The 467,943-nt window shown below is 40.2% G+C and overlaps 4 protein-coding genes across 9 annotated transcripts; 1 reads left to right on the plus strand and 3 right to left on the minus strand.

Moving 5' to 3' along the window:
- The first annotated feature begins 748 nt into the window (after window positions 1–748).
- On the plus strand, window positions 749–107,497 carry ANKH (ANKH inorganic pyrophosphate transport regulator). The gene is made up of 12 exons (XM_058032973.1): window positions 749–1,295; window positions 56,537–56,753; window positions 64,785–64,903; window positions 66,028–66,111; window positions 68,488–68,658; window positions 69,245–69,379; window positions 72,367–72,459; window positions 76,075–76,170; window positions 94,051–94,180; window positions 94,819–94,942; window positions 95,530–95,629; window positions 97,909–107,497. The coding sequence occupies exons 1-12, from the start codon at window positions 1,200–1,202 to the stop codon at window positions 98,023–98,025; spliced, it is 1,482 nt and encodes a 493-aa protein (XP_057888956.1). The 5' UTR covers window positions 749–1,199; the 3' UTR covers window positions 98,026–107,497.
- A 7,598-nt stretch (window positions 107,498–115,095) lies between these two features.
- OTULIN (OTU deubiquitinase with linear linkage specificity) lies at window positions 115,096–128,305 on the minus strand. Of its 2 annotated transcripts, none has more exons than XM_058027237.1 (8): window positions 128,175–128,305; window positions 126,362–126,694; window positions 123,845–123,918; window positions 122,925–123,019; window positions 121,647–121,790; window positions 119,242–119,367; window positions 117,951–118,220; window positions 115,096–116,712 (listed from the first exon to the last, which is right to left on the minus strand). In XM_058027237.1, the coding sequence occupies exons 1-8, from the start codon at window positions 128,303–128,305 to the stop codon at window positions 116,518–116,520; spliced, it is 1,368 nt and encodes a 455-aa protein (XP_057883220.1). In that variant the 3' UTR covers window positions 115,096–116,517. The 2 variants fall into 2 exon arrangements, with proteins under 2 accessions (XP_057883220.1, XP_057883229.1); XM_058027246.1 differs by having other exon boundaries at window positions 126,362–126,690; window positions 128,175–128,219.
- Window positions 128,306–140,434: 12,129 nt separating this feature from the next.
- Window positions 140,435–165,479, minus strand: OTULINL (OTU deubiquitinase with linear linkage specificity like). Of its 4 annotated transcripts, none has more exons than XM_058023778.1 (8): window positions 165,369–165,479; window positions 149,768–149,927; window positions 149,628–149,659; window positions 149,432–149,523; window positions 147,128–147,277; window positions 146,206–146,334; window positions 143,759–144,031; window positions 140,435–142,663 (listed from the first exon to the last, which is right to left on the minus strand). In XM_058023778.1, exons 1-8 carry the CDS (start codon window positions 165,460–165,462, stop codon window positions 142,484–142,486), a joined length of 1,110 nt encoding a protein of 369 aa, XP_057879761.1. In that variant the 5' UTR covers window positions 165,463–165,479; the 3' UTR covers window positions 140,435–142,483. The 4 variants fall into 4 exon arrangements, with proteins under 4 accessions (XP_057879761.1, XP_057879770.1, XP_057879790.1 ...); XM_058023787.1 differs by lacking the exon at window positions 165,369–165,479 and adding an exon at window positions 161,858–161,952; XM_058023807.1 differs by lacking the exon at window positions 165,369–165,479 and adding an exon at window positions 161,652–161,812.
- A 15,986-nt stretch (window positions 165,480–181,465) lies between these two features.
- Window positions 181,466–426,699, minus strand: TRIO (trio Rho guanine nucleotide exchange factor). 2 transcript variants are annotated; one of them, XM_058036549.1, is made up of 57 exons: window positions 426,502–426,699; window positions 358,595–358,669; window positions 351,875–351,989; window positions 348,324–348,516; window positions 347,172–347,684; window positions 343,963–344,085; window positions 335,810–336,001; window positions 332,434–332,565; window positions 328,180–328,410; window positions 320,837–320,959; window positions 314,610–314,801; window positions 304,912–305,081; window positions 303,825–303,999; window positions 296,839–297,034; window positions 296,113–296,279; window positions 289,110–289,229; window positions 287,507–287,698; window positions 286,885–287,034; window positions 285,282–285,396; window positions 280,803–280,918; window positions 277,444–277,566; window positions 274,471–274,665; window positions 274,244–274,359; window positions 273,632–273,698; window positions 272,751–272,860; window positions 271,618–271,687; window positions 271,081–271,170; window positions 269,114–269,206; window positions 266,751–266,862; window positions 264,582–264,772; window positions 261,526–261,627; window positions 259,312–259,454; window positions 258,618–258,717; window positions 250,342–250,585; window positions 216,793–217,085; window positions 215,006–215,176; window positions 209,913–210,008; window positions 207,646–207,794; window positions 206,894–206,960; window positions 205,387–205,490; window positions 204,707–204,776; window positions 203,122–203,211; window positions 202,389–202,481; window positions 201,745–201,795; window positions 201,447–201,524; window positions 200,268–200,459; window positions 199,187–199,364; window positions 197,586–198,355; window positions 193,169–193,416; window positions 192,229–192,367; window positions 191,851–191,878; window positions 190,858–191,020; window positions 188,743–188,864; window positions 187,117–187,195; window positions 186,305–186,505; window positions 185,729–185,867; window positions 181,466–184,208 (listed from the first exon to the last, which is right to left on the minus strand). In XM_058036549.1, the coding sequence occupies exons 1-57, from the start codon at window positions 426,614–426,616 to the stop codon at window positions 183,666–183,668; spliced, it is 9,225 nt and encodes a 3,074-aa protein (XP_057892532.1). In that variant the 5' UTR covers window positions 426,617–426,699; the 3' UTR covers window positions 181,466–183,665. The 2 variants fall into 2 exon arrangements, with proteins under 2 accessions (XP_057892532.1, XP_057892542.1); XM_058036559.1 differs by lacking the exons at window positions 181,466–184,208; window positions 185,729–185,867; window positions 186,305–186,505; ... (3 more) ...; window positions 191,851–191,878; window positions 192,229–192,367 and having other exon boundaries at window positions 193,330–193,416; window positions 198,140–198,355.
- Between the last annotated feature and the right edge of the window lie 41,244 nt (window positions 426,700–467,943).

The raw sequence follows: 467,943 nt of genomic DNA on the forward strand, positions 1-467,943 counted from the left end.
TGGGATCAGAAGCAGCGAGGGCCCTCCTGCAAGCTCCCTTGGACCACAAGCACATTCCCTTGCCCAGAGCTCTGGCAGAGATCTGTAAAGATGAAGATGTTACACTGCCAAACGTTCAAGATTCATTTATTCCAGGGTTTTGACCAGAAGAGCTGTGGGTCAGACGCCGTGTTCAGGACTCCCACCCTTCCTGCAGCTGCACGAGTGCCGCTGCCCGAGGCCCGACGCCCACGGCCCTGGAACGCCTTCCCGCGCCCCGGCTGCGCGATGAGGGCGGCGGCCGTGCGGATGGGGAAGCCCAGGGCGCCCACCGGGACCCGGTGCGGTGAGGGAGCGCGGACAGGTGCCGAGCCCGGCCCGGCCCCGCCACGGCGGCGGGCGGGGGGCGCAGCGCGGCCGCTCCGCCGTCGGGAGGAGCCGCTCGGTGCCGCTCTTTCCCCCGCCGCCGTCTGCGAGCGTGTGTCAAACCCACGTGCTCCGCCAGCCCGCGCAGCCCGGAGCGGCGCCCCGCGGCCGGGCCCCGCCGCCGGCCCCGCACGGCCCCGCACCGCCGCCGGCCCCGCAGGGCCCCGCACGGGCACCGCCGGCTGCCGCGCCGCACCGCGGCCTGCGCCGTCTCCGCAGCGGCGGCGGGCAGGAGGAGGAGGAGGAGGAGGAGGAGGAGGAGGGCGGTGTTTTCCTGCGCGGCGCCGCGGCCGTCGCCCCGCCGCCGGCGAGCGTCAGGCGGGGGGGGGCCCGGGCCCGGCCCTTCCCCTGGCCCCCGCGCCCCGAGGATGGCAGCGCTGCCCGCACGAGTGGCTGGCGGCGGTGTCCCTCCTCTTTTTTTTTCCGGCAGCGGCGGCGGCGGCGGCAGCGGCGGCGGATCATTGTTGTGTGGGAGGAGGGCGGCGGGGATGGACTTGATCTCTCGGGTCTCCTGCTAAGGCGACAGCACAGCGCGCCCCGCCGCCCAGCCAGCGCCGCGCCGGGCAGGGAGGGACTGGACCGGCCCCCCGCCCGCTCCCCGGCTCTTTATTTTTAGGGGGCTCTGCTGCTCCTCTCCCTCTCCCTTATCTCCCCCCCACCCCCTCCCCGCCCGCACACACGCACAGGGACACGCACGCACCCTCCCCGGTGCCCTTTCATCCTTCCCCCCGCCGTCCTCCCGCGCCGGCTCCTGCCGCGGCAGATGCGCCGCGGGTCACCGCGCAGCTGGGACTATGGTGAAATTTCCAGCGCTCACTAACTACTGGCCCCTGATCCGGTTCCTGGTCCCTCTCGGCATCACCAACATCGCCATCGACTTCGGGGAGCAGGTAAGGCAGCGCCTCTCCGGGGAGCGACCCTCTCCCTCCCGCCCGCCCTCCCGCAGCGCCGGGCTGGCGCTATCGGTGCCTCCGCCGGGAAGGCAAGGGACGGAGAGCCGAGCCGAGCCGTGCCGAGCCGACCCGTCCTGCCCCAGCTCATCGCTCCGGGCGGGGACTGCGGCCCCTGTGCCGGCGTGCCTGCCCCGGCGGCCGCCCGAGCCCACGGGCTGCCCCCACCCCCAGGAGATGCCCGGGGAATGATGGCAGGGTTTGGGTTGTTTTGAGGAATTTTTCCCCCTCTCATTTCAGGATTATATAATCTGAAATTACATAATGCGCTGGCCGGGGGCTGGCAGGGCTTTATCCCCGCGCTGACACGGGCGCTCAGGTGCAGCAGCCCCTAGCGCAGTGCAGCGCGGCTGGAGCGGAGCGGAGCGGGGCGGGCGGCCCGGCTGCCGCCGCCCGCTGCCGGAGCGGAGCCGCGGCCCCCCCGCCCCGCCGCGCTGCCGCTGCCGCAGCGGTTCGGCCCCGCCGCCCGGAGCCCCCGCCGCGGCTGGGCGGGAGGAGCGCGGCAGCCCCCGGGAGCCGCTCCGCACCCTGCGGGCAGGGGAGCCTCCGGCTGCACCCCTGCCGGTGCTCCGGGCGCCTCGGCACTGCTGCAGTTCTCCAGCGGTGCGGGTGACCTAAGGCTGTCCCCTGGCACGGGCACCGAGTAGATAGCCCGGTGTATCCGAGCCCGCTGTCAGCCTGTCTCACTGACATGCCGCCACCCCATTTCGTCCTCCCAATCACCGCTTGCTGCGTTTGCACCGAGAACATGTTCAAGGCTTGATGTACCCACTCCCCTGCCCAAGCTAATGCTCGTTTGCCCCTGCACTGGGGTGTGGGGGGAATCTCTGCTCTCACGTTTTGGTATTTATGACAATCCAGGCCCTGTCTTGTGTTAGGCTGCACTATATGGGACCTGTCATTACATTTTTAGTAGGATGGCATACACTACTACTTACTTGCAAGTGTTAAGCTAGGCAGCCGCCCTAAGTATTGCACCCCAAATAGCTTTATCCTTGTCCTAAGTCACTCAGTTCGGCTAAGAAGAGCAGACACTTGCTCCTGTGCTTCTTGAGCAAAGATATCAAAAAATTAGTTGGTACTTTCAAGCATTTGTAAAGAAGAAAGTGAAAGGAAAAATACTACAGTGGGAAAAAATAGCTAACATTAATCATATGTTTTTCATGGCTGTGTGAATCGCATTTTGAGTCCTAGTCCTTTAAATAAACCGTAATACTGAAAAATACAATTCCATCCTTGTCTAACAACTATGTGCTTTCCTACTAAGTCGGTCTTCTTTAAGCATACTGAGGGGGGGGGGGGAGAGGGAAGGCAAATCTAAATATAGAAATGACAAAGGAAAAGGAGATTTAAATGCTAATAACTATGCCATGTTAATAACATATAGTAGAAGTTAAATTGAAAGCTGTGCACTCAGGAAACTGAGTATGACAGGTGCATTCATACAGTTTGCTTCGTACAAGGTCAGCTTAATTCAAGGTAAATGTCAGCCTATAAAAAAAAACATCCCCATGGCTTCAGTGTGCTCTGAACCAGGATTTCAAAATTTGCAGGTTATTTTATGAGGGAGGGTCCTTCTGTCTGGCTGGGTACCAGTGACACAGGAGGGATGTGAATCTGTGAATGATACATGTAAACACTTTAACAACTTTGACAGTGTTAGGGACAGAAATATCTTAGAAAATGTGTTTTGTTTGATAGCCAAGTCATAGGATTGGGTTTTCAGGAGAGTTGGGTTTATCCCTCGTCTCAGATGGCTGCCTGGGGAGATATTTAATTGAATAGTGAGAAATCCAGCCTTCTATTACTCTTGCTTATTTCAGGACCAGAAACTGGAAAGATAGTTTTTTACCAGCCTTACCTTCATGGAAATCAGGAAACTGAAGCAGGGACAAAGCTACTCCATGTCTGAAGGGTTCCTCATACAGAAAAAAGGACAGTGATTTTATTTTCCTCTATGTAATCCATGAAGTTACTTTTTGCACTTGTACAACGTTACTGTTGGACTTGAGAGACTGAAAGTACATTGCTGAGCCAGTCACATTTCTGCTTTACATTTTCAAAACATGCGAAAATTTTAATGTGAGGGATGAATAGAAGCAACATAGAAGAATGGGTGTGCCAGCAGATAGCTCTGCAAAGGCTGCAGTACCCCCTCCTTTGAACGTATACTGCAGATAAGACAGATTTCTAAGAATGATAAGGGAAGGAAAATTTGTATGAAGGAATATTACTTGCTCTGGGCAGTATTGTAAAAGAGACAGGAGAACTGCGGGTCAGAAGTAAGAGATGACTGTAAAAAAATTAGAGAGAAAATGGATCTTGCCTGACCAGGGAAGAAGAGATGTGTAAGAAATGCTGTAGGTCATAAACCCTTTTGATGTATGGTATTCATACCTCACTCCCTCAAGCAAGGAGAATGTTTGGAAGTAGAGCATTCAAAGCAGAGCCTTCTTAGCAAAACCTTATACTATTAGACACCTCAGACTGAAAAGTGAGAAACAAAGATAACTTTTTTTTTATTTATTATTACCTTGAGAGGCTTTTCTGGGTGTTGAGTAGTTGAAGTCAATAGCAAACATCACTAGAAATTTACCAGATCCCTGCTATGCAATTGCATCTAGGTTTCTTGCTAGGTTAAGGGAAATTTACAGTAAGGCTAAAGATTGTTTGCAGAACATAGGTTAAGGCTGTCACCATTGCCCCAAATAAGATGCTTGGCATGGCAAGACTGTTTGGTTTACAGGAAGTAAAAAATGCTGGCACAGGGCTTAAGAACTAATAAGCTCAGCTCCTGAAGTCACTTTCAGAACTGCTGCAGCCAGTGAAGAGCCTCCTGTTGACCCTGGACTCTAATCCAACAATGCCTTAGGACAAGACCATATTACAGAGTTACTCCAATCTAGTGAGCTGACCTCATTTCTTCACCTCATAAATTCTCTCAGACAAATAACTGATATTTTTTCCTTTACTTAAAAAAGTAATCCTGATGCAGGCCCAAGTAAATTACCAGAATATTAGAGAGATAAACCATTTCTAACTTACTTTCTTGATTTCCTTCTGCAACTCATTTCCAGTTTATTGACAGTGCTACATGGCTTTTATGAAATTAAGTACTACATACCTTTCTTCTTAAAAGTACAGCATTCAGGAAAATAGTCCCAAGTATTTTGGCTAAATGTTCCTTCTCCACTCAAATCTGTGTCTCTGTGTGTCAGTAATGTGTGTGTTCATGTGAACACCTCTATATATATTTTTTTTCTCCAGCTGCCCTCACAAATGTACAAATATATATATATTTCACTCACAATGTACAAATATATATATATATATATATTATATATATACATACACACAAATATACTCAACACAGCATTTCCATCCCGAGAGTTTAACACCACCAGAAGAGAGATAGTCGCTTCTATTCTGCCATTGAGAGGAGCTTTCAACTCTCAACATCTTACCCTGAGATTCACAATAATTACTGTTGTATTTAGAGCTCAGTCACTGGAAAACGAAGTTTGCATTAAAAGTTCTGGCTCCCTTGAAAAATGTTGGATGTACTTTCTTAGAAATAAATAAATAAATGCCTCCTGTGTGATGGAGAGCAACACAACCTCAAGCAACTCAACCAGCAGCGTTGCTACTCCGTGGGCTCAAAAATCCATCACCACCCACATCAGTTTTCCTTTTAACACAATTCCAGAGCTGCTGACATATATTCTGGTGGCCTGACTTGTAACATAAATGTGCATTTGCATCAGCATTTTTACAAAGGGAGCAAGCTGAGGTGGGCATGAATTCGCTAACTTAGTCAGAAGCACGGACTCAGCCCTAGGCAGTGCTAAATACAGTTTGCAGGTGTGGCTGGGAGCTCTCCCTGATGCTCATGGGGTGGCAAAGGCCAGGCAGAGAGCAGTGGTTTGATCTCGAGGTCTGTCTGCAGTAGTTCTGTAATTATCAATGGGAAGGAACACTAGTATGGTTTTTTTGTTTGGGTTTTTTTTAACTTTGTAGCTATGATGTAGCCAGCCCATGGATCATTAGTTTGTGTCACTGTCAGTAGCTGTTGGCCGGGCAGTTTAGCGTGCCAACATAATTTATGTATGCCTCCGTGGTGTTCAGTGGCCTTTGGAAACTAAAGCTGAGCAAGCACAGCCCTGCTGCCTCTTTCTCCAGAGGGCACTCAGGTGTATGGTCTCTGCAGAGAACTTGCCATGCATTGCCCATGTTGTAATGTTTGAGATCCAACAGATAAGCCATAAAGGAAATGCTAAGTGTTTGGGATACCAAATTATTTTATAGTAATTGCTGTTTTTTCTTATATTTGGATTATTTTGGACTGTTTTTGTTGTTGTTTTTTGGTTTGGTTTTTTTTTTTACATAAAAAGAAAGTTGCCAGAAAAGGAGAACAAGTCATGAATAATGTATCAAAAAGAATTAGTGAGCTTATTGTCTGCCCATGCCATTTGCAAACTTGGTAGGGGGTTAAACATTTTGATTAATGCCTTAGGAAGCTTGGTTTTGGGGTAAGCATTATTGTCTGGACGTTCAAAACAAGTAATGGGAGAGTTCACATTCCCAGCTGTTCACCAGGGCTTTGTGCCAAGTTGTGTAACCTTTCCATGGCACAGTTTCCCTGCCTTTGAAGTGTGCCTAGACACCTACCTGCATGTAGATGTAATGAAAATTCATGTGTCAGAAGCGCTCTGAGATGAAAGGTGCTGTATGAGTGCAAAGTACCCCTGTTATTGATGTTGTAAGAGGTCAGGGACTTGTTTCAATTGTGTAGGACTTTAGTACCAATATAAACAAGAAAGCTAACAGCGTCCTGTAATTGGTGTACAACGTGGCTGTATGTTATTACCACAACCACATTACTAATAGGGTAGGCTGACAGAAATGTCCTATTTATTTTAAATGAATGTGAACTACACAGCTTTTTAAATTACATTTAGATTAAATTATGTTGAAGAAGGAAACATATACAGAGTATACTATCGACAGAGTTTTTTTGTTGTTATTATTTTCCATGGCATTATTTTGAAGTAGTTTCTCTTGCAAAATTCACAAGCCAAATGGTCAGGGAATGACCACTGAAGTATATCTAACTTTTGTGTTTTGAGTGAGTAGATCCAAGTGAGACTGTCTATGAAGGATTAAAAACCAAACCATATACACCTGAAGTAATAACTTTAAGATCTATACCTCAGTGCTGTCTCCAGAGACTTTTTTGTAAGCAGTTCAGCTTTACTTCCCTATGCATGCCAGCCTGAGCCTTCCAGCCCTGGCTCCTAAATGGTCATCTGCCAGGCTCTGGGGATTTTCACACCCGTGCTAGATGGGCTCTAGACCACGTGGCCGGCTCTTGAGACTGCCCAAGAGATTAATTAGGCTGCTGTGTCAGTGTTGGTGCGGCGGGCGTTGCACACCGGGCGTTGCACTCACCGCTCACGCAGAGCGTTCGCTGGCATTTCACAGCAGGCGGTGCATGCTGAGATCTGGGAAGAAGTCAGAGATCTCATAAAACATTTGCGGATAAAAGCCAAATCTCCACAGAGCGCTAATGTTCTTAAGGGTGACAAAGACTTACTCCTGGCAGCTAAACCAATATCTATTTGCATTTTATAGCACGCAAGGTACAAAATAAACAGGTTATGAAGAGCACTGGGGCTATCACCACTGGAGATTTCACATGGTACCAGAAATTATGGGAATGAACCTGCACCACTAATGAGGTGTCCATTCCCTGCAGTGCTCCATGTTGCCATACTGTAAAATACATAATCTTGAGCTAGGACTTATTTTGCTTAATTTGCCAGTACCTTCCCCTTTTTTATCCTGCTCTCTCCTTCCTTCACAACACCATCCAGTTCCCTGCCTCCCACCTCCCGTGGCTGTGTCAGCTCTAAGGACTTCTCTGGACTTTCTTATGCTTCACTGTTAAGAGCAGGCAGGTTTTGTACTTGATGGTAACCTTAAGCATGTCTGAAGGCATTTGCTATCTATAGAGCTGTAGAGAGAGCTTATTTCCAGGACAGGTTGGAAGGGGAGGTGAGGGGGAAAGCGGAGGACAGCAACTCCATGCAGCACCAACCAGCCACTTTTTAATGAAGTAATTTAATTAATCTCAAAACTGTAAGTTCAGATGATATTTGCCCGCCAGGCTGCTGGAAAATAAAACTTTGAGATCTGAGGGTTGATAATTATTCTCCCCACCAAGAAGTCTAGCTCATGCAGTGGGAGACAAGGAACATTTACAACTTTGCCAAGCAGTCCCAGTTCCCAGTCTCTAGGCTGGAGGGCCTTCACTGGAGATACTCCAGTCATACTATCATTTGATAGCCACTGAAAAAGGTGCATGGGGTAACCAAATACTTCTCATGCTTATTTCAGAGATAGGGAAATTGGCTTCTCCTCCCTATGCCAGTGAAAATATAGAAGACTATGCTAGAAATCTAGCATCAGGAATTGAAATCAGGAGTTGAAAATAACCCAAGTCTAATTTTAAAACCTGGGTTCAAAACTGAAAATTTGAAAGGGGTTTGAACCATTGTATTCTACATCGTGTTGAGAAATCCCTGAAGTAAAACTTTTGGATGTGAAGTGGACTGACCATTTGCTTTGTTTTGGGGCTTTTCTTGTTTGTTTCTTTTTACTGCCTTTTTTCAAAGCCAAGAAAGCTGATTTCTCTTCACATTTGCTTTGGTTTGAACTGATTTCTTTTTAATCATTGCTCATTTTGCTGCTGCCTGAAGAAGCTGGTTGTATACAAAAGCTTATATGACATGGCCAATCTTATGACAAAAGATAAAGTGTCTTTTTATATTCAAAGAAGGCATACACTCAAAGCTCTAGCTCTAAAAGTGCAGATTCTATCTGTTCCTATCTTGATCTTAGACAAGACATATCTCCTTATGTGAGTTTCATCAGTTCTAAAATTGTGATGTGTTTCACAAGGCACTTACAAAGTATATTCCTTCATATTTGTAAAACATGGATGTAAGTTGTTGTATAAATAGAAAATTTAAATATATCTGCCAGCTCATGCAGAAAACTCCATGCATAAAACTGAGCAATTTCAAACAGATTCTGCTTTGCAGCTACTTTGAGAAATCTGTGATGTTTTTAAATAACTGATATTACTGCTGAGCTCAATTCCAGTTTAAATGACATATCAGAACATGTTTTTCTTTTTAAAATATGGGTAATTTGTAACTATCTTATATTTTAGCAAGCTAATTTAATCAGCCATTGCTACCTCATGCTCTTTGTACTTGGATTTTTGGGTGAGGGAAGCAGGAGTGTTAATATGCAATTAGATCATCAGATTGCACTTCTTTCTGCCTGCTTGATTTTCTACTGATATGATGTTGCTGTAGCTATGGCTTGAGACACCACCACTGTCTTTTCAGATTACGATTAGACAGAGAATTAAAAAAGAACCACCATAAGAGACGTAAATGGCCTGTGCACTTCGGTGTCCAAAACATCAAAGCTCTGCAGTTTTCCCATGTTCTGCCTCCTTTATGGCATCACCTCTCTTTCAGATTTTCCACAGGATGTCACTACCTTGCTATAGAGTTTTTCTACGTGTGCACTTTTTCTTGATGAGTTCCCTCCCAGTGTAATGCAGAATAAAAGAGCCTGCGTGAAACATTAACTAAGAATAATTCCAGGTGTAAATATGCATTTTGTTCCAAAGAAGGCTGAAGTAGAGCATTGTTACTTGCAATAGCACAGTTGATTTCCACAGCCTTTGCAAGAGCATTCTAAAAAAAGGACAAAGGAAAAATACTGGAGAGAAGGGAGGCGTTCTTTGAAAAATAAGTGCCACAAGGGTGTGAAATCTCAAGTGCCATTTAAATTATTTTCTCAAAGATGATGCAAAAAATTCACTGTTCCTGTTTTGGCTGGAGTGTTACTTATGGAGAAAGGGTGGTCACTATTGCCCAACACGTCCAGTTTGCTTTACTGATGGAGTGGTTCAGCAAGAGTTCAGCCTTTAGTGTGGGAAGTGAATAAACTGCAAGACACTACTTATTATCAGATGTTTTGCTTCACATAGTATTTCTGCATTGCTAAGGCAGATTTTTTCAACCCTTTTCAATTTTTACAGCCCAGAAAATTTTCAGTGGAGTGCAGAGAAAATTCACAAGCATAGGAGCTGGAGAGCATACATGGTTTTATATTTCTTCATTACCTGTTTCCAACTCTTTTTAAACATTCCCTACACCCAGGTTCTGTAGGCTGAAAGCTCACTGAACCAAAGCATGTGCCAGTCTGTTTGCTGACAAATACATTTGAAAGGCTTTTGGCTGGGAGATGGTCTGTTTTCTGGCCTTCATACCTGTGTTTTGCACTTAAATTAGTGAATGAAGTCAGATGCAGGGTGCACCTGAACTTTAATGTGCTGGCATGATTATTGCCTGTGCTGGCTGAAGAATGCAGTGGTGCCTGTCAGCCATGACTGATTTTTTTCCTTCATCAAGTCAGATGTGCAGCTTGTGTAGTTATAAGGGATGCAACCACATCACCCAATGTTCTTCCTTGTTTTTTTAAATATGATGTTTGACATCTACTTTCCTCAAAATGCAGGGTTTATGTCTAGATTTTATTGGGCTCTTTTTCCTGTTCACTCCCTACTCACCCCTCCTTCCTTCTGCTGCATACCAGTGACCAATATCTTATTTTTGTGACCTCTGTGTTAGTATACAGTCACTGCTGTTCCTGTAGCTGTGGATAGTTAAGGTGAGGTAGCCTCTGATCCACCTCAGGCATCTTCACTACTCAAGACAAAGGCTTTCCTTGCCACAACATACCAATGTGCTCCTAGAATTTGGCAGCCTTTGATCTCAGATCTGCTGTCCTGCAGATGGAAGACAGATACTTGAGCAAGCCCATCATTGCCATTTCCTCTGTCAGCATCTTACCAATTAAAAAAACTTTAGGCCATTTGAAAAGAAAATTAATTGTTAGCAGCATCTTGGAGTGGGAAGACACTTCACATTTTTGGTTCTGTTGAGAGGGGAAAAAATGTCAGTTACACAAGAGGAAAGATTATAGAAGTGAAGCATTTATAGCTTGGACGGAAAAGGGGGTTTGATAACCATCTGCAGTTGTATGAACTGTGGTGTGGTCATGAAGGAGAGGAAAGGGGAAACGAGGTTAGCTAGGTCACTGCTGTGGAGAAGAATGTGGACAAGAGTGGTGAGAAAGACTGGGGTGGTAAACATAGTTTAAACTGAAAAGATTTCCAGATTATTTTCCAATTAAAAAGCAGAAGATTTTCCTTCTCACACTTTACTTCCTTCTAAACACTTTACTTCCTTCTAAAATGTGGCACAAAGAGTGCTGACCTTCAGACAGGATTTGGTGGTGGTGGTGGTTGTGTTTTACATAGGCTCAAATTCAGTGGGTTACCAAAAAAAAAAGAGTGTTGTGATCACTGTAAAGCGATCACATGATGGATCAAACCCGAAAACCCAAAGACCACATTTTCAGAGCTTGAGAACCACATCCTCCTCAAAGGCATTCAGTACACTCTAAAAGGGCACTGTAATTGGGCTCTTACTAAGGTGCAAAAAAACCTGTAAAAACCCTGCAACTCAGAGGTGAGAAATTTCTTTTATTAATAATCGGTGGTCATGATACAATTTTCTCACAGAACCCTGTTTTTCACATGCTGCCTCCCAGATTCAGCATACAGAGAGCACTTGCTGGGAGGAGAACCAGAGCTACCTAGCTAGTAGAAGTATTGACTGTGAACCCTTGTCTTGTTCCTTTTAGAAGCATTCACTGAAGGCAGCATGCCCTTTGCTACCCAAGTGGAGGGAAAAAAAATCCAAACAAAATGAGCTTACCAAAATGCAGGAGCCTTTCCAGTATGAGAGAAGTAGAGTGTGGAAATGTCCTCAGTGTGGAAGTAAGGGAGATCTTAACACTGCTTTTTGGCTGGAGGCTTGCTGAGTTTTCTAAGGCATAAGCTGTTGTGGGACAGGTCTTGGCAAGCCAGGGGAAGTTTCAGTCCTGTGGTCCCATATGGTGTATGCCCACAGCCCTGTACCCTTTCTTGACCTTCCTCACTTACCCTTTCTTACTGCCTTTCCAGTGCAGTTCTTTGGGTCCTTTGCTTGGCTGTCCCACGGGTGCTGCAGTGTATCAGTCACACAGACATCTCTGTGGCTTTGTTGCCAGACTGGAGCTGCAGTTCAGCGCCTCTTCCTGGCTGCTACCAGGGAGCCCATCCATTACCCTCAACTGGCTTGGGTAATTTATTCTGTCAGTCCATTCCCCTTCCTCCTCCACTGTGGCATTTTGGAGATGACTTTGAACATAAGAATTATCTGCAGCCCACTCAGCCCAAGAGGCCAGCTAAGAAGATGAGTTCAAACCAGCCACCAACTCTCCCCAACAGAAGTGAATGCCAGGTGGATGTACTTGACATCTCTGGTCATTTTTCTCTGCACTTAGTAGCACATAACAACTGGTAATGTGAGCCTCCAAATTTAGTGTGACAGCACTGTCAGTTTCCCCTGTAGTTATGTTGGGTCATAACGATTTTGGAATCTTAAGCATTCCCTTTAAAAGAGGAGGAAAATCCAAACCACAAACATTTTTCAGCACATCAAAACACCAAAGGCAGTCATCCACTGAAAGCTTTTTTTTTGACACAGGTAAACACATTTTTCACATGCTTCTTTAAGACACACATGCATATGTATGTGGTGTATTGTGAGCAGGAGACTGCCTTTATAGGAGAATTATACACGGAGGGGTGCTAAAGGACTGTCTTGATTACTACTGACTTATATACAAGACTAAATAAATGGTCAAGGAAATAAGGAGATGGGCTGTAACCGCTCATGTACCTGATTTGTTGCTTATAGCCTGAGCCATCTCTGGTTACATGTTGCATGTGCAACTGCTGTTTTGTTTTTGAATCCATGGTTTTGTACATGGATTTTATCTTTTCAAAATGTGATCTTGAGAGCCGTCCTGATCACTGCACCACTGTTCTTTATATACTAGTGGGCAGTCATTTTGCTTCAGACTGTTTTATTTCAAGGCATGAAAGCATGACGACCTCTCAGCATTCAGAGTCTTGTTCTTATATGAGCTTTCTGAGATGCAGTCAACGGTCTGCTGGTTAGGACATGCTCCAGCATTGTAACACTCTTGGGAAGAGCTTTCGTCAGCAGTGCCTTCTGGATCTAATATATAAGTAGTGTGGGCTTTTTCTGTTAATACTGTGCAGAGGCCAGTGTTTCTTTCCTAAAGTAAATTCACAATAAATCACAGCAGGTATCTTGCTTGACATTTTCTTATTCCAGGCTTGACCTGTCGGTCAGCTTTGAGCCGCTGTCCAGAAAAGGCTGGTGTCGTTTTGGGCTAGCTTTTCCAAATCACAGCATGCAGTTCTTGTCAGCTGCAAGCTCCTACCACGTTGTGGGTGGTTGCATCACTGAGGAGAAAATAGCTAACGAAGGCACAATCATTGCCTCGGGACTTTGCCAAGGAAACCTCATGTGAAGTTACATATTTGTGACTTTGAGCTCCAAGGGTTTGGTCATGCTTGCAGTAATCTGCAGATGTGGGGTCTGCTGTATGCTGTGTGCATCCAGAGATTTGAAAGGGGAAATGAGTGGTAAGAAAGAGGGGTTTAGATCAAGCTGTCTGAAAGGAAAAGGCCTGGCATCCTTGGCTTTAGAAATACCACCACATCCCAGAAGTCTTGGGTCATGAAAGCTTTTCACTGCACTAGAAGGTCTGAAATGCTCCAGTCAAAGTGACTGCAGGGCCATAATTTCGTCACTAATATCTTGCTGAATAACAAACTAGAAACTTTTTCCTTTGTCATTCTGCTGAAAGTGTAAAGTAGACAAAGGAGGCATGCCAGTGCAAGTTTAGCTTAATGAGAAAGCCGTCAGGTTCTTGTTGAGACCAGCATTGAGAAGAATGTTAAATCAATACATGTCCAGCTGGTGATAAAGGATAACCTGCGCTTAACTGTAGAAATAAATAGAGGAAAAAAATGACTTGCTAAAATATGACCTTTTTTCAAGAACAGAGAATAGTAGCAGCACATGAAAGCATTAGATATGAATACATAGATATTAATACAGTCTCTTGAGAACTCTGAGTGTGGAGTGCTATGACAAGAAATAAGCAAATTGGCTGGACAGGGAAATGATTCTGTCTGCAGCCAGAAGAACAAAAAATACTTGAGTTTGTTGTTTTTGGTTTTTTCACTCTTAACACACTTATAGCATTAGGGAACCTTAAGCACTGTTCTGCTTTTCTGTTGACACAGCATAGGGTGAGGGATGCACAGCGAGGCTGGAACAATTACAAGAAAGGATTAGTAGCTTATTTGCAAGAGGTTAGTATTGCAACTTTTGGGAGTTGGTTTCAAAGGCAACTGCAAGCATGAGTGTCTCTTGTTTGCTTTCCTTGAAGAATAGTGCCTCTATAGTCTCTTGACATTTAGAATCAAATACCTCTATGCTTTCCTTCTTTCTGTTTTGTCCAGATAAGATTCTATAACCTCAAATCTTCTGTGTACATCCCTTTGTTTTGCAATTCCTTTGTGAAAGAAAGAAAACAACCATTGAGAAAGAGAGAAACAGGATATAAAAATAGGGAGCTGCCCTCAATTCAATTCTTTTTTTGTCTTCCACTGAATCCCTGTGTGGCAGTGCAGTGATGCAGCACCATAACCAACAGTCTGGCATCTGCAGCCTGCCAAGCTGAACCCTGAAGGATCAAGCATCATCAATCTCATCTTTTACCGTCTGTTTTTGGCTCTTTGATTGTACATATATATATAAGACAGGGGAGTTTTTGCTTTCAGCCCTTGGCTGGAGCCTCCTGTGCACTGCTCTGTTTGGCAGCCCTGGACAGCTCCTGTCCCTTCACCTTGTCATCCTGCCTCCTATTTACTGCCTTTTTAAAAAATCCACAGTAGTCTGTAAGCTTCAAATACCTGTTCCTCTTCTGTCTCCTCTGCTTTTCCTTTTCTGTGGCTGTCCACAGGCTGGCTCCAAGAGACATCCCATTGCTGTTTGCAGACAAGCATCCCACAGTAAGTACAGCAGCAAGGTGCCCACTGCCTGCCCCCAACAGATTCCTTCCTTGCAAGAGGCCTGATTCAGCAAAAGAAATGCTTAATTAGAAATCTTCTTTGTGTTTGTGGCCTTTAAATGTAGGCCTCACTTCAGCTGGTGTGCAGGTATTTATGTCATATGAGACAGCCAGACTTCAAATGAAGAATGTGAGCTTTGTGAAGCTGCAAGACTTTTATCTAGCAGAGGGTCCGTGCTTGCCGCTCGTTCCTTCAGACATGCAGTTGTGGTGCCAGGCAGCACATTCCCCAGCTGTGAGCGTTCCTCCTTTCACAGCCCACCGTGCCAGAGCCAGGTCCAGGTCGGTCTGGTTCAGATACTTTTTCTCCAGGACTGGCATGGCACAGTGCTGTCACACAGCAGTCACATGGCTGTGACTCCTTCACCACTTGACCCGTGCCTCCCTCTCGTCCCCACCCAGGTGGCCTGCTTTGAATTCCTGCTCAGCATGATGCCATGTAGGAGAAGCAGTGAAATTTTTGTCCCTGCATGCTGATGTCTGATGACACATGGTAAATGCCTGGTGTCCTCATTGGTGGCTTTTTTCAAAGAACCTAGAAACCAAGGTCAGAGTGATTATTCTCACTAAGTCTTAAAGCCAATTTCTGGATCACAGACAAGAATAACATTGCCTGCATTCCCCACATGCCTGTTCATCCTGCTGTTAGGTCTCATGGCTGTGGTTAGGTCTCATTGCTCCTGAAAGCAGGAATGTTTTCTTACCTGCATGGCCAGAGATAAAGCTGTTGGAGTGCTGAGACAATCTAATCTCAACAAAGCCCCTTTTGGATCAGAGAGCACTTCTTTTCTTTGGTGTATTCTTTCAAAGAGAATCCTTTGAGGAAACCTGGGAGAAGCATGCCAAGCTCAGTCGGTTGTACATGGGCACGGATATAAGGTGCAGAGAGATCCAGGTGTTGTGAAGGTGGTCTCTGTAGGCTGCAGAGAGAAACGTCCCCATTGGGAACCTGTGCATCCCTTGAGGGACTTTGATGTTCATGACCATTTTTAACATTATAAATATTTTTTAAATGCTATATATAATTTGTCTTCAGACATTTTCAGGTCATAGCTAAACTACTAGGCTTGTTCCAAATTAGGGATGGATGGCATGAATAGCACAGTGTGAGTCAGACCCATCACATGTTCCAAATTAAACTTGTGCTGAGCCAACATTGATCTTAAGACTCTTTCTGAAAATGTCTCTACCTTACAGATATTGCTGATAGTGTTTCTACAGAGGTTGATAAGGAAGAAAAATATAAAGCAGAAGCATGGAGGAAAACTGTATGATGGAAGGACTCAAAACATGCAACTAGGAGAAAGTATTCTGAATAAAAAAGTTAGTGGAATTACAGCTTCAGCAGCATATAGGTTTTGGCTTGCCTAGCACTCTTAAAAGTTCAAATTCCAAACCTCTAGTGTTGATGAAGCAGAGTTGTCTCCTAATGACTACAGATTGATGTTTTCCTACCTAGGCATTGCAAGCTGCCTGAAGTATAACCACAAAGGGCTCCTGTTTTCTGGGGGGCACGGGGGAAGAGGAGTTATGAGGGTAACATAAAGATCGCAAGATAGAAGGTCTTGGAGGATTTATCTGATGACCTGTCCCCAGTAGAGGTAATGCATGCTCTAAGTCAGATTTCACCTGGGATACTTTGCACAGTTATGGCCATACATACTTAAGGCAGGTTAGTTCAAACTTGTTCAAAAGATTAGGCAAAATAAACCCCGGCTATTAATTTCTCTTTTTTTTTTCCACCATCTTATCTGTGAAGGTGAAACTGGAAGGTTTTGGTTTCTGTAGCCCAGCAAAGAAAGGTAGAGCATGATTAAGGTGTTTGTGAGGGAGATGGGATCATGTTTTCTGATGGGAAGATGGTAGCCTACCTGCAAACAAGAGGAATTTGAGTAGCAACATATGACTGTGAACAGACAATGAGTGCTTTTAAACTGGAAATGAGGAAGGCTCCCAGCTAGCAGAAGAATGAGGCTCTGGAAAGAGCAGGGTCAGGAAAGCTGACCAACTTGTTTTTAAGATTGCATTAATGAAAGTCATGCTGTTGCAGGTGTGCCTGGAGCACCACAAAGGATTGACTACACCCCTGCAAGTAGTTTCCATTCCCTTTGTGAAGGGAAGGTAGTAAAAACTTCTTAATCTGAATATGCTGTGGTTTTGAAGTACTTGTTTTTCAATATTTCTGCCTTCTTTAAAACAGGTCATTGCTCACTTGAGACCTTCACAATTCCTGTTCTCTCCTAGGAATGATTCCCAAAAATGGAAGGTGGCACAGAGGCAGGGGGCTGCTTCTGCAGGGCTGACATTGCTGCCTCTGCTGCCTCTGCTGCTGCTGGTGAACAAACAGAGCTCTGTTCACTCTGTGCTCCAGCAGAACGAGCAGGGGGCGGGGAATGGGACAGAAGAAGGATGAGCTCGGGGAATGAGGTTGCTCAATAGAATGAGAAAAACATAATGAGAGAAGACAATGTATATTCTGTTTCATAAAGAAATTCATTCAATTATACATGTTAAACAAAATTTGGAAGGGTTTGCTAATGCCCTTTTATTGTTGTTCATGGGACAGCTTATCTGTTAATTTTTTCTGTTTTGCATGCTAATGATAAATCAAAGCTGATCATCCTGTCATTGCCATTGACCCTGATTTAGAAAAATCTAAAAACAAAAAATGCCTTCCATCATTCTCATTGCTTATGTCTTCTCCCATGCCTTCTCCCAGCATTCCAAATAGCAAGCTGTTGTTGTGATATGAAAACCGTTTTAAAGACTGAAGCATCCAGGACTAAGAGCACTGGAAGAGACATGCTTGTCTTCTGTTGGCCACTTTGGAAGTCTCAGTCTGTATATTTCCATACATTTGAATTATGTTGCTTTGGTCCTTCTGAAAGCAAAGCAGCTATTATTACAGTAATGAAAAACAAAATTACAAAAAAATCTATTACAATCTACTACAAGTACACAGTACTTTCGAAAATGTGGCATTTTAGAAGTGTGGGCATTACATTTCTTGGCCTCTGCATGATTGGGCTGCTAAGAAGCTGTATTGGTGTTGTTCTAGTAAGTTAAACATGTGATTTTAAAATGTTTTTGTACTGTCACTAGAACAATACATGACATAAAAAGAGCAAATGCTGAAACACGAGAGTCTCAATTCTGTGTCTGAGAGATTCTGCATTTTCATTTGGGTGAGTTGAGGCTGAGGGAAGAGGGACTTTCATTTTACTTGGCAATTCTGGGATTCTTTTTACCGCATACACGTAAGTGTTTGAGCACTGATGAAGCACAGTCCAGTTATTCTGCTGACAGCAAATGAAAGCAAAAAGGCCCAACCATGGCGTGTGTCCTCCCTGCTCTGACCTGTGACCGTCATCTGGCCCTACTCCTTCTTCAGCCTTGCTGAGGAGGGATAGCCAAGGAGAGGGGCAGGCAAAAGGTTTGTCTCACCCTGTCACTCTGTATGTGCAGAGAGGTGAATCCCCATGCCTTTATAAAAGCTGTTGGTGTTTTGTTTTTTTTTAATCAGGGCAATGTTCATTTTTCCACAAATATAGTGGCAGATCTGTTTACTTTATACTTACATCCTAGACTCAGGAAGGCTGAAATCTCATTGCAGCATAGCTGTTCCCTTTTCATCTCTATGATCAGTCCTCGTTGCTAGACTAATGCATGGGAAAATGGGTGCAGATTTTGTATTTCCCTAAATATCTTCACTCCTTGAATAATCATGATGATCCCTGCAAACATAGAAGGTAACAATGCCCTTAGAAAGTAGAAAAGAAAGTAGAAAACTGATTTTCTTTCTTCCCTAGTCTTTTTACAAGACTAGTCTTTGTCATTCACTCTTGGTAGTGAATTAGGAATTTGCTGTGTCATTGTTAACTAAGAGGAATAAAGACTGTCTGGAAATAGAAATGGGTGCAGCCTGTGCAGATAGATGTCAGCTGTTGCTCAATGTCATTGTGAAACTGTGGAGTCATCAGAAATAGTCCCCCCAGGGAATGTGAATATTGGGCACAATGCTGGGTTTCCAAACTGAAAATAGAGAGACAGAAACCGGGGTAAGAAAAAAGGAGTATCACATGACATAAAAGCAGCTCCAGTTCTCTTTGGCTCACTGGAAGTTTTTGGCTGTCTGTAGTGTCTGATACTGTATCACAGAAAAGATATATGAAGATCCATGACCAATAAATGCACTCTTCATCCAAGATGGCCTGTAGAGTTTCCCTGTGCCTAGTGGGAACTCTGTCCACATTAACATTGAAGCCATGCAAAAACCATGACCCTTGAAAGTGAACAGGAGGAGGAGATTTAGGAAAGGATAATTTATCTTGTTAATGACACCAAGGAATAAGACACTCAAGAGAAATCCAATAGCTTCAGCAGTAAAGGTCCTGTAAGCACTGTCAAGGATGAAAAGGAAAACCTTTAAGAAAAAGAGGCAATAAATTTGCTTTCCTACTCCTTTATCACCCATTACATAAAAAAGCCTGAGGGAACAAAATCTTACAATTGGAAAGAGTCTTAATGGCCCAAAACTCAGCCCAGACATTGGAACAAAAGCTATAGTCATCACATTTCTTTGCTTTCTGGACAAAGAACTTATTATGTAAAAAGCAGAATAAAACTCAAGAGCCTGGGATATGCCAATAAGCAAACCTCCCTTTACTCAGTAAAAAAACAGCCTGTTAACCCATCAGAGCAATGTGGATTTGAGGTGAAGATCCACCAGTTTTTCACCTACAGGGAATGACACCATATGTGCCCTTTGGAGTTTCTCTTGTGACATCAAAGCCAAAGATTACACAACTTCCATCAGAAGTTATTGCTGTTGTAAAAGTGAGGGTATCTGCTTATTCATATAACATGATTCAGCTTCTTTTGCTTCCAGTAATATTGAAATCACTGCTGAGTGCTTGTTCCATAGTAGTAGTGATGTTTCAGAAGAAAAAGAAAAGAATAGAGAAGTTAGTAGTTTAAATACTTGTTATTGTATTACTGCTTCAGCAATATTTCTGTATCACTTGTTTGCCATAGACAGAGAAGTCAGCAATGAAGGAGAAGGCAGCTGACACTCATCATTGACAGACGAGGAGACAGTGTGTGAAAAAAGTATTTTTACTTACAAACTTGTACCAGATAATTCTAATAAAGCTGCAATTGTCAATTGTAGAAAGCAGCAGCCATATCTCATAGATTTTCAGGAAACTTAACAGAGTAATGCAAGGAATGTTCTTTTCTTTTAATGATCCAATAGCCTGGTCTGTTTTTGTAACTGAAGGGTAGTCCCGTGAAGAAATCGTTGGCATTGTAAGATGCAGAGCTCCCAGGAGAGGTAAGAAAGCCACTGCATTTGCCTTCACTGCATACCCAAGGAGTGCTGTCTTTGATGCCTCCATTGGACATAACTTTTGCCCACTGACAGAAGACTACTGCTGGGAAGAACAAGCTCAGACCTGAACAAGCAAAAAGAGGATTTTCACTATATGGCAGTGTGAGACATTTTCTGGGAATAAAGCTCAGATCAAGCTGATCCCTCCTAACATTAATCCCATGAAAATGAAATTTAAGGCAGTGATTCAGGCAAGTTTCTGTTTGAAACTAAATTGAGAATTACTGTCCATGAATAGTTCTATTTTCCACAATTTTCTCTGGTGACAAATTTTTATGTTACCTGCAGAAGAATAACAATACATATGGCTGACTATACCCATTCTTAACACAGCTAAAGGAGGGGGGCTAGTTAAGGCCATGAGGCAGGCTGCTCTGAAGCTACAGATAAATTTTATCTTCCTACTTTAAAAATACATAAAGAACCAATGTTTCAATATTGTGTTGTCTCAATCGTATTTATTAAACTAATAGGAGGTATAGAAAAAAAACATTAGCCAAATCCATTAACAGCTATTGAGCAAGCCTCAGATAGCTCAAAATTGTGGAGGCTATACAAGAGCTGCAGAGAGCAAGCAGCATCATTTGTAGTATTATGTTTTGGGAAAAAAATTAGACAAAAAAATTCACAGGTTATAAGATGATATAATCCCACACAAATGTACAGTTACATTACAACAAACAAACAAACAAACCCACAAATGGTTTACTTGGTTTTTCTACATTTCAGTCGTTTTTTACTTCTGTCTTTTACTATAGAATTTCAGTATCTCATAGGTAGCGTACATGCAGACTTAGGGATACCAGAGGAAAGTTTAAAGATAAAAATTAAGTGTGCTTATACAGTGAAAGGGAATTTTTCATTAAAATATCTTGGCTGCCTTGCTATGTCTCTGACCAGAGAATTTAGACTTGAAGAAAGAAGAGTTTTTGTGTTTCAAACAAGCAAAAAACAAAGAAGTTTTGTTACAGCATTCTGTGTTTTAACACCATGTTTCATTCTGGATCACCTACACTGTAGTTACTTAATATTCTGAACACCCAACGTATTCTGTTTAAAAAGATCAGAAAAAAAGAGAAAGAACTGTTTTCTTCTAATGTTCTTTCTAGTTTGCATGACACTGCCACTGTAATTCCATATTTGCAGTTATAGTAGCAGTAAAAAAATTTTGTTTTCTCCAGAAACCCAAAGACCCACCTTTTCAGTGGAGTTCATTGCTCCTAAAGTGTGTGCTTTGCCTGCAAGCAAACATCCACCTCCAATTTCTATGCAGATGCTCTTGATCACGTGTATCTGAGTCATGTTTCTTCTGGAAATATAGGCAATGAATTCTCCAAATACCCAGCCGACCTGATGTACTGAATGGCCACTTATTTGCTGCTTCCTGTGCTGGGGTGCAGCTGGTGGCAGCAATGCTGCTGTGTTCTCAGCTCGGTTGTCAGCAGTGGGGTTGTTCATTGCCTGATGGGTAATAGCATGCAAGATGAAAAGTGATAAAAATACGTTTTTCAGAAAGCCTCACAATCTTAAGGAAGTTCTTTTTCTTGCACCAAAACACCTCCCCATCCTCTTGCCAGGTCTCAGCCCTTCTTACTCAATCAGCACCTAGTTTCTTCCCTTCCACAGCCAGGATCCACTGGGGATTATTTGCAGTGCTGACACTCTTGCTCTCATCTGGTCCCAAAGCTATCCCTGGCAACTTCAGCATAAGAGTGCAGCTAAACTTGGCAGAACTGTGCTGCTGAGCTGGGAGGCAGTGACAAATGAGTGACAGGGGACATAGTGACACCACAGTCCCATGCAGCTACTTCCTTTTAGAAAATAGCTCATTAGTGTTAAAGCTAAATTTTACTTAAGTAATTGATATACTTTCGAGGTCATCAACTGAAGAAGTAAAAGTTAGGGACAGAAATGCTGTAAACAAATAATATGATAATTATAATTCACTGCTGAATGTTTGTCCCAGTTAAGAACTCTGTTCAGATTTTTCTTCACTGTTAGTGACTGTCAACATTTCACCTGCCCTATCTAATAGGTGCAGTTCTGTGATGCAAGTCACTTGCTCCTTTGCTCAGTTATTTTTTCCTTGTTCAATGAATAGCTAGCCAATCTAAAAATAAATGTGAATTAGTCTGTAAATACTATGTTTGAGCTGCAGGCTGTTAGGTAAGAAGCAAATTCAGCCAACCATTGTGTATTTGTGATAAAATGAAATCTGTGCATTGATTTTCCCCCTGCTTTGAACTCTAGGCTGTCTTGTATTTCTGGCTGCTGCTAGAACAATGAGGCTGTATCTGACAACAGAAGTGGACTTTAAAAGGCAAAATATAAATATTTGGAATGTGCCCAGGGAGACGAGTCTCGCATCTTCCTTTTTGCAACAACAGTCAGTCCCACTTTTCACTGAAAACTTGCCAAAATTCAAGTTAGTGTTTTTGAACTGAAGAAACAAAGCAAGTGAGAAAATGTGCCACCTTGAAAACAGATCTCCTGCTGTGAATGCAGCAGTTCAGTAGCAGGGACTTGATCCTGAGCGCTCTGTGGTGTCAGGGGTGGTGGAGGCTCCTGCACGACTGAGCTCTGGAGATCCCTGCAGACCTGGTACAGGGAGGTGAGCTTGCTCTGAAGCTGTCATCCTGCACCTGCTCATGCTGTTGAGGGGCTCATTCAGGTTAAAAAGAAAAACTCAAGTAATACATGCAGTTAAAATCCGTCCTTTTCTCAGCACGCCGAAAGGAAAGCAGGGTTTGCCTGGCCTGAGGCCTGAGGCCAGCTATGGCTGGTGCTGCACCATTGCTGTTCCTGTGCTCTCCTCACGGCCAGTGCGGGTCCAGCTGCTGTGGGCTGCACAAGTGTGTCTCACCTGCTGCTGGCTGGGGACAGTGCAACCTGTGAGCTGCACCGAGAGGTTATGGGCTCTGTGTAAGCACCTTTAATGTCCACCAGGCTCCCATTTTGTTTGTAAGCGCGGGCTCTCCTTCTGCTATCTAAATTGCCTCCACATTCCACATTTGGTTGCAGTTGCAAGCAGTGATGTTGCAAGGGTTTCCATAGAAGGTTAGTAAACCTTGATGACCCTTGGTTATCTGGAAGAACTTATCTTGCCAGCTGTTTTCAAGAGAAGGGATGCAGAAAGCAAAGCTAGGTCAGTCAAGGTCCCTGAATACTTTAAAGGCCCTCAAATTCCTTGGCAAACAGTGATCAAAAGGAACAATTTCCAATGCTGGGAAAGGCAAACAGCATTTTTTGTTTTGCCTAATTCTGTTCATTTCTTGTGCAACTGTAACCGAAACTTCTGCAGAATCTCTGCACTGGATCTCAGTCATATCTGCTCCTGCATTTACACACCACCAAATGCATACAAAATGGAAATGTCGTGCTTGAACAAATGAGGATGGTTATGTGTGTGTAGGTAAAGGCAGGCATGTAGAATCGGACAGGGATAGCAATTGCTCTGACTGGACACTTGGACCACAAGGATCTGCTTCCTTACATGTCAACAGACTGAATTTTTGTGTGGAAGAAATACATCTTGGGGCTGCTGGAGGGAGGGAAAAAGGTTCATCCCTAAACCTGCCTCAGGCCAAGGGAAAATAAAGAACTAGAGGTCCATATACAAACTCAATTTTTTGGCAGGCATAAACCCCTGAAAACTTTATAAGTCTGCATCATCATCATCTAATAAAAAAATGATACAGAAAAGTTGTCTGGGCACACAGGAACTCTGGGGTAGCAGCAAGCATATCCAAATTTGAAAGCCTGTTTATTCATTTTTTTTCTCTTTCACATGTTGATGTTATCAGCAGTGACTTCAGAGTCAGACTTTAGGTTAGTATTTATTAATATGTAAACCTGCATGTTCAAATAGGTCATTCTCAACAGTTAACTAATTACTAGCATGGTGTGATTTGTGCAATGTTAACATCACTTAAGGAAGATGTGCTGTACTCCCCCTTGTGAAGTATTCTTTCAAGAGGTAGGGACTTTGTCTGAGTATTTCTTTCATTTTACCTAAGTTCTTATTCCATCTTTGCTTAACCTGATTTTCATAGGACCCTGTTTGTATTTGTCTGTTTGGACAAACTACAGATAAATTAGTGTCTGTCAGGCAAGTTTATGTGATTGCCTTAGGACTCTGAAAACTCCATCACTCAGCATAAACTGAAGAGTTGCAGCTCCAAGAATCTGGAGGCTTTCTCACTAGATAAGTGTTTTGATTCCCACCTCAGAGCCACCAGCATGTTTGATACCACTGAGCATCTCCATTTAAGTGAAAAAAAAAACACTTGAAATCTTAGAAATATAACAATATTAAGCTACAACTTTTGCCAATGAAGTCTAATCCAATAAATTATGTGAAACTTCTTCCTTTAACTCCCAAGTATCACAAATACTTCTAAAAGGATAATTAAATCCATCAAGTCCATGACTTTCCACACCATGCAAGAACCATAAACCTCAGAAATACTTTAGGTTTGTCTTCTACTAATTTAAAAATAGAAAGCAAAAAGGCTTTCTGTGTGCTTGAGTGGTGTCTTACAAGTAGTCTGCAAAGCAATCATGGTCAGTGTCAGTGTGGTCCTGGTATGATGCATATGGGCAGATCCTTGTAGTGCTCTACTACTTCAAAGCAGCTTTGTGTATGCTTCAAGAAATTATTTCATGGTCAGGCTTGGAAAATCTTGGTAGCAATCAAGTGTTGAATGTGGCTCAGAGGTAAAATAGCAAAAAGCACTGAGCATAGTGTAGGGATCCAGTCTCAGGTGAGCACTTTCTTGTGTCACAGCCTGGGAAGCCAAAACGCATATTTTTTCTAGCATGGTCTGGCATGAGTTTTACTAAAATCATCTTTCTTCCTTTTTTGTGCAGCCCTTTCCGCAGCACTTCCTACTCATCTGTGCTTCTCTGTTCTTTCCTTCAGTCCTTCACCTCTTTCCCATTTTCCTGATGACCACTGTATATCAACTATTTTACAAGCTGCTGGCCTGATAGTGCTCTGAACTGCTCATTTGCAAGAGCAGATTTGACTAATGTCTTCAATTCATTATAATCTCTCTACTGACATCAGTTTCCTTTCAGTGCAATTAATTTCACCTACAGTGAATACTGCCTGGCAAAGCTTAAAGTCTTGACTCTCCTCTTGCATTCTCTTTTCCTTGAGTCTGTATTGCACTTCACTGCTCTTTACTGTCCCTTGATAGTCTCCTTCACAACTTTTGTTCATTCATTTTCTGCTTTATCATAACCATCTGTTATCTTGGACTCCTCTTTCAACATTTTCCTTTGTAATCATACCTGTTGCACAGGCTTTCTTATTCACGCTGCCTGATGACTGTGCTTCTGATCTCTCAGCCTGCTACAGAAGAAACCCAGCATCTGCTCATGCAAATCTGTGCCAATGCTGTGTTCATTACTCCCTCCAAACCACAAAATTTTTCCTCGAAACAAATATTGTCAAAAGAGAAACGAGACCAAGTGGGACAGTTGGTTAGAAACAACACATCCAAATGAACATACATTATTTTGCAGTGTATACCATATCTCATTCAAATACCTCTCGGCACATGTAAAAACTGCCCAGGACACAGGGCTCTGCTACCTTGCCTTCTGCCCAGCTGCCTGCCTCTGAAGCTCTGCTCGCCCTGGTGACAGTGTTTGTGTTGACAGTGGCAGTGCCTGGTAACAGGATCCGCTATTTACGCGTACTGCAGGACATGACTCCTGCTCTGGCCCTGCTCTCCCAGTAGGGTTTCTTGCTCCATACACTGAACCTCTGCAGTTATTTAGATGAAAGATACAAAGAGTTGGAGCCTTGTTGAAAACAGAGTAGGCCGCTGTTGATTCGGATTTTTTTAAATTAATGCTATTCCCAAGTTTCTTTTCATCAGTAAGAAAAACATCCACTTTACTGCATCTGGGTAGAATTCATGGGGATAATCAGCAATTACAAACAGATCACAATTACTAATTCACTGCAGCATTCCTGGAACATACTGTTTCCATTCCTGGATTGTTACACTGGCATTTAAATTATTAAAGCTGCCTATTAACAAGTGATATGTTCTCCCTGGAGGACCTGAAATATTCTGACATTTCTATTAATGAAAATGCTTCAAAAAGTTGTTTTCAAAAAAGTTGTCATTAAGAGCCATAGGAACATGCAACCATGTTACTAGGCAGCTACATGTCCACTCAATTTAGCAAAAGATTAGAACCTTAAAATAAAAACAGCTTATTGGGATGCTTCTGAGAACATTTTTCATTTCTTCATTGAGAGATAATATGTGTTTATGCAGGCTTCTCAGGTCAAAATAAGTTTTCTCGAGTTACTATTTTTAAGGAGTGCTTAAGATTAGTTCTTGATTTAGTACAAATTCTTTACAGCATTGCCCTGCAATGTGTTTTTCCAGTCTTGCTCTTTAACCCCCATACAAGTGACTTGGTTTGGATGAAAACTGAATACAATGTCCATGTTTCTGGTGTGCTGTCCCAGCCTGCTTCCTTCCCTCCTCCGCACAGGCGGGGCTGTTGTGCTTGGCTGCCTCTTGTGGGGGCTTGAGAGGCACAGAGGGCCAGTATGTCCCCCCATTTCCATGGCTGTGGAGCTGGGGAAGGCAGCTCCCTGTCGCCACAACATCATGGGGGCATGAGTGCCGTGCGTGCCGCTTCTTACTTTTTACACCTGAATTTAGGCTTATCCTGAGTACTTTTTCTGCAAATGTGGAAGCTACTCCAGAAGAAGTTCAAAAATAAGTTCACTGAGTGATAGAGGACCTGGTGCAGTGTGTCAGTTGAAGCCAAAGAAATGTTTCCATTTACCTAAGAGGAGGCTGGATGTGAGGAGGAGGAGGAGGAGGAGGAGGAGTGCCAGAGAGGCTGATAGGCAGCTGCTGTGCCTGCGGCCAGCGAGGCCAACTTCTGCTGGGCAGCTTCCAGCATCTCCACCACCACTACTGGGGCTGTCCATCTGCATTTTTAAGGAAAGAGCAGTGGTTGTTCATGTGCAATATTGCAATTTGCAAAAACAAAACTATTGTGCAAGACATGACATTTATTTTACTGTGAGATTTCTTGTCACACTCTGTCTCTGTATTAATAGGGTGCACATCAAAACATAAATCCACTGGTAAAGGCCTCTCTTTTGGGACAGAGACACTGTGTGATGTCCCTTCTTCCCTCAGGACCTGGGTTGTTTTTAAGCATACTTCTATCAGGTAGTTCCTCTCCCTGAACTTTCTGGATTATTTTTCCATGCAGTATTTTTAGTTTGTGTGCCTGTTGTCCTTCCTACGGGAAATTGCTCAAGGTTTTACACTGAGAGCTGAGGGGAGACGTGAGCAGGAGTAGTGATGAACACCTTGATGGGATGGTTCCTGCTGTTGAATGACAAAACACACCTGAGGTGAGAAGCAAACTCTGTAGCAGAAACCAGAACAAGCTTGGTGCTCCTGCCCACTGATGGAGAGCAACCCACCATGCCTGGGTTCAGCAGTGCAAGGGAAAGTAATAAATACCCTGACCTGGCATCATCTGAGGGATTTTGGCTGCCTACTGCTGCTGCTGAGAGTCCATAGCAGCTGGATGCCTCATCCTTGGGAGAATTTTGGGAAAAAAATCTCTCTCCTAATTGCACTGAGGAAAACCAGTAACTGGAGCATCAGCACTATAAAGCCACATCAATTAGTTTGATTAGTTTGATGTCAATTTATTAATTTCTATAGCATTTTATTATTTGGTAGAAATTCTTTGGTTTGCCCATTCAGAAGGTATCTGATAGCTTACAGATATAACAGTGTGATTCAATGGCATTTTTAGCAAAACAAATTAACCCTGCAGATGCTGAATGATACAGCCTTGTAATTTTTCTTGTCAGCATTGTTTTCAAGCAGATACAGTTCCAGATATAGTTTTCTTATTTTAAATACCTTCACAGAAAACAGATTACGTTCCATAAATTGAGCTGCATGTTTTTTACATAGATCTCTTATCTCAAAGCACACCTAAGATATCAGTAACTATTTTCTGAGGTAGAGTAGTAGTATTTCAAATAGCCTGAATAAGGAGTAAATTTGTGTTACCAACACCAGATCATCCAATGCCCTGCTAGTTGTCTATCAGTGTGCATCCACTTGCATGTCTATCTAGTCTAGCAGCTCCTTCAGACAGCTGCTGCTGGGGGACTTTTGTGGAATGACTTGTCTATATGAAGGTATTGTCTGTCTTCAGCAGTGAAACTGCAGTGGACGTGGCAGATCACATGCTCCCATATTGGCCAGAGGATCATCCTCTTTGTTTAAAAGCTCTCACACTGCTTAGTAAAAGTTTCCTTTTATTCAGTAAAATAATAAAGAAAATCAAGATTTAGATTTGATTAACTACAGTTTTGCTAATCCTGTATTATGCAGAGGAGTGCACAGATCTTGTTTTTGTTGACTGCACTCAATTGTGTTTCCTCATGATGGTGCCGTATTCCTCCAGCCAGGGTGAAAAGCCTCCAGTCATTTTCTGAAAATACATATAGAAATTGGATATCTAAATCCACACAGTGAAGGTCAGTATGGAGTGTTCTTTATTTCTCTGCTACTACTGCATTTCTTGTGGTGTGGTTTTTACATAAATTCTCAATGCACATTGCAAAGATGCCGATACAATGGAGGTCACTTAAGTCCACAGCTGGGTGAGAAACATGACCCACTTCTTCACTTCAGACAACATCCTTAACAACTCCAGGCCATGTTTTGTCTCTGTTAAACATCCTTTGGGAAGGTGCTGTTATTTTTTTTTAATAGTCTTTGCTTCTTACCACTGACAACAGATTGTGGGCATCCCTCCATGTCTGTGTCTATTACATCCATATTGGCTGTGGCCTCTAATTGAGACTTGGGTTTTTCTCAGCAGTGAAAGAGCCACAGAGCCCTTACCCTATTGAAACAGTATTTAAATTAAAGAGAAGCAAATGCTACTTTCTGGTGGAGATCAGCCCTTAAATACAGAGCTCTTCTTTTGCACATGGGGCCTAATTGGTTTATATGAGGGTTACCCCTGCAATATTTGCATCACCTCCCTCCCCCCTCCTCCCCAGGGCCACATCATGCTAAAGGTTTTAGTTGTGACAGCCACCACTAGCATCTCACTGCCTTTCATGTAACATTATACTTCTGAGCTGTTGTGGTGTACTCAGAAGGGGTTCAGCCTGGCTGAAAGGTGCAGCTCTGTCCTCCAGGACAGCTGTGGCACGGTTGTTGTGATTTTATTTTTTTTCTCTTTTGTCACATACCCAGTAATGAGGCTTAGTTACCCAACAGCCATAATCTGTCTGCACAGAAATGCCAGACCAAGGAGAATGAATTCTTATCCCCACAACTGTCAAAGGATGTTCCTGCTAAGCTAAGATATAACATAATCAATTACATCAGTAGCTATTTTCAGGTAGAGCTACCTTTACATGTAAGCTACAGTCTGAGAGGCTTGCATGGAGGGTCGTTTTTTTCCATTATAATTTGTATTTGTGCTGCTGGTGCAGGCAAATCAATTCTGGCTCCTGATTTTCTTTTATCTTCTTCTTCTTTCTTTCTGCTATGTCACTGCCCTCAGTTTTTCAGACAATGTGCCAAACTAGAAATTAATCCAATGTCAGGAGAGCAGTAAGAATTACCAACAAGAAAGATTAAAGCACGATACATTTGTAAACACTGGTAGCAAAGAAAGGAAATTCACTTTTTCTTCCACTTCAATCTAGCAGGTCTCTTGGGTGAATTATTCATGCTGTTTCCACCCCTGGCTGTATTTAAAAAGGTGTAGCAACAGCACGGCCTCGCCTGAGAGTCATTTTATTCCTACAGCCTTTCACACACACTCCAAGGGATGGCTTCTCAGGAATGACCTTTTTTTAATCCTGTAGCCTCCTTTCAGGCAGCTCAATCCCTGCAACTGCAACACAAATCTGATAGAATAACCACCATAATTAATGTGGCTCAATTTCTGATGTTACTGTGTGCTGTGTATCTGCTCCTTTTGCTTTTTTCCCTCCCCTCACAAGGAAAGCAAAGAATAAAGACCAGCTGGGGAGACTCTCATCACTTCATGTCATTTTTCTAATTAGCCCTTAGGATTCTTCCAGGAGTCTCCGGGGGCTGAGCCTAATCAAAGGCTGGAGATACTGTCAGGAAGCAGTGTGTTCATTCAGAGAGTGAGCTTTCCTCCTGACACTGCTTGTACTGCCTTTCAAGTTCTTTTAAGAATCCTTTTAATTCCCTTATTGCTCTTTTAACCTCCTTGTTTTCCTACTATCAAGGAGCAAAGGAATAGGAAGTCTCAGCAGTTTCTTCACATATCACAGTAGCGAGGGAGAAAAACTGAGAAGGACTTAGAAAGAATATCCTTCTTCAGTCCAAGGATGAAGCATCTGATTATTCAGCCTTTTAAGCAAACTGCAAAATGATGAGCCAAATTACCCTCAGGTTCCATATATTTATATTAAAGCTGTATCTTTTGAAGCATATGTGTTCAGTGTAATGCCAGTGGTATGTTAAAGTTGGGTCAGTAAGATTAGGGCTCTGAAATTATCCACAGAGTTATTTTGCAAATATCTTTTGTGCATAGAAGTCATCTCAAATCACACTTTAGGTAAATATCATGTGATATATATGCTGACATATGTCATTCTTGTCCCAGTACTCGTAGTGAGACTTTTTAATTGTGATATGAAGAAGAAAAATTTAATGGCAATTTTGAATAAAATTTTATTTAAGAAAGAGCATTACTAAAATGGAGCTTTGTCCCACAAAACCAATCTGGGTCATTTCTCAGCATGCACCAAAAGCAAAAAACGATGGACTTGTCAGTCAGGGAGCACAACCACTTTGAAAGCAAACACCGCTTATCAAACTTCATCAGCAAGGAGTGATGCTCCTAAGTGTCTAAGCACCATGTACTCAGTTTGGTCAAGAACCACCCAAAGATAATTCTCATGCCAGTTCAGTCATGAAATTAGGAAGAAATCTGTCTGTTTTAAAAATAAAATAAAAACTTGGGGATTACAAATTAAAAAAAAAAAAAAAAAAAGGTAAGCTAAAAATCATGAGTTCCTTTTGTTATTGTAGGCTGGGCATTCATTTCCCCATCTAGTATCTTCTTTACAAGCGATGTTCCTACTTTGTTTTCCATCCTTCTTGTTTTATTTGCACTTTGTGCCTTGTCAGGGACAAAGTATAGGAGCAGAAAACTTTTTAATAGCAATCAGCAGTCCTCTCTGACTTCCTATTTTTGTAGTACTCTCTGTTTTCTGAATTTAGGAGGACTAATGAGAACATTGGAAGAAAAGGGGTGGCAACATGTGCTAGAGCTCTTTGCAGAAAATTGAGTTGGTTTTGCAACAGAAGAGATTTGTGTGCTTAGATAATCTTTACCTAAAGGCTGCCATGTTTTTATCATCATGATCCCTTTTCAATGACTATCTGGCATTATTTATTTATTAAATTATTTTTGTTGTTTCGCATTGTCTGAAAGCCTGCAGCCCATAGGAAGGACATGACATAAGTGTTTTCTCTTCCTAAAACAGGCACAGGCTCTTCTGCAGTAGGAGCCAAGTTTCCTTCAGCAACAGCAGCAATTCAGTTCCACATTTTCCCCTCAGTTTTCTGCCTCGCAAATTTGCATGCTGAGGTTTCTTTCTCCCTGGTTTTAACTTCACTCCTGTCTTCACCCATCACTTTTGGCAGTGTCTAAGAGGCTCTGGTATTTAGTTGGTGCCAGTTCCCTGTTTTGTACTGTTAACCTGCTGCAGACACCTGGTTTAGGGTATCAGCTTAATATGATGCAGTTTTTATGCTGCCAAAAGAGGGATTTGGTGTTGCTACAGTTATAGCTTTAAACATGAGAAAGAAGATAATTCCCAAGAAATTATCACTTTATTCTTATTTAGCCCTATTGTGCTTTTTCCCAAGGAATGTGCACTATATGCTTTTAGACTTTATCTGGATAAACATGAATCAGCAAAGCCACATATGCTTTCAATACAGCAGAAAGTTGTTGACAGTATTTATTTTTTTTAATCAAAAAAGGGCCCAAACCCAAGTTTTGGCAGGCTCAGCAAGAGAGTTGTTTAAATCACCATTTTGGGGCATCCTGCCATCTTTCTCAGTGTACGCTGCCTTCCTGTTTATGCCCTTCACTCCCCCAGAACCACTGGTGGTGGGTGGGGGGGGGGAGGGAAATCAGGCATAATTTGAAGCCAGCCTATGGAGAAATACGTGAGATTAAAAGTAGTTTTGTGGTAAATACAGATGTCCTGTTTAAAAATAAGTAATTTCTCTCAGCAATGCCTTTTCGGCTTGCTGAGCTTCCAGAGAGCGTTAAGGGCTATGATAAGTTGGCATTGCTGCTGCGGTATCGTAGCAACTCCAGCAAATCAAGGCTGCACCCTCAAACAATGAATCATTCATTTAGAAACCATATCTTCTCTTTCCCTTACTTGTGAAAGATTTATTCCTTTCAGGAGGAAAATTTATATCCACCATACAGACGTAGGCTGCACAATACCTCGTGGAGCGTGTACAATAGCTTTGGAAGGATTGCTCAGGGCATTGCCTTCTGCCAAGGCAGTCATTTTAAAGAAGTCTGAAAAATGCAGCAGTGGTAGCTGTTTGGATAGCTGCCTCTCTCCAAAGCTGCTTGCCTTCAACCTCTGCATTTTACCTGTCCTGCTGAAGGGAATTAACATCACGTCATTATATCTTTGGGTTTTTGCTGCTTCTGGTAAGGTAAGTGAATCACCCAGTGAGCCAGCAGCTGAAAGTGATGATACTGCCAAGTTAGTTACTAATGATCTGCCTCTAACAAGCATCTAAGCAATAAGCAGGGGGAGAAAAAGTAATTATTTTCTTACTAGGAAATCCAAGCTGATCATATTGCTAAGAAACACATCAAAAGAGTTGGCTTAAAACACAGTAAGTCAGATTTCCTAAACTCTGCTAGACAGCTAAAATGTCTGAGAACCACTGTTAGAAGCCATCTGAATGAGAAGGCTGTGAAGAAGAAAAGTGCCCTTCCAGGTCTGTGTCCAGTTGCTGAATTAATAACAGCATCAGGGCACAAGCTTTCTTTTCCCTTTGATGTGCAGATTGAAAGAGAGGACTTGGCTTAGAACACATGAGCCGGTTTAGTTAAATACCAATACAGAAGTGAACTGCCTTTGCACAGTAAGAAGGTCTGAAATTATTCTAGCTGTGGACTTAAGCCCTTTAGAGAAGTAATATATTGAAGTTATTTGATTAATTTAATAAATACAGGCATATGCCATACTTAGGCTTGTTGGCAACAAAGTAAATAATAAAAAATTTCTAGGGCATCCAGTGTAATCAAATTTTATTACATTTCTAGTGCTAATTCTTGAATATTAGTTCAGGGTTTTCAGAGGTGACGAACCTCCAGATTCAGAAACTGAAAACCCTGCTTCAAAGGGTTAAAAAAATACAAACCTTTATTTTTTTAAGCTAATAAGCAGAGCTTTTTTAGATCAGATATAGATCTTTTCCTTATTGCTCCAGGAATTCTAAGGCACTAGGGCTGCTGTGTTGCCTTTTTTTCTTTAATTGGCACATGGCAAGTTTTTCAATCCTCATTGAAGGATTTGAAAGATAAGGCGAGAGAAAACTTGGCAAAAAACCTTTCTTCTATGTATGGCTGAAATTGTCAATAAAGAAGTCCTCATTTCCCCTTTCTCTGCCTCCAGTGTTTTTTCAGAGCTGTGCAGGGAAACAATTTCTTCATAGTAACTGGTATGGGGCCATGTTTTGGATTTGTGCTGAAAACAGTGTTGATAAGTGAAGGAAGATTTAGTTATTGCTGACCAGTGCTTGCCCAGAGTTAAGGCCTGTTCTGCTCCTTACTCCACCAGCCAGGAGTCTCGGGGTGCACAAGAATTTGGGAGGAGATACAGTCAGGACAGCTCACCCCAGCTGACACAAGGGGTATTCCAGACCAAATGCCATCATGCTCAGCATACAGAGGTCTGAGGAAAGAAGAGGGGATATTTGGAGTGATGTCACCTGTCTTTGCAAGTTACTTTATGCATGATGGAGCCCTGATTTCCTGGGGATGGATGAGCACCTCCCTGCCCATGGAAAGAGGTGAATGAATTGCTTGTTCTGCTTTCCCTGTGTGTGTTTCTTTTGCTTTTACGAATAAACTGTTGTTATCTCAGCCCCTGAGCTCTCTCCCTTTACCCTTCCCATTCTCTCCCCTATCACAGTGAGGGGATGGAGTGATCCCGGGGCTGTGTGGGCTTGACCCAGCTGATGGTCTGGTGTCAAACCACGAGCACTGCTCCCTCACAGTGTGCAAACTTTAAACACAGCAGCTATTTGTGCTTTGTTTGAACCATGAAGCAGTGGAGAAATAAAATTACCTCAGTCACTGACTGCTGTCTTAAGGAAGCATCAGGTTATCTGTTGCACGTCACTGTAGAAGAGAATAGTAGTCAAGTGATAGATAAGCTCTTTTGTAAAAGTTCATGGTGATACCTTTCAAAGCTATAATGTCCCACTTTGTTTGGGGTTTTTTTACATGAGGGCTTTTTGTTCCTATTTCAAGATGAGGGAACTAATATGTACTGGAAAAGCCATTATTTGGGTTGAACCTACTTTAAATGTAGCTCTTGAAAAGGACTTCTGATGCACACAGAACTATAAAGATATGTCTCTGGTTTTAGGATCATCACTGGTATGCAACCAAATTTCAGTAGTGCGTTACAGCCCTTAGTTTATTTTCTCTCTTTCTATTATCAGAAAATACTGGAAACAGTATTTTTGGTTATCATAATGTCTTAATTAAAACAAAATAGGTGCAGCACTGCCCAGCAAATATAGAGGAGGCACTCTCTATGCTGAAAGGTCTGGTCCTTGAGGAACAAGGAGATTAGAAGAAAACATTTCCACAGTATTTGCAAATAAGTGTGGTCTGACTTCCAGTTCCTTGGAGTTACATGATGCATTGTGCATTATTTTCTGTTCACCATCTGGAAAAAAGTTACTGGCTTTCTAGGGAATTGCTTGTATCCTCACTCTTTGGCAAATAAGTGAGAGAGGTTTGAGAGGTTAACCTCTAGCAGAAAGGTTTGTAAAGGTAGGACTGTTCACCACAGAAGGAGGCAAACCACCTCATTTTCCATTTCAGATCAGCTCAAATTGTTTAGTTGAATTTCAGCCTTAGTTAAATACAAGTTCAGAGTAGTGGTTTTAATCACCACTGTCTGGTTTGGCTCCCAAATTCGAAAGTGCTGTTAAAATCCATGAGAGAATTGTAGTGTTTTCTTACATCTGGATGGATTTTATTTTTTTAAATTAATGCCATCCTTTATCTCTTGGCCTCTAGTACATTACAGTGCCATCTCTGAACAGAAGACAAGAAGCACTAAACTTCTCTAGCCAAAGGCGAAAGCAATTTCCCTCTGTGGAACCCATATGACTGCTTAGAACATTCTCCTGTCTTCACTCAGAACGAGTGAATACTACTTTCTCTCTATCAGATACCTTCTAAAGCTGTTTATGCTTTATGTCTCTGGGGAAGAGAATGGTAGGTTTTCATTCCTCATGTGCCAAATTGGCTGTATCAGAATTTCAGGTCTGGCATTTGAAGTTATGACTGCCCTCGTGCCCATGAAAAACTGAGGACACTTTGATAGATTAAAGGAAATCTTAGTCTTGATGACCTTTTCCTTGTTAGAAGAGATTGTTTTTTCGGATTATGGCCTCTGGCCTTCAAGTGTAGTATCAGATTTTTCCACTTGTGTGCTGTGAGTACTTAGTCATCAGGAAATTCACTGCCAGACAAATCTTAGCTCTGCCTTTCCTGTTGTCACTTTTTAGTACCATTCTTTGAACTATTCATGTGCTGATGAGTTTTTCAGCAGAAAATACAGGGGAATAAATTGTATGATTCCTCAGTGAACTGCCCACCACATCTACTTCTTCAAAGAACTGAAAAAATGGAGAAGATAGACTCAGTTTTTAAATACTCCAAAAAGGTCCGATTTACTTCTCCTTCCTCCAGACATTTACAGGATGTTTATCCTCACTTTAGCAGTCATTTGCTCTCAGACATGCAGATGAACCCCACTCCCAGAGGGGCAAAGTGAATAAACTTTGGTTCATTGACTGGTCTGTGGTAGGAAGAGGAGAAAACTGTAAGAAACCTTCCACCTAGGTCTATTTGGCAAGAAGGAAAAAGGAAAAAAATACATGAGTTGCTATCTTCAGGAATTCAGACCTTCCTGCCCTGAAGTATATTAAATTTAGAAAACATATTAGTGTACCGCAAAACCCACAGGGCAGATTTCAATTGACTCCACCTAGATTTTGGTGGCAAAACATCCTGGCCACATAAACCAGTGGAGCATTTTGTATGGAAATGTTGGCTTCAGCAGTTATTACTCACAAGTCAAAACAGAAAGATTTATTCCATTTTCCATTTCAGTTTTCCTCCATCTTATAACCTCATGAGGAAAGCTTCTTTCTTTTCAGATCATCCAGATGCAAATACCTATAGAAGGTAGAAGGCAGTGAAGAATTCTTCTTGAAGCTTCTTCCTGCTGCATTTTTCACACAGAAGCTTGTTGGAAAAGATTTCTAGATTCAGAGAGGATGCTTGGGATTCACCTCTGAAGCATCTGCAGCTGCTGTGGAAAACAAATGCAGCTACTTTTATGATCAGGCATTTTGGCTAAGTTTGTTCCAGTAAATACATTTTCTAAAAGTAACACTTTAGAGCAGATAAATGCATTGGAAGGGACTGTGGTCTAACATGGTGAGGCTCTGTAGCCCTGGAAGATCAAAAAGTGTAACGCAAACAAAAGAAAGTCTGGCAAAACTGAGTAATGAAAACACCAAGGGGGTGGTGTTAGATAAAAGAAGACTTTCTTTCCAGTGGACTGAGGTAACAAACTAATTAGGGTCTTTTTTCATTCCTAGCCTATTTTTTGAGCAAGGCTCAAACCATGTGGAGGCACAGCACTGGCTCCTACGCCTAGCTGGTGTAGGAGGTCTCGTGCCTTTCCCTGTCTTTCTGAGGTTTAAGCGGGTGAAGAAGAACACAGATCCTGTCACACACTCTTACCAAAGCAGACTCTGCACCCTTACAAGCCTAAGCACCTTATTAAATGCAAACCTCTCCAGATAGCACACGTTAAAAAAAAAAAAAAAAAAAAATCCTTAATCCAATTTCTCATTATCTGGACTTGCAGTGCACATACACTTATCTTCATTGTATCTTTTAATATATATTCATCTGTTCTCTTTGCACATGTAGTCAAGTAAGACAGTGATACTGATAAAATACTGGTTTAACTGATGCTAAAGGAGATAACTTGGGCATGGCTAATAAAAGGTGAAGGCAGCATGATTAAAAGAAAAAAAAAAGAAGATCTGTAAGCATAACAATATTGAATGGCTCTGGCTGGTGCAATGTAAGTGCAGTGTACAGAGAAAGAAGAGCTGGGTGCTGTGGTGCTTGAGAGCACAGGAAAGTAGGGGTAATATGGTTGTGACCCATCCCTCCCTTGCAGGCTTTTGTGAAAGACTGTACATTCACCCTGTTACTTATTAGAGAAAGGGGACATGGGCAGGCAAAGAGGAAGCTGTAACCATAGTGTGGGGTGGAAAAACCAGGACTATAAAATTGTTGGGGTTTCCCAACAACCAAGTCCAAAACCTGCGCTTATGTAACAGAGCTGTTGCACACACGTACCAGGCTTTCAGCAGCACTGAAGCATACTGCCTCAGAGACTGGTCCAGCTGTTTGGTGTTAGAAGACAGCTGGAGTGCTGAGAGAAAGCACCTCTGAGATGTGACCTGGAGGACTTAAGCAACAGCCCTCTGCTGAGGTTGCCATTTGGAGCATCCCTTGCAAAAGCAGATGAAGACTCCTTGTTTGAAATCTGACGTACTGAAATAGGGGGTGAAATGGGATAAGAAATCCAAACAACCTGCAATAATAATTTAAAAATAAGATGTAGGCACTCCTTTGTTTTTTCAGGCTGTTTCCCTACCTACAAGTGCACAAGATGAAGATATTGCTGAAAGGGATCATGCCACATATCTTTTTGCCCTCCTTACCTCTGGAAGGAAAGTGGTTTTCTGTTTCAGTTGTTAGAGACCCATCTTCTGAACTTCAGCCAGATTGTATGCAAGCCCTGTTTATACCCATTTGTTCTAAAGCCAGCACTATCTTCTGAATTAAGTGACACTTCTTCCCTGTTTTTTCCATCATGGTTATGTTGAAACAGAGCAGCTTCTCAGCCTTCCCTTTGCTATGGAAAACAACCTCTTCTGGTTTCCACTCACTTGATCAGGTTTCTCTGTACCCCTGGATCAACTTAGTAACCTTCCACTGAACTGGGGATGCTCTGAAAGCCTCCTTGATGCTGTGGAGGAGGAAATATTTCTCAGTGTCTACCAGAAATGCCTCACCAGTTCTCCAAATGCATTTGCCTTTTTCCATGTCTGCATCACCCTGCCGGTCAGTCATTTGGCAGTGTGTTCATGCACCTCGTCCAACTGACAAGTTCCTGGCTTGTGCCAGAAATTCTTGTTATTAGTCTCCAATATTTGGCTTGGCATTTTCAACTTTTTATTACACAACTCTCAAAGCTATCTGTGCCTGTGGTACTTACTAGATTTGCATCCTTAGCATATGTTATCTGCCTATTCTCAGTGTTTGTGATGTGGAGAATCGAAATTAATGAAGATGCTAAAGAATATCAGCTTGATCTTCAGCGCCCCACCAGTAAATTCCTCTGAGGCCTGTGCATCTCCTTTCAGGATTGCTGATTGCATTTCTCTTTGAGCCAGCCCTGTAAGAATTTCAGAGGTCCTCTTCTAATCCATGTAATTATTCAGTCTGATGAATCCTCTCCTATGTGATACCATATCAGATGCTGTTACCTAATCAGATTGTACAAACACCAGCATGAGAAATTAATTAAACCCCCTGCAATTTCATGCACTGCTTCTTTCAAAGGTTTGCAGTGTAGACTGTCTAGCTGTTGTTGTCTGGACCCTGCACAGAGCTTACTGAGTATGGCTTCAGTCCTCAGCTTTGCTTGTGTTCACTGTTGTTGCATTTGCTGAAAATATAGTGGGAAGTATTCTTTTGATTTTGGGATAATGTTTATTCCAGTTTGAACCATTTCTGTAATAACAGAAGGAGGACAATAACCTACTTCATTGGCTGTTTTTTGAAGTGTTCATCATTACTTTCTCTCCTACGTAAGCTTTGCTTGAAGATTTTCTCTCTTCTTTTTTGTTTTGTTTTTTGTATTGTTTTTGCTGCTGCAGTATGCAAGTTTGGTTGTTTACTGGATGAGGGCAAAGTACGTAATGTGGTCAGAATGCACTGGAGTAGCAGTGCCAGCAGTACTCCCACAGACCCGTGCAAAGGCGTCTGCAGCAGACTGGGATTTTTTGTGAGCTGAAACCAACAGTCCTGCTTCCCACTGCCTTGGTGGCATTCCACCATGAGATCCACCATCTCCTTGAAAATAAAATGTGTCTGTATGGCCAAATAGGCTTATCTAAAGAACATTTTCAATAGGCTTGCAGCTTTGTTTCTCTCAGGTGACGTCACAATCTCCTCTGTGGTTAATACTCTTGGAGGAGATGCACAAGTAGAGATGTGTGTCCTAAAGGAAAAAAGAAAGATGATGAGTCTCTGAGCCACATCCTGCAACTCTTTTTTGGTCTGACATCTTCAAGTCATTTCCTGTCTAAGCCTGAGGAGTCTTTTCTCACAGCATCTTTCAAACCTGGCCTCTCCCACTGTTCCACATCTGCCCCCATAGGCACAACTGCCTTTATAGTTCTGCATGGCTTGCTGCCTTCCTGCTAGCAGCAAACTGCTCCTCTCTGTCACAGGCAAGTTTGGTAAGCATGCCAAATTCAAAGTACTGAGCATTCCAAAGAATTCACTGATTTATCAGCAAATCAACACACCTTAGTGTACAAAAATATTTTAAATGTTGTGAAGCATAAGGATTTGGACTGTACAAAGTGCTTCAAAATAGAATGTCTCTTGTATCTCTGACCTGGATTTCACTTTCCTCTTTCAAAATCTATTTATTCCCAACAACTTTGCCCTTGATCTGTGGCATGACGGAATGCTGGCACTGAAACAACCAATAAGTGTGTGATAATAACATCAGGTTATTTAGGAGCAGACGTTTTGGTATTTTGGTCAAGGTCTGCTGTAGGCTTGCTTTGCAGTTTATTAGTTTGCTGTAGGCAGACAAGCCAGCCTGAAATCAGAAAGTTGGAAGGGCCCTGGGTCAGGCCTTCCAGGGTCACAGGACAGTGGGTCACTCAGCAGCCTCTGTGCTGTGCCACTGTAGCTGTGGCACTTTGCCTTGCTTCATATATTGCACAGTCACACAGTACCAAACCTTTTATAACTAAACTCATGGGTGCTTTAAGGTACTTCAGTTCTCCCAGTCTCTAGAGAAGAACAGTAATCCTTGTATGAACCAATATTTTAAAAATTAAATAAACAAGCAGATGAATAAATGCAATTTATACAATTCTTCCATCATAGCACAATGTAAACTGTGAAATACTGCAAATAAACATTGCCCGGGAATGTAAACTCGCATGGAAGGTTACAGCACATTTGTGCCCTCAAATATCCAACACAGGACAGAAAGCAAAGAGTATTACTTCACTGAAACTTCAAGACTGTTTCACCTAACAGCTGTAAGAGAAACATGTGCAAATTATATAAAACAAGACTTGTGACTTCTGTCATGACCACAGCAGGGTTGAGGGTTGTTAGCACCCTTTAAAAGATGCTATCTTTGGAATAGTAAAAGCAATACTAAATTCAACAAAGCCAAGCTTAGTTGCACCACTTCATGTAGAAGTGTACCATTCCTTCTTTCCATTGCTGGTGTAATTTCACCTGTTTCATTTTGCGAAGGTGGAAAAAAAGAGAGGAGGAGTCTTGACAGTCACTGCATCCTTCCATGTCTTCTGGTAATACACCTGGAAGAGCAGAAGCACTCAGAGAAAGCTATTGCTCAAGGAAAAAGTACTTTCTCATTTGCACTGATTTCAGAGTCCTGATCCACTGCATCAGGTCCTACCACCTGCATATAATAGCACTTTAAATGCATTTACTTACCATTTGTGAAACATGAGTTTTGAAACAGCTTATATTATCACAGTATTGGTTGAAGCCCCATCTTAAAAGGGCCTGTAGCTCTTAAAAAATTCTAACAAAAAAATACAATGGCCTTTTTCAGAGGCTTTTCTCTTTATTTTGTACTTTACAGCCCTTGTTTCTTTCCCAGAGGTGTTGGCAGCTGTTCCAGTGCTGGCTGCAAGAGTGCTTTCCCAGTGCAGGCAGTAGGGATGGGCCTGGCTGAGGAGCTGCCCTGCTGCTTCCCTTTCCCAAGGAATGAATGCTGACTGCTGCAGTCACTCAGCGGGCTGGAGTGTGCCCTCCTGCCCCCTCACTGCACTGCCAGTTTGGAGTAAAGGCTGTCCCTCCACCATCCCTGGCCAGAGGGGCTGTGTGTCCCTGAGGTGCCCTGTGCAGGGCTGGGCTGAGCGTTTGCGCTGTGACACAGGCATGAGGAGCGCACCGCTTCATCCTGCCACAGCTGCCTTTGCTCAATAGCAGAGAATGTTGGGGTTTACTGCTGCTGACAGTGCATCCATCAGTGCTGTAAATCTTTGTCCACAGTCTGAGAGCCAAGGGGGAACACAGTTGTCCTGGCGCAAACTGGGGCTGAAGAGCTGATCCCCAAATTGGGGGTGAAATAAATGGCATGACCGAAAGAGATTCAAACAATTCTTCTTTGTCCTATGCTGTTTGGGTTTCAAGATAAGCATGCAACAGAGCTTCAGAGTAGAATTGCATTTTAATCTTACAATGCCTATAATTCAAGGCTCTTTGGTTATAAATCCCACCAGTTGCAAAGAGAAAAGGCTTAATCCACTAGACACCACTGTGACAGGCATCTGCTTCCTCAAAGGCATCTTTATTTAAATGAATCAAGATAGTCTCCTGTGGGCAAGACATCACGAAAGCTCTGTAATAGAAAGAAATACCTTATTTTCCTTAAAGTCTTCTGATCAACAGCCACAGAGGTATTAGAACCTGCAAAAAAAAAAAAAAAGCATAGAATTTGATTATGTAGTGGAGTGGGCCAGTCTTCTGTTCAAACTGAAATAAGTCATATAGCTAACATAATAAATTAAATTCTTCACCCAGATTTGAACTGTGTTTGTTGAAGAGATTGTTGAGTTACAGAATTATTGCATCTCAGTTCCTACTATAAAATAAGGTTTTTGGCACTCTTCCCTGGAGTTGAGAAATCAGTCACACTGTTGCTTAAATTTGCAGTGATGGCAACAGTTCTGCTCCAGTGTAACCTCAACAAAGGATTTTCTCCAATATCAAACACTTAAAAAGGGAAGTTGAAACATAAAGTCAGAACTTCTAAAAAGAGAACACAGTAGTAGTAAGGGAGTTGCCTCAGAGACAGGGAAATATACACAAAGAGATACAATAATTGCCTCTGCATCTAAGTTTATGAAAATACAGTCCTTATGTTTAAGGCAATTTGGTTTTACCCCATGGCAGAGCGGGAGGCAATTTGCTGGGCTTTTAAAGCCAGCTCAGCTATGTGTGATGAGACCCAGCATGTGAGATAACTGGAGCCCACCAGGTTCTGATGGCAGGCAGGCACTGTGTATAGACCTGCCCCATGCCTGAGAGAGAGCTGCCAGGGATGCATCCAAGGATGGAGGAGGCAAGAGGAGGAGAGTGTTAAAGTCTAAAGCATCTGACAGTGGGCAGCAGTGAGAAGCTGTGTTCTGTGATGCCATTTACTGCTCTTTATAAAGTGCATGGTGACCTAAAGAAGGCTGAAGTTGCTGTTAGATCAACCCACCAGGGACAAACCCACTGGGGTTTGTAAGGTGCCCACCAGCAACAGGCAGAGACTTACATGTTCCTGGGGATTGGGCCCAGGGCTCACTGGGGTTAGGAGTCCTGTCCCACTTTGTCATCACAGTAGAGTCAGCACTTTCAGAGAATTCACTGCCGGCAGTAAATCTGGGGTGATCCGAGAGAGAGGCTCTTTTTTGGATCATCTGAACCCCCAGTTTAAATTATTTAAGAGAGGTATCATGACACCTGCGTCCACTTTACACTTGTCACAGTCATGGATTTGACTCGTTGGACCAAAGAGTTCCAAATAGACAGTTTAGAAAATACATATGCTGTGCAGCATCACCGAAGCCTTTAAATACCTGGCATAGGAAAATATGCTTTTACAGTTGTAGTAGGCTGGTTTTGAAAATCCACCCCTTTACGATCACAGTTGCCAGATTACAGTGCTTTGGAGGATCATCCCACAATACTTCTACAGCTCATAAACTGCAGTTCCTAAGCTAGATCATTTCTTAATTTCCAGCAGACCTTGTTTAAGCTATAGTTATAAATTTTCCTTTGGGACCTGTGACAAGTATGAGCAAGTTTCTTCTAGGCTGCTCAGAACAAACATAATAGATTATCAGCAAGAACATGACCAAAGGGAGTAGCAATCAAAACCATCATGTGGCATTATCTCAAAGAAATTTTAATTTTCTTTGCAAGCATACCTTCCAGTTTTTATTGTAAGATACAACCAGCATTGGGTGCTTCAAAATATTTCAGATGTTTGCTCCCAGTATGACTTTGCAAGGTCTGTTTGAGGACCTCATTTCCCTGATGTTAAAAATTTTTATTCGTCAAGATCAGCATGAGCTGATTTGTTCCCAACCTGCACCTGGTGGTCTTAGTGCCTTCCTGGCACTTCGGTCCCAGAAGTGCTCCACCAGTGGCTGTGCACATCCTAATTTCAATTTTTCTACCCTGCAAATAGAAAAAGCAGAGTTCTGTAGGGATTGCTGTGTGCTGTTGGCTTCATTCACATGTCTGCAGTGTTTGCATTTCTGGTACTACACACCACCCCTACAAGAGCTTTACTCCTATGGTGTATGCCACTGCAGTGCAAATTGGTGGCCTTAGCATCAGCACATTTCAGAGGCTGTTTTGGGAGCACTTAATGCTTTTGCCCAGCTGCCCTGCAGGCCTTGACAAAGCAAGCCCAACAGCCATATTTTGTCCTTCAGTATTCAAGATTCAGCAAATGATAAATTGTAACCTGTTTTGCTGGTAGACAGAGAAAGGTAGTGAAATATTCACTCAGGTTACAGGGTATGCTGTGCTATGAAAGCCAGCCAGCTCAATTTTTCAACCGCCATAATGGCAATAGTGTGACAGCTCTCTCCCCCTGCCTAAGAATCTTGGCAGGATGCCCATCTGAAGCCAATTTTGTATTTTGCATTGGAGCAAGTCAGAGATAAATTATAGCTGCTCTGAATTAATGTTTTACATCCTCTGTACTTCCCTGCTCATCAGCAAGAGAACAAAAAACCTCACATATGGAGAAGATAGAAAAGAGATTGCATCTCATTTGACTTTGTGGAAATAGAGGGATAAATGACTCAGAAAGTGGAACAAGGCTGGTCTGGGGGCTAGGGAGACTGTAATGGAAGGCTGTTCTCCTGATGAAACCGCAGCACAATGTAGAGAAGTGCTGTAAAAGAGTGGTAGCTAGTCTATCTTCACTGCATTTCTTACCACTTTTGAAATCCCTGAGTAAAGACACCCATTATTTAAAACCAGTGACTCAGATAAAGAACCTATTAGGCAAGAATTACCTGTTGCACTATGGTGTACCAGCATCAGTTTCACTTAAGCTTTGAGAATTCCTGAGTGTTTTTCCTGAACTTAAAAAGTTGGACTCTCGTGTCTGTATAAAACAAATGACAATGAATTAGTAAGTTTTACCTGTGCAATTCAAGCTGAGGAGTTAAAGGGAGCAGGGTGATGGGAAAAATGTTCAATGCAACTGAAAGAATCACTTTTAGCAAGGAGGGATCACTGCATCAGGAATACAAGAATGAGAAAGGATGTCAGTAAAGACAGTTTTAAGTTTGAATTTAAGTTGGGTGGCTAAGAGAGCCTTGAGTTTGTCAGGGGTGTCATGGTGGCAAATACTCTGCTGCTGAAGGAGTCTGTAGAAATGCTGTTAGCAAAACCCAATTTAAGAATTATTGTGGCAATATTAGCAGTTCCTCAGTGGAAGAAGCCATCCACAGTATGTCTGGTCACCTCTTTAGCTGGAAGATGGTTTTTTGTTTGTTTTTTGTTATCTTGGGGTTTTTTTATTTGAGTTTGGTGAACCCAGGGGTAGACACCTTTGAAATTAGATTAAGCATCAAACTATAACACATATTTGGCATGTTATCAAGAACAATCACAAATTTACTTGTGACTGCACTTCTGATTAAGACTCACCCATGATGGACACATAGAAATCAAAGTAACAAGACTTGCTATAACTCCATGGGTGTTTCCAAGGCTCTCTTTCTCTGTGGAGAAGACTGCCAAGGTACCGCTTAAAGAATTCTAAATAGATGCACTAGCTAGGGATTTGCTGAAGGTATTAGGCAAGTAATTATTGCCAGGCATTTAAAGATTGCTCCAGTGGACCCCTGTCTCTGTGGCCTGTGTGTCCCAGTATATTCAAAAAGAATGGTTTTTTTGACTCTCTCTATAAACTTATGTGTTACCAAGAGGTTAAGATGATACATTTTCCAAATCTCCCCTTTTTCATTGACTCTAGTGAGGACAGAGTATATCTAGCTTGATTGCATTTCAGATGATCTGGTATTTCACCTTATTTCCATTGTCACAGAAAGCCACTTATTATAAGAGCAGCAATTTGGCTCCCAGCTGCCATGAGATAACATAAGCAGCAGTAATCAGGTTCTCCCATGGATCCCACTCTTCTAGGTCAGAAGGGTACTTCATCTTTGCTTGTGTAGAAATACTACTGTGCTTCCCCTTGTGAAAGATGGGGTGCTTCAAAAAGAGTGCATGATTTCTAGAGAAACTTGTTTGTTATTTGTGCTGCATATAGCCGCTGTTTGGAAAAACCCATGTGCAATACTTTCTTTGTGGGATGACTTGTTGACTTTGTGTCATTGGATACTGAGAGAACCAGCCGAGCTATTTTTAAAAGGAAATGTTAGCCAGTCCTGTCAACAACACCTGCAGGAACCAGGCAAGGAGTCCAAGGTTCTCAAAACTTAGGATGAGGACAGAGAAGGCTAGATTTTCTGAGGGAAAATTTTACTATGGGGAAAGACTACGTCTTCTCCTTTCTGTCTTCCTCTATCCCACGCCTTTACCACCCACTTTCCATTTATTTTCAATGTATACATTAGGATAAATTCAAGAGGCCAAATTACTGATTTAGTGGGACTTTCACTCTCTGCAGATACTGAAGTATTGCAAAGTTCTTTAAGAATTGAAAATACTTTAAAGTGTGTTTTGCACCAGCTTTAGAGAAATGAAACCACAGCCACTATCCACAATTTGTTTTCAAGTCCACTGAGTAACTTCAATCTTACCCTAATAAAGCTGCTACAAAGAATAAGAATGGAAGAGAAAAATAAAACAGATACAAATGAAAGGTTTTCCTACTGTTGTTGTGGACTTTATTTATGATGGGTGTTTCCAGCAGAGGAAACACCAAGTTTGTATTTAGGCTGGTGATCTGGGTGCCCTCTATTTGTCGCTTCTAAGCAATTAAGACATGAGCTATTCTGGCAGCTCTCCCCTTGCAGTCACAGGCACTCACACCTAACAAACTCAGCTTTGTGTAGCCCAAACTGTGCTTTGCCCGGCCGACAGCGTGCTGGAGGGAGCAGCTGCTTAATGACAGCCCTTAACCAGCCGTGCTCCCTGCTCCCGACACAACAGCTGAGGAAAACAGCAGACCTCAAATTTGTTCTGCTGGGCTGAGGATGGGCAAAGCCCTGGAACACGAGTAACAAGTCCCTGCTGGGCCACATGGGCAGATAAATGCTTCCAGAGCAAGCTAATGGGCAGCAGATAATTGCATGGCACACTAAGTGCGTGTAAAGGTGGGGCTGTACTGCGTGTTTGGGGACAGCTGGTCAAGCTCCAGCTTCCAAAGTCAGGCACAGAAGCCTTGTTTGATGGTTATGTGTATTTTTTGCAATCACAGTAGCTTTGTATTTTGTAGATTGTTCAGGGGTTTTTGACATACTGCAGTATTTAGGCTTCTTCCTAAGCCCAGTCTTGGACAAGTCGAGAATTTTATGCGTTTGCTCAGCAGGGTCCTTAACGTCTCCTGAGTGAAGTGGGAGAACATTTACTCATGCTGAATGAACAAAACCTGCAGATTTGCTTTGGTTTGCTTTAGCCTTTTACCACATGCAAGAGATGTTAATTAAATAGCAGAAACGCAGTTGCTTTACATATTTTGCCTAGCTCCACTGACAGCACAGGAGCTGCAGTTTGTGAGGTTCCCTTACTTTGGTCTGCTGCTGGCTACTGATGAATTTGAACCACATTAGGGGAGAGGAGGAGCAAAGAGCAGATAACAAAAGCTAGCTCTCCCTAATTATCCTACTTTCAACTTCTGAGTAACAAATTTATTCTTCTTCTTTACATGAAACCCCAAATTACATGTTTGCATGACCATACTCCAGTGAAGCAGCCCACCTCTCCCAGCTGACTACCAGTTCTGGCAAAATCAGTAGTTCAAAACAACAGCAGCAGTAGGCTGATCTCTAGAGCAGCCATGAATTGGTAGAATAGTACATGTGGTTATAATAAAAGGTTTTGCTGTAGTATTGATGGCCTTGAATTTTTTTGCTGGCTTTCACACAGTTTGATGGGTGTAATTAATACATCCCTTAAAATCCAGGCAGAAAGGGAATTGAGAGGATATGTCAATTATTTGTCTTCCACGTAGGAGGACGTGGGCTCTGAATCATTAGGAAAGAGTGGAAAGTGTATAGAAATAAGAAAAATTAAGCAAATAAAGTAAAATTTACTGATCTTGCCTTTAGTGTCCTTTCCAAAAGAGCAAAATAGGAGAATCAATCACCTCACAATTCCTGAGAGAAAGAATTCATAGTAGGGTACTGCAGCTTCAGTCTGTAGAATGAGAAATAACTTTGCCCTTTGCTTTAGGCAAACATGGATAGTGTTCTTATGTCCTGGTTCCTTAAGGACTTGAACCTGTGTGGTCTGTGCTGTGTGCAGGTGCTTGACCTTCACTGCTCTAAGCTTGATGCCCAGGAGCACACAGCACAGCTGAAATATAGGCAAGATTTCCGTGCAGTTAAAGTAGTTCAACAAGTTTTACTGAACCTGTGCAACTCATATTTTGCAGGTGCTTGGCTGAGTTTTGCTCTGGCTTAAAGGCATTTTTGATGGCTTCTGCCAAATTTCAGAAATTTTCACCAAATGCATCAAGACTTTTTATAATTTGAAAGATTTATGGAAAATGTTTTAAAAAAATCTACAAAGCCAGGGACAAACCCCATTAATTTTCCCTAATCCTTCAGCTGGAAAAAGTACTTTTGCAGATAATGTTGAAGTGTTTGCTTGGAGAATTTTTTCCCTATTGGAGTATTTTCTTTGGTGGGGTAAAAATGGATTTACACTACATACAGGATCTTTTAATTATGTGTGTCAAGTGACCTTATGTGAAAAAATATGACTTAAGAAAGCTCCTTATGTGAAAACATGTGAAAGCAGAGGCCTGGCTTCATATGCAAGGCATGAATGTAGAAATACAAAAGAAACAAACACAACATCTAAATTACTGAAAAATGCTGAACAAGAGGGGTGAAAATTAAAAGACAAGTGGAGCTAAATACATTTTTGCTGTGAGGTAAAAACATAGGTGGTTTAATGTGGAGGACAAGATCTTTGGTGAAAGCGAGGAGAAGTGGTACTGAATGATGAAACAAAAGATCTTTCAGGGAAAGAAAGGAACACGAGGGAAGTGGAGTTAGGCTGATGCTAGCAAACTTTAGTGTGCAAGGGAGGCAGATGTGGACCTTCAGATGCCAGTTTTGGTGACATGTTAAAGTTCAGGGTGAGAGTGGCCCCTGAGGTGGGTGTCTAGGGAAGGTGTGGGGTCTCCACAACATCTCCCAGATGTTCAGCCTGCGGCAGCGCTCCAAACTGGCCCCAGGGCCCCTTCCAACCTGAACCTGTCTGTACACTTTGGAGCCTAGTGAGGTGCAGTCATGGAGAAAGTGGCACTCTGCATTTCAGGATGAGAGAGCCACGAGCAGTCCTTCAGCAAAGACTGAGTTAGTGCTAATAAAAAGGCAATATGCCAGAGTTGTGAGACTGACAGGTGTGGGACCTGTGTGGATTAGATTTGCCGTGTGCATACGAACAAGTCTTATAACAATCCTTGCAGAGATTTAATTTATAAACATGAGAAAAAATGATTTTATGAAGTGTGCAACTGATAGCAAATCAGCTTACTTTTTACTTTGGGGATATAATGTGTGGAAGAGAACAGAGCCTGTTTCTGTGGGAAATTGAAAACAAAAGAAGGAGCACCACTATAGATACTGTATCATTTGTGATTACAGCAAATATTCTTTGTGTGTAGATCCATATGATATGCATTTGTATCCTCCCCAGTGCTTTCTGGCACTTAAAAGAAATCAAAATGGAATTTGGTGGAGAAATGATAGCTATTCCGCTGGGCATTCTGAAGAGACAGGGAACCAACCTCCTCCTAGTTTTCTGTGTCTCCATTTATGTCTCTATTTTATTTGTCTGTACTCCTAGACTTAGAAATAAGCTTTTGAGAGGAGAACGAATCTTTGGCATGAAGATGTGAAGACAAATAACCTCAGCCCAGACTTTGCCATGCTTATGTAACATAATCCCAAATGCTTCTCACCTTTGATGATTAGCTCCAGGGAGACCTGAATGAAAAGCTTGCACACTGCTTTGGGAACAAAGCATTCCCTTGCATGTTTCCCCTTGAATACATTTTGGACAATTGATTAGCATCAGTCAGAGGAAACCAGGAAAGTCACAATGCAGAGGAATATCTCTGATGATTTTGATTTTGTCCTGTTGCCCTAGAAGCACTGCTTGCCTAAAAAAGGCCAGGAAAAGTTAAAGCTTATGGTCTCACCTCAGGAGTCATGTTTCTCTGCAGACATCAGTGGAAATGGCAGTGGTTTAGGTCTCTTTCATGCTGCTGTCAGGCATCCCTGTTCCACAGAAGGATGTGTGTCCTGAAGGGCTTCCCACAGTCATGGCTCATAGCTCTCTTGGCTGCAGGATCAGTGTTCTCCACATCCCATAGGGAGGCAGCCATCTGCAGCAGCTGATTCACCTCTCCAGGACTGCTCCCTGTCATAAATGTTCTGGAACTTTGTCAAATGTAATTTGAAATGAGCCACTTTTTGGCTTCACTGAGTCTGGTTTCTTTCCTGTGGTCATGCACCACTATCATCTGTGGTTTCTCTATTATTCTCTGCCTCATTGTGCTGTAACCTGTTTTTCATGAACCTGTACACAAGCAGTAGGTGCCCTGGGGCAGCGTGCCACAGCTGCTCCTCCAGCTCCTCTGCCTTAATTTTTGCACTGGGAAGGATTTTCCATTTCCACTGAGGTGACTGTTGCCACTGCTGCTGTAGTTATTCCTGCATCTCTTAGCTGTGCCTATTTAAAGGTGCAGTTCCCTGATGCATCCCAGGTCAAGTGAGAGCTGCAAGTGCTCTAGAACTATGTTATTTTGGATTTAAGATAATTATTTAAACTTCTCCTAGGACACACAGCCTGGACATTGGGCAGTAAATGGCTAATACCAACAAGTAGAACTGAGATCCTGATCAGGGTCACAGGCATTTCTGTTAAAGTAAGAACCTTGCAGAAATGTTCATTCTTGCTTTTCTTTGCTGCTCAGGAAGGTGAATGGGGGGAGAAAAGTTGCAGCCAATGGCATTCTAGTTTCCACTGCAACCAATGGCATTCTAGTTTTCATGGCTTGGTTTTTGTTTCACATGGTGTGTGAGCTTTCTTCTCCTAGGCCATATTCTCATTGCTTAAGCAGGCAGAGTAAATTAGAATGACATTGTTTTTGTACACTAACTTTTTTAAAAGATAAAATGTGACACTCGCCCTGCATTGTGAATTAAAAAACAGCCAGCAACAGAAGAATTTCAGCTCTCATTTTCAGGTCAGTCCTAAAGGACATCCTCTCCAGAGACAGGCCACATTCCACAGGGATGTTGAGGTGTTCCTCTCTCAGGAGAGGCATTTTGTCTTCCTTAAGGTGGGGTTCAGAGCTCTGGTCTCTTGCTGAGGACTGGGATCATTTGTGGAACTAATGTCAGCACTTAGAGCGCTGTGAACAGGGGTGACTGGCTGTTCTCCCACAGCTAGCTTCAGTAGGGAGAGCAGGGGGAAAGTGAAGTATTTTAATACTAATTGACCTCAGATGGCATTTCAGACATCTGACACATGAACTACAACAGATGCTGACCCAAAATTAGAGATACTGAATTAGGGTAAAAGCACTGCAGAACAAAACAAAACAAACATCAACTCCCCCCAGAAAGACCCAAAAGAATAAACACTCTTCAGTCATAATCCTCAAGAGACAAGGTCTGACTCCCTCTACCATTGCAGAGCTGTCTTCATACAGTATGGGCAATCTTCTTGTGCCCAAATAAATGTGTGTGTGTTATTTTTCCCCAGTTTTCTCTCACTTCTATACCTGTGTCCATGGAAGTCTTACACAGGCCTGTTCAGAGGTAAAAAACTACCTGTTTATCTCAGATTGCCCATGGGGGCTCCTGTGTTTATGAAAAACCCGTCCAGAAGCAGAGATGCAGCAGTGCTCAGGTAACACCTACACAGCAATTCAATTATGCCATGCTTTCAGAGCATCAGATCTGTCAGAGGTCTGTCCTTCTGGCAGCACAGCTCCTGCAGTGGTGACAGTGGGAGGCAGAACAGCCAGAGCCAGCTGGTACCTTTGAGGCAGAATATTTCAATGGGACAGGATTTAGTAAATGAAAACTCAGCCAAGAGTCATCAGGAGAGAGATATGGGAGATAGACTGTCCCCTACATCAGCTTGCTCTTTAAGTGAACACTTTGGTTCTCTTCATTTTCTTAGGGAATACCAGGTAGGAAGAAAGATTTGTGCAGGGAAGGGCAACACATTACAAATGTTTGCTGAACCAAATGTACATTTGGCCAAGATCTTGCCAAATAGAGCAGGTTTTTGATGTCACCTGTAAGTAGATAACTAGCTTGGACAGGCTTGAAAACATCTCAGGCAGAGTCCCAGTTTCAAACAAGCTGTAGGAACATGCCAGCTTCCATTATGTCACATTCTGCTTTTCTGAAATAAGCAATATTGAGCATTGACAAAAATTACATTTCTTGGATTTTACATCCTCCTGTTTAAAACACATGCACTGGTGTCAAGTATTGACTGCACAATCAGTATTTAACTTCAAATGAAGTAGAAAGTGTTGCATAGTTAGATACAGATTAGTGAAATGTAGGTAGTGTGTAGGTAATAATCAGTTTCAAAAGCAGAAGAAAACTTGTATAATAGATGTTGCTTTCCTGGTGGATTTAAAAAAAAAAAATTATACTTTTGAATCAATACTAAGTAAAATATCCAGTAGTCTCTGGGAAGGGAGGATCATGTGAATAATGGTCAAACTCTATGGAGCCAGCTTAAGAGACAGCCTTTGAATTTTTGGCAACGGAGGTGTGTAGCCCTAGATTGGAACCAAACCTTTTCTGCCAACATCAGTGAATAGTGCTAAAAGTTCATGCAAAATAGGACAAGTTAGACCTTTGACATTTTTCTCACAACTGTTGCTTTTCAAATCACAGCATTTGCATGCAAACGTTTGTTGGATTCATCCATTATGCATGTCCTAGAAATTTGATAAAGGTCTCAATAGTTCCCTCTAAAAGGCTAAATCCAGCTGCAGTACCCAATTGTGAAGATATGGTTACTGCCTTGCAATGTTGTTAAGTGTATTTGATATTCCTCTGACTTGAATCTTCTGGATGGGAATTTAAAAATGCTGCTCCTCTCTGATTGTAGTGAACATTAAAGACAGCACACGATTATTCATTTAAAAAAGGTTTAAAGAGTTGCTAGCAGTCCTCAAGTAAAGATTTAATCTTTCTAGTGGTAACAAATGTGTTACAGAAGACATTGCATAGAAGTAACAGTGCATCTTGATGCCTGCCTTTTTTTGAGAAGTGTTTTAGGACTATGACTTACTTCAGCTAAACTGTCCATGTGTCTACCAGACTGTGCTCTGCCTGGAATTGTTCTGTGGGTTTTTTCTGTTATTTCTAGAGGAAGGATCAGCAATATCTATGGCTTTGTTTTAATCACATTTGATCAATTGCACTTTACTGTGACATTTTCACCTACTACTGTATTAGATTAGTGGTTCATTAGGATTCTGGCAAAGATGATGTCACCAACATCTGCCTGTCTTCCAGCATCTGGATTGCCTAGTTATCCCATCAAGTATGGTATGAATAGGCCAGTTCAAAGTAGGATGACACCTGAAATGTCTATGATCAAGCTAACATGCTGTGGTAAATATTGTCATTAGTATTATTGCTGCCTAGTTCTGTGTGACTTCACCAACAAGCTACACAAATCTCTGCAGAGGGATGCTTGCTTGTGATACAGATGCTACTGATGAAGTTTCCTTATTGATTTCTGTTCACACAAAAAGGGTTCAAAATAGAGTCAGATTAAAGAATGGAGGCCTTGCCCTGGTTTATATTGCCTTCCTTTATGACAGATTTAATTGGAAATCTAACAGGAAATTAGACTGGAAGATTGCCAACTGCATGGGTGGCATGCCATGAAAGATCAAGTATCTGTGTCTTTCATACTGCACACTGAAGCAGCTTATCAGTTATCTGGGATTTCTTGTGAATTTTAGGCTATCAAATATGGCATCAACAGCTTCAGCAACAAAAATATTTGGAAGTACATAGGGTAGAAAAGCTATGCAAGTTTTCATAGAGTTTGAAAATTGAGGATGAAGAGTTTTATATTGACATCTTGAAGTGAAACAGGAAAAGGCTACAGAAGCTAAACCATCCCTAAACACAGCCCTATTGACTGTTCATTTCCTAAGGATCGTTCCAAAGAAGCATTTAGAAGGACTGCTTTTTCAGGGCTAGCCTCTAGAGTATTTCATCATGTCAGCCACACGTTCCACAGGAGTAAAATTAATGGCAGCATATCTCTTGCAGAAGTCCCTTTTGGATTTTGCCAGTTTACCTTACCTGGTACACAGGGTGTCTCCAGGGAAGATTACTCAGAGGCTATCAACTTGGCTGTCATTTGTTCATTCAAAAGAGATCAGTAAAACCAGAAAGTGAGAGAAAGACGAGTGCTCAAGTCTTTCTGTCTGTCCTACTTAGATGGAAAAACTTAGTTACCCTGGGGCCAGAGTCATATGGAGCTGTTTTCCCTGGCATGAGGTCTGTGCTAGGCAAAGGTTTCTCTCTGCAGAGGGATCATAGTGCCATGCCTTTCGACAAAAAGTTATTTCTTAAAGCCATGTTTATACCATGACCTTGTCAGAAGTGGATTACCATCCTCCACTGACTCTGGTATTCTGTACTTGTACAAAGCAGGAAGAAAGCACTTGTGCTTGTGAAACTGCTGAAAATAATCCAGCTGTTTACATGTGATGAGAAGTTACTAAACTAGCCTGCCTGATTTTGGTTAGCTGTTTCTCTTTAAATTGAAGCTGCCAGAAATATTTCATTCTTGACAGAAGAAAAAAGAGGGGAAGAGCCATGATCAAGGAACACTTTATTTGGCATAATGAAGGCTGTTTGTCTATTACTGGCAATAGCAATTGGCAGATTAGGCATCTTTTTAACAAGTTTAAATTAGAAGATTGTAACTCTGTATACACCTTGAAACTGATTATTTCACCATCACAAGTATCATCACAAAAGACAACTACACTTGACTATTCATTTCAGAGGCCACAGTCTTTCACAAATTGTTTGAATACACTTTTGTGCACACACTAGTGCTTTTGGCATGAGCAGATTTAATATAATTTGAACTGATATCAATGGAATAGATGGAATTATCTATATCCCAGGAAAAATCACATATAGCAGCTGCAGCTATTTCATATGTAACACATGGTGCTTTCAGGAAGGAACAAACTGAAGCAAGACAGATGAAAATATCTGGAGCTTCAGGCATTCAGGTCAGAGCACATTAAAAGAGAGATTTGGCAGACATCAAAGGTGGAGAAGTTTGTATTTTCTACAGCTTTTTGCTCTGTTGACTGTGCAGCTTTAGTCTGAAAAATTAAGAATATCTTATAGAAAGAGTGGAAAAGAACAGTAGGAAAAAGGCTCATTTCTACATCAGGGATGCAGGTTCTTTTCAAGTCAATAGGAGTTGCTTGCTTGTATGATTTTTGGAAGGGCAAATAAAGTCAAATAACTGCAATAAAAAGTTTGTGCTTACATTTGAAATGGAAGAACTTCACCACAATTACGTGATGATACTCTAGCTGGTTTTTTCATTCAGATAAAAAGAGTATTTGAACTGTGTAAGTGTCAGTGAGGTTTGGGTGGTGGCTTGGAGAGATGTTCCTGGTTGGCCTCACTGCCATGGCCCTGTCAACACACATCAGCTGTAACCCATAGGAACTAAATACTTGTTAAAACAAAATCATATTTCATCCTTCATGCTTTTTGAATCTAATACTGTTTCAACAGTTTGCTGAGTGTACCAGATGATTGATGCTGTCACACTGCAGATAAAATTTGTCTTTCTGTCATTTTTATTCAATACTTTAGAAGCATTTTGGTTCAAGCTGGAATCTGAAGAAATGTTATACATCTATTTTACCGCTCACCTTAGTTATAAAACTAATGTCTAATTCTCAGTAATTAATTGGCAGACATTTCTTAAACACAGACCTAGAATAAATTAGTAAGTTAGTTGTTCCTGAATATGTCTTGAAAGATATGTGCTGTAGTTATTTTTAAATTTCCTACAAGGGCATATAAATGAATATGGTGTCAAATACAAATACACAAATTTGCATATACACAAATATGTATATGTCAACTACATGAAAGGAGATCAGTTATGTTTAATCACATGCATATTTGGCCTCATTAAACAATGAAAGTAATAGACAAATATCAGCTATTTGCAGCAATTACATAGAATATTGTGAAAAGCTTGTTACATGGAAAAAATTTTTAGCTCCTTAACTTTGAGTGTATGTCAGAACTTTTGCCTGTAAAAATGAGCTGCAAGGACTATGTTCTGTTGAAATCATGGCTGAAACCTCACAGCAGTATTTCAGTGGTTTTGTATTATCTATGACTATTACCAGGCCATAAAATTACTCTAAAAAGCAAAGAGACTGACTTCTGGTATGGCAGAAGTTCCATTATATACTTCAGAAGTAGATATTTACTTTATCTTTGAGTCTACCTGAATTTAATCCATATTGAATTATCTTGCCTGTGTCACAGGTCACAAGTTATTGCTGCTGAATCCAAAGAAATAAAGTCCAGCTTGGGGTGAAAACATTGGCAGCTAAACTTGTTTGTTCCTTCAGAAACCAGATGCAGGAGATTGTGTTTGGTACCCTTCCACATGCGCTACATCATTTGCTCTTTCTGTGTTTCCACAGGCATTGAACAGGGGCATTGCTGCTGTCAAGGAAGATGCTGTGGAAATGTTGGCCAGCTATGGGCTGGCATACTCCCTGATGAAGTTCTTCACGGGTCCCATGAGTGACTTCAAAAATGTAGGTCTGGTGTTTGTGAACAGCAAGAGAGACAGGACCAAAGCAGTTTTGTGCATGGTTGTGGCTGGCGCTGTAGCTGCTGTATTTCATACTTTAATAGGTAAGGTCACTTCATGTCTAGTTAATATAACTTTTAATTTGTTTCCCTCATCCATTCTTCACACTGCTTAAGCTGGAGGCTTAATATTTCATTTTGTAAGTACAGCAGGAGATGCAGAAGAGATGAGCTCTCTTGGGCTGGTATCTTGCCTATCCACGCAATTTTTATTGCTTTTTAAACAGGCTGTTAAGGAGCAGATTCCAAGCACAGGGCCCTCCTGCCTGGAAACAAAGCATGCTGCTGATCTCTTTCAGTCAGGTGTGTGAGCAAAATGTTGATGAGGGTGACAGGTTGCCTGAAGCTGATAGCTCAGTGTTACTGTGAGGTAGTAATGATCAGCCAGCAGTATCCGCTGGGTTGGTTTGGCAGGACTTCCAGGTGTGCTTGGTAGGGCTGTTTGTCATTCTTGATGGCACTGTTGGTGTGTACTCCTTCTGTACCTATTCCTTTGCTACTTATCTCACAGTACAAACTCTCAGCAGGCAAGAGCCAGCATCCTCATTAAACTATCAGGTAGTGCTCTCTACTGCTGCTAGGCATCATCCACTTCTGTTGAATAATTAATCTGTGAGGAAGAAGTTAGTAAGAGCAATTTGTACCAAACTGACCAACTCCCTGAGTGTACTCTGAAACAAAGAAAGTACACAAGCAGACACAAACTGAACATTAAAAAAGGAAGCCACAGGATTTGCCAGTTTTTGAGAGCCTACAAAAATGGGATATCAGCTCAAGCATCAGCCACAGCAATAAAAGCCATTTAACTTGGAAGACTTTTAACTTCATCCGCTCCGAGAACTCCACAAGATTCTCTGCACCTTCTGGCTCATTCTACAGAGCTGAAACCTCTGGACCATAGCAACGAGGAGCAGGAGATTCTGGAGGAAGAAGCAGAGTGCACTGCATTGAGCAGGTAAAATCCTAAAAAGCTGAGAGTTGTAAGGGGTGGGAGGGAGGAGGTAATTGTGACAGTCTATGGAGGCATGTGTTGGTCGCCAGGCACTGGATTGGATCAGCACCAGTAGGGTGTCATTCCATCACAAAAAAATGGGAAATGCAAGTGTAAAGGCAACATCCTGAACTGCTGTGAAATCTCAGAGTGGCCTCAAAGACAGCATTCATTATCAGGCTGTTATTATCTCAAGGGCAACATGTGCTGCAGTTCATCATATGGAATGGAATGGAATGGAATGGAATGGAATAGAATAGAATAGAATAGAATAGAATAGAATAGAATAGAATAGAATAGAATAGAATAGAATAGGACTATTTTAGTTCCTGCCTGAGTAGGTTCAAGATCCATCTTTGTAAACACAAATGTCCCCAGCTCTTACCCTTTTTCTGGCTGCCAGCTATATTCACCAGCTCTATGTGCCTCCCAAGCACTGCAGTTTGTTTTGACCATCATATCTCTTATTCCACCACTGGTATGCGAGCCCTGTGCTATTTAGCTCTGCTCCATGTTACAGTCATAAAAAATGCTTACAGTTATGGCTCACTAGCCAGGGATTAGATATTGCTAATGTGTGCCAGGAATTAGATATTGCTAATTTTATAAACTGAATCCATGCATTCCAGTTAATGTAATTCACTGATTTTGATTGGTCACTTCTTAAACATGTTTACATTTGAAGCTGTTTTATTGAGTCAGTGTTATAAATTTTGGCCCATTTGTACATTTGGCTCTCATATTTCTTTGCTTGGAATATTTCTTCATCCCCCAGAGCTGCTCTTCTAGTTGCTCACTTGCTTTTCTGCCAGTGCTGGTCAAACTTTTGCCAGCTGGATAAAAAGTTATTTTCTAGTCATACAGTATTTTATTTTAAGCTAGAATAGATTTTAAGAAAGTTTTAAGTGTAACTATCAGATTTCCAGGTGAAAAACATAACTGGATTTTCCATGTGGGACATATTATTGAAAGGAGGTGTTTGGGAAAATGGTTGGAAAACCTGTCAGCTAAGTTTCTTGCCTTTGCCTGGAAGTAGAGCCCTGCTGGGTTCAGAACCTCTGAAATGCACTCGGCAGACACTGGGAAAAAAAAGAGGCTGTGCTTACCATGCTTTAAAGTCCTGAATTAAAGGACTGCACACAATCTTTCAGCTTTTTATGGTGACAGACTGCAAAATATTTTTTGGTATTTTAACTTGTCTATGCCTGAAAATATGCAAAGGCCACAGCAGAGACTGGCAGAGCGCCTGAGGGAATGGAGTTAGTCAGATTCTAGCACCAATTGCCTGGGTGATGTTGCCAAATTTTATGTTCCAAGTTTCCTTTGAACCTGTTTCAAGTCCTGATTATTTTGCTCTGACCCACAGATCCACAGCCTGCCTAGCAGGAAGAGGAGAAGGAGCCCAGTGACAGGCGGCCTCCTAGGACCCGCAAGTGCTCCCCAGCAGCTGCAAGCCCATCACAGGCTATCTACAAGAGACACAAATACAGGTCCCTGGTGCTTGGTGGATGAAAAAGAGAAAAAATAACACTTAGGGGACTATTTTTTTTTTCCCACATGGTGTAAATATAGGGCTAAGGAAGATGACATGTCTATCTGCCATGGATTGTCAAAGCCCAGGAAGAAACAGAAAACAAAAAGCCCAATGAAATAAGGAATACCAAAAGGAAGAAAACAAGTGATGGTAGAAACACAGTGACCACAATGAATCACCACATTTCCAACTGTGATAGAGACTATTTGCAGTCTACACACAAAGCTCCTCACAAACAGTGGCCTCTACTCATGGAAAATATCAAACCAGAGCATTTCACCCACCTGACTCATGCTTCATTGCTTCAGCACCAGCTTCCCACTGCTGCTTCCCCCCTGGCGCTCACACAATCCTCACTGCCAGTGACTGCCTGAGCTAAACCACTTGAACTCACAGCTGCCAGCTCTGGGCCCCTCAGTCATCACCCAGCCACATCCTTATGACGGTCTGCAAAGTCCTCACCTGCAGCTCCTGTCACTCCCCTGTACAGGTAGCAGTAACAGCTGAGAACCAGGTTGGCCAAAGGGATTCAAAGCCATGTTCTCATCCTACTTCCAACGCTGCTGTAAATTTGTCAGTACAGTATTCCTGGACTGGCTGTTTCAGATGAGATCTGGAATTCAATATTCTTTCTGCCTTCCTTGCCCTGGGCTACTTTGAGGGCAGCTAGTGCCACCAATTAGTCTCCTGGTGGGAAGGTCACTATGGAGCCAGGGTCTAAAGTGTCCTGTTATTTCAGAGACTGGCTTTTTGGTGGCTGTAAGAGAAGGGATTCAAGATGCTAAGCCTGTCTCTGCATATTTTTGACATCTTACTAAATTGCCAGCTTGACAGAGGAGAAAAGTCATTTATATAACATTATGCTAACATAATGCATTTCTTAGTGTTGCTGGTAAGCCCTCCATACTAAGTGAGCCTTTTAACATCAGTGTCATGAAGAGTATGCATATTTCCTTTGGCAATAAAACAGCATTGTTTTATTGCTTTTCACTAGTTTACAACACAACTTTTCACTAGTTTCACTCGTTTACTGAGAAATAGTATACTGAGAAAGCTTGAATAATTCTCAGTAGTTCCAGAAATGACAGGACAGCAGTTACTTTGAGGAAATATTCTCTGTGCTTTTTACTATCCCTGATTAAAACAACATGATGGATCATTGTCATCACCAGGAGAAAAAGGTTGGAACTTAAGTGTAGGTTAACTTTTGCAGTAATCTATGGCAGATTGGATGGCCAAGACACTTGAGTGATTTGCTTTGTGCCTATTTATTGCCGTCAGGCTGCTGAGCATGGGCCACAGGTTGCACAGGGGAACACTTCAGCAGTTCCTGGCAATTCCACTGATACTTTTGAACTTCCCAGATGCATGGTCACTGCATGTACATTAAAAATCTCATAGGAATTGAGACATAGGTGTAATCACAGCAATTCCAGTGTAACACTACTGGAATTTTCTAGAGACTAGGAATTACAGAGTGGGTTGTAACAAGCTGAGGTATTTCTTTCACTCAGTCTTGTTCCAACAAGATCACTAATCTTGGGTATGCTAAACATTTTGCCTTGGGAAAAGGGACAGCACAGGAACGCAAATCAGAATATATCTGGGCTTGCTGCTTTCTCCATCCTCCTCCTCTCTAAATAAAAGTAAAATGTTATTCATTAAAAATTTTTCCTACTTCAGCATGGTCATTGCTAAAGCAGTAACATGCTTCCCTGGCTGCCCCCACCCTTTTCCCACAACAGGGGCAGTTGCTTTTCAACAAGCTACTCGGGACAAAAGAAGAAAGCACTTTTGGATAGCAGTGATTGTGTCTCAGTTAAAACAGGATAATTTTGAGACTTACAAAATGTTGGCTTATATAAAGCTATTTCAGATGCTAAAAGTCATTCATAGATTTGGGAAAATCTATGTAATGCAGTTTTGGAGCTAGACCTGAGCACAGAAAAATATGGTTGCAGTAATCAGTCTTCACTGAGATGCTCCTAAGCTGTTTTGGTTTTCTTTAATTTGTGTATTACTATAATGAGCAAAGAAGAAAAATCTCAACACCTTAAACACCAATCTGAGCTTTCACATGGGAAAACAGAGGCTTTCTCTTCTGTTTTACATTCAAGCTAACCAAAGACATAAGGAAATCTATATACCCTGTGGCATCTCCAAATGAAGTTTTGCTATTGTTTTTTCACATTGGTATTTTCCTATCTGCCCAAATCCCTTAGTTGAACAAATTAGCTCAGTGCATTAAGCATGGTGCTAATAACACCAAGGTTGTGGGTTTGGTCCCTGTAGAGGCCATTCACTAAAGAGTTGGACTTTTTCATCCTTTTGTGTCTGTTTCAACTCAGAACATTCTGTGGTTGAGAAACTCATGAGCATCCGTTTGGCCGTGTGAACCATCTTTCTGACAAGCAGCTGAATAGATTTGTTACTTCTCAAGTTTCCAAGTTCATTTTTAAAACTGGCAGCAAAGTATGTAAATGGAATGTGTCTAGAAAGAACACACTTTACCCAAAATCATGTTTTGGATTTTTTTCTTCCAGTAAAGCTATTTTTGACATATGTAGCTCCGTGTCTGGAAGTAAATGGTGTCACTTCCTCTGAGAGTTTTTTCTTTGTGATTTAAGTATGACATGCTCAGTAGCAGTCGGCTCCAAAATAACTACAGTACAGGTATTTGTCTGAGATTGCTGGCATCATTAAAAGTGTGTTGTTTTAAGGGTGCCTGAAGTTTGTGTGGTAGTAATTGGCTTGCTAGAGAAATCCATGTAGAGACCAGGACATCCAATTAGGTGTACAGTTTTCAGTGTCAGTTCTTGACCTGGGTCTTAAAACTCAACTAGAAAAACCAAAAGTTAATTCTCGCTAAGCAAGAATTCCTGCTTAGCCTCTGTAGCAAATCTGATCCTTAGACATAGCAAAACAAATGAGGTACTAGAGAAGAGCAAACAAGCAGCTTGTCTTGACTTTTCTGTTTTAGTTGAAATGATGCAAGAAGTGGGAAGTGCCATCTGCTTTAGATTCATGTAATACTCTCTGGCTCTGTTGTCTGTGTTATTAATTTTGTACCATTCTTCATAATAAGTTTGTAAGGTTGGCCAAGGTTAAGTTCTAATTGCATCAGCAATTGCTTGACTCATGGCTCAGTGACACATGCCTGTATGTTTGTCAGTGAATCTCAGCTTGCTAAATCCTTCTTTGTGAGGACAGAAACATTCATGGACATCAGGGACAGTGATTGTGTGCTTTCACTGACATATGAAACAGTTGACTATTTTGAAAATAATGTTTTAAGTTCAACCATTACATATTTAAAACCAAAATCACATTAAAAAATGCAGTTAAACTTTTTTTTGATGGGGAGAGGAAAAAGAAAATCTTTCATGAGTACAGAGCTCAGTGCTGATATCCCTAGAAACCTTAAAAATGTGGTGCTATGAGTTATAATGGCATAAGTGCCTTGAGAGTGCCCTGCCAATAAACTATGACTCTTTTCTTAAAAGTGAGAGTAGTTCAGCCTCTGACCCTCTGATTCTGTGAATTTTTCTGTAATAATAAATCAACCAAAAAAACTACCCACAATGGCCTTTAGAGACAAAAAGGTTACTGATTCCACAAGGACTTACCATGCAAAAAACCCTTCGTAGCTGAGAGTTTTCAAAACACCAAGTGAAGATTGGCACATGGCTATTCATGCAAAAATTCAAAGAGGCTGTGCTTGATGTTTGAACTGCAACAAGCACCTGAGCACTTAAGGGACTAAACTGCCTTCTTACAACTGAAGAAAAGTTGGAGTCCTGGCTTAAAATTCTTCCCTAACCCTCTTCAAAGGAAACAAGGCTGGGAGTGTGCCAGGAAGATGGCTAAGCAACTTGGGGTTCACTGAGTCAATTTGGAGACTGAGTCTAACAGTTATAGTTCAGGTGAAAGACATATAGATAGGGAACAGCATAGGGAAAGGAGGAGTTTTAAACATTTTTAGCAGCTTTTGGACAGTCCTGGTTATCTGGAATGAGGCTTGTGTTTGTTCACAGTGCTGTCATACCACCTTCTTTTATTTTACTATCTTGTTTACACTGTCTTATTTGAACTCAAATAGTATTTTCGGTTCTGTTAATCATTTAACTGCTGTATCTCTAAGCCATCACAAAACAATGACAACCTAAACTCCTCTTTAATTGCTTCCAAATATTGTTTACAAGTTTTGAAAGGCAGTTTTAGGCTAAGAGGATTGAATTTGATGACTAATGTTAGCATTTGTCAATCAAGTTATGAGACCTGCATGCATGAAAAGGATCTCTCCTGAAATACTCTATATGAAGATTTGTACTAAGATAATAGGGTTGTTATAAATGGAAAATTAGATAGATGTTATCATTTGAAATAGTTAACTTAGAAAATACACAGGTAGGAGAGAAGTGAAATAAGGTTCCCCAGACACAAATAATTCTGCCATTATTTGCCTTGGGGGAGATTGGCCTTACAGCCTAATAATTCTTTTAACAATTATTGCAAGTGTATAGAGGAAATCAAGTAATGATGTGCAGGTCTAGAATATGGTTTATAAAAAGTTAAAACTGATTTGTATTATTTACCTCTGCATATTATATTTGTCTCCATAGTTCAGACCCCAGTCACAGCCTTTGTTATTCCTGGTTATTGGGAGAACTCTGAGGTTTTTAGAACAGCTGGATAACATGGGTACAAGCAGAACTGTAAGCAGTTCTGCAGAGAGCTGTTTGGGGACTTCCCATGTCTGTGCAGCCTTCAACCCAGCACTTTGAGAAGAGAAGCCTGGAAAGAGAGAGTTGTCCAACACTAAAAGTTGTCTTGGGTTGAAACAGAAGGGCGAAGAACACACTGGCAATCAGGAGTGGGAACCCCCTGATTTCCAGAGGTGCCTTGTTCTGACCTGTGGCTCTGGAGGTGCTGGCTCTAGATAAGGAAGGAATTCAGGCAGGTCAAGGCTGCCCAGGGGCTGCACAGCAAAGCACAGTGTCCTGACAGTCCTGGCAGAGGTGGTCATCAGGCAGAGTAAGGGAGAGACATAATGAGTGTGATTTGTTGCATGCCATCACAAATCACAGTATCCTTTTACAGCTTTGGGCAGGTTTACAGGTAATGTCATGAGAATGCAGTGATAATAGATGGTTTCAGCATTTATAAGGCACTAAATCCCATGAAATACACAATGCCTGGTGAAAAAGCTTTTCTAACAAAGAGCCTTGATTTAATGAAGGAGCAGTAGATTTTCTGGAGTACCAGTGTGTTCATTTAGCAAACAGATGTGGCACTTACTATACTCATCTCCCAACCCAGCCATTTGTTTTCACGCCTCTGCCAAAGGTTACTTTAAAAAGAACCATGAGAGCACTTCTTAGTCATAAACAGCAGCTGGTGAGGCTGCAATATCTGAAGCCCTTGCAGCTGCTTGCTAAGTGGATGTGTGTCTGAGCTCCAAGGCATTACAGCCTTTCAGGTACTTCTGAATATCTCACCCAAGAGTCCATATGCAAGCTTTGTTTTTCATTCTTACCTTGTTTCTTTACAGCATATAGTGATTTGGGGTATTACATTATCAATAAGCTGCACCATGTGGATGAATCAGTGGGAAGTAAAACTCGGAGGGCCTTCCTTTATCTTGCTGCCTTCCCTTTTATGGATGCCATGGTGAGTGCCTGATTCAGAACTGAAATTTAATGTTAATGCTATGTTTTTGTGACCTTAGTTCACAAACTTTGTTACCTGATGGGAAACTGAAGTATGCAGAAGTAAGGTGTGTCCTTGGCGAGCAGTAATTCTCTACATACCTTGCCTCATCTCCTACTACATGGAGAAAGCAGCTGAGTGAACTTTAAACATCCAGAGATCATGACAAATGGCAAAAACCTCAGCTGCCTTGTCAGAGTTACAGTATGTGCCTTTTGGAAAGCACTGGTAGTCTTGTGATGAGCTGCACTGGTTGTCCATATGTGACCTCATTCTGATTTGTAGTGAAAGATTTGGATTTGCCACGCATTCCCAGACCTGCAGAGCTCACAAGGAATAAAATCTATCATTTCTCAGAGCAAATTTGTCAAAAAGATGTTTCTTACCATGAGTTTTTGCAAGCACAGCTAGCACAAGTATATCTCCAATGCTTGAGCTAGGAAGCCACACATGGCTGCTGCTTCCCAGGTCACCAGGCTCTTTGAAAATGTGGCAGCTCCCTTTAATGCCTCTACCTGTGTGTAAAACTGGTAGAGGAGAACTTTCTCATGCTAATGCCTCCACCAGTTTCTCACCCCTTTGTCTGCTTGAAACAGTCGCTGACAGTAAAAAGAAGTGGGATCATTAAAAAGAAGTTGGATTTCTTTTCCAGACAGGACTCAGTGTAACTCAGTGGGCCAATGAATATCACACTTCTGAGGTGCATCCAGCAGGTGCATTTATTAGATTTATCATTTATTAGATTTATCATTTATTAGATTTATCAAATGTATTAGATTTACTATGATAATTCATCCTGTGCAGCATCTGATTTGTGAAGGGCTGCTTTCTTACTAGATGTGCTCAGAAATGTCTATACAGTCTGTAAATTTATCCCTATTCTCCCTGCCAGCCTGACAACGTTGAGGAACTCAATGCAACAGTGCTTTCTCTGCATTAAGGGCCTAATGTTTACCCAGGTTCACACCAGTTACTGCTGCATGTTGTTTGTGTACAATGTAGCAACCAGAAAACAGCATTCTTGGACCTGAAATTAATTACAATATCATAATCACTTCCCAAACTTTTCTCTGTCTTTTTTTCAGGCATGGACCCATGCTGGGATTCTGCTGAAACACAAGTACAGTTTCCTAGTGGGATGTGCCTCCATCTCAGATGTCATAGCTCAGGTAAAGGCTCCTCATAGAAGCCACTGTTCCCATTGGGTTATGGAGCAGATGCTTTCCTAAACAGGAGCTCTCTAGTACAGAGTCTCTCTGTGCCTTCTCTCTCTTCCACAAGCAAGACACCAGAGGAGGCAATCTTGTGTGCTGCCCTCTGACTGTTCATCATGTGAAGGCTGTTTGCTGGCAGCTGTGGTTTAGGACAGCCTCACTTGACTGGATCAAGTTCCCAGGGCTGTTTGCCTTGGGGTCGTGTCCTGGAGCGCTTCCACAGCCCTGTTCATCATGGCTGAGAAACAAGTTCTGTATGTACACGTGTACGTTTGGGGGAAAGAAAGGTCAGGCAAGGAGACCACGGGCTGCTACCAATCCTGAGACTGAGAGAGTGCTTTGAAATAGATCTTGCTCTCTCTGTACATTCTCCCCAGCACTTTGCACAGTTCCACTGAAATCCTGAGCTGGAGGTGAAGGCATGATTCTCCATCTGACCTGTCAGTTGTGCACAGGGTGTCTAATCCAAGGAAATGCTGTGTAAGCCACCTTTGAGGACTTGTTACTGTTCCAAAAGGTGAAGGCTCAGAAGTGCTCCAGAAGGGGTCTGTGGTGATAACCCCAGGGTGATTCAGAGGAGACAAAATGTTTTTTTGAATTTTCAAAAGTGAGTTGTTAACTATCCTGTTTTTTTGTATTAGGCATATTGAAAAAACAACATACATACACACTGTGTTGTAGCATTTAAGAACCAATATACAGCCCTCATTTGAAATCATACAAAAATATTTGGAAATTAAGAATCCCAGCAACTGTAAACAGTTGTTGTAGTGCCCCATTACCAGCTCTATGGTGTAATGACTGGATAAGAAAGGGGATAGAACAGTACAACATCTAAGGAAATATGAAGTCAATGGCACTCAGTTCAATTTTCTGTAGCATTTTCCTTCCACTAAACATAGGGAAACCATAAACCAGGTTGAGCTGTTCAGTCAATTGCTACTCTGTATTTGTCAGCTCTGCCCCACTACAGTAGTGCACTAAATCCCCAGAGATAATACCAATTACTGCAAATGACCTTAACCCTCAGGGTCTGCTCTTGTTCCGATGTGACCCACAAAGTTTCCTGACCCTGGCTCTCAGGCCATGTGAGCTAAATACAGAAACAAATTCTTATTTGGGCCCTTTCCACAGCAGCTGGTGAGGGGCTGCCAGGGTTGTGAAGAATAAGACACCTGTCATCTTCTCTCAACAGAATACTACACAGAGCAAGAGCAAATCCAGAACACAAAAAGTTGCGGCTGTCACAGCCCAGAACTCTGCACCCACATATGCACCCCACACAGGGAGTAGGGGCACAGGCAGTAGCCACTTTTTCCTGGGTAGCTTCATGTGCACACTCTTTGTGACTGACTTTGCTTCTATTTACTGAAAAGCAATATTTTTGTAGGATTGAAAACCCTCATAAGCACTGTGGCCTGCCTCAGGAACATTTGCAGAGAGTGGTTTTTCTTAACTACTTCTTACAGCTCTAGCAATGAAGGAGAGAATCTGCACCTGAACAATGTGTATGTTATTTCTTGTAACTCACTTGAAATGCCAGAATGTCCTGGCAGGATTGTCCTGGTTCTGCTCTTCACAGCACCAAACACAGTTGGCTTTCCAGTTGTGCCCCCCATCCTGAGTCATTTGGAATTTAACAGGCATTTCATCCTCTCTGTACTTTACAAAGAGAATAATATATTAATCAGTTCCTTTACATTTTATGGATTGAGCATTTAGTCTTAAGAGGCAGAATTATGAACTGTTCATTAGCCTGAAAGTTTCCCTTTAATTTACATTAATGTGGCTCTCAGCTGAAAAGCAAATAATGAAATAGTGAAATTTCACTCGAAAAAGCTGAAAACTCGGCTGACATAAGACTTCCTGCTCCTAAATGTTGAAGTGAATATTTTAAAAATCTTGCTTTTTAATTGTAACTACCCTCCCCACTGCCCAAAAAAACCCACAACAGTAGGGCTTAGAAGCTGACCCTAGAAGCATGTTTCCAGCCTCAGTGTGTATCAGAATAGCACATTCTCCTGGGAAGGGTGACCCTCAGCCACATGCCTGCTGCCAGACCCTGCCAGACTTTCATGCCAGCCTTCTCCTATTTATGGCTTCTAGTCTGTCACCTGCCCAAACTTCAAGTCCTGTGTCATAGAGTATGAAGTTAACTCCTGTTCTTCTCATGTACATGACCAAATACTGAGGGATCCTGACTAAAGTTTCTGTAGAACTGTAGCCATGCAAGTTGTTGCTTAGTAGGAATCAGACAGGAATCAGCCAGGTGTGTTGGCCCTGGAGAAGCACAGAGACAAATTGTTAATCATCTGTTTGTTTTCTCTGCAGGTTGTTTTTGTAGCCATTTTGCTTCACAGTCACTTGGAGTGCAGGGAGCCTCTCTTGATCCCCATCTTGTCCCTATACATGGGAGCACTTGTGCGGTGCACCACGCTCTGCCTGGGCTACTACAGGAACATACATGATGTTATTCCTGACAGAAGTGGGCCTGAAATGGGGGTATGTCTTCATGCTTGTGGTTTTTTGAACTCAATAATTGTATGTGGATTTTTTTTTTTTTTGTGTTGCAATACTGCATTAAACCACTGTGCATGAAGGGCCTTCTCTTTGTCCTGCAGGAAAAACATTTTCAGTTTAAGAGGCATGGTGGAAATTATTCCAGCAACAGCACATGTGACACAATGCCTTCCATAGTTTGGATGTGTGAGGACCTCTGTACTGAGCTGTAAGACAGCACAGCATGAACTAAGGGAACACCTTACTTCATATGGAAGAAGATATCAAAATTTCTCTTTTTCTTCAAATGTCATATTGTTTTTCATGTAGCTTTGTCTAGTAGTCAGAAAAAATTATGCAGATTAGATACCTTATGCATATTTATTGAGATCCATGACACATCTTTTGAATCAGTATTGCTACCATGAGTGAAAATATTTTAGGCTCCTCATATTGAAAATTATTGAAATTCATGTACCAAACTGACAATGGAGGGGAAAAGCAGAAAACTTTTCTCCATGCTTTTGGTCATGTACTGCATGCTTTTTTCCAAACTCACTTCATTTTTTTTTTTTATCCTGTGTTGCAGGGAGAAGCTACAATAAGGAAGATGCTGAGTTTCTGGTGGCCTTTGGCATTAATTTTGGCAACTCAGCGAATAAGTAGGCCCATTGTCAACCTTTTTGTCTCCCGGGACCTAGGTGGCAGTTCTGCAGCCACAGAGGTAAGAAAGGCAGTGCTCTCTATTGCTATTGCTGCAAATGATCATTTCCATGGCATTATCTCTGTGCCTCTCTCCTCAGCCAAGCTGACAAAAAAATTGTCTTAAGTACATTTCTCTTTAGTGCTCTTTTTATGCTTGAAAAGAAGATTGCCTGGACTCTCACCATGAGCCCTTCTGCCAGGTCTACTGGGACCTCACCCTCAGCGAGACTAGTAGAATTTTTTTGCTGAACAGTGCCTGCATCCCAAGTTTTCATGCTCTACACGTGGGTACATAGAGTCTGGAGCATTTAGATCCCAGGAATTTTAGGACAATTGACAGTAGTCCCATGTCCTACTCTTTCCTGTCATGTGTACTTTATGGCTGTGCAAATTGAAGTGGAACTACTGTTAACAGTCAGTGCATCAGACAGAACAGAGATATTAAGAAGTACATATAAAAAATTGACTCCTGGTTGGGATATGAAATGCACCCTGTTTCTCTTGAGGAATTTCAGATTACTCCAGTAAGTCTCCTACAGCTGTTGGGAGGCAGATTTCTGATTGTGGTGCAGAGCCTTTACCAATGCTCACCACAAGCTGACCCATTCTCCTCAGAAGTCTGGGAATTTCTGCTGCCAGTTTCATGCAAGGATGTCTAGATGCATATAGCCATAGGATAAGCAAAGCTGTAAGATACTAAATTAAAAGAGAAGTTCAAAGAACTGCTGTAAATTTGTCATACATGATATGGTGTATTTCACTCACTCAGGAGGTGCCAGGCACTGCAAATGAACAGCTCTGAGAAAAGAACTTAGGAAGCTTAAAACTTTTACATGTGTGATTCAGGGATAAATCTGTGTGTTAACAGTGGCCTTTGTACAAGGGGAGACAAAAATTAGCAAAGATCAGTTTTACATTTCTTGGTGACTTTCAGTTTTAGATGCATTACATTTCATGGCTAGCCAGTTCCGTGTTGTTGCTATTAGGATGACTCCAAATACATGTCACAGCTGGGGATTTACTGGCAGTTTTACACTAACAGTAATGGTCACATCCCAACTTTCTCTGATTTCTGAAATAATTGCCTTTGCAAAGGGAGGTGCTGACAACACAGATAGCACCATGTCTGGAGCATCTGTATCCACAGGACTTTTAGAGGTCCCCTGTTCAATAACAGCAGCAGCTTTCACTGTGGGCAGGGAGTCCCTGTGAAGGACTAGGCTGTAACATGTTCATGGGGACCACAAATCCACTTGCACTGTCCAGCCCCCTCTGCTTTGTTTGGACTGCCAGCACAGTTGTGGTGATTGGGCTGCCCCTTTGGTGGTGGCTGTCACAGGGGCCTTTCTCATCTGTCAAACACAGGTGCTAGACATTTAGGAAAACTTTCATGTATGTATGTTGGAATAACACTAATTGAGGAAAAACACTGGGAAAAATCAATACTAAAAACTTAATACTTTCATCCAAGCAGAATCTAGCATACACAATATGGTAGTGAAATACTTTTCCCTTTAACAGGCACTGTGTCTTTGCAGTCTTTTTGGATTTAACAATGAAAATAAGCAGAATAGCTTTTATATTCCTTACTCAATTTAACCTAGTTAGGTTTCATACAGATGGAAATTCTGATGAAAATACAGTGATGGGAGGGTGCAATTAAAAAGGGTACTATCTTAAAATTCCAATTTGTTTTATTTGAACCAATTACTTTTTCCAGGTACATTAAACATTATTAATGCTGTTATTAGCAGGGAAGGATCTATACCAGTCTCTTCCTCTCTGTGGATATCATCACATTCCACTTCCTTTTTAAACAGCACAGGGAACAAATTAGCTTGCTACATGGTCCTGTGTTTGTATAGATCTTTTAACCAAGCAAAGACAGCAGTTACATTTATAATGGGAAAATGGGCTCAGATAATCAAGAAAATGTATTTTGAAAGTTTGGGAGTAAAACAGAAACAGCAGTAGTTAAAAAAGGTCTTTCTTAACACTACCATTGCCAGATGTTAAATGAATCAGAAGTATGTGGATTGCAACAGATCTGAACCTGCAGACAAAAGGCGCCCAAGTACTTTGATTTCTAGAGTTAAGAGAGTCAGGCAGTTCTCAGTTCAGATGCATACCTCAGCTCTGAGGACTAGAAAACTTGGAGTGACAGTAGATTTACAAGTAGCCACAGGAAGAGTTCCTAAATACCCTTCCTACATGAAGGACATGTATTTGGACTTTTTCTTCAACAGCCAGAAAAATCACCAAAACCTTTCATACATAATATGGAGGGGAGCTTATGTCTTTGATAAACCTCTTGGACTGTACTTATGAGAGAGTAAAAGGGCAGTGAATTGTTAAAATTTCAGGTAGTGAATTTTTTCTTATATTAAAAATGTTCACCTGGAATTATTTTTGTCTGGTGTTCATTGATGAGCACCAAAGTGGGCAGAGATAGATTTTTTTGGTCTCATAAGTGCCTCCTGCCTCCAAGCAGTCATATTGATGTCCAAACTCACTCAGCCACTGAGATCCCATGATTTATATATAGTATGTCTTACCTGAAGCTATTTTATTTATGGATAACCAAGTAAAATGTATATAAATTGAAATTATGCAGTACGATCCAAAACTACTGTGAGCTGCAAGGCATTCTGCTGCTCAGCTATCTGTAGGTAAAATAACTCAGGAGCAATTTGGGAGGAAGGTGTTGGCCTGGTAAGGGGTGCACCACAGCTCAAGTTAACTATTATCTCAGAGTATCAGAGTGATGGTGAAATGACAAAGCTGACTTAGGTAATTTCATGGCACAAAAAAATTCATAAGCTTAAATTTCCAGGCCAAATGACGACCATTTTGATGGTCTTCCTGAAACAAAAAGTTTCCAGTCTCTGGTGTGGTTTTGCATTGTGCCAAGGTCAATAAGGTGGTACTGGTGGGCAATAGCACCCTGTGTTAGTTTCACTGTTGTGTTTGAAGATTTGAAGTTCATATTTCTCTCTCTATTCATAGGCAGTGGCGATTTTGACAGCTACATATCCAGTGGGACACATGCCCTATGGCTGGCTGACAGAGATCAGAGCTGTGTACCCTGCTTTTGACAAGGTGAGTGTCCCTGTTAGGGCTGTCATAAATACCTCTGGCAGGGTTTTGCCTGTGTGGTTCTCCTAGTTCTTTCTATTTGTTTTTCCACTGATAGGTTTTCTTAAAATCTAGTTAAAATTAATTGGCTTTCGGTGGCTTCAAGCTGTTGTCTGATTTATGATTTTAACCTTACAAGGTTAAATACCTTGTATTTATATAAATACCTTAATACCTTGTGTTACAAGGTATTAATACCTTGTGTTACAAGGTATTAAGCTGCCTTTTGGATAGATAGGTGCTGTATTTTTAGGGATTAAAAAAAGTTCTCACTATGAGGTAGCTACTCAGGTAATGAAGTGATTTCTCACAAAGCGTCATCACTGAATGAGCAAGCAAGCAAGCTCACGTCTCCGCTCCAGATTTTGTGGTATCTCCCAAGTGGCTTTGGGTTAATTTGCTTATGTTAATGTTTAGCAAAGGGTGTTTTACAGACTGACACTAACAGAGATAACAGACATTCTTTTAGTAGTACTGACTTAGCTGACCAAGGCTATGAAGATTTTTGTTGGTAAATCATGTAATTATGTAAGAATGCAAGGACTGCTCCTGGATGGAACTGGGCACAGAGCAAAAATTAATTTTGTTTAGTCTCTTTTTTTGCTCTGATTTATGACTGGTATTCACTAGTCCATATATTATGCAAAGAACAATCCTGTCCTGTGACTCTAGAATTCAAATGCCAGATCGTCTCCTTCCCTTTATTTACCAATTAGTAACTGAACTTTCTGGTTCCAAATACTCATGAAAAATATGTTTTCTCTGGAATGTATCTAACTGGAGCAAGCCCTGTTTAATATCATCCACCATATTTATAAGGAGAATTTAAAACCAACACAAAGTCAAATCAATCACAACCTCCTAAGCTGCCTGTGTACAACTAAATTGACCTGTCAGATAAAATACCACATGTAGGTTTTCTTGGAGGCCATGCTGCTCTAAAGGAACTGCAGATGCACACCCAGTGAGCTGCAAGATAAAAATAGTTTGGGACAGGAAACTCAGGAGCTGCTAACCTCATTTGATGCAAGCCACAATCAAATGCACTATTGTCAAGCAGTAGTAGCAGCAATTAAGACTCCTAAATTCAGGTCTGATTTAGCTGGTGAAAGATACACTGACAACTGCAGAGGTGACAGGATTTGACCAGGATTTGTCCATTTGTTTCAGTTAAATGGCTTCTCACAGGGCTCTTGTGGGACACTGTGAGGAAGAAAATGCTAGGATAAGGCACAGATGGGTACAGTTTATCTAACTGCTGGAAAAGAACTCATGGGAATTTTAGTTCCATGTTTGAAGAGCAATTTGCAATAAAATGTACAAAATTAGGTAGCAGCAGTAAAAAGGGTATTTCATCCTGGCAACCATATGTGTAATTGCCTTCGCCCTACTTTTCAGACAATAAATACCAAACCTGAAACCCACAGTGGGTTTTTGAAGATTGCTGTGAGAATTGCTTTTCCCTCGGTCATGCATCACCTTGTGTCACTGTGCCTTCCAAAAGCTTTGTTTCCTTATCATAAGTTTTTCTCAGAAGAGCCCAAATAGAAACACTTTTTTATTTCTGGACCCTGTAAGGTGTCCATTGTGATTTTCAGAAGCCAAAACAGTGTGCTGCACTTAAACTCCCATTTTCTTTTGTTAGTTATTCAGGAGGCTGGCAATGCTGATGGCCATCAGAAGCACACTGACTGATGGGATTTGAGATGCCCCTCTTCAGGGGTTCTACTGGTGAAGTCAGATTATTGTCTTCACAAGAGAAATCATTATCTCTCTTCACATTTGTAAGAGAGATGCAGGGTCCTACTTCAGTCTTTAATGAGACTTTGTGTCCAAAGCAACCCCATGGCCTAGCAGTTACATTCAGGCTGAGGGTTACTACTGACATTTTGGAAGAGAGCAGGCATATGCTAGTTCTGTGCTCTCTATGCTGTTTTATATGGTGATAATGCCATTGCTCCTAATGGACCCTGCCACCTGGCTCAGTACAGCACCAGTTTTGAGATTTGTGAATGCTATTTATCTGATGACTAGGTGGGAATTCTTATTGCTCCATAGTGTTTTGTTCTGAGAACTAAATTGTGTGGAAGAGTTATGACCAAAGAGTATGTGGTCAAGAGCTGGAGCAAAGGGCAGAGTAGGGCAAGGGCAGGGATAACAGGGATGGCAGAGAGAAACAAACAGATGAGAAGGCTTTTTCTTAGCAGCCCTTTTGGATGGTTTGTTTTGGGTGTGCTTTATTTCTTCTTTGTTATTTTAGGCTTGTTAGAAAGTTGAGCCGTGCAGCAAAAAGTTCATTTAAACAGTGGTGAGTGATGTAAGCAAAGCTTATCCATCTGTGAAAACTAACAGCAAAGCAAAGTATTTCTTCAGAAACACAATTAATAGTAGTAGATGCATGAAAAAATGTTTACAGGGAGTTTTCATAACCTGTTCCCAAAAAGGTCAGATGGAGTGGCTTCCTGCTTTAGGGTCTGGGTTGCCTACATCTTCAAGCATCCAAACTTCCAAGCAGGTATTTAGGCAGGAACGTGGGGCTATCTAGGTGCAATTGCTGCACTGATCAGAACAAAAGCCTTAAACTGCAAAATTCCATCAAGCACCTGAATGTGTGTGAAATAATGTACTGTTCACAGTGCTCCACTCCCCAAATGTATCTGCAATAGTTCTATTTCTCTTACAAGTGACACCAGTAGAGAAGGCTGACTCTGTGACAGGGACTGCTGCTCTACCCCAGTTACATCTAGGGTGTATAAATGTACATCTCATGGTACAGGTTTTATCAGCATGTGCACAAACTTGAGTATCAAACAGTCCCAGGGTAAATGCAATATATGACCTAACAGGCTCTTCCTTAAGGGCTCCTAATGGTAACCTGCTTTGATATCCCATCCTCTCCTTTCACAGACCATTTTGTTTGGTTTTATGCATTCCCCAAGGGCAATTTTAAATCTTCAGCTTCATTTGCTATATTAGACATTTGGAAGAAGGCTGTTGTTGTTTTAAATAAAACTTTGTTGCCATGTGAGTACAGAGCCCATGTTCAAGGTGGAACATCTAATAGTCCTAATTATGTTCTGTTCATTAAACTGCATTAATGGAGCCAGCTGTTCCAGAAGCTTTGTTTATATTACCTGCTTGTCTAATTGGATCAGTAAGGATGCTTGCATTCTTGATTTGGTACAATTTGTGGTAAAAGGGAATCAAATCCAGTTTTTCCTGTGAAACCATGCTACAAACATTAAAATAAGGTTTAAAAAAAATCATGTGGTGTTTTCTTAGAAAGAGCTACCAACCTTTTTCAAAGCTGAATTTGTTAAATAGGACTTATTATTTGGAAAAGTAGGGAGATTACTCAGCCCTCAGTGACCATAGCAGCAGTTGCTGTCAGTTTAAGCAGAAAATGTTCTGCAGTGGTACAAAGTGCTCAGAAAGCTCCAGGTTATAAAGCAAACAAGCCAAGTCAGACACGGACAGGCACAGACAGTCAGGTCCAGCACATGACCCTGGTGCCAGCAGCTCCTGGTAGTCTGGAGCCAGGCTAATGCTCTCTATCTCTCTCTCTCTCTCTTGCCCTAGAATAACCCCAGCAATAAACTGGTGAACACCAACAGCACCGTCACAGCCACACATATCAAGAAGTTCACTTTTGTCTGCATGGCGTTGTCCTTAACGGTAAGAAACCTTTGTTCAGCTCAGTGGTTTTTGTCTCAACCAGAAAATTGCCTCCTCTACCTAATGCTAAAAGCACTAGCAGTTTAAGAAAGGTGAGTTGCCTTGTCTTGGGAAGGTGTGTTGCTTTTATCTGGAGAAGGGAGTGTGATCATAGTATTGGAGTAACAAGAAAATCAGCTGTCATTAGCTCAGGCTAAGGTTGGAGTTACTCCATTTTATTTTCACTACTTTTCATTTCAAATCAGCCTCCTGTGCAAAAAGATATCAGAGACCTGCTTTTCTTTTCATCTCTTTTTGTTTCTTTTTTAAAATGAACCAAACTTCATGTAACCAATGTGTCAGGAAGACAAAAGAATGCATTTGTGTCACATGCAGTGGGATGGCAGCCTGTCCCTGAGCATTTTTCATGTACTGTGAATGGTGAGAAAGGCAGCGTGGATTGACCCCGCAGTAGCTGCTCCCTGCTGCCTCTCCTGGCACTGGGTTTTCATGTGGGGGTACTTTGGTGCACATTTGTTCTGTTTGCTCTCAAAATTAACTAAAAAGGGCAATCTCGGAGATGGTACTGACACTGACTAAAGGATCTAAATCTGTGTCATTTCATGGGGATGATTTTCAGGGAGAAATAAATTTTGCTGAGCCTGCCATGTTTCAAAATGACCAATTTGCGCACATAAATACATTGCATTTTCCCCAAGAACACTGTTTCTGCAGTCTTCTTAGCAACAAACAGGCAGTTGTGGAAGAAAACTGCAGCTGGTGGGAATAACAAATAATGGAGCATTGCATGCTTTCCGTGGGGTACCTGGGTGCTTTGGAATTCTCTTCTCCCTGCATTCACAAATTCACTATTGAGTATGGGAGTGCTGACGGAATTTCTCTCTCCCCTTCATTTTAGTGTAGAACCTTTATGTATGAGTTGCAAGTGGTTTATGCATGAAGAGAAACTAATTTATGTGAAAGGAAACGTTACAGCCCACCAGCCAGAAATGTTTGTAACCATCTCCACCCCACCTGAGAATGCAGGATACAGAACTCTGTGTTATTTCACAGTTGAAAAGGAATCAGTTCAATCCATCCATGGCTGAATTACGTTTCTTCTGTTCTTTGTTTCCTATACTTTTTCCCTAAACAGCTACAACTGGCCACCATCAAAGACAGAATTGTATGAACCAATGTGGCATCTCCTCTGTCTTTTATTTTCCTTAAGCTTGACCTTTCTTCATGTGGCTTAGAGACCAACAGCTCTTGCTCTAACTTGTATTTCCTAGAGCAAGAAACAGACATGTGCCTCCAGTGAATTGGCCATTGTCTGGAGACTTTCCATGAGACCCTAGCTCTCATTATCTACCATCACATGCCTTGAGGTTTTCTTTTGTGTCCTGTTCCAGACCAAAGTTATGTTCTCTAGAGTTGGAGCCTCCCTCAAAGTCTGTCAGTGTTGTTACAGATCCACAAAGGGGAAAGCTTTCCTTGTTCTAAATTGTTCTGAGAATACTATTTCAATCTCAAGAGTTTTCTCTGAACTGACTGTATTATTAATCCCCCATGATATTTATCAGGTTACTCAGATTCTGATAGATTACAAGATTTTCACATTACCATCACTATCCTCTTCAGAGTAATTTTTAATCACCTCAATTAGCTTTTGTTTTGTGTCTTCCTGGGATTTTGTATCCAAAAGTTCTCATTTTACTTTCAAGGGCAGTTCTTTCATGAGATCATCATGAGAGATCTGCCCGCAATGAAATTCCAGAAACACTTTTGAGGTCCATAGCTTTTCCTGTCCCATTTCTATTTTTGCCCGCTAGTGACAGATTCTTAGGATTGCTTGTCAGCAGACAGAGCAGAAAAATAGACACAAGCTCTAAAGATTCAGCTGTATTCAAAGGCACAAGCCTGCAAATGCTTCAGCACACAAACTCAGCAGAATTTGGGATGGCTCATGTTAATCTGTGCCACAGGCTCTAAGGAAGTAGATTTCAAATTTGCTTCTGTTGTGGCCAGGTGAGCTCCCATGGCCATTGGTGATAGCTGTGATTTTATCCAGGGGCTCTACTTCAACAAATGGCAGTCAGACTAGTGGCATCACCATTGGTACCTTCTTGTTCTTTCAGGTCAGAGGGAAGGGCTCCCAGGCTGATAAGACAAAACCAATCCAGTACTTAGACATGTCATGTAAAGGCATTTTCCAGTGGATGATCTGTAGAAGGATTCCAGCAGATGTAAAGATAAAGGAAGTCCATTAACCACTCAAAAAAATAACAGTGAAACTTTAAGTACAAGCAGCAGCCCTGCAGGGAAGCACCTTCCCAATGTAAAACCTTGGGAAGCTTCCAATCATCAAAGACATGCTATTCCAATAGAACTGGGAGGAAAATGTCCTACCTCCTTCCACAGACCAGTCATGCCTGCACAAGAAGTACTGCAGTCCTACTAATGTAACAGAAACACCTTGTCACTGTTGTTGGTAGTGACAGTATTAGGTCAGAGTAGAAAAAAAAGGCACAGTTTTGTTAAGAAACATAACTTCATGGTTTGTTTAAATTCTCATGGGATCTGAAAGGCTACACCTGAGCCTTTCCAGGCTCACTTTGCAACATGCACATGTGCTCTGTCAAGGATGATCATAAGTCTCATGGCTTTGAAGCTGCTATTAATGCTAGGGTATTAAGGCTGCTTCTTCAAAAAATGAGAATTAGTTGTGTTGCTCAGTAAAAAATGTGTAGACAAGCTGTTTTATTTAAAGGCTTTAAGTAGAAGGCATTAAACTCCTGATAGGTAAGACAGCTGCTGTGATTAGTCACATTGATGTGGTTTTTGTTGTAAGTGGGGATTCCTTCCAAAGCCATGTTTTGTGATTGTGCAACTGAATGTGGAATTTGCGCAGCAGAGGGAAGGGACTCAGCTGTAGAATTTTTCCGTACAAATAAAGGACCATTCTGATTTTAAAAAGTAAGTCATGCTTGGTAATTTGCATGCAGTTTAAAGGGTGTCCATAATGCTGTTTGCCATTATCTGTTACTTCACTGACAGTAGGCACTTTGGGAAAAATGCTTCTTTCCATATAGAAGCAGAGATGCTGCTCCAAATGCCAATGCTGCTGCCATTGCAAGTTAGGCTGTTGAAGAACTAAACATTTTGGTTCGATGCTTTTTGGATGGCCCTGCAGATCAGCCCTGAGGTTGCTGCACAGTTGTAAACTAAGGGAAGACACAGACTTAACAGAAAAGTGGTACACCTGTAGCCCATATCCCTTTGGTTGTGGGATGTGTCAGCCTCAGTACACTGCAGAAATCCCAAAATAATTTGTCTGGGTGCTAATTTACTGCATTTCTCCACTGCAGCAAAGGTTTGCTCTGTCAGTGGAAAGCACTCCCTCACATATGAGCTGTGCATAGAGGGGCAGGCTCTGTGAGGAGCAAGCTACTCAAAGGAACCTTGCCATACACAGCGGAGTAATAGCAAACAGGCTGTGTTTTAGCAAAATTCTATTTCATAGAATTCTAAGAAATTCTGTTTCTTAGAATACTGGTAGTGTCTCTGAGCTTGGATATCAGAGTGCAAAATTCAGGGAATTTTCCAAGGCAGCCTGTGATGGGGAACAGATACTGCCAAATTACCTTTCTCTCTCTTTCTCTCTTTTTCTCTTTTTCTGTCTTTTTTTTTTTTTCCAATTTTCTCCCTATTTCCCAGCTGAGCACTTTTTTAAGCCTTCTGTGATGACACAGAAGTTGCAGTCAGTTAAGATCCTTTTCCCTGGCTAATGTTAGCTGCTGGCAGCCACGTGATAAGTGTTTGGTCATCTGCCTCCGAACTGCAAGGCTTTGCAGGCTGATTTGACATCAGCTGTTGGTGCTGGTGTACAAAAGTGGCATTCCTGCAGCCACTGCAGCCTCAGCTGTGTGGCCACAGCTGTGCCCTCTCACATGTCTGCGTGTGTGCCCTGAGCTGAGGGGCAGCCATCGATTGTGCAGGCAGCACTGGGAAATGGGACAGACAGCTCTCCCAGGGGAATGGCAGCGGTAGCATTCACATCTCAGAATCATGCTGGAAGGCAGGTCATGTCTTAGTTAACACAAGGTCTGAGCACCCTCATTTAGTAGCTGCCACTGGGGTAAAAGCATGGCCAGCACCAGCTCAGTGTGGCTGGCAGCAGGTCACTGCATGGGGAGCATACGGGGTGCTGGTGAGAGAAAAAAAAACCAGCTTCTCAGAGAGCACTGTGGAAGCTCCCCAGCTCACCAGCACTGAAAGTGTCCCTGAATAGTCTGCACTTACTTATTTATTTACAGCAGGGAAGGAGCAATCAGTTCTTACAGCGGTAGTTCGAGAACTGGAATTTGGTTCAGCTTTGTCTCCCAGCAGCCTCAGCCACAGTGGTTTTTGGGATACAGTTCCAAACACCAGCTCCTGTTGCTGCATGGTTCACGTTAGCTGAAGTGTTAGCAAGACACATGGGCAGTTATCTCAATATTCTCTAGTGTTCTGTGGATTGCAACAGGTTTTCCCTTCCCAATAGGACAGGCTCAAGGTGCCAGGGTGACACGCTGTGTGCACCACACCATGTTCATCTGTCACCAAGCTCATGAACAGCAGGAGAGCTGCACAGTACCTCTGAGTTTTAACATGTGTTCTATTAGAAACAGCTCGAAGCTCTTTCCAGCTATTTAAAAGGAATTTCAATCCTGCTTTGCTTTTTTTGTTAAATGAACATATGGTTATGGACAATTGGGGAAGGTAGCAGTTTTCATGAATAAACAGACTGATTAAGGGAAGAAACTAATTGTATAGAATACTGTTTTATATTTAATTAGTAAACTCTGCTTGAGAAACAAAATCCATGTTTTTTTGATGTTCAGTTTTGCCCTGTGGTTTTTCATTCCTTTCTATTCCAAAAGAACAAAGATAAAAGAGAGTGCAGAGAAAGTGTTCACATTTACACTCATATGTGTGTGATTTATGCAAGATTTATACATTTCATATTTACTTGTTACAAACATACTAATGAAAACTTTAAATCTCTTTAAAAAATACATAAAAAGAACCATCACCATGAAGTTCCAATGAAATTGAAGGTTCAGGCACTTAAGCTGAACAGATTAATGTGCATTTTGTTGCAGTAACCAAATTCAAATTGCAGGTGACCTGCATTAGATTTAAATCTCAGTGAAAGTTTAAATGCAATATACTTAGGAGCAGACAGCTAGTCAGTTTACTGGCTGATATGCTTAACCCTGAGAGTTGAGTGTGTGTGTGTGAATATATGTCAAAATGTCAGCTACTTTACAGTCAGGGTTGGTTTATTGACTCCTCAATTATGTTGCTCATAATTGATGAGTCTAATGATAACTTTAAAATGTTTCTAGTACTAGTAAAATTATTTTCTATTTTACTTGTTAGGTAATCTCTTAGGTTCTATAAATAAAAAGCTAGATTTTTTTTTTTTTGTAAATAGAGTGCAGTATTTAGATTCATAACTTGTTCTTTTGATGGAGCATTAAAAAGTACTGATTTCTAAGGGCTCCTGCTGATGAGCAACTCTAGTTTGAGGAGTTACTACTGGCAAGTGTTGTTTCTTTCATCTGCTGGTAGTTATCAGTCCCTTAGGAGGAGCAGCACGCAGACATTCTGTCAGCTCTCCGGTGATTATAACTTGTAGCACAGCAGCATATATGCATCTCACAGGTTAATGTATAATGTATGTACCTGATAAGCATGTCATCATACTCAGTACCATTCTAAGTGAGGGTTTTATATCATATAATATTATAACCATCAGAAGGTTTAAGCTGCAGCATTTAACCTGTTTGCTTGTGTATCTTTTATTTCCCCCCAATCATGGGCAAAAAAGAGGGACAGATGCCGGGAACTATGGACTTGAAAGATTCAATAGAGGGACCCCATCTCCACCTGAAAACAGTAGGGTGAGGTCCAGAGTCACAGGGTTTCTCCTGCTGGGATCCCTGTGATGGGATCAGTTTCAGCCTGAAGACGGGAGGAGGAAAGTCTTTGTTCCATTTGACAGGAGTTTACTGCAAGCCATCCCATCATTTTACTAATTCTCAGTCGTCATCTGCTTGGTTATGTTCTGATATTAATCATCAAGCACCTAGGAGATAAGAAAACCCTGATCAAGAACCAGGAAGCCAGTGTAACAGGGAAAATTCCCTATATGAAAAAATGAGAAGCACAGAAGACAAGACTCAGTAGTTGCTGCTTCTGCTTAATTCTGTTAGAGCAAGAGTCAAACACTGTGGAAGAGTAGCAGCTGTGTTTCATCCAGGCTGGAAAACCTTGTCTGATTAAAAGACAACTTGAGATGCCTGAGCTTTTGCTCTCTGCTTTGGATTTGGTTCTGCCAGAGCTGCCAAGTAGGTACTGGCTGCTGACTCTTCTGTCCAGTTTATCAGCAAGGCTCCACCAGCCAGTGAAATGTAGCCCTGGCAGATAATACTGGAGTCAGAATGAATAAAGGGAGAATATTCATACCAACTCAGCGTATTATTGCAACAGCATTGCCTTATTGATTTATTCCCTGATGCTCTGCAAACACTCTACACTCAATAGTTGTTCAGTTTCCAGTTGAAGTCAGCAAATCATATTTCCCAGCCTTAAGTCTGGCAGCTGATTTTTCCCATGAGAGACGCCAAAGACTGTACAGTTTTCATAGGCCCATTTGCTCTCAAATATTCAGTCTGTAGTGTAATAAATATACCATTTCATATCCCTTTCTGCACTTACAAATAAGTTCATTTTCCACTTGATAAACTATCCTGTGTGAAGCTCTTACGTGCATTATAGTGATGTATCTGATGTTTTCAACTATGCTGTCTGCTAAATAATGAGACATAAAACAGCTCTTGACAGAAGTTAAAGGAGAAAAGTTAAAGAATTCATTGCATCTCTGCAGCAAGCCTGGCTGCTGGCCTAGTAGGTACCCTTAGTTTGCACTCAGGATAACATGATTTAGGCTTGCATGTTGAAAAATACCAAGGAACATGTTCCCATTTCACTGAAATCTTTGGAAGGTAGAAGAGGAGCATCCATAGCATGAAATAACTTCATGGCAGATCCCTGCAGTGCACAGCTCCCACTTGGTCCCAGGAGTCCCATGGCATTTATCCACCATGGATGCACTTCCTGAGCTGCAGTTGCTAGAGGACTATCAGACACTTCACTTTCTTTCCAGCTTTGGAGATGAAATACCTGGAAGGCCAAGAGACAGAAAATTGCATTCAGGGCTTGACCTGAGATTAATTTTTAGATGCCTTAGGCAGCTTCACTGTAGCCAGGGGGTGTGCAAAGGAGTGTTTTAGAATAGAGTTTGCCACAAGCAGTACCTGTGAAGATGTTTTCACAAAAATGTGCATTGTGTTTTTCTCCTTTGCAAAAGAAAATAAGGTCAATTACCATTACTACTGTGAAATCAGTATTAGACTGTCAGGTAGCAGGAAAATGTAGAAATACTTGAATTTATCTCCTCACCTTCATGCATTTGAGCAAACAGGGGAGAAGGGTTGTGTGTTCTCATTTGATTAAGTTTGGTAAGGATCAGCCTAGAGAGGAGCAAAGTGATTCGCAATTCTGACCCGTGGAAGAAACTGTTGGGGCTTTTATTCTTTTATTCATGTTACACTCTCACAAAGCCCTTTAGCCAAGTACCTGCTGCCTCATCCCCATGCTTTCAAGTAATTCAGATGCTGGAAAAGGGAGCAAGAAAAAATTAATAAATAACTGTTTCTGTTTCCTTGTGACTGATGCCATGTATTTCCTCAGTGTATTGAGAGGATTGCTGCCAGAAAAAAACACCTACTAACTGCAACTTGGATAGCTCTGGTAGCTGTAAACATTCCAGGCTGCTAATACTGGTTCTTAGTTCACAGGCTGAAATCTTGAACAAAGTGGGGATTTCTGAGATCCTTAGTTTAGCCCTTCTTCTCTGTGCTTTACATCTCACCTGCATGCAATGCTAAAACCTCCTCAGTTCCCCATCTCAACTCTTATGGAAATGACAGATAGCAGGCATTCTGAAGATGACCCACAAGCACCAAAGTCTGAATTCAGAAAAAGGGCAGTACTGGAGGGGTGTGTGGTGAAATATGAGCATATTTAATACTAAAGAGAGAGCTAAATAGGAAGTCTTCGTGCATTGATGGTGCAGAAGAGCAGCTGCACAAGTAGGTACAAAAAGAAGTGAAATTCACAAAGCCTCATTTTTTCACAAATTTTTGACTCATGACCTAGGGAATAGCATCATGGTCTGAAGATGACAAGCCATACATTTAAGTTCCTTGGCATTTCAGATACTGAACACCTTCCCTGCAAATAGGGAATGCAATGTGGTATCCAGTTAGAAACCTCATTGATCTGTTCTGTCTTGGGGATTTGGCTGCTGTAAGCATTTCTGCCTTACCAGAATAAACAGCTGTGCCACACCATGAAAAAAAGGATCACGATGATTTCTTTCATGTGATCAAGGAAATCTGTGGATTTATCAGTTTTCATGTGCTCAAACTAAAACATTGCACCAACTAAGTTACTTTGTAGAAATCACAGATTTTAATTCTGGAGCAGAAAGTTTCTTATGGAAATAATGCTTTTTAGTTTTTGAAATGCTTGTGTGACAAAGCACAAATGTTTTTGGCACTATTTTGTGGTGTTGTAGTTCCAGAAGGTCAGTTAACAACCACTGCACTAGAATTTATAAATGGAAGGTTATGTTAGAGCCAAATTTCTTAAAGTTGCTTGTGTTACTCCATTAACTAGGGTGAGCCTTTGCTGTCTTTTAAGGTTGACCAAGGTTATATGATTTTTATTGGCAGGGAGGGAGAGTGGGGGTTTTTTTAGGAAGTCTGACTGCAGAATTTTAGAGTTTTAGTTATAATTTTTTTATGCATCCCACAGTGTCAGATTGCAGATTAATACTGCAAATCCTCCTTCCCCTTCCACATAGTTTATAGCAGTCAAATTTGATAGTATATTGTCCAGTTCATCCAGGTTGAAGCAGTGGTGGATCCTCCCCTGTCTAAGGTCATGCTTACAGCTCTCCTGAACTGGGATTTTTCCTGAATATCTCCTTTTCTGCTTGTGAATAATCAATTACCCCTGAAGATCTCAGAGTAGCTACTACAGTGTATCTCCATTCCTGGTATTTGTTGCTTACTTTCAGGAATACCTTTTTATAACAAAGAAGAGCTTCGTCATGGCTAGCAACTCTTTAAGGAACAGTACAAACCGTATTTTTCTCAGAACCAAAGTCCTGTATAGCTTAATTTATTCTTCTTGGTAGTTCTTCCTCCTGAGTTTAAAGATAAATGGAAGAAAATGAGACTAGCTGAGCTGGTCAGAGTGCTAACAATGCCAAGGTTGTGGGATCAATCCCTGTATGAATCATTCACTTCAGTGCTGGATTCAATGATCCTTGTGGGCTCCTGCCAACTAAGAATATTGTGTGATTCTATGAAATGTACTAAGGAACTGTATTTTGCTGCCACCGTATCGACTTGTGACATTCTGTGTCAGAAGTTGAAGCCATTGCAGAGGCTACTGGATTTATGTTCATTTTTTCATATAATTTATTGGCTGTCTTTGTTTTGCATCTCTGCATTGCTTTATTATCAAAGGTTACAACCCAGCTTTACTGAAGTCATGGCAAATTTGGACTGAGAGACAGTAAAGTCCACAGGAATAAATATCACAACAAGAATCTGGTCATTCTCAGGGGACACAACCCCAGCTGCTGACCACACCAGTATTTGAAATTCCCTGGGTGACAGAGTTCAGTGTCCTTATCTCTTGTGAGTATACAAAGAAAGAGCATGAAAAACACAGACAATTCTCCAATCTTATCCAAATCTCTCAAATCTTACTTCACCAATGGTCTCATTACAGCCTTAGTGTATTAAAAAGATCTCACAAGTCTTATCAAGAACATCCATACTTTAAAAAAGCAGCATTAACTTTGAAGACTTAATCTGTTTTGTTTTGACTTTATTGTTGTAGACCATACCGTTGTAGACTAAGGTCAAGGACACCTTTTAGAGTGATAAAAACTCATCTACTCATCCAGTGGAGCAGTTTGTTTTGACTTCTTTGATTTTGCCCATCCCTTAACTCCAAGACTGTTTTTTTAATCATCGGGCTGCTGGCACAAAAAAAAAAACCCAAAAAAAAAAAAAAAAAACCAATTGAAAATGGCATGTTGGCAAAGAATACCATTTGGAAAAGGGCATATTGGCAGATAGTTGCTCAAGATGCTTTTCACCTTTTCAAGGTCAGGTTTAGTTCCCATTTCAGTAAAAATTGTTTCAGACGTGAATGTAAGCATTCCTGCCTGCACAGGAAGATGCTGGATCACCAGAGGCAGACTTTATGAAATCCTCCCAAGGGCCTTGTCCTATCCATGGTACTGCATTGAGCCTTTGTCCTGGAACAAAGGTTTCTTGTTTGCTCCAGTGAGGTGGAGATTAATGTCTCCTTCATGATTGTTCAGGTTTCACACAAAGGGTCTGTTTTGCATGAGTGGCTGGAGCAGGCAGAAAAGGAAGCATCAAAAATTGTCCCTGCAGCAATGTTTCTGCTCAGACTCCATGTTCACAGTAGGAAGAGCAGCAAGGGGTGCAAAAAACTTGGGACAGAAGAAAGTTACTAAGATGGGAGATGGACAGTTATCAAAAGGAGACCAGAAATCTGACATCTTTGGTTTATTAAGGCTTTTTATAAGTGAAGTAAAATATTCTTCTTTCTGTAAAAAAATTAGGCAGCATAATTCATTGGGAAGATATAATGACTACCTTAAATAATTTAGTGACCCAACGCAGCCTGGAAAATACCACCTAAGTACTTTCAGCAGCAGCTGGGGAGAAAGCAGATGTGGCATTGTGTTAATGCTATCAGAGCATCAGTGAATTGTGCAGCTGCTGGACATGCCTTTATTTCTAAAGACTGTAGTGCTCTGTCACTCTGGAAAGCCGGGGGAGGTGGGGGGAGATTTAGATATGTATAAACCAATTATTTCAGGAGGAGATAGAAAGTTAGGGGATATTCCCACAAGCAGGCCCTGGTTCCTCTGCCACTTGACAAATTTTATGAAGGCTGATTGCAGCTTTACACCCCCTGCCCAGAACACAAAGTGCACAGAAATCTATACTGACTTGCATGTGCCTGAGGGATCATCATTGTCAGAGAATGTCCTTGTGATTCAAGTCATTATCATAAATCAGTTTCAGATGTGACTGCGGTCTGACGTTTTTACTGCTCACAGATCCAGGGCTTTTTGTTTAATGGGACCCCACAATTTTTCAGGTTGGAAAGGCCTCAGGAGTTCATCAGGTCCAGCCTTTGTGCAGAGCAGTGAAGTCAGAACAAATTCCCTGGGCTTTGGACAGTCTGTTCCTCAAAACTTCACATTTCCCACACAAGGACCCAATTTCTGACCATTTCTGAGTTACGTGGCCCATGAACACACATCATAATGTGTCTCAACAGAGCATCAGACTACAGCAGCCTTGGCCCTGAGATTTGCTCTGTTGGTTAGAGCATGCTGCTGATAACATTAAGGTTGTGGGATAAATCCCTGTGTGGGCCAGTTGGACTTGATAATCCTTGTGGGTCCCTTACAGCTCAGAATATCCTGTGGTCCATGACTTAACGCCTCAGAGTCTCCAACAATTTGGGATGATGAATTCAGGTTGTTCTCTGTGTACCTGCAGGTGTGTCTCTGCAAAGGCTGCTGTCTGACAGGAAATACAGCAAAGATAGCACGAGTCTGCAGGCTCACTCTGGCAAGGACCAGGTTATGGTCTGCAGCAAGCTTCTGTAGCCAGGCAGTGATGCTGGCCTCAGGTGTTGTGTGAAACCCAGTAATTCCTCCACAGATTGCAAAAAACCTTATGATTCTTTATAGAACTGTGCTTCAAAAAAAGAAAAGAAAATAGCTACCAACCAAACTGAAAAAAAAACAAAAAACCTTAAGTCTTTAGAGACAACAAGGTTTTTACTTTATTATTTTCATAGTAAATTGGATACAATTTCCGGTAAACAGGCAATCATGCCTTTGTGATAAAACCTAGACTTTATGATTTCTTGGCCCACAATAAAACGCAAAAGCTCTGTGTTTTATTTTTTCTGTGTTTAAATCAATGAGTAGCTGCATAGCCTTCCTTCACAAGAGCCCTGTTGAATTCCTTCTGTATTTTTCAGCTACCTGAGAGGTGCATGGTAGCTTCAGGAGGTATTAGGACTTTGTATTCTGTGCCACACCTCTATTCAACACGGAAGCACAGCTCCAGGGGAATCGGAAAAGGGGGGTAACTATTAACTTTACTGTTGCTTCCATACTAGTAAGCAGTTAATAGTTACAAACTGTCTTTACTTATTTTTTACTTCATAAAAATACAGAAGTGCAGTTTCTTTTGACAATAAGATGCTAGAGTAAGATTTTGAGTGAAAAGCTCCAGTACCATGTAGTCACTTAGAGAACTAAATTTTTAAGGTTGATGAAGGTATGGATTTGAAATAGCCGTAAAAACGCTATTTAGCACTAACTATTTAAACAACTTTTTTTCCCAACATCTTACAAAATAGATTATTGAACAGAGAAGAGAAATCCAGCATTTGACATGGACGCTAGTTAGAACAAGATATTATCTTGACTTCAAAAATGTATCTGTGAAATCAGCTCATCTTGTGTGATACAAGCTCTGAAAGGAGAGAGAATTATGGAAGTTCTGTTTATGTCAGAAAGAGAGAGGCCATGGAGACATTTGGCAAATCAGGAGATCCAACCACATAAGACTCAGGCTACTTTTTGATTTGTTTATTGCACAGTTCAAAAGGCTAAATCATGTGATTTATGTTCCTCCATAAAAGTAAAAGTTCTAAACTTAGCTAAAACTATCCCAAAGACCCTAGGTGCAATTCAAAGCTGAGATGTGCAATAATTTTCAAAGTGGGTTTCCTCTGCCCTCACTGGGCACCATGTAGCATAAATGGTAATAGGAAATGAACAAGGCATGGGTTAAATTAAGCTGCAATCCTCAATACACACATACAACAATATCTTTAGGGTAAAACACTTGACTTGGACAGCCATACTTCTGCAAATATATCAGGTTCAACAAATGATATGAAACATATGCTGAGATGTTTTTTGCAGGAGAAAAACAGGGACTGCATTTCATCACAGAATAACCTTTACCAGGTTAACCATCTTCCACAATAAAACCTGTTATTCCAGACTCATTCCAGGTTGGCATATGTCTAACCTATTTTTAAAAACATCCATTTTGGATTCCTTAATTTCTTTCTGAGGAACATAGAACCATACCATGTCTCCGTCATCTGCCAGTGTTTCTTCTTACTGAAGATTGCACAAAGACTAGAAAAGTTGTACTGTTGTTCATAGCTCACTGGGATACTATTTTGTGCTTTATATTTATCAATGAACGTCTCAAAAAATAGGCAGTTTTCTCCAAGTGCCGAAAAGCAAATCAGTCTGGCACCCTGCAGTTTGCTATACACATGACAATAGCCTTTGTTAGCATAATGTATTATAATGCATTATGTAGTGGGTCTCTGAGGTTTAGTAATCCCTGTCAGCAACTAGAATAAATGGAAATAGCTTCCAGGAGATGCAAGGCCTATGAAAAGACTGTTATTTTTCAAGAACTAGAAGCATTCAGACTCACACATGCAGCCTTTGAAACAAAATCTCATGAACAATCTTTCATCACAATCATTTGTGAAAGTCAAATGCTATAATTGTACTTAAGAGAATAAAGAGAAATTGAACTGAACATTAGCAGTTCTGTACTTGCCCTATTGGAAAAAAAAGATTCGGTGCATTCTCTTAGGCTTGGTGGCAGCAGCAGTTTTTAATTTTGACTTTTGAATATGTTTAGACATGGAATTTGTTAGCTGAAGATAGCCAGGTTCCACATAAAAATAGGCACACCTCTTTGAGGAGGGTGTCTAAGCCACAAGTGAGAGCATTTTCTACTTTAATGCACAACTGTGTTGAAAAAAAAAGTCACTAATATTAGATAACGGAGCATAAAACCTGCATGGGCTGAAGGTGCACCAGGATTACTGAGCTCCTGAAGCCATAACTCCCATGCAGCCTGGGAAAGGGATCTCTTACACTACACTTGCCCTGCTTTTTGTGCCCTTCCCCTCGGCATCTCCCAGTGACCTTTAGCAGGGAGATAGTACTAATCTAGCTGGAGCTTTGATGTGAGCTAGTACAGCTGCACTAGTTTCCTTATGGTGCTGTGAGTTGTTGACACATTTAGTAAAGTTTTTCAAATTTTACTAATGTAGAACAATTGAGGGCAAAATACCAAAACTCAAAACCCTTCAGATCAATTGAAATTACTAAAACATCTTTAGAAATGCTTAGGTAACTGTTCTTTATACTGTAATTGATAATACATAAAACAGTCTTTATGCAGAACTGCTTATTCTCTGTAGCATTCCACTCTGCTATTTACACCTTTGTTTCTTCCTGTATTTTTAAAGCACTCATCACTGGTCAGTTGACATTCCAGTTAAATAATCAAAGTCTTTAACAAAACTGTCCTTTATTAATATCATGCTGCACTCATACCATAAGGCATCAGAAAATCAAATAAGCTCTGTTGCTAGAATTCTACAAGAAAAATCCTTATCCCCAAAACACTGAAATGCTTTGGCCTCAGCAGAGTTGCCAGGTACAACACTCAACAGCAAATGCAATTGCAGCCTGAAGCTGCAGTGCCACTCTGTATGCACATTGCTTGCCTCTGCAGAAGCTTTCACTGTTTAGTCTTCATCTCTTGATTAGATTAAATGAAGGTATAGCTGTAACCCTAACCAAGCCATTTATTCTATATTTAACCTTGCAGACGTGCATAGAAATGCAAGTGGGGGGGAAAAAACAGGGTTAACTTAGGAGAAACATAGGAAACAGTAATAATAATTAGTAACAGTAGTAATAATTTACCTCTTGGTAAATCTACTTCCTAAAGTCTTTCCTGATCTGAGTCACAGGAAGTTGGCACTGTGTATTCCAGTAGAGCCAATCTCTAATTGTCTGTGCCACATTTTCCTGGACTACTGTTACCATCTTCTCCGGTCTGTCAGGCATCACCTTTCACTGAGATAACAGCAATCATCCTAAGGACCAGAATCACAAAAAAGCTGACTTCATCCTATTTTCAGAACATGCCATCTGTAACAAAATTAGCAACTGAAATACCTTCCTGCTTTGCATGTTTAGTGTTATTCTTTGCCTGAAGTAGAGCCTGGGTTTTTTCCACTACATTTTGTCTTTGAAACAGTAAAGTCGCAAGCACTCTAGGATTTGAATTGCAGAGGGCTCGAATGATGCAAAGCATTAATTTATTTTCCTGATGCTTTGTTCCCTCTGGGCATTGAGAATATCATCCATCCCATAAGATGATAGAGAGGGCTCTCTTAGCAAAATGAAACTAGTTATCAGTCCTGCAACCAAAAGGATGGAAGCATGCTGAGACAAAAATAGAAGGTCCTTCTGCTGCCATGCCTCACCTCCTCAAACTGCTTATTCTTGAGCTTAGCAGTCTTTATCCACCAGCTGCTGTGTAAGTGCTCTTTGCAGCCATTTACCAGCACAGCTCTCTGCTGGTCAGGGGTGGGGAAGGCTGCAGTTTGCAACAGCTGAGGGGGAATGACCACTCACCACCTGGGTGTGAGTCATTCTCCCTGACTGGCAACCTGACCTTACTCTGGTGGGAGCGGGGTGGAGATTGTTTCTATTAGGGCCAGAAGGAAACCTTGAGAGAGCAGAATTGAGTACAGTACCTTTGGTCACTCATTTGCTTGCCTCTCTAACCATATTCAACACTTTTCAGTGGCTGTTGCAGAGGGAAAGACTGCTCTGTTTGCCTTTTGCTGGCAGTGGGCAGGCTCTGCTGTTAGCATACACATGTGGAATCTGGCAGCAGCAGCAACTATATTGCTCATTAGGGCACTAAATGGCATTGTGCAGTGAAAACAGTGTAAAGGTCCTTGCTTTCATGAAAAGAGCAAATTATAAGGAAGAGTGGGAATCTTTATATCTTACTTTATTTCCTGGGCTTTGAAGAAAGATTTGACAAAATATTCCCTGTATGACTGCTTTATGGGTGATTTGCAGTGAGTGCAAGTGACTGCAGTCTGCCCAAGGGTGTCTCCAGCAATGAAAGAATTCACTCTGTTGTTGTACGGTTACTTTTTAATAACTGAATTCTCAACCATACAACCCCCTCTGCTCTAGATGTCCCCTCTGCTTCAGTCATACCCTGTACAAGTAGATTGGCACAAGAAGTGCTCAGTTGTTTTGTCTTCTGCTCTTCCCTTCCTCCACTTACTGTTCTGCGTAGAGGTGATGGAGATACACTGCAAGACAGCATCAAATTAGTCAAGTAAAACATGCAATTGTAACAAAAAAAATAGTAGTTCCTACCCTAAGAAGTGGAGAAGAAAACTGAAGATGGACCTTTATGCAGGAATGTGAAATGTTTTGTTCACCACACAGAGGGTCAGAACACAGCACCTCCCACAGGCCATTCAGAGACAGGCCTTGGGAAGCTCCTGCAGTCTGGGTGCTTGGAGGCTAAGCAGAAAGAACAACTTCTGACACCCTATCAAAGAATGAGAATGAAATCCCAGCTGTCTAAGAGGTGGTAGGACTTCAGAGACTAGTTTGAAAAGTCATCTGAACATGTAGGGATGTGACAACTCGATAAAAAGAAAAGACCTAGCTGCTATGATCCTAGGTGGTAGGCTAAATCGTACACCGAGTGGTTATAGAGTCTTACAGACTCTATTGTACAGCCAATGTGCATATTTTACAGGGTGCACAGATTTGTAACCTGACAAGAGGAGTCAGGTTAAATGCCAGAGCATTTAAGGTCCCCAGTTTTGCACCATCCAGTCAGCTTACTTCCATAATATTCACTTTACAATAAATAACAATATAAGAATAACAAGAATAATTGTCATAAGAATTGTTACAAGAATAACAATAAGAAGTAATTTTTTATATCACAAAATCAAATTAAATTACAGAGTAGTTATACCTGAAGATATGCTTTCTTATAGGGAAAGTCCTGTAAGGACTGTTAGGACTGTTCTTCAGTGAGTGTCTTGAGCAGAAGCCAAACCTGCAGCTGCCCACACCCCCTTCAGCTCAGATGGAAACCTCAGGACTGGCCAAAAAATTAAACAGCATGTACTACCACTGTACCAATTGCCATTGGTTTTTCGTGGAAATCTCCCTTTCCTGTATGGAGTAAACAGCACACTCTTTAATGAAAATAACAAGACTTAGTGGATTTGTAGCCTGAGAGCACCATGTCTGCAGGACTGTGCTGAACACCTTTGCCTTGCTGCAGACTTACTGCATACCAACAGTACTCTTTCCAGCAGCAAATTTAAACCCCTAGTCTTAGATTCAGGTCAGATCTCTGGGTCTTGGAGGACTTCAAATCTTTAGTTACTGAGAAATTTGATAATCTGTTTAGGAGTACAAGTGTTTTAACCAGATCAAGTGCTGTAAAAATCTGCGAGTTTACTGTTTGAATAACAATAGACCATTCAAGTACAACCACTTGCAGAAACCATAAAAATTCTTTCTCTATGCATCACTCTTGGTATGTGAGGAAAATTAAGAGTAGGAATTGCTTCTGAAGTTAAGGTATCTCTCTTATGTACACACATGTATTCAAATGCAAGCTACATATAAATCTATACTATGTATATTTACCATTAGTAGAGTTATCTACTCATAAGTAAACAAATATTTTAGTCCAGGAGGGCCTACCTTTTCTTGTGCTTCCCTTCTGAAATATAAAGATTTTTTAATTTTGTTCTTTCTAGCTCTGTTTTGTGATGTTTTGGACGCCAAACGTGTCAGAGAAGATTTTAGTTGACATAATTGGAGTAGACTTCGCTTTTGCAGAGCTGTGTGTCGTTCCTTTGCGCATCTTCTCCTTTTTTCCACTTCCAGGTAAAAAAATATAAAGAAAATAAAAGTTCTGTAACCTTGCTGGCTCCTTCAGAGCATAAGCATTATATAATAAAAGTTAATACTTCTATCAAAGAGCAAGACAAGGTGGACAACAATAATCAAATTATTTCAGATTTCTATCTCTGTAATTAAATGCAACATCTTTTAGTCTTTTCTGCTTATGTGACAAGACAGTTTCATAATAAAGGTAAACTACAAATACAATAATAAGTACGTGTAGATACCCTTTTTGTACCTGTTACACCATGTGCCACACAGGAGCCAGATGGAAGTTTTTCCTTGGTAGAACTTCTCTTTAAGGAAGGGGATAGTTTGGGTTTTTTTAATGAAGAAAACAGAATGGATTGACCAATAAATTGTTCTCTAAAAGAGAACAGCTTCTAGGAACAAGTGCTGTCCATAACAGATTTTTTTTTCTTCATTTTCCCAAATCAGTATATTAGGGCAATTTGAACATAAGATCTACTTGCTTTCCAGTAGGATGCAAAGTTACCAGCAGTAAGTTTTGCAGTGGTTATTTCTGAACAGTGCTCTCTGCATGGAAAAGCTGCATATGAAATTACTGACTTTATTTTTTTTACTATTCTTGCTTCTTTTTCTCCCCTGTTTATGAACAGTGACTGTCAGAGCACACTTGACTGGTTGGCTGATGACTCTGAAGAAGACATTTGTGTTGGCACCCAGCTCAGTGCTGCGGATTATCGTCCTCATCACCAGTCTCATTGTGCTGCCTTACTTAGGGTAAATCATTATTCCTCACAGAACCCCTGGATTTGCTTTCCTCTTCATTCCTCTTCCCTGTCACTTGATAGCTGAATTTGCATAGCTGGGAACATTTTCTCCAAATACTAACCATGATACAAGGCCTAAAAAGTGTCACTATCTGGAAAAGAAACATTTACAAATGTACAAGCATGACTGCTCTAGACAGGCACAATTGTGATGTCCCTTTGGAAAAAATACACAAATGTCAAAGAGGCAAAAATGTATCCTAAGGGGAATTTATTTCCATGTTATTAAACTCACTGTTAAGAAAGCTAATGGAACAATATCTTGTTTATAAGCTTAATAATCTATTCTACAGCACTCTGTACAAGACTTTAAATTCTTAGTCCATAATTTGATTCAATGTGCTTCTTTTACTAAACAGTGTAGCCATTAAAAACAAACGAGTCCTTTAAAATACCAGTTATTCTCTTAGGCAGTGTATTGTGTCTTTGAAGAAAATATTTCTATCATCAGAGTGGTTATATATGCCAGTGAAAATGTAATTATGAATCATGCACTCTCACACAACAATGACTGCTTTCTTTCTATGCCTCCAACAGAGTTCATGGAGCCACTCTTGGAGTAGGATCCCTTCTTGCTGGTTTTGTAGGAGAATCCACCATGGTTGCAATAGCAGCCTGTTACGTCTATAGGAAACAGGTAAGAATTCGTCTCTGTGGCATCTGATGAAAGCAGGTGGTGAATAGAGTGGGTTTTAGTTCAGATTAAGTTACACTTTAGCAATGAAACTCCCCAGAATCCTCACTTTGGTTTGCTTCCCTGTCAAGTCTCAGAAGTGTGCAGCTGGGAAAGTCTTTGGGTTGAAATAAAACCAAAAGGTGCTCTCCAGCTGTTAATGGGCATCTAGGCCATGGGACATGCTGGTCTGCAGTCAGAGAGCCTCTTGCTCCTCAAAACACGTGTATCATGGATATCCTGTCCTTACCACCAGCAGTTTTGTGCTGTATATTTGCTGCTGCAGTACAACTCAGCATCTTTATGTAGGCATAGGAACTACTCATCCAAGCTTACAATATGTGTATCTATATGTATATAGAATCATAGAATCACAAAATGGTTTGGATTGGAAGAAGCCTTAAAGTTCCAAGGAGTTCCAAGTTCTTTCCCATGGAAGGTGTTATGTAGTGTTACATAGTGTATACATTTACATCTGTGGGTATACACTATGTAGTACATATATCTCTGTATATACACTTTTATTTCTTTATAAAACCAGCTCTGCTGAAAGTCAACAAGAAGCACAGATGCTTACGGTTTTTTGCTGTCCAGAGGAGTGGCTTAAAACAAAACATACTCCTGCAGCAGTTGACAATTAGAGCTTATAAATAAATAAACAGGTGCTTTTTTACATACTTTAAGCATTACAATCCTGCATGTGTGGAGTAGCAGTGAAATATGGATTTTGAAGAAGATTCTACTAAATTAGGTCAAACACGGGGTAAATACTGGCTGGGTGTCTGGGTACATTGCAGTACCTGCATGTTGTTCCCTTTCAGTTATGTGTTCAAGGCACCGTGTAGGGCTCTAGGTCCAGCTCCAAGCAGAACCAGCAAGGTGTGTATGTCATTCTGTAGTACAGGAGGACTCTGTGGATGGAAACAGAAAATATAATCTATGCAGTGATTTTTTTTTTTCATTAGACTTCTTAGAAAGTGCCAAGTGGAAATACCTACCACTTCTATTTTAAAACAAAAAACCAAACTACAGAAGATGGAATACCTAAAAGCCTTAAATTGGAACCACCTAAAATCAGTTTTGATATGTGTTGACAGTGCAGGCCATGGCACGAGTTCAAAGTGTACAAGGTTCATAAGACAACAGAAGAATCATAATGTCTGTCATAATTAATTTATCATGTTTGCCTTGAGAACCAAACAGTAAAACTTTAAGACACTGAAATGGCTTGTCTTGACCTTTGTTTTCACAACATCCTCGTTGCTAGTTTGTTACCATAGTAGCTCTCAGAGTCTTTCTGGCCAGGGACATTGCGCTTCATTTTTCTCAGTGGTGAGTGCAGGTAGTAGGAGTAATAATTGTGCCAGCCTAATTTATTCTTTATTCAGTGTCACAGTGGCAGAGCCAACCAGTAGCTCTATTACACCAGGTTACTCTGACCTGCAGTTGGAGAGCTGCAGATCAAATGTTATGTAGACACCTCTGAAATTTTGGAACTCTAATACACCCATCTCAGCTGAATCAATAATACCTGTGGGAATATTTTGTCAGCGGTACAATTGTTTTCAGTAAAACTAGTCAGCCTGCTGAGAAATGGGTAATAAGGAACAGATGCTTCAACTTGTTTTTTAGGGGCCTGAACTCTTCTTAGCTTTACTAATCCAGGACATCCTGGATGAATCATAGGACTCTTGAATGACCTCCTGCTCCTTCTGGCCAAAAATATTCTAATATTACTTTGCTTTGCTGAGGCAAGAGATCACAGTGGATCAGCAACACTAAGAAAAGCCAGAATGCTCACATCTTGTAAAATTCCTGAAGTTTGACATTTGAGAAATTAGGTTGCCACCTCGCCTCCCTCCTGAGAGAAGCTTTTCTTCCCTCACATTTTGTTTTCCTTCCTTTTTTTAAATAAGAAGTCTGTGATGTAAAAGATTCCAGATGCTCTCTTCCCTCCAGTCTTGCTGAAGCCTGTTTTGGATGTCGCTTAGCATAAGAAATGCCTGATTGCATTTATGTTAGAAAGGAGAAAACTGAGCCCCAGAAAGGCTACAGAAATCTTCTAAGTTAAGCCAAGTCGTTAGTGGCAAGCCACAAATATGACACAAATATTCTAGTTTTTAATAACATACTCTAACAAACCATATTCTCACCTCACTTCTCCCACCTCAGTGTCCAAAGCTGATGGGAGTGTGTTCATGCACAACTTACTGATAGGTTTCTGGATGCTTGTTTCAATCTAGAAAAAGAAGAGGAATGAGAATGAGACAGCTGCAGAAGGTGAAGACTCTGCAATGACCGACATGCCTCACACGGAGGAAATGACAGACATCGTAGAAATGAGAGAAGAGAATGAATAAGAAATGGGATGCAATTGTTCTCTGCAGGGACGATTGGAGTGACGCTTCAGCATCTTGTCGTCTCTCATACTTTTTTGTTTGTTCGTTTTTATTTTTGTAATAAAGAGGCCTTGATTTAAAAGGTTTCAGATAAATTCTCTAGCATACTGAGTATGCTCTCACTGATGAGGGACCTAAAAAGAGGTCTTTGCTTCTTTTTCTCTTTTTTTTTTTCCAACCGAATTTTTTTTTCTCACTCCATGCACGCGTAAAAGATACAATTGCATCACTGTAGAGTCTTCCTTACTTATGCATCCACCTTCTCTGGACAATCTGCATTTGTCAACCAAAGCCCTGCTCCTGTGCGCCTGTGTGTGTGCGGACCTGCGCTCGCACGCTCACACCGCCACGTGCCACTGGCTCAATGCTACTGCCATAACCCCACTCCCTCCCCTCTCTCCTTCTCCTTCCTTTTCTTGATCAGAAATGGAAAAGAAGTTTGGAATACAGAGCTTTATTTTACTTGCTTGAAAATGACTTTGCTACATAAACTAATATACTGTGGTGAACTATATCTTTTTGTTTGGCCTCATCACTAGAGCTTATACTGCACAGGGTACAAGACAGGGAGGAACGTGGGAGTCTCCCCATAAAAAGTGGAGAAAAACAGGTTCCTCTCTCAGGTTGAAAGTGTGTGGATGTGTATATACACACACAGGTACATGAACAGAGACATACATATATATATATTTTTATATATATATATATGCATTTGATAAATAAAATACACACAGGACAAGAACTCTATTTAGCTTTCATTCCATCAGAAAGATAGTAATCTTTTGAAAAATATTAACATTTAATTCAGAATTTTCTTGAATCATTAAGTCCCACCTTACATATAATTTTCTTTAGGAAAAAAACATGCACTTTCCTCTTGTGAAGAGGGTGATGGCAACTGATAGACTTTGACTGTATTTGAATAAAACAAAAATAAATATTGACGAGCTTTACCAAAGTTCTTGTCCACTGACCTAACTTTAATTTTTAAAGGTTGATTTGTTCTCTATAATTATTTCTGGTGCCTCTATATTAAAAAAGAGTAAGATCAGATAACGTATGCAGGATACCATGCTAGATAACATTACTAGACATAGTTCCATTAAATTTTTTATACAGAGATGTACACATACTCACGTGTGTGTGCATGTGTATATATGCTTCTATACACATGCACGCACGCACACACCAATGTATGTTTTGCTGTAATGTATTTACCTATGCAGTAGATCAAAATCCATGTGGTGAAGCTCAAGTACTGATGGTCCTCCAAGCTGAAAATTAGGGGCTTTGGTGATCTGTTGGCTCTCGAGGCAGTGTTGAGTGGGAGCCAGGAGCCATCCCCATCAGCCCTGCAGAGCTGTGCTTGTGGCTGGAGTGCGCCTTAAATTGAGCGTGAGGTCGGGTGGGAGACTCAGGTTGGGTGGAAATGAAGGCTGTGTAAGAGGTGAGGGAAGCAGGGAGGTTTTGGGTGTCACCAGTGCTGCTGTGGCAGCAGTTTGTGTTTCTGTGCTCTTCTGTGTTGGGCTGCAGGGCAGCGCTTGTTACTGGTCTGTAGTAGCTTGGGTCCTTTCAGATTTAATCATGTCAGAGTCTGGAAACCATGATCCTCCATCCTATATTCTTAAATCAATTAATTTAAACCTTATTTAGTAAAAGTATATTTTTCTAAGTTGTGGAAATTATTATTTAATTGTGGACAAATTCTGTTTCTAGATTTATTTGCCAGGTAGTCCCAGCAGTCAGAGAACTGATCAAAACTAAACATTACTTTAAATGTTTTATCAGTATATGTGTATGTAGACATACACATGTGTATAAATATATATATATATATTGTATATTATGTACATTTATTTTAAACTACAATACGTTTCCTATTTTTCCAAGTTCAGCTAAAAATGTCTCTACAAAACTACTGAGTTGACTAGTAACCAGTTATGGCCATCATTAAAGGCATTGTATCAATGAACTTTACATTTTATTGGAAAGATTTGTACCAATTTGTTACATATGCAAATACAATAAGAAAAAAAATAGAAATTACTGTGTTAACTGACAGATTTGCTAAAGCAGTTTATGGTTAATGAGCAGTGGCACTAGGAGGGTAAGACTAAAAACAGTAACCATGTTTACTGTGTCACCACAGGGTAAATAGTTTTTGACAGCAGAGTAAAACAATTTTTTTTAAAAAAACCCTCAGACAAATTAATGTGTGCAGGATGTAAACTGTACACAGTCATGAATACAGGTTCTCAGACAGTCATATGTATATAAGGTGTATATAGACAGTCACAGATCACAGTGACCATTTGAGGTCTCCTCTATTCATGTCGTTTTGGTTTCTCCAGTACATTTGTCTCCAAGTCCACAAGATGCAGTTTTTCAGGAACTGTAGAGATGAAGCAGGAAAATATTTTTGTGTAATGTGTGAATTTCTTTTGGTACATGACTAAAATTCAAACAGCAGTACTGTTGAAGAATTTTGAGCCTTACCAGTGTAGGTTTCAAGGTAATGACTGCACCAAAAAGTAAAAATCTGAAACAAAAGATAACACTGAGGCCTGTACTTTAGATAAAAGATAAATAGATTTTTAAAAATTAATTTTTGGTCATACAGAGCTAAACTAATGGCACTGTAACAGATAAATTTTCAATTGTGTGTGTAATACTTACTTAGTCCTTTACTTTGCAAGATACTGAGTGAGCACAGGAGTGGTGAAATTTGGGCAAGAATTGAAGCAGAGACATAAGGACATGTGCATTGCATCTCTTTCTGCTTCCTGCAGGTCATGTATTTCTTTACATTTCTCTGCTGGATTAACAGAATGTGATGACGTTTCTGCAGGGAGCGGGTCCCAGCCAGCCCCTCGTGCTGGTCCCGCTGGTGGGCAGGCAGGCTCCTCAGTGAGGAGGGGTTTCTCCCTCTGACCCTTGCAGACACTGGGCCTGCTTCTGGGACTGTTGGCAGGAGCTTCAGCAACCTGCTGAGACCTCCTGCTGCCTGTTAGTGGCAAATTGAGCTGGGCTGGTGAAGCAGCCAGTGTGTGATGGGCTGCAGGCTGGGAGTGGCAGACATCCTCTGTGGGCAAAGCCCCAGTGAGAGCATCACTGACAGTGTCTCTGTCAGGTAGATGCTGGCACATGCCCTGTCCTGCACTTCCTCCTTTCCAAAAGTACTTCCTCGAGTTCTAGTGCAATGGCTTAGCTGTGTTTCCCTTGTGCTGTTGCCTATGAAAGGGTTATCTATCTCTGTGGTAATTATTTTGCAATAGAAACCCGTCCTGTTTCTGTGTCAGAGAGATGGAGCACCATCATCTCAGTGAATTCATGTGGAGACTTGGCCTTTCCAGACCGCATTACACAATCAAAGTTACAATAAAAAGAGAAAAAAAAGTTGATCTGCATCTTACATCTTGTATTGCAGAGCAACTCACACAGAGGGAAATAAGGGCAGAACACCGATAAGCTGTGGATTAATGCTCCTCAGCTTTTAATAAGTACATAAAATTGTTTTAATGTGTCTTGAGCTTTCCTTTTTCAGAAATAAGAGAAAACATTGCAGGTTTTTCCCCTCCCTGACCCAAGCAGGCTCTCAGGCTCACCAAGGACTCAATGGACAAAGCTGTGCATCTCTGGGCCGGGGCACGAAGCCATGTGGGTGCAGCAGCCATTCCCAGGCCTGGGACATCCCGCTCCCCGTCCCCCTGGCACAGGCACTCCACACAGGAGCGCTCAGATCCCTGCTTCTTTAGATAGAGACGCCCTAAGTGAGAGCATTGGGTAAGTAACAGAGAAGTCTTTTTGTTTTCCACTCATTTTGCTGCTAAATATTTCCTTTGAGCAGGAGATTTATATCTGGCTCCTGCTCGGTGTCCCACCGAATGTGCAGCCAGGGAGGAGCAGCCCCAGACGGAGGCTTGGCTGATGAATGCAGCTGATTCAGGGCAGGCCACGGCCCACGAACAGAAACCTTTTGAAGGCAGGAGCGCCTTCTTTTATGGGATGGCGCCTCGTGCTTGGAAAAAAGGCAGAAAGGATGGATGCTCTCAGTCAGGGCAGCCAGAGGCGTCGGGCACGGCTTTGTGCTGGGCTGCAGGCTGGCGAGGGGAAGGGAGCGTCCCGCACTTTCGGCATGCCAGGCCCCTGCCGGAGAACTGCGGGACGCTGCAGGGCAGGATGGGCTCCGCCCTCAGCCAGGCCTTGTGGTTGTGGCACGGCTGGCAGAGCCTGGAGTGCCGCTGGTTGTTTCCTGGGGACAGTGGCAGTAACCCTTGGGAAGCCTTGGAATTTGTGTATGGGTGTGTATAGGAGAATGCTGCGCAGGCAAGTTTGTTATGACCTTTGAATCGTTCCTTGGAACGAGAGTTCAAGTCTAAACACAATCTCAATGTGGGACTAGTACTAAGCCATTTTTAAAAATTGTGATTTAAGCTACACAAAAGAGTAAATGAAACAGCAGGCCTTATACCATTAAGCTAAAACATGATTTAGATTAGTGAGCTGGAATGGGAGATAAAGAGGACATGCTGAAAATCTTACAGATATTGTATATCCCTCCTAAAGACAGCAGCATGGTGTGGAGAGGAGGGAATCAAAGGGCAGAAAACACCATTTCCCTTTCACCTGCCCTGGAGAGGACTGAGGATGAGGAGCAGTGTGTCTGTGTAACACCACTTCCTCCTTCCCAGTAGAGGAGCCTTCAGAGACAGGAGTGTGAAACACCTTTGGAGATGATTGAAGCAGAAATAAACCAGCATGCAGGTTTTATAATATGCAGTAAGGAGGTGTCTTTCAGTTTCTGAGTAAGTGACAGGGCTGCACTGGGGAAATGTCACTTAAGTATTAATTAAACATGAGCAAATTATCGCAATTTTGGTAGCAAATTGGCATGTCCCAAATACCAGCTTAACCACAAAATGTTAGGATTCCCTTCCCTTTTTCATGGTTGGCTTTCTACTGAGTACAGCAAACCATCTGTTTTGAAGGGAGTAAGGTCCTGTGGAGGGGTTGCAGTGCAGAACAGGCTGTGGGTAGAGGCCAGGTAGGAAGAGGAGCTCTGAATTTGTTCTGTGCCCTGCAACACACTGCATAGGAGGCTGGCAGCATCGTGAAACAAGGCAGAATTGTCAGCTTAGCAGCAAACTGGCTCCAAGCACGGCCACAAGCTGCAGCAGCCCTGCAGAGCAGCAGGAGAGCATGGGATGCAGGGCAGCCCTGGCTCGAAGCTCAGGCAGCTTGTGTGGATTTGCTTTGGAGAGCCAAGTTCAATTGTCAGTGCAGAGATGCAATCCTCAGCAAAACCCCTGCCAGACCTCTCAGTAATTGGCACCTTCTGAACAAAAAGGCCAAAGACAAAGTACGGGGGCAGAGAGATGGAGCTTTAGGCTCGCTTGGAGCACAGACTTGCACAGAAGGGCATTTTGGCTGCAGTTCCTGCAAATTAATTGTAGGGTTAGAGAATGAGCTTCAGTCTCCACATTTCATAACCATGACATCCAATCCATCTCAGTAAAACAGAAGGATGGCCCTCTATTTCTAGGTGCTCGTTTGTCTGTAATCCCGAGGGGAAACTTTTCTTTAGTTTTACCAGACCTTGTCACTGCTCAAATCAATTTATTAGTTTTACCTCATTATTTTCTGTCATTCCAAGTCCAGTGTCTTCAGATATTTCCTCATTTTATTCTGAAGGTTCCTGCTAGGCTTATTTTGTCTGTTGGCATTTTGAGAAGAAAAATGTAACCGTCATGCTGACTGAATGTCAACTAATGCTGTGATTAAAAAGTAGCTTACAACAAAACTCTTCTTTGATGTACTGTTTTTTACTTCACATTTGCTAAGTTGGAAAGGAGAGTCTAAAAGTAGAAGGAATTGGGGGGAATCTTTAGCTAAAATAAAGAATTAAATGAGTTAATTCAAATTAATTTCTTAACTCCAGCCACCTTGTGACTTTCTAGTGAAAACCTTTATCCAGACTATTCCAGCAAAGTTAGCAGTGCATCCCCAGAACAGCACTGAATAGTTTGAGACATGCAGGTTTTGTGTATTTCACAACTGAATGTATAATGAATTGAAAAGTCTGATTAACAGGGGTAATCCTTTAGGTTTAAAATTCATCTGGACATGAGCAGCCTGGTCCAGTATCAAAGGTGGCTCTGCTTTGAATGGAGGGGGACTTAGCAAGAAAATTGCCTGCAATCCCCTTACAACCTAAATTGTTCTCTGTTTCAACCAGGAACCTAGAAAGGTCCCTTCATCTTAAAGGACTTAAGATTGCTTGCCTTTTTTTAGGCTTTTAGTTCAGGATTGAGAGACAGTGCCTAACAGGGGCCTACAATGTAGATGTGTGAGCAAAAATGTTGAGCTGCACAGATTCTTTTGCTGATGACAAAACTTTGTTATTACACAGCCAGCTTTGCAGTACCCTCCCACCCTCTGGGAGCCCACAATGAGAGCAAAGCAAAAACAAGCTATTGTATCTGCAGATAAAGTATTTGAGTACTGTACTGCACTTCTCCCATTAAGTCCCTAAGCAAAACTGCCTGGAAACAGCAAGCAATTGCACTAATTGCCTGCTCCTCCCACCTCTCTTCATGTGCATCATTCAGCATTTAAAAAAAAGCTACCCTTTCCCATAACTCCCCTTTGTAATCAAGGTAATGCAAAGTAAATACTTACATTTATGTAATAGAATGGCTTGGCCTGCCTGTAAATGAGAGTATATAAATCCCCTCTTAGGAACGGATGTAAAAATTGGAACAGCAGCTTTATCCATAATTCATTAAAAAACCCACAACAGAAATGCAAAGAAAAAATTGCAGAATGAAAAAAAAAAAATTCATTAACTTTTAAGGAGACTAGTGCCTGGGTGGCAAGTAAGGTATATGTGCACATGCAGAGAACAGCAGAGCCTGGAACTAAAGTTCATTGCTCAACTTTGCAGTTTGCTCTCCAAAGCAAATGTAACTCTGCTTTTGTGCCTATTATGATGAACAAAAAATCCCTCCTAAGCTATAATGAAACAATTGGAAGGCTACAAGCAATAAATTAACTGGTTACTTAGATCAACTGATTTTATCCACCAAGTTTGCAGGCATGACAAAACTGCAAAAGCAAAATCTCGACAAAAGTTAACTATTTTTGTAGATGACATTTCCTTGCTTATTGCCATCAGCAAGTTTTTCACTTGGTTTAATAAAATTATTTGCAATATCTTTGTATATTTTTAAAAAGTAAATGTACAGGATGCAAGGCTTAACTTGTGTTTCAAATGGCAGAAACAGCCCCCACTATCATGCAGGCAATCAAGCTGAAGTCATGTCAGGTTTTGATCTTTCAGAACATTGCTCTGTCTGCTCCCTTATTTTAGATAATTTGGGTTATTTTGTGGTGTTACTGCCTCTGCCTTAGTTTTGTGAAGCCAAACACCTATGGAAGGTTTGTGATAAGAGACTTGAAGTTGGGATTGCAAGTAGTGTCAAAGCCCCCTGCACTGCCTGTGCTGTTTGACAGGGATTTTACCACCACACGCCACAGAAATTCAAAGTGGATTTGGCTCTCTCTGGTGGAATGGCTGAAATGCATTTCATGGGGTTTGGGCAGCAGAGCTCAGCAGCATTCCCTTTGGGAAAGGCTTGTTTCCCCTGCATGGGACAGAAAACTTTTGGGAGTGCCTGAGGAGGAGCACATGTGAGTGCAGAGGACTGAGTGTGTGCATGTGGACAGACGGACAGGTGGCTGCAAATGAAAGAGCTGAAGTGTCTTTTGCAAGCACCCTGCACTGTGTGACCCTGCAGGGACCATACTGGAGGGCAAAGAGAGAAAGAAGCCCTTCATTTGTCATCTTTAGTGAAAGCTTCTCTGGCATTTGAAGGTTACTGGGCATCTTAGTAGATCCCAGTGACTAGAGAAACACAAACTTGGTAGCGCTAGGAGCTCAGCAGAGACCAAACTTCGCTGCACCTTTTGCAGTGGAGAAGCCAGTGCCACACAGCCAGTGCCACACAGCCAGTGCCACACAGCCCTCTCTCCAAATTTGCACCCTTGAGCAGGGCCAGCCACAAGGTCAGTCTGGAAGGAAACCACCAGTGTTGAGCAGAACCTAAAGCAGCAGCCAGGAACTGTTTTCTCTTCCCAGCAGGAAGCCATCATGGAGGAGAACCAAACCATGTAGCTCCCTGGATAACTCCCGGGAAGTCTCAGTTCTGAGGCAGTTTCTGAGCAAAGATAGCTCAGAGGCCACATCATGCAAGGTCAGACTGCACCACTTGTAACATGATACTACAAGCACAGAGGGTTCTCCAAGCTCAGAGGGATGCTATAAGGATAACATTCACTAATGCTGGTGAAAGATGCTTGGGTACTACAGGGAACAGTGTCACAGAAATGCCTAAAAATACTGAATTCATCTTTGCATGTTCTAATTGTGCCTTTGGGTTCTCTAAAATTGACTTGTTTTTAGTTTTATAGAAATACTTTTGGAATTGAGAGTGAGAAGTAGTGTCTGGAAGCAGTATCCTAAAAAAAGGCAACCCAAAATCTAAAGACTCTTGCTCAGGGAAGAGGGGAAAGGAAGTTTGGGAGCCTCATCTCTTCCCAGCCTGGCCCTCTGACCATGGATTATTCTGCAGGACAACATCTTGTTCTGTTCTCAGCAGGCTAACAGTGCTGAAAGAGGCAAAAGCAGTAGCCAGCCACACTTGGCCAAAGTTGCCCTGAGATTAGGGTCAGTTCTCTATCAACACACTTCTGTAGAGAAAAGGCCTCATTTTTCAGTTTGTTCCTATAATTTGAAGGTAAATCTGAGAACTAGGCAAATACATCTTTCACCTGAGAGGTATCAGTGGGTTTTAATTTCTTTTAGAATATCTTTCAGCATCAACATCAGATTCTTTCTTAGGATAAAGCTGTCTTTATGAAAGCAGTGTGCCTAATAGCCATCCTCGACTACTTAAACAAGTCAATTTTGCAAGGACTGTAGCTGTCAAGCCAGAGCACTGTTTGGAACTACAGTACAGGGATCCTAGATTTTAAATGAAATGTTACCTCATGCATCATTTTCTATCATACTTGTAGAATTCCAGTTAGTTTATCTCAAAATAAATGTTGCTTTCTGTAATTTGTACACATGCTAAAGCTGCTGGTATGTTTTTTTAATGACTGTTCTGCTTTGCTTTAAACATGTGGGGTTTCTTTAAACAAAAATGAAGGTGAAAACTTTGTACATTTTTAAAATGACTGCTAAGGTCAGAAGTATAAAAGTATATGTTGCATTAAAATTGAGTGCTGTTTATGTATTTAACATAGATGTACGTTTTTGCATTGTTAAAAAGAACGATCCATGCTTTCTTTGAGGGGGATCTGTGCTCCAATATTGTCTGATAGCTTTCATATTCTAATTACTTTAATTAAAGTTCTAACAGTTTGCATATGATTCATGATTCTGATTTCTTCTGTTTTATTAAATCTGATCATCTGACATGGTTTAAAATGCTCTTCTCATTTGGAACAAGAAAAATGTACCTCCTGGTGAGAAATTAATCCAACACTCAAATTGTTTTTGAATTACAAGCATGATGCTGCCAACTGCAAGGTCTTAACTTGAAGTTAATGAAATCCAAAGGTATCCATAAAATGATGCAAGAAAAGCTCTTTATTTCTACAAAACCTCCAAGTGTCGTTGATATGGAAATACCATGGTCAGAATATTTTTTCCATACCAAATCAAATACTTTTGTCATTCCTGTTAAACAGACACTTAGTATTTAAAGGAAGAGCATTATTCTCATCAGGCCAAGGCAAACTCAAGTGTCAGGAGAAGATTCATTTGGTGACCATTTGGCTGGTCACCAAAGCTATCCTTATGAAGTTGCAAAAGCATTCTTAATCAAAAATGTTTATTTATTTTGATCAAATTCCTTAAGTGTTCCCAAATCACCAAATGTGAGCCACTCAGAGCCAGTGACAATACTGGCTTTTAGTGTTTTGACACTGGAGCAGCCACTGGTTTTAAAATGATCTTGGAGAGGTACCATGGTAAGAATCCCTGGGATCCTGGTGCCTCAGCTCTCCTCACACTGGCCCACGGCAGAGATCCAGCCTTAGCGTTTCCTGCACCTTGTTGGCCCTTCAGTTCCTGCCTGTTTCTTCTTGTCTCCTCCCTTTGGGGCTCCATGACCACCCTCTCATGCCCCTGGCATCTGTGAAGGGCTGGGAAACAGCTCTGTTTCTCCTGGACCTGTGCAGGGCTGTCCAGTATTGGAAAAATTGCTCCCAATATTACCAGTTAGATTGTGCCTGGGCCAGTCTGACCCCCGCTGCTGGGCCAAAGGCAGCAACTGCGGTGTATCACCCCAGAGATACCTTGGCTTGCTGGTGGTTGCAGCTGGGCACTGAACAAGTCCAGGCTTGTTAGGAACCCCGTTACCTCAGGAGGAATAGCTTCAGGCGATGGTGAAGAGAAAAAGGAGAGGATTCTGCTGGAGGGTTTAATGTCCAGAGGTTTATTCCATGGTTACAGAGGTCTGAACGTGAGGAGCTGCTCCAACAGAATCCAGACCGCATGGTCTGATCACCTTTTAAGCTCAGGGACAGGGGGAGGGGAGGTACAGGTGAGCCACCAACCAGGTGAGAGGGGCAGGGTCTCAGGGGAAGATGACACCCAGACAGGCCAATGACCCCTGGGCCTGAGGGGCATCCTTTGAACTTGACCAACCACACGACGCCTTGCTGGAATGTTAAGCCTGATTGACAGGACTCACTCAGCATGGGGGCAAGGGGGAAGGGAGAGAGGTACAGGCACACCTGGGAAAGTGACCTGGAGGGCCAAAATGGGACATTACAGCACACCACAACAGTCCAGGGGACATTCGGAGGGCCCTGAGCTGGCTCTCACCGTGTCCAGCTCCCCCTTCCCGCTCTCCAGCCATGCCTGCAGAGAGGATTGCCTATGTCTAGTCACGTTCCTGTCTGATCCCAGGAGGGCTGAGCAGAGCAGAGGACACAATCAGGGTACCTACCCCAGCAAGATCTGTCTCTGCCCCACTCCCAGGCACGGCTCGCTGGCTGCTGGCACGGCTGTCCCACACACAGAGTGGTCCCTGACCTTCCCAGCCTCTCCCTGCCCACAGCACTGCCCCTGCAGGAGGCCATGCTAAAAAATAAATAGGAAAAGAAAAGGGAGCTTGGGGAGGGCTCAGGAAAAGATAGTGCCCTTGTGCTGCTCATGAGGCCAGGCCAAGGGAGCAAGCATCCCATGGCTCGGAAGGCCAGAGCCTGTTTGGGACAGGTTTGAGAATTGCTGCCACACTGCTTCCTCTTGAGCAGACTGAGCAGGGCCAAACAGCACACACAGAGTCACATGGTGGCCAGTCTGACCTTTCTCAAACGAAGCTTTCTCTTTCAGGGACTTTGTACGCTTTATTTCACTCTTCCCAAGAAAGCTAGGGACTGATCTGAAGCAGGGAAAAAGTAAAACACGCAGTATGAGAGCAAATAACATTATTGCTTCATCTTCTTAGCTTGTAGTCTTGAAAGTGTCCTCTCCCTCACACCCATCAGCAGCCCCTCCTCTGACCTCCATCAGTAATGATGACAATTAGCTCTTCCATTAACAATGTATATTGAAATATAATCCATTTTGTTCCCCCCAAGGGCCTGCACAGACCTCAGATGAGAAAGTGCCCAACTCCAGACAGAAACCCTCCCACTTGTGGATGGTTCTGCACAGCATTTACTTTTGTGTTCAAAAATCAGTGACAAGGTGGCAGAATGCAGCTCTGCCGTAGATCTACAGCATCTGTGCTGCTGGGGGAAGACCTACCCTGCCAAGGAAAAGGCTTCTTACCACAGGCAGGTGAAGTGCTGACACTAACAGAGGGGTGGCACTAAGGGAGCAGAAGCCTCACCATTGCCTGTAAGTGACACTTCTGAATGAGGATGTGTTGGATGGCCACAGCAAACACTCTCCCAGTCCCTGCAATGTGCATGGAGAGCCACAGGGAGGAAAACCAGAGCCTGAGTGCTGCTTGACAACCCAGGAGAAAGCCAAGCAGCAGTTATCAGCTCTCTACACTGGCTGTCCTGCAGCTGTGAGAAATGGGCCTCCTCCCTCTAGGTGACATAAAAACTGTGTCTCGTGAGCAGACATTTTCCTGGCAGCTGGAACCAGTGCTCCCAAACTTACAGCCAGAATAGATTGCTCTGTGCTGAGCCCACCTGCCACCTGTGGTAAATTCCCACATCCTCCAGTGCAGCATTTCTTTAAAGAACCAGAGGTCTTGGTGCCAAGCCCCACCGATGATGACAGTCCCAGCAGTGCAACACCTTCTCTTCTTCCTCCTCAAAGGAAACTTCACACCCTTCTTTCCTTTGACTTTTCCATGCTGTTGTTATGGAAAACAACATATTTCTGGGAAGGCAGACACACCAGAATGAGCATCCATGGGATGGGGTGTTGGGGGATTATATTGATACCTGGACCTTTCATACCTCATGCCTTACAAACAAGGTGATTATTGAAGCTATCACAGATTTGCTTTAAACATCCCTAAGCATTGCTCCAGTTCATTTTTCCTTTTCCCTTTTTTTTTAATCTTCTAGATGCACTATTTTGTGTAATTAAAAGAGGTTTTATGTTTGCAATATATGTTTGATGAGACAAAATCCAGAACATCTGAGCAAAGAGAGCTCTAAAGAGGGCTCCTCTATAAATGAACTCTGTGGAAGAACTTGGCTGTCTAAAAGCAATGTTAATATTAGATACTAAAAGCTAGTACACAAGAATCATGTGCCATCCTCTGGGGTAATATCTGCAGGAGGTGCAGGAGGCCAGTGATGCTCTGAGTGGGTGTTTGCCTGGGAGGATCTTAGGGAGCCTGAATGGAAGATGAGAGTCTGAGGCTCACAGGAGACAGCTTGTCCTACCACTGTGCAAGTGCTATTTAAACAAGGGAAATAAACTGTTAATGTAGCCATGATATTTTCTGAAAAATCCTTTCCTTAGCACTTTTTCTCCTGAGAAGCTGAGAGGCCTCAGAAACAAAATGAAAACAATGGTTATCTGCTGCTGTGGGATGCAACAGGTGCATCTGTGACTGGTCTCATGTGGTTGTTCCTAATTAATGGCCAATCACAGTCAGCTGTCCAGACTGTCTCAGTCAGTCACAAGCCTTTTTTAATCATTCTTTTTCTATTCTTAGCTAGCCTTCTGATGAAATCCTTTCTTCTATTCTTTTAGTATAGTTTTAATATAACATATGTCATAAAATAATAAATCAAGCCTTCTGAAACATGGAGTCAACATTCTTGTCTCTTCCCTCATCCTAAGACCCCTGCGAACACCATCACATATTAACTCAGAGAAATTTGGTGAAATTTGGTTTAGTTGTAAACCCTCCCTTATCTCTGTGTTTTCAACCCAATTAACCAAGCAGCTCAACAATGACCCCTGAGAAGAAATTTTATTGGCTCTTCTGTCTCCCTTTTGAATATGAACTCAAAAGACATGCTCAGGTGAGAGAACAGCAACTGCTCTAGACTGCTGCTTGCTGGCTTCCTGAAAGGAATACAATCCTCCAGAATGCAAGTGCACTCATGATGCAGTTCACTGGCACAGAAGCTGAAGTTTGGCAGCAAGAGATGAACCTGCCTAGGAGGGGCAAGAAGCAGGGTCTCCCCCAAGCTCTTACTTTCAGCTCTGCAGAACCACTCCTTGAGCAAAATACCAGGTCTTCTGTATAAAACAAAGGCCAAAATGTTATGAAACACTGAAAAAAATAATATTCAAAGTAGAGGCCCTTGAAAGAATTTGAGTGAAATGGACACATTTTGCAGGTTTATGCCTCATCCTGTACATTCTCCTGGCTCAATGCAATTTATTATTTCTCTTACCCTTTATACAAAAGCAAAAAAATTCTTGTGATGCAGAAGACATAAACAGTAATGACAACAGCAATAGTCCATCTCTAAATATAGCCTATTCAGTTTTACACTGAGTATGTCTTTTACCTAGAAATAATTATCATCTCATTAACAGCAGTACAGGCAATAATATTCTGTTTTTCAAGGTACTTTAAATCTTTGTAAGTATCTCAGCTACAACTGGTTTTTTTCCCCTTTATAATAAGGACAGTAAAAATAAGTTATGCTTTGTGCACCTTCAACTGCAGTTGGAAACTAACAGGTTTCTACATCTTAAAAGTTATTTGATTCACTCTTGGATAATGTGAGAATCCAACCCACCATTTCTCACCATACATTATTTTTGACACTGTGTAGCCTCATGTTTGTGAAGCAGGAGTAGGTTATCCCAGAACCACTGCCCAGGATTCACTGTCACAGAGTGATTCTGACTGTGAAGACTCACATGCCTCAATACATCACATGAAGGTTTGGATGAATGCATTAAAAAAACCAGATACCCAGCAGCCAAAGAGAGGGCTTGCTACAAATTTCAACTCCTACTAGCAGATTCTTATTCTAGGTGTAAAACAGATGAACTACTTGATATTCAGAAAGCTAAAAATATAAAGGCACCGAAAATCTCAAGTTCCTTATCACTTCATTTCACAGTGTTCCACGTCTTCAAAATGTCTTTCACCTATCTATGCACTAAGAACTTTAACTTACACATCTGTCATGCAAGTCTCTCAGGCTGATGCTGCTAAACCCGGGTCTTTTGAGATCACTGGATCCCAAGGCAAAGATCAGTAGATCACTAGGTCACAAGGCAAAGCGTTTTGGCCACACCGTATTTCCTCAGCGCGGTCGGTGTTTGTGTATCGGCCCCGCGCTCTGCATTTGCGGGAGCGCTACGGCGAAGGAAGGGCTGCGGGTGCCACCAGCTGGGTGTCCCCTGGCCTGCAGGGACCCCTGGTGACAGAGCGGCAGGGGAGCCGTGCGGCGGAGCGGCACCGGGTGAGGCCTCCTGGGCTCCCCTGCAAAACCCAAACTGCGGCCGGGGCAGCTGCGGGCCAGAGGCGAACATCTGCAGGGAAACGTCTGTGAAACGCCCTAACACAAGGGCACTTGTTTCATTTTTCTTATTATTTCTTTTTTTTCCCTTTTTCTTTGTCTTTTTTTTTTTTTTTTTTAATCTAAGATGTATGAGACACAAGGGCACCATACATCTTAGATTATGTAACAGGGCAGTGTCTGAATTCTGTCCCACCCCAGGAAGCCACAAGCGGTTGCAGAAGTATTTGATTCTAGAAAGGTAAGAGAGATGGGGAGGGAGGAAAGTACCCACTGTGTTCAGCCCATATAAGATGAAGGTTTGGGTTTTTTTCAATTTAAAAAAATTGGTTTTCCAAACTGAAGGCCTGACACTGAAGAGCACATGTAGAGGCCACCTACTACAGCCCCTGCAGCACTGACTGCTGCAACAGCCCAAAGGAAATGTATGCTGTCAAAGGCCTTGTAGGCAGGTGTCTAAAAACACCACCCCAAACCCCACAATTCCAAGAAGGGGCAAATTGGGCAAACTGTCCCGTAGAGGAGACACCTGGTGATCACATTCAGTGTGCCCCTCCTTCCTCAGCACACCAAAGTATCCTCCCAACAGCCCTGATAAACCAATCTTTAGTCAGTACTGACCAGTTTTGCAATGGCTCAGTACATTTCAGGGTAGCATTTCTGCCATCCCAATGACTGACACTGGAGTTGTGAACAGCAACTCCAGAATTTCATCAGCACCCAGGCAGAAATGAGTGCTCTTGGGAAAGGGGACTAGAGAGAAGCCTTCTTTGGGAGGTTTCTACCATGCTGAATGTGATGCTTCACTTTCAGCTCTGTGGAATTAATAACATTTCTTTTCCATTTCTGAGAGCCTGAAGTTCTCCTCAAGAAATTCATAAATTGACATATTCTTTGAATGTGTCTGGCTTGGAGCACATTAGTTGATGTCATAGCACAAATATTCATTGCAGCCAGCTTGAGAACACGGCTCCTGTCATCTTCCAGCATTAAGCAAAAAAAGGAGCATTCATGAAGAACATTTGGCCACCTTCAGACATTCTTGATCCTGTCCTGCCAGCTAGCATAGTGGGAAAACAAATGGCAATTATGTCCAGAAGAAAACAAGATGCAGGAGCTGCACAACCAACACTATTTATACACCAGGGACACAAGATGCCAAGTTGAGCCCTGCACTCCATACACGGTGCAAGAGCTCCCTCTCCCCACTTCCTTCACATCTACACGGTTCCCTGACCACATCTGCCATCCAGGTGAGACAGGAGCTCCCACACTGCTCTCCAGCCTCCTTCACTAGCTCTGGACGAGAGGGCTGTCACTGTCACACAGAAATGCACCTGGCAAGAGATGGCCGAGCTTGGGCTCAGCTGTCTGAATAAAGGCTCAGTCCTGAACCAAACACACCAGGTCTTGGGCAGCTCCCACAGGACACCAACCTGAGGCTTCTCTGAGCCTCACCCAGCCTCAGCTTGGACAGATTGCCTGCTGCAGCTCCAGGCATACTTTAAAGCTTACTAGGAAACAGGATAAAGGCAAAATATAAGCTTGGTGTAGGCGGGAGTTTTTAGCAGAAACCACATTACTTAAGCACCTTATGCCCAGTCCCACCTTTCCAGTTCAAGATACAAGACAATTATGTGCATTGTTTCCAGCCCTAATAATGGCTACAAACTCAGGCCCTAAAAAGCCTCTGCTTTCGAGGTTTTTGTTATGCCTTCATAACCACTACTCTACAGGTGTGACAATATCTTTTCAAAGAGGTGTTAAATCTCAAGAATATATATCACAATTCAAAAATTTCAGCTAATTAACTCATAACTACAACTTTTCTGTCAGAGTTATGAGTTGCAAAAGTTAATTTATTTTTCCTCCTCTTCAGCTTTTCTTGGATAACATCAATTCGGGGAATTACTTGGTTTTGCTGCCTGTGTGCAAGCAGCCAATAATTACTTTAACACAGGTTACTATACTTCACACCTTTCATGAACAAACCAACGTGGATTACAAAAATTGAAACATTAAAAATTTAAAGTATAGGCTATAAAACAAGAAACAAAATGCTGCCAGATGAATTTAAGTTTTTTATTCCCTTGTAGCTCCCAGAAATTTTCAGTAACAAACAAATGGATTTAGAAGGCAACGAAAACATGACATATATAACAGAGTACATGATAGGCCTCATTAATGTGTTTAAAACACATTCTAGAACTTTTCTTAGAACAGAACTTTTAGAAAACATTTTCATTGTGTATATTACCTTCCACAATAATAGTTAACAAATTAATTTCAATTAGAACAGAAGAATTTTGCACGTCACTTTGTCCAAATATTCAAATGAGAAGTTTTTATAACCTTACCCCATTTACAAATGAAGGCATTCTAAGTGACGTGCGTGTGACCAGCATTTTGGTTAAATCAGCTTTCACTCTCTTGTTCCAAAAGTCATCTGTAGGACATACTTCTACTTGAACCCAAAAGCTGAATGCTTTATTATTTAATTATTTTTAAAGATTTGTCAGCACTCCCAGCATCTGATACATTCTGTATTCTTTCAGTTTTAAAGCATAATGAATAACTAAGCAGAAACAGAACCTCTGATATCTCCACTCTTGGGAGGAATAAGCTGCACCAAAAGTTTATTTCCATCTACTGAACTCCCTGGACAAATTAAAATCCTCATGTTCTCTAGAGCAGCTGCCTGAGAGGATTAACAGTACAGGAACAATAACACGAACAGACATGGAAGTGAACAGACATGTGGCTCCCTTCTATCACCTGTCATAACTGAAGTGGGAATTCTCTGTACTCTTTGACTTTGTGACCAACTATCAAACAACGTTTATACTCCCTTATCACATTTGCCATGTTCCTCTCCATGGGTTGAAAGGGGAAGAGCGTTTTCAGTGTAACAGACACCTAAATAAGAGACACTTATGTAGGAGAAAAACAACCCAAAGCATTAGAAAACTTAAGTAACATCTCTCTTATAGCATAAACCATGGCAGGCATTAAATTCCAACTGCAAAAGAATTGTATTACTTCCTGAGACCCAATTTTGTATAAATGGCTTCTAAGCACTATTACAAAGATCTGTCAAGACACTGCCACCTTACTTTCCCAGAAATTTCAATTGTCATTATTTTGGGGAGCAAAAAGTTAGCTCATGTCTTACCACAGAGCCTCATGAAAGAAATAAAATGGATAAATCTATCATTTTGGCAATTCTATTCAGAGTAAGTCCTTCAAGAAAAAAGGACTGCAGAAGCTTCCATTTCTTTTTGATGGAAAAGAAAGCCGTGCTTGCAAAACCTTTACTATTTAAGATAGTACCTATTTGACACTTTATTTCAGATGTCAACTTCCAAAACACAGATTTCAAGTTGTTGATTTAATCACATGGATTTTGTCATTGTCCTGTTTCAAAGTAGCATGGGAAACCTCCCGAAGCAGCACAAGTTTGTCTGCCAAACAATCACCTGTTCACAGCATTGTCTCTTGGCACATTCTGACTGGAATATTATAGTGTCTGTCATCTTCTGTTATGAGAGTCACCACAGGCCAGTCCTCCTCCGGGTCATTGGGGTAAAGTGTGATGAACTCATCAGTGCTGTGCTTATAGAGGCGGTACACTTGGATGGTGTACTGCAGGGCATAAGCAAGGAGAAACATCTCCACCTACATTGGAAACAGCAAATATTGGTGTAAAATTCAACATGCCTCCTGAAAGATTTTCCTCATAAAAATAATAAACTAATACCCATCAGATGTAATTTTTCAAAGACAAAAATTGTGAAATGAGAAGTCCTATACATTCATTCTCTCATTCATTCTCTCATCTCCATCATCCCCCTCTATGACACCATGCATTTAACAACAAAGTCCTCAAATCCACAATGGCACAGTAGTAAAATCACCCTAAAGAAAAACTGCTTTACACAGTGTCCTATTGCTGCAAGCAGGTAGGAAAGACATGCTTTTGCATCAGTGTTCATCCTGTTAAGTCACTTAAAACCAGACAAGAGCGGGTTTCAGACAATGATCCTTTCACTCTTACAGGGTACTTTGAACTTTCCAACCAAATGAAAGTAAATGGAAAGCCCTTAGCACATTGACAGGAGAAGAAATTCAGAAAAAGCTGTGAAAAGTTTCTACTTCATCTACTACAGTGACTAGCACATCCTGTTCTACATTACAATTTACAAAGAATCTTACTGAAATAAACAGATAGTCAGCACAAAAAACTGGTAACATACCTTCTTAACATAAACTGAGCAGCAAAAAAAGTCACCAATGAATCACCTATTTTCATAGAAACAGCAAACTGTCTTATCTATACTGCAGTTGTCAGATTTTTAAGATGAGAAACAAAATCAAAACATAATACTTCCATGTTTCTAGTATCTACAATTAAGTTGTGAACTTCATTGCAGTGTCCCACTTGTCATGAATTCAATGGGATTTTTTTAATGGATGTTTCCAAAACCTTTCAGTCTATTCAACTCCTATTTTTTGTAATATGTGTACCATTTATGCCCTGTATAAAACAGTAACTTCCATTAGCTTATCAGAATTCACCTGTGTATGTGCTACACTTGGTCTTCATAATTTGAGTATTAGCTTTTATTGTGGTATTTTTTAAAAAGCAAACAACTAAAGAGATCTATACAAGTGTTCTATTAATAGCAAACCCTGTTTCCAAAGAATGCTACCTGCCAGCCCCCAGACAAAACGTGGTGTTTCAAAGGAGGGCCTTTACAGACTCTCATTATAAGCAAGCAGTTCTAACATATTCTTCCCAACAACAGACCAGATGCTTCAGTCAGCCCAACAAAACCTGAAACATTTCTTAAACCACTTGAAACTGAAAATTCCAAAACAGGAAAATAACACTTTAAAGAACAACCTCTCCTTACTTGTTCAAGGCCTCCGCTGTGACCAATATGATTCAAGTGATTCTGCATTAACTGACAAGGGTTGCTGGATGTATCCCGTGCAAACAGGAGCCAGGAGAAGACAGGCACTCTCTTTCCACTTTTATCAGCATTGTATAATTCAATGGCAGTGTTAAGCATCAAAAATTTCAGCGCTTCATAAAGACTGTACTCCTCCTCTTCATTCTTAAACAATTTATCACAAGCTTCTTGTTTCTCAAGAGGACCCTTTATTTCACTTATATTCTTCCACTAAAAAAAAACCAACAAACCATTAGACACAACACAAACCAACAGCCATCACCACGCCAGAGCTGCAAAAAGTCACTTGTGAGTTGTCAGATGCTCCGACAGGTACTCAGAATTTAACTTATGAAGGGCTTTGTGCCCTTTGAAAAACAATCAAGAATATTTCCACAACTGTACCCCAAACAAGGTCAGGCTGACTTAGTCTGATTTTGCTTAAATTGATCCATAAGCAAAGCAAAAGGAAGGGATGCTACAAATTGCTGCAAGGTGGCAGAACAAATACTGTTGTGGGACAATACACATTAAGGTAATAAATAACCTTTTTGCTTCCTGTGCCATAAAGCCTATATACTTCATATTTTTTACATTTCTGTTACTCAAAATGCATATTTCATTCCAATCCTCAAACTGCTGAATGCAGTATTCCAAATACTCTTAAAAGCCTTCATGAAGAGAATTTTCATTCACAGTAAGACAGGAACAACTGAAGTGTTTTAATAGGTTCCAGAGTTCCAAGAGGGAGAAAGCATGGGGCTAGGTAATACAGTATGAACATTTAAGGGACAATCATGTTCTATGACCTGAAATAAATGTATAAAAAAGGAACAAAAACTACTCCTTTGAAATTACTTCAGAGTTGTTGTGTTTTTCTTTCCTTAATCTCGTCCAGATAGCAAAAGATTTGTCTGCAGTTTACATCATTCCTTCAAATAAATACAAGAAATTATAGAGGCAGAAAGCTACTCTGTTATATTAATTTTTTCACTGAAATCTGTCTAATTAATAGTTTTCTGCAGAGCTGCTAGCAAATTAATTCCAGCATCAGGCTACTGCAAGTAGTAAAAGACCAGATGCCTCTCCCATATCTGAACAGACATTCTTCACTTGACTTTTTTGCAGTACACATACAGAATAGGGACTTTCACTAATGAAAGCGTCCTTATATTAAATTCTCCACATTCAAAAATCTTTTTCACTTTTCTTATTTGCAAGTGACCAAAGAATATATAAATACTTTTCCAACCTTTTGCCTTAGAAGTATTAAATACTCTTTTATTTCATCCCTTATTTCTCCCATCCTCTTGCCAGGTTTCTGTCTGAGCTGCCACTGCTTGATCCAGTCATACTTGCTCAGCAAGTTTTCAGGAAGCTGGAAGTTGAGAGAAGAAAAGGCAGCTTAAGCTAAAAGTCTGGAGAGGAAATGCCACCAACCTGCATATTTTATTTTTATTAACAGTTTTCACCTTAAAACAATACCTCAAATAGCCTTCTGCTCAGATATCATAGTAAGATCACCACAACCAAGCACAAGTGGCTATTTATAATATTTGCTGGGTAACAGTAAGAATACTGCGGTCTATTACTATTTCCAGATCTAACACATAAGCATTGAAAAAATTACCCACCAAGTTACTCATGCCTTGTCTTTTGTTTGTTTTTTTTATTTTGTTTTGAGGTTTTTGCTTTTTTTAAATTAAAACACTCCTCCAACAGCAGATAGATGACAGTGACTTTGTTTGAAAGTGTTCCTGAACTAACAGAAGAGAAAATTACATTCATCAGATCGTCCTGAAGTCTTGGCAGACCACACACAAACTACTTTGTCCAGAACACACCAAAAAAAATCTGTTTCCTTTTCAAGGAGCATGATCCAAACACTCTAGGACAGCTTTTTATTAAAGAAGCAAACAACTTGGGAATTTGCTGATGCATCAGATCATGTTTTAGCCTCAGAACTGCCTCTTTTACTGCTCAAGTGCTACACCTGCTCAGTTCAGAGCTTTTACACCTCCCTTGAAGGACACTCTAGCAGTTGCACGACCAGTTTTGTACCTTCATCTATTTACCCATTTTACTGCTAAAACTGTAAGAGCAACTTGGGTCTTACAATGGGGTAAATACTTGGCTAGAGCAGCACTTATGCCATCAGCCACCACCAGCCCATTTTCACTTTATTAGGACTCCAAACTAGTCATGTGTTCTCCTTAGTGGCAACCAAGTCTGTGTCAGAGAGGCACAGATCTTCTCCCACCCAGCCTGGCATCCTGTGCACATAGAATGAAACAATCCAAAATTATATGCCAGTAACTTCTACAACTACAAATGTGCACGTAATCACAATTTTAAATTAAAAACAAGAAAAAAAAACCAAAAAAACCCTGTTTTATTTGTACTGCCAGCTGTCAGTATACACATTTCTCTTATGTGCCTTCTGCTTTGATGCATAACAATTTATCATTTTAGTTTGTTTTGTAGGTATACACCCTTTTTAAAAAAATGCTAATTATCATATGACATTTTCCTCTATGAATCAGTAGCAAAAAAAAGATGAACATCATTAAAAACTTCAAAGTACATAATTTTTAAAAAGTTTGCTCTTTAAAGGATCATTGGGAAACTATATTCTTTAGTCTGATAACATGGAAATGGTTGAGAGCTGAAAGAATGTGTTTTTTACAAAAAGGAAACCATTTTGCAATGTACTTGCTGTAAAAACACCTCACAGAACTATTTTCATCAGTAATTACAAAAAATATAATGACAAAATGTTTACTTAAAAATTAGAGTGGCCAGAATGAGAACTTTTCAGTGGTCCTCTAAAGTGATGCAAAAAGGTAGTAAGGGCAGTGTGATTCTACTTGGACTGCTACCCTACACACAGGGCCTGCATCAGAAATTCACCATTTCCATTCCCAGCAGCACCCTGACAACTGGAACCTTGCTCTTCTCAAGTGGCTCACTTCTGAATAGGCAGCTTCTCACATGTTTTTTCCATGTTCACTAATATCTTCAAATAGACTTTGTTGACACAAGAATATTTCTGGAATATTCTTCTTCTGCTTGTAGGGGAATACCTTGCCCTTCTCATACATCAGTGCTCCACAAAAACTGTTCCTTGTGTCAGGTTGCAATTGCTCTTATGCTAATTTTAAACAACATTTAAGACACAGGTAATTACACACATTCTGCAAAGTCTACAGCATCCAATTTGTTATTCCACTTTCTAGAGAAACCATATATGGCACACAAGAATAGATATTATAATTTTGAAAAGCTGGGGGTTTTGCAAATGTTAGAATAAATTGTTTGTATTTTTCGTTATTGCAAGCTGTCTTGTGGAAAATCTCTTTCTGCCACATTATAGGCAGTAAGAAGAAACCAAGAGAGCAAGATTAGGACAGACAAGTGACAGTGACATTCCAGTAAGCACTGCAGTATCATTTATATCCTTTATAAACTGGAAACCAAGGGCACCTGGACTCAATTCCAAGTTGAAAGAATGACTGTGCACAAACAATAATCTTGAAAATTACAACTTCTCAGTTCAGGGGATATTGACAAGTGAGCATATACATTATATAACAGAGAAATGAGATCATGATAAGTTAGACCCAATATTAGTCTATTGTCAGATCAGTTGACACATACCATAGTAAAATCCTCACTCTGCAGCCACCTTGGTAACTGGGTAGCTTGGCTTAATATCTGGAAAAGAGTTGCTCTGAAAGCACAATAGTTGTCACCTCGTATTCTCCTTATAGATGCAAACTTCTGGGCAACTGCTTCATATCCCTATAAAAACACAAAATCCAAAGAACATGAAATCATTCATAAAACATTTTAAGGTCACACACTGTTAACATAAGAGGTATTGGAATAGTATCATCCAAATACCAATGCTACTTTAAAAAAAAGCTTGACGCACTACCCCTTTTGGAAGTTCAAATGTTTTTGTGTCACAGATTATACTCTGGAAAAAAATTTAGTTCTGCTGAAAAACAACAAGAAACTGAAGAAATCTAATAGATAACTGTTTGAGGTATTTGCTTTATGACATAAACATCATTGAAATATGGGTAGCTAACTCATCTGGATTTCCAAAAAATATCCATCCTACACACACAAGACTACACATGATGCTTAAAAGAAATTTGAGCACTATTTGGTGCCACTTACCCAAACATGGCAGATGTAGTTTGTTTCTGCCTCAGGGCAAGTTTGTGTTTACACTGAAATATCCTGACACTTGCCTCAGCACATTTGTTCCCTCCCTGCTGTTCCCACACTCAGTGGCAGCAGAAGCCTCGATGCTGAAATGCACTTCTGCAGCTCAGCTGCCCTGGCAAGGGCCCATGTCCTGTGGGTCCATATGTCTCACAGCAATCTCTCCAGGGAGGCATGGGGAGTTTCTGACTTTTGTAAGGTATCTTTATTTTTACTCAGACATAGCACTAAATTTCTCAAGCAACAAAACAACTTTATTTTCTACCATTCTAGGTCAAGATTATTATTAAAAAATCAGTTCAAAAACTGGTAAAAATCTCAGGAAAAAATTTTAAAAACCCATACAATACACCACTTTCCATTACCTGCCTTCCACTCAAAAATTTGGTAATCTGCTGTGCACTTCAACAGTCCACAAAATCAGCAATTTATGTCCATAAACAAACCATAAAACTTCAACTGAAAACAATAATAAAGGACAGTATTCATCAAAACCCTAAATTATCAGCAAGTAGCTTTGCTAAAAACACATTTGCAATGAGCACCAATAAAAGCATCTGCCAGTTGTAAACCACTCGTAAGACCTCACAATGTAAAACACTGCTACTGTATTTCCTGTCTTAAAAGACTGACTGCAGAAAAAATCACATAGCAGACAAAAACCAAGAACCTAATAAAATTCAACAAAACCAGAACTGCTACCTTTCTCATCCTTTTTGCTGCTGGTGTATTTCCTCTCCATTCCTTCATGCAATACTCCATGATGTCCATTTCAGGTGAAACACTTAATTTATATTCTGTCAAAACAGAACATGCAACATGTTACATGCAACGGAACATTATAAAACAGAAGAAGGTAGAAAGCACATCAAATTTCTAAATACACTGTCACTTTAAATTAACTTCAGTGCCAAATGAAACTGGCAGCACAACCTGTAGCTACTAAGTAATTACTGCTGTGGGAGCGGATAAAATCAGCTTGTTCTGAAAATTACACGTGAAGCTATGAGGTAGTTCAACAAGACAAGGAACACTCTGCTCCTCTCTTCTGCAAAAATTAATTGGCCAAGAGGAGAAATTACTCAAGTACTCTTCATTTTCTTACCAAGCAGAAAAATATTGACAAGTTTCTCTTCTTCTTATAGCAGCTAGACTATAAGGGAGAAAGAGGAGAGATCTTTCTCAGTAAGGCAGTAACAATACCAGAAAGAAGAAATGCAGTTTTGCCTTGGAATCCCAGCAGCCTTCATCCCAAAAGCAGGTAGTACTGAGGGTATCAAGGCAGGCCAGCAACAGATGCTGCTATGATGACTATGACTGAGTAATTTTCAAGCACAACACTCATAACAGAGACTATGTGACTGCTTTCCAAAGAATTCACATTCACTCATAAAGTAACTACAGAAACAAAGGGAATGATATATTAAGAACAATTAATTTTCCAGAGAATTGGTCTTTTTTTGAATCAAACTGTACAATGTACTCAGCCATAAGTAACAGCTATTGAACACAGACATCTGTGCATAGAAGTCCCTGGAAGAAAGAGTATTAGGACATCACACATCAGTGCTGCAGTGAGTTGCAATACTGTATTTGAAACTTCACACAAAGTTTGATTGTACCTGATGAGTTTGTTTCACTAAGTAGTATCTTCTCTCTCTCTATTTCTTCTTCATCACGGTACATGTCCTCCTCACTGCAATAAAAATCAACACATACCTCAAGTATCAGCACAAATCCTCCTCTCTTTTTCAACCTCTTCCCCTTTTTACAACTCAGGAAAGTATTTAAGTCTTTCTACCTTTTTTTCAACTCAATTTGCTTTCCACCATACCCATTTTCATAGAACCAACATTAGCTCTCAAAAATAGAGACAAGTTTTGAAAACCCTCTTAACAGCTCCCCTCCAGTATCTGCCACCAGGCTGGTAATAAATCATTGCCTGAATTTCTCTTCTGTGGTTGAATGAGTACTACAGTTCCTTCTACAGTATTTCTACATTTTAGAGTTTAAATCTGCAAAATAAAGAAGCCAACATGTCTATTTGCTGCACATATGAATAATGCAGCTAAGGAAACACTGCCTAAGAGGGCTTTGTATCCACACACCACTGGGACTGACCAACCTGCCTCATGCTGAGCAGAACACATGACAGAATACAATGAAAAGTGGCCAGCTACCTGCATTTAGTTTGAATGTTACTAAGTCTAAGGAGAATTTCCACCATGATCCAAACTGCAGCTTACAGGCTAGCTGAAATCCAGAGAAACATTTCTTCCTCAAACAATGTGGGCTTTCTGGCCAAGGTACACTGTCAAGAACCTGCATCTGAGCATACATACAACATTCTGAAGTCAAGTTATGAGCATGAGAGGGGAAATGATGCCCTGCAAGAATAGTGCATAGACCAGCATCTGTGGCTTGGATGGGAACATTACTGCTGAAAATGAAGGTGCATGCAATGTCCAAAAAACTGACTGCAAATTTCACATTCCACTCCTGAGAGGCATTTGTCATATAATTACATCTAGCAAGTAAACTTCTAAAAAATAATCACAGCTTCACAATTAAAATACTTTAAAAAAAAAGTGTTACCAGCCATATCAGTATCATTTAGGCATAGCACGAAAAGAGGTTTACATTGGAAGTCTGTTTTTCAAAGAAAGTACATAAACAGAAAAAGGCTGCAAGGTTATTGCTTACTGCCCACTACTATTAGTAGCTTCTAATCTACTCCTCAAAAACACTCCAAATCTCAGCCTGCCTCCAAAAGATTGAGAAGAAATCAAGGCACATCTTACATCACTAAGAGAGGACAAGCAATTAGGAAGACTGTGAGAAAGAGTTTAATGTAGCCAGATGGTAACTGGATTACTTTCATTAAACTTGAAAGGACAGACCACTAAATGATGGCTCTGTATTTCTTTTTCTTTATGTCCAAACCAGCTTACTCAAACCATCTGTGTATATCTCCCTTGAGAACAAAAAATCTTTAGTATTAAAAGCAATGTAGGTTAATACCAGGAAACTCATCTACTGGGCTGTCATACAAAACTTGTTTAGTTTTTACTCAAGTGCTCAAGTAGCTGCAAGAAACATAATTTTTAACAACACTAAATAATCATTAATCAAAAGAGAAACAGTAGATTTAGTAGGTATCAAACACAGTATTATCTGGTGAGAAGAAACATCATAGAAATATTTGTTTCAAGTCCATATTCATGTCACACTATGACGCTGGACAAAGCCTAATTTCTCAGCAGAGTTTGAAGTCCATTAAGGTTTGTGAAGACTTGAAAGAATACTTAATAACCTTGAAAACTTTATTAAAAAAAACACACAGCCTGGTACGTGACAGCAGCAATCCCTAGCTTATCTTCTGTATAAGCCCAGTATCTAAAATTTAAAGCACCAACCTCCCCCTCTGAGCATGAAGAAACCTGCTGCTACAAGGGATCCCATGGGGAGGGAAATTGTGTCAGGACAGGGAAATTGCTCTTTTGCCATACAGCCTTGAATAAATTCAGCACAAGATGCAGAAAGAAGTGCTCAACTGACCAAGGCAGTGAGATTACTCAAGAAAGAGGAAGTTTGGTGTAAAGGAAGCAGTGTCATGTCCCTTCTGCAGATATTATGAAACCACCTTTTTTCTGGGAGCTGACAAAACAGAGGCAGCCACAGACTGAGAACATGACAGATGAACATCCAGAGTAAACAAGGTACTGCATTTCAAGAGCGTTGTTTTGAAACCCAGGGAGGCAAGAGGTGCAATCCATCTGCACAGGCACCCTCATTCCAGAGATGAAAGTGTGTCATAACACTGTTGTAGCATAGCAATTGTTGAGTAAATCTGTGCAAACTAAAGCCTTTCCCCATTAATGTTCAGATAAATATTTGAAAAATATACTGAAAATAAAGTAAGAGTGGAAAAGAATGATTAAATTAAAACATGCATGCACAAAAGAAAAAAATAGTGCAAGAAGTTTCATGGAAATACTTAAATTATTGAACTAGTTAATGGGATTTTCCTGAACCAAAGATACCAAGGAAAAAAAATCATAAATGTACCTTCATAAACTGAAAATATCCTCCCTTTCTATAGGAAAACTGTTAATATATTTTTAAAAATTAATCCTTACCTCTCCTCAAATGACTCCACTGCTGAACGATTACCAGACCAAGGCAGATAAAGCTCACAGTTTCTGGATGCATCCTGATCCATCACAAGAGATTTAATCATATCTGTCTTCTCAGGTCTCCCACTACTTCTGTATACATAGTCTTGTCTGTGTATTTCTGACGTAGTTTGCTCTGTCTGGTCTGCAGGTGCATTTGCTGAGCCAAGTTCCTCAGAAGCAACACCAACCTCATTTTTATGCTTCATCAGCTGTGTGGGAACACTCTCTATTTTCTCTTCGGCACCTGCAGAAAGGCCAGTTGGTTCTGTCACCCATCCTTGAAGATTATCCTGGCTTTGAAGAATGAAAAAATACATGAAGTTTCTCACCCAGAACAAATGCATATGTTTCAGGAAAACTACAATATTTTAAGAGTTACATTATATTTTGAGAATTCAGAGGATACATAAATTATTCAAAACCAGGAATAAAATCCAAAACAGATTGGTAAAATAAGACAGCACCCAAGCTAATGTCTAACTCACTCTCATGACCATCATTCCTTATGAAGGCTAAGCTGTACCAGTTCCTCAGACACAACCTGCACAGTGTCCTACTAAACACCTGCTATCCTTGGGGTGCATTATCACCTAAAACCGCAAGGATTAACAGAAATTTTAAAGAAAGAAGTTTCAGTCCTGCAAGAAAACAGTTTTTACAAACTCATCTGGTGCTCTGTGAAACATCCACTCCACCAGGATCATTGCTAAGTACAAAAATTTCCAATATTTGCATCTTCCAATATAATCAAGGTATGAAGACAGGATGTCTACAATCCATTCTATCAAGCTCCCCAAAAGTTTAGGATGTGCCCATATAGTAAATTTTCAGGGATATTTATCTTAAGTTGACACATAATCCTGCCTAAAAGTTTTGGGTTGCTTGGCAGTTGTCACATTATTGTTCTAGACAATTAGTGGTTACCCACGCCGATCATATCAGAGCTCACAAACTTAATATCCACTCTATAAACCTTAAAACTGCACTACACATTTCTGTATCTATGTTAAAGGCTCCTACCTTAAAAATACCTTTGCTTACTGGCATTACAGCCCTTGGCACCTGAGCCCTGACACGTACCAAGCTGTCCCACAGCACAGAGCTCAGCACCAGAGCTCACAGAAACACAGAGGGGGCTGAAAGGGACTTGAAAGGTCCCAGTGGGGTCCCAAGTCCCCTGCTGTGGGCACGGACACCTTGCACTGGACCAGGCTGCTCAAAGCCCCATCCAGCCTGGCCTGAACACTTCCCAGGATGGGAATTCACAACTTCTCCGGCAACCTTGTTCCAGCGCCTCACCACTCCCACAGTACAGAATTTCTTCCTAATATCTAATCCAAACGTCGTCTTTTCCAGCTGGACTCCTTCCCCCTTATCCTGTCACTACCTGCCCTTGTAAAAAGTTCCTCCTCATTTTTCTTGGAGGCTCCCTTCAGGTACTGGAAGGCCACAATTAGATCACTCCAAACCCTTCTTTTTCCCAGTCTGAACAGCCCCAACTGTCTCAGCATTTCCTCATAGCAGAGGAACTCCATCCTCCCTAACCAACTTCGTGGCCCTCCTGGAGACTCGTTCCTACAGTTCCCTGTCCTTCCCGTGCTGGCACCCTGGAGCTGGGTGCAGACTGCAGCTGGGGTCCCACCAGAGCGCTCCAGAGGGGCAGAATCCCCTCCCCAGACACCGCTGCCCGCGCTGCTTTGGAAGCACAGTCGCATTCCAGGTCCCGATTTCTCCCGTCCCCGCTCCACCCGTGCGCAGCCCGGGGAGGCCTCACCTTTCCGCCGCGCTCCGTCCCGCCCGGCACCGCGAAGCCGGCACGTCCCGCCGAGCCCCGGCGGCCGCCGCCGTGCCCAGCCCGAGGGGAGGGCGCGGGGCTCGGCCCGGCCGCCGCCGCTCGCCGCTCATGCCGGCGGGGCTCCGGGCACGGCGGGCAGCGGCAGCGCCGAGCCCAGCCCCAGCACTGCCCGGGTGCCCGCCCGGCTCCTGTCGGCCCCGCCGCCGCTCCCGCCCCGCCCCGCCGGAACCGGCACCGGCCTTGCCCCGCCCCCGGAAAGGGCGGTACCGCCGGGCCCTCAGCCCGCTGCCACCGCCCGGGGAATGGAAACGGGGAAAGTGATCCGGCACCCCTCGCCCGAAGGTGGAAGGCAACCATAAGTTCTCGTTAACAGAAAATACGGTGGAAATAAGAGTTGTTTTCCCGCTGCCAGACGGCCCGTGTAGAAGGAGGTGCTCTAAGAATGCAAAGCGTCTGCGTGTGTTTGTGTGTTAGTGCATGTGTGTTTGTGCGTGTGTTTGTGTGCGTTTGTGTTTGCATTTCTGTTTGTGTATGTGTGTGTGTGTGTATGTGTTTGCGTGTGTGTGTTTGCGTGTATATATGTGTGTATGTGTGTGTGTTTGTGTGTGTTCGCAGCTTGTCTGGAGCTTGCCAGAAGCTGGAAGTCTCTCTTCTGGGTGCATAGAGATACATCACCACGTTCTAATGATACACCCTTATGAAACTCACGGCAGAAGAGAAGCATGCACGGAGAGTAGATGAGAAGCCTTTAAAAATTACATGCTGCTGAAACATACCCGTTATTTAAAAAAAAACCAAACACCACCACAACAAAAACAACCAAAAAAAAAAAAAAAAACCCGGCCAAAACAAACAGAAACGAAAACAACATGACCCAAATAAACAAAATACAGCAACAAAAAAAGGAACGCCCCCAAAACTCAGAATAGTATAATTTGTACCGTGATAGGAAAACCCACTGCAGTTTAGGCGTTTGAGGGCGTCTTCACATGGAAATTGGGCCTGGAAATGAAGTATTTGTCTTCTTTCTGCAATTTCTGTCATAAGAATGTGTTTTCTCTGAGTATGACAAGTGATATTGAGACGGGAGGCAAATAACTACCACAAATATACAATCTGAACAACCCCAACTGTTCAGACTATTTTAACTTCAGCGAAGTTAAAATAGTTATAACACGTATTTGAAGTATCAAAAAATATTGGGAGAACATTTTAAAGGTGGAGATCAGGTAGTAGAATGTCTAAAAGGTTAAAATGGCAATGATAACTAATTTGCAACATAATGAAACTTAACATAAAACTGATAGATGTTTTTGTAAACAAACATTTTCTGTTTCTTTTATCTTTGAGATGTGTGGAAGTATCATGAATGTTTGAAGGAAAAATAAAAAAAAATCCATTACCTTAGGTCTCTTTATCACTGCTCTTCTTGTGGATCAACTTCATGTTGGATTGCTCTTGACAATATCTCCTTTGAAAAATCTCTTTGTTTGAACAGCTTTTTGCCTGACAGGTTTGTCTTAATATGCATTCTTGTTTCCCGCTGGCCATTCCAGAATTACTCACTATCAAACAGCCTGTCCACTTGAAATATGCTCACCTGTTTCCCGAGTTGCCATCATTTAAATAATTCAGATGTAGTAGCATTTAAGAGCCAATACAGTTGCCACTTTTTAAAAATTAGGTTTGTTTGTTATTGACCCACCTTTGCTGTTCTCTCCGCAGCTTTAGGGCAGAGGTGTTTTGTCTGATCATTCCCACTGTAAGTTCCCTGCATCTTTTACTAATTGTAAGGTACAACCACTAAGCTAACTAACAAAGTCCATGAAAATAGACAACAAAGACGTGCAGTGTAATACAGGAGATCATATTTTGTAAGTCTGAAATATTTCTGTTCTTGGTACTTTCTGGTGAAGGACACTAGCAGCTCAGATTTTGATAAAAAAAGAACCCATCAAACACCATGAGAAAATATATTTTTTACCTTATTTAATGTCTTAGTGCTTACCAGCAGTTGTTAGCTTCTTTGCTAAGTTAATTACATAGCATGACTTTAAAAGCATTCCACATTTTTCAGGATTATGATTAGAAACCTTTGGGTGATCAGTTCTTGTGGCTATAGGGAAAAATAGATGGGGAAAACCCACCAGTAAGAGTCAAATGGGCAATACAATATCCACCATATGCTCGTGGAATTACACATTACCCATGATATTTTCTTTCCTTTAGCTTCCCTGAATTTGTTAGAGGTTTTGGACATGCATTCCTAAGAACATACATCTCCTCCCTGGTACATAAAGACAGGTATATCGAGATGCTGCTTTCCACTTTTATAGTTTCTAATTTTATTTGTCCCTAGAGTGAGCTCTAAATTGGTGTTTTGCTGTCCATCAAGCAGAAATGTGTTCCCAGCACCCTGTGTTCCTTTTCTAAATGACTGAGAAAAATATGTGGCTTTGATGCAGTGAGTGGGGGTTTTTCAGTCCCTCAAACAGAAAATGGAGACTGTGTGAGTCATATCAGTATAAACTATACATCACTGCTAAAAATTATGGCTGTTTGCAAGTTAAAAACCTGTCATTATTTTTTACATGCACCAGTCTGAACAATTAAAGTTACAAGCTTTCACAAAAAGAAAAAACAAAGGCACGTTTAAAAACCTGCTTCACTTCTCTTAAACAAGCTCAGTTTGCCCATTTAAAAAAGCATTCTTAAAATGGGAAAATTGCCTATGAATTTGATAAAAATATTTATTAAAGGATGTAACAGTATGATGTAACTATTTTATTATTATTAAACTAAGAGTACCTCATGTGCTCTAATTGGAAAATAATAACAGAAAAGTTTTTTTTAGAGTGCTGTCAGTAAACCAACATTCTCAGAAATTATTATGTCAGAGTAATATTTATTATGCCAGCAGTTATGTCCTGACTGTTGCCCAGACCACAGACAACCTTAGTGGTTCAATCAATTAACTAAACCTAAAGCTAAATACATTTTGTGTATTTTACACCTTTTTTTCCTTTCCAGTTTCTGCAGTAAAAAAAAAAAAAAAAGAAAAAAAGAGAGAGAGAGGATATATCTTCTGCAGAAGGCAAATAGTGACACTACATGACTACATGCAAAATTCTAGCAGGCTTTTTGAGACAGAAACTTAAGAAACGTACAAATATGGGTTGGCTCATCTTCTCTACCCATAGTATGAAGCATGTATTTCCTTTATTGATTGATTGAATATTCATTTTTCTTTAAGTTTAAAGAGAAAATTTAAAATTAGAGTTACTGTTTCATTTTTTACATTAAGTGTGCGAAAGTTGCTTGCATTTTTACGGTCATGAATCTACTCTAATCTAATCCAGTAACAAAGAAGAGGAAAGATGAACTGTAAGAAGCAAACCCACCATATGGCCTGACTGGAGAAGAGATCAAGGTGAAGTCAAGTGGTGACTTGTCACATTTTGCCCAGGGACTCTGACGTGTCTGCATCCATCACATCTGCCAGGTCAGGTGATAAAAGCTCATCTGCACACTTACCAAGGAGCACAGGGAGACCACTCTCATCAGTTATACAGGTGGAAAGCCTGGCTGAAAATCTAATGGGAGGTGTCTTTTGCAGTCAGTACTTTGTGAGGTAGTGTGCCATGAAGGTCAAGACATCAAGAGAAGCAACATTAAGTTGGGTTCTGAACTAATGAAACATACCAAAGAACATCTCAGAGTACACCAGCACCATGATAAAATTGTACTTTCATATCAAAAATCAAGAAGCTAAGGATTTTTTATTACAATGCTTAAATTCATTTGTCCATGTTACTGTTCTTTAAAAGCAAATAGAACTGATATTTTGCTCTAATAAGTCAACAGATTGTCCTCATGGTCTTTTTCAGTTCATTAATCAAGCGGACTCAATCCACTCATTTGGAACAGATCCGTCTCAGCTGATGTTCATAAGTGTACCTAATGAACAAGCCTTTGGTGTTGCTTGGATGTGGCTGCCCTTGGAACAAGGAATGTGTTTCTGCCTGCTGTGCAGCTTCTCCCCAGCTGACCAGCTCCTTAGACTCCCACTTGTTGATGTAGCTCCGGTCAGCTGCCTTTGGTCCTTGTTCCCTGACGAGAAGCAGATCTCCATTTCCCGTTTGACCTTGCACCAGCCTTCCTCAAGAGGCAAGACCAGGCTACTGAAGCTCTCACCCATTACCCCTCTGCCAGCTGTGGCTCTTGAATTGGTTTTGGGGATGGTAAAAGCCGCTGCCTTCTCAGTGCAGCTGACAACATCCCCTGGCTTCCACCACGAAGGAGACCTTCAGCCTCAGCCACAGCATAAACTCTTTATCATGGTACTGTTCTTAAACCTTCTTGATACATACAGAAAATTTTCAGCTTGAAAAAAAACTATCAATAGGAAGGCTGAACTGATCCATAAGATATATTGAACTAGAATAGAGCAGAGAGATCCCTAAAGCAGAGATCCTTTGGAGGGCTGTAGCACTAGGATTTAGTCTGGGCAGCAGCTTGCTACCTTAAAAAAAAAAAAACAATTAAAATTAAAGTATATATAGCTCACATTACTGAGTGTGGAAAGGTGCATAACAATACTGGAAATGCTATGGCCTTACCCAGTTCTGATCCACTTAGTGGCTGCATCTGAAGCATAATGGCCTGCTTGATTTTGGAGATTTTGTGATGGGAAAAGTTCTTAAGTCTCTCTCTCAGAAGGGGGAGTCTATCAGTCTTCTGTAAACTCAGCACAATGAAAGGCAAGACATAATATTAATGCTTTCCTTTTCTAGAGCTCTTCATCCTGTACTGAGGAAGAGGGTAAATTAATCTTACTGTTGTCTTTAGGGGAAACTTTCCTCCAATTCTGTGATCAAACTGCCAAAGGAACAAGAATAAGGGCAAAGTTAGTCCAGGAAATACCTTCAGATCCTTTACATGAAGTATATTGTTGTGCTTCAGGGGATCCACATGATGTCTGAACAAAGATTTTATTTACAGACACAATTTACTGTGGGAAGTGAAACTAATTTGACATTTTCTGCAGGCCTTGTCATTCACCACATTAAACCAAAATGTTCCACAATTCTGTCTCAAACATTAATGCCTCTTCTGCTTTTTTTTTTTTTTTTTTTTACAGTTTCAGATTTCTGGGATTATCATTTTAATCTAGAAGATAATGAGCATATACATTTAACTAGCAAATAGTTACTGAGTTACTGTACCCTGTCTCATCTCTCACTTTAGGTTTAGAAGTTGCTGCAAACTTTTATGGATAGAAGAGAGGCAGCTACCATGCCCAAATAATAAGGAAACATTCCCTATGAGACAGGCTTAATTTAAAAGCTGGTGGGTTATTGGGATGAGCCACATCAAACAAAAGAAATTACGTCAAAATAATAAAAAAAAAAAAAATTTAAAAAGTATTATGGTTCCACAGGTACTTTTCCAGGAGATCTTTACTTTGGGTGGTTTTACATCATGTGAATAAATGTGTAACAATTTCTTAAGACAAAATCCTCATTGCTAAAGACAATTTAGACATTGTCTAAAGACAAAATCCACATGCAGCTGATATTTTTTGAACCTTCTGAGACAAATGTCCAAAGCCCGTTCAGATAGGATAATTTTATGAAAGGAAGAAGCTTCAGGATGTTTCTGCAATTTTTTTACCGTCATCATCTGCAAACGTTTGGAGCTGCCAGACTGAGATGCTCCTATCAGATCCTCTGTTGCTGGGTCTTAACCACCTGCTTCTTGCTGAACACCAGCTCACAACAAGGAGGTCAGTCTGGTCACAGGGCTATCCTCACCTCACATCTACAGTGTTCAGCACTGACAAATTGCCCTGGAACAAGGCTTGCAGGGTCTTGTAGAAAGACTCAGAAAACTTTTGATCTCTATGCTTCCCGAGAAGCTTTTCCAATTAAAAGATTTTTTTATTATTAAATCTTCCGGGTAAGGAGTCAACTCGTAACTTGAGAATGATTCACCAGACTGAGCCTGAACAGTGTGGAGGTCCAGGAGCCTGCAGTATTTGAAATGTAGGGAGTGCAAAGACATTAAAAACGCTGGTAATTCCATAACATTGGAGCAAATCCTTTCCATCCATTGTCATGGTACATTATTTATGCCTAGCATGAGTGGCACAGTAATAGTGGACTTCTGTTTGTCTTTGCCTTCGGGAAAACTAGTCATCTGTGGTCATTCTCTATTCTGGCAATAAGTAACTAACCTGTTGCTGTTTCTTGCATTATTCTTCTGATGTTTATTGGTTTTGGGTTCTTTTTTTGTGGTTTTGGAGATGCTTTTGTGTTTGTCTGTTTGCTTTTGATGCTTTTGATGTGTTTGCTTTTCCCTCTGGATTCTTCTTCTTCTTCTTTGTCTCTCTGAATTTTCAGGTATTTCTTTTTTGAATACCAGTGTCAGATAATTTTTCTATCCAAGGCTTATCTTTATTGGAATCAATCAATCATAAAAACCCAGGCCCAAACCTAATCTGTGGTCTCCTTGCTCAGATCATAGAATAAGCTAAACAACATTTATCACTCTGATTTGTGCTATCACATCAAGGACATGCAAATGTGGTTGTCATTAGCTGACCAATTTACCCAGTCCAAGTTTCTGCAGGTATTTACATGGAAGGTCCTATGGTAAGACAAATCATCTGGAGATACAAAACACACCAAATACATAAGGTGGCTGCTGCTGTCAGGCTGAAGAACAGCCATAGCCCCTGATGATTTGTATTTTGTAGCCAGATGTGCTTAGAGAAGTGGCCACAGGCTTTGGGGTATCCCAGACCTAAAATACTGTCAGTTTTTGGTGCTCCCCTGCCCATTGTAGTTTCTGACAACACTGCCTGTCAAATCTGTCTTCAGCATCTCAGGCCAACCTTGCACTTAGGGATGGATTTTGCCTTGGAGTGTGGAAAATGCTCATTTACGTTTCAGCTAAACCCAGGAATTTTGAGAAGAAACAGATAGATCTTGTTGCAGTTGTTGGGTGTAGAGACAGAGGAATGCCAGACAGAAATGGAGTTATTTTATAATTTTCTCTTTACAAAGTGCTCTTGCAAGACTGATGAAAAGCTAAGCCTTGTGCTAATATTTGTAAAACAAAGAGGAATTGATAATCACACAATGAGAGAAATTAGAAGACTGAAGAAGAACCTTAAAATGAATGAGCAGTATCTGTTCTGTTTGCCCAGGGAAAAGTTACTAATGATCATGTTATGTTAGTAAAATCAATACATGCTGGCCTTTTAGTCAAACAGGAAAAGGTGTATCAGGATTCACTGACAGGTAGAAGTAGCCAGACAGATGAAAAAAGGCATATGCTTCTAAAAGTATAGATATAGATAATAACCTAAAATTTTCCCCCTCAGTTTCCCCAAAAACTGTTAAAGGAAAAAAAAAAATTCAAGGGTCAACTCCATAGTCTTGACTGAAATTAGAAGTGTAGGAGGAGAAGGGACTCCACTAAAAGGCTGCAGGTTTTAATGCTTGGCAAGAAACTGGGAATTTCTAATTGCTGGCAGCATTTCAGAGGAAACATTTGCTTTGTTACTAAATTACATGCATCTAGGGCACTAAAATTATCTACAACTATAATTCCCTTTTTTTAACAGCTTCAAAAATATAGCTGTCATGAAGCCACTCTGTTAATATCCATGCATTTTTCTATTAATAGTTTGCATTTGTGACTCACAAAGGTACAGTCAACATGCTGATATTCATTTATGTAATAAACTCTTCATCAAAACCAGTATTTTATGGACCTAATTGTACTGGAATTTTGTTCAGGTTTATGTCTTGCTTTAAAAAGGACAATATAATAAATAGGCTGGTGGCTTTCCACACAAATTGTGTTCTCTTTTCTTTTTATTTAAATCATATATCTTACTTCCTTCCTCTCTTCTTGCATTCCCAAAGTGCTGGGCTCCTAGCAGCTGTAACTCAAACAGCTCTAATTTGATCCTAAATGTGTCATTCTTATTCTGTGCAGTATACTCTGGAGCTCTAGTTGAGTTACACTTGCTGGACCAAATGTTAAAACTATCTTTCCTGACTAACAGTGCTGAGAATTGCATTTATTAAGCCACTCTTACAGTCTGAAAAAAATGTCTTTCATCCCTTTTACAGATATGCCTGTAATAACATTTCTACAGTTTGAACTATCACACCTATTTTTTTCTTCCTGCCTTTGAATAATTCAAAGTGCAGTTCTACATAGAAAAGCCAGACCTCTGGAGCTGCCCAGAACAGAACTAAAATCTTGTGTAGTTTGCATGGGTTCTTGAAAAAACCAAACCAAACATGATCTGGCCACATCTTTTGTCCAGCACTCATGGATGCCTTGTGCTACTAAACTGGGTGGAGCACTCGCTGGCTACAGTTTTGCTCATGTTCCCGTGACTCTGGAACGTCTCAGTTCCAGGTATCTCTACCTGCAGCTTTCCTGAGTTATGCTCACACCATGTGTTGTGATGTGAAGAAATTCACCTTGTTGGGTTTCTCAGCCTGCAAGTTTGATTCCCCCTTTTCTCCTTACTTAGATAACGTGTTGAGGTTTGGATGTCTGTCATTGAGGACTCTCAAGCTCCCATGCTCAAAGCTAACCTGCAAAGGCTAATGAGGGGGTGAAATATTTCCCTGAGGAGACCTCTGGGGACCCTGAACACAGAGATGTGGTCAGATTTGATCGGGGTGGGCTTTTCACAACCTGTGAAACAAAAGCATGTGGCTTCACCCATGTCTTGTTCACAACTTCAACAGAAGGTGGCCGAGCCACCAATACAGCAAAGGCAAGAAATACTACTTCTCTTGTGGAGAACCCTCACAGTGGTGAAGTCCTCTGTTTTGAAGGAGCAGGTGAGAGCAGCTTCAATTACAGCAGTCATGGTCTATTCATGTGTCCTGTTACAGGCTGCAGGGAAGAAGAGCTGCAAATACACTTCCTGTGTCTATTATCCTGGGAATGTTCACATCTCCAGTCATAGACTGACAGTTCGGACTAAAAAGTGTCCGTGGACTTGCTAACTCTTCCTCCATGAATTTGCTTACTTCTCCTAGCCACATCTTTTCCATACCTCCTGTTGCCCTTAGATCATTGCTTCAGCTCCCATCAAACTCCTGTCTGAGGTCCAGAATCATTCCAGGATTGATTTTAATATCTTACCTTCTGAGCCGCCTCCTTCAGACCCTTTTGCTCTGTTCTAATCCATGTCCTGCAGAAACACAGGCATGTGTGATAGCACATTAAAGCACCAAAGAGGGAAGACAACAACAATAGATTTTACTTTAATTTTTCACTTTTTTTCCCCTTCCAGTAGCATGGATAGAAACTATATGGAGCTAAACAGATGTTTATAAAATTGGTAATTAACATGTAACATACCAAGTGTTTTAGAACTTATTTATCCCAAGCCAGCATTGGAGCTGGTATACATCCCAGAAAGGGAAGACTGCAGCCAGAGAAGGATTCACACTGAAGCATGGAGAGGCAGAGAGTAACCACAAGATTCTGGCTGCACAACCCCTCACTCTGCTCACTGCCTCACTGATGGCACGGAACATGACCTGTGGTATTAACAAGGGAGAAGAGTCTGAAGCTGTGCCTGGTAAAGAGGAGGGGTGTTTTTTCCCTAAGCATTCTAATGTTTGTATTTTTTTTACATTTCCCAATACCTAAATCTGTAATTAAATACTAATGCTAATTGCCAATAAATTAAGTTAAATTCCCCTAATCAAGTCTGTTTTGCCCATGACAGTGCATGGAAAGTGATTTCCCTATTTTTATCATAGCCTAAAACTTTAGTGGGCCTCTTCTTCCTGGTTTTGCCCCCATCCTGCTGCTGTGGGAGGGAGTGAGTACCTGTATAGGTACTTGGCTGTTGGCTGGGTGGAATCCACCACTGCAGGCAAGTGTGGCAATCAAAGAATTGCCAGAAGAGCAGAGCTTATTGAACTGCCTTTTCTGATGCTTCGAAGCTGTCTAAATGACAGCTAAAAAATTCCTTCAAAACTAAATGCTGTATTTGTCATCTGAAACTCTAAAGATGGCAATTCTCAATATTTTTAAGATCACAGAATAGCTTGGGTTGCACAAGTTTAGTTTACTTAGTTGCCTCCCCCTTTCAGTAAAGCCTTGAACTACAGCCAAACGCTTCTCCAAGAGAGGAAGATGTTTTGGTTAATTTGCCTTGCAAGGCATTTAACCTCAGAATTATGCAAAACTGGAGTATGTCAGAAGATGAAAGCATCTGGGACCCATTCTATTTCTTTCATGGTTCTCATTTTTCCCTCCCAGCAGCACGGTTCAGCACACGCAGCTTCCAGCAATGTTCCAGCCACCCTCCTCACTCACTGGCCATGGCTGACACAGAGCTGACCCAAAGCTCTGTGGTTCATCAAGAGAGGTGCAAATCAGCCAAGCCCCAGGGAGAGAAGTTTTCTGCATTTACCTCCTGTCGCCCCAGGTACATCACATCCTGCCTCTGAGGCGTTTTCTGACAAATCTTTCAAAAAGCCTCTGCAAGCTCCACCTCTGGCCAAAATCGGGCTTGCACTGACACCACAAGGGATGCTGTGAACACAAATGTCACTCAGTGAGGCAGCAGCCTCCCTCCAGCCCAGTGACCATGCCAGGCTCCTCTACAAAATAATTTCAAGGGACCACCACAGAGTTATATCCTGCCCTCTGACAAAACCAGGCCCAAAATGAGAGCTCCTCTCCTGCCAGGGAAGCCTTCAAGCACCCCGAAACCCTCACAAAAGAAGAGGGAGAGACCAGGTCTTCTGTGGCACCAAAATTCCAGCTTTATGTTTTCTTGAAAATAAGGAGCTTTTCATAAAAATGAAGACCCCCCAAAAACCCTTTGTGCTGTAATAGCAGTAACATAAAAGGGGCAGAGGTAGGGCTATTGTAATATTGATGAAATGTAAAGGAACAGTGAAATCCAAATCCCAGGGGAGAAAAAAAAAGCTAGGTCTTTTCTATGTTTTGACTAGACAAATCTTTCTTCTGGTCAATTGAACTACTTTGAAAACATACATATGCCTTAAATCTGTGCTTTATACAAGTTTAAAACTGCATTTGAAAACTATTTCCTAGACATTGAACTCAACACCCTGAGCCTAAGCAGGTGAAGTTAGCAGCAAAAAAACCCCACACTGAGCAATTTTTAATTAGCTTCAACTTAGCCACAAACTGGACAAGAAGCAATTTCAGTGTTAGAGCTGAAGAATGAGGACTGACAGTATATCTTTGGGAGTTAAAATGAAATATTGGATATGGTTCATACATTTTTTTGAGATGCAGTTTTTTAAAAAGATGACATTCAAGCGGCAAGACTTTTTTATCCCATTACAATAAAGCATACACTTTTCTTCAGCTGCTCTGTTAAACTCTTGACACATATTTTCATGTTTGGGGGAAAATCCAAATCCAACACTGAGGCTTCAGTATGGTTTATTCTTTTTGCTAAACTAAAAATAGTAAGTAAGTAACACATCCAGAATTTAGCTGCCTAAAACACTGCTTTTTAAAATATTTGTAATGACTGTGTGCTTCTGGATTTGAACAGAAAATTTGTCTCTGCCACTGACTGGAAAATATCCTCCAGCATCTGTCACTTACATAGGTACCACTTTGTTTCAGATGCACTTTATTGAAGATAATTTTCTTTTTTATGGATTTTTCTTACATACACACATCCCCAAGCACATATATACATATATATATATATATATATATATATATATATATATATATATATATATATATATATATATATATATATATATATATATACACAGGCACACATATGGTTCAAACTCAGTGCAACCCCAAACCTGTCTCAGTGTTTCTTATGAGCCTCTCTGCATTTATCTCTAAGACTTGTGATTATCCTCACCTGAAGCTCCTCTATTTTCACCTCCCATTTCTGTTCCTGGCATGATTTGGCTGGCACCTCTGACACCTGATAAGCCAGCAGATCTGTTTCTGTATGTCCTTTCTGGATTCTTGAGACAACATTAATCTCATCTAACTTTAAATATCTAGGGCAGAGAGATTTATGCTGGTCACTGCCAGCTCCCACTGCAGTCAGCGAAGAGAACCAGTCCCTTCTGAAGACCCACCCCTCTGGCTGTCCATGTGCCCCTGCCTTCCACTGACAAGGCAGAGAGTCCTGGCTCAGGTGACCTGGTTCAGATGCAAACATCCAAACTGGCGAGGTAAATTCCACTGTCTGTTTTAGATTTTTATTAATTCCCCGCTGTTAATATGCTCAAGATCAAAGATCACAAAAATGTACATTTTCACAAGTTATCACTTTCAGCTGAAACGCTTTTGTATTCCTGAACACAAATAATATGCAAATCATTAAAAAGCCCACTACAAAAATACATACTTATTTATGGTACGTCTGTTTGTTCCAAAACAAGAATAAAATATAGATAAGTTTATTGATAACTGTCAATGTTACTGTTGATGCAAAATAGATAATAATACTCTATACTTAAGTATTATAACTTTTCCCCATGCAGAGCAAAACCAAATCTAAAATAAGAAAATTATTTAATTCAGTGAAAAAACTTTCTTTTAATAAATAAAAGTACTTGCTGTGCAGGTTTTGACGAGATGAAGTTATTACAGCTATCAAGCCTTCTTAATTAAAATCTACAAATCATTTAACAAAACTGAACCCAAACTTTCAGAAAACAAAACAGCCACAATAGAGAACTCAGGTGTTTGTACTTATAAATATATATATATACACACATATACACACAAATAAAAGGAGCATAAGGGATAAAATAGCTTTTCTTTACACAAAGGAACTGAGCACACTCCACAGACTCCAAGCATTACCATGAAGATACTTCATGCAGCTGCTTTGGCTCCTGCAGGCCCTGTTCCCATTTCTGCTACGGGCATGCATTTTATCCTGCAGGTTTAATAAAACAAACCTGCCTCTCCCTCTATATCTCTAGGATAAGGAAAGGAGAGGCTTTGTTTCTTAATAAATCCCACCCTCTTCAATATAACCATTAGCCTGTGGCATTGTAAGCTTTTCATAAATATTTTGCGAGATCTAATACTTCTTCAAGTTAAAGCCCATTATTTTGAAATAATCAAAACACATTGATTCTTCTAGAAAACAGAACTGAGCAAAATGTTCCGTGTAGGAAGGTAAATCTTATTTACTTGTCCTGGACATACTTCTTCAAACACAGAGGTCTAAATTAAATATATCAATCTTAGGCAAGGAGATTAATACATAATCAGAAGATAAAACATATATGCAACACTGCTGAATTCATATAATGCATTAAAAAATTAATATTTTCTGAAAATGCAGTGTTTTGACCTGTATTCCATGCAGAGCTTTCTCAGATGAATTGCAAAGGAAATCTTGGCAGGTAATGTTGAAATCAGCCCTTAAAGGATTTACAAGTTGATCAAAGCCATACACAGCCACTGGCTGTGACTCTGTTGGGTGTTACCTCTTAACGCTGCCCTTTTTACCTTGGAGAAAGCAATGTACTTTACTCACTTACACAGGAGATCTTCCATTCATCTGGCACAGTATTCCTGTGTGCTGATTCTTCCCCCTGTGTAACAGTTCTTCCCCTTCAGGGAGCATCACTGGATACAGAGAGTTCCATTTCCCATGTCTGAAGTTAAGTCCAACCTGCTGCTGCTTGCTGTGCCCATCCCTGGAGAGAGGTGCTCTGGCAACAAGGGAAGCCAAGTGGATTTCAAGCAGCCATGCAGAGGCCCCAGTTTATATCCTCCCATCCCAAGTAAGTGCAAGTTAAATAGCATGGAATATAAACTGTGGGACCTCGGGATTTCCCTCCTCTGTGAGTCTTCCTCCCTAGCTAGAGACAGATAGGAGTAGGGAAAGGCAGTCATTGCTTTAGGCACTTGAGTATAACCCATCCATGGATGTCAGAGTAAACCCTTAGGCTAGCAGCAGAAAGCCCAGCATAACATTTGCCTTCGTTTGTCAGGCAGTCCAATACTTTTTGTCTGACAGCCCTCAAACATAATTTTTTAGTCCCAGATAGTATAGCAATATATTTTGTGGTTTTTATGGCTGACTGATGGTGAACTGATCTGCAATGGGAAAGCAAAATGTTTGCACAATAAACCCATAAACCATTTTGTAATCATTAATGAGCATTCTTAAGATTTTACTGCTGCTGATTAGAAACCTAATTCACTGGAACTGGTCATTCACTATACAATACAAAGGAAAAAAGAAAGTCACTGGTCCTTCACGTTCTGAAAAGGGGAATGTGATAGTAGTGGTCATCCTCAGTCAGGAGAGCAATCTCATTCCATTCCCTTCGGTATTCAGCTGGATACTTCACTTGAAATTCCTCTGTATTAAACCTATGCAGTCTGTAAACTCGTATCTTTACTTCAAGTAAGTATCCAAGAAGACACAGTTCAACCTAAAAATGAAAGAAATCTGTAAGACATTTATTTCTAGGCTTCAAAAACTAAGCTGAAGGTAATCCAAGTTAAGGCAAGTCATTTAGCTTCAAAATAGCCGACAAAGAATAAAAGGAGCTCTTTTGCTAGTGGAGTAAAAGCATTAAAAGTTTGAGGGGATTCCCAACAGCCCTTCCCCTTCTCTTTTGCATGTAGAAACATTCATCCTCTGCCTGGCACCATAAATAACCTGCTCCCAAGCCAGCTCACACAGCTGACTGGGGAGCAAGAAAGGAATAGCTGTTACCAAGACTGATACAACCTGAAAAAATAGGAAGCCTGCCACCTTGTGATCACTTGCTACATATGGAAAACATTACAGCACAAGCAAAAGGTTTCTTGGTACTTCACATATATGAAACTAGAGAACTAGCATCTTCATTGATACTTCTTGCAATGGATTGCTTAATCAGGAAAAAAAAAAAAAAAAGGTTTGGGAAAAGTTCATATCCTTGGGCATAGCCAGACAGAGCAGAACTTTGTCCAGTTATAATCAAACTGCTCCTAAATCTGACTGCATCTCGTAACAATTGACTTGATAACTGAAATCGATTGTAAAAAATAATTTCAACCATCTGAAAGTGAAACCATTTGCAGAGTGGCAGTGTGGAGTTTGTATGTCAGCACTGAACTTCTCACTAATTATAAAACAGGAAACAAAAAGCTTAACTTATAAAGGTGATTAGTAGAGTTCTTACTACCTACTCTTAATAGGCATTAGATCTCAGGAGAACCACAGGGTGGGAAGAAAAAAGTGATGCTACAGGATTTGGCATAGTGGAACAGATAGGAAAAGAAAAACAACTGGTCAAAACAGCATAATCTAAAACTATTTTAAATATCAAAGTTACTACTGTTCTAAACTATGTCTTATTGATAACCTGTAGCATTTATTTTTGGTCCGCTCTTAATGCAGTTTTTTTTTCTGGAAGATAAATGGCTATCCTCAGTCTACTTAAAAAAAATGGGCCAGCTATCATGGATGATGTATAATATAATCACCTGATCACTACAAAGGTGGAGTAAGTTTTGTGATTTTTCATCTATATCCTTACCTGGTCTAAGCAAATAGAGTCCCCTATGGAGTTCAGATGATTCATCATGAAACTCAGAGGGTCAGATGAAGAGTCACGATCAAAGAGGAGGCTAAAAAGGTTGTGTACAGGTTTGCCCCTGCTCTTTATCTGCTCATAGGCTTCGACAACTTCATAGAGCATGATGAATTTTATGGCCTCATAAAGTTTGTATTCCTTGCTTTCATCAGAAAATAGTGTATTACACATGCTTCCTCTTTCTTCATGATCTCTTGTAGCACTTATTTCAGCCCACTGGAGCACACAGAAAAAGAATATAAGCAAAATTATTAAGAATTCTATTTAACACAAAAGATTGCAAAACAGGAACAAAAGCCTGGTCTAAGTGTAAAGCAGCTATGAATCGACAGAGCCCAGGCACAACAGCATTTGCAGGCAGCAGCCCCCAGTCTGATCAAGGCCAATGGTTTGAGGTACAACAAGGCCAAGTGTTGGGCCCTGCCTGGTGACAGCAACCCCAGGCTGTGCTACAGGCTGGGGACAGAGTGGCTGGAAAGTGGCTCAGAGGAAAAGAGTGGAAAAGGCAGAGTGCTGGTCCAGCAGCTGCACATGAGCCAGCGTGTGCCCAGGTGGCCAAGAAGGCCAAGGACATCCTGGCCTGTACCAGCAATGGTGTGGCCAGCAGGAGCAGGGCAGTGATTGTCCCCCTGCACTCAGCACTGGTGAGGCCACACCTCAAATCCTGTGTTCACTTCTTGTCCCTCTCTATGAGTAGGACATTGGAGGTGCTGGAGTGTGTCCAGAGAATGGCAGTGGAGCTGGTGAAGGGTCTGGAGCACAAGTCTGATGAGGAGCAGCTGAGGGAGCTGGGGGTGTTTAGCCTGGAGAAAACAAGGCTGAAGGGGAAATCTTATCACACTCTACAACTACCTAAAAGGAGGGTGTAGCCAGGTGGGAGATTGGTCTTTTCTCCCAGCTAACATGTCATAGAATAAAAGGAAAAGGCCGGAAGTTTTGCCAGGGGAGATTTTGATTGGATACCAGAAGAAAATTCTTCATCAAAAGTGTTGTTAAGCATTGGAACAGGCAGTCCAAGGAAATGGTTGAGTCACTGTCCCTGGAGATATTTAAAAGTATAAATGTAGCACTTGTGGACATGGTTTAGTGCTGGGTTAATGGCTGGGACTTAACGATCTTAAAGGACTTTTCCAAATTAAATGATTCTATGATGATGGAGGTGGGAAAGGCAGCAAAGAACCCTGTTAGTAAAAACAGGCAGAAATCCATCTCACTGGCCAAACACCATCTTTACTAAAAAAAAAAAAACAAACAAACAAAAAAAAAAGCTGGGAGTGATACCTCATGCCCAGTAATAGCATAAGGCATCACAGAGTTGCTTTGAAACCATTTGTTAATTGTAAGGATTTAGTCATTCTTTTAACTTAAATTTTTTTTTCTTAAAAATGCAGATTAAATGCTTCATGCACTACCATCAGCTAAAAGAACTAAAACAAGCTAAAAATGAAAGCCAAATAACCCAACACTGGGAAATGCAAAGAGCAACCAGAACAAAACGATAACTGCACCTTACAACTACCAGGCCCACCTCAAGAACATGCAGCACTTTGGCACAGCAAGGGCACAGGCAAGGGACCAAATCATGTTTTAATCCCCTCTTTTTCTTTCTCATGCTTTGTTTCTAGAGCTTAAATTAGTCTGTTTGGGGTTTTGTTTTGTTTTTAATTAACAACTACTACCACTGCAGATGTGCCGAAACCCCAGAGGAGCTCAAGAAAGGTGCAAGGTCTTGACAGGCCAACTCTTTATCTCTCTTTCAGAAGGCTTTGGGGCTACTAAATCTCCCCACGTTTTAAATATTAATTATATTAAATAAGAATATTATAATATAATTCTTATATTAAATAAGAATTATAGTCCTGGGTTGGGGATGATGGCAATCTGGCAATGCTGAGCAGAGGGGTCAGTGAGGCTGACAGGTCTTTGCAATCAAGTGCAAGCTTACAGAGAGAAATTATAGCAAAAATTGATGATTAAAACATTTAATGGGGATAGAAGCAAAGAAAATACAATTGTTTTAGAAGAAAATTCATTGTTTGTTTACTCCTTTCCAGCTGGGAGGGAATCTAGAAGCATCTCATACACCATGTTTACTTTTAATCAAAATGATGAGATACTTCAGGAGCCACTTGATGGTAAGGACTAGTTGTGGGGACGGTGACCTCCCTAACTTGCAGGAAACTCCTGAGTGCTTGGCCTAGTGGATCACCAAAACCTGGATTCCCCTGCAGGAGAGGCGATGGCCCTCCCAGCAACTCAGCAGTGTGAACCTGGGAGGGAGGCTGGCTGCCCCACAAATATGCACAAATATGCAACCAGAAGTTCCTTAACTCTGTCTGAACCCAATTCTCAAGGCTTTTATTCCTCCCAACCATTTCCCAGATACTCACGTTTGTCTTTAAGGCCTCCATGCATTTGCGCAGCTTCCCAAAGGCATTGGGGCCCGTGTACCTTTCTGGCCCAAAACTGTACTGCTGAATCCAGTTACAACCTTGAGAATACAAAAGCTTTTCAGGGAGCTGGGAAAAAAAATAAAAGGCAAGCTAATCATAACCATAGCAAGAAGCAGAGTATAAGGTTATATAAATTTGTCTACATACAATTTACAATGTGGTTCTATCAGCTGTTTGTACAGTTCAAACAACAAAGTAAATGGACCTCACAATTCAAATGCTACGAAGGAGGAGCCACTTAACTGCCAAGTCCTTAAGAAACTTTTAAAACAGGGCCAGCCAAAAAAAAAAAGATGAAAATATGCTTTAGCAAAATATATAACCCACACTCTGGAAAAACTGGATATTTCCAAATTTAGTGAGGTATTCAGGATTACAGACACCTTCCAGTCTGCACACACATCTCTACAGGCAAAAGCTATAGATCCCACCTCCCTGTCACTGTCTCCTGAAAAAGCTCCTGGAGTTCAGGGCAGGATACCTGCTGCTCCAGCAACACAGCAGCTCCTAAGTGAGCCACTGAACATTGCATGGATGTGGATGGGGAGGATGCAAATAACCTCTTGTGTTAAGGGAGTGACATCTAGCAGGGTAGCAGGAACATTAATACATTCATCCATCCACTTCTACTATTTTTTTTTTTTTGTTACATCATTTAGACTCATGATCACATCGGTATATTTAGATTAGGGACAGTTTTTCAATTAAATGCAGTTCAATGGGTTTGAAAAACTTCTCTTTGAATTCTGACAGTGATTCTCCATTTTGACAGCCAGCATACCACTTTTCACATTGAACACAGCTTTCTTCTGCTGTGCATGGATAGCTAAAATGTGTCCATTTAGGAAATTAATTTTACCTTCAATATATCTCTTTCCTTCATCCATGAAGGAAAAGGAATGCCTTGGCTGAATATCTGAAAAAGCACCGCTCTTATTACACTGTAGTTGTCCCTCCTGACTTGTCTCAGGTATTTGATATGACAGCTCCTAAACAATTCTTCATATGCCTAGAAACAGACCAAGAAAAATTAGCACTAAAAAATATTAAGCCTTGGAAAAAAACCCCATGTTGTTTGAAGTCCAATTCCAAACTACTCCCTCCCATAAGAGGGAGCTACGGGAACAAGAGAGTGTATTTTTAAGATTTATACACGCAGAAATGTTAAACACAATGTTTTTGTAAACACCTTGGACTGGCGCTGCCCATTAAGAGTGATTCTGCATTCCTTCCAAACCCCAGCAACTCATTCGAGTCTCTGCACTGTTGCTACTGTAAACATTCACATGGTCAACCAAATTAGAGCAGATCAACATAGATTTAACCTCAACCATTCTAACAATTTGCACTGACATGTGAGATGCAGCAGCAAAAGGGCAGGAATGAGTATATGGAGAAAACTACTTCTGGCAAAAAACATCTCCTTACATTGACCTGAACCCATGGTGCAACACTGACCTGAGGCACAGCAGATCTGGCAGCTCTGTGCTGAAGTGGACGGCCCTTGGTCCAGCTACACACTCTGCATTACCACTGGCTGCCATCTGAGCCCTTGCTGAGACAATTCTGAGCAATAAACTAGCAGAGAATTAGGGAGAGGACTCTACAAGTCCCACAGGCTCCATCACTTCCAGTTTGCTTCCTGAAGGGGGCAGCAGGATGGTCTCAATTCCTCATCCTCGGTTTGTCTTGGTTACTCCCTCACCCCACCCCACCACCACTTCTCAGCTGCACTCTGTCCCCTTACCCTTACTGTACCAGCTGAGATAGTAAGCCTATTAGACTCTTTCTGCTGAGGGAGTTTCCTGCTGCTTCAGCAAGCTTGAGGGCCTCAGAGAAACCTCTTTCTAGATGACCTGCTTTATCAGCTCACCATCTGGGTGTACCACATCCAAAAGAGGACAGGAGCCAGCACAAAAGAGGGAGAAGGACTGTTTAGCTAGGACAAGGACAGAAAAAGGGAGAGACAAGACAAACATGGGATTGTTCCTTTTGGGAACAAGCAAGCATGATATGCTGGATCTCACAAGACCTCATCCTAAAATGCGCTCCTTACCATGGCAACTTCTACATGATGCAACCAGACATCCACTGACTGCTCCATATACAGGAGTCTCCTTTTCAGGTCTGGTCATCCACAAGGCTCACAGATTTTCTGAAAGGCTTTTTGCCCAGTATGGGCTTGCAAATTTATTAGAAGTTTTGCTACCTTCTGTTACTTGCTCCTCCAAATAGTTTTTTTCCCTTGTGTGTTGTCCTGTGAACTCTTGGTACTGCTGCATTCCTGCATTTAACGTGGCAAAACTGTATCTTTTCTCTGTTCATCACCTGAACCCAATTCCAGCTTTTTGAAAACTATCTTCTTTTTTCTACAATGCCTTTATGCTACTGTTTATCCTTACCAGTAGGATAAACTTCTTTTTACCCTTTAAGTCCTTCTTGATATGCATTTGCTCTGAGATTCTGATAGCATGACCTAAAGCCAATACATGTCAAATACACCAGTGCAGTTGAACTGCCTGTCTTGCCAGCAGCACCCTGTGCAGGGGAAGAGAAGGCACTGGCACAGAAGCACCTGGGCTGGGTGCAGAGCTGGAGCAGAGGGACGGTGCCCAAAGGCATGGGATGGCCACCATCCAGCACCCCAGCTCCCTGCCTGCTGGGCAGCACCCAAGCTGGCACAGGTTAGATGCCAGCTCCTGCCCTGCCTGCCACCAGCTGCAGCTGATGATGCTGGAGAGGGCAAGGCTGCCAAGCATGGGCCCTCAGAGCCTGGAAGAGAAATGGATGTGGTGCTTCCTTCCTCCCTGGAGTAAGAGTTTTTACCTTAACTCAAAGGCTGGCCAAGTAACAGCACCTAAGCCAAACCACATTATTTGGGTTTGGGCTTTAGCACTGGGGATGATTTTTCCTGTTAAGGTTGCTGGTGCTAGAAGAGGGAATTTAGAACATATACAAGACTAAAACCTGATCTACATTTTGACCTGCACTGCTGCATTCTTTATTTAGACCTGTGTTTGTGCTGTCCCATTTGCTTTTCATTTGACTAGCCAGTGCAGCAGGCCTTGATAGCTGCTGCAGCTGTTTGTGCTGAGAGTGCTACTCCTTTTCCAGGAGCTGGTTCTCCCCTGTCCTCATGCAGAGATTAAAATTTAACTCTTACCTCCCTCATCTGTTTGGCCTGCTTTGTTTCTCCTTTCCATTCTCTTGCACTATAACCAAGTAGATCAACTTCTGGCAGCACACTGAGATTCCCTAAATTGAGATTGATTCACAGATTAGTTATGTCCTGCTGTTGTGCATCTAAAGGGAAGCTGTGAGGGTCATTAATGAATGTGGAGTGACAACAAAAAGCTTACTTATGAGTTGCCTCTGAAGGTAGTTGCTCCACCTGAAACACAAATGATGGAACAGGTGTCAAAGAGGGGGTGTTGAATATCAGTGTTTACTGAAATAAACAACAGTGTGGAAGATTAAAGTCTGCATAATAAAAACCTACCGTTTCAGCAGCTGTGCTAAAAAGCTGTACAGCCTTCTGCAATACCAAAAAAGAGCAGTGAGGAAGGACATGCTTAACATTAGCTGCACTTTCACTTTCTGCCACATGAGACACAGGGATTCCTTGCTGGCTGTTTTCCAGGACCACACCTCATGCCTTCCTAAAATAGGGATCAAAAGAGAAAGGAAAAATCTTATCACTGTTTTGAACTACTTGTTTCTGTTTGTTTTCTTGCAAAAAGAAAGATCATCCAAACATGATATCACTTCAAATGAAACACAAAACATGACATGCAAAAGATTAATATATTTTACTTAAGGTTTTCAAGTTTCTAGGGCCTTGGGAGCATAGAGTTCACATTTCCACAGTATCCTGCACACAGTGAAGGCTACATATGTAGTTACAATGGAGTCCCAGGAAGACTGGCATCAAACACACTAATCAATAACAAAAAAAACAAAAATAACAAAAAACTGTTATTCTTTTTTACTTCAGGATGTGCTGATTTAGAGACGTGTACTGTCATTATTTTGTCTCTAAGTTGTGGCTTTAAAGACACGACTTAAAAGGTTTGTAGGACTTACTTGTAGTCAACAAATGGGCCATATAAGGCAATATTAGCTGACTAAGCATCATATGACTGCCTGGGGAATTAAAGGAATGTTCCTGCCTCAATTTGGGTAAATTTAGGGTCAATTTAAAACTCCAGAGAAAGATTCTCCCCAGGGATTTGGCAGAAAGCTCAGGAGATCATCACAGAGAGGGTACACGCTTACTTCACAGACATAAACAAGGACAAGGTTCTGTTGCTTCCCTGGCATTACAGACAAGGTTAGGGAAGGTTGTCTATTGTTGATGAGAAGACCTAGAAGTGAAAGAGGGCCTGGAGACTGAACAGTTGACAAAGGCATCATCTCCCTAAGTGAGAAATTTGAATTTAGGAAATTCTCAGAGCTCATGATGAACAGCTGCTCTGTTATTAACTTATTTATTGATTTAGTACAAAACCTTAAAAGAACTCAACTTTTTATAGAGGCATCCACAGAGAAGGCTGAAAAGATCCTTCTCCAGGGAGTCTGCAGAGGGGATTACTCATTCCACATAGTTTTACGTCAGCTGAACTTCTGCCCCTCCTGGCTTTAGCAGGAAATTTAAGAGGGGCTTAAGTTTTCCAAGTAAATTAAGCCCATGCACTGCGGACAACAATCCCGTCAAAGAGTTACGTATCAATTCTAACCTTAGCAACAAGATAAACAGTGATGCACTCATTTTTACGAGCACTGTTGCATATATACACAGAGCAGTGCTGATACTTGGCCTTTCCCAATATTCTGTTGCTTGAAGTTTTATTACAAGGTTTTGTATGCAAGTCATCTGGTGGTGAGACACAGACCTTGACTCTCCTGTGAACTAAAGGCACGTTAAGAGCTGTAAATGAAAAGGTGTCCATAAAGTTTAAGTAATCAGAGGTGGGGTTGGTGTGCTAGTTCTGAAGCTCCAGAAAACTCCAGTTTATTACTGATGCCAAATAAAAGACAACAAAATATCAGCTGTAAGGTTTGGAAATGGAAAACTTCATAGAAAAACCAGGAACTCCCACTTACAGCTAACACACACATATAAACACACTCCCACTTCCTCCTGAGGGCCACAGGTAGGCACACTCTCAATAAGCACACAAACTTCTACCTAGAGAAATGACAACCCCAGCAGAATCAAGCAACTGCAATTTTTTCTCTCTCTTCTTTAAGATAAATGCATCAGCATTGGAAAAAAAACCTCCATGGACTCTGAATAACTGAATCTTCTGTCCACTAGAACGGAACCTGATGGCTCACAGATGTTCAGCCCAAGGATCAGTATCAGCCCAGGGTATTCTGGATTTACACTGCTGTATGCAAACCAAATGACGACTGAAATTAACACCAGTTTAAATACACAATATCAAAGGAAAGTTGCAGCAGACTTTAATGTCATTACGTAAAAGGACTGTATGACTTCACTCCCACATTTGATTTTGAACAAACTAGCTCTATAAAAAAATCAAGAGCTGGTCCATCTGTTAAAATTACATACTTTGCATTATGGAGAACCAAGAAATACACGTGAATGCAAAATTTCTTCCCTTATCCCTTTTAACAGGCAGAAGGATGACAGCTCTGCATCAGTTTTTAAACTGAATCAAGCAATCTTTTGGAAAAGTTTTTGATGGTGATAATACTGAAAAAACCTCAGGTACTGGAGTTCAACCATCTCTCTTTCAATGCCTATGGCTAACAGGGGCTTGAGCAACTGCTCTTCAAGGAGTGCTGGGAAGCACAGGGTTACTGGTTTCCATCAGAAACACAAATCAGTGTCAGAGAACATGAGATAACCAAATAATGCTCGCCCATTTTTATTCAACATGGGTATTTCCCTAGAAGAAAGCCTAATGGACAATGGAAAAACCTGCAAACAAGTGATTTTGAGTATTTTTGCTACACTTGTATTGCAGCATACCCTGGACTTCAGGAACTCTCCCTCCTGTCATGGGAAAGCTGCTGTTCGAACAACACTCTGTGATTCAGTTAATATTTTCAGTGCTCGTGTCACATTTAGAAATTAATTACATTTTTTATTCAAGCAAATGACATTTAGAAGTAGCAGTTGGATCACAAAGTGCTGCTGGTAAAAATACATCATAAGCATAAATTAAAGAAGGCAGCAGCTTAAAATAGACCTTGCCACACCCCTCCCTGCACCTTTCAGAAGTCTTCAGAAACCAATGAGCAATTAAATTAATAACACATTAGTGGGGGGAACACAATAAGCCCACAGATTTTTACATTAAATCCATTCCCTGGAATAAGGGCACAATTCATCCTGCTCCTCAGGAGGCAGTGACAGCTAAGGAGCAGTTGGTGCTGTGACCAGCTGCTGGGCTTCCATCTTCTTGAAGACTGACTGTGAGCACCAGCATGACAGGGAGGCCTGACTCTTCTGCCATGCAGAAATTTGGAAGAACAGAGGCTGAACAGCGCTGGAGTTGATCAGGAGCTAATAGCAATGTTTATCTTACAGAGCAAGTAGTTCACCATGTTTTCTTTTCATGCCACATCAGCTTCCTGCTAGTGCCAAGCCTTAAGCTTTTGCCCCCTGCAAAGTCAGCAGGAGAGACACGCAGAAGGAAAAAACCAACGAAAAAGGCCAGAAAAAAAGATAAGTAAGAAACATCTGTTTCATTCTCAAGTAACTCAGGAAGAATCTCTAAAGGATTTGACTCCCTCACAATTTTTTTGGAGGCTGCCACCTTAATTATGTATAATTGATGAAATGCAAAATGTCAGAGATCAGTTGGGAACTAGCAGGCAGCACTGTATGCATTACTGAATATCCCAGCATGTCTGATGGTGCAATCACCCTTTATTGTTTTCCTCCATACCATTAACAAGGCCATCAGAAAGACAGCAGAGCATCTTCCCAAATTAAAACATGACAGAATGATTTCTTTTTTGGGGCATTCCTCTTCATGGTCTTTTTGGTACTGAAAGCAGGACATAGCACTTGTCACCATGAAGTGGCCAGGTTCCATACTCCCATCACACAAAATTATGTTCCCAGTTCCCAAAAAGCAGGTACACCCTCATTCAAAGAGGGAGGCAGAATGTGGGATGCCTCTGTGCCAGCCCTTCTGCTGCCCCACCTGAACCCCTCCTTCTCCCTCCTCTGTTGGATGCAGAGCTAGGAAGGGAGACCCCTGAACTGAGACATGCAAAGCTTGGCAGGGAGGCCCAAGTCTGCCTGTGTTCAAGGTGTGCATGCAGTTCTCCTCACGTTGCTGCACATTGCTGGTTTTCAGATTTTACATCATCAGCCCCTGGTATGTTACAGAAAAGGCTAAGTCCCTCTTTTAAGGGAAAACAAAGAAACTTACCCTCATAGAGCAGGCTCAACCATGAGGCACATGTGTACATAGACCTCAACTGAATGAACCAAGAGGGAGACACAGAAAAATTATTAATTATACAAATTCAACACCTACAGAAGATTATATCACATAGGAGTTTAGAAGAGAGAAATATGTCTTTTTAAGTGGTGCCAAGAGATTACAAATTCTTTTGTTTCCCAGTTTATGATCAGCATCACACACAAAAAAAAGAAAAATACTGAAAACAGATCAAACACCAAGATATGTGAGAAGCACTGCTTAAGTCAATAACTATTTCATTACAGACCCCTTCCTTTACAGAATAAAGCAACGTCAACTTGTTGAGCAACATTCATGTGCTCTAACAAACAGGAAAGATGAGGCTCTCTCCTTGATATAATAAGGAAAAGAAAATAATTTGCAGACAAAGATTCTAATCATCAATGACTTATCACAAGTTCAACCATGTCTGCTGATCAGATACCTTCTAATCAAAAAAAAACAAAAAACAAATGAGAATGCCAGCCCCAAACCACAAGTAGAATCACACAATTATCTAGAAAAGAGAATAGTTTTGGTAACACTGAGGCCCATCAGTTGCAAGAAAGGTTTTATTTACACAAATCTTCTGCGTAGGGCTTTTCCAAGAGCCCTCTTAGCTCCCTCAGTCTTTCTTTTTTTTTTTTTTTTTTTTTTTTCTGAAAAATACAGAGAATATAGAACTAGCAGCCTTCTTCAGACTCCCTGATCATCAACAGTAACTGGTGGTGGTAATGTATCTATCCAGTTGTGACACAACTTATTGCTGCTGTGCAGCAACAACTATAATGTGTTCTTACCTACTGGGTGATCACCTAAAATATACCCAACTAGAATTACAAAACCACTTTCAGCTATATAATCAAGATATTAATGCATGCCTTAGCCTGCACATACCATTTTCTCTCTACAAATGCCTACGAGAACAAAAGGAAAGTTCAGTTGTTCGTTTCCTGTACAATTCAGCTTCCTTTTTAAGGCACAGGGTGCTTCATCCAAGATGAATAATGCTTAGCCCCACTTCCATTTAAGTAAGAAACAGCATGACAGAAGCCTTCTGAGAATTTACAGTCCAGAATATTGGATGAGAAACACATGAAAAGCATTTCATGCCATTAAAAAAACATGAATCTCTCTAAAACTCTTATTCCTATTAAAAAAAAATTAAAAAATAAAATAACCTCCTTTTAAAGAAGGAACCTATGAAATATCTGCTACTGTTTTTTTCTTAATGTGGAAAAAAATCTGTTCCCATTCAGAATTGCTATTTAATGCCTGTACACTTCAAACAGAACTTACGTAAATGCACTAAATCTATTATTTGAAAGAAGCCCACTCTAAGAATTCCTATTCTGCCTGCTGCAGAGTTGCATGTTGAGTCACCCCTAATGCCACTCATGGTTGCTTCACAATTCTCAAAATGCTTTTCTTTTCTTTTTTTTTTGCCATGCTGAATCCAAACGATAAAGGAAATAGAATGAAGGAATAACAGAATAAAGGAAATACTTTCCTCCTGAGCATCCCAAGTATAAATGCATATTTTTTTTTTTTTATGTTGATATGCCTAGATAACTGAAACCTGGTTGGGGGGGAAAAAGAAGTCTTAAGTCTTTCTTAGCAGTAACAGTAATTTTTCTCCTCCTGATTTTTAAATCTTGTTTGCTAGAGAGCACAGGACCTGCACCACCCACCCCGCCCTCCAAGGATGCACAGTCACTAGGTGGCTGGGCACACCACCGGCAGCATTCCTCCTGGTCTCTCCAGGCAGCTGCCCCACTCCTGGGGTTTCCCAGTGCAGGAAGTGCCCCTGGCTCTGCCTGGATGCTTTGTAAGCACACGACACAGGACAGTCCAAGGAATTTTAAACTATCTGGTGATAAAAAGTTATCCCAACTGATATCCAGGAAAACAGCAGGATCAAGTAACCCATGACAAACAAAAAAGTCAACTCTTCTGAGCTTGTTCACTGTCCAAGCAGAAAGCCAGCCCCATCTCACCAAACTATATCCATGCTGCTCATCATTCCCATCTCTGTACTGGGTCTGACTGCTGCACCCCACACCCACACAGATTTTGTGTCTGTCTTCAGAGCAGGGCCCTCTCCTGAGTGCACCCAGTTCTGTGCGCTGATGGTGCAGAGCTGTGCATTTTTCACGTGGATTAGTAATTACATATAATTTATGATTAATAATCACAAATTATTCCTATCTCCTGGGGGTGCACCAGATCACAAAGCCCGTGCTTCCTCAGCAGGTATGTGCAGAGTTATTCCAGCAGTGTTTTACTTGTGTCTCCCCTCTTTTCAAGGTCAATTAGAAGCACAAAGCAAGGTCAAAGAAAGCAAAATATCAAAGCCATCACTCTGAATGCAAATGGCAGAAATTGCTCTTGCATCTCTTCCCCTCTGCCTCTCAGTGCCCAGTCTGACCAAAGCCAAAACTTCAGCTTTATTCTGCACAGCTCATGGTACTTGTATGGAAGTAGCTGGAGTGTTTAAAGCCTGCTCTCTCTCCATCATCTCAAGGGCAGCACTTCCAAACTGGCATATTTTAATTAGCTCAAGCACACAGGAGTCCTCTGCCTTTTTGGGAGAGTGCATTACCAGGCACTTCTGGCCTAAAATACTACACAAAAAAAAAGCATACTGAAAGGTAAAACTGACTGCATCAAGATAATCACTGAAATTTAAGTTATTCCTCAGTGTAATACCAAATTCATATCTAACAGAAACATTTCATAAAAAGGTGATCCAAGAACTCAGAATATTCTGTGCAAGAGCTTTCTACTTGTAAAAGCACATTATTAGTAGCATTAGTATTATCATGCATAATAACATCACTGTCATTACTGTCAATGCTAATGCACAGTTGGTATTTTTACAGACATTTGGATGCAAGAGAACTTTTAAGCAAAGCACTCCAGACATCAGTCACAGGGATCAATAGACCACAGCTCCCTGACACCTCTGCATTTGCTCAAACTGCCTAAAAACCAGACAGCTACGTGGCAAGGACTAAATGAAATACTAATCATGCACTCCTGTAAAATACAGCTAAGTGTGACCTTGCATATTGAGCTCTTTTTGAGGGCCTGTCACTTGGCAGACAAAGTAAGCGTGACTTACTCTGTGAAGTAAGAAAATGAAATACAGGGTCCTGGACAGTTTCTGTCATGGAGCCCAGCAGTATAATTTTTAAAGTTCTTCATTTATATGAAACCCCCTATTTTAAGGCCTTGGCCTCTGGCAAGAAGGTCACAGCTGAAATTCACGTGCAGGAAATAATCCAAAATGAAACCACAATTGAAGAACAATAAACATATCTCCAAGCTGCTCACAGACAAACCCCTGGCATGGTGCTGTGCTCAGAGCAAAACTGGGAAAAGCAGGTAAGGCTTCTCTTTGTCGTACAGATAGACCTGATCTTGATCTATCTTGATCGATCTTGAAACCAGTGTTTAAGTTTGCAAAAGACTGATTTTGCACAAACTTGGCAATTCAAACCTTGCTGGCCATTCGAGGGAGGTGATTCTGCCCTCCCCTGTGGTGAGACCCCACCTGCAGTACTGCATCCAGCTCTGGGACCCCTGGAATTAGAAGGATGTGGACCTAATGGTGCAAGGTCCATGGAGGAGGCCATGAGGATGACCTGGGGCATGAAGCACGTCTCTAATGAGAACAGAATAAAAGAGCTGTGGTTGTTCAGCCTGGAAGGCTCCTAGAAGACCTTATAGCACCTTCCAGTACCTAAAGGGGCCTACAGCAAAGATGGAGATGGACTTTTTATGAAGGAATTTAGTGACAGAAGGGGTGATGGCTTTAGATTGAAAGAGGGCAGGCTTAGGTTAGATATTAGGTAGATTCTTCACTGTGAGGCTGGTGAGGGCACTGGGACAGGCTGCCCAAAGAAGTGGTGGATGTCCCATCCCTGAAAGTGTTTAAGGCCAGGTTGGATGGAGTTCTGAGCAGCCTGCCTAGTGAAAAGTGTCCCTGTGCATGGCAGGGGGTTGGAACCAAAAGGACTGCAAGGTCCCTTCCAACCCAAACCATTCTGTGGTTTCCTGGTGGCAGCTGACCTTCAGGCAGTGCCAAGCACCTTGCCTTGGAGCTGCTTTGCTGCACAGACACAAGGGCAGACTTAAGGATGGTCAAAGCCTCACAGACACCACATCATATCAAGGCACCAGTTTGATGCCAAGGTACGCATTTCTCACTTTCAAAGCATCATTTACCCAATGTGACTACCCTGCCCTGGAAACATAAATGCTGAACACTTCAAATATGGGGAAAACCTTAGCAACATGCTATGTATGGACAAGGCACTTGAGATGGGGTCCTGCTGAAGAAGAACTACCAAAAGGACCAGAGACTGAGCACATACAGCCACATCTTGCCACACCTTTAACCCTCCACCATCACAGAGTAGGGCTCAAGTAAGAGAACACGTCTTCTGCTCAGCCGACAGCATTCTCCTCAGAAAGATGTCTGTTGAAAGAAAAGTGCAGGCAGTACAAGCTGCCTTGCTGGACACATCCCTCTGCACAGGTACATAGTGACATCTGTCCTCACTGGTGACATGGGGACAGGAGCCAGAGACACACACTTGCTCTCTCTGTCAGGAGCTTCCAGCATGTCCCCATAGGCTGCAGAGAAATCCCAGGCACTCTGATCTGGAAGATGCCAAAAATGCATAGTGTGCAGAGCAGTGAAAAAATGGGAAGAAGCTACAAGCACAGCATAAGGCTGAAAAGAAACCAAAAGATGCTGACTTCCAAATTTCTCAGAAAATTCATGAAGAAAGCTGTACAAGTTTTGAAATATTTTACAATGTTTGCCTTCACTTGAGCCCTCTCAAGAAGTGGACAGTAGTCTCCTTACTTCCTTTATGTCCTCATTTATGCTGGGACACAACTCTTTTGGGTTTTTTGTAATGCTTTTGTGTTATCAAGCAACAGATAGTCCAGTCATGAGTCACATTGTTCATGGGGAAAAAAACCAAACCTTTCATCAAACCAAATTTTGTAATACACAAACCAAACTCTAACACCTCAGAATTGGTACAACATTCCTAGCAACAAACACCCCTCTTAAAACTGCCAGTGACTGCTTTTCCATTGCTGTGGCTGAAGAAGTGGAACTCGTGTTTTCTATCATGAAACTCTGACCTTTCCACTAACAGGCAGCTGTTTCTCTGTCTTCCTGAAAGGTACAGCATTGCTGTCTGATCCAGAGCACTGCAACCATGCACTGAGGAACTGGCATCTGCCATGCTGGGAATGCCAGCAGTGGAGCACATGGGCAGAGCTCCCTGTTGCTGCTGCACACTGGCACCAGGCCAGCTGCACCAGGCCAGGAGTGAGGAAAGGATGCCCTGTGCTCACTGGGCCTCCCCAAATTCCATCAAAGCAGAAAACACATCTTGAAGTGACTCAGGGCCAGATGTCAGAAAGCAACCCAGGTTAGTGTTTCACTTTAAAGAGTACTGTAACTCTTTCAGAAGTCAGACCGCCATCAAATGCCACTAGAATATGACTTAGGCAGCCCAAAGGTAATTAAAAAAATAATTTCACAGCCTAAAACAGGAGGAGATTAAGAAGCTCCTTAAGGTAAACCTTATGCCATTCTAATCACACCCAAATTTAGTTATGCAAGTGTAATGAAAGCAGTGTAATTATATTCCCTTTTGACTCCTGAGCACTGGTTATTCCCTGTGTTTTTAAAACAAGTAAATTATAACCATAATAATCTCTCCTAGGACAGTCTGGCACCCACAGTTCAGCTGTGTGGGGTCAGGAGGTTCAGCAGAAGTATTTCTGAAATCTCAACTCATTTGCCTGGGTAGTCATGCAAGATCAAACATTTTCAAACATTAAGCTCAAGAAAAACTGCATACATTTTGGAAAAACCCTTTCATGTTTGTTGTCTGATCCTTGGTAGATAAGATGTGAAGATTCAACTGGAAACTGTATCTAAGAAACAGGTGGACAGAAAGTCGTGATGCTGAATGGGAAATGAACACCACCTAGGCAGGTGGTGGTGTTTTTTCACTTTAACATATTCCAAACAGTTAAAGTCAAAAACCCCTTACATCCAAAAATGGCAAAAAACCTCAGAACTACAAAAATTAATTTTTTAAAAATCCCAAATACAGATACTTATCCATAAAAGCACTTAGATTTAAATGTTGACAAGCAGTTCATGCTGTTTCTCCCCTCCAAAATCAATTCCAACACCCTTCACCTGGTAGTGTTTTATAGATATGAAAATGGCATCTTTTCCTCCTACCACCAGGAGACCACCCTCAGTTTCTAATCAAATTATCTGTCCACTAGCAAAGAAATGAAATTCTTGAAGAAGCACGCTTCAGTGACTACAAAGAAGCTTTCTTAGCCTGTCATTACTTCCTGTTTTACATATTTTGCCTCTTTGTTTCACCACTTGCTGAAACTGGAGCGGGCCAGAGGACGGAAGTGGGAATAACGGTACTTGCACGAATTAGCAATGGAGCAGGTAGCGCCGTGCTAGCTTCAACTCACCCACTGAATACCACAGAAATCTGTCTCTCTCTCCACTGCAAAAATGAAAGTATGAGCTGCATGCAATTTGTACAGCTCCTCCAAAGAGAAAACAAGCTGGTTTAGTAAGAAAGGCAGTGCAAAATGAGAACGGGATGAGTAACCATCAAAGCAGAAATGTACCACAGAATGTACAGCATTAAAGCAAGTTGATAGTGCACAGTATGCTCAGTCTGAACAACCCCTTCTCAGTGATATAAGAGATCACAGGATCATTTAGGCTGAAAAAGGCCTTTAAAATTAAGCCTAACTGTTAACCCAGCACTGCCAAGCCCACCACTAAACCATGTCCCCAAGTGCCGCATCTATATGTCTAATAAATATCTCCAGGGACAGTGACTCAACCACTTCCCTGGGCAGCCTGTTCTGATGCCTGAACGCCATTTCAGCCAAGAAATTTTCCCTGATATCTAATCTAAATCTCTCCTGGTATGACTTGTTACCTGAGAGAATAGACTGACCCCTAACCTGGCTACAACCTCCTTTAGGTAGTTAGAGAGCAAAAATGTCAACCCTGACCCTTCTTTTCTCCAGGCTTCCCTCTGCTGCTTTTCATGGAACTTGTGCTGCAGACACTTCACAACCACAGCTGCTCTTCCTTCTCTGGACATGCTCCAGCCCCTCAGTGTCTTTACTGTAGAGAAGGGCCCAGAACTGGATTTGAGCTGTGCCCTCAGCAGTGCTGAGCACAGTTGGACAATCGCTGCCCTGCTCCTGCTGGCCGCACTGTTGCTGACACAGACCGGGATGCCCTTGGCTTTCCTGGCCACCTGGATCATGTTCAGGATTCCTGACACCGAGAACCACCTGCACCCGGCCCTGTCCTGGATCCTCCTGAATCACACACACCTGCATTTATGAGCCCCTTTTTCCTAAACCTTCACCTTTCTGACGGGAATACAAGCCAGTCTGCAACACGTAGATTCACACTGCACATAGTAAGGAAAAGAAAAAACCAAAAAAAAATTACCGCCCCCGAAGCAAAGGCCCAAAGACCGGCCGAATGCCCGAGCTGAAAGAGGCTCACGCTGCTGTTTTACAATCCCGATCCCCACGCATGCCGGCGCCAATTCCGCCCTCAGGACACAGCAGTTCCCAGGGCAGCTCAGCCCCTCACGCTCCCGGCATTTCCCCTCACGCCCGCGGGCCCCGGCCCCACACGGGCGGGAGCACAGCCGGGCTGTCCTGCCGGGATAGCCCTAGGAGCAGCTTTCCGGCTACCGCCACTCCTGGAAAACGGCCCCCAAAGAGTCAAGTGGAAAATAAAGCAGGGGGGAAAATAAAGAAATTTGGCAAATAAAGCCAAACCCTCGCCGCGACTCCGGGGGCCCTCCGAGCCCGCCCACCAGCCCCACCGCGCCTCACCCGCTCGGCCGCTTTCGTCCTGCCTCCCCGGGGTCCCGCCCGGCTCCAAAGGCAGCGCCGACTCCTCCTGCCTCCCCGGGATCCCGCCCGGCTCCAAAGGCAGCGCCGACTCCTCCTGCCTCCCCGGGATCCCGCCCGGCTCCAAAGGCAGCGCCGGCACCGCCCGGGGCGGGGATCCCGCGGGGCCGCCCCGATCCCAATCCCACCTGGCCGTGCCCTGGAGCCGGGAGGGAGGGATAAGCCCTGTCACCGTCTCTCGGCCTGTCTCCCAGCGGAGTTCTCCATTTCCACAGCAACCCGTGCCGCTTCTCCGGCAGTGAGATACTGTCTGTGCTCGGGTGTCACACCACGCTCTTTTACATTTTGTAGCAGCATGGAATCGTGCCATGGTTTGACCTGGAAGAGGCCCTAAAGATCATCTAGTTCCAACCCTCTGCCATGGGCAGGGACGCTTCCCACTAGACCAGGTTGCTGAAAGCCCCATCCAACCTGACTCTGAAACTCTTCCAGGGATGGGGTTGCCTGAAACACTTCTAGGGATTCCAGCTCCCTGAATGGAGACCAACACCATCATCATCTGTTTAAAATATAGCCATTAAATGTAACCACAACTTAATAACTTTGAAGTTATTGGTTGTTTTTTGTTTTTTCCCTGCCATTAAATGTTGATTTCCTCACCTTTTAACAAAATGGTGTGCATTCATCCAAAAAGAAATTCCCCTTTGCCAAGTACCTTCCCTTATAATAGCCTTTCATGTGTTATTTCTCACATGTATGTAGAGAATTTGCATAGACTGGTATACTTTCTTTTCTGGCTACACATTAAAGAATAGTATTCTTCCATCTCATTAAGAACTTTGCAGGATAAACAGAAAGGAATTGTGATGGTCCTAACAAAGACTTAAGTCTTTTACAGAGTTACAAGCAGTTTGCTCCCATACAGAGCTAAGACAAACTTACACAATCTTCTGTTATTGGATTTTGTTTGGGTTTGTTTGGTTTTTTTCCCCTAAAATACCACAAGATATTAAAGTGGTTGAAGATCAAGACTTTTCATGAAACACTGAAGAGATTTATATCACCTGGCATGAATATCAGATTTTTCTTCCTCCATCTCAGTTAATCTGGGCAAGGAACAAAATAGGCAAAACCTGCTAAATATTGGTGTGCCAAGCATTCCCTTAGTTGCATTTGCAGAAAGTCATAGATACATTTATCCAAGTAAAAGAAAATCTAGGCTTAAAACCCAGCTAAAAATAGCAAAAGTAAACAGTTGACTTAAGAGGCCTAAAGCTGTCAGTTGTGTAAGTAGCACTGTGTGCCGCTCCATCAAAAAATCCATTTGAAAAAAATTTCCTAAGTGCCACCTCTGTGCCTCTCCACAGCACCAGTTTCCTGGTGCTTTCTCTCTGTACTTGCAGATTGTGTTTAGTGTAGCTGTGTCTCAGGAGCTGCAGCTGAGAGACATGCCAGAGTACAGCTCGCATGGCATCCACCTGCAAAGGCTTGAAGGTGGCTGGAATTTATTTATTTTATTTCCAGATCTTGTCTGCAGTTATCACATCCTTCAGCTTCTCTTTCCACCTTTTTTCATGTCTTGGCCAGGCCAGTGTTGGTGGCAGAAGATGGTTTAGCATTGCAGTTAAATCCAGGTTTGCATCTTTCTACATTCTCTTAACCTGTGTTAAGATCTTAGGATTTAATTGGTGATTTATCTGTGCAAGCAGGCTTGAAAGTGATTGTTTATCTGGCTGCTGACTCATCAGAGGAGAGAGATTAAATGTATGGTACAATGTCTACAGATCAAGCCCTGTATCAGTGAGTCCTTCCCACTTCACAGCTCTCTGCTCTCTCCCCCATGCATTTGCAATCTGGAGCATGGCCTTGGGCCTCTATGCATGGGGGTAAGCCCTGGGACAGTCAATCAGTCAATCAATCAATAAGTCAGTCAGTCATTCAGAGATCACTTACCTGAAACCTCTTGAGAGACTTTTTTAAACTAACACTGTCCATAGTGCCCTTTCTTTCTCCTTAAGCTCTTTCTGGACCTCTTCCCTGAGTCAATAAGAGTTTTCTATGACCTTTGCAGGCTTTGGCAGGAAAATGTTGTCTCTCCTCCTTATGAGTGAGATGGGACAGCTTCCACCTGCCTCCCTCCTTGGTGTTGGATACAAACACCACTGTAAGACTGAGCCAGGTAACACACAACCTGTTGGATACAAACACCACTGTAAGACTGAGCCAGGTAACACACAACCCTCCTGCACTGTTGGGCTGGTCTGTGTGTGCTGTTCCTGTGAGATGAATGTGGGTTAGGATAATCCTGGAGAGGGCAAACAAGATCCAGATCTGAGCTGGTATCAACAGCAGAAATGGAAATAGCAGCTAACTGGAAGGCAGTTTCTTTCACAGACTCTGCAGAATTGGAAACATGCTGCTTCAGAAAATGTCAGCTTCTCTAAAATATTTCAGAGAATCATAGAATGTTTAGGGCTGGAAGGAGCCTTGAAAAATCATCTAGTCCCACTACCCCTGCCAGGGATGGGGCATCCACAGCCCTCCTGGGCAATCTGTTCCAGTGTCTCACCATCCTCACAGTAAAGAATTTTTTCCTAATATCTAACCTAAATTTCCCCACTTTCAGTTTGAACCCATTACCCCTTGTCCTATCACTGTAGCTCCTGACAAAGAGTCCCTCTCCAGCTTCCCTGCAAGCTCCCTTCAGATGCAGGAAGGTTGCTAAGAGGTCTGCACACAATCTCCTTTCTCCAGGCTGAACAACCACAACTTTCTCAGTCTGTCTTCCTGGAGGTGCTCCAGTGCTCTTATCAACTTCATGGTCCTTCTCTGGACCTGCTCCCACAGAACACTGTAGGGAGACAGAGCAGGCCTTACACAGTGCATGCATTCAGTAGGTTTCAGCAGAAATAATGCATTCTCTGCTTTGCCTCTGAGTAGGCAGCAGCTCTGCAGGGACAAGGGGACAGCTCCAGGGAGCTCAGACTGGAGGCAGCCTAAACTGGATTATCTTCCTCCAGACTTCCTGGTCATGGCATTTTGCATATGTTTCTGATACTCAAACAGGGCTATGTGCTGATGGAAAAGTTGTACTACTTAGGGATATTTATGGCATTTTCTTCCTTTAGGGGAGTATTATGAACTTTCCCACAACATGAACCTCCAGGTTCTTCTGCAGGTCATGGCATTTTCCAGCTGCAGCCATGACAGTGACTACCTCCCTCTGCTTGTACCCACGTGAGAAGTGCACAGTAATTAAAACAAAAGCTTATACTGAAAGCCATTGCTAAGCAAGTGTGAAGACATTTTGCCTGGGTCTGTTTAAGCCCATGAATCGGTAGCCAAAGCAACTGCTGTGCTCATCTGCAGGTGAGCAGCAGGATTATAATCATGGCACAAAGAATGTTAGCAATTCCAAACAAGTGCTGAGACAAAGGCAGCAGCATCCAACCCAGTAAAAGTAGGAAGCCGAGGTGCAAAACTGGTGACAGCTTCCTCCTTCAGTTTTTCAAGCCCTTTTTAACAGTCAAGAACCATTTCCTTGTTTATCACAACTTATTACTACTATCAAGGTCAGGTGGTTCGACACACAGGTAAAAGTAGTAACCATGCAGCTGCAATCAGCAGCACAGGATTTTCTCTAGCTGATCACCAGTTTGTTGACATGCCAAAATTTATAGCACAGCAGAATGAACTTACCAACTCTTCTCTCTGAGCTAATTCTGCTTCTGTTTTTGTGTTCAATGAAGTGGTTTCTGTTCTTGCTGGCCCCTCTGTCATGTTGCCTCTGCATCTCCTCTCCAGAGTATCACCCCCAGCTGGACTTCTCTCCCCTGGTTGCTTTTTTCTGGGGTTAGAAAAGGAGTCTCTACAGACTCAGCTTGTCTTCACAGACCAACAAGCTGTGAAAGGATCTGGCTTCCTGTTTCATTTCCGCTAAAGTCTTCAGAGTCACACAGGCTGTCTATGCTTCTCCATATCCAAGCCACAAGAAAAAAATTGAGCATAACTCAGCTATTTATAAAGGTCACATTGCTATCTCGCCCTGCATCTCCCAAGCTGTTGGAGGGATGGAGATTGCAGGGTGCTTTTCAGACTGTGGTGTAGCACCCATACATGGCACTATCTCAGTGGTAGTCCACACAGAGTCACAGCGTCTTCTTTTCAGCTCCAATGTCACGTGCCATTGCTAAGCTCAACTTTACTTATCATGCAATCCATGTGCCTCCTGTAGAAACAGTGGGATCATGAAGAGGAAACAGGTGGTCCACACAAACATGCCTTCCTATGGTTATGGACCATGCTATGTAAAAGCAAAGTTTACACAGAATATGGTTAAATCACTTCATAGGTATGGGCTTTTTAACTGGAGTAAGCAAAGGGTCCTTCGAAACCGTCTTTCCTTTTCCCTCCTAACTTATTGTTTTAAGTTAAATGACAAAAATGTTTTCTTACAGTCTAAGACTATTAATTCATTCTTAATTATGCTCTTGGAAGATATATCAGAATACCACAGCTTACAAGCTCATTAAATCTAGTCTTCCAGTCTGAAAATACCCACAAGTTCTTGTTTCAGAGGGAGAAGCCACTTGCCATTGTCTCCCAGAGATTTCTACTCTGTTAACAGTTGCTTCACATTTCACATGCATTTAAAAAAAAAACAGTACAATTACTGACTCACATTTTCCCTTTCACTAGAATGTCAGCTTCCCTTTCTACCCCTTCTATTGCAGTATTTTTGTCAATTTAGTTCTAAAATGCTATTTTTCCATAATCACCTCAGATCAGGAGTGTTTATTAAAAAAAAGGAAAGGTGGTGTTTGGGTTATCTATATTACATTATTATTTTTGTTTGCTGGCACCTCAGGAGCTGAAGGTGCAATCTGCTCTCCCTGCTCCAATCCAAGCCTTGGGCCCCATGACTTCAGGCCTCCTAACACTTATTTCACCATTTACTGTGGAGGAAGGTGGAGAAGAACAAAGAATTTTCTTTCCTAAAATATTCACTTGCTACATTTGAATGCTCTCATACTATTCATGCTCCATGCCATGAGCATCCAAAGGCAGCAAGTGAACTCTTAAAAACAGTGTTTAAATGTGTGTATATACATACACACACACACATACACACAGACATGTTTGTATGTTTATATGATTATATGTATATAGGCGTAATTTTTTTTTTTTTTTGGTCTGTGTTCCATTCCCATTAGCAGAACAAGATAGTTCTGACAGTAGAAAAACTGTGGACTGGCTAGAGGACCAGTGCAAGGGAAGATCTGGAAAGAAAATTAGTAGGACAGAAGAAAGAAACACTGCACATCACAGGGCCTCTTTTGCCTTCCTTGCTCAGTACTGGGTATTTGGTTCATTGGGTTTTTTCTGTTTTTATTTTTGTTTGGGGTTTTTTTTGTTGTTGTTGTTCTGGGTTTTTTTGTTTTTGTTTTGTTGGTTTTTTAATAAAGCAAAAAAAGGGAAGCTGTTTAGTTTCAATTTTACAGTGAAAATTACCCTTCTTTTCTGCATTGAATTCCCTTTAGTCACCCTAAATTCCTCTATTGTACTTTTTACTTAATTTTAGTTGGGTAGTTTGATTTGCTCTGGCCATAAACAGTTCTGGATATTTAACACTTCCTACTCCTCGTCTCTTCTTACAGTTTCCACATTCTTTAACACATATACCATAATTCCCAACATAGCTGGTTCACCTGCATAACTCTTTAATATCTCCTTAGGCTTTATCCAAGTAGGAAAAGGTTGGGTTACCTCCCTCTTCTGCTGTGCTGGGGCATAAATATTTGCCCAAGATCTGAATCTCTTCCATACCCCAGTGAGCATCTTTAGGGCATGGTGAAAATGCTGGGACATCTGAACACTCTGTGTGGCAGAGAACTTGAGGGAGTTTTGGAAAATGAGAATGCCTTTGCTCCAACAGGATTAGGTGACAGGCAAATAAAGGCTCCAGAAGGGAGAAGAGGAAAAACCTGGACCTTCTGTACCCCTTCCTTGCAGGAAAGCCCCAGCTGAACTTTGGAATTGCATTAAGTTACAAGAAATACAAGATGAATTCCCCATATATACCATGAATCCTTTTTCCTAAATTAGGAACAGCTGAGAGGTCTGTGCAAGGTTATGGGGAAAAGAGAAAGACAAACCTGAAACGGAGATGATGAGTTTGGTATGCTGGAGGCACCTGGGCTGACAGAATCCACAGACTAAGAATAGCTGTGCTTTACTAAATAGTTGGTGTTTGTTTGCATGCCTGCCTGCCTATTTGCACTCTTTATCACATTAGCAAGCTGACAAGGAAATTTCTTTTGTCCACCCCCACACTTCTGCGGTGGGTGTTATCAGACGGCCTCTCCTCCCCGCGGCATTCCCTTGTGTTCCTGTGAGATGCAGTGAAAGAGCTCTGCACTTGACTTCACCACAGCTCAGTGGGGTTGTTCCCCTGCCCACCAGTGATAGGAGAGCTCTTGGTTTGCAGCAGCAGCTGGGAAACCCAAACATGACACGGCACAACATCACGCAGCTCTCTGAGAGTTGTAAACACAAGATGGCCACCCGAGTTTGTCCTGGAGCTGCAGCCACTTCCATCTCCATTGCTGAGCCCTGGAGCCAACTTCTCACTTTCTTCCTGCTTTTTCTATGGAAGCAGATTAAGGTTACAAATATCCCCAACCTACAGGTGCATGAAGCCACTTTTGTTCTGCTGTAACAGGTTGTCCTACCATCTCATCTGCTACCTGGAAGAAAAATCACCCTTTTCAGAACCATTATTATTATTAGTATATTATTATTCTTATTATTGGCAATATATTATTGTTGCTGACAACTTTCTGCTGCAGCTGCATAGGTGGGGGCAGGAGAGTGCTGTCCTAGGCAGGTGCTCGTTGGTTACTTAGTGGTTCACCAGGTAGGCTTTTCTTTCTGAAGGCTATTAAGGGGAACAGCATCAATATAATCTACTTTCTGGATTTTGGAAGCATGAAATGCACTGTGAGTGCAGAATTGTCTCCTAGTGCCTGGGCTTGGGCAGAGAAAATCAACTTCCTGGAGAAGAAGAATTCCTATTACAAAATCTGTGATGTGTCTTGCTTTTTAACAATTCTTTTAAAATCAAATACTTTTTACTTGGAATTAGAGTCCATATTATGATTTCTTTTTATTTAGAAGTCAACATGCAAAGGCTCAGCTGTTTCTCCTTCGTGCTGAAAGATCGTACTGCCAGAAGAAACAACACACAGCCTATTCGTGGGCACTTTCCTCTTTTTTTTGTGTGTATGTCAAGTGTCAATCCTTGGCTTTGCAACAGTGACTAAATATTTATGTTTCACTGCCAAAAGTGCATAGCAGCAAACCAAAGCTAGCATTTTAAGACTTGTGTGCTATGAGTGACTCACTGGGACTAAAGATGTGAGCACCCCCTTCCCTGGGGTTCCCCTCTGAAGCAGGAGGAGCAGCTGCTTTCTGCCACTCCCCAAGAGCCACAGCAGTCACCAGCGATGCTTGTTTTGTACTGGAACAGCAAAAAGGGGTCACTGAGGGGAAGAATGGAGCTCGTTCTTTTCAGAGGAAGGAGTCAAATGCCAACAGTGAAAAGAACAAACTTTCTTCAGATGGAGACTTAGTAACAAGCAGGAAAATAAAATACACATAAAAACCATGTGAAAACTAAGGCAAAGCAGTAGCCTGTGCACATAGGAACAACAATGGAAAAGCATACACGTCCCTCTTTATAATGCAGCTTATTGATATAAATGTCTTTTTGATTAACAGAAACAGCAACAGAAGATGTTCCTTCCTGAAAGACACTTTGTGCAGCTGGTTGCTTATTCAGAATTTCAAAGATAAACATCCTGGTTCTATCCGCCATTTTCTTTCCCCCATCCCTCAAACAATCCCCATCCATGGTGACAGCTGAAATTAATGGATGTACTTCTTCATTTTTCAGAAAAACAACCTGCTGCTAAACGAATATAGGCTGTACTTAACTATGTATTTCACAACACAGAAGGAAGAATGACAATTTCTTTTAATTAGGATAGGGGACGGGAATTCAGAGCATGAACATCTATTTTTGCAGTTGCCAGAATCTTACGTATCTTCAGCAAATCCTTTTACCACCTGTTAAAAAGGGGGAAGGGAACTAAAAAGCTTTCTCCATCTGTAAAGTGAAGCTTGATGATTAAAATTGAGAGCTGCTGAAAATACCATGGTGATGGAGGCTCTTCAGCTGAATATACAGCCCCCGCTGTGATAACAAGCAGCACTCTCATCTCCCTCTGCAGTCAGTGACAATAAAGACAATTCTACTTGCAGGAGATGTCAGTACCTTCCTGACAAAGGATTCAATGATTTCTCTTTCTGTAATTTTTTTATGGATCTTACCCTTTTTGACATTTTGCTATTTAGACAGTGACTATTAGGATTTCTACTTTTCTGGCAAATAAACAACATATTTTCTTTTAAAACCTCCCTGTCTTGAGAATGCAAGAATGGAATTTCCTGGTTGCTCCCATATGTCTTCTTCTCAAATATATATGTACACGCAAATTTCCCTGGACCCACCATCCACCACAGAAATTTTGTCTCAGTGAAGTTTGCCTCTCCATGCTTATAGGATTTCTGTACAGCCCAGGACCCTGCAGGAATTGCTCCCTCATTATGTCAGGCATGCAGAGATCCCAGATGCCACCCATGGGTGTGCACTGAGCAGACAGCACAGCATAGTTCAGGAGGTTGGATCCATGCTTGAAATGTTGGAATCCAAACGTGATCCATCCAGGTGAGGGGAGTCAGGAGCTGGTGCTTCATTTCAGCTTCTGGCATCCATTTACACAAGGAAGGTGGGGGTTTTGAGTAGTTCTGGGAGAACAAAGCAGAGGTTTTTCTCCTATGATTAGGAGAAGTGTGTCTTGGATTCTGCTTTCATTTCCTCAAAATTACTTCTAGATTTAATCATCTCCTATGAACAATCTGGAGTCACATTACAGCAGAAAAATGCTACTTTCTGTGGCAATTCAGGATGACAGTTTGAAGACTCTCGAAGCTGCCAGTAAATTTTTATAGGGAGTTTTACTTTTAAAAGGATCATTAACTATACAATCCCATAATTGGATCCTTATGTTACAGGTTTTGTTCAAAAGCTCAAATGGTGTCTACGTATGTTAATAAACTTATTTTAGTACTGAGAGCACAAATGTGTGACAAATTGCCTTGAAGGAGAAATGAAAAGGAGACCATCTAAACTTTCATTTTTGTGAGGGAAGGAATCTGACATGTTGGGGGCACAGCAGGAAACCAATGAGGAACAGAATGTACAGCCATCGCTGCTGTTAAATATAGATCCTCAGTTCTGAGGCAGTGCAGAGCCTTGCTCTTGGGGTCTTTGCAGCTAACAGGTGTCTCATGTCCTCAAAGCACCTCATATTCAGGACACAAATTGAATCAGATGAGGGTATTCTGCCTTTCTGTAAGTTGTTCCAGAAGATGTTGGAGCACTTTTCTACAGGTGATACAAGCATAATGTTGCTGGACTTTTTTTAAGGTTTTTTTTTTTAATAGGTCTAATGTAATTCTGAAATAGCTCCATTCTGCTATCAATTGTGTATTACAAGAGAAAAACCCCCAATCAGATGATTCTTTGTGTTTTGCTCCATTTGTTTTGTTCCAAGTGAGCGTAGGAACAGTCCTTCCTCCACTGACCTTCAAGTATTACTCTAACAAGGAATGCATTAGCATGAGTCAAACAGTATGACTACAGCAGCATCATGGTAAGGTAAATACCATATAGTTATACTTCCTTCCTCTGGCAATATCTCCAGGAGACAGGCTTCATAAAGAGCTACACCCAGTAGTAAAATAGTTTGCGCTGAATAAACAAATACAGAGAGATGTTATAAAGTCCAACATGGAGATCAGCCAGAGCTGAGCCACTACTTTTAAGTGGCAATATGTCAGCTGCAAATGAGCAATATGAGAGGAGCCGAGACATTTGTATAGCCAAACTAGCAGGAGCCTAAAATGCCAAAGTTAAGGCTGCAGATGGTAGTAGGTTTTGCAAACTGAACATGCTGGGTCTCCACGCAGGGACCTATAGCTTCTGAGAGCTTTCCCCTCTCCTCTCCCTCCCCATGCCAAAATGTAACATTAGATTTGCCCTATTTAGGGAATAAATCAAAACATCTTTAACAAGCAGCCTAAGTGGGGCTGAGGGAATGGCAAGTACATGCTAGACAGGTGCCATACTTTCTATTTTACTCATCAGAACCAAGATGGGACTTGACAGTGTAGCCCAAGCAAAGATCTCTGCAATCACCCTCCCTCCATTGCCTGACTGCTGTGATAGATTTGCTCTGCCAAGCGCCACTGTCACAAATAGTTAAAGCAGTTTTGACTTTTACATAGGAGTTCCATGGTGAGGGTCAGCTGTCTTGCTGGAAACAGGGAGCTGAGCTGTGCCCATCACAGTGACAGATTTAGGATGTAACTCCTGCTCCTCAAAGGGAGCCCAGGATGTACAGTCTGCATCAAAACACTGCAAGGCAACAACTTTGGTACATACAAATTTTTATAGATAACTTTAGGTGCTTGATCTCTCATATATATCTGCATAGATTCTTCCCAACAAAACCCTTTTACACTTGAGCTCTTTGTTTCTAGGACAGGACACTTGGGGCATAAAGCTGTGTCCCCCTGGCATATGTTTCCATGTGTTCCTCTGGGCCATGCACCCCTCCTGTCTGTTCACCACCATAACTGTGGATAACAAGTCAGCAGAAGAGCAGGAATTCCCACACAGCTGTCATGATTTGCCACTTGTAACTCTTCATTTTTCCCCCCAACACAATCATTTCTACACCCCTCTCTACCAAGAGCAGCTCAGAAAGACATTCTTAACTGTTCCATAATTAGCAAAGAGCACTTTCACCTTCCCTCACACAAAGTGCTGGATTTAGGAAATCTGTAAGTATGGACAGTTGAAGAAATACAAGACAACTTTGGAGAGCAGCTTGAGCAGAGCTCCCTAGAGTGGTGCAAAGTTCTGGGAATTGTGTTATCCTGCAGAAACATTAGAACAGCAGCTCCTGATAAAGGTAACATCGTTCAGAGTAACACTTCTCTTCAATGAAATAACATCATTTTCACTTCCAGTGGCTGGAGAAATGCAGAAATGTACAGGCGAAAAACCCAAACCACCTTGTTGACAAGAAATAGCTGCAATAAGGCAGGATGGCACATGCCCCATGACAGCACTACAGCATAAAAGAGAAGTACAAGAGTTGTTGATATTTAGGACAGTCCTCCCTTTTACTACTTTGTTCTAGAAGACCTCCAATATTTACACAGAGAGGTATTCTTCATCTAATGCCCTTTTATTCAATGGGAAATCTTTTCCCTTGCACCTCTAAAACACAGCAGAGAGGGAGGCTCAAGGAACATGGTAGAAGTTGGTATTTCTCTGACTTCGGTGTAAAGTCAATGTTTGACATCAAGCAAATTTAATCATGGAAAATAAACCCTGCTTTACACAGGACAGTAATACCAAGGCTCTGAAAAACTTTACAGCTTTAGCTGCAGCTTCCACAGTGTTAGACTCCACAGTATATACATGTAGTTTCAATACCTTTTTTTTTTTTAAATCACAATGTTTACTTGCTAATATAGGGACTGATGTGGGATAGAAATTACAAACTAGACAAGTGAGATTGTTAGAAAAAAATACTCAAGTTATATTTGGGAATAGATTTGTGAAGCAGATGAGGAGCTTGCACGGAGCACTTGAGCACAGACACAGTTGACATCTGAACTAATGGAAAAGAGCATTACCGTTGCCTCGTATAATTTTTTTTTTCAAACCAACAGATGGAGTTTAGCCCTTGTAAAATGTTACTCTTCTCAACCCTTGCAACTGACTAACAGAGAAAAGTACACTTCTTGATTATTTGTCAAACCAAACATTGCCAACACAGAGGAAGATTCAACTTTGATCACGCACTTGCACTGCTCACCTAACCATGCACGGCTGGCTGGGAAAGTGACAGCATGCAAACAGAAACAGATGTTGGCTTCCACAAACAAATGCCATCCTTACCCAGGCATAAATCCTTCTGAGGATGAATGAGAATCATAGGCTTATCAGCCATGTACTGCCTATCCCAAAACATTCTTACTCAAATATACTTATAATATCTCTATTAAATGCCAAATAAAGATATTTTCCTCTCTCTGAACTTTATCTCTACAGTCTCTTTGGGATAGTAACTTCCAAGACAAGCAGCAGATGCTTCTAGGGAAATACTTTTAACTTGCAGCATATTTTGAAGGGATGCCATCTATTTTCACTAAACTCTTATCTCTCCTCCACTGGACCCATTAGCTTATCAGAAATAAGTGGAAATACTTTTTAGAGTAAAAATATTGATTACTATTTTGCATATCTGAACAGGTTTCCAAGTCAGTTCTCCTCTTTCCGATCTCCAGGGATTACCATCCATTCCAGCATTTCTCCCATGCTGCTGCAAAGATGTTGGAAGTTGTCTGCAGTGCATTGCTCATGGCTGATCTGCTGGACAGTAGTGCACTCTCTAAAGCCAGTGGTGACTGAGTGACAAATAACTTACAGCCAGTACAAAGAGGCGGCAAACAGCACTGTGTCAGTGCAGAGAAAAAGACAGTAAGTAAATTAGATATTTGCTGCAAAGTTCCATATGAAAAAGCAGACAAATTGCAGGCAACCATGCCACCATTTCTGTAGGTACACTGTTCTTCCCTTGGACAGATTCCAAGGCAGTGGCAGGGATCAGATGCACAGGTAATGTCCAGTGTTGTCCATGCCTACTCCTACTCCTAGTGTCATCCTGGAAAGACACTAGGTGCACTCACCTCCTTTCTGTGTTTGCCTGCTGCCTTTCACTTATTTCTCCCCAGTATCCATCTGTCTTGGCCTTCTTGAGCCCTTTCTGAATTGCCAAACGTTGTGAATTTGAGGTAGCACCCTTGGCTTCTCCAAGACATCATGCAGAAGCAGCTCATGCTGTTCCCATGTCTTGCTGTTATCACAACTAACTCCGATTGAGGAAAAGCTTTTTATTTCTTTCCCATGAAACACCACATAATTCAACTCTGAGGCAGATCCTAAGAAATGAGGATTTCTTTGTGCCTATAAATAACCACCTATGCCTCTCTTCATCACTGCTATAGATCTGCTTAGAGAGAAAGCAAAGGAAGGAAAAATTGCATTTTTTGCATGACATTAGTTTGCAACCTTTCAAATTCAGAATAAAGAACCACCAAGAACTATATATGCAGTCAACATATCTGGAAGAAATCCATACACTTTTCCACATGTATATATCTTTTTAAAGTCTTTGCAGCATGCATGCACTCCAGTGTAGCTGCCACCCTTTTGTGCAGCACATCATTATCCACGTGTGCCAAAGTAATTTGGCACTGTGGCCATTATATCCTTTCTTATCTCACATAAGATGATCTGTCAGAAGGAGGACGGCTGGAGAAACAGCCACACATGGTGAACATGTCTCAAATCCTGTGAGTGAATGACCAGTTTTCTTTTCTGCTGTGGGTGCTCCCATACCCGCCCCACGCTGCGTGATGAATCCAGGCAACACCACACACATGCACAGAGTAACTGAGAGTGTATCTTAGGCTTCTACTGAGCAGCAACAGACCCATGAGACATGGAAACCAAGGAACACAGCAGTGCCTTTGTGCAAACGCAGCTTCCCAAAGGTGACTTTGCAAATCATGAGCACAAGGACACGTTTCACAGCTGTTGCCTGAGCTGCAGCAAAGAATGCTCTCAGCAAAGGCTGTGGATATACCTTGACAATCTTCCTGCAAGCCATGGAGCTGCCAGATAACCAGTGAGACTACTTCCCCAGGGTCACACTATCAGCTCATTTAGTTTTGGCAATCACCTCGTATCAAGACTGTCCTGAAAGGTTTGATTTTTAGCATAATAACATTTTGTGGGAGTTATGAAGCAAGCCCTCAGCCACAGAAATGTGCTAGATGTAAAACAATTACAGTAATTTCTTGAGTCTTGGCAGACAGAATACACAGCATTGTCCCAACATAAGCTCTTACAACTCCCCAATAAATTACTTGGAAGAAAACATTAGAAGAAACAGTTCATAGACTGGAATCTCTCTCATGCTCCTGGAAGAAAAAATGTTTGAGAAAAGGTAAAGCTGCTACAGATGATGGCCTCATCCATATCATGACTACCAGTGTAATAGGAATTCAGCTAGGATTTTCATACTTAAAAATTCCCCAGAGAGAAAACAGAGCCTCTTACCACAAGCAGATGACTTCTCCAGTAGAGATGCTGACCCCTATATTGCAATCTTGTACTGTACCACATATCAAATTACTTATACTATACCCAGACTTCATTACGTAGAGAATATCATATTTACATTTTAAAAAAGAATAGACTATTAAACAGGTAAAGGTCTTGAAAAGGAAATGGATGCCTGGATATTAAATGAAAAATCAGGTCTCCTTACAAAAATCAGTACTTAATCCAAAAACACAACAATTAGACTCACTTTAGACTGGAGAGCAATTACTCACCTGAGCTGAGAGATGAAGTGCAGTAACAAGCTTCGTGTTCTTTGCAATAGGGCTGAAAAGCAATGTACAATTCTGAGCTGTCACTCACAATCAGCAGCCAGGGTAAAGGCAGCAATCACCACCAGAATTACACCCTGCCTTCCCTTGTGAAGGATCCTTGGGGGAAATGAGTTTAGGCCTCCATGAAACTCCATGAGCAATGAGAAATTTTGACATTCAGGCACTTTTGGTGGTGATCAAGTTACCTTCGGGTTTCCCCATCCTAAACGCTCCCCTTAATGTTTCATGATATATCACGACATTTTTTTCCATGTGTGAATCAGCCAGGGCTGTCCACTAGCATCTAAAAATCCCAACAACAGCAACAAAATCAGAACACGCCAATGGTTGCATTAACTGCACTAACTGGGACTAGCACAGATTCCCAGATTTGAGTTTTCCTGGCAAGTAAAGAGTCCAGAACCCTGCCAGGCCCAGGAGAACACTCCATCACCAAAGAAGGAAGCACTCTTTCACCATCAGTCTTTAGAGATGGCAAATTAAATGACATCATTCTGCAAATACTCAGTGGATCTTGGCATCACTGAAGGGAAAGTCTGAGAGCTTGGGGAACCATCCATCTCAAGGGATCACAGGCTCTTCAGAGACACACAGGCAGGACATGTGAAAACAGACAGGATACGTGATGTAAATTGTCCAAAAGTGATTAGACAGATTCCCAGTGGTACAAGGCAAGCTTTCAGCTGCTGCCAGCTCTTCCTCAGCCTTGGGAATAACCCTTGGGATTGCAAGCCCACACAGAGACTGAGTCCAGGGTGTGCCAAGTGAATTCCTGGTGCTGACTACTGCCAGTGGAGTCTTCAGGAAACTTAATGTGAAATTTCTGCAAGTAATATTTGTAGGTACTCCTGATGTGTGAGTTCACTGGAGAAAAAAGCCTCCTGCTTGAGACCCAAATAAATACTTCTGTTGAATTGAGGTGCTAGTGTCACTAAAATCAATGTCTGACATTTAATGGGAAAGGGGCAGAGTTTCAGACTAATCAAGTCCAAGGCAGGTTACATTTCCCTCTCTCAGGATAAGAAAAAATGGCTCCAGGAGCTGGCAAGAAAAGTTCTGCAAAAGGAGTACTTGGAAAAGTCAGGGGAGCTAGGCTGGCTATCCGAGTAGTAAAAAGAAAGCTGGCAGTAGTCATCTTCTATTTGTTTAATATAAGAGATTTCTACACTCAGTTCCATCAGAACAACTGCTCCCCAAGGAAACTGTAATACCTCAGCTTTGTCTAGGAAATAAAGTGGCTCAATAAAAGAAAATTACAATTCATGGGGGATGTGCTGAAGGGGTAATTCAAGACTTACACAAATGGTCATGGACTCTAAATGGACCATTGAAGCTCAACTTGGCAACATGATCTCAGGATTTATTATTCTACAAAGTATCTGCTCAAAAGAAGTCAAACATTTGGAATTTTTAGAAAAGGAATGGAGAACAAAATGCCATTTTCCAGCTGTGTAAGTTAAGATGCACCTGTATCATAACTATTGTACTAGGTTTGCCTCCTCCCATCACAGAAAATATGCAACTTGGAACTAGGGAAGGTTCAGAAAAGGGCAATTAAGATGAGAAACAGCTTCCCATGAGGAGCAAACAGACTGGTACTCTTCAGCTTGGTAAGCAGATGACCAAATTAAAAGCAAGTAGCAGACATAAAAACAAAGGTAGGACACAAATTTGGGGGGATGAACTGTCCATTAAAAGCTTCAGAGATATCAAAGGAAGATGCCAGTGGGTTCTTGGCACAATATACAGCTCAACTTCATAACCTGTTGTTACACAAAGTTGTGGCTACCACTGGTTTACTGCTATTCTAAACCAACAATTATGCGTTAAGTAAATCTCAATGGACTTTTCTTCCATGAGCTACAAAGTCATGATTTTGTAGGAAGACCATTGAGTATGACAGATGAGGATACACTGGGGTGGAAATGGACAGAATGTCTTTTGGGAGCTGAAAATTCAGCCTGCAGAGATTGAAGTGTTGTTCTGGTGTTAAGATTTCATCCTTTCTATAGCTATGTGTCCTCTTTGGATAGAAGATATTCTCCTTCAGAAAATGTGAACCTTGAGAACCAATATATTACCACAGGCACAATGATGGAAACTGAAGCTTCAGCAGCAGCAACTGACGCAATCTCAAGTACCTCATCTTCACATTTCCTTGAGCAAAAAAGACAAAAGTCCCTCCAGCAGTCAAGAAAATGCATATATTAAAATTCATTTTAAAAGGAGCATTCAGATTACTGCTCATGACAATTAGACCATGAAAGGATCTTTCCAGTACAGAGATCAAAGAATCTCTGTATTAAACTTCAAATGTATCTCTAGCCTGTTTCATCATTTTAACCTACAACCAGTGAAGAAAACTGGAAGCTTGTGCTCTCCTCTCATACTAGGGTTGGTTGATAATGGCTTTGTCTTTTAAGGGAAGGCACAGATTGGCAAGTGGGGATTAATGATCAGCAGGTGTGGTTGGTGCTGGCTCTCCTGACATTACTTGAGGGGAGAGCAGACTGCTCTACTCAATATCCCAAACTGCCCCTCCAGACCCATTCCCCCAGAATTCTGGATAGGGCCAAGGGCAGTGACTTAGAGGACATGAGAAGCATTCCTGTTTTGAGGACAACATAATGAGAGAAGTATATTCTCCTGCTCCTGCACTTCAGGCTCCTAGTCCCTGTGGCAGGTCAGTGAAATGGGAGATGCCATTCCTGTGCTGATGCTCAGTGTTATGGTGTGGCACTGAGAACCACTGAGTGCAGCTACCTGGGAAATGCCGAGGGCACCACCAGGCATGTGAAGCAGGGTTGGGTATCTACTTGCCAGGAAGGAGAGAGAACACAGATATCATCATGCCCCTGCATTGTAATGCACAATGAAAGAGCCTTTTGTCTTTTGCCAGCATGAGGTGGTACGAATGTACAAAAAATACTACAAGCAGAAATTCTACAGGTGGAAAACCTGTCTGTTGCTCTCCAATATAACCTTCATCAAGATTTAATTTTAGGAAAGGAAGAAACTCAGAAGTTGTTTGTCTGAGGGATAGCAGTGGCTCTGACAAAAGCACCACAATACCTGGAGCTCGTCTAAACAAACACAGAAACTTGGTCTTTGGTTCTTCCTACCTCCCCATGCACCTGAATGCCTATAGCAGAGACATTAGTAACACCTCCACACTGACTCTATTCATGCATGGAAAAGGTATATAAAGTTTAACTCATTTTCTGGACTGGAGCCGACATGGTAACACTCCCTACACTAATCCCTAGCACATGGGTAACACTGCTGTAGCAGCAAAGGTTGCCTGAACAAATACTTCACCAAATATCAACTACTCTGAGATTTCACTACCCCTAGCTGGCAGTTCAGTATATTCCTGTCTTCATTTCTTTTAATATCTTTGGGAGCTTAACCTCAAGTCAGATGTCCTTGGTAACATTAATTTCTTACTCACCAGCCCCCTTTGAAAGGAGGTGTAGGCACTGACACCCTCTGTGGTGGGGTTTTAAAGCTTCCTGGCAGTGTCATGCAGTGTGTTACATGCAAGGAACATCCCATTATGTTTTCAAGAAGCCAGATGTTTTTGCTGTGTCATTCTGGAGGATTTCTGTTGCACCCCGGCCTGACCATACTTTTGGATTTGGAGTAAGAAGAAATCTTACTTACTTATTTTTTCTTACTTATTTTTTATTACTATCTTACTTATTTTTTCTTCTATTCATCAACACATAAATAGTCCGATCTGAGAATGACAACAGGAGCATAGGCAGGTATGTGATAGGCCTCTGCCCATGTGGAAGACAATGTAGGTTGCTTCCCTGATCATGGAAATATCTAGTCAGGCTTTATGCTTAGCAGCTGCACAATGGCCTTCAAGTTAATCAGAGTTCATTACATGCAAGAATGGGGCTCCCAAACTCAACTTTACAAGTACTATCTCATGCACTGACTTTAAAGTCTGGCAAGCCCTTCTCTTCCTAAACTATCAGTAAGAAGTGATTGGGGTACATTATCAAGAAAAAACACTGAAGAGTCTTCTCTTCAATCCCCCCGGCTATTTCCCCCCTTTCAGCTGTGACATTGACTGCCATTCCCTATGCTCTACAATATTCCCACATCAGGGCCTGACTCACACCAGCTGCTCTGACCCATGTTTTTGGTCTCCACTCTCTATCAGCCTGCAGTGCTGCTTTGTGGTGTGCAGGACAGTCAGCAACAACTGCACGCAAACAAATCCACGTGGCATTGGCAGCCTCAACTGCACAATCTGGCAAAACAGAAGGACCTTGTATTACCTCTTCAAAGCATTTCAATTGATTAACAAGTAGAAGATCTGAAGCTCAAGATAATCGTTCAAGGTTTGTGCAGCTGGAAGCTCTTGCACCAAACTGCAGGTTTTTGTGCGAAACTCCACTCTGTTGAAATATTTTGGCTGTCCCAAGTAAGGGGCTGGTGGAGAAGTCCAGAAAGACCACACTCCTGTTTGCATGTGAGCCAAAGAATCCACCTCTGCTACTTGAAACACCCACAAGTGCATTATGTGTCTGTAAAGCACTTGGGTAACTTACCCCTAACTTAGTACATCTTCAGGCAAGAACCATTCCACAAAGCCATCTACTTTCCTGTGATGGAAAAAGCTTCCAGTGGCTCATCCTTGTGAACAGGCCCTTCCTGAATATCCTCTGTCTTTCTATACATGAAACATCTCTCTCAGTTGTCTCTCCCAGTAAGTAATAAAGGGACTGTTTTATCACCTGACAGGGAATAATGGAAAAGAGCAGGGAAAAAATAATTCTGTATACAATGCAGCAACAAACATAAACACTCTGTATTCTTCCCTGACCTTTTACTTAATTTTGAATTGTAAAGTTACTGACAGCAGAAAAGGGAGGAAGATAAATATACACAATAAGAAACTTTTCTGCTTTATGAATATAGTTGCAAATCCCAAATCTTTATGCTTGAAAGTAACTTTTCTTCATAATGAATCTGAAATGCCTAAAAGTTGTGGGAAATCTGTTCTTCTGAAATACTGAAATACAATCCTGTGGTCTTTAACTGGGAACATCTGGTAGAACACTCTACTGGTCAAAATTTACTAGCTAATAAAGACCAGAATACATTTCCACAGTTAGGGAGTTACGTATGTTTTATATAAAAGCATTCATGAAACTACAAAGCAGTCAACACTTAAAGCAAAGGCAAATATTATTTTGTAAGGCATGAAGGAAAGATACATCATTGCAATTTAAAATGGTTTTTATGGCAATAAAGTAACATACTTTTTTAAAATACAGAGCCAAATTAAAATATAGCCAAACCTAAACTGTCAAACTTCTTAAAGCAAGAGATCAGACAATTATGTCAAATATGTTTAATTTTTTTCAAAATAACTGATGGCAAAATAAAATATTTACATCATGTCATACTGTGTAAACATGTAACATCACTGTACAAAGAAATATACATGCAAAATAAAGCAAAACATTTAACTAAAACAATAAAGAAAAATAATACACAAACAATGATATGAGGTTGGTACGAATACACATCCAGTTTCGAAGTCAGTTGTTTTCTTTTAAAAAGTTTCTGTACAACTTTACAAAAAAACCCAAAGAACCAAAAAAAAAAAAAAAGAAAAAAAAAGAAAAAAAAAAGAATAAATAGGATACAGTGGAAGCCACAAAGCTCAAAACCTCAAAACTAACCCAAGCTAGGTTATGGCTTAACACCCATATATCTAACTCTTGTGGGACGTCAGCTTGGTTTCCTTAAACATGGCATTTCACACAAACATAGATGACAACACACCCACATGAACTCAGTGATGCACAGAAAACCATCTCTGTCTTTTTAAATATCTCACACTAATATTACTTCAACCTTAAAAACAGTTACTAAGACAATTACATTACATGTCCAATTCTCCTCGTCTGACTGCTACTTGCCGAATGTATTCTTCACCAAAGACCACAAGATTAATTTGTTCATTTCACAGAAAGAAGTAAAAAAACAGATTTGAAAATTCTAAAAAGTAGTGAAGTGTTGAGACTGATTTGGGGAAAGTCAAACTTTGGCATTTTAAATATAATAATAATAATAATTTTAAAAAGTGTCACTCTACTTCTTAACCAGTTTGACATTTGGGATACTAATCTCTCTCTCTCTCTCTTAATTTTTTTTCTTTTTAACAATCCTTAAAACTGACTAGTCTTGACTAAATTCCATGCTAATCCTCATCTTAAACTAATAATGACAGTGTGGTACAACACACCCGCCCATGCCCACCCAGAACCCCCAATCACACAAACAAAACCATAAAGCTCGCCGTACTAAGTATGTGCTTTTTCTATATATTTATTACAGTTACAACAGAGGTCCTCATAAATAGTTGCATAAAATGTTAAAGCCACAACATTGCACATGATATGAAAGAAAACAAAATCCCAAATGAGTGCATTTACAGTATTTCATCCTGCTGTATACTGCTTGACAATTGGGTCAGCAAGCTGGGCACCAACCCAAAGTTCTTTTCTGGGGGGACAGTGACTACTGCCCCAAACTGAAGACCCGCACAGTGGTATACCACCATTTAGGAAGGAGGGGGGAAAAAAGGATGAGAGGAGAGGGAAAAAAAATTACAGACCGAAGGCAGGTAACAGTCTATATACAAGTAAGGCCTACATTTTATCAGAGCAAAACGATTCATTCTATTTGTATGCAAAATCTTTTGAGGTTGGATGCACTTAAAAGCAGAGTCTGATCTCAGTGCACTGCTACGTGAGATACATACAGGCGAGGCAACTGGAAAGCTCTAGGACCAAGTGAAAACCAGATGTTATAAATGGAGGCCGTACCAATGGGCAGCCATTTTGGTGAGTCTTCTCCAGGCATGATCTGATTTTTGTTTAACACCAGTGCTTTAAACATAGGCATTTCTTCCTTGAATAAATCTTGAAAACGGTAGCTAAGTTCACTTGCAAAATTCAACTCTTGTTTATTAAAAAAACTATTTTTTTTTGCAGAAACCTGAATAAAATACTGTTGCTGTATCGCTTGTGACTGCTTTTTGCAGAGTACAGTGCTATTGTCCTCCACCCCCGTGAAGTCTGCATCTCCAGTCCCCCGCGCCGCCCCGCGCGGGTCCCTGTGGAATGCATTTGCACACGAACATTCACTAGCAGCTGGTTGGCTTGGGGTTTGCTTTCCTCAAAATTCAAGTCAACAGCTGATTGGCAGGAGGAGTCTATCTCCAGTCTGATTGATTGGCAGGAGGAGTCCATCTCCAGTCTGATTGATTGGCAGGTGAAAGAGAATGAGAGAGAACTTCAAGCAAGGTCAAACTCTTGGCAAGAGCCTGCTCTGTAAGAAGTTTTTAATGCTACGGATGGGTCGAACATCATTCTGGTGTTTTCGCCGCTCGATGAACGAAGTCAGTCTGGATATATCAATGCTCTCAGCACTTTTGCCATTCCCCAGCTGCAGCCATTGCTCCTGGAGGGCCAGTGCAGCCGAGGGACGCTTAGCTGGGTCATCCTGAAGTAGGAAGCATACAAAATCTTTGGCCTTCTGGCTAACTCCTTTGAAGTAGTCATCTGGGAAACTAAAGTCTAAGCGGCAAATATTCAGGCAAGTTTCCTCTACGCTTTCATCCAGGAAAGGAGAGACGCCACTAAGAAGGACATAAGTGAGCACTCCAATGCTCCAAACATCTGAAGTGAGTGAAACAGGATTTCCAAGAATAATTTCAGGAGCTGCAAACTCTGGGTTTCCAAGTAGCTGGTGGATATAATACGTGGTATTGAGCTGGACTGCATCTCCAAAGTCAGCCAGTTTTATTGTTGGCTTAGTGGAACTCTGGTCCACCAAAATATTTTCAGGCTAGAAAACATAAAAGCAAAAGTTAAAATGTCTTTTTTCAAGTCAGTCTAACACACATTTAATGCTCCAACTTAACTGCTTCCCAGCAAGTGTGGTCAGCCCTAGAACATAGATAGCTGCACTCCATAAGGATCACTGCAGAAGGCCAGCTCTGCAAAGCCCTGAGGCAGTCTTAACAAGGCTTCCCCTGACCAACCAGCAGGTGGGTTCTTGCCTATTGCAACATGCAATACATCTGCTTTAGCTGTTGTAGCTGCTGGCACTGCATTTTTTGCAGGAAATATAGCTCTGCCAGTTAATACTTCAGTTATTCATGACAGCAGCTTTGCAAAGCTTCACAGGAACTGTGTTTCAAAACTTAAGCTTAAGGAACAACAATTATGAATAGAGGGTGAATAAAGCAACCGTTCCATTTGTTTTACATCGGACACAACAAAACCCTTGCATTTAAAGACTGGAAGACTGTAAATATTTGCATGATGCTTTCAACAGAATCCAGCTTTATTTGGAAACTCTTTCATGTAATGCAGCTGTACAGATGGAAGACAAGCCCTGTTAGGAGACTATGGCAGCAGAAGATCCTGTTGGATGCATATGACTTCAAGAGAACTGCCCCATTACTGGTGAGCTGAAAGTGGACTTATTTCTACAGTTTTATTTCTAAAGCTACTGCTACTGTAATCTCTGCAAAGTAAGAGCAACTTACCTACAACTAGTTTTTAATTAGTTCATCTGTATGTGAGACCAGAAAAAGTACTGGTGAACTCTCTATAGCACACTAAAAAAAAATTAATGGTATGAAGACCCAAACTGGTTCTGCTTGGAAACAGAAGTACATGGAGGGAAGAGACTCAGGCTTTTTGCTTTTTCTCACCATGACCTCATCTGGCTAAACAGACCCTGCCTACAAAGATGACTTGTCAATGCTAAAATTATTATTCATATACAGGTGAAAAAAAAGTGTAAGGAGTTATTTTTTAATTAATATTTATGTTGAGACCTTCTCACATAGTTTTTTTAACTACAATGCATTAAACCCTTGTGGCTCAAGTAACACACTGAAGGAAGAACAAAGGCCCAAAGAAGCATCATTCATTTAGGTATTACAGCCCTCAAAGTGCAAAGATGAGAAACATTTTTGCAGCAAAAGAAGAAAACAAGTCTCTTTCACAATAAACTCGATGCTTCTTGAGAAAGAAATGGATTTCTGGTGCAAGTTTATCAGAAATTAAATAAATACATGAATAAGTAAATAACCAAGCAAAATTTCCTGTTAGCAATTGTTTCCAGCACAAAGGGCCACAACGGGCAAGTGAGCTATAAGGAGAAAGCAGAATTGAGAGTTTCTGCTTTGCTGCCTGAGTGACCTAAAGCATTTAGGAATGGAGCCCCAAGCCACTGGGAGTCCTTTATGACTCTCAAAGCATTTCACAATTCTCTCTTCCCAGATGCAAGTTTTCTAGAAGAGGGAGATTTTTATGCCCAGAATGACGCTGCTCAGAATTCCATTAGCACCTCACCTTTAGGTCCAAATGTGCTATTCTGCAGTTATGAAGATACTGCACAGCTTCCAGAATCTCTCCCAGGTAGAGTCTGATCTTCCCTTCTGTGAGGTTTCCCCATCGCACGACATAGTCCAGAAGGCGACCCTGGTCAGCCCTGTGGCAATTACAACGGTTGCATTTTGGATTAATCCATGCTTCAGAACTGAGAAAACCTCAAGAGGCTACAGATTACAGCAGTAACTGTAGCCTGCAGAGCTTACAACACAGTGGACTGGGGTATGAAGAGGAGATATCATATCTAGCTACCAGATCACAACATTCCTAATTCACTTTTGTGGCCATTTGATACAAAAATACTGTTGAACCTTTAGACTAAGATAATCATCCACATGTATATTTAATATCTCTATTTGCTCCCTTCTGAGTATTAAACTCAACTTTTTAGTAACAGCATTAGACAACTGCAGTATTTTACTTAGGTACTCTCAAACTGCTACGAAATTTTAGAGCACCTTATTCATTAACCACCATAAATGCCCCAGAAAGTCAGCTGTAAAGTTGCATTTGACAGATAATTTAGAGTGCACACACATTTCTAACACTAGTATGTAGTTGGTGGAGGTCTCAAAGGTATCGAGAAGGCCAATGAGCTGGGGATGCTGGAGATTCTGCATGACTCCAAGTTCATGGGTAACCTGGTCTCGCTTCATCAACTTCTTATTCACAAACTTAGTGGCTACTGCTCGCTTGGTTCCCTTCTGGTCACACTTTTTAACGACAGAAAATCTGCCCCTGGAACACAACAATGAAAGGAAAGAGATACGATAAGGACATACTTTTACTTGAAAGATATACTCCAAGAGATCTAATTTTAATCTCTAATAAGTTACCCTTACAGAGAAGGTTCTGGGCATGAGAATTTTCAGTGCATGCATCTAATACAAATTGTGACTGTAGAAACTTGACAGATATCTGTCATATGACACCTGCAGACAACCTGTCAGAGTAATAACCAGCTTTCAAAGGTCATTATAAAGTTGGCAAACTGTATATTCTACATGAGTTATTTTGCCCCTTTTCAGACTCCTTTTGTCTGTAGTTTTCATTCCCTAAATAAGGAGGTTGAGGAGAACTTCACTACAGAAGCAGTGTCAGTCACTATAAGGGATGCTTAAAAAAAATAAATCTCTTCATCTACAATACCACTTCAGCCTATATGCATTCTGTTTCTGTAGTGCCATCTAGTGCTGGTAAAAGTCTTGCTTCCTCATTTCTACTAAATCCAACAAAATTCTGGCCTTTTAGGCTCGTACACTAAGTATTTATCAAGGAGAATTTAATTTTTGAAAGAGAAGTCAATATTTTGACACAGACAGCTTTGAAGATCAGCATACAGAACACACCTGCCAAGCTCAGCCACTTCACTATAGTGGGAATCAAAGTTGTCTTTCCAGATTACCATGATCCCATCACTTCCAGGACCTAAACAAACAAACAAAAAAGAGAAGGACAGGATGTCCAAGATTTAATACACTCAGATCCCTTGGCTATGAGGGGAATCACCCCATCTTATTAATCCCCATATGACACACGGGGTGGCATCAGGACAAACTGGATTATACACCAGGGCAGCCCAGCCAATGCAGTAGAACCAATCTATAGTGGAAACAATTCAGGTTACAGTGGGAACTGTCTGTACAGGAATGAGTAACCTTAGCAAGCTGAGGGAAACAGTGAAAATACATCTTACATTATACCTCAAAATCCATAATACACCTGTCACTGGAAAAACAAGTGGCCAGGCTGTGTAGCAGCTACCTTAGAGAACAACTCTTATTTTTCAGGCAATGCTAGTATAAAGACCAAAATTTCCCTTCCAGCTTCTTTTATATTTTGCAACACACTGATCAAAGGGCTTAGCTGCTGTCTGTCTTGGGTCAGTGAGCAAGAAGTGCCTGAAATAATCATCACCTCAATGTGTTATCAGTAAGGCACTTACTGTGGCTACCCACAGGCAGTGCTCAAAGTGGCACCACTGAACATAAACACCCAAAAATTTCAGATAAGATTTGGAGGGTTTAAAATTCCAAGAAAGCAGCAAAGGTCTTTGAAAAAAAGGGAAGAAAGAGTGTATTTTGAAGAGGTTTGGGACAAATCCCCGTATCAGCTGAGAAACTTCATGTCTTGGGGTTTTTTATGTGAGTCAGTTTGAGACAGACTGCTACAATCTATTAGCTAATTCTCACCAGTGGAAAAATATATGGGCCTCACAATAGACTAAAGGACCCAGATGGCATCAATTGTTATGAGCTGTCTTGTAAGAAAATTTTTGATCCTGCTGTCTATATTTTCCCTGTTTCTAAAATGGAGAATTAGGAATGTTTAGGACAAGAATAAGTGAATGTATGAACACTCTCCAAAATTTATCCCTATGTCAGCAAACACATCAAGTAAAAATCTTTTTTGCCCTTTGCTGTCTGCCCCCAAAACACAAGCATTTTTTATCTTTGCATGTTTCCTTTTCATTCCTCACAAACATTCAGGTTACCTTGCTTCAGTTACTGAAATAGTTCAACTGTATATCAGTGATGCAAAGACAAGAACTAGTTGTATGTTCTAAAAATTGTGGCTTTACACTTCAAGAAAAGGAGAAAAATAAATTATAAAGTAATGCTACTCTTTTCTTATCTGTACACTTAAGAAATTATGTTAGCATCGTAGCATTCACTGAGACTAAACTAAGAATGCTGATGATAAATATGATTTTATCAGTGTGTTTGAACTAGTGCTGGCAAAGTGAATGCATGTTGACAGTACTGTGGAATGTGTACATGAACCTCTAATCCCTTACATCCTAAAACTGCAGCTATGCCCGCTGAAACAGGCGCTACATGACAGGTAAAAAGGCTCGTTATCAATGCTCTTCAACAAAGGGGTGCCCAGGAGCTGAGCTTTTCTTGTTACTGTTCTATGGGTACCAGGCACTTTGACTGTACCTAGGCTTCAGAAGAAGGCAGAGCCAGGCCTACCTAAAACTCGTAGACTGGCGGAGGAAGAAACCGAACCCATGTCGTTTGCAGCTATGCACGTGTAGATACCATCGTCTTCCGCAGTGACGCCTACGATTTTCAGCGACGCCTCTCCCAGGTCACTGCAAACACAACGGCAGCTGTTAACCTTACAGTAACTGCACAGACCTGAAGCTGTGAAAATCAGACAAAGTTAGGCTGATATTCTTTGTACTTCTTATTCTCCAGCTCTTATCTCTCTCTGGATGAACATAGTAAAACCCGTATCAGAAGCGTTCACCAGAACCTGAGCACTTTGTGGTTATCCAGTATCTTGGGAAGTCCTACAAATCACTAGAAAAACATCCTGACTGACACTCTGTCTCACCATGTCTCAGCCTCTACTGTTGGAAAAATCAAGTACTCCCCCTGTTTCTTCTTGCTTCCTTTTTCCTACTTCAAGTTTTCAGAAGCCATATTGAGACAAATATCCATCCTTGTTCTTTCTGAAAGCTTCGTTTCCATCCGTGACTCCCAGGAGGTGTCAGCTGATCAGCCATTTCTGCTTTCAGAGCACTAAGCCTTGTAAGAGCCGGCTTGCCCTTCAACACAAAAGGCACACTTCACCACAACTTTGGAGATCTCAGAATCTGGGAGAATGAGGATGGAAGGAAACTAGAAAGGACTTAGGTTTACTCTCTGCTCCAGAGCAGTGACAGCATTAAGCTAGGTAATACCAGAGCAGAAAGACTCTGCAGGCTCTTCCTTAGTCTTTCTCACTGGTCAACCACCATTTTTGTTTGATGTTTTGTCTTTAAATGTTTCCTTAAATTTTTCTCTGTGCAATAAATTTCTAGTAGTCTTTTGACTAGCTGCCATGGACATGAACAATAGATAATTTAATTTGCAAGTCTCTTAAAAATGTGAATACTTGGCAAGTCCCCCCTAGACTTTTCACCTCTAGGCTCAAACCAATGCTAACATTGTGTTGTTTTTTTCACAATAATGCATATTTTCAAGATCTTTTATCAGACTTTCCTTTGGATTCATCTCAGCTGCCACAAGTAATTTTACTGACTGACCCAAAACCTATTTGCAGTGGTCTTCACCACACAATTTCAGGGAAAAAAAAAAAAAAAGTAAATTTTAGGAACACAAGAAGATGACACCCTTCTCCAACTCAAAGAACATTTCAGGATTATTTCTAGAAATCTGTCAGTCACAGCCAAGATTATTCACTGGATATAATTCTGTAATGAGCAACAGTGAATTAAACCTAGCAAATTTAACTCTTACACATCTCCAAACAGCCCTGGATGCAATAGTAAAGCTGCCATATTGCCTTTGTCTTTCCATTAAAAACAAACAAAAAACCCAATGAAAAGAAAAAGCAGAAGCAGCAGAAAGTAAAGAACAGTATAACATGCCATCAACTTTTCACAAAAGAGCCCTTCATTCTGAATTAAGAGTATAATTCATAATTATGCCATTTCTTCACACTGAAGTTACTCATTAAACTACATTTTCTGTATGTAAAAGATGCTTTTTCGGAAAAAAAATAATTTCTTTTTTAATCTGCAGCTTCCTATTCCAAAATAACAAGTTCTCCTGAAATATTTATCCTGGTGTTTGATTTACCAGTTATTCTGTTATGTTCTAACATAGCAAAGCTAAAACCAGAGAAAAATGTTAATATCCATGCTTCAACAAAGAAGAGTGATGTTGTCACATCAGTAGGAAGCTGAGGCCTCTTTGCAAAACACAGTAGTGTGATCTGAGGGCCGCTAATGGAAATAAGGGCCTGGCAGGGTCTGTCACAGTACTGGCATGTCACAACACATGGGTCTGTTTCAATGACCAGGTCAGTGTGACAGACCACAACAGTTTCTGCAATAGCAAATGAAAAAGAGCAGATTCATTTTATTTTGTTTTTAAAAATCAACTGATTATAACATTTTGTTACCCTAGCCATATGCAGAAGTTACACAACATTTCTGGAAAATCTCAGTGATGATATATTTCTGTCTGAGAGCAACCCTATCCTCATAGCTCAAAGCCAAACGCTGTCCCACACCAGGGGTGCAAATTAAAAACGTCACAGTTTGAGCAGTTCCTGTTGACCATGGCCCAAATTACCTGTAGGAAATGCTGTGATGGCCGTCATTGCTCAGTGTATTATGATCAGGACCTTTCCAAGTAACTGAAGCCTTGGGGCGACCACAGACTTTACACCTAAGCACGATGGTCTCTCCTGTCTCACATGTTACCTCACTCAATGGAATTATAAACTCTGGGGGAACTGGAAAAAGAGAATTCATGGCATTAGGTAAACTGAAGCAAATACATTTAATTTCTATTCCTTGCACTGTTTTCTATTAGATGAAGCCGTACTTTAGATTTCCAAGGTTAATATATATCCCCTGCCCTTGGAGCACATCCATGGTTAGGCCCTTTGCTGGGGCTCTACAGAGCCAGTAAATTTTTCTCTACATGAACTTGGACACAACACTACTGCTGTGCCACAGATAACTCTGAAGCTTACCACGGTGAACCAAACACCCAGTTTATGGTAAGTGAGGAAAGTTGTCTATACTGAAAAGTGTTGATGGATGTGCTCAGCTAGGCTATCTTTATATCCAGCCAAGTTTGCAAAAAACACTTCATCCACTGAAGCACTTTAGGGCTTTCCCTTTTCCACAGGTGAAACTCAAAGACTTTGTTTCTGTCTATTAAACTAAAACCCCAGTTTGGCTCTGAACCCAGTGGGCCACCATCTCTGTCCTGATCTACCTCTGCACTGAAGAGGTCCTGAATGTTTCCTAGGATGCAAGATTGAAAATAAAGCAGCTCCAATTCCTGGCCTTGTTACTTTGCAAATTCAGCAAGGCCCCACTTCCATATGGAACATATCATATGGTCATTGAGTTTTATGTTGTTTTGAACTTGTGAACAAAAAAGTGTTTCTTGCATCTTAAAAAACAAATATGATGTATTTCATTCTATCTTATCTAAAAAGAGCCCACATATATTTCTGTAGAAAGCACTCAGTTCCTGACATAATTCATATCAAGCAAATAATGTTTTAATCAAATTTATTGACTGAAACTTTTAAAAATTAAAGCAACTTACCATCATAAATGTAATTTGGGTTGAGAAGCTGGAAAGGAGAAATTAAAGAATTAGTGTCCAGATAATCTTATAATAACTTAAAGAATGGTAGAAAACCAAGCACAGAGATGGACCAAAGTTAGCTATACCCACAATATCCAAGAAACATTTGAATACTACCATTTCTGCACCACTTTATTCTTTTTGGGCTATCTTTTTTTTTTTTTTGTATGATGCTTTCAGGTTTGAAGGTTTTAACTTCCTGTTTTCAGATATGGCAAAAACTGTCCACTAAAGCCACTGATGCCTTTGATTCCTTCCTGTGAAGTTCTGACAGAAGCTACTTTTAAAGAAATCCCAACCCAACTTCTTTTGGAAGCGACACCTTTGAAGACTTACTTTTACAGAAACCTTGTTGGCAAGTCCTTCTCGGGATTTGCGATAACCATTTTCTAGCTTGCCTTCCCTTTTGCCGTCTTTATCTTTTTTCTCAGATTTCTTCCTTAATCGGAGTGCTGTGTGCCAAGACGTTGACTTCCTGAACACAGAACACGAAACTCTGATCAATTCTTTTCAACTCCCTGATATGCCCTATACTATCTAGTTTCACATGGCATTGGGAAAGTATGTCAAAATGTTATTTCTATGTATTACAGTATAGTAAAATGAAATACATTAAGTATTCCATAAGGGATGCCACCCTTGGCTAAAACTGTGAACAAGCTAGTAATGTAGTCTGAAGTTCAGTATTCCTTGAAATCATTGCTCAAATGGTAAATTTTCTATAGGAAAATGCAAACTGTCAATCTAATTGAACAACTAACAGTATGAAGCCCATACCAAATGCAGACTTACAAAAGCTTTACACAAAATTCAAACTGAACTTTGATACAATTTCTTCCATTGCAGAGATGAAAGAGTTGTTCCTAGCATATAGTAATTTTCAATAGGCTTGTGGCTTAAAGCAGATATCTAGGAACTCTGAAATTTTGTTTTATTTGAACAAACATTCCCCGTTTTCCTAGACAAAAGTGTCTAGACTGGCAATTCATTCTATTACATAAACAAGTTAAAATAAATGGTTTCTGCTCTTAGATAAGGCATTCTTTTCCCAGAAGACTAGGCTATTGCAACTCTTTATTAAAGAATATGTGCTTCTGGGATCTTTTTCACTAGCTTTATTTTGATGGTTGCTAAGAGACCTCTTCAGTACTTGTTCTGCTTGTTGTTCATTTATTTCTCCACGATCACATCAACTTTTGGCCTTAAACGTTCAAAGTTTTCTCTAAATTGGAAGTTTTATTCCTTCCTCCCCTTCTACGCACAGCCAGGCACTCACTTGATGGTTCCATCAGGGTTGTCAATGATGATTGCACTGGTATGCCCCAAGACATAGCCGGGAATCCAGCCCTCGGCTGCGGGGCACTGATCGGTGGCGGCTCTGAACACCAAAAACATGTTCTGTTGGTTGCTGGCTAGAATCTGCACGACCTCTCCTTGGTAGACATTTATCTCATCCTCCTTCACTGCCGTGTAATCGTGTGTCACCAGCATGGTGGAGATATTGCTACTGCTGCTACTTTCACTCTGCAAGCGTCAATCAGAAGCAGAGAGAGCAGTAGGGAAAAAAAAAAGAGAATCCAGTTTAAAATTCACGAAGAAGACAGGCTGTTCTTGGCCTGCTACATTACCTACCTAATCCACTTGGTTTACACTGTAGTCAAAGAAAAGAGCAATGTTCTCTCTTTTACAGTTGCCTGTGTCTGTTTATCTTGTGCATTAGTCTGATATTTGAACATCTTTATGTAGTGCTGCTGCACAAATTTATTCCCAATACAGTTACTCAATATAATTTCTGTTAACTAGGAGTCAGTTTATTCACAAATTGCAACTTGTCTTCCTTTCAAGCTCAGACACTGAACCTTGCATCTTCATCAGGCATCAAAACTACAGTACAAGCATGTGAGACAGTTTTTCACAGTCTTCTAAGTTCAGTTTCCAAATCATAGTCATTAGCTCATAATCACTGGAAACTCCAACAATGAAAAATACATGTAGTCTTCCTAGCACTACCTGTCAGATCTCAGACACTGCCCTTGTGCACACAAAACATGACAAGCTACAAAAGAACAAAACAGGGTTTTGACAGCATCTCTCAAAACTACAAGATTTATCTCTGGTTGCATCTGTATGATCAGGTTTATTCTTTTAAATGCAGAGGATGAAGTAAATTAAGGAAACAAGAAATTATTAATTTGACGGTCAAAATAGACCCACTAAACTGTAAGAATCTAATTGATTAGTGACTAAGACAGCTGAGTGTTGTTACCTGTTTATCATACACTTTCAACTACTGTCCATGATTTTGTTCATTTCACCAGCAAGCATTTGTGGAAAGCTAATTATGGCTGAGAAGGTGTATATTCAAAATCATATTACCTGAAGAACAAAAAGCCTACTCCTGACAATGAACCTACTGGAAATTATTATTGTTTTAAAAGTAAGACTTACTTTGTCCATTTACATCTATTCCTTATACAAGGTTCAATAAATAGAAATGTGAAAACTATTATCAGATTACACAACCTACTCCCTCAGTAATTATTTCTTTCTTGAAACAAGTTAAAATCAAGGTGAATGGCCTATTAATGATGTGGCATGAAATGTGTGTGTGTGTGTCTTTTGTCTCTGTTCTTACTTCAGACTGTTTCAGGTCACTCAGTGCCAGCGAGGGCTTGCTATGGCTCAGTAGAAGCTGAGCTGAAGAAGGAAATGAGTACCCATGTCCTGGGTACCCCCACTGCTTATAGAGCAGAACCACATTAGTACCCCTCATGTGCTAGTAGCCAGTGGAAAGCCTGGCACACAAGATTAAAACAGCATCATTTTTTATCTTTTTTTTTCCTCAAAACTGTCAAATATTTCTCAAATATTGAGGAGATACAGAGGGGTTCAGCTGACAGCCTGGTGCACTGGGAGCCCTAAACACTGCGTTCTCTTGCGATCTGCTAAAGGCCTTGAACAAGTCACTCCATCCCTCTGTGCCTGTGCTTCCCTGAGGACTCTGGCTGAGAAACCAAGACATTTGGAATGGAACAGTCTCAGATTACTAATTTCATAGCATGTTTAACACCCTGATGCTTGGAGTGCCAGTGACTGTACATTTTATTCTAGATGGACTGTTATATTCAAATGAGTGACTCAAAGCTTCTTTTTTACCATATTAGAATGATGAAGCATATGCTACCTCAGTGAAAGAAGATCTCATTGTGGATTTTAACTCTACTAAAGGATATTTACATTAATTTCAGATGCTGTATTTCCAGTGGAGAACTAACTTCTTTCTCTGTTTAGAAGATGGCCTGCATGGCCTTTTGTATTAGTAAGTCCTTTCTATGACTCAGGCACACTGAGAACAGCTGAACCAAAGAAATTAAATCTCATTTTCAGTCATTATTTAAATGAGGATGACAACTTGCTACACTCTTTTACCTAGATAAAAAACAACTCTATTCAAAAAAGCAGCTTTTGTTGACTTCTCCTGTTAAGAATTCCAGAGAAAATGAAGGAAAGTTGCAGTATCAACCTAAGCCTCAAACCTTGCCTCACACACTATTCCTGAACATACTGTTTCTTAGGATGCAGCAGAATTTGTGTAACTGCAAGACTGACCTTTCTATAACATAACATTTCTTTCTGACATTTAAGTCTTGTAGGATCATAATAAACTCTGAATATTTCTTATGTTCAACAGGGACACTTAAATCTGTTAAATAAACAACTGTCTGGTAACTACTAAGTGACAAATGTTCCTGAGAATGTGTTTATACCAGAATTCATTCTCACCCCGGAGAGATAGCCTTTCCTTTTGCCTTGCAAGAAAGCAATTATTCTTGCACAGTAATGTTTTCTTACTGAAAGTACTTCTGGTCGTCACTGACCTCAACTATGGGATTACAGGAGGATCTACAAACAAAATATAAAAAGTTCCTCCCATATTCCTCAACTAGCAAAACTTACTCTTTTTTCTTCTTAGAAGTAATTTTTCCTTAAATAATCTACCATAGCCATATGTGCATGGGTATATCCATACAAAAATAGTTAAATTAAAATAAACCTTCACACCCATTTTCTCCAACTTGTTCAATGTGGTGTAGAATACTGATGATTGGTCTAGAAATGAGGTTATAAATGAGAACTTATGGCCCATCTCAATTACCAAATAAAAGAGTTATAGAGCTGTAAACATAGAGCTGTGAAGCAGAATGCATGCATTCCAACATTACATTTTATAGTGAGATAAAAACAAGCAATGGTGTCTTTGCTGAGATAATATCGAAATCCAAATGTTTTGAAATCTCAGTGCCATCCCATCTTTCTCCTTTTCCTTTTTAATGCAGCAACCTGAATTAGTATTATGCAAGTACCACCATCTTAATTCACATACTATGCAGTAAATGCAAAATATTCAAATTACCCCAGATTTTGCATTACATTACATCACATCACATTTTGCTAGACTGAAGATCAACGCAAGACAGAGCTAAATCAAAAAAAAAGCTGAAGGAAGATCAGGATAAAATTACAAAACATGCAAAGCAAAATTTTTTTCTTCTGAAGCTATTATAAAAGTAAGTGTAAGAACTAAGAAGTCAAGAAAGCTTTGTGTGTTAAACAGTTCTATAAAGAAACACATGCATTTAAAAAAGGTCCAGCAAGTTAGGTGATTTGCAAAACTAGTATTGCATACCATTTGTGAGAGAGCAGAAAAACAAACATTCATGAACACAATGCTTAGTGAGAAAAAAATCATACGTGAGTTATAAAAGAAAGGCACCATAACCTGCCTACCGCCTCCATGGCAAATGCCTCAACATTTTTGCTTTCTATTTGCACATGCCCCAGTGCTGGCTGTGTTGCTTTCCTGGTGGATGTTATTAGGGATAACGTAGATTCTGTTGACAGCCTGGATTTCTACACAAACACACCAAGTGCACACTAAGAGGCTGAGTCTCCAGAAAACCGAAACCATTTCTTCTTACAAAGGAGAACAGACAAGTGGAGCGGGTAATCGTTTTGGTTGTAGTAGAAGTAGGATTATTGTCGCTGGGCTTTGCTGGCCTATTTTGAGTGGATTGCAGCAAGCTTCCTTGATCAAACACAGGATTTAAAAAGAGATTGATGTATAACAACTAAGGCTGAAAGGAGAGGGGGGAAAAATAAATTAAGAAAAAAATAAAACTCAAGCAGCCCAGGGAACGTAGATGTCTCCACGAAGTTAAAACTCAACAGGACAATGGTGGCAAATTTGTGCGTGAAAGGGAAAAAAGCCCCAAGGCAATCCGCCAAAATCCTGAAGTCAGATTTAAGTGCTGGCACAATGCATACCCCAAAGTGCTCTGGCTGCCACGCTTCAGCATGTTAATTATGTGCCTTCAAATTAGAGACCAAAAAAGCAAGGACAGCAAGTTAGTAGGTATCAGCCTAGTGATCTATATTTTCAGCAGAGGCAGAAATTGCATCTAATGTTAGCAGTCGCTTTTGTGTCTGTATACATAGCCATGCTGGCATGTATACACACACACAGTAGACACTCTTGGCGTTTTAGTGTGCAGAAGATACCGGAACAGTTGATTATTTCAGAGCAGAACAGCACCGGAGAGCCAGAAGTTAGTACGGAGAATGATGGCAACGCACAGAAAGGGAGCATGGGAGGTTTTAGAAGAGCTCGCAGGACAGAGGTGCTCCGCTCTTACCCCATTACTCTGGGTGGAGTGAACTGACTGCTCGCTGGTCGAGGAGCATGTGCTCATGCGGTCTGTGTCCTTGCTGTGTGAAGAGTGGCGGTGGACCTGCCGCTGGAGGGAGTCATTGTCCCCAGGGAAAGTGAAGGAGCCAGGGCGGCTGGCAGGGGATGCTGGGATGGAGCTCCAAAAGGAGCCCTTCTGCAGGGGGCTGCTGGGTGGAAAGGTTTCCTTGCCAAAAGGAGAAGGGAAAGTCGTGGACAGAGGAGAGTTCATTGGAGAGATGGCTCCTGGCCTTGGCTTCCCAAGCGTCAGTGATCCTATGCTGTTCCTTGTTCGACTGTCCTCTGAGATTCCACGTGAGTCTTTCTGGGCTCCATCAGCTGAGCCAGAAATGTTTCCTGCTGTCTTCCTGGGACTTTCAATAACTTTCATCTTGGGAATCTGTTCAGCTTCTCTCTGAGGACCATCCGGCTCTGCACTGGGAGGGTGCCTGTCTGGCTGGCTCAGGCCAGTTTCTAAAGAGGTGTTGTAGTGTGGCAGGGAGTGATTGTGAATGGACATACCTGACATCTTGTCTGCCTCTGCTTGGGCCGAGGCTGCAGAGGAGACCAGGACTGGGGAATGGTGTCTGACAGGCTGGGGGATCCGGGATGGCCGGCTACGGCTGGAGCTGGGGATGCCAGTGCAGCTGCTGGGGCCGCCGCTGTTAGCGCTGCCGCTCCCGCCGCCGCCTCCGCCACTGCTGTGGTTCCTCTGGTACTCGATCGGGGACGTCAAGGCTGCAGCGGGGGCGAGGGGGGAGGCGGTCAGGGGAAAGGGGGCAGGAGAGGGAACAGGAACAGTTTAAAACAGACATGTCTACTGGCAAAAAGGGGAGTGCTGTTCAAATAAATTTCCTTAGCAGTGGAAAGATGCCACAGACCTCAAGTCGCTTTTCTGTATCTAACCTTCATGACCTGCTGCATCTACCAATATTAAAGATTACAAATCTGAAACTAAGAAGATGTTTTCCTCTAGGATTACACTGTCAGCCAGCAGCCAAGTTGGGAAAAAACAGGTGTCACTCCACATTCTCTGCTTGTTGTTACTCATTATAACTGTTTAAAAAAAATCTAGGTTGGAACAAAAACCGATAGATATAAAAATAGAGCAAAACCCTTTTAGTGTCACAGAGGATGATACCACCTTCTACTTTTCTCCTGCAGAATCTGAATGTTGCTGCCACAGTAAGATGCAACAACAATGGCCACCAAAATAATAGAAGCAAAACATATTCTGAATAGATGCTTAAAATTCCACTTGGGTTTAGCCTTTAAAGGCTTGCAGTTGCTTAAAAGGGGTACACAAGCTCTCAACGGATGGCACCTATCTTGATTCACTCCTACAAAACATTTGGAAAATTTCACCAAGAGAACACCATGTAAATTCAGATTACCACTCTTATAATAAATGCAAGCATCTGTTCTGAAGCAGAAATGTGGCACATATTCCCCAACTGTTCTCTATTAGCTCAGGAAAAAGGCAACTTGCAAAACATTTCAAAGCCAAGAAAAAAGAGATGAGAGAAAAGTCATCCAATTACGAACTTTCAGTAAAAGAAAATAATTTACCATTTAAAAAGTTGCGCTGGTTTTCCAAAATTTGGTTAATTTCATGGATCCATAACTGGCGGACTCCCGGACTGGCAGAATGCAAAATAAAGGTCTCCGTGACATCGCCCGTTCTTGATGTTAGTGCAAATTTACATGGATCGCTGTCCACATTTTCCTCCAGAGAAAGGCAACTCACCTTCATGAAAAGAAAATAGCATGTATTTTATGGGAAACATACCTCTAAAATCTCTTTCTTAGGAGTTTAGTCAGATCTTCAAATGATAACCACTCATTCCTGTAGCAAAATTATGCCATGAAATGAAGTTACTTAATTCCAGTAAACTAAGAATTAGTGTACAGCTTACTGACACACTGTGCCTGAACAATCTCCAGCAGGTCAGCATGGCTGAATGTTCTCCATCCCTCACTTTCCTTTCAGATTAGTTAAAATGCTGGGCCTGCTGTGCAGCTCTCTCTCCCACCAGCCCCCACTAAAGGCTTCAGCTGCAGATACAGCACTGCCTTGTACCTGGCTGTTCAGCCAGAGCTACGAACAGGTTCAGCTGCCAGGCAGAGCACCAAGGTGAATTAGGGGCAGCAGGGTGCACCCAAAACACTTCATAAGGGCTGCTGACTTCTAATATTATCAGTTTTTTTCAGGAAAATCTTGAAGTGGGGAAACACTTTGTCTGAGGAATATCTAAGAAGGTCGCACTATTTACAAATGTTACCTACATATTTGGGTATCATAAAAGATACAAAAAGAGTTATTTTCTCTAGTGGCAATGACTTTGCAATGTGGTGTACAGCACAGAGCTGAAAACTAAACTTTGTAAATGCTTGTCCAGCACTTTGTGCCAGAAGACCTGCTTTGATATCCTTCATGCAGGAGGCATCAGAGTACTGGGATCCAAAGATCTCCACCTAACACTGGAGTGAGAACAAATTCAGTAGGAAGTAATTTCAGGAAATGACTGGCACTTCATTGTGCTCTAGGGATGCACACCTAGCTGTCACTCGTGACTGCCCACAGAATGAGAAACTGTTACCTTAGCAGAGTTTGTGCAGGGGACACAAAAGACTCACACACAACAGTTACCTTGATACTGTTTTTAAACAAGAATCCGGGCATGGAGAAACCTTTCTTTTTATCTAGCAGCTCACTGAAAATGACAATCTGCTCAAACAGGAAGACCCGTCTCTCCTTGCAGCGTGGCAGAAGTCCTGCATCCTGGTCTGTAACCAAGAATGTGTCCTGGAGCAGGAGCTTACCCTGGGCTACAATTTTACCCTACACACAGAGGCAAGAAAAAACACATTTAGTGAAGTTCTTTGTTCTTTCTCCAATCAGCCATTTTGAGCACATGTTCATGACAAACAGCATCGTGTACTTCCCATCTTCCAAGTGTTATTGACCACTCTTTATTCACTTCTCCTCCTATACACAAGATATTCTTGTGCTCTTTCTCAAAAAAAATCAAATGTGAAAAAGAAAAAGAACCACACACACACACAAAAAAAAAAACAAAACCAAAACCCAAAAAACCCAAAACCAACCAACCAACCAACCTCAACAAAACATCAAAAACCCAAAACCAACCAACCAACAACCTCAAACAAAACAAAAAAAAACCCCAGACCAAACTCCAAAAATCCACTCCACCCTTTTCAATTCATCCTGCATTTTGAGGCTTGGAACACTAAGGCTTTCGTTTCTCTATTCTGAATAACTCCAGCAGTTACTCGTATAATCTTCCAGGGTGCTGAGTAGGGGCAGATCTCAAGTTCATGTCTGCATCACACAACATAAAGAGCTTTGCAAGTAAAACATGTGACTGTGGCCTGGCTGCTGCATCCTGCTTCAGTAGCCAATTTCCATCTCTTCTAGACTTAGCAAAACAAGGAGGGTTACAGTTGCCTCAAGTACATGAAGGACCTTAGTGACTCCTCCTTTGTCTATACTACTGAAGTCAGGTCTGCTCACCTGCTGATAGCTGATTATTTCACTGTTTTGCAAGTCTTTAGCCAATAAAGTAACTGTAGTAAGATTGGTCCTTTCTTGATTTTGCAGAAGGGCTTTACCTAATGTGACTGATACAGGTAATGTTTCCGAGGACAAAAGTCCTTGGCAGGGCTAAGACTTGATTTTTCATTTACTGCTTGTTGCACCAGCTAACCAGATAGTGAAGAAGCACTGCACACTTTTCTCCCCACAGTGTTAATGATTAATTTCTAGAGAACCTGACAAAATCTCTAAGCAAAACTCCAGCCAACTTACATCAAATCCTTGCAGGCGGCCAACATTCATCATGTCATTACACCGTTTTGGTACTATACACATGACCTCTACAGCTTTCTGTTCAAGACAAATAAAAAGTCAAAGCTTTATTTTCCAAATTACTTATCAGCATAAAATTTTGTTTCATTTTATATGGTTGCTTTAGAACAGAAATGCAAGAAGTAAACACTTATAATCGCTTTCTCAGGAAGATCAGAAAAGGAAAGTGACTCTGCCAAAACAAAAGAAGTTCTGAGTTAAAAGAATTCATATCACTAAGAGAAAATGCCTTAAGTACCTCTAGTTCTGTTGTGTCAAGATTAGCTTTTTTAGAATACTTGAGGAAGTCCTGAAAAAGAAAAAAAAAAATCAAGTAATATTTCTTTTCTCATTAATCATCAACAAGAAATCTTAGAAAATCTGAATTTGATGGCCTCTATCAGAATATGACAGACTGCAGAAGACAACCATTTGGATTTAACTGATAGAAAAACATATGGTAAGGCAATGACCTCTGTGCTACACAGGGCTGCTCTTCAGTAAACACTTATGTGATATTAAATTGACTGCAGGTGTAGCTGGAAAAGCTGTGATGAGTCCCAACAACTTCTATCACGTGTACATCTGAAAACAGTTGAGAGTTTCTTCTCCCATTCCTATGACACTGGTAAAAATTTTAACCATTTCCATGGCCTAAACACTTGGTCTTTAACTATTAAAAGAAAAAACAAATTTCTGCCCAAGCCATCTACTGCAATTTTTGTAACTATCCCAATGTGCTCAGAAAATAATCATATGGCATTGCTTACAAATCTGGGTTCTGTTAGGGAAAGGAGTGGGAAAACATCAGCATTAAAAATTTTCTTAAAAAAGAAAACCTATCTGTTAACACATCTATAACATACCTATTAACACAACTCATTCATCTCAACATCCCTTTACCTTTAGTAACAGCTGGTATTTCATAATTCTCTGCACAGGTTTTATTAGCAAGTCTGTGAGCTGAAGTCTGTGGCCCAGGCGTTGCTTTAGATCCTGAGAGTTGTAAAACAAACATTTTTGTTTGTTCAGTTAGAAAGACCCTTACTTTGTTGAGTTAGAAACACAGCATATGTATCAGTATATGGAGATAAATACATATATATATATATAAACAAGGATATATCAGTATTAATTGTTATCACATCAGAAACTGGCAAAAGTAAAAAAAATAAATATAATCTTCAGTGAGCAAAAGCTGGAGTCCTTCCCCTAATCACTGTTGCTCCCAAGGTATTCCCTTCTGCAAGCATCTTTCACCTCTTTTTGACAAGGCTTCAGAGTGAAATGTAATTTTTCAGTCACAGGTTATATACAGCCTATTTTCAACAGTGATCTCTGCTTATCCAGAATTGCTATTTATTGCTATATAAAATGCAGTGGTAACTACCTGGGCTAAGGCTACTAAGGATAAGACTCTATTGATTAATTAATATCTTATACTTAACCTTTAGTTTTCATCTCTAGGAGTCTGTATCAGATTTGAGAAATCAGAACAGAAATGGCAAGAAATTGCAATTTGAAACATTAACAACAATATCTGCTGCATTTGTTTTTTTGGTTTTTTTTGTTTTTTCTGGTTTGATTATCAGTTTTGATAATCCTTCACCTCATATATCCCCTCTCATGAACTTACCTCAAAAAACGTATCAATGTATTCTGAGACAATGTGCTCAGACTTTGGTTTGTTTTGGCAGTAAACTATGTACATGTGCAACCTTCTCTCCTATAGGAACAAAGACACAAAATGATACATCATTATCAAGAAAAATACATGACAGATTAAAATGGAGTATTATTTTAAGAAGTATGGCAATTTATATGTATGAACTTAAAAAGACCCCTTAAAGGAAAAGAAGCAGTTACATACGCAGAAATTACAGACCTGAAAACACATCTATTTGGGAACATCGTTATGATTTTAGAAAGGCAACACAAGTGAAAAAAATTCCCACAGCTATAAATCCTCCTGAATGACAGGTTCAGAGATGATAACTCAGCAGGTCCCACAACAAAGTTAAGCATGAAAATGGTTCTATTTTTCTTTCACCAACAGCCATGGAAGGTTTGACAAGATGGCCCCACAGTGATCCATTCCAACCTTACCCAGTTCGTGATTCTGTAATGGAGCCTTTGAAAGATACTACTTTTTATTCTATTTTAATAATGTGATTATTATTGAAATTTATTAGAATAATTACCTTCTCCTGATTACATGTATAAAACAGGAGAAAACTTTCATACTTTCATGTCTTTTATTTAATATTGGCTGTCCTACTGGAGTTTGGATGGGGATGTAGGTGATGATGCCTGGAAATGGAAGCACTAGCATTTTTTTTAACTCTGATCCTTTATCTTGTGCACATGCTTTTAACACCAAAGCAACAGAAAAAGAGAGAGGAAACAGCTTCTGCCTTTTAAGATTTATTCTTGATTACTGACATTGCATGTTAAGATATACAGACATACCTACTCCAAAATCTTTCCTATCACTTTGCTAGGATTTGTTTGGGGTTAGAGGCTTTGCTTCCCAGAGACTTACAGAGTACTGACCAGTGAAGATAAATGGTAAGAAAAAAATGAAAAAATAAGATGGAGATTGGAAAGGCCACAGGACACAGATTAAGAACAGGAACTGAATCATTGTGTTCTAGCTGGTAGGGTTTTGCTAGAGGATGCTGTAATAGCATCACAGCTTGCCTTTCCATCTGGAGTGGTAAAGGTGCCTTTCAAAGACAATTTAATTAGAAATAATACCAGGAGAAAGTATAACAGCAATCAGAAACAGGGAGAGCTACTTCCTACAGGTTTCTCACTTTGCCAGTGACAAATTCCCATAAGGAGAAAGGATACAGAACTACAACACACTCAAACTGGAAGAACAATGAGCCTCTTTCCTATTTTTATTTCTTATATTCCCTGCTATTGCACGGATACCTGGGATCAGAAGGCAGATGTCATGTGAAATGATGATTCCCTTGCACCAAAGTGTAACTGAATAGAGAAATGGGGTCCACATCCATGTTCCCTCTCCACAGGAAGTTACTGGGGACAAAGACTAAAACATTTACTACTTCTATTTAAGCTCTTAAAAGCTATCTGTCCACCTTTTACAGGTGAAGAACATTGTACAGCACTTTCTTAACTGTGTTGTACTTAATAGTCAATCATGTTGGCCAGTAGCAGCAATAGAGTTTGCCAAAAGAGACACTTGTACTTACATGTTTAACAAACAGGGATCCCAGCTTTTCTGGATCTTCAAGGCACTTCTCCAACTCTCCTAAAAAGAAGCTGAACATAAACAGAATAAACACTTTTTTTCTGACATCACACATTATAGTAACAGGTAATTGCAAGGTAAAGTGGTCTTACTTGCAAGGCAAGACACTTTGGTGTCCCCTGTCAGCAGCATTGGATATTAAGGTATGTCCAACAGTGTAACAGTGTAATATTTCAACATAGCTTTTTAAAAGGACATGTTGAATCCATGCCAAGATGAAAAAAACACCTGGCATTCACTAATAAAATTATTAAATTTCATATATATTGATTGAAAGCTTTACTCTTCCTAATCTCAATGCTTGAGATGCTAATATTGCCTTGCTAATCATGCCTAACAAATTCTTAAGACTGCATCGTTAGAGAAAAAGTAATATACACAGTTATGTCAATATAAGAGATCCTCAGATGAAGTATTTATGTATATATATCTATATCTATATCTAAATCTATATATACACATGCATTGTTCTTTAAAGCGAATCTCCACACCAACATTTGTAAGCCGAAGTTACATTTCCTCCAACTCAAAGCACAAAACCAATTTCATTTACCTTGTATCTGAATATCTGAGGAAATAATTCCTAAAGTCAATCTAATACTTTTTAGGTACAATACGTACTCTCTGTGCCAGTCATAAATCTGGTGAATGTTTCCAAATACAATCTTGTCTTTGCCTTTCATATCATCAGGTACACCATCTTCCTTCATAAGTGCCATATAACCCTGCAACAGTCCAAGTGAATCCACTGTGAATATTCCTACTTAAAATAAAAACAAGTTGTCTTCTAATGCCCCTTTTCCCAGAAGATGTCCAATGGCGACAACTGCGTGGGACACAAAGCCAAACCAGAAAACTCTCCTATAACACAGCATAACATAAAGCACAGACACAAAGTATCACAAATTGAGGTGAGGCTGTCTACACAACAGTGCTAGAAAAATTAATTCACTCTGTCTAATTTAGCCTGCATGAACAGGCTCGAAGCACAAAGGAAACTTCCACAGCCCTTCTCCTTACTGCCTGAAATGTCAGAGCCACTGAAGTGCCTCCTGTGCTGCTTTGCTCTGTGTCTCTTATTCCACTCACACTAACCCCACACCAACGTGCACTGAGGAGGAAACTGCCCATGGGACTGCACTCCATGGACTACTGCTTGCAGTATGAGCAAACCAAAGACAAAAAAATAAAAATCAATTCCTTTAGCAAGAATTCTCACTGCAGTAAAGTTCCTCTTACATTTTCCCATAGTCCTGTCTTAGTTTTGGTGTCTACACAGCTGTCTCACTGAGCAATTCTACCATATAGTTAGACTGGGAGTGTTTTTACATTTTGTAGTATTAATGTAATACTATTACTTCTTTTTTCCCCCACCCAGGTAGTTCTATTCCTAAATAACCAGGCCTGGTTTTGGTTTGCCAAGTGTACGTTTTGATGTCCAGCATTTTCATCAGAAATTATGTTATTATTTACAAAAACACATTTATTCAGATTCCTAATGCACCCTTTAAATTCTGTAAAAACACTATCACAATGCTGATCTTTCTTTCCCTCCCTGCCTCCAAAACAGAGTTTAATCATTAAACTTTATTAGGCCAAAATTTACTGTCATGCTCATTCTTTCTACTCTTCCAAATGCATTTTGTTGGTAGCTGCAGACTGAGGGGAGATATGTGATGTTATCTCATTTTACAGCAGGGGAAGCTAGGAAGTCTAAGAGAATCCTAGTGGTAGGAGAGGATGGAGGACTTTCAAATCTTGGATAGCTGCTCTGTATGCTGAGGTACATTTTTTGGGTTTTTTTTATCATTTAGATGTGCTAAATAAACCCACTATCTACTAGGGTAACATTAGGCCAGCAGTAGGAATTGGGGGAAAAAAAAGGACAAAGAACTAGACTCCTCAGAAGAACAAGGTGAACACAGTAACAGGAAAAAGGAGTAAAATGTGATGTAGCATTTTCATACATTAAAAGCTTACAGGAGGGAAAACTCAGAAGGTAAACTTTCACATTTTTAGTCTCTTCCTGTGTATCTTTTTGAAAAACATAGTGAGGTTCAAGCTGCATAGCTGGTTAGTAACACATTTAAAGAAAAAGAAGAAATCAAGAGGATTAAAACCATCATACCTCAACTACATAGCCCAGATCTCGCACATAATCTCTCTCTGTCTCCACTAATTCCTGTAAGACATAGCTACAGTGGAAGGAAAAAGGTGAACAAATATTAAAAAATGAAATAGATTTTTCCAGAGGATTAATGGCATACAACTTTTTCAACATTTGCAGTCATATATGTTTGATAGACAGAACTGAAATGGAAGAATTAATGTACATTGGTTCTTAGCAAGATACTGCTTTGACTTTGAAACTGGACAAGGCTTGCTTCTGTTTATCTAAAGTCAGATGTTTAAAAAAACATGACATTAAAATTAAACATTTAACTATTGTTTAAAATAAAATGCTATTATGTCTTTGGTCTGGAGACTCTTAGCTATACGGACGGTTATTTCCACACACAAGTTTAAATAATTTGAAACCAGGCATGTTTTTATTCTACCATGGTAACAGTTTACTACTACAAAAAGAAATTAAGCATGGGTTGGAATAGAATGAAGGGAATGACCATTATTTTCAAGTCTAATAGACATTTGGACATTTAAAGATCAGCATCTTCCCAAATAAATGAGAGTGACAAGCAGCAGAAGTCAAATACAGGTATGACTAGAATTAAAAATCACAGATTGAATGTCACAGAGAAATGTGACCACATGCTTGACATATAATCCAAGTCCTCTCATTTTCAGACTAACAGCTTCTGCTGCCAGCTCAAAATAAGCATTAAAAAAAGAAAAAGGAAAACTGAAAAAAACTGGTCTTACTGTCGTCTTTTTAAGGAGCTGGATTTCCTTTCCTCCATCTCATCTATGGGTGACGAGGAGGATAGAAGGGAATTATCTGAAGGGTTGAAGGATGGACTGCTGCTGTCACCTTGATCTACCAACAAGGAACTTGGACGGTCCTCCAGAGCCTGGGAAGGTATTCCAGAGTCAGCAACAATGATTGATTTCTCCTTTACTCACAAGAGACATTGCAAGCTGCTGAATAGCAATCTATGGGAGATCAATTACTTTTATGTCTCTTGGCAATGCAAGTCACAAGCCTCCAGGAAACCAGGCAACAACATGGCTTTCCATGACAACTGAGCCTTTGAAGCATATTTGAGAAGCACATTTGAAATGACAGTCTTTCCTTCACAGGAAAATAAAGGAGCTGAACTGGTTTGAGCAGCAGTGGCTAAAAGTCGGACTCTCCTGCTCAAGACGCAAATATTTCTATGGTGGGAGTGGCACAAACGTGTCCTCATAGCCAGGGATTAAAGTGTATTTGTCATATTTGACTTCTGGCATTTACAAGTTACTTTCAACAATAAATGGGACAACTTTAAAGGAGATTTTTATGACGTTACATTTTTAACTCAAGAGAAGTGGTGTTCTCTGTCAGACGTTTTGGTTATCTTAATAAAAACCAAAATAGCATCTCTGTGAAGAAAATAATGACTTCTACACTGCCAATGTTGTTTATGAGCTTGTTCAGATCCTAGGAAAAAAGTCCCTGTATCCTCTTCTAGATACACTATCTCCTTGCATAGACTCCACAGGCTTCTGTTTGTATAAAAGATGAAGAAGCCATACGAGTAAATAATATGAACATCTTCTATGAAGTATTCATTGGATTGTTTTAATTCAAGCCCATCATCTTGGATCAAGCTACAGCTATGTATCACATTTTCCTTGCATGTGACAGAGCCTTATTGCAAGGCACATTTACTTCACCAGGGTGGGGTTGAGCTATAATCTATTTTCTTTCCTCACAAAAAGTAAAAACCAATAATGATACTACTAGCCCAAAACCCAGGGGAAGCTGAACTTTGGCTAAACTGTGCAATGAGAACATCTCCTGCAAGGACTTTATGCATGGATCATTAAGTTCTACCCACTGCTAGGCAGCCTGAAAGACGCATGGTGTTGTATGGACTACCCAACTTTCCATTTACAGAAGACTGTTGAATTTCCCCATAGATTACTTTGTATTCATCCTGCTGGTGTAAGAGAAGTAAAAAGCAAAGTTAATTCCCAAGAGAGTACAGTAATTATTTTATGCAATAATGTAATTTTCTCTGAAAATTACATGAGAACAGAAAATAAGATTTCTAGGTCCGAAAGTTAAAGCTTCTTCAATTTAGAATGAACCTGGAAAATATCAACCACATGGGGCTGCCATGCTGCAATTCTTTGCAGTTTTCACAAAGGCACTTCCTATTGAGCCCAAGAGGGGCTATGCTGCAAAAGCTGTATTTAAATGTTTTGAGGAAATCCAGAATTGCAGAGGGACCTCTTGAGACTATACAGTCCAATCTCAAATAGGGCTAGCCAGAGAAGTTTTTCCCAGACTGGGTCAAGCTGGATTTCAATTACAAAGGACCTTCCTGGAATTAGGCATATAATGAGAATCTTCAGAAACACGAAAACTTTAAAACGTGTCAATGACAATCTTCAGAAACATGGAAAATGTAAAACATAGAAAACTAAAAAAAGCTGACACAAATTCCTCCTACTTAATTTGTTAGCAAAGATGGAGGCACTGACATGCAAAATGATCCCTTAATTCTCTTACTCATTTCTTCAGTATCATGTTGCCTAAAGAACGACCAGGTAACATAAATATTTCTGTCATTAGGGTTACCTCCTTTACTGCTAACCTCAAAAAATTTGCAATAAATTTAGTTTCAGGGATTCTTCTCATAACGGTCTTTTAGTCTAAGACCCTGGGTCTTTGCATTAATTCTACTAATAGGAAATTTTCTTTTGACAAACAGGACATACTTATTAGATTTTGCACCATTTCCTGTCTTCCTCTTATTTATTACTTTTTGCTCCTTTACATTGCCATTTACCTACTCAGCAAATGCTTTTTTACAAAAGAGAGCGTGTACAAAATGACCCCATACATCAACCCACAAAGCGACTTCTGAAACAGACATCAAATTTTACAAGTCAATGTAAAACATGCAGGTTTTCTTTGAATAGCAAGCTGGGACTTGAAGACACAAGTTGTTTAGACCTGTGCACCTGCTGGTCAGTCTCACCATTTTACTTTTGACGAGCTCTTCAATGGCACTGACGAGTTCTGCAGCACTGGGCGTCTCGGAGCTTGTCGGCCGCACCAGCAATCGAGAAGATGTCTGTGCAAGGACACAAAGGAAGGAGAATCCCAGAGTTAGCCCGGTTCTTGCTCAGTGATCAAGAGACTTCGCTTCTCTGTCAGACAAAGGTACCTGACATGTACTGTCAGTGCCATATAGCACTAAGATCCTCCCTTCCAACCTGAGCAGTCGGAGTTGGAAGTTTCAAGTAAATCCCACAGAAGTTAAATGCTGGGATAAAAATTCCTGTTCCTACATGCAATAGAAGTTGAAGAAATATAATTGCTGATAATTCCTGGCAAACAGCTATGAAAATTGCCTCAGCTGACCCAATGGACAACAGTTTGTTAACCTATGTTGTTGCTGCTTAAACAAAGCAACAACTGAAGAACACTAAGAGAAATCAAGAAGATTTGAAATAAAGGAGGAAGCATTATTATGTTAAGAAAATATACACCAGTAACTCAGGGGCATTTACTTTTCTAAAAGAGCTGGAGTATATTACCCAGATTCAGATGGGAAATTGAGCTCACCATTCCTTGTGCCATCCATTTTTCCCAATGGTATGTGTAGAGCACAGAAGATCTCTGGCCTCATAAGCTATAAAATGCCAGTTTATAGATACAACTGAAGGTAAAAGGTGTTCACAGTAAAGGATTCTGGGAGAAGGCCATTAAATTCAGCCTCAGTAATTTGCAAACAGAGTTGTTTGCATATTACATTTATCATTTAGTAACTGGAAAGTGGAAACAGGGTGCAATATGAACTGTACTTCATATTACGAACAGCACAGTGAGCATCATGCAGCAGAGGGCAAGCTGTCCTGCAAACGTTTCCAACAAACCAGACAAAGAAACGGCACAAATAATGACTCAACACAAGAGGTTCCGTTCAAATCAAGCATGGGTGTAGCAAGACTCCCCGTAAGTAAACACACACACACACACAAAAAAATACACAGATTTTAGGTAGTTTGCCTTGTATTTGCCTTATTTGGAAAGGAAAACAGGGGCTGGGTAAGCAAAGGAAATACAGATATCTTTAAACGGAAAGATATGGGAACTGAGCCAAAGCAGAGACAGAACACAAGTCAACATAATGCTGCATCAGAATTTACAAAAAGAGAAAACAAAAAGCAAAAATAATTAGTTTCATATTAACACAGCTGATCTTGAAACTTTTAATACTGCTTATCCAAAAATTAAATGAAAACAACTTTTAAATTGCCACCAATTGCAAATCCATGACGTGCGCAATGATTCTGCTGAATGAAAGAATGCATTTAGTGTGCAGATGAGCTCTTAGGGGAGAAAATGGTTGTGTTATTTAGTGCTGTTAGACAAATCAGCATGGCCTAACACATGATGTTTGCATGCACACTAAAAACTGAGCAATCCCACAAGCTGGCCTGTCTTTTAGGCAATTTACATGCTCCTGACATCTGACTGTGGACCAGGTTTTCCACAGCTGTGCCTGCTTGTGGGTTTCCACTTTGGGTGCAGAGCTCAGCTTACTCTTAAAAAACAACTGTCAGTGTTGAAATCAGGTTCTGGTTATGGTCTCTTTTATTGCTCTGTTGGGGTATGTGGGATGTGAAATAAAACTTCAGAACTGTGATTTCCAGTGCCTGTGGTTATATCACATATAGTCTGAAAAAGAAGGAGCTGCATACATAAAACTCCTTGGTGACTTTCCTGATGATGTACTCTGGGAACAGAACACATCCCTTGCCCAAAAAAGATGGAAAAGCTGGAGGGAGCAACTGAGCTCATGCAGGTATGAGGTGCTGCTAGGAGCCCACAGCAGGCTGGAAAGGAGAAACCCAGCAAACAGGGGGTTTTCAGCACTGAGCAGGAGCTCTGGAGAGGAAGAAATGCTGGCCGGGAGGCAGAGAGGAATGCCAAGCCTCTGAGGTCACAGAAAGGAGGAGACATTCCTTGAGATCTGGAGTAGCTGAGCAGCCCAAGAAACCACCCAGCATGGCAGGAATGTGAAGAAGGACTCCACCCAGAAGACAGACAACTGGGAACTTGTTTGCAAGCCTTTTATTAATCAGTAACTCTATCAAGAGAGCCAAATACCTTCTCCTGGGTAAAACTTCGCTCTGGCTTCTCACTTCTGTGTTCCAACAAAGCATTTACTTTAGGTGCTAGAAGTCGGTGGTGTGTGGACTTCAGGGAGGCACACAACCTCCCAGGATACCCCATGAGGGGACCTTTTGCCTCCCACCATGAAGGGTAAATATTGCATAACAACAACATATTGCAGAAGAATCCCTATTTACATGCTTTGAAAAATTATGGTAATAATTTTTGGTATAATTTTATATTAATAATTATGATATAATTTTAACTTTATCAAGTTTTAACTTCTCTGAAGTCTCTCTAAATGTAGTTTCACCTACTTTAAAAACTGCCCCAACATGCATTTACTGATGTGGGTGCATGTTAACCTTTTAACAAGTTGTGCTGGTTTTGGCTGGGGCACACCTAATTTTCTTCACAGCGGCTGGTATGGGGCAGCATTTTGGATTTGTGCTAAATAAAGTGTTGATAACATGGAGATGCTTTTGTTATTGCTGAGCAGGGCTCACACAGAGCCAAGGCCTTTTCTGCTTTTTTGTACTGTCCTGCTGGTGAGGAAGCTGGGGCTGCTTGGGAGGAGACACCAAGGGGTCTCACCAGGACAGGTGACCCAAACTGAGCAAAGGGATATTCCAGACTATGGGACACCATGCTCAGTATATAAAGTGGAAGGAAGGAGGGGACATTTGGAATGATGGCATTTGTCTTCCCAAGTCACTGTTACACCTGATGGGGGCCTGCTCCCCTGGCAATTGTTGAACAGCTGCCTGACCATGGGAAGCAGTGAATTAATTCCTTGTTTAACTTTGCTTGTGTGCATGGCTTTTGCTTAACCTCAATCCACATGTTTTCTGTCTTTACTTGACCCATTCTCTCCCTGATCCCACTGGCAGGGGAGTATGCAAACAGCTGGGTGGTACTTGGTGGCTGGCTGGGTTTAAACCACAACAGCAGTGAAAATAAAATTGGAGATGGAAAGGTACTTAGAGTCTTTCTCTACTGTAGTACAGGTCTGACTTTGAACCAGAAATATACAACTAAGCAGACATTAGCTTACAAACATATCCCTTCACGTAAGTGTTCTTGCTATGTAAAGAAGTCTATAACCAAATTAATTTTTCTGTGGAAAACTTGTTATAATATTTGTGTATCAGTTGTTTTCTGTCACTGAAGGAACAGGCAAATATGGCAGCTCATCAGCAAGAGCTTAAACATATTTTCACCAACATTATTTTCATCTTATTTCTAAATCTAAAACTGAGATTGTTCTAGCAAGATAACATTCTCTCAGCTTTGAAGGCTGCCTATTTTTGCTTGTTTTGTTTCAGGAATATTTCCCAATATATTAACTGTTCAACTTGTATGTTATACTTTGTCAAATCAGAAAGCATGTAGGAATTGAATACATGCACATTATAAGAATTTTGACCCTACAAACAACAGCTTCAGGAAGGAGTAAGATTCCCACTGAAAGGCAGTGTTTTTAAAAGGAAAAAAAAAAGAAAGAAAAAATAAATAACATCCACTAAAGTTATGAATAACATCGGCACCACTGAGAACAGACAACAAGCAATCTCAGAATTCACTAACAATATTCAGTGCTGTAGATTACAATTTTACAAAATTAAAAATTTTAAGGAGCAAAATGGCAAGAAAACAATGCACATAGTTGCTGCACAAGTCCCAGTTATTTCCATTTTAAACCCCTCTATTTCCAGACCTGATACTTGTCCCTTAAATGTCTGATCTCGGTTCAAAATTGAAATAAACTCTCTCACAATGTATGATCATCATAACATTAAAGAAAAACAGATCAAGATTTGCTTCATGCAGTTACTACCTACATCCAAAGTTTTACTACCGGTGCGAAATTTTTACCGTCAACTTTAATTGCCTTTGTTTGTGAAAAACAGATGGATTATGTGCCGGTTTTGGCTGGAACAGAGTTAAATTTCTTCACAGTAGCTGGTATGGGGCCATGTTTTGGATTTGTGCTGGAAGCAGTGCTGATATCTCAGGGTTGTTTTAGCTATTGCTGAGCAGAGCTCACACAGCACCAACGCCTTTTTTATTTCTCACCCCACCCCACCAGCAATGAGAATGGGGGGGCACAAAGAGCTGGGAGGGGACAGAGTCAGGACAGCTGCCTCCAACTGACCACAGGGATATTCCAGACCATATGGCATCATCCTCAGCATATAAAGCTGGGGGGAAGAAAAAGGAAAGGGAGGACATTTGGAACAATGGCGTTTATCTTCCCAAGCCACGGCTACACGTGATGGAGCCCTGCTCTCCAGGAGCTGGCTGAACACCTGCTTGTCTACGGGAACTGGTGAATGAACTCCTTGCTCTGCCTTGCTTGTGTGCATGACTTTTGCTTTACCTATTAAACTACCTTTATTTTAACCCAAGAGTTTTTTCACTCTTTCCCTTTGATTCTCCCAAGGGATTTGCCTGATTCGACGCCTGATTCGCCCCCCAGTGTGTGGGGCTTAGCTGCTGCTGGGGTTAAACCATGACAATTATTACCCTTATTTGGTAATTCCTTTCTCTTAGGCCTCCCCACCTTCCCTCTCCCTGCCCCCCCCAAAAAACCCAACAAAAACCAAGAAAAAGAAAAGGTATGATTATACAACAATTAGACTCTAATCACTAAATATGGCATCAGCCAAAGTGATGTAAACCATCCTATGAGCACACAAAGCAGCTCATTTCCACATTTAAAGTGGTAGCAGAAACATTTCTACACTTGTACTTTTAAAATAGAGAAGGATTTAATTCATGCTCTCATCATAGAACACCCTTTTAAAGTTGTCTAGAGGGCAAAAGTGATTTCTTCTGTCTACCATGAAGCTGTATTACGTACACTTTTGAGACCTTTGGAAGAGAAGAAAGATTAGTGCAAGCAGAGGTTATCTCATCGTGCGAAGCCTCCCCCAGTCCTGCTCCTACCTTGTCATCCTGCGAGTCGGGCTGGAGCAGACTGTGCTGCTGGATTGCCATGGGAGGAGGCAGTGGCACAGCATCTGCTCCCTCTTCGCCTTCCTCCTCCCCACAGCTCTGCATGCCTGAAGAGGATGACTTGGAGAGAGTGCCACTGCTCAGCCCCTCGTTCCGACCCCTCTGTAAACAACATCAAGATGTTCAAGCTCTGTTATCTCAGCAGCATGAAGCTTGTTATCACATGCTCATTGTAAGACTATTCTGTAGTTTCAGCCCTCTCCCAACAAGTCAAGATGCTCCTTCAAACACTCCTTAACAGAGGGGGAAAATGAAGATGCCAAAGACAGTTTTCAACATCTGGTAAAAGCAAAAGAATTCAAATACTAAGAAAAAGACATTCAGCTGAAATTTACTACAGGAAAGTGTTATGAAAGCCATATTTGTTCTCCAAGTTCAGTTCTATAAAGAGAAGTCTGTATCTCTCTGAAATACGTATCTTGCTCTGCTCTGTATCACTCTGTATCAAGACTTTTGGAGGACATAAAAAACTCTATTACAACATGAAATATTTAATCAATTATCCTTCCTGTCCTTCACAAGGAACTCTGATTTCAAGTACCCAAAGTTTAATGTACTAATCTCACAGAATAATTTATCTGCCTTTACAGGAAGACAGCGTAGATGGTTACTTTTTTTTCCTGACTTTAAGGCACTGGCCTTAAATTTTTCCCCTCAGTCACAGAACTTTAGAATAACAGATACTGCCAAAACAATGTTACAACTGCAGCACAGAGGGTCTCTTTCTACAGCCTGACATTCAAGGTCAGAGGCCAGTATTCATTCCTAACCAACATCTCTCAATTCATCATGCTGCCAAGTCTTCTGTCTTCCCTTTCCTTACACTTACTGTGGATCTTCACTAGTGTTCCAAGAGTGTAGCAAAATATGTTGGGAGGAAGAAAAAAAAAGCAGCAATAAATAAAAAATTGGGCAACTGAGACCACTTTTCTGGATGGTTAAGTACCAAAACCAATAGTCAGAGTCAATCTAATAAAAGGGAATAACATGCACCCAGCTGTGCCCTTGGAACAATAATGTCAGATTCATTTCAGCCCGAACCATGGGTTTGTAACAGAGAATTTGGCTCCTGTCTGCACCTAACTGGAGGCCAGCTTTGTTCATACAAGAGTCCCAGACTTGGAAGGAGAGGCAGATGTTTGTGGGAAGAAGGGAAGCCCTCAGTAGACATCCTTGGTGGTAAAATTTGGAACAGTTTACAACTTTCCTCTCTCCAATGAAAACTGCCATGCATATTATTTGACTAGTGGTCACTGGCCTGCATCGTAGAGCCAATAATTTTTCTGTGCTCTGACCCTTATGCAAGGTGTAGTTAGAGCTTTAAGCAGTTAAGCAGCTTTCCCTACACCTTCTCTCATCCCTCAACAAGAAAAGCAAAGGAAATACAAAATTACCTGGTTATTCCCAGACCTTGAAGCACCTTTACTCACATTTAAAGGTGAGTACTAATTAGCGTAAGAGAGTAAAGCCAAAGGACAACTTTTTATTCTCCAGTTTCTCTCTTTAAATTATAGGTGCTTCACAGAGCTTCACTAACACTCTCACAGGGCACAGACTGTCCCTGATGCAGAGTACAGGGATCCAGGATGAGCACAAGGCACCTAACACTTTGCTCCTGACTGCTGGACAGTCAAGTGAGGAGACAACCTGCACCTGCCAACATTTATTTCCCTGGAAAACATACACACAAGTCTTGGGAAGCTGCCTCGAGCACTCACCTCTTCAACAGTTTCATCTTGTGGGGTCGCGGCGCTGTCGTCGGAGTCCTTCTGAGAGCCTGCATCGGCGCTCTTCCGCACCTCTCTGCTTTTCTTATGCTTGTGGGCCAGCTTTTTGACGTGCCCATCTGCTTTCCCACTGCTCAGGCGCCTCACAGGACTGGTGAGCCACTTCCTCAAGGTGTTGCCAGGGCGCTTGGGGCCCGGCGAGCTCTGGGCACCGATCATGTGCGGCTGAAGCGACGTTACGGAAGCGGGAGGGCTGGCGTCATTGCTGGAGACCGAAAGGGAGTCTGGAAAAAAGAACAAGGGGAGCACTTTAAAGCTGAAGGAAGTGAGAAACAAGGCAAATGGATGTATGTAATAATGGATATGGAATTGAATTTATGGACAAATCAATGAGAATTTTTTTGAGGTAACCTGGCCTTTAATGACACCGCAGCTATAGGTGTTCATGGCCATCCACGCATAAGCACCACTGATGTGTTTAGAACAGTCAAGCTTCATTAAGTTGTTCCTGCCTCAACTATAATTCCTACTTCCCACTGCTGATACTTACTAGATAGTGAATTATACTTTCCATATGTCACGTAACTTTATGGGAAGATATGCTTGTTTTATCTTTTAATGTTTATTGCTTTGAGCAAAGATGAAGGGTAACAATTGCCTCAATGAGATAAGCAAATCATTTTTCAAACACCAAATTTAATTACAAATGCTCCAATTACTTCCATTATTTATATATTTCCCCTACCCTTGGGATAGAGGGAAGAAGAAACCAGAAGACAGTTAAATGCTTGTCTCTTGCTTAAATTCTCTCTGAGTTTTGGCTTTATTTTGTTTGTTTCTTAAAAAGGCACATAGCAATGTTTAAAACCCCACTTGCTGAAATCTCAAGATCAGCAGTAGTTCTCAGCATGACACACCTGAAGTTCTGTAATGGAACAAAGGATACACTTTTCTCAAGCCATAGTTTAATGTGCATGAGGTCAAAAACACTTTCCCACCAAGGTTCCTGTCACTTGACCAGGACTGTATACTTAAGATGGACACCCACTGCTTAGCTGGTGTGAGACTAGATTTCTTTTCTTCCCATGCAGCACAATGTTGTTCCCCCCAGCAACTCTCTTTTCCTAAAAATACACTTTTCTGGGGGGAGGTGAAGTGGAGGCCTGGAAACATTCTTGTAGCACCACTCTTATAAATATTGTCTACCACTTGTGTATTAGGAAGGCTATCCTAGGTTATTAAATATGGGAGTTTTTTCCTCCCTGTGTATGCACTTTTGCAGGCAGATAGTTTACATAAGGACGACATAAAAAATGTTTTGTTGAATGTTTCTACTGCTGGGAGTTCAATGCAGTGCTTGTGCTCCTTCTTGAAGCTTGACACAGATGTTCAGGTCACCTCTTCTGGCAGGTTTTCCCTAAGAGGTGTATTGCCAGTCTGACCAGAGATAGTTTGAGTTTTCTGGAATAGTATGGTCACACTGATGTAGTAATGCACTTAATCATAAACATCCAAATGCTTGGATCCACACACAAATATGTGAGGCTGTTCCATTTCCAAGGAGCACTAAGTATAAATGATGGTTTCGAATGGAGATGGGGAAAGACACATAAAATGTGAATATAAAAAGATAGGACTTTTTATTTTTCCTTCATGTTCAAGCTGTTTCACAAAGGACACCCTCTCCTAGGAATCCAAAATGTGATCTATCATGCTGTTTACGAAAATGTTTCTCTGTTCCAGTAAAACCCATGGCATGTCACCATTAAGATACATCAGCTCGGATGCCAAGAACATTTGTAGCCTATACTGTATGAGCACACACATACTAATTGCTGTTAACCACCACTTTCATCATGTTTCCACAAAGCTGAAGATAAACAGACTTTATAAGGCATACTTTCAGTCTAACAAGCTAGCTGCTAACTCTTTAAACCAAGTCACACCTGCAGAATTATCCTCCAGTAACAGCTGTAGCTGTCGGGCACATGGGTAAGGAGAATTCATATGGCGCCATTAACCTGGCTTCAAGGCTTTAAGTGATGGCTATCAGCAAAAACGCAGATGCAAAGCAACACTAGATGTCTTTGTCTCTAAATCTTGGGAGAGCAGTGCTAAGAACTGCTACATTATTTTCTTGCTGAAGTGGAAAGCATAAGGAAGAAATTAATTAACTATAACAATGGTTTTCAACTTTCAATCTGAGTATCCCTCAAGGCACTGGGATTACTGCTTAAGGGTTCTCAGCACACATGCAAGAAAAGCAAGCCTCCTAGCCATCAGCATCCACATCATGAGAGATTTTTTACTTTATTAAAAAACCCCCGATCTGCTTATTAAAAAAAATTCCAAACAAAACTCGCAACCATCTGCAATCTCTCCACAGGAATCCAAACAATCTCCTATAAAACCTCTGTAAGAATTTAGTTTGACTGCTCTTTCACCAAACTTATCTTTACTGCATCATGCATTTTTAATTATTATCAGATGCCTTGTTTCACAAATCACAGCAAAATCAGCTGATGGGTATTTCAATAAATAACCTTCTGCTACTCTGCTAGCGGACTACAGAAGATGAGAAAACCGTGGTGGTGTATTTGGTAAGTTTCTTAAAGACTAAGATTTCTTAAAGTTAACAAACTAAATGCCTTGTTTCCAAAACATCAAGCTTGAAGATGTTATAACTACTCAGCCAAATTTTTCTTTCATTTGTATATAGTTTTCCTCTCAATAACAGTTCATACAAGGTTCCTTCCACGCAAATAAAATAGAGAACATTCGCTCGTTTACATAAGAAGAAAAAATAAAGCCTTTGCAGAAGTCCACCATGTACTGTTTTGTATTTTTATATCTGTTGCATTTCTTTCCTTTGCAATTATTTCTTTCTAACAAAAAGGCAGCATGGTGGTGCAGTAACTGATTGCATACAATTGACTTTTACATAAATGTGCCTATTCCTAAGCATGTAACATGCTTCCAGTTAATAAACGCCTTCTTTTTATAAAGTGTGTTCCACCTCCTCAGATTTTCACACATCCTTTTGACAAGCTACACTTAGCAAATACTGAATTTCTTGTAAAACCAAGCAGTGCAGGACAGAGGCCCTGGAACTGTGGAAGGCAACTATTTTTGTCTGACTGTACTTCTGCTGTACCACTCCAAACTCTTAACCCAAGTCAGCCAAGAATTTGTGGGCAGCAGAAGGGGAAAGAGCACAGAGAAATAAGTAGACTGTGCTCAAGCAGAGAGGATCTAAGAGACAAAACAATGTAAACCAGACATGTTCTGCAGCACATACTTCAGCCATATCCTCCTACACAACATTAGTTTTCATTTGGCATGCAGCATGTAACTGCTTCTTATCTTCCTCTCTGCATGACTTAATATGAAATACTTACTGAAGTATTATTAGGGCTTCAGGGAATCACAAAAGTGGACATCATGTAAGTAGTACACTGAAACGATAGCACTGTTCCACTTTGCTCTTTAAAGCCTGAAATCTCTCAGAGAAGGAAAATCCCTGCCCACTGCAGGGTCTATAGGGTTGCATCCAGACAGGTTTAAGTATCTCCTGAGAAGGAGACTCCACAACCTTTCAGAGCAAACCGTGTCAGTGCTCTGCCAGCCCCAAAGTAAAGCAGCTCTTTGTCACATTCACATTGACCTTTCTGTGTTTCAGTTTGAGCCCATTGCCCCCTGCCCTGTCACTGGACACCAAAAAGAGCCTGGACCCACCTTCCTGAAATCCACCCTTAAGATACCTGTATGCATTGATAATATCTCTTTTTAAAATAAATAAAAATAGTTCATTGCTATAAAAGCATCAGCCCAAAGATCAAATTTTATTAAATAGAGCATTAAAAATGGAGATTTAAAGTCATCTGTGTTAACCTGAAAAGAATACCAGCCCACTCGGTCTCTTAAAAGATCAGATATGACTTTTTGCCCTTCCTTAAATTTGCAGAAAACATCTCTAAAACCTCATAGCTGAGTTAACACCCGCTAGAAATATTCCATGTCAGTGTTTTCCCAGTGAGACTCTATACCATCTATTTTCCCATCTCATCCCAGCCAACAAGCATCCAGATTTTCCACTTACTCACTCCCATCTGTTTCCTCAGGACCCCAGTAACAATACTAAAGCACAGTCATGTACAAAACCTGGGTGCCCATGTTGATGTATCCATGTAGAGGCATTGCCAGATCGAAGCATTAGGGAATATCAATATCCAGTACAAGCATTTTCAAGAGCACAGAAAGACCTTTCACCTTCACTGTGAGAAGAGCCCCATGGGAGTGTCTAATTTCTCCCTGTCCCATCACTATAAACTACTTCTATCTATATAATTAGGCATACAGATTTGGTTTGATTACCATGCTTGGGATTGTTTACACTAAATCAGCTTTGTTTCCTTTGTGACTACATAGAAAATTGTTTTTCTGGCGTTGCTCAAGAATATTTTATCTCTAAGACACACTAAGAGGAAAAAAGGAGTATTCAAAATTGAACTGAGAACAACATGGAATTTTAAAACCAAAACAGATGGAATAAATTTGGGGGTATGCTAACCCCAAATGTTTTTCAAGTACAGTAAAGTTTCTAGTGAGAATCAGACTCCCTTTTAGAAAAAAAGATAAATGAAACAGATGGACATCTTGGAGAGAAGAAAAACCCAACACACATATAGTGATCACACACAGCAACACCAACCCAACAAGAAACCATTGAATTTAATAAAACCACTCAAAAGTAGAGAAAGTTTTGCAATTCAATAAAGTTCAATAAAGTAAAGCCCTAACGGATGGGCTTTGTTTTATAATTCATAGCCACAATAAGAAAAGAAGGCATTTAACTGCCATTTCCCTGAAAGTAAAATCCACATATGTTGCTCTGGTAGTGAGGTCAGAGGGTTCACTCAGAGTCCATAAATATATTTTTGAAGCTAAAGGGCAGGCAGCATGGGTTCTGACCCCCTCAAACTAGAAGATAAAGTTACCTCCAACAAACAGGCAAATTTTTGAAATGGGAAGGGAAATGGGAATTCTCATTCTAGTCCCAGCTTTTTTAACACTAGAAACATGCACATCTGTGATTAATAGACTGCTTTTTTCCCAAAAAATAAATCAGCCATGTTAAGCTAGTTGATGACTTGAAAGACTCTGCTTCATATTAACTATTTCCATATTGCTGTTTTTTTGAGTTTTACTGCAAGGGGCTATGGAACCCATGGCTCCTTTACCTACAGAATCAAACTAAATCTGCTCAATGCTCTGCACCTCTAAACACAAAATGTTCCAAAATAAAAAATAAGAACATTTCACAGACTCTGAACTCTGAAACAGTGATGAGCAAAGACTGAAAAGTGGAGCAAAGCAAACTTGGTAACCCTGACTGGCATGTCATTCTGACACTGAAGATCTGCCATACACCATGGACTTTAGGGAACAAAAACTCATTCAACCAACCAAACAGCTGATCAATAAGATCTGCTGCAGGTACATTATGAGTGTTTGGGGAAAATGGCTGTTTGTTGGTACAAAACACAGAGAGCAAAAATCAACAGTGATGCACTTGAAGGTTTAATATGCAAGGTGGAGTTGACAAGCATCTAATGACAAAAGTTCGTAAAAACCTGCCTGCATACAGAATGATCACTTGTTATTACATGAGATGAGGAAGGCATGGAAAAAAAAGAGTGCAAGGATTATTTTAGTCATGTACACGTGCAGTTTCTGCCTGGGAAGTGCTTTTGAATAAGAGGTTACCAATCTGCCAAGACCATTCAGATAATTTTGTATGGGTCAGGAATTCCACTTCTCTCCTGCTGGGAATCCTCTTAAAAATATCCTTGCTGCCTATTTTTTGCAAACCAGTACTGGAATGTACATCAAAAAGCATTAGATGTATTTCAACTTTTAAAAAAGCTCTCATAACAGCAGTTACTATTTAAAGCCAATGCAGCTAAAGCATTATCAGCCTCGCAAATAGGGCATTTCCACCATGCCCTTTGGGAAGCACAGACTTCACCTGCAAGGTAGGTGAAACTTGCATAAAACTAGTTTCTTTAAAAAATAATTTAAAAAAATCACAAAATGCAGAAAGCTAGTACTCAATACATAGAAGACAATCCCTCAATCATATTTGTGTCTGGAGTAGAACAGAGCCTCCACTTCTGGTCAACAAACCTTTCTTGTCATTGTCTTGTCAAGTTATGCACTATGCTGAAATACCAGTTAGTAATCTTTTAAGTATATGAATAGACAAAGAGTTCAACTCCTTAGCACATGTTCCCTGATTAATAAATTATCTATATTGATTTTGACTGATACAGGCACTAGTCCAGAGCACTTTGATTTACATGAATGCAATAATTAAGTCTTCCACGTCATCAAGGGCTGATTATCTTGACATCAAATAGACTGAAATTCTAAGCTTGAGGCTAGATAGTCTTCAGCTTCTCTTAATGAGATACTAAACTGCCCAGCAAGCAATTAAAAAAAAAAAAAACAAACCCCAACACTGCCCCTAAGACTGTCAGCTTAATGACTTCCAAAGGTCTAATATTGAGAAAAGTCATTCAACAGACATACTTGCAACTGCTCTAGAGAAAAGAATCACAAAAACCCCTGAGTAAAAGCAAAAAGAATACCTTCTTCATTTGAATTTAAAAATTAGCGGTGTATGCCTCAGAGGTTTAACACACTTATACTATTGTCATGTTCTTATTTTTTTCTTAATACCTTCTCCTGCCTTTCTACTCCATAAATTTAAAACAAAGTTTTTGTAAACCAAGGTTTTCCAAGGTTTTATATTCAAGCTTTTAACTAGTTTCACATGCATTACAGAGTGTAGACAGAGAGAGCTGCAAATACAAATCCTATCTGTGAGCTAAACACCCTCAAAATTCAGATGGGAAAAAACCTCCTCTTAGAACTGCCGGACAACTTTGCATCCCCCACTTGTGTTGTTGTTTTCTGGGGTTTTTAAACAGGAAGAAGGCATGATAGTGTGCCAGAAAAAACCCTCCCAGGTTAACAAAAGTAGTTCTGTTTGTGCTTCGTGGAATTCAGACTACAGGGAAATAAAAGCTCAAATCTAAATCTTGTATACTGCTACAAGCACAAGGCAGCACTACAGGGAGAGTGGACTTTGTGGGGCCTTTCATTCTTTGCAGTAACTTGCTATTCTCTCCTATTTTTGGAGAGAAATACATTTTGTGTCACAAGTAGGAAGTATTAAGACAGACTGCTGAAGTTTAGTTTCACAGTTTGTGAAAACCACAAGCTTTTAATAGATTAAATCTCAGCTTCCCTCTATGCAGCCTATATTTTAATAGGCGGTGTCTGGATTTCAACTCTATTCTTTTGGCCACCTGTTTGTTCAAAGACAGCTACATCCATGTGCCTGGCAGGACACGCCAAGGACAGATTTATGTAATTTAGCAGTGTTTCTCAGTCAAGTTCTCACTCTATGCCTGTGTACTGAGCCATCCTCTTTACAGATCAAAGCAAGTGGCCTGATTATTTTAATATGATTGTCTCCCAATGGAAGGGAGTGTGCATTTCCCTTAAACACTAACTGCACAGGCACTTGCATGCTTTTATGTAAGAGATAATGAACAGAAACATTATTTTGAGGCAAAGGTTTCTCCTTTTTGTGCACAACCTCCAGCAAGTTCCCTCAGGCTATCTGGGGCCATCATCCAGTTACTTATCTGTCACACTTCACCTGTGCCTCCCCTTATAGGACATCATTTTACATCAGTGTGAAGGAGCACAGAAGATTATTTGCTCTGCAGACCTACAATAGGCAAGATTTTCAGTGACAGATGTAAGTAACATATTAATAACTCCCTCATAGGGGCTGACACATACCATGTAATGTAAGAAAATTAAGGTGACACCCTTCTTTCATTAAACAGTTGAGAAAGTTCTTCAGAGTAAATAGTGAAAGAAAATGAGAGAAATACTGCTTTTCTATATTAGCAAGCAGGTTTTTCCACAGCACCAATGCATTTTCCCTATTTTGCTTTAAATACGGGACCTTGTAAGATCAAATTCATCAAAGTTTCACAAAGACTCTACTACATTCCTCTTTTCCAAAGCATAGCATTTTTGAGCTTTACAACAGAGAAACAAATATTTTAAACTGGCTGTACACCCGATACTGGCATCTAGCTATTTGAGCTAGATGCCAGTATCAGGTATACATCTAGCTATTACAGGATGACCACAGTAGAACTGATGAAGGCAAGGCCCAATCACTCCTCTCTCCAGAAGAATGGATGCACAGGAATGTTCCCGGCCCAGGGCTGCTGCCCCCTCAGCACCCTGAGCTGAAGGAGCTGTGTACAGCTGCTCCCCCTGCTCCCCAGCACTGCTGCTGCTGCTGGAGAGCTGAAGATCTCAGCACAGGGAGCTGTGGAGGGCACAAGGCAGCTACTGAAGCAGCGGGAGCTGGCAGCACTCGCTCCCTTCCAACTGCTCCATGGCACAGCACTCCCTGCCTGTGACAGAAACAAGCAGCCACCCAGCACAGAGAAATGACATCTGAGGCAAAGAATGGAAAAAAAGGGAAACAGAAACTTTGGGCCCGGGCCTCTTAGGCAGCATTGGTGCTTAAGACAATAGACAGAGTTTAGCTGGCTGCTGACAATCCATCAGCCTTGTGCTTGCCATGTGGAACCCACCTCCCAGGAGCCATGCCAAGGGATGCCAGCAGCAAAGCTGCAGCTCTGCTCATGGCAGAGAGCTGTATGTCACACACTACGAATGGGAACCACTCCTGACAAGATTCGTGATGAGCAGTTTCAGATCTTAATTGGGGCAACTGCACAATTAATTCTGCTCATCTGTTACTGAGCTGTAGGGGTTTTATCATCTGCTACTCTAATTTTTGCTGTAAAGTAAATTTTTGCTCATAAATGGATAAAAATAAACTCCAGTCCTACAAATACAGCTCTGAAGCAGCAGAGCAGCTCATCTGATATGCCTTGTGCATCAGTCCAGAAGAGGAAGATTATGAACAGACATGAAACAAAAATGTCCATATCAATACAGATAACAGAACAGCCAACCAAAAGGGAGTGGAGAAGGATGCATTCAGCAAACCCTCAGCTCTGCTGAAAGCAGAGAAAGCTGTAGAGGAAGGGAGGAAGAGAAGCAAGTCTGCAGAAATTGCATGAGGAAGAATCATGATCTCAGATGTTATTTAAAGCAACACATGCCATGCTTTCCTGTGCAAAAGCTCAGCAATGCAGGGCATGCCAATGGAAGGAATTTATCCTACACAGATTTTAAAACAGCCCCCACTACTTCAAGAAAAAGGTTGTATACTGCTAAGATATTGCAAAAGCAAGTTTTAGCAAGTCTGATCTCCAAAGGAAATAGCGAGACACAATTCTGCTGTACTACTGAAATTGAGAATGTACACACAGACAGGGAGGAAATTAGCTTCCACCACTTCACGCAGTCAATATAAACAAGTCCCACAACTACAAAGGCAAAACTAATTCCACACAAAATCTGCATAAATGCTGAGCGAAAAGTATTTTTTCCTTTTGTCCAGAGGTTTGAAAAAAAATTCGAACAATAACATACTCTGCAATGTATTTACGAATGTGTGACATCTAGAAAATGAAAGTAGATGCATTTTATTCTCTCTTGAAATGCCTTAAAAAATTCCAACACATGAGAAAACCTCCAAAAATTCTCTAGTAAAACTGACAGAATATATGATGAGTCACTTTAAAACTTTAAAAACACTTTAAAACACTTTAAAACACTTTAAAACACTTTAAAACACAAAGGGTAGATACTATTAACAATTGCTAAGCATACCTTCATGTGTACTAGTAAAGTTTATAAAGAGACGGTACACAGTGTTAGTATTAAGTTACAAAAACAAACGAACTTAAAGAAATAATGTCTTTATCAAATTTTGTTTGTTTTAAACCCCTAAGTTATTAGACTACTTGTACCAAAAAATTACTTGTTTCTTGTTCACCTACAGCAGTTACACATTAACCTAAATACACATAATAATTCAACAGCAATTTTAACAGTCTTTTTTTTCTTTTCCCCCATCCCCTTGATTCAAAGCAGAAGAGCTCATTAGAACAACTAGCAATTGTTTGGAGCCACAGCTTTAGCAACAGCTGTACAAACACATCAATCTCAAGTTAGGAACTCTGCCATAAGCTCAATAATAATAATATACTCACACTGTTTAGCTTTGGGGCTATTACAGTAACTTTGGTCATTTTCTCTTTCCAAATGTTATACTGTTGTAGCCCTCAAAAAACACACTGAGAAAGACATTTAGGGAATTGGGAGCCAAGAGGGAATTGCTAAAACAGTGATAAAAATGGGTCCTCTAAAGTTCCTATAGATAAAAAAAATGATGTTTCCTCCTTATCCAATTAATTATATTGGTGATAGAGATTCATTATACAATGATGTTTGCTCCTTTGCCAATTAATTGATATTAGTGATAGAAATTAATTGCACAAACATTACTTTGCATCGTAAAATGTTGACCTTTTGGTGCACACACTGGAGCCCTTGTGGCCATGCCGCTGCTTTCAGCCTCCCCACTGTGAAATGAGATGACTGTAGGTGATGACAGACAACTTCCTCCCAGTGCAATCCCACCTCAATACCCACATTACCAAGGGCAGACTTAGATGACAGTGATTAGAAACTGAACCGGTTTTATATTTTTTCTCTTCAGATGGGACTGTAACCTGAGCAATACAATGAGAGCACATGTGATTTTAATAAAGGTCAGTCACACTGGAAATACAAGGGGTTTTTTTAAACAGACTCACTGTCAAGGTTGACTAGCAGAGAGCTATTGGAAGCCATAATCCCTATCTGCTGCAGAGATGCATTTTCAGGATGAAGCGTTTTAAGGGATTAGGAAAGGGGAAGATACTGCTCAACAAATCTATCAATTTTGAATACAGACTGAGTTAAAAGGGGAAGGATAGCTCCTTGATATAGTGTATTTTAAAACTATATATACAGTTATAAAGCATATAAAAATATATGGTATATATAGTAGAGAGTTTATTATAAAGTATTTTAAAATTATAAATTAATGGAAGATGTGACATTTTATCTCAGTGTGCAATTCAAATACACTGAATATGGAATAAAACACTGAATACTGAAAACAGAATCATGGCCATGTTTGTTAACTTGATTACAGTCTCTTCAGGAATAACATATGCACTGCTGAATTTTTTTTGGCATGATCAAGCCCCTATCATGCACATACAAAAAGCTACATTTTGTCATGCAAATTCCATTGTTTTTGTTTCCTTGAATTTTCCCAATAAAGTCTCAGGAGGAAGGTGATGCTGTGAACTGCCTTGTTTACCAAGTCATCTAAATTCCAATTTCTCACGTCATTCTCCAGCTCCCATCCATCTAATATTACTTCAGTTGCCACAGAAAAATTATGTGATAAGATCATGGGAGAGCTGTCCAAAACTGGTTTGGATGTAGGAAACAAAAGGGAAAAAAAAAGGTTAAAAAAAAAGTAAACTTCTTTTGAAAGGCAATTAAAAGGCAATAAACCAGAATTCTTATTACTTGCTTTAATTAGACATGAAGCAGAGGAAGGAAAGGAAATCTGTAATAATTTCTACAAAACAATAATTACTGCTTTTTTAAGTTATAGACTCAAATGTAAGCCTAAATTTAGCGGCAAATAACTTATCTGGTGGAAATTAATAAATTTAATTAGCTTCTAATAATTTTTCTATTGAAAAAAACATTTCTTCTTTTCATGAAGTCCCCAGCATTTCCTACAGTGCCTCTGGACAGCTGATCTCTATGAAAGTCTTCTTAGGGCAAGGTACTCCACATAATGTGTAAGTTGGCATCTTTTTGTAACCACTCACTCAAGAAGATTGACTGGAGGGGTCCAGTCCCATGTCCAAATGCAAGGAAACAAAAATTTAGTTAAGTGGTTTAGTAAGCATACTTAACTATTCTCTGTGAGGAAAACCAGCTTTCACAAGGGAGGATTGTTAATGTTACTGATGTTGTCTTTTCAAAGCAGAATGGATGTACTTTTATCACCCAAATTCTCTTCCTCTCATTACCTCCCCTAAAGGAGAGTCAGCACAAGCCTAGATGAGGAAATGCAATGGATTGTTACAGCTGCTTGTAGCTCTGCTCAAAAGCAGATAATGAGCATAATGCTCATTACTAGTCTTGCAATGAGCACCTAGAGGAAACTTTCATTATGTAAGTGATAGACCAATCTTATGGCTGCTGCTTCACTGAAGTATTTGTTGGAAAGAGAGTTGTAACACAGCAAGAGGGAAATTAAGTTGAACTGCAAGTCAGAACATTTCTTCTTTGCTCAGCTTAAGCCCATCAATTCAATACAATTTTTGACCATGATACAAAACCCTATGCATCAGATGCTTAAGTACAGGTACTCTCTGAGACAGCTGACAAGAAGGTAAAGATGCAAATATATTTCTGGTATGAAATCAAACTCCACCCTTCTTTCCAAAGCTTTATTAATATTCCTTCTGGTCTCTCTCTGGGAAATACTAAATCTCTTGCTATTGACTGCTCATATGATGTTCCATCATACTTTTGAAGAGAAATCTAGAAATTCTTCACTAAGTATTTTAATTATGCTTCACTAGCAATACACAGGAATACAGACATCACAGCAAAATAAAAAAATGCTTATATATAAACATTTTCTTCTTAATATAAAATGGAGTTACAAGTCCTTATTACATGAAGATTGTATTATAAACCTAAAGCATACATTTTTCTTTTATATCTTTAAAATAAAGTTAAAACTCAGAACTGAGTAGCTGGTTTGAGAGTGAGCTGGGGCTAAAAGAACCATTTAAAACTACTCTGTTTTCATGCAGTACTTATACAAAGTCTGAGTGGAAAGTGCTGCAGTGGAGGGAGCAGACTTGTAAGGATTAGAGACAGAAGGCTGCCCTCGGTTAACTCCATACACACCTCTAATCCACACTGCTGCTCAGTCAGTCTTGGCTTATTTCAAAAAGCAAGTAACCCACCTAAGAGCTACAAAAATAAGGTTTTCAACAGACTAAGTCCAGTCCAGTTGAAAGGTCCAGTCTGATATATCCAAATTAAAGGAGAAAAAAGTTGGAAGTGGTTGAGACAAAAATGTGGATAGCTGTGGATCTTATCCACCCACTCAGAGCAAAAAACCCGAGTCTCGAATATTTGGTTCACAAATAGGGATGGCAATTATGAAAGGACATCAGTATTTTTCTTGCATAAACTCCTGTACCCCATAACATTTTGCTGTTGTTGTTATTGTTTTTGTTGTTCGTGTTTTTTTAAGGGGGATCTTGGTGTGTGGGAGGAGGGAATGGTGCAGCATTTTCCACAGGATGTACTCCAGGTCTGGCTGTCTGTGTGACTGCTGGTGTCGATGTACAAGAAGCAGCTGGATCATATGTGCAAGCACAGGGTAAATAAACTAGCAGTACCTGACATGTAGCTCATTTCTTACTAACCATGAAACAGCACCTCCAGCTAACTCTGGCAAGTCCTGCAGCTTAATGATTTGGAAAAGCCAAGAACAAGTGAGCAAGGACACAGAGGTCAGGGAAGCAGCACCTTTGCACGTGTAACTTTATAGCTGCTACATGAGCTCAGTTTAAGGAGGAATTTTGCTGCATGCTCTTGGTGGAGATAGAAAGGCACACACAGCACATACTTAACAGCTTCCATCTGTATTCTAAAAGAATAGACTTTCAAAGTGTATATGTGAATCTATGCCAAGAATTACACCAACCCATTAGTAATAACTGGACTCTCCCACTGCATCCTCTGAGTTCAGTCCTCAGAGATTCTTATCCTCTCTTGGACACCATTTGCTAACAATTACTTTACAGTAAAAGCATCCTGTTTTATGGATGAATTATTTCTGAGGCTTGATATATCATAAAATGTTATGAAAGAGGAAAAAAGAAACATAGTTTGACTCACATACATTCTTTTAAGCAATCTACTGTACATATAATAAATGTATTTCTTCAAAGCTAATTCTCTATTCTTTCTCTACTCCTACAATCACCTTTCCTCCTTCAAAACCCAGCTCCCAGATGGTTAATAACTTCAGGATGAATCGGGGTGTTGTACATTTATTCCCTGGATTTTATCCATGAGATTTGCCTCTTAAATTTCCCAAGTGAAATATAGACTCTCATGATCCACTTAGGGACTAAAACACATACATGCTATTGTTTCTTCCAGCTCATAAGGTAACTGAAAAAATATGTTATTTTCAATATTCAGTTCCAGATTGAAACAATCTCTCCAGCTAGATAACTATAAACAACTTTAGTATTTATCTTGTCTCTCTTGTCTCATATGCAAAGCATTTTTAAGTTAGAAATGGGTGGAATTACCATGAGAATTGGTTTCCTCAAACCAACACCATTGCTTTCTCCAACTGATGTCAGATAAAGGCAAAAATACAATACTTACATATTAGTTTTAGTAGTTTCTTGCCAATCCATTACTCAAAGCCCTATTTTCTTTCTCCCTATATCTGAACAAGTTTTTCTTCATTCAGACTTGATGCATAAGTGGGGCAAAACCTCAGATCACTTAATTATGCAGGAATACATAATTACTAATTGTGCATGTATTCTAACAGTTTAATGAAAAATGTACCAAACTTTGTAATTCCTTAAAAAAATCTTTAAGCAATGTTGAAGTCTTCTACAAATAAAATCATGCACTGGAGTACACTCTGAATATTAAGTCTAAATCCCACACTACCAGTTTTAACTTTTCAGTGGCCAGTGATACTACAGATACAATTTTTACTTGTTCCAGTTCAAGAGATGGCACAGCTACAGTTATGCTGCGTTATGCAAGTAAGCTTTGTTCCCCTATTATGAAAGACTATTGAGCCTCCTTAGAGCATGGTCTGTGTGCATGGACATCTGTTTTTAAGACAGAGAAAGGGAACAATGAAGAATGTTTGTGAAACCATGCATGTCTGCCAAGCAAGACTTCATATGTGTCTATGATCTTAATTTATGGTAATAATGGAAAGCATCTCACTGATAGGAACAGACTACACCCAGCACTTTATAAAATGTTTTGTAAAAATTATTTGGAAGTAAACTAACCACTGCAACACCAAGAGTTTAAAAGTGAAGCAAGGGAGCTACAGCAAAGAGGAGAATGCAAAGCAATAAGAAGGGGAGAAGACTGCTGCCGTGCCATGGACAGACCTCCAGCAGACTAGGTATCACAGCTCTGGGGGAGCACTTGCTCTAAAATATTTTGCTGCAGAACATTCTGCCTATCAACTACTATTTATAATTGACTCCTTTCACTCCCACCTTCCTGCAAGAAGTACTGTAAACCTGTACTTGCTTACTTCTAAAGGCTGTAATAATTGCTGTTTAAGGAAGCGACTGTGCAGCACTTGGGGGCTACAGAGCAGCCTTCTGAGAACACAGCTCTATTGCTGGAGCAGAGATGACAGCCTGCTAACATTCACTCCCACTGGCTGGAACTCCAACACCCCGTTACCTTCTGCGGATCTGCTCAGAGGTACAACCATCCACTGACACACGACCCTATTTCAGAGGTCTCCGATAAGATTAATTCCCATTACACCCTTGATTTCATGTTTGCAAGCCTTCTACCACCCTCCTTCTCCTCTCATCCATCCGTAACTGTAGTTTGGATATTATCAAATAACACTGATTATAACTTGCATTTTGCTGCTTTTTTTGAGTATCTGCACACAGCATACAGCAAGAGGTACGTAAGAAGGCATCCCAACAGGTGCACCAGCTCCAGACACTAAAGGTTAGCACTGTTTTGTTCTGGAGATAGTTCCAACATTTTAATGTGTATCATATAAACTCATTCAGTAGCAATAGAACAAATGCCAAGCATAAATATTGTTTCCTGTTAAAAATTACAAAGGAGGAATGGGAGAAAACCCAACAAGAGTGAGTTTACCATGAACATCCTTACCCTTACCTCTGTGCTCCTCCAGTCGAGACTGAAAGAGCACAGCTTACCTCCATGTTACCTCCATTTCAGAATCAATGCTGCCTCTAAATAAATTTCACAGACTCATTTATTTCCCAACTGTCCTTTCTCTTCAAGCTCTATTTCCCCAAAAGCATTACTTCTCAACAACAGTTTAAGAGAAGTGACACACACTGTATAATCTATGATTTCTTTGGTTTAGCAGCAACATTCTAAGAAAATTTCTGCTAATCTCTTAAAATACTACCATTAATAACATTTCACAGAGCAAGAGTTACCATTTCTCATTTCCCTAGATCAATTAAAAAAACCCCATAAAGTAGCACATGCCTCTTATAAGCTTTTTCTGAAAGAGTTTACTGTATCTCAGTAGTTTACATAGAAGATTAATTCCAACACTGCTCCCTTTCCCATATAGGTCCTTTCTGTAATACTCTGTTTTTCTGGCTGGGGTCAGATCAGAAGGAGGGGAGAGCAGAGAGAGAAGAAGGAAAAAGAAAAGCATCCAACTAAACTCTCGTGATTTGAAAACATCCCACAACCAGCCAACCAGCCTGCCTCCCCCTTCCCATCGTATCTGTAGCGCACATATTTGTACCTAAATCCAGGATCCAGTATTTACAGCCACTGGGCTGCCCGTTGCCGCAGCAGGTAGGATTTACTGAGTGCAGAGATCCCAGAGTGTCAATCTGTTTAATCCTGTTCGGCATGGTGAGCACTCAGCTGCTCCGAGCCCCACGGCTTCCAAGGAACCCACTCGCCTGCAGCCCGGGATGGGTTACAGCTTCTCCCGAGTGTCACCCAGATAACGTTACAGGCAATGCCATCAGAATGAGGAAGTCACTCCTATCTTCTCAGGCTGGTTTAGACCCCTGCCTGCCGTCAGAGCAGCTCCTCTCTCCTCAGAGCAGGGATGCTCTCCTCTGACTCACTGAACACAATTCCAGTCTTTAAATTCACATGTGGGAATAGCCAGATGCAGCAGATTACACTCTACCGTAACTACCCTAATTGAGGCTCAGGATGATCTAAAAAATACAGCAAGCCAGCAATTTTTCCTCTCAGCCTTCAGAAAAGATGCAGTCTAGTACCCTACAAAGCTCTATAGTAACCAGAATGCACAAATGAACCTTTAACATCTCTTTTTATTTTACACTGCACAGTTAGTTTTTAATGCTTTAGCTAAAGGCATAAACAGAAAAAAAGACGGACATTTTCCGGTCAGCTAAACCATGCAGTGCTTTCCCTGGAATTTCCAATTCTCCTTAAACAACAACAGATTCTGTCCTTACCTTCACCTTAGCCTTGTTTGTGATAATCAATCAATCAATCAATCAATCAACCAAACCCCACAATACTAGAAAATCCATACCATTTGATAATTCAAGATCTTGCCCTGCTTTAAACTACATTGCAGATCTGTTTCACCTCTGAGCTCATACTCTGCAAGATATATTTCTAGTTCATTAAGCTGTCTTCCTGTTCAGTAAACTGAGAGGGCATGTACTTTGGGTTTTGTACATGCATTCTTCACCTAGCATGCCACAAAAGCATTTGTCTATAAATATTAAATTACATTTTAAATTTTTTTTTGCTATGCAAACTTAGAGAAGATGTTTGGTTTCTTCCCCTGAACACATTATTAGCTAATTTCAAAGTAGCTACATAAAGCTACATGCACTAGATAAACAGCCAAAGCAAGAATTTAAATTTTGTAAAAACAGAAAGGAAATTATTCCTAATACTATATGACCATGGGAAAAAAAAGCCCAAAAATGAGATTGAACAAACAATACTATACAGTACACAAACACGTAGAGAGGGTAAGAGGACAATAAAGCAGTGAAGGGGTTGCCAATGACACTAGCACAAACAAATGCATGTAATGCAAGGATAAATAGGAATAATAGGAATAGGAATAATGCAAGGATAATAGGAATTTTATGTGGAACTGAGAGTCTGTAGGGTCCCAGAGTCAAAGCAAGCTTACTAATAGCATGTAACACAAGTTGGGCACACACACCTTATCCTGCGGGCAGTGTTGAAGAGTTGTGGTCACCCTGCACCTGAGAATAATCTTTCGCTTTTTAAGAACAGCTAATCTAAATTCTGAATCAGTTTTTCCTTCATAGCCTCCTGCACTGAAACCATCAATTCTCATTCTTGATCAATTTTCTTTTGACCCAAAGCAACTTTCAAATGACACTGAATTCCTAAGGGTGGGGGTGTTGTGAGGGGGGCCGGCAAGGCAGAGGAGAAAAACCTCTCTTTCTCCAGGGTAAGTGATCTTTTTGGTTTACCACCTACAGCGAGACTTCCACTAAGGCTAGTTTAGTCATTGTGAAACTGTAGAATATCTGCAAATCACTCTAGTTACTACTTGAGTAAGAAAAAATAAAATAAATTAAACAATCAATTTCTATTCTCTGCAACCATTCTCATGCATATTGAGAATTCTCAAGAATATCCAGCCATTCCTGTTGCGGTAAAAGTCTCAAACCGTTAACTAACATCTGGTTAGATAGGTTATCAATACAGCTTTGAAGTACTGATTTCCATATGTAAGAAAACTTCTGACCAAAAGACAGCAAAATTTATACATAAAACTGTTTTTAGATTGGTTTTATTTTGCTTTTTAACTGCATGAATACTGCCCTTATAAAACTGATAATATATGCAGGAAGATATTATAAATGCTCTGGGAACCACATCATTTGCAGCTTGCTATTGCAAGAAGTTCTTCCGTTCCTACTGAAAGCAAACACTGTTATTTCTAGGTTTTGCTTTGATCCCTTCTCAGTGAAAAATCTGACAAGCAAATCAATGGGGTGAAGGAGAGAGAATGACCACATGGATTATCTCAGAGTCATATTTCACAGGTTACATGGTTAAGAAGAAAGTATCATGGATACACATTTGTCTTGGATGACCTAATTTTGTAAAACAACAATTGCTGAAGCAATTGCTTCACAGCAACACTGGAGTGGAGACAACAAACCCCACATGAATGTGGTGCAGATTCACCAGGCACATTAGGTAAGAATTTGGTTGAAAAACATCTCAAATATATATACTGAAACAATAGCTACAACTTCCTTATGATCCAAGGGGGAGAACTCAGACTTGTGAATTTTTGTGAATGTAAGAAAAAGGCAGGTGGCTTCTGTATCACAAACCAAATATTTCTTAATTTAAAGGCAGGGACCATTATGCAGTACCACTGTCACCTCAGATCACATTTAAAACACCTCAAGATGTATCAGAAATCTCAGTTTCTGAGACAGGGACCTGTATCAATACATGTAATTTTATGCCCAAACAGGCAGCCTATTAATGTCTTTCCATGGTTTACTTCAGGCTCTACCACAAAGCTCTCTTTGTCTTTTAGCTCCATCCGGTTTTCTGTATTCCAGTGCCATATCCTGCATTAGCTACCCCTGTCTGCTAGACAGCTCTTCCTGCAATCCCTTGCATCAGCAATTTTTGTAGGAACCCATCCTTGGTAACAACAAACCAGTCAGGTAATCTTAATTCCACAGGCAGGAATATGTCTACATGGAAAACATCTTTAGGAAAAAACCCAGCTGGGTACAGAGCACAGGCTCAGTGCACAAGAGATTGGAATGCATGGGGTGTTGCACAGCAGCAGCGAGCTGCCCCTGCTTCATCTGCTGCTCAGTATTTGAGACCACAGGCCATCAGGAAAACAAACTGTGATGAAATTACTAACGAAAAAAGCTCGTATATTGATCTGTGCCCGTTGACAAAAGTTGGAATAGTTGTGGCTGGTTTTTTTTTTTTTTCAAGTAAAAGTAACTTTTCATTTTCATAATGTTTCATGCATAAATCTGAAATTAAGTTTTCTTGGTTATATACTTTATATAATATTCTTTAAAAGAAATCAATAGTTATCTTCATTTCTGAAAGAAAAGTAGGTCCTTAGCAATTTAAGATCTTTCTCAGTTACTTAGAACTGGGACAAAATAATGTCCAGGTGAATATACTGTCTATTGAAGATTTTAAATTTCCTGGCCAAAAAAGCCCACTCATTTTTAAGACAGCATTTTGTAAGAAAGACTAGATCCCAGTGATTAAACAAAGAAACTAAAGAGGAAAGAGCCCAGCTAGCAAAGCACTCAGTGCACATCCCAAGCAGATCAGGTAGCACATACTTTTTATGATAGACGCAAATGAAGCATCAGATGCCTGGATCTATTACCACAGTGAAGGAACGGGATCAGCTTTCTGCAATTAATCTCAGGGATGGACAATGTCAGCCCCCCAAAACCATTTTAAGGTATTAACATTGTGCCAGCTCACCCCAGCACAGATGTAACAGCTCACCAGTCTCTGACATTGACAGCCAACAAATTAGCTCATTACAGCTTCAGCTTCTCACAGGTACCAGCTCTGAACTGCAGCGTCTGCACCCACCATTTGCCACTGTCTTAACTTCCTCATGGAAATGCTACCTTGTGTGAGGCTTCTATTAATAGTCTTGCATGTAAGAAGGGAAACATTCATCCCCTTCTTTCATTTAACAGGACAACTGGAGTTAAGCTGACTGCATTTCTCATACTCCTAAGATATTTGCATGGCAATAGAAATATACAATAGAATTACATTGAAACACAGATAAACAGCATTCCAACTTAATCTTTGTAAGGCCCCATTGCATTTTGCACCATCTTAGTGAAAACAAGCAGAACAAGACAGGGAAGCTAATAAAATACAAAAATTCCAAATTTAAATACCTATTCTGAGTTGCCTCAGAGCAAGAAGCTAAAGAGCTAACCTTTCTTCCTTAATATCTATCTTGGCAGGGTGGGGAGGTGTCTGTGTCTGAAAGATTATAGCATGAGAAAACACAGCTACAATATAATTTTTAAGCAAATCTAAATCTGTCCTCTCCAGAATCTTGCCCCTCATATTCCTGACATTCCATTTTAAAAAGTAATTAATAGATTTTGGAACAGTACTACAAAGTTACTTAAAAAATTCTTGTTCATCTTAGGAGGGGAGAAACTTATTGTAGATAACTGAAATTAATAGAAGTGAATTCTTTATTCAGTTCTGCCAGGATCTAAATGTCCCAACTTCAAAACAATTTTTGAAGTGATCTATGAGACAAATACTTTCACGATTTAGTATTGCACAGTTCTTACAATTTTGAGTCATGTTTCTGCATATGGGAGAGAAAAGATTCAGATTTCTAAAACTGAGCTAGACCAAAGACCACCCAGAGCTAGGAGACAAAGTTAGACATAAATCCATAACTATTAAAATTATTGAACTAAATAACATTGCACAAATCAATAGGAATTTTATTTACAATATGTATTTTGCATTTAAAAAAATAAATCAGGCTGACTTTCCATACAAATTCTATCTTTGGCAGCTTAGGCACTCTACCCCACACCAGAATACTCCAACACAATCAAGAAATTGTAGAGAGCAAAACCACATCAGTAAATAAACCTGAGGTTGAAACTTCAAAGGTGAGCTCCCACACTACCATGAAAATTCCGAAAGGAGCCTAACTTTGCCTTTTCCTCAGTGTACAATGTGTGCACAGTTTAACTGCTTGGGGTACAGCTGCACCACTAGGATCTGGTTTCTTTAGCCCTACACACAAAGATCATCCTGTTCCCAAAAAACAGCCTCGCTGCTCCTCAGATAAATAACACTGCCAGTCTGCAAGGAGCGGAATCATTACCACAGCAGCTCTTTGGACTTAACATTCAGAGTGTTGTTTCCTGTTCTTTACTACCCCTGCTGCCAGCTGCCAGAGACACTTTAAACTCAATCAGTCAGAAATTGTATTGTGCAATGAATTGTGTGAACATTCTTAATTTGAGATTTCCAAGAGCTCCCTTCAAAATACTGGTAATTTTCAACAACAAAAAAAATCCCAAACAAACCAAAAAGAAACACAAAAGAAACCCCAAAAGAAACAAAAAAACTTGCAACCAATAGCCATCTCCAACTAAACACACCGGCCATCCCACCAGCTGGCAAAGCTGAGAAAAGTATTTTCTGATTGAGGGGTAAGAGATACTTTTATTTGAGTGATTTACAGCTTTCCATTCTACATCTTGGGTAAAACATTTGTTATGAGCAGCTGATAGCAGGACACTGAAGTGCTCAGGCTTTAATTAAAAATATTGGGAAATGAATCATGTATTCAGTCATCCAGGCTAGGATCTAAACAAGTCCTTCCTGTCTCCAGCTTTGCAGAACATGCCCTAGCTGCTGCTCATGCCTACAGTAAGAAGGAATATCAAAAAGCACATGACACAGTAAATTCTCTATCCATCTTAATCATTTGGCTAGTATTTACTTGAATTTTTAACTCTTTTCTGTGCTGTAGCCAAGGGATTGGAGCCTATATACCACTTGCAAGAGTGAAGAAGCCTTTCAAATAAATGGTTAGATGTTCAGTGTCCCTGGTCTTCTGTTTATCTGGAAAAGCTTTGGGAAAATTCTGACTCCTTAACACAGTCACCACTGCAGCATGCCAAACCAGCTTGAAAAATCCCAGCCACTGTCAGTAAAACCACAACAAACCCGCTTTAGATAATTCAAACAAAATCTTTTGGATGAGTGTAAGGAATTTTGTTTCACATACATTCAGTACTTAGCAAGGGGTGGGAGGGGGAGAAGGAATAGGCCATGTGTCATCTGTACTTTGGAGAAAATACAAAAAGTGTTCCAAGCAAGAAATATTTGCTGTCCTAATGAGACATACTGAAGAAACACTCAGTTTTTTATATTAACTTTATTGTACAAGTCACCCTTCATCATTCATTTTTTTTCTTTATTTCCACAAGGGGAAACAGCCGCTTGGTGTGAAAAAGAAATCTGGTCAAAACAAGGTTTAATTTTCCAAACCAGTTTTAGCTGAACATACAGTGGGTTTGGATTCTTTTTAGCATAAATTTCTTAGGTAATTATCTTAACTAAAAAATCATGCTGTTAAAGACAAAAGAATATGTTCATCAGAATGCTCAGAATACTGAATTGTTCTTGACTTAAAATTAATTTCTTTTAAGTCACTTGAAAGGAGAATGAAAGGAGTTCTACCAGATCAAACCAGGTCATTAACAACCCAAAACAAGAAAAGCAAAGCTTTTAAAATGGGACACGTACTCCTCGTAAGAAGTTCTGATGCTGAAGTTCCATGCAAATGCACCTGGACAAATTCCTTCTTTCTGCTGCTTGGTACTACCAAAACACTTTTCTTATTCTACGTCTAAGTTCAAATTGTAAAAATGCTATTTGGTTAGTTACAAAGGTTTACTTCACTGCTGTGTCTCCTCCTTGTGCCTCTGCTCAGTGCTGCTCACCACCCGTCCCTGTACGAGATCAGCTGCTGTCACAGTGCCCTGCTGGGTGTGGCAGAGGGAGCACAGCCACAACCCAACACCCTGCTGCTGCTTCACAAAGCAGGAAAGCACACAGGCTCTGAAAGCACCTGAGTGGATGGCAAAGAGAAGCATTTAACACAAAAAAAGAGCCTTGAATACTTTCACAGCTTCCTTTATTATACTGAAAGATACTTGAGCAAAATTAAACAGCCTCCTCAATTCCTCTGCACTGCAGCTAACAGGAGAGCAAAACCAGAGATGTGCATTTTCTCTCTCACTCTAAGCCTGGATTTCAGACGCCCTGTTTTTGTAAATCATAACCACAGATTTGTTACTAAGTATGTTTAAGTACATTCAGAGGCTAGCTTTACCACGGGCACAACAGAAAGGAGGAGCAAAAAAATGGGACTTACTATCCTTGTTATACTTTGTCTATCAGATGATAAAACAGAGAAACACTTGAAATTGTATAGTGTCACACTATTCCACAAATGTGAGAGGTTCTGTGTTGTAATTAACAAGTTTTTTATATCTACTCTGAATTATAAATGCAGAATAACTCAGTCCTGAAAAAGGTAAGACATTTCTGTTTGGGTTACACAGAATGTGTTCTATAACCATTTGAAAGAAAATTAGCTCTGAACCAAAGAAATTAATGTGATCACACCATTGACAAAATTGAAAAGTGCAAACTTCCTACAAATTACATCACCACCCCTTAGCAGAACTGTGTAAATGCAGTTATGAAATAGCCACTCTGAATCTGTACTTTTGATATTTCACTAAGTTACTACACTCAGTTAAGAAAACAATGCTTCTTTAGGACAGCAACTAAAATTCAGCTGCCAGAAAATTGCTTTAATTGACACAAAATTTTTCCACATTCTCTTTTTCTAGTCAGTTCCTCTTGAATAAAGCATGCCATTGTGGTAGAAGTTTTAGATTGCTAATAATGTTAACAATAACAGAGTAGAGTAAAGCTTTGTTATTCCAGAAACAGTAAAAGACAGTCAAACGCTGCTACTTTTAATTTACTCCAGTTCTGAAGACTGTAACTTCACATGGTCTTACAGAGGTGATGTGAATGATCACTGGATCCCATTGCCTGGGCTTTTATTCAAGCAAACACCCAGGACACAAAGAGAACACATCACACAGCTCCAGGGTACCACCTGCTGTAAACACCAGCTCTTTAGATGTTACTCTGAGACTGTAAACAGAGCTCTGAGCCACTGCTTTCCAGACTGACTCTGGCATGACTATATGTAGTCCTGCCACATCTTTAGGATGAAAGGATAAACACACCTAAGCCTGTTCTACCATATCAACCAGCATTTAAAATACATGCATTTTGTTACTCCTGAGACAATGAGAGAAGTCAACACAAAATGCATTAAAACCAGACAAGAACTAAGTCAGGCTATGACAAATTCTCTAAAATAGACTGGCTAATGATATTAAAATTTTAAGGTATATGTTAGCAATTTGGTGGTTTTCACCAGTCAAGTTCTTCCTGTTTATTACCACCTAAAGAATACCTCTACCTAGTCAATCAGTGCCCACCTGTCATGCTGGAGACCAGGGCTCAACTCAGCAATGGGGAGGTGATTCTTCCTCCAAGGGACGTGCTTAGTGGTGCACTTGGCAGTGCTGGGTTAGCAGGCAGGCTTGATGATCTTAAACCCTAGCAGCTTTCCTACCTCCAGCATATCTGTAGGTTCTTACATGCAGCTAGATTTCCCTGGACCCAATGTTTAAAGCCTTTCCCTACCACTGAGACTTTGAAGCTTTTACTAAATAATGAACACACACCGAATTAGGTTATGACCACAACCAGCATGGTGCAGCAAGTACAACTGGAGTTTTTCACAAGGAGAAAAACTTTCTTTAATTCCTTGCCATTTCTTACATGGAATAAACATATTTGGGGGCAAAAATCTTCAGCATTTCTGACAGCCCCAAAGGCACTAAGAGGAGTCCAAGACTTCAGGAATTACTTAAAACACACCAAATCTCTGCTAGCAATTCTAACTTTTAGCATAGGATCACAGGGTAACTCAAGTTCCAAGTAGCCTCAAAACCCCACGCAGTCCAACCTTCTGCTCCAAAGGATGGGTCAGTTGTGAGATCAGACCAGCATACCTGGGTGTTGTCCAGTCTGCTCTTGAAATCCTGACACACTTTAAAGCTCCTCTTGTAACGGAGACTATTTCTGCTGCACTGTAAATGGTTAACAGACAGCAGAGGTTGGCCACAGCTGGCTTACAACCACAGGGAAAAATTACTAGATTTTGGTTATCAAGGATAATTTGATATCAAGTTTACCTAAGATGATCCTTTACTATTTATGCCTGCATGTTAGTTATGCAAATGCCTTCTGTTGCTATAGGGGTTAAACATTATATATGTATCCTAGAAAATGCAGACTGCAAATTTCTGAAAAGCATTATCAGTATGTTTTCCTGGAATCATTAAATGCTTTTATTAACTTATCACAACAGCCTCTTTTACACAGTTTGCTCTAAGAATTCCATTGCTTTTTTGCTTCCTTGTTGGACAATAATGAATTTATGTTCACTAGTTGTTTCAGTTAGAGGAAAATATATTACTATTTGGACTCAACTCAAAACTAGAAGAAAACACAAGCAGGTCCTGAATTGCAATTATACCAATGTAAGTGAATATGCCCTCAAAATAGAAGTGAAACATTGCATAATAATGCCATCAATTTAAGAGATGTCAAGGGCCTCTGTAAAAAAGTGTCTGATAGTTATATTAAAAGTGATGCCTGATAGTTATATTAAAAACAATGCAGCATTTCTAGTTTAGCATGCTATTTTACTATTTGCAGGAAAACTGAAATGAAGTCAATGGAACACATTCAGCAGCCTCCTCAAAAAAAAACAGAATTGGAGGAAGTCAGTGGAACCCTAAATCCTGCTGGTTCCACCTGCAGGCACTGATGATGACAGATGATGTCATGTGATGTAATGTAATGTGAGGATGTCCCAAAAGGTGCACAAGCTCTAGCCTGCTCTTTAAGGAAAAAGAAGCAGCAAGCAAAATATGGGTAACAAAGGCACCCTAACAAAGTAATTCTCAACACTTCAGCAATTTTTTTCAAAGTTTGTTAGAACTGAAGAGGGACAAGTTAAGAAAGCAAACAACACTTCAGGATGGTTTTCTTCATTTGCGAGATATAAACAACATTTGCAGGATATGATTTGAGTTTGTACGATATTCTAACCTTGGTTAGAAAAAGAAACTGCTGTCAAAGGAAGGCTAATTGCAAGCAAAGTAACAACTCTCCTGGGAAACCTAAAGCCATCAGAATTGCTGGTTTATATCCACCCTCTACCCCCCAAAGATCAGCTGTGCAAATACATCTGTTCTAAGCAGATACTTTTTATGCACCGACTTCCTTTCCAACCACAATATATAAGAGAAATATATTTGGCAGCTCTCTGGGACCAAAAGTAGATTCAAGTCAGTATTATAATTTTTTTTTTCTCAACTGTAATACTGAGCTCCCAAACAGGGCAAAATCCTTTGATTAGCTATGTACGAAAACTCCGGAGACAAATTAACCACGTACTTATGCTCACACATAGAGTCAGCATGGGAAATATCTCACAAGTCTTCCTGGGCTGCATTATGATAAAAGAATAATGCAGGAGTTAGAGGCAGGTTTATGCAGAAATGAATCCTATGATGTTTCAGAGTACATGTGAACTTGATAGAGACCTGAAGTAGAAATTCAAATTGTGAGATTCACCAAACCTCCTTGTCTAGTTTAAGATTGCACAATGCCAAGGAAGCAATTCATAGAGACTTTACTATTTATCAAGGCTCAGCTGGAATTTGGCTATTAACTCTATCTGACCCAGTCTGGCTATAAAACTCAATGCAAAGATTATTATCTAATGGACTACAGTCAATTGATGACATTTTATTTAAGTTTACTTATGATGTTTTTAACTGCAAACTCAACTAAAACCACAAGGTTGGAAAGTCTGGACAGAGAATTCTTGTTTTACTTTATACTTCAGCTGCTTTATTTACCTGGACTAAGGCACGAGAACACGTTTGAAAAATCACACACGTACAACCTAAATTCAAACCATCCCTGTCACTATTAGACTAGCAGTGCTTTTGAGAAAAATATTTGGGACTAAATGAAAATTTATGATTTATTACACTTTCAAAACAAATGGTAATTGTGAAGTTGAACTTCAGCTATTAAAATGCATGCATCTCTGCTCAAGCTCAAGTCTGGCTGATAAATAAGCTGAACTGACACTGCAGCACAGCCTTTACAATTTTTTTCTTAATCAAAACATGCGGACTGTCAAATTAGACCGACTGCTCAGCTTTGCCTCTCATGGGCTCCTTGAAAGGCTTTCTGTCAGCTGGCTATCTGGATGGGCAGCCTGTTACTTGGAAGTTTTATGAGGAAGTAATTGATTCATCCAGCAACAGAATTTTTAGATTAAGGTTTGGTGTCTTGTACAACTCCAACATATTTCTCTATATCACTTTCTGCATGCAATCACACCCATCTGTGTAGCAGGAGCAGCAGATCCCCCTTGCTTGGGTGCCCTGGAAACTCCAGTCCCCACCTTCTGCCACCTGGCCCCCAGACAGCACAGCCGAGCACGTCCCCCAGCAGCTCATTGTTGGGAGTTACTTTCCCCTCTGGCCTGGGCTGTAACTCATTTCCTGCAGCTGCAAACGCTGTCAGCCAGTCTCACAGGCACAGCTTTGGCTCTGAGCCACGGGTGGGGATCCTTTTTCCTTGCACATGGCCTATGCTTTACTTGCTTGCAGTCTCAAAACAGCAAATCCTCCCCTTCCACAGCCTCCCTCTGCTCCTAAGCAAACAATTGCTGCTGCCCAAGTCATCCTTCTTTTCTTCCCCTACAAACCAGGAGTCCTTCTTCAGTTATTCAAACTGGATACTCATTTTGCTGGATCAAATTCTCCTCCTGATACACAGAGCTTCCTCTTCCTGTATTGAACAGTATTTAGACTCAACATGAAACACTCCCTTTCTCAAGCATAGTTTTCAAAGATTTCAATCACACATGAGACTTTTCCTTTACTCTGTCCCTTCTCCTTTCATTGAGAACTGGTATTCTGAATAGGATGCAGTTGTGTGCCAGCAAACTTACTTAATGTAACAAATTCAAAATTATTTAAGCCCATTCAGTGGCCTCAGTTATAAAATGTCTCTTTCTTCTTGGAAAATATCTCTAGGTCACCCACACAATTTGTCTTCCTTAATTCTTGAACAGAGAGTCCCTAAAGCAATTCAAGAAGAGCTCTGACACCTGCCCTACATCAGTCCTTCCCATCTTGCAGATATAGAAAATGGCTTACTCCACAGTAATTTGAACAAATTTGTCAACCTTTGTCTTGCAAAGGCATCTGATCTGCCTTATTATTTCAAGATTATTTGAGAGAGACCTCATTTCTGTGTTTATGGCTGCAGTCAGGATGGCATCCTCAGAGCAAAATCAAAAGGCAGTATTCAGTACATGAACTGTGTGTGGTTTGGCACCGTGTTACTGAGACATCATCTACCTCTCAGATTTGAACCAACCTATACAGATTCCTGGATTATGTGATGGTGTAAAACAGGCAAACACTGTACCTTCAGGTAAACAAAAGACTTCTGTGGTCAAGTTTTGAAACAGACAGTAATGTGAATTGGTAACTAGACATGGTCCCTCCAGAATTTTGTAACTTAAAAGAGACATTAATGTAAGCCTCATAATCAATGGCTTGTTGCAGCCTTTGTATCTCTCCAAATAGTAGCTACTACAGAATGGGTATGATGCACTATCACAAATTCTTCAGAAGTAGTCACAGATTTGGAAAAGACAGTAAACTTGTGATCTAAACAGGCAAGAATTCACAAACAATTTTAAATAGCTGCCAATTTTTCTGAGCTTGCATGTTCATTTTCATTACACTGAATCCTGTCCCCTGCCCTTTACCCAAAGCTCTGTGGCAATGTAAATGCCCTGAAAAGAAAAGAAAGAGGACTGCACTCATTAAATAGGATGTACCCTAGAAGGAAAAGAAACCCATGTTAAAAAACAGAGAAGCACCAAATAAAACAACAGGAATGATCTTTCTCCCCCACACCCAAAAACATGTGGGAAATCATTACAAAAAAAAATGTTGCCTTATGCATTACTTGTGAAAAACATGTTCTTCCAGAGCTAGTGATTTATTTTTGTAGAGTGCACCAACTGTTATGCAGCCTCTTCACTACTCCCTTGTTTCTCTTCCCCCCCTATTATAAAAGGGATTTAGTTGTTTTTTTAAAATGTATTCATATGTGACCTGCACATCAAATTGACTGAATGACCCAAATAACTTGCAAAAATAGATTTGATGTCCAGCAGAGCAAGCAAGAGGTCAGGAACTCACAATCAACTCTCCCCCTAAGTTACTATTCATGTAGTGAATATCTTTCCTGGGCAATGCTTTCCTCATATTCTTAACAAAGTGTTTATTACCTTAACTACCATAAAATTTTAGAGATGGAAGATATTATAAATGTATTTTTTAATCCATTCATTAAATGATTAGATGACTTCAATAATACACATTCTTAAGAGGAGAAGCAATATCTACACTTGTAGGCAATTGATGAGGGTCATTTTTGAGGCTGAGAATAAAACAACATTACCTTTCATGGTTGACAGATAATGTGTGGACAGACAAGGAATGGCCAAATCAACTGTTAGAAATAGGCTTCACTGAACATATTTGCTTCTTTAATAATCATGCATGTTTTCCTACTTTGGATAATAATTTGAGATTATTTAAGGTATTCAGTATCACCCAACATTTCTGTACTCAGGGATGAAATGTGGTTTGACACACCATAAGAACCAGCTGTCAATTACAAGGAGTTTGCCATTTCAAAACTTTGAAGCTCATTTCACCTCTGATATGCTGCAGCTTTTTTTTTCTTTTTTTTTTTTCCTGTTTTGTTGCCAAGTGGTGCTACTGATAAACACTGTTGAGAAGATCAAAACTGTAGGGTCCATAGATACTGAAGGAGTACAAAACTCTTCAGCATGCCATCTGTACAGCCTAAGCACTCTACACCCAAGTAGCCAACCCCACCACTTCTGATGGTGATCACCTCCTCCTTTCCCCTGCAATACATAAACCCTCTCTTTCCCTCAGCCTCTCCCAAGAACTTGTTGTGTCAGACATGTAAAAATTCCAGACTCACAGTCCATGAACTGTACAGAATTACTCAGGCTTGATGCTGACACTGTGAGCCTCGCACAGGACATGTATTTTCAGACAAAATAAAATCCTAATTTGTTGAATCTCTCAAAAACTCTTAAAGTTTTACTGAATTATTGTCAAAAAAGGAAATTAAAATCTCTATTGTAAAGACTGAAGGTACTTAATAAAGTACTAGAAATCTAGGAAGGACATGAAAAATTATCCAGCCAAGAGCATGGACTAACTTAAAATTATCTAAGTCACTCACTTGTTCCTTGTTAGAGGATTAGTAGTGTTTTTTAGGAATTCATATCTCAATCAATACCCACAATGAACAATTCTGAGAAGATCATCTAATTGTTTTTCCATTCTTCTGATTAGCATATTCCCTGATGCTTTATTTAATCAAATGCAGCATTTGAGAATGAATAATTGGTTTGTGGGATTGTCTGAGGTACTTTTCACTATGGGGGGGAAAAATAAAATCAAAGCATTCCACTGGTTTTGCTTAATTTTTATAATCCTTCAGTGAAATGAAGACTATCAATCTCTTTCAAACAATAGAAATATTAAGCAGGGACCAAAGTGAAACAAATCCAGTGGTTTCAAGTGCCTTGTCTACCCCTTTTTCCCCCTCCAGACTACTTAACATTATGTAACAGCTTGCATGTTCAAGGCAGTTCACACTCCCTTCAGTCACATGCAGGGGAAACTTTACAAATGAAACATCCATCTCCTAAAGCCTGACACCCAGCAATGTGGGAATAAACAATCAGCAGCTGCTTCTTATCAGTTGGGATTAGGATGGCATACCATAACATCCCACAGGAAGCCTGTGGCAGGGACAGAAGGCACTTCTGAGGCTGCATTCAACCCTGCAAATTATGCTCATTCTAGCAAGGGCTTTCTCTTTTTCTTCAGTGTCCGTGATTAATATAATTAATTAATGCTCTTTACTTCAAAGCACCATGTTAAACAAAGTAAAGTATTTCTGAAACGCTCTGCCCCATTTTCCCTAAACAAACTCTGAAGAAAAAAAAGGAATACAGGTCATGTCCACTGATTTGATTAAAGAAGTTACTTTTGTAACTTCTCAAGCACAAAACCAGCTCTGTCTGTCCCTTGGGATTCTGACAGGTTCAAGGTATTTCATATTATGTACATATAGTCCAGTACAATCTGCCTCTCCTAATAAAATTCTCTGCATTCAAAGGTGAAGTCCCTAAGCCCCAAAGGAAATTGAATTTATCAGTTCTTGTGAGTGTTGTTAAAAAAAAAATCCAGATTTCACCCCCTACTCGAAGAAAAAAGAAGTTTTAGTGTTACTCAACTATATTTTCCAATTTTATCATCAGAACATCTGCAAGCTTTCCCTATCCAAATTACTGTAGGACACAAAATGACAAAAGACTACTGCAACTACACAGCTCGATCCTTCAAACTCCCCCCCAGCCCCCAATCACCCTGCATTCAGGAAGCTCCTGCTGTGCCTGCCCCTAATGTAAGAAACACAGACTCACCCCTGTTTTAGTCAAGTATATTTATACAATGTCTTAAAAAAATGGGGAAAAAATGTAATAGCTGGAATGGACTGAATAATTCAAAAAATTGTGGTTACATTTATGTGGAAGACAAGTCTTCCCCAACATCACTTGTCTGCTGACCTTATTACCTGCAATAAGAAACTCTTTGAAATGCATCTTTCCCATAGCATGTGATGAAATGTCTTCTAATGAACTATTTTTCTTGTTTTTTCCCCTCCTCTTTTTTTGTAAGTTCACTTTTTTTTTTCCTGTTCACAGCCTGCAAACTCAAGTAGGTGCAAACGAGGCAAGCAAGCATTTTCTCTAATAATAATCTACTTTTTGAGCCTGGATAGTTTACAGAGGCAAAAGATTAGAGCACACTAAAACCCTAAAACCTTTCAAAAAGCATCAGATTTTTCTTGCACCTTTCAGGGGAATATTCTTTCATGCATCTGAAAAAAAACCACAGTAAGATTTCAGAGATGCTCTGGGAAAAAGTGTGCCAGTGCTTCTCTGAAAAGCTCAGTAAAATAAAACACAGAAGTCCAAACAAACAATTCGTGTGCCAGGGCATATGGAGAAGTGTATTTACCTTTTCCATTGCTGAAACAGCATGACTTCTTACTGCAGGGTTTCTCAGGAAACATTGATAATCCATGCCAGAGAGAGATTTTCTTCCCTCCCCACTTTCAGCACTTCTCAGGTACAGATTTTCCTATCACCGCAGCTTGATCTAATATGATATATAACTCTGCACCAAGATATAATTTGCTTAAACCTCTTCCCTATCTTCAGCCACGTTTTCCCTTCATGCTGAGAACTGCCAACTGCTTGTTCTTGGAAAAGACAGAGTGGTTGCTGAAAAGAAGGCAGTGCAGAACACCAAAGCTGCCATATGCATGGCACTGTCCGTGACCCAAACCCCATGCTGTAGCCATGATATTTTCTGAAAAATCCTTTCCTTAGGATTTCTTCTCCTGAGAAGCTAGAGGCCTCAGGAACAAAATGTAAACAATGGTTATCTGCTGCTGTGGGATGCAACAGGTGCATCTGTGATTGGTCTCATGTGGTTGTTTCTTAATGGCCAATCACAGTCAGCTGGCTCGGACAGGGAGTTCGAGCTACAAGCCTTTGTTCTCATTCTTTCTTTTTCTATTCTTAGCTAGCCTCCTGATGAATTCCTTTCTTCTTTTCTTCTAGTATAGTTTTAATATAATATATATAATAAAATAATAAATCAAGCCTTCTGAAACATGGAGTCTGATCCTCATCTCCTCCCTCATCCTAAGACCCCTGCGAACACCGTCACGCCACGCTGCTGATGCCTAGGCTTTGTGCCCATCACTCCTTACCTTTGTGGTTAAAAATGCCCTCCATCTCCATGCTGCTGCGAGAATGGGCGATGCACAGGGAGCCGCAGGGCACCAGGCCTTCGGCAGCCGGGGAGCGATCCGTGGTGCGCACCAGGCACCAGTCGGGCTTGTCATGGGGCCTCTCCAGGACCTCCACGGTCTGCCCGCGGCGGATGGTCAGCTCGTTGCTGTTGCAGGCGGTGAAGTCGTGGATCACCACCGTCAGCTCGCACCCACCAGACAGCTGCCAGGGGAGAGAACAAGGAGAAGCCGCATGAGCGCTTGTTATCAAACCTTCCGTCACGCACCGGTACCTATTTAGGACTCCTGGCAGGATTTGTATTTTGGATGAGATAGCAGGCTTCTGGGACTTTCCACATCAAGAAGAGAGCGTTTCAAAATCAGGCAGTTCTGGCGTTTTAGAACAGATTTCTAACCCTGCTTGTCTCTGCCTATTGTTCAAAGCACACTGGTTGTGACAGTGCTGGGCGGAGGATTTAAGCAGCTTTTCTTGCTAGACTGCTCCGTATCCCAAAAGCTGAAGTAGCAGTCGCTTCTGAATACATTTTATAGGTGATAATTAGCAAAAAAAAAAGGTCAGATACTACTAAATACAGTCACCCATGAGCTTTGTTATCTTTCAAATTCAAGAGAGAAAGAGGTAGTTTTTTCAAATGAGCTTACTGCCTTATTCCCACCCTACTCACAGTTTACACACAGGTCACAAAATTGTCCAGGACACATCATACACAATTGTAAAAGTCAGCGTAAAGTTCTTCACAAAACATTCACAAATACTTACCTGTTTAACAGAAAATTCACACAGGCTTACAACTTTCACATTTTTGTTGGTTTCCCCCAAATAAAACTGCACAAACTTGAATTAAAATCATGCAAGCTTAGGGTTTTCCTCCCCCTCTTCAAAACAGTTCATTAGAATAACTTTGCCTAAGCTTTAGTTTCCTCTCTTTGATTGTTACATCTGCTTTGATGTGAAATGAAAATTATTATCAGAACTTTGCAAAGTTCCCAAGATTGCTCAGTGCCAAAGCACCCATCAACTTAAGCAAGCAGTCCTAGAATTCCTTCTTCCTTACAGCAACAGCATTCCAGGCTACTTCTGTTTTTCATGTGCACGCATTTCTATAGCTCTGGCTGCTTCAGTGCAACATTCATACCACATCTCAGCTGGTATTCAACTTCTGTGAATTCAGTAATTTTGAACCAAGCCAGTAAACTCCTTCAGCTCACTGAGGTAACCTTGCAGTGCTCTACACTGACAAAGCAGGACCAGTACCCTGTGAGAGTTCCAGCTGCATCACATCTAGAAGCAAGTGCCACCCCAACACACTGAACAGACCCTGCCACGTTGCTTTTGACTATTTAATGGCTGCCAGCTACATCCCATGAGCTTCAGAAATAGGAAATAAGAGACTGCATTGTTTCTTATTTATTAGCTTTCGTTACAAGCCTGGAATGGAAACAGTACTGGACAAACTTTTCTAGGAAAATGCTATTTGTTATCGAGCAAGAATTTCAGAGCAAATGACAAAAGCAGCAAAATCCCAGTAAGAATCAAAGGACAATTCCAACCTTTTCTTCCTCAAGTCTGCAACAAATGACAGAACATAACTCCAAGCAGATGGGCTGCAGTAACTCCAGAGCTTTCCCATGGTATCTGCCTGCTAATCTCACTGGCTAGCATTGCTTATGTGAGCTTACAGAGGAGCAGAAGTTTTCTTGAGGGAATGCTGGGGCCAAGAAGGGCAGAAAACCCTCATACATCTAGTGTTTAAGGAAGATAAATCAGGTTGTACCTGTTTAGATACAGGCTAAAAATTGCTTCTACCCTGTCTCTTCGGACAGCCCCAATACACAAATTACAGGGGGGGGGCACACCTTCAAAACATGTAACCTCCTCCCTCATTAAAACATGTTTCCTGTTCCCTTACACTCCCTTTTTCAGTCCATGCAAAGCTATGCAAAGGGGAAAAAGTAAAGAGCTTTCCCTTGCTTTCTGGTATTGATTTATGTTACAGCCTTTGTCAGACCAACTCAGAAACAATTGAAACCATCTGTATGCCTGATGGGGACTAACAAAAAAGCTGATGAAGTATGACTTCACAAGGTGTACAGGGCAGACCAAATTTTTCTCAGGAGTCCATATCCCATCCAGTGCAAGCACAGTAACAGGCTGAAACTTTCCAGAAACTACATCTCGTCCTTATATTTCCTCCTAAATACCTCCAGGAGCATATCTTTGGTGCTCTGTTTGCTTTCCTGACCCTTCACTTCTTACAAATAGAGATTGCGGTATATTTTTTGTGACTGGTGCAATGGCCACATATTTTGGTACTATAGTTGTTCTTTCTTTTCTTTCCCCTAATATAACAAAAAAAGTAGGATCTCAGATTTATGTTTTCTAAGTATTTTATACAATATTAAGCTAAATGAAAAAGCAAATGAGGGTTGTCAGTGGTCATGTCAGATGGCCAAAGTACACAAAATTCCTAGTTTCTCAGATAATGTCATAATCAGATATCCCAGCTGGCCAGTGTTCCACTGAAATTCAATACTCATTCACATTTCAGTATAGCATGTAAGACACTTCTTGTTCAGGGTTGTTAGGTCCACACCATCCACAAACATGCACCTATGCTGTTACATGCAACTTAGTGCAGAGCTTTTCCACTACTGCTAAGACACAAAAAACAATTATTTCTGTAGCCAGCACACACATATGGCACTTTGGAGAGCTGGGCAAAAAAAGCATTTACCAATTTTCCCTTCCTTTGGGTTAACTTCCCTTCTTTCTGCCTACTACAGTAGTGGTTAGGAAACACTTCTATCCTCTTTGTTTCATTGCTCAATTTCTCTCCACAGCACACTTTGTGAAGCAGTTTCATCCTTCACACTGATGAAATGCAGTTGGACAGCAGGGAGTGTCTGTGATTAAGAGCATTGCTCAACAGCTGTTGTTGGACAGCTTTGGCAGGGCTCTCCAGGCTAGCTGCAGGGAAGAGTGAGAGGCACAGCACAAACTGGGAGACTCACTTGCACTGAAGGGAAAAGAGTTACAAACCATCAAAATCCAAATTTAGGCTGAACAAAGGCTTTATATACTTTATCCATCCGTCTCAAGAAACCTTTTATGTAAACTGAATTAATCATGCATGGTAAAAATAAATGATGCTATGTCTGAAACATGGAAACTGGAGAGACAGAGACGAGATGAGACACAAAAGCCAGACAGAAACAGAACTGCAGATTACAAAAAGGCACAAGGTTTAATTAAACAGCTTATCATGGGACATGGTGCCTTGCAGTTGCTGAAATTAATGTTAACCATCTATGTTCACCTCTATGGGGCCTTTTAGTCACTGTCTCTGGTAGAGAGAAAGAAAAAACCAAACGACACAAACATGTGAGCACTGACTGAGTACATTCTTAGCACAGGTTTGCTCAAGTCAGGGACACCACACTAAGTCCATCTGCCACCACTACCTGCAAGCACCATGGCTGACCAGATATTCAAGAGCCTTTACATCAGGCCATACAACATCCTCTCAGGACTGCAAATGAGATTTAATTCTTCACGATAATTTTACATTAAGAAGAAAGGAAAGCAAAGCTTGTAGCTAACAAGATTTCTCAATTATTTCAAACAAAAAATCTTTAATCCCTGTTTAAAATGGAAACAAGTGCACTCTGACAGAAAATAAATGGGACAGAACAAAAGTTCTGCCTCAAATAAAGAGCAATTTGCTTTGACCAGGTAGCTGTCCAGACTTGGTTTCCGACTCTGAAAAGAGGTGTGTGCTCAGAGCCATGTCTGCTTTTTTTATTGACATTTTTTTCTACTGATTGGAGCCTTTTCTCTTCTGGAGACTCAGCTGGCAGAACTAAATACCCATTGGTAGTCTCCTGCTGCTTCAGTCTTTTTTCTGTCTTTCAAAGAACTACACACAAGCTTAAAGAAGCATGAAAATGAAATGCAACTTCACATAGACAGTAATACAAAGTGTTACCAGCTGGGCACAAAAGACAATTTCTTAAAAATAAAATATTGCTCTACTGACCACCCACAGCAGCTAGCATGTTTCCTACCATTCAGGATAGCAATCTATGACAGTTCTTCTTCTGAAAGTCTCTCATGTTCTCAGATATTAGTTTGGATTATTTCATGTTTCTACCAGATCACTGAATAAGCATGAAAAAACCTATCAGACCTCCACTGTTTCCTCAGCCTCCCTATTTAATTTCCTATGCACTGGATCAAGTTCAAAAGACAATGTTAAAAATGAGATGAGGCTGATGAAAGGCCAAATGAATGGTCCAAGAATCTTTTTTATCCATTAGCCACCTAAAATACTGGCTACACATCTACAGAATGTGAATGGAAGGAATGCTGTGAAAGGTGAAGGGCAAAATATTTACTGAGAAGGGTACAATGAGAGAGCACTCATGCAGAAAACTGAGATGCTTTGATGGACTAGCAAACCCTCTCTCAAAAATTCTGTATTTCATGCTGGATGCCATTATACCTTCCAATGCTTCAGGATGGGTCAGTGCTATTGATGGACATATTTAGCATGTCTTGCAATATGAAGATACACCCCATGATAAAAAAAAAAAAGCCAGAAAGGGATCTTAAATGACCTAGTCCACTTCATTCCCATCCTCTATAGTATGATTGACCACATCTGTGTGAATCCTTAACATTTACCCAAACTGTTCTCACTGAACTCCAGTTATGGAGATTCCCCAGCCTTCAGAATTACTCTGTTCTAGGTTTTTACATTTTCATATTTTCATACCCATAAAAATTATTATTGCAATCTTTTTTTAAAATAAGTCATTCAATTTCATCCCATCCACTTAAAATACAGGTAAAAGACTGTTTAGTAACTCAGTGCAGTAGCCTTTTTCCCCAGTTGAAGATCTAAAGTTCTTCCTCCTGCTGTTTTTTTCCCTTTAGACTTGTTGCCCCCAATTTTTTACCTTGCCCTGTAAGTTAGGTTTAGGAGATTCTAATCAACCTTTTTCCTCTTTCCCTCAGAATTCTTCCAATGGACCATTGATTTTCCAAAATTCTGTACTCAAAACTGTAACTCAATTGTTACAGTATCTAATGTACGCCTTATGAGTTCTGAGTAAACAATGAGGACTTAGTGTCCTCAACATCCCATTTCTACAAGCCAATATATTGTTGCTTTCCTTGCCCTCCCAGATGCATCACACAGCTAAACAATAAACATCTTGTGAGCCTCTGTAGCTTCTCAATCATCCTCTCAAAAACTGTTTCAAATTCTCAGTTTTCATTAGTTAACTATTTCTACCTATTCATATAAGCTCAAATGTGTTCCTACTAAATAGCACAGAACTTTGCCAGTTAATTTTCCCCACTGCCAACATTATTCTGAATTCTAATTCTGCCTTCCAACACTGTTTTCAGATGACATGAGGCTGGGAAGGATGTCCATGTCAGCTTTATAAACATATGGTCTATTGCATCATCCCAGTCATTACTGAAAAGCAGCATTGCAACAGTGGAGCCAACAATCAAAAGTTAAAATTCTAGCCTAAAAAGCAAGGGTGGAGAAGAAAAACCCTAATCATAAAGTTATTCTTTGTTGTTATGGCAATTACAATTATGTCAGAAAACAGGATGCAAGGAAAGAAGTTCATCTGGACAATATTCAACCACTTATTATCATGGTTAAGGATTTTCAGCTCTGAGGAGGTGAGAAAGAATATTGACATTTGGATAAAGGATTTCATTCTTGATACACTCCCTGTATAACAGTTTAGCACTTCTAATCAAAACATTTATTTTAAAAGAATGAACTGTCTGAACATATAATTGGAGGAAGTAAAGAATGGTTTTACTTGGCTGTTGATTAATGTAACGTGTTTAATATTTTTTGTCTTCTCTCAACCTCAATAATGGATACACATGAACAGAAAACTGTTCAACAAGCTTAGTAAGTAATATAGCACTAAACATTTCTACTACTTAATTATTACTGGTTTTAATTGCTTGATATTTTTAATGTTTCTTGGTTTGGAATCCCATCTCAGTTAGCCACCTGCTCCAAATTTGACCAAGGAGTTCCACTGCTTCCTTTGGCTAACCACATCAGTGGCACTTTAAATCTGTACAGCTGTTTTACTCCATTTCTGTAAGACATTCACACACACTTCAAGCTTCTAGGCTAAGAGGGCAGAGTAGATTTTAAACCCCAAGTGGACTGCAGCTAATGAATTTTCAACGTCCAACGTGAGAGATTACCTCAGACTCGGCAATGGTGTTAAGACACCCTGCAGATTTCACTGGCCACTTTCTTGTTCTGTTCATTAATAATTTTTATTTTGTATTTTTAAACAGATTAAAGATTTTCTCAATGTATTTAGCAAACCAAAGCATACAATAGAAACATCAAACGAAGCTACACTGCTAATTCACACACTTTTTAGTAGTGCACGATAGTAAATTGCTTCCTTGGACATACAACACAGCCCAAGTAACTTCCAGGCAGTCATCAGCTTGCTTTTCTTGGCTTTCTTAACAAAAATTTTATGCACAAATGCAAGATCTCAAAAATACTTTAAATACAACACTACAGTCACTAATCACACCTAAAATCTGTCAAGAAAATACTGAAAAGTGTTCTCCATTTTTCCTTCCTTCTATTCCTCTTCCTTTTAACTTTTACCTCCTGTTGAACAGGTTGTTGGTAAGACTCCTCCTCATGTCAGTCTGGAAAACAATCCTGAGGGCATTCTGCTCGGCCACCTTTCTCAGCAATTCTCACACTATGCATGAAATATTTCTGTCAGGGGCATCAGGAGACAATGATGCTATGCATCCTAGTGAACATCACAAGCAGAAGGGTGTTGGCTCTGCATGGCAGGGATGGACTGCATCACCTCCAACCTGTGTGAACACAGCCTGGTGTCTCAGCCAACAACCAGGGAAATCACAGAGAGCATGTCTTGCTCTGAGGGTCACAGGTTACCTCAACTCTTCCCTTAAGAACTGTTTGCTAGCATACAAAACAATGTTTTTAAACCCCTAAATAGTTAAGTAAGAATGCTAAGAATAAGAGCAAAACAAAAGTCATCAAAAAAGTTCTTCTTCCTCTAACCAACTGTTCTTCTCACAGGTATCTTTAGAAGAAGCCACTACCAAAACTACAGACCAACCTCAGTACAAATGCACAGAGTCAAAACATAGGCTGTTCTTGACAAATACGAGAGCAACCTAAGCACCTAATATTTTCCTCCTCCTGTCTGCTTCTCTATATGGAAAAATCAAACCATAGACTTTGAGCAACATGTGAAAATAGAGAAAACTCACTGAGTTTAGGTGATGATGGAAGTGGTGTACATATTATTCTGAGAACCTATTCATTTACCTACCCTGGTTATTTATCTGCATATTTTGAATGGCTCATCAGAACAATTTTACCCAAGGAGGTAACTGACTAGAAATCCCTAGCCAAACTTTAAAGTAGTTTGGTAGGCATCGTCAGTGTTTTAATTCATTCTTCTGTTTGATAAACTTTTATTATCCATCTCTACCTCCCTCCAGGGTCCTAACACTTCTCACTTGCCAAAAAAACTTGTTTCAATTCCAAGTAACACACACATTTTGGAAACTTTTTTATTCTTTTGACACTTATCTTTCTTCCACCCAGGGGAAACTCTGGCTGTGTATCCTTATGGTACAGCCCAGCCAGAATCTACATGCAGAGACGGAGGAAAGGAAACACCAGCACTAGTACAAAATGACAGTTTGGAGGGTTACTTCTGGACAATTCCATCAGCTTTCATGCAGAAAGTGAAAATCTACTCCCTAACCCATAAACACTGGAGAGTACTTTTCCTTTACAACTGTAAATCTGTGGTGATCACCACCCTCAAGCCAACATGAAAAGCAGATGGTATGCTTTCAGGAAGGCTGAGATTAACATCAAGAAAAATTCTGTGCATTGCTATCGAATTTTATGGAAAATAAAACTTTCATTTTAAAATGGGTCAAACCTTTGAGCAAACTGCAGAACAGAGGGGACCAAAATGGTTTCAAATTGGAACAAATAATCTCTTCATGACTCTGGTATCAAAGTATTTTCTCTATTGCCGATAGCTATTTTTAAGAGACTGAGTATATCCATGCCTCTTCTCTGAAGGTACTAAGGACTAATCCTGGGTGCTAATTCACACTAAGGGACAAATCATCTGCTCTCAGCACAGAACATATCCAGGAAACTTACCTTATCACTGTCTAGCGTGTTCTGGGAGGTTCGTGAGGCAATTGAAATAGTATCAGGCTGGCTGCTGCCATCTCCCTGACTGTCCAGGTCCTCGCCATCCCTGCAAAGAATTCAGGTCTCATTACAAGAGTGGTACTGTGTTTGTAACATGCCAGTTAAGGAAGTGAGACACTCCCAGTGTGGCAACAGACACCAAATTCACTGATGCAAGAATCAAATACTCAGTACTTAATACTCTCTTACTTCTCTGCTGTAAGAGAAGAGATTAATTTGCAAGGTATACATCCTGTGGAATTAAGGCAACAACCAGTGAGCCAGAAATATGGAAACACACTTGCCCAGTCACTTAGCCAAAGCTAGTGAGGAGGACAGTTGGTGACACATTTCAAGCTTCATAAAAGAAAAACAAAGGACCTGAGTAACAAATGCAGAATTGCAAAAATCTAAAATGTACAGCTATCCTGTTCCAAATCCCTTCTGTAATGGCTCATTTACACAAGCCAGGGACTGTTCAGAGCAGAAATCTCAACAAATTCAGCACTGCAGGAAACGGTAAATTAATGATAAGATAAAAGTAGACAAAATGACTCTTGCTTTTGTCCAATTCACTTAAAAGCATTCAAAATTCAACAGTACAGAGGAAAGAGCACTGTTGTACACTTAGAGATCTCTGATTATTTGAAATACTACTTACCTTCTTCCTTTCTGTTTTGTTGTTGGTGCAGTTTTGGGAATGTGGATGGGCTCTTTCAATGCTCCTTTCAGATGAATAGTCCTTTCTTGTATCACTTCCCGGATGTGTTTGATCCAGTCCTGTTTATTCTCTATACTGGATGCCTTTGATATGCAAAAGAAACAAAACCCCCACAAAGGACCATTATGGCTGAGTAGATCCACACATACAGTCAGCTAATAAACACAAAGAGGAATGCATAAAGAATGACTTTGTGAAAAATTTCTGAAAAACCTGAACAGAGAAAAGGAAATTCTAGCTGTCTTGTTTTGAATCCCTAACATTACTTTACACCTCTCAACATTATTAATATTGGTATTTTAAAAACATTTTAACCTTAATTCAGAGTTTTCTTTTTTAACTTGATGACTAAAGCCCTGTATGCATCTCATGTGAATGAGATGAATTCCAGTAATAACACCTTGAATACTGGTAATTTAAACTCATTCTACATTTTAGGTCAATTCTAACTTGGAAGAATAATAACCTACTATTACTGGCAAAGAAGTTAACTTTTACTGCAACACATTTCATGTATTACTCTTCCCACTTTTTGATACATATCTTGAGGCAGAAAGCTAATTTAGGGATTGTATTCTAATTGCTGCCTGCAACATATCTATTATTTTAAATACTCCAGAAATTACTTGATATCCTGCCCAACTTGTAATCTGATTGCTTAGCCCAATTTAACCCTGCACCTGAAATGCTACTAAATATAAATATTATTTCAGATCTAAAGAAATTATTATATATAGTTTCCTTAATTATATACTACTTCTCTTAATTGCTGTCTCCTGAAATAACTGGCTTCAAATATATTATAAATATTTAATATATTATAAATATATAATAACCAGGAATTCTAAAGGGATGAAGAAAATTGCAGGAACAGATGGACTTTGTTTGTCTTTTACAAACAAAAACATTTAGGAAAAGAAGATAAACACGACCTTTTAAAAGAATCATTTATTTAGTTTTTCATGGAATTTACCTCTAATATCAATGAGGTAAGGAAGTGCTTGTTTCCAGCTTTCAAAACTGAATAAACAAACAAAGTCCACAAAATTGTGGAAGAGCTTGATGTATCATAAAAGTTCTCTAAATATCATATGCACTAAGTAAAGCATGGAACAGAAACACCTTAAAGTGATCTTATGTAAAGAATCCTTAATTACAACCTTTTATTCCGTTCTGCCCTGGGAGGATCATTTCAAGCTGCAAAGCATTGTCTCTGGAATTATGGGAACATTAAAAACTGAAAGAAAATCTAGTATGCATTAATGTTACACTTAATTTCCTTGCATTCCTTCACTGCTGCCAGAAAGCTAATGTAAGCTTTTGTTAGCCTGAAATTCACAAGGAAGAGTGTGACATGTGAATTGGAGAGGCCATTTTTAAGTGACATTATTGAGTATTTGCTATGCATATATGTGAAATCACAAATAAGTTTAATAGTAGGTGCATTAATCTATAAATGGGAATATGAACTTTGTTTCAGCTCAAAAGAGCTCCTCAAAACATGAATGATTACCCATTAGCTGCTTATGGTATTTACAAAACATGTTCTTCAGTTGAGGAGTCCCAGGTTACATACCATAATGACAGGAAACAGATTTAGCCATTCTTCTAGCTAGGCAAACAGCACTGCTGACACCTGCAACTTGCCCAGACACAAAACTTATAGGAATTACATGCACCTTTATCCAAAGGCAAGTAGCTTCAGAAAAACTTGCAGCCCACAGAAAGACATAAAAATCTCTTGCAGTGTTAGTTTTCTGCATAAAAATATGGGTCATGAAAAACAGCATGGCCAACAAGCAGCGATGATTGAGTGTGGAAGGTAACACTGATGCCATCATTTCTTAGTGACACCAGCTCCCTGTCAGCTAATTGCTGAAGTCTTCAAGCTTATGGAAGTCCATGGGATCAAACCTCTCCCTACCATGATTTGTGAAAGCAGGTTTGTCTAATTCTTCAGTAGGCTGCAAAGATTCCCCTCTGCTCTCAGGCCACATGAGTTAGATATATACACATCACCACTGCTGCAAACCCAAAGAAAATTCTTTGTCAGCAGCTGCCCCTCCCAAAGCAGGAAATCATTCCTTACTTTCCCAACAAATAACAACAACTACAAGCCTTGCTATAGACTAAAAGCACATCTGCTAAAATTACCTTGAGAACAATTTTGTTGTCTGAAGTTGGTGTCCTTCCAACCCACAGAGCAAACTTGCAGGGGTCTCCTTCTACATGTTCTGTGACACCCAGTTCGGAAGTCTGGAATTAAGAAAAAATTGTTAGGACCACACAGAATTTTTCCTCAGAAGCCAACAAAGGCATGCTAATAATCTACAAAATTGAGCACTACTATTTTTTAAAGAGATTTTCAGAAGCTTAAGGCTAACTCATAAGGCTAGAGAGAATCCTTTATTCTGGTGGCAGTGTGAGGTCTCTTCAAAAAAGTAAGAACAGCAAGCTTAACAATTTTTTCTATAAAGTGACAATAAACAATAACACTTACAATCCCGAAAATGAATTACTGATTTTAGTTTTTGGACTTGACAGGAAAACCCTTATAATTCTAAAGATGATGCTTGGCAAAAAATAAGTTTTGGCTCCTCTTCCTGTTCATTTCCATTGGAGAACACTCACTGTTTACTAATTTTTATGCTCCCTCTCAGATAAGATATACTTAAGAATTCTCTTGCTATCTTCTAAAATGCTGGATTCTTTTTTATCAAATGAGCCTTTCCTAGTGTTTCCTTCCCTCTGAAACAGTTGAAATAATTCAGAAATGCAGTTTCCCTGGAGAATTTTGCGAGACAACTACATGAACAATCAGTCTTTGGGAATGTTCTAATGTCAGACCTTAATGGCTAATTATCATCCAAAATGTTTTCACTTTCTAACTGGAACATCTCACTCATATGAATTGGCTTTCACTTTAAACAATTCATACAGGCTCTATTCCAAAAAAAATTACAAACTAAGAAAGAGAGCTCAAACTAAAAGAACCCTCACTCTCCAACAGCTGCTAAGTATTCTCACATGATTAGAAGCTGTATTTTTCCCCTCATACACATCATCATTAGCACATACACACCTCAACACACGAGATGCTGGATACCCAATACCTGAGTAAAAGTACTTTTTTTCTTGTCTCATTTCGATGCCAACTTGGCTCTTTTTTTGGTGTTGGTGGGTGAAAGCTTTTTAGATTTTTTTTTCTTCTAAAATAATCCCATCCCAACATCTACCCTTCCTGTCTTTGGACAACTGTCTTTGCCCAACAGGCAGTTGAGCAACACAGCTCTCTGCAAAGGATGCTAAGTCTACATGTGGCTCTCCAGGACAGGCTCACAGAACAGAAACCATTGTGGCTTACTGGATGCATGGAAACCACACTGAGGTGAGGAAGCTCCCAAACAGCCACTTACTGGTGACTGGGAGAGTGTTCTGTCCAAGTAACACCTGCTTGCCTTTTTTTCCACAGCCCTCCTTAGGCATTTACTCCTGAACACCTAATCTCTTGCCAAAGGAGTTCATTAACACCTTCTGCCTATATAGATATACAGATATATATATAGATATATATCTATATCATGCCATTGAGTATCTTGTGCTGGGGAAACCCTGATGTTCATTATGCACAAAGCAAAGAGAAGGACCTCATTTTTGTAAAGCCATCTTCCAGAAGTCACAGGATAGCATACAGAAAGGATCTTCAGCTCAAGTCAACATGCATGCTTTCAACATATGCCTTTTCTAAAGATCAAACTATAAGAGCTGCTATAAGATGCACTATAGGATATTTTGTCAGATAGAATATGACAACAAAAAGAATCCCTGTATTTTAAAAAATGAGGTACAATGAGAGTCTTCAAGATTTCCATCAGCTGCTCTAAGACCTAAGGCTACTACTAAATTCCTGTTGGAGGAACCGACATGACAATTTAACAGGACTGATTTTTCAGTTTTGTCACCTCTCCCATATAATCCCTTGGCAGCTATTAATATTCTCCAATACAACAGCATTTCTTTTTTAATTTTGAGTTTTTAAGAGCAGCAAAGAAAGGTGTGATCAACTAACAGCTGCAGCAGTGTTACCTAATAGCTATTTAGTATCAGGAAGGAAAGCAAATGTTGGAAATGAAACGAGAGAATATGCAATGAAAGATATGGAAAAAAAGAGGGTTTTTTTTCACCAACCTGTTTTACCAGTTTAGATACAGAAGTGGGAAGTGGGAATGAATGAAAGAAAAGGAACAGAAGCACAGGGAAAAGACTCAGTATTTATATCATCTAGACTTAGTTATATAGCCCAATAGGATCAATGCAAGAATAATGTTTTCTTGAGTGTAGTTCTGAGAAGGGAAGTAATTTTAAGTACTTGCTCTGAACTATTTTAGCTATATAAAAGCTAATCTTGCCTTCGATAGGTGCAGAGCAAGCCATGGGAGACTGTCTTGCCACTTGGCTAGCTGCCTAAATTTATGGAGTGTGAATACTGCTCTCACCCAAGTCATCCAACAAGATAGGAAGGTAAGGATGTGAATTCCAGAGTCACATTGTGTAAAGTATGCATTCTAGAGAATGCATTCTAGAAGGCAAGAGTGAAGGTTTTGGGGTTGATTTTTTCTTTTTAGTTTTTTTTTTTTTTTTTTCCCCTTAGATGGGAAAAAAACATTTCCACCTTTCCATCCTTTCAGTAGACCATAAGTACTATAATTCTATATGCAGAATTTTATTGTAAGACTACTGGTCTCAGCAAACATTCTGGAATGAACTCTTCCAAAACAGTCCTTGTCTTCCCCAATCAGTAGGTGTAGAATATCCACTAAAACGAATCCTTAACAGCAATAGCAAACAAGAAAGTTGAAGGCAACTCATCAACTCCTTCCATACTTCTGCTTTATACAAGTAAGTGTTAAAGAATCTGCAATAAGCACACAATTAAGACAAAACCAGTCTAGCCCAATATTGATTTTCATTTCACCTGACACACCAAGACTGACACGTACCCCTCATTAGTTGCTTTGAGCCTATCCTTTCTCCTCAAGAGCAAGACAAAGCACCACACTTTAAAGGTTCAGTCTATACATTCCAAGGCTTTCTTGCAGTGCTCTGTTACAGTTGTTCAAGTTTTTCAGACACACTTAAATCACCTGAGCTTAGTTGAAGCCTAATCTGGACAGTTTTGTAAATATGATTAATTGTTCTTCAATACTTACAAACAGTTTGCTCTTGTAAATGTACTTGCTCCTTCCACTTGAGTCCTTCACTTCTTTACTGAAAACCAAGGACATCTCAAAAAGGAAAAGGTGCCTCTCTCTTCCCTTTCGAATCAGAGTTTTTGGGTCCCACACTTGGAAGGATTCTTGAAGGATGAGCTCTCCCTGAGATTCTATATTTTCATCAAAGCCTAAAAACAGAGTGAAAGGAAAGATTCACTATGAAAACTTTGTAATATAAGTAACATAAAAGGCACAGCTTCTGTTCATTAAACTATATGATTTTTTTTTCTCCCTGACAAAACTTCCAAAAGATGCGATTCCAAGAAAACAATACTAAAAACAAGACTTGATTTTCACACTGCAATATACTAAATGTAACTACAGCTCAAATGCACTGCTAAATTTAGACATCCAACTGTTAAGAACTTTATCAACTCTTCTGGCAGTATTTTACCAACAAATGACAAATCTGTCTTTGTCAGCTTCTGGTAACCTCTTCTGTGATGAAAATGATTCCTCTTATGAGCTTTCTGACACTGTACAAAGTAAGCAACTTGCAAAGACACAGAGCAACATCAGGTTCTTCTGAGAGTGGCAAGCTCCCAAATGCCACCTTTTCTGGAGGTATACCTTCTCTACCATGTGGGCAATGAGCACAGAAATGTGTTCCAACTAGGGATGGAGAAACATGGCAGCTTGGAGCTGTTGGCATACAATCAGCCTACCATTGGTCATGCCAGAATTGATCCACGTTACAGTAATTACCAGCTGGATCATTTGTATTGAGACATAATGAAAAAAAGATGAAGATTGAGAACACCAACAATTTTACTTCCATTATAATGGCACCATGTTCACCCAGTTTAATACACAGCTTTAGAGTTGGAGAATAACAAAAACTGTCACCCATACTCTTCTGAGTGGTATCAAAATGTATTTTAAATAGATATTGCTTGCCAGGTCTCATACTCTGAACAGGACAAGAGTATGGAGAAGATCAGAGGCAAGTTCCGCCAGGATGTTCATTCAAAATCCTCCGGAGACATAAAGAGGAAATGTGCTCACTCGCTATATTTGTCCAACATGGGATGACTCAACAATGCACGCACCATTTGTTGTAAAACCAGCTTATGTAAAAGATTAGGATATTCTCCAGAGTCACATTCCCAGTGTCAAAAGATGATTAACAAAGCTGGTCAGCCTTTATACTAAGACCACCTCCTGAACAAGCATTTGGAAGTGATGCTGTAAACTGACTGACATCCTTACTGTTTAAAATCAAGGAATAGAGGTGATTTGGAGCATTTATAAAATCAAGGATCATATGTCAAACCAAGGCAAATTTTGCAGTATCTAGCACAATACTGAAAATTCCACAACAAGCTCCGTGCTACTCCCAGAAGGCAGAGGAGAAGAAAAGGCATATTGATTAGAAGCATTTAAAAGTATTTATTCAGCCACTATAGGGTAAGAGGGCCCTGCTTTTTTTTTTCTCCCAAAATTTAAACACCCAAGAAAAACATTTTTATTACTAAATGTATGATTGCACCATTATAAATGATAATGTGCCAATTGCAAAACAGATTTGGCACGAAGTTGTTCTAAGCACATAGATGCATTACATCCAACCTCCACTGTCTGCCATGAACATGATTATGCTGGCTTAGGCTTGGGCTAAATTGGCTTATGCTGACATTTTACTGCCAGAAGATAGATTTCAACCAGAAGTCTGTTATGGAACAGGCAGCAAACAGATGTGAAAAAGGCAAACTTCTTGGAGACAATTATTTCATACATAAATCAGCAAAATCACCAATAATACACTTATGAGCCTCATACAAAGAAGCTTAGGTTGGAGAATGCAGCCAAAGCCAGCCTATCTGACCAGTCACCTATTGCATTTTGGGTGAGTAGTGGACTACCTCATTAGCCTACAGGTTTTTCAAATCTGCAGTGCCACAACTATAGATCAAGGTGAAAGAACACTTCAAGAATTACTAAAACCCTAGCAGCTGACTGTAACAACTTATTTTCCTAAATAAATTTTCATCTCATATAGCCCTGCCAAAATGGTATGAAAAATACAAACCCTGAGAAAAGAACATGTTCATAAAACAAAGTTCCTCTGTAGCACACAATGAATTGGAAAGGCAGCTTGAATCCTACCTTCCAGCATGCTGAGGTGCATGGCATCATTGGCTCGCTTTGGCACACTAAGCATCACCTCCAGGCCATCCTTAATCTCACCTTTACCTTCTTCACAGCACGTGAGCAGCTCCTGCAAAAGACAAACAGACAAAATTACTCTCTATCATTTGGTTTTGCACTAATATGACAGACAACCAAAGAGTAGTTCTAACAAACCAAAATTCATTTTTGACACATAAAATATTTTTGAACTTCTTGACACAGTTCTCAGATGCTGTGCTACATCAAGGCCCAGAACAATGCAGCTGCCAAGTCATGAAGATGGAGGAAAGCAGGGCAGCATAAAAGGACCCTTCCCACCTCCCATGTCAGTCATTGCTCCACTGCACCAAACACCTGCTCTGTACAACTGCTGATAAAGATTACATTGTTTTATTCTAAGTATTCAATGAATGACTATTCTGTGTTCATAAAAGCAACCTACAGGCAAAACTTTTCAATACAAACTAGCATTAACTAATAGACAGAAGTTAGAGAATTGAACATGCTGAAGTGTTGTAGCAGAATTTAGGGCATACAGTTCTCTGGCCATTCAACATCCCACAGATTTAATGTAACATTGTCTCAGCTGGTATTCAAATTTCCTGGCAGCTTTCAAGCATTTGAACAGTATCAAGATAAAATGTAGGTTACATAACCAAAAGGGCATATTATGTTACTTCTGTTATTCAAAAAGCCCTCAGGTTAAATTCCTTTTCCTCTTTTTAAAGAGAAAGCCATGTGATTTCTAATATTATGATCATTACAGTATTTTTATTCAACTGCCAATACCACTATCACAGCAAAACACTACATGATTCCACCTAAATTTTGCAATTTTGCATGACAACTTCACAGAACAGTGAGAGTAACTTTAGTATCTCTCAGAGGCACAGAAGAGGAGCAGCTTCAATACCATTTGGAAAAACAAGTGAAACTTCCAGAACTGTAAAATGTTTCATTTATCATTCAAGTTTTAGGCTCTTAATCCTACTATGCTATACATCTCTCTCTTAATATAGGAAAGGAAAAAGGAAAAAGGAAAAAGGAAAAAGGAAAAAGGAAAAAGGAAAAAGGAAAAAGGAAAAAGGAAAAAGGAAAAAGGAAAAAGGAAAAAGGAAAAAGGAAAAAGGAAAAAGGAAAGGAAAGGAAAGGAAAGGAAAGGAAAGGAAAGGAAAGGAAAGGAAAGGAAAGGAAAGGAAAGGAAAGGAAAGGAAAGGAAAGGAAAGGAAAGGAAAGGAAAGGAAAGGAAAGGAAAGGAAAGGAAAGGAAAGGAAAGGAAAGGAAAGGAAAGGAAAGGAACCACCACACAAATCCATTTTACTACACAGCAAAGACATCTGGCTCTGCAAACACTGGTGAAACCAATGTATCCCACCACTTCCATAAAGTTGCAGGCTGAAGCATATTAATAATAAAAATAATAATTATTGCTAGAATTAATTCCTCAGTTTCTGAAACAGCACAGCCCAGAGTATTTCTGTAATAATAACTTGACTAAGCCGTAACTCCTTGCAAGTGGAAAACGGACACTAAACTTCAGTCAAAAATGACAGATTTGTTTCCACCCAAAGTGACCTGAAATAGCCTCTAATGTTTTTCAGAAATGTCAAAAGCAATCACACATGGCTGTTCTCAAGTAAAAAGGGGAGACACAGATCAGTTACAGTGCTTTTGTAGGCTGCTACAACAAAACAGGTATTGCCACCTAACAGCGACCCAGCACAGTCCAAGAACACTGCTGCCCGCCTGAGAAGACATCTGTCCACTGAGTCAAAGTTCTAACCACAGGGTTCCAAAAGTTGTGCTTATTTGGCAGCTGCCATTTACTGGACATTTCCAGGCAATATTACAAATAAAAACTCTTTGTGCAACAGCTCTACAGGTACAGTCACTATGTGTAAATATTTACCAATACACACAGATATTTAAATGCCTCATATATATTTGTATTACAGTTTTATATATAAATATCTATTTTACAGTACTTAATACCATCAGCATAGTTAATGTCTTGCCAAAATCTGGTGTAGAAACCATTACAAAAATGGTTTTATAGTCCTATAGCCATGAATTACTTTCAACCCCTGCAAATCCAAATGATATTTTCTAAGTAAACATCAGTATTCAAGAATCTTTTTTTTTTGGTTTACAGAAATGTGGACAAAAAGCTGCTTGTTTATGCCTTCATTCATTTTCAGTTGAAATTTTGCAGCAGCATTTGTGGCTGCCCAGATGCTGGAGTCTCAAAGAGTAGAGTAGAACAACCTCCTGATTTTAGCAAGAGCTTTGCCTTCTTATGACCAGCAGAATCAGATGAAGAACTCTGAATTAATACTGACCTTTAAAAGAAGCTGGTATTTTGTTATCCTTTGGACAGGTTTGATAAGGTAAGAGGAGATAGAGTTGGCCAGTCCATGTCGTTGTTGTATCTCCTACGTGGAAAAAGAAAACATTTGAATTTAGGGCATACAGTAAGTGAGGACTGTAAGCACCAGCACTCAGATATAAACTGTTTTGAGGGATTATGAAATAATATACATTAACTACAAATTCTATTTTAGCAGGAAAAAAAAAACCAAAAAAACAGGATAAACAGATATTCCAGGCAGAATTAATATGTGTGATGCTGTGCATCTGCCTGCTCACTTGGTACAAACAGAAGATGATTACCTCCAAGAGTACCTGTGAAAGATTTCAACAATCCTAAATACAAAGAGCAACAATTAGAGACACAGAATGTGTAGCAACACCTTTTTTAAAAAACATTAAGATCTGTACTTCTTTTGCTACTTGCAGGAGAGGAAAAACCCTCACATTCCAGTGTTGCTGGGAAGAGGCAGGAGTGCCAGAAAGGCTGAGGTAGAGGTTTCTCAGCATCCCCTGCTATTTCAGTGCCAACAGCCACAGACGGCCTCATCCCCCACCAGAGGGAGCACCGAGTAACAGTTTCTGAGGTTACCAAGCATTGAAAAGAAACCAGCCACGTACAAATAGAAAAAGAAACAACATCCACGAAGCTAAAGGTGGAAACCAGAATTATCGGATAGCTAACTGGGATGATTACAGATTGGGTACTGACTGGGGCTGAATTTCACTGACAGGGTCTGCCATTTATCATAACATTGGATCTATTCCAACCAAGCAATTTCAAACAGCAAGTTATGCCCCACAGCTATGTGCCATCAAACTATGGTTGCAGTATCAGAAATTCCCAAAATGGGATACACACGATATTTTCACACGGACCAGTGGTGTCATCAGTGGAAGCACTCAAGTTCTCTGTGCACAGAATTAAGTCTTCACACTCCTAATATACTTTAGGTGAATTAGGGGATGGAGAGCTCTGGATCTAGTGGTAAAACAGGAGGTGGTGGCAAGAATTTATTTCTAGTAATTTTATTACAGCCCTGTGTTATTTTTTAATGGTATTTACTAAATTTTTCTTGGAATTTTTTTGGTCATGTCTATCTGATCTTCTATAACTCACCTGGCTCTTCTTCAAACACTAAAAACTTAACAGAAGGCTTCACAGAAAGGCTTTGCCTTACAACATTTAGAAACCTCATTTCCTCAGTGATTAGACTTTTGAGATTAACCTCAAGGGCTTCAGGGATTTCCTCTACTTCTCTCTACTTGTACAAACAATTCTAAAAAAAATTGTGGTGTCATGATACAGCTAGTGGGGAAAAAAATGGAAAAAGACTGAACTCCAATTGAATAATCTATTAATACATGTCCAATTAAAGCTCAGTCACTGTGGTCAAAATTCCTCCATTAAACTTCTAACACACCTACGTTTTGCTTGCTTTTCTATGCAGAATATTGCACGTGCAGGCCGTGGAACCGTGGGACTGAATAAGGAGGTTCAGCCTTTCTGAATAACAGCAGTGAACTGAATCACCACTACATGCAATTACAGTTCAAAAGCGCTCCAAAACTCAACCAACATTTCTATCTCTATTACATACAATGCAAACTAAGCACATCAAAATGCTAAGATTTGCAGGATGTGCCTGTGTGAGCTGAAAATTCATGTCTCGGTTGTTGTTGCCAGAACCTGCTTCCAGTTCTGAACCACTCTGCTATTTGACAGCGGCTTTTCACATCTGATTTGACAGCTCTGTAACACCAACTGAGCAATGTAACCATGTGAGATACAGAATTGATTTTCTTGAGCTGACAGCTTAATAAATTGCAGCGTTATTAACAGGAAACTTGCATTTTCTTAACAAATTAGGCACTCAGCAGAACCACATATATGAGTCAAACAGCCAAGGTGTTTTAGCTTTTAAGATTATGTACTTACATCAAAGTATGCTCCTGCATGTTCTAATATCAGCTGAGTGGAATCTGGCTTATTTTTACAGTAGGTAACGTACATCTGGAATTTGTCTGCCTGCAGAACAAAATGCAAATTTACAAAGGTTATCAGAGAGCATCATTCCTCTCTCAAAGTTTTTATGCCATTATCAGAGAGCTTATCTTCCCTATCAAGAAACTGATCTGTACAGAATTACATTTCCACTCAAATTGGCAGTGTAAAAATACACATCAGGCAAGTAAGACTGAAAACAGCAGCAATATGTATAAAAATAGCTTATTCAGAGCTAAGACAAACCAAATCTGCACACAGGTTTAGGCAACTTGCATACACTTCAAGAGCAGCTAAGACTGGCATCTGACAGGAGTGACCTAATTATTGTTTTCCCAGTTAAAGACACACACGTTTTACTTAAATTTGCAGGAAGAGGTACTTTTACAATTCAAAAAGGGATCTGAGAGCAAGAATTCATCCTGTCATGCTTCCTATCCCCCCTTCTAAACATAAGTGTGACTTCATTACCCAAGTAACAAAGCAATGTCCAACATCTTCTGGTAACTGTTCATATTTTTCCAACTCCTTGAGAAATATACTGTGGGTAGAAAAGAAACAAGTAGTACAAGGCATATGAAACATGTTTATTACAGCAAATTGCTTGGATCTATTGTCTGTGGATAAAGGCCATTAGAAAACTTTCTGTAATACCAAATGTATGAGCTAAGGAAATAAAGATAAAAAATAGATAAAAATGTGTAATAAAAGTACTAATATAAAATATAATTCAATAAAAATTCTGATGAGAAGATCAGAAACTGAACCAGTGGACATGCAGTTAATACATAAGAATACATAAAAATTTAGTAATTGCTGTTGTTCTCTATCAAGAAGGTTTCCTACTGTTTTTAGTTTCAAGAAAAACCTTCATCTCAATTTAAAAAAAACCCAAACATTGCTTTTTGGATACTCAAGTTCTCAAGTTAACACAAAGCATACAAAGAACTGGAAAAATTGGGGTCTGGAATACACTAGGTTTATTTTATTACTTCGAAGAATCATAACCCAATACAAATGTGTACATAATCAGGAAATAACAAAGAAGGAAGATTCAGAGCAAGACTTCTGTACACAGATCCCCCTAAGAACCACTCCACTCAGAAGAAATGGAGTAGACAAGTCTCTTTTATGCTCTGTACTCCAGTAATTGTAATGATGCTGGTGCATCTCTACAGAAGCTAAGAGCCAAGAAGAGCTGGGAGCCCTACTCTTTCCCACTAACAGCTGCACTTGGATATTGGGAATGAGGGTTGAGAAACAATGACAGAGCCCTAATGTTTGTGCTATGTTTGTATTTTATTGAGTCCAATGGTTTTCATCTCCTTAGAACAACTGATAAACCTACAACAAAATTTTGTTGTATCCAAAATTCTCTTATATGCTGAAAGATGCCCGAGACTGAAAAATATAATTTCTAATGGTGTACCTACCTCTCTGCAAAAAGGAACAGCTGAAGTAATTTAGCAATGCAAGAGGAAAATCTTTCAATTTTTTGATGGGAAAGCATTTATTATTGAAATACACAGTATTTTCACTAGGAAATCCCTCAGGTCATCATTTGGATTTAGTAGTAGTATGGAAATGGAAGATAAGTCACTCACTTATTGTGGAACTCATAAATTTCCTGCATGTTTCCAAAGATAATATGTTCTTTGTTTACAATACCAGGTGGGATCTCCTCAACTCCACTTGTCATTTCCCATAGATATGTCTGCCCAAAAAAAAAAAAAAGTGTGAAAAGCGATGATAAACTCCCAACAGACACAGCCAGGTATCTGCAAGTATGCATTAAACTAGAAACTAGGCAAAGATCATACAGCAGCATCATCTCCAGTTGTGACAGTGCCTGTTGTGTCAAATATACCTTGTGATTTTGACAGTGAAATACAAGTTCTAAAACCGACAATTTAACATAGTCCCTGAGACTTCATAATTTAAAATGCATAGTGTTCTTGACAACCTCTAATGCTTCAGGATATTCCTTATCAAGGTCATGTCTGCAGTCTAGAAGTTCATGCTTTGTGCAACGGCTACCACTGAACATTAGTTGCTTCAGCAGAACAATTACTGGGCACTTTTCCATGGAATCTCGCTGAATTTCTATTCAAAAAGTCAGCTAGTTGCAGAACATGTGATACAGATAATAAGAGAATTAGCACAAGCTCTCCCCTATTGCTAGCAAAGCAAATAAAGTAAACCCCTCCTTTTTCCCTTTCTCTAAAACAAAAACTCCCCACATGATTATGAATTGGGAAAGGAACAAATACTGAAATTCACGCTAACAAAAACAAAACACATAGGGTGAATTCTGAAATGGCTGTTATCAGATGTAATTCTAAGTTTCTTCTTAATGGCAGTAAGAATACTTAAGTTGATCCTATGATTCCAAACCAATCATGCTCAGCTGTTAAAACCAGGAAAAAACCACAGAGCAGCAGATTGAATCCTGCCTTCAAAGATTAGTGAAAAAAAGAAAACTCACATCCATGCATTCCCGGAGGTCTCTTACGTAAGCCTTTTCAGTCTGAATTAGCTCAGCCATAATGAACCTTAGGTGACAACAGAAAGAATAATCAAATCTCAGTGGGTTAGACCACTGTGAACGCATAATAACCAGAACACATCGTTCTCCTCATCAGCTTTTGCTTTTCCACTGCAGCAAGAAAAATCTGAGAAGTGAAATGTGAAGAGAGACTACAGAGGAAGAAAACCTATGAGGTAACATCCCTCCATTACTAACCAGGACAAAAAGAAATGGGGAAGGAGATGCAATTTTTTCTGTAACACTTTTCACTGCTACAGTCATTTAACTTTTGTCTTGCTTCCCCCCTTACACATTTATTTCACATTATTTCTAAAAAGGAAAAAAGCATATAAAAAGAAGTCTAACAATTTTGAAAGTTTAAGATTCTGTCATATTAGAATTATCTACTAGAACAAGCATGTGACTAAACGGCAATAAGAGATACTGAGTACTATCACTCTCTTTTTACCATTTATATAATTTCTAAGCTGCCAGACAAGCCATGACAGTTGTTTCATATCAGGATTGATTTATGCATTCTCATTGATTAAAAATAAATAAATGTATTACTCTTTCCTGCGGGCAGACTTTCGTTTTTCTTCGTTAAGCTCATGAGCAGCATCGCGCAGTTTCACCTCTGACCCAGGGACACTGGCTGGGATTATATCCAGCTGCAAGCTTTTGCTCTTTATTAAAGAAAGGAAGAATTGATTAAGGAAGGAGACAGGAGAAAAAGGTAGCTAAATCAAATGCAAATAAAGCTTGTTTGTCTGTCATCACACTCAAATTTCTCTTACCGATTTATTGGAATCTGAGGAAATACCCAGAGCTTTCTCTAAAGAGGTCCTGTATTTCTCCATGCGCAGGGAAAAGTCTCTGTACCTCTTATCCACTGCTGTGACACATTTTTTAATCTCTGTTGCATGAGCATGCCCTTTTTCACAAAAGCCATCAGCCAGCTGTATCAACAACTTCACCCTCTCTTTGGTTTGCTATGAAAACAGGAAAATATCGGACAGTTACAAGCTCTACCTGTCATGCAGGGGGTCACTTTGCTTAACTGCTACTAAGTGCAATTAGAGAAGGAATTGAAGAAGCTACCTTCTTCCTCTCTCTTCCCAGAACTCCTTTAAACAGATACCTTTTACTTATTAAAAATAGCACAAGATTAATGTAGGTTTCCTTAGGCTTTATTATTACATGACTAGAAGCAGATTGTTTATTTTTCTTTGAAATATGTGCTTCATATCTAACCCAGAGATTAAATTCTGCTAGGCAAGCCTTTCAGCATGAGTACTCTTGCATCAATACAAAGGCATTTTCATGCCAAAGAGGGTACTTTTTTCATTACCACTGAAGCTCTGATATTAGACCTGGCCAACAGTCCCAAGAATCTACCTCCTTTTGACCCCACAGAAATGCTGAGATGGAAGTAAGTCTTGTTATATGTTTTACTCTTTAACAGATGAAGACTGAATTATTTAAATCTTTTCTATATTATGCTTTGTTGGCACAGAACTGTTTGAGAGAAACTAAGAGAAACAAGTAGTTATCACCAAATCTCTAAATGCTTTTCCCAAATGACAGGCTGCCTAAGATTATGCAGTTTCTTTCATGTAAATCATAAATCATCCACAATGGATGAGTTTACACATCCACCTCTCTGTCATGAGTGGAGTGTACAGTCAGGGCCCTTACTAGCAGGGAGTTAAGCAAAACAGTCAATAAAAACTTGACTCGTACATTATTAAAAAAATCAAGTTTGTCCTCTCTTAATTCTTTTTGTTCCCTAATGGTCCCTCATCCAAGCATTTCTTTTCAGTATGGAATTAGCAAGGGCTAACATATCCTCCCAACAGGTAGCAAAATGCCAAGGGAGTGACACAAACAACATCCTTTCAAAAGGGACACCAATGTCATCTGCAGGCTGAAAGAGGGAATAAGGAGGAGTAGTGGTGCTCTGCATACTGGAAGGTATCCAGGAAATCAAAGTCTGAAGAAAAGATCAAACAGAAGAAAATCCAGGTTTGACCATCAAAAGTGATCTCTGTTCTTTCTGGATTTTCTTTTCTCCCTTCCCACATGTCCCTTGACCATCTCCATCTCCAAGTCTCTTCTGAGCTGATCCTTCACGCAAATGAACACTTGCTTACTTTCCTGGGCTTGTTTATTTCTCTATCAAGGTTGGAGAGTCAGAGGGAGAAACGGGTGACAGTGTGAACAGGTGGTAACATAAAACAGAGACAAGACAAGGCTACAAACTCAGGTAGTTCAGTCATGCAATGGTTGTCTGTCTTTCACATGGGAAAACTGGAAAGCCTCAGGAGTGACAACTTTACAGCCTCAGGCCTGTAAAGGCCTCCAGAGATGCAGAATAACATTCTGCTGCCTGACTCAAAAAGGTTTACAGGAGAAGCACAGAATACTTTAATAAAATGAGTTACCTAACAAATAAAGCTCTAATTTTTCTAATATCTTCTAATTAATAATTAGAAGATACAGCTTGAATAATAATACAGCTTGTTGTATTTTATATCCTCAATGAACATTCAGTAATCCACAATCATGAAGATATGGAAGTGGAAATCAAAGGCCCTGAAACATTTGAAAACATTTTTAAGCTACTTCACTGTGATTTTGTCATGAGAAATCAACAGCATATGGGGCTCATGGAGCTCCAGTAACAATGAGTATCTGCTCCTTATCTTCTGTTTTATTCTATTCTCAGCAGAAACACAGACAGAAAGCCACTGCAAGTAAACAGATCTTGATGGACACATCCTTGGGGGATTTTTTTGATGGGCAAGGGGAATTCAGTTGTTTTATTTTGTTTCAAATCTTACATAATTCAACTTCTACTCAACTTGGTTATTGACAAGCTGGAGAAGGAACATGATGCACCCTCAGCAAGTTTGCTGATGATATGAAACTGGGGGGACCAGCTGTGCTGCCTCAGTGGGAGCTCAGTAGGCTGGGGAGCTGGGCAGAGGAATCTACTGAAGTTCAACAGGGGCTAAGGCAGGGTCCTGCAACCTGGGGAAAATAGCCCCAGTACTAGCAGAGGTTGTTGGCTGATCTACTAGATAACAGCTCTGTGGAGAAGGAGCTGGGAGCCTTGGTGGATGAGCATGAGCCTGCAGAGCCCTGGTGGCCAGGAGGGCCAACAGTATCCTGGGGTGCATCAGGAAAAGTGTGGCCACAGCTCGAGGGAGGTGATCCTGACACTCTTCTTGACCCCAATCAGGCCACATCTGGAGTATTGTGTTCAATTCTGCTTTCCACAGTTCAGGAAAGACAAGGAGCTAATGGAGAGGGTCCAGCAGAGCAACACAAAGATGGTTTGGGGTCTGGAGCACCTCTCTAATGAGGAGAGACTGAGGGAGCTGGGCCAGTTTAGTCTGGAGAAGAGTGAGAGGGGATCTCACCAAAATATAAAATATCTCAAACGTAGCTATCAGGACGATGATACCAGACTCTTCAGTGATGCCCAGTGACAGGACAAGGACTAACAGCCATGAACTAGAACACAAGAAGTTCCATCTCAACATGAGGAAGAATTTCTTTGCGCTGAGGGTGGCAGGGCACAGAACAGACTGCCCAGGGATGTCATGGAGTCTCTCCCTCTGTGAAGACATTCAAAACCCACCTGGACACATTCCTGTGTAACCTGCTCTTGGGGACCCTATTCATGGTAGGGTGATTGGACTAATTATCTCCAGGGGCTCCTTCCAACTCTAAGTATTTTGTGATAATTAAAAAATTTATTTTACCTTTGCTGTGATCTGAAACTCTTCATGTTCTTTTAACAACTCTTGAGTGTGCTGGATACTGGAACCAGTGGAAGTATGTGTGGATAAATAAAATTCTCCATTGTCATGAATCCATTCCAGAGCCTAAATAAAGCATTAATGAAGAAAAGTAAGAGAAAAGAAAATATATTTTTGCCAACAGAAACAACCTGTAATCAGTATTTCACACACACAGTTTGGCCACAGGTGAATTTTACTCTTTGTCACTTGCAGCAATCATCTAATACCTCTACAATACCAAATAGTTCATAACTCTGAAATAATTCACACAGACTATGAAGCAATGATTTGAGAATTAAAAATTATGTATGAATCCGAACACTTCAGGGAAGTCCACTACTGCAGGACTACAGCAGTTCACTATTAAAGGTTTTAACTAATTATGTTCATAGTTTTGATAGTATACTTTCCTCAGCTGAGGAAAAAGAAAAAAAAATCCCTTTTTTGGTGCCACATGGGACAGCCATGCTCAGAAATATACAAGTTCCAACATGTAAAAATGTGCATAAGACCACCAAGTGTACAGGCTAAGCTTTACAAGCATGTAAGATTTAACTATCACTTTTGCTGGCATGTATTCCAGCCTCACAAAGTGTGGTCTGTGCTCCTCAAAATAAAACCTGCAGCAGAGAAGGAACAGTGAGATGTCTCAGTTAAAGCAATTTATGTATGTATAAGTAGAAAAAAAAAACAAGAACAAAGAACTGCAAACTAAGATTGTTTCCCTTCCACATCTGACACTTCATTTGCTCACTATTATGAAAAATGCTCATCTTTGTAATTATCTATGATTTACCCACATTACCTGCTGCCCTTTTAAGCATAACTCAGTGGTCGTGAGGAATCTCTGGCTCCTGAAAAAAGCAAGAGCTGTCTCCAACTGCTGCATAACAGTGAAAATCTAACTGACAACTGTCCTGCAGCTCTCAATACAGGCTTCCTACAGCAGCAGGCAGAGGGATGGGAGCTTAGAAACTTCTCGTCTCTGAAAAAGCCAATAGCAGATGTTCAAAGAGTTTTACACAGCTTGCTTAGAACCACCTTATTACTAAATGCATGTGTAGCTTCTGTATCTTCAGTAAATACACAGAACACAAGGCAAAAATTTAATAACCCAAGAGAAAAAGTAGTAAAATGCTGGTGGGTGTTCACTCTTCCCCTGAAAGGATAACCTGAAATTATGAGCATTATCTATCCACACTAGCAAGAACAGGAAAAGATTTATCCTGGTGGACAGTAGATATGTATGTTTCACACACATATCCTTACATTGAATCAGAAAAGGCACTGTCTGTATTATAATTTCACCAATGATTTAAGCTCATCAAAACTGTGATGAAACAACGCTGATTCCGTTACTTCCACTTCAAATGTTTTTCCTTCTTGGTGCAAAATCTGAAATTAGTAGAAAGCCTTCAAAATTCAACACCGAATGTGAATGCCAGATGCCATTTTCTTAGTCACATACTGATGCAGGTGCAAGCCTGATAAGAGGGGCCTATACTTTTAAAAGTTGCTCATGGAACAACTGTTGGACTTCTGTCAAAAAAGCAACATTGCAACCAACCACCTCTATGACACATGTTGTCATTCCAATGTCAATCTTTGCAAGTGAAGACTGATATGGACAGGCACAGCATGGCTACCATATTACCAACAACATTTAATACTTCTCTGCCTTTTTTTAGTGGGTTTATAACATAGTGCTAGAATGAATGATAAACAAAAAGCTGCCCTTCCCCAAATCACAGAATGGTTTTGATGGGGAGAGAACTTAAAAGTAGTGTAGTTCCAATCCCCCTGCCATGAGAATAAAATGATGTTGTCTTTTTGTAACTTGCTGGCAGCTCTTTAGAGGCACAACATGATAGAAAGTTGGACATGATCTAAATTCCTACACTTTAGATCAGTTTCTATTTCACCTGAGGTATCACTACAAGAACTGGAGGAATCAGTTTAGGGATCAGGTAAGCCCTTAACTCTGAAAGGATTTGAGAATCTAACCCTGTTCTTGCAAACTGGTATGGTATCTTTTCCATCACAAGGGCATTAAGTTCTGAAAGCACAAGGAACAGGTTCTTCCAAATTCCAGAAAGACATCTAAATGAAGACAGCAACACTTCCATTTTTTTGGCTGATCACTGTGGAGTCCCATATATGGTTTGGTTCGCTTTGCTTTTTGATAACTGAACTGGTGATTGCTGAAAAATGGGATTTACAATGAAAATGCTGACAGATCTTTATCGCCAGTGTTTGACTGTTGGTTAGTAATCTCTATACAAAAACAAGTAGATCATGTGCTTGTCAGAGGTTTAAATTAAGGTTATTCAAAAGTAGGGCGGGGAGGTGAGGGCAGGGGGGTAGGGAAGAGATGGTGGTGTTGTTTTAAAGAAGTATCAGACTTCAAATTCACTCCAAGATGCATTCTGCATTAATTTCTTTGTGAAAGCATGAAAGGCAGACTGGAGAATTCATTCAAGGGAGCAAACCAGACCAACAGTATTTAAACTTTTGTCTAAATTAGCTGTCAGAAAGAAAAAAAAGATTAGGTTTTTGAGTCCTTTCAAGAGGATCTGACTATATTTTACACTATGGGCATTGTGTAATTTTCTGCAGAACAGGAACAGATAGCTTCCTTTCTTTGTCTTATAATCAGTTAAAAAAAACCCCAACAACTAAAAAACCATCACTTACCACTTCTGCCTTGAACCCCTTACTTATTTTTAAGACATGTGTCTTGATTAGCAAAGGAATTTTTTGTGTGTGTGAGGTAGTTACTTAATAGTTCTTTTCAGACTGATAAATTCAACAAAATACCAAGAGGTGTATCTATCATGCAGGAAACCATGAAACCAAATACAAAGAATTGAAAAATCACAGTAATTCAGTTATTATTGTTTAATGAGTTATCCAACTTGTCAGATTTCTAGAACTGCCAATCAACTTAATAAGATATTTTTCCTCCAACATCTGAGAAAAATGCTGCTGCCTGTAATTTCCCCAGACAAATTAGGTATGTGTGTAAAAGTTAACAAGCATAACAATTTGTCAAACACAAGCTTGCAGAAATTAGATTTGCCAGTACCAGATGAAGCTGGTAGAAGCAAAACATCACCTTTAAGTTACAACACTTACAGACACACTGCCTCACCAGATTTAGTTGCTCTGTATTAAAGGGGAGGCAAAGAATTCAATTTGCTACTTCAATCCTTCTGATGTTTTAACCATTTGAAATATTGAAGTGAATGACAAATTTGTTACTGTGAGAAGACAGTGAACCCCTGACCATACCAAAGAGGACTTTTATATGAAACCCTCACCTGTTTGGCACTTCTTTCAAACACCACATACTGCTGGCATTGATCAAGACGCCTTTTACGCATGGTCCAGTAATGCAGCACACGGTTCTCCCTCTGGAAGAGCTCATTCAAGATATCTGAAGAAATGAAAACAGAGCTTATGACAATCAAATTTAAAATATCACACTAAAATCAGGAGAATAAAAGTACTTTACATTGTAGAATTTACTATACACTTGCTCTGTTAGTCTTTGTTTTGCTTTTCTTCCTGATACTAATGAAACACAGAGTGTTCCTTTTTCATTAATTACAGAACTACTGGTTAAAGAAACTAGAGATGCAATTAAAACTTACTACTGACGTGGTTTTTTCTTCTCAAATATTTTTCACAAGGGGACTGCCACTGCTTATAGCAGGATTGAAAATGTAGGCTGATAAAGATGGCACTTGATGGGGTTTCCTCAGAAAGAATAAGCACGCAAAAGTAATCACAACATGCTTAACATATTATTTTGAAGTTAAAAAAGGGAATTTTTAATATATTAGTCTCCTATGAAGTATTTTAGTGATTAAATGCAGATGAACAAATGTACAACCTCAGGTCACCACAAGATCAAATGCAGCATAAGTAAGCTGACTTGTTAAATATGAATGTTCACTGAACCTTGACACAACTTCCAGGTAATCAAATAATTAACTCCACAGTTTGTTATTGCTGAGTATCAGAAAACTCACATCCAAATCCCATGTGTCCAACCTTTTAAATTCTTCCTAGCAAAGACCTTGTGCTTACAATATGCAGAAGACTTTATCTGAATTCTGCTTCTTTCATGTTTATGGTTTTTCCATCAAAAAAAGAAATACTAGCAGTTTCCTGTGAAGCTCACTTTACCCACTGCTGCTTCCGGAGCAGCAGCCCTACTTGACTCTGTAGCTACTGCAAACCTGCGAGGGCAAGCTGAGCACAGGGGAATGGGACACTCAATGTCTCTACCAGGTGATTCTGTTGCAATTGCACAGAGCCAAAAGAGACCTCCAGCAGAAGAGACCACAAAAAAGTCTTTTTACACCAACACTACTTGCTTTTCTACTTATACCCAGAGCTGACTATTTTCCATGATCCATAATTACAAGTGAAGGCTCTCAGATGCTAGCTGTCTTATGGTCTCTGCATTCTGCTCTCCCATTGTGCAAGTCCACCATGCTTTGCAACCCAAAAGCTAACAACTCCAAGAAACAGTTTGACAAGAGAAGCTCAAATAACAGGAAGCCTGAGGGGAAATACATCTTTGTCTACCTCATCAGAGATCTGGGATCAAACACAACCACTTGTCACAGCCTCCCTGAGGATTATGAAACCTGTCTGCATCACTGCCAACATCCTTCTGCTTACAAGCACCATATTCCCACTTGCCACAGCGTGCTGAGATCACCCAGAATTTGCTTTTGGTTGGAATGTGGTCACTGTGGCCAAGGTTTTATTTTTTGCTGGTCAGGCTCCCCTCATATGCCAAGCTATGAGCTGATCTGCTGTGAGCCTCCCCTGCTTTCTCAGTTTAATTTCTGCCTTATGTCACCTCCAAAACACTTGCTCAGAGTATATGCCAGATTTCAGGAGGCAGGGAGGTGGAGTGGGTGGGACACAATTATCATTGTACAATGCAACACACCCAACTGGACACACCATACGAAAAGAGACATCTTGATAGTGACGCAAGCAAAGTAATTCTGACAAAGAGCAAGTGAGGTGAATTTAGCAAATTGGAACAGCATTTGTTCTGTGAGGACATGATACAGATGGCAAGGCAGTGAGAGATATTTGGCTGGGCACTGTTAGTGTTAGTGCCATTAACTTCTTGGACTGGCAAATAGAAGAAAAAATATGCTATAAACTACTCTAAGGAAGTTATAAAACATCAATATTTAATGCTAGGTTTGGAAAAGCATCTCTGTATCTCAAGCCACCTGAACCACAGTCCCTGTTGCTGTTATTTACTTTGATTCCAACATTTGTTAGTATTGTTCCCTAAACTTTCAGCTTCTTCTCCAGGCTCAAAGAGCTCTCAGGTGTCTCTATGCATCCTTCTATCAACCTATCTAAAAATATAAGCACCACTGGACAAGTTCCTGAACCACGCTCAGTTGCAGCCTGTACAGCAGACAGGTAACACAGATGCACACAACCTTAGCAGCAGAAGCAAAGATGAAGATGCTCTCATCTCTGAGCTTACAGGAATTGTCACCAACTCAGTCCACCTGCCACAGCACAGTTTTAGGCCACAGTTCCTTCCTAAGTGAGAAAATGATTGGGTACCCTTAAGTGCATATCACAGAAACTATTTACACTGGTGTGCAGGGACATAAGGACACCTCTCAGAGTTCAGTGCCACTGCAATTCCTGTTCCCCATGAAGCATATGCTTAGCTAAACTTTGCCTAGATTAAGACATCAGTTTTCCAGATAACTTAATCTGCATCTGGGAATAAGGATTAAGTATGCCACTGAATGAGGTTTTTGAAAAATGTTCAGCAGTTCTGCAGGAACTCAAAGCTTACTCAAGTTTTTAAGGCATTAATTTATAAACTATATACTGATTGCAGTCTGCCAGTCTCAAGCATACATCTGAGTTGTAATGCTCTATTAGAACATATGTAACCTCTCTTTCACTAAAATAAACACTCAATTTTTTTTCTCAATTTAGAAAAGAGGTGAAAGGAGATCTCTTTTTTTCTTGACATGCATATTTGAACAGGAAGAACAGAGTGAACATTTTTATCATTTGGTCAGCTACCACCATACCATTGAGACCTAACAGGAAGGAGTCCCCACTAGCTCTATCTTAACTCATGTTTAATTCTCAGAAGCATAAATTACATGGTTTATGGAGGGAACAGCTTATTTTTTTTCTACCTGGGGATTTTTGTTGGTTTTTTGTTGCTTTCTAAACATGTATTACTCATCCAGAATTTTAAATGTATGCAGAACATGCATAACACAATGGTTCTGATATGTAATTATTACTCTTAAAGGCCATTAGTAGAGATCTTTCTATTCTTTCCTCATATAAGCACATTTACCTTTCTCAGAATGACTGTTCCTATACAGATTTCAAAACTGAATTTAAAAAAAAGGTCTAATATTCAGTAAGTGTGGTAGCTACAACTTCCTGCTTTCTTCTGCTCTGTTTTCTTTGTCTCTTACTGAAAGAAGAACTAAGTGACAAATGTCAGCTTCAGTTATTGATACTGCTGGCATTTGTGTTGAGATTTTGTTTTGTACAGTTCTAGAGATGTTGGGGACAGAGGAAAAACAACGAGCTGTTTACCCCTTGCATTTAAAGTGAACATGTCCTTTTCCAATAGTCATCAAGTAAATTGGTGTGGAAGTGACCTCTGCAGGCCGCCTGTTTTAATCTCCTCTTCAAAGCACCACTAACTTTAAAGTTTTCCAGGGGCTTGTTCAACTAAGTTTTAAAAATTCTTAGGGGTACAGTTCCTCCTACCTCTCTGGGCTACCTGCTCTAATCCATCTTGCTGTAACTTTCTCCCATTCAGAATTTTTCTTGCTGCAACTTTTACTCTGGACTTATTGCCACGCTCCTCTTGAGTCTGGCTACATCATATGCATAACTCCCCTTTGGGTAGGTGCAAACAGCATTAAATTAAAAATTAGACTTCTCTGGTGTTGAGACTGTAGTGTGGCCAGAGTGTTCAGTCACAGTTTCAAAAGGCATAGAGCAGAATATGACTGGCAATTAAATTATTAAAATGCAATATTTACTTCTGAATCTCACTGATCTCTGTTCTGCTACCACACCCAGCAGTTATGCATACCCTATTCATTTTTGTACTTTTGTCCCTCAAAGCCCCACAGATCTCTCTCTCTCCATTCCCTGGAGTGCTTATTACCCCCTAAAGCCGTACTACATATTATTAATCTTAGCAAAACCCAAACCTCACGTAGTAGCTCTTTCCAGCTTCACCTCAGCTACTGCCTGTCCACACATGCAGTTAAAACATGATGTAAGTTACCCCATACTTCATGAAGTTCCTCAACACTGATTCAAACTCTCTGAAGAGCTCAAGTGCATCGTACAAGCAATAACCTCTTATCACACTGGCACTCCCAGGGAACTTGCAGAATGCCTGACACCAACACAGTGAATAAGCTTACACTGATCAGCTCCCATTTGGCTTCAGACCAAACACTATCATGTGGAAGTTTACTACTTCATTGTCTCAATAAAAGCAACACATTTGAGTTTCAAATAGAAAGAAGATTAGGTGTAAGTAGCAGATAAAAGAATTCCAAGCAACTTCATTTGAGTATAACAGACTTTGAAGACTGTCAGCACCTTCAAAGTGTGCAAGCAATTTGTTTCCTGTTAAGCCTGACAGAATTCTTTCCACTTGGGCAGGCTTCACTACCCTATCCCCACACACACCACAGCACATGATGATCACATTCTTGTGAGAAGAAAGAGAACAAGAAGCCCCTTACTTTTCACTTGCTGTTCAGGTGCTTTGATGTGTGTCACCATCCCTGGCATGTTGACACTGTTCCTGTGCAGGTATTTCAGGAAGACATCAGCATTCCTCCGAGCCAGTGTGCAGGCCTAGAGAGTCAGAGGTACAACTTTGTTTGAAGATGCACAAATAAACATGCAGAAGAAATTAAAGATCTTCCTAACTCTCTTTTTTGTTACCCTCTTCAGTTTTGGAAAACATTGCACGTTAAATCTCTTCTACAAGTAAGCCAAGGCAAGCCAACTATTAGAACCGATATTCTGCCAAATAGCAGTTACAACTTACCTGGCAGAGAAAAAACAAAGCAGATGAACAAATACAAATAAAATAAATAAAATAAATTAATAAAATGCTATTCATCTTTTCTGAGGAACCTGAAAAGCAATTATCTGCTCTAGGGCTTTCAGCATGACTCAGAGTTCACAGAGAAGTTTGCTTACTGAATGTGCCAGGTGCCACCTGAAGCTGCTTACTGTGTAAACAGTGCACATGGCTGTGTAACTACCTGCATATTCCAAAACATCCATCAGTACTTTAAACAAAAAGTGAATGTTTTGCTGAAGTGAAACCAAAAGTGCTAAAATAGTAATATCTGCTCTTAAATATGAAGGCAAAGCCTTGAGAGCTTTCAGTCCTTGCCACTATATTGCAAGCACTCAGCTCAGTTGCCATTTTCATCTTAACAAATACCAAATACTACATATGGGTTGTCTGCTTCATTTTTAACATGCAAATTATAGAATGCTACTGTAAAAGGTTAGATGAAGGTAGAATGGTTTGATACAGTAACAAAGATACTAAGTAATTTCTCATACCATTTTAACACAAAGATTAGTAATTCATGCCAGCTGCAGAAGGTTCTATTAGGTTGTATACTTTGAGTTCTGTTAATATGTTTTGGAGTGTTGTAATCTGCGTACTGAGAACAAGGTCTCTAACAAAAAAGTTTTATTCTCTTAGTAGTCTTTCATGGTCATGCTGGAAAATGTCTTTGATCACAAAGTTAGTTATACTGCTCTGCAAGCACATGCTGCACAATTCAGTACGATCAATAATCTTCTTCACTAGGACATTAGCTGGATCAAAAATCTTTCATTTATCTGAAGACTATTACACAAAACCCAATAATCCCAGATGCCTGTCTACCCATTTCCTCCTTCTGTATTCCTCTGTTGTCCCAGAACATCTGAGAGCTGCTCTGATGCACAGGCAGCAATGGCACTGTGTGACTTTCACTCCTCTTTCAAAGCAGCAGCCTTTAAGCATTCTCTAGAGTGACAGTTGCTCAAAGCAGTGACTTCCAATTCCTCTTCAGTCACACTGGGAGATCTGACATCTACTCAAGTTCAACAGGAAATGTATTTATAAAACTGGCTACAATTGTATGCACTTGGCACTATTCTCCTTATCACTGTCAGAAGCAGTTAACACACCATTTCCCACATCTTTGCAGTTGGGGACATACCTGTAGTTTGGGATGGGCACTGTTGCTTTCCACAGCCATGTCAGCACTGTAAGAGCTGTTTGCCTGCACGCTTCCCAAGACACAGGAGACCGCAAAAAATCCCCAACCTTACCTTCAGAAACGCTTCCTTCTGCTCCAGGTGTTTGCTTATCATGGGAGTAACATGATCTGTTTCAGAGTTGGGGCCCAGTTTGTCTGCTCCCCCACACCAATCTTCTTCTCGCTTATATTCTTGCTCCAGGCTTTCCAGCACACTGCACACCTTTCAGGAAAAAGCAGTCCAATTCAGTAAGGCAAAAAAATCAAAATCAAAATTCAGGCCTCAAAAAAAGAAAACTCATCTACCCCTTATATATACACCCTCTAGCTTCTGACACGTTTTGACTGGGACTTAAGGCAACAAACTTTGGCTGTAGGTTTACAAGCACTGGCCTGCTTATGTGGAAGGGCTCAGAGGCTGTTCCTAAAATTGTTCATCTTTCTCTGCCTCTGTGACTGCATAGTTCTGGATAGGCTTAAGTTATGGCTGCAGAGGAGGCAACCTTGCCAGCTTCCCCCGAAACTTTTCTGTGGACAAGTAGATGAAACTGATTTTTCTCTGACTCCCACACAAAAACCAGAACTAGCCATCAGATGAGTAAATATAACCAAACCTCATAAACCATTTTTTCAAGTAATGCTGTTTTATGCCACACTGAGGAATTGACCAAGGCAGACCTTCTGCATTTCTGTACCTGTTCAGAAGTTTTATAGAAGGCAACAGAGGCATTCACAAGCTTGAGACGATCCTCCATCTTCAGCATCAGCTGCTGCCAGTGGGAAGCGACCTTCTCTGCGCACTCGCGGATCATGTCCATGTCGTAGTGATTAGCCTGCAGCATTGCCTCTGCCTTCTGCTGAACCTGCAGGGCACTTTGATGTGTTTTCTGACAAGAGGTGAGAAGTCACGAGTTCAGTGGAGCACTTCAGTTCATTTACTTGAAAACCTCAGAGGCTCACATTTCCACTGTGTCAATGACACTTCTATACATGCACAAACACCCATCAACTAAAAATGACTGTCTGACACGAGTTACTGTGTGACTTCTCTATGCAAATACAGAGGAAATAAATCCTGTAGAGATTTATCATCAAATCAACACTAAACAGCAGTTCTTAACAAATAGTAACTATCTGGCATTAAGCTACATGTGATGTATCTATGCTGATGTTGTAATTATGAATTTCAGTTTGATTTTCTTTCCCTCCACATTGAGAAAAAAGATGATGACAAAAATCTATCTTATTCTGGCAATCTTTACAGCTTTAACTTCAGTCTTTTGCACATCAGTAGTGAGCAAAGAAAGGTGCAGGCATGCAGATCAATAAAAAAGACAACTGTCTAGTGACTGTAAGCAAATTTTTTAATCTGTTTTTCTCTGTGCAGAGAAATACATGCCTAAAACCAAATAATATAGAAGTATTCAGGGGTATAATAATATTACGAAGTATTTTTATATCTGAGTAAAGAATGTCCCAGGAAACACAGAATTTTAAGCTTCCTGATAATTTATTCTTAAACTGACAAACACCTAGAGGTCTCATAATTTTTATACTTCAGAGTTACCAAAGCTCCTCAAAATGAGGGGGCATATAGTGCAAACTTTAATTAAAAAAAAAAAATCAAGAGAGCGGAAGCATAAAGTTCTACCAAACAGGAAAATAACATTAAAGAGTTACTGCAAGGCAGAGTACTTCTGAAAATAGCCTACCCAAGCAATCATAACATTGCTAATATTATCACTAAGTTACTCAGTAGGGCATGTAAGCAAATAATACTGCACTTCAATCAATCTTAAGAACCCTGCCTATTTTTTTGCAGCAATATGACCAATCAGAGAAGTTTAGCTTGAAGCCATGGCAGGGGGATTGACACACCACCACACAGAAGTTTCACTGAAACCTACTCTCAAACAAAAATGGAAATATTAAAGGATGACCTCAGAATGCACAAAACTGCTGCTTCCTAGTCCATTTATTCTTAATTTATTTTACATTTAGAATTACAAGTTATGTTCTAGGAACGGAAAAACAAATGAAAACACTATTTTCAGCAAAATTGCTCTTAACAGCTACCACTTTATAAAGATGCAAAAAGGCACTGAGAAGATGTTCACCTAGAACTGCAGCTTCAAAATAAATAAGAACAAATATTAGCTTCTCAGTTAAGTGTTTTTGTCTCTTTGCCATGAATTTAACAGCTTTTCCTAAACTGCAAATACTGAAGCACAAATCCAAGAGTACTATTTACAGAGAACTGTAAATACAAGGCCATGGTCACTGAAATGGTGCTTTTACCTCTATTGCATGTTGAAACTGCTCATGCTCCCTCTGTAACTGCTCTGCCTCCTGCAAAGAGCTAGCAGTGATGAGCCCAGCATTTAACATTGACTCTCCATTTCGAATCCAGCCCAAAACCTGTAACAAAAGAGAAGACCGTGAAATGTGCAATTGCACTGCCAACTAGCAAAAAAGCACCACTGTAGGGGCAAAAACATTTAGGGTCACATCAGCACTGGAAGTGATAACTAAATAATTTGTTAATTACATACTACAGTGAATTTTATAGAGTATGCACAGTGAGTGACATTCAGTACAATTTCACTGAGCTATCAACTCACAGCTTGCAGTCAACTACTACATGCTTGTGGCTTCAGTTCATGCTCTGAAGAAGGTTGTGCTTCTGAATACTGCCTCTGTCACCTGAAAAGCTGGAATGAGTTACAAGCACTAGTTGCGTGAAAGCCAGTGTCAGCAATGCAAATTGAGGATCTATAGCTTAGTAAAAAGTATGCATATAATTTTGAACAGCAATGTTGAGGAAAATGTGATCATTGAGTGTGCTTGAAGACTTTAATTTTTCAGAATGTGCCTTCTTTGATGTGCTCAGTGAAACCAGAAGAATCCATGGCTGGGCAGAAGCCTCAGGAGTGCACCTTACATGTTCCTTATCAACAGCAGGAACATGCAACTTTTTCAACCTCTCTCAAAAAAAAACCAAGTAGAAGGAAAAAAACCCCCATTTTCTCCCTCTTTGCATCAGTTTTGTTTTTCCCTCACCTCTCTCTATCAGGAACATTATCTGATTCCCTCCTTTAGACTCCTCTTATCTTGTTGACCACAGTCTCTTCAATCTCTCCCACGTGAAGTCAGTCACCTTATTTTTCTAGAACTCTGCTCTTTTATGAGCTCTCTTCAGTTGATAACCATGACTTGGTCATAATTTTTCAAATAGTGAGTAAAATGGGACATAATTCAGGTTATTCACTGTCATCTGTACAACTCTTCTATGGAACTGCTGCCCAGCCAGTAATTACCCCTGTATTTATTCAGCTGATTATTCTTTCCAGAACATCATGCTCTGTATTTTTCACTATTCAAACTCATATCCTTCTTAAAGCACAGTTCTCCCATTCTCCCATCAAGATAATTCTGAACTGTAATCCAGCATCTTCTGATGAACTCAAACCCCTTTTCCAGCTGCTCCTGCTTTTAACTTCAAATTTAATAGCATAGTTGCTAACATGTAGATTTTCTGACTGAGAACATGAACCAGTAGTATCAAACACAGACAAATACAATTTTTTTTTTCATTTTTAAATCTGTTTTCCAATTCACTGAGAGTTTCTTAATAACTTTTGTTACTGAATATGTTTTTTCAGCAAGTTATCACTCTTGGTAATTTAGTCTCATATGACATTCTCATAGTAAATTAGGACCAGACAGACTGAGCTGCACTATTTTAAAAGCTTTGATACTACTTTTCCACCCCTCCCAGAAGAGCGGTTGCCTTGTCAGATTAAAAAATCTGACAAAATTTATCAATGTAAAGGTATTATTAATTGACCTGTGTTAGCCTTTTCTCCTTTTGAACCTGTTCAAGTTTAATGATCTACTTGTTTCAATATTTTTCCTGGGAACTGTGTTAAACTAGCTGACCTATAATCCTCCCTCAGCTAGTCTTTTTCCACTTTTGAGAAATAGATGTTGAGTTTCAGGCCTCCAGAATCTCATCCAATCTCCTGATGTTCGGAAACAATGGCAGCTTTCTTAGTATTCCAGAGTGAATTTCTTTAGGCCCAGTTGATTTGAACTTCCCCAGTTTTTCTAACTTTTTCCTACTAATTGATTTAGACCTTTGACCACTGCTAATAAATGTATTAACTACCAAATCACTTAGTTCTTAACACTAAATATTCTCATCTAGTGATCCACACATGACACTACCAATTACAGCATTAATGCACTAATGCATCAGGATGGTATGACTGCACTTGCAGACTGGGAACATGGGCAGAGCCCAAGAAAATAACCTTTAAAACATAGTTCCTCACAACCTGAAAGGCACGTGTTGGTCTACATACCAAGTACACTCTAATGTGTCAGCTTGAAGCAAGTGAGGTCTAGCCTTCCTGACACAACATCCATTCCCTCAAATCTGCACCACAATCTCACCCTCTGACTTACACTTACCCAGATTGTGACATTGTTGTATTATTAATGCAGGTTTTGCCATTTCTGTCAGCACAATGAAGTGCTAACAGGTTTTTTTCCACCCTGATAGCATGTATTTGAATTCTCCTATATAAATTCTGCAAGTCTGTAGAAAAGAGTAAGTCTACAATGTAGAAGGGAGGACATGCCAGATGTGTAACTGGGTGCACATTCTGCTCTTCTGGGGAGAAAGCACTGGGTCAAGTGCAGCCTTGCAAGCAAGGGGAAGATGGCTCCAGCTTTGGAACAACCTCTCCGACTGCAAAGGTGACACCTGCAGATCACAGTCTGGGGGCACACAAAAGGGACTACGAAAGAAACTGGGAGTTCCTAAATTGATAAGACACCAGCAGATTTTTAACACTCAGGGAGAAGGCCTGGGTAAGCCTCAGGAGCACGAAAAACAGCAGCTTCTGAGGGAAGCAGATGGGTCCAACAGACTGCAGATAGAAATTATACATGGACAAATAAATTGTCTGCAAGAACACAGAAGCAGTTGATTTTTTTTTTTCAAATTCCTTTTTTATTTTTATTTTGTCTTAAGAAAATTATTCTAGGTTCCTTTTCTACCTTAAAAAGTAATTCTTCCAAATATGGAATAACAAAACACACCTTTTTAGGGTTCTTATACATGTAGCCCTCTTCAGAGAGTTTTAATGAAGGAGAATGCTTAAGCAGCACCAATTGAAAGTTCCTCTTGACTTGGCATCCCATTATTTACAGCAGCAACAGCTAGAACAGAACATGCCATTTCAAACACAAAGACGTCCTCCTGCTTGGTGCAGGTCAGGGTGCAAGTACACAAGCTGGTGAAACTCACAGGAGGAAATTTGCCAGCAGTACTCTCCCTTTCCTTCTGCTGTGACTCAAGGGAAAATATAAGCATTAGGAAATAGAGAGCCTGTTCTCCTTCCAGGGGTGCTGCCTTCAGGGTTTGTTGGCATGTTCATGTTCCCACCACCTCCCTGTCTGAGTGGATCACAATCCCCATCTTTCCCCTCACAGCCTTCAACAGGCTAGAAAAGCATCAGCAAAGGTGTGGAAAAGAGACAGAATTTGGGTCACTTGGGGCACTTGAAAAGGTCAGATAGGTATATCTGTAGATAAATGCTTGATTTAGGACTAGTTTCTTGGACATATTTTTGACTGTAACTAAACATGATCACAAGACAACCTGCTTCAGTCTGCTGTCTTAGCTATGTTTTCATATCCATATGGCACTACATGGAGTGCCAGGATACCCTTCCTGAGCAGTATTTTGGGATAGTCAGAGCTCAAGCACCAAGCTAAAAGATTTGCCAGTGAAAACACAAAGCAGCTTAAGGTACTCCTGAGGGCTGAAGTATCTCTACACCACTGTACATATATCCAAGAACATACACCATGATCAGAACAGCAGAAAACATTGCACTGAAAAGGCTTAATGAGCATACTGAAACCAATTGGATCGGGTTTGAAGCTTGGTAGGGATTTTGACTTTATGTACAGCAAAGCATTCACTCTACACAGTGAGTAGTTGGGAGTGATTGTAGCAGTAAGTAATCCAACAGCTGTATGTTAGGTGATTAATAAAGGAGGTTTGTCTGGCAAACATGCAGCTGCAGTTCTGCATGAGACAGACATTCTCATAAATATTACTCTGCCTCCACCTACTCATATGTCCCTGCCCTGTAAAAAAGTGGTCACATTTTCCTTTCCATGTTGCTTTCCCCACATACAGCTGTCTCTTTTATTTCAGTCAGCATTCTCTTCCCCCTGTCTTCCATGGTTTTTCTACACTGTAATTTGCTATCTGCTTTTGCCCTTTCTGCACCTATTACACATCAAGTTGACAAGTAAATTATTTGCAGGTTTTCTTTAAACCTGTTTGTCTTCTGGCTCTTCTGCTTCCTCCTAGTCCTGAGTTTTGATATACAAAACTTCAATGCCACAAAGCAGAACTGGCACAAGAGTTAAGGAAGAAGCAATACTGAATGTTTTTGTGCACTCTCTGTGTGTATTTGATAAAAATTCATTAAGCATAAGGTTTTACTACCTAGTATGGAAGAGAATCTTTGCAAGTATTTGTCTAAATTCCTGCAGTGTTCCAGTCTAACCTCTTCACATGACAAGCTACATATTTTAACGTATTTTATATAAATGTATGTGTGTGTGTGCATGTGCGTGCGTGTGTGTGTATGTGAAAATAAAAGAGCAGTAATGTTGCTTTGGCAGGAAGAATTTAAATGGAAATACTGTTAGAATTTTTGCTATGGAGACAGTATCCCATCTACATAATAAACATGCTTACACCCAGCTCATCAACAATAAATCTAAGAGAAAATCACAGTAACTGAATGGGAAAATCATGTGTTCACTGCTTCAGGCAACAAAACACAAATAACACAGACTGAAGAGGAGGTTTACCACTTCATTTTACTCTCAGGTAAAGCACCTACTGTGACCTGCTAACCTATATAGTTTTTCCTAGGGCAGAAGAGACAGGAGAAGATCATGCTTCCTTAATCATGTTTAATAAACATAAAAATAAATCAGATGTGGTTTATTGAAAAGGCAATTGTAATCTCAAAACTAAGAGTTTTTATCCTCAAAGCATTCCAAGGGGCTCAAAAGAAATCCTATGAGACAATGTGTTAACATTCAGATTGAGCTCCATTCAATTTTCAGGCCTCAGGCTGGGCAAGTACTGCAGGTGAATCTGTACATTAAAATCTGGAAAAGTAATACACGAACCTTCTCTCAGCTACATGTTCATGTATGATTGTCTGAAAGTTCACACATATTATAGCATTTAATTCATCATAAAATCCCACTTGATAGAGGTGTGGTCTAGAAATACAAAATAGAATATGCTTTTTTCTTCCAAATCCCAGTCTACCAAGAAAAGACAGCTGGCTATGTTAATGTACTACCTATACCTTTATTTTAAGATAAACTTTTCCAGTACTTTCTTAAGAATCTAAATTTTAGCTTCAGTTTCAGTCAGGGCTAGCAGTGGTTCAAAAAAGTTAGAAATTTCTTTTTAGAGAGGTATTCCTCTAAAATCCATGATGTTCATCATCTTCTCGTTTCTGCCAAAATACCGAACATTTGTTTCAAACACATGTGTTTAAACAAACACAGGTTTAAATACATGTGTTTTTTGTAACTTTAACTTGCATACAAACAAAGCAAGTGGACCATAGCACTCACTTTATTGTGAGAGCATGCAATATAAATAACTATTTAGTTATTTATATTAGTTGGAAATATTACCAAACAGCTATATTCTGTTCTTTTACTGAATACTACTTTAGTATCATGGAAATTAACAATTTATTTTTCTTACTAACCCATCCCACCCAAACACACTGACATACCATAAAAGGATGAGAGTGCCTCAGATGGCATTATTTCTTTTAATTTTTCCTTCCTTTGCAGATGTGCGCTCTTCCCCTTCATCTTCAAGATAAAATGCAACTGAGTACAGAAACTATCCTGATCTGCAACAACTTTATCTCAACCATTACTCACACGGAAGGAGGAATTTCCAATCTGCACTTACCAAGACGAGTAAGTGCTAAGGCAGATTCAGCACAGCTCAGTAGAGTATGCAAAGCCTTGAAATAGAACATCAAGTACTTGACTGATGTCTATATTGCACTGACAGCAGTCAACTACCAGGTTTTTGCATTCCTTTAATTCAAGACCACACAGAAACTTTACATCTGCTAATGTAGAGCAACCAACCACTGCCTGAAAACACTTTGGGAACCTTCTATTCACTTCTAGTCCTAGCAGGACCCCTTTCATATTACTTTGCAATTTGAGAGTTGTCATTCAGTCTCATTATGGGCCACAGTAACACAACAGACTATAGCAAACTTCTGTGATGCTGCCAAGTGTGAGCAAGATAAAAAACTCTTACCTTTTCTATTGTCTTGTTTCTTTTTTAAACTCTCACCTACTTCAGTGGCTTTACCCACATCTCAAATCATCCAAGGGTTATGTGTGTATCAGATGAAGACCTCAAAACTTGCTAATTTATCGCCAGGAGAAGCAAAGCTGTTTTTCTTCTTTATTATTTTATTACTATTTGTAGGTGTTTCAAATAATAGACCCGGAAGTCAGTGTGCAGGGCCTTTGAGCATTGTTGTTCATCACCATACAGATGGTAAGAGCATGGGTTTAACTTTAGCTCAAATCACTCTATACTTCAAATACTTGACTTGTATCTACAGAATATCAGAATAACTTGGGTTGGAAAAAACCTCTACAACCATCAAGTCCGTTAACCTAGCACTGCCAAGCCCACCACTAAAGCATGTGTCTCAGTGTCTCATCTACATGTCTTTTAAATATCTTCAGGAATGGTGCCTCCAATCCTGTTCCAGTGCTTAAAAACCCCTTTAGTGGGGAAATTTTCTCTAATATCTAATCTAAATCTCCTCTGGCACAACTTGAGGACTTATCTTCTTGCCCTATCCTATTATCTGGGTAAAGAATCCAACTCCTACTTTGATACACCCTCCTATCAGGTAGTTGCAGGAGTGATAAGGTCCCCCCTGAGATTCCTTTATTCCAGGCTAAGCATCCCTAGCTCTCTCAGCTAATCCCATAGGACTTCTGCTCTAGATCCACACAGCAAGATCAAGCGATGATGCAAGGTAAAAAAATTCACTTAATGTTAAGAGAAGCTGAAGTTTCTCAAGTGACCAAAGGCCTCCCCTGCTCCCAACGAAAGACCTGATGCAGCAGGAGGCGTTTCCCACGCGCGTTTTTGGGAGCAGAGCTCTCCAGGAGGGCACGGCTGCCGGGGTGGCCGTACCTGTTTGACCTCAGCCTGCAGGTGCCGCAGCTGCACGCACTGCTCCAGGTGCTTGCGGTGCTGCTCGGCCGCCACGTCCAGCTCCTGCTGCTTCTCGTGCAGGAACTCCAGCAGGTCCTGCACGCGCGTGGCCATGTCCACGTCCCTGTCGCACAGCAGCTCCACACCTGCAGCGGGGATGGTCGGACAGGAATCACTCACACAGCTTCCGAGACAAACTGCTCCACACCTCATTTCCTAGCTCCTTCTCCAAGTTCAGCCTAATTCTTTGGAGGATTTACTTACATGAATATAGGGGTTTGCACTCTTAAGAAGTGCAACATGGGGGTGTTTTTAAAGTCTGATACTTATCCCGTGCAATCATATACAGTGAAAAATATCAAATGAAGGGGCATAAGGAAAAAGGAAGACATTACTTGAAAGCTGACAATCTTTGCTTGATTGCATTGATCTGACTACCTATAAAACTAACATTTCCTTATTTACTCTAATTTTACAGACATTCTGAGTGAAATCCCTTTCTCTAAAAACTAAACACCTTCAAGTGCTACCAACTCTTATGTGCCAGTATGTTCTTATGGACACCACTGAATGATTTGAGCATAAAGGAGTCCACATGTCCCCAGTTTACAGTTAACCAGCATCCGTGTTATTTTCACACATCCCGTGGAGAGACAACTGGATGATTCTTAGAAAGCCTGGAATAGCACAAAGGAGCCATCTTACCAGATGCCTGCACTTCATTGACATACTGCAGCAGATCCTGCCCTTGGTGGATGACATCAAAGGTCAAGTTATTCATGGTCAGGGCTTTGTCTGCATGATGCTGGAGCCTCTGTTCTGCTATTGTAAGATCTTCAGTGTCAAAGTCATTCATCTGCTGAGAGAGCTCATCATTCCAAGACTCAAGGTCTGAAATAATCTGGCGGAAAAAGGAGGGAGACCATGTTCAATTATCCATTACACAACAGAAAACAGCTTGTGTTTCCAATGTTGCACTGATGATTGAGGTAGGGAACTCAGGATGTTTATTGTTGATTGACATCGATGATCAAATTAGACATAGTTCAGACACAGGCTATCTTAGCATGGATTTTAGACTTTGGCAAACAATCCAAAAGAACCTCTATGAGAACCGCTACAGCTTTTCAACCTGTGCATGCAACAGTATGGGTACGTGCCTCTGCCTTATTGAAGGTATTCCATCAACGCTTCACTTGTGAAACAAATAAAGTTAACAAGTTTTTATCTCCCCTCTTACAGGAAAATGTGGATCTGAAACACCTTTTTAATTCTTCAGAATGCATCAAGTAATAATTCACACATCAACAGCCAGCTGATCTTACAATTATGCCAATCTTGAGCCCTTTTCCAAGAAAGCCAGCTCTACCTTTCTGTGGCAGGAAGCATCAGGCCACATGCACCTTTGAGCTCTGCCAGGCAACTGAGAAGCACCACAAAAGGCTGGGTACTCAGTGAATCCAGCAAAAACAAAAAGCATGCTTTATTACAACATTACTGCAACGTCAGAACTAAATATCAGAATCTGATATTCTTCAGCTACAGTTCAGTTTTCACATTTTAATTCTGGATTTTATTCTTCACTGCAGGATGTCCTAAGAAGTGTAGCTAAAAAAATTTGGGTTTCTTTAACACATGCATCACAACAGTAAATTCTCCTTGTCTGTCCACATAAGTGTATTTTCCAAATCATACTGCAAAGCCTATCTGAAATATAAAATATTCCTTTTAATTAGGGTAAAAAACTGGTTTTAAGGCTAACATTTAGTGCTTGCAATCCTCATTATAAAAGTGGGCTGAGTTCGTACAATTTGATGCATCAGTTACTTCTGAAAAGTCTAACACATTAATCCCTCAAGCCAATAATCAATTTTTTTCCAAAATTTTCAGCACAATTTTAGCATCAACTACTGCAGTTCATTGGGAAAGCAAAATTATAGGTATCAAAAAACAAGTATGGCTTAGTTCCAGTGTTTTACAATTTCAGGAGTAGGGCAAACTTATGTGAATGGTGCTAAATGATAAGAAAAGTACCTATTTATGCAGCAAGACACAACAAAAAGAGGACCTGACTTAATGGGCATTAGCAATCAAGTATCTAAGTGCAAAAATACTTAACCAAAGTCATTTGTTGTCAGCAAATGAAAGATGCCCCTACCCCTTTTCAAGTGGCTGTAATAGCTCCAAAGTTAGAGAGACAGTTAAATGATGAGAAATTCCAGTAAAATTGGCCTTCTAGGAAAAACAAAAGCAGAACTGGGGAGATTAGAAAAGTTAAATCATTTGTATAAAGTTTCTGTAGTTTGCTACAATCTCTCACGAAGGTTTTTTTCCATTCCGCTCACATGATGCCATAAAAAAATGGACACATCAAGCAATTAATATTAAAATTGTGGCATCAGTGAGTTGCTTCCTGTTTTAAAGGTGTTCTGCAAAAAATTTCCACTTGAATCACTAAGTATTTGAGTTTTACATCATGTCATGATGGGAGATACCAAACAATTAAGGTAGCTATCTGCAATCCCTAAACCTGCTCAGCTACCTCTGCTGAAGTGAAAACATGCAGAAATTCAAGTGTCAGGGGTAACACTGAAAACAGAAAAGCTGATGACCAAAGTATTCAGGAAGATAGACAGGACAAGGCGTTTAGCCATTGCTTGAAGCTCCTTTTATCTTCTATGTGCTCTAAGCATCACAGAGTCCCTAAGCACTGTGAGTGGCTTTCCCTCTAAACACACAAAAACAGGCTTCCCGTCACACAAAATCCTTAACAAGTTCCCTTCATTTTCTTTTTACTTGGCCCATGCCCAACATGTCTCATCACCCTCTTCTACTCTTTACTTTCTTTTAATTGATCTGAAATTTTAAAGAAACTTCAGGTTTTCCTGACAGTCCAGCCAGAGAAATTGCTTACTTTCAGCTACCTCACTTTTCTGCTCCTGTGCATCTCTGCTCTGCTCTTCCCAGCTTCTCTCTGAAACTCTGTGTTCATTTATTATTAAAAGCAGTGGAGGTCACCTAATGTTTGATTCTTCATTCACTGCACTAGGAATGTTCTAAGAAAACAGATTTACCATCTTATTTTCATCCAGGTCAGTTAACAACATTTAAAAGTTACCCTGAAGAAACATCTGTAGTTGGACTCCGTCAAACAGAAATCTGAGCACTAAAAAAGGTTGCAAAAATCCACTATTAAAACACCATCTTTCTAAACACTATCACACAAATGATTAAGATTCAACATGGCACATTTATAACATTGTTTTAAAAGGAAAGCCAGTATATCTCCCTTCAGAACAGATGACAAACTTTATCTCTTTTACTGGGAATTTAGGTAAATAAATGTGTATTTTACTGGGAATAAAGTAAAAAACACAGCAAGCTCACAATATGGCACTGCTGTGGCTGTGTCAGTATTGTTATAATCATGAAAGATTGTAGCCACCAGCTCCTAAGATTGCCTTTACTTGATAGGAAAAACAACTAGTTTCAAGGGGTCAAAACTGTGTGTTGCCTTAGCCAAGAGGTTTCACTGATAATGCCTCCAAAGAACAGCCACAAACAGCCAGTAAGAATTATAGCTTTTCCCATGCTATTTCATACAACCAACCCCATGCTTAGGATCATGGCACACATACTGTTTAAAGCAGTTTGACACACTCTCAACAAGAAATATCCTTTCCCCTTCAAAAGATCAGGATGCCCACAATTCAAATAAATAATGCCAGCATGTTTCCACACTGATTCAAAAGCTAAGTAGTCAATGACCATCACAGAGAGGTTTCCTAACAAGGGCAGTAATCCTCATGTTTTATCAGCAGTAATTAGGTGGTGCAAGGTGGTCTATTTCAGCCGTTGCACCCATGGTGCAAATCTGAAGGCAGAGTTAATACAGAAATAGCACTCACTAATTCCTCTCTGCCCACACTCTTCAGTGCTTCCTCTAAAGTTTTGCTTTACATACAACACCTTCAAAGCAAGCAGGATCCCATTTTGCTTGTAAAGTTTTGTCAAGGCAATCAGCATTAAACAAACAGAACAAATGACTAATAGAATTCTAAAGTAACTGAATCACAAATTCATATTGCTCTCAGGAAATGGACAATCCAGCATAAACACAGACTAACAATTTACCATAGCATGTGTTCAAGAAGTTCCTGGTGCAGATTCTGAGCTGCCTGACATCACTACATTCTATTAAATGTAAAGGAAACACTGACAGGAAACAAAGCAGGGTATAATATGGAAGGGATGCTTTCACACTGAGTGGGAAAGAAATAAAGAATCACAGGTCTCTTCTCAGAAGTCATTCATGGTACCAACTGAGTGCTCATCAAGACCCAGTAAATACTGTGCTTAGAAGAAAAAAAAAAAAAAAAAAAGGGAAAATGGGAAGGGGAAAGGAGTTAGGTCTCTGTGATACCCCAGCATTTTACATCCTCATCTTTTCAGCAGTGTGATTTAACAGGCATCTTGTAAGTATGGTCCAAAAATAGAATTGAGATAAAGCTGTAAGCTGAAAAGTGTGTGGTATGCTCTGTGTAGAGCCCTGGCGTGTAAGTTACAGACAGGCAAAAATGCGCAGACACAGATGAGACAAACACATTTCAGAATGTGTACTTGCCAGCAGTGCTACCATCCCACTGGCTTCACACACACCTTCCTCATGCTTCTAATCACACTAGCAAGGGAATCTTCACCTACATTATTTTGCTCATTCTTGCCTTTAGTTAATACAGGCATTTACAAAGGAGTCCTTCAAACAGTTCACCAACAATAGCACTAAAAATCATGCTGAAGATAGAGAAGGTCAATTTTATATGCCAAGAGCAAGGGGCAAAATAGAGGCAGCACTGCAGTTATACCCATTTCAGAAGAGCATGAGTATCTGAAAAGTTGTAGGACAAAAGAAACCAAGTATTTTACCAGCAAAGAAACAAAGTATTTTATCAGCAAATTATAAGGCAAGAGTAAGGATAAGAAGGGAATTAACCCTACCTGCAAATATCACCACTGTCCCCAGAAGAACAGCTGCATGGCTATAACCCTGCAGTGCTAGGGGAACCCTTTGTCCCATTTTAACCTGTGTAATTCTGCAGCAGTAAGAGAAGCTAGAAACACTACTTGCCTTTGAGAAAAGCTGTCCTCACAGGATGCTCCCCTGAATTAACTGCCCCTACAGCCAAGTCTTAATTGACTGGACCAGTCACACAAAATCCTGGAGGAAGGAGAAGGTCAAAACAAGGTCTGCAAATTCCTAGCTGACATCTGGCTCCTCCTCATTATCAAGTTACTTCAGCAAAGCTTCTGCTTTCAAACAACTGACCTGGAACTAGTCCCCCCATTTGCTTCCTGGAAGTTTCCGAACAGACGTCTGCCTTCAGGGAGAGGGAAAAGAGAAGCATGTTCTGCTGAGGAAGCAGAGAGGACATGGTACAGAGACAGCAAAACAATCAACATTTTGCTGAAGCCACTCTGCAGCCAGGGCAATTTTCGTCCTTGAAGGACTCTCCATCAATCAAAAATAGGCATGATTTCTATTTCCAAGCCATACAGACAAACTAACTGGTGCTTTGCTTTGCATAGCCCCCCTGAGGAGGGCTACAAAGATGGTGAAGGGTTTGGAGGGGAAGCTGTATGAGAAGCAGTTGAGGTCACTTGGTCTGTTCAGCCTGGAGAAGAGGAGACTGAGGGGAGACCTCATGGCAGTCTTCAACATCTTCATGAGGGGAAGTGGAAGGGCAGGTCCCAACATCTTCACTCTCGTGACCAGTGACAGGACTCAAGGAAACAACATGAAGCAGAGCTAGAGAAGGTTTATGTAGGATATCAGGAAAAGGTTCTTCACCCAGAGGGTGGCTGGGCACTGGAACAGGCTCTCCAGGGAAAAGGCCACAGCAGCAGCCTGACAGAGGTCAAGAAGTGTTTGGACAACACTTCCAGGCACATAGTGTGACTCATGGGATGTCCTGTGCAGGGTCACGAGTTGGACTTGATGACCTGTGTGGGTCCCTTCCAACTCAGTATATTCTATTCTATGTTTCTATGAAGTTAGGGTTTGCAGCTTTCTGATGCAAAATCCTATGGGCATCATCAAGTAGCAGTACCAGAAGTACTCCAACCTATATAGATGTTGTCCTGAACTGAAAACTAGAACATATCTGCAAAGCTCCTGCAACCAGCCTTTTGCTGCTGTAGAATCCTGGCTTATGTAACCTACAACAGAGAGCAATCAACTTAATATGAACTTCACTCAAACCTTTATTCTAATTCTTCCATTCTAATTTCTTGGTATGCATTGCCCCACACAGCTGCCATTCCTTCAAAAAAAGTGTTCTGAGAATATCTCACAGACATCAAGCACTGCTGATCGCTCCTGCAAGGATTGTAAGCATATGTGAGATGGCTAGTCTCACATGATCAAAGAAGAAAAGCTACTTTCACATAGTCAAAGTAGAAAACTCTCTGCAGACCAGAGAGTTGAATTGAGAAATTGAAAAAATACCCCTTCTTAGTCTTCCTCTACAGCAGAGTTGTTATTACTGTGGAGCACACACTCACTTCCTCTGTGGTAAGGATCAAGGAACTGTGTCTGTCTATTTCTGCACTGCCCCTACCAGTGTGCTTAGCTAAACCAGACTTCAGCCATGACATCAAATCCTGATTTTCAGAAGGGGAAGAAATACCAAAACCAAAACACTAAAAACCCAGGACGCTATCACTAAAAACCTGAGAAGCTTTCTGCTGACTGCCTCTTTTACCTTGACATTCATAACCAACTGTGGCAGCTTTTACTACACACAAGCAAAGGGACAAACTTATCATTTAACTCCTGGTTTCCAGAATTTTTGAGGTAAGTTGTTATACACTCAACAAGATCATTTAACAATGAATAACCCTGAACCTTACAAGGCAACAACTTGTTTCACTCACTGTGTACAGCACTAGTAATTTTATGAAGTCTTATGAATTTAGCTGAAGTTCGTGGGGTTTTTTTAGGTTAGCAACTCTGCTAACCAAAGTTCCCTGTGCAGTTTCATGTCTGTTTGTGTACATGCTCCTGCACACAAACAGAAACTTTTCAACTGATAAGCTATAACTCCTCTTCAAAGTTTGGACAGGCTCAAAATTTCTTGAAGTTTTGCAGGGGTGAAGAACTACAATTGCTATTGAATTATTTTTGGAGGTGGAAAAGAATTTTATTTTTAAAAAATGACAGCCCATAGAACATTCTCAGTAATTAAGATAGAATTTCAAATACCACTTGCAGCTGCCAACTGAAAACTGCTGATTTGGTAAAGGAAGAGAAGAGGGTTGTTGCTACAAAGCATCAGTTTAGAGGGTTTGTACAAAACCATCTTGCAAGTCCTACTCATATTAACTGCAGGCATGCTAGTTATATCAAGGTAGTTTGATATTCAAGCTAAACTTAGCAGATGAAGTAACTGATGCTTTATGATTTTACCTAACATTTGTTTAAAGATGCACCAAGAGCCAATCAAAAAGCTCAGCTCTGCTGAGCACTGAGCTTTTCTGACACTTTCACACACAGGACAAAAGCCTCAGTTCAGGTAAGAATTAAGTCTATCAGCCATTTGATCCAGATGCCAATGCAACTACACAATGTCAGCATAAACATTCCTAGACAAGAGGAGAAATGCATGCACTGAAGTCTGAGAGCAAGCACTCACATCTATTGCATCTCTTTCAAATATGCGGAGCTGCAGAAACAGCTCCAGTTTGATCTTGCGTTCTTGGAAAAGCTCCTCCATCTGAGACTGGGCCTCATCCAGCTGCTGCAGGACTGTCTCTATGTGGTTGATCGAGCTGTTATGGGGGGTCTTGTTACTAGAAATGGCAGAATCCCTATTCAAAGCAGAGAGAGGGGAGGGGGAAGAAAAAAGAGCATTATTGGAAGAAAAAATCCCATACAATTCTGACACTATATATATGACCACAAGATATAAGCCTGCTTCAGATGAAGTGGTTGCAAACCATATTGCGTGAAAGTTAAGTTGGTACATCTTTGTAAATAAAAAGTCAAACTATGTTCTAGTACTCAGCAAAACCATTAGGAAATTAATTACCTTCATTTTTTTGCCGAATTCAACACATAAAGACATTCTATTTACAGGAAGGATAAAATTTAAAACCAGAGACAATGCTGCCACTGTGGAAAGGAAGTAGCATATGATAACTATTTACTTTCCTGAATCTTCCCGGCAAGGAAAGAAAATCAAAATTAGTTCCTTAAAAAAATTACTTAATCGTTTACCTGAGTATGAAACTGCAAATTCAGATTTGTTAATCTCCTGTAGGAAAGGAGACATGTACCAGAGCAGCTGGGAATCAAATTTATTTATTCAGATCATTTTGGAATGAAATGGACCACAAACTTGGCTTTCACTACAATGATGTTATTTGTCAGTATGCAAAACAAATTCAAGTGTTTCTTTATAAAAAGGCTGCTGCTCAGAACTCAAAATGCAGTGGAGCCCTGCATGTCAGACTACAAAAACATATAACTGCTTCTATCAAAAAGGTAGCTTATGTCAACAAAATCTCCTTCTTGTAGCAGCAGTGTTTATAAGCTGAGCTTCCTGTAAACAGAGGTTTAGAGACCTTCAGTACAGCATGAGAGATCCCTGTAGTCCTAATATTTACAAGTTTTATTTATAGGTCAAATCGTCTACTCATCATCTCTACCCTCAAAATAGAAAGAACCTCACAGAACATCAGATAAATACCAGGAGAGATTTAAATAAAAATATGTTTTACCTTAGCTGCTGGATGAGATCTTCACCTTCTTTTATGACATTGACTGTAACCTGCAGAGTGGTCTGTTGCTGTTGACCAAAACGTTTAATCAGGTCTTGGACAGCCTCCACAGACTCAGCATAGACATCATCAAGCAGTTCTTTCTGCAGCTCTTCAAGCCACGTCCACAGCTAAAGGAAAGGGAAAAAGGCAAGAAACGTAAGCCCGAGGATCAGGCAGTCAACTATTCTGAATCCATCTCCGTGGACAAGAGAAAACAGACTGAGGTGGCAGGAAGAAAGAGGATTTGTTTTTCTTCATAGAAAAATCCCATCCTCATATTAATGAAGACAAGCTTTTGTTTCAAAAAAGGTTTTCACTTCTTGGAAATACCAGGAAAGCTTTATCCGTGTTGCTAAGTCACCCTTTCTTCCCCATTTTGCTTCTACAGAACTGAGCGTATCCGACTGAGCAGCACAGAGTTCATAGTGAGAATCCCATCTGCAGCTCTGCGCGAGAGTCCCTGGGAGAGAAATGCTATGGTAACACTCTCCGAGAGAAGGGAGGAAGGAAGGAAGGAAGGAAGGGAGATGTATTGTAGCCACCATCAAATTTGCACTGCCAGGCTGACACTGCACACAGACAACATAACACTTTTCAGTGGCCTTCAAATAAAGGAAAAAGAAAGGGCATTTCTGAAAACAAAATACAGACACAAATCAGATGTGAGAAGTTACTGTTCCATCATGATGGTGTTTGCCCTCCCAGATTCAGTTTCATAGTATTACAACAAAAATCATCATAAGCAATTCTACCAGTTAATTCTACATTCTTTCTCCCTGTTTCCCATATGTGCACTTATTCCTGCTCAAAAATGCCCATGCACCACAGCTTACACAAAAATCCCTAGGTACTTGCTGGACAGGTATCAATGCTGGTCACGTGAAGAACCCTACAGTGTTCTTTTCCACAATACCATGATGGAAACTGTTGCATCCCAGGCTCTTTGTGAAAGTCACTCATCAGCAAACCATTAGCCATCTATTGTGGAACTGAAAGAAAGCAGCAGGAGCACGGCTGTGTCCTGCAACACTCCCATGAGCAGCAACATCATCAGACTGGAACAGCTGCTCTTACAGGAAGCATTCAAACCCAGTCCCTCCTGTCTGTTTTACCAACCCATCCCAAATGCTGCTATTCCAAGAACAAGAGTTTGTTTTTTATCCCAAAAAAATAACTCTGATCTGATCAAAAGTATTAAGGTATTAAGTGTTATCTTTTGACAACATTTTAATCTCTGCCTTTGAAAATTTTAGAGACATTTGAACCTAATTAAAAGGTTAACATTGTTAAAATACATAACTAAGCAATCAAAACTGGCTTAAACTCAAAAGAGAGAAACTTGAATGCTTTCTTTATTTCTTTGCTAAACATTTTCTAGAGAAACAGCCACTTCATGCTGCTGTTTGTTTATGTACGTTTTGATCATAAAGGTTTCCTAAGTAATACATTAAAATAGAAAACTCAGTGAACGATTCCAGGTCTTGATTAATTAGCTCCTTTGAAACTTTGTTTTAAAATCAAATGCCAGGTTTGGCACCTCATAGCTTTATATGCCTCTTGTAGGTTTTGAGTAAACCAAGCTATAGGCTAAGTTTTCACAACTAGGATGAACTAAAGAGATTTAACCAGACTCTTTTCTATGAATCTGCTACCCCCTCCTCCCTAAACCAGCTCTATGTGTTCATACACACTGTTATTCTGACTACTCATATGCTTCAAAGATAATGCTTGTCACAAACCTGAATGCAACTCCACAGTTGTAAACACCACAGCACAGCAGTCTTTCTTATTAAAAGGATCATAAATCAATAGAACTTTACAAGTGGGTCAGAAGCACTCGTCAACATTCATTCCAGCATAACCCAATGCAGCACCCAATTTTTTTTTCCAAATGTGTACTTTGGAATGCAACTTTAACTGGGAAATGAATGAAACTTAAGAGCAAGAAGCCGAAAAATACAGCCTGAAAATTTCACTCAGTGCCCAGAGGACATGCATTTATTCCTCTCTTAGATTGTGAAGTTTATGCCTGAGACATAAACATAGGGAATTGAGTCAGAGACCTTCCAAATGAGCTGTATGTACAGTACAGCTTGCAACTGCACAGATACAGACGTTTGAGAGCAACACTGGTGTTATCTGCGATGTGCTTGGTGCTGGCTGGAAGACATTGTTGGCTTTACATGCTTACATACACTCCATCCTTACTGGGCTGCCTACAAAAGGCCAAATTTACACAGATATTTACTACAGAGAAACTGGGATTAAATAATTTAGAGTTTCTCAGACTGTATCAGGTTTGCCCCTGGGCCCCTTACAAGTATCCGTACTGCAGCTCAAGACAGGTCTGAGAGCGACTTCAATTTTTAACAACATGCCTTCTGCAGCTGAGCTGCGTCAGACCTCTACAAGGAACACACCTCACCCCTTCATTTCTTTTTCTTCACATACACTTCAGCCACTTCTATAACTGGATGGAGATCTGGCAGAAGCAACAAAACCTACAAGTGCTGGACTGGTGAGGTACTGTGCATGTGAATAATTCCCTCAGAGCTCACCGTGGATGCTGGAGACCAAGCCAACAGAGGACATGCAGACCTTTCCCTCTGCACAGCCAGCTCAAGGCAACACCACCTGACTCGAGCAGAAGGACACGGGCACCAGCACAACCAAGCGTGACGCTGACTGGCTTAGTGCCTGGTCAGCATGGCATCACTATACACGTGTATCTGGCCCCCACGGTACCAAAGGGCTCAAAAATACGCTGTGTTTGCCTAGCCCATGAGCTGAATTGTGCACTGCTTGGGAAGCAAAAACATTTTATGAAAAGTGCAGAAAGAGAAGGAGAGTAATTAGTATGCATTACTTGCCTAGCTGTGATTCATACACTGTTGAAAGTGGAACAAGTTAAGCCATTGAAGTGACTAAACAGCTCTGTGACACTTCCACAGCAGAAGTTACTCTAATACATTGCCAAATAAACGTTTTTCATTTATGCACCAAGTAAGTTTCTGACAAAAATCTTCCCCTCAAAATAATCTATGTGTTTATAAACAAAAGTTATGATAAAGCCACCACAGATGAATAAAACTGTCAGGTTACTAAAGCTGAATAGAAATTCATGCAGTGTACTGAGAGAAGCTTAATTCTTAATGGGTGGCAGTAGCCAGCTGGCTTCTCTGCAGCTTTCAAACCAGAATGAACCCGGGAAATTACATAAATTACCTTGTTTTTAGATACAAAATTAAGGTTGAAGACTGCACAAGGTTGCACAGCAAAGCAAAAAGAAAGCAAACAGTTTACAGCAGGGGGTGAAAAGAGACTAGAGCTTACCCATACATGTTCAGCAGTGCAGAATTACAGATTTTACAGGGCAATGACTTTCTGCAGTAACACGTTATTCCATAAAAGAGAGCTTGGCAACAAAAATCCAGTGGGGAAAAATCACAAACTCATCTTTAAAAAACTATTAACTTTCTCTCAGTGTGAACTTTTGAGCAACTTCCAGTCATGTTTTTTCTATTCTTTGTAAGAGAAGTAGCATGAAGTTCCCTAAACAAACCATCAAATCCTCTGATCTCAGTAAGAACTTTATCCAGCGGCCAGACAGCTCTAACATACGGAGAGAAAAACTGCATACAAAACTCAATCCAGTCACAGAAGGAGGTTCTACTCTTTTCATCTGCTCTTTGTGTCTTATCAGAATTAAAATTAGAGAGGGAAATAAAATTCTGAATCCCTGACAGGCAAATGTTTCACTCAGCAGATTTCTTTTCTTGATCTAAATATAGCACAGACTAAGAAACATCTGCTTGAGTGAGCCTGCATCCTGTAGTACCTCTTTCCTAAGTTCTTGGGAGCATGCCATTAGTCACTGAGATGGTATTATTTCAATTGTCTGCAACATCCTGGAAGTTTCAGTGTTTCCATCATGGGCCTCTATCCATTTAAGTCCCATCTCTGCAATCTCCTGAAAGACTGCAATTAAATAAGACCCTACTGTATTTTGCTGAATATAAACAGAGAACAATTGTTTTTGAGTAAATACTTCACCCAAGAGCACAGAGCTAGTTATTAGGGTAAAATATCCATCACACTCTTTCATGAGTTATTTTTTCATTTTTATAATACTGGTTTTTGGATATGCAGTCTGCCTTTTCAGCAGGCTCAGGCAAAGAAAGGCACATGGTTTCTGCATGTAAAAACTGCAAATTCCTCTTTCTGCCCCCATCCTCCAGCAGAGTGTTGCAGTATGTGCATTACCACAGGCACAGCTGTTGAAGGACCTATTATTTGTACAGGGCCAAATGTTGCAGTGGTGCTCCCTAACAAGTATGTCTGGGCATAGGAAGGGGCTAGCGTGTGTATGCCTGCCTGAAAGCTTTGGTTTTGAGGATATGCACAAAAAATGTGTCTTTTTAAAAACAAAAACCTTAAGATGTTAAATACCACAGAGGTTTGTCTTCCAGGGCCTCTCAGTGGCCTCTCAGTGGCGTTTAAGATGTTAAATGCCTGCATTTTTTTTTCATTAGATATAATTATCTTTAAAAGCTTCAAATACCCCTATCTATCCTATGGTTATAAAGGAATTAATTTCTGATTCTGAATAAATTCATCCTTGCAGCAAAACCAAGTTTCCCACATGTTCATAAAATTACATCAACTACTATTACCCTGTTAACATTTGCCCTATTTCTTAACTGAATAAGAGAAAAATGTCTATACATAGCTTAATAGAGCATAAAGGCCTACTTCTGCCTCACTTTTGTCAAGCACTCTGTGCTATTTCAGTAACTCTGAGACTTACATTTCATCCTTTTTCCAAGCAAAGAAGCTACCAGTACTAAAAACCTCAAGAGAAGAAAAGCTGTGCTGGCAAACTGAATTCCAGTCCTACCAGCAGTAAGCCACTACACATTCGAGTGTGCAGCCACTGAGAGTGTTTCTCATTTCTGATTTTAAAGTGTCCTCCACAACTCTCACAAGATGAGCAGCATATCAAAATACTGACCAGAATGCACTTCATATCTTTTACCAGACCTGTTACATTGATCACTGCTGTGCTATAATGACACAATAAAAGCATTAGAGATGCATGAGCCAAACAGATAAAGCCTCTTGGAATGGGGGCATCCAAGAGATGCTTTGCTGCTGGAAACAGCCTGCAGAGGAGAAAGCAGCCTTTTTGGTGACATTTAACCTGTAGACCACTAGCACAGAAAGATCAAATACCCAGGAGGGGCATGCAACCAAAGGAACAGGGCTGTCATCTCAGAGTCTGCCTCAAGACAAAATTAATGCGAGGCTGTGCTATGGACACCCTCCCATACTGCAGAGCAAAGAGTATTTCCAGCAGTGAGTTGTGAGACAAAATCAGACTACTATCAACAAGCTTTTTTGAATCAAAGGCACATGCCTCATAGGTAGATGTGAATGAAGGGGCAGCACAGAGCCAGACCCCCTCTGCCCTCCCTTGCACTGGCACCCTCAAAAGGATGTCACCTTCCTTCCAAAGCTTGCATAGACCACTGCTTCATTACTTTGGTAATGATGGCTTTGTATCTGAAAACATAGCCAATTCCACTTCCCTTCTCCTTGTTTCAACCTCAGTCTATTCTGGAGCAAAATTTAGTTTGAGTAAGAATGAAAAAAGTAGACTCATGTCTTCTAGCAACACCATTAAGCACACTGTGTTTACATAAAAAGCGCTCTGAGCTATTTTATAATCAACTTGTCAGAATACACACAAAAGGCTATATGCAAAAACCCAACAGGCTCTTAAGAGATCATTCTCTTCCACATACAGTCAGCCTGATCTGCATTCCCACACTTGACTCCAGCTAGGAAAATATCTGTTGCTCTATTTTGGCACCACAACAAACACCTGGCTTGGACAGGATTTCAGTCTTCCCACTCACAGATGCTGAGGGAGCCATTTTGGAGAGAGAGTGTGTGCACATGTGTACATCTGTGTATGGAAGAATTTGAACTCACACCAAAATGCTGTTCATCTCTAGTCTGTGCCACACTTCACAGCAGAGACTATTGAGACTCCTGCTCCCATGTTCTGCACACAACCTTTTATGATAACTGCATATTTGTTACTGCTATCTTTAAGTGTTATCTTTTACCTCTGCAATTTTTTTTCTCACCTCATCCCCTGCCATCTTTTAAAATGCCCAAAGGCACAAAAGCCATAAGGGTTCCACTGTCTTGCAGTGGTCTGTTTCAGATGTTCAGGGGCATCTTACCCATCCTCAGGCCAGGAATCTGTCAAGACATAGTACTTCCAATGCAAAGATCCTGACAGGGATATTTATGATCCCCACTTTTAAAGCTTGTTGGTGCACACCTTAACTTCAGTACATCACTTCTTGAAGAGTCTGGCTTATAGATTGAAATTTCTCACTGTATGCATGGGAGCCAAAGATCAATATTCACAACCTTACAACTTTAAAACTAGTAATAACATAGCAGCATGTGACCACAATTTACAAACAGCAAGCAACTGATTTTCTTAGATCACCACTAAGCAAAATGAGTGATACCACTACATAACACTGTACTTCTGTCATTTCTGAATAGCTCCTTTTTCTCCCCAGTGAAAAATGTTGTCTGTTGAAGTTAGTCTGTGAAGAGTCTGAGAACCTATATATTGGGTTTCTGATATTTGCAAGCCACAGGGAGCTCTACCAGCTTGCAACCACCTCACTACAAAACTTCTGGTAAGGCTAAAGACAGACAGTATTTTCCATGTGCATCACAACAGGCTGCTGCACACATAGCACAGAGCTGCTCTGTGCATACGGACAGCAAAAGTCTGTTACTTTCAGGACGAGCTTTTTGTGGCAAGCACACTGTTGAAAGCAGAAACTGTGCTGATTTACTCAGCATGAACAGAGTGGGAGTACTGGGCAGTCACTGAAGGGCTGCTGCTTCCAAGAGAAGCAAAGAAAAATTGCAGGCAAATTCTGCATCAGGTATAAAGGTTATGTAAATCTACAGGGGAGAAGTGGTAATGGAATACTCTCATCCAAATGAAAAGCATTCATTGAATGAGAAGTATTTCTGGGGAAAAGAATAAAACATACTGAAGCATCCTACTTCAAAGAAATCGAGGGACTGGAAGGATATGGAGCCAGATTTCAAAGTCTCAAACAGCCAACAACTCAGACAAACAGCTTTTCTAAGCTCTGCAGCTCCCTCCAAACTGTTACACACAAACAGGAATTTAACTCTTAATGTCTATGTTTTTACCAGAAAAAATATATAAAAAAAGATACTAGACACAGAATTTACCCTGAGTATTTCAAGGGCAAAACGCATTAGTGGTGTTTTCCTTTGGGTTTTTTTTGTGTTGTGGGGGTTGACTGATTGGTGGTTGGGCTTTTTGGTGCTCTTTTTAAGTATTTTTTTTTATTTAACCACTAAAGCACCTCCTTCTGGTTCAAGAACTAACCTATTATCCTACTACTACAACTCCACTCTTCACTATCTACAAGAGCACATTAATTCCTTCACAATACAGCAGAAAGGTTATGCTGCTTACAGGTATGCACTAATTTATTCAGCGACTTCCCACATCCTGCAGGATGAGGAACACAATTCTCCTGCCAATAAGCATGGATGGCTTTCAGGTTAGGGCATTTTTATCTTCCATCTGCTTTGTGATGCCTTCTCAGCACCCCATACGCATGTTTGATAACAAACAACATGCTCTTGAAAATAGATCAGAATACAGAAAGCACAGGAGAGCTTTGAGCTTGCTGTTTCTTTGCACCTGAACCAAGAGCTAGTCTACCAAATATGAACCCCCTGCCTCACTCCCTCATCTGTATTTTTAAGTAGACTGCAAACATATAAAAATACATCCTTCAAAAATAGGTAGTATTAAAATTTTTTTTTGCATTGCTACGTAGAAAGGTCATTCATACCACAAAGCCAGAAAAAAAAATCAACATCAACCACTATAGTACTTTTACCCCAAAGTTTGGACTGCAAAGAGGCTTCCATAGTAACAGCTGTGTGTACTTACAGACTCAAAATAATTGCCTTTTTCCCAAAGAAATAAATCAAAATACAGAATATCTATTTTTTTTCTTTTCAATAAAACATTATTATCTAGGGGAGCAGTGGCAATGTGCCAGCACATCTGGATCAGCCTTCCAGAATTATTCAACAGTGACTCACATATCAGTCTGCCTTTCAGGGTTTTTTTCAATTTTGAAAGCAAATCCTTTTACACTCTTGGTCTTTCACCACTACAACCAACTGCACTTTATTTTAATACTATTCCAGCTGTTGTTTTTCATGCTAAGAGAAACAGGTAATGAAGAGATATATATGAAAAAAAAAGAACACATTTCAGCAGCTGACTGCTCCTGTGCTTTATAACAGATAAGGACCAGTACTATTTGCTTGAGAAAGTGAAACAAAAAAACTGCCCCCTAAGAACAGTTTAAGAAACAGCATTTATATTTTGTTTGAACAAGCAGTGTCCTGTGAGAGCACTGGCAAGGAACCATCTAGCAGAAAACTGATGGGGGAGCTATGTACTCATGTCTAAAGCTAAAAAGTAATTCAGTCCTGACCTCCTTCAAAGACCAACTGCCTTGTGCTTTTGTTTCAAGTGCAAAGCAGATGTTTCACTTACAAAAAACTCCCACTCTTATCCTCTAGGAGGTTTTGCTGAAGAAGCTACTTTGAATACTATACTTTGCCACTGAACAGACCATTTCACAGTGTACAGTGTGAGGAAGGAAGGCACACTGGAACATGCTGTGATCTAGAAGCTTTTCATATTTTCACTGAGTTTGAACAGTGAGGAGATTTAACATGAGCTCAAAACAGAAAACAATTAACCTAAGATTGTCAAAAACCAAAACACCTTGCTGAAGTCCTTATTCTTGCTGAAGCCTGTTGCACCTTCTCCTAAGAGCTTGTAAATTCACATTCTGTGTTTTGAATTCGAGCAAAAAAAGCTAATCTTACTGAAAATTAGTGTGGCAGAATCTTCTTTTTCCTGGTGACCTTGGAAGAAGACTAAAAATCGCAAACATGAGGCAAACCATTGTCATTATCATGCCCTAATGAGCTTGTCATTATCAAGATCTTTAGGTTGCAAAGAACTCTCAATACACCAGATAAAAGTGCGATGTGCAAAACACAGAAACAAAGTCTTTTGGGGCAACAAGGTTGCTTTCAGTAGCCTTGTACTTCTGCCACACATTTTGGTCTCCTGAACCATGTCTGTCCAACCATGGGTCTGGTAAGTCCAGCAGGAGAGCTGGTTGGGTAAAAAAATTAAAAGAGCACAGTATCTCCCTCCACAATGCTGACTTTTAGCTGTACCAGTTCCCTGATATGACCCTTCTCCCTCCGCTGTGACTGAACAAGTGTACTTGTGTACTTGTGCAACAAAGGAGGTAAAAGCTGTGTCTGAAAGTAAAAACTCGAAATAAAATCAAATTTTAAAAATCCTTAAGCAGAACCACATGCTACCCCAGCCCACAATCCACAGTGAATTACAAACCAAAACTCATCATACAACACAGGTTTTCATGGTGTCCCATGGCAAGGTTCTAACAATGAAAGCAACACTGGATAATACTGGGTTTAGGACTTGAAGTTATCATCACAATTAGTGGAAGTTTTACCTCTTTAACGTGAGTGTGAAAGGACACAGACATGTCCAGCAGGATCTTGCGCTGCTCCACACGCCTGACGAAATCCTGTATCCGGTCTTCGAGCTGATGGGCAGCTTGATAAATTTCCTCTGGGTCACACTCCCCAGTCTGAGCAAGCTGCTCCGCTGCTTCTAGGAGCTTATCTGCATTCGTATATGTGTTCTGGGGAGAAATAAGTTGGTTTCACAGGATTAAATGAAAGAAAAGTCAGTCAGTGCCATTTAAAGCCACTCCACTAATAAAAACAAAATTACAAAAAGGCCCTGGGAATGTACTTGTCTTTCTTCTTTTTGTAAAGGCAGCACAATATAATCTTACTAAAGATTTTGTTACATTTCCATATAATTTTCCACACTTAACTGTGAATAAATTCCTTAGCTCCTTATTTATGTCTATTCAAATGTCTCCTCGACACAAAACTTAGAATTAGTATTTTGTATACACATCTAGAAATAAAGATCAGCCTAAATGCTTAATCCACTACATGCCAACTGGCCTCCTTCAATACTGGAAAAATCACTACAGTCAAGGACAGAAGACTTTTCAAATGTGCACTACTAGAGCTGAAGAAATTCTAACTGCTGACACTTAACATCAAGCCCACACACCCAGCACGAAGGTGGAAAGCGACCAAGCACAGAAAGAGAACATTTCTCTCCATCCTTAAAAAAGTCAGGCATCCAAAATTCATGCATCAAGTGTGTATCATCATTTGTGAAAAAGCAGCAGCATAGGAAGATTTAGAAATGAGCTATGGGCAAGTGTCCTAGTGGAATAGTGTCCCCATACATCCTAGGATTAACAAATGCAGATCAGAAGGCCTATAAGAGACTTGAGACCAAGCAGAAAACAACAGAAAACAACAACTCTGATGTGCTAGGAGTCCCATGGTGCAGAGAAGAGACAGGTGTCTAACAACTCTTAAAGCTCTGCATTTGCAACCTGCCTCAGTATCTTTCTTGTTAATTTGGAACAGGATTGAGTCCAAACTTTTGTTATATTTTAGGTGCTCTTTTTGAACCTAACTTGGGTTTTCATGGTTTAGAATGGTTCTCAAAACTCTCATCAAGGAAGGTTAAAAGGATGTTAACCACTGAAAAAAATAACTGAAGCCAAATCTAGACTAAAGAAGCTTTGCTCATGTCACACTATTAGGTCTTCTGATAGGTTTGCACTACAGACTAAAAAAAGAAGAAAGCATTCTTGACAATATGAACTACACCTTTTCCTTCTCCTTTCTGCCCTTCCATGTTCTCCCAACCTCAATTACATCAGGTAAAAACAATCCTTGCTAAAATAAATTAAGCCTATGCAAATGTGCTTTTCTTTGCCATAAATATAGTATCACACCTCTAATTAACATTATAATATCCACAAAAATTAAATCCAAGTCCAGCCCCAAAACTGAACTAAAGGGCAGGAAATAAGAGCTCTCCCCCAGGGTATCAAGGTAAATTATCAGACAAGCCCAGGACAGATTACATGACTCAGTGAAGCTTTCACATATTTGGGGAGAGCTCCCCCTAAATTTATTATGATCTATTTATGCAAGGAATTGAATCCACGCTGTTACTTGACTTGGACTATGTAACTCTCAGCCCTTCCTTAACTCTCAGCTTTTTAGTTGCATGGAGAGATGGAGAACTCCTTCCTGGTTTCCCTGGGAATGCCTGCAGAGACAAACGCGAGCTTATGCTATCCAGTGGGGAGCAGAGTGCTCCAGGCCCCAGAGCACTGTCTCAGGCCAGGCTGGCCCTGAACACACTGAGCTGGGCCTGGTGTTCTGCCTTCCAGGGCTGCAGCTCACATGTGTCCAGGGGCAAGGCACAGAGCCTCAAGGCGCTCCTCAAACAACAACTACTTCACCGGCCCAGAGCACCACACCCAGCTGCAGATGGCTGAAACAGAAGTTTCCCATTTTAATGAAGACTTTATCTCACATGTGAAGCATTGTTTACGAATTCCAAGAGTATCTTCCGCATTACACAGGCCCAGGCACATCTGACTTCTCTTTCTGTAAAGGGGATGGTGAGCTGCCTGTATTTAGAAAAGATCACAGCCTGGATTCTGCTTCAAAAGGGGCTGCAATTCTCAAACCTAGCAGTGGGCACATGCCTTGTTGCTCAAATTTCACTTCCAAGTAGAGCTGGAGTATAATATAAACTGCTCTTTGGATAGAAATCACATCACCTAGGTGCTCAGTACTACCTACTGCCTCTCCCAGCTCTCTGCTCACTTCTAAACAATGCTCAGAGGGAAAAAAAACAGTCATGCAAAAATTTTGAAAATACTTGTCCCAAGGGGCAGCCTCACGTTGAAAGTTAGGCAAAGAGAGCAAGAGTTCTTCCTTAATGGTGCTTATGCCAATTTCCTAAATTGAAGGAAAGGAAAGGAAAGGAGCCTTCAGGGTGACAAACTTCCTCAGGGTCTCCTCACTAGCACACTCTCCTCAGATCCCAGGGGAGAAGGAGCCCTGTAAGAACTTCAAGATGACCTGTAGTCCCCATCCTTCTGTGCAAGTCTTTAAATAGGCATTGCTCTCCAAAATTATGAAAAATTCTCTATAATGGAATTTACCACCTTCCCCAGCTACAAATTCCATAATTTTTCCCATCTTTCTGTTAAATAATGTTTTCTCAATATTATTCACAAAGAACAAACACCATATTTTTAGAAAGCATATGAAGTGCCACATCAAAGAAAACCCAAAGATTAAATTTCAGACACTACTGCAGAAATGACTACTACTGACAATAAACAGAAATAATTGGAGATATGGACTGCACTTCAAACAACTTGGAGTTTACTGTGCTCTGGAAAGGGAAGAGGGACACATGGATGGCTGGAGACCAGCAGAGGTGTACAAATCATTAAAGGTACAGAAAATAAGATAGATGACTCATTAAGTACAGTGGACACTATCACATTTAAGCATCAGACAATACACTTAAAATGAAAAAGCAAAGTACTTTTCATCTAAGGAGCAATTAAATTGCATAACTCATTGCCACAGGGCGTGGAATACATTCCAAGATCATAAAGGGGTTGAAAAAGTAGCCCAATTAAGGAAAGAAAAGTCCATCAGTGACTGGTTCAGATGCATCCTTCAGTTCCAACATCAAACAGGCTGGGAGGGTAAAGGTAACTTTTTAAGCATACAGTCCCTTTTCTTTATGCATCTGGTGATAGCCACAAGCGAGTTTAAGACATGGACCTTTAATTTGATGTATTGCAACCATTTATGGGTAAAGTTCAGAACCAGTCCAAATTCATAACCCATTTTTATAACCTTAAAGGAGATGGAAACAGGTGTTGGTAGGGAAATGAATGGTGTATTCAGACAAGATCTGCAATGAGCTTTCCTGTGCATCTCTTGCACCAAGAAGACTTACCTGTGGAAAACCCACTAATTAATTGTTGCCATACACCTTTTGTGGTTTTTGAGCATAGACTACTGTCAAAAAGTGGACAGAGATGACATTTGAAACAAAAAAAGCTGATTTAGAATTTCAGACAAAAATGCACAGAGAAGTACAACTGCAATATTGACCTGTATCCAGTGCTTGTAAGCTGAAAATTCATGCCAATAAGTGACTCAATTATGTCAAAATTTGGACACTTAACACTTTAACTGAATGGTCTTATGGACACAAAGGTGAACATGGAGAGAGAGTCAAAAAAGAAAGAAAAAGATGGGTAAGTAGAAGTTGAACTGGACAGGCTTCACATGAAAAGAAAAACACGATTTTACAATAGTGGGTGCAAGTCAAAGTATGTATGTGTAAAATTAATTTGGAATCAGAATTTAAGGAGGATTATTAGCTGAGTTTTGACTACCTAGCTTTTGTAGTGGTAATAAAAAGTGTTAAATAAAGAGAAACAAACCTTCATTTCACATGAATTTAGAAGTGAATAATTTGTGAGACTACAGTCCATTGACTGGAACGTCTATTTTATTTGACACACAGCTTATTTTAACATCTCTTTGAACGCTGTTGAGGAAATGGCACCTCATTCACATTAAAAAAAGAATGTGGGAAAAAGCAGAAAGGAAGAAAAAAGAAAAAATAATTTTCACTCCCCTCAAAATCAGGAGTTAGCCTTTGACCAGAAACATGTCAACATAACTGCAGACTCCCTGGAGTTGCCAGAACATTGCCATGCCAGTGACACTTCATTTAACATTACTCTCAGCTTCTGGCTGGAACTGACTGAAAACCCCTAATAATGCCCAGAGTACTATTAAAAACAAACAAAACCAAAATCACAACAGAAAGAGCAACAACAATAACAAAAAAAGCTCAAAATAAAAAAAACACAACAAAGACCTGGACCAACCAGAAATGTAGGCAGAAAATAAGTCAGCCAAAAGTTACTGATGCTTTAACAAGGAGTGCAGAGTCCTGCTTTCTACTTGAACATAATCTTCCTTGTAACAGCAACAACAGGAATGCCTTTTGGGCTGCTTATATTCAGTTTTACAGCAAGTAAGAGGAACAACTCAGAGGGTGTGCCTCTCTTGGCAGTAACTCACTACAGATTCAAGAGTTAGAGATGAAAAAAATACTTATTAGATCATTTTGTCCATCCTTCTATCAGTGGAAGATAGTCCCCTGTAGTATATTTAAGTTCTTTGACCAATCTAAGTTTTCAGTATCTCCATAAATAGAACTTACACCCATTCCCTGAAGAGATAATTTCAAACTCCAGTAACATTCAGTTTGGGGAAGTTTTTAGCAAACATTTGCTTTAAAATTTTCTGCTTTAAAGTCTAATGCAAATTAACAAGATGCTTTTTTTAACATCCAAGTAACATTTCTATGCACTTCGTCCACTTTTGGCTACTCAAACATTTTCTTCTTATTTTCCCAAATAATACAGTATTAAGTATGAGATCATTCAGGCTTTGTTAAGTATCTTACAGAAATAGACTCCTGCTTGTCTGACCCAGAAAAATAAGTATTTCCACATGGAAAACGTTACTTTTTACTAAAAATTAAGTAATAGACATGCATATAGAAAATCCAGCATGTATATATACAAAAGTAACAAAACCTATTCTTTTTGAAAATTTTACAGGAAATCAATATTGAGGAAGTTTTCTGATGCTATTTCAAGTCCTCAGCCACTGGAGTGCTCCAAGACTGTACTTACAATAAAATTTTATCAAGAGTTTAATCTTCCACTAGACAGGCAAACTGTAAACAACACTTGTGATGCATTCCCCATAACAGGTGACACTGCCAAGCTCCTGCATCCAATGCCACAATTATCTAATAATGTTGTCTTCTGTTTGACTGAAGCACCCCTATATCAACCTCACCTTCGGAGATTTTTCTTCATTAATCTTGGAAATAATGTTTTCTCTTACCAATCATTAAGCCTGGACAGACAGCGCATGTTCCTAATGGGGAGGATTCTAGCCTTCAGCTTCCGTCACAAGGTTGTTCTTCACCTCACATCCCCCCTTTTAGAGGCTAACAGCTACACCAGCTCCTTGTTAACTTCCCTGCATTCCTTTGAATCTCTATTTGTTTTGATTTTTTTTCACATAAAGTTGAGTTCTGAACTTGTATCATAACTTAAGGCTAAACTAAAGGTTATTCAGAAAAGGAGGACATTTACAAACTCAATTGTATTTAAAGAAAAAAAACTTAAGCCAGGTTGGCCAGTTTGCTGGCTCACCTGGTTTCTTTGGAGTACCCCTGCCTCTCCATGAGACTGCAGTGAGAATGTGGGAGCTCCCCAAGCTTAAAGTCAGAAAGCAAGACTTTCAATTCATCTCCATCCTCTCTTACAGGCTGCATGAAAGTTAAAATCCTAGAATCCCATGGAACTAAGCTACTTTTAAGAGGAGAACTTTCATTCTTCTGTATATCAATATTTGAAAGAATGCTTTTGAAATAATAATTATACTACTACTATCACTAAGAATAATAATAATGATGATGCCAGAGCAGTTCTATTTTACTTTAAGGCTCACACCCTCTAGGACTATGGAAGTTTGTCTTTTTCATCTCGAAGCTAGAGCATAAAGCAGAAATGCAATAAAAACTTGCAACAGAAACAAAACAGTCCCTTCCTGGAATGGAATGTTTTGTAGTGGGGCTCCCTCTGCACAGCTCTTAAGTGCAAAAGCAGGAATTTTTCATTTATTTCCATGACAAGTGTACAGTCCTTCATGTGATTGCTTTTACCTGTGCAACCTCCTCGAAGTCTTCATGGCGTTTCTGCAAAGCTCTGGCCCGATGCAGGGATTTTCCCACTCCAGTGTGTTTGCTAAGAAAAGCTTCTCCATGGTTTTCAATCCAATCCAACACCTGTGGTACAGAAGAGAGACACACAGAAATCCTGAGTTGCTGTATTAAATGTTACAACAAAAAGACAATTATTCAAGCATTTGAGAAGCTGTAAAGGCACTGCTGAAAAAGAACTGAACTGCTGGATTAAAACACAATGTTGCCACTGAAGGACATTAATTACATCTCATTTAACTTTTCTCAAGGCAGTAATTAGCTCAAACTAGCAAAATAGTACGATTCAAGATTATATCTGTACTTTGAAGCCTACAAAGGACAACCCCATTTCTCCACATTCATCAATTTGACAGTAATCTGATCCAAGTGGCAAGACCCCTTGAGAGGGTCGCTCTAATCTGTTTACACCTTCAGCTGACATTTTTCTGCAAGGTTAACATTAATGAAGCTTGCATATTGCTGGTGAATAACACAGTGAAGTTCTACTTTAGATGAGAACTCACTTCACCTTCTACATATCATTAAGTCAAGAAGTAAGATTCAGTAGTAACTAACTTCAATTAACACAAGAAAAATTAGCTGAAATCATTATGAGATAAATGTCTGTATTCAGAGCATATGAAGGAATATGCTCCAGCTCTTAAGAAGCATCTATCACCTCAAAATATCAGACATAATTGTTTATTGTAAATTTTATCGCTGAAAAAGTGGTGAACAAAAGACATTTTAAAGACCTTTATGCTTCTACCACTGGGTAGAATGACTGGGCTGACAGTTTTATAAACAGTAAAAACTGTACATGTAATTAGCTTCTGTCAATTAACACAAAAGATTCCAGCACACATACCAAATTTCTGATGAGTGAATGAACAAAAACATCTAACCTCTCTTCAAACTACTACTTCCTAGCCATAACTTAATCCATTAGTTCAGTATGCACATGGTATTCAATTTTTTGGAAGATACTCAAAAGGTTCAAGAATGACATTTAGAATTAAAAACAACAGCACATAAGCAATTATCTGAAGTCAGCTAACCATATCTACACAGCACTTACACAGTGGTGCAGAACACCTTACCTAGCATTTACCTTCAGCGTTCTTGTTTCTTTAAAACATTAATATTTTAGTTGGTTTTGAAAATAACTTCCAAAAGCCTGTACTGTATCTCTTACCTACTAGTGTCCTTTACTCTGATTTCTAAAGTTGGGTGACGTTTCTCCCCAGTTTTCTTTTACTGAAAGTGTAACTGAGTTTAACTAAAGAGAGACTTTTTTTTCCTTCCACACAGATTTGAGAGCCATTCCTGCAACATCACTCTCGATCACATTCAATACACACATAATCCCACACACCATTCCCATGAAAAACATCCATGCTTTCTTTAGAAAAAGAATGAAAACATGGTTTTCTCATTTATCTTGACCATGCAAGTATTTTTCCGTTTGCAAGCTCTCTCCTACTGGACATCTTCAAAACAACAAACAATTCCCTAATACCCCAAAATACAGCCACTTCAAATCACCAACACTTCATTAAATCTCCATACTTAACTTCTGCAATACTTGTTTTCCCAGTAAGTATTGCCAAAAGAATATTATTGTGTTTTAGGTCAACACAAGTTTTCATTTTCTTCTTTCAAGGTAAAATATTGATCAGAAAAAGGAGAGTGAGGAGCTAAACATAGCCTCAGTTATTATTACCAATACTTTTGACTAGTTTCAGGAGACTACTTGTCCCGTTATAAAAAGAGCTGAAAAGAGATATGTTTGGATGAAATAATTAGACTGGACTCTGGAGACTACTAACAGTTACAAGCTAACAAATGAAATCAACAGTAAAATCAGTCCCAGAAAGCATGGGATGAAATGCAGAAAGCAGCCCAGGGAGAATGATTTTTGCTTCGAATAATGCTGAATAACTTCTCAAGGGAAGAAATTGTCATAGAAATTCAGTACACAGATCATGACATAAACCACTCAACTAGAAAAACATTACTGCCTCGAAGTGAAATCAGTATGAATACACATCTCATTAGTGTTCAGTCTTCACACCTTGATTCTTAAAAAAACTGAGGAAGCACTCTTGGGAATTTTACAGCATGTAGAGGCAGAGTCAAGTTAGGCTCTTCTCATCAGTAAGTGCTTTGCATACCACTTCAATCAAAGTACAATACCATTACTGGCACTGATACCAGCCTTTTAGCAACTTACCTCTCTCCCAGGAAGGGGAAGCAAATGTATAAGAGTTACAGAAATCATCACACTGAGACACTAAGGACTCTTCTACCAATACTGAAAGCAAATGGAATTCAGTCTGGTACTTAAGTAATCCATAGAAGTCTAAGAGGCTCAACACTTTTCAGTCAAAGGGTGAATAGTGAATCAACCTCCACTGCAGCAAGTTGCTTTAATGATGCAATTAAGTTCTACTGCAGTCTCAGCAAAACCATCCTTATGCCCAGGATCTAGAAAAATGCTTACATTTCTAACTCCCAAAAGAATACATGAAAGAAGAAACTACTATGGAAAGACAGCTTCATTTAAAAAAAATCATTGCTCATGGCTGCAAAATATGTGGTATATTGCTTGTAGAAGTAAGCCTGATCTTTTGCAGATTCATGGTGCTTCTTTGCACCAGTCTTTCCCACATTATTATCCATTCCTCACCCCCCACCCCTTTACCTACTTTACATACATTCACTATTCTGATCTCCACTTACTTGCTGCTGACATAGCATTCAGAAGGGGAAGATGGAAATATCTGCATTTCTGATCTTCGGACAGTTAAAATGCGGAAATACTCTCTCAAAAAAAGTCCCATTTTACACTGGAACCGCCTTCAAAAGCCACATGGGAATCACACAGTGAAATCATGTTGTTGCTAGCAAGTAGCAAGCATTCATGGCCCGCCCTTCATTACTCAAGGCTGAAATCAGTGACTGTAACCTGTTTTCAGGCAGGCAGATCAAGCAGGAAGCAGCACATTTATCCAGAAGGGACAGAGAAGACACTCACTATGATCAAATAAATGTATTTTTGGGGGGGAAAAACCCCAAGCCAAACCAAATCAAAACACACCCCCCCCAAACAATAACAACAAAAATAAGTAATCCCTGTCCCACCCCCCCCCCCAAAAGAAAAAAAAAAAAAAAAAAAACCCTCAAAACACTTCCTACCATCATGTTTTACTAATTTCTGGCTTGCAAGCTATCAGGAGAGTTTTTCAGGCACCAAAACTCCAATCATACAAGTGTCAGCCAGTATCACTCTACCAGAAGCATCATCTTTATGCACAATTTTGACCTTTCATGGCCTAGAAAAGCAGACCATATTGCTGTTCCAAGTCTGCTTTATTGCTTCATATCAGAATAATTCAGCTCTGTTCCTTAGGTGAAAGGCTGAGTATTATCTACTTGTAAGCTTATTAACTCTTAAACATAAAATCATACTTTTACTAGCATGAAGAAGGGCTGAGTGCCAGTGGCCAGACTTTTTTTTTTTAAATTAATATAAACACCCAATTTTTTAGATGTTAATATACAAACTAACTGGGAACTAGATCTCCCAGCATGCTTCTGCTACCTAAAGTCAAACTTAGAATTCCATTCAGTTTAAGACTGTTATACATTTTCACATTTCAAATGTCAGATTTTCTGTTATTCACTTCTTATCTACTGTTTTCATTATTTCATGCACTGCTTTCCTTACTACTTGCTCAGTAGTACATCAGCAGATGACTCTTGGTGTACTCAAGACACCACCACAATGTTTCTGTTGATTTGGAAAGCTCCACTAGAAACAGCTTTCCAGTGTACAAGAACGTGCAAGACAGAAGAAAAAACCCAATGAGCTTTCTAAGGTGGAAGTAACATAAAGTGAAGTACCAGCTCAACACGGCCAATTCCCTCCTCCAACTCCACTCTGTCACTCACTTAACACTTCCATGGACTGAGTTACTTCATTAATCCAGCAGAGGGAGGAGGAAATCAGACTCATGCCTAAGGACAGTTATAGATTCACTTACAATGCTCTTGGTTGCTTGCCATTATGTGCAAACTAACTATAAACAGTGGCAGAGGGCCACACTTAGCTTATTCTCAAATGAAAAAAAACCCACCACATTTAACTTTACTAACAATAGTTAAAAGATGTTTTCATGTTATCTTCTCAATCAATCTTGAGTTTGTTTAACATTTGAACAAAGAGAGAATGAGCTAACAAAAACTCAAGTATTTTAGAAAGAAAGTTGCTTTGGAGCTCTACATAAACCATTCCAGAACTGTCTCGGATATAAATTAAATAATACCTCAAACCAGAGTAACGTCATGCATTGAATGGTGTTAATGAGTATTCAAATGAAAAACTAACATTGCTCAGATAAATTAGGATGATCTGATAAAGTTGTTTTGCCTTTTTTTTGCAAGAAAAAATAATGTTTTTATTTGAGATCACTTTTTTCCCCCCAGGTAAATTTCCAAAGCTGAGGGAACTACAATCTCTAAGACATCTGCTGTGGCTATTAGAGTAATCTGTCTGGTATGGATGTTGAATGGTCATTGTCCTACAGATTGACCTGCACTGAAATGCCAGTATGAAAAGTTGTATTATGAACGGGAACAGCAACCAAACTTCACACTGTGATTCATAATGCAGTGCCAAAAATACCCAATATCTGTAAAGTTAAGTTAAAGCAACATAAAGAGTTATACTTGCACATGCAGCATTTCAGCAATTAACAGTCATTACAGAGATAAACCAAAGGACAGCTCAATCTCTGACAGTGGTAATTACTGCATACTAAGGGAAGGGCTTAGGAAGACAGCAAGCAAGGGCTGCATCTCTGTACACATCTAGCTTGAAATTTCATGTGGTTGATAAAGATGTGCATTAGGCACAAGGCTGCAGCTTTAACCTGTCAAGAGGATCTCTTTCTACCTTAATTCAATGTCTTGCAAAGCATACAAAGAAACCACAGGCATAAACAGGATGAAAGAAATTTCACCACCAGTAGGTAAAGCATGTGCTGAATAATAAGTCACTGTGGATCAACATTCTCGAGTCAACTGGTTCACACTGAAAATTTCTGGTGTACTCACAATCCACATCCATGACTTGGGTAGCAAATTCCTGATACTGGAAGTTATAAAAATATGTAAAGCTGTCCACTTTGATTTTTTCAAATCTGCAACTACTTCATCTTAAATGCAACAGTTCCAAAGGCTGATGAGTCCAATACAGAGAAGAAAAATCCAGCATCTTGCTGAAGAACCTGGTGGTGACTGCACAATGACTTGAGTTTAATGATGGGTTATTTGCCATCTTCAAAGAACAAAGCAGTCTGAGACTAACTCCTCCACACCAACAGCCATGATTTAGGATGGAGCAGAAAATGAAAGTTTCCTACAAGCATTTTAGGACTCCCAAGATACTAAAAGTAAAGAGTAGGAGCAGTACAGTAAGACTCCGCAGCATTTAATGAACACCTTCCCCCAGGAAATAAATTGCCTAAAGCCTGGCCTACAGGCCTGAAACTTGAATTATGCACCTGGCAAATTACCTCAGGAGACCCCTTGGCCTAGATTGCCTAAGTAGGTCCTACTTGAACTCAATTCAAACTAGAGGAGGAAGTTTTACCATCCAATCCATACTTTTTGGCACCAGACTGCTGAAAGGACCTACATTTTTCTCTGAGAATCAAACTACTGTGTTAATTTCAGTTTCTGAAGATTCCTTATGAAGCCTTTTCAATTTAAGATGTGATTAATTTGTGGGCTCATCACAGAATCACAGCATATTCTTGAGTTGGCCCTTCACTGACTACTCATGCAAGTACCAGCACTGGACACTCCTTACTAGCCACTACTTATGTTGTAATCTTCATGGAGAGCCTCAAGGATTTAGACAATGGCATAATTAATGGAATCTTCTGTTCTCTGTGCCCTTGCTGACCATTCATAACATTCCCTCTGCTTTCTTCCACTTTTTTTGTCAGCTAATACTCTTCATGTCTTTCTACATCCTTTGTCACATCTCAGCGTTGACAATCTGGATAACAGTCTGTCTTCCAATGTTTGCTTCTTTTTAGATTAAAAAAAAGTAATAAAGTTTTGAAGATTTTGTAAAATTTACTGCTAAGTATTTAAGTTATTTTCTTTAATTATATGAAGAGATAGTCACCAGACGTCAAAGAAACTTCAGTTATCAGGATTGCTCAGTCTCCCCATCATCTGCCTAAATTACCTTTTTCAACTACTGTAAATTATGAAAATCAGTTATTTCACTCCCAACTGCTCACACCCAGTATCTTCTTGAAACAGAAAAGTACAAGAAATTTAGCTAAAAGTGCAACTAATTATGATGAAAAAAGATTACTTTAACCAGAACTATGGCTATCTATCTAAAAATCTCCATTCAGAAGTTGTAATTTGTGGATATTATTACACTGAAATGAAAGACCATGATCAGCAAATACTGGCCATCTTTAGTTTTTTATGAAGATGAGCTCTTAAAGGAAAATTACTCATGTCTCTGTTAATTGAAGTTCAAAGCTAACATTTTATGCTTATTAAAAATCCATCAAGCAAGGAATTTTATTTTGTTTTACTTTCAAACACAAAGGTGTGTCAGAGATACTAATGCCTTTATGTAACTACTAACTTTCACAGATATTGTCATAATAATAAAAAAATAGCAGGTAATAACAATTAATTCAAGAACAGTGTTATTATCAGAAAGTAATCTCATCTGTAATTTTTATAATTATAATTATTTAAATTGTTTTAAATTATAATTTTTGTAATTTTTAGAATAACTACTCTCAGGTTTTAAAGAAACACTATTAAGTCAATTAAGTATCACTGAGGATTTAAAACCAAAATTTTACAGAATAACACTATTAATTTTTTGCATGTTACAACAAGAAGCCTTTTTGACACTTCAAGTCCAGAATTTAACCTAGAATGTGAATGTCAGTTTCCAGCACAAACTCAGAACAGCTGCCTATATTAAAAATCTTTTTCATCATATATGACTTAAAATAAATAAATTAATTTAAAATCAGAACACTATGAAGTGGAACTAACTTTCAACTATAATTCTTATCCTTAATAGTCAATAGCTAAATTCTGATAATACAGAGAACATGGTATCATTCAGTCAATCCCATGCAACTACTCACTTGTTGTACAAAAAAACCCATGGAAATCAGCAGTGAAAACTCACCTGTCAGTGCCATCAGGCTGACAGAATACAAAGGCATTCAGGCAAGTGAAACAAAACCTACCTGTTGAACATCCTGCTGAAAAACGCAGAGCTGCAGCCGCTGGTGCAAGCGGACCTTTCGATGCTGCCAGATGTTTTCCAGTTGGCGCTGGTGATGCAAGACTTCATGGATGACATCCAGGACGTGATGAACTGCTTTGGAGTAGTTGGCAGACGCGGTGAGGGAATCAGAGCTCCCAGGAGTCAAAGGTCTCTGAAGTTTATCAAGGAGTGACTTCCCATCTTGGCTCACCTGACCACCAGAAAGGATGAAGAATTACAGGTCTTGCCAAAAGCTTGTTGGGCTACTACTTCGTACCCCACCCCTTCTCTCAGTTCTAAATGTCTTCAAGAACTCAGAGAGCAATGATGAAGACTTATTTTATTGCAGAAATTATTACCTACATGCAGCTGCTATAGGAAAAATATATTCTCCTTCTCTGTAAAATAATTTTAAGAAGTATCACTCTTCTAAATAACAGCCTGTCTTTCCATTTCTTCATTACTTTAAGAATGACTTTCCTTCAGTTTTGGGATTTTTTGTTTGGTTTGAGTTTTCTGTTGTTGTTGTGAGCTTTTTTAAAAAAACTAGTTGAATCTAACTTTGAATAAATATTCATCTCTTTCCCTAGTCAACAAAAGACCTAAAATTAAGCATTTGTCCAGAATTATCCTTCCAAAACCATCTCTCTCTTCATTTGATGTAAAGGTGAACAGGGAGGTTACTTTCCGTAGGTTAATATTTGAAAAATACATTTAAACCAACAGATATAAAACTTAGTACATTATTCAATCTGACACGATTTACAACTTCTAAATTATTACTGTTACTGGTAAGCCAAGGGAAAACTTTTGTAATGGCAAACTTAATTCTGATTAAATCACTTAAATCCTTTCCACGTAGCATAGAAAGATACTGTTTTCCAAAATGTGTTTAACTACTGATACTGACAGGAAACATTTGTCATTTCAAACTGTTGTCTTCTCTGATTTATATCACAGCAGAAATATTGAGATTTACCTTGCATGCTAATTAAAAAGCAAAAATCCTCTCTAATCTGGTCACTACCAACATTTAGCGTTAAAACCACTTTTTATTGGTGTTTACCCTGTCAGTCACTTTTAGCATGAAGCTCAGAGAGCTGTTACAATTCAGTATCATTCAGCTACCTGCAAAGAACTTTTCTAACAGCTCATTTAGCAAGTAGGAACAAAAATCATCTGAAACCACAAGACACAAGTATAAAGAATAGCCTGAATCCATCAAATCCACACTATGTCAGAAACACCAAATTTGCCAAGGCCTTCCCCCAGTAGCTCTTTTCAACAATTTCTACTAAGTCTAGGCACATGTTACATTTGTTATTCGGTAGTCAAACAGATCCAAATGAAAATTCTTTTCTGATAATTAGGCTACACGGGAGTTTATTTCTCAGTTTCAGTTCAAGCTCTTTCATTTTAGAAATGAGTATCAACACAGAGAATGATGCTCACTTCTGAAATTAGCTCCAGTAAAGTCAGGTCAGCAGAAAAAATGCATAGTCCATAGCATAGTTACAATGATATCTTTTTTCTTTTCTGTATCCAGAAGAATTATCTAGTAAGTCCTTCAAGTATTTCAAGATAATGGACTTCAATTATCCATTCAGAGTCCATAAAATCTAGGTGAAAAAAAGTTACTGTGACAGCCCCTTGATCTTATTAGTTTATTAGCTTTACAAAACAAATGACTGCACAAATTTTCCTTTGGAGTTAATACACTAAAATTTTCTTCCTTCCTAGTGCATGACTGCCTTAAGATTTCAGTGAGATGTATAACTTTATTTATATATATATAACTTCATTTAAGGCACATCTGCTGGATTTTCAGGCATACCAGCTGTCTCATCCTGTAAGCTAGTAAGTTGCTTTACTAGTAATATACAGTAATTACCCTCAGTAAAATCAGACTGTCTAGTCTTAAAAGCATTTACTTTCTTAAAATTACTGTCTTCTACCTTACAACCAAGCCGTGTTGTCAAGACATTGCAATCTAAAATGAATGACAGTGTTGTGATTCCCAAAGTGTTGCTCTCTCTCTTCCCCCACTGTTCATTCATCACAAAATGAAAGGAGCTCCGTACTGTAACAGAAATGAAATCATACATCTAATAATGATAAGCAATAGCTCTCTAATATCCTGACACAGAAAGATGCCTCCATCAATCTTCAAAAAGGAATGCACGCTTGGAAAAAGCAAAATTAAACCTTCTGCCCAGAGGAGGAAGACAAGTTGTACATACACATACAGTTATTACTTCTGCACCAATTCTGGTTGCTAAAGACAAAACTGGTTTTTTACCAGATGGAGGAAAGTAATGACCAGAAATCAGAAGAAAGGCACTTAGTGCTCTTTTATCCCTTTGAGCAGCACCAGTGAAGATTTTGTTAAAATATCTAGCTAGCCTAAAGTCAAAAGCTACAGCTTTGAAATCCTAAATAAATTTTCAAGGTACATCGCAAAGCAATCCTATAATCTACCAGTCTAATTTATTTTCTGTATGCATCACCAGCAAGCAAACATTATTTAACATGCTAATCCTAAACAGTACTTATTTACACTTAACAGCAGGCTCATCCAGTCACATCCCTGACAAAAAACAAAGAACCCACACAAAACCAACTCAAACCAAACAGAACCAGCTAGAAAAAATTAAACCTCAGCCCTTCATAATCACTATTCTTGAGAAATCTAGCCTTTCTCCTCCTTGCTGGACTCTCATGAAGCATTCATCCCAGACTGCCTCTCCACATAAATCTGTTACAATCATGCTATGTCTCTGTCCCTCCCAATGACCAAAGCTTATAATGAAGTCAAGAAACGTTACTACAAAACATGCTTTCAAGAATGAGTTAAAAGAGTTACATGTAGGTAAAACTGCAATATTATCAGGTGTGACAGTATGTCATTAGATCAGTTGACACAGAAGCATGGCACAGAGCAAAAATAGGGATATCAATGTGTATTTTACACAAAAGAACAAGAATTCATGGACCTTGGCCATCTAACTCAAGGTCACAAAGTTTATGCAGGCCCTAAGTTGGCAGGTATTCAAAAAACCTGGTTTTGATACACTACCAATAGGACAGATGATCAGCACTAAACTTACCCTTCCTTACTGCTAAATGAAATGTGACTTGAACCAACTTTGATATAGGAAACTGAATCCTAAGTCATCAGAAAGTAGTTTTAACTTTAATGTAATGTATAAATCACAACCATTAATTAAAACCCACATAACTTCCTTTTAAAGACAGGTGCAAGCTGTGGCCTAAGCTATCCTGTATCCACTGATCATTTTTACCATGATTTAACCAAACACAGAATTTCAGTACAGAACTCCTGTATTTAATCCAGAACAACATCAGTCCAATTGAAAAGCAAAAACAGTTTTACCCAACAATGAGAACAACCCTGACAGAAGGAGGAAAGACAAGTAAAATAGGATATGCAGAAAACACCTGTTAGATAATAATAGTGAATACTATTGATTTCCGCTAAGTTATGCACAACAGAAAACTCCAAATTTGAAAGAAAGCAAATGGATAGTTGAGTCATCATTTTATAGATCACCTTCAGAATAAGCATTTATTTTATCTTATATTTTATCCTAAGTTGTAAATACAACTACTAGAAATAGTGACAATAGTGTGTGCTGAGTCCAAGATTAGAGCACCAGCACAGGATATGCTAATCTTACAAATGCTGACTACACAGGCATCCTTAGCTCATTTAAGTGTCTGTGAGGTTGATGAGACTAAGTGCATTACCTGCTGGCTTCTCAAGTAACATCCTTTGGTAGTTAAGGTTTTTTTGGTGAGGCAATTTCAGAGATGGATTTTCAAAATACACTTAGAGAAATCCACGCCAACAGAATACCTTCCCAAAGAATGCCCAGCTAACTTCCCTTGAAGTAAATGCCTAAACAATAGTATCCCACTGCTATTAAAAGGCAGTAACATGAAAATGCAAATTAAAACATATTTAGTACTTTAGCGCTCCAAGGGTTGTTTGTACCACACATGGTTAAATCTATCCTTTTAATTTCTTTCCCAAGGTTACAGGGAGGACTTTAACACTTCACTTTTGAACAACAACAGCAAAATCCAATATATAAAATTTAAAAAGCAGTTCAGCGCTCGAGTTTCCAACTAACTCCTCATGCAACAAGTGCTGAATCATGATCCAAACTTAACACGACACAATTTTATCTAAGGAAACAAACAAAACACTGACCTCAGAGTAAGCCAAAGTAATGTGCTCATATATCCCTTGATGATGATGGATAGCATCTTCTAAATCTTGCAGCTCTGAGGGAAGCTCCACCTCACCACAGGCTTTACACCATGAGTCCACATTGCTCATGTACTGCAAAAAAGACATTCGGCTTTGATTTCAGGTTCTACCATGAAGTACACACATGATGGTGACATACAAAAGTACATTCATCTGCATGACACACACTGAAAAGGCCTCTTTTAAGCAAAAAGTCTTTACAGTATTTCTCTCCTAAAGAACCAGAAATTTATATCAGAATAGAAAGAAACATTCAAGTCTGACTATACGTGCGCTTTTAGGTATCTGAAAATTGTGTTTTTAGGTATCTGAAACTCATTGAGCTGTTAGGAGACAGGCAGGCTTAGCTGGATGTTGTCAGTCTTCAGAACCAATTTAACTGTTGGCAATATTGATGCTTCAAGTTTACTCTTGCTCCTTTTCTTGACTTTGCAGCTAAGAAGTTTCCTTCATCCTGCACCTAGCACTTCAAAAACACAAAAGCCAACTAAGGTCTTGTTTACACAAGGAAGTAAAACATGCTACTACTTTCAAGTCCAGACCCTTGGTTTTTACCCTTCAGCTCCCTGTGCAGACACTCATGGTATCATGAGGTTTATCACCTCACCTCTTTTTAATCTTCAGAGAAAACCATGTTACTTTGCACATGCACACAAAGAATTACTGGTGAACCATTCACTGAAACACTCCATCTTTTGCTGGAAAGAGGTTATCAAGGAAGCAAAGCAGTGTCAGGGCACAGCGAATTCACACCTCAGTCCCCAAAGAACTAACTTCTATGTGCAGAGAAGCACTAAATCCATTTGGCAAGCTACTACAGCAGCAAGCATGTAAGGGATTTACAACTTAAGTGGAGGTCTCTTAGGACTAGCATTGAACTTTGAGCACACAGCTATATCAGCATAGTTGCTTGAGTCAAGCCTTTCAGGGGAAATTGAGGATACTGCAACAGAAATCTCTTCTGCAGACAATTTAACTTATCTCTGAAGCTAAGCTGTCTTGATAAACAAGAAACTGCCATCACAGCTATATGCAAACCAGAAGTTCTGCCAACTTACTTCTTCGCTGCTAGGGGGCATGAATTTTATACCCCTGTTATGCTAGGAAGAGAAAGAGGAAAAACAATCTGTTTTTCCAGGAGTTTTCATGTGTTGAACCTAGTACAGCCAAGCACATGTGAGCTCTGTAAAGTAAATTTCCTCTATTCATATCAAGTTTGAGACTCAAAAGTTATGAGACCAAGCCTTTTATTTCATCATACATATCTTAATTCTTGGAACACAAGTAGTCTTTTGAGGAAAAGCTAATTAATAGATCACTTCTGGTACTCTTCTATTGTTTGACAGCTGGGCAGAAGGGTGGTGGAGTACATAGCTCTAAAATACTTCTTTAATTCTCACTAAGGGCCAGTTTAAAAAATCCCTAAGGTTAAGCACTGAATATTAACAGAAGCTCCATGTGCACCAGTGAGCAGGCCCTGATAGCTGGTACAGCCTTCACTGTGCCTGACAGGAGGCAGTGACCCTTACCTGTCACTTGCAAGAGAAAACATGCATTCAAGAAGGGTGTGTTTTTTTCTTGGGCTGCCTACATTTTAATCTTTTTATGTAGGTCAAGCGTCACCAGTCTCTAAAGGGGTCATTCCTCACATTCCAAACCCTCTATCCTTGAACTTGCTCTCCAGTGTTAATGAAACAGCTAATATATCACAGGCAGGTATCTTACAAATCAACTAGGGCAATCCATCGCAGCTCATCATAAAATGAAAACTGCAAGGAGGAGCAATTAAAAGTACATTAATCCCAGCAGATGTTGCACTATTTTCTCTCATTTTTATCTTTCCTTCTGTTCACACTTATATTCAGTAGTAAAGAAGGTAACACTGACCCTTGCTATAGTTGCCCAGCACACAATCACACAAAAAACTTAATCCCTTGACTTCTGATTAGCATAATTTATTATTTTTGTTATGAAAAATGACCACATTTGAGTCAAGGTATACCTACCTGTTCAAATTTCATTCACCTCTCTCCTACAAGTATAGCTCAAAGGCTTAAATGCAAACCCAAATGACCCAAGTAATTAGAAAAGCATCAACATTGACAAGGTACTGAACTGTGTCTATCAAAAGCTGACTGCCGACTTTTCTAGCAGAAGACAATTCTTTAATCTCATTTTTATGCAGCTTTTCTGTAAAACCAGCTGAAAGGACCTGTTGCAGTGACATCATTTTATTATATTAGTCTGTTTAAGGACATTAAGCCAATGCCACCACTAACATAATGAAAGTTTGCATGTTAATACACTCCATTTCTAATGTCTAGATATTTATCAAGTTAAATATCCATGTAGCAGAAATCAGGGAAAAATATCTTAATATCAACTGTATCACCTCTGTTTCTGAAGTTTCCAGCACCCAAATGCTTCCTTCATTCATTCCAAGTTAAAGTTATATGACACATGAGACCTTTCCTTGGATATAATTTAGCAAGGCAAAATGAAAGAAAAGTATCTACATACAGCACATCAGCCATCCCCATCCAAGAGCCTCTGCTCTCTGAACACACCAGGGATGCCCAGAGCAGACACACTATAAGATCAGCAGGTGACTCAACTGCACACACACAGCAACTCCTTCAGAACTGAACTCCCCTGAGGGCAAAACACGCTTTTGCCATTAAGATTATTAACTTGGGGATATTTATTCCTATTTTCCTTACATATACCTCTTCTCTGGGAGTTACACATGGTTAATGACTTAATTAAAATAATTGGTATAGGCCTAAAGCTAAAATGTTTTTTTAGCATAGGAGGAATCTCCTATGGAATACTAAGTAAACATCTCCCACCACAATTTCAGATTCAGAAGGCAGTTAATTAACTTCTCAACTTTCAGGCCACTTCAACTTATGCTTTCTAGAAGCAATTATCATGAGTTAAATCTTGACGCTCAAGGACTGATGGGAGTTGAGTGGTGAGGACAGTAGAAGAAGTGACAGCTTCTAGATGTAGAAAAGGCATTATATAGATACTTAAAAGCCTTATATACTTAAGCATTTCAGTCCACTTCATTTTTATTCATATAGCTAATTTGTTTGTTTTATCTTGCACTGATGTAGGCAAAGCTGTGGAAAATTTAAGGCCAATGGGCTAAACTGAGGAGAACAAAGTTTTGTTTGAGTATTGAAATTGGCAGAAAAAATATTCGGGCTTGTCAACCTTTTCAATCACTTTTTGCACTTTTGTCCAAAGCAAAAGCGAAGTGCACAACTCCCCATTCCAGCACATAAACTTGATGCCCTCTCCATTTACTAACCTGTTCAGCTTTTTGATGGAAGATGGAGGACATGTCCAGTAACGTGCTACGTTCTTCCAAGGCTGCAGCAAATGCCTTCCATTCCTGTTCCAGCTGACTGGCAATCTGTTTGATTTGCTGTGAAGCGTAATGCCCAGACTCGATCAGGCGGCTTGCTACTGACATGATGCGGCTTATGTTTACATACACATTCTGTGGAGAAGAAGGGGAAAATCAGCGCAAGTCAGCAGACTAATTAAATACAGAAGCATATTCCTAAGAAGTTCTACTTTATTACAGTACTGATCAGTAGTCTGGTTTTATTTGGCAAGCTTATGCATGCCAAACTTTGGCATCTAGGTGTATAATGTAGCAGCCTATCCATAACTGACAAGTGAGAATTATGACTTTAAATAATCAGTCTAAAACTCATGTTAACAATCAGCTTAAGCCAATTTATATTACATGAAGACACATTATTACAATAAAGAGGAAGAAATAACCATATTTTACAACAACCTGAATAAAAATGTTTACAGACATTCAAGTAAACAAGATAGTCAGACACACACAATATAGGAAAATTGAAGTATCATTGCTAAGTTCTTGATCCATCCACAATATGCAAGTGTGCAACATCTGTGAACCTTTACATCAACTTCGAAAGTAACTTTTAAAGAAACAAAATAAAGAATTCTGAGCTACAAGAAGTTTAACAGTTTTACATTTTATTTGCTTGCTGCTATACTGCCTTAGAGCTAGCATTTAAAATTAGACGAAGACCAAGGTGAGAAGTATTCTCCAGCATACTGGCATAAATCATTGATGGCACTTAGGCAATCTAATTTTCAATCAAGAGTTTCTGATTCCCGTGAAGTAAAACAAGATTGAAAGTTTTTGCCACCAAAAACTTTCTGAGTAACTCTTTCAGAGCTACATGCGTGAAACACGGAGTTGACGCTTTCTTCAAATTGGGCAGACTCCCATGCATCTAGAATGAAGTTGCTAGAATCACAGGATTGTTGAGGTTGGAGATTACCTAGTCCAACCACCAGACATTGAGCAAGTCAGGTGGAACCATGACCTGCTGGCATCCAGCCATTGCCCAGAGCTTGACACTGACTGGCTGGAGCAAGTGTTACAGCTCCTCCAGGCTTCACTGTCCAGACCCATCTGAGTGGCAATTAGGACAGGTCCCTACTGATTGTAAACTGTATGCATGTATGCAAGCAGGAGCACACCTGACACAGCCTACAGCTCAGGCTGGTCTGCTCAGTAAACTAGCACAACAGTTGTTTGTCTTTCCTTTCTGCACAATACTACCTCTTACTTTTTTACATTATCCCACACATCTATGTTCTACTTTTTAAGCACAGCCAAACAACTGTACAGACTACAAATCTGCTATTTCGAATAAATTTTAAAAGACTGGAGAGCATTTAGGCCTATTAAAAGTGCATGTAGCATAAATGCAAGACTGCTAAACAAATACAGAAAGCCCTTAGATGGTCTTTACAGTTGTGCGAAGAAACAAGTGCCAAAACAGAAAAGAATAAAGGCTATAGTAGACTGCCATTTGAACTCTTTCTGTAACATAAAGCAGTATTGGAAATTCTGAAACAGCAGTTAAAAATGAACACAGCACTATAAACATGAAGAAAAACAAATTGAATCTGAGCTGTGGTTAACATGCATTCATTTTCCCATGGCAATCAGGCTTCACACGTCTGGACAAATACAGCCTATAGCAGCATGAATATGAATTAAAATGCTGACAGTTGAATGCTTTCCAAGCTATGTACACCACATTCCTTGCCTCAAAACAAACAAACAAAAAAAACCAAAAAACAACTTACAATAATCTAAACCTTTTACCTCACTACATGATATATCTACCAAAGTTTTAAGTGTCAGTATTTTAGAATGAAATGATCCAAATGAAATAGATTTAGTTAAGGAGGAAAAGAATCTCTAATAGCAACTCACTACAATCAGACTGTCTTTAATTGACCCTTGAAGGTCAAAAAGTTTTGTTCCATTTCCTACAAGGACAGGCAATTCCAGTGTCATTATTATAAGACAACTGCATATTTTGCACACTGCTTGAGAGATAAGAAACAGTTACAAGTGAGCTGTTGCTCATTTACCAGAGACTGGTATCTTATTTATTGTATGCATTTACAACCTGGTTTTAGTTAAGGAAGCAACAGCTTGGATGCAATAACTGATATAGTCTTCTTTAGTGGCCTCATTTACACCACCTGCAGCTTCTACATGTGTATCAACTGTCTCAAAGGTGAAGGGCAATGCGATACTGCATTTCTTTAATTGTGATACACACAATTATTGTAACAAGACTTAAAAGGTAACAATTTAAGTCACTGCATAATAAAGTGTTTAGTTACGATACAAACGTACTTAGCATGATTGTCTTCTCTAAAATGCTTTTTAGCCAGAAGCGGAAAGGACACCTTACGATATCTGGAAAGTTCCTCATGGCAGATTTCCCCTCTTAAGAGAGTATACAAATAAAAAAAAGGCATTGCTCAGCAAAGCAATACAGATTAGTTGCCTAACTGTGCTGTGTTATTCTTTGGCGCATGCCTGAAAGGCAAACACAGGAAAAATAAAGGTGACGGCCTATCAGCTAACTGAACTTATGCCACGCTCACACAAAATAAAGCTGGCAGGTGACCTGAAGGTTCCATTTTATTTCCTGATTTTCCCAGATCCATTTAGAAAATGTTTGTTAAGCTCCAAGATTTCCAACAGCAGTTTTCTGACACAGAGGCTATAATGCATTCAGTTTTAAATGCAATCAAACTCACTGACATGGTCCATAAGCATCATAACTGGCACCTCTATATAGACTGTAGTGAGCTTGAACTATTTTACTGTGATACCATGAATTTAACAATGACATTTTCAAATCATCTGCCACCTCACAAACAAATAAATGACCACCAAAACATGGTGTAGTATTAATGTATGAATTAACACCTGTTTTAATGATTTACATGTTTTCCAACATTTCTTCTAGTATCATTTTTGAAGCAAGAGAAAAACTGTCAGTTTGGGAATACAAATTTCAACAATGAGGGATGCGGGACAACTAAGGTAAAACCTGATCTATTCCCTTGAAAAAATATAAACTTGGCAACATCCAAGCTGCAATTAAGGAAAGTGTTTAATGTGTTCTTCAACTACAAGGATCCTTTAAATATTCACAGGTAACCATTTAAACACTGCTATCAGCACTGGAACACATACAATATAATTTCACTCCAATTTTCTTCAAATATCCAATTTCTTTCCTACTTTTTCACAGTGGACCTGAGGAATCTTACTGCAATACTGTATAGTCCAACACCAGCATTACTTTCCTCCCTTCTTTACTTTTCACTCACATTTACTTAATCATAGTAAATGCCCATGCCTTCAAACTCTCCCTACAGCCACACCAGTTTCATGTATGTGTTTCCCATTACAACACTAAGTATGGGGCTCTGAACTGGACCTAGCTTTCTAGTAGGACCAACTGAATCAGAGCATTTTCTTTACAAATCTGAAGTTCAGCCACCCTAATAAGTACCAAGAGTGAAATAAGATTTTCTTTTCAGTAACACCACTGTCTGTTCCCTTAGTCTGTGATTCATTAACATGAAAGTACTTGTTGCTGTATTAACACCTCAGTAACTGACTGCTTTTTAAAATGTTTACTTGCTTCTTCCCTCTTAAGGATTGCACAGTTAGCCTGTTCTATTTAGTCTTGCTGACTTTGGAGTGCTCCTCAGAAGCTGAAAATAGCCTGAACTCATTTTACCTTTTCAGTCTATTCTCAGGCTGGTGGCATCCAGACATTGTGTCTAAGCATTAACTGTTCAGGCACCATAAAGATTCTCTTAGAGATGTACACCTGTGGTCTTGCTCTCATTTGCCCAAATCCTGAGAACCAAGGGCAGTCTAGAATTCACATGGTGCTCTAGTCTATCTCAAGACACAAATCTGTATGGTTAAATAAAACCACATATTTAAAGTAAAAAGAATCTCGGGGGTGAAATATGTCAGTTGTACAAAGGAGGAGGAAACAATTACACTACCTCTAAGCTAAGGTGAGTTTACCTCACCTGACTTTCTTCATGTTTTCATTTGTACCAGTCCCTGTGGCTGGATTTGAACAAGACATCTTTTTAACTCTGCAAACCTAGTGATATTCAATTGTGCTCGCACTTTTATTTTAACATCCCAAAGCCCTCACCAGTGCTCATCTCTGACACTCTCTTTTTGGATAGCATTCAGGATTTGATTACTACCTTGATAAAATGTTTTAGTGTATGCAAACAGCCTGTTCTGAGAACATTAATCAACTTCGCAATACGCCTACAATTGAGATAGGAGTTTTTGGATTATAGTTAATAAATGTAACTTCTACTCATATCCTATCAATGCTGAGACAAGAAGCAGTCATAGCACATCCTTTAATAGTAGCATGTGTCAGCTTTCTCCAAACAAAGTTTCATTTAGCCTGCATCACTCTTCAAGCATTTTAACCCTCCTCAGTGCAAGGAGAGGCACAGTTAAACTGTAATGAAAGCAAGGCCATCTAATCTAGCAAAAAGAGCAGAAAATGTTCAAGCAGACAACATCCTCCTCCTTACCCATATTTCACATGACTTCTTGTCTTTCTTAGCAGATGTAGAGAAAATGGCAGGAAAAAGAGTGGACAGACACATAATCAGTCTTTTCCACTCTTCCATGCAAGACAGACTAATCATATAATCATGGGTACTTTAGTCTTGCCGTTTAAAAACTCAATTCATAATTTTTGTACTTCTAACTCCTATGATGCTCTATTTGAAAGTTTCTCCCTTAAAAGGTACTAAAAACTTGTTTTGAGAAGTGAAGCATCGGTTTAGTCACCCAAATAGGAACGTCAAGCTGAAACTGAGTATTGCTTAACTCAAATAAATCTCAGGACTTGACAACAGCAATTTACTGTTGCTGAAAGCAGACCTTTAAAATTGTACTGAAAATCCATCCTCATTTTCAGAGAGCAGAATCACTGAAATTTTGTTTCTTGCTACAGTTACGGAACATGGGATCTACTTGCCCTATAAAGAGACAGCCTTGACTTTTATCAGTGCACAGCTTCTCAAATTCAGTAACAGGAAGTCACATATCTATCCTTCCTACATGGGAATTATCCTTCAGTCATTAGCTCCTTTAGCCATATAAATCTGTGTGTTAATCCATGGCAACCATATATATGTCCCTCTTTAATGCCCAGCACTACACCTATCCAGATTTTCTCTGGGACAGATTTATTGCAGTGAGAAGCAGTCTGTGTATTAGCTTAAGACTTGCATGAACTTATTCCTGCTACCTTGAAAAAGTGCAACCACATGAAATACATAAGATTCCTAGATATACCATTTGCTAATGAAACTGGTGAAAGTAAAGTTAAATCTCCTCCCCGGATGTATTCTTTACCTTTTTGTTTTATAGCATTTGGTTTACACTTCCAACTATTTTGTGTTTTTACTGAAAACCAACATTCTAAAAATGGCGCAAAGCCATTACAATAATTTTTTTTAAAAATTCAGCAAATCCTCTTTGTCCTTGATGTAACTAACTCTTGTTCATGACAGGAAATAAGTAGCTTTCACAATGGTTTACATCCAGGTGGCTTGCTTCAGACTGGAAGACCAGATCAAAATTTTGGCATCTCACCCAAAGGTTGTCACTCTTTCTCAGCCAAGTTTGGCATAAGCAGCTGCACAAGTTGCCCTCCACCTCTTGGAAACAAACTACTGCTTGCGGAGGAAGGGGACATGAGAGACCCAGCTATTGACAGAGGGTAGCACCTGCTGTGGAGGGGAGCATGTGCCCTGCAACAACAACATGTTGGGAAAAGCAGCTGCAACATCAATTATCAGAGTTAAACTATGAGCAAGCACAAGCAGTTGCATTTAGTTGCTTGGGGAGCATTTATCCTTCAAACAGTTCTTCCCTACCTCAAGTGAGCCTAAGAAAATTGACTAGAAAGCAAGATCTATTAAGGTCCAATTAGGGACACAATGGAAAGCCTTAAAAAATCTCCTGCAATAAATAAACCTTATACATAGTTGTCTTTCTCCCTCCCTCTATTCCATCCCAGTGGTGTTAGAGTACTCACACAAGACACCTTAAATCCACTTTGATTACTGAGTTACACTGACAGGAAGAGCAAACAAACAGCAACTTGTTAAGCATAGAGCATATGTGGTGAGTGGTCAGGGAGAAGCTGAACATGGTTGCAGGAGTTAAGACTGCCCCACATTTTTACAGCTGAAAGCTAATGAAAAATAAGGCCTGCCAAAATTCAATCAGTTCACGTCATTTTTATGTCACATTCAGTTTAATCTTTGCCCTTAATCTATATGAAAGGCTTTTGCCATTTAACCAAATAAAACCCAGATAATCTGAGTGCTGCTTAAATCAAAACCAGGGACCAATCACACTGAATTTACATTTTCTTATTCCATGGCAGAGAACCCCTGCTGGGAGGGTTATGCTACAGAAAAAAATGCAGCTTATTTTTACCCCTTCAAATGTTCAGATAGCTTAATTTACCCCAAATTTAAGCTGCTCCTTTTAAGTTTTAAGAAAACATTTTTCAGGCTGAGAAAAAATCCCCTGTAATTAATGCATTTGACAACTAAAGACAAAGGAGAGATTAACAGGAAAAGGCTAATAGCAAACACAGAGCAGGAAGGATTATGCTGCATCGCTCAAGTGCTTCCTACTGTTGATAGCATCTGAACAGTCTAAAAGAAGGAAAAATAATAAAGTCACCCAGTTTGAAGAAAAGACTACAAAAGTGACTAATATGAGCACAGGCTTACAGAAGAATTTAACCTCTAGAATGCAACCCCAGGAATTGTGTGGAAGGCCACTCAAAATTAGCAAGTTCCAAAAGTCATCTCATGTCAATGACACCTACTGTCATCCTTTGTTTCTTTCTGCTCTACTTCATATGCAGAGCACTGAAGAACAACAACAAGGTGCTCCATAAGGCAGCAATTCCCCATGCTGTGAACCAAATCTAATGGTCAAAACCATATATGATGTTACATAACTTAACTGCCAAGTTCGCCAGCATTTGCTTTACTTTTTCCAGAAAGTTCATATTGGTTTTAATTCTTTTAAACTTCTGGAAACAGACCTGAGTTGCAAAAGAATAAATAGTCTGTTCTAATAGTGTCTCCTATTCTTACCTCCAGCTACACAATACACAAGAGCTACCTTACTAGTCCTTCCAATACTTCTTGAAGACACATAACCTAGGTAAGTTTATTTTGCCACTTTCTTGTTCTACAGAAAAATCCTCTTGCAAGAGTTCATTATTTCAACCATACTTTAATTCAATTCCCATCCTTGGACTGCCAAGAATGTTAATTTGTAACAAGACTGGTAGTGTTCTTCCTTCATTGATCTAACAAACAGGAACTGGACTTAGGCCCAGACTCACAAGGTTATTTAAACACCTACAATGTGTTAAGGATCTAAAATGTACTTCAGAATTTTGTTCCCATGTTCAAACAACATTCATGAAACTGAAAGGAAATAGCTTTCACTCATTGCCCGTTAAAATCCATTTTTTTTTATAATCTACTGATCTTATTTGAGCAAAAAAAATTGTCTTGGCTCTACTCTGCTGTGCCGAAAATGAGAAATATCTTCTTGAAACCATGGAGAATTATTACACCAGGCTCAGTTACTTCTGAGAACTTTTTGCCTGAGTTGAAATCTCTTCAGAAGATCCTGAGAGCTACTTCTTTCAGAATGGAGAGCTAAAATCTGTATTACACATGATTCTCTGAAATTCTGTACAAGACCCAAGGTAGTACTCAAAGACACATCCCAGGTTCTAGAAGCTTGAACACATATATTTGAGAGGTGCTGAGGTCATGTTGAACACTGCCATTTGTCAAAAGAAATGTCTGTTGCTTTATCACAGTTCCTCTGTACCTGACCACCTTTTATTTTCCTCCACTGTGTTGTATAACCTCACTGCTCCAAACCAAATTTCCACTACTTGTGAAGAAGGGACTATCTGTGTTTATGCACTTACAAATTCTACCTTAACAGAGAACAAACAGCCAGCACATCTGTGCACAGAGGCCTGCTCTTACCATGCAGTTCATGGCAAAGTGATTGTGCTGTGTCTGAAGTTCCATGGCGTGGGGGTGACTGGTTCCAATCTCTGTGTAGCTGTTCAGGAACAGACCTTTGTTGTGTGTGATCCAGTCAAACATCTACACAAAAATATTAAGGAAAGAAGAAAGTTTAATAATTTGTTATGGCAGAAATCATGGACAAGTAATGTAAGATACTTAGGAACACAGAATAGAATCTAAGGCCATGAAAATTAACCCTGATGCTCTTTCCACATTGTAATTTACTGTCAATTTTAACTCAATCATTGCTGAAACCTGTCTTTTTGGATCAAACAGCTGAGGCTCTTATTGTTATCATTACTACAGGTGTTTACCTCAACAAGCTACTGTAATGCCATAATCACAAACTTCATTGTTACAAAGAAGTCATAGTAAACAAACAGACTTGGAGCACAGCCCTGAGTTGCCAAGCTTATACATTCTCTAGTGTCAGCACTTATTGACATCAGCAGCTTAGCAGTTTAGAATGAAAATGGCAACTCATGGAAATTAAATATAAATTCTTTCATGCTGATCAAGTACTTCAGCAGCTAGTTTAATATTTTTAGTTCATAAGTTTACAGCAGATTTGAAAACAAATATTCTATTTCTAGATTAATTATTAAAAGTATATGTGAGCACAGAGTTACCTTCCTCCAGAAAAATTTAAGAAAAATCTTTAAATATGCTTGTTTTTAAAATGAAAAAAAGGAATATTTTAATATTAAAAAAAAATTTAGGAGGGACCTTATATGACAATGGCCATCAATGAAAGCACACAGGTATGTTAACAGTGGCACTGGAAGACAAAATTTTCAAAGACCAAGCAACGCAGCAAAGAGCTGTTTAACACCCCACCTGCTTACAATGGTCTTGAAATCTTTGCTATATCTCAGCAAAAGAGACACACCACCTGCTCTCTGGATAAGCTGAAATAGATTGTCCAGGAAAAAACAGCAGCAGTAAGTAGGAAGTACCCATTTAAAGATCTTTCCTATGCTGGCTAACAGAACAATATTATCGAGTCCAGTATTTGTCCCAAGTCCATGAAAAACCAAATTATAAGCAGACCACAATATGGTAAGAACTGTAAACCAAACTTTTGAAGTTTAGTAACTGAGACAGTTGATCACGTACTCCTACAATTTGAAGCTTCTCACCTAGAACTCAGTGAAAATGAGTTAGAACATTATTCAAAACAGACACTGGTAGTGCTTGTGACCATCCTCCTCTAGGTCACTTGAATTTGCTGCCTTCAGATGCATAAAGGGGCAAATTCAATCAGATTCCCTTCCACCTTGTCACTTTTTTGCTTTTTCTTCTTCTGAACCAGTCCAAAATTCTTGCACTCAATTGAGCAAGTCCTCCAAAAGGAACATGTTTATTTCTCCCCATGACAGAAAAAGGGTATTCCCTTTTTCTTCCCAACAAAGATCCCATCCTTTCCCACATTTCAGTAAAATACAGGCACACACTGATAAAAACATCATGAGCTGTGAAATCTAATCTGACACAAGCAGTAAAAATACAGTCTGCAAGTAGATTAAGGCAAGGGTCTAAATCAAAAAGTGAGTTGTGATACTACACAAACCTTCTTTTTAATCTTTTTTACTGGCTAATGAGAGAAAAACTGTCCCAGGTATAATAGCTGCTGTAAACCTCACTTTGAGGTGCCTAATATTTCCCTTTAGAAAGAAAGATGTGTTCATTTTCTATAGACTCATTCCTGGAATCAGAAACACAGAAAACACTGATATGAGCTTATGCAACCACACGGCAGGACAGAGGTCAATCCTACAGGCTCAAGTATTTCACAAGAAGTTGGTTAAAGCCCAAGTTATGTAATCAATTTGATAAAATAGGAGAAAATTAACAAAATGTATTTTGATGGTGCTCACATGGTACTAAACAATATGCTATCATGCAGGAAAATTAATGCTGTAATGAAGTGGCTGCAAGGTTGATAAAATGCATTTGGGTCTGAAAGAGCAACACTAGAGAAACAGCTTGCATTATTTTCTAAATCATTTTAGAAATATATGATAATTTCATCTTTTTTCCAACTCTCTACATGTCCCTACTATTTTCAGCTATACTATCCAGAAAACATTTGCTTTAAATGGTACTTTAAAAAAATTATTTATTTTTTAAACACAGCGGAAAACATTACAATAGTGTAAAGAAAGTCCCTGAGTTGAAATGATGAGGGTAAGGGAAAGTATGGGTGAAGAATACAAATAAAGAAGCAAGAAGAAGTTACGTTTTTATATGTTTGTTCTGCTTTTACTCTTCCTCATGGATCTGCTAGTGACAGCTGCTGGAGAGCAGAACACTGGTTTAATATGGACTGTTGGTCTCTTGCAGTTCAGGCAATCTTATGTAAAACATTCAAGAAATCTGAGTATTTTAAGCTCCGAGAAAAAAACATACTTACCACTTGACTGCATAGTCTAGTTACTACTACTCCCAGAGAAAAAATCCCCACCCTTCCTTAAAGCTATTTGTTCCATGGTAACAAGTCAATAATAAGAGATTGCAAAACCATTCTACATCAAAATAGATCTAATTTGAGCTCATCTAAAAGTGATCTCCCTGCCATACTTCCTCTTCAAATTCCATGACAATCAAGGGCTTTCTCATCTGAAGGGACTGGTTGGTCTGAAACATTCTGAAATCACTCAGTTCCCTGTTAATGACATATGCACTGTCAGAAGAGATACATCAGTTTTTAGCCTGGGACTTCAAACCCTGCATCAATGAAGCAGTTCCCCATGTCAGCCTCTTCAGGCTTTGTTGACTGCCTGTCACTCACTTCCCAAAGATCACTCAAAAGAAGACCAATGTAGTCTGTAGTCATCTGTATTTATAAAGTATACAGCATTCTTCTTGACTTGATGCATATAAAAGCATCTGTCTGGAAAAAATGTTTAACAAAATAAGCACTTTGAAGTCATTAGCAGGTACAATTTTCTTTGGTAAGAGCTTCCTTACAGCTTAGAAGTACTATCCCATGCCCCTTACTCCAGAAGACCCTGAGTGCCCCTCAAATCATGAAGTCCCTTACTTCTCATTAAAAGGCTAGTGATTAACTTCAAAGACAAAAATTACTATTTTCAATTACCCTTGGTACTTCTTTCAAGTCTGCCAAGTGTTGGCCATTTATAGTCTCCTTGCCCAATCCTTACCTTTTCAGCATCCTGCTCAAACAGCCTGAGCTGAAAGCATTGGTCCAATTTCAATTTCCGCACATGCCACATCTGATGCAGATGCTGCCGTGTTGAGTGCAGCCTGTCCAGCATGGTGGACACTTTGGGTAAAAGATTCTGTAAGTCTGCATTCCCTGACCCAGAGTTCTTTTTGGGAAAGCTATCACTGCTCTGTATCCTCTGGAGCAGCTTTTGTCCTTCCACATCAAGGTCCTCGATAGGGGCCTTAATGACCTTCTTTTTTAATTGTGAATGCTCCTCTATCATGTTGCGAGCACCTTCCAGGTCCTGAGGCATTTCCTTTTTTGACAATATATCTTGCAGTTCCTCCAGTCTGGACAGCATATGGGTTGCATTGCTAATGTAGTCCTCAAAGGCAACTCTGATTTCTATCCACTCCTCATGGTTGTACTCCAAACAGCCATCAAATTCTGGGGTTAGCTGAGAAGGATCAACTACTTTGGTAAGGCCTTCCAGAGACACCATATTTGTCTAAAAAAATAAAAACGGAAAGAAAAAAAAATGCTGTTACTGAAATGAATTTCAAATTTCCTTTCAAATTTTTGCTTTTCTTTTTGTAAGAGTTGATAATTTTGCTCATGAAGTCCACACAACAACTTTTCTCACACATTTCAAGTATCAATTCAGATCAGCAGAAGACAGGAAGTCTTGCAGATATTTTCCCACATTTCTTTCTTACCTCACTACATTTAAGAACAAAACAGCAATCACTCTTTCAATTACTGTTTTAAGTTTTGACTTTGTGTATTGCAAAGCTGCAGAAGGATAAGAGCAAGGCTCATTCAGCTGACTTCCTCTGGATTCTGGAGATAGCAATAATACCATAATGCAAACTAAGATAACTAAGAGACAAAAACTAAGTTTTTTCCATTAAGGGAGGAAAACCTAATTCAATCTTTCTTGAGCTTACAAAAAGAACATAAACAACAACATACACAATTACCTAGCCTAAGTACATGAAGAAAACCACACTTCTTCTAGCACTGGTCTAAAGTTCCTCTCCTTCCAGCCAGAATATAATTTATCTGAGAGTTTTCAAGGTCTGATCATTAGTGAGAACATTTAAAACCACAAAATAAATATAAATTTGTATACCATAGGGGAAATTACCTCAAACTCAAACTTCGAGCTGCCAAAGTTAGTCCTCTGTTTCTGCCAGAAATTGTCTGGCTTGATTATCAGTGCAACATGAATACAACATGGAAAGGATTCCTGTAAAATCTTCAGCAGAGGCTTTATGGAGTCCCACTTGGACCCACGCATATCTACAATGACGGTGAATCCTCGTTTACACACTTCCTCACTGCAGAAAACAGAAGGAAAGGTTATCAAGCAAGTGTTCCAATTTCCAACACAACACTCAACTGCATCACACTGTCTAATGAATGTGGTCTCCTCAGGGCCTCACTGCTGACAAGCTGACCATATACAGCAGATCTCACAAACCTCTCAAGACGTTTCTTCCACTCCCATGCCAAACTCCTTGTGGGGAGAGCTTTATATCTGTTGCTGATTTGATATTCTGCCATTATCTTCACTTTCATTTTCACTGTTTATATTCATGATGATTCATCGTCCAGTCTTGTTTCTCCTTCACCTTACACAGTAAACCTACTGTTTCCTAAAGCAGCAAAATCTACTACATTTTAACTTTACTCTTCAGAACACACATCCACTTATTTGACTGATGATAATATTCATGTCTTTCTAATGATTGAGGGGATCCTCTAAAAAGACAGAAGATGGCAAATTGTTCTTACCTACCACTTCACAACTTTTGCAAACTGTCTCAGATTTTGAACCATTTTATCTGAGAATTGTTAAGAGTCTGTAGAGGAAAGACACCCATTTATTGACAATTTCTTTTGTAACAGGATTGATTTGTGAATAGTTAAAGGACAACACAGTATTTTATGGTTGGGAAGAAAACCACATCAATCCATTTCTACAAAATTTGAGCTCAATTTTGCTGTCCAAAATTTGACAGACCTTACACTCAAATTCTCCAGCACTCCCTCTGAGAATGGAAAATTTAATTTCTTTTCATCAATATCTTCCGTACATTTAGTTCTTGCTACTGATCAAAAGTGACAATCACCACCACCACCAAACTTTGATTTTCTTCCAGCAGAATTTGCTACATGACCTTGTAGTATGACCATAGGAAGGAAAACATTTCAAAACCAATGCATCATACCCAACAGACTACCAAAAAAGGACCAAATGTCCATTGTTTGAGTATGAGTCAAGTTCAGGGATGTGACTAATTCAAATGCCATTCCAGAGTTCATGTGGTGAGGTTTTTGGAGTGTCCAAGAGTCAGGGAAGCTTCACTGGCATATTTTACTCAGTCTTATTGGCCACAGTGCAGAAAGATGGATTATGACTGCTATAGGAGATCTGGAAAAAGTGATAATATGGGCTCCTCAGAAGGGGAAGGTTTTTTAAACTTTGAAAAGCTTAAAGCTATGGAAAAGAAGAGAGAATAAACATCCCACAACATTTCAAAAAATGAGTTTATCATGATAAATGCTGGCTCTCCCACCTGCCCATAGGAATGCCAAAAATGGCAATGGCAGAAGCAAAATACATTAGCAGTAACTAGCTTGGCATGCATGTAGGCTACAACGTACAATTTTCTGACCATGGTGAAAATGTTTTTTAAAATCATCACACAATTCAAGGAAAAAAATAACTACTGTCTTAAAGATAGACCCATCACTGAAAGGCCAAATGGCAGCAGGAGTGCTGTTCAGCCCATCCCTATCCTACCAAACTGAGGATTGCACAGGGAGTGCTTACCACTAATTCACAAGGCATGTATCTGCTGGGGTGTCCAAAGTGGTCCCTCATCGTGTGACACAGTGTGGCTGTGTGCTCCACCATGGAGCCACATCACCTCACACAAGCTCAATGTCTTTTGGCCAAGGATCACAAGATTTGTTCTAGGGAGTCAAGGTCATGTGTTGGTAAGCATGAACTACACTAAAATATCTGTCCACCACTCTGTGGTGATGACGTAAGTTCAGCCACATTTTTAAATCAGATAAATTGTAAAATGAGTAAAATTGTGAGATTGAGTCAACTTAAGTTTTTAGATCTCTTGCCAAACAACTGATACCTGTGATTCTTCAGCTACATCAAGTAACAGTACTGCAGCAAATAACAGACAACCCAAAACTTCGGGGATATTTGTATCAATTGGGACTTGTAATTAGCTAGAGTTGCATAATCAGTCTCTTAAACGTGACTTGTATGAAAACAAATCTTACTTTTGATAAAGCTCTCTTTATTCTCAAAAGTTTGCAATGCTTAAAGAGTAAAAAACATGCACTAACTTTCTTTTAATTTTAGGTCTATTGATCTAAGCTAACTAACATACACCTTTCACCAGAGGAAGACTGTTTCTTGCCCTGATTATCTACAAAAAAATTCTTGGACACATTTTAATACATATTTGTCTATTAACTTATCTAGCAACTTGAAGCTGTGGATGGCTAGAATACATCTAGATGATGTAGGATGATTTGCACAACCATTCAAATCTTAGAGTAAAAATTTCAAGCCTTCTTCCTGTTCTCCTTCCTCTAAGTCTCCTGAGTCTCCCAGTTAACTTCACAAAAAGGAGGCCATGTAATCTCTCAGACAGATGCCCTGAAGTTACTTTATGGAATCACCTTTCTCAGTCAGAAACTGATATTTGATTATATCAAGTGCAAAGACTCTCAGTAAATTAGCACATTACACAAACATGGACAATACTGCACTCAGGGATGTCGTCCAGGGAATTTTTTTCAATTGTAATGAAAACTGCTGCTTGTGGTCATAGACAAAGAGAATCAAGCAGAGTCAGCATTGCTCCAGCCCGAAACAAATGCTGAAAGGTTTCAGGATGGACCTAAATTCAGAGTCTTAGGATCATTTTTGTTCCCAACTTGATTACTACAGAAAGTGAAGTTCTGTATGAAGGAACTTTTTTTAGATACATACAAAATACGTAACTTTTGCTTAAAGTATCTCATATATATACAACTACATATATATATGTATATATATGGCAGTGTATATATGCACACACACAACAGCACTGGATTTGACTTCTGCCAATTTATTTAAACAGCTCAATTTATAGGCTGAATTGCTGATAATGCAATGATATCAGTACTTTCACAGATGACTCCACAGGTTTATCTGAGACCTTTACAAGCAATTTCTCATACCCTTCTTCTCATTATTTCTGTGCTGTATCAGGACACTATGACTTATCTAACACAAATAACAGTTCAGAGTCCTGTGCTGCCTGCACTCCACACAAGGCATATGGTGAAGGATGACCAGCATGCTTGTAATTATTGATGTACTGAAAGCCTTTGAGTTGTATTTGCAGTCTTCAACACAGCGACACCAATGTGGCGTGGCAGTGCCATTTCTGAACACAAACTACTTTTAGCTAAAGCACACCAGCCCTTCTGCCAGCTGCCTTCCTTTTACAAGGCAGAGTAATTATTTCTTTTCCAGAAAGCCATTTGAAAATAGCAAATGACAAAACTTGGTATTGATTTGCTCATGTTATTAACTCAGTCTGCTAGCTTGTGGGAGTACTGCAGCATAATCCATTTATTTTGTTATACAGCCTTAGAGGTTAACAGGTGATTGCTTACCTAGGAATACAGGCTAGATATGAAATTAGTCTTCTAAGGTCTTCTTGCCGTATTCTGTCGTGATTACTGCGAGCTGGAAATGTTAGAATGGGACCTCCACGCTTATCTCTGCCACCTAAAAAATTAAAAATGTTAGAAGACCCCACAGCATAACATAAAATTCTTTTTTGCAGAACTAGTCCTCAGTATCTACTTTTAAAAAAAGTGATTTCAACTTAAATGCCAACATTGCCATTTTGAGACCAATTTAAGACTGAATTTTGGGAGTATTGATCAGCATATTGCCACAATTCCTACAGTGAGAAAGCAAATGCCAAAAAAACTGAAACTAAGAATAACCAGAGCATTACACTTAGACATTACAGTCACCTTCAAGTTTAACTGGTAGTGCGACATCTCCAGCAATGGCACTCTGTTATGTATTTAAATTTTGACTCAGCAATTGTACAGATTTAATTTAAATATAGAATTATGCTACTTTGTAGGCAAGTATTTAGATGATATGGCAGCAGAGAGCACAGCTGTGGGAGGTGTGCCCAGGTAGAGGAGCTCCTCTGCACAGTGACAGAGCTCAGGGAGGAGGTGAGTAGGCTGAAGACAGATGGATCATTGTCATGGGAGACTCCCTTCTGAAGGGAACTAAGGCCCAGTGTGCCAACTTCCTCAGGAAGCCTGCGGCCTCCCTGCACCCAAGGTTAAAGATGTGATGAGAAAGCTTCCTACCCTGGTACGGCCCTTGGGAAAACCTATTATTGTTATTATTAACCCCATACTTCAGGGAAAAAGCAATAAATTGCAATGAGAAGTCCAAGGACAATCAAGAGAGATGTGATTGAAGTCTCTCCCTGAAAGCCTTGGGATGACTGGTTGGAGGAGCAGGAGTGCTTTCTCTGTGCTTCTTGTTGCAGGGAATGATAAGGGAAGAAATGGGAAGAGCCATCAGATCAATACCTGGCTCTGAGCCTGGTGTCACTGGGACAGTTTTGGGTTTTCTGATCCTGGGTTGGTTTCATGATACTGAGCCTGCTGGTGACAGACAAGGTACACCCACCTCAAACAAGGAAAAGGATTTTTGCACAGGAACTATCAGGGCTCACTGAAAGAGCTTTAGACTAGACGTGATAAAGCCATGCTCACTAGAGATCAGCATGGAGGCAGAACACCAGTGTCTGAGGAATGGTGAACTAGCAAGGTCTTTCAGTCTGCCATCTCACAGGAGGTAGGAACAAAGATCCATGCAGCAGCCAAAATGTAAGAGATATTGATGTGTCAGAAAGCATGGAAGCACCTGAGAATGGTCATGTAGGAATCAGGGCTTCTGCCCTGAAAAAGTTGACAGAATTAATAGCCCAACTGAAGTTCATCTACACCAATGAACATGGCTTGGGCAACAAAGAGGAGGAGCTGGAAGCCTTTAGGCAGCAGGAAAACTGTGACATAGCTGTCATCATGGAAAGATGATGGGATGATTTGCACAACTGGGGTACTGCAAAGGATGGCTGTAAACCCTTCAGAAGAGATAGGCAAGGAAGGAGAGCTGGCAAGGTAGCCCTGAACATTAGGAGTGTTATGATTGTCTAGAGCTTAATGACGGTGACAAGACTGTTTGGGTAAGAATAAAGGGGAAGTTTGCAGGTGGTGCCAGGTTGGGCATGACTGGATTGATGGGCCAAGCTCAGTAGTATGAGGTTGAACAAGGCCAAGTGCTGGGACCTGCACTTGGATCACAACAACCCAAGGCAGTGATACAGGCTTGGGGAACAGAGTTTGGAAATCTGCCTAGTGGAAAAGGACCTGGAGGTGCTGACTGACAGCACCTGAACAGCACACAGAAGTGTGGCCAGGTGGCCAAGAAGGCCAATGGCCTCCTGGGCTGTATCAGCAATAGTGTGGCCAGCAGAACCAGGGCAGTGATTGTCCCCCCCTGTATTTGGCACTGGCGAGGGCACACCTCAAATCCTGTGTTCACTGGTGGCCCAGTTAGTACAAGGAGGACACTGAGGTGCTGGAGTGTGTCCAGGGACGGGAAGCAGAGCTGGTGAAGGGTTTGGAAAACAAGGCTTATGAGGAGCCTCTGAGGGAGCTGGGATTGTTCATCCTGGAGAAAAGGAGGCTCAGGGGAGACCTTATTGCTCTCTGCAATTCCCTGAAAGGATGCAGCAGTGGGGTGAGTGTTGATCTCCTCTACAAGGTAACAAGTGACAAGATGAGAGGAAACGACTTCAAGTTGTGCCAGGAATTGTTTAAATATCAGGAAAAATTTCTTCACCAAAAGAGTTGTCAAGCATTAGACAACTGATTGCCTGGGGAAGTGGCTGAGTTGTGACTCCTGGCAGCATTTAAAAGCCGTGTAGATGCAGCACTTGGGGACATGGTTAGTGGTGGAGTTGGCAGTGCCAGGTAAAAGGGCGGAATCAAAGACCTTTGAGACCTTTTAAAGGTCTTTTCCAACTTAAATGATCTTCGAATTCAATGATTAAATTAATTACTAGGAGAATTTACATGTATAATACTTCACACTCAATATGAAGATTGAGTGGATGGAAACTATTTAAGCATTTCATTTGTATTTTTATCCTGTTCTGATTTTCAGATTCCCAATTGTTAGTTTATAGTTTTTAATTTTGTTAGCAACACAGGAAATTCTGAATCCACTTAATATATAAGGCAAAAAATCTGACGTAAATGGTTCCACTTAAATGCATTCATCTCAGCCATAAAAATACACAGACTTGCTGCAGTCAAATAGTAAAATATAATTTTATACCCAACCCCTTGCTAGTGACAACAAAATGTTACTATTGCTAAACACCAAATTCAAGCCCAGTAGGATGTCTTTATCAACACATCTATAATAGCACAGACAGATTCTTGCAAGCTAAATTTCACATAAATGTTTTCAGCCACAGATGTGTGGACTGTTTTCTCCTGTCCCATGGAAACGCAGAAAAACACTATGTTCAGCCCAGAATTTCTCATTTCAAATCAGCTTCTCATTGTAATTCCATGTTGCTAAACGCAGTTTTTCAAAAATAAAAATCACTTAGAAAGTAAGGCTGAGAGAGGATAAAAATAAATATAAAAACAATAAGTGATACCAGTTACTCAAAAATTCATCACTATTCCTCTCCAACACAGTTAGCGTGTGTTTGCCAAAGACACCAAAGTCTCTGGAGATTGTCTACACTGGACATGCTCCCTGTCAGACACTAAATGAAACTCACAAGAGGCAAAAGCATCTTTGAATTTCCATCAAGCTACAATGCCAGAAAGTGAAATTTAAAAGGAAATTAATATTTTTATCTTCCATGACCTTCTTAAGTGAGACATAAGATGAAAAACGGAATTGTTTCATTCTAATGGAGAAAGGCAAGTCTTGACCAACCTGACTCACTTGCCAAGCAGAGAGCTTTGAGGATTTTTACATAGCAAAAGAAGGGAAAAAAACCAAGACAACAGCTGTAAGAGAAAGGAATAATAAATGACAAGACAGAGCCCAACAGCCAAGGCCCTGCTGAGCTCCAGAGCCATCACTGGGCTCCAACACCACCAAGAGTAGTTGATAGTCTGCTACAGCCCTTAATGCTCTCTCTCCTCATTGCACCACAGGCCACTACCTTTAGATCTACCAGTTTCAACTGGTAAGTGCTACCAACTCCAGCCTCCCAGAAAAAGTAACTCAATTGCTTAGAGTGGGTATTCTTTAAAAAGCAACAGCTAGCAGGTGAAAGCGTAAGCTGAATTGTCTTTAACACTCTCTGAGCTTTTTAAGCAAATGCTTTGTTACATGTAGTCACCTCAGACCAGTCCTCCAGGCCTTTCCCACACTGCAACTCCAGTATCATGCAGTTTTTCAATACAGCACTTTTATATCATTCTGGATGCCACTTCAGTTGGCTCCAGCTCCATGTACGTTACAGAAGAAGACCATTTCTTAAAATGGAGGTTAAATTTCTGATAAATGATACCCTGAAACTTTTGTACATCACAGACAAACTTTGTTTGTCTCCAGGCCTAGATGAGCAATAAATTAATACTGCCTTGATTTCAGATGAAAAGAACTTGAGTATCCAGTCTTAAAACAGGTGGTAAAATTGCAAATAATAATATTTTAAAAAGTCCCTAAGACTTGGGGTTTTTTCATCAGCTCTAATGACAGCTTTCTTAGGCCTCTTACAATAACTAACTCTCATTTCCTTTGTTCCTGATGCTCCTGTGTCATACACAAACGGGAAAGTTAAAAGCAACAATGCATGAGGCATCAGTGGGAATTTCCTGTCTTGCAATAGTTGTTATCCAACTCAACCTCCTATTAATGTTTAACAAAAACATACTACACTACTACTGCTTTCATCAGTAACACTTCCATTTTAATCCATTTCCTTTGATATACTGCCCCACCCCACTATTGAGATATTCTGTCTATGCCAAAGTGTGTCCCAAACATCTATCCAGTAACTCACGTGAGTCACCCAACCTGCATCATTTCTGTCTAGTGCACATCACCAACAGCAGTATTCTCAATGGCCTCCAAATGGCACTAAAACCCAACAGGCTGAGTAGTGCAGCTTTTTAAAGAAATGCCTTTTAACCTAGTTATAAAGTATTCCAGTAAAAAAAGCTAAACAGTTGGCTTTCATGGCACGACATGTTACCAAGGGCTATGTCCTTACATGAAACCAAGATAACTTCACCTTGTAAGAAAATGCTCTCCTTGCTAAGGTATGTGTAGAGATATGAATTAGAGTATTTGTACTTTGACAAGTTTCAGTTTAAACTTAACACAAAAAATGCATCCAAGACTCTATTTGGACTTCATAGAAAAACCTAGAGATGTAACTGTTTCAGGTGGTAAGACATCCAATACTCAAGCAGTTGACTTTTCAGTTAGGTGAAAATCTGTTCAGTAAACCAATGAATGAAACCAAATGAACAAATATCTTTGTGTTCCCAGGTATAAAGCTTGACAGTTCCAGCTGCACAGTGGTTAGGTCCTAGTGGTTGTGGTATTTTTGGGGGAAGGGAGAGAACACACTGAAGAGTATTGTTGCAGGTTGTTGTACTTCAGGGTTTCTTAACTCATTCACACTACTAACGTATCTCATCCCATTTGAGTTTCACTTGCAATGGAAATGTCAAACTATGGATTCTGGCAGACCAGTTCTAGCCAGTCTTGTTGCCCACAGCTGTTTGCTCCATTCTTCCATTAGGAGTTGCTACCTTCACACAGGCAAGTTGGCAACCATTTATTTCTGCCAACACCTCCTCTATTCTGGTTCACAGTTTATCATCTCTCCTTAAATTTATGTTCATGTTTCATTTGGCCCATTTCACTTTCACTGAATTAATGCCTTTCAGAATGCCATCTGCTTACAAATTAACATTAGAAAAACCCATCATTTTTCAGATCCCTTTTAAGAGGTCTAAACTAAGTACCAGACAACTTAAAAATTCAGAGGTTTTGAAGTGAAAACTGACTTCATTTTTGTTCAATGACGTAAGACAAGGTCCAAAAAGTAATGAGGGATTGAAAATTTGTGCTTAATCCCCTTTTCTCCTCTTCTTTCCTACTCAAAATAAGAGTTCTAAGCAAGTCTTCACCAGCACTACAATTCCCAAGTTACTATGCTACCATGAAAACTGGTCTTGCTCATTACAATTGCCAGGAACTTTTAAGAAAAAAAAAACCACCAAAAAAACCCCAAAAAATAAGAAAACAAACAAACAAAAACCCTCACCCACACACCTTTTTGCTTTGTACCTCTACTTTACTCAGCAGAGTGGACAGATAAAGTAATATGATATAGTATACAGCATATAGTATACAGTACTATATGCTGTACTTGCAGGTGTCAGCATCCATGCACAGCAAATCTCTTAAAGAGTACAACTGCAGGAATAATTTTATGTGTTTCAATATTTAAGACAAAAGCTTTACTTCTGTCATTCTTGAAAAATTATCCGAAAACCACTTGCAAATATGAGACTCTCTCTAAATCATTTGACACTAAGATTATGGCTGAGAGAATGATGTTGTTTAATCCCAACAGAAAGTCATACTAAAATGCAGTTTACAAAAATAAGCACCTCAGCCCATCATTCCACCAAGTAAAGTTACTTATAAAGTTATAGACTATGTTATGATACTAATTCATATAAATCCCACTTTTCAATCCTCCTGCTATTCCTGGTTCAGTAACCAACCAATTCAATGTGCATGCTGGAATTTCCTAAATTTACAAGTCACTAATTTGTATTACAATTACAATTCCTAAGTCAGTTCACAAAGAAAATACCAAGTGTGCTTCAAAAGACAGGCAACTGTAATTCACTTCTGCAACAGATATTTCTCCAGAATATGCTGCAGATGGGTCAATAACAAAGGCATGTCTATAAAATTCCCCATCAGAACTGGAAGTAAGAAAAGGAATATGACATTGGTACAGCAGGTTCTAAGTTGCTGTAAATAATGATGAGTGGCTAGAGGGAATGCAGGACTTAACAAGGCCAAGACAAAAACTAACAATGTTCCACATTCAAGAAAACAAATACCTCCTTTATTGTGCCTTTCAAAATGTTAATGTTATGCTTAGGATATCCAACAGGAATCAGTGCTGCCATAGCGTTCCATGAATTTTGTAATGACATTTAAGCTATTTAAAATATCATTTTACATGCTACTAACACAGCTGGGCATTCTACAAGAGAAAATAACTGTACCTGAAAGGTATGCAACTTTTTCCTTTAAAATTGGCAATACTTCCATAGCCTTCATTTCATCATTTTTGCGAAACCCTGAAAAAAGAAGAGAAGATGATTAGTCAAAACACAGACAAGCTCAACTTCTACATTTAATAAATGCACTGAAAAATTTTGAATACATTCTGAATGTTATGATTACAGGAATTAAGATAACCTTACAATAAAAGTCTGTCAAAAAATAAACTAAACTTTAAAGATATATTAATGGACAAATCATCACTTTGACCAGCTTAACACAAATAGCATGGTCTGTTAGCAAGCCTCAGTAGAAAACAAGATTCCAGAATTAGCCTTTTTATCAATTAATAAAAACTATCATATGGATCCCGTGGCTTTTACACATTGCAAATCCCACTTTCTTTTTCTTTTTTTTTTTTTTTTCGGCAGGGATGAAGAGTATCAAGCTATAAGAAATAGGTATGCTTAGAACAATTACCATTTAAAAAACCCAAATCCCAAACCAAAAGCCCCACCCAAAATCCCACAACAACAAAGACAAACAAACAAAAACACCCAAACAAAAAACCCCATCAAAAAACTCCAACCCACTCAAAAAACACAAAAAGACCCATCAAAAAATCCCCAACACTATTTACATACAATGTTTCTTAAATCACTTCTGTAAGCAGATTTTTTTCTGCTGCCTGACAGGAGCAGCATTTTGCAACTGAGAGGACATTTTAACATACTAACTCTGTACACACATGGAGTATGATACAGTGCCCACGGTGAGTGATTACAGTCAATGTTGCAAAGCAGCACATCACCAGCTTGTCCCGCCCTCTCTGCTTCCTATTTCTGCTGTTCTAATGCTGTGGCCAAATTCTGAAGTTCTTCCTTCTTTGACAAGGAAGATTTAGGAAGCATTTTTTTCCTTTATATTTCGTCTATACAATACAGAATTGGTCATATTTAGGCTGATTTTGTTCATCTTACAAGAAGAACTGGGTGACACATCTTCACCTAACTTCTCTGTCCAACCCTTCCTGGTCTGTTTGGATTCATGTGTTGTTTAAAATAATCCTATATCCAAAGAAAGTACCTCTGCTGGGATAAGTGGGAAGCTCATTGCTTCTCTATAACTACTGAAGCACAAAAGTGCTGCTAAGACTCTTCCTCCTCAAAAATATTCAAATGCTTCATATCCTTTGGTCTCAGGTTCTGAGCTTAAATGAAAAAGCTGTGCATTTCTAAACTAAAACTTGAAGGTATCAAACCAGTGTCATCAAGTAATATAAGACCTATACTTAAGGGCATATCATATGTAAATTACATCAGAGGTTTTCTACTCCAGAGAGCAGTACTGAGACTTCTGTGCCACTACAGTATCTAGCTGTGGGCACTACCCTTCCAAACAGACCCAAGCACAACACCCAAGGGACAAAGATGGTCAGGTGTTTGCATGTCATCATCTGTGCATCTGTTTTGCATGAAGAACTGCAGGAACATGTGGTGGCAGTCCTCAGAACACATAAAGCCTACTGATGACAAAAGCCTACAGAATTTAAAAGCTTAGAATTACAGCAAGAGGTTTACTAGATGGCAGGAAATTTTGTAAAGGAAAGAACTGTGAACAGCTCAAGGGATTCCTGTGGAAGACTATGGCCTATCCATGACTGGGGATTTTTAAAATATGTGTTCACACAAATGTCAGCAATGGGTCCCTCAAGTTCACCATAACTGAAGTGTTCAACCAGGGCATTGTCTCAGCCCTCACAGAATGCAAACTAAAGAAAAGAAAACAAATCAACTTCCAGCCAGATGGAAGTTCCCTGGCTAGTTCTTTGTTTTTTCCATGGACACCACAGACCAAAAACAATCCCAAAATGCAGTACACTTTCTCAGAAAGGCCAAACCAGGAAAACTGGTTCCTTGGGTAACCACGTAGCATGGAGGGTTTCTACATGATGGACAGTATTTTGCAATTACACAGCAACTCCAGACTGGCAAAGCAGAGCAGGGTTTGCTTTCATGTTTGCACCTAGGCTCTCAAGATTCTAAGACACAGCAAAAGGAACCTCACGCATGATTACTCCTCCAGAGAACTGGCTATGGCCATCAGCCTTTTACTGAAACTGCCTACAGTTTTGTTCCTACATTTCTATTTGTTATGGACTAAAACTCTAAATAGCTTTAAGAAAAATAAATCTGGGCTTAAATAAATCACCTAAAAAGGCAGCAAGTGCCCTTTTCCACCTTGAAATATTTGGGCTTCAGTTGACTGCTAAGGCATACAGGCACACTTCCAGAGTTAATATTTTTTTTATGTGCTTTGAGCTACCCACCATAAGCTTAATGCCAATTTAGCATGCTCAGCTTTCATATCAACCATGGCAATTCTTTTTCTTTACAGTAAATTCGGAGGTAGAAAACACTTTCTCCTCACCTAAAAAGCATGCAGAAACTAGTGCCGTACTTTGCTGTCTCTCTTAGCTCAAAATTACTCAAGACACCGATGTTACCGCAATTGCTTGCTCAGATTTCTAAGCCCTTAAACTCCTTCACCTCGGATGATGATGCGCAGTAGCTGCACGTTTTACTTTGCCTGTGGCATGTAAGAAGCGAGAAACATTTAGCTAACATTTCTCTGACTATTAAGGGGCCGCTCAAGGTAAACACCCCAGCAAATACGTTAGTGCTTGGCTCATGTTCTGCATCTGCATATCCTTAAGGCTGACTGCCTTGGATTATCATATTCCTGCTGCTCTAAACAGTCTATTTTTATTCCAGTTCTGCAGTGTTAAAGCTTAACTGAAAAGACTGTAGGGATTACAACAGATGAAAGAATGCTGGGGAGCAAAGAGGGTGAATACGGCAGGAAAGTATCGGTTTTATCTCCAACGAAGCAAAAAATAAAACAAAAACCAGCAATATAAGCAGGTCTTAAGGGCTTGGGGTGGGTCTTCCCTCCCCCTTCTGAAAGCCTCTTCTCCACAAAACATTCGTGGATGTGAGGATTTGAGGATTTAATTAAAAAAAAAATTAAAAGGCATTTACCACACTCAAATGAAATGCCATAAATATCTGCACCAATCTCTCCCTCCACAGCTCAGCATCCTCCGCGCCAGCCGGCTGCATCACATGTTCCGGGGGGTGATGTCATCCCTGCCGGGCCGCAGGCTGCAGCTCCCGCCGCCGCGGTGCCGCCGCAGTGCCCGCACCTCCCGCCCCGCCACGCACCGCACCGCCGGCCGCCGCGGCCATGCCCGACCCCACCGCGGCCATGCCCCCGACCCCACCGCGGCCATCCCCGACCCCCGCGGCCATCCCCGACCCCACCGCGGCCATCCCCGACCCCACCGCGGCCATCCCCGACCCCACCGCGGCCATCCCCGACCCCACCGCGGCCATCTCCATCCCCCCAGCCCCACCGCAGCCATGCCCCCGATCCCCACGGCAATCTCGATCCCCCAGCCCCACCGCGGCCATCCCCGACCCCCGCGGCCATGCCCCCGATCCCCACGGCAATCTCCATCCCCCCAGCCCCACGGCGGCCATGCCCCCGACCCCCATGGCGGCAGGTATCGTTCCCACGGCACACGCTTCTCCTTTGGAAGCACAACATGCACCAATGGTATTTAGGCTCTTCCGCCCAAAATAAGGCACTCTGCTTTTAAAAGTGTTGCTTTCAATATTAAGTCCTACATCTTTTAAAGACTGTTTCAGTCTTAAACTGGAAAACTGTCCTTCATATTTGCAATACCTATTAAAGGAATACTCATTTTGCATTTTTAATAGGGAGTAGATGCCCTTCTGTTGTAACATACACCCTACACATGCTATTGCCTAACTACCAGCAAAGAGGGAAGAAGCTCAAATTATGCTAATTAATAATTAACTTCTGTATATTCAGAAGAATAAGTAACACACAATGATGTAGTCCATTTCAATACAGGAGGTTCCCCCAAGTCCTCATGAAGAATTACACAATTACACAATCCCTTGAGTTATCATATACAGTTTCCTACTAAACCGAACCTTATCAAAAACCAGCTATTTAAATGCTGTATCACACAACTAAAGATCTTTACAACATGGAATCAAGAAAGAGTCACCTAAACATTTTTTACATTGGAAAATTAAGGAGTCTACCCCACAAACACACCATTTTCTCTTTGCCCTCACAACTTCAGAGCCTGAAGACACCATCAATTAGCCAGATTCAGCAGACTTGTCTATATTAACCTTTTTTCTCATGCTGTATGAAGCTAAGATATTTTGATGCAATATACAATTTTATCCAAGTTTAAAGACCCATGAAGAGACAATATTTTGGGATGAGGTATTACCCTGTGAGGTTTCAGAGAGCCCCTTATGAACGGCCAGGACAGCCCCTTCTCATTTGGACTGCAAGCGTTCCCAAATCCCACGGTGACAACCTGGCTGCAGAGCTGCCCGTCCATCTGTCCTGGAGGACAGAGAGTAACCCTGTGTAACGTGGCCCCTTCTGCCCAGAAATCACAGCAGTCCGGGAACTCAGCTGCTCCCCAGACACCCTGCTTGCTGAAACTTCCCAGAGGCCTTGAAATACATGAAGCAAGCCACCTTTAGAGGAGTAACCGGAAATAGGTACTCAGTGTGGCAATTCACACAACCCAGACAAATGCAGGATTAGCCTAATGCCGAGGCTGAAGGAAACGAGGTAACTGTGCTAATCGTCTCGCACTGAAAGATCAGTAACTAGTCAGCCACACAATCCAGGGGAGCAGATAAATTACCTCACACACATCTTTTAAGGTAACAACTTGATTACAGAACTGTGCTACAAACCAAGGTTGAAAAAAGCTTCTCCAAGAAGCACTGCTTCCCCAAGAATGCTAAAGCTTTTACTTCAAAGGTAGCTTCAGTGATGTGTATCGTTCAGTTATGGCAACATAAAATATGGGAACAGAAATCAGGACAACAAAAAGACTCAGAAATTGAGTCTAAGAGCAGCATCTCTTAGCTAAAATGTTGACCATGCATTCATCCATTGCTGTCACACACAACTGACTTGAAATTTTTCTGAAACATGGCTGAAGAAAAACACAAATGCCAAAAGGGAATGCTCTCATCCTAAAAACTCACTCCCCTAATGACACAACTGTTTTTCACCTGGCAAATAAAAACAATACCTTTGAACAGGCACAAACAAACAAAAAAAAAAAAAAAAAAAAAAAAAAAAAAAAAGCCAGACTCAACCCAGATTCCTTTGATGCTTTAGGCTCTCTTTGGACTTCAGGATGACTCCCTGTTGTGTCATCAGCAGAAAGCAAGTGCCTCATCTGCCAGGCTGCTAACTCTAGCACCCAACTTCAATCCCCACCTCTTCTTTGACAGAAATCCCATGCTGAATCGAAGAAACATCTTTCAGTGAGTTATTTTCCAACAGAGTACTCTATTCACTTCAGTGGACCTAATCCAATAGACTTTTGCTAAAAAATCCACATGCTATGCTAAGATCTACAGGAAGGAAAAAAGAAAACCCACATAGAAACTGCACTCAGAACTGCTAATTACCTATTACTAGGAAACAACAGGACTGACCTAGGTTAGTCTTAAGGGAAAAGAAATATCTGTTAGAAGTCAAGAGATAGAACAACTTCCATGTGTAGGAAGGACACCGTTTCCCAACCAAAGCACCAGCACCCTTCATCCAGGCAAGGCAGTCATAACTGCAAATCATTCTCCACAACTCCTTGCATCCACTGGTCAGTCCCTTTGTGTTAAGCCTTATCTTGGAACACAAAACCTCTAAACTGCAGCTAATAAACATTTAAGCAAAAAGAATCCAAGATGTTGATGTCTTTAGCATTTTTTTCTATTTCACAGCATGACTTACATCAATGACATGACACTGAAATCTGAGCTATTCTCCCTTTATTTGTACAACTATCCTACATTTCACGACAAATTGCTTCTTAGTTAATCAAGCAAGAAGAGGAGGGGGGAAAAGAGGCATAGAGGAGCTCAAATGTAATTGTATTAGTGCATTACAGACTGATTAGGGTTTCATTATTTGCTCTTATTCATTCCCCATATCACAAGATGATGACATCCCAGAAGATTTTAAAGATGATCTTAAATACCAGAATCTCTGACAGGTTTATTCAACTTTGTTTATTAGTTAACTGTGTGTGATAAACCTCAGCTGCAAATAACTTATACACTATGTCCTACATTTTTCAAGTGTCCAGAAAGAAAGCACAAAGCAGGTTCCTATTCTCCATTTTAATATGGAGAGGCTTTAAAAATCAATCAGTGAGTAGATTACTAAATAAGGTATTAATCAGTGAGAAATAATTTTAAACAAGATATGAGGAGATTCACAAGCAGCCATTATGAAAACTTTTATATTCTTATTCTGAAGTTACCACAGAGAAACCAGTATAATTAAGTCAGCAGAATCATTAGATTCTTTTTTTTTTTTTCAATCACATTCAGAAAAAATGATTGCTGAACTCCCTAAGTGTTTGGATTTATAAATTAAATCAGACTGCTAAGACAAGGGTGATAAAGAAATCTGAACTTTCATAAGCAGCAAATGGCAAAACCCCATCAGTGATAACATACCCCAAAGGAGTGGCAAAGGCAAGCAAAAGGTAACTAAAGTTACTTCACTTATGCAATTACTGATAGCTTTCTTTGATTTTAACTCAAGTATTCAAAGTGCCAATTTCAGTTTTATGGTAGGCTTAACTTCTGGATGCAAGTAAAGGATTCATGGAAAATCAGAGCTGTCAATTCACCAACTGCACTGTTACTGCTTCCCGTTATAGACATTGCCTACATGCAGTGCTGCTCAGAAATCTCACACCATCTTTCACATTGCAACAAAGCAAGAGAATTCAGGAAAATTATGGCAAACACTGCAATTTTCCTATCTTTTCTCAAGCTCCATGAGCTTGCAGATGACCAGTTTCAAAATCATCTCAGAAACACTAACTTTCAGGTACACCTGTTATGGCATCTTTAAAACTGCAGATCTTTCTTCTTAGAGCTAACAAGGAACTATCAGCAGTTTTTTTCATGGCATACAGGTCACTGGGCAACATTAGTAACCTTGTCATTCATCATTTATTCATTCATTTTTCTCAGTCCAGATTCTAAAATCACTGGGGGATTTCAACAAGGATACTGTTTAGGGGCATACCATGGAAGTGGTATGATTTCAGAGTTGTGCCAGCAGCCTTAGTCATGAGCTTACAGAAAATATTCAATGTAACAATTTAATGCTAATATCCTAGTACTGAATTCAAAGCAACTACAGGAGTACACCTTTGACTCCCTCCAGCTCTGATCAGGCTCAAGACCCACTCATCAAAAAACATTATACCTTCAAACTCTGACTTGAATCACAACAGCTGACAGAAATGTCCCTCCTATTCCCATTTTGTTTCGCATTTTATGCACTCTCTATACGTGCTGTGGGCAACTGCACCACATCTGTATTGGGCCGGTATGCAGTGGCAACCAGGACCTCACAGAAGCAGACAGCTGAGAAATTGCCTTGAAATAAGAAAATGAGATTCATTAGAGGGTTACTAGCTCTAAGTCACTTTCAGGTTTTGGCATATTTGCTAAGTGTTAAGAGGTTCTCTCTTACCATTTTCAACAGCTCTCTGCTTTGTCCTGACAGGAGGACACACCTCCCATCTCCGCAAATTACGGGAGAAGCACAATGTCATGTAGAGAGATGTGGGCCAAGAGAAGACTGCTAGTTTAGCTGACAGCAAATACTCAGACAAGATCAACTTCACAGACTGAATAACCTTGCTTTTCTTGGAAGCTGGCATACTCAGCTATTCCTCAGTTCGGAGCAATTACCAGGAAATTAGCCACCTCAGGTGTATGCTGCAAAACCTGTTGAAGAGCTGTCTTAAGAATCTAAGTTAAGGAAAATTCCAAATGCTAAATCATTGCTAAAAATCTGTGATTTCCCTCTAAGTGTGCAACAAGAAGCTTAGAGTTATCCATGTTGCGAGGTCCTTTCCAACCTGAATTACTCCTCAATCCTATGAAACGTGCAAGACAGAAGTACAAGCATCCATTTTCCAACTGCAACTTAAGATGTGACAATCAAAATCGGACCGGTTTGCCCCTTCTAAATGACAAGAGCTGTGTTCCTAAATTTTTCTGTCCCTTAGCTATGTTCAATTTGTTCTTGCTGCCCTGCCGACATTGTTGGAAGTTCATTTGTTTTGGTGGGAACTGCTCATCCATCTCTAAGTGCTGTGATACTTCAATTCACTGCCCTGCTGAGGTAGCAAACCTTTTTGTCAGGGTGTCCATCAGTAGCCCACAGCTCTCACTGCAGTCAGACACTTACCCTGCTCACTGCTGCTACAGACACGCATGGCTTAGGGGTCATGCTACACTCTCAGGGCTATCAGGAGGGTGCCCAGCCTCCTATAAAAAATGGGTTTAACACATAGTTGTTTAAACAACAAGATCTGTAAGCAGTCTTACTTATTCTGCTGTTTAAAACACAGATCAAGTGGAAGGCAGTAGCTTCTAAATTCTGTGCAGCAACAGCTGGAACATAACGCTTTAGATCATGTCCTTTGGCTCTTGTTCCAAACCACCATCTGGAGAAATCTCTTTCCACAGTGAAATTGATGAAGACTACAGCAAGGGCAGTAAAAATAAGCAACTTAAAACAGCTTGAAAATCATCCTGTATTGTTTCATCCCGAGCAACAATAGGAAGAACTATTTCCATCAGCCCTGAAATCAATCAAAATACCCAAAACCAGATTGCATATTCTTCAGTAAAAATACCTTTTTATACCATAAAGTACTCCTTTTGGGCTTTCTATCATTCATAGATCCCAAGAATAGACATTTATTGGTTATGGTATTTTTCCTGTTCTCCACCCTTTTTTCTTTTTAAATATGCACACACTTTTACAACATTTTCATCACCTTATGGAAATACGTATGTAAAAATTATACTCAGTCAAATTCATATTTTGAGACATTAGTACTTAAGCGACCATTTTTGTTGAATATTCCTCCTCCCTTCCTTTCTTTCTTTGCAGGATATTTCATATTCCTTCTGTGGAAAAACTAGCCATTTGCAACAAGATGTATGCCAAATAATGTGATTTGTGCAGAGCTTTCACTCCTTCAAATTCCCATTTTATTAGTTTGCAGCTGTAAGTAGCTTGAGCTCCAAATGCCTTGAGACACAGGAAATGTAGGATGAATCCCAGCTTCTCTAACACATTACAATACATGAGATCTATGTGAGTAAGGCGGGGGGGGGGGGGGGGGGGGGATGCTTTTCTTCATCCTGCATTGCAAAACCAGTCAAGTTCCTATTCAGCCAAACGACAGCATTGTCCCCAGCTTGTTTTATGCCACCCTTAAACTTCAGATGTGTGGCTGTTAGAAGCATTTAGAAGGGGGCAAATAAACTTTTACATCAGAGCATCTCCCTATTCTATCTCTTTACTGAGCTGATTTTACTTAAAACACTGATTAACATATGCTACTCGTTAGAAGGAACCAATTTGTAAAAAAAAAGAGAGTAGCAATGAGGAGTCCGCAGGGGAGTTAAAGCTTGGGTATTTCACTTTCAGTACGTGAGCGGTTGCTAAGAGCAACCTGTCTCCCTCCCTCCCTGCCTTTAAGGGAGAGCAAGATTAGCACGGAACGCCAAAAGCGATGTCCAACACACGTCTCGTTTGCTCAAGGATTACGTTAGAAATTCTAGCCTGAATTACGCGGAGCAGGTGTGTGTTCTCACCACACATGCCGCGCTAGTTAATTAAAAATAAATAAAAAAGGAAGAAAGAGGGCTGCGTTGAAGACAATAGATGGAGGCAGAGCGGGCGAGGCAGCGCTGGCCGCGCCGGCAGGGACGCGGGGCAGCAGCAGCAGCAGCGGCAGCAGCAGCGCGGCTCCCCGGCACCGCAGCCGGCAGCGCATTACAGCACGCATTACATCACCCTGCCTTTGTGCAGGGCTGAGCCACCGCGCAGCTCGGGGGAGCTGCCAGAGCCGCAGCCATCCCCGCAGCCATCCCCCTAGCCGCACGGAGGCACCAAAAGAAGCGATCTGGAGTCACGTCAGCCTTCCTCTCCCCGCACTGCCGAAAATCCTCCCCTCCTGATCCCTCTGGGAAATTTCATTAGAAAGAAAAAGACCCTTAGCACGTTCAGCTTTATGAACGGATTTCAGACAAGAATAAACAGAAAGGATTTTGCAGATTGTCACGACTAAGAAAGGGAGATTTCATTCTTCGTTTATCAAATTTGTTCTAGCAGATTATCTCCTTCAGATGACAAAGGCAAGCAGCCCGAATCTCATTAGAGCTACATTTAACACAGCTACCGAAGTACACAAATTTAACCTAAATCAAGGCTGGGTTTTCTTCGTGAACTCCAACTTACTCAGCACCCACGTTACTGCAATGAAAAGATTAACATCTCGCCTTCACTTTGTTCCATTCCTGCAAACTGCTACATGTTACTATAAATGCACTTTCACGACTCTGGTCAGAAGCACAGTCCCAAACTCAGCACCCAAATCCAGTATTTCTCAGCAGCTCACCTGTCCTCATGTCATGACTAAATAAGCTTCAATCTCATTTTTATTAAGGATATGTAGCATATGCAATACCAAGACAGACAAGACAAAGCAAGCAGCTCCCAGTGTTATTTAGGACAGAAATCTGCACATATAATGCTCCAAAGACATTCAGATCACTGTTTCTACAGCTTTAATATTCACATGCATTGTCAAACAATTGGAGTCTATTACAGTAATGTTTCTTACAATGAATTATATTAATATTTCTTTGGGAACAACAGTTATTTGAAAGTAGAGGCACTGCATTGTACTCTCAAGCACACTAATCAAATTCTCATTCAACTTAAAAAAAGATCATGTATGAAATATTGCCCCATTTATAGACCAAACTAGTAAAAAGCTATTTAAACTTGACTGCAATTTACTACTTCCTGCTACTTGCCAGCACAACAAATGCAGCCTAAGAGTTGTGAGCATTCACTACTGCATGCTCAAATTTTTAACACCATAACTATGGACACTGATCTGGTTGCTCCCATTGAAGTAACAAATATAAATTATTTTCTAGCACAGACAAGAAGTATTCATCCATCAGCTTTATCTTTCAGTCTTCTCGAGCATGGGTAACACAAAGATGCTACATGCCCAAACTATCCAGCCATTCACCTCCATAAGCTACCTGCTAAATATCAACACTAGCAAATGTTTTCCGTATTATTTTATTTCAAGAGAGGGCATTCCTCACAGGGGCATGTTCAAGCTCCTCTGATCCATGCCTTTAAAGAACATGCTGAGACTTACCAGGCATTATACAGTATCCTATAGATACCATGTGATACCATCTGCAAATCAGAATAATGACAATGATTCAACCACTGGAAGTTACAGTATTTTAATTAAGTTCACAAAACTGGCCTAATTTAAGCTCAATTAAAATGGGTTTGTTGGTCTTCTACTACACTGACTCACTCTACAAAAAATTCTAAATGCATATGGTTTCCTGGAAAAGCTCTTTGAGACAACAATAGGAGCTAACATTTTAATTGCATTAAAAAGCAGCAAAGTACTTTGGCATGTGTATGAATCCATTACTTCAGAAGTCTACAATGTGTTTTAAAAGCACTAGGTACGATTTTAACAATGTCTCTGCCTTCATGTCTTCAGTTCCTGACATCATTATAGATTCACAAAGTTGTCTGTGAAGATTTTATACTCTAAAACCAATTAGCAGTCCATAGGTGTACTTCTAAGTGACCTAGCAAGCTTAATTAGAAATATTAACTTCTGTAGAGCAGAACAGTAACAAAAGGGGAATTAGCTGAATTTCTCTAAAGCTGTTTTCATCTTTATTATTTACATACTCAACCCTCCTCATCCCATCAAAACACAAGTTTATGGCATCAGTACAGCAACAGTTGCTATATTGTTTAGTTTGGCAAAAAAAAATTTTTTTGCACATTATTAAATAAGAAGCATTCTTTACTAAAGTGCTTTTGGTACAGAGCCACTTTTGTTGTACACAAGTCATTCTTACTTGCTTTGGAGCTCCAGTACCCTGACATGCAAATCAAATTGCCAACTCTCATATCTACTATTATTTAAAAGAAAAATCCTGTGATATTAACTCATGTCAGAGGTTTACTGAGTCTTTTTTTCCCTGGCAGCTATTGTAAGCTTGAATAGGAAGTAGCATCACATCATTTTTCAGCACAAGCCATTTGGGATAGATGGATAATGAATATATTCAGGACTCAACACAGGGGGAAGTGTACCGGAGCACAGTTAGACTGCAAGACCTGGACTGCAACTTCTCCAGGACAGACTCCCCCAAAGGCTTTCATAGCTGATACATCTAACAGCCTCCTTTTTATGCTTCCCTAACTCAGCACAAGTGTATACAACCAGCATCACATAATACATTTGATATTCAAAAACGTTTCTTCCCAAGTCCTTTCTACATGCAGTTCTCCTGATGTACTTTATCCCCACTACCACCACATCAGCCTTGCTCATGCTGGTCAGTTCATTGGCAGTACCTGACTGTAACAGCAGTAAAAGCAGATGGAGCATTTTATCTACTATCCATTCACATGTATCAGGAGGACTAGTCCAGAAGTTACTGAACAGAACCTGAAGTATATGTACAGCAGTACGAGATGTCTGGAGACCCCTTCCTCCAGCAGATGCTCTGATTTGGTGTACTTCCATTCTTACAAGAACCAGAAACAAGACTTAGTTGTATTCACACAGAACTCAGTTGTATTCAAATTGATCCAAATTAGCTTGAATCACTACATTTCCAGTGTCAACTGAGTTCTGTAACTGAATTCAGTAACTGAGCATCAAGCACAAACTCCGTGGCTTCTAACCCTTGAAAGAAGGAGCAGCAAGCAAGCTAGCAGGATATGTTAGTCAGAACACTAATACTATCAGCAGCAACAAAAATGCCCTGGTTTCAAAGCAGACCTAAAGTGGTACTGTCATCACAACATCTGTGGAAAGCAATGAGGAAGTATTTGAGACTTGTAAGAAGCAAAACCTTGAACTAACAGGACTTACCCTGTCATTCATGCTTGAAATAATGATATGCATGATAACATTAAGAACCTAAGTTACAGCACCATAATCCAGCATCTCTGCTTGCCTTCTTGAGAGCTTTGTTTTGTAAAGAAAGTTCACTTAGGATTCAAAAATCAAAAAGGCTGAAGTTCATTTGGATTTATGAGAAAATACCCTGAATGAGTCCAGAAGAGTTCTGAAACAGGGCCAATAACAGAAGCTTAAGTTGCCTACCAAATGTGAGGGTTGCTGGCAGATGTGAGATAATCCCATCCTTACAGAAGGCCTGTTTTTGACCTCTTTGGGTAATTGACTGCCATTAAAATCACTTTTCAAATGTCTGTTCTTGCATCCAGATTTTTTTTAAGTGTCATCCGTCAGGCTTTTGGCTCAATGACTTTCTATGGATATAAACTCCCTGACCTTATCAGATTTTTTTATCTTTCCAATTTAGATCATACTATTCCACATTAAAAGGCATTGGTATTTAAAAATTTGATTTCTCATAAAGGCTTCCAATTAAATGTGACAGTCAAGTTTATTGTGGTTTCCTGGTTTTTGATGCTCTTGAACTGTTTGAAATGGCTTATGATTCTGAACAATAGTCCCTTATCGCCACTGAATATTTGCTTTGCTATATCCAAATAACTGAATCGCTCTTAGATTAGAGTTATAGCAAGAAAGAATTGCTACAGAGCCTCTAGGTAGGAAGTAAAACTTTCTAGTGTGCTTCAATTTCACCAGTTCAGCCCAGTGTTGCTACCTGGTAGTTTATTAGATAGATTACAACTGAATTGAAGGCTTCATTATACCAGACACTGTAACAACTTCTAGCAAACATATTAATACAATATGATACAGATAGGGCAGGCAGGAAGCAAATATTAGCAGCTAGTGGACAAAGATTTAGAGGAAAGTTACTTGTAGTTTTCTAAAAAGGAGGTAGCTAATTATTAGCATTAAGACTTAACCATTAAAAGCCAATTCAGAAGTCCATTATGAAACAAAAAATATTTTATTTTTTCTGGTACAAACATCTGTGCAAACAGTTATAGATAGCTCATGAAATGGTTGTGGGGGCAAATGTATGCACACCAAAAGCCAAGGAATGGGCTCCATCAACTTCCATGCACTGCACTGTCACAAGCATAATAGAGCAAGCATTCCCTTTTGGTGGCAGTGCCAGCTTAAGCCAGAGTTTTACAGTAATCACCAAAAGCAGGTTTGGGATTCTTAGTTTGAATAATCAGTACCGTGTCAGTAGTCAACTATTACCGTGTTAAGTCAAATATCTGTAACTCACTTGACATATTATATTGTTTAAAAAAATGTAGGCTGAATTACTCATCTTTGTCTTCCTTAAGGGACAGACTGACGGTTACTGGTCAACATCAGGGCACTCCATCCACATGGAAATGTGCACCTCTAGCAGGAAGGCACAGGGATATCAACAAAGTGACTGCCTATAATTAACACATATGCCTTATCACACAGCAAAAGATAAATACAATATGGACTTTAAAAAGAAGTCGCTTATGCTTCAACTTACAATCAAAAAAGCCAAGAGAAAATATGGTTTATTTATTCAACACATGCCTGGTATCTCTGCACACTGATAAAGTACAGTAGGACAGCAGTGTATTAGTGAAGAGCTGGTTCTAGTAACTGATCATTGAGCTAAACCAGTTCTGAAATTCCAGCCCAATAAACACACAGGAAATTACTTCCATAAACCAACTGCACCCATATATTTCTATTCAGGGGTACCACACATCAGCAGCTCAACTGAGTTTGGACTTGAAAAAACTGTGGCATGCCCAATGTGTTACTTGTAAAGTTAACTCTATGTCATATGCCAGCTAGAGTCTTCAGATGAGAAAGATCTTCAGTGGCTCTCTTTGTTTCCAAGAAGATATGCTTATTTCTTTTTAAGGGAAGCATCATGGAAACCCTGCATTACAATAATATTAATCTACAGCAGACAGGAGCACTTGTCGGAAAGCCACGGATCGAATTACAAAGGCCAGAATTACTGCATAACACCAGTCAGCTACAATGCCATCCTCTGAATTCTTCACTCACTAGAAGAATTGCATTAGAGCAAGAAAACAACTGGCTCAAAGATCATCTTTAAGCAAACAGTTGTCAGGTGAGCAATGCTATTTTGACACAGGCAGCTATTTGCTTATCTGTGTACATCCTTTATCTCTAGAGTCTTCTTCCTTTACTTGGAAGTGGTATTTGCCCTGAACACACCACAGGCATTCCTTCTTCATAATGAGTTCAGTATCTGCATTTATGCTCCCTTCAGTGCATGACTAATATTACAAGCACACTATTTTGATTGACACCTAATACCATAGCTGCCATTATCACTTACATCATACTAAAACATGAAGTGTTACCCACATCTATTTGGAGAGTAAAAGAATACAGAATTGCTTTGACACATTGTCAAGCACTGTCAAGATTCACCCACCATAGCTATGTTTTCTGTTTCTCCATCTTACAAGGTCATTAACTAAGAACTAGAGATGATTTTACCACATTATAGCTACACATTCAATTTCATTTTGAGTATTACACAATAATATGCTAGTACAACACAAAGTTCAAGAAATACTCAAGCGACTTACCATTCAGAAGTATCAGTACACCAGTTTTTTGTTTTGCATCCCATTTATAAGAACACATTGTTCATACCCCCAGAGACTCCATACGTCTGCAGCCAACAAAATGGATAAACTAAACAGTGCTTGGGAACAGCAGCAATTTAAATCCTTATGCCTTATCAGGAAAATTGAATCCCTATTTCAAAACACTCAGATTTGAGTTCAAGAACCCAGTAAATTTGATGTCGTTTCCATAAATGCTAGGTTTCTATTTCCAAGTCAAAACATTTTTCCATCTTCTTTGAGCAGTCAGATGAAAAAAGGTACAGTACATGTTCCAAATCCAAGTCATCTTTGTCAATGAGTATCTTCTGCCTGTACCCTCTTCTTGACTGTCAGTTTGCTTAACAGTTGCTCTGCCTGGATTTACTACCAAATAGGCTTTGACAATGATTGCTATTTAATCCTATGTAATACCCAGATGCAACTGTTCCCAGATCAGAGGACAGTTTAAAAACACAGTCTCCTTCCTGGCTGCATACAAGCCTAGAGACGCGCTAGAAATCTTGTAACTGCAAAACTCAGTAATAGAAAGGATCACTCTTGTAAAAAACAGCTGGTAATCTTTTGTGTATTTATCTATGGCAAGAAAAATATTAATATTATTGCTATACATTTCCTTGCTCCTTATCTAAAATTTCAGTTTAATAAACTGAACTTTCTAATGCTTTTCTTTAGGCAATGACACTCCAATAAAACTGAATGCCAGAGTTCACCACCTGAGTGTCTCGACTTGAGCCACCCACCACTAACAGCAAAACATGCCATGTAATTCAAACTCGACAGTCAACCCACTCATCACACACAAGCCTACTATTTCAGCTGTAGAATCTGTACACTAGCCGGATGTCCACTAACAATTTCAGTTACTACTGCCACCTTTACAGCTGTCAACTTAAGGATCTGCAGGTTTTTGTATACTTGAATCAACCGTAAATTCAATCTTCTTATTTGTTTTTATGCATTATATGATCTAGATTTGTTACTCAAAACACCTCAGCGTACACGAGAACTTGCTAGCAAGGAGATCCTGCGTAAGTATATAACTACATCTACAATTATTTCCTTAATCATTTCATCTCTGCTTATATTTACTTGAAATAGATTCCTTCAATTACCCCTGAACATTCTTACCCCAGTTTTTGAAATGCTTATCCTTCTGAAAAAGATACTGACATGATCTAAGGTCAACATACACACTGCCTTAGAAAATAAAAACTGAAATTAAATATTTTACGTTTATCATGACCTCTATAAGACAAAAAATTCCTTTCCAAAGGAAGACTAAAAAACCCCTACCAACACCCCAGTATTCAGTCTAGTTACTAGTCTAAGTTATAAACCAATAACCTGCACAATTATTAACTGGATGATAAATTCATCATTTCAACATAAGACATACCTAAGATTTAGATAACACTCTCCATCAACAATTTAATTAAGAACAAACTAAGCATTAGTAGGGTGAGTAACAGCTCGTGCCTACAGCACCAGATGATAAAACATAAGATAAAGTACAGTGAAGAACAAAATATGCTGTCTGACTTCACCTTAAAGATAATGTTTTATTCCTTCAACATCTCTAATCAAAATTCAACATACCTGAATAATATAACCTATGGATTTAAACTTCTTAATGCCATGTAGGAGAATGAGGGATTATTGCACTCAGACAAAAGAAACTGGCTCATTTGGGTGGGTTGACAAGGACAAAACATGAAAAACAATGTAAAAATTTCAGTCATTTCCCAAGAGCAACACACGTGCTAGCACAAGAAATCCATAACTGAAGCATTTCAGGCAAACTGACTCAACTCCTGTACTCCACTTCTCTACTCCAGGACAGCTCTTGTGAAGTGCCACAACTTATCAGGCTACAGTTTAAGCCCTATTCACAGGCTGCTGTCCTAATGCTTCAGAAAAAAAGCAGAATTCTGATTTGGCGTCTGCATTACCTAAGTTACCCAGTTTGCACCACGGAAAAAAGTAATATGCTGATTTGCTTTAAATTAGGCACTGCCACTTCAGTTCTTATAGAACTCAAAGCCATTTAAGATGATGACCTCAAATTAAAACAGTCCTTTCTCTCACACTGTTCTGTGGAATACTACTGCTGTACTGTACAGAAGTATTTTGGCAGACAAATACTCCAGCCTCCTGTCAGCACTGGTCTTCCTCAGACTTGTTTAACAACTTATACAGCAAAATTAAGAACAAGCCAGATAATTCCTGCATACATTTGCCAATACTTTGTAAACCCTGCCTTTGGTTTCCAAGACTTCCAAACAAAGCAGCATGATTTTGTTAAAACAGTTAACAGCATATTAGCTCATAAAAAAGAAAATTGATCTAAGAAAAGCCTTTTTTAAGCAAATCAAGACAGAATCTCCTTCTACTATTTTCCTGTGCTCATCATGTAGCAGAATGCTTCCTGATGCACAGATCAGAAAGTGTGTCACTGGCAGTCAGCTACACAAAGGGGAAAGCATTTGATCTGTGTCACAGTCAGCGTGTCAATCCACAGCACTAATACCTTTCCCAGCTAACCTAGGACACAGCCTGTCCTACTGAAGGCCACCACAATTCCATGTCAGTCTACACAAAAAGAAAATTAATAAACCCCTCATTCTTCTTCAGGAAATGAGAGTACAAAGGAAACCAACAAGGAATCTCTTTCAGCAGTTTCCAGACAACATGCCTCTAACGTGACTCAGGCACTTGAAAGAGTGTTTTACCATGAAACACTGCTCCATACATCAGCAATTACTTCAGTAAGACTATGCCAACTATGCAAGCAATTCAACTTAGAACAGGGTGCCAGGGTTTAATGCTAAACATGAATGCAGCTCACTGTGAGAGGCCAGTAAGTATCTGTGTAGTACTACAGCTGGCCTTGCCAACATCATGTGGGCAAACCTATCAAAGAAACTATTTTGCCCCAAAGAATTGGAAAGAGAGTCTAATACACCCTACCTAACTCCAAGCTAAACATGGATCACATAGCAAACTCTTTCATTTGCAGTGGCAGGCACTTTTGGGCCAGGCCTGCAGCTATTCACTCCTACCCAGCAACCACCTGGCACAGCCTGGGTGCTCCCACCACGGGGACTGAGAGGAAGGAGCCCAGCTGTGTTTGCCTGGAACCCCGAGAGACCACCAGCAGCCACTCACTCACCCCCCAGCACACACAGACAAGCCCCCAAGGCACAAACTCACATCCTGTTGTAACAGCCTGCATACCCAGCCAAAGCAGCAGCACACCTGGTGAAGCTAGAAACTGACCACTGTCCTCATTTTCTGTATCCTTTCACAGAGTCTCATCCCCATGCTAGTTTTCTACTTCTTCTTGAAGTATCATTGCAGTATTAAATCATCAAGTTAGAATTTACTCCATTTTTCCAAATAAAATTTATTAATCATTCTTTTTAGTTTACATGAGCAGGTAAGAGAGAATTGGATTTGGGGGTAACAGGTACACTTTTTACTAGTCATGGAAACAATTCTCATTCTGCAAATCTTTTTTTTTAATATTAAATCTTATTTTGAATTTAATTCGCAGTACATTCTTGCTTAAAAACATTGAATATCAGTGAATACCCAAATTTCTTCAAATTCCCCCTTTAAGTGAAGGGAAGCTTGTAATTTTAAACAAATTGTCCAAAAATTCTCAGGTAACAAGGGTACCCAGAATATTTTAGGACCCTGAAAGCCAAAGCAGCTCCTACGGGCTCTGTATGACATGGATCTAAACACAGCACGGCTCAGACTGGAAGGAACCTTCAGAGGCTCACAGCTCAGTCTCCTGCTCAAAGCAGGATCAGCTCTGAGGTCAGACTAGGTTGCTCAGGATTTAATGCAGTTGAGTCTTGGAAATCCCACAGGGCCATATTCCACAGCCTCTCTGGGTGACTTCTTCCAGAGCTCAATTACCCTTGTAGTGAAAACTTGCCATGTTTCAGCTCATGGAGGTTTCTTGTTCCTCCCACCACATGTATAAAGAACCTGATTTCTCAGTTCCCTCTTTCTTGGTTAGAAAGTTATTATTAGGTACCCCTGAAGCTGCCTGGTTTCCAGACTGGCCTTCAGCCTCTCCTCACATGGCAATGTGCTCAATCCAACAATGTTGGTGGCTCACCAGCTGGATTTAACACAATATTCCAGATAGTGAATACCATGTGAAAACTGATAGTCTCAATCTACTAGCTAACTTCCTCTGGACACAGCCCAGGACACTGGTACCCCTCCTGACTGCCAGAGCACACTGCTGGCTCATCTTCAGCCTACTGCCCAACAGGACAGCCAGCAATTTCTAGAGAGAGCTGCTATCAACCACCCAGTCCCCACACAGTAACAATCCACTACTGGTTGATCCTCTCCTCCCCGTATCCTCTTTGTAGGTACAAACAGCTAGTAGACCTTGGTGGTGGAAAAGAAGGCTTTGAGGAACTCAACCTCTGCATCAGTGGAAATTATACCACCCATTCCACTCAGCAGCAGGTTTTTTTTTTTCCTTCTTTAGTCTCCGTTTGTTAATATTGCAGCAGCACTACTTGTGGCCCTCAATGACCACCTCTTATTTCAAGTCTAGCTGGACATTTGCTTTCCTCTGCATTGCTACCCGGCACTTTTTTTGCAGATAAACTCTTAAACTTTCTTGGACATCCCCTAATTCACTGTCTCAAGAGCTTTCCCCTTGAAGTGATTGCTCCTAAAGTCTATTTTATCTTGGATGTGGAAAGGAAAGTACAACATGACCATTTCATTGTGCATGGAGATATTTGTTGCTGCTCAGTCTCCACAACCTGTTCCAACAGTCCAAGTCTACAGACCAGCTTTCTAAAGTTACACTGAGCACCTAGAAATACATTTCCTAAATGTATTTCTCATTGTTATATTCTTATTTGCTCATCCAGAAACAAGCTTATGCTTAAAACAGGGAACAATTAGAGGAAATGGTGAATCATCCCAGAAAACCCCATGTATTTATCACACTATTAACCTTCCTGTCAGAAATCCAGGTGATTGCAGCAAGTTGTTAAACATGTGCCGATAGATAAATTGGCAATACTGACAACAGACTGGCACAGTTAAATGCCAACAGTATCACAGGCCTATAAATCGATCTCTGGAAAAAAGTGACAGAGGAAACACTAGCATTGTAAACATATAAAGAAGATCTAAAAATTCTTTTATTGACCATTAAATCATAGCAATGCTTTCAACAACTACATTTTCAGCTAAGTCATCTAGTTCAAAACTGTAAGGTTGTAGTGAAACATTAAAAACTACTCTGGGGTTATTTACTCCTGTCAATGGAACCCAACAGTTCAGCCACTTGCATCCACTTCCCTTTAGTAATTTTCTGCCAAAGGTCAACAGAGAGAATGGCAGCTCTCTGTAATTCTAAACATTCTATCCAAGAAAACTGGCCAGTCCAGGAGGTACATGTATGAAATGTTGTTTGTGCCCTTTTTACATATTTCAGTATAACAAGCCAAAAATACAACAGATACAGTCATAGCCTGTTAGGGGAATTGTAGTGAATTTTCAGACAAATAAGGCATTCTACTTAGGAGGCTGAGAAATACAATAAGCATAATGCATGGTTAGATAAAAAGTGCTATGCTTGCAAACTACAGCCCACAATAAATCATCTTTCCAGGAACACATCCATCTTCCCTGACTGGAAGCAAAGTAAAACAGCTTCTAAAGAGGATTTTTGCAAATAGGTGAAACTACTTTCTTCTTTAAATAAAGACAGCTGAAGTCAGGTGTTGAACTCAGTATTTGTTTTGGTTCTGACCACAGTGACTTCTGCTACTCCTATATGTAAAACAGCAATAGTAGCCCAAGAGGGATCAGTTGTGATACTGCAATTCCTAATTAATCACATGGCATTAATCAGTGCAGGTATCACAGAAAACATAATTTCACAAATGCTTCTGCTTATTATAGCATTTTTAGGTATTATATAGGTTTAGCTGCACTTGATTCAAGTGGTTTGCCAATACAGGAGAGAAACTTCCAAATACTGCAATTCAGTGCTGGGAAAATCCCTCCATACTGCAGGTGAGCAAATATCCAAACTAATTTATATCTGGCAGACTTGATTATCACAGAGAACACATGGTAGCAGACTTTAGGTGGTAAAACCCTTCAAAGCACCACCCATGAAATATTACTTATATCAATCTCTGGAAGTCAGTTAAGTGATACTACTACAGTTCTGAACATTACAGAAATGTCATGTTTCACGTTATGTTTTAATGTAATGTTTCCTTTCACTACCCAACTTTTTTATCCTCTCAAGAGATCATCTCAGTGTAAAAATTCTCAGTATAGTTTTTTAAAGGAAGCTTTTTTCCTTCATGGGGCAATCCCTACAATGCAGTAACTGTAGGCTGTGGCCCAAAGCAAAGGAAGGGATCTTATCTCCCTTACTCCAGTGACTCTGTTGGAGGGGTTTTCACACTGTGAACTGCCAGTTAAACAGAGGTAGTCACCAGTACCTGCATTCTGCTTACCTGATTTGACAAACTGATCCATTTCAAGTCTACAGAAGTGTAATGACAAGCCAACAGATTACACTATCCTCACCTATAATGCTCATGTGATGGGGGACTATGAAGTTTAGTTGCATTCCTTGAGAACAGACAGTTAACTGCCAGGTCAGCTCTCCACAACAATCCTGCCTGTAAAAAATAGTATCTTTGTTTAATGATTAACTTTCTGGTTAAGCACTTCCAACTTCTGTATACTTGAAAACTTCTATTTCAGCAGAAATAGAAGTTTTCCACTATCTAGCTTTTCTCTTTATCCACTTGCAGCTAACCTCATTTCATTTCCTTTCCATTAAAATGACAATGATTCACATTAAGGAGGTCAGTCCACCAAGCCAGTCACAAACATTTATTTGATTTATTTTTTAAAAAATCAATTTCATCTGCCATTGAAATGCATCTCTCTCTGCAGAAGTTATATAACTGGAAATATGATTTCTGTTCAGCTAAAATCTTTTCAAACAGCAATATCAGACCTGACTTAAAAATGTGTTGATAAAAATTCATTTTCTAAAACTGGATTGTCAAGTTTAAGAATGCTATAAATGCTGACTTTGTTTCTCACATTAAATGTTTCTAGCACCCTGAAGCTTAAGCTTTGGTTAATTGCATTTAGATATTACATGATTCTGTAAATACACACATTATTTAGCCATCACAAATATTTCAACTGGGCTGAAATAGCCATTTCATTTCTATCCCACTGAGGTGACATATATTAAACATCGAAAATTAACACCAGCCATCAGAACATGCTTTAAAGTAATGCGGCAGGATTAAAAAATGCCAAGTGATAACGGCACCACTTTTTGTAATACTGCAGTCGAATCTCTTAATGATCTCTCTGCCTTTAAAGCTTCCTTTGTTTAATGTTTGAACTATTTCTATTGTCAATTTCAGATCAAATTGCAATGACAGATTGTCTCTGGATGTGTTTCAGGGAAATTAGCAAAGATTTGTTTGTTTGTTTTAAACAGATAAGGAGATAAACTAACAGGAATGTCTTAAAGTTGGCTACCTGTGGTAGGAACAGAGGTGTAGTACAATAACAATTTATGGCTTCTCCTCTTCCCCACCCTGCATCCAAAAAACCCCCTCTTGGCAAAAGGTATGCTTTGCAACAGAGATGACGTTAAACATAAATTTCTGTGTGAAACTCCTACTCAGAGAAAATGAATTTATGACTAGAGGTAAAAATTACATTAACCAAGTTCTTTAAAGCCTTGAAAAACGCACCATGTAGAACACTTAAAATGAACTTTTAGAGACTAATTTTGGAGTGTGAAATGCCAACCACAACATACAATCTAACATTCGGCTCAGCGTGCCTGATCAGTATGTACCACTAATGCTTAAAAATTCTGCGTAGACTTAAAAAGTTCTAAATAATTCTTTTCCAGTTTTCCAAAGAAAATGTCTCAAACATGTAAAATTCTTTGCAAACATATATAGAAATGTTCCACTACAATTAACCAAATCTCAGGCCAAATTAAAAAAAAAATTTCTAAGATAAAATTCCTTTGGTATCCTCCTCCTTATCAAACATTAGCTCATGTTCAAGACATAATATTCACTGAGTAAAGATCTGATTTTGTTTTGGGTTTTTGTTTATCTGTTTGGCTTTTGGGGGGAGGGGATGTGAGATTTAAGCAGAGAACAAGAATCTATAGTATTTTCCTATGTTTTTATGGCAGCAAAATACTGAACTTCCACGTACTCTTGGAATAATTTCCTAACGTTTACAAAGGGATCCCTAATTTCCAAGCACACACCCTTCTCTGAACTATCTACTTTAAGGGACTTTTAAAGTCATCCAGAACAGGGTTGATTTGACAACTACACAGACTCATTCCACACTCACCAATTAAGCACCAAGTACAGCCTGTAATGTAAATGCAGTTCTGGTGGTGTCAGGTACATCAAGAGCCAAGAGGTCAGCTCAGCCTCTTTGTGCAGCTCAGCTCTCAGCTGTGCCAGTTGCACCATTTTATTAAATTATGCATGTACTGTAAGCAAGCCTAAGGAGAACAAATCTTTTTAGACAGGCTAACAGCAATGCAATCAGACTGACAAGAGCTGAAAGATGCTTTCATTTTTTTCTGATATGGTAGAGCACCCAACTCATGCCACTGCATCAATGGAAAAGGTTATCCACTTAAAAAAGGACTTCACAGTTCTCCAAAATAATTGTCACTGATTGGACTGGTTGATTTTGTTCTTAACGCCCACTTATCAATTAATAAATTGGGGTTTTTTTAGCCCATGCCCACACTTTGTGGAATCCAAGACTGCTTAAGGCAAACAGAGGTTTGAAAAAATATTTTAACTCCTGTAAGAGAGATATCAACTCCATATCCCAGCTTTCACCAGTCAACTGAGAGGCTCAGACCTGATCAAAAGAAATCCGTAAAGCTATTTCAACATGACAAATTCTTACACAAAGACACATCTGAGTAAAAACAAACTCCATTTCAAATGGTTCACATGAGAAACAGGACACAAGGAGAAACCAAACATCTACCTGCAACCAAATATAATCCACCCCCAATAGTTTCTATTTTAATTATTAGCAATTTTTCTTCCTTGGCTTACCAACCATCGTATTGCAACTGAAAAGCTTCTGAAATTTCACTGAGAAAAAAAAAAAATCATACTACACTAGACCTACAGGAATATTAATTTAAAAAGTCTGGAAGATTTGTAAAACAAATGCAATAGTGAATCTGCATTTTTATTCACCTATAGCCAGAATGCACCTTTCCAGACTGCTGCAAGTCATCAAGATAACAATTAGATAACCTACACAAACTCCCAGCTGAATTAAATAGCCAATAATTCCTTCTAAGACAACGGATTTCACACAAAATTCACTGATGTTTGCAAAAATGAAAAGGTGCCTGGTTACAGGACACATTAAAACCTGTTTCAAACTTAAATCCATTAAGACTGAACTTACATATTATGAACACATGCAAAGCACACTTATAAACTTATGATTTTGCACCTCTTGCTTGTATCTATCATTCCTTCTTATACATTCTTACACTCAATTGATAAACAGCATTGCTTTACAATCTTCATTCTAAACTATTCTATTTAAACCCCACTAAGAATTCTGTTCACCATTAACAGCACACATACAGCATAGAGGAAGAGGGTGCATACCTTTTCTGTTTGTGTGAGAGACCTTAGAGCCCAGAAACACAGCAGAGAGATAGTCAAGAGAACTCCAGTAAAAAACGGTAAAATTAAAAATAAATAAATATAAACCACCCAGACTTCTGCCAGGGAAAGAGTTGGGGTTTGGATATTTATCTTCTCTTTATTCAAAAGTTGTCTAAAACATAAGCCAAAAAGCATAGGAAAGGACTTGATTTTTCCAGAACTGGCCACTTATCTACTTGACAATTCTACTGACTTAAGGTTAATCTTGCAAATACAAACCCACTGGACACAGTGAAGCCTAACTAGAGACTTCAGTCCTTTCCCCCTGTTAAGGTTTGATATGTCTTTCACACTTGAATACATTCTGAACTGTAAGCATCTTCTACAGCTTTAGCTTATACAGCAACTGTATAATAGCAGTAGCTGCTGTTTAGTTCATCCTATTTCAGTTTAAAACATTTTTGTTTAGACTTAAAAGATCATAAGAACTTCTTTTTATTGTTCCACTCATGATATGGTCAAACGAGAGTTTGCCAAACTCAGCTATGTAGACATACAGAGATTCAATCTGCTAAAGCTAGGCTGGAACAAGTAAAACAAGGCCTGCCCTACAAACTGTACACAGGCACTGAAGTGACCAAGGAAGCACCCAAACAATTAAGATCTGGTCTCCTCTGAAGCCTTCCTTATTAATTGTCAACCCACTGTGACATCGCACCCTTAAGGGGATGGGAGCATCTAAGATTCATAGATATTTGTGGTTGAAAGGACGGCAAAATTCAGAAGGGCCTCAAAAACTTTACAAGTTTTATCAGCAATTACACACTTGTCATGGAAATTGGTAGTAAGTCCCTGATTTCCCACATAGGTTCATGGCAGTAGATATTGAATAAAGACACGGGGTGAAAGGGAAGAAACATGAATTAGAGGGAGGGAAGGAGGGACAGAGAAAAGAAGGAAGGAAAAGAAAAAAAGGGATCACCAGTCCTGGCTTCAGTGCTAATCTAGCCAGGATGACTAGGGTCCTGAGGAGCACACGTGCACAGATTTCACTCTTTTTATACTTTATACTTATACTTTAAACCTAAGTATAAAAATCTCCACCCTGGAGATTTCTACACAAATTAGTTATCATTACAGTACATTCCTCTAGATCTTTCCGGAAATGGGTTGAAGGGTTTTGGGGATGGTCTTGGGTAGTCTTGATCCCTCCTTACAGTCCATGTCCCCTTCTCAACCTCATTCCTGTGCCTGTACTGTACTGTGTGCTGTGCTTATCTCCTGAAGCTAGAACAAGGACATTTGTCCTGGAAAAGTGCTGCCCTACCTCCATGTGGCCCCCTTCTGCAAACACACCCTGTTCTTTCTCAACAATCCTTGGGGGGCTCCACAGCTACCTGACTGCTGATGTTGATTTGTACTAATACACACCAGATATCCTTCTAGGCTTCTACAACTGCCTAGAGAGACATTTCTACTATTTGTCTCTGAAGAGACAAATTCCTACTACTGCCAGACAATTTAAAGCACTCACAACATTGGTTCCTGTGGCTTTCACCAAGTTCTCACAGTGCTCCTAGATCATGTAATGTGTTAAAGAAAGTTGAGTTACTCTTAACAGACTCAGAGTTCCCTTCACAGTAACAGGCTCAAACCTAACATAAGCCTCCAAACACAACCAGAATTCTGGAAAATTTTATTCAGGCAGCTGATACACATATGCCACCTGATAAAGAACACCTGAAATTGCCAACCTAGCATATCTTGGTGCAGAAGCTAAACACCACAAGCCACATACGTTCAACTTTTTGTCTTCCCTCCCTGCCCACACATTCTGTGTACATGGAGCAAATCTTGACACACAGACTACAATTTTTCAGTTTTCCATACCACTGCATAAGAGTTCAAGAAGTTCAAAGCCAAAATGTCAATAATTCCATGAAGACTATTCTCATTTTGAGGAACTTAAAGAGGCCATGAATGGAGGTATAACAAATGGGTAGGGAAAACAAGAAATACTTCTTAGCCCCCCTCCTCACATCTCCCCACAGCCCAATTTCCATTGTCTTGAGTAATAAATATCTAATTATCAGCAGGAATCATCTTCTGTCTAACCAGTGTGATTATTATAAAAAGCTATTAACAATTTTTCTTTGATATACAACCCAAGAAAGCTTAGTCCTTTTAAAATGATGTTGAAACTGGTTTCAGCATAAAATGAAATGAGGAGGACATGAAAATATCTTATCAGAGGGAATAAGGCTGTCCCAGCTCTCCTTTTTATTAATAAGAACTAGGGTACAGTTCTGGGTCACGAAGTACATCACCAAAGTCTTCTCCTTTTCTAATTCTGAATTGAAAATAAGGCTTCACAGCCAAAAGAACTGTCTATGAACCATACACTGGGCAGGTCACAGAGCCAAAAACCTCGTGTATTTCTCTCCCATAGCATTCATTAACATGGGAGCTACAAACTGCATCAGCCCAGAGCACAGGAAAAAAAGAAGGCAGCCAGTACTTGGACAGGATGCACATCCAAAACTGCACACAGCGGTATTTATGCTGGTAGCAGCTGGCAGTGGTAGTTATTTAGTTATGCTTCTCCTTTAATACAAAACATGAAAAACAGAACTGTTTTCCACTTCCACTTCAGCCTGGCAGAAATACAACATTTGAGCTAAATTTCAAATTAAGCTAAACTGACATCACTTTACTTTTGTGTTTCACTGGCTTGAGTAGCTTCCATATCAGTTTTCATCTGATAGATGAACTCTATAGTCTGCTTAGACTGCATTTACAAGAGGGGTTTCTCAAGTAAAAGAGAAATGTTTTTCTTACTTTTCCATACTTTTTGAATAACAACCTAATTTCAAAAAACACTGAAATCTCTTTGGGAAAAAAAAAAAAAAACCCAAAAACAAAAAACAACATCCTAGAAAAAAACTTTGGTTTTCTTCTTTAAGAAGAAATGGAGCCTCAGCCTCAGCCAACACCCAGCTTATTGGAGATACATTGTATAGGGAAAAATTTCTCTGCTATTACCTGTCCCTGTAGACATATTTTCTAACTCATAATATTACTCACATCTTCTTCTTTGCAGAATGTTGGCAGAATTTCAAAAGTGAGTCAGTCTCTTAAAATACATCTTGCATCACTGTAGGGATACCGTTCAAGAGTCCACTTAAAATTTACATGGAACATTCCTTTTAAAATCTATTTCCAGAAAGTTAATGCCCTTTGAGAGCAGAGCAAGTAGAAGTGTCACAACTACTGGCTCTCAAGGAGCTCCTAAGCACCAGCTAAAGAGGTGCAACAATCCAGTCATCAGCAAAACATGCCGTTTTGAACATCACGAGTGACTTTTTGGAAACATTTTTTTGCAAGATGCCTCTTCACTGGGCACCTGACCAGCCATGTTCCTGCCAATTGCATGTTACATATTACTTCCACTCAGCTTGATGATACTGAACTGTCAGATGCCCTAGAGTTACTTTCCATGTCTCAGTCTTGTCCCTTCATGTTACTTTCACCATATTCAGCCCACTGGCAAACCCATGTGTTTTGATGTTGCTTCATCCCTTTAAGTATCTCCACTCATTAGTTACTGAAAAAAAAGAAAGAATATGCTAACAGAGAAAGAGTAAAACCCCTAATAAAAGCCCTACCACTGTTGAAGGAACAAAATGGGAACATACTTGGACACCAACGGTGCAGAAACAAATTAAAGCCAGTTGTCACTGTTAAAGTCATTGGAGACATCAATTATCAAGGAATCTTATCTAAATGCATCATTCGACTGAGTAATGGATTGCGTGCTTAGCTGAACTTATTCTGAAGGATCTCACCCTAACAAGCATGGCTCACAAGGACTTTTCCAGCAAGAAGAAATTTGTCCTACTCAACGGTGCTCCAGTCCCACAGTTTTCTACTCCCTTCAATGCTCAGACAAGCTAAGCTCTCCACACAATTAAACAATTCTGTTTTCACTACATAAGCAGAAAGAACACTGGCTTAGTTTGGGTGCTTTCAATCTTCAGCTCTTCTATCTGCAGAGAAACTGAGAGCATCTGTGGACATTTTGCAGCAGTCAGTCAAGACTGAATCAGAAATACCTTCTGCATGTCACACACAGTGTTACTCAAGGGCTGTAGCAATGCTGACAGAGGGCGTCTCAGCTATTATCAAGTCACAGTAATGGCTGGCATTTTCACATGTCCAGCCATCTCCACCTAAAATGAGATTCAACTGAAATACATGGATGTCTTAGAAGCCTGTGCAAGGTAAAATCTTTGGCTGCTCACATAGCCCTCTAGACCTAGAAGCCAAGCTTTCACATGAGGCTTTTCCTCTGCTTAAAGAGTGAAGATGCAGACGTGGCTGATGGATCCCTAAGCTGACCCAAAGGGCCCATGTTCCCAGCAGCTCATTCCTGCCCCTACACTGCTCCCACTGTTGTGCCAACAGAAGCATTTGTGCAGCTGCATGCTGAAAAGCAGCAGGGAACTGATCCAGCCAAAGAGTAATCTGCAGAAAAGATGGGGGTGTGGGGGGAAGGTCTTATACTGACTCAGTTTGTTCAAATCCAGCATGCATAGGAACCAGCATGAGTGGCCAGGAAGCTCAATCTGGCACTGTTTCTGAATTGCAAACTGAATTACAGCCTAAGGTGAAGATCCTTTTTATCCTCTTTCTCAGCAGGCTCTTTCTGCTGAGTGCCAAATCAGCTTTAAGACTTCTTGCTACCCTAAATTAGGAGAGCTGGTTTAGTTGGGGCTACATTCTTGTCTCCGATGCTAACCAAATCCTTCCAACAGCTTTCCTGCCAGTGTCACAAAAGAAGGCTTTTGGAATGCTTTTCCCTGCAGGTGACTTCAGCTAGGATGCTTAACAATAATCCAAAAACAATGCTTAAAATTCACTTACAGCTCTCCCTAGCAAATGACTGCAAATATTCAACTTATGATAGTTATAGCTTAATTTTTGGAACTATGTATTGGTGGTAAAAAGCTATAATAATTAGTAATCAGCAAAAACCTTTATAATTTTTATTTAAGCCATTTAGTCCTCAAGTAGCAATGAAAAAGTGCAAAGATTCTTTTTATTCCTGCAAGACTGAAAAAAGTGCTATGAAAGATAAGAGTAGATGACCAGAAGCTAGGGAAACCGATCACAGAAACACCATCTAGATGCAGCCCATCCAAGAGCTGAGCAGCATACAACTTTAGAACACCACAATTAATACCAGGAAGTATCGGGAACATTTCAGAGTAAGTTTTCAATGCATTGTAAGAAACTTAAAACAACGAAGCGTAATGAAGAATCTTTCAAGACCTATGGAAAGAGCAGAAAAGGCCCAAAATCTAGGGCCACATGCTTTCCCTAGTTCCTTCCAGAATTACACCAAGGCTGCACATCACAAGGCCGTAGCCTGGAGTGCCTCAGAGCCCTCACACCAGTTTGCCATTAGCAGATCCTCACAGTCCTTCTACCCACACAACATCCCCTGTGCCACAATGTGGCCAAGCAGCGCTGAATGTTCTGTCACACTGAGAGCAGAGGCACAGCAGAAGCTGTCCCCCTCAGGATGGAGAGAGAGCCGGGAAGAAGGGAAGGGAGAAGAATGCAGCACTGGATGATGGCTCCCCTCTGTGACCTGGGCAGCACCAGAAGACAATCAGCAGCAGCCAGGGCAAGGACTGCAGGTCCATCCAGGCAAGAGAAGAAAGTGCAATGGAAGCAGTGGATGTGTGGGGCAGGGCAGGTGAAATCCCTGAGGAGAGGCAGAAGAGGTCAAGCATGAAGAGGGTACACAGAAACTGAAGGTGTTGGGGTGAGAGCAGATGGCAAGTGTTGAGCCGGGCCTTGACAGAACTCTTGCTGCTCAGCAATACCTTGTGTGATGCCAGAGAGAGCTAGGTTGTAAACTGGTGATCGTTTGGGGTATTTCTGATTGTGGTTTGTTTCTGCCACATATTTTAAGCTAGCCTTAGGCTCACAAACTAGTATTTTCACTATTTGACAGGCACTACAATAATTCTCCTGTTTTCTTGTATTTACAAGTTACTGTGCAAGATAATACTTGACCTCAGATTTACATTCTTCTGCTTCACATGTACAATTTCTTATTTCAGAAGGGCTGAGTAGAAACATTTCAGAATATCTTCTTATTTACATCAAAACTAAAAATTCCTTACACACCTTATAATAAGTCTGTGAGAAGATTTCCCCACTGGAGGAAAAGAAATATCTTGGTGCAACAGTAAAAAATACTTTTAAGTGCAACAATATGAGTTGCATACCAGGCTTGTTCTACTAATAAAGCACTACTTTCTTCTTCAGACTAAAATAACCTTAATGTAGAAAAAGCTATCAGCTTTTTAGAATCAACGAATTCTAAAAATACTCTTTGTATAACATATTCAGATTTCCCTTCCATTACAATAAATTATAGTTCTGGTCTTAATTTAATTCACAAATTTCCATTTCAGTTGTGTATTCTAGGAACATAATGTAAAGCCAGAAATTCAAGTGACAATGGTTGTTTGTTTGGGGTTTCATTTATGAGAAATATAAAACTTATCTTGTGCTTATTTCTGCTGCTGTTTCATCATTCTACAAGGAATGAGACAACTCTATACTACAATTCAATGACTCACATTTTGTCCTTGCAAGTGTATCTATTTAAACAAAACCTTTCTTTGTAAGAATTTCAGTGTCTTGCCCTGTACAACACACAAAAAAAAAAAAGAAAAAAAAGAAGAAGAAAAAAAAAAGAAACCCAACCCAAAACCACCTAACCTGTCATAGTAAAAATCACTGTCCCAATTCAATGAGAACACCAAGAACAGAAAAACAAATCCAAACAGCACGGGGTCAGGAGGAAGCACTCCTACAAACATCTTCAGCTGAAACCCTGCAAGTTGCCCTATAAGAACAGCAATATGAACAGTAATGCATGGAAACGACAAACTGAGGCAGCTCATTTCAGGAAGTATGCCTTGAGGAGTCTGTTCTAAGGGTACTCAGCAAGTAAACCAAGCAAATCACTCTGCTGTATGCTCCAAACAGCTAAAAGGGTAATATAAAGTCACCTTATCCTAGCAATGAAGAACTGATAGATAGCTAAATACTTTTTACAGTTGTCTGTAATCAAGTCTTTTAAGAGGGCAAGGCTCCTCAAAGTCCCAAAGTATAAAAAGTTCTCTCAATCACACTGCCAAATCCTTAGCTCCGCTTGAACAAGGAAGGCTGCTAGTCAATCTAAAGCACCTTCAATTAGCCAAACCATCTACAACAGGAAGACAATGCACCTGCTTCTTACACACCTTTAAAACTAAGAGTTGAAACCCTTTTTCCTCTTCCAAGGATCTGCCACCCTTTTAAAAGAATAGATGCTAAAAATTTAAACCATTTTACCCATTTGCTTGCAGTCTTTCTGCTCTGTTAAAATTTCAACTGCAAGATTAGAAAAGCTGACTTACTAATTGTCACTGGGCCACTGAAAACTGCTCCCCACACACTGGTACTGCAGCAGTTTCTAAAGAGATAACAGCCCAGCTGCATTTTTTACTCCAAATACTCCCCTTTAGCTGTTCAAGTGCTCGGTTGGTTTCCAGGTTTAAGGATGCCATGCATTAGGAGGCAGGAGATGCTATCTGCAGCCAGAACACCAGCAGCTGTGTCTGGACTGTGCCTGCTGCTGACATAAGGATCTCAGATGGAGGACTCTATTGTAGCTAAGAAATGCATAGCTTCCTCCCTGCCCCCAACACCAAACTTCGGTTTCCATTGTCAACAAAATTCAGTAAACCTGCTGCTGCTGAATATTGCCTTCTCTTTGGACTGTAGAAAATATTTTACTCAGTTCTAACATGCTGTTTGCCAGTACCTCAGACCTGATGTATCTCTACGTACTGTCACCAAACACAAAACTAAAGTTCGATGAGACAACACTTCCACAACAAGCCATATGCCTCAACTCTACTCAGCCACTTAAATTTAGTATTTTTTCCCAGTCACTTCTGATTTGCACTGTATCTTCACATTATAAATCACAGCAATTTTATGACATAAGACTGAAATTTAAATTTCCTTCCACAGACTAAGTTACTGAGCATTTTCTGGATTTTGTCTTCTGAACTACATGCAATTTCTACCTAGAAATGCTTCCCAGCTTGTCACTTGGTCAGAATTCTCCTCAATATCCTTCTAGAAGACCTTCATAGGTTTTGATAACAGCAAACAACCTTAAAGAAATAGGAAGACAGCTGTCTTATTCATTCTTGCACTAAACACTTTTTGTGCCAGCCATCAGTTTCTAAATAGCAATAATTGACATCACTGTGTATGAGTTACTGGGGATTGCAGGTCAATTGTGTCACAGGTAAGAGAACCAGCTCTGAACCAGCAGGATCAAGTTCTGGTGAAGAATGGATGAAATAAACACATTATCACAGTGATGGTGCTCAGTTATTTCAAGGGTCAGCTCAGATCCAGAAATATCAGCCTTTTTAAGTTATGCAATGCCTATCTGATGACAGCTTACAGACCCCAGCAGGTTCCATTCAAAACCCAGCTTTGCTGTGAGCCCTGTGGTCTCAGACCAAGTACCTTGTGTGAGGACACCACATGCCTGGAAACAAACCATGCTAATTAGTACAGGCTCAGCCTCACCTCTACTGAGATCTCCATGAGTTTCAAAGTGCCACAGTAGCCCCAAGTCTGCGGTTGCTGAGAAATTTTATAAACAAGAACAAATAAAATTCTGCTAGATGTAAAACAGACGCTGCATTGTGTAAGCACCATACCACTCCCACCCAAATCCTAATTTTATAGGGGTCACTTCATCCCCTGCCAAGCCCTTCTAGAGGGTTACTCTGCCATATACTTCTGTTTCATGACCAGACTACTACAATGGGAAGATGTAGGTGAAAAAAAAAAATCAAGGTTAGCGTATACTGAATATCATTAATGAAAACTGGCTACCTGATACCATTTGATTCTACAGGCATTTGACCATGTAACATAGTAAAGCAATGAGCTGTGTATTTCACAACACAATCCACACATTTTTCCTCCCTTCCTAAGAAGCCACTAGCTATGACTACAGCACTCAGCATCTTCAGCTCCAGTGTGCTTCCATCAGACAGAACCTGGGTGTACCATCACTACGCCCAGCAGCTTGGGCCATACTGCAATCTGCACATGCTTAACAACACTCCACAAGACAAGAACTCTCCCAGTCATACCAAATCCCCTTGGAAAGCATTCATAAGTGCCTTGATAATACTACTGACTGCTCTGGAGTGCAGATTACCACCAACACCAGCAACTTTTATTATTTCAAAAGCAGATTTGAACTATGAGCAAGTTTACGACTAGAGAGAGGTCTAGTAGCTCCCAGCAATAATCTTCAATCTTCTGCTGACACAATCAAAAGCAACAGAATTCAGAGGTGGGCAGAAGACTGCAGGACTCATAATTTTTAAACCAAAATGGTAGCTATTTGGCTACAAATAAAACTATAGCTTCTTACCAACAATCTCGTACATTTTTCCTGGTTCGAACAAACTTGCTACTTCCTTTCCACTGCTTATCTTAATACCTACATACTGACAGTCAAATTGTATTTGTATCTCCAATGATAACTTGGATCGTTTGTATCCTCACCTCACAAGCCCTGTGTTTGCAGTGCTTCTGGGGCTCCAGTGGGTACTTGGTAACAATTCCAAAAGCAACTATCATGTTGCTGAATGAGTTAATGTTCGAATCAGGAGACTAAAAGCTCTGTGTTACTAGTAATCAAAATCATTCCAAAAAGTATCCTCAGCAAAACTCACTCCCTCTATAGGAAGCAACCTCATGTGTTTTGTTCCAAGCATTGAGTTTCTGTATAAGATGAGGAAGAAAGCACAGGGCTTAATTTAAGTTGCACCCACCATGCTAAATTATGGCCCTTGCTCTTTGATTAACAAATTGTTTAAAAAATCATTCTAACATCCTCTTATCAGAGCTACACTTTCATTATTCCGAGCGCCAAACCGACAATTATTTGTGCTTAAATTTCCCTCCTTTATTTTATATTTAACCAAAGAGACAAGGAACAGCTTATTAAACAATAAGAACTCATTATTAGTTTAAGTCAGTTAAAATTTTAATCAAATTATCAGAAACAAAAGCCTGCGAGGTTCCATTTCTTCTTGAACTCCTGAGAATGTACAGCTATCTCTCCAATGCTCCAGTCAAAACACCTCTCTTCTCCACAACATTGGTCAAGCCTTCACATGGAGAGTATCTCATAACAGTAACATTAACAGAAAGCTCTTCCTCAAGTGTCTGAGCAACCAGCAGGTCACCTGTGTGTGTATATTACTCTCCACAATCTGTACTCTGTGTACTACTACAATCGCAGAATTAGAATTTAAATCCTAAGGAAGTAAGGTGATTTGAACTCAGTCAACCTCATCAATATTTTCATATTCACACTGCCACAAAACTGCACATTTAAGCTACAAATTGAAAATCCAGGCAATACAAGGCAGTATACCTAATACCAGTGAGCAGCAAGGAATGCATTTATTTGCATGTCCAAATTTCTCTTGCAGAATTTAACCCTCTTCCTCTACCCATTTTTCCCTTACCCATGTCTTTGCTAGCTCAACAACATCTGGCCTATAACTTTTTAACAACTGAGCAGCTTTTATGTCTTGTAGAAATTACTGAACTTTAAAACAGAACATAAAAAACAAACCAAGAAAACCATTACCAAGCATGGATCCCATGCTCTTACTTTACTAGCACAAGACAAAGAACAGCACCTTGGCAAGGAATACCTGGACATAGATGTGCACTTTCCCCAGGTGATATTGGATGGAAAAGAGATTGTATGCTTAGAAACAATGTATCGTTGCCTACAACTTTGAGGTGCCATTTTATCTGACCACAGAGCTACTACGCAGTAAAAGGAGCTACCAAAATATCCCTACAAGCACTAGTAACTACTCTCTTTGAAGCACCTCATCACCTACTTTCTATAGCCCATAAAACAGCAGGTGACTGACTCAGCTCAACTTGAGCAGCCTAGCAACTCTGAGATTCCCAGTCCTTTTATTTCACAGCTAATGCTGTGATCACAGGCCAGGACTGAGCAATGCAAAGATATTATTAATGAACTGCAGTAACACTTTTTTTTTTTTTTTTTAGTATATCGTTATTTTTCTCTGGCTATGAACCACCAAGGACTGCTACAAATTTGTACTTATTTCCTTATCCTTCCAACAGCCACCCAAAAAGCTGCCAATGTTTGACAAGTCAATGACAGGCATTCCTCACTCTAGTACCACGAAGTCCAAATGGTTCAGTTTGAGAAAAGTTGGGTTTTTTTTAAGTAGTCATCAAAATGCCCTCAATTTACCTATAAAATCTCATGTACTAATTGCTAACAAAAATCCTTCTAATATGTTTCTTATTCTTTGCTCAAAGATTGACCAAAAGCTCTCACACACAAGTTTGGCTCTTCTTCCCCATGTCATCTGGAGCTGTTCAAATTGACATTTACCATGCTAGAATTCTTCCTTAAATAGTAATCATCACCCTCGCTTTCAGTTACATGTTATTTCAATATTGTGGCTGCATGATCTCAATTCACATGTTTGTGAATCTATATATAAAAAACAAACAAAAAAACCCCCAAACCACCCCCCCAAAAAAACCTAACAAAAAACCCCAATAAAACGACACCAAACAAAAAAACCACAACATCCCAAAACAAGAACAAAAGTCACTTCAGAATCTAACATTGTACTCATCTCCTCTACAAGTATGGACTAGATTTTACAAAAATTCGGCACATTTCTTATTTTTTTCAGAGCTGTAATATTCAAGCACTTGTAAACATGTTTTAAAACTTTACCCAGCAGACTGTCAGTATTGTGAACATTTAAGTTTGTCAACGAAAAACACAGGTAAGATATTAAAAATCTGCAGAATTTTCAGCAATGTGAAGAAACCCTCATTCAGTGCTTTAAAGGAATTACTCCTTTTCAGTAAGCAGTTTGATTCCTGAATAGAATTTTTAATTTTAATTGAACTAAGTCATTTACCATGGAACATCACAAACAGGCATTCCTGGTACAGTAAATAACCTCAATTTGCTTCAAAAGTACTTACTGTTTAAAGAGAAAAGTATCTTCTAAGTGTATCCTGGGTTTTGCCTCAACCTATAAGTGCCCCAAAAGAACAACAAACCCTCTAACAATAGTGAACACTATTTTTTACCTGCTAACTTCTTGTCAGTCAAATCACACAGTGGTTAAATACCAGTTGCTGAGGTTTAATGTTTTTCCCAATACATATGGAATCACAGAAGATTAATTAACTCAGCAATCCAAAACATCTAGGTGGATGTTTAAATAATTTTCATTTCTTCCTGCAGTCTGTCTTAAAATTGAATATTTGGAAAAACAATTGAAACTCAACACTTATTTATACTCAATTTACTAAGTTCTTAGTTATGGACAGTTTGCTATTATTTATGTTAAGTATATACACATGCTTCTTAGTAGAACACACATTTTAGCTAAGCCAACAAGAGGAAATAATTAGAAAGTAAATTTCTTTTTTGGACCGGGATGCAATTTCTCTCATGTACTTCTAAGTAATTTCTGGTTTGGATCTTCATGTTTAGGACAATAATTTTATTGTTGTACATAAAGATAAAATTATCTGAAAAGCAACAGAAATTGTTTGTAACATTTTAAACACTGAAGTTATCAAATGCTTTAAAAACTTCATTACAAACCACCTTTTCTTTAAGGTTTGAGTCTTTACTGAGCGCAGTTCTTGCTCCAACTTCAACAGCTCTAAGAAACCAACATTTTTGCTACAAATCCAAACCCTAGGGCAAACCTGGGGGATTAAGTCACTTCCATTAAATGAGATCTTATCCACTCAGCAGTGTTACTTGTGTGTTGGCTACAGCAGTGCTATTACCAGACACACTGCACTAAGCCACTGTGCTATTACTGCAATCAAATGTTACATCCACTGCTAACATCCCAGGCAGTGAGATCAAGGACAAATACTTAGGATGTCCTAATTTTTTCACATCTGGGAACATGAAAAAAGGTAAGTTAATAACTCCAAGACACACAACACAGCTTTGTTTCTGTTTATTCATTTTGGTTTGTTTAATGTGACAATACTGCCATGAACTTGTGTCAAAAGAGGTAAACTAATATAAAAATTATTAAATAATATTAGTGCTTGGCTTTATTTTATATGATTAAAGCAAAATTAAAATCCATAGAGCAAATTCAGGGGTCTCATCCTGTAACACGGAACACCTAGTAACAGATCATAAAAATAACACTACTTCTTGATTCAGAGAATGTTCAGGCCTTTACTTGTTAGTAAAAATAAAGATACATTCTTATCTAATCATAACTTTTACAAGCTTTTGGTATACCCATGTAATATGCTAAAATTCCTTTTACATAACTAAGCAGGACATCCAACTCCACAGTTCTGCATCTTCATGCTAGTGGGTTTTGCTCCTCTTCTCTTTGAGGATCTACATTTTCAATATGCATTTGTTCCTTCAGATCCCAGTTCTAGGGCTGAGAACATTTACAAACTGAGCATTTAGTCCACTAAACCATCCAACCTCTGGACTTGTTCTGAGACCTCTGCTGCGTTCCCATTCTCCCCTGACTGAGCAATTCAAAAGTGATGATCTTTCCTGCAAGCCACAGAGAAGTGTCTGTCATGACACATGGCAGATCCACGTTTAAGACACTTCCCAGTAATAGACTGTGCTTTATAAACAGTATAGACATTATTCTAATTAAATAGCATTCAAATGGGTCTATATACATTGCACTTGATCAATAACAGCCTTTTAGTTACTTGACTGCTTCTCACCAATTAGAGCTAACAAATTCATTATTACAACACTGCCTATTGCCTCTGGAGAAGACTCAAGCATGTCATCTAATGACTAACTTCATTTGATATTTAAACTTTAATATTTAATTTAAACAAAGCTGCTTAAATTTTCACAAAGTGCAGTTAGGGGCAACTAAGAAGTTCAAATAACAGCTAAAGCCTGACTGAGAGGATGTCAGTGTGCTGTGAGAATAAAGATTTAATCAGTAGTTTCGATACTGAAATAACATGCAAAATAACTGTTTATGTTGAACTCCACATATACCAAGTTTTTATTCAACCTCCTCTGAGAAGCTACATGCTTGTTTCTGAATAATTTAAAAAATAAAATCACACAAACACATACCCACCACCCTCTCTCAGTACTGGAAACTGGGGGCTGAGGGTGGTGTGCAGCTCCTCCAAACAAACCAACCTTTATGTATGACTTGTATGAACAATTCCTGTACTGCTTAAAAAAGCACCTTCGCTCTGGAAGCTCCAGGAACAACTCTGTTTGAAGGCACTTAAAAAGAATGCTCGTTACCGATGATTCTAACTGGACATTTCCTGCACTATTTTGAGCTATTTGGCATATCTAATTATCTAAACCCCTTTCTATAACTTCAGGAAAGGGGATTTGAAATAAAATAACACTGTTTACCTCTGCTAAATCCATCTCTGTTACAGATATAATTATAAGCTTGAAGTAAATATTTAAGAAAAACACACACAATCAATGAATAAATACAACAGTATTTATAATAAATACAATCCTTTGCAACTGTGCAGCTAATGACACCTGTCTATTTTAAATTCAGGATTCAAGTGCTTTTTAGTCAAAGTTAAAATCTCTTTGGGCAGATTCACATTTCAGCACGGGTATACAGAAGTTTTTCTAAGATTTATTACTTGAAGGAACATGGAAATCCAACTGGTATCAGCACCAAATACTTCCTAAGAAAAGCAGCCTCGGGCATATTAAGCCACGAGCCTGTTAAGTGCTAATCTAACCTATGTCTCGATGACTCTCACTTACAGAACCAGGAGCTTTCCTAACATGCACAGAAGAAAAGAGATGGCATTTCCCTTTCTGTAATTATGTGCATTCACACTCAACCTTAATCTAAAAATACTCTTCTGCAAACAGAACTGTAGCTTTGGTATTAAGCTTATTTTATGAGGACTACAGTATAATTAAGGATAATAATGGAATTTTTTAAAGTTCTTTGTGAACAAGTATTTAAAAATAGAAACAGCTAGTTATTTGCATCTTCCTCATAAAACACAAGTCACATTATCCTACATTCAGGATGAAAGTATGAAACAATGTAGTAGTTTCACACATGCATTCCAAATTATTTTACAGTATTACAATAATCCTGGAATTCCATGTAACCTGTACACTTAGTTTACTGTGAAAAAGACCACTCTCCCTCCCAATATAAATCCACAATCCAATTTAAATCCTCCCAGTTTAGAAGGCACTTACTGGCTTTGTATCGTACAGTTAAAGATGCAGCATTTTCTAAAGCTAGTGACATATTTGACTAAAAAAAGAGACTGAAAACTCAGCTTCAAATTTTAAGTATCTGCAGCTAATTAAGCACTGTCATTTCACCACCAAATGCAGGCGGTATGGATAAAAAAACTTGGATTTGGATGAGAACTTTCAAGAGATTTCTTGGTTTCTCTTCTATGTAAGAACACTACTATAAAGATTATTAAAACTCAATTCGTTGGTATTTTAAGTCATCATTAGGCTGCACAAATAACTTTGAAGGACTAAACTGAATATAGGCTGCACTGCCTAGAGGCTGTAGTAATTGGAAAAGTCTAGAAGATTATAGGTGCCTTTGCTTCTCTCTTATAACTAGTATTTTATGGGCATTTAGAGTATAATTTATCTTAAATTGACAATTTATATACATTTACTGATATCAGTACAATTACACTATCATAAACTACTACAAGAATTATAAAATTATGAAATAGTGACAATGTATATTTATAGTTATTTATTGTTGTAAATACCAAGTTCCTCAAATAATAACCAGTTAATTCAGCTGTTGCAGAGAAAGCTTTATTTGGCTAAGACAAATAATGCACATAGCATAAGCTCTAATATGATTATAGGATTGTCTCATTTTATTATCCCTTGGAAAGAACTCTATTTTCACACCTCTGCAGTATAAAGCATTATCCACAAGTGGAATTTGGTTCTTCCAACAAAACAAATGGTCAGCTCTCCTAGAACTGGCTCTTGCTACCAAAGAACGGCCAGCACAGCCCCAAGCCTCTGTGTGCTGCTCCCCTCTGCACCATCCCATGGGCATGAAGCACATTCCTAACCATTCATGGGTACTGGTTCCATGTGTTTCACCAAAGAGGTCTGGCATTCCAACTCCTTGCAAGGAGTTATGTCAATGGAAGAAAAGTTAAATAGAATGGAAAAATCTTCCAAATTGAAATGGACTGGACCAAACTACCGCTTTCTTCCATGCATAATCACTCCTCAAATATGTCCACATATTTACATGCATAAATGCCAGCCAGTACTCACAAAAGATCCATTCAATCTCAGCAATCAAATGACCTGCAATACCATGAGTATACACAGATTTCACAGTACATCTTTCTGGAAGCTCAGGCCATCCACAACAATTTCAACACTGTGTACTGGTATCAGAGCTTAAATACAATGTCCACTTCCAAGACCTATTTGAATGTCAATATTAATCACACTGTCACATGCACGTGTCACCAGGCACAGGGGCTCACTCAAATACAAAGAGAAAATTATGACAGCATTGGTCAAAACCAAATTAAACCACAACAGCTGTCTTTGTATGTAAGATTTTCTATTTTCCTTCAGCCTTATATTTTTACAATCACTAACACCATCATCATCTTGTTAATTGACTCCACCAACAGATGCAGTATCTTGCACCCCATAAAAGGCATCCTAAACAAGGCAATCAATCTGTGTTAGAGCTATTATGCAAAAGCGATGAAGACCCACACTATCCCTCTGCAAATAAAATCTCATACGCAACTCCCAGAAGTTTCTCAAGGTCAATAATTTAGAACTGAAGTTAATGAGAGAATTTGTAGAGACTAGAAATAAACCATCTTACATTTAAAGGTTTAAAACCTAATCTCAAGACAGTCCTAGACCTAAGGCTCATTGCCCATTATCAGGCAATTCAAGGTCATGAACACCTTCACTTCTTTCATGACAACTGGCCTGTCAATACTAAACTTTCCTTACAAGGGGATGTTATTTAACTCTGCATCTAATTCCTAAACTACGTTGGTTCTGATGTGGTAGTGGCATCAGCATGATTTATAAGCCAACTAAGTATTTTGGTAACGCTACCTTCAAGGATATGCTCAATAAAGACAAACACAGAAGCATCCACATAGGGAGAAAAGGACATTAAACAAAAAGATTAAATGCTCAGAATTAATTGCACAGTAAGAGAGAATGACACTCAAAACATTACACAACTGTGCAACGTTGCAATATGCTTAATTTTTCAACATAATCTAATTCCACCTTCTCGAATAGAAGGTAAAAAAACTTAAGAAAGTTCAACAAAGGGCAACAGGGATAAACAAAATTAATCAAAGAGAGTGAGTGCAACCTCAGTAAATTTCCAGATGACACCAAGCTGAGTGGTGCAGTTGACTCACTACAAAGATGGGATGGGATCTAGAGGGACTTGGACAAACTCAAGAAGTAGTTCCATGGGAATCTTATGATGTTTAACAAGACCAAGCACAAGGTGCTGCATCTGGGTCAGGGTAAACCCTGGTACCAAGCCAGGCTGGAGGATGAACAGATCCAGAGCAGCCCTGCCCAGAAGGACTTTGGGGTGCTGGTGAGGCTGGACATGACCCAGCCATGGACACTCACAGCCCAGAGAGCCAAACGTGTCCTGGGCTGCATCCAAAGCAGTGTGGCCAGCAGGGGAGGGAGGGAGGGAATTCTCCTCTGCTCTGCTGAGACCCCATCTGGAATGCTGCCTTTAGCTCTGAGGCCCCAGCACAGGAAGGACATGACCAGTTACAGCGAGTCCAGACAAGGGCCAAGGAGATGATGAGAGGGATGATTTTAATCCATCTGCATGACAAGTGGCTAACCAGAGTAAGACTCTTTAGCAAAGAAAATTGTACAAACATGACAAAGGTTTACAAAGTCATGAGCGGCTTGGTCAGGGCTAACTTTTTGTATGCAAACTCTTGCAACACAAGAGTTTTCATTTCTCTCAAAGAAAACTAGAGTAGCAGGCTCAAAACTACACAAAGAGATGCTTAAAGTGATTCAATGGTGTACCACTGGATTTTCCAGACATAAAAGCATATACAAGCCCAATGGGATGCTGAACAAGTTGGTAGAAAAGTAGAACTCCACAGGTCACAGAAATTACAGAAATATCATTTAGCTATGGAACACCCAGTTACATGCCAAAGCAAAAGAATGCTTCACAGATGTTTATCCCATCCTTGCGGAGTGTTTCCTGGGGATTTGATTTGGTCACTGGTAGAGGTAGGATAGCGGGACAGATAAACATTTGGTTTGGCCTGGAGGGACAACAGCTCTTCATGTTTCTGTACCTGAAGATATTTCAAAGAGGTTTCCAGACATGAATTTCAGGTGCTAATAACAAGTTTCATAGTTAGCAGCACTGTCAGAACACCAGCCAAACACCATACCATGAAATAAGTGGTATTCTGTGATAACTCACGTCCACAGTTTATCATCTAAAATGAAAGCTGACCAAAAGATTGCTTTAGTAATTTTGCTATTACCTGGGAAACAGTACTACAGTATTCTAGTTAGAGGAACAATTGCCCATCTCATTTGAGTGCTCATAACTTAGAAAAAAGCAATGAAAGCAATGAGCGTCCTTTGACTCGTGTGAACTTGTTAGTCAAATATGCAACTGGGAATAAGGGCCACTTTTGAAAGGGACAACACTGAACACTTGAAAATCTCTAACTGGAACTACACCTGGGAGAAGCAGAATTGAGCCTAAGTCAACATTCCCATAGGAGCTCTGGCTATTCCAGCAAAACCTCTTCTGAGATCTCCTGCTTGACATTGACACACATGTCTGTAGAATTCAGTAGCTCTGTCACCAAGGGACACTGCCCCCACGGTACTGACTGCAAAATGGAGTGGTAGTGTGGGAAAGAGGCTGTACTAGGAGAGAGGAAAATTACCCCACAACAGCTCCAAATATAGCAATTCTGACTCTGCAGGGAGTGTTTTCAATCACGCCTGACAATTTTGATTTTACAAGTGGTCTATTATCAGAGTCACGCAAATGACTACAACTCCTTACAAGTATCCATTAGAGGAGAGAAAAATGCACCAAAGTTCAGGGCACTGCCATACAGTAGTGTATGGAGCCATACAAAGAAGCCAGAATACACTGCAGGCTGAGGTACCCTTTTTAAGCCACAGATTTCTTTCACTCGGAAGCACACCTTAGAAATACTATTTAACCTTCTCTAAACAAAGAGGTGCAGTAACAGACTGGTTGAGAATGTTCTCTTCTGAAGGAGACCCAGGCTTGTTTGCCCATACAAGCCACTTGCCTCAAGAGGTCACAGCCTGACTGTCAGTCACAACCTTTTCCTCTCCCTGGGAAGGGAAGAGGCAAAGATTGTGCCTGGATTTTTGTGTCATTTCAAATTGCTGTCAGACAACATGCATGAAGGCCAGGTTGAATTCTACAAACAGCTTTATGAAAGCAGCAGTCAACCTATAAATGCGGCTAAGCAAAGCAAAGTAAAATTGAAACCCCTCCTAAAACAAGATTTGCTACCTTCCTTTGTACATGCTCCTTAACGTCTCTAATTCTGGGACGACAAACGTACGCCACTTAATTTATATTCCACCAATATATGGATGTATTCCACCATGTCATCTTAAACATAATAAAGATTCTTTTCACAAATGCTGTTTAGTGGTACTTATATAAAATTCAAACTAATTTACTAATACAAGTATTTCTCAAATACCCACTAAGCTTCATCATGTCTTTATCCTCCCTCTCAAAAATGAAGCTGTATAACCAGATCTCCTTAGAGCTGGCAGGTTAGGCTTAAAGTCCAGTAGGAAGCAGATGGCTACTGGTTGTTGATGCATCAATGTACAAGCACCTGAAAAGTCACTAGAGGACCAAGGTTTACACCATCCTCTAGCAAAAGGATGTCACCATTAAGGCACTGAACACAAGGCAGCAAGAGATGCATTACACACAAATTTGAAAGATGCAAATGTATTGTCAAGCAGATATTTAATTCTGAGTAGATGGGCAACCTTACTGACAGTACCAAAGACTTTGATAACTTGTCAAATTCAGTGTTAAGTCTTCCTACACCAGAACTCAACATGAAGCCTACACCTGGAGTTTGGAGGGACTGTAAGACTTGTTTAAAGTCATCAATTCAAGCCTTAGATAGTAGATAAACTCTTTTTAATAGAGTTTTTCTATTTTCATGTGATATCAACTTACGACTCATGACAGATTTAAAAATAAATTGTCTTGCTCATCTGCCAGAGCTCACCATCTCTCCAGACAAGTCTGCAAAAGCTAATGAATTCACTCACAGTAGGTCTTTGAAAATCCAAAATTTTACCTTAGTCTCCTGTCCCTGCTTCTGGGCAATGCAAACACACTCAGCAGCCAAAAGAACAAAAGAATGGAGGGCTTGGAAGGTTTTCTTTAAGTTGGCAGCAGTCCTTAAAGAGACAGGATCTCAACAAATCCTTACTGCTAGCAGTGACCTTCACTAAGTCCTTCAGCACATATTCATTAAGTACAAGCATTTTAAATCAAAACTGATCAATGTTGCCTACAATTTCATATTACATTCCATTTACAACATTCTCTCCTGGAGTTATCCTGACATATTTCTGCTCCAGATGCCACTGATAGAGAAGACAAAAGCAAGTGCTAACACCTCCACCAAAGCAAAACCTCTCAAACCCATAAACCAGTAACATTTGGACCCAGCTGCAATGATGGTTCAATCAAGCAGTTGGAACCTCAGTAAACACTCTTCCAGATGACTCTTACTACAGAGATGAACATCTTGGGAGATGGGAAAGAAGTAAACTCTAGCTATCATAAGAAGTCTACTTGAGCTCTAAGCCTTACACTGATGAGTCTAACAGTAGACCAATTAGTAGCACTCAAAAATTTATCTAAGAATTGGGATTTAACGATTTATGTTCATCAGAAGAGGGACAGTGAAAGGATAACATTATCCACTGGAAGTTACACTTCTCCAATCTGTTGCAAAATACTTCAACTAATGATGAATTCTGCAACAACATTTCAAAGTTTTTAAGATATATGACCAGTGCTCAATTATTGATGATTTTGTTTCTGAATTCCCTTCTGAATAAATAACTTTGGAGCAGCTTTTGCACAGATGGATTTCTCCAGCCTATCTGTATCAGAGTCAGTTCACATGCCTGCTTTCTGACTGTCCTCCTCCCACAGCAGAGGCTGTTTCTTGGCTCTAGGCAGCTCTACATCAAAAGAACTTGTAGTTTCCAACACAGAAGCGGGACATGTATGGTTATCAACCCATTCACACCTCAACCATGTTTTTTATAGGAATGAATGGGTGGAGGAAGAAAACATTGTCCATCCAGTTGCATTTGGTAGAGAGGAACCTCAAATATGTGTTTTTCTCTAGAGCATTAGCGATGAACTTGTGCTCTTTAGACACACAGAATTCTTCAAAAGTTGACACACAGGTCCCAGGCAAAAATGTGACCTGCATTAGAGTGGTGCTGACAGGTAATCTAAGTGCCTTGCCACAGGAGAAAACACAAATGCAACAGCTGCCGTGCCACATGCAACAGCAGCCCCTCATCTCACACCTGTCACTAAAGCAGGCATCTCCTCCCTTCCTTCAGGTCTCCAAGTCCTTGCAGTCCCAACACTATTTGGATGCTGAGAAAGGTTTCTGAAACACAATCTACTTTTTTAGAGTGATCATTCACTTCACACAGTAAACAAACTGTCACTGTAGGGTCTTTGTTACTTCATTAGAGCATTTGCTGAGTTTCAGGACCTAGCTGCTGACCCTCTGTGCTTAAGTCTACACTTGAGCTTCATGCACATTGCAACAGAAGAAGGTCAACACCGCAAAATCCTGCTGCAGAAACTTCAATGGCCAAACTATGTATTTTGAATGAAGCTTTACAGGAACTTTTACTTTTGACTGGCTGTTGTCTGGTTCTGTGGACTTAATATTTATTTGTAACTGGTGTATGTAATTCCTTTCAATTTCATTTGAAAGGAATTCTATTTGTGTGCTGAGATGCTTCACATCAAACAAAGAACTGTGAAATGGGACAATCAAGAGATGCACTCCAAAAGAACACTTTGATCTGAACTAAATTGCTAATGGGAACAACCATTAAGAGGCTCTAGATAACCAAACAGATTCAGCATAGTTTCAGGCCCCAGAATGAGGGACGGAGTCCTCTTTTCCTCCTACTTTTTGTCTTCTGAAGAAACTTTGTTACCATTAGATCATATCACTATAATATATATACAATATATACACAATATATATTGTATATATATATAATATATATACAATATAAACAATCTGAACTGACTTTAAGGTTTAGGCAGGTACAGGCATAGCATCTATGTCAAGCTATGGAGCAATACAATTTAAAGCTTTGTCCCATCATCCAGCTAATTGTGGTACCAAAAAGCAGATTTTCAGTGACATAAACTAAGGCACCAAGAGTGGTTTTTCACTGGATGACAAATCCAAGCACTGGAACAAAACAAGTCACCCAGTGACAGGGAGCCCAACTGATTTGGAACAGTGGGAACAGCTCAAGTCTATCTTGCAGTCCTCCAGTGGACTAAGAAGCCACTGACCTGAATAGCAAACAAAGTAAAGCAGACAGTTTTAAAAGCTTGCCTTCCCACTACAGAATGCAAATCCAAAACAGCAAACAAATCTCATCCATTAAAACAGATTGGTTTGTCTTTTCTTTACTCTACTGCACAGACAGTTTGTGCATGTAGTATTTAACTGTGCTTATTTTTGACAAAGGTCACGTCAAGATGGCAATCTGAATCAGCTAGAGACTTCCTCAAATTGCAGGCACCTGGAAGTTGTTTGTATCTTCTGAAACTGGCATCTAGAATATTCTCAACTTTAGAAACAGGCTACACAAATCTGAATTTTCATGCCACCGAAATAGAAAGGAAGCCACAATCTCTCTCATGAGAAAGCCACAATTGAAATAGTTCCCAAGGGAAAACTGTAATCATGAAGGTTATTTTTCCCTCATTTTAATTTTCAATTTCAGTCAGTAGCTGCAGAACAAAATGGACATATTAGACAAGGCCATTAAAAAGCCAGTCTCCAGTTTATGAAAGCTTACCAGGCCAAGCTACATGCAGTGTTCTTCCTCACACTGAGACAAGTGTATATGTCGTTTTCAATAGCCTTCAGACAGTTTACTTATTCTTTTTGTCCCACACAGAGCTCCAGGCATTTCAGCAGCATGGTAAACTAGCAAACACCTTTAACTAAAATAATCATCAAGTCATTCTCACTGCATATAAGCTATTGCCATTTCAATGAAAGCCTTGACAAAAGGTCAAAAATGGAATAAGAGGTTTCAGAGAGGCACAGTTGTAGGATGACTTTGTAAAGGAAAGGCCCCTGAGTTATCTATCCCTGTTAATTATCATGTGGGGACAGACATCGATTATCTGTGCAAACACAGAAAAGGACAGTGAAGCTTTTGAAAAGGAGCACTGAGGCAAATAAGCAATTATTGATTCATGTGTTTGGCAAACATTTTCACCCACTCACGAGAAGGAGAGTTTAAGAGGATTTTCACTACACAGTAATAACAGAGGCAGCCTCTCCAGCTCATAAAAGGGAAGTCAGACCATAAGCCAGATGCAAAACTCCAACAAACACTGATTCACAGCTCCAGTCACACTCAAAGTCATGTATGAAATGAGCAATTCAGCCATCCAATAAGCCAAGAAGGGGAAAGAGAGGGCAATTATGTCTCTGTTCAACAGAGCGCCATTTAAAGTATTCCTTCTGATTCAGCAGCAACCCTTGTGATCAGTATTCTTGGCCTACCATCAATGAATTTAATTACACAATTATTGAAAAAAACGCAGCGTTCTCCCTTCTCGGCTTGCCCACAACCAGTCCAATACAAGTCACAGGAATTAGTCAGAAAGAATGTACAAAATAGCTACCTCCATTTTTGTTTTTGAAGTTCAAGTCACAGAAATAAATGGATATTAGCTCAAGCAGTACTGAAAATTACATGTTTCCTTTAATTGAGCAAATAGAGCTTAATCTTCTCTATTAATTGATACAATGTGAGGGACTAGGAAAGGTGCATCAGGTTACTTAACACCCATCAGTTACTTCTTTGAGACTCTGGAATATTTAACTGACAGCTGTATGTTTGGATCCATGTCATCTAGCATGGTTTTGCCCAGTCGCTGGATCTTCCTCTCCTACTGAGCATACAAAGCAGAGTTTCAGCTCCTCCCCACTTCTGCCTTCTTTCACCTCCTCCCCACTTGTGCCTTCTTTCACCTCCACATGCAGCTAGCATGTCTTAGCAGCCCTGCTAACAAACACACTTGCTGTCCCACAGCCAAAGCCTCGTAACTCCTTTTTTTTTCTACTTGAAACAGCTGCAGCAACTAATTAATACAGATACTGGAGCAATAAGCACAAAGTTCCTACCATTGAAGCTGATATACATGTACTTTAAAGACAATGTTCTTAAACAGGAAGGAATTCAATACAAAGGAAAGAACAGGGCCTTAGCCACGTTAAAACAATACTGTTTTACTGCAGACTGACGCATTAGTGACTGGTTTGGGAACGAGATGCCCTCTTCCCTTTATGCCAGGTTTGGGCTTTTTCCTCCTACATTTGGGGGCTGGTGGAGGGTAGAGTGACTTCTAAAAGGCAGGAAGTAAGGAAGTTATGGCTCTCCTCTTTCAACTTGTGCCATCTTCCATAGACAAAATATTTATTTGCCGTTGTTGTTACAAAATGAAAATGTTAAGCAGGATTCAAGACCCAAATATAGTCCTTAACATAATGAAGATGTGCCTCATTTTCAAAGCTGACCATTTCAGAAGGCTTTTGAAAGAGACACTGTTCTTTCAGGTGCCCACTTGGCACTATCCATCCCCAAGAGGCAATCAATTTTGGATCCTGACCGATGCCCCGATGTTCCAAGCATATCAGCTACGCATTAAGCAAAGGACTTCATTAAAGGACAGGAATTTAATTGAGTCTATATTCAGGTATGTCTCTGAAAGCTAGAGGGTAAGGAAGATACGTAGTAACTAAAAATGTTTTAAAGAACGCAGGTACGACCTCTTTCTGAGGAATTCAAGCTGTGCAGCCTACATTTAACTCTCTTCATCACACAGGAGTCAGTCAGACCACAGGTTCCCTGTTCTGAGCACAGCAAACTCCATCATACAGCTGCTACTTCAGGAAAAACTTTCACACCCAGCTATAAAAAGTCAGTGAACAAGAAAATAACTACAGATATCCAGAGACAGAGAAAGTGTAACATTATAAGACAGCAAGCCTCTGTACAACTTAACTAACCATTTCTAGCCTTAGAAACAGCTACAACTTAGAACAGAACATGCTGACAGGGAGAAGCACTGGGAACAGCAAATGTGCAAGACTATTTATTTCCACGTTTTCTGTCCAAGCCTAAGAGCCTACTCTTAAGCTCTTTTTGGATTCTGTTTAGAACTTTGCCTATCTGCAACAAATTACTAACCTCATTCTTCAGTTCCTTCTGCCCAATCAGTATGGCTGTTCTATCACATAATTTTTAAGTCTAATTTTTTCAACTACATAAACACAAGCCTCTTTTTACTTGTCACTCCACTCACCATTTATTTCCACTCCTACCTTTATCAGATGCCATCATAAAGCCTCTCTTTAGCAAGGCCAATTTTAAAGGAAAATACAAAACTACCCCATTACTACACAGCTATCTTTATAAACTTATCCTGTTAATTCAGAACCATTTTCAAGCTATGGGCCAGTTACCAGTTTCATACATTTGAATAATATTTGGTGACATTTCCACCAGCGTGAAATGTCACAGTACTAATTTTTATTTTAACTCTAGAACGTGGGCCAAAATACTTCCATCGCACTCAGAACTTTAACCAAACGAACCACAAAAGCAAGGCACCCAGTAGTAACAGCATGCTTAAATTAAAGGCAATGAGTGAAGCATATAGGTTGTGGTTTGCTTATTTCTTGCAGCAATATATATTCCTAATTTTAGACACCTGAATGCTGTTAACACTAGATAAACTGTACACTAGAAACTACAGAAGTAGATGTCATTTGAAAAAACACTCAACCATACTCACTTTCTATGCCAAACTCAAGGCAGCATTTTAAATATCACAGGGAATGATAATTGTAATTGCATACTGCAGAATTAAATCCAATATTGCTGTCAAAGCAACATTTCAGAATATGTTAACTTGGAAATTACTGTTAGCCCAGGGAGTAAACTCAAGTTAGCTCTTTCTTAACTTTGCTTCAGTTTTTCAGCTATATGAACTGCCCTTTTTGGAAACCTATCTTTACATTAATAATGTCAGCTTTTCCTTCAACATACTTCAGTAGGAGGGAACAATCAAAATTTAGGTGATTTGGCTGCCTCTTTAAAAGTTTAATACAAAATTTATGCTTCACATCTCTAACTACTTCACTAAGAACAACTTTTGACCACAAAGAAGAAAAAGTACCTGGGAAGAAGTCAGCCTGAAATAAGTTACAATTAATTTTCATTTGATAGCGTACATTTGCCAGCACAGGAAGTTTTGATTGAGCCTCCTTAAGCAGAGAAAACTGTCAGCAAAATAACCACCATTTCCAAATAGCTTTATTTTCCTACAGCTGTGACATTTCTTTAATTAAAAAGTGTGATTAGTAATCTTATCCGAACACAACAAGACGATTACCTAGAGATAAAGTTCAACAAATCTCCGGAGATCAGTATGGCCTTGTACACATATCTTCTGCAGCAGACCTGGCAGATCAGAGGCTACAGCAAGGGGACCAACCACAAACATGTTTATTTGCTGGGGTCCTTGTGGAGCTAAGACTGTCAGTGACCACCTCACGCAACTAAGCTGTTCTTTCCACAGAAACACAAGTAATACATTTTAACTGAGAATGGCAGCAATTTGAGGAAGACTGTAAGAAAAAGGTAATTTTAAGGTCAAAATAGTTAACAGTGACTTTTTCTTGAGTTCTGTGATCAGAAAGAAAGAAATTTTGCATTACAAAATTAAGGAATTCTATCCAAGTTCCTTTCTGCTTTCTTGCTCTTCTCTTCAGGGAATAAAAAACCAGACCTATCTAGGGCAGGGACTATTAACAGCTTGTCTTTCTGATTTGAGCACATTATCCCTGTAAAGCAAACATCTGAGCAGCGTGGTACATAAAAACACAACCCACCTTTACATTCTTTTCAAGGGTCAGTTCTCTTGGTGACCTCACTGCACTTCCAATCCCAAGTCTTCTGCATCATATATCCATTATCTCCCTTCCATTCTTCTGCCTAGGATTGTCCCTCTTGTGCTGTGCCTTAAAACATGAAAGGCTTCCTTTTGGCCTTGAAACTGGTGGTTGCTTCAGGGAAACTGTACATTTTCTGTCAAATGGCCTGTGAAAATTCAGGCCTCCTTGCATCTATTAATCTGCCTGTGTGCATTAATAAAACTGTTAGTTCTGTTTCAGTATAAGACCTTAACCACAACAGAAACAGCATCTTTTGCAGTAGGTAGGTAGTGTGATTTCCAGTATTTCTGTAAGCAAAGTGACCCTCACCCTTAATTCTCTCAGTTACTTTCTTCCTTGATTTTCTCTTTCATACGTCTTTGTCTCTGATATACTCCTGCTTGCCTCTAGCCAGCTACTGCTGCTTTCCCAAAGATTACATCTTATACCAGTGCAAAACTTTAATATATTTGGGCAGAACCAAGAAAAGGACAGCAGAGCTTATTCTCCAGAACTGTACTTCAACTACAATAAGCTCAGCAATTCACAGAGATGTCCCACCTCACTGGTCAGAGACTGCTTGACCGTCTCCAGAACAAGCAACTATCTTACTCACTTCTCCCTCCCTTTCCCCCAATAACAACAGCGCAAAATAAACAGATATTGACTTGAATCCTGGCTTTATTCTCAAATTTTCTGCAAAAGAAATTGATGCCTGGGTGAGAAATGCACCACTTATATATACTTAATTCATTCTTGGTTTAAATGTGGCTGGTAATACTGCCCTTACACTGTGTGCTGTTCAAAAGCTAACCAACCCCTAATGCAGGGCTTGTAAACCAATAAATATCGACATTTCACACATAACTCCAACATTTTCAGACGTTTGTCACCTTTGACTTTCAACTCCACTAGGGAGATACAGGGCTATTTTGTTTCTGATAATTAGCTCTCTACCAGTCACCTTTCAATAAGGAATACATTTCATTCCATTATGATATTTAGCTTGACATGGAAACAGTTATTTCATATATTCAGTCAATTTGTATTCCATAAAACAGGAGGAATGCAGCTTGTACACAGCAACATTACAACTCTCTCATATCATGTGAACAGGCACCCCTTTATCTCCTTTTGGGTTCTTTCTTGGAGGTTACACAACAGTTCAGTTCAGAAAGCTTCTTATTAAAGCAGTAATTTTAGACCACATAAATGGCAAAATAAAGAGTGCAAAAATTTAGGTCACTTATCATTTTGAACTTCCAATTAAGTCCTTCAGTGTCATATATTCTTCCATGGGTGTTCTGCATGTAAATCGTAACCTATTATGCTGTGGTAAGCTTTCCTCACCTGAGAACATATATTTTCTTTTCAATCTAAATTATCTATTGCTTGTGAATGGAAAATATATCATTTGGTTCCTCTTTCCTCCTTGGTATTTGATAATTTTTACACTTTGCTTCATTTAACTTTTATTACCATGGCAGAATTAACATGATGATCAAATGACAAAAATCAACTCCTAAGAAACTGAACACTAGAGTGTATTTGGGTCTGTTAAAAAAAGGAAAAGTTAAAAAAAGAAGTAGTAAAGTACCTAATTTGTCCTCAATATATCTATCTAACAAAGTAGCTTACACATCCGCCTTCTTTAATATTACACAGTGAGTTAATGCATTTCTACTCCCCAAACACCTCTGATGTAACATAGTAACCACTGCGCCCAGATAAAACCAATGCCATCTACTATCATCCACTAAGGCATTTAACGAAAACTTTACATAAACTCTAAACAATGACTCATCCCAACAATGAGATAGGACCAGGTGTGATTGAAATTGCCACAAAGAGGATTCAAAAACTAGGTAATGCAGCATTAAGGCTGCCCGTGCAACCCTTATTTGTCAGCACAGCACACATGCTGTATTTCTCAAACTCTGCAGGGCTTTTCCACAGAACCTCCTACTTATCCATGAGCACATAATGGACCTCCTGTAGAGATGAACACTGATGCCTCGTGATTGAGCTTATTGTCTGCTGGACCTCTGTCTTATTTATTGAAGAAAAGGAACAAAAGAAGGGATCACGAAAGCTGAAACAATTAAGTCAGTGAAAAGCCAGTCTGGAAAAAGATGCCTATCCCTCCTCTAATATTCATCTTTCCTGTAGTTAAACAAGTCTCATTAAACTAGCAGATCTCAAATCTGAAGATTTTGCATCCCACCTCTCAAGTCAGAACAGGAGCCAGACCCCAAAGTATTAACAAAGAGTGAGATTCCTACCCCAAGTAGTAAAAACATTTCCCAAAGAAATAAATTAAAGCTTAAGATACTATTTTGGCTGCTCAATACCACAAAAATCCCTGCTGTCATTTGCTGCTGTTTCAACACGTAACAAAGCTTCCAGCATACGCACAGACAGAATTGAGCTCTGGCAGCCCAGACAATTTACAGATTGCAATTTAAGTCTTCCACCTAAGTACCAAGTATAGCCATCCTTGCTTACCACACTCAAGAACAGGGCTCTGCCACTTCTTTTCACTGCCTAGAGGACATATGGAGAGCAGCACCTTCTTGCTCTTGGGAGCCACTCATGTTGCCTCAGCGGACATGAACTGCAAGTCACATCCTGCTCATGAACTTGCCTACAAGCAGAAACACCACAGGTTGCACAGCCACCCAAGTTAACCAAGGGCTCTTGCAAAAGGGTTTCACAGCTTTAACTTCCCAACAGTGGGTTAACACAGTGGAGACAGCAACATGGACAAATCCATTCCAAAAGCATATTCTAGAAAAATATGAGATTTTAAACAGAGTAGTTCTCATACTTTGCTATATAACAACATCTTCCATAAATACAAAGTTTAAACTGCCATGTTGGCATTAACCATGACAGTAGGTAGTCAGGTCCTTTTGCTACCAACTGCCCATTGCTTTAACAGATAAACTGCTGCTTGGAACAAATACTATTTTTAGTAAGCAAAGACTCCAAATTTTTTCTAAACAACCTTGCAAAAACAAACATTCCCAGGCTCCACTGGAAAACCAAACAAAAACATAAAGCAAATAAGAGCACAACTATTTATACATCTGCCAAGCAAATATTCTACAGCAAATGACATAGTAAAAAAAAAGGAAAGGTACCGAGTAAAAAAACTAACCCTCAGTTCTTGTGGGAGTGATGGGTGGAGAGTTACTGCTTGAACTTAATCTAATCAATGCTACCATTTTTACCCCTAATATTCTATTACATTTACCATATTTGTAAATGGTAACATTTGTTTTTCTGACAAAGTCAACGAATTAATAAACATATTTCACCTCTCCAATGCAAAGCTTTAGAATTAGTGGAACATTATGAAAGAAGCGCTCTCCACTAGCAGTTGGCAAATGCTAAACCACAGGGATTCAACTGGACTGTCCCTGCTTCAACACACTGGAAAAGGCCAGTGTTTAGTTAGTAGTGTTGTGTTCGTTGCTATCAGTTATACAAAAAATGTATACTGTTACTTGAAGGAAAATTTGCTTATCTCCATTTTCATGGGACCACCACACTCATCTAACAACAGTAATTTACAACACTCATATATTAACAGTTTTTCCTATATTTTTTCCCATTACAAAAATTTTACACACTCAAACAAGCTAACTTTATCTCAAGGGAAAGCTGACAGCTTCTAACTTTGATTTGTGTCAAGGCAGAGAGCAAATGCTTTTAGACAGCCAAACATCCATTCTTAAATGTTCAAGTTTCATCCCCTTCCATGTACAGATACGACAGCAAATTTACTGCTTCTTGAGGAAGTTGGGAAAAAAATTACACCCCCTCACAGACACTGGTTCTAATTGCTACTGGTTTAAAACTTCTGTTCTGTAGAGTCAGGAGATAGCATTTCCACCGAGAAATTCTTCAAAACAAACAAAAAAAAACCCAATACAACCCATAATCCACTTTTCCAGGGAGTTAAACTATGCTGTAACAATAATGGTCAATAGAGAATCAGACTTCTCAGTGCTGTCTATTAAAAGCACTGCAAAGCAAACTCACACAGCTTGACACAGGTTTTCCTCTGAAGCTGTCTACTATAAAGTTGAATGCAAGAAAAAGCAGCAATATTCGAAAGGGGTTACACCACTCAGTTATGTAAGTCACAAAGGTTCAAATTTAGATTTATATTTAGTTCATCAATTCCCACCCAGAGTTCAACTCAGTAAACTGATCTATTTTTAGCTTTTGACTCTTTTGGACATTTCCTTCCTTCATCTGTGTAAATGCGTCAGAGCTTCTAAAATGTTTCCCTTTGGCTAGGGTAGGATGCATCTGATTCCAAGCTTAAAAAAAAAGCTAACACACACACACACACCGAGTGGTTATTGCTGGCAGAATTACACCCTTGCTCTGAGTTAAGCATAGGCAAATTTGACTACAGTCCCCACACTGTACTAGAAAAGACCTTGCTCCTTCTGCACTGATGGGTTAAAGCATGTCATGGCTAAACTTTACAAGGATCACAAAGGATAAATTGTATTTTATCACCTTCCATAAGCAGGCTTGACTTGACTCTCCTTCCTTGGTAATTCACCAGACAAACAGTAGAATTTTCTCAAAGTGGGGACAGAAATGAAATTCAGTTTTTTAACTTTGTGCTCAGCTGCCAAGGCAAGAAATTCAGTCAAGTACAATTCCTTGTTTTTCTTCCAAAGACAGCCTTGCACTATCCGTGGAGAAACTAGTATCATAGTTTTTACTTATTTTTTCATTTAATGTAAAGCATTAACAAGCCAGTGTCCTGGTTCTGGCCTGGAGAGGGCATGACGAGGACCTGGAGTATCACCTCATGTAATTTTCTGGGAACAAAGGGAAGGGCTCACTCCCGTGTCAGGGCAGTGTGGCAGAGGGAGCGGTCAGAGAATGTCCACAAGGACAACGTTCCACAAGGGGTGAGCAATAACATTTCTTTTCTTGAAAATGCTGTCATTCGTATAATTACTGTCTGTTTTCTTATCTCATTACTGTTCCCAGTAAATTGCTCCTATCTTGACCCATAATCTTTACCTTTTGTGCCTCCAATTCTCCTCTCCATCCCGCAATAGGGAATACAGAGCGGGTGTGAGTAAGTGGAGTGAGGGAACACCATTCCTAAACCACGACAGTCAACCAACAAGCCATCAGATAAGTCATAATCATGTTTCCATCTGAAAAGGTGCGACTCTTCTAATAAATTTTAGTGTGGCTTGCCTCTGTTGTCCTTACAGAAGCCTGGCTCACATGATCCCGGTGAATTAAGCAATGCATAGCATTGATTTCTTCTTTGAACTTTGCAAACTATGGCAAATTCAAGCCTAACAACTATCTTTAAGTGCAGAAAACAAGTACTTCAAGCACAGGAAATGTGACTAAGATGTGTAAAGACCATAAGCTACTGCTGTAGCTGTTCCATTTCCAATCATTTAGGACCAACCCTATGCACAGTATCAACCAAAATGAAGTCGCTGACTAACATTAATAAACCAAATAATAAAGACAGGCAAAAAAGCTTTGAGACTAACACGTTATTAAAAAATAAACAACAACGGCTATTTAGTTTCTTTAGCAGTGAAATCATAACCTATTTTATTATTCTATAGTAAAAGACAACAGAGGACTCTAAAGATGGGGTTTGGCATCTCCCTAAGTCTGATATTCAATGTACGATGTGCTATCAACTTCTGTGCAGAACAGGACAATCCAGGCAATTTATATTTCAATTCACCTTGATTTGCTGACAGCTTTCTACATTTTTTTCCTGTGCTTTCAGCTGCATATATCTGGAATTCAAGGACTAGGAGAATTACAAAGAGCAAAGACACTTTGACCTTGGCCTAAAGTTTTAGAAGAGGGTGGAGTATTTTTATGGTCTCAGAAAATGGTATCATCTTTGTACTCAATGCTGCTTAACCCAACATGCCCAGAAGTCAGTGGCATGATAAACACTTGGAAATTGAAGAACTCACTACCTTAAGGCCAGTAGAAAACTATATCCAACCAACACTCTACAGCCAAGACTACACAATGGATACGGTGAAGTCCACCATGTAGCATAGAGAGTTAGCCAAGAAATATTGGTATTAAACACTCCATTTAGTCTAATTCACTTCTTGGGATGTCCCTTTATTATCTAGGACATGCTTTAAGAAATGTTACCTGATTTCTTCCCAATATTTAACATGTGTTTGGGCTCTGAAAACAAGCAGTTCCCAAGACTTCCAACACTTCTGCTTTCATTAAATTTCACCAATAACATTTTTCATTGTTTGGTGCCCTCAAAAATATTAACCAGCTATGTGACCATCATAAGCCCTAGTGAATAGCCTTTGAACAAATGCCTTGATAAAGTATGTCATAAGGCTGAAGGTTTCCACAAAATTACCCACAAAAATGCAGAAATTCTGTATAAAGCCTAGAAGTTTGGGATTTTGAATTATTCTTTTATGCAATAAGTGAGGTACAGACTAGACAAAAATAAGTAGGTATTTACCTTACAGGTCCCTGTGAGCCCTATCTTTCTGCAGTATATTTTCCTGTTCATTTTTAGCACTTAGGAAATCTCACTTCACTATTACCCCGGATCCTCAGACTCTAATTGCTAAGCAGTCATGTACAAATCTAACCACAAAAATCACTACTGGTTGTTTACACAGTCTGCAGACACCTCAGGAATAACTATTACTGCTCATACATGCACTAAGACTACATGAAAACATGAGTAATTAAGCTCCGGGTAGTTTCACAGATGACTAGAACGCATTGGGATTACTCACAATAGCCCTGTTCAGTGCCTGCTGCCCAGAATACTTTCTCCAACTTTTTAACAAAGAGATTTGCCATGCAAAGTCAAGTTTTTGAAGCCGCATGGACTATTTAGTTTGACAGTATATACATGCACAGATGTATCCTCATGCACAAGAGCAAAACAAACCTTCCTGAATCTCAGACTCATGTCAGACTATTACACACGCCAATAACATCCTGACTCTTGCACAGATTTGTGGGAATTATCCAAGAACACTGTACTACACCTATAGCATAAAACATAAAGCAAACCCCTGACATATTTTGAATGCTGCAAGTCTACACTTTTCTCCCTATACTTGCCATCTTGCTTCCCCAACATCTTGGGCCCTGAGAGGAAAAAAAAAAAAATTCTCATCTCCCTATAAAGATTGCTTTCTCTTCCCACCATAATTAGAAAACACCAATGCCTATTTCAGTTCTTCAGTAAGGTCCAGATTACAAAACACCATATTCAGAAGTACCAGCAAAAGACATAGTTCAGCACTGTTCAGTAGGAAAACCTGTTACATATTTGCAGTTGTGTATACTAAACAGCGCTACTGCCACTTAGGCAAGGCAGTAGCACAGGAGATTAAACAAATTTGACTAAATTATTTCAGAAGACTCCACTCAACAGCCTTGAAAAACAACCCTATTTTTTAAACAAATGCACAATTAGGCTATTTCAGATGACTTAGAGCAGCTATTTGGCAGAGAAACCACTGGAACGGGCTTTGTATCTTTAAAGCACAGCCTTGTCACTCAGACTGTTTTGTGAAACTTTGTGGACACAACCCATTTATGACCCTCCTCTTTGTGTATCCATACAACAACCTACTCTAGAGGCTGAAAATCAGATGCTTTAATGTACTGTAGTGTCTACTGCTAAAAGCACTTGAGTTGTTCCCTGTCATTTCAATTCCTCCTCCTCACTACTGGGTAAGTGATCTGTTTTCTCAAAACAGCAGTATCCTTCCTGAAGGAATATGACTCAGCTTTGCAGATCATCAGTATTACTTCACCAGTAGTCTACTTTTTGATTTTACCGCACCAAGAAAAATGTTAAGTTAAACAAAGATCCTTCTCCAAAGCAGGCAAATTTCTTCATGAAAACAACAAATAGATGTAACCATCTTAGTCATTACATTAAAATAGCCTGCTGTGACTTTCATGGGGTTTTTTACCTCTTTTTTATTTTAAATTTGGTTATTACCAATATCAAGCAGAAAAAAATTGTTTCCCCTGTTCTCTTTAAAATTATTACCCACTTTCCTTCGATCACCACTGCATTTCCAAAATTTCAATGTGTCTTTAATATTTTAACACATTTGCTGACCATGAATAGCTATTTCAGAAATTGTACCTCCTTCTTCAAGATGCAGACCAAAAATCACTATGCAGTTTCACCCTATTAAATTGACCTAGCAGTCTGCAACTAAGCATTCTGTGACATTAGAATTACTTTACATTTTATTTTCAATTGAAGAGGAGTAGAGAAACATTAATATTTTCTCTGTATATGTAGGTAAGGAAAGTCTTTCCAGTCTTTCTCTAGATTTTATTTACCTAGATAGTGATTTTACATGCAAAAGCTTTTGGAAATCATGTGATATTTTAGGTTGAAATTCACACCTGTTTCTGTCAGGTTGCTGTGGGACACATTTAACTGGGGACACACCACTTCTATAAGAAACATTACTACCCATCTTCTACACAGTGACTGAGCTGTGCAACTGATGAAAGCCTCAGCTCCACCAAGTCTCTTCCTACTTCTGTCAGCTCCTTTCTGGGCACATCAGCACTTGATGCCAGCTCGAATGTACTCCTTCCAAGAATGGACCTGGCTTTTCTCTAACTCCCATTCACCTTCCACTCCAAATGTGCATTTAGTTTATCAACTGGCAGCTATCAAAGATGTTACCAGTAATTGTCCTCTGTCCTCTCTTAGAAATATTCATGACTTCTGCCTCCAGCTGTTTCAAACACAACCTAACCTCTAACCTGATCTATCCTTGTCTATCCGCAGAGAAGCTTGGCTGTTTCACACTAGGCCAAATTGCACAACAGCTGCTGCATTTCACACCGAAGCTCTCTATCCTCATCTTCATTGTTCCGGGGAATGTCACTTCAACAATGCTACTTCCCAGCCTAACTTCTCCATTGTAACTTCATTGTTTCTGCAGTTATTTTTGCTCTGCATATGCTCATCAGAAACTATCAAGTTGTGGCATTTTTCTATGGTATTTTTCAAAATATCATTTACACACACACCACACTGCTTCAACCATCTTACTAAAATGGACACTTCTGGAATTGGATCAAAACTCCACAAAAAAGCCCACTTTTTCAGCTCAGGTCAACCAGCACTAATGAAAGCAATACTGCTGCAACCTTCTCATTTACTAATGCAACTCAAAGCACAAAAGTAACAGATCCTTGAAAAGTTTACACAACACTGTGAATTTTTGTTGTGTTTATTTATTTAATACAAATGCCATCATCACACTAAGTCACGTGAAAGAATGGACAGCTTGGTTCATACTTCACATCCTCTGCATGCCCAACAATTCTTAAAACACACCTCAACTCCTGACAGCCACGGGGCCAAGAACCAGTACTTGCAGAGAACAGCAGGGAGCTGTCATGTGAGCTACCACCAGTGCTGTCTGGCAAAACTCCACTTTTGGCTTCACTATTAGATTATTTCTTTTGGACACTCATAACAACTCTGTAGCAGCTCCAACTGGAATGCCAAGTAAGCAACAACAACTCTGACTACCTTCTCTGTAAGTTAGCTGCTACACATCACCAGGAGATAGAGCCTTCCTAACTTTATAGATGGTGTGCTCTGCTTCATGGTTTTCAGACAGAAACTTGGCTTGTTTTTCACATTTGATGCCTACCTTGAAAGCTAGTTTGCCCATGATCTAAATGATAGTGTTTTTATTAGTAGTATTCTTAAAAAAACTGCTCTTTCTAATAACATGCTTGCCTTTTCTTTACCATGATGGATATGGTTCTTTTCCAACCCTCCCTCCTTTCCCTACTATGATAGCATTTTTAATGCTGTCTACTATGTACCAGTCACTATCACACAGGACACAATATAAAGCAAGCAAGGCAACAGTATATAAAGCAATATAATCAGAAAGAAACAAAACATAAGTCCTCATTGTAAACTTGAAACAACAAATTCCTAAATGCTGGCTTTTATCTTTACAATATTAAGTGATTTTCATGAAAACTAAGCAAACAACAAGATCACTATTTAAACAAAAAATAAGAAAATCAATCATATTTTCATGACACTCATTAATACTTCTTCTAAGGTCTCAACTATACAAGCAGCTATGAGCATAGGTTGCTATAGGCAAACCCAGACTGATCGAAGTCTCAAGTTACTAGTGCTTGCAGAAGTCTTCAAATGTCCACAACCACAACAAATCTCAGCACTGTTTTCCTAAAATACTCACACGTTCATTTTGGTACCTAAACACACATATCTTAAACCAAAGTTTTAAATTCTCTTATCATTAAGCTTACATTAAGAAACACATGCACAAGCAGGATACACTAAGTGTATAACATTAGAACTAGGTGCTATTTAAAGCTCTTCTGGCTACCAGCCTGTTCTCTAATTTCACCTTGAGAGAGGTGGCACACTGAACTCTCAGCTTGGAACAACCACTTCTTCCAGACCCACATTCATCTCAGACTTACCCCTTCTCCTGAGAGAAGACTGCTGCTACCTGTGCAGATTAGGTTTTAGATGGGAGAATCCTCTACTTTTTTCTTTTCCCATATCAAGGGATGAAGTACAATTAACAATTATGTTCAGATTTGACCTGGCAAAGCCTGGACAGTTATTCACCTTAATGACAAGACTTTTGGAGCTCCTTGTTTTTCCTTTGTTTTTCAAACACTTCTGTTCCCCCAACCCTTCCCATTGCTCAGTATGCAAACTGTGTTCCTTCCAGGCATGTGGCAAGTGTTCACATAAACAGGTGGTGACAACACTAATCTCCTCAACGGCTTTGAAAACTGTATTGTCTGTCCATATATGAATGAAGCTACTGCAGTTTGTAGAGGCCTCTCATAAAAAATGCATCATGCAGGAAATAACTGCATCCACTTTCATCTCATAACTATGAAGAGTTATCAGTCAGTTGGTTTTTCTTCCATGAAGACTTATCAGAGTAATTTATAAAGGCACTCCCTACACTGTCTAGCCAAGGATTGACTGAAGTGCTTACAAGCCTTTTTCTCTGCAACCTATTGTATTCATATCCATCATAAAAGAAGGGTAAATTTAATTACTAAAAGTTTGACCAACGTCAACATTTGTCTTTTACTTGGATGAAAAATGTTTTGCTCCTTATGCCTAAAAACTAAATTCACGAACTTCAACTAGCAAAAATACTTTAGTTTGTAAAAACACTCTTACAATAACATGATTTAAACATAACAGACAGCCCTCATTCTTGCATCCTGAAGATTTGAGTCCCCTTACCAAAGTATTGAGGACTCACAGCTGCAAAGATGAAGATTAAACCAACAACAATCAAACAAAACCTCTGTATGGTTACTGCCCTGTAAGCCATGACTTGATGGCACTCCCTCAAATTCAACTTTGCTCCTGTCAGCTGTTTTCAGACCTTTCAGACACACAGAATTTTAGGATGAACTTAGAACATATTTTGAAAAGTTTTATCTTAATAACTTTTCATAAAAAATAGATCTTGTATACTTAACACATGTACTAACACCACTCTACACAGTCACTTAGACTCTGTGCTACTGGGGTTTTATATGGTAACAGGTTTTTTCCATAATTCCAAGATATTTTACCAGTTCTTTCAAGTCACAATAGTGCACTTTTTTAATTCAAAAAAGGGATAATTGTCTAAACATTTATAGTTCAAAACATATCCTTCTGTCAGTTTACACAGTCATTTCTAATCTCTAACTTATATATAGGACACAAAGGCACCTCCTACAACCACTGTGTTTTCTCCTTCAAAATGTAATCACTATGCCTGGCCCCCAACTCTGCTTCTTTTACTATTAATCCTGCCACAAAGGTGACAGGCCTAACAAGGTACTCTTTCCTTTTCAACTCCAAATAATGAGATTTAGATATCAAATATGTAACAGAAAGTAAGCTGCCTCAATTTCTTCCAATAAAGGGATTCCTCATTTACATCCAAGACACACAGTCTTTATATGCTCCTACTACCACCACCTCACTTCCAGCTCAGCTGCTTTCCTCACATTTCAGCTGCAACTTCATTTCCCCAACAACTCAAGAGAGAGTTTACATTTACATAACCAAAGTGAAAACTGGAAATGTGCACATTTCAAGTGATGTGAACCTAGCTGCTGTTCAATATCCTAACAAAATCTTCCAAATAATGAAACTCCATTCTCAGGCTACTTTAATTCTACTTCAAGCTTAGTCTTACAAAAGGACAGGAGGAAAGCCAATAACCCCACTTGGCAGCCCAACTGACCAATTTAACCAACCCAAGATTAGAACTGATTGTTTAGGCAGGCTTTTTGTTGTTGGGGTTATTTTTTTTTTCCTCCTGGAAAACACTGCAATATTTTTACTCATTTTCTTTTAAAGTAACAGCTAGAGCTTTGCTAATATTCTCTGCAAGTGACAGGAAAGAGGAAGCATTTTGTCATTGTAAATTCTGTAAAGAGAAAAATATTTTGTCTGCTCCTAAGTGCACCAAACAAAGTTTTTTCCTTGTTCATTGATCTCTGTGCCTTTGTGCTCCACTGAAAAAAAAGTGCCTGTTGTTCAAACAAAGGGAAGCACCGGAGATCTCTTAATAGACCCTCTCCTCATAGAAGAGTGGATCATGCACAGAGGCGGAATTCAAAGAGCTCTTCTCAATACCAAACACCCACAGGAGATGCCAGAACATTTTCCAGTGTATGTTAGAGCCCAGGCTGAACCAGATAACCTTCACATGTAAATATGGAAATGAGAATGCCAGCTGTTAAATCTGCTCTGAGAGTTTTTTTTATAAGTATGTCCTTCTATTGCTTTAAGATTTTCAGATGCTGCAAGACTGAGCTCAGTGCAACTTCCCTGTTATCCCAAGTTATCAGCATCAGAAGTCATCACTGCACCACTTACGAGCTTACCAGCTGTAGCATCCCTCAACCCACACATAAATGTGGAAGTTGATTATTAATACAGCTGGCAGGGTCTTCCAAAACTGCAAGATTACTACACAAGCACCCATTTGGAACTACACTAGGCAGACTACTGTGCGTAAGCCTACTGTTATAATTTGCCATTTTGCTTTAATTGGGATTTTTTTTCCTGGGAACGATAAAAGTCAGTTCTTTTTCCACGATAAAACCCACCAAGGCCAGCATCCTGACAAGGAGTTTCACACTCAATGGCTCTTCTGTGAAGCAGGTTGCCCCGGGAGCATCAAGCCCTCCAGAGGGGACACAGCCCCCTGTTCGGACCCTCTATCCAAGCAAACGCTGCTCCCAGCCCTGCTTCAAGGATGCCTGCCACAAATCACAGCTCCTTCTTCTTCATCCTCATGAAACCAAGGACACTGAGCAGCACCGCCGACCGCAAGTAGCACTGATTACGCCGTTTCCCACTTCCCTCGCGGACTTTGCTTAAAAATCCAGTGAACGCAGCTTTTACTACTATTATTACTACTGCCATCATTATTTTTTACACACGAAATCGGCCAACCCCCTCATCTTTCCTGCGGTGAGTCTGCATTTCCCTTGCTCGCCGCTCCTTTTTAGGCATCCAAAAGGAGCAAGTGCCCAGCCCAGCCCGGCCCGGCCCGGAGCGATGGCCGGGGGGTGCCCCGGGGGCCGCGGAGGGAGCGGACGGAGGGGAGGAGCCGCCGCCGCCCGGGGGAGGGCAGCCGGCACCGGGGGGAGGCTCCGTCCCCGCCGCCGCCCAGGCTGCCGGCAGGGCTCGGTCCCCGCCGCCGGCGGTCCGTGCGGCCCGGGCCGTGCTGCCCTCCCCGCCGCTATCCCCCGGGGCACAGTGTCTCGGCGGCGGGCGCAGCCGTCCTCCCCGCCCGGTTGCGTGCCGAGAGTAAACACCGAGGGAGAAGGCAGCCTCCATTTTTTTTCATCCCGGCAGCCTGTCAACAGGCTCCCCCCTCCCTTCCCCTGCCGATCCTCCGCGCCGAGCCCGGCTTCCCAGCCCGGCAGCGCCCGAGAGCCGCTGCTTCCCCGCCCCAGCAGCGACAGGCAGCGACACCCCCTTAACAGGCTTCGCTTTTTGTCTGCCTCTTTCCGTTCTCCTTAGAACATCCACTTTCCACGCCGCTTCTACCATCCCTGCCCTGTGCCGCCACCCAGCAGCACAGCACCGGAGGAGCGCTGCCTTTTATAGCGGTGTCATCCTTGCCTGCTCGCCGGCCTCCCCGGGGGGCCCGGCCGGCGCAACCGGCTCCCCGCAGCCCTGCGGCCCCGCTCACCCTTCCCACCCCTCCGACACCCTGGGCTTCCCGGATCCGAGCGGCTCCTCCACCCGCCTCCCGCCCCGCGACCCCCGGCGGGACATTTTCGGGGGGCTCGGGTCCACCTGGCGCTGGGTGGTGCCGCCGGCCCCGGTGACGCGCCTGCTGCCAGGCCGGCACGGGAGGCAGAATCGCACCTGTCACCGGCGACACCGCCCCGGGGCGGCAGCAGCCCCGCACCCTCCCGGCCGGGCCGCGCCGCCGCCGCCCCCGTTTTCACGCCTCGGTTCTGCCGGCGAGGGTGGCGTCCCGCCCGCGAGTTGCGGTGCCTAAGCCCCGCTGTCCCCGGCACAGGACGGGGCGGCTCGGCTCTCTTCCCTGCCGCCTCCCGAGGAACAGACGGGCAGTGCCGAGGCGGCCCCGGCGGCGAGAGGCGGGCGAGCCTTCCCCGAGGCCACCTGACAAAGCCGGCTGCCCTCTCCTCTTTTCCCGGCTCCAGGGGGAAGACGTCGCCTCCCCAGGGCCACCTTTCGCCTCTGCCTCCAGCCGCGGTCTCGCCGCCGGCCCTTCTTCCCCGTTCCCCCAGGACAGGAGCGCACTCACCGGATCGGAAGAACGCCGCGATGTCCGCCGAGTCCTTGGCCGCCTCCTCGGCCCCTTCTCCCGCGCCGCTGCCGGCCGTGGTGGCGGCGGAGGTGGCGGTAGCGGCGCTGCTCATGGCTGCTGCTGCTGCTGCGTGTGCCGGCGGCGGTGACTCCACCGGGCGAGACCTGCCGCCGACCCCGCCGCCCCCTCCGCGGATCCCGGCTTCACCTCCGGGCGGGAGCGGCCGTCAGGGCGGCAGCCGGAGCGGGCGAGCGATGCGGGGCGGCGGCAGGCGGCCGCAGCGAGCGCAGGGACATGAAGGTATGTGCGGAATGGCAGCTCCGGGAGCGCCCACCCCCCGCAGCCACCTAGGAGGCGGCGTGTGCATGCAGGGAGTCCGGGCGGGCGGGCGGGCGGCAGCCGGAGCGCAGACAATCGCGGGAGGAGGAGGAGGAGGAGAAGGAGGAGGAGGAGGGCGACGACGACGACGACGGCATGGGAAGGGCCAGCCGTCCGCGCAGTGAGCAGCTAGTGGGCGGAGAAAAAAAGAACGTTTCCAACCTTTTTTTTTTTTCCCCCCTTTTCTCTGTTTTTTTTTTTTTTTTAAGAAGGAGCGAGGAGCGATCTGGAGGAGTAGCAGCTGCCCTAGCCACCGCGGTGCTAGGGGCCGCAGCAACCACCGTCCTCCATCTTGACTGGGAGGAGGAGGAGGAGGGGAGGAGGGTGGGAAGGGGGAGTCGGGAAAGGAAGCGAGTCCCCGCCCGAGGAACAAGGGCGGTGGAGCCGGGAGTGGGGGGAGCTCGGGAGTCTCCGGCTGCGTCCGGCACCGGTCGGGATGGGGCGGGGCCGGGCGGCGCAGCGCGTCAGCGCTCCCGCCGGGCCCGCTCCCCGCGCCTGGGCCGGGGCTTCCCAGCGGCGCGGCCGGCCGCGGGGAGCTGCGGGTTTGCTGTTCGGGTTTAGGATTTCTTTTTGTTTGGTTGGGGGTTTTTTTAGGCGCTTCCGGCTGGCCTTCGCCCTACTGCCAGCTCGCCGGTGTGCGGAGGTCGGAGTGGAGGTCCGAAAAGAAAACCCAAAACCCTAAGCAAATCCAGTCCCTCCGTCCCGGGAGCGTGGGAAGCAGCGTGTGCCCCGTGCTCCTGCCTGCCGCTCCCCGGGGGACCGCGCTCGGGAAGAGACCCCTGCCCGAGGCCGGAAGGAGCCCGGCTTACCTCTGGAAGGCACGGGGGAAAAGGGGTGATGGATTTCTTTAAAAAGGTGCCTTTAAAGGGCACCCGTTGCGTTGCTGTCTGTATTATGGATATTTTTTCTTCTGTTATCACGGGGATGCTTCAAAAGGTTTAATGCTGTGGACTGGTTCAATTAATATCAAATAAGCAAGCAGGTCACGATAGGGAGGTTATGATGTGCCCCACCACCATCCTGCTCCTCGTGTTAAGGCAGTATAAGCTAGTGTCCAGGTAAGGTTGAGGAGAGGGTGTCAGAGCAGGAATCAGAGGTTGCACAGATTGATGAATTTGAGTAACAGATCTCAAATGCTTGTGGTAAATGGTAAATCGTTAGCACACTTGAAATGCAGAAGTGCAGCTTCAAGAATTAAACTCCTGAGCCTTTGGTAAGCATTAAAAGGAAGGTAAGTTCAAGAGAAGTGTGATTCGTGGTTTGTAGTTTCATAGAATATCCTGAGTTGGAAGTGAGTCACAAGGATCATCCTAGGATCCTGCAGAGGACCACCCCATGTGCCTGAGAACATTGTCCAAACACTTCAACTCCAGCAGGCTGTGGGTTATGAACACTTCCCTGGGGAAGTTCCAGTGCCCAACCAGCCTCTAGGAAAAGAACCTTTGCCTAATGCCCAACCTAAACCTCCCTTGGCACAGCTTCATGTCCTTCCCTTGAGTCCTATGGGAATCCTGACAGGTTCTGTTAGTTTATCAGTCAGATGATGAGGAAGTCATCTGCAAGGTTTCCAAGGTTTGTATTATCTGAAGTTGTATAGCTTGATGAAAAGCTTTTGTGCAACCATGCTTGCCCTAATTTCTCTTAGAGAGAAGAGATTTGTTTGACTGTAAAGATTTTTTAAATGTTTTTCTTTCAGACAGCAGGCACAGGAAAGAGTTCCAAATTAGCATCCCACTGGCAGAAATGGTTTCAACATTAATTTCTTTCTAACTGGCACCATGCACTTAGCAAAAAGTATGAATGGAACAAATGCTGCTGTTCCCTAGCAAGCAGTGAGTTGACCTAGGGGTGGGAATAGGATATTGTATATCTGCCCAGAAAAAAAAAAAAAAAAACACAAAAAACAACATGCATAAGAATATGAGAAAATTGGGTAAGTGCATGGAAAGTGTTAATATAATGAGAAAAGAAAAGAATAGGAATCCATCATTCCAACTTTCAGTGACTAGAGAGTAAGAAGTGCTTGAGATTACTTGTTTTCCAAATTTGAAAAAAGACATCAATATGCTGTGCAACTCTGGAAAAAGCTTCAGAAGGATATTCATCAGTTGTTGAACACTCTGACTTTCCATTTGCAGTTAGTTGCTCTTCCAGCACACTGTACAAATTCTAAGTGGGCACTAAAAAGGCAAGGTGAATTTGAACACTTTTGAAGGATATATGACTCAAGTTTGTCCCTTCCTTTGTCCCCTCCATCTGCTGAATTGCAAGAGATGCTGGGTTTGCTTTTTTCTTGGGACATGGATGCCCTGAGCCATGTCCCCCAATACAGGAGCCTTTCATCACTCTGCGAGTGGTTGAGAAGTTGTAATCAGCAGCAAAGGTGGCCCTTACAGAAAATCCTTCAGGAGCCAAAAACGTTCATATCCTTTGCACAATTCATAAGATTATAGTAATACATAGGGTTCATGCTAATGTTCAGGATGCAATATTTATTGAAGGGTAAGTTAAAACAAAGAGGCAAATACAGGAAAATGACATTATGACAAAGTTGCTTAACACTCTAATAAAACAAGGATTTAATTCACAGTTATGCACCTCAAGTATCAAATACCAGATTTAATATTTTGACATTAGGAAATTAAGTTTCTGAGCCTGATTCTTCTTGGTTATTTTAGGCTTCAAACAAAACCAAACCAGGTGTGAATTGTCTATATGGACAATGTCCCACATTAGAAATATTTGTGGTGTAAACCATACTTTAGCCGTAAATGTGACCTGTGAAATACCCATAGTGTTAAGGCACAGATTCAAGTTAAAGTTTTAGATTGTGTACAGGAGTTTTAAATATTAATGATGTTCAAGTTCTGTGCTTAATTTCTGTATTTTATATATACATATAAAACATTTAATTTTATGTAAGTATATTGTTAAAAAATATTTATACCCCAATAAAATAAATGCCCAAAGAGTAGTGTTGTTTCATTTGAATGCTCTTTATTTTCACTTGTGTTGTGTCTTAACTGTGGTTGAATGGTCACTCCAGAATCAGAATGCCAAGCAAAAACTTTATTCCTGTCAAAGAGGTGTCTTGTGAGGGAAGAAGCTTGCCCAGAGCCTAGTCTTGTGTATTCAGGCTGAGAAGTGTCACACATCACTTCATGTTTCATCCCTAAAGGAATTTGCAGACTTGATACTTCTTGAGTTCTTTTCCTGCAGTATTTGCTGCCCACTTGATCAAGAAAACAACAAAGATGCCCCCATTTCTGTAAGACGTTAATGAAAGCAGGGCAAGCTTGATTTCAAAATCACTGTTGTTTACCAGCTTTTGAGAAATAAACTAGAAACTCACTAGTTTGGACAAACTAGGAGACAGAACATGGTATTGACCTGGGGCCGTCAATCAGAGTTGTCTTACTTAGAGTCATGGAAAAAGAGACTTCAATTACAAAAAAAATAAAAAATGCACAACTGCAAAACCCAGCCAGCAACTAGATTTTTACAATGGAGTTCTCTTCTTGTAGCTGTTTTACAAGCTTCACTACTCATTTTGTAAACAAAAACACAGAACACAGGGGGTAGCGTGGGGACAAGGCTTCCACATGGAAAACACTGTAAGGGAAAATGCACATGGACTTCAGCCCAGCCAGCCTCTAAGAACTGTTTCTTGCAACCCTTATTTTTCTGCAGCAGGTTTTGGGGGACTTGAATCTATAAAACAAGTTATAAACACAGTAAGTAATAGAGAAGGCCATATCAGGCGCTACTGTGCTTTTAAGATGATAAGGCTTCTTTCAAGTTTGCAGCAGTTAAGGAAAGCAATCAAGAGTTATTAATGTGCACCACCTTGGAGTTGCTATCTGGTTTCTGATCTAAATGGCGTTTGCGTTATAGCAACATTTGTCAATTTCAAATTGTTCTCAGAGCACATGGTGTATCTGTTCTATCTGTAGACAGACATCGAGGCATTTTCCAACCGTTATTATTATTGCCCTCTTTTCCACAGAAGGATCCAAAACTTAAAAAGTTTTCTTGAACAGTATTAAGCTTATGTGTTCTACTTCGTTATCCTATAAAATGAAGTTCTCATTTCATTGTATGAGTTCTGGCAGCTTTTGGATCTTTGTTTATTCATAATTTTTTCTATTTTTTTGCAAAACTTTTTTTTTTTTAGCAGATGATGTACCTATCACCAGTGTAAAGTATTGTCAGTCTAATTGAAAATATTTTCTCCATACTTTCCCTTGTACAACCTGACACGCACAAGTTTGAGAAGTGAGCCCAAGGTAATCTCATGAGTTTTAGCAAGACCAAGTGCAAGGTGCTGCTGGTCAGTATCAGCCCAGGCTGGGGGATGAACAGATCCAGAGCATCCCTGCCCAGAAGGACTTGAGGGTGCTGGTGAGGCTGGACATGACCCAGCTATGGGCACTCGCAGTCCAGAGAGCCAAATGTGTCCTGGGCAGCATCGAAAGCAGCGTGGGCAGCAGGGTGAGGGAGGGGATTCTGCCCCTGCTCTGATCAGACTCCACCTGCAAGGCTGCATCCAGCTCTGAAGTCCCAGCACAAGAAGGACATGGCCTGTTGGAGTGAGTCCATAGGAGGGACCCGAAGATTATTAGAGGGATGGAGCACCTTTCCTATGAGAAAACACTGAGAGAGTTGTGTTTGTTCAACCTGGAAAAGAAAAGGCTTCACATAACCTAAATGAGGCCTTCCAATACCTGAAAGAAGCCCACAAGAAAGATGGAGAGAAACTTTTTACAGGAGCATAGAGTGACAGGACAAATGGGAATGGTTTCAAACTTCAACAAGAATAGATTTAGAGTAGATATGAGGAAGGAATTCTTTACTGTAATGATGGTGAGACACTGAAACAGGCTGCCCATGGAAGTCATTGATACCCCATCCCTGGAAGTGTTTAGGGTCAGCTTGGTGGAGCTCTGAGCAACATGGTCCAATGGAAAGTGTCCCTGCCCATGGGAGGGGATTGGAACTTTAGGGTCCCTTTCAACCCAAACCATTCTGTGATTCTTACATGTCCTTATAACCTTAAAGCAGCACTGCCAGTCCTCCCCAGAACAACATTTCACAAACACTCTGACCACCTGTAAGGAGAGGCTTAGTACATCTAAGTCAAAACAATGTAAAGGGACAGTATTTGATGGTAACCACAAATAAAGTTTTACTACTTATGTGGTCATGACTGTCAAATCTTAGCAAAGAATCAAGCAGGCTTTTAATAGCCCACAGACCAAGATGTGTGTTTTTGCATATCGCATACCAAAAATACTAACCATCCTGATTTTATTTATAACCAAACTGTTTTTTAAAAATTCTCACCATTTCAATGATGTGCTATCTCTATAAAAATCCAGCTCCCAGTTCTGCTATGTGGCATGTACTGACTTGTCAATGTCAAGGACACTGACATGTAGAAATTATACCAGACGCCTAATGTTCTATAGACTATTGGTGGTCTATACACCATCTGTTCACTACCTTCACCCTAAGGAAGTGTTGGTTTTAACATTTATGCTTAGACACACATAATTCCACATAATTGTGCAACTGATGGTAGCTGAACCACTCAACTGAATCTTAGAAAGGTCATCCCATTGCCTCTTCTACCCAGGTTTTCAGACACGCTTGTACTCCCCACCAGGAAGTACGCAAACATGTAAATGCACACACACATGCACATGCCAATTTCAGATTTTCTATTGCTATCATTAACATTGTCAGTCATACTGGACTTTCAAAGAATACTTTCCTTTTTGTCCAAAATTTTCCAGGCAGAAATGAGTGCAGGGCTTCAGAGGCTTTCTAAAAGAATTGAACTTAGTGTGCCTGACTGAAAGCAAGGTGCACATGCATTACAGGATCTCAGCCTAGAAGGAACAAATCCAGAAATCATAACAGTGGGACAGTGCATGCTAAAACCTGTATGGGTGATTAATTCCTCTTGTTTTCAATCAGTTATTCACCAAGTGGCATGACTTTCCTTTAGACATTCTGCAGTGTGCTCCTTACTCCACAACAGATCAGATTACATATTCTTGATCATTTTACTTTGTCATCCCTGAATTTTTGAAGACTAGATTTTGATAAGGTATGGTTCCAGATAAATAAAGAAGAGGGATGTGATTTTATTTTCCCTGGGTAAGGAGACTGGTGATAAGAGTTTACTTCATTGTAATTGATGACTCGTTGAATACATCTTCATCTTTCTTTAGCTTTAAGACCACTTCAGGAAAAAACTCAAGAGAAAAATTCAGCATTTTCTTTTTATTGCTGAATTTCACCTTTTACTATCTTACATGTGTTGTATTTCATATTTCTAGAGTCCCATTGTGTTGTTATCAGATTTCTTAAGTCCATACCTTCTCTTGGTATTTTCTTATGACTGCAGATCTTCACAGCATAGACTCCTTCTTCTGCATGTTGTTCCTTCTTAGTCAGGGCTCCTTCTAGGCTCTCCCTGACTGGCCAAGCCCAGCCCCTTTTATCCCAGTTATCTTCACTAGCCACAGCTGCAGCCCAATTAAGGACACCACAGCTGCAGCCCATCAAGAACAACCAGGACCTACCAGGGCAAGGCCTATATACAGATATTCAAGTACAATACTGATATTTTACTAAGACTCAAAGGCCACCTCTACTATATTTCCCCCTTTTCATTTATTTACAGGAACAGGTTTTGCATATCCTGCTTAGAGTTAACAAATATACATAGGTATTCAAGTACAACACTCCAAGTGCAATGCATACATTTTCCCATTACTCAAAGGCCATGTACAACACACACAGCTCCTTGCTTAAAGGCCATATTCTCACACAGCTCCTGGCTGTCACAGCTCCTTAATTCAAAAGCTATGTTCTTCTACAGCTCTTGGCTGTCTTATCTCTGCCAACTATCACATCGGGGTCACCAACACTTGTTGCTATATTTCTAGAGTCCCATACCTTCTCTTGGTGTTTTCTTATAACTGCAGATCTTCACAGCACAGACTCCTCCTTCTGCACATTATTCCTCCTTAATCAAGGCTCCTTCCAGGCTCTCCCTAGCCTGGCCAACCCACCCACCCCCCCTTTTATCCCATTTATCTTCACTAGCCACAGCTGCAGCCCAATGAAGGACATCACAGCTGCAGCCCATCAAGAACAACTGGGACCTCCCAGGGCAAGGCCTATATACAGATATTCAAGTACAATACCGATAATTTACTAGGACTCAAAGGCCACCTCTACTATACATGTGTTAATCCAGTTTGAAGTATTTTTCAGTTTAAGCTAAATTGGGCTCCAACAATCCAGATCAACTGAAAAAATGAAGACAGCATGACTAGATTTAAAGCAAAAGCTGTGACAAAATTTTTGCTTACACTACAGAAAGTGTAAAAAGCTTTATGTTGTACATATTCCCTTCCTAGCCTTCCAGATTCTTGCTTCCCTGATTTCAGCTCTTTAAGCTAAGCACCTGAATGGTACAACCTACTCAGTGGCTTGTGCTATGTCCCATTATTCCCATTGTTCTGAATGTACCATACAGCCAAATCCCTCTGTGTACAAATGATGTTAAGCCTCTAAAGAAAGCTTCTATATCATGCCTGGCATTCTCCATGGATCTGCCTGTTTCTTGCTCCTCTTCAGGGGATGCAATAGAATAAAAGGTTGCCAACAGCAAGGTGGGCCCCTATCATGCTTATGCTATTAACAATATGTGTGTGTGTAATTACTACTGGAGAGTATTCAAGCTTAAAGACATTTTATGCATTGAAGGCATTAGTCGTACCTTATTTGATCATGATATGCAGACAGCTTGTGCCAGAACAGCCTCTGCCCTTCATGCCAAAAAAGCAATAGCATGTCCACAGGAAAGAAAATATGTACAGAAAAAATGTACCATATGTATCTTCAAACAAAGACCACTGTCTTGTGTCATCATGATGGAAACTCAGAAAAATAGGTCACCAATTAAGCTAAGCTATTACACCAGTGATTGCCAATAGATCAGCAAACAGCCTTCCATTATGTTGCTTGTTTTTACCAAGCCTTTGATTTATGAGAAAACTCTTCACTCAGTATCAAATTAGTGTTAAGTCCAGTTGACAATTACCCTTCTGCCTTAACAGTAATCATCTGTTAATTGTACTGGCTTGCCTACAATTATATGTCAAAATAGTGTTCAAGAATTGGCATAAGGCAACACAAAGAGCCATATGTAAATTAGAATATTTTAATTTATGATCCTAAACAAAGTGAAAAGTCAATCAAAGTGAAGCTTAAAACAAATAGCACCCTGTTTGAAGACTTGTCTCCCAGAAGAGGGCATTTAAATCAGTTCCACTGCTTGTGTACTTTTATGCATATAACTTCATCTGTATGCCGGTTTAGAATTGCACAGTTTGGAAGGCTTCTTGGATGCCTATGTCTGTATCACTTCTGTCAATCAATATCATTTAACAGGGATTGAAGAAATTTGAGTAATTGCTTAGAAATGCAGAAATGCATAGTTTCTTTTCAATACATTGAACTGAATTTTAGTTTGAGTCATTTGAAAATGACAATTTAAAAAAATGTTTACAATACTTTTGCATCCAGTTCTAGGGAGCTAGCTTTATAGCAATCCATGTAATTCATAAGTTTGTTGCTTTTATATGACTTAAGTCTTCATAGGTTGATGTTTCCCTAAGAATATGTTCAATCCTTCCTGAACTTTTACTTTAAAAGAAGAGTGTAAATTTTTTAACCAGGTGTTGTTTACAATTGAACGTTGAGTTTTCTAGGTTCATGTGAGAGCTCACTAAAGAGACCCTTGCAAAAGATACAGAATTTTCAGCCAGGGTACTAGTAAAGTCTGTTCTGATGCAGTGGATCTAAACTGCATGAGTTCCCAAGTGGATCCCCTGGATTTTTTTTCACTTGGAAAGAACAGATTTGCTCAGAAAAAGGCTTTCCAAATTCCCAAGGAATTTGGAACCCATGGCATGGTTCCCCCATCACCACCTCCTGCTGTATGAGGTGATCTCAGTTATCAAAGCCACATTTTACAGACAAGTTTATTTATCTCTAGGTATAAACATTTATAATTATTTCTCCTGTACCTTGGTTTTGTCAAGGTGGAGTCTCCTGTTTGGTCTTTTTATCATATACTTCCTGCAGATATTTCACTACTGCCTGTGGTCTCTAGACATTAGAAGTGATTTATTCTGATCAGTGAGTCAGAGGCTCTGCTTAGGGAGGTCAGATCCAAGGTGAGCATTTGTCACTCCTTAGCACCGATTGTCCACCATTGTCATCCTAGTCAATTATGCTATTAGCTAGACAGTAGCAGTCGGTGTTATTCCTGACATTTCTCAGTCTTAGAATGAATTTTGTGATAGTGCACAATCATGAATTGCCAGCCTTGCCTTATTCCAGGAGTTGCTGCGATGGGAAAGAACTGAACAATGTGGAACAAAGTTTCCTAGTGTTTCCTTTGCTCATAATCAGGAAGTTAAATTCCTTGCCACGCCTGGGAAGCCACTTGGCTTTCAGCGGCAAAAGAGCAGCAGCTGCAGCATTGCTCTATGGATATGGGGCAGTAAATAAACTGGTTTTATTTTTTTTCTATACTCTTCAATTTTTCAATTGTAAGACAAGCCCTCTTTTAATTGCCTTTATCCTACCTATTCCCATCATATTGGTAAGCTAATTGAGCAAAAAGCAACTGTTGCCTGCATTTCACTCCATGTGCTTGCTTTCTCCTCTTTTCTATTTAGCAGCTGATTTCACAGGCAGTCGAATTATTTAATTGAATAGACTACTTGGAGTGGACGCTTTGGGCATAACAGTGGTAGGTTTTTGATATTGACCCTGAAAGGTATCCTGCACACACTGTTATTGGCATGTTAACCCCAGCTGGAGCCAGCTGCTTCCTCAGATGTTCAGCCATTGGGAAACCATTCAGGACTCACAGAGTCACTTGGTGTTCCACATTCCCTCCAGGGTCTCAGCTGCTGTTTCTAAAGACAGAAATGCAGAAGGACTTCAGTTTCCAAGCCTTTCTAGTTTGTAGCCCCTTTGCCAATACTTGTACACAAGACTGAACACATCATCTGTGCACGCTTTCATTCTGGGATAAAGGGTTGTTCAGTTTGTACATGAAGCAAGTTTACAGATCACGTGCTCAGCATGGCTTATGCTGTATCCCTACCTCTCAATCCTCACAGAGGAGGAGCAGATAATGTGGGATAGGAGTTGTATTCAGTTGGCAGGACTCCCAGGAAATGCCTACAAACTTCTGGATCTTAGCATAACTGTAGGACACAAGCTATTTTTGCATTTTTCTAAAATTATTCTGCCCCTTTTGTTCCAATTAATAACCCAAAAATAATACTTTTCCAAGTAAAAAACTACATCCAGTCATTCCTGCTGCCATTGTTATTAGTGTATATACTTGAAGTTTCACCAATGGTCTCATTCATGTCAATCAGAGGTGGCCAATGACTTTTTGACAGTAAATCTATAGCAATAGTGCAGTCAGATAAGAAGCATGTGGGATGCCATGGAAACCCAATTGAGATAATTTGCTAAACAAATGTTTAAAGTTTAAATTATCAATACTTCTTAGTGAAAGATTACATATTAGGTCTCAGGAAATACTGACTTGAAATTTTGCTTTTCTAATTATGCCCCTAATTTTCTTTCCTATTTACTGCTTTCACCTAACAGAAGTATTTCTTGCATGACACTTATCAATTCTATTGTCTCAGGTGTTCTCCTAGACCTAAACTATTGCCCAATAGATTTGGAAATTTGCACAACTTTTAAGAAGGATTTGGTTTGTAATGGCTGCAAGGGTTTTACAGAAGGGACTTCCATAGGAACTACAGCAGTACCACCTTGTCTTTGCAGCATACAGTGAAGATTAGGACCAAATTTTGTTCTCTAGCCAAATATGAAGTTTCAGTATCTTCATCACATTGTGGAGATTGCATGACAAACAACCACTTCATTACAAAAGCATCTTTCCTTGCCTGGGTCTATTTCAGCTACATGTTGCTTCAAGCTCTCTCTGCTCATTTTGAACATTGATAATAAACTCTGGTGGCTGTGCTGAGCCATGAATGAATACCACTGCTATCCCAACCTGCCCTTACATTTTGTTAGGAAACAATCATTCTTTTTGAACTTGCTGAAATACATACTGCATTTAGTCACTTCTCTTGTATTCCATTTGTGTCTGTTGTTGGAATTTGATTACTTTGAATTATTGTCTATTTCTACCGCTGTTTGCCAGGACTGATGTCTAGCTCCTGTAATAATTAAATATTAGGCCTAACAGCAATGTGGTATAAAAACTATTGTTATGTTACAAGAGAGAAGCCAATCCAGTCAGCCGTCTTGTAGGTGGAATTAGTTTTATTAAAGTTTTACTTCACAGAGAATGAATAATTTCTGAGTAAACTTCCCTTTTCAGTCGGTTGAATATCAAAAGATAGTGCACAGATCTGACAAATCTATCATGCCATAAAAATAAGTTTTTTCTTATGAATGAAGATAATGTTAGGCTGTAAGGATCTAGGACTACAAGACCTTTACAGGAAGATCTACTGTGATCATACTTTGACCAACAAGTGTCATTTGGGGACTAACTAGAACCCAGATGAACTTTTATGATAAAATCACAGTGCAGTGTACTCATTAATTCCTTTATTTATAAGTCAAAGGCTTAACTTTTGTCATATTTCATAGCATGCAAGGAAGTAAGCATGTGGCTTTATTCTTTTGAGGTGAAAAAAATGTATGTCAACTCATCTCACTCAATACTAACATCTACTACATGGATTATAATTTCTCTTATCTGTCAATTTCTGTGCTTAACCATGCATTTTTCACTGTGATATCTTGTGCTGTATTTCATAAAAGTAACTGCTATTAGAGAACTATTCTGTTTTTGAAGTTATGTTAGATATAAAGATGGAAATACTTATAGCAACACGTCAAAATATCTGCTGAGCTTTTTTATGGGCTTCCACTAATTATGATATCAAGACTAGCAATGAAGCATTCAAAATAATTTCCTATCTCTGTTAATGAAGATTTGTATACAGGGGGTTTTTAAAAAGCTCATTCCTTAGTTTTATAATAAAGTAAAAGCAATCAAGCCTTTCTTCCTTTTTGTATCAGTTTTTCAGTAGTAGCTTTGAGCCATCAGTTCTCTCCAACTGCAATTGCTTTGGCAGGACTAAAATCTAGTTTTCTGTCTTTTCATATATGATTAAATGAATTGACTCCTTCCTCATCCATCCATGAGGCATCTCTGTTCATTGTAGTACATTTAGAAATGTTATTTTTTGCATTGATTCATCAGCAGTTTTTTTGTTTCTAAATGATGTTCAGAAAATAGTTGTATCCTAATATTAATATTTTAATGTATCTCAGAATATTAATATTTCAGTGCATCGGAGACTAATATCTTTACTTATCATAAGCTTTTTACATTATATTAGACCACATAATAAACTATCTTGTGATAAAAATGAATATTGCAAACATCTCAAAGAAGGAAATTTTGCTTTTATTAATACTGAGGCTTTGTGAACAAGGCCAGTCAGAGCACTATGAATAGACAAAACAAAGCTGCTCACAAAGATGTTGCCAGTAGACAACTTTGTTGGCAGCTAGAACTAAGGGCCACCAGCAAAGATGCAGGACTGCCTTGAAAAGCTGTTGGAAGGCTTTTCGTAACTCACGTACTGAGACAATTTATGAAGTGGATGGGAAAACAAGTAGGGAGAAAGGGTAGCTTGCAGTGCTGGGATGAATATGCAATCAACTGATATCCATGTTTTCTATAGAATGAATGTTATAAATGACAAAATTTTCTGTTCTTTGTCCATGACTGATGACCTTCATGTGAAATTGTGAGCAGTATATTTACAATGGAAGGTTTGTTTTCTGTTTGTCAAACACAAGACATGTGCCTTAAAAAGAAAATGCTGACCTGAAGTGTAATCCCATCTTGTTTCAGAGTGCAGGAGAGGCCAAATGCTACACAGAAACAGAGTAATAGTTTTACCTTTATTGGAAGTTTCATTCTGGCCTCATACTTCTACCATATACCCTAAACCACAAATATTGCTATGCTTTAATATAGATATATGCATTGTGACTATTGTGTCTGCATGTGATAAAAGTTAATTGAAAAACTAAGTAGGAAAAGGTGCTATCTTTGATCAGATGAGCTGGTACAACTGGAAAAGCCAGGCAAGGTTTCAGACACACACATTCCTCAAAGCAGATGAAGTTGTTTTCTGCTAGCAACAGTAGTTGGCTTAAAAAGATTTTCTTGTCATTAGACCTTTAGTTTCTCCTACATATTTAGAAAATCATGGCTAGAAAATATTATGCAGTCCATATGTTCTTTTTTTGTGATTGGTTTGAACATATTGCTTTTAATTAAGAAGATTATTTTCCCCCCTTTTGCCTTAGAGAAAATTGTAGAGGTATGAATCCTTCTTACTCTCCCCATGCCATTTACCACAATAAACTTTGTCCATAGTTGCAGTTATCATTCTCTGTATATTAAATGGTCTCAAATTTTTACATGCATTTCTACAGTATTAAACTGTGATTTGTGGTCGATCTATGTAAAAGGTTCATGTAACAGAAATACACTTATTGCCAATTTATAATATCCTTATCTTACAGTTGCACAAAAATGGGATTTATTACATTCAACTTAGTGAAGAACTAAGTTTTAAGTTTTCATATGTTCAGGTTTTGGTGAAATTTTTTTTTAGTTCTGATATGGTAATACTAACATAAGAAACCATATAAATAAATAAAACAATAAAAATAACTAATTTAATTAGAAGTATGGACACAAATCTGTACTTATATAAGGCATAAAAAGTTTTGAAAAAGGTTGAACAAGTATGCATAAGCAATAATACAGATTTTAGTTCCTTGGGAGTGTGTCCTAAGTTGGATGACCTCTGAAGGTACCTTCCAGGCCTGTAATCTTACAGAATGAAATGCATCATTAAAATGTTTAGACCTCCCTGCACATGCATTAGTCTAAGTAGCTTATGAATATTTACAATTCACTTCACTTTCATTCCAAATTGCAAAGAGGTTGAGTACATGGCAGTGATCTTAGTAGCCTTTCCTCCTTCAAATCAGAATGCAACAGAAGTAGAACAATAACTCCTCCTGCTCTTTCTCTTCTCTTCTCTTCTCTTCTCTTCTCTTCTCTTCTCTTCTCTTCTCTTCTCTTCTCTTCTCTTCTCTTCTCTTCTCTTCTCTTCTCTTCTCTTCTCTTCTCTTCTCTTCTCTTCTCTTCTCTTCTCTTCTCTTCTCTTCTCTTCTCTTCTCTTCTCTTCCTCCTTTTTTCTGTTCTAATTGCCTTTACTCTGTGATGTGCTTCTTCTCTCCTTTAAAGGAATTTATCTGAGAATTTTTTGCATGGAAAATAGTACTGCATGTGCTAACATGTCCATTTATACAGTAATTTTTATATCAGCATGATTCCTTTCGTAGAAAATTTTCTTCTCTTTATACTACATTGCTTTGTAAGGACTTTTAACTACAGTAAAAGAATTTCTTTTAATCAAGAACAATCATGGCTATGGAAAGATGAATGACATTTTAATGGCTGTATATTGATTTAACAATATCACTATAAAATATACAGTGATATAACTTTTCCTGTAGAAACAGTCAAATACTTCAACAGAGACAGGACTTTTCTCTCTTGTAGAATTTTTTTGATCAGCTAGCTCTAGAAAGCTAGTCATACCTTAGAACCACTATATGACTGGATGTATTTTCATTAATGTTAAATAAATAAATATTGCAATAGACATTTGTGGGTATATTTGTCTCCAACAACAACAACAGCAGCATAGTATTTAAGTATTGAGATAGCTTATGAGAATCATTTATACCCTTACAGGAGATCAAAATGAAACTTTGAAACATCAAACTTTGGCTATAGGTAAATTCAGATAGTGTACACTTGGGTGCTGTCAAAGTCCATTTCCAATTTTAATGCTCTTCTAGATCAGTTTCACAGTGAGTTTCCTGTTTGTTTTTTTTACCTTAACTGTTGAGTAATTAGGGGGGAGCTGTTTTCCATCAACTGTGCATGTGCTACCAGACCCTCTGCCTAAATCCTAGGAAGGAAGAAACCTTCTAAGCTACATATAAACTTCACAGCCAGAAATCCTTCTGTGTGGGTTGATCCATGTCCTCTAGCCCATGGCTCCTGGACCTTTGTAAAGTGAAGGATCATGTTTTGGTTTGTCTTGTTTTGTTTTTAATCTACACACAATGTTATGGAGATATTATACTGCTTTAACTTACAACCAAATTAAATCAGTTTAATTTATATGTCACTTTTATACTCCACTTTTCATCCCATTTTTTAATCTGATTGCCTGGGAATCCAGACATTGTGTATTCAGATTTTTTATTATTCAGCTTGTTGTTTCCCAGACTACCTTTTGATGATTTGTGATCCTGAAGAATCTGAAAGCCACTAATCTTGAATGACTCTTGTCAGCTACAGAGAAGAGAGGCTGAAGAAGGGTCTGTGGGTTGCCTGCTCTTGAGGCACTGAGGGGACAATGGGGTAGGAGCCATCATAGTGACTGCATGGATATTTTTGTCTTTCTCTAGTAAGCTGCCATATTCGAGGACAGTTTACAAAGGATGTCTAAAGAGGTCCAAAAATATTCTAAGTACCAATATATATGAAAGGATCTTCCTTTGCTGCCTCTTCTGTAGTTCACAAGAGCACCATATAAGAGTTAGCCGTGTTCCCTGATTACTATCAATATTTGAACCTTGCTGAGTTAGCAGCTGTCAGAATATGCTCCTTGCTTAGCTTTTAATTAATGATATCTGAATCATAATAGAGGTAGATGACATCTGATAAGGTATAGATCAAATGGGCACATAAAAATTTCAGGCAGAGGCAATTTCTACTAGATAGCTGAAGATACCAGAGATGGATCTTGCACTTTTAGTTACCTTTTTATTGATACCATTGAGACCTTGCTGCAGAACACATAAATCAATACGTTCTTTCATGGCCACAGGAGAGCCACTATTAACATAAGAATTCAGAATAAGGGCTTCCTTACATTAGTCTCAAGCAGGTGCAATGTCACTAAGCAATTAATGGCAACACGGAAAAGCTGAGAGAGTCTCATTTTGAAATGGCAACACTCTGACAAACATATCCTTATTCCTCTTGTAGCAAAGAACTGCTTTCTCAACACAGCTACCTAGACAGCTAACATGAGAGATCCTTCCAGAACTAAAACCTGTGTCTTTTTCACAGTTCTTGTGAAGCACAGCATTGCCCATATGGAAATAAAATGTGGGGGGGAAAAACTTGGAAGCAAAACTGTCAGACTCTACAAGCATCTTAATTACATGGACTTGATCAAGTGTTAATTTCCCAGCTAGGTTCCCAGCTTTCTGCAGCTGATCTTCTTAAGGTGTTTTACGAGGCATAGGACACTTTACCTCCATGACGTGGACTAAGCTCTTGTTTTCTACAAGTTTATGGTTTGCAGGAAGGCTCTGCTATGTGGCAGCACTTCTGGGCAGCTGGAACTCATGGCAGAGGATGTGGCTGCATAGGTGCTGCTGTGCTTGGACACTAACTTAAAAGAGAGCGTAAGAATTATCTGTTCTTACCTGGCAAGAGAAAAGGAGAAAGAAAAGTGAGCTGCCAGCAGCCATTCTCCTTTGCAGGCCCAGAAAGGGATAGTCATGCCATTTTAAAAAGTAGACCCTAGTCTGAAGAAGCTCTGACTAACTTCTAGCATGAGAGCCAGAATAGGTAATAACATTAAGAATTAATAGTATGATGCTCCCAATGTTTCTTAAGTTTAATGATGGGACCAGAAGTGGTGATCTGAATTGCAGATGGTAGTGGTTCCTTCCTCTCTCATTTGGCTTTGATAGTTCCTTTGATGTAGAAGAACTGTGAGCTTAATTTGCATAACATTACTCCCACTCTTATCAGTCTGCTGATGAGATATCTTTATTAAATTTTTCCCTATTTCAGGATTATTTACATACTTTCTGATTTTATAGTAAGGTTCTGCTTTTCTACACAGAGAGCCTATTGATGAACATCTGGTACCTTATGAATTTTGATAGTTTTGGTATGGTATTTTAAATTTTGCTCCTGTTACAAATTACTCCACTCCATCAGAAATTACTACTATTCTTAATTGACATGCAATGTCTTTTCAGGAAATGGCAACTGGAGATGATTAAATGAGTAGCAGAATAAAAATTATGAACAAGCTCAATTAATGAGTTTGTCTTTTATTAATATGAACATATGGGATATTTACAAAACAAAACATGAAAATAAATACATCTGTTTTTAAAAATTCTTCTCTAAATTATAATTTTCACTTTTATTCCAACTTTTTCTTCCTCTCTTTCTTTTATAGAACAGAATATCCCCCCCAAAAAAATAAATCTGTTACTGCTGGGCAAAGAAGAATAAAGTTGTGTTTTGAATGTAAAGAAGAACCTGGTTTTGTCCAGAAAATAAATTAGGTTTTTTGAAACTCAGTTAAACATGAAATGCACACAGTTACTATTCGTGTTTACCTTAATTTATAAGGTAAATAACTTAATTTATAAACTAAGGTAAATAAGAATAGTAACTGTGTGCATTTCATGTTATACTACAATATAACATCACTCAGTTCCCAGTTTCTGACACTTTTTTTCTCTTATATTCTGGTATTTTGTTCAACTTTGTTTTCAGGCAGCAGAGTGAGAAAGATTTTAAAAAATACAGATTTGCAAACGTATGAAAGATTTCCTTTAAAAAATTATTAAATTTTTTATCTGTTAGAAGCAGTTCAGGAGATGAAGTCTACTTTGTTTCTAAAAACAAAAAACAATATTCACAGCTGTTCTAATCTGATTTGCAGAGTTCCCCCATGCACATCCCTGGGATGGGAGAGAGGGAAGGTGCTGACACACCCATGACCAAGGTCTAATTCTGGTTACATTTTGGAGGCTTCCACTGCAATTCAGAAAGCATCACTTGTTGAATATGCAGCCTATTAAAATCACTTGCCATGAGAAAGGGCTTATTTGCCTACAGATAAAAACAAGAATTAAAACAAAGATTCTGGAGAACAGCATCAAGGAACTGCAAGGTTGCCTCTGTAGGAGGAGCAAGAAAGACTGCCAAAGACAATGTTGTAGACCCCTCTGCAGCTTACAAATGATTTTTATTCCACCAGGTAATTTTTGTAACTTTTTATTTCACATGTTGCCAATTTGGCTGTCCTTTAAATCAGAGTAGCTTGAGGCCTGTGAAAGTCCAAGAATGCACTTTAGTAATGAGGTTCTTCTTGATAGAAAGAGTGTACTGAACTCACACTAAAATTAAATTTTAAAAAATCTGAGATTTTTTTCCTTTTTAAAATTCCATTATAAAAAGCAGTACCTTAAAGTAGAATTTATTGAATAATGCAATGTATTCTAGGAATTACATATGAAAGCCTGAATTAAACATCAAAGAATTACACCACTGGCTTGTTCTTAACATGTGTGCTTTGTAATCTCTAGAACATGTTCAAGTAAAGAGAAAAGCAATTTGCATGAATCTCTAAATGATACAGCCATTTAGCCTGTGTGGTTGATTTTGATTGAAAATACATTCTCATTTCCTTCTCCCAAAGTAACCATTGATTTATAATTTGAGTGATAATATGTAGCTAAACATTAACATTTCAAATAACTTTTACTTATCTGCAATGTCTATATTAGACAGCAGGTTCTCTAATTACCAGAAAGCAGTACACTTAATGTACTATAAAATGCAACACTTTTTAGATTGTGCTTTTCCTTCCTTTAAAAGAACACTAAGAATTTGGAAGGGTACATGGAGAGGATCACTTTCTTATTTGATGAATTGAGTTTATTATAAAATGGCTCCAAAGACCAAATGAAAAATATCTGAGATGGCAGAAGGCAGGATATTAATGTATTGATATAATCTGGATAATAATACAGTGTGTTCCTGAACTTAGAGCCTTCAGAAACTCTGACAACTAAAATGACTATGTTTTTCGGGTATCAAAAAGTTATGAAGGACATTTAGATTTTAAAAGGTGTCCTTAGAAATAGGTGATATGTACACACACACATATGTGACTGCTGTGCCCTGATGAAGCTGCAGAATAGATCCACAAGGATCAACTGTCTTCTGACAGAATTTGCTCTGCAAGGAGTAAGTGGGTCTGGAGTACTCCCATGGTAGCTCCATACTTCACAATGCAGGAAGCAACAATGCAAAATATGTGTAAACATCTCAGCTGTCCACAGATGCCAGAGCAGCCCTTGAGGCACAGGGTAGCTTGTGTTCGTGGCTACATCAATACAGCAAACAGGGAGGGATGAAGATTCTCTACATCACCTTTGCCCTTTTCTTGCACCTTCAGGCTAAGCACAAGCCCAAATTTGTTGCTGCGACGTGTTTGCATTGTGGCTGAGTTCTTTAATACTGAGTGCATTCCAAAAACACCCCTCTTTTCACTGTTCTCAAGGGTTAATTCAATAAACAAAACACAATAAAAGCTACTGGAAAGTCGAGCAGGAAGGAAGCTGACTTACTGCTCCTTGGTTTCCCATGCTGCCAGTGTAATAAATTGCCATTTTCAACACGGTGGCTGCAGCTGGCTTAGAATTTAACTTTCTTTTGTTATTTTTAAAACTATTACTATTACTAAGTAATTAAGATGTAGCACATCAGTCCTAAAAGCATGAGCCCTTCTAGTGGGAGAAGGAGGGGGCCAGAAGAGTTTCATTGCTGATCCACTCATTGTGGGAGGATTCTCCTTTGAAAGTATCATCTAAGGTGATCGCTGGGGGTAGAGGAAAATGCCCACCCTAGGAAACATGATAACAAATTTGCTTTTAATGTCTGTAAGGACTGGAATCTGACTTTTTAATTTAAAAGAACGCCCAGTGGATATTTTTAAAACTGCCAGCACTTTATGCCAATTTTTTTGGTGATTCCTACTTGCCTTGCCCTACCTGGCACTTAAGCTTGTGTATAGGAATTCCTCATATATATTACTCATCTTAATATGGCTATGCTTTCCCTCCTTTTTTTTCTGTATGCAATTTTTGCTATGTACTGTCCACCTGGTTTGCTAAACAGATAAAATATTTTTTAAAAGGTCTGTGTTATACCGAAGTATGTTTTTTCCATAAGCTTATTTCACTTGTCACTCCATATACTGCATGAAATCTCTGATCATTACCTAAATTTTAATTGAAAAGCAGTTCAAGACAACAATTGAAGTATTACTTAATTGGTTTTAGATGACAGACTTTATGTAGATTTTTCTGGGTATGGGTATGAATAAAATGCCTGACTGTGAAGAAAATGACACTGATTGTGCTATAAGTTTTCAGAGCACTGAATAATTGAACTTGTATAGTGTTTCTCTTCAGGTCTGTACAAACACACAGACCTGACCTGAGGATGCAAATTCTATAAGGGGATCATTTTTGAAAGCAGTATTTTAACTTCTACTCATGCAATTGCCAACTTGTTCACAGGGCATTTAACGATTTTTTTTTTTTTTAAAGATACAAACTAAATTCACATTCTTTGTACCAAAAGGACCTGTTCCTTTATTGAGCAGATTTTTATACCATATGGAAGAGCATTATCTTCTTGTTACTTGAAAGCTAAGCCTTTGCTTTACCAAATATTATGTGCCTCTGGGACAGGAAGAAAGCCTGTGCAACAGGTTTCGGCACCCTTGCTGGCATGTTCAGACAAATTAACTTGTTGTGACGAGTTGTGCTTGGTCTTCCCAAGGGGAGCTAGAGGGGTGTGGATTCCATAACAGCACCTCACTTTTTCTCAGTGGATGTCTTTGATTTGTAGCTATTTGAAGGGATTTTCTTTACAGACGTGATGCTCCCTCTCCAGTCTCTGCACTCGCATAGACCTCGTGTAATGTAAGCCTACACTCTTCTCCTTGCAGTAGGTAGCTGAAACAGCAGAAAGCTGTTTAAATCTCCCTGGCAAAGGCTCTCCTCAGTCTCACCCACACTGGATGCACATACATGGTCTCCTGGCCCTCAGACCCATCTGTCAGCATGGCGTGTTGCCCGTCCTAAGCCTTGTGAGATAGATTTGCTGCAGCACAGACACAAAGCAAACACTGGGTTTAGGGCAGGCATTCTATATGGAGTGGCAAATAATGCCTGTTATATGGGAAATAACACCTTTGGGCTATTAGCAGCACCATATGTTTATTTAGCCTACGTGTGTTATGTAGATACGTGTCATGGGATATGTGGATACAAAAGACATGAGCCAAAATATTTGCACCTGGAAGCATAAAATTAGACTCCTATGTATGTATGTCTGTGTAGAGACATATATATACACACATATATGTGTGTGTGTGTCTTGTTTTGCAAAAAGCAGAATGCCCTGCAGTCAGTCCCCTGGATGAAAACTGACACACACTCCCACCTTCTAAAAATCAAACCAGTTGCAAATATGCACTTGAGAGACATCCAGAACAGTGGTTTTTTTTAGTAAGATGCTCTCCTTTAGCCCCATGCTTTTGTTGGTTATTTCTGGTACTGCTCTGGATAAGACTTCCATATGGAAGTGCAAGTTTGAAGAAACAGGCTCAGTCTCCTGAGCGCAGTCAGGCAGTGCAGCAATGCCTACGGGGAGGTGGCATTTACTGCTGTGGAATTGCTTCTGGAGCATCACTTCAGGAGCACACAGGCTGATTCGCGCTGTCTTGTTGTTCAAATGATGGACTGTGAGGCTCCAGCAAACTTTCTCTTCAGAGTTTTGTGCACAGCTGCTCTCTGTGCACTCTCAGTGTGAGGTCCTCTGACTTGTTGCTCTGTGGGAGGGTGGGTTGGTGTTTGCTGGAAATGCGGGCTCAGTGATGGCAGTGTGCTGGCGGCAGAACAGCAGGAGGTCCTGCACACATCCACTGAGCCAAACAAAGGTCCCTTTGTGGGAGTGCAGCAGCTTCAGAATATACAGTTTGTCATCAGCAATTATCTGGGTGTCATAACTGAAGATCTGCCACAACACCTACAACCCCAAAACACAGTGTGCCTCTGGCATATGGTCGATTTTTTTATTATTCATTATTACTCTAGATTCCCTTTGCTACAATCTGAGTAGGTAAAGGGGTCTGTACACCACCACATATAATGGATGTACACAGTTCCCCAAGCACTATTAAATGTTGGAAAATGTAAAAGAGCAACAGAATAAATGAAAATGCATCGCATATATCTTTCTTTGTATTTGTGCTTAGACCTCATAGAATTGTGTGAATTCCTTATTGTTTTAAAGAGTCCTTTTGGAAACACATAGAGGTCCATTTATACCTTCAGGGTTCATTAGGGGCTGCTTCTGAATAGAGAAGAATGGCAACTGGTCAATGGTACTATTTTAAAATTTTTCTCTTTTCCAACATTCATTTAAAAGAAGAAGTTTATTCATGGATTCAGTTAAATTCACCAGGGATAGCTACACAGGAGAAGGGACTGAAAGCTCCAATTCACTTTAATTTTTCTATTTGCTTACAATCTGTATTGGAATGCAGTACCAAAGAGACAGACTTTTTTAATTCATGAACAAACTTTTTGAATTAAGTACATTTGAAAAGACACATTTAGTTCTGAGGCCAGACCATTACAAGTTCTGGTTCTAGTAAAAGACTGGCACAGTTCTTTGTTATAAAAACACTGCCAAATGAAGTCCTTTGTGGGTCTAGTGTGGCAGAAAGTGGAAATATAAAATTCTGTGTTTCACACCACAGGGGCATTGAGTACTCTTTGACATCATCAGTGGGCTTCTGCTCAGAGTTTGCTGTTGGACTGAACTGTTCTGATGGGGCTGACATCAAACAAATGTTAAATCTCTGTGAATTCAGTCAGGGCTGGTGTTTGAGTGTTTTGCTGATTCATGCCATGAGAGGGCTAGCAATCCAAAGGAAATGAACACAGACAATTAAGAAAACAGGGAAGAGGAAGCATTCAGCATAAAACTTCAGTAGATACTGCATTCAACAACATCAACTCTACCTATAGCCAAAGGATGACAGTAACACTTAGTATGGTGTTCATTTGGCAGGTTGAAAATTTGATCACAAATTCAACACATAGCCAAAACCTCGGTAATCTCTGGAGTCCAGTTCACTCCTTTGGGTTACCACTTGTACTCTCAACTCAAGTGATCTAGAGAATCTAGGGGTTTTGCAAGGCCCAGGCTGCAACAGCTGCCATACAAAACTTCTCAACTTCATCTTCATCCTAAGCAATGGATTTGCTGTGTAGTCATCATTTGCTACAGGTCTGGGGCAAAAATGTTTATCCTCAGCTGAGCTGATGCCAAAATGTCCTCATCCTGCCCTCCTAACCATGCAAGGCCTCTGGAGCATTCCTTTACTCCCCAAGAGTTAGGGATTAGTGAAGCCCTTACTGGTTGGGTGATCAACTGGGTCTTTCTTAACACAGAAGAAAGAGATTGCAAATTGGCCCAGCTCTATACTTATTGGCATAATCCCTGCATGAACCATCAGAATTACATAGCTTCCTCTTTCTTTTTCCCAAATACATGATCTACAAAACAACCGCATCTTTACAAAGGAAGTTGTGTGCGCCTCTTTTAGAAAGCACCTGTTGTTTGATAGATCTCAAATACTATGTATGTATTTATGTAAATATCTATCTATCTGTCTGTCTATCTATCTATCTATCTATCTATCTATCTATCTATCTATCTATCTATCTATCCATTGTCTATCTCAGTTTTAGTTTTATGTTGTTTCATTTTTTGCCAGCAGAAAATAAGAGTGATATTTGCTGTATAACATATAAAAGTATGTGATCATAATATTTGATACATGATTCTCTGGATGATAAATATATTAAACTAATTAATTATGACCTATAGTTACAAACTGACGTGCCAGTTTAAATAAATGAGCACTGCTGTATTTAAATTTTTATTATATTTTCATATTATCCTTTGGCCAAGGAAACCTTTCTGAAATAAAAATATGTATCAAATATATAGCACTTTGTCCAGTTTTTTTTCTTCAATTATATTACATGGCATATGTTATGTGCTATTTGTCCATCTAATTTAACAGCTTAAAGAAATAAGCAAGATTTCTAAGTTGTGCTTATCCCTACTAGCAATATTCCACAGTCTGTGGAGTTACTGTCCTGTAGGAATTTTTCTCTGGATGTTAAAATAACGGTCTTCTTGTATATAAATGAAATATTTGTAGTTGTAGAAGGACATAATAATTTCCTAAATATGCAAATTAAATAACCACTTTAGCCTTGCTAAGGTACAGAAAAAATGGGATAAGAAGTGTTTTTGTACCTGTGTGTCCTCACTGATGTGTGAGCATCTCAGTACAGAGTTGCTCCTATTAAAAATCTGCATTTCTCTGCAGCCCTTCAAAAGACAGAGCCAGAGAACTGAGTTATATACTTCTGAAAACCTCTCACTCATCCCTTTAAGAGAAATGTCTGTATTTTGAGCCCTGAATAAATTTAAGCCCTTAATTATTAAAACTCTCTTTTTTTAAGTAAAACAATTGTTTTGAAGTTTTCCCATATCAACTGAGTACCAACATTGATCACAATTGGATGTATTTGCTACTGGGCTGAATGTGATATTTTGTTTGAGCCTTTGTAGTGATAGTATTTGTTTTGGGAGTTTTGTCTTCCTTGGTAATGGTGCCAGCTCCCACTCTGTAACCACTGACTTTTCTTCCCTATTGAGTTCCTGGGCTGTGCCAGCTGTCTGGAGCCTCACACTGCACTGCATGGATGGATGGATGGACGGACAGATGAAAGAATGACTGACTGAATGAATTATAGTCTTTATGTTCCACATTGCCATGTCTACACTGGTGTGGTCCTTGGGAGTGAGCAAGGAGAACAGTAGAGACACAGACTGTGGCACCACTTGTTGAAGACAATCTAATAACATGCATATCTGTGTATCATAAAGTTCAGTACTTTATTTACCGCCTTACCTCTCAAACAGCAAGGTAATTTTGTGTTTATGCAAAATGGTTCTAAATGTAAAATGAGTACAAACTTCTAATTCAATATGTTCCTGAAAGCTTGCACGAGACAAGAAATTTAACTCATAACTTATCCGTTCAGAATGACCGTACTTAAAGGCTAATACTCCTAGCCTTTAAGTGCTGTCATCTGCACTGCCTTGGTGTCAATTCAGAGGGCATTGTCTTCAAGAAAGCCCAGAAGCATGACCTGAAAATACAATATTTTCTGAGTGTGCACTCTCAAGTCCAGCAGCATCATGAAAAGACAACTAGCCAGCTCAGTCATGCAGAGATTGACATACTTGCTGTGTTCTTTGCCACGGGCAAGGCTAAGTTAATTACATCCACGATAAGGTTAGCTTCTGTTGATATATGAGGGCAGAACACACATGTCTGAACTTTCATTAACACAGGTGTGAAAGAGGCATTTCTTGCTGGCAGTCTTGCCAAGTAGATTGAATGCATTCCTCCAGAATTAGCTTTGTCACCTTCCCTACAAATTGTTGACTTACTTTGAATTTTCACAAAATAAATGATTAAGAAGAAATGCTATGCAGTGCAATAGGCATGAAGGCTCCTCAAAGTCAGCAGAAAAGAGAAAAGGCAGCAGAGAAAATCACTCTTTTCTCATTTTTATCGTAGCTTGATAATTGGATAAGAAATAAGTCTGGCAAAATATCTGTTCCTTTAGACATTGAGACAACCCTTGTGCTGGTAAAAAGGGTGATCTAAATTATGACATTGACAAAAATGAATCAAAGAAGTCATGATTAAGTGTCAAACTTGCAGTTTATGATTACTAGTAATGTGCAGTACTATAAAAAAAGTAATAGCTGGTACTAGCAGACAGGGTTAGAAAGGGTAGGGTGAGATTATTACAGTCAGGAAGGGAGGTTGTTGCTATGTGAAAGCAGCATATCAGGGAGAAATGCAAACTGAGATGCCTTCCTCATTTTATCATCTTTAGAGAGTGAAATTAAAGAGAAAAGGCTAAAAGATGCAGGCTTCTTTGATACAGCCAGGACTGTTTCAGCTTTGGAGAAAATGTTAGAAAGCTGATATGTAAGGTATTTTTATGTGTGGCATTCTTATAATCTGTAGTTATTATTTTAAAAGTATAATTTGAGCAGCTGTCTCTGCAGCATGGCAGATGAGGATGCCACCCAGTTCTGAAAATCAAAGTTTCTTTTCTTCAGGGATGTGGAGTTGCTTGGGATTTCCAACTGGAGCTCAAGGAGGTCAGCCAGCCTCTGACTGACTATCTGAAGCAGTCTGAGCTCTTCACCTCTCCTCTCCCTTCAATCTTCTCTACTCATTTTGAATAGAGCTAAAAAGGCTGTATTTTGAGGAGGGCTCATCTAGAGACACTTACCAACTGTTACTTTGCTTTTTTTTTGGTGTTTTTGTTGCCTTTCAGTTAATTCACTGAGCTAAGTATGCTGTAGACATCTAAGATACAATCCTGTTATAAAATGAGGAGCTATTGAGGGATTTCAGCAGCTTCCAGAACTGGTGTGATGACATGTGAACACTGTAAGGAAAAGCAAAAGGGGAAAAAGATGTGACTTTTTCTCATCCTGCCAGTTAGTGTGAACAGGCTCTAAATGGTTTGGCTCAGCATGTAAGCTGCCAGTGATTTCTTTCCTGTATCACTCCTCTCAGGTGCTTCTGCTCCATCATAAATGCTGTTATGAATGGCCAGGCATTTTTTCTCACTATATCACAACACTGTTTTAAAGTATGAACTTGAAATGCATGTATGATCACCTGTTCTGTGTTCTCTGTATTTCTCTTCAGTGATCAGTTGTGACAAATTACAGATTGTCTGATAAAAAAAATTAATTGTTAGCATTTCAGACAATTCTCTTTTTCCTTACCTCATATCCTCAGGCTCTTTCTAAAGGAATCAGTCTACTGTCAAGACAGGTATCTGAAATCAAAGTGATTAGTGAATCAATTTTTGTGGCAACTTTTGTACTTTAAAACAAGTATTTAAAGTAGTCTGGACTTCTCTCTCATTGTGAAAGAATTTCTTTCTGTTTGTGATTTCCTGCCATAAGAGATTTCATGCAGATAATGGTTTTCAAAGAATGCAATTGCTTGCGCAATTTGAGACGATAACTTACTAGTTTTTGTTTCCTGTCCCAGCCAAGAACAATAAGGAAGGCTTAACAGAAACCTAGCAAATTTTGGGCTGCTCTATCCTTCTGCTGCTGAGAAACAAAATGTTAGCATAGTATAACTTGCATCAACTCAGTCAAAATAACATCATTAGTTACTGACCTGCTTTCCTTATCTTGCACGTTACATATTCTCAGAACACTTGAGATCAGAGGGTGGAGCTTCACATAGTGATGGGATTTCTAGGACAAAGCTTCTGGTCAGACCAAGACACAGCCATATGCCAGATGTCAGGCTTCAAGACAGGCTTCTGGTTTACACTATATTTCTGTCAGTCCCAAACAATGGAATCAGATTTCTAACTGTATGGTCAATACATACATTGTCAGCTTTATAAATATACTATGGATTATTTTTTCATACAGGCTAACCCTAAGTGGTTTTGTATTCAAAGCCTGTGTTGCCCTCAGTCTGAGATATTGCTGTTCAGCGAATAGTTTCACACATCTACTCCTGGAAAACCAAATAGAATTATGAAAAGGAATTGCTCACGGATTTCAGATCTGCATTAGGGTTTCATGTGAGTTGTTTGTCAATTCTTCAATGCTTCATTAATATTCAAGAACATTTATACAATAAATTATGGCCTCTAAACATTTTATATTAAATGTTAATATAATCAAATATCTACACTTTTCCCCCTGGTACTACCCTGCATATATACTGTTATATTTAGTGGAGTGTTTTATTATGATGATAGTAATTTCCTACGGGTATGCTGGCATTATTAATATGCATTTTTATTCTAGACATATAAAGAAGATCTTAGTTGGTTAATAATAAGTAATTAATATTAAACTCACCAAGACTCAATTTTTATTTTCAAAGCTGTCTTAGTCTAAGGAATAACAAATTATTCAAGTAGAAAAACAGAAGTGATGTTAATAGTAGCAACTATAAGACAAATTGAAGGAGCAAATTAACAGAAACAGACAAAATAGCAGAGAGAATCACATATTCATGTAAACTTTGTTTTGTTATGGTTATGTACTTTGTATCAGCAGTCCTGAGTGCTAGAGGCTGGTGAAATGTACAATTAACAGTAGGGTTTCACATTTACCCAACTTTCTGGTATAAATTCTCTTAGAAATACAAACTGTAAAGAGATTTATACACAATTTTAGCTTTTGAGGCAGTCTTTTTATGTTCTTGTCTTAGGAAAAAAGTCTTATGAGTGTGAGAACTACTTATCAGCCAGTGCTTGATTTCCAGTGGGTTTACAGTTTGGTGGTATGGGGCATCTATGATGTTTTCTTCTCAGTGAAAAGCATGAAAGAGGTGAGGAAGGAAATCTTTCCTTCTCCATTCTTGTTTCTGGTTTTGAGTGTTTTATTTCCTTCCCAAATGATTTCCTCCTGTTTCTCACAAAAATATTTTCTATAAATATCCTTTCCCATTAGACATGTGGCAGAGAATCTGCTGTCATTAGCTCATCAGCTTTTTCTTTCTGCTGGACTTTGCAGTCTCCTGTCCCCAGGTCATTCCACTGCTGTCTCTACACACTCACTAAAGGGAGAAGCTGTGAGGGAAAATGGGGATTTTCCACTCCCTGCATAGTCCTGAAGGAGGCAGAACAACACACGGAACTGTGTAGGGGGATACAGTATGTGTAAATGAAGGTGGTATAGAAAGTAATCTTATCCCCTAAAGAGTTGCAGCTGGGCCAATTACTAAAGATTAGGAGCAGGCCTGATTTTAACAGGCCACAGCTGTAGCCAATAAGAAGAGTGTTACAAAAGAGTGGATTGGTTGGTTGAGGAGAACTGGAGTCTGTTGGCTGCTGTGAGGACAAGGAAGAGTCAGTGCTTAGAGGAGCGGCCTATGAGAAACATCAAGCAGGTACAAAACTCTAGCAATATAGAACCCTTGCAACGTAATGACAATAGAACTCTTGCACTATAATGACAACAGAACTGCACAACCAGCCAGAAGGGGTTCCTGTTTGAGCCCCAAAATTTTGTACCCAAGGGGAGAAGACAGCAAGAAACTTGAGTAATTTATTGTGGGACAAAGCCACCATAGCAGGGGAAATAGCTGCCTTTGGCTGGCTTTCCAGGGGGTACAGCAGACACAAGGAAGGTGTCAACCAGGAGTTTGTCCAAGTCCTAAGCAGATTTATTGATGGGTGAGAAAGTTCAGAATTATGAGACACTCCCAGAGGACCTGGACTGATTGTAGCCTGGGTTTATACCAATTACCATATTTGCAGCAGAGGCAGGCATGATGTGCATCCTGCAAACTAACAGCTGCCTGCATTCATATTAGGGTTCTTCCCTAGAGGATTATCCTATCCATCTGTTCAAAAAGTCAGTAATATGTTATACTCATTATAGGTGAAAAATTTGCTGGTAAGCATCATACAGTGCATGAATCACTGAATATAAGACAAGTTTGCAAATAATGTTTCAAAAAAAATTTCTGCATTAAAACATTGTATTCTAAGCCCACAACTTCATCTTTGAGATAATCTACGTTTCTCCAAGAAAAGTATAGGGTTGGAGTCTTTTCCCTTTGTGTTGAGTCTGTTACACTGAGGGAATTTAGTGGCCCACATTTAAATTATCTATATGGAGTGAAGCTTTCAGGAGTGTCTCTTTTGCTCACTGCCCTGCCTGTATTCGGTTTGTGTGCAGGATTTTGGTGGCTGGGGAGGACTACAGGGGGTGGCTTCCTTGAGAAGTTGCCACAGACTTTCCCCGTGTCCTACAGAGCCTATGCCAGGATGGACCTGCCACTAGCCAAGGCTGAGCACGCCAGTGATGGTGGAAGCGCCTCTGGGATAATATACCTGAAAAGGGAGAAAAACTCCTGTGCTGCAGCAACTGGAGAGAGACGTGAGAATGTGTGAGAGGAACAGCCCTGCAGACACCCAGGTCAGTGCAGAAGGAGGGGAAGAGGTGTTCCAGGCACTGGAGCAGAGAACCCTTGTATCTTGTGGGGCAGCTGTGCTCCTGCAGCCCATGGAGGTCCCTGGGGGAGCAGTGACCAACCTGCAGCCCATGGAGGACCCCACACTAGAGCAGGTGGGTGCCTGAGGGAGGGTGTTGAGCCCATGAGAAGCCATGCTGGAGCTGGCTCCTAGTGGGACCTGTGGGGCCCTGGAGAAAGGAGCCCACACTGGAGGTGGTTTGCTGACAGGACTTGTGACCCTCTGGGGGACCCACACTGTTGCTGAAGGACTGTACCCTGTGGAATGGGCTCTGTGCTGGAGCTATTCCTCAGGAACTGCAGCCCATGGAAAGAAAGCCTATTGGAGAAGTTTTTGGAGGACTGTCCCTTGTGCCAGGGACCCATTCTGGAGCAGTGCAGGAGTGTGAGGACTCCTAGCCCTGAGGAGAAAGGAGCAGCAGAGACAATGTGTGATGAATGACCTCAGCCCTATTCCCTGTCCCCTTGTGCCAATGATGAAAGGAGGCAAAGAAATGAGGAGCAAAGTAAAGCCTGGGAAGAAGGAGGGAAGGTGCTTTTAATTTGGTTTTATTTTTTTATTATTTTATTGCTAACAAACCTAATTCCCTCCAGTCAAGTCCATTTTGCCTTTGATGGCAACTTGTGAATGATATCTCCCTGTCTTTATCTTGACCAATGGGCCTTTGGTTGTTGTGTTTCCTCCCCTGTCCAGCTGAGGAGAGGAGTGATGGTGTGACTTTGATGGACACTGGATGTCCAGCCAGTGCCATCTGCACATCATGGTCTCTGTGGCTGGCACTCTGATGGTGGCTGCAGCCTCCTGAGGGACCAGTGAGGATGTGGCTTCTGAATCAGGAGGTGCAAAGAGCATTTCTTAGCAGAAGGGATTTTGTGTCATTGTGGTCAGAAAAAAGGAGCATAGGACAAACTGACTTGCATTGCTCACAAAAAACATTGCAGCCACTGGTGCAGATTAGACTCTATTAATTTTACAATGTGTTAATCCAAACTGTAATTCCCAGTCTGATGACACAGGAGATGAATTCCAATTTCATAGCTAGACAAGTGAAGTTGGGAACTGTAGGGAAAGTTTATGATTGCAAATGACACATCACTGTTCAAATTAATGCTGCCTACATTGTAGTTTAGTGTCCTGGTTCCCTCAATATTACAGAATCTCTCTGGGACAGCAATCTTCAGCAACAGCATCTTGGTGACCTCTATGCTGCAGTGCAAGACAGAAAGCTGATTCCTCTTGAATCTTTTTTAGATTTTTAATGTTTGTGGTGACCAAAAGTCATGCTAGCCCCTTTCCCAAAGGCTCTTGGAAGCTGTCTGGGGGAGGCAAGCTGCATACCTCCCAGGGCCATCAGAGGCAGGGCAGCATTCCTCTGCTCCCAGCCCTCACCCATCTGTCCCCCATCAGCTGGGGGATACTAAAATAAATCGGGAGTGGGCTGATGCACAAGCTGTATTACAGAAGGTATGTCCTCCCCAGGAAATGTGTAAACAAATATTTGAAAGATCTAAAAATATGAACAAAGATGTCTCTGTGGCAAACAATGGACCTTCAAAAGTCTGTGGCACATGTTCTACATACAGTTGTTTGGTAGTGAAGTTAAATTGCTAAATAAAATTTGTATTAAATAGCCAAAGCTATAGAATCTTCAGCCTGAATGTAGCATCCTTAATAACAAGTTTTTAGTTTAATATCTTGCTCAGTTTTGGTGTGGCCTCATCTGTGTAATGTATTAGATATATGAAAAATAAATATTATTGCAAAGCATCCACTTACTCCTACATAATGTTCTCCTTCAGTCTGGCCTTTGCTACCGGAAAAAAAAATCAGGCTTACATCTGTAATCTTGCTCAAAAAGTTGGAAGTGCTGCTGAAGATGGCTGTATCTGCCCTGAGTTCTGTCTACTGCTAAGCATTTGGAAGCTTCCTGCTTCAGCACCAGTAGTTCTCCTCTCTCACTGTGCTTGGTCAGTAAAAAGTCAGTGAGCAGCACAGTGTCAGGGCAGTGCTATAGCATTTTCATTTGGCTGGTCTCTAATAACAGCATTTCTCCCAATTCAAGCATGCTAACTCATATCCTGTCCCTCTTGCTCTGTCCAGGACCTTCTGATGTTTATGCCTCTTTTCCCTTGTGCTGAACCTCTGCCCAGTTATGTGTCATGAGCAGCCTCTGCTCCCTTGCAGCCACACTTCCTCCCCTGGCCAGAGATCGGCATATGTGGAATGAAGTCACTCCCAGCTGTTACTGGTCTCTGTGTCACACAGCTCTTCATGTTTCTCTAGCCCAAATTCTTATTTTACACTCGTGCTCTCTGCCTTTGCTCTCCAAGCTAGTCCTTTATCTGTGCAATTAATATGTCCTTACAATATTTAATCACCTACTTTGTAAAGAGATCTTTAGCAAGCTTTTTAAAGGGTTTGTAAGGCAAAAGGCCTCCAAAGGACCAGGCAGAAAAGGAGCACAGTTGCTCAGATATATTTTTAAAAAAGTCTGATTTATCAAAGATGAACTCCTTTCTGTTACTCTCTGTGAATTATCTCAATTTAAAGTCTAACTTCCTGGGGGCTTCTTGAGTTTCTCTCTAATCGGTACTTTGTCCTCTTTGTTCTCATATGACCTTCCTTAGCAAAAAAGAACTGAGATTTTAACGATGTTTTAGGGTTTTGTTTGCGTGGTCACAGCTATGTAAATGCATAAATACTAGTTGTTCTCTGTTAAAATTTGATATGTTGATTTTTTTAAAGGTTTCCTTTAGCAGCTGGAAAGCAATTGCATGCAAACACTTTATACAATATAACCTTATGCTCGCTACCAGTTTTCCCCATTAAAAGGATCTCCACCCCTCATGAACAATACTGTTTGATTTCAGGGCTTCCTCTTATCTTTCTCAGCATAGGCAATTCTGGATCAGTCCTCCTCTGCTGTTCCCATTGCTCTACTGCCTCTCCTCTCCTCAGCTGTTTGTACTTTCTTAGCAGAGAACCCGCGAGGAGGGACAGGAGGATGTGTTCTCACAGCATTGATGTCTCTCTAAATTTTTTATGAATGCTTTGCACTCCTACAACATCACGTTTACTCAGCATAGCCCACACCACCACCAAAGGGCATGGGAAAACCAGACACTTGATCTCCTGCCTTCAGGAAACTGGATAAAGTTTTCATTTGTTTCTTTTTAAAAAGAGGTCAGATTGATAACTGCAACAGCAGCTTAGTTGCTCTTTTTGAAAGTATGTTCCAGGAGTTACTTATCTCCCTGTGAGACAAACTTCATCCATGGAAAAACTCCTATTTCTGTGGTTGACCATTACAATTTCTATTTCCAGTTGCCAATTCTTGACCTTTTGATCTATATCACAATTATAACATTTCTTTTTTATTACTGTTTAGACCTCCTGTCTTGGTGTATCATTTTTCTCAATATTGTTTTTTTCTCTTCTGAGAAATAAATGCACACCTGAGGGAATATCTTCTTATAATGCACATTTATATCTATATGTATGTATTATTTAATAATATTAAGCCTTCTGTAAAATACTGGTTTATAACCAGGTAGAACATAGAGTAGTTTCAGCTGCTTACATCACGCAGGCAAAAGTCACAGAAAACCAATTACAGCTCAGTTTGTGGTTCTGCCTGACCACTCATGTGGGATGCTAAAAGAAATTAAACATTCTTTTATTTCTTCATGTTGGTTATGATTGTTGTTGTGGTGAATAATGAGTCTCTGCAGGCCTGCCCCTCTGCTTCCCTTCTGTGACTGATGGGAGAAGCAAGTGAGATCAGGGAATTCCTGGAGCTGCGTCATGGATGTACAGGCCTGTGCTGGGACACATCTTCCTTGGTTTTGCTTGACAGATTACATTTTCAGAACTATAATAACACACTGTCTCACATCTGCCTCACAAATTTGCCTAACAAGTCACAATAAAATACAAAGCAATTCCTCCCACAATCAAGTGTCTCCGTGGCTGTCACAGATGAAGATTTTATCATAGCTGTATTATGTGTGACAAAGTTTATTACATCACAGGTGTGGATAATTACTGTGCTCCTCTCCTATGGAGAACCATAGGTCGTGATTGCTTTGTGATACAACACAGTTTAAGTCTTCCTTACCTCTACTCCATGGGCTCCTAACAGCTGTAGAGACATTGATCTGAGTGGAGGTGGAGCAGTCAGGACTGTCACTATGACCTTAACAAATCACTGGGAACTTCTTTATGCTCACAATAGATAGTACAGATTGATTTTCTGGTTGGTTTATAAATTGAAATTTACTGAAAGTATCATAACCTAGCTGCTTGAATATGTAACATATATTCTTATTGTCTCAGTAAGGGTACTTGTGTTTGAGCACAACATGCCAGAGTTTTGTGATCTGTAAGAATTAGTGAGTCGAAGATTGCTGAAGTTACTATGAATTTAAGGTTCCTTAAAGGAAAATTGCTGAACCCTAGAGTCCCAAAATTAAATCACCCTGATCAAGAAATTGTAATTTAAAAATTATCTGTTAATTACCAAATAAATGGACAGAGCCTTCTAAGGAAAGGCCTTAGCTCTGGCGAGGTACATCTGATTCATCGGCTGGGTCTAAGAAAAAATAATATCCTAACAAATAATTCAATATGATTTATTGTAGCTGAATACTTGTACTGTAAAAAAAAAAATAAAATAGATGTTGTGGTCATGGCGATAGAAAATAGATTCAAATGTACAAATTCTTCCAGCTAGGATTAGAAGTACTCAAGTGTTTGGGATTATCTCCCCCTCTAGTGGCTGTTTTATGCAAAAATGTGAAAACTGGGATTTTCTAGATATACTATAATATTTGGAGGGTTCATAGAAACTTTTAGGTCGGGTAGAAGTGACCAAAGTGGACTGTTTATTTTTACTGCAGTGGATTTGAGTGAAAGGGTGCTAGAACAAACCAGAATCAGATTTGAAATTCATGATTTTTTGAAACCTTGACAGTGATTTGGATATAATGGAATCACAGAATTGATTAGGTTGAAAAATAGCACTGAGATTACTGAATCCAACCTTTGAATGAAGTACATCACAGGCTAACCCATAAAAATATGAAAATTTGGGTTTGGATGTGTGCAATAATGAATTTCTTTTCTCTCACCGTGATTTATATTTTTTTTTCTATTTGGTGCTGCTCAAAATTTGTCCTCAATGCTTTACAATTTCATGGTAGCTGTTGCTAAGGGGAAGCTGAATGCATTTCAGTACTGCCAAATGAGGCAATATTGTTACTGTACTTTTTGTTATCATGTCAGGAGTCTTATCTGCTCTCCAACAACAGTTTGTAAGAATATTTAAAACTAAACTAGTCCTAAAACATTATCACTGACCCTGCAGTTATAATAAAGAAGTACACAAAAACCTCCACTTAGTAATCAGTGGCAGTTAGCAAAACAAAGAACACATTACAAGTTTTCAGGAAGGAAATTGCAAAAAGAAAATGTAATTACACCCCTGTATAAATTGTTTGCCCACACCTTGAATATCCTGTGCAGTTGCAGTTCTTCCATCTCAAAAAGGATATGCAAGAGCTAGAGAAAGGAAGAGTAGGGCAGCAGGGTGGCCAAAGGACTGGAATGGTTTCCATAAGCAGGATGGCTGAACTGGCTGGGGAAGAAGTGTTTCTGCAGGGGAAGATACGTCAGGAGACTACAAAAATCAGAGGGGCATGGAGAAAATGGAGAGACATAGAATGTTCACCGTGTTTTTCAAATGCAAATAGGGAATGATGGAGTGGGAACCAGGTTCAAAACAAATAGCTGAAAGAGAGTCTTCATGCAACAGGCAGAAAACCTGTGGATCCCTTTGCTGACCAATGCTGTGGATTCAACAGCTTTGCATGGGGTTAGTGGGAGGCTAGGGAAGGATCTGAAAGGGCTTCCACTGAGATTTCCTAAGCAGACAAAACCTGGTCTTGGCCCATCCCTGTCCCCAGAGAGGTGCCCAGTGCCAGGGCTGGGGCTGCCTCAGGGCCCCTTGGCTGCCAAGCTCTGGCTGAAGCAGCAGGATGGGGTCTGGCAGCCAGGAGCTGCTCTCACCCACCCACCCACAGGGCCCCTGCTGCCCTGGCTGATGTGTCATGGTGGCACCATGACAATAGGCTCTAAAAATTGCCTGAACTAAAGATGGTCAGAGCCTAGGAAAATATTATGCAAAGATTTCATCTAAGCTTGCTCTTTTCTCTCTGAAGATGTCTTGTCACCACTTTTGGAACCAGGATTTCAAACTCTGGAAGTATTCCCAAAAGCATTCCCCTAAATTTATTTAGACACACAAATAAGAGCATGACATATGAATAATCCCTTCATTCCACGCTGAATTAGTCAAGCAACAACTGGAATCAGGAATGTTGTTTTTGCTGTGACTTAAGCTGCAAACAGAAAACACTTCTATGCTTAAACCATCATATAGCAATCACCTGTAAAAATGTACTTTAACCTGCAGTTACAGAAACTTGTATTTGTGACTATTTCAGTAAAATGTCTTTCTATTTTTAAAGTATCAATGGTTTTTTTTAACAATCTGAAATTCAAAAGAAGCTTTTGTACAAATCCCTTTGGACAACTGTTCTGTCATACACTTTGCCATTCCTGGAGCTGAGGGAGATGCTGGGGGCAGCAGGTGACTGCCCAGCAGGTCCACCTCAAGGAGCTGAGTAACTTGGGAGTTGTCAGGAGTGAAGTGGCTGATAAAATGACCTGAGAGGAGCTGATGGCATGACAGGCAGGCTTGAGTGACTGAGGTGAGTAGTGTCAAATAAATAACTGATGTGATTGAAGTCAAAAGTGACACAAGAGGATTGAGGGACCAAGGTGACTGTAGTGACTCAGGTGTGATGCAAACTGAGGCTTTCTGTGTTTGGACATACCTATATAACCCTCTATACACACCAAAAATATGCACAGATTGCATTGCTGAGAAAGGGTTACCTCATGGGCATGACTATCAGTGCTGAAAGTCTGAAAATTTTGTGTCTTTGTCATGTTTCAGCATGGATTTAAGAAGGGGAAGTTGTGCTTAACCAGCATGACAGGTTGAATATAAACTGAAACACAGGAAATCCCACTAAAGCATATGGAAAATAGAATTATCTTGAGGGTGTTTAAGCAGTGGAAAATTTAAAAAATTCTGTTGGAACCATTAGTAGAAAACTTCCTTTTCTGCTCTGTGACTTCTAAGGCCACTGAAAGAGTTTTATGTCCAGTTTTGTGTGCCAAATTTTGGCAACAGTACTGACAAACTGGAAAATCTTAAAGAACAGAACCTATGAATCCCAAGGGAATGATGAAATAAATAACTTTTATCTGAAACAATGATCTTATTTCTAGGAGAGAAAAAATTGACCAAGAAAACATTTCCCATTGGGAGGTAGTGAGCAAGAGGCTGTGTGGGCTTTAGCTGTCTATGAGAGTTAATCCACAACAAACAGATTAAAACTGTTATTATAAAAGTCACTTTTTCTGCCTAGTCTCTGAAGGATAGATGAGAAAAAAGTGTAGTTTGAAGTAATAATTGCTACTAGTGAAAAAAAAATGAAATGAGCAAATGAGAACTGGACCATGCCCCTTGGGAGGTTTGTATATGCTTTGCCTTCCAGGGAGTTTAAAGAATAGGTGGAAAATCCTGTTAGGGGATGATGAGGAATTCCTGGGTTGAGACCTGGGGTTTCTGCAGTTTTTTTGCAGCGCTATGTATGTTTCCATAAAAGATGAGTGGGAGACTCCCTCATCCAGAGTTCAAATTACATCAAAAGGACCAGAAGAGAAACACATTCCAAGGTGAAATACTGCCTCAAGTCTGGACATTGGGTTTCTTACACTATTCTGTAAAGAATTTCAGTTTTTCTGCTCCTGAATTATCTGTGTTTTATTCCTAGCATTTAGTTTTCACATTCCCAAGGGTGGGTTGCCATAGGTTGTGGGTGAACAAAAGCTGCTGATGCCTCAGTGTCAGGTTGTACTTATTTAGTCTGTCCTTCATGTATATTTAATCTTGGACAGCTCTCAGTACTTCCGTGATGCATTGTAACCTGAAGTGCAATTACCACCCTGATTTGTATCTTATCTTTTGGCAGAAGCTGAGGAGGAAGAGATTTTCTTGGGGATGGATTCATTTATGAACACCTTTGGAATCTGATTTATGCATCAATGATCAGCGTGTCTAATGGGGTGTCAGCAAGCTCTTTATTTTCACTGCTACCTTCTGGGAGCGAGGAGTGCAGGAAACCTGATAGCCAGGAGTTTCTCTGGTCATTTAAGAGGGCAACCCTCGCTGCGTTATCCAATTAGCAGAAAGATGTGCACCTGTAGCACCCAGCTGTATTAAATTTCGTCGCTCTTTTGCCAAGCAGTTAAAATAATGGCATTTGGAACTTTGAATTCTCCTGCCTCCCTCAGACGTGCCAGGTGCGAGGGCTGCACAAACGCGAACGTTTGGGAGCTCCTGAGAAGGAGATGTTAAAGGTAAGATCATCTCACTGTGTCTGAAGTATTTTAGTGCTGTACCTGGTACAAGTTTTCAGCTTTTATGGCGGTATCAAGGGGTGACACCCTGGGCAGTCGGAGGGTGTTTTCGCCGGGGGCTCTGGCGTCGGTCCCGCTGCGGGCTCTGGCGTCGGTGCGGCCGTGCGCGGCATCTCCCAGGCACCGCAGCCCGTTTCCATGGGGAGCGCGCTGGCCTCGGGCGGGCAGGGGAGGTTCAGAAAGCGCCCCTCGGGCGGCAGGAGCCCTCGCCACGGCAACCAGGGCGGGCGATGGAGGCGGCGGCGGCGGCGGGGCAGCCGCGGGGCCCGGCCGTGGTCGCTGCCGCCCGCCCGGGGCCCCGGGCACGGCCGGAGGAGCGCGGAGCGGACTCGCTGCAGGTGCGGGCACGGCGGGGACGCCCGGGGCGGCGGGCGGGAGCTGAGAGCACCGAGGCAGGGACGGAGGGAGGGAGCGCGGCCGCCGCCGGGAGCCCCGGGGCAGGCGACCCACAAAGGCTGGGGAAGTCCAGCGTGGGCAGCCTGCGTGGGAAAGGGAGCTGTGGGAAAGGGATCTCTATGGAGCGGCTGTGCCGGTGCCTTTCTTCCCAAGGCACACTTTCGGGACCTTTTGTTCCCAAGGTGTGCGAGGAGAGGGCGCGGACCCGCGCTGTGAGGGACGGCGGTCGCCGCTTCTCCCTCTGCCCTGCTGAGGGGTGCGCTCAGAACTGGGGACAGGCCGGCGCAGTTTGGCTCCTCCTCGGAGGTGTTTTCATCTGTGCTGAAATTCAAACTTTTGCTGCTCATACACGAACTAAGCGCTGCTGCGTCTTGATGAGGGCAGGTGTTTCTAATGGCAATTATTTGTCTTGTGACAAGACTTCACCTACGAAAGCAGTGAAGCAGGGTGTCTTCATGAGTACCAGCGTCATAGGATGTTCTTAAGTCCTCCAGTGAAGGAAAGGAATCGTGCAAATTCCCGTTTCCTGCATCACACTGGAAGTCTGATCCTTTCAGCTCCACTCTGATAGTTAGTTTATTACTAGCTTTGTTGAGTCGAAACAGGCTTCAACATTATTTCCAGGATTAGCACAGTTAATAAAACTGTTTCTTGTAAACTATTTGTTTCTCCTTTGCTTTGGCTGAGTCCTCGATGTATCTACAAGCAGAGAAGTTTCCAGTATGGTCATTCACTATTGAGGGGAGCTAACTTGATTGCCTTTTCCTGGAGGGGGTGTGTGGTTCATAGATGCTAGGGAGAGTTGGGATTCCGTATGGATTCCCATAATGCTAAAGCAATGCAAATGCCCCTCATTATTAAATTTTGCAATAGTTACCAGATGTATTTGAGCTGCTATTTCTGTACAATTGCGTACTTAAAAGTAGTTGTTCTTATCTCTTACAAGAATTACTTGTTTACCAGAGTGGCTGTCCTGCCAAAACTTAAAAATTTCAAGCAAAGAGAGTCAGTTCAATGCTATGTTAATATAATCTAGAGTATATATTAAACTTTCATAAAAAGATATTATTTGGTTTACAACAGGTTAATTAAAATGTAATTAATTAGGTATTTGATATGTGAAACTAGTGATAAAAATGAAGCCACTCTTTCTTATTAACATTCATTTGAATTTTAATAATAGTATTATTCAGGTCAGAATTTGACTCCTACTTTTTCCTTTAGCTTTTGTGGATATGAGATGATGAATATAAACTTTTTTAAAAAATTGATAGCTTGATTACATGTATCATTTTACACTTTCATGTGCTAGAAACTTTCTTTTGTGCAACTTGAGTATGAAATCCATATTAGTAAGCAATCTGTGCCTTGTTTTTTTTTTTTTCCTCTTTTATAGGATGTGGCTTGATGATGTACCTTTCCAATAACCATAAGTGTCCAAATGTCCTCCTACATTTTAGCAGCCTATGTTTTGCAGGGAATGGAGGAAGACAGAGATAAAAGAGAACTTCTTCTACACTTGAGCCATTCACAGTTCAACCACTAAGGACAATAAAGTAGCTCTGTTACTCTTGGGTAGTGTAACTTGCCTTAATAGGAGTTTTTAATAAGCAGGCTGTTATAATTGTTAACCTTATAAATTCCGCGTTAAGTTTTGGGATGTTCAGGTGCAGTAGCCCATGTGGAAAGGCAGATCCCCTTTCCACTGCCTCCTCAGTGGATATATATTGGATTTTTAAAATAATAACGGGAAGTATGTAACAAACATCTCTCAGGTATTGGCAGTTTCCCAGGGAAACAAAATTAGAACACTAATAATTGTTCAATACCAGAAGTGTAAACAGGGAAAAACATTTGATTTGTCAGTGAAAACATATG

Source organism: Melospiza georgiana, chromosome 1 (assembly GCF_028018845.1).
Source record: "Melospiza georgiana isolate bMelGeo1 chromosome 1, bMelGeo1.pri, whole genome shotgun sequence".
NCBI lineage: Eukaryota > Metazoa > Chordata > Aves > Passeriformes > Passerellidae > Melospiza > Melospiza georgiana.

Bases quoted from the DNA above. Each gene is read 5' to 3' on its own strand.
- ANKH (XM_058032973.1), top strand. From the start codon at position 1,200: ATGGTGAAATTTCCAGCGCTCACTAACTACTGGCCCCTGATCCGGTTC. The intron at 1,296-56,536 runs GTAAGGCAGCGC...GTGTTTCCACAG, and splicing joins CCATCGACTTCGGGGAGCAG to GCATTGAACAGGGGCATTGC. The intron at 94,181-94,818 runs GTAAAAAAATAT...GTTTATGAACAG, and splicing joins CTCCTTTTTTCCACTTCCAG to TGACTGTCAGAGCACACTTG.
- TRIO (XM_058036549.1), bottom strand. From the start codon at position 426,616: ATGAGCAGCGCCGCTACCGCCACCTCCGCCGCCACCACGGCCGGCAGC. The intron at 215,177-216,792 runs GTGAGTGCTCGA...TGTTGTTTACAG, and splicing joins AAGATGAAACTGTTGAAGAG to AGGGGTCGGAACGAGGGGCT. The intron at 199,365-200,267 runs GTAACTGTTGTG...CTTTTCATGAAG, and splicing joins TGTTTAAAAACAGTATCAAG to GTGAGTTGCCTTTCTCTGGA.
- OTULINL (XM_058023778.1), bottom strand. From the start codon at position 165,462: ATGCAGAGGCAACATGACAGAGGGGCCAGCAAGAACAGAAACCACTTC. The intron at 147,278-149,431 runs GTAAGAGTTAAA...GTCTGTTTCTAG, and splicing joins AGGCCAAACAGATGAGGGAG to GCATATGAAGAATTGTTTAG. The intron at 144,032-146,205 runs GTGAGTATCTGG...TGTGTGCTCCAG, and splicing joins TGGAGGCCTTAAAGACAAAC to TGGGCTGAAATAAGTGCTAC.
- OTULIN (XM_058027237.1), bottom strand. From the start codon at position 128,305: ATGAGCGGCGAGCGGCGGCGGCCGGGCCGAGCCCCGCGCCCTCCCCTC. The intron at 123,919-126,361 runs GTAAGGATTAAT...TTTTTATTGCAG, and splicing joins GTGGAGTCATTTGAGGAGAG to TGAGGAGGACATGTACCGTG. The intron at 119,368-121,646 runs GTATGTGTCAAC...CTCAACTTCCAG, and splicing joins AGAGTGAGGATTTTACTATG to CTTCCTGAAAACTTGCTGAG.